General features: G+C 44.9%; 6 protein-coding genes and 2 long non-coding RNA genes across 31 annotated transcripts; 6 read left to right on the top strand and 2 right to left on the bottom strand.

Annotated features, from left to right (window-relative positions):
• Positions 1-2322: 2322 nt before the first annotated feature.
• On the bottom strand, positions 2323-3258 carry Or8d4 (olfactory receptor family 8 subfamily D member 4). The gene has a single exon (XM_075967825.1). It carries the CDS (start codon positions 3256-3258, stop codon positions 2323-2325), a length of 936 nt encoding a protein of 311 aa, XP_075823940.1.
• A 30667-nt stretch (positions 3259-33925) lies between these two features.
• Tmem225 (transmembrane protein 225) lies at positions 33926-36116 on the top strand. Of its 2 annotated transcripts, XM_075967823.1 has the most exons (4): positions 33926-34106; positions 34670-34816; positions 35066-35200; positions 35899-36116. In XM_075967823.1, the coding sequence occupies exons 1-4, from the start codon at positions 33926-33928 to the stop codon at positions 36114-36116; spliced, it is 681 nt and encodes a 226-aa protein (XP_075823938.1). The 2 variants fall into 2 exon arrangements, with proteins under 2 accessions (XP_075823938.1, XP_075823939.1); XM_075967824.1 differs by lacking the exon at positions 35066-35200.
• A 21508-nt stretch (positions 36117-57624) lies between these two features.
• LOC142847095 (olfactory receptor 6X1-like) lies at positions 57625-58563 on the top strand. Its single transcript, XM_075967822.1, has one exon. The coding sequence runs from the start codon at positions 57625-57627 to the stop codon at positions 58561-58563; it is 939 nt and encodes a 312-aa protein (XP_075823937.1).
• Positions 58564-77882: 19319 nt separating this feature from the next.
• Positions 77883-110331, top strand: Znf202 (zinc finger protein 202). 2 transcript variants are annotated; one of them, XM_075966310.1, is made up of 7 exons: positions 77883-78003; positions 104486-104981; positions 105580-105790; positions 106138-106226; positions 106958-107087; positions 107604-107723; positions 108069-110331. In XM_075966310.1, exons 2-7 carry the CDS (start codon positions 104556-104558, stop codon positions 109037-109039), a joined length of 1947 nt encoding a protein of 648 aa, XP_075822425.1. In that variant the 5' UTR covers positions 77883-78003; positions 104486-104555; the 3' UTR covers positions 109040-110331. The 2 variants fall into 2 exon arrangements, with proteins under 2 accessions (XP_075822425.1, XP_075822426.1); XM_075966311.1 differs by lacking the exon at positions 104486-104981 and having other exon boundaries at positions 77899-78003.
• Positions 110332-173145: 62814 nt separating this feature from the next.
• On the top strand, positions 173146-196866 carry Scn3b (sodium voltage-gated channel beta subunit 3). 2 transcript variants are annotated; one of them, XM_075966308.1, is made up of 7 exons: positions 173146-173699; positions 174080-174159; positions 180990-181153; positions 183264-183489; positions 186989-187127; positions 192515-192594; positions 192920-196866. In XM_075966308.1, the coding sequence occupies exons 2-6, from the start codon at positions 174105-174107 to the stop codon at positions 192576-192578; spliced, it is 648 nt and encodes a 215-aa protein (XP_075822423.1). In that variant the 5' UTR covers positions 173146-173699; positions 174080-174104; the 3' UTR covers positions 192579-192594; positions 192920-196866. The 2 variants fall into 2 exon arrangements, with proteins under 2 accessions (XP_075822423.1, XP_075822424.1); XM_075966309.1 differs by having other exon boundaries at positions 173221-173699; positions 192703-196866.
• Positions 196867-198466: 1600 nt separating this feature from the next.
• Gramd1b (GRAM domain containing 1B) lies at positions 198467-434105 on the bottom strand. Of its 21 annotated transcripts, none has more exons than XM_075966287.1 (22): positions 433497-434024; positions 361541-362398; positions 316735-316812; positions 234446-234656; positions 228780-228800; positions 219219-219303; positions 218621-218724; positions 217549-217644; positions 216825-216905; positions 215596-215711; positions 214150-214306; positions 212857-213046; positions 212412-212555; positions 211320-211438; positions 210949-211091; positions 209634-209737; positions 208843-209046; positions 207990-208080; positions 204217-204324; positions 203823-203940; positions 203106-203199; positions 198467-199601 (listed from the first exon to the last, which is right to left on the bottom strand). In XM_075966287.1, the coding sequence occupies exons 2-21, from the start codon at positions 361915-361917 to the stop codon at positions 203110-203112; spliced, it is 2637 nt and encodes an 878-aa protein (XP_075822402.1). In that variant the 5' UTR covers positions 361918-362398; positions 433497-434024; the 3' UTR covers positions 198467-199601; positions 203106-203109. The 21 variants fall into 21 exon arrangements, with proteins under 21 accessions (XP_075822402.1, XP_075822400.1, XP_075822401.1 ...); XM_075966285.1 differs by having other exon boundaries at positions 198467-200504; positions 203066-203199; positions 433497-434022; XM_075966286.1 differs by having other exon boundaries at positions 203066-203199; positions 433497-434022.
• LOC142846200 (uncharacterized) lies at positions 225843-229540 on the top strand. Its single transcript, XR_012910043.1, has 3 exons — positions 225843-226293; positions 227401-227562; positions 229479-229540. It is a non-coding gene; the product is annotated as an uncharacterized LOC142846200 (long non-coding RNA).
• Positions 434106-436849: 2744 nt separating the features above from the next.
• LOC142847094 (uncharacterized) lies at positions 436850-444224 on the top strand. The gene is made up of 3 exons (XR_012910127.1): positions 436850-436968; positions 438561-438737; positions 444055-444224. It is a non-coding gene; the product is annotated as an uncharacterized LOC142847094 (long non-coding RNA).
• Positions 444225-576716: the final 132492 nt, after the last annotated feature.

Here is a 576716-nt window from a genome sequence, read left to right as displayed (position 1 = left end):
AAAGATACCTAGGCCTTGAGAAAAAACATCATCTCACGGAAACCTAATAGATAGAACTAAAGTATTGCGTATATACTGATCAAAATGAGGAAATAAATCCATAATATTTTGATAATATTTAAATATTTTCTATTCTAGATGTGCTGTATTCAGTTTGGATGGCCAGATGAGTTTTCTCACTGAGGTCATATTAGCTTGATTCTTTGTTTAATCTTTGCCTTAGAATTGCACTTAACTTAAATACAGTGTTGGATTTTAATGGGCCCTTTAAAAGTAAACACATAAGCAAACTTTCTCCATATTTTTTATAAATGTCTTGGGATGAAATCCATGACACTGTGTATTTTGTTTTGTTTTGTTTAAATGATTATGCAGTACACTGTGTTTTTAACCCTTTGGACTAGATTTGGGAAAACAAGAGTTAAAAATATGTTTAGTTCTGGAAATGATATGGAACTTAAAATTTAAAATATATGTTAGTAGTATTACTTGTAATAGCAAGAACCTGGAAACACCTAGATATCCCTCAATGGAAGAATGGATAATGAAAATGTGGTACATTTACATATTAGAGTACTACTTAGAGGTAAAAAAAATGGCATCTTTAAATTTGCAGACAAATGGATGGAACTAGATAAAAGCATTTTGAGTGAAGTAACTCAGACCCAGAAAGACAAACACGATATGTACTCACTCATAAGTGAATTTTAGACATAATACAAAGGATACCCATGCTACAGCCCACAACTTCAGAAATGCTATGCCGAAAGGAGGACCCTAAGAGGGACACACATGAAGAGCCCAGGATGAGGAAACAGTTTACTCAGCTCTTCTGAGTAAACTGGAGGTATAGAATGGAGGGGATGGGGGATGGGAACATATGGGCTAGAGATGGCCAAATTGGGGGAGGGATAGAGAGTGAGAACTATGAGTTATCTTGATAGAGGGAGCCATTATAGGGTTAGGGAGAAACCTGGTGCAAGGAAATTCCTATAAATCCACAAGGATTTCTCCGGCTAAGACTCCTAGCAATAGTGGAGAGGGTGCCTGAACTGACCTTCCCCTATAATCAGATTAATGATTACCCTAGTTGTCATTATAGAAACTACAGCGAGGGGTGCACCCACACACTGAGACAATGGGGATGTTCTTTTGGAAACTCACCAAGGCCAGCTGGACTGGATCTGAAAAAGCATGGGATAAAACCGGACTCGCTGAACATAGCAGACAATGAGGACTGCTGAGAAGTTAAGAACAATGGGACTGGGTATTGATCCTACTGCATGTACTGGCTTTGTGGGAGCCTAGGCAGTTTGGATGTTCACCTTACTAGACCTGGAAGGAGGTGGGAGGTCCTTGGACTTCCCACAGGGCAGGGAACCCGGTCTGCTCTTCAGGCTGATAAGAGGGGGAGAGTTGAGTGGGGGAGGGGGAGGGATATGGGAGGTGGTGGCGGGGAAGAGACAAAAAATTTGATAAATAAATAAAAGAAAAACCCCCCAAAAAGAACTTTAACTTTTAACCTGCATATCTTTTTAACACACTGTTAAAAAAAAAAGAAAAGAAAAGAAAAAAAGAAACTACGTCTAGTAACTAATGATGCCGATGAAGAGATCGACAACCAAGAACTGGGTTGAGGTTTTGGAGATCAGGTAAAGAGAGAAAGAAGGGATCATTTGAGCAGGAGGAAGGGACTTAAGATCATAATTAGGAAAAGCACAGAGACAGCTGACCTGAGCTAGTAGGAGCCCACAGACTTTGGATTGATATTTGGGGAACTTCCATGGGACCAAACTAGGCCCTCAAATTGTGGGTAACAGTTATGTGACTTGATCTTTTGGGAGAGGGTTGCTGGCAGTGGGATCAGGACTTATCCTGGGTGTATGAAGTAGCTTTTGGGGGCCATTCCCTTTAGTGGGATACCTTGCAAAACTTTGAAACAGTGGGGATGGTCTTGGTCCTGCCTCAACTTGTTATGTCAGACTTTGTTGACTGCCCAAGGGAGGCTTTACCACCTCTAAGGAATGGATTGGGGTTAAGTGGGGGAAGGTGGGGTGGGGGAAAAAAGATGGAGGGAGAACTGGGGTTGGTATGTAAAAATAAAGATAAATAATAAAATAAAATATATGCTACAGTTTGCTTCATACTTACTATATTACATCATATAAACCTTAAGTGTGTATAATTTAGCAATATGAACATTTGTAATATAGTACCATAGATAACCTCAGCTCAGATTAATCTTTAGGAGTCAGGGTATAAACATTTGCATATAAACATAATTAGAAATACATTAATGCATCTCAGTAAAAAGCACATTTATTATGAAGATATTTTTCTTCTTACAAGCTTCACCAGTGCATTTTTTACTTCCTTGTTTCTCAAACTGTATATCAGTGGATTTAACATGGGAATCACTGTGGTATAAAACACTGAGGTCACCTTCTCATGGATGAGTGAACCATTTGAAGTGGGTTTCAGATACATGGACATGAGCGACCCATAAAATATAAGAACAGCTGTCAGGTGAGAGCTGCAGGTGCTGAAGGCTTTGGACCTGCCCTCTTTAGAGTGGATGCGGAGGATACTGGTCAGGATAAACGCATACGATATGATGATGGTCAGGCTGGTGGCTACCATGTTAAATCCACCAATGACAAAAATCAGAAGCTCATCGACGTAAGTGCTGGAGCAGGACAGGTGAATAAGAGGGACAATGTCACAGAAATAATGTTTAATGATGTTGGATTTGCAGAACGATAACCTTAATATGCAGCCCCCATGAATCAGAGCATCAGTGATGCCCACTGAAAAGACAGCAGCCACCAGGAGGGAGCAGACCCGAGGGGACATGATGACAGGATAGAGCAGAGGACTGCAGATGGCCACATAACGATCATAGGCCATGGCTGCCAACATGTAGCATTCAGAAATGACAAAAATACAGAAGAAGAACAGCTGAGCCATACAATCAGAATAAGAGATAGCTTTATCCCTGCTTAAAAACCCCACCAGCATTTTGGGGGTAACAACAGAAGAGTAGCAAAAATCTAAAAATGACAAACTACTGAGAAAATAGTACATGGGGGTATGAAGTTGAGAATTCAGCTTGATGACCACAATCATGCCAAGATTTCCCACCAGAGTGACTATGTAAATCGCCAAGAAGAGACAGAAAAGCGGCAGCTGAAGAGCTGGCTCCTCAGTTAACCCCAACAGGAGAAACTCAGTCACCATCGAGTGATTTCTTAAGCTCATTTTCCTCTGAAAGTTTGTCAAGATGAGGGGCCGTAAATGTCAAATAAGAGAGAATCCGAGTTGGTTTCTGGTCCTCCAGAGCCCAGGTGTTTCCAGCTGTGAAAACAAAGACCATGTTATGAAATTCAAAGGGGAAGCATCTACATAGGAAAGCACCTACTACCATCAGTTTTATGAATCACCAAAACACTTCACCATCCCCTCCTGGGCCTCAGATTCCCTGGAAAAAGTCCAAACATCCCACCCCAGAATCTAGGACAGGAGTGATGCTCAGCATTGTGAAGGCTTTTTCTGAAGCCCAGCAGCAGAAGTGCATAACAAAGAGAAAGGGCCAAGACTCTTCTCAAAAACACAGGTGGCTGTGGCTCACTCTGCTTAGCCCACACAGAACATGTTATTAGCAACTATTTTTTTGCATTCTAGATTTCCCAACATGGTAGCAGAATACTAGCTGAGTGAAAATATTAATGGGTATTATGTGAAGTGAGTACTCGAGGACCATTTATTAGAAACACCCGATGAGTTAACATAAAGATTCCTCAGTTCTCTGAAAGGACAAGGTAGAATAAATATTTCCAAATATATTAAATGATAGAACACTTGGGCACTTTTTTATTATACATTGTAACAGTAGTGTAAATCTAGAAAAACAAATTTTCTTGTGTGTTTGAAGTATTTTTAAAATGGGCTTTATGTGGTTTTCCTGGGTGGAAGCTGATTCTCTTGACATTATGGATGATGGGAGAATGCTGAGTTCTCAAAGCCTTTTCATCCTTCTTGATGTCAGCTACTGTCTGGGCTCAGACTTCATCACTACTGCTTCCACTACTCAACTCTGAGACTGCATCTCTGCCTGGAGGCTTCTGAACAGCACTTTTTGTCTATTCCTGTCTAATAAAGAGCCAGATGATATCATCTTGAAGTGGCCTGCCCTCTGGTTAAATGGGACCTTGTCTCTGAGCCTGATTACTTTCTCCTTGGTGTTGTGCTGACCTCAAATCTTTGTCTGGATTCACTCAGGTGGACGCCTTCTCAGGCTTGTGTCTACCATTCTCTCAACCTCTTCGATTCTGGGTCTGCCCCCCTCTGTGACTCTTGTTCCCTTTTGGTTTCCCATCAGTCACTGACATTAAGGACAAGACACTATTCGGCCACCTGAATTTCCAAATATGTAGGATATTCTTATTTCCCAGAATCCTCTTTCTTTCTGAAGAAATGGAGCTTAATGACATTCAACAGGTGTTATCTAAGAGGGGCTCAACTCTGTGAAGCACAGGTCTTTCGTATCATGAGCAAATGGAGGTACCCAGTTGCCCTTGTTCTGTTATAGAAACACCTGGGTGTCTTCCTTTCCATTTATGCCTTACCATTTATGGTGCACATACACAGAGTAGTCATCGTGGCTGTACAGAAAGACAAATGAAAGGGGCACTGAACAAGATTCATATTCTCAGGTTTTATTTTGATTTAATCACATAGATGTTTCCATACCAATCTTTAATGTCTTTTAGAGGTCACAAACCCACTACCCATTCTCAGTACATATCTGATCCTCCCACACAAGCCCCTAGTCTTATTTGTCTTTCTATCAAAGTAAAATATATTTCACATTTCCTATTTTTTCTGATCAAATCAGTTCTCTTTTCTGTTTTTCCTAATTCCCACGGAAATTTTAGGTGTATGTCCTTTCTCCTCAAAATGGTCCATTGCCCATCAGCATCCTCATCATTTGGGAACTTGTTAGGACAAATCTTAAAACACAAAGTGTATTTTAATTTCTGGTGCATATCACATCAAAGCAGCCACATTAAAGTGTTTAGTAGCCACTTATAGATAGGCATTATCTCACTGTAATTATTTCTAAATTTGAAGTCTCATTATGAACACAGAGGGTAACAGAAAGCACACTGATAGAGTTCTGACCACATCTCTAAGACTTACAGGGAAGCCACTAATTCATAATGTAGTCTTTGTGAACTTATATTTATATAACTTGAAATTATAAAACTTAGAAATACTACAAAGCATTGTTGTATAAGCTACATAAGTCCAAAAATATGAGCAGACTCTATTATAAGGTCTGCAAAGCATGTTTGAAGCTCAAGCTATTGGCATCTTCCCTCCACTCCTGTCACTGACTCAGTGGGGCCAAATGTGCTAAGACTCTAGAGCTCATGGGACAATCAGCAGTGGAGATTAGACCATGACATAATACTCAAACATTTCTGAGACTTACCTTCTTCCTCCTAGTGGCTTCCGGTAAGAATCTCTTTTTTTTTTCCTCTTCTCTAAGAAGTAAAGGTGGATTAGCTATACCTTGTTCTTCCCTAAGTAACTAAACAATAGCAGATAAAAAGATGCTGAGAGTTTGTTTCTTGTCCCAAGCATTTTTTAATGTAAAAATATAAAGATGAATCATCCCAGGGATTCCTTTTCTACTGGGGTTCAGCAGCCAGGATATTTGCAAGACCTGGTCCCAAGCTGCATCATGTATCCGTCGTAGGTTAGGCACACTGAGCAAAGCTTTCAAACCCTTCCTTAGAGCTTCTCCTACCCCTTGGGTCTAATATGCTGCCTGACACAGCCCCTCTGGGACATGCTGTTAACAATAGAGCGTCCTAGGAAGCACCTATGTGCTCATAGGTGTTGTTTGATCTCAGAAATGGAAAACCTCATTATTGTAGAGTATGTTAAATTACAAAATTATACCCTTAAAAGTGGGATGAATTTACTTTAGCTGAAGGGATATGATATAATATTCAGTATAGAGATATGGATATGACCAAGGAAACTAAGACACAGAAAACATAAGAATGTATAAAGATCATCAGGAATGGTTTAATATACTTCATGAATAAAGGAGCCTCAAGAGTCACACAAAACTGGCCTATGGTTCCAAGGCATGTATCTCTGGTACAATGCCTCATGATGTTTGGATGAGTCTTTTCTGGTGACTTTAAAACAGTGTATGTATTTGAAAACAGACAGGACAAACAATGGGACTGAATCAAAGACCCAGGTATTAACCCACACACCTTCGAATACCTGAATTTTGACAAAGACGCAAGAAATATCAAATGGAAAAAAGAAAGCATATTTAACAAATGGTGCTGGCATAAATGTATATAAACATGTAGAAGAGTGAAAATAGATCCATGTCTATCACCATGCACAAAACTCAAGTTCAAATGGATCAAAGACCTCAACATAAAGCCAGCCACACTGAACCTCATAGAAGAGAAAGTGGGAAGTAGACTTGAATGCATTAGCATAGGAGATCACTTCCTAAATATAACCCCAGCAGCACAGACACTGAAAGAAACAATTAATAAATGAGATCTCCTGAAACTGAGAAGCTTCTGTAAAGCAAAGGACATGGTCAACAAGACAAAACAACAGCCTACAGAATGGGAAAACATCTTCACTAACCCCACATCAGAAGAGGTCTGATCTCCAAAATATACAAAGAACTCAAGAAATTCATCACGAAAAGAACACTTAATCCAATATAAAATGGAGTACAGACCTAAACAGTGAACTCTTAACAGAGGAATCTAAAATGTCTGAAAGACACTTAAGGAAATGTTCAATATCCTTAGTCATCAGAGAAATGCAAATCATTCCATCTTACACTGATGACAACCTATGCTGGAGAGTTTGTGGGGGAAAGGGAACACTCCTGCATTGCTGGTGAGAATGCAAGTTAGTACAGCCCCTTTGGATGTCAGTGTGGTGATTTCTCAGAAAATTAGAAAACAACCTTCCTCAAGAACCAGTAACACCACTTTGGGGTGTATAGCCAAAGGACATTCAATTGTGCCACAAGGACATGTGCTCAACTGTGTTCATAGAAGCTTTGTTTGTCATATCCAGAACCTAGAAACAACCTAAATGCCCCTCAACCAAAGAATGGATAAGGAAAATGTGGTATATTTACACAATGGAGTATTACACAGCAGAAAAAAGTAACGACATCTTGAATTTTGCAGGCAAATGGATGGAGCTAGAAACAGTCATTTTGAGTTGGAACCCAGACACAGAAAGACAATTTTCACATGTACTCACTCATTAGTGGTTTTTAAACATAAAGCAAAGAAAACCACTCCACAAATCACAATCCCAGAGAACTAGACAACAATGAGGACCCTAAGAGAGACATACATAGATCTAATCTACATGGGAAGTAGAAAATGACAATATCTCCTGATTAAATTGGGAGCATAGGGACCTTGGGAAAGGTTTGAAGGGGAGGGGAGAGGCAAGAAAGGGAGCAGAGAAAATGTAGAGCTCAATAAAAATCAATTAAAATGTAAGGTTTAATTGAGAAATATAGGTTAATAATCATCTATAATAGTCAAGCTTGTAGCCATGTTAGTCAGGTTTTCTAGATATAGATAGATAGATAGATAGATAGATAGATAGATAGATAGATAGATAGATAGATAGATAGATATAGATATAGATATATAGTTAGATAGGCATTCTACAAATCTTTCAGAAACCTTCAGAATATGGCATTTAAAATGTTTTAAGAACTTAAGACTTTTTATGACAATGAGACACAGCTGCAATCAATCTACTTCAAGGGGAAGATGGGCATTGAAGAGGCTCCTTATGGAGTTTATTAGCCATTTGGGCAAGAAACTGTTCTTGCCTGGACTCCTTGATGAACTGGACATGGAGGACACACAGAGAAATGATTGCTGAATTTGCCTAAAGGTGAGACGATCCTTTGGTGTTCCTGTTTTATGAAAGAGCCTGCTGGACATTCTGCAGGACACAGAAAAAGTGATGTGACTAACAAACTGCCAATATAGGCAGAACTGTCTTTGAATTTCCTGCTTTGGGGAAAAGTCTGCTGGATACTATAGGCCTGTAGGCTGAAGATGGATGCCCCAACAGTACAAAACTTTGAATGATGGTCCAGGCAGTGAGATGTCTCTGTCAATTCTAGAGTTTTGGAAGTTGCTTACAATGCACTTCCTGTTTCCTTAGGTAATATTACATCCTTCTGGAGTCTTTGATGGAGTTGAAGAATAGATGGTTATAACTATAGTTTTCCATAGTTATGATAAAAGGTAAAGTAGATATAAATATTGTAACTATAATTCTTGCTTGATACCTGTCTTTTTACTTGTAATTTTTCTGTGTTAAAGTTAAAACCTTTTTTTTTTTATTTAAACAGAAAAGGGGAGGTGATGTTGAATTCCCTTCTGTATGCTGTGACTACCATTGATTACTAAAGAAGTACTTTGAGCCTATGGCAGTGCAGAACAGAAATAGGCGGGGAAAGCTAGGCCGTATGCTGGGAGAAAGAGGGCAGAGTCAGGGAGAAGCCATGAAGCCTTCACCGAAGACAAACAGGCTAAAACTTTGCTGGTTGCTACGACCTCGTGGTGATGCACAGATTAATGGAGAAGGATTAAACTGAGATGTAAGAGTTAGTGCATAAGAAGCTAGAGCTAATGGGCCAAGCAGTCTTTTAAATAATATAATTTCTCTGTGATTATTTCGGGGCTGAGTAGCAGGGAACCAACAAGTGGCCTCCTCCAACAGATTACATTGTCAGATAGTATGACAGCTTTGCCTCTTTGTTACTGGCTTCCATTTGTTTGATAAATTCGCCATCAGCTTCTGTCATTTGGTTTTTACTTTTATTTGTGTGTATGGATGTGTGCCTACCTGAGTTTATGTGCACCATGTATGCGCAGATGCCAGACAGTTGAAAGCTACCCCATGTGGGTGCTGGAAACCAAACCCAGGTACTCTGCAAGAACAATAAGTGCTCTGAACTGCTGAGCCACCTCTTTAGCCTTGAGCCTCTGATGCAATCTGTAGGTGACTTTATCTGTGATGTATCTTCTTGGAGGCAACAGACAGCTAGATCTTGTTTTTCAATCCAGTAGGCTCATCTGCATTTCTTTATTCATTAGTTGGGACCATTTGTGTTTAAACATATTTTTGAGAAATACTAATTAGTTTCTTTAATTTTATTGGTCGTTTTCCTTGTTGTTTGAATCATTGTTTTTTTTTTCTTTCTCTTCTATTAATAATAAGGAAATAAAATCAAATGTTCAAAGAAAATGGTTAAAAAGAATGTTATGGACTGGAAAAGAGTGAGACATTAGAAAAAAGAACAAAAAGTGAGAAAAATAAAACATAACTTCTCAATAATAAGAACATTTAGGAAGAAAATTAGATAAAGATAAAAAGAACTTTACAAAATAAAACAGAGCTTTTCAAAGTAACCAATATTGTAAACTCAAAGGGTGTGGAGGAAAAAAATGAAGCAAGAAATATGAAGAAAACGTGTTGCTCAATATTGCAAACAGTACGTAGACAGAATTATGTGTGCATGTGAAAGAGAATGGAAAATAATGATATGCAATAAAGGAAAATTGCCACTGAAGGTATCATGAAAAGAAAAATGAAAGTCACAGCAGCAAAAAGAAAAAGGAAAGAAAGAGGAAGGAGAGAGAGAGGAAGGGAGGGAGAGAGGGAGGGAGGGAGGGAGGGAGGGAGGGAGGGAGGGAGGGAGGGAGGGAGGGACGCAACTTCCTCTCAGGTCTTTGGAACTTGGAGCATGCTGCCAGTTACATGCACTGGATGGGACAGGGGAGGGCATCCCTTGGAAGACCCTGTCTTTTCTGTGGCTTCTGCAGCAACTCTGCCTCCATTGGACAAGTGACTAATGTCCTCCATGCTTCCCTTCTTTGCACACCAGGACTTTGGGCTCCAACACTTGGCTTTGCAGTCTGTGCTCTGGGCAGGTTCTGCCACCCACCAGCTGGGGTTTCCCTGGGTGGACTCCATGGGGTCTCTCAGATTCTAGCCGGAGAGGATCTTCCAGGTGGGAGTATGAGGTGTAACCAGAGCGCTGAGGGATGCTCCACATCTGTACATGCGGAGCATCTTATATAATCTTTCCAAGATTTTTGAAGTGTTAAAGAATTAATCACCCTGCTGGGGAAATGCACGTCCAGTACCTGGTTCCACATCAGGGACTAGCAGAGAGGTGTTCCAGGGGCTGATCTACCTGCTGGCCTCAAGCTCAGAACTATTAAACTACAATGTCATTCCAAGCAGGTGAGTCTGCTCCAGGCCTGAGGGCAGGGTTGTGTACTTCACAGCCCAGATTGAGCCTCTTGGTGTCCACATGCTTCAGTTTGTCCGTGTACAACGGTCCTGCTCTCCACAGTTGCCTCCTTGGGTAACTCTCACACAGGAGTTGTGACAGATTAAATTCTAGCTCCCTGGCTTGTGTGTCCCTTGTTCCTAGGCCTTAGGGGACTTAGTTTTAACAAAACATTCTCTCTCTTTATGGCCCCCCAACTGCAGTGCTCTGACTCACATAGTGACTTAACGGGGTTGCTCTCCACTCATTTGTCCTTGGAAGGAAACACTGTTTTATCAACTTGATTTGAGGTTTGTGAGGGCTGTGAGCTTGGTCTACAGTAGTGGTTCTCAATCTGTGGGTCATGACCCTTTGGAAATTGAATGACCCTTTCACAGGGGGTGCCCTAAAACCATCAAAAACAAAGATATTTACATTACAATGCATAATGGTAGCAAAATTACAGTTATGAAATAACAGCAAAAATAGTTTTAAGGTTGGGGGTCACCACAGCATGAGGAACTGTATTCAAGGTGGCAGCGTCAGGAAGGCTGAGGACCCCTGCTCTAGACAGACTGCCGGTCTGTATTCAGCAGAGACACCTGGCTAGCTGTTTGCCTGAGGCTTCCTCTTCTCTTCCAGGCTGTGGAGCTGTACACCTGCAGCTGAGGTTCACTTGGCTTATTTCGTTCCAATAGATGAGTCCATCTTTCTCTCAGCCGTGACACTTTCGCGTCACTGCTTTTGTGAAACTCCGAAGCTCTTTCTCTGCCTCTCCTTGGAGCAGAGTCTACTGTTTCTTGTTCTACTCTTCTCGTTAACTGGATGCATAGAGGACATTTCTAGCCTGCTATCATGTATTTAAGATGTTTTCACACAACATTTTTTTTGTTTTCTTTTTTGCTTTGTTTTCCTTTTATTGATTCTTTCTGGATTTCACATCATGCATCCTGATCCCCCTTATCTCCCTTGCATCCACTCTCTGCCCTTGCAAACTCCCCCACAACAAACCCCAATTTAAAAGAAAAACAAATCAACACTAAAACAAAAAAAAAAAAATGAAGAATCTTTCAGAAGCTGTCATGTGGCCCGCGGAGTCACAGTTCACCCTTGAGTCTGTTATTCTTTACTTGCAAGTGTTCATTGCTATGAGTCATTGGTCTGGCTCAAGGCCTCTGGTTTCTGCTAAACCCCTGATAAAGGTCTCACTGGGGCTCCTCTTGGATATCCTGTTGTTTTATGTTATGGAGATCCTGCTGTTTTGGATCTGTAGGTTCTGGGCCTGAGTGGTAGCTGGGTTGGTTAGCTCAGTGGTCTTCACTTTCCCACATCTTCACTACTAAGCTCTCCAGCACTGCCAGGGCTGGCTCACCCAATGCTGCCTACAGCCAGGAGCAGGGCCAGTTCTCCTGGTCTCAGGCCAGATCCACCTCATTCTTATCACCAGGTCCAGCTCTACTGTTTTTCTCAGGCAAGGTACAGATCTCTCCTGATTGCTGTGGGGGTATGGGGGAGGGGGGTCAGCTCTCCTGCTCTCACACCCTCAGGGCTGGCTCACCTGCATTCCTGAGAGCAGGCTCAGCTCTAGTGTGCTGCCCAGATGGGAAGCAGAAGCTGCTTTCTCATGCAGGTAAGGTCAGGGCTAGCTCTCCCACTCTTGTGACCTCAGGGCCAGCTCTCTCACCTGCTGAAGGTGGTAAGGAAGGACGGGGGAGGAGGGCATATTTCCCTCACCCATGCCACCACAAGGCAAACGGGGGGGGGGGGGTCAGCTCTCTTGCTTTCCTACCCTCAGTGTTGGCTTGGCTGAGTCCCTGACCACAAGATCAGCTCTAGTATGTTTCCCAGGTGAGGTGCACATCTGTGGTGAGGGGTGGGGCGAGGTAGGGCCAGCTCACCTGCTGCAGGAGAAGCAAAGGGCAAGACCAGCCATCCCAGGGCCCAGTGAAGGGTGGGCCAGCTCAGAACAGTATGGTTCCCATAACCTCCACCCTAACCCAGGCCGTGGATATCAAATCAGACCCTTGCTGTGGTAGGAAAACGGACCCAAACATAGGCCTAGGCAGCGGCCCACTCCCAGATGTCATCATGGTCCCAGGTGGCACCTCAGGCCAGCTGGACCAATATGATCCCCACGCAGCAGTGCGGCCCTCAGACACCAGCATGTCCCCAGGTGTCAGTCTACACAGCCGGCATCAGCATGGTGTTTGATGGTCTCATGAGCCACAGACATCAACACAGACCCTGGACGCGGCAGGGCCATGGACTCAGTCAGACATGACCCTCGGCCAAAGCCCTGGTCCAGACAATACCATGACCCCAGTTGACAGCCCTGGCCAGCCAAATAGGCCTGGCACAGGCAGCAACACAGCTGTTGGACACCAATGTGGTCACAAGTAGAGACCTCAGGCATCCACATGAGCCCTGGTGGCAACATGGGCCAGGGGCGTCAATACAGACCCCAGTTTGGGCCGGACCAGTGACTCAGACATGGTTCTTGGCAGAAGCCAAGGCCAGGCTGTCACCATGGCCACAAGTGGTTATGTAGGACACCCAGATTGGCATGGTCCTCATGGCAGCATGACCCTTGGACACCCAACGTGGCCCCAGGTGGTAGTCCAGACCACATGCCCTTGCAAGGCCCCCAATGACTACAGAAATGGCAGACATCAACACAGGACCCCTTGGCTAATTCAGGGGCCCAGGTCAAGGCCTGGCCCTTGGTCATAGCCAAGGCTCCAACATCTCTCTGGACAGCTGGCCATTCATATCAGCCTGTTCCTCACCACCCTCACCTCTACAGACCTGTCTCTCTCCCCAATCTACAAACCATTCCACTTCTCCCTCTCTTTCACCTCCTCACCCTGTGCTCTCTCAACACAATAGAGTCCAACCACCCAGCACCAGGGATCTTTGTTGAATCACAGGTGGCACTTGGTTGAGCATTGCCCATCCCAGCCACAAGGGATGGGGCAGATATATTGCCTTTCTCACTCCCGTGCCTGGACCTGGAGATCTTGTTCAGTACTTGGTATAATAGTATCTGATCGTCCAGCTATAGAGACACCAGGAAGACTCATGGTGGGGTCAGTGGCTCTTGGTTGAATGCAGCTCCCACAGACCTACAATCCGGGTGCTGGGTGCCACATGTATCCAAAATTGATTCAGGCCTAGGTAGCCAGGCCTGGGTGGGGCTGATATATTTTGATAAATGCATTAGTCAAGGTTCTCTGGAAGAGAATAACATATGCGGGGGGTGGATTTATTAGAATGACTTATAGGCTATGGTCCAAGTAATCTAAAGATGGATGTCTACCAACAGAAGGTCCAAGAATCCAGTTCACAAACCGTATATCTCAGCTGGTTTTCAGTATACGCAAGAATCCCAAAGAAGTAAACTTTAATGCCCATGAAGGAGTGGACTTGAAAGCGAGGGTAAGAGCAAGTAAGGAAAGAAAACTAGCTTCCTTCTTCCACGTTCTTTATATAGGCTTCCCCTAAAAGGTGGCAGAGTAAGGCCGATTAAAGGTGGATCTTGCCACCTCAAAGATCTGAATTAAAAGTGAGTCTCCCCATTTTAAATGATTTAAGAAAAATAATAATTAAGAAAATTAATATATATAAATTAAGATATATATTTTTTAAAAAGTGAAAATTGAAACGAAAAAACAACATAAAGCATTATGAGATTGACAAAAGCAAAATAAAAAGTATACAAAAATCTTGGAGTCCATATTTGGTTGGCTAAGTACTCCCACCCTGAAGTGACACTCCACTGAAGAAAACAGGTTTTCCCTTTTCCAGCAGGTACCAACCGTAAATAGCTCCTTGGTTAAGAGTGGTATTTTACATTTATGTCCCCTTCTCAGTGATGGACTAGAATACTGGCTGTTTTGAACCTGTCCAGGTCTTTTGCATACCCGCAACAGCTCTGTGAATTCATTCATGAAACTGTTGTATCTGGAAAACACTGTTTCGTGGAATTGTTCCCTCCTCTCATTCTTACACTCTTTCCACCTCCTCTTCCACACAGATCCCGAAGTCATGAAGGGAAGGATTAAATGAAGATATCCCATTTGGGGCTGAGCACTCCAAAATGTCTCATTCCCAGCACATTTTCCAGTTGTGGATGTCTGTGTTTTGTCTTGAGAGCTGAGTGATGCACTGGTCTACCGATGTTGGAATGTGTCAGGAGGAGTCATTTTACTGTTATATTCCTTTAGCAGAATAAAAATAGAGGGATATCCCGCAGATCCTAGGGCATATCTAGTCACAGCTTCTTGGCCACTTTAGCACTGTCATATGTAGGTTCTACCTCATGGAATTTAAATCCAACATAAAAGTTATTTGTTATTGCCTCAGATTGCGACTATATGTTACAGGTAGGTCACTGCTGTGGGTTACAAGCTTTGTAGATGGGTTATATTGATGATTATTTCCCTCCCAATAGCATACAAATACCTTCAGCACTATAAACATCAGTCAGGAAAGATCACGCCTAAGACAGTTTATTTATTAACCAAAAATATTCACAGGATACAGAGGAGACTCCCACATCAAAGGAGGGCTGCTAATTTTTTTAGTTAAATCTTATATCCTGTTACATTACTAAAGGTGGTTATCAGTTGTAGGAGCTCCTTCGTAGAATCTTTTGGGTCACTTATATAAACTATCATATCATCAGCAAATAGTGAGTGTTTGACTTCTTTTCCTATTTTGTATCCCCTTGATCTCATTTTGTTGTCTTATTGATCTAGCTAGAACCTCAAGTATTATATTGAATAGATATGGAGAGTGTGCATACCTTCTCTTGTTCTTGACTTTAGTGGGATTGCTTTTAGTTTCTCTTCATTTAGTTTGATGTTAGCTGTTGGCTTGCTGTTTTTTTGATAGGGAAGAGCTTAGGTAGGTGTGGAAAAGAGACCTGAATGCTGGGAGGAAGAAGGCAGTGTGGCAGACGCCATGGTTCTCCTGCCCAAGACAGACGCTGGTTAGACCCATGCTGGTAAGTCACAGTCAAGTAGCAATACATGTTAATGGAGATGGGTTAAAATAATATGGGAGAGTTAGCTAATAAGAGGCTAGAAATAATGGGCCAGGCAGTATTTAAATAAATACAGTTTCTGTATGGTTATTTTGGGGGTTAAGCTATCTGGGCAGTAGGACGTAGCCCGCTCCTCCTACTACACCTGGAAACAACCTAAGTGCCTTCGACTGAAGAATAGATAAAGAAAATGTGGTACATTTACAAAGTGGAGTTCTACACAGAGGGAAAACATAATGACATCTTGAAATTTGCAAGCAAATGAGTGGATCTAGAAAACACCATGAGTGAGTGAGGCAACTCAGACCCAGAAAGACAAATATAATATGTACTCACTCATAAGTGACTTTTAGACACAAAGCAAAGAAAAAACAGCCTGCAATTCACAACCCCAGAGAACTTAGACAACAAAGAGAGGCCTAAAAGAGATATACATGGATCTGATCTACATGGGAAGTAGGAAAAGACAAGATCTCCTGAGTAAATTGGGAGTGTGGGACTCATGGAAAAGGGTAGAATGGGGGGCGAGGGGAAGATGAAGGAAGAAGTGCATAGAAAATATATAGTTCAATAAAAACTATTTTTTAAAAAAACTATTGGCCTTGGGCATTAATTTCTTAATGGGCATGTCTATGAGAAGGGTGGGAAACTATAAAGAAAAAATGCTTTAATGGAGGAATTATATAAATTATGCCAATTAATGGAAGCAAATATAAAGTAAATAATCAATGAAAAAGTTCCAAAAAAAATGCATTTCCCTTACAGCCTTGGATGATGAACATTCTTAAGTGTTTCTTGGTCATTTATGTTTTATCTTTTGAGAACTCTCTGTTTGGTTATATACCCTATTTCTAGTTGGTATATTTATTTTCTTGATATCAGGGTTTGGTTTGGTTGGAGTTTCAGATTTGGTTTTGTTTTTTTTTTTTTTTGATTGGCTGGTTGGTTGATTGGTTTGGTTGCTTGGTTGGTTGGTTGGTTGGTTGGTTGGTGGGTGGGTGGGTGGGTTGTTTGGTTGGTGGTTTTGGTTGTTTGGCTGGTTTAGTTGCTTGGTTGGTTGGTTGGTTGGTTGGTTGATTTGGTTGGTTGGGTGGTTGATTGGTTTGGCATGTGGTTGTTGTTGTTGTTGTTGCTACTTTTGCTTCTTAATATATTGTAGGTACTAACCCTCTACCAGATGGATAATTTGTAAAGTTTTTCCCCATTCTGTAGGATGATGCATTGCTTAATAATAGTGTCCTTTGCTGTATAGAAGCTTCTCAGTTTCATGAGGTTTCATTTACAAATTACTGGTATTAATGTCTGAGCTATTGGTGTCCTGTTCAGAAAATTCTTTCCTGTGTCAAAGAGTTCAAGAAGTCAATTCAATTTTAGTAAACAGATGATTTATTGAACATATTTAAAATGCAGTTGGGAGGGTATTTAATGAGTCAGTTATTGTAAGAGCACCAAATAAAATCCCAGATTCATATTAGCATGTATAATGTTCAGGTAAATGTGAAAGCCTCCTCCTCCCATTCAGCTGTCATCTCTGTGACCTCCAAAAGTCAGTAGTCTGGTGATTCTGGTAAGTAAAAAGCAAAAAGTATGCTATAAGTTATTTGATCCCACAAGATCTGCAAAGCTCCCGCTCCAGCAAGCAAGTTCTCATACAAACTCCTTCTAGAGAATAGTTCCAATTCAGAACAGGAGCAAACAATCCAAACATTGGAGGATGCCAAGGGAAGTTATCTTGAGAGTAATAGAGGTCCTAAGGAAAAAAATTAAACACGGATACTCTGTTAGTCCATGGACTCAAATAAGAAACCACCCTGCATCAGGGTAAAATCTGTATCTGTACTAAACAAAAATTAAATAGGATATGAACAATTAGGTTTATGGTATAAGGACGGTAGGTAGTTATGGGCAGAAAATGCTTATCTTTAAAATTAAATGTCCTAAATAATCAGCTATTCTACTTCCATTTGTCCTTCCAGCAGACTGCACAGCAATCTATTCTAGATTATTAGCCAATGAAATATACATGCTATAAGTGATGTTTAATGAAAATAATTTTCTACCAGCCTATCATGATTATATATCATGATGATACATAAGAATGCATGTTTCCCTTTATTATGCAAGTAGCTGATTTGTGAGATAAAAATTATTTGTGACTTGCTAGACAGTATCATGTAGAAGCCAGCTTATTGGGAAGAATAAGCATAATCAAAGCTTCGAGTATTCACTGAATTACAGAGCTAGGAAATCTTACAGCATAGCAAAGTCCATCAATTACTTCTGCAGAGGATCAAATCTTAGTGGACTTGGAAGATTCTTGAATAAGAAAGAAAAGAGAGGCCAAGTGGTATAAAATGCCTCTGATTGCAAGTGTATACATGCTCCATAAACATGTGCAGTGTGTGTACTGTTTGCCTGTTAACGTTTGCTTCACTTAAGCCCACCAGGCAGAGAGAAATTTCCTTTATGTAAGTCCGCCAGGATTCACGTTGACTCTTTGTGCCTTTATTTTCAGATTCCAGGATTTCCAGCTACAGGAGAACTTGTATAAATAGCCTTGAATACATATTCTTCAAGCCGGAGTGAGACCACTTAGACATTAGATAAAGAAAACTACTACTAGAAGACCTCTTGTTACCAGGCCAAAGTACATTTCTCATTGAGCCAATGAATTCAGATATCACTCTCTCTCTTAAGGTAAAAGGAAACAATACCTAGACAGGAATCAAAGAAACAACACAATTAAAAATTCACCCACAAGATCCCAGGGTTATAAAAGTTCAGAAGTTCATTGTAACTTACTAGGTCTTATGATTCTTGTAATCTCCACTTGTATCACAGAAGCACCTACACATTCTACTAAGAAGAGAGAATAATTTAGATTAATAATCATTTCAACTTTGTTACAGTCTCCAGAGTTAGTCCTATTTGGAAAGACTTAATTGTCTCAATGGGAACACATCCAATTATTTGAAGAAGAATCCTGCAATCAATACTACACTATTACTATTTCTACTTTCTAAAACAACTATGAGATTAAAAACACTTTTATGTGAGGATATAATTAGAAATTAATTCCCAATTTAAAAACTAGCCTCCAATTTTTCATGGGTATATTAGTCAGGATTTCTATTGCTATGACAAAAAAAAATGACCAAAAACAAACTTGGAGAGAAATGAGTTTATGAACAGCCATCACTGAGCTAAGTCAGAGCAGGAACTTGTAGACAGGAATGAGGTAGAAGCCATGGAGGGACACTGCTTTATGGCTTGTTACTTATGGCTTGTACAGCCAGATTTCTTGTGCCCAAGACCATCAGCCAAGAGTGGCTTGACCCCCTAGACTCTGAACTCTTCAAAATCAATCACTAATTAAGAAAATGTCCTACAGGCTTGCCAATAGCCAGATCATATCAAGACATTTTCTTCCTTATATATTTATTTTTTATAATTTTTACTGAGCTATATTTTTCTCCACTCTCCTACCTTTATCCCCCTCCCTTTCTAACCTCTCCCATGATTTCTATACTCCCAATTTACTCAGGAGATCTTATCTTTTCCTACTTCCCATGTAGATCAGATCCATGTTTATCTCTTTTAGGGCACTCTTTGTTGTCTGAGTTCTCTTGGGTTGTGAATTGTAGGTTGGTTTTCCTTGCTTTGTGTTATGAGTGAGTATATATTATATTTGTCTTTCTGGATCTGAGTTGCCTCACTCACTCATGATGTTTTCTAGATCCATCCATTTGCTTGCAAATTTCAAGACGTCATTATGTTTTCCCACTGTGTAGTACTCCATTGTGTAAATTTACCACATTTTCTTTATCCATTCTTTGCTTGAGGGGCACTTAGGTTGTTTCCAGGTTCTGGCTATTACAAATAATACTGGTATGAACACAGTTCAGGTATGGTTGTCCTTATGATCCTTATGATATGAGGATAGGAAAATATCTTCACCAATCCCACATCTGACAGAGGACTGATCCCCAAAATATACAAAAACCTGTAGAAATTGGTCATCAAAGGAACAAATAATCCAATTAAAAAATGGGTTCAGACCTAAACAGAGAACTGTCAACAGATGAATCTAAAATGGTTGAAAGACACTTAAGGAAATGCTCAACATCCTTAGACATCAGAGAAAGGCAAACCAAAACAACTCTGAGATTCCATATTACACCTGTCAGACTGGCCAAAATCAAAAACATTGATGACAGCTTATGCTGGAAACAATGTGCTGTAAAAAGAACATTCATTCATTGCTGGTGGGGGTGAAAACTGGTATAGCTGCTCTGGAAATCAGTATGGCAATTTCATCAGAAAATTAGGAAACAACCTACATCAAGAACCAGCAATACTACTTTGGGGTATATAGCCTAAAGACATTTTCTTAATTGAGATTCTCTTCTCTCAAATGACTCTATCTTGTGTCAATCTGAAATAAAACTAGTCAGTATAGTGGATTTTGATCAGAAGGGTGATATGATTCATTATTCATGGTATGTTTTCTCCGGTGGACCATAATAATCTTGACATCTAAAAAACTGGAGAGAGCTCATTGAGAGAGAAGGATGGAGAGAGAGAGGAGCATGGGAGACAGGGTATTGTAGAGGAAGGAGAGAAACAGAGAAAGAATACATGTGCAGACATTTTCATTTTTAAGACTGATTAACACCTATTTCTGCTAAGCTGAGTATGTTGATTCATGAATTTAATCCCAACACTCAGGAAGCAGATAAGGTCAGATCTTTGCATTTGAGGACAGCCTGGTCTACAGAGTGAGTTCTAGCATAGCCAGAGATACACAGAGAAACCCTGTCTCAAAAAAGTAAAAGAAAGAGTAAATAAAATCTTAAATAAATAAAATATAAAACTCTATGACTTCTATTATATTAGCTTTTGTGTTCTGTAGCCAGGTTATCTCACTTCTTTGAGCCAAGGTTTCCTTATTGGAAATATTGATATAAAAAGTTTTTCCAATGACATTTTTAAATTTTCAGACAAATGGATGGAACTAGAAAATTCATCTTGAGTGAGGTAACCCAGACTCAGAAAGACAGAGTATGTACTCTCTCATATGTGGATACCAGACATAAAGCAAAGAATAACCAGCCTACAGTTCACAACCCCCAGAGAAGCTAGAACCCTCCTCCAGAAACAGATGGAAGCAGATGCAGAGATCGACAACTAACCACTCGGTTTAGATCCAGGCAAAGAGACAGGGGTCCAAGTGATAATATGAACAAGGGGATCAAGACCATGATGAAGAAACCTACAGAATCAGCTGACCTGAACTTGTGGAAGATCACTGACTCCTTACTGGCAATTGGGGAACCTGCATAGCACTGAACTAGGCCTCCTCAGTACAGGTGACAATGGTGTGTCTTGGGCAGTATATGGGGCCACTGACAGTGGGACCAGGATCTAACTCTAATTCATAAACTGACTTTGTAGAGCCCATTCTCTGTGTAGAAATACCTTGCTCAGCCTAGGCAGAGTGCGGGGGGCAGGGACCTTAGTCCTGCCTCAACAAGCAGATGGGACAGTCTCAGTTGACTTCCCAGGGGAGGTCTTAAGCTCTCTGAGGAGTAGATGAGAGGTGGGGTGCAGGAAAAAGAGAGCAGGAAGGGAGGAGGAAGAAGAAACTGGGATTGTTATATTAAAAATAATTTTTTTAAAAAAAAGCAATCAAACAAGGGAAAGAAAGAGTTTGAGGCTTGAAAACTGAAATAGAGGCAATAAATCTGGAAATGAAAAATCTGGGTAAATAATCAGGAACTACAGATGCAAGCATAACCAACAGAATACAAGAGATAAAAGCGAGAATCTCAGGTGCTGATATAATAGAGAAAATTCATCAGTTAAAGAAAATGTTAAATCCAATAAATTCTTAACACAAAATGTACAGGAGATATGGGACAGCAGAAAAGACCAAACCTAAGACTAATAGAAATTGAAGAAGGAGAAGTCCAGCACAAAGGCTCAGAAAATATTCTCAACAAAATCATAGAATAAAATTTTCCCAACCTAAAGAAGGACATACTTATGAAAATACAAAAAGCTTACAGAACATCAAATAGACTGAACCAAAAAAAGAAAATCAGAATGTCCTGGTTAGGTATTATGCAGACACTAAGAAACCATAAATTCCAGCCAAGATTGCAATGGACAAAACAAGATATTCCATGACAAAATCAGATTTAATCAATACTGATCCACAAATCTGGCCTCACAGAAATTACTAGAAGGAAAATTCCAACCCAAGGAAGTTAGCTACATCCACAAAAACACAGGCAATAGATAATCCCACACCATCAAATCCAAAAGAAGAGAAACACACACATAAAACGACCACCACCAACAAAAACAAAAATAACAGAAACTAGAAATCACTGGTCATTAGTATCCCTTAATATCAATGGACTCAACTCACCTATAAAAAGACACAGGCTAACAGACTATATACAAAAGTATTACCCATCCTTCTACTGCATACAAGAAATACACTGCAACTACAAAGACAGACATTACTTCAGAGTAAAGGGTCATGTAAAGATTTTCCAGCTAAAGGGACCTAAGAAACAAGCTGCTATAGCTATCTTAATATCTAACAAAAAGGACTTCAAACTAAAATTAGAAGCTAAAATCATAAAATGGAAAAAAGAAAGCATATTCAACAAATGGTGCTGACATACTGGATGTCGACATGTAGAAGAATGCAAATAGATCAATATCTATCCCCATGCACAAAACTCAAGTTCAAATGGATCTAAGACTGCATCATAAAACCAACCACACTGGACCACAGAGAAGAGAATGTGGGAAGTTGCCTCAAATGTACTGGCATGGGACACCTCTTCCTAAATAAAACACCAGTAGCACAGACACTGAGAGTAATAATAAGTGGGATTTCCTGAAACTGAGAAGCTTCTGTAAAACAAAGGACATGGTCAACAAAACGAAATGGCAGCATACAGAATGGGAAAAAAATCTTCACCAAGTCCACATCTGACAGAAGAGTAATCCCCAAAATATGCAAAAAAAAAACTCAATAAGTTAAATACCCAAAAAAAATCCAATAAAAAAAATTGGGGTATAGCCCTAAACAGAGAACTCTCAATAGAATAATCTCAAATAGCCAAAAGACACTTAAGGAAATGTTCAACATCCTTAGCCATCAGAGAAATCAAATCAAAACAACTCTGAGATAGCATCTTATACCTCTCAGGATGGCCAAGATAAAAAAAAAATTGATGACAACTTCTTCTGGAGAGATTGTGGAGTAAGGGAAACACTACCACATTGCTTGTGGGAGTGCAAACTTCTTCATCCACTTAGGAAATCAGAATGATGATTTCTGAGAAAATTAGGAATCAATTTACCTCAAGATCCAGCAATACCACTCTTAGGCGTATACCCAAAGGATGCTCAATCATATCAATCATATCACAAGAACATTTGTTCAGTTATGTTCACAGCAGCATTATTCATAACAGCCAAAATCTGAAAACAACCTAGAGGCCCCTCAGTTGAAGAATGGATAGGAAAATGTGGTACATTTACACAATGGAGTACTACACAACAGAAAAAATAATGACATCTTGAAATATGTGGGCAAATAGATGAATTTGGGAAAGAAACATATTGAGTGAGGTAACTCAGACCCAGAAAGACAATTATCACATGTACTCGCTCATAAGTGGTTTTTAAACATAAAGCAAAGAAAACCAGCCTACAAACCAGAATTCCAGAGAACTTAGATAGCAATGAGGACACTAAGAGAAACTTACATAGATCTAATCTGGTGCAGGAGAATTGTCTGTATTCTGTCAATCATGTTATAAATAAACGCTGATTGGCCAGGCAGAAAGTATAGGCAGGAAAACCAGACTGGAAGTAGAAATGATGTAATGAAAACAGGAGAATTCTGGGAAGGAGGAAGTTGATTTCTCCCACTCCTGCCCAGACAACCAAAAGCATTAGAATGTGATCTGTCCCACTGCAAAAAGGTAGTGAGACATATGGCTAACATAGATCAAAAAAATGGGTTAATCAAGATGTGAGAGTTAGCCAGTGAGAGGCTAGAGCTAATGGGCCAATCAGCTTATAATTTATGGAGATCTATGTGTGATTTTCTTTGGGGATAAACAGTTGTGGGGTACTGAGTGGGACAAAAACCCCAACAAACAAACAGAACCATCCATGTTACAGAATGGCGCCCAACGTGGCCCTCATGATACAAAATGGCATCCACATGGATAACTACATCCACATAAAGCCTAAAAAGCTTGGTAAAGACTAGAGTAAAGCATTTCAGTTTTCAGTTGTAGCAGGAAAAAAACCTGCACTGTTTTAAAATGCAGGATTTCTGAGCCTTCCTGCTAGGGAAAACTCTGACTCTTTCAAGCACGCACTCTGGACTACTGAGCTATGGATACATTGTTGCATCTTGCTTCCTGGCAAGAAAATGACGTAGGAGTTTTTGACTGTTGTTTATGGACAGACTATTGCAGCTTGCTTCCTGACAAGGACCTTACAATGCCATAGAGTTGTGGCAAAAAACTTCTCCATATTCCTTAGCAAATTAAAGACCCATGTGGTCAGAAAAAGAGAGATATACAGTAAAGAAAGATTCAAAGAGTAAGAAAACCTCTAAATGGTTTACAGTGTGTTAAAGATATATATAGGCTAAAGATTAAAGTACTAGAAAGAAAGAAAGAAAGAAAGAAGCAAGCCTGGGAGGCAGAGACAGATAGATCTCTGTGAGTTGAAGGATAGCCTGGTTTACAGAGGGAATTCCAGGACAAAGATATACAGAGAACCTGTCTCAAAAAGTAAAAGTAAAAATAAAAGAAATAGAGGTTAAAGTAAAGCTGCACAAAATGGAAAATATGCATAGAATCTTGATACTGTATGCTATTGTGCTCTCTTTAAATTGTTTGAAGCTGAGGAAGGAGCAACTGATGTGGGAGTGTCATATATCAATCTGTTGATTTCATTGGCTAAGCAATAAAGAAACTGCTAGGCCCATTGGATAGGCCCACCCTTAGGTGGGTGGAGTAAACAGAGCAGAATGCCGGGAGGAAGAGGAAGTGAGCTCAGACTCCACAGCTCTGCTCTCCGGAGCAGACACCTCAGGAGAGACGCCATGCTCCAGGCTCCTGGGCAGACACATGCGATGAAGCTCTGAACTAGAATCTTCCCGGTAAGACCGGTGCTCACAGATTATTAGAGATGGGTTGATCGGTATATCAGAATTAGCCAGTAAGGGCTAGAGCTAGAGGGCCAAGCAGTGATTAAAAGAATACAGTGTCCATGTAATTATTTCGGGGCAAAAGCTAGCCGGGCAGGCGGCTGGGGTATTGGGGACCCAGCCCCGCCGCCTCTCCATATTACAACAAATGACGCCCAGATGTGTGGCTAACTGAGTCCACAGAAAGCCTGAGAAAGCTTGGAAAAGAATAGAGTAAAGCATGTTTCTTATGGCAATTTCTTGGGTCTACTCTGCTTGCTAGAGGCAAGCAAGCGCCTCATCTAAGAGAGGCTTCCTGACTCAGCTTTAGCTGCAAAGCCTGCAGCTCATTAAGAGGTCCTGCCATGAAACACTTAAACGGTGTTGACGAAAAGCTGAACGCATGCTTTTCGGTTTTCAGCCGTAGCAGGAAAAAAGCCGCGCTGTTTAAAAATGCCGGCTTTCTGGGCCATCCTGCCAGGGCAAACTCTGACTGTTTGAGGCAGGAGGGCCAGCTACCAAGAGAGGACTTGAGTGTTGTCTGTTGTAGCTCGCTGGCTGGCAGGGACCTTGAAACGCCAGTTGTTGCTATAAACATGGCTACGGCCAGTACTTCAGCCATGCGGCTGGGAAGCTAAGGATCCAGCCGTCAAAGCCACGGCTTTAGTCCTACTGATATTGCTTGGTAAATTAAAGACTCATGTGGTCAGAAAAAGAGAGATATATAGTAAAGAGAGATTCAAAGACAGAGAAAATTTCTGAATGGTTTAAAGTGTGTTAAAAATATATGCAAGCTAAAAGTTAAAGTTCTTAAAGTAAAAAAGAAAAGGAAGACAGTTGTTGTGTGTACACACCTTTAATCCCAACACTTGGGAGGCAGAGGGAGATAGACCTCTGTGACTTCAAGGTGTGGTAGCACACGCCTTTAATCCCAGTGCCTAGAAGGCAGAGACGAACAGATCTCTGTGAGTTCAAGTTGTAGTAGCAAATACCTTTAATCCCAATGCCTGGGAGGCAGAGACAGGCGGATCTCTGAGAGTTCAAAGACAGCCTGGTCTACAGGTCAAAGATATATGCTCAAAAAGCAAAAAGTTAACCTAGAAATGTCACAGCTGAGATTCTTAAGCGCCTAGTGATTTAAAGGCGCAATTCAAAAGTGCTCCTGGATAGTAAAAAATTGCAGATTCACAATAGGACAGATTCAGACCACTAAATGAGTCACACTGTTGGATGAATGTACGTAGGCTTGGGAGAGAGAAAAAAAGAAAAAGAATATAGAGAATAAAGTTAATGGTTTAAAAAGAAAAAAGTAAAAGTAAAGTCTTTAAAGAGACAGAGTACAGATAGTTATAGATATAAATAAAAATAAGCCGCGTAAAGATGGAAAATTCACAGAGAGTCTGGATTATGTACATTGTGTTTTCTTTAAAATTTTTGACTGTGAAGGAGCTAAGTACAGAGAGACATTTCATTATATGGGCTGCCAAGTGGAACCAGAACGGATATCATGAGGGTATGATTTCAGAATTTGGGTTTAAGGACATGATGCTTTGGAAAGGAGTTTCTTATTTTGTTTTCACAGAGGATGAGACCCTGTTCATTTCTTCAATTCCGATTTGGTATGATAGACCACGTCCTCCTGAAGGGTTGCTGTGAACATCTTCAGAAAATTGCTTCGCTCAACTGCCAACTGAGATGACCCTGGCACACAGGTTATACCATGAAAGACCTAATTAACGACGCCCCCATTCAGCAGGAAGCAGTTTGGAGAGAAAAAACTGCGCCCATGTTCCCAAATATGGTTTATAAAACGTTTTTACATTTAAAGGGGGATATGATATAGACATGAATAATTTGCATTAGTATAGATTTTGCTTTATTGATAGAGATTTACAGTCAATTTTGTTATATGTATAAATGTTTCTGATGTAACTTTTACTTGATAACTGTTTTGTTATATGTAATTTTGCTATGTTAAAGTTAAAGCCTTTTTTTGTTTAAACCGAAAAAGGGGAAATGATGGAGGAAGGTCATTGGTTAAAATAAAAGAAGCTGCTTGGCTCTCATTGGTTAGGAGATAGGTGGGAGGAGTAAACAGAACAGAATGCCGGGAGGAAGAGGAAGTGAGGTCAGACCCGACAGCTCTCCTCTCGGGAGCAGATGCCATGCTACCTGCTCCAGGGAAGACGCACGCTATGAAGCTCCGACCCAGGATGGACTTAGGCTAGAATCTTCCCGGTAAGCGCACCTAGGGGCGCTACACAGATGATTAGAAATGGGCAAAATTAATATGTGAGAATTAGCCTAGAAGAGGCTAGATAGGAATGGGCCAAAGCAGTGTTTAAAAGAATACAGTTTCCCTGTAATTATTTCGGGGCATAAGCTAGCCGAGCAGGGCAGGCAGGCGGCTGGGGTGTTTGGGGACTCAGCCCCGCTGCCGCTCCTTATTACTACAAGCAACAGTTGCTAAAAGATATTTGCTTATAAATTCTGTTAAATTAATCCAAGATAGGTATTTTGAAAATACCTTGGCTTCAAAATTGAAGTCAAAAGGTATGTTACTTTGGAGAAGAGATTTTGCTTTTGTTTCCACAGAAAATGAGAGGCTGTGGATTTATTCAGAGTTCAGAAAAATCAGCTTTGATCAAGGAAGACCACCTGAGAAATCTCTGGCAGGAATAGATGGCCCAGATATCTGAGTTCTTCATCCAGAACAGGTTCAAGACTGCTGCCTGAGATGATCAAGACTCACAGAATATTCCAGTCAGGACTTGATGATAACTCTAAATTTTCTTTAGGTTCCCGTAGGATTATCAGTGCCCCCAAACAGCTGGAAGTAGCCTAAAATACTATGCCCACATTCCCCAAAAAAATGGACTATGGATATTTTCCTTTGTTTTTTTTTTTAAAGAGGGGGAAGTGGTGTGGGAGAATTGTCTGTATTGTGTCAATCATGTTATAATAAATGCTGATTGGCCAGGCAGGAAATATAGGTGGGAGAACCAGACAGGAAGTAGAAATGATATAATGAAAACGGGAGAATTCTGGGAAGGAGGAAGTTGATTCCTCCCACTCCTGCCCAGACAACTGAAGCAGCAGGATGTGATCTGCACCACTGAAAAAGGTACTGAGCCACATAGCTAACATAGATCAGAAAAATGGGTTAATCAAGATGTGAGAGTTAGCCAGTGAGAGGCTAGAGCTAATGGGCCAATCAGCTTATAATTTATGGAGATCTATATGTGATTTTATTTGGGGATAAACAGTTGTGGAGTACTAGGCAGGACAAAAACCCCAACAGACAAACAGGACCACTCATGTTACACTAATCGACATGGGAAGTAGAAAGTAGAAAAAGACAAGATTTCCTGAATAAATTGGGAGCACAGGGACCTTGGGGAAGGGTTGAAGGGAGAAGGAGAGAGGCAGGGAGTAGAGGAGAGAAAACTGTAGAACTCAATAAAAATTAATTAAAAAAGAAAGAAAAATCAGGTTCGATCAAGGAAGACCCCCTGAAACATCTCTGATAGAAGCAGATGACCCAGATGATCCAACATTTCAGAGGACCCCTGTTGGAGTTTTGTCTGAGTTCAATATTCAGAAAAGTCTCAAACTGTTGGCTGAGATGATCAAGCCTCACAGAGTATTCCAGTCAGGACTTGACCATGATCCTCAATTTTCTTTAGGTCCTCATAAGATTATCAGTGCCCCCAATTAGCAGGAAGTAGCCTGAAACACTATGCTCACATTTCCCAAAAAAAAATGGATTATGAATGTTTATCTTTGTTTAGATTGTTGGTTACAAGTTGTTATGGACAATGGTCAGGAAGAAAGCTAAACAAAGGAAATTAGATTCAGAGTTTTTGTTTAGAAGAAAATGGGTAGTGCTGTGGGACAATTGTCTTGTACCTTTTAAAGATTTGGCAGTTGTACTGGTTTAATAAAATGCTGATTGGCTAGTAGTTAGGCAGGAAGTATAGGCAGGGCGACCAAAACAGGAGAATTCTGGGAAGAGGAAAGGCTTGTTTACAGTTGTCACCCAGACACAGGAAACAAGATTATAATGCCTCACTAATAAAAGTTACCAAGTCATGTGGTTAACATAGACAAGAATTATGGGTGAATTTAAGATGTAAAAATTAGTTAAGGCAGGGGCTTCTTGGCTCCGCACAACCCTCCCCTCTCCCCCCAAGTTTGCCCTTTTTTCTGCAGGGTCCTTCGACCTCCAAGAGTTCTGTCCCTGTGCTGAGGACAACCTTTCAGACCAGTGAATAGGTGCCATCCCGGGGTTGGGTGGAACAACCAGGGAAGGAGCACTGGGCCCCTTCAGCTCCTGCTGCAGGGTCTTCTTTGCTCCACACATCTTGCCCCCACCCCCAAGCCTGCCCTACTGTCTGCGAGGTCCTTGACCCAGGAGTGCAGCTCCTGTTCCTGCACTGAGGCTACCCACCCAGAGGGGTGAGGGTGCACCTGCCCAGCCAGAGGGAGGGGAGTGCATGACACCTCTAGCTCTTGCTGCAGGGGCTTCTTGGCTCCGCACAACCCCCCCCCAAGTTCGCCCTTTTGTCTGCAGGGTCCTTTGACCTCCAAGTGTCCTGTGCCTGGTTTCACTAAGCCTGCAAATAGGAAGCAAGGCCTTTTGTCTGCGAGGTCCCTGGCCAGCAAGGGGCCCTGATCCTTACCAGAAGATCCATCGGAGTATATTTGAAGGAAGAGATGGGCAGGCACCAATACAAGAATTTTTCCAACAATCTGAAAAACAACATTGTAACACCAGAACCCAGTGAACATACAACAGGAAGACTTGAATACCCTAATCCAGAAGAAGCAGAAAAACTTGACATTATGAAAGCGATAGAGTCCCTTAAACAGGATGTGGAAAACTCCCTTAAAGAAATGGATGAGAATAACAAAAAGTATGAAGAATTGAGTAAATTCGTAAAAGATACCCTAGGAAACCAAGAAAAAACAATCAAACAGATAATGGAAAGAGTTCAAGACTTGAAAACTGAAATGGAGGCAATGAAGAAAACACAGCTGGATATGGAAAATCTAAGTAAACAAACAGAGATGACAGACAAGCAGAACAAACAGAATACAAGAGATAGAAAAAATTCTCAGATGCTGAAGACACCATAGAGAAAATAAACACACTGATCAAAGAAAACAGCAAATCCAACAATTCTCATCACAAAACATCCAGGAAATCTGGGACACAATAAAAAGACCAAACCTAAGAATAAAAGGAGTAGAAGAAGGAGAAGAATTACAGCTCAATGGCCCAGAAAATATACTTAATAAAATTATAGAAGAAAACTTTCCCAACCTGAAGAAGGATGTACCTATGAAGGTTCAAGAAGCATACAGAACACTGAATAGACTGGATCAAACAAAAACCATCCCCTCACCATATAATAATCAAAACACAAAACATACAGAATAAAGAAAGAATATTAAGAGCTTCAAAGGAAAAAGGTCAAGTAACTTATAAAGGTAAACCTATCAGACTTACACTTGGATAGATGTGCTGCAAAACTAAGAGACCAAGGATGCAAGCCCAGACTGCTATAACCAGCCGAACTTTCATTCATTGTCAATGGAGAAAAAAAAATATTCCAGGATATAAACAAATTTAAACAATAGGTAGCCACAAATCAAGCCTTACAGAAAGTAATAGAAGGAAAATCACAAACCAAGGAATGCAACAATGCTCACCATAACTCAGACATCTAGCGACCTTTCACCAGCACAACTCAAAGAAGCGAAACACACAAACTCTACTGCAAAAAAAAAAAAAAAACCGGAGTTAACAACCACTGGTAATTAATATCACTTAATATCAATGGGCTCAATTCACCTATAAAAAGGAACAGGCTAAGAGATTGGATATGAAATCAGGATCCAACATTCTGCTGTTTACAAGAAACACACCTCAACCACAAAGACAGACATCCACTCAGAGTAAAGGGTTGGAAAAAAGGTTTTTCAATCAAATGGACCAAAGAAACAATCAGGTGTGGCTATACTAATTTCTAACAAAATTGACTTCAAACTAAAATCAATCAGAAGAAATGGAGATGGACATTTTATACTCATAACAGGAACAATTCATCAGGAGGAAGTCTCAATCCTGAATATCTATGTCCCTAATATAAAAGCACCCACTTATGCAAAAGAAACATTACTAGAACTCAAGGCAGACATCAAACCTCACACACTAATAGTAGGAGATTTCAACACTCCTCTCTCACCAATGGACAGGTCAATCAGACAGAAACCTAATAGAGAAATAAGAGAATTAATGGAGGTAATGAATCAAATGGACTTAACAGACATCTATAGAACATTCCACACAAATAGGAAAGAATATACCTTCTCAGCATCTCATGGAACCTTCTCAAAAATTGACCACATACTCAGTAACAAAGCAAGCTTTCACAGATACAAAAAAATATTAGTAACCACTTGTGTCTTATCGGATCACCATGGAATAAAGTTAGAACTCAACAATAATTCTAACCCCAGAAAGCCTACAAATTTATGCAAGCTGAACAGTCAACTACTGAACCACCCCTGGGCCAGGGAAGAAATAAAGAAAGAAATTAAAGTCTTCCTTAAATTCAATGAAAATAAAGACACAACATACCCAAACCTATGGGACACTATGAAAGAGGTGCTAAGAAGAAAGTTCATAGCTCTAAGTGCCCACATAAGAAAATGGAGAAAGCTCACATTGGAGACCTAACAGCACAGCTGAAAGCTCTAGAAAAAAAGAAGCAGATTTACCCAGGAGGAGTAGAAGACTGGAAATAATCAAACTGAGGGAGTAAATCAACAAAATAGGAACACGGAAAATAATCCAAGAACCAATGAAACAAAGAGCTGTTTCTTTGAGAAAGTCAACAAGATTGACAAACCTTTATCCAAACTGGAGACTTGGGGGTGGGGTGAGGGTAAGGGGAGATGGGGTGGAAAAAGTGAGAAGGGGAGGATTGGGAGAGCTTGGGGGAATGTGAGGGTTGGGATGGAGGAAGGGTGGATATGGGAAGAGGGAAGTATATATCCTAATTTAGGGAACCATTTTAGGGTTGGCAAGAGGCTGGACTCTAGAGGTGTTCCCAGGTGTCCATGGAGATGTCTCCAGCTAGATCCTTGGGCAGCTGAGGAGAGGGCGCCTGAAATGGCCCTATCCTATAGCCATACTGATGAATATCTTGCATATCACCATAGACCCTTCATCTGGCGATGGATGAAGCTAGAGACAGAGACCCACATTAGAGCACTAAACTGAGCTCCCAAGGTCCAAATGAGGAGCAGAAGGAGGGAGAACATGAGCAAGGAAGCCAGGACCGCGAGGGGTGAACCCACCCACTGAGGCAGTGGGGCTGATCTAATGATAGCTTACCAAGGCTAGCTGAACTGGGTCTGATAAAGCATGTGATCAAACCGGACTCTCTGAACATGCAGGACAAGGAGGGCTGACTGAGAAGCCAAGGACAATGGCACTGGGTTTTGATCCTACTGCATGTACTGGCTTTGTGGGAGCCTAGTCTGTTTGGATGCTCACCTTCCTAGACCTGGATGGAGGGGGGAGGACCTTGGACTTACCACAGGGCAGGGAACCCTGACTGATCTTTGGACTGGAGAGGGAGGGGGAGGGGATGTTGGGGGAGGGGGTCTAGAGAGAGGGGGAAGGAAATGGGAGGAATGGCGGATGTGGAAATTTTTAATAATAATAAAAAAATCAATAAAAAGAATTAGTTAATAAGAAAGCCTGAGCTACTATGCTAAGTAATTTATAATTAATGTAGTCCTCTGTGTATTTCTTTGGAACTCAATAGCTAAGGGACCGGGCAGGACAGAAACTGCTGTCAACAAACCATAAAGCCTTACTTGAAAGACAATCTATTTTTGAGCATGATCTTTTCAAAATTAAAACTTTAAGGGAAATACATTAATATCAAATGATATAGAACCAGATCTGGGAAAGATCAATGTATTTGAAGCAATTAAAGAAGTCCTTTTGACCCAAATAAAGGATCCTGTGCTGAAATAAAAAAAGAGGGGGTGTTGTGTGGGTAAGCCTACATGGGTCCGTACCAGGTTCACAGCATTTATATTACGGATATTAACTTATTATTTTTATGGGATTCCCGACTGTGAGAACAAGTAGGTCATTGAATCTTGTACCTGCTCGTAGGACTCATTTCCTCCTGCTAGGTTGCCATGTCTAATTTTGATATGATAATTTTTGCTTCATTTTATTGTATTTTGATATGTTTGATTGTTATCTCTTAGAGGCCTGTTCTTTTCTAATGGATGGGAGAAGGAGTAACTGGGAGAAGTAGAGGCAGGGAAACTATAAACAGGATAAAGTGTATGAGAAAAGAATACTTTTAATAAAAGAAAAAATGGGAGAAATAGAAAAGTATTTGGAGACAGTTTTCTTAGTTCCCAGTAAAAGGTGTTTAAGGAGTTTTAAAACAGCCCTCTGGATCTAAAACCTAGTGCAAACCATGGCTTTCTCTTCGAGGACTTCTCAATGTCTTTTCTCTGAAAGTTACAAAGGCAGTTCTGACAAGAAATTATTCCTATGCCTTATGGAAGAGAATGGACTGAAATGACCCCAGTGTACAAGAACATTTTTTCTTTGTGTTTCAGATGTTTACTTTCCGTAGAAACCTAATTAAATAATCTTCTTCGAGAAACCACATTGAATACCTGAGTTTCTACAACACATCCAAAATTTATGATGGGCATTCCCTTTTATGGTGCCAATTAACTGAGCTCTTATCCAGCAGACCTGAGGATTCTTCTCTTCACAGACTTCACCCAGTGTCAACTCACCTCAGTACACATCGTTCTCACTGCAATAGGGAACTTCTTCAGTTATGCCTGTCAAAAGTCTTTAGAGTCTGTTTCTGATATCTTTTTCTATGGTATAAGACTTTGCCACATTATAGCTCTCTCAAAGAACTGTTGTATAGCTTTGTTGCTCCAATGCTTTATGGCCCAAGGTCAAGGGTCAAACCAACAGACAGAGGATTCCATGGCAGTTTGTTGCTCTGACAACAGTCTGCCCTTTATGTATGAATGGTAAAAACAGGAAGTTATTTTTTCTGCTCTCCAGGTTACTTCAGCTTCTGCCTCTACCGATTTCTCTGGCAACACCTCTGCAGTCAGTGAACATTCAGACTCCATCCTTCATCTTCTAACTCATCAAAGAAAAGACATGTGAAACATTGGTGGTAGTCTCGGGTAGAAATTTTTATCCACAATGATCCATCTCCAAAACAAAAGTATCCAGAATGTCAACATAGTCTTCTCCTGTGGGGCCATATTCATGTTGGTAACGGGCATTGTCGTGGAAAACTGGGTGGAATTAATTCCCAAACTGAGAAAGGAAAAGACTACCCACAGTCCATGGCTGGGTTGCTGTCCTGCTTATTGGCCTGAAGGTCAGAACTGTACTATGAAAAGTGGTGGGTGGAGAGGAAATTCCCATGGTTCCCTTGACTCTCATCATCTACTCAACTTACTCATTATTCCTGGAAGCAACTTTCTCAGACAACAATAAGCCCTTCACATATACAACATAATGAAAGAAAACTCTAAAATTTCACCATTTAGATTTTGAGAGAAAATTTTAGGATCTCGCTGTCTTTTGATAAGCCTGGACTTTTGATAAGCCTGGGAAGTAGCAGGAAGGTAATCAGCACAACTAGACATGAGGGGTATGACAAAAATGGCTGACCAAAAGGCAAATGGGTTTCAGCATCCCTAGGAGAGGATGCATGGAGTAAGGTACTTAAAAACCTATGAGTTATAAAAAAAAAAATCTTTAAAAGACACTAAGTTTCTTAGAGATCTCTCAGTTGTCTCAAGTACACTGCCTCTTTATTTTTTTCTTCCTTTTGCAATCTGAGTTTTTTAGATCCTCATGAAAGATTGACCTAGACCATTGTGGAAGCAAGTCTGGAAGTAATACATTCCTCTTAGTACAGCCTCTGCTTTTCAACAGGTAGCCTGGGGATAATCAAAAGCATGATGATGATGAGTCTCAACATAGCCATCTATCTTAACTTGGTCTTCGGTCTTCAGTACACCTCTATGATCTCTCAAAATAAGTGTGTGCACCTCATTATTGGCTTCATGAATTTCTTCACAGGTAATTTCCTAGCTTCACTGGTTTGAATGGAAATTGCAATGGGCTTGGGGGTTCCCACCTGTAATCTTTAAATAGGTAGCCTTTCCAACTATTTGATTTCTGAATTGTATCTATCACTAACTATGATCACTCTAAGGAAAAGCTGTGCTGGAAGGGACAGTTTGGGAAGTAAGGTGAATGGGGGGTGAAGACATGACTAATAAGTTTAAAGAAACTTATTGAGAAAAAATTCTTTCATTTGAACACTAGGTTGCCTTTTGTTCTATGCAGTCTCTACGTATTATCACAAGCTAAATAAAGGTCAAGATGTATACTTCGTTAGTTACAAAGTCAAACGGATCACTTTCACTGTCTACTTAGCCACTGCACTATTTCTTACCTGTGGTGAGTATCCTCAGGGGCCTAGAAGAGAGATGGGAATCATTCGATCCACACAGAGAGAAGTATGAAGTAATGAAAATAAAAGATCGAGGAGAAGATGCCAAACCCCATGCTTTAAAAGGTGAAAAAATTACCTGGACTAACCAAACAGTTCTTAGAAGCAGAAAGCTGAAATTGGACAGGGTAAGCCATCTTTGTCTCCAAAAGCACCTCTCATCATCTCCTTTTTAGTGTTTTTAGTACCTTCACAACTTTAAGGCAGAGACAAACCATGAAAGTCACCACCAAGAGCAGTGGCTGAGGACAAGGTTATTATCTTAGAGAGGACCAGGGAGCCAAGAAAAACAGTGTGGTGCCAAAGCAGTTACAAGAGAGCCAGCATCAAAACTGATCCAAGAGGGACCCACAAGATCCAAGAGGTCCTCTTCCCCTTCTCCTGGGAAGTCTTTCAAATTTCATAAAAATTGCATCTCCCCCAAAGAACCAATGTATAAGCATCTCTTCATTGAGAATGAACCCTCTGAAGATACTGTGGATTATTCCACTTCCTCTGACTTATGCATTCTTCCAGGATGACTCCAAAGAGTAGTTGGGAAGTATTCACTAGGCCAATGGTCAGAGTCTTCTCAGGATTTGGAACAAAGTGGTCCCATACCTCTGTACAGTGCACTAATCCTGCTTCCTTATTTCTCTGTCTCCAGGTATCTTCTGTTTCATACAATCCTCAAATAGATGTGCCTGCTTACTGAACAGAGAAGGTAGTGGCAAAAAGCTGAATGGAAATTCAATCCAAGTTATTTCCCTTCCAGAGCGCACCATAATGCCTCGGAGCATTGTCCATGTGCACTCCACCATCTCAAAGGATGGCAGCTCGAACAAGCCACATGTCCAAACGCGTCGTGTAACCTGGGCTCTATGACTTAACAATATCGACCTTTTGCCCATTGCTATGGAAGTGGCTGTGTGTGTGTGTGTGTGCGTGTGTGTATACATGTGTACCCAATCATTGCATATGTGTATGACATTCTGAATATGTATGTATGAATACATTGAGGTCAATGAAAAGATTTAGAAAATGTCACTTTTTTAATCTTGACCTGATAACCAATTCCCTCTATATTTGTTATTAATACACTTTAAATAAACAATATTGGATGCACTGTTAACTCTATAACAGTATAGAATACTTCTTGTTTCACTTGTAATATTTTAAACATATGATGGAAAGACAAAGCAATATTATAAACACTTTATAAAATTTAAATATTCCATTCTTTCTTATTTCTTCCACTACTGGAAGATTTTTTTTAATTCAAACTGATATTCATCTAGACAATTTTGTAATCTCATTTTTGTTTACCATAAGAAAACACTTTTCAGGATAGCTTGCTAGTGATTTTACGTCATGTTTTCATTTCTACTTCAATGCCTCCAGATAAATGATGTCTATCTAGCCTTCCAAGTGTTTAGAGAAATTGTAAAGGTGTAGGACACAGTGCCAAACGTAAGCTAGGACAGGACCAGGAGAAAAAACAAGAAGTTTGTCACCTCTGGAAAACAGGCTCTAGTTTTCCTATAGCAATGCGGCAACATCACGTAATAGGTCAATGACGGCAGTGTTGCCTGTTAAAGTGAGCAGGTAACACAAAGTGAACTTCCCTAAAGATGCTTCATCTGTATTCAAGGAAAGCTTTATCCGGGAAACAATAGGTACACGTTATGCTTATGAAGATACAGAATGTTCTAAGATTTGGGGCTGTTTTCCGCCCATTAATCATTATTAACATCAATGTTTGTATCAAGCTTAACATATTTGAGACTATTTGGCAAATCTCACACAGCGAATTAGTAAGTTACTTATAAACCAAGTAGTTTCTAGATATACAAGAATAATTTGAGTGGTATATCATATATATATATACATATGTATGTGTATTTATGATACATATTTACGTACATTCTTTAAACAAAGTTCTTGAGAAATCTTGTGGAGAAAACATTGATGTGTTTGTCCTTGTGCTCCACAGTGCTACAGCTGTGGCCTCAACTAATGACTAAGCATCCTTTCCACCCCAGCCCCCACTGTTACCCAACTAGTTCTTACAGGGTTTCTCAAATAGATCTCAAGCCTTGTGTTTTCATATCTTCTCCAGCCCTTTGGAAAGTGGGCTATCAACAGTACGTAAGACAGTGGCTCTCTATAGGTGTGTGTGAAACAAGTTGCTTCCGTCTCTGAGCACCACTCATTGTCACCTTCTACTGTTTATCTTACCTAACTTGACGCAATGTTCTTTGACTGGATGGTTTTGTTTCCAATGCCTGTTCTTTGATGTCATTTTGTGATCGGTCCTCTACTACTTAAGATGATCGATTTATGAACTAGGGATATCTTCATCTTCAAGTCCACACAATTGCTCTTTGAGGTCAAATCCCAGCCTTACTATCTAGAAAGTGATTTTCTAGCAGCAGTTTTCATTTCTTTTATTATTTAATATCTTAATTGTTTTAGGTGTAAACTAGGTCTTTTAAGCAAATGCAAGACATCACACCTATCTTTGGCTGCTGAAGATACATCATTGGAAAACAACCAAAGATAGCAATATTTGCCAGCTTGGTGCGAATAGGGTGAAATCAGTTGGTACAGTTTTACTTTCAGGGCCACATTCATAACCACTCCACTGGATTGAAAAAACTGACCAATGAAATAGCAAAACACAAAACTAAGAAACTTTCTAAAAACTGAATAGAATTAGAGATACTTATGTGAACTATAGGAAGGCACCGAAGGGAATGTACCACACTACCACTCATACATGGGATATAAAAAAGTCAACCTCATAGAACTTGAGTCTAGAAAGGTCCAGAGGCCAAATATGGAGGTAACACAACCATGAAGTAGATGATCAACGGATACCAAGTTACAGTTAGATAAGAGAAGTTTAGGGTACTATTGTACAGTAAATGGTCTGCGAAAAGCTTTAATGTACTGTGCAGTTCAAAAACCTAAAAGAGACACCATATAAAACCCCTCCATCTAGCCAGATCCTTCACATACTTCTCTAAGGTCTGGCCCAATGAATCTACCTTACTTTCTCTTTCACGTGATATTCCCAAGTCCCCAGATCCAACCCAGACCCCATATCCAATATTCAGCCTAGTCTGGTCACCCATGCCTGCTTCACAACCCATGGGGCCCTCCCATTGCACATCCAACCTCTCCACTCAGCCAGATCTGTCTGCACATTCCAGGTTTGGACCAGGATGCATACTCTGCACCCCACTTTAGTTCTTTCTGTCCACCTGACTTCATTCCAGTGTCTAAACCCAACCCAACCAAGTATCTTCCTACAGCCAGAACCTGTTCTGTCCATATCAGACAAAGAAATAATGAAGTCCACATGTCCAGATCTCATCGCAAAACACAAACAATATTAACGTTCAAGGTAGTATCTCCCCTCCAAAATATACAAGTCCTGTAGGAATTTTTGCCAATTAGAAATACGTAGATGAACTACAGCACACAAAATTTAAAAGAACAGTAATAAACTTGATCACCATAGAATCGTCATCGAGCAACTGACAGAAACAGAGGTGGAGATCTGCTTCAGAGCACTGGACTGAGCTCCCTAGTCCAGTCAGCTGAAGAGTGGAAGGAGTGAGAATATGATCAAAGAGATCAAGACCATGTTGGGGGCATATACTAAAACAGTTTATCTGAGGTAATGGGAGCTCACCAACTCTAGTAAAACAGGGAAGGACCCAGCATAGGAACAAACTAGTCCCGCTGAATGTGGTTGACAGTTGTATGGCTGTGGCACACTGCAGGGCCACTGGCGGTGGCACCAGGATTTGTCCCTGCTGCTTGTACTGGCTTTTTTGGAACCTATCCTCTTTGGATGGATACCTTGCTCAGCCTAGATATAGTACAGAGGGCCTCAGACCTTCCCAAAAGCAGTGTGCCTTACCCTCTCTGGGGAGAGGACCAGAGGTGAGGGTGGAGGGTTCAGTGGAGGGAAGTGGGGGGAGTGCGAGCTGAGATTGGTATGTAAAATGAAAAAAGATTGCTTGTTTTCTTTTTAATTAATTAATTAAAAAAGAAGTTGAAAAGTTTAAAGAAGACACAAAGAAATAGCTCAAAGAAATTAGAGAGAAACGATTTAAGGAAAATAAATGCCTGAATAATGCTTCAGAAAATAGAAACATAAGGCTGATGAAAATGATAAAGATAATCCAAGATTTGAAAATGGAATTCAATAAAGAGATAGAAACACTGATGAGAACTCAAGCTGAAGGAAGATGGAATTGAAAGCCCAAAATTCAACTAGAAAACTCAGAGGAAAGCCTGACAAGAAGAATGAGTCGAGCAAAAGGTAGAGTACCAGGAGGTCAAAGACAAAACATATTATTAATCTAAATCAGGAAGGAATGTTAAATTTGTTTTAAAACACAGGAAAGGACATGTAGGAAATGAAAAAGACAAAACCTTTGAATTATAGGCATAGATAAGGGAGAAAAAAATCCCATGCATCCACCTGCTCTCCCTGCCTTCCAACTACACTCTTCTGTCTGGTATGCTGCACAATGGTACCTCCCACGGGCAGTCTTCGGGGTGTAAGACTTTGTAGTGTGTACATTTATTCATGCTTGTATTGACCTTTGCTGGGTGCAGCGTGCTATGCCATAGAAATGTCCTCTGATTTCTTGCCTATAATGCACAGCCCTTAACTTCCAATAATTGTGCTAGGTTGTGCCACATTTGAGAGCTCTTCTGATGTGCACTCACCTAAGAGGTGGGGATATGATCCTGCATACAGGCTACTCACTCTAGGATGTTTGTGATAAGTATGAAATTCAGGCCTCTGTGACTCTCTTCCACCATTGTCTCCATGGCCAAGCTTACCTTGCCTCTCTGTTCACTGTACTCTCTGCTTCTTGTGATAGTCCAGTAGCCCACTCAGCATTTCTCTGTCTCGTGGTCCTGGTGGAGTCTGAATCAAGATGATGCTTTCAAATGGTTGAATACCGTGGGTACACATTTCTCGAGGTTTATGCTCAGCATCACTAATAGGCAGTGAATTGCAAATGAAAACTACAATCAGATATCCCATTATCACTCTTGTTAGAATACTATTGTCGAAAGACAAAAAAAAAAATCAAAAGTGCTGGTGAGAATTTAGAAAGGGAATAAAGGATATAAATTCCTGATCAGTCAGCTAAGATGAATAAATTCAAGAAATGTGTTGCATCACATAATGAATAATAGAATTAATATATTTACCATACTCTTAAAAAGTGTTAAGATGATAAAAGTATTCTGATTCTCCCAGTGCCAAAAAACAAGCTGTCTATGTGAGCTAATGTATGCATTAATTAGCTAGATTTAATAATTTTCCAACATATACATATATGTATACATATTTCAAAAGTCATATAATTTATGTCAAAAATACATATAATTTATGTCAAATTTTAAACAATGTTTTTTAAAAGAAATGTTTGGAATTGGATTTTTTATTATTTTGGTGCTTCTGATTTAAAAAGAAAAATTAAAAAGTAAGGCAATTGGAAGTTGGGGAGGCTGGCAAGAAGGCTTAGCAAATTAAAGCATTGGCCACTGAGCTTAATAACCTGGGCTCAATCCCCAGTACACACATGGTGTGAGCTGAGAACTGGCTCCTACAAGTCTTCTCAACCTCTGCATGTTTGTAACAACACACCCAGAAGGGGGAAGGAAGAGAGGAAGAAGAAAATTATAAATAGATAGTTACAAAGCAAACTTTGTATTGTCTTTTTACAGCTGAATTGTAAGACAAATGTAACCAAGACATCAGTGGCATAATAGCCTTCTTATTATAGGCTAGAGGCTCTGGGTTTGTGGCAAAAATGCTCTATTTCCTTGAGAGGCTTCCCCTTTGCTTCTTCATGCTATTAGAATAGAGAGATTTCAGCTGGCCTTGGTGAGCTCCCATTAGATCAGCCCCTCCGTCTCAGTAGGTGGGTGCACCCCTCGCAGTCCTGACTTCCTTGCTCATGTTCTCCCTTCTTCTGCTTCTCATTTGGACCTTGGGAGCTCAGTCCATTGCTCCAATGTGGGCTCTGTCTTTATCTCCATCCATCGCCAGATGAAGGTTCGGAACCCTGACTGCTCTTTGGACTGGAGAGGGAGGGTGAGGGGAGAGGGGAGGGGAGGAAAATGGGAGGAGGGGAGGAGGTGGAAATTTTTAATAATAATAATAATAAAAAGAAAAAAGGAATAGGGAGATGTCAAGGAGTCAGGAAATTCTGAATTCTAAATCCCCCCCCCCCCATTGTGGAAGGTACCTTCTCTAACAGGAAGAGTCCTGGTATCGTTCAAATCGCCCAGCTTATCAAAAGAATGCACTGAGATTGTGCTTCAAGTTCAACAATAAGCAATATTGTTTCTCTGTCTGTATCCTCCATAGACTCAAGAGACAGACTACAGCTATTGTAGACAGCTGGTCACAAAACTAAGAATTTAGCTTTATGGGTCCCACCCATCTCTCTACTGGTTTCTGCCTGATGAAAAAAATTTGAAATTTTGAGAGAAATATATTGTGCATAAATAACCAATTATACTTTTAACATTTATAGGTTATTTCTTTGAAAAATAAAATTGTTGAGGAAGACTTTAGCAAGAAGTTGGCATTTGCAAACTCAGTAGCAATTTTCTGTCAACTTTCAAAATGGAAAGGTTTTGAGCAGAATCAAGTTCATGTAAGAAAAGACCAAAATTTCCTCTGGCAAAGAAAAGCTTTTCATAAAATGGGGGCAAAAGAATCCTTTCAGGAGTGGCCATAGTCTATCAAGAATGCAGTTCTCTAAATCTTATACATGTGTCTTGTATCCACAAATATTAAAAGAGTATGAATGGTATAAATTCATAATTAGTGTGCTGAAGGAACATGTTATTAAACTCATTATTCTCTATGCATGAACACAAACTACAAGAACACAAAGCCAGAAAGAGACTGGCAGTGGAAGCAAACAGCTGTTTCCTGCATACTGTCCACATAATGAATAACAGAAATAAGAGCAGCTGATGGAAACAGCTGAATATAATACCAAATTGCTACAGATTAAAGATGGAAAATCAAGATGAAAATTCTTTCAGAAAAACAAGGTGATCAGGGGTTCTGTTACAGGGGAGACCTAGTCCTTGTTTAAGAACCAAATGCCTTGGGTACCAGTCATGCGCCACCTGTTAGTGAACCCAGGGGTCACAACTTATGCCCTAAGTTGTGGGCAACTTATCCAACCACCAGCACTGGATAAGTCAATTTTTAAAAAGCCAAAATCGAAGTGGAAAGCAGAAAACAGAGATATATCCCATATGGCCACATTGGGAAGATAAAAAGATCCAATGAATGACAACTTTCCCAGTATCGTACCCACCCTTACCTATTCCATGCCCATCCCTCGCCCATTGTGTGGGCTTCACTCTCATCCTCTGAGGTGGTCTGATGAGTTGTTGGAACTGTGTGCAATCTTTCAGGGAGACAAATTCGCCCCCTAGTTGATGCCCTCTCCTCGCATCATGACTTTCCTGGGGAAATTTCCACGTGGGGGCCCATTGTTTCAATAGTCTGAGAGTCAGATTGAGAGACAAAAGTGTCCCTTTACATCTCCTCATTTCTGTCAGACCTGTTACACCACAAATACAAGAATCTCTCCAGCAAGTCAGTGTATTTCTATTTTCTCATTTGCCTCAATTATAAAATTAAAGTGACTGGGTTGTTATATAACAGAGACTAGGAAGTTTGGAGCCTATATGTGTTCCAGAGAAATTTTATTTGTAAAGTAGATGCACTGTTCTAATACTTAAGGGAAAGTTATTACCACAGCCTAGAGCATCCTGAACAGCCTGATAACAAAACATCCTTGAAATCATCCAAGCTGATGACAAAGCTCTAGGTTCCCCTTTCTCCTTTGTTTTTCCTTCCTTCTTTCTCCCCACATCCATTCAGAAAGAGATAATTATGAAAAGCTTTCTGAGTCAAAATGGAGTCACATGTGCAAAACCCTAACAAATGTTTGTGCATGCGTAGAGAGAGCTAGAAACCATGAGAGAAGGATGACTTTTTGTACCCATGCATGTAGAAACCATTACAGATCCTTCTTGGAGGACTTTTACAAACAGATGACCATAATAAGAGCTTTTCCTAAGGACTTTACAAACCAGAGCCTGCTCCATGAGCTACAGGATAGCTATCCAGATGTACAGGAATACCTCTCTAACATGCTGTTAGTGTGCTTTTCATGAAGAGTGGGGGAACTCCTGCTATGAGAACTTGTCACCAGCCTTCTTCTATTTCAAAACAAATTATTTGCTTTCCTCTCTCTTGCATTTAAATGTCTCCCCTTGTCTCAACCTCCTTAGATATGCTTCAGAACATACATAACATTGTAATGTTTCTTATTGTCTTTGGGTAATCTATCTATCTATCCATCCATCTTTCTCTCACACACACATTATTATTTGAAATGTGTGCCCTGGCAATGCTGAAGCATGCATGGGCAGTCCATATATGGCAGTTCTATTGAAATCGTCCACATTGGGTTTCATAGTCTAAGTTGATGAGGACGTATGACCACGGTCTCTTCCTCAACAGGGCACCAGATCTCATTACAGATCTTGTGAGTCACCATGCAGTTGTTGGGAATTTAACTCAGAACCTTTGAAAGAGCAGGCAGTGCTCTTAATCGCTGAGCCATCTCTCCAGCTCCACATTATTATTATTTAGGTTGACAAAACTAAGTAAACCATACATTTCAGATCAAGATAGAAGATCAGTATTGTTCATATAGAGCAAAACTCTCATCTATTTCAATCTCTTTTTATGGACTTCCTAATGCCTTCCCCACCTCCTCTGAAAAGCAATATTCATTTACAAGAGGTCTTATATCATATATATTGCTGTTTAGTGTTGACTAAAACATCCCAACAGTCTTCTCCATTCAATTCAACTTTAAAAAACCTTAGCAACGATCCAGAGTGAGGGCAGGTCATGACAGAGCGACATTCTCTGAGACAGGATAGAAAGAGATGGGCAAAGAGGGCATGTCAAGGACTGAAACCCTTTTCACTTGGAGATATGTCAAACAACGAATGAAAAGAAATATTTTTATGTAGAAAAAAAAGCCTCATAGTGAGCTTTGTTAGTTGTGCCAGGATATTTTACTCTCATTTGTTGAGATACTTTAACTAGAGTTAAGGGTTCCTGTCCTTGACATATGTGTTAAGTAACTTACAAAACCATAGACATACACATATATACATACATACACACATATTTACTCCCTAGCTGTAATGCATCAATTTTACTGTATTTTTCATTCAGTTCAAGTGTTTCCTAATAGTTCACATCATGATTTTTTTTTTTTAGCCAAGAGTTTGTTCAAGATATTCTTAAATTTCTAAGAAGGAAAGTATATCTACTTAGATGGCTGTTTCTTTTAGCTCTTTCCCTATAGTTTATTTTTACCCACAGAGTCCTGGCTGCATAGTACTTCCTCCTTCCTTGTGTTCTGTGTGAATAACCTGTGACTATTTGATGAACATGTGATCCAATTTGAAGGTGAAGAGCTTTAGTCAAATCTGTGAGAAGGCCTTGTTTGTTAGAAGTTGCAGTCTATCATGGCCTGGCAACTTTTTCCAAAGCTAGACATAGGGGCTCCCTCCCCCTCACCGAGACTTCCTGCTCTCTACCCGCCCTTATCTGGAGACTGCCCCTGGGCCTGGAGCACTGACCTTATCTGAAAGCTTTCTCTAAGCCTGGATGACTGATTTATCTTTATCCTGACCCTTGGCACAGTTCCCTGCTAGAAACCTTTCCCCTGCTGCTCACGTGGTAACTAAGACTTGTACCAGGAGCTCTGCTATAGCCAAGCTATGGGACCCTGCTTCCACATACGGAGACTTATGACAAGAACTTGCCACTTAATGCAAATTAGAGTTTGTCTCCAGACTTCCCAATCCTATATATTCCTTATACTCTAGAATAAAGTTGAGCTAATTCATGGAAGTGATCTCCAGCAGGCTGTATGTGTCATACCCACAGCCATCGGAACCCTGCTCCCCGCTTCTGCTCCCTCCACCCTCATGGACCAAGGCAGCACAATCCGGAGGAAAAGGCAGAGCCACCCGTGTCCGCTAGATCAGCGCTTCTTAGACATCTTCCACTCGTAGCCCTCTTTATCCTGGAAAGTTTTATGTGGCCCTGGTAAATAAGCATATAAAATGGGAATAAAACCCAAACATCTATGATAGTACATCATAAAGAAATGCAGTTTAAAATAATTCTTTGTGTACAAGTAATTTTACAACTCGGTGATGATGAAAACGAGTGTGCATATCGCGGTGGATACGTGTGTGCATTTCCACATGAAGAATTCAGTCTCGCCTGAGAATCATTGCAGGATGTAGATCACCTTCAACGCTTTTATAGTTTGTGGAGGTTCTAATTTTATAACGACCAATGCTGAAAACACTGATTTACATAAATAGACACCCCAAAACAAAAGATGTATGTTTAGTGCCAATGTTAAAAATTGTCAGGAGGTCTGTTCTAATCCCAGGCTAAAATTTAAGTAATTATTAGTTATGCAACAATGAGTTTTAAAATCAGACATTCTAACAGCACAATCCAAAGATATATACTAATTTGATGTTTGCTGAGGAATGTCTTTATTTTCTATAGGTAAATCACTATACTTCTATAAATCAAAGAACTTTGTATACCAAGAAAAGCTTTCATCACTGAGTCTCGGTCCGAGTGAGGTGTTTCAAGCAGCGTATTCGGATGCTGCCTCACATGACAGCGCATCAATCCAAAATATGCGTGTTTCATGCTCAGAACCAACACAATGTAAAAGTGAAGTTATGATGCTGGAATGGGGAGATGGTTCAAGGGGCTTTGGAAGCAATGTTTACAGTCTATATATTTAAAGACTCTTCCAGAGCATTTAATTGTCCAGCCCTTGCTTCCTGGGGAATTATAATCAATAACATTTTGTTTCTTGACACAAAATCTGCAGCTACTCTAAGATTTGGATTTGAGAAAAACCAGCCTCCAGGAACATCCTAACCCACACTGTGCAGGACAAGAAGCTCAGAGCCAGTTGCCAAGGCACGCCTGCCTGCAGCTGTTGGATGGTCATTTCCAGACATTTCTAACACTGAAGCATCTTTCTGCCAACTTCTTCTTTCCTGCCAGAATAGAAATCCACTCAAAACATCCTCTCCCCCTGATTTCACTCATGACCACTGTCCTCAAACCAGCTGCCCTAATCTTCCTTGCTATTTCCAAATTTCTCTCTTTTAATGTTTAGGCAAGTTTCAAGTAAGACTTGCCTTTTCTTCCTCTCCCAGCTTTTTTCAAAATGAAAGACTAATGTAAAATTTCATAAAAGAACTGTAAAGTGGAAAATATGTGTTATTTGGAAATATGTATTTATAAATATAAATTTATCCCCTCTTGCCCAAAAGTACCTAATTTTAATTTTTTTGCTGAATGATTCCTTTTGGTTTCAAATCCCTTGGAAAATATAGTATTGATAATTATATAAATGAATTTAATAGGTCAAGTCCTAGTTTGCTTTTCTGCTGTTATGTTAAAACACTCACCAAAAGCAACTTGAGGGAGGAAAGGATATATTGGACTTACATGTCCACGGTACAGTCTGTCTTTGAGAGGATTCAGGAAATGAACTCAAGCAGAAACACAAGCTTGGAAAAATGCTGCTTATTGGCTTGCTTCCCATTGCTCACTCAGCCTGCTTTCTTATACGACTTAGGACCACCTGTCTGGGTGACCTACCATAGGGGCTCTCTCACATTAATCGTTAATCGAGAAAATGCATCAGAGACTTGCCTATAGGCCATTCTGAAACAGCGAATTCCTCAAGTTAGTCATCCTCTTCCAAGATGCTACAAGTTTGTATCAAATTGACCTCAACTCACAAGCACAACCAACAACAATAACTTGTTCTCTGTGTGCAAAGACCTGTGCTATGTGGGCAATGGAAGGAATGAGGTCTGTGGGGGTTGTGCCTGAAAACCGCCAGTCCTGAAGCTGTGTTAACTACCAAAGCATATGACACTTTCCCCTTACGTATACAATATGAGTGTTGAATTTATAACTTAGGCACACTAAGAGACCAGCAATAGCCCAGTGTAGATCGTAGCAACCTCCACATTGCCTTCCACTTTTCTTATTAAGTCAAGAAGTTTCATGTTTTTATTGGAAGGAAATGCTATACAGATTCTCTTTAGAGATATCTTGATGGGGGAGCATTTTGGGGTTAAGGAGAAACTTAGTGCCAGAAAAGCTCCCAGGAATCCACAAGGATGACCCCAGCTAAGACTCCGAGCAATAGTGGAGTGGATGCCTGGATTGGTTTTCTTCTGTAATCTGATTGGTGACTATCCCATTGTTATCAGAGAGCCTTCATGCAGTAACTATGGAAACAGAAGCAGAGATCCACAGCCAAGCACTGGGCTGAGCTCAGGGAGAGGGAAGAAGGATTGTACAAGCAAGAAAAGTCAAGAACATGACAGAGATACCCAGAGAGACACCTGATCTGAACTAATGGGAGCTCGCCAACTCTGAAACAACAGCTAGGGAGCCTGCATTGAACCAACCTAGGGCCTCAACGTAACTGTGACAATTGTATAGCTTCGCCTATTTGTGGTACTCCAAGCAGTGGGATCGGGGTCTGTCCCTAACACTTGATCAGGCATTTGGAACTTATTCCCCATACTAGGTTGCCTTGCCCCACCTTAATACAAAGAGAGGACTTAGTCCTATCTCAATGTAATATGTCATGCTTTGTTGACAACCATGGAAGGTCTGCCCCATTCTGAACAGAAGCAGAGAAGGAGTGGATGGGGGACCTGTGGAGAGGCAGGGAGAAGGAATTGTAGGCAGAGGCAGCTCATTCATTCCCCAGCCACCCAGACCCAAAATAATCACACAGAAACTATATTAATTGCAACACTGCTTGGACTAGTAGTGTAGGCTTCTTATTAACTAACTCTTACATCTTAAATTAACCCATTTCTATCATTTTATATTTTACCATGAGTCTCATGGTTTATCAGTAAGGTTCTGGGACAACTGTCTGCTTTGGCAGTTACACGATGTCTCCCTTACTCCACCTTCTTTCTCCCAGATTCAGTTCAGTCTTCCTGTCTAGCTCTATTCTGCCCTGACACATGCCAAAGCAGCTTCTTTAATAACCAATTTAACCAATAATAATAAAACATATTCACAGCATACAGAGAAGAATCCCATACCACCTCCCCTTTTCTGTCTAAATAAAAAGGAAGATTTTAACTTTAACATAATAAAATTACATATAACAAAGTAGGTATCAAGCAAGAATTATAGTTACAATATTTATATCTATTTTATCTTTTATCATAAGTAAGGAAAATTATAACTATCTATTCTTCAACTCCATTAAGACCCCAGAAGGATATAATATTACCTAAGTTAACAGGAAGTACATTGTAAGTAACTTCTAAAACTCTAGAATTGACAGAGACATCTCACTACCTAGACAGTAGCCCAAAGTTCTTCTGCAATATTAGAGCAACCATCTTTAGCCTACAGGCCCATAGCATCCAGCAGACTTTTTCACGAAGCAGGGAATTTCAAAGACAGTTCTGCCTATATTGTCAACTTGTCAGTAACTTTCTTCTGTGTCTGACAGACTCTTTCATGAAGCAGGAACCCCAAAGGACTGTCTCACCTTCTTTGGGCAACGTCAGCAGTCATTTTTTGTACGTCCTGCATGTCCAATTCATGCAGCATACCACCAAGCAGTCCATGCAAGAGCAGTTTCTTGCCCAAATGGATAGCCAACTCCATAAGGAGCCTCTTCATTGCCCATCATCCTCTTGAAGTAGACTGGTGCTGCCAGGAGCAGATGTGCCTCATTGTCATGAAAAGTCCTAAGTTCTTAAAACATTTTAAATGCCATATTCTGTTAATCATTGAAAGATTTGAAGAATACTTGTATATCTGCAATATATCTCTGTACACCTAGACAACCTAACTAGCATGACTACAGTTTGACTATTATAGATAGCTATCTATTAATCTGTATTTCTTAATTATACATTAGATTTTTTAATGAGCTGTACAAACATAATACCTTAAACAATAACAGGAATAAATATACACAGTGTAACAAAATCAACCTTAAATTTGTATCAATAAACCAAGATCCATACCAATGCAAAGTATTCATCTTCATATCATATCCCTCTTTAAAAGTAAACAATCATTTAGGGAATCTAAGCAATGTTCTCTAGACTACTTCATGCTGATTGAGGGCACTGTTAATCAGGTCTTTCATGGGGTATCCAGTGTACATCTCAGCAAGCAGTCCTGAAGCTATCGTGGATGTTGGGCACCAGATGTAGATGGATGCTCTAATGTAGTCCCATACTAGCTCAGAATTGAGTATAATAAAGGGATCTTTATTTAGGGGTAGACTCAGATCATAGTTCTCTGCAGAAGTAGGGAATAAAAACCAAATCTAACAGGAGAGAGAGAGAGAGAGAGAGAGAGAGAGAGAGAGAGAGAGAGAGAGACTGTACGCAGGCTTTACATCTGCATTTATAGTATAAGAGACCATGCCCAAGTGGGCTGGTATCTTAAAGGCTATTGGCTGAAAGAGTTCCCACAGTGGGGAATGAAAGGAAAGTGGAAATAGAAACTGAATTTAATTAGTAAAAATGCAGGTATGCTGAAAATTCTACTCCATATTACTTTCAGCCTATACATATAAAGTATATCTGAAACATAAGTAAACTGTTGTGTTTAAACTCAGCTCCCATCCCCAAGATGTCTCATTGTGTATATGCAAGTAATCCTAAATCTGAAGCAAAATCTAAGATCCAAAATTTCTCTGTCCTCAAATTTTCATCATTTGTAGGATTATGGATCTGGATACTTACCATTTATACAACAGTTGACAATGATTACTGTGCTTGTGCCCAAATCAACAAAACTGTAAGGAATGATGATTCTGTACAAAGCTCTTCAGAGATCTTTTTGTATCACATTTACTTATCATAGAATCACAATAACTTGTAGACATACTCACTTGGACTCACTCCATATCATCACAAAATGAACCAGGGTTATATAATTCAGAAAATAGAAAATGAAAATCAATGTACAGATATGAGAACACTGCAGGCACTGTAGGAGCACTAGGCTATCTTACTGCACTGCACTCCCCATAATCATCTGCCAGACTCCAGGTACTAGACACAGTTGGTGCTTATTTACCAGGAGGAATAGGAAGTCAGCCGTATTCATAACAGCAACAGACTAAATACTTAAGTTCTCCCCCAAATTCAAACAAAGACATCCTAACTTTCAAGGTGGTGGTATCAAAAGCTGGGAGCTTTGTGAGAAGATAGGGCCCTTAAGGCTCATTATTGGAATTATAGAAAAACCTGACAGCTAGCTTGTCTTTTCCCATGTGAAGACAGACTGAAATGGCAGGCATCTATGAACTGAGAAGGCATCTCTCACTAAGTTGGCATCTGTGCTCACCTTCTCTTGGACTCTCCAGCCTCTAGAACTGCAATAAAAAATAAGAATGAATTTGTGCTTTTTAAATGCTAACCTACTTAGGATGTTTTGCCAGAGTAATCCAGACAGATGAAAACACTACCCTTTGATGTTGCTGGAGCAAAATGAAACAAGAATGGATCCCAAAGCGCATAACAGAGAATTGGGGCCAGATGACACTCCAGAGCTAAGGAAGATGAGCATAAAGCATCCAGGAAGGAAAGAAAGCAACCAATGGGGAAGTCCCCAGCCACCCCAGAGGATGGAAGATCTCTAAGAGGGGATATAGGAAAAGTCCATGTATTACAGTTGTTGCCTGAACTACATTATTAAAGAAGCTGAATATTTCTTGCTGAATGTCAGCTATGGCCATGGAGATGAGACCAGAAAATTTTCCTCTAAAAATGTAATGGTGTTAAAAGTTTGACTCACTTTGATTTAAAAGAAAAAAAAAGACTATCAGCTTACATAAAAATAATAAAAGTAGAGTATGAAATGTATATAAGAATATGGAAGTAAAATGAAAGAAGTTTTTAATGCACATGACGAAGGATAAATTCAATGTTTTTGTAAGATATCAAGGATCTGTCATGATCTGTCATGATGAAATATGGTATATATGATCTATCCTGCCTATGTAAAGTCAAAACTATGCTAACCAATTACAAAAAAAAATAAAAATGGAAAGCAAAAGACATATACAGCTAATGTGAATGAATAAATTTTACATTTTAAAAAGTGCAATTTATTTCATGTAATTTAGATTTAATAAGGTTGTTTTATATATTTTATTGAAAATAATTTTTCATATAATAAAATCCAAAATTGGAAACTATAATATACAAGCAAAAGACTAGTAAGACAAAAAAAATGACCAAGCAAAGGAAGATAAGACAAAAAAATCTATAAAAATACTATTGAGTTCATATTGTGTTGACCATGTACTGCCGGGCATGGAGCCTACCTACCCTAAAGTGTGGTTAACATACCCAATGAAATTCCATTGCAGAAAACTAATAGTTCTTTGCAAGCAGATGTCAACTGGAGATAGCTTCTTGGTTAGGGATGGGAGCAATTTACAATACCAAACCAATTTTTCTATTTCCCAGAAAGTTTTTCCAATGATGAGTTATTTATGTTCCCTCTACCAGCTTTCTATATAGCAAGTCTCTGACTTCTCATTTATCACTTTCAGATAATTCATACAAAGCTCAAATATAACTGTGTTCCATTCACTCTCAAATTTCTCAGTACTTGATGAGTTGCCATATCATTAAAATTTTTTCTTACCCATGATTCATATGGAGTCCTTCACTTAACCAGTCATATACTACAGATTTCCAATCTTAGTGAAGTTGAGAAATTGAACATTTAGTAAGTAATAGTGTGGGTTCTCAGATGTAGATTAATTAGCTTAAGAATACAAGGACGATAGATACCAATTAGGACTCAGAAAACTGAGCTTTTAAGTTTGACTTGTGAATAAACTTTTAGTGAGAACTTCCTTTTCTCCCAGGACTATCTGAAGCTCATCCATGGGGAATGGTGTCTCAGAGGAAACTAGGAAAGTACCACATTGACAAATCATTATTTTCAGAGAAGAAAACTTGGTTTGGCATGAAGTGATCCATAGTTCACACTTAATGTAAATTTTCTAAACACTGTTGAATTTTCCCACTTATTCCCACGATTTATGAAGGAAGTTCAATGAGGTAAAAAGGCACTTGCTTTCAGGTCTAAAAGTGGGTTCATTTTCCTTTGTGAGAAGTAGATTAAACATATTCTATTGGGATTGTACTGTCTTTGTAACAAGACCCCTTTTCTCTCAGTAGAACCGTGACCAGAGACACACTTCTGGACCAGAACTGCTTTCTTCGGCATCTTCAGTGCTGTGAGTATCCATTAGCTACAGAGAGGAAATGATGATTGTTTAGGATAAAGTTTTGTTTTCCTTAGAATGAAGAAATAAGTTGGCTATGCATCGATATCTTCAAGTAGAGTCTAGCAAATGACTTTCAGTCTCATACAGAAAAATCACAGCAAGGTCCTCAACCTACTTCAGTGCAAGTGAAATTTATCTCCTGTACCTCAGGAGAATGCTGAGTCCTTGAGTGGAATTCCAAATGGTTGTTTATTCAAGGTCTGCCTTAGTGACCTCAAGTAGTGATTATTGTTAGTTTTCCCTTATGAAATATGTTCTACATGGTGTCCTTGGTTTAAGCCTCTGTCATGCTAAAAATCTTCAAACTGACTCCATGATCAAAATCTTGAAAATTTGTCCATATCAACAATTAAAAAATTAAAATAAACAAGGCTTAGGACACTTTTAAACCTCAGCTCAAATCTAGAAATGAAAACAAATCTATTAACACTTTTTCTTTTTTCTTCTTCTTCTAAGACTATGAAAAAATTTTAAAAGGGCAAGGTTCTTTATTGCAACAACAGAACCTAGAAAAAAATAACACAATCTCAAGACAGTCAGCATTAAATGAGTTAGGAAAGATATGTATATTCAGGAAATCTGGAAATGCTGGTAGCAATAACAGAACACAGAAACAGTATTTCCTGTTTAGAGAAAGATGGAGCAGGGAGATTTACATGCAGCAAAATCTGAATAAGTAAGGAGAAGCCAGGAGCAAGCATAGACTTGGAAACAGATTATGTAGTACGTTGTTCCGGTTATGATATAACACAGGTGTTTAAAATACAAGTGCATATTACATATAAATGCATGTATATATCAGTCTACACAAACTTACAGAGAACTGGGGCATACTAACGACAAGCTATGCACTTATACCATTTAGGAAATATCACTCAATGATTTGTTCCCCACTCAGTTCACTGCATAGGTCCTGCAAATACCATTGAGACTTAAGCACTTAGCATCTACAGATAAAGCCAAAAAGATAATACAATTCTTTAAGTGTTCAGATATAGACATGGGCAGGGCTTGTTGGAAAGATGTGGATACAGTCTCTTAGCTTGCCTGGATATAGAAAGCTGAGGAACACTTTCCATGGAGGGAAGTCCTAAACTGAGACCTAGAAGTCTAGTAGGACTTAGTCCACAATGAAGACAGTGGGGAAGGGCATTAAACCAATGCAAGCCCCTTGTGCAATATGTGGAAAGCAAAGAAGAGGATGGCTCTTTCCGTGAACTAGAGCAAGGTGAGGAAACTGTGTCTGCTAAGGGGATGCTATAGAGAATGTTTTAGGTGCACTGGAGATGTGTATGGTCTCTGCTGCAGCTACTCAAGTCTGTCGTTACAGCACAAAAGCGGATGAGTCCAGCTGTGCTACAACAGAGCTTGTTTACCAAAGCATGGCATTGATTTGCCGGACTTTGAAACTGAGTGATTCAGTGTGGAACACAGACTGGGGGGATAAAGAGGCAGGTAAGGCTGGAAAAGTGGTTTAGGCAAGGTCATCAATGGCCTTGAATGTTATGCTAAGAAGTTTTGGGTGGGGGGGTCACCCTTCAGGACGTGAGTGTTTAAGCTGGAGTAGGAAAGAGGGTAGACGATGAGGAGAAAGGGATCCCAGTTAGGGTCTGTACTTGTACACAGATTAAAGACTTTTAAGACATGGACTCAAAAAAAAAAAAAAAACATGAGGTACAACAAGAGGGCCACTGTGGAGAATAAGAAGCTAACGTGCTGGTCTCGGGAAAGGTGGAGGAGTGCCATTTGACTGTTCCCATCAGATAAATAAAATGACTAGAGAATATAGGGCTGGAGTTTGGTAAGCATGAGGAGCCAAATGTTTCATCCAGTGCTTGAACTCTGAAACCTTAACTTCCCAAAGTGGCTTTTCCTAGCTGAGTGTAGTTGTCGCTTGCATATATGAGATAACCAGTTTTCTTCGGAAATATCAGAGCAGTTCATAGGGTGCACTAAACCTTGCCCGTGTAGCAGTCTGGGGAGCCACCCCCTATTTCCTGGTGTCTCTACCATCTCAGCATTCCTTCCGTTGAACACTGCTGCACCTGCCACTCCCGTTAAGGACCACTCCCCTCAGCCGGCACTGTCCTTCCATTAGTATCTTTTCTGTTGCCATTCCAAGATCCTCATTATTCCTGGGCCAAGTCCGGTCCTTTACCAAAGGAAGGAAGAATGGCTCTTTCTTGTCCACACCCTGTGCGGTTACCTGGATGCTATGGTGCTGCTATGATCTCACACAGGTATCACCTATAAACCTACTCCATAAAGTTTAACCCCACTTGCACATGTCAGGGGTGAAGGTTGACATTGCACTACCTACCCTGCACCCTTCCATGTGAGCAAGACTCAAGACCCTCCCCTACAAAAGCCTTGTGACTCTGTCTTCAGGAAAAGCCTGACTCCCAGCTCCAATGCAGATGGGATTCATTGCTCCGGTTGTAGTTCTCAGGCATTGGATCTTTGTTCCCTCTCCGTATTCTTCTACTTAACTCTAAGGCTCAGTTTAGGCTTCTTTTTCTCTGAGAAACCTCAACTCTCAGCCACCTGTCTATAGCAAAGGGTATTTCTGAGTATTGCCAAAGAAACCTGCGTGTGCCTCCACTGGTGATGTTAAGTCTCTGGATCATGTTGGAACGATCATTCAGGCTCTCTGTGTGTCCTGATTAAGTGACAAGCTCCTGAGTGGCCTATAGGACTTGAAACATAATAAGCTTTCAACAAGCACTTGTGGAATTCATCCGTCTAATTCTCCAAATGCTGGAGTATTTAGCACTAGAACATTTTGTAGCTGAAGGCTGCCACTCTCCCCTATGCTGGAAATGAAGGCAATTCCATGTCTGCCCTAGATTGAAAAAAAATAACACGATAAAGACCACGCAGGTAGCCAGTTGAATTGGCTGTTAATGCAAAGTTGAAAATTTCTCCCTTTCTTCTTACCATTTCATGGGAAATACTGGAGCTTTTGATATTACAGAGAATAACCTTGTCTTGGTCTAGAAAGGAGAATTTTAAAAAATAGAATTTTTTCTCCCTCAACTTGTCCATGTTCACTCATATTAGGGAAAAATTAGACAACCCAACAATGAGCCAGAAGCTTCCTCCTTCATGCTGGTTTTTGGGTGATTTAAAACTGGACAATTCATCTCATAGTAATTTACCATTCGACAGAATATGCTCATTAACACGAGGTGTCATTTTACTGTTTCCTGGGTGAACATCAGTAGGAATCAAAGAAAAATTTTTGTCTATAAATTTGCACACACAAATGGGAATGTTTTATTTACCAGTGAATGATAATTAATCATAAAACAAGGTTTTGATAGAAATGTGCTTTCCCAGGATTCTTAGTTTGGTATCATAAGCATTTGTCTATCTTTTCACTTTTATTTAGGTTAATGTCTACAGTTCTTTATCCAATATGCATGCATTATGACTATATCAAATAACTGGCCCTAGAAATTCTAATTTAGACACGTTTCTATTTCCTCAACAATCTTGTTTACTTGGTTTGTAATGGTTTATTTACTTCCCTTAAAAGAAAGGATCTTAATTAGAATGTAGACTCTTTGACAAAAATCGATTCTAAAGCCAAGCATATAGATTATAATCACAAATACTCAAGAGACATAGGCAAGAGGATCTGCAGGGCCAGCTTGAACAAAATAGAGAAGACCAAGTCAGCCAAAGCAAAGAGACTGTGTCTCAATCTCTTTCCCTCCTCTAAACGAAATATAAACAAAAATAAAATTAGAATAAAAATAAATTTTAAGGCATCTTCTCTAATTTGTATCCTACCCACCTATATAATAGCAATGGTTTTTAGTTATTTTCATAAACACACATAAGATGGGATTCCTTCACTATAGCTGTACTCTATTCAGAGTCTGTGCTGGGGACAGAGCATGGGGTAGAGCACTTGTCCACCATATTCCAGGCCTTGGGCTCAAACCTCAGCACCAAAAACAAAAAAACCCTTTTCTTTGAGAATGTAATACAGGTATAAGAATTAATTTCTCAGTTATCAGTTATATATATACATATGTATATATATGTATATCATTGTATACATTATGCACTATTCGCTAAGTTAGTATATGGTTTGTTGACAAATAAGCTATTACATTTATAATTCCTACTTTCATAAATATATGATGGTAAAAACACTATTTTCAAGTTTCCTTTTAATGTTTTTAAATTCTATTAAAAGTTGGTTTGGAGCCAGCTAGGTGACTCAGCAAATAGAGGTGTTTCACCAAGCCTGCTGGCCTGGTTCAATCTGCAGAGCCCACGCAATCAAAGGAGAAAAACAATTCCCACAAGTTGTCATCTGACCTCTATGTGTGCCCTATGACATGCAAGGACATACATTCACACACGAATGTACATAATTTTAAGGATTCAAAGTTGGTTTAGGTGCTCAAAAAACCGGTCAAATTATCAACTAATAAGGAAGTTGTGCCTACTGGGTATGTATATATGGAGCGGGAAGGACCTGAAATACAGTTATATCCTGAAGGAGCATAGATGCAACTTTTTATTGTTGTTATTCTAACTCTCCTTAACTGTATTCAATTCTAGAAAGCAAGCAGGAGCTGTGGCTCAGTGGTGGAGGGTTTGTCTAGCATGCACAAATCCCTGGATTACATGACCAGAACCACTGAATGAACAAATAAATTAATGAATGAATAGCAGTAAATAGCAAAAAAGCCCAATTTTCTGTTCTTCATAAGAGATGTATCTAAAATGTAAGCTATAAAAGTAAACAGTTAAAAAAACAATAACTCTTCACTAAAATTTATTATTATTATTATTATTAGCAGTAGTAGTATATGATTCTGCTCCATCCTTGCAGTCTTCGTGGGATATCAAAGGACATGAGAAATGGCACTGCAATCACAGAGTTCATCCTCCTAGGCTTCCCCGGCATCCAAGGCTTCCAAGCCCTTCTCTTCATGGTGATCTTTCTCATCTATATATTAACCCTTTCAGGCAATGGACTCATTATTTTCATTGTCTGGGTTGAGCCCAGGCTACAAACTCCAATGTACTTCTTCCTTTGCAACCTAGCCTTCCTAGAGATCTGGTATACCACCACCGTCATCCCCAAACTGCTGGAAACCTTTATGGTACCAAAAACAGTCATCTGCACCACCTGCTGCCTGCTGCAGGCTTTTTTCCACTTCTTCCTGGGTACCACTGAGTTCTTGATCCTAGGCACCATGTCTTTTGACCGCTACCTGGCCATCTGTAAGCCCCTCCGTTACCCCACCATTATGACCAGCAATCTCTGCATGCAGCTGGCCCTCAGCTCCTGGCTAGCAGGCTTCACCATCGTCTTTTGTCAGACAATGCTGCTTGTCCAGTTGCCATTCTGCGGCAATAATGTCATCAATCATTTCTACTGTGATGTGGGTCCCATTCTGAAAGCTGCCTGTGCTGACACCAGCATTTTGGAACTACTGGGTCTCCTGGCAACGATCCTCGTGATCCCAGGATCACTGCTCTTTACCATCATTTCTTACGTCTACATCTTATCCACCATCCTAAGGATTCCTTCAGCCTCTGGCCGCCAAAAGGCTTTTTCTACCTGTGCCTCTCACCTGACAGTTGTCTCTCTGCTCTATGGAGCTGTCTTGTTCATGTACCTGAGACCCACAGCACACTCCTCCTTTAAGATTAATAAGGTGGTGTCCGTGCTAAATACTATCCTCACACCCCTTCTTAATCCCTTTATTTACACTATTAGAAACAAGGAGGTGAAAGGGGCCCTAGGAAAAGCCATGAGTTGTCCAAAAGCTCATCTTGCAAAGTGAAACCTGCAACACATCAAATTGAGCCTAATGTAGACTTTAATGCAAGGACTGATCGTGAGGCAAACTTGTAGAAAAGTTTGACAAAATCTCTGCCTATGACTGACCTCAGCCCTCTTGCATGTGCGTGACAGTTGTTTAGCTTGGTCTCTGTCGCTGGCAGAGGGAATCTGTTCCCCATGCTGGGTTCCTTGGCCCAGCCTTGACACAAGAGGAGGGCTCTCAATCCTGCCCCTTTCGGGATGGAGGCTGAGAAGTGAAAGGGGAGGTGACAGATGGGAAGTGGGGATAGGAGGGACAGGAGGAGAGCAGGGAAGGGAAACTGTGGTCAGTATGTAAAATAAATGAAAAAATGTTATTAATAAAATAAAGCAAAAATCTCCCCCTATATACCAGAAGCATTAGTACAGAATTATCTCCAGACAGAGATATGAAAAAAAAGACAAAAACAGAGTTAGGATCTCCATTAAATTTTATAAAATGAATTTGTAATTGTTATATATAAATGAACTTGGATTTCTCCTTAAAGGAGAAAAGTCATCTAAATTTTCATCAAAAAAAATATGTCTTGATTCCCTAAGATGCATGAGGCAGAACTCAGGACTTTCTTAATTACAAGCTAATTAACAAGTGAAAAGAGCGAAGTCAGAAACAAATGTCAGTCAGTTTAAAAGTATTTGAAGAATCCTGTTTCCATCTTTTATTGATAACTGGGATTTCTGAGACAACATAGAGACAGAAGGCAGGAAAGAGACAGGGATCTGACCTTAAGGGACAGGGCTGTGCTTGTTAGCACACACAGTGAGAGGCAACCTCTCATCTGAGGAACTTGAGGGGTCTTCCAAGAAAAAAAAAGCTGGATTCAACTCTTTATAGAGTCTGGGTAATGAGGTCATGGGGGTTTGGGAATGAGGAAATTGTCACAGCTGTTGGTGGCTACATGTCTCTCCTTCCTGAAGTGTTGGCCCAAGAGAGATGCTATCCTGGGAGACCGTCTCTGCAGACATTTCTTTCTGTGCAGACCCATAAACCTGATCAACGTCATCTGTGATCTCGTAAAAATCCTGTTTACTTTGGAGGCACTCTATCAATAACTGAATCTTGTTGCCCGAAGCACGAGGCCTCCCACACCTCATTTTTCAGCCCTCTTGCTTTACCATAGAGAAATACACTGGAATCTCTTTATCAGTGCTGATGGTCTTTCAAAAATGGCTAAAATTAACCTGCTTTCTGTTTGATGGCATGTTAAGAAGACCCCTTCCACCCAGAAATAATACACAATTTTAGGTAAGCCTAAAGCCATTCATTCCCAGGTAGTACAAAAAATTGAGGGCATCTTTTAAAAAGTTCTGATTTCTATTTTTTGGATTATTCCAGTTTCTAGAATTCAGTCCCAGTAGATCAGGCACAAATGAAAGATGTCTCAGGGCTAACATAACTGAGAGCCTTACTGGAAAATTTGTAAGCAGCCACATGGTGCTAGGGAGGGAAGGGTGCTTCAGAAAAAGATGGAAAGGGCCCAAAGTAACATAAAAGGCATACTTTGGCTCTGGCCAATGTCCTAAGAAAGAGATAAAAATAAGAAAGGAAAAATTAAGCCTGAGTCAGGACTCAGAGGGCAGACTGACCAGCACAGCTCTTGAAGTGGTTCTGCCTGAACTGAACAGATCAAGTTTCTGAGAAGAAAATGTACATTATCTCATCAAAGGAATAACTTCCCCCACTTCCATCTCTTTTAGCCTGGTATCAGTGAGCCTGCATTCTGGTAGGGTGTTCTCCCAGTCAGGTGAATTACTCTCATGTTAGCCCGAAATGGCTGGTCTCCACCCAGGCCAGAGGGAGAATTCATTCTTTTGATGAGAAGGGGCCTCAAAAGAGCCCTGGTCAAGAGTGCTGTAACATTAATTTTCCCCCTCTACAGAACCCTTACCACCTCTCCAGCAAAAGTGATTAACATCTCCAATTCAAAGTGTATTAAGCAGTCTACAGCAATGTGTAGAAGAAAAGGCCTGCACATGTCACCATATGACAAACAGGACAAAACTGACTGTAGAAATGTTAATGACGATGAAGGAGGTTCAAATTGAAAAGTAAAAAGTCAAATTTTCACTGTTTGCATATGATATGATATATTAGCCCCAAAATTCTATCAGGGAACTCCTACAACTTCAGGAAACATCTTCAGTAATGTGGTAGGATAGAAGATTAAGTCAAAAAGAAAATCAGTAGTTCTCCTATATACAAATAACAATGAAGCTGAGAAAGAAATCAGAGAAACATCACCATTTACAATAACCATAAATTGCTGTAGGAAGTCTTACAGCCAGTAGTTACCGGCCCACTGGGGTGCAGCCTCTTATACTATACATGTCTATGTAGAGCATGCATATGGTTTTTTCCGGCTGTGGAATTCGGTTTCTGATCTATGTTCAAGCAGAGGATTCTGATTTGTGAGTCTACCCCTAAATAAATAACCATCTATTTCTCAATTCTGAGCTAGTATGGGATTTCTTTTAAGCATCCTTCCACATCTGGCATGCCCATATGGATTCGGACTCCATGCCTACCAGGTGGACGGCCTGACGGCCTGACGGCCTAGCCGGTCCACGGCCCAGACAGTCTCCCAACCATGCCCACTTGGCTTGCTTTTACCTAAGCAGTTTTGTAGAACCCCCACCACAGCAGAATTTACTGTGTATGGCAACTTGGAAATTTCCCAAGCGCACGCACGATTGCCACATTCCCTGGCACAGTTCCTTGCCACGTGGCAACTTGTGCGGCTTCCAGTTTTTGCTCCCTAACCGTGAGTTCTGTGTATGGAATTGATTTAATTGCTTTTAATTTGTCAGGGAAAGCATATTTCTGAGTATTTAACCAATACCAAGGCAGAAAACTAAAGCATCCCAGAAACTAAAGCGGCCCAGGATCACTCCTGTTACCACCAGTTGCATTGCTTCTAACCTCAACTCTGCAGCCATGACATCTGCTGGACAATAAAGATTACAGTTTGCCAGATCACAGGTAATTAATAAATCAATGTGGCAAACTACATTAATATTGAAACTTTTAGTAACTTTTGTGCTAATACTATGAATTGTATTGTGTGCAGCTAATATGGTTATGGTGATACTTCAATTTATTAGGTATTGGGACTCATTTTTCTTCTCCATATCCCATCATTAGGAAAGAATATGGAACTTTTAGGAATGGTACATACAATCCTTACAGACTAATAATGAACAGCTAGTTGACAGGATTAATAGCACTGAAAATCAAAAGAAACCTGAAAAAATACTATTAAAAAGAATAACATTGGCGGTGACATGGGCACAGGAGACCACTTCCTACGTATAACCCCAGCAGCACAGACACTAAGGGCCTCATTGAATAAATGGGACCTCCTGAGACTGAGAAGCTTCTGTAAAGCAAAGGACATTGTCACTAAGACAAAAAGGCAACCCACTGACTGGGAGAAGATCTTCACCAACCCCACAACTGACAAAGGTCTGATCTCCAAAATATATAAAGAACTCAAGAAACTAGACCATAAAAGGCTAATCAACCCAATTATAAAATGGGGCACTGAGCTGAACAGAGAATTCTCAACAGAAGAAGTTCAAATGGCCAAAAGACACTTAAGGTCATGCTCAACTTCCTTAGCAATCAGGGAAATGCAAATCAAAACAACTTTAAGATACCATCTTACACATGTCAGAATGGCTAAAATAAAAAAACACCAATGATAGCCTTTGCTGGAAAGGTTGTGGAGAAAGGGGTACACTCATCCATTGCTGGTGGGGATGCAAACTTGTGCAACAACTCTGGAAAGCAGTGTGGTGGTTTCTCAGGAAATTCGGGATCAACCTACCCCTGGACCCAGTAATACCACTCTTGGGAATATACCCAAGAGAGGCCCTATCATACAAAAGTATATGCTCAACTATGTTCATAGCAGCATTGTTTGTAATAGCCAGAACCTGGAAACAACCCAGATGCCCTTCAATGGAAGAATGGATGAAGAAAGTGTGGAATATATACATATTAGAGTACTACTCAGCAGTAAAAAAAACAAGGACTTCTTGAATTTTGCATACAAATGGATGGAAATAGAAAACACTATCCTGAGTGAGGTAAGCCAGACCCAAAAAGAGGAACATGGGATGTACTCACTCATATTTGGTTTCTAGCCATAAATAAAGGACATTGAGCCTATAATTAGTGATCCTAGAGAAGCTAAATAAGAAGGTGAATCCAAAGACAAACATATATGCATCCTCCTGATGATGAAAGGAGACAGAGACAGAGACCCATATTGGAGCACCGGACTGAAGTCTCAAGGTCCAAATCAGGAGCAGAAGGAGAGAGAGCATGAGCAAGGAACTCAGGACCGCGAGGGGTACACCTACACACTGAGACAATGGGGATATTCTATCGGGAACCCACTAAGGCCAGCTGGCCTGGGTCTGAAAAAGCATGGGATAAAACCGGACTTGCTGAACATAGCGGACAATGAGGACTACTGAGAACTCAAGAACAATGGCAATGGGTTTTTGATCCTACTGCACGTACTGGCTTTGAGGGAGCCTAGGCAGTTTGGATGCTCACCTTACTAGACCTAGATGGAGGTGGGTGGTCCTTGGACTTCTCACATGTCAGGGAACCCTGATTGCTCTTCAAGCTGATGAGGGAGGGGGACTTGATCAGGGGAGGGGGGGGAAATGGGAGGCAGTGGTGGGGAGGAGGCAGAAATCTTTAATAAATAGATAAATTAATTAAAAATAAAAAAAGAGTGACACACAGACACCGCAAAAAAAAAGAATAACATTACTTTGAAAGACAAAAGTGAATCCATATCTAATGGTTCTAAGAAGTTATCTGAAAGAATTCATACTGTTGAATCTGACAATCAAAATTTGTTTAAAAAATTATGATAAGTTAACAGATAGATTATCTCTCTAGGATAGCAATTCACACACTATTCAAGTAATGTCCAAGGATGAGATGTGATCTTTGAAAAAGAAACTCCAGACCTTGGAATCACATGTGCAGAATGAGGACCAGAGGCTAGGTACCACAATGAAATCACTAGAAATATATACAGGCCAAGAGATTCAGGCTTTACAAAAGACAATAGTAAAAAGATTTGAAATAATTGAGAAAATTATTGGAGCTGATAAACAGGGAAAGAAGGACCAAGGAAAAGATTCAATATCGCCAGTAGCTATCAGAGATGACTTACCCAGGGTTTTAGCTTCCTACTCCGTAATCTACTCTGAAAAAGCATCAAGTTCTAAAGGCCCAAAAGGATCCAAGAAGGTAGATGGATACCTATAGGAATGAATGATCTAAAAGAAATTAAGCAAGCTCTTGTAATCTATGGTTTGAATTCTGCATTTGTTAGAGAGATGATAAAGACATGGTCTAGCATTAAAGCAATGTCACATGATTGAACTCAATTAGTTTCAGCAGTCCTGGATGATGGGACTCAATTAATGCTTAAAATTTATTTCAGAGAAGAGGCAAAAATTTTAGAACAATGGGGAAAAGCAAAAGGCCTTGAGACTTCCCAAGATCAAATTCTTGGTGAAGGCCCTTATGCTGACCCACAGGTTCTAGCTCTTTATGATGAACAAATCTTGTCCCTATGTCACAAAGCAGCCTTAAATGCTTGGGACAGGATTCAAGAACTAGGAAAATGAATTGAATCCGATAAGGGTTAAATAGGGCCAGAGAGAACCCTTTAGTGACTTTTTACAAAGATTAACTAAGGCTGTACAAATAGGAGTAACAGACCCAGATGCTAGACAAGTACTTATTGAATATCTCCTTAAAAATACCTACTTAGAATGCAAAAAGATACTTGGGCCTTTAAAGGTTAGATCAACACCTATGGATGAAAGGATCTTTTATAAATGAACATTGAAACATTTGACTATAATACTAAATCTTGGGTAGAAAAAGCAATTTCCAAAGGAATGAGGAGACATCAAACTGCCAAATGTTTTAATTGTGGTAGAATAGGATATCTGAGAAGGGATTGTAGACAAAGAATTCCTAGGAATAATATCTCCTCTGGGAATGGCAAAAATAGAAGAACACAGCCTTTAGGTATATGTAACAGGTGTGTCAAAGGCCTACATTGGACCAAGGAATGCAGATCAACAACAAACAGACAAGGCAACCTGATACCATCGGGAAACTCCTTGAGGGGCCTCTCACAGGCCCCCAAGCCAAAAGTATCCCAGTCATCCCCAGTAACTGTGGAGGACATGTCTCACCAGGAAAATTAAAAAATCCAGAGCCTTCTGTAAAAGACCATACTGCTCTAGATGATGGCATAAACATAGAGGATAAGTCAAAAATTCCAATAGGAAATAGGAAACATATATTCTGGTAGACTTCTATAAATGATCAAAGGCCAAAGCTAAGAGTGCGTATAAATACCATTGTAATTGTTGGTTTGACAGACACAGGTGTAGATGTAGATTTCCAGAATCTTGAAATCCAAACTGGCAGATGTTCACTTACTAGGACTTGCAACCATATCTCAAAGTAAACAAAGCAAGAGATGGGTTGACTGTATTGGGCCAGACGGTTAAAGAGGGAAGCTGAGGCCATATGTGATTAACATTGCAGTAAATTTATGGGGTCATAATCTGCTACAGCAATGAAATACCCAGATTAACATTCCTGCAGTCCCAGGAACTCATAATTCTAGGAAGGATATTATAAGGTACTATACACAAAGGTCACCAGCCATTCATGCTGTACAAGAACATAAAGCAACTAGCAAACCATTAGAGGTACCAATGGCCCTACCTTTAAAATGGTTAACTGAGAAGCTGACAAATGGATGTGTTCCACTTTGCAGAATTTGAAAGATTAAAATATGTACACCACACCATTAACACTTATTCAGGCTTTCAATGGGCAACTGCTTTAAGCTCAGAAAAGGCTAATTCAGTAATCACACATTTATTAGAAGTTATTGTCATCATGGGTATACCTGCACAAATAAAGACAGATAATGGTCCAGCATATGTTTCTAGGAAAATGAAACAGTTTTTTGCTTATTATAATATTAACTATATTATAAGTATACCACATAGTCCTACAGGTCAGGCAGTTATAGAAAGATCAAATTGAAATATAAAGGATGTGTTAAACAAACAGAAAGGGATGGAAAATAACCCCAGAAATAGATTACATAATATTTTATTAACCTTGAATTTTCTTAACGCTAATGAAAAAGGGACAACAGCAGCAGAGAGACATTGGATAATAGAAAAGTCTTGCGAATTAAATCAAGCAGTTTATTTCAAGAATGTGGTGACCTCACAATGGAAGCCAGGAGATGTGCTACATTGGGGAAGGGGGTTTGCTCTTGTTTCCACAGAAGAAGAAAAACTACAGATTCCATGAAAATTAATAAAGATTTGGTTTGAAAAGGAGAAACCTTTTGAAAAAGAGAAATGACAGTTCATCCACAACAGTGACAACCATACAGGTGGTAAGGAAAACATATAGAGTTGGGGCAGGGTTCTGTTCTTGTCTTTGCAGGAAGATACTCATCCTCAAAAATTCGAGAGACCCTGGATGTTTGGACACTGACATTAACTATCCACTAAGGATCATCGAGAAAAAAGAATCCAATTTTTGAGATCAGGTAATCGATACACATATATTTAAATATATATGAATATATAGAGCTGGTTTTGGAGTTGGACACTGGGTCTGTCCCTCTCTAAATCCAAGCATGTTGTTAAAATAAAAATTCAGAGTTTCTGTCTCATGTCAGGAGTCATGATATGGGACAGAAAGATAAAAGAACTTAGACAAAAATTTTACTTTTCTTCATATCTATTTTTTCTCTATTGTACCTTTCATTGAATATATATGTCTGTATATGTCCATATAAATAATGTTTAAGTTTTCCACAATGAACAGTGAGTTTTCCTGCAGTAATCTTTGAAGTTTCCAGGAAGAAGATGGGGCCCCACAACAACAACTACACCCGGGTGATATGACGTCATAATGCTGATAACACTATTACAAGAGCTGTTTGGGTACCAGCTGCTCAAGATGGTTCCAACTTGGTTAGCTGAAATGGTGCACTTTTTTTTTACAATGTTCTGGCCAGACCTCCAAATAGGAAGCTCAGAAAAACACTGCCAAATACTCAGAGACTATTTGCAATTATACCAGACAGTAATCTTGAAACTTAACCATCATTTTACTTTCACAGGATCCTATAGAAAGAACATCGCACCCATGGCAGCTGGAAGTAATTCTAGAAGACAATGTCCCCTCTCCCAATAAAGTTTGTCCTAAGAGTTAGGGAAATCATTTAGGGATTGATTATAAATAGTATAGGGTTGGGGTTGGGGGAAAAGTTTATAGGCTCAGAGATCTCTTTGAAAACAAAGGGAAAACTGGATGGGATAATAGGTTAGTATGAGCTTACTCACACTAATAACAATAATGAGTAATAGAGTGAATACTTGTGAGTTATTATTTATAGGCAATTACATTGGTATAGATTCTTTTATATTGATACAAAGTTAAATTATATTGAATATTGTATGCATGCATGCTGCTACCTCTGCTTAAATCATTTTTATATATTGATATATATTTATCATATTGCAATGTACATTTATACCTCTGATCAAGAGACTTATACTTTGTTTACATTGGGAAGTCATTCTCCTCACTTGTTGCACATTTGTTTGTTGTATAATATTCTAATATGAAGTCTTAGTCTTTAAGTTATATAGGTGTTAAGAATTTTAGATCAAACAGATTCAATGCAATGCCCAGCAAGATTCTTCAAAGACCTCAAAAGAACAGTACTCAACTTCATATGGAAAAGCAAAAAACCCAGGATAGCCAAAACAATCCTGTACAATAAAAAACCTTCTGGAGGCGTCACAATCCCTGACTTCAAACTCTACTACAGAGCTACAGTACCGAACAGCCTATATTTGGCATAAAAACAGACAGGAGGACCAATGAAACCGAACAGAAGACCTAGATGTCAATTCACAAATCTTTTAACACCTGATTTTTGACAAAGAAGCAAAAAATATCAAATGGAAAAAAAAAGCATATTTAACAAGTGGTGCTGGCATAACTAGATATCAACATGTAAAAGAATGAATGAAAATAGACCCATATCTCTCACCATGCACAAATCTCAAGTCCAAATGGATCAAAGACCTCAACAGAAACCTAGCCACACTGAACCTTATATAAAAGAAAGTGGGAAATACACTTGAATGCATTGGCACAAAAGACCACTTCCTAAATATAACCTCAGCAGCACAAACACTGAGAGAAACGATTAATAAATGAGACCTCCTGAAACTGAAAAGCTTCTGTAAAACAAAAAACATGATCAATAAGACAAAACGACAGCCTACAGAATGGGGAAAGATCTTCACTAATCCCACATCAGACATAGGTCTCATATCCAAATACAAAGAACCTAAGAAATTGGTCACGAAAAGAACACTTAATCCAATAAAAAAAAAATGGAGTAAAGACCTAAACTGAGAACTCTCAACAGAGTAATGTAAAATGGCTAAAAGACACTTAAGGAAATGTTCAACATCCTTAGTCATCAGGGAAATGCAAATCAAAACAACTCTGAGATTTCATCTTACACCTGTAAGAATGGCCAAGATCAAAAACACTGATGACAACTTATGCTGGAGAGGTTGCTGGTGGGAATGCAGGCTGGTACAACCCCTTTGGATGTCAGTGTGGTGATTTCTCAGAAAATTAGAAAACAACCTTCCTCAAGATCCAGTAATACCACTTTGGGGTATATATCCAAAGGATGCTCAATCGTGCCATAGGGAAATGTGCTCAACTATGTCCATAGCTGCATTGTTTGTCATAGCCAGAACCTGGAAACAACTAAATGTCCCTCGACAAAGAATGGATAAGGAAAATGTGGTACATATACACAATGGAGTACTACACAGCAGGAAAAAATAGCAACAGCTTGAATTTTGCAGGCAAATGGATGGAAGTAGAAAACACCATTTTGAATGAGGTAACCCAGACACAGAAAGATAATTATCACATGTACTCACTCATAGGTGGTTTTTAAATATAAAGCAAAGAAAACCAGCCTACAAAACACAATCCCAGAAAACTTAGACAACAATGAGGATACTAAGAGAGACTTACATAGGCATTGGATATAAAGCAATTCAAAGGATAACCAGACTATCATCCACAGCTTCAGAGAAACTAGGTAACAAGGAGAGCCTAAGAAGGACACATGGATCATCCTGGGAAAAGGAAATAGATGAGATCTCCTGGTTAAACTGAGGAGGGAGTAGAGGAAAAGGGACAGGGGATGAGAAATGAGGGAACAGGATGGTCGAGTTGAAGAAGGAATGGAGTGGGAGAGCAATGAAAGAAATATCTTGATAGAGGGAGCCATTTTGGGGTTAGGGAGATACCTGGTGCTAGGGAAACTCCCAGAAACCCACAAGGATGATTTTAGCTAAGACCCTTAGCAATAGTGGAGAGGGTTTCTGAACTGGCCTTCCCCTATAATCAGAGTAGTGTGATGGAGGAAGGTCATTGGTTAAAATAAAAGAAGCTGCTTGGCTCTCATTGGTTAGGAGATAGGTGGAGGAGTAAACAGAACAGAATGCCGGGAGGAAGAGGAAGTGAGGTCAGACTCGACAGTTCTCTCGGGAGCAGACGCCTTCAGCAGAGACGCCATGCTACCTGCTCCAGGGAAGACGCACGCTATGAAGCTCCGACCCAGGATGGACTTAGGCTAGAATCTTCCCGGTAAGACCGGTGCTATATAGATGATAAGAAATGGGCAAGTCCAGGTGCGAGAGTTAGCCTAGAAGATGCTAGGTAGAAATGAGCCAAGCAGTGTTTAAATGAATACAGTGTCTGTGTAATTATTTCGGGTAAAGCTAGCCGTGCGGGCGGGGTGCTGGGGACGCAGCCCCGCCATCGCCCCTATTACTACAGTAGTGAATATCCTAATTGTCATCAAAGAACATCCATACCGTTAACTGATAGAAGCAGATGAAGAGATCCACAGCCAAACACCAGGCCAAGGTCTGAGAGTCCAGTCAGAGAGCAAAGAGGGATTACCTAAGCAAAGGGGAGTCAAGATTATGACAGGGAAATCCAGAGACAGCAGGCCCGAGCTTGTGGGTACTCACGACTCTAGAACAACAGTTGGGAAGCCTGCATGGACTGAGTTAGGCCCTCTGCATGTGGACGACAGTTGTATAGCTTGGTCTGTTTGAGGGGCCCCTGGCAGTGGGACCAGTATCTATCCCTGGTACATGAGCTGGCTTTTTGGAGCCCATTCCCTATGGTGGGATGCCTGTTTAGGGGCTGGGGAAGGCTGGTCCTTCCTCAACTTAAGGTGTCAGGCTTTGTTGACTCCCTATAGGAGGCCTTTTCCTTTCTATAGAGTGGATGGGGGGGGTTGGAGGAGAGTTTGGAGAGGGGGGAGTGGGAGAAGGGGATGGAAGGGGAATAGTGGTTGTATGTAAAATAAAAAAAAAATGTTTAAATAAAAAATTTTAAAAAGCCTTTTGTCCCAAGATCATCGGGCTACCAGGCGGCCCTGTTTAGGTACTGAGGAGTTTCATCTGGACGGCCTGCGTTTTCTGCTAGGTCCTTTGCTCAGGAACAGTTTTCTGCTCCTACACTAATGCTACCCACCCAGAGCGGTGAGTGCCTGCCTACCGGGCAGGCCTCAAGGTCCCCTGTAAGGGAGCCCGGGCACCTTCAGCTTGTGCTCCAGGGGTGCCTGTGCACTCCTGGATCTCCTCCCGCCTGCCTGGTTTTTTTCCTTTTGTCCCCGGATCATCGGGCTACCAGGCGGCCCCCTTTAGGTACTGAGGAGTTCCATCTGGACGGGTGAGTGTGTGCTTTCCAGGGGCAGATTGTCCCAGAAGAGAGCACAAACCCCCCCTCCCCCAGCTCCTTCTGCAGGGCTGTCTTTCTTACACACGACCCCCCCTCCCCCCACAAGCGTGCGTTTTCTGCTAGGTCCACTGCTCAGGAACAGTTTTCTGCCCCTACACTAAGGCGACCCACACAGAGCCGTGAGTGCCTGCCTACCGGGCAGGCCTCAAGGACCCCTGAAAGGGAGCCCAGGCACCTTCAGCTTGTGCTCCAGTGGTGCCTGTGCACTCCTGGATCTCGGCCCGCCTGCCCAGTTTTTTCCTTTTGTCCCCGGGTCATTGGGCTACCTGCGGCCCAGTTTAGGTACTGAGGAGTTCCATCTGGACGGGTGAGTGTGTGCAATCCAGGGGCAGATTGACCCGGAAGAGACCACAAACCCCCCTCCCCCAGCTCCTTCTGCAGGGCTGTCTTTCTTACACACGACCCCCCACCTCCACCCCAAGCCTGCGCTATCTGCTAGGTCCTTTGCTCAGGAACAGTTTTCTGCTCCAACACTAAGGCTACCCACACAGAGCAGTGAGTGCCTGCCTACCGGGCAGGCCTCAAAGACCCCCCCCAAAGGGAGCACGCACACCTTCACCTTTTGCAGCAGGGTGTCCTGTGTTCTACTTGTCCCCACCCTGCCCCCCAAGTTCTCCCTTTTGTCCGCGGGTCATTGGACTACCAGGCATCTATGTTTCGGTGCTGGGAAATACCATCTGACTGGACGGTTCCTGCTTCTACACTGAAGACTTACAACCAAAGAGTCAGTCACAGCAAAGACTGGACCAAGACACCAGGCCTCTCCTGGCTCCATTTGAAGGAAGAGATGGGAAGGCGCCAAGGCAAGAATTCTTCCAACAACCTGAAAGGCAACATGACATCACCAGAATTCAGAGATCTCGAAATAATAAGAATTGTACACCCTACTCTAGAAGAATTGGAAGAAATCGACTCAAAAGTGAATTATATGAAAATAATATAAGACCTTATACAGGAGGTGAAAAACTGCCATAAACAATTAGAGATTACAAACAAAAAGGTAGAGGAAATGAATAAAACGCTCAAAGATACCCAAGAAAACCAAGAGAAACAAGAAAAAGCAATCAAACAGGTATGGGAAGTGTTTCAAGACATGAAGAATGAAATGGAAGTAATGAAGAAAACATAAACCGAGGGAAGGATGGAGATGGAAAATCTGGGTAAACGAACAGGAACTACAGAGACAAGTACTACCAACAGATTACAAGAGATAGAAGAAAGAATGTCAGACACTGAAGATACCATAGAGAAAATAAACACACTGATCAAAGAAAACAGCAAAACCAACAAATTCTCACCACAAAACATCCAGGAAATCTGGGACACAATAAAAAGACCAAACCTACAAATAATAGGGATAGAAGAAGGAGAAGAAGTACAGCTCAACGGTCCAGAAAATATATTTAATAAAATTATAGAAGAAAACTATCCCAACCTAAAGAAGGATATTCCTTTGAAGGTTCAAGAAGCATACAGAACACCGAATAGACTGGACCAAAAAAAAAAACAAAACATCTCCTCGTCATATAATAATCAAAACACAAAACATGCAGAATAAAGAAAGAATATTAAGAGCTGCAAAGGAAAAAGGCCAAGTTACTTATAAAGGTAAACCTATCAGACTTACACCTGATTTCTCTATGGAAACAATGAAAGCCAGAAGGTCCTGAATAGATGTACTGCAGAAACTAAGAGACCATGGATGCAAGCCCAGACTACTATACCTAGGCAAGCTTTTGTTCACTCTAAATGGAGAAAACAAAATTTTCCAGGATAAAAACAAATTTAAACAATACGTAGCCACAAATCCAGCATTACAGAAAGTAATAGAAGGAAAATCACAAACGAAGGAGTCCAACAATGACCACAATAACTCAAACATCTAGAGACCCTTCACCAGCACAACTCAAAGAAGGGAAACACACAAACTCTACTACTAAAAAAGTGACCGGGATTAACAACCACTGGTCATTAATATCACTTAATGTCAATGGACTCAACTCACCTATAAAAAGGCACAGACTAAAAGATTAGATACGAAAACAGGATCCAACATTCTGCTGTTTAAAAGAAACACACCTCAACCACAAAGACAGGCACCTACTCAGAGTAAAGGGGTGGAAAAAGGTTTATCAATCAAATGGACCTAAAAAACAATCAGGTGTGGCCATACTAATTTCTAACAAAGTTGACTTCAAACTCAAATCAATCAGAAGAGATGGAGATGGACACTTTATACTCATAACAGGAACAATTCATCAGGATGAAGTCTCAATCCTGAATATCTATGCCCCTAATATAAAAGCATCCACGTACGTAAAAGAAACATTACTAAAACTCAAGGCTGCCATCAAACCGCACACACTAATAGTAGGAGACTTCAACACTCCTCTCTCACCAATGGACAGGTCAATCAGTCAGAAACCTTACAGAGAAATAAGAGAATTAATGGAGGTAATGAATCAAATGGACTTAACAGACATCTATAGAACATTCCACCCAAACAGGAAAGAATATACCTTCTTCTCTGCAGCTCATGGAACCTTCTCGAAAATTGACCACATACTCATGAACAAAGCAAACTTACACAGTTACAAAAAAATATTCGTAACCTCCTGCGTCTTATCAGATCACCATGGATTAAAGTCAGAATTCAACAACAATGCTAACCCCAGAAAGCCTACAAACTCATGGAAACTGAACAGTCAACTACTGAACCACACCTAGATCAAGGAATGAAATAAAGAAAGAAATTAAAGTCTTCCTCGAATTCAATGAAAATAAAGAAACAACCTACTCAAACTTATGGAACACTATGAAATCAGTCCTAAGAGGAAAGTTCATAGCACTAAGTGTCCACTTAAAGAAAACAGAGAAAGCACACATTCGAGACTTAACAGCCCACCTGAAAGCTCTAGAAAAAAAGAAGCAGACTCACCTAGGAGGAGTAGAAGACTGGAAATAATCAAACTGAGGGCTGAAATCAACAAAATAGAAACACAGAAAACAATCCAAAGAATCAATGAAACAAAAAGCTGGTTCCTAGAGAAAATCAACAAAATTGATAAACCCCTATCCAAACTAATAAAACGGCAGAGAGAGAATATGCAAATAAATAGGATCAGAAATGAAAAGGGGGACATGACCCCAGACACAGAGGAAATTCAAAGAATCGTTAGATCTTACTACAAAAGCCTGTATGCCACAAAACTGGAAAATTTAAAGGAAATGGACATGCTTTTAGATAAATACCATATACCAAAGTTAAACCAGGACCAGCTGAACAATCTAAATAGACCTGTTAGTTGCGAAGAATTAGAAGCTCTTATCAAAAACCTCCCAACCAAAAAAAGCCCAGGACCAGATGGTTTCAATGCGGAATTCTACCAGAACTTCCAAGAAGACCTAATACCTATAGTCCTAAATGTATTTCACAATATAGAAACAGTAGAGTCATTGCCAAATTCCTTTTATGAAGCTACAGTCACTCTGATACCCAAACCGCACAAAGACTCAACCAAGAAAGAGAATTACAGGCCAATCCCACTCATGAACATCGACGCAAAGATCCTCAACAAAATACTGGCACACTGTATCCAAGAACACATTAGAAAAATTATCCATTATGATCAAGTAGGCTTCATCCCAGAGATGCAGGGCTGGTTCAACATATGAAAATCTATCAATGTAATCCATCATATAAATAAACTGAAAGAAAAAAACCATATGATCATTTCATTAGATGCTGAAAAAGAATTTGACAAAATCCAACATCCCTTTATGATAAAAGTATTGGAGAGATTGGGGATACAAGGGTCATACCTAAATATAATAAAAGCAATATACAGCAAGCCGACAGCTAACATCAAACTAAACGGAGAGAAACTCAAAGCCATCCCAGTAAAATCAGGAACACGACAAGGCTGTCCACTCTCTCCATACCTCTTCAATATAGTGCTTGAAGTTCTAGCAATAGCAATAAGACAACATAATGGGATCAAGGGGATTCGAATTGGAAAGGAAGAAGTTAAACTTTCATTATTTGCAGATGATATGATAGTGTACATAAGCGACCCCAAAAACTCCACCAAAGAACTTTTACAGCTGATAAACAGCTTTGGTAATGTGGCAGGATACAAGATCAATTCCAAAAAATCATTCGCCCTCTTATATACAAAGGACATAGGAGCAGAGAGGGAAATCAGAGAAGCTTCACCTTTCACGATAGCCACAAACAGCATAAAATATCTTGGGGTAACTCTAACCAAGGAAGTGAAAGATCTACTTGACAAGAACTTTAAGGCATTGAAGAAAGAAATTGAAGAGGATACCAGAAAATGGAAGGACGTCCGTTGCTCTTGGATTGGGAGGATCAACATAGTAAAAATGGCAATTCTACCAAAGGCAATTTATAGATTCAATGCAATCCCCATCAAGGTCCCATCAAAGTTCTTCACAGATCTTGAGAAAACAATAATCAACTTTATATGGAAAAACAAAAAACCCAGGATAGCCCTATCCTATACAATAAAGGATCTTCTGGAGGCATTACCATCCCTGACTTCAAGCTCTATTACAGAGCTACAGTAATGAAAACAATGTGGTACTGGCACAAAAACAGAGAAGTCGACCAATGGAATCGTATAGAAGACCCGGATTTTAACCCACAAATCTATGAACACCTCATTTTCGATAAAGGAGCTAAAGGTATACGATGGAAGATAGAAATCATCTTCAACAAATGGTGCCGGCACAACTGGATGTCAACCTGAAGAAGAATGAAAATAGACCCATATCTATCACCATGCACAAAACTCAAGTCCAAATGGATCAAAGACCTCAATATCAGTCTGAACACACTGAACCTGATAGAAGAAAAAGTGGGAAGTACCCTACAACAGATGGGCACAGGAGATCGCTTCCTAGGTATAACCCCAGCAGCACAGACATTAAGGGCAACATTGAATAAATGGGACCTACCAAAACTGAGAAGCTTCTGTAAAGCAAAGGACACTGTCACTAAGACAAAAAGGCAACCTACTGACTGGGAGAAGATCTTTACCAACCCCGCAACAGACAAAGGTCTGATCTCCAAAATATATAGAGAACTCAAGAAACTAGACTTTAAAATGCTAACTAACCCAATTAAAAAATAGGGCTCTGAACTGAACAGAGAATTCTCAACAGAAGAAGTTCAAATGGCTAAAAGACACTTAAGGTCATGCTCAACCTCCTTAGAGGGAAATGCAAATCAAAACAACTTTGAGATATCATCTTATACCTGTCAGAATGGCTAAAATCAAAAACACCAATGATAGCCTTTGCTGGAGAGGCTGTGGAGGAAGGGGTACACTCATCCACTGCTGGTGGGAATGCAATCTTGTGCAACCACTTTGGAAAGCAGTGTTTCGGTTTCTCAGGAAATTCGGGATCAACCTACTCCTTGGCCCAGTAATACCACTCTTGGGAATATACCCAAGAGATGCCCGATCATATGACAAAAGCATTTGTTCAACTATGTTCATAGCAGTATTATTTGTAATAGCCAGAACCTGGAAACAACCTAGATGTCCTTCAATGGAAGAATGGATGAAGAAAGTGTGGGATATATACACAGTAGAATACTGCTCAACGGTAAAAAACAATGACTTCTCGAATTTTGCATGGAAATGGATGGAAATAGAAAACACTATAGTGAGTGAGGTAACCCAGACCCAAAAAGATGAACATGGGATGTACTCACTCATAATTGGTTTCTAGCCATAAATAATGGTCACGGAGGCTATAATTGGTGAATCTAAAGAAGCTAAATAAGAAGGTGAACCCAAGGAAAAACATATAGTTATCCTCTTGGCTATGGGAAGTAGACAAAATTGCCGGGGAGAAAAGTGGGATCTTGGGGGTGGAGTGGGAGGGGGGTAAGGGGAGATGGGGAGAGAAAAGTTAGAAGGGGAGAATGGGGGGGGGGGGACTTGGGGAAACAGGATGATTGGGATAAAGGAAGGCTGGATCGGGGAGCACGGAAGCACAATTCTTAGTTAAGGGAGCCACCTTAGGGCTGGCAAGAGACTTGAACCTAGAGTGGCTCCCAGGAGCCCTAGGCTATGTCCCCAGTTAGTTCCTTGGGCAGATGAGGATAGAGAACCTGAAATGACCCTATCCTATAGCAATACTGATGAATACCTTGCATATCACCATAAAACCTTCATCTGGTGATGGATGGAGATAGAGACAGAGACCCACACTGGAGCACTGGACTAAGGTCCCAATGAGGAGCAGAAGGAGGGAGAACATGAGCAAGAAAATCTGGACCACAAGGGGTGCACCCACCCACGGAGACAGTGGGGCTGATCTATTGGGAGCTCACCAAGGCCATCTGGACTGTGACTGAAAAAGCATGGGATAAAACTGGACTCTCTGAATATGGCGAACAATGAGGGCTGATGAGAAGCCAAGAACAATGGCACGGGGTTTTGATCCTACTTCATGTTCTTGCTTTGTGGGAGCCTAGCCAGTTTGGATGTTCACCTTCCTAGACATGGACGGACGGGGGAGGACCTAGGACTTTCCACAGGGCAGGGAACCCTGACTGCTGTTTGGACTGGAGAGGGAGGGGGATGAGGGGGGAAGGGGGAGAAGGGTGGGAGGAGGGGGAGGGAAATGGGAGGCTGGGAGGAGGGGGAAACTTTTTTTTCCTTTTCTCAATAAAAAAAAATAAATTTTAAAAAGAGTCAAGGTTTTGCCACAATGTTTACATGCAAAAAAAAAGTCAGTGATATTGTGTATTGTGAACAACTCATAAAAGAAAGAGGCACCAAAATAACACACTAAGGCAAACAGAGAACACCACCACACTGTCTTCTCGCCGAGCTTCCAACTACATTCCAGTTTTTAGTTCTAAGACCAACGGTGTTAGACTGCCTTTTTCACAAGACGGTCAACGTTGACTAGAGGATGTGTCAGCGGGGCTGCAACAGCTGTCTGTGCATGCGAGAGCCAGGATTCAAGCCCTTTCTTTTCTTTATGCTTGTGAGAAAAGACAACTGCGTGGGAAGGAGGAGGAGTCTCTTGTGGAGGTGTAGATACCAAAACCAACATGAAAGATGAAAACAAATCCCTGTACGAAGTAGGCAAAGAATCCCAGACCCAGGGAGTTGACTGATTTGTGGCAACAGGGACTGGGACTGGGGGCAGCGGTCCAGGACAGGCTTTTCCCGCGTGGGGCTCAAGCCACAGAACACAGCGAGCCCCCACAAGGAGCCGGCCAAACCTCCCACAGCCTAGACTGGCTCCAGCACGGCCCGGAGGCGGGGCGAGTAGTCGCTTCCGGTTCCGGGCGCGGAGGGCCCACGTGTTCCGACCCGCTGGACCCCGCGCGACTCGGATCCTGCTCCGCTCTTTCGGCCGGGAGTGGGTGGGGGAGCACCGGGCAGGGGAAGAGCTGCTGGAGCCGCGGGAAACGTGAGTGTCGGGGACCTGGCCGGCGAACGGGCACTGCAGCGGGCGGGGAGTGAGGGCCGGGCGGGGCGGGAGCGTGGGGAGGGGCTGTAGACCCCGCCCCCCCGGCGCCGGGGGATAACGGCTGCCTAGGGAAGGGGCGGCGGCGGGATCCCCGTGTCCTGGGCGGTGTGGCCCTGTCACCTCCCCGTGGCCGGAGCCGGGACCTCCGTAGTCCGGTGGCGCTCCGGGCTGCTTCGCTGCCCAGCCACCTCTTTCCTCTCCTTCCCGGGGCCTGCGGACACGCACTGTGCCCCTCGGATTGCACCCATGCCAACTGCTCCCGGTGCTCCAGAACCCAGTGGGGAGTGGTCGAAGCCCCTTGACACCGATCTTCCCCCTCATGGGTCGTTTCACCCTGCCTCTCACGTTGCTCAAGAACTGTCTCCGCAGGCAGGCTTTCCCTTCTCTCCTTCCCGGCGAACCCCGCCCCCTTCGCAGGCGATCTTATCACCTGTGATCATGCCTGGCCACGGAGTCACCTAGCTTGTGGCTCTCACCTGTCTTAGTGACAGACTCTCATAACTTCCCCGTAGCCTAAGGCTACCTTCTGCGTCGCAGCTTTCCACTTCGAACCTCTGACAGCCAGTTCGGGCAGGGGAGTGGCGGGGACTTCACCGCACCGCACCAGCTGCGGGACTTGTCTATCGACTGAAAAGTTTGCTAGTTTATATACCATGGCTGTACTGGTCCCCGCACACACTTTCTTCCCCCTGAGCCGAGGCTGTCTGTTTGCCGTGCTGAACTCCCCAGAGGAAGGCATATGGGCCCAGCTGATCTTGAACTAACTGCCTGTACCACATCAGGGTTTGCTGAGAGGCTACCTTTAGAAATACTGTTTGTTCTCTGCCCACGCGCTGTAGGCGAAAGCCAGGAGGGCAAGCTACACTGCAGTCACAAAGCTTCTCTCTGCAGCTTTTCTTCCAAACAGCCCCATGGACCTTGATCCAGAAAACTACTTCAAAGAGGTGTCACGGTGACCATGGAAGGCTGGTTGGGAGAAGCAAGCGACAGTGGAGTGGTTCCTTTGTGCCATCTGTCTTGAGTAACTTTCTGCCGTTGCTGCCTAATTTAGACAGGTGGACAGAGTTGGAGGGAAGTGGGACACTTTTCTTCCAAGGACCACCAGACACTGATGGTTCCTCCTCTCACCTCCATATGCATGCTCTTTTGCACTCTGTATAATTGCAGGAGACAGTCATTTCAAGATTTGTATCACGTTGAGGGAGTCTTGTCATTACAGAATATACAGGTGACTATGCAACTTGACACAGACGTAAAACACTTTGAGATTCTCTGCTTCTGTTGTCTTCTTGCCTGAATGTGAACATGACTGGATACGTTTGTTCCTTTCTGCATAGAACCTCAAACTTACTTCCTTTGGCCATGTAGTGGGTATCTAGTTTAGCACACACGAAATGCTTATTAAACACAAAATGCTGGGCCTTCATGCCCAGAATCTGCACGTGAGGCCAAAGTGGTGCTGTGTGGTCTGGATTAATCCCTTTAAGAGCCACTGTGATTTTCCAGACCTCATGGCAGCCACCTTACAGAGGTTTGAGGACAAAGGCTTGCAGATACCAGTAGTGTTGACTCATCTTTGGTGGGAGATCTTGCCATTCACATCTAAGTGATTTGTGAAATCAAATGACTTTAAGACAGAAAGCCAAATGCTAATCATCCAATACAGCAAGTTAAAATGAAATACTGATGAGGGTTCTGTTTGTTTGTTTTGTTTTTAGCTTCCTAATATTGTTTTGGTTTTGATTTTGGGTTTTTGAGACAAGGTGTCTCTTTGTATCCCTGGCTGTCCTGGAACTCACTACATACATACACTAGGCTGGCTTGGAACTCAGAGAGGTCTGTCTGTGTCTGCCTCCAAGTGCTGGAAGTAAAGGCTTAGGCCCAGCTTAATTCCCTTGATAAAGAGCTTCCCACTCAGATCACACATATTCCAGGTTTTTGCTGTGAATTCCTAATATTGCTGAAGTCCCTGCTTTTTCCTGTTTGCCTTTTGAGTTCAAGGTCAGAGCCTTTGGTTTCTCCCCTTTCTTTTCAGCACCTGGAATAGTATGGGATATGAAATCGAGGCTCGGTGTATGTTCATGGATAGAATCAACTCTGCATTTCTCCCCTCAGTTTCTTTTTATTGATATTAATACGGTATGTCTCTATTGAAAAGTAAACAGAATAGATTTTTAAGACTTTGGAATACTTAATATCAAATCCTACAGCTGTTCCCCATGAAAGATTTATTACCAAGAAGCCCTGGCATCCACTCGTTTCAGTTGGGGCATGTATTTATTGAGCTTCTTTTCTATAAACTACCTGGGAAGGGGAGAAGCTCAGGAACATATCCTTGCTTAGGAGACCCAGCTCACCAAGGAAAACCCAAGAATGACTACTGGGTTTTCTTTAGCCGTCTCAGAATGCTGTTGGCCAAACCATAGAGCTTACAACCTTTATCATCACATATATGCAAGAAAGCCTCAGATCAAGCCAGAAGGAAATGACCTAGCATAGAGTAGCTGGTAGCCAGGATGTATTAATTGAACAGACATAGAAAGTAACTTGTCTTGAGTTACCTACATCCACCCCTAGGATCAGGCTGCGTTCTTGTTAGTTATTCTGTTCCATTAGGTGATAGTTTCCCAATGTGAGATTGACATTGACTGTGTTTGTTGTGGGAATTTATTGTGTCTGCTTAACTTTGGCTGCCAAATAATAAATGATGTTTTCTTCTGGGTGGGTGTCAAGTTTGATGTCCCTTACTCTTTCAGCTTCAGATTAATTTGTTGTATTTTATCTTCAATTTGTATGTGATGATTGACCCACATTATTTAAGTAAATAACTAATTCTTGGTGCTATTCATTAAATGTAGGAAGCTTCACGTCATGTTGAAAGTTAACAAACGTGCTCATAGTGGTCAGATACACAATTCTGGTCTCTTAAAATATGTATTTAAATCCAGCCTATCTTACTTCTTGGGTAAACCTCTTTCTTTATCCCTCACTGCTCCATGTGAACCAAGCAACGAACAAAGCACTTGCCTTTGTTCCTCTGAAGCCCTTCTTGATTATTATAAAATCTGGTTAACTTCTCAAAGGATGCTCCACTTTGCATTGAGACAGAAAAATCATCTCCTTCAAAGTGGGCTGACATAACTGGTCCAGAGTGCCATAACTTTACAAGGTAGAACAGGGTGTAGAATTAAGTCTTCTGTCCCTCAAGGAAGAACTGTTTTATCATTACTACCGACATCTGTATGTGTGATAACAGAGCGACATTTTATTAGAGACTTTTTGCTATGGTTTTTATATTTTTAATTTATCTTATTCTCAGTGACATTTTTACATGCAGCTTAAACCTTATTGATGACTATAAAGGCAGTCAAATTTCAGGGTAGAAGATAATTAAACCTCTGCCCATACTGACCTTTCTGTACCAACAATTACTTAATTGACCTTTTCTCTCATTTCTTCCTGTCTTCTCCTTTTCTATTCCTCATTCTGTTTCTTAAAGTCTATTGTAATAAACTTTAAGCTAATATTTTCTTGGTACTTAAATATGACTTTTATGAAGGAAAAGAACCAAAAACAAAAACCCCACAGTTTTTTGGTTTTTTTTAAAGCTACTTTATTTTATTCTGTTATCTGAAAATAGTTATATCATCTGATTTGAGAAGGCCATTAACTGTGGCAAAAGTCAGCTATATCAAGATATTCTTTTTGTTTATTGAGAAAAAAAAATTGCCTCCTCCCCGCCTCCCACTCCTCCCCCCCAATCCTCTCCCCGTCCCCCCACTCCTCTCCCTCTCCCCCCCACTTCTATCCCCCTCCCTCTCAAGTCTGAAGAGAAGTCAGGGTTCCCTGCCCTGTGGAAAGTCCAAAGTCCTCCCCCCTCCATCCTGGTCTAGGAGGGTGAACATCCAAACTGGCTAGGCTCCCACGAAGCCAGAACATGAAGTAGGATCAAAACCCAGTGCCATTGTCCTTGGCTTCTCAGAAGCCCTCATTGTCCGCCATATTCAGAGAATCCAGTTTTATCCCATGCTTTTTCAGTCACAGTCCAGCTGGCCTTGGTGAGCTCCCAATAGATCAGCCCCACTGTCTCCGTGAGTGGGTGCACCCCTTGTGGTCCTGATTTCTTTGCTCATGTTCTCCCTCCTTCTGCTCCTGATTGGGACATTGGGAGCTCAGTCCGGTGCTCCAGTATGGGTCTCTGTCTCTGTCTCCATCCATCGCCAGATGAAGGTTCTATGGTGATATGCAAGATACACATCAGTATGGCTATAGGATAGGGTCATTTCAGGTTCCCTATCCTCAGCTGCCCCAACAACTAACTGGGGATATCGCCCTGGGCACCTGGGACCCCTCTAGGTCCATGTCTCTTGCCAACCCTAAGATGGCTCCCTTAATTAAGATATGTGCTTCCCTGCTCCCCTATCCAACCTTCCTTTATCCCAATCATCCCGTTGCCCCAAGTTCTCCCCATCCTACCCTTCTAACTTTTCTCTCCCCATCTCCCCTTACCCCCCACCAACCCCACCCTTAAGATCCCGATTTTTTGCCTGACAACCTTGTCTACTTCCCCTACCCAGGAGATAGCTATATGTTTTTCTTTGGGTTCACCTTCTTATTTAGCTTCTTTAGGATATCCAATTATAGACTCACTGACCTTTATTTAAGGCTAGAAACCAAATATGAGTGAGTACATCCCATGTTCATCTTTTTGGGTCTGGGTTACCTCACTCAGGATAGTATTTTCTATTTCCATCCATTTGCATGCAAAATTTGAGAAGTCATTGTTTTTAACCGCTGAGTAGTACTCTAATGTGTATATATTCCACACTTTCTTCATCCATTCTTCCATTGAAGGACATCTAGGTTGTTTCCAGGTTCTGGCTATTACAAATAATGCTGCTATGAACATAGTTGAACAAATGCCCTTGTCATATGATAGGGCATCTCTTGGGTATATTCCCAAGAGTGGTATTACTGGGTCCAGGGGTAGGTTGATCCCGAATTTCCTGAGAAACCGAAACACTGCTTTCCAAAGTGGTTGCACAAGTTTGCATTCCCACCAGCAATGGATGAGGGAACCCCTTCCTCCACAACCTCTCCAGCAGAGGCTATCATTGGTGTTTTTTATTTTAGCCAATCTGACAGGTGTAAGATGATATCTCAAAGTTGTTTTGATTTGCATTTCCCTGATTGCTAATGAGGTTGAGCATGACCTTAAGTGTCTTTTGGGCATTTGAACTTCTTCTGTTGAGAATTTTCTGTTCAAATCAGTGCCCCATTTTTTAATTGGGTTAATTAGCATTTTAAAGTCTAGTTTCTTGAGTTCTTTATATATTTTGGAGATCAGACCTTTATCTGTTGCGGGGTTGGTGAAGATCTTCTCCCAGTCAGTGGGTTGCCTTTTTGTCCTAGTGACAGTGTCCTTTGCTTTACAGAAGCTTCTCAATTTCAGTAGGTCCCATTTATTCAATGTTGCCCTTAATGTCTGTGCTGCTGGGATTATACCTAGGAAGCGATCGCCTGTGCCCATATGTTGTAGGGTACCTCCCACTTTCTCTTCTATCAGGTTCAGTGTGTTCAGATTGATATTGAGGTCTTTGATCCATTTGGACTTGAGTTTTGTGCATGGAGATAGATATGGGTCTATTTTCATTCTTCTACAGGTTGACATCCAGTTGTGCCTGCACCATTTGTTGAAGATGCTTTCTTTCTTCCATTGTATACTTTTAGCTCCTTTATCGAAAATGAGGTGTTCATACGTTTGTGGGTTAAAATCTGGGTCTTCTATACGATTCCATTGGTCGACATCTCTGTTTTTATACCAATACCAAGCTGTTTTCAATACTGTAGCTCTGAAGTAGAGTTTGAAGTCAGGGATGGTAATGCCTTCAGAAGTTCATTTATTATATAAGACTGTTTCGGCTATCCTGGGTTTTTTGTTTTTCCATATAAAGTTGACTATTGTCCTCTCAAGATCTGTGAAGAATTTTGATGGGACCTTGATGAGGATTTCATTGAATCTATAAATTGCCTTTGGTAGAATTGCCATTTTTACTAAGTTGATCCTCCCAATCCAAGAGCAAGGGAGATCTTTCCACTTTCTGGTATCCTCTTCAATTTCTTTCTTCAATGCCTTAAAGTTCTTGTCAAATAGATCTTTCACTTCCTTGGTTAGAGTTACCCCAAGATATTGTATGCTACTGTGGCTATCGTGAAAGGTGATGCTTCTCTGATTTCCCTCTCTGCTTCCATATCCTTTGTGTATAGGAGGGCAACTGATTTTTTGGAGTTGATCTTGTATCCTGCCACATTACTAAAGCTGTTTATCAGCTGTAAAAGTTCTTTGGTGGAGTTTTTGGGCTCGCTTATGTACACTATCATATCATCTGCAAATAATGAAAGTTTAACCTCTTCCTTCCCAATTCGAATCCCCTTGATCTCCTTATGTTGTCTTATTGCTATTGCTAAAACTTCAAGCACTATATTGAAGAAGTATGGAGAGAGTGGACAGCCTTGTCGTGTTCCTGATTTTACTGGGATGGCTTTGAGTTTCTCTCCGTTTAGTTTGATGTTAGCTGTCGGCTTGCTGTAAATAGCTTTTATTATATTTAGGTATGATCCTTGTATCCCTAATCTCTCCAAGACTTTTATCATAAAGGGATGTTGAATTTTGTCAAAAGCTTTTTCAGCATCTAATGAAATGATCATATGGTTTTTTTCTTTCAGTTTATTTATATGATGGATTACATTGATAAATTTTCGTATGTTGAACCAGCCCTGCATCTCTGGGATGAAGCCTAGTTGATCATAATGGATAATTTTTCTAATATGTTCTTGGATACGGTTTGCTAGTATTTTGTTGAGGATTTTTGCGTCGATGTTCATGAGTGAGATTGGCCTGTAATTCTCTTACTTGGTTGAGTCTTTGTGTGGTTTTGGAATCAGAGTGACTGTAGCTTCATAAAAGGAATTTGGCAATGACTCTTCTGTTTCTATATTGTGAAATACATTAAGGAGTATAGGTATAAACTCTTCTTGGAAGTTCTGGTAGAATTCCGCATTGAAACCATCTGGTCCTGGGCTTTTTTTGGTTTTTGATGACAGCTTCTAATTCTTCGCGACTAACAGGTCTATTTAGATTGTTCAGCTGGTCCTGGTTTAGCTTTGGTATATGGTATTTATCTAAAAAAGTGTCCATTTCTTTTACATTTTCCAGTTTTGTGGCATACAGGCTTTTGTAGTAAGATCTAACGATTCTCTGAATTTCCACTGTGTCTGCGGTTATGTCCCCCTTTTCATTTCTGATCTTATTAATTTGCATATTCTCTCTCTGCCGTTTGATTAGTTTGGATAGGGGTTTATCAATCTTGTTGATTTTCTCTAGGAACCAGCTTTTTGTTTCATTGATTCTTTGGATTGTTTTCTGTGTTTCTATTTTGTTGATTTCAACCCTCAGTTTGATTATTTCCAGTCTTCTACTCCTCCTAGGTGAGTCTGCTTCTTTTTTTCTAGGGCTTTCAGGTGGGCTGTTAAGTCTCCAATGTGTGCTTTCTCTATTTTCTTTAAGTGGACACTTAGTGCTCTGAACTTTCCTCTCAGGACTGCTTTCATAGTGTCCCATAAGTGTGAGTAGGTTGTTTCTTTATTTTCATTGAATTCAAGGAAGACTTTGATTTCTTTCTTTATTTCTTCCTTGATCCAGGTGTGGTTCAGAAGTTGACTGTTGAGTTTCCATGAGTTTGTAGGCTTTCTGGGGGTAGCATTGTTGTTGAATTCTGACTTTAATCCATGGTGGTCTGATAAGACACAGGAGGTTACGAATATTTTTTTGTAACTGTGGAAGTTTGCTTTGTTCATGAGTATGTGGTCAATTTTCGAGAAGGTTCCATGAACTGCAGAGAAGAAGGTATATTCTTTCCTATTTGTGTGGAATGTTCTATAGATGTCTGTTAAGTCCATTTGATTCATTACCTCCATTAATTCTCTTATTTCTGTGTTAGGTTTCTGTCTGATTGACCTGTCCATTTGTGAGAGAGGAGTGTTGAAGTCTCCTACTATTAGTGTGTGCGGTTTGATGGCAGCCTTGAGTTTTAGTAATGTTTTTTTACGTACGTGGATGCTTTTATATTAGGGGCATAGATATTCAGGATTGACACTTCATCCTGATGAATTGTTCCTTTTATGAGTATAAAATGTCCCTCTCTATCTTTTCTGATTGATTTAAGTTTGAAGTCAACTTTGTTAGAAATTAGTATGGCCACACCTGCTTGTTTCTTGGGTCCATTTGCTTGATAAGCCTTTTCCCAGCCCTTTACTCTGAGTAGGTGCCTGTCTTTGTGGTTGAGGTGTGTTTTTTGTAAACAGCAGAATGTTGGATCCTCTTTTCTTATCCAATCTCTTAGCCTGTGCCTTTTTATAGGTGAGTTGAGTCCATTGACATTAAGTGATATTAATGACCAGTGGTTGTTAACTCCGGTCACTTTTTCAGTAGTAGAGTTTGTGTGTTTCCCTTCTTTGAGTTGTGCTGGTGAAGGGTCTCTAGATGTTTGAGTTATTGTGGTCATTGTTGGACTCCTTCGTTTGTGATTTTCCTTCTATTACTTTCTGTAAGGCTGGATTTGTGGCTATGTATTGTTTAAATTTGTTTTTATCCTGGAAAATTTTGTTTTCTCCATTTAGAGTGAACAAAAGCTTGGCTGGGTATAGTAGTCTGGGCTTGCATCCATGGTCTCTCAGTTTCTGCAGTACATCTATCCAGGACCTTCTGGCTTTCATGGTTTCCATAGAGAAGTCAGGTGTAAGTCTGATAGGTTTACCCTTATAAGTAACTTGCCCCTTTTCCTTTGCAGCTCTTAATATTCTTTCTTTATTCTGCATGTTTTGTGTTTTGATTATTATATGACGAGGAGATGTTTTTTTTTGGTCCAGTCTATTCGGTGTTCTGTATGCTTCTTGAACCTTCAAAGGAATATCCTTCTTTAGGTTGGGAAAGTTTTCTTCTATAAGTTTATTAAATATATTTTCTGGACCGTTGAGCTGGACTTCTTCTTCTATCCCTATTATTCTTAGGTTTGGTCTTTTTATTGTGTCCCAGATTTCCTGAATGTTTTGTGATGAGAATTTGTTGGTTTTGCTGTTTTCTTTGATCAGTGTGTTTATTTTCTCTATGGTATCTTCAGTGTCTGACATTCTTTCTTCTATCTCTTGTAATCTGTTGGTAGTCCTTGTCTCTGTAGTTCCTGTTCGTTTACCCAGATTTTCCATCTCCATTCTTCCCTTGGTTTGTGTTTTCTTCATTGCTTCCATTTCATTCTTCAAGTCTTGAACCGCTTCCCTAACCTGTTTGATTGCTTTTTCTTGTTTCTCTTGGTTTTCTTCCGTGTCTTTGAGCGATTTATTCATTTCCTCTACCTTTTTGTTTGTAATCTCTAAATGTTTATGGCAGTTTTTCACCTCCTGTTTAAGGTCCTCTATTATTTTCATATAGTTCACTTTTGAGTCTATTTCTTTTATTTCTTCTGGCGTTGGGTGTACAATTCTTCTTATTTCGGGATCCCTGGATTCTGGTGGTATCATGTTGCCTTTCAGGTTGTAGGAGGAATTCTTGCATTGGCGCCTTCCCATCTCTTCCTTAAAATGGAGCCAGGAGAGGCCTGGTGTCTTGGTCCAGTCTCTGCTGTGATTGACTCTCTGGCTGTATCTCTTCAGTGTAGAAGCAGGAACCGTTCCCGTCCTGATGGGATTCCTCAGCAACTAAGCAGGGCCGCCAGTAGCCCAATGATCCAGGGCCAACAGGATGAATGGAGCAAGGGGGGGATGGTATCCAGGAGCGCGCAGGAAGCCTGGCGCCAGAGCTGAAGGTGCCCGGCTCCCTTACAGGGGACCCTGAGGTCTGCCCGGTAGGCAGGCACTCACCGCTCTGGGTGGGTAGCCTTAGTGTAGGAGCTTAAAACTGTTCTTGAGCACTGGTCCTAGCATACAGCAGGGCAGGGTTGGGGAGGGGTGCTGGGGGGCTGGGTCGTGCGAAAGAAAGACAGCCCTGCAGAAGGAGCTGGGGGAGGGGGGTTTGTGCTCTCTTCCGGGACAGTCTGCCCCTGGATAGCACACACTCACCCGTCCAGATGGGATTCCTCAGCAACTAAACAGGGCCGCCGGTAGCCCAATGATCCAGGGACTAAAGGATGAATGGAGCAAGGGAGGGGGGTGCGGTATCCAGAAGAGCACAGGAAGCCTGGCGCAGGAGCTGAAGGTGCGCGGGCTCCCTTACAGGGGACCTTGAGGCCTGCCCGGTAGGCAGGCACTCACCGCTCTCCCCCACAGTTTTCAAATAGAGCTGTTGCTCAGTGGTAGAGCAGTTGCCTAACATACAGAGTTCTGGATTCCATCCCAACACCACCAAAATCAAACCAGTTTTTCCGCGTGGTTCAAAGCACACTGATTTCAATGCCAGAAGCCAGGGAATGTATTACTTTCATTTTCTTTGCTCTGGGTTGAACTTTCACAGGAATTGAGCTATACTCACTGAATCAGATTGCCTCCTGCCAACTGCAGAAAGGGAAGGGTCTTTGCTTCTGGTAAGTAGAAGTCTTGCTGGTTTCACCTTCAGCTAAAGACCCTGTCATCAAGGGTCTATCCCATCTGTGTTCAGCAGTTTATGGTGCCTCCAGATCAAGGACTGTTTGCTTTGGGGGTTTAGTTGAGCACTTCACTTGTGTTAAGACAGTAAACAGACCAACCCTTTCCCTGTGTGATCTAATTTTTCTTTTATAATTATGAGGAAATAAAATGGAACATTTGCTTATTATTTAAATATTGACTTCTCAAAAAGGATTTAAAAGAGCTTGAAACACAAAGTAATGAGCCATATTGAGCACCTACCCTGTACTGAATTCTATGCCAAAAGACTTTTCTTTTAAATTACCTCATTTGCTCCATAAAATAAGCATGGGAGATAGGCAGTGTTAACCACATTTCAAGGATAAGGCTGAAAGTTAAGAGAAATAGTGTCATGTGGCTTAAGAGAATAGAGATACATACCCAAGACTCCAAAGTCATTTTACCATTACAAGGGAATTGTATCTATATATAGAACAGTTGAAACAAGAGTGAGAATTTGGTGAGTGGAAGAACCATATTGTTATGTTCCTTAATTTTGTAGAGCAGGAGCATTAGAAGAGAACAGTTACAAGTTTAAATTAATTGTTTTAACTCTAAAACAGCCAAAAGGCCCTAGTAAGCTCCAGGAAGCAATTGTATTCACAGTCCCTGATTATGGCTCTCCATTTGTCATTTATGCGACTTTTCCTGGAGAGGTGTGAACATTATCCACGCCAGATAAGATAGAATGACAGATCAAAGAAAGTCTTCTACCCATATAGTTTGGTCAACTATTAAGTTTATTAGTAACAACTTGAGTAAGGGCTTACTAGTAGGCATAGAGGTACCTGTATCACCAAAAAGTTCATCCCAGAATGGACAACTGGTTGTTTCCTGCTCAGTCTGAAAGTGGCTTCACCAGAGGGTTCACCAGCAGTTGCTTCCTGTTATATCATCTTGGAGAGGGGCCTCATGAATCTTGTAACTGAATGAGCTTCCTGAATCAATGAGCTTCCAAAGCCTAAGTTGCATTAGCTTCATGAGGCTTATGAAGCACACTCCGCTACCTCTCCAAAAGGGGATGTCTCATTTGGGAGGAAATAGCTGTGCTGCATTCACTTCTTCCTGGGACACTTGATGTTCTTTCCACTCTGTCTTCTAAAATGTTTCCTAAGCCTTTGAAGAGGTAAGAGATGACTGATTATTTTCTTCCATTTCTGCATGAGCGTGAGGGTCATAGTGCCCTAATATCAGTCACTTATTCTCAGCAGCTTGACAGATGGTATCAGCCTCTGCTGGAGGGAGCAGCCTTTCCTTCCACATTAGAGGCTGCTGACAGCAGTAGTCTGTGAGTGTAAACAGCTGTCTCAAAGGCAGTTAGGTACTTCACAGCACATGTTAAAACAGAAGCAGTGGTAGTTTCTTCACCCTGGCCCTCCTGACCTCCCTAGCCACAAGTATTTGCTTTGGCTTAACAAAAGCAGATGTCAGTCCTGTAGAGCAGGCTTTAAATCTAAGCCGAAAGCAGCTGATTTGATTGTACATGTAGCAGTTGTGCCTTTATTGTGACAGCTGGCATGTCACTCCTAGCATGTTCATAGTGTAGTACATAGAATTCATAACTGGACAGGACCGCTGGTGACATTTCTCCCACAGTAGACTGCACATCACTCTCTGGCACTATAAAAACTGTCCAGTAGGTAAGAAGCTACCAGCCCAGTCCCAGATTGATTTCTCATGTCCCCTAAATCAAAGCATGCAATGTCTTGAGTAATAGAGTCTTACCATTTAGTTTTAATGTGAAACCAACAGCAGAGACAATAGCTTGTGTGGCAGGGGTAGGAGGTGAGGGGAGAACTCAGGTCTCCTTGGCCAATAGCTCAAAGGTAACCAACTCTTTAACACTCAGCAACCTTATCACTCCTGGGAGTGCCCACTCAGGATGACTTCCTGCAGACACTTTAATTGCTGTTCTTACTGCTCTTGCAGATTCTCTTCTAAGTCTGCAAAGACACTCAGTTGGTTAACATAAGATGAGACCTTTTTACAGTGAAGGCAGGGTCTTTGAAGGCTTACCATCCATTCCAAGTAAATAACAGTTGGTCCTAGGCAGCTAAGAGAAAGCTCTTATTGAGACCCAATACAGCATAGAAAGAGCCTAACATTTGAACCATTTGGCTTTATTAAAAGAGCAATGTTAGGTACACTTGTGTAGATGGGAGTCACTGCCTTCTTCCACATTCTTTAATCATAACCATTCCCCTAGACTGAAGACCCATAGCTCCATCCTGAAGGCCTGCTTTGCATTCCCTCACTGGGTCCTATGTGACCAGCTTGTACTGATGGGCTAGTTTGGCCGAGAGCAAGTGGGTCCCTATTTTTCATAATGCACTTGCCACTAGAGCCATCTCTGATTCTAACAAGCTTTTGATAAATGTCATTGTCATCCCTCTCCATCAGCCACACATGGTTGTTAAAAGGGCCTGGGCTGAGTGACCTCAGTATACCTTCCATGTTAGCGGCTGATGGCAGCAGTAGTCTCTGTGTATAAGCCCAGCGTGCCCTTCTTCAGAGCAACATTCAGAACATACTCCAGAGCACAGCAGCATCCGGGAAAACCTCAGTCTTCTCTCTTGTAATGTTTTCTCATCCTGCTCTTGTTTCACCAGTTTATGGAGCTGTTCAGGCTTTAAAACTTTTGAAAATCTCAAAAAAGCACATTTGGTCTTTTATCAATCCCCTCCTGAGAACTCCAGCTCATCCTAAGTCTTGCCACACCTGCCTTTCAGTAACCAAGAAAGACTCCCTTATATGCTTTTCTGATCTCACTTCTATTACTTTAACATTTTATTTATTTTTTGCCATATTTTTATTGAAAAAAAAATTCCGCCTCCTCCCAGCCTCCCATTTCCCTCCCCCTCTTCCCACTCCTCTCCCCCTCCCCCAATTCCTCTCCCCCTCCCTCTCCAGTCTGAAGAGCAATCAGGGTTCCCTGCCTTGTGGAAAGTCCAAAGTCCTCCCCCCTCCATCCTGGTCTAGGAAAGTGAACATCAAACTGGCTAGGCTTTCACAAAGCCAAAACATGAAGTAGGATCAAAACCCAGTGCCATTGTCCTTGGCTTCTCAGAAGCCCTCATTGTCCGCAATATTCAGAGAGTCCGGTTTTATCCCATGCTTTTTCAGTCATAGTCCAGCTGGCCTTGGCGAGCTCCCAATAGATCAGCCCCACTAGCTCCGTGGGTGGGTGCACCCCTCCTGGTTCTGACTTCTTTGCTCATGTTCTCCCTCCTTCTGCTCCTCATTGGGACATTGGGAGCTCAGTCCGGTGCTCCAGTGTAGGTCTCTGTCTCTGTCTCCATCCATCACCAGATGAAGGTTCTATGGTGATATGCAAGATATTCATCAGTATGGCTATAGGATGGGGTCATTTCGGGTTCCATATCCTCAGCTGCCCCAGGAACTAACTGGGGATATCGCCCTGGGCACCTGGGAGCCCCTCTAGGTCCATGTCTCTTGCCAACCCTAAGATGGCTCCCTTAATTAAGATATGTGCTTCCCTGCTCCCCTATCCAACCTTCCTTTATCCCAGTCATCCCATTTCCCCAAGTTCCCCCCATCCTCCCCTTCTCACTTTTCTCTCCCCATCTCTCCTTACCTCCCTCCCACCCCACCCCCAAGATCCCAGTTTTTTGCCCGGGAATCTTGTCTACTTCCCATAACCAGGATAGCTATATGTTTTTCTTTGGGTTCACCTTCTTATTTAGCTTCTTTAGGATATTAAATTATAGACTCACTGACCTTTATTTATGACTAGAAACCAATTATGAGTGAGTACATCCCATGTTCATCTTTTTGGGTCTAGGTTACCTCACTCAGAATAGTGTTTTCTATTTCCATCCATTTGCATGCAAAATTTGAGAAGTCATTGTTTTTTACCGCTGAGTAGTACTCTAATGTGTGTGTGTGTGTGTGTGTGTGTGTGTGTGTGTGTGTGTGTGTATATATATATATATATATATATATATATATATATATATATATTCCACACTTTATTCATCCATTCTTCCATTGAAGGACATCTAGGTTGTTTCCAGGTTCTGGCTATTACAAATAATGCTGCTATGAACATAGTTGAACAAATGCCCTTGTCATATGATAGGGCATCTCTTGGGTATATTCCCAAGAGTGGCATTGCTGGGACCAGGGGTAGGTTGATCCCGAATTTCCTGAGAAACTGCCACACTGCTTTCCAAAGTGGTTGCACAAGTTTGCATTCCCACCAGCAATGGATGAGTGTACCCCTTCTTCCACAACCTCTCCAGCAAAGGCTATCATTGGTGTTTTTGATTTTAACCATTCTGACAGGTGTAAGATGATATCTCAAAGTTGTTTTGATTTGCATTTCCCTGATGGCTAAGGAGGTTGAACATGACCTTAGTGTCTTTTGGCCATTTGAATTTCTTCTGTTGAGAATTCTCTGTTCAGTTCAGTGCCCCATTTTTTAATTGGGTTAATTAGCATTTTAAAGTCTAGTTTCTTGAGTTCTTTATATATTTTGGAGATCAGACCTTTGTCTGTTGCGGGGTTGGTGAAGATCTTCTCCCAGTCAGTAGGTTGCCTTTTTGTCTTAGTGACAGTGTCCTTTACTTTACAAAAGCTTCTCAGTTTCAGTAGGTCCCATTTATTCAATGTTGTCCTTATTGTCTGTGCTACTGGGGTTATATGTAAGAAGTGGTCTCCTGTGCCCATGTGTTGTAGAGTACTTCCCACTTTCTCTTCTATCAGGTTCAGTGTGTTCAGATTGATATTGAGGTCTTTAATCCATTTGGACTTGAGTTTTGTGCATGGTGATAGATATGGGTCTATTTTCATTCTTCAACAGGTTGACATCCAGTTGTGCCAGCAGCACCATTTGTTGAAGATGCTTTCTTTCTTCCATTGTATACTTTTAGCTCCTTTGTCGAAAAGCAGGTGTTCATAAGTTTGTGGGTTAAAATCCACAATTTTTATTCAATTCCATTGGTCAACATATCTCTTTTTATGCCAATACCAAGCTGTTTTCATTACTGTAGCTCTGTAATAGAGTTTGAAGTCAGGGATGGCAATGCCTCCAGAAGTTCCTTTATTGTATAGGATTATTTTGGCTATCCTGGGTTTTTTGTTTTTCCATATAAAGTTGATTATTGTTCTCTCAAGGTCTGTGAAGAATTTCGTTAGGATTTTGATGGGGATTGCATTGAATCTATAAATTGCTTTTAGTAGAATTGCCATTTTTACTATGTTGATCCTCCTAATCCAAGAGCAAGGGAGATCCTTCCATTTTCTGGTATCCTCTTCAATTTCTTTCTTCAAAGACCTAAAGTTATTGTCAAGTAGATCTTTCACTTCCTTGGTTAGAGTTACCCCAAGATATTTTATGCTATTTGTGGCTATTGTGAAAGGTGATGTTTCTCTGATTTCCCTCTCTGCTTCTTTATCCTTTGTGTATAGGAGAGCAACTGATTTTTTGGAGTTGATCTTGTATCTTGCCATGTTTCTAAAGGTGTTTATCAGCTGTAGGAGTTCTTTGATAGAGTTTTTGGGCTCGCTTATGTACACTATCATATCATCTGCAAATAACGAAAGTTTGACCTCTTCCTTTCCTATTTGAATCCCCTTGATCTCCTTATGCTGTCTTATTGCTATTGCTAGAACTTCAAGCACTATATTAAAGAGGTATGGAAAGAGTGGACAGCCTTGTCTTGTTCCTGATTTTATTGGAATGGCTTTGAGTTTCTCTCCATTTAATTTAATGTTAGCTGCCGGCTTGCTGTATATTGCTTTTATCATATTTAGGAGTGTACCTTGTATCCCTAGTCTCTCCAAGACCTTTATCATAAAGGGGTGTTGAATTTTGTCAAATGCTTTTTCAGCATCTAGTGAAATGATCATGTTTTTTTTCCCTTCAGTTTATTTATTTGATGGATTACACTGATAGATTTTCGTATGTTGAACCAGCCCTGCCTCTCTGGGATGAAGCCTACTTGATCATAGTATATAATTTTTTGGATGTGTTCTTAGATTTGGTTTGCTAGTATTTTATTGAGAATTTTTGCATCAATGTTCATGAATGAGATTGGTCTGTAATCCTTTTTCTTGGTTACGTCTTTGTATGGTTTTGGTATCAGGGTGACTGTAGCTTCATAAAAGGAGTTTGGCAATGACTCTTCTGTTTCTATTTTGTGAAACACATTAAGGAGTATAGGTATTAGCTCTTCTTGTAAGTTCTGGTAGAATTCTGCATTGAAACCATCTGGTCAAGGGCTTTTTTTTTTGGTATGGAGGTTTCTGATGACAGCTTCTAATTCCTCGCGACTTATAGGTCTATTTAAACTGTTCACCTGGTCTTGATTTAATTTTGGTATATGGTACTTATCTTTAAAAAAAAATGTCCATTTCTTTTGCGTTTTCCAGTTTTGTGGCATACAGGCTTTTGTAGTAAGATCTAATGATTCTTTGAATTTCCTCTGTGTCTGTGGTTATGTCCCCCTTTTCATTTCTGATCTTATTTATTTGCATATTCTCTCTCTGCCGTTTGATTAGTTTGGATAGGGGTTTGTCAATCTTGTTGATTTTCTCCAGGAACCAGCTTTTTGTTTCATTGATTCTTTGGATTGTTTTCTGTATTTCTATTTTGTTGATTTCAGCCCACAGTTTGATTATTCCCAGTCTTCTACTCCTCCTGGGTGAGTCTGTTTCTTTTTTTCTAGAGCTTTCAGCTGTGCTGTTAAGTCTCTAATGTGTGCTTTCTCCATTTTCTTTATGTTGGCACTTAGTGCTATGAACTTTCTTCTTAGCACTGCCTTCATTGTGTCCCATAGGTTTGGGTATGATGTTTATTTTCACTGAATTCAAGGAAGATTTTAATTTCTTTCTTTATTTCTTACTTGACCCAGGGGTGGTTCATTAATTGACTGTTCAATTTCCATGAATTTGTAGGCTTTATGGGGTTAGAATTGTTGTTTAATTCTAACTTTATTCCATGATGTTCCGATAGTACACAGGTGGTTACTACAATTTCTTTGTATCTATGGATGTTTGCTTTGTTACCAATTATGTGATCAATTTTTGAGAAGGTTCCATGTGATGCTGAGAAGAAGGTATATTCTTTTCTGTTTGGGTGGAATGTTGTATAGATGTCTGTTAAGTTCATTTGGTTCATTACATCTGATAGTTCTCTTATTTCTCTGTTAAATTTCTGTCTGGTTGACCTGTCCATTGGTGAGAGCAGAGTGTTGAAATCTCCTACAATTAGAGTGTGGGGTTTGATGTATGCTTTGAGTTCTAGTAATATTTCTTTTACATATGTGGGTGCTTTTATATTAGAAGTATAGATATTCAGGATAGAGACTTCTTCCTGATGAATTGTTCCTGTTATGAGTATAAAGTGTCCATCTCCATCTCTTCTGATTGATTTTAGTTTGAAATCTATCTTGTTAGATATTAGTATAGCCACCCCCACTTGTTTCTTTGGTCCATTTGATTGGAAAACCTTTTCCCATCCCTTTACTCTGAGGTAGTGTCTGCCTTTGAGTTTGAGGTGTGTTTCTTCTTTGAGTTTGAGCAGAATGTTGGATCTTGTTTTTATATCCATTCTCTTAACCTGTGCCTTTTTATAGGTGAATTGAGTCCATTGATATTAAGTGATATTAATGACCAGTGGTTGTTAACTCCAGTTATTTTTTTTAGTGGTAATGTTTGTTTGTTTCCCTTCTTTGAGTTGTGCTCATGGAGGGTTGTCAGATGCTTGTGTTATTATGGGTGTTGTTGACTTCCTTGGTTTGTGATTTTCTTCTAGTATTTTCTGTAAGGCTGGGTTTGTGGCAATGTATTATTTAAATCTGTTTTTGTCCTAGAATATCTTGTTTTTTCCATCGATGGTGAATGCAAGCTTTGCTGGGTATAGTAGTCTGGGCTTGCATCCCTGTTCTCTTGGTGTCTACAGCACATCTATCTAAGACCTTCTGGCTTTCGTGGTTTCCATTGCGAAGTCAGGTGTAATTCTGATAGGTTTCCCTTTATATGTTACTTGACCTTTTTCCTTTGCAGCTCTTAATATCTGTTTTTTATTCAGTATGTTTTTTGTTTTGATTATTACATGGTGCGGGGATTCTTTCTTTTGATCCAGTCTATTTGGTGTTCTGTATGCTTCTTGCACCTTCACAGGAATATCCTTGTTTAGGTTGGGAAAGTTTTCTTCTATAATACTGTTGAATATATTTTCTGGGCCTTTGAGCTGTAATTCTTCTCCTTCTTCTACACCTATTATTCTTGGGTTTGGGCTTTTCACGGTGTCCCAGATTTTCTGGATGTTTGTGTTAAGAATTTGTTGGGTGGGGCTGGAGAGATGGCTCAGAGGTTACGAGCATTGCCTGCTCTTCCAAAGGTCCTGAGTTCAATTCCCAACAAACACATGGTGACTCACAACCATCTGTAATGGGGTCTGGTGCCCTCTTCTGACCTTCAGGCATACACACAGACAGAATATTGTATACATAATAAATAAATAAATATTTTAAAAAAAGAATTTGTTAGGGTTGTTTTGTTCTTTAATCAGTGAGTTTATTTCCTCTATAGTATCTACAGTGTCTGAGATTCTTTCTTCTATCTCTTGTATTCTGTTGGTAATACTTGTCTCTGTAGTTCCTGTTCATTTACCCAGAATTTCCATATCAAGCCTTCCCTTGGTTTGTGTTTTCTTCATTACCTCCATTTCATTTTTCAAGTCTTGAAATGTTTCCCTTACCTGTTTGATTGCTTTTTCTTGTTTTTTTTTCCCCTTGGGTATCTTTGAGAGATTTATTCATTTCCTCTACCTTTTTGTTTGTCATCTCCATTTCTTTATGGCAGTTTGTCACCTCCTGTTTAAGGTCCTCTATTATTTTCATAAAGTTCCATTTAAAATTGATTTCTTCTGGAGTAGGGTGTTCAATTCTTCTTGTTTCGGGATTCCTGGATTCTGGTGGTGTCATGTTGCCTTTCAGGTTGTTGGAGGAATTCTTGCATTGGCGCCTGCCCATCTCTTCCTTCAAATGGAGCCAGGAGAGTCTTGGTGTCTTGGTCTAGTCTTTGCTGTGACTGACTCTCTGTGTGGATCTCCTCAGTGCAGGACAATAACTGTTCTTGTCTGGATGAAACTCTTCAGCACTGAAACAGGGATGCCTAATAGTCCCCTCTGGGTGGATAGCCTGGGTGCAGGAGCAGGACGCTGTTTCTGGGCCAAGGACCCATTCGGATGGAACTCCTCAGCACTGAAACAGGGATGCCTGGTAGCCCAAGGACACCGCAGACAAAAGGGTGAATGTGAAGGCAGGGCAGGGTTGATTAGAACACAGAAGACCGTTCGGCACAGGCTGAAGGTGCCCGCACTCCCTTGCGGGGACCTTCAGGCCTGCCTGACAGGCAGACACTCACCCCTCTGGGTGGATAGCCTTAGTGCAGGACCAGGAAACTGTTCCTGGGCCAAGGACCTAGCAGACAATAGGGCAGGCTTGAGGAAGGCAGGGTCATGTGTAACAAAGAAACCCTTGCAGCAGGAGCTGGGCGGGGGGGGGAGGGGGGGGCGTGTGACTTGTCCCTTCTTATGAAGTATCTTTGCAGACGTTTGTCTTAGTGATTCTTCTAACCAAATTATTTACTATTCCCAACCTAGTTTTATAAACTCTACCCTGAGGTGCCAAAGAGAAATCGCCCACTTCAGGATGGTTACTATGGGGACATAGGGAGTGAGCATTGGGTAGAGAGGCAAGCTGCCCAGGCTCCAGGGATTTGCTATTGAGCCACCAGGTTTGATGCCAAGGTTTGATCTTGCTGTGGAATTCTTCCAAAGACACCCAAGTAAGGTAATGGAATTGGAAGGCCAACAAATTGCAAGGTACCTGATCTATATAGCTTTACTCAACTGCCATGCCTATTCCATTCCCCTCTTCATTCCCACTATTGCTGACCACTTTCCCTCCATCTTGCTTTTTAAGCCTGCTAAAATAAATGCAAAACAAGCAGCAGAAGTATCAACTGTGGAGCATTAAAAACCCCAGCAGGATTTGTGTGGCATGGCTGCATGGCTAGATTCTTTATTCCTTGGGGAGTAAAGCCACTCAAAGCAGGGTCCCTTCAGGCAGGACATACATTGTATGGAATCTTATTCCTGATGCTCCCTGAAGACCAAGGGAATTCCTGGTTTACCTCACTGAACGTTGGTTCTCAGATTTTTAAGTAATGGAGCTGTTTTTATTAAATTAGGCTACCTTGGGTAGCAGCTCTGTTTATCTGCTTTACAGGAGTGAATGTTAGGGATAAATATTGGAAAGCTTTATCTGGGTAAATAATATTGACATTACATTAAATTATTTAATGTCTGGATGGTGTTTACTAAGGCTGATTGAAATATCAAAGAAAAATGCTTTTTCCGAATGCCCAGTTTTATATAATGTGTATTTGAATTATCCCCCAAAGTGACCTGAAGATTACTCCATCACACTGAAAACCACTGAGAATGTCCTATTTACTTACAATAAACAGTAAATTTGTCTTTATTCAAATTTTGCTGGACATTTGAGTAAATAATAATTAATATGACATGGTAACTATCCTTCCCAGTGAGAGAAACTCAGGAAATGTTATATGCCCTCATTAATTATGAAGCACACACTTACTGTTTGCCAGACTTTGAGCAGGGTACAACATGCCCCCGCTTCAAACCCTATATAGTTCCATGAGTTATTTTGCCACCAGCGGAATAGTTTTTACAACACAGTGGGTACTGTGAAATGGAGAGACACAGGTTTTATTATTCATTACCTGGGAGGGGTCAGTTAAGGGGAACTCAGAAAACAGATTGGAAGGAAGAGTGGAGTTAGGCAAGTGAAAGCTTAGTAAGGTATTTCAGAGAGAAGCTTAGAAATTTTTGTTAAAAGGAAGTAGGAGATACAAAATGGTAATTTGAGCAATGGCTGTCATGGAAGTGGCACTCATAGTGGAAAAGAGAGGCCCACAGAGGCTAGCCAAGTCTTGAAGAACTTTACCTTCCAGAGAGATCCTCTGGTGACACAAAGATCACTTGGAGGACTGGAGAGGTGGCTCAGGGTTTGTTTAGGGTACATGCTGTTCTCACAGACTGAAGTTCTGTTCCCAGTACCCATGTCAGGCAGCTCCCAATCACCTGTAACTCCAGCTCCAGGGAATCCAACATCTTATGGCCTCTTTGGTAGACACAGAACCAACTTCTGCAAGCTGTCCTCTGACCTCCACATGTACACTGTGGCATGGCCACATTCGCACACAGATTTAAAAGGGATTATAGTGTTGTTTTTTACTCTTTACCCTCTTTTGGGGGGCCCACCACTCAGCTCCCAGATAAATCACACACGGAGATTTATTCTTAGTTACGAATGCTGAGCCTTGGCTTGTTCCTTGCCAGCTTTTCTTAATTTAAATTATCCCATCTATCCTTGGCCTCTGGGCTTTTTCCTTTTCTTATTTCTATGTCTTACTTCACTCTTACTCCATGGGTGGCTGGCCCCAGCTGTCTTCCTCTCCCTGTTCTCTTGCTCCTCCTCCCCAGTTATCATTCTATTTATACTCTCTGCCTATCAGCCCTGCTTATCCTTGCTCCTATCTCACTATTGGCCATCCAGCTCTTTATGAGGACCATCAGGTGTTTTAGACAGGCAAAAAAAATCACAGCTTCACAGAGCTAAACATGCAGCTTAAACAAGAGCAGTACATCTTCACACCATTAAGCAGATGTTCCACAGCATAAAAAAGTAGCACACCTTAAAATAATACTCCCCAACATTATAGAACTATCAAAAACATAGAAACGATATTGCAAATGATCGAGGACAATTTAATGAAGTAACTTGGATTAAAAGAAATATGGGAACCATGTAATCTCTGGCCGTAGGTTTTTTAAATACAGCAGCAGTCCAGGAGCAATTGATGAGAATCAGGTGATAACTTTGAGGGTTGGTTGCAGGTAACTGCAGTGCAGAAGAAAATGATTGACAAATAAAGAGTCTCTTGGATGGATAACATTCTTGTCTGGAGGACAGAGCCAAAAACAGTTGTAAAGCTTGAACTCAAGTGGTTCACTCAGCACACAGTACTTGACATAGGCCAGTGCTTTTCCGGGGTTGAGACTGTAGCCATTCAAATATGGTAGGTTGTCATGCTCAACTAGAGAATTTAATGCAGGTGAAGACATGGTGAGTTTGAAGTACATTTTGTTAGAATTAGCAAGACTCAGTGGATTAGGAAAATAGGAGTACAGATACAGAAAGGTTGATGTTGGCTGCTATAGGAAGAGGAAGACATGAGAGTGGAGATTCATTATAAGTGCATTTGTAGTGTTCCTTTTAAGAGGCTTCAGAGAGTAAAATTCACAGTTCCTAACAAGGAAAATAAACAGTTGTTATGTAGTAAGGACAGTGATGGAGCAGATTGCTTTTGACCCACTTAGGCTATTTCTAACCATGTGTAAGGGTAGAAAGAAAAGGACCCAAGGAAACATCTCAGAAGACACTAAGACCTAAGCTATGTCTTAAAAGATAAGTAAAGTTTATCCTAACTAAATGTCGCAGGTAGGAAGAATAGTGTGTGATTTTCCTCCAAGCCAACCAACTGCCATCTTGGAGCATTCAGCTGTGCCTGCTTACAAATGATTCCATTTTGTTTATAGTTCTTCCCCCACCAATCCAACTACTCCTTACCAGCTGGCAACTCTGCACATTTCTTGGGGGAGGGGTCAGAATACAAACACTGGAGAAGCCTAGAGCAGGGCCTCCATCTGTGCAGCTATTAGGGAAGCCTTACATCCCTGCTAAGTCAAGTTCTCTAAGTGTGTCTCTGGCGCAGTGATGACTACACCTCTGTAAGTAACCCCTCACCTGTTCTCCATAATAAACACTCATTCCCCAGAGTGAAGGTTGGTGAAACCATGCCACTGTTTCTTGTTAGGAACTTAGGACAAGGGGTAGCTATTGGCTATATTTCTCCTGGGAAGGAATTTTAACAGCGCATATTAAAAGGCTAAAGTGCACGGAACACTTGTACATATTGTGTGCACTCACTTGAGGAATGGTGGGAATGGCTGTACAGGATAGCAAAGGGAATAACAAGATTAAGACCAGATACAGTGTGATGTGCTTAAAGAAGCTTGTTCACATAAGGAAAAAAGCAGGAATGGTTGAGGATCATTACTAGGGGAAGAACGTGACCAGATTCACTGTGACAGCTAACATTGGTAACAGTGTAGATCAAGGTTCCAAACTTTTGATGCTGCAAAATAATGTCATCTACAAATGTATTGACTGTATTCACAGCTATCCTGGGAAACATGTGGCCCACAGGCTGCAAATAGACATACCTGCTAAAGAGTGGTGACGTGAAGATAGCAACCCCAGAGGCAGTGTAGACATTCAAGATGAGGACCAGTTAGAATATCATCAACTCCAGAGGCAGTGTAGACATTCAAGATGAGGACCAGTTAGAATATCATCAACTCCAGAGGCAGTGTAGACATTCAAGATGAGGACCAGTTAGAATATCATCAACCCCAGAGGCAGTGTAGACATTCAAGATGAGGACCAGTTAGAATATCATCAACTCCAGAGGCAGTGTAGACATTCAAGATGAGGACCAGTTAGAATATCATCAAAGCAAGGAAGTGAAGAGGAAACACCTGTAAGAAATAGTCACACCCCTTGTAGCAGTACAGAGGAGAGAGTGGGGAGTGTGTGCAGTAGGTACAGTCTTCAAAATGCAGGGAGGCCTACAAGCTCATGCTGTTGGCCGTCAGTGCAGTCACTACAGCAGGTGGTACAGAGAATGGGGAAGATACACTGTAAAGAACTTGGCATGCCCTGCACAGGTTTTGAGGTGATCTTACATTTTAAACAGTACTTTTTATAATACTGAGTCATATCATTGGAAGTATACTTTAGAAAGTTAATAGTTTCCCTTCTGAATATAACGAACAGTAAGACATTTAATCTCAAATTTACACTAATAGAAAATACTATCATTTCCATTCTATTGATGAGAAAAGTCATTTGGCAGAGAAAACTTGCCACTGGTACACACTCCTGTCCCGTACCTGCTAAATGATAGCAGGCAAATTTAGGCACTCCTAACTTCCCTTACTTCCCTTGATTTTACCCAACCAGGGATCGCAATAGGATGGCAAGGAGCATTTCTAAAGGCATAACTGTCTAGATACATTGAATCAGAACGTCTTTTGGAAAATGGACATTTTCTGTATTTTGCTGTATTTTACTGTATTTTATTTTATCTTGCTGTATTTTACTCATGACTGAGTACTGCAGGGAACACACATAGGAAATCATGGCTGTAGTTCAGGCAAGGTGGTAAGGACCACACAGAAGCAGCAGGAAGAAGAGGAGTAAGCATTTAGAAGTTTAAGAGGTAGGGTTGGCTTAACAAATTTTAAACAATGAGAAAGAATCAAAGTTGAATCCAAGGATTACTAAATTGAGTATTTTCTTAACAATTGGTCCCTGCCAAGGCACTTAGAAGGTAAATGAGTGTCCTTGGTGAATTTGAGGATCGATAAGTTAATCGATTAAAGATGTTTTAGCAATATAAAGGCGGGGTTTTGGAGCACTGCTCTTGTTAGTGTCTTTCCTCGCTGCTCTTTCTTGGAGTTCTTAAAACTCCAAGAATTCCCATTTTACAGAGGTTAATATTATGTGTGATGCAGTCTTGCATAAGCTGCACCTCCCCTGCTGGTGTCTCATGATACACATGGTATGTGCTGTGAAACAAACCATGGCCACTGGGGCATTGGTTAGTAGGCATTATGAGCATTTTTCTCCCAGCCATTTAAGAACTATGAGGTGCACCAGGCTTTTTCTTTTAGGTTACCAACCAACGAACCAGCTCCAAATCCGGACACAGAGACTTACTGTTAGTTTTTTGGGGCTTTTGGTTTATTTGTTTGTTTTGGCTGAACTAGCTTAGGCTCATTTCTGGCTAGCTCTTTTAACTAAATTAACCTGTTTCTCTTTATCTACCTTTTGCCCTTTATCTTGCCCTTTTACCTTGTTTCTGTAGATCTTACTTTCACTGCTTCTGGCTGATGGCTGCCTGGCTTCTTGCACCGGGCATGTCTCTCTCTTTCTTGTCTCTCTTCTCTCCTTCCCTCTGGAGAAATCCAGTGTAGATTTCTCCTCCTATTTATTCTCTCTCCCTGCCAGCCATGCCTATCCTTTTTCCTGCATAGCTATTGGCTGTTCTGCTTTTTATCAGACAATCAGGTACCTTAGGTAGGCAAGGTGAAGCAGATGCAACCCATCTCTACATAATTAAACACACATCCTTACATCATTAAGCAAATGCAGCATAAACAAAAGTAAGCCACTTTTACACAGTTAAAGTAACATTTTTGCAGCATAAACAAATATAATACATCTTTGCCTAGTTAAAATAATAGTCCACAACAATGGGGATCTCAGAATGTGCTGGGTATAGTCTGACAGGAAGTGATGGAGTCAGACTAAAGAATCCAGCAGGAAGGAAGTGGAAGAAAGACATTAGGAGGTAGAACTACAGTGTTAAGGGTATAGCAATGTACCCTCTATCCTCAAGCCTAGGAGCCTTGCCTAAGAGGGTGATCTTCCTAGGCTACGTGGATTTCATTGCAAAATACAGTTATGGAGACTGGAGAGGGGAATTATTTAAGAAGTGTGCAGAGAATCATAAAGTCAGAACTATTGTCTCTGCATAACTGCAGGCATCGTCCTCTTTCATCTTTACTTCTCTATCCTAGATCCCTTGGGAGGAACCCCTTGAGGTACCCAGACTGAAATGCATTAATGCCAATGTGAGGCCTAAATGATATGATAACACTCAAGAGCCAGGAAATGGCTACTGCCTTGGAACCAGAGGACCAAGACCTTTGGGAAGAAGAAGGAGTCATGATGGTAAAGCTGGAGGATGATTTCACCTGCGGTCCAGAGTCTGCCTTGCAGGGGGATGACCCTGTGCTGGAGACCTCTCACCAGAACTTCCGACGCTTTCGCTACCAGGAAGCATCTAGCCCTAGAGAAGCCCTCATCAGACTTCGAGAGCTTTGTCATCAATGGCTGAGGCCAGAGAGGAGGACAAAGGAGCAGATCCTTGAGCTGCTCGTGCTGGAGCAGTTCCTCACTGTCCTGCCTGGAGAACTGCAGAGCTGGGTGCGCGGCCAGCGGCCAGAGAGTGGCGAGGAGGCCGTGACGCTGGTGGAGGGTTTGCAGAAACGACCCAGGAGACCAAGGCGGTGGGTGAGGAGGGGGAGTCCTGATCTGTGTGATGTGGAGGGGGCTGTTTCCTGAAAGACTAGATGCAGGGAGAGTATGAGGACCCCATAAATTATCTTTTAAATTTTTCTGGTTCTGTCTGGGTTATGTATAGATGCATGAGCCCTATCAGGGCAGGGATATATGTGTGTGTGAGTGTGGTTTCTAGGGTTTGGATCACCTGCCTGTGCCTCTGAAGTTGGATTTTTTAATTTCTTTGTATGTAGAACCGTGGGGTCCTCAGAAAGCAACTATTAAACTTCCTTGAAGTTCACCTAGACTCTTAATCCCCAAATCCCTTTGCTAGGATGGTAATCTGGGGAAACAAACAATAAAAGAAGACCTGAAATAAGGAAAGATGGAAACCTCGAGACCCCAGATGGCTGAAATAAAGTTTAAGAGTAGAAAAATAAAATAGTTCCAGTGTGTCCTGTCTTGTCTTTGCGAAGATAACCAGTTGTTCACATGCCTATTGAATTTCCCTTCCTCATCTGATTCCCTCTGGGAGTGTTCCTCCTAAAATAACCCCTGATGACAATTTACTCCTGACTGCATGGTGACTGGAAGTTAAAATTTTTCCCAGGTAACCGTCCATGTTCAGGGCCAGGAAGTCCTGTCAGAAGAGACACCACCCCTAGAAGTGGAGCCAGAGTCCTCCAGTGAGCAACAAGATCCAACGCAGACCTTGACCCCTGAGCAGCCCCATGCGGAAGCCCTCAGAAGCACAGATCTGGGGATATCGGAACAAGAGAGCTTGCAGCATGACGGGGAGCGCCAGTCTCTGCAGGAAAGTGGTAGGAAGAGACCTCAGCAAGAAACAGAGATTTGGGCAAAGTGAAGTGGAAATGGAGGGATGGGGGTTCTCCTGTATCACACAAGCTGGAAAATTCTAATGGAAAGAAAGCCCAGAATCTTGATGCTGAGAACAGAAAGAACCAGCTAGACCCTGCCTCAAAATGGGGCCACATTTAAATAGTGATATTGGTGAGTGTTCCTAGCTATCCGATGAGGTTATAGGTGATGATGGATAGGATAATTGACCTTAGACCAGTTTTCTTGATTCTCTTAACAGAGAAGTTAAGGCCACTTTCTAAGTTCACTGAAGGATGCTGCTGACCTCTGTCTCCTTTTTTCCCCTTAGAGGTTCCAGTGTCCCAGGATCCAGACCTTCCTACAGAACAAGGGTCTGGAGACCCAGGGATGGTTGCTCTTCTCACTGCCCTCTCTCAGGTAAACCCCAGTTTAAAATACATATTTGAAGTTTTGTTGGGTGTTAGCCATATGCTGAACAAATTGGGGATACAAATGTACACACTTAGATAGGAAAAGAAACTGTGTCAAATTAAAGAGTTGTTTTCAACTCCAGTCTTCATAGTCTCTTTATGTGCCAAAGGTACTACTGAAAGGTACTAAGTGGGATTATTTTGCAGTATTCAGTACAATTTTGAAGTCAAGTGGGTTTTGTTTATCATTTGTAAGAATGGCTAACATGACAGTTGTGATATTCAGGAGCTATCCCCCTTGATAGCTTCGGATCCTTTCTTGATCTGAAATTATGTGGCTGAGAAAAGAGGATAGAATTCTTTCATGTCTTCCTTGTTCTGACTGTAGATGAAAATAGATGGGGTAGTTTGGGAAAGATTCCTAGAAACGATGAATTTTCATAGAGACCCCCCACTGAAATACCAGATAGGAAGTTGAATGATTTAAGATCTGTCTTAGATTTTAAACAATACCCTGAGGAAGAATGAAGTCTGGCCTGAGGTTGGAGAGCAGAAACAGGGTCGATGCTTTCTTTCCTCAAGTGCTGAAGGTTCGAAAGCAGCAGCAGTGGGAAGCAGGCTCCCCAAAGGAAAGCCTTCTGCCTACTAGCATTCCCTTTATCTTTGGATGACTCTACCCCAAAACACAGTAGGCTACCTGAAGCATCACATCCTGATTGGATCCTTGTGTCATTTCAGGGACTAGTCACATTCAAAGATGTGGCTCTCTGCTTCTCACAGGATCAGTGGAGTGATCTGGATCCAACACAAAAAGAATTCTATGGAGAATATGTCTTGGAAGAAGATTGTGGAATTGTAGTTTCTCTGTGTAAGGAGTTGCATGTATTTCAGGGCATTCTAGCCACAAACATCTTTTTTTATATTGGAGTATGGGGAGGCAAAGACCACATGAACTAAACTTTCACTTATGCATGCCTACCACACAATGAGATTAAAGATCAGTTAGCTCAAGAAGATGATATCCTTCCAACTGAAAGGAAGAAGTAAAGATGCTTGGGAAAATTAATGGGAGAATACTGTTAGTTTTTTGAGCTTTAATATTTAACTTTTGAAGTAAACATGAGTTTTGAAGCAGTGACAGCAAAGATAATCTGCATTCCTCAACAAGAGGGAAGGAGCAAGGCTCACAGTACATAGTTACTAAGGCACAAGAAATGCAGAAGGTGGGCAGCATGCAGAGGTGCCAAGCTAAAGACTAGTAATAGCTGACCAGTTAATTTACCTTTTTGCTCTACCACCTACCTACCAGTCCATAAAAATCTGCTTTTAACTTGGGGAAGTATTGAACCAATCATGATGTCCTTTTTTCTTATCTCTTGAGCAGCATTTCCAATTCCCAGACTGGATGATACCTCCCAGATTAGAGAAGAAGAGCCTCAGGTCCCAGATGTCCACGAATCTCAGGAGCCTGCAGAAACAGAAATCCTGAGTTTTACCTATACAGGTAAGGAGCAGCAGACAGCTCTGACACTGCATTGGACAGCCCCCTCTAGTCAGTGTGCCTCTTTTCTCCTCGGCCCTTTCTCGTTGGTTCCCTTTCATTATTTTATCCTCCACTCTCAATCCTGCCTCATTCACCACAATGGCCGTACCCCATACCCACTCACTGGTTCTTCTAATACACCATCCACACTAATGCCTTTCTCTGAAAGACAGACCCGACTGTCATTAACCTCTTCTACACCCTCCCTCTCCCTGTTATTTATTAGAAAAACCATTAAAAATTCTCTCGTGGTATAAAAGGTTTTGTTATCATAGCTTCTTTTTTCTGTTCTTGCCCCTTCTCTAGGAGACCTGAGTGAAGATGGGGAAGGAAGTGTTGAGCAAGAAGATACACACAGGTCTATTTTGGTAGACCCAGAAACTCACCAGACTCCAGATTGGGAGATAGTCTTTGAGGGTAATACAAGTAGACTTAATGAAAGGAGATTTGGCACAAATATTTCTCAAGTTAATAATTCCACAAAAACTAAGGAAACTACTCCTGGTCACCCCCAGATAGCGAGGCAACACCACTGCCCTCTATGTGGAAAAAGCTTCACATGCAATTCTCATCTTATTAGGCACTTGAGAACTCACACAGGAGAAAAGCCCTATAAGTGTATGGAGTGTGGGAAAAGTTATACACGGAGCTCACATCTTGCCAGGCACCAGAAAGTCCATAAGACGAACCCTCCTCATAAACATCCTCCAAACCGGAAGAATGTGGATGCCCCTCTGACCCAGTCGGGGGGAAATGCCCTTGTAGAAAAACCGTATAGCTGTGATGACTGTGGAAAACATTTCCGTTGGACTTCAGACCTGGTCAGGCACCAGAGGACACACACAGGGGAAAAACCTTTCTTCTGTACTACTTGTGGCAAAAGCTTCAGTCAGAAATCTGTGTTAACCACACACCAAAGAATCCATGCTACAGGCAAGCCCTACTCATGTACGGACTGTGGAGAGGACTTCAGTGACCAGAGACAGTTTCTGACACATCGGAAGACACACGTGACTGAGGAGCTCTTTCTCTGCAGTGAATGTGGGCGCTCCTTCAACAATAGTGCAGCATTTGCCAAGCACCAGAAAAGCCATTCCTCTGTGAGGAACTGCCGGTGTGATGAATGTGGTAAAAGCTTTAGCAGGAGGGATCATCTCGTCAGACATCAACGAACACACACTGGAGAAAAGCCTTTTACTTGTACTACCTGTGGGAAGAGCTTCGGTAGAGGGTATCACCTAATCAGGCACCAGAGAACCCATACGAGAAAGACCTAGCTATGTGCCGTGTGTGGAGAACGTTGTTCAGCCCTCAGCTGGGATGGGATGGACTCTGTGGTTAACCCTAGGAGACCTGTTCTGAGGCATCTCTTTGACCTGCCCATACCATATGTCACCTCTTCCAGAACTCATCAGCTCTCCTCAGTCGAGGCTTCTCTTTCACAAGCATGCTCCTACCTCTACATCATGGTGTGAAGTAGGAGATTTGGGACTCTAAGAAATTTTTGATATTATGTTTTGGGAAACCTAGGCTGTTCTATATCCTGAAGACTATTTACCAGCCTCAACTTCTTTGTGACCAAGGATAAGTAAGTTCTTGGGTCTGATAAGGGACCGACCTAAAGGGATCTGTCCTCCCTGGGCTCCAACTGTAAAGCACACAGCCCTAATCTTAAGACAGGAATTCTGTGTCCTGAGAGATTTGCCGCACACTGATGAGCCAGCTTCAGGTTCCCACTAAGTCACCTCTTCACTTAGATGCCGGAGACAAGGGGGAGAGTAATAAAGGACAAGTCCTTGAGGCTACTGCACAAGGATTTTGGCAAGCTGCTCCCTTCCCTGTTCTCAGAGTGACACCAAGTGCCATACACTGCTACAAAAGCGGGTCTGATCGAAAGCCTCCTGGGGTGCACCACCCCGGTCTGGATATGCTTGTCTTTAGCTTTCCTGTGATCTGGCTACTGTCAACTTTGTACCTTCTATGCCTACTGCAGGAACAATGTAGACTGGAGTGCTGGAGAATTCAGTAAAGCGTGATTAAGGCCTGGCGAAACCCATCACTTCCCCACGTAGTGTTTCAGCGCATCCTTCATCTGGGTTGTGAGAGGGAATCTGAAGCCCTGTCGGCCTGGAAAGGCGCCATAACGTTATCAGTGCACAGTCACAGCTGACTGGCTCACTGCATTTATGTAAGGAAACTAGAAAAGATCTGAAACCACTTTGGAAGATAGGAAACAGCTGTTGCCACTGGCCAAGACTATTAGGACGATTCTGCCACCTTGTCCTTAGTGTTGATGCCTCAGTTCTATCATGCAGGGAAGATAATGAACCCTAATATTTTGAACCCTGAGAATTCACCAGACGTAAATGGATTTTTTTGTGTCTGTGGTATTTGGGTTTTTTATACGTATATTTTCATTTTCATGTAACTGTGAACTAAAAAGTGGTATCTCCTGGTAGCCCAAGGGTCTTTTGCCTGTTTGAGGTTCCCTCGTGTGTCTGGCTATCTGGAAAGGACCGGGGAGAGTTGCTCCAGAAATGGAGTATCGGGTGTGGAATTAAAGCATGAGAAGGTAGATGGATGTGTGTGCCTGCTTTCTTCTGCTCATTTCATGATAAGGAATCTGGTGGGTTCGCAACAGAGCTTCCCAGCCCTAACATCCCAGTAAGGAAATTCTCTTGTGATGGCCTAGTTGAGTTTTAGTGTCAGTCAATTGATGTCAAAGTGATACTTGGAGCCAAGTGCCCCCGTTTACATTTTGCCTGATCACCTCCTGGAGCTGCAGCTGTCTGATGCCTCTGAAGGCTGTTTCTGCTTTAACTAGATTTAAAGGACAGAGATGCTTTCCACAATAGTGAGGGCTTGGAGTGGTTAGCATAGCTCTGGGTACAATGTGTACACAGAGGGTCAAGCCTGCAGCTTGCACAAGAGACCAATATTCTGGCGTTTGTCAAACATGCATCTAAAGTGTAAGCAGAATTTGACCTACGAGAAATGCCACTCAAAAGATAGTCTAGTGCTTTTATACCAGTGCTTTCAAACTAATCTCTTAAGGGACATGGAATACACTGGAAAAGAAACTGGGTTTTCTCTAATTTGTCTGCTTGATTTTGTTAAGTAAAAAATCTGTCAAGACAAATCTCCAGAAGGAAAATGTGAAATTGATGTTGTGAGGGGAAAGAACATTTCTATTGTTGTTGTCTCTGCAGTTTCTTACGCTGACAGTGGCTCTCTGTCCCATTTATAAACCACTGTGTTTTCCAAGACTCCTAATTCTAATTGGAGAGACGCTCAAGCTCCCGAGTCTGAACACAGTCACAGTGGAGGAGCATCAGGACCAGTGATGGGACCTCAGGTGGGGAAACAGCATTTCCACTGACCCTAGGGCCAAGCACAGGATGCTCCTTCCCAAAGGCCCACTTCTAGAATTAGTGAAATCCTACTGTCTTTTGTAAAGCTTAAAGGAAAGCTTGTAAGGCTTTCAACATTATATAGAAAAGGTTATAGTCAAACAGAATGCCCATGTTGTTGAAGCCGGGGAATGATGTAAAGAATGACTAGCTTAGGAATAACCAAGAATCACTCATCATAACCACCACAAAGTACCAAGAGAGCAAAGAAAATCTGCTCCAAATTAGAAGCTGATGGATTCACGAGAACTCCATGGAAATTCTCAACAATTGTATTAGCATCAAGTCATTAGAGCTAAAACCTTCACAAAGTCTTGCTGCCTCCAGCCTCCAACTCAGATGATAGATTTAAGAAAATGTGTATTATTTTCACTATTTTAAAAAAAATATATGCCTCTGATTCTTCTGAATCTGGCAGAGGCCATCTGCTGCAGATCAGCTGGGAGAGAGCAGCCCCTAGATTGCCCTGCTGCACATTAGGTGCAGTTACAGGGCGTTTTCATTAACCAGGCTTCCAGAAATGACAATCTAAATGAGAGCTCATGGAGCCCCATGATGGCTTTGTTGAACAAAAGCAAGGCGGAAATAGCAACTGATGGCCTGCTTTGCAGGTTAATAATCCTGCAGCCTTCTATACCAATCTTTTATAATTATTAGCATATAAACATATTAAACAACTTTAATATGACCTTGTCATTCATGAACATGGTGTATTTTGATCATATTGGTGTGTGGTATTTTTTCTCGTTTCCTCCCACTCCTGCTAATCCCCATATCTTCTCAGCCCCCATCTTACGTTCATGTCAATGAGTTTAATCAGTGTGTTTTATAGGAACATGACTGCCTTACCAGTGGCTATACCACTGAAGGAAGTGTCTCTGCCCCATCAACCATTAACTATAGGTAAATAGGTAGGAAAGGGTGGGAGCCCACGATTCCCTCCCCGTTGTATAACAAAGTATTGACAGCTTGTATAACTAAGCTTGTGAAAGTGATAACATGCTGTGCATTTAAGAGTGCAACGGGCATTTGTGCCAGGGGGTCAGTTTTCCAAATCATTACCACCAGTCTTTAGTATATAGATTTATTTAATATGCCCCTTGTGTGATGTACTGAGCCATGGAAGTAAGGTAACATTTATAAATGGCATTCAACAGTCATTTAATTCTCCATACTTGATCAGATACGAGTTTGTAATAACTTCTGGCCACTGCAAAAAGATGCTTCTCTGATCAAAACTGACAAAAACATTAAATATGAACATAAATTTCTTTAGGAGGCAATTTGACAGGTACATCATATACATTTAGATAAAAAAAAAGAAAGCAGAAGCTTCCCCAGTATGGCCTATGACCTCATCAGACACAAGTTTTTGTTGTGTTTACAGTACCAGACTTGAATTCCTTCCTGTGGAACAGACATGGAGTCCAATCAGAAAGGGGACGGTTGTTCCTATAACAGACTTGACACTACTGCACCAGTAGGCTCATCCTATTTAGTGATTATTGTACACCATTGAGGTTGATGTTGAGCTTAAGCCCCACTAAACCCCTCAGGATTCAGAAGGATCACTGTAGCAGGTGAAAATAAGCTCTCAGGGTAAATGAAATAAATTAACTCACAAGTCTTTTTATCATGTTTCTGTTTATTCTTCCTATGCTCTCCCCAATGCTCTCTGGATGTTTCCTTCATTAATGTTCCTCACCGTTCTTCCCATGCCACAAGGTTTCCAGTTTATATACCCACACAGACATAGGTAACAATTTTCTGGTAAATAACAATGATTCCAAGCATGTATTTCTTATGGCTAACAGGATGGATAAAAGACTGACAAGATAGGTGCCTTATGTCTCAGATGTAGCAAGACTGAGAAGCTCCCTGGCAGATATTGGGAGGATTAGGATGGAGCTTGGCCCCCGGGCTAACCATCGGGGTGCTGTATCCACTGGCAGCCAGGTAGGAAGGAATTTCCTTCTCTGGGACTGGTTTAGTGGCCCAAGCTTTTTTCCTGTATATTTTAGGGATAAAGGTACAAACAGTTAATTTCCTAGACTAAGGCCTTGTGCCAAATGAAAGGTGAAGGTAAGTACAGAATATTAATAGCTTGTTAGGGTAGAGCAAAGGCCAGTAGATTCCACCCTCCTGGTTGACTGTTAGAGAATTCAGGGCTGCCCAGACCTGTTTATTAGTAAGAGCAGACATGCTGTCTCTGTTCAGTGCCTTCTGCTTAGGGCTCCTTTCTCGTCAATAAGTCCTATCAAAAATGATAATTGTGGGGGAGGAGATTATGTAGATTTGACTATGGAACAAAGGTTTGGTTGAGTAAGTGCTTTCACACCAGGGCCCCACAGGGTGAAAAAAAAGGTATCAAGTCATATTGCTACATAGACAAGAATTATGGGTGAATTTAAGTCATAAGAGCTAGTTAGTAATAAGCCTGAGCAACAGGCCAAATAGTTTATAATTAATATAAGCCTCTGTGTATTTATTTGGGGCTGAATGACTGAAGGACTGGGACTGGGCAGGACAGAAACTTCTATCTACATGCCTCATTAGAGCCTTACTAATTTCCTGGTTTCTATGAATACACAAAATGAGATATACATCTCTAAAGATTCAAAGCTAACATTAAAAAATGAGAGAAAATACATTGTCTTTTGTGTCTAAGTTTTCTGAACCAGAATGATTGTTTCTAGCTCCTCCTATATACCTCTATTCTTCGGAAGACGGAAAAGTCAAAATGAAGGGTAATGAGGGTGAGGCATTAAGATGGTTCAGTGGCACCTACCACCAAGCCTGATGACCTGAGTTCAATTCCCAAGGCCCACATGATAAAAGCAGAGAACTGACTTCTATGAGTTGTCCTCTGAACTTAGTCACCCAAACTACAGTAAAAGCAACAATACTAAGTCAAGCCAGATAGACATATAATTAAGCAGTCAAAATCAATTCAGCATCCACAGAAGAAAATGCAAGAGTGTAGTATAAGCTCTGCAGTTTAAAACTCCCTATCATAAGAGTAGTAATAATATATGAAGTAAATAAAGGAATGGTGCAGGGAAAGAGGAAAGGAATTAAATAAAAATACAAAGAAAAATGTGAGAAAGAAAGAAGCAAGAGATTAAAATGTGATTCTACATTAAATAAAACTAAGTAAATCTGGTAAAGATAAGAATAATAATACAAATAAGTTAAACTTATGCTAGAAATATAATAAGAAGGGAGGAAAAATGGGTAAAAGCTTCAAAAGTTGACAAAGAAATGAAGGAACCCAAACCACTGCCTGCCTGGCACACTTGATGTTTTCAGATGTCAACTAGTATGGAGCCACCCTTAAAGAATGAGAAGATTCTTAAAACTGAGAGTGCTCTGGACCCAGGGTCAGAGTCCCTAGTCCTGCAGAAAGAAGACGACATGTACCAGGGAGACAGCCCTGGAGGCCAAGCCATACGCTGCTCATGCCTGTGTTAAAAGTTTCACTACTTCATCATTTTCCCTTTATTAGCTTGTCAGTTGTAGTTTTAAAACACTGTTTTAGTGGTTAGCCTAGACATCACAGTACATTCCCCTGATTCCTGTTCTTAAAAATAGGAATAGTCCTTCACCTCTTCTTCAGTGATACCTATGCTATAAGCCTTTATACTTGATTTATTCTCTCCATCTCAATCATTATTGCTGTCATGGATTTTCATGAGACATTATTCTTGCTCCATATAATCAACCCTGATGTAATTATCAAAATATTTACCTGTTCTGTGGCTCCACTCTCACTGTGTTTCACATTGCGCTCAGTATTGACTCATGGTTTAATAATCCTTTCAAAGAACCAACTATGACAATTCTGAGATTGCATCTTATACCTATCAGAATGATCAAGATCAAAAACAATGATGACAGCTTATGCTGGAGAGAATGTGGGGTAAGGGGAACATTCCTCCATTGCTGGTGGGAGTGCAAACTGGTACAGCTGCTTTGGACATCAGTATAGCGATTTCTCAGAAAAATGGGAAACAATCTGCCTCAAGACCCAGCAATATCGCTGTTGGGTATATTTCCAAAGGATGCTCAATCATACTACAAGGACATGTGCTCACCTATGTTCATAGCAGCATTATTTGTAATAGGCTAGATCCCCAAAACAGCCTAGGTGCCCCTCAACTGAAGAATGGGTAAAGAAAATGTGGTACATTTGCACAATAGAAGTACTACACAGCAGTAAAAAAAAAAAATGACATCTTGAAATTTGCAGGCAAATGGATGGATCTAGAAAAAACATATTGAGTGGGGTAACCCAGATCCAGAAAGACAAATATAATATGTATTTTACTCATAAGTGACTTTTAGACATAAAGCAAAGAAAAACCTGTTGTTCTTAATTGCTGGCTGGCTGCAGGTTAGAGGGTAAAGACGTTACGCGAGGAAAAGACACAGACACGCGGCGGTCCCATGTGGGCGCACTTTAATGGGGGAGGGGTAACAGGCAGGTAAGGGCGTGCCAACACAGTAGGAAAGGCAGGGGAAGAGAAGAGAAGAGAGCGAACTCGTGATGACCTTCGCTTTTAACGGGGAATGCGAAGGCTTCTGGGAAATGTCCGTATCCAGGAGAACGCTGGGAACTGTAGTTCTGCAAAAGAACAACAAAACCAGCCTACAGTTCACAACCTCAGGGAACCTAGACAACAAAGAGGACCCTAAGAAAGACATACATAGATCTACATATAAAGGAGAAAAAGACAAGATCTCCTGAGGAAATTGGGAGCATTTGGTGTAGAAGGAGCTATGGGCCGCTTCCCGCCTCCTAGCTCCTGGCCACCGGCTAGCTTTATACCCGAAATAACAACACACAAACTGTATTCATATAAACACTGCTTGGCCCCTTAGCTCCAGCCTCCTACTGGCCAACTCTCACATCCTTATCAACCCACCTCCATTAATGTGTGTAGCACCACGAGGTGTAGCACACCCTCCAGAAAGATTCTAGTGTACGTCCATCTTGGGCTGGAGCTTCATCGTGTCTGCTTTAGCTTTAGAGAGAGGAGAGGCATAGCAATTGCCTCACTTCCTCCCAGCATTCTGTTCTGTTTACTCCGCCTACCTAATTTTCTGTCCTATCAAGGGTGTAGGCAGTTTCTTTATTAACAAATGACCTTCCTCCATCAATTTGGGGATCACCGGAGGAGGTAGAAGGGGGGCGAAGAAAAATGTATAGTTCAATAAAAACAATAAAAAAGAGCAATGACTGCTCTTGCAAAGGACCTGAGTTCCCAGCACCCACATTGGGTGGCTCACAACAACCTCTAATTCCAGATCCAAAGAACATGGTGTTCTCTTCTGGCTTCTGCAAGCACTTGCATGCATGTGCACACACGCACATGCACACACACTACCACCGCCAACAATAACAACAACAATGAAACTTTTTGAAAAGTAAAATTTAGAGAGATTAGTGGATGGGAGGGAATGGATACTGAGGTTTCCTCGGGTGGCTGAATCCTCCCTCTGTTGAGTCCTCTCTCTGTTGTCCTCAAGCCCTGACAAGTCCCCAGCAGGTTCTAACTGAGTCACCGACCTCTTTTATTTTCTAGTGTCAATTTCATATTGGACCCAGAAGCAACAGTTCCTAGGCAAGACTTCCTGATTTCTATCAAATGCAACCATGAATTAATTGGGTAAACAGTAGTGAATGTTTATTCTTGACAGGTCTTTCCTCTATAGATTATTAAATAAGGTTCTCTGGACTAAATCCACAAGGTCTTGGGGGTTCATGTTGAAATGGCTATATATGAAAATGGCTGCCTTGATGAGTAATAAGGAAAAATGATAAAATGAATCATTGTGATGAAGAAAGGCTACTGACTGGGACCAGTGTCCAGTAAGCTGTTTTGAGTCAGGAGAAAGTGATAGTTTTTTTCAATAGTGATTGTTATAAATCAGTATTATTTGGTTCTTCAGAAATATCTGAAAATGTTGACTGGAAATGGTAGCTCTCATTCAAACCTAATATTATCTCTTATTGGAACAACAAATAAACACATAAATAAAAGAGTTTACAGGTGGCTAGCAGATCTAAAATATAGTTATGAGATATGCAGGTTTGAGATAGACTCATTTTAACATATACAACTTTGCCTTGTTTATTCCTTTAATTTCCATTTTGGCATACACTATCTTGTATGTGATGTATTTTTATAAGATTTATTTTATTTTTAATTGTGTGTGTGTTTGAGAGTGAGAGAGAAAGTGTGTGTGTGTGTGTGTGTGTGTGTGTGTGTATGCATATGTATTCACAAGTGCAGCTGCCTGTGGGGGTCAGAGGAGGATGCTGGATCCCTTGGAGCTAGAGTAAGTCATCAAATATGGTACTGGGAAGTGAACTTAGCGAGGAGTCTTTTTTAAAAAGAATTAGTATATTCAGCAAAGTTATCTTTTAAGGTTTATGGGAAATAACGTTTTCAAAATAAGTACAAATTAAACAATTTATGAGTACTAAATAAGTATTGTAGTTGATAGTTGAACAAATCCTAAGCAAAGAAGAAGAGTCACAAAATATGAGAGGTCAGGAAAGCATAAATTTCCCGAGAAAGAAAGGAAGAGAGAGAGAGAGAGAGAGAGAGAGAGAGAGAGAGAGAGAGAGAGAGAGAGAGAAAGAAAGAAATAAGAACTAGAAAAGAATCAAACATGCCTGATTCAGTGAACAAGCAAGTCCAGAAATTGAAAGAGTAAAGAGTTTCACAGTATTTAAACAAACCAGGAAAATAATTCATACAATTATACCAATCAGCAAAACTTTCAGTTAATGGATATGGAATAAAAAGGTTTCCTCTAATACCCACACTCCAGGGGGTGACCCTACAGCCATGCAAATACAGGAAGGACAAATTTCTCTCCGTGGGTTAGAAAGAGAGCATGAAGTTGAAAGACCATGGTGGAGCAATTGGGAGGAATTAAAGGTGATCTGTGGCGGATGGGTTGGATCAAAATACATTGTACGTGAGTATGAAATTCCCAAAGAATATATAAAAATACATTTTAAAAAGAATTAACTTTAAAATGTTTTAGTATACCAAATACAGGTTTGCGTTATTACATTTTCATTCAAGTATCCCATTGTACTTTCCCATATTTACCCCTATCACCCTCTGACACTCTCCACCACCACTTCCAATGGTCACGTCCTGCCTCCAAATAGCTCATCCTGTGCTTTCATAGCATGTTTCTGCATATAACCGAATACACTTACTAATTGTCTTTCTCTCCTCGACTTTACCCCCACTACCATCTGGATCCCTCATCATCACCCTCCCTTTATAAGCCTGCCTTCTGCCGTATTTACACACATAATCTAGGTCATGCTTTTGAGAGAAGGCATAGATTATTGGTCTTTCTGAGCCTGGTCTATTTTATTTCACATGATCCCCAGATTCATTTTCTTGAAAATTGTGGTGAGATTTTGATCCCTTTAGTCAGTTGCTTTGGGGGATTATGAACTCTCGGGTGGGGTCTTGACTGCTTCAGAGCTCTCACTCTTGGGTGTTGGAAGCAGAGCAGGAAAGTCTGCTATTGGTGCTCTTCACTGTAGGTCCATATTTTGGTAAGGCACAAGAGCCATTAGCCCGGTCTGAGCTGATCGCCTAACTCTGTAGACAAGCTGTCTCTGCCTTAACAATAGCCAGGATGTGTTGCTCTTAGCTTCTTTTGTTAGAATGTAGATTACCTAAGAAGAGATGTTGACTGAAGCTGATGACTTAAGAGTTTAGAGGTTTGGTGCTTCCTCTCTTTGTAATTTGGAGGATGTCTTATAGAGATGCTAATTCATGGTCTACCTGACTGCTAGACGCGGCTGTGACTTGAGCCGAGGCACCTGGTTGCCTGTGAGACAACCTAATGTGTTTTTCCTGCTCAATTGATGTGGATATATAAGATGTTTGGAAAATAAAGAGAGATCTGGCCTTTCCGTGATGACCGTGTAAGCCCTGTCAGTTTTATTCCTCACGACTCCATTCCAGCTGAGTTAGGGAATCTGTGTTGGACCCACATGGGCTCCGACACTTCACCCCTGGACGAAGGCAGCTGGGTCAGCAGTAGCGTCTAACCCATTCTGTGTCAGTGAGAGTTTACCCCTGTCTTATACCTAAATACATTCTCGAGAACTTTTACCAGACTCTCGTGGATTCATGCTACAGAAAATGACGTGATTCTATTCCTTTTATATCTGAATGAGTTCAAAACTTGGAGAGCGAGCCAGGGAGCACATGGAAGGGGCTGGAAGGAGGATAAAAAAAGGGGGAAATAATATAAATATATTTTAATTTCAAAAAATATGTTTTAAACTCCATGGTGTATATGCACCGTACTTTCTTTTTTTTAATATTTATTTATTTATTTATTATGTATACAATATTCTTTCTGCGTGTATGCCTGAAGGCCAGAAGAGGGCACCAGACCTCATTTCAGATGGTTGTGAGCCACCATGTGGTTGCTGGGAATTGAACTCAGGACCTTTGGAACAGCAGGCAAAGCTCTTAATCACTGAGCCATCTCTCCAGCCCCCGCACCGTACTTTCTTTATCCATTTATTTGTTGAAGGGCATCTAGGTTAATTCCCTGTCTAGAGAATTGTGTACAGTGCCATGGTAAACATAGATATGCCGGTATCTCCATGGCATACTCACGAATATCCTTTTGAGTATGAACTCAGAAGTGGGGCATTGGAACCACACTCTTACACCTTTAAGGACTATCCACCTGGCTTTCCCAGTAGCTGCACTAATTCCCACCATCAGTGTGCAACTGTTCATCTTCCTCCACATCTTCACCCGCATCCCTTGTTTGTTTTTTAATGAGGGCCATCTGACTTGAGTGATGTGAACTCATGACATACTTTCATTGGCGAGAATAAACATTCTGAAGAGAAGCTTACAGGCATGTTTGGCTGACCCTGGCTCTCTATGTGGGTGGGACCTAAATGCGGACCCTCATGTTTAGCAAGCACTTCATTGAGCTTTGTCCTGAGTCCAATTTCCCTATATTTTTTTCAGTCCTCCCCCTTGTATTTCCCCCTTTTTTCCTTTCAGTAGCACTTTGAAATTATTTTTGTCTTTTGTTCTTTTTTTACATTTGCCTATTTTGTTTCTGAATTTTGTAACTGTTAAGAAATATTTTTCTGGATTTTTGCTTTTTTTTTTTTTTTTTTTTTTTTAGCCCTTGCTCTTTTTTGTGTCCTTGACAGCACTCTTCTTTGCTGTTCTTTGTTCCCCTTTACTTCTTTTTGGTTTTTATTTTATTTTGTTTTTCGAGACAGGGTTTCTCTGTAGCTTTGGACCCTGTCCTGGGACTAGCTCTTGTAGACCAGGCTGGCCTCGAATTCACAGAGATCTACCTGCCTCCGCCTCCTGAGTGCTTGGATTAAAGCAAGTGCCACCACTGCCCGGCTTCCCCTTCACTCTTTAACCCACTTTTCTGTAACGTTTCCCTTCCCCTGTCTCCATTCATTACCACATTCACTTGCTATTTTCACATTTATCCTAATAGTTTTCTATTCCATAAAACATTCTATCTTCATTCTGATGTGTTGATTGCCTTGGCAAGGTACTTAGTCTAGGGTTAGTAGCCCGCCTGGCAGTTCAGTTATTCCAGGGTCACGGAGAGGCACTACCTGGATGATATGAGCTAGGAGACAGGAAGAAGGCCATGCAAAGTTTGTCAGAGCCTCCGTTTATTACAGATGGGGTACAGCTTTATATATGGTAAAGAGTTGGGGGATGGGCACAGGGGCCTGGGCTCTTGCCGCATGGTTCAGGTTGGTCACATGGTCCGAGTTGGTCACATAGGCAGGAGGTTATCTTCAGTCAGGTCACTGTAGGCCTGGAAGTTGACACACCTAGCTCCCTAGATAGTTTGGAATGTGGGGTGGGTTCCGCTAACAGATAGCTGTCATTAACAGCCAATTTGGGTGTGGGGTAGGCTTTGATTCCTAACACAATTAGGGGTGTGGGGTTCTCTGCAGACTCCCCAGGGTGATGGTTCCTGCAATGATTTTAGGAGGAAATTGGCTCCTGACACTGATGTTTCTATTTTATAATCATTGATGATACCTTAGTGGGTTTCAATCAGTTTTAAGTATAATTCTGTACTTTGTACAATAGGAATGCTTTTGTTACTACTTTTAATAGTTGTATTTTCCTGAGTGATACAGGGGATTGAGCACTAAAAGAAGATGCTTAGTAAGAGGTTTCCCAAATAGAACCAGAAGAGACATACAGACCAACAGACATTTACACTGTGACACAGAAACATTGGACCAACAGACACACTGTAACACAGAAACCTAAGAAACAGCAAAAAAGAAAGGCTGGGTGATATTGTACTCCAAAAGATTAAAATTCTTCAAATACCATATTTAAAAAAACAACTGAAATAGGCAAAAAGCCAGATGAATATTGCAAAACTTTCCTAGTAAAATGATCAATGACCTCAAAGAAGATACAAACAAATAAATTAGTTCAATTGAGGATCGAGAGGAGAAAGTGAACAACAGAGAAAAAAGTCACCAAAAGAGATGAGAAAATACATACCATGGAAGTGCATGACACATAGGATAATTCAGGAAGGAAGCTGAGATTTTTCTGTATATAATGTTGGAAATCAAAAATTTCACTGAATCCCATTCTAGCCAGGAGGGGAAGCAGCAGCAACCGACTGAACAACGTGTCAGGGTGAAAGAATACTACAGATGAACTGCAAAGAAGAAACGCTACACTCTTTCCAAGGTATTAACTCAGCAGGAAGAAAATTCAGTGAGCAGAAGCACAATATCCAAGAACTCTGCGTTATGAACAAGAGAATCCCCTGCATGGAAGTCTGAGTTGCTGGAATAAAGGCTAAATGCTAAGCTCTACCACAGGAAACCGAAACAATCTTATGGCCTTCAGCTGGCAGGTGGGTAATGGAGATGTGGGATATATACACTCCATTGACATGAGAAACTCCTACCCTGCTAGGAAAAATGAAATCCTGATCCTTGCTGCAGGCTGCATTGAGTGAGCTTTTTTTTTTAATTTATTTATTTATTAAGGATTTCTGCCTCCTCCCCACCACTGCCTCCCATTTCCCTCCCCCTCCCCAGATCAAGTTACCCTCCCTCATCTGCTCGAAGAGCAATCAGGGTTCCCTGACCTGTGGGAAGCCCAAGGACCGCCCACCTCTATCCAGGTCTCGTAAGGTGAGCATTCAAACTGCCTAGGCTCCCCCAAAGCCAGTACGTGCAGTAGGATCACTCATATTTGGTTTCTAGCCATAAATAAAGGACTTTGGGCTTATAATTCATGTTCCTAGAGAAGCTAAATAAGAAGGAGAACCCAAAGAAAAACATATAGGCATCCTCCTGAATATTAACCTTCATCAGGCGATGAAAGGAGACAGAGACAGAGACCCACATTGGAGCACCGGACAGAAATCTCAAGGTCCAAATCAGGAGCAGAAGGAGACGAAGCACGAGCAAGGAACTCAGGACCGCGAGGGGTTCACCCACAAATTGAGTGAGCTATTAAGGCAGAGCTGGAGTGCTTGCCGGGTACTGCAGATGAAGGAGAGCTGGCGTGCTGACAACCCAGCTACCACCCAGGCCCACACCCAGGACTTCAGTTCACCCACTCCAACATCCTCCTCATCTATGAACTGTGGGAACTTGTGAGGGGAACGAACACACAAATTCAAAACTGCAGATCTCTACGACACAGGAAAACAACAGGGTAGCCAAGAGGAGCCCCAGTGAGAACCCACTATGGGTGGCGGAGTAGCAGAAACCAGAGACCTCGAGGCAGACCAATTCTCATAGCAACGAACACTCACAAGTAAAGATGAATTGTGTGACTCAAGGACCACACTACAGCTTCCACGGTAAAACTTTTCTGTTTTTGTTTGTTTGTTTGTTTTGTTTATTTGTTAGGTTTCAGTTTTGTTTTTAATTTGAAATTTTGTTTTGTTTGGGACAGGTGAGGTTGCAAGGACAGAGGGCAGAGGCAAGGGAACAGGGATGTAAATGGACACAAAGAAACAATAAAAGTTAAAAGAACTGGGGAAAGGGGAAAATGAAATCATGAGATTTTGAGTAAATGGGTGGAGCTAGAAAAGATTATGTTGAGTGAGGTAACCCAGACCCAGAAAGACAAACCTGCATGTTCTCCCTCTTCTGTGATTCCCAGCTCCAGATCTTCAAGTGTGACTATAAAAACGAAGGTAACACGAAAAGCAGGGAAGTGAAAAGACCATAAAGTGGGGGTGGCAAGAAAGGAAAATGTCAAGATACAAATGATATGAGGGGTAATGGAAAAAATGAGGAGAGGCATTTGAATTGGGAAGGGAGAAGGGAGGTCAGCATAGAAGAGTGGGAAGGAGGAGGGGGAAACAACATTAAGGGTGTTAGAAAAGACTTTAAGGAAATATTTTATATTTACCTAAAACTATATATAATACATATAAATGTAATATATGCATATATATATATATATATATCTTTAATTTAGTTAAGTTATGTTACTTGGGCTGACAATGTTCTCTCCAAGAGACTCAGAGCATCTAATAAAAAGTCCAGCACCAAGCATGAGAAAACTTCTTTTCAAGTTGTTGAACAAAAGAGTTCAAGAGATACCCCCAAATAATACAGGCAATTTCTGCTGCCCGTAGAGATTCCTCCAGAGGTTAAAGGTAGATTCCTGTTGCTGAAGACACTGTGTACTTTGAGTACGGGAATCAGGTTTGACCTGGATCTGACCTGAAAGCTTTTGCCCTAAAGACTAGGTTTAATAGAACCCAGAAGTACTCATAGTACCTGAAAGACCCTCAGAGAGGACCTTTCCTCTCTGATGAAGACCCCAGAACCAGGACACTCCGAGACCAGGCCACAGGATGCAATTAGCAAGAGGTTTATTGAGTAAACACAGGTACCTGCGGGCAGCAAGTCTTTCGGAGGACTTGCGCACCTGCCAACTGGAGGACGGGCTTTTTATAGGGAAGAGCAAAAAGCAAGTTTACAGAAGCAAAAGCGTGGTTATCGGAATGCGGCGGGGGGCATGAAAGGTTTCCTCTCTCAGCATGGATGCCTGGCAACAGTCATCCTGTTCCTATCTTATAACTAACCTGCTTTGTTGACATCCTATCTTATTGACATCTTGCCTTGCAGTCTTCCTATCTCTATCTCCTGTTCTCTCAGGCACCTGGGATGTTCTTACGGGAGCAGGCTGGCTGCTGATCCGGAGATTTGTTTAAAACAAACAGGACGTTCCCCCGGGAGCATGCTAGCTGCGGGTTTTGAGGAGGGGGTCTGTAGGGTCTTTCAGTACCCTGTATAATAAGCATCAAAAGAGGGAAGCAAACAATAGTTCCACCCATCTGTGATGCCTATGAAACACAACAATGACTAGCCCTGCAAGATTCTCCTAGCCAGGTATGGTGGTCCACATATTTAATCCCAGCACTCAGGAGTCAGAGGCAGGGGAATCTCTGAGTTTAAGGCCAGCCTGGTCTACAGTGTGGTAGTGATAGTCATATCTTGGTGGAACCAAGAGCTCTCTTTTTGGAGTCAAGGCCAGCTCAACAGAAAGGAAAACATGCCTGTTACTGGAAACCTAGCCAACTACGGGATGCTAGAAGTTCATGATCTCAGAGGAAAATATACTAACATCAGTTTGTTAGATCAGCATGATTCCTAACTGCATTGTAAACACTGGTCCTCATACCCACAGGAAAGTGTAGCTCCCACCCCACACCAAAGAAGCTTCCCTTGCAGCAGGCAGAGACAGAGCATCACAGACATCTACAACTGATCATGGGGTGCCCAGCCCAACTGGATACATCTACAACACAACTCCAGCAGCTCAGGGAGCATCACAGAAGAGGAGACAGAAAGATTGCTAAGAGTCAGAACGCTAGGAACTTGGCTATGGGGCTGTGTCTCCTAGAAATGACAGCAAGGCTACACTCGTGACAACCACAAAGACCTGGACGATGACAATATTAATAGACATGCTAATATGCAAGGAAAAATTTCATGGGTCCCCACCCCCAGGCAGTGAAGGACTGCTGAAAGAGGGAGACTTAGTCTTCCCCCAGAGATGTCCCCCATTAGTTACCCAATGGCAAATGGCCAATCCGGAAGTCATTATATGCATACAGGCAACACTAGACAGACTCAGTGGACTGTATTAGACAGAAAAGGTATTGTCATATTTTCTTGGAGAGATTCAGATGACAAAAGAGATGGGTAAGGTGGGTGCTTAAGAGACAAATGGGCCTTGGACTAAGTTAGAATTCCTTCTTCTGTAAATTTTCTAAGTGTGAACTACAGTGTATAAGTTAATTTGCCCCCAAATAAATACAACATGGATGTTAATAACACACTACAAATCCAGCAAGTTTTGATGAGCCCTGATCAAGGCCTAAACTCTGAGCACCCCTTCTCACAGAAGATAAAGTCAAGTCCCACCAAGGAAATTCTCACCTGCTCACTTGTGGTCCCTACCTGCAATTTGAACTATTACCACTAGAGGGCAGCTCCCACCGCAGGAGGTTTACTCAGTGATAAGGAACTCCAGGACAGCAAAATCCTGCTTTAGGATAAGGGAAGTCCTAAATATCTGAAAACATCCTACTGCCAGCTCAGATTTGCAAGAGACATGCATACAAAGCCTGTCTATTTATGGACAACTAGGTCTCTGGAACCAAACCCCTCATATGCAACTAAACTATTAGGTATCATCTTTCCTTGTGGCACTCAGGCCTGACCACGATCTAACTAGGCAAGTCAGAGTAGACAAAGCGCTGCAGGACTTCAGGAGAGCACAGCACCACACCCAATATGGAAACCCCTTCAGACTTGCTTAGAAGAAGCTAGAAATTAGAGGGGCTGCATCCTCCCTGAGCCCCAGCCTATTCTTCCAGAGACTGGCTGGCCACCGTCTTCCTAAGAAAATGCTGTGGTTTGTGACAGCTGCTTCTTCCTCCAGTTCTCTGAATATCTGGCCATGGTACTAATTTTGAATTATTCCTAGAGACCCCCATCTTCGCCTGTCTCATTTCTCCCTGTCATCATGTGAAGCACCACAAAGGCATCCTATCAGGTTCCACTGCGTTCAGGGTACCACATTACAACTCACTCATTAGGTAGTTGCCAGTGAGCTTGTTAAATATTGAATTGTTTCTTTTCGCTTCTCAGGATAAAAGTGCTCCATGGTTCTGTTGGATGGATAGAGGCTCCTTGCCCCTGCTTGCAGGATTGCCCCTTAGGCAGTGTCTTTGTCCATCCCCTGCTCTGACCCACACTTGCTTGCCAGTTTCCTCTATTTTTAAGATTCAGTTCACCCTTCACGTCCCCAAGGAACAATCTTTTATGTTCCCTTCATTTACTTCCATTACAGCCCTTTGTATATCATAACCATGTTTCCTTTTCTCATGGAGAAACTATCATTCATTTGTTTCCAGTGCGAAGCCGAATTTTGGTTCATAATAGAAAATCATTCATGTTTATTAAATAGTAATTTTATGTCTAAAGATCTCCAGGAGTCTGTGTGGTTATCCTTGGTGACTAAATTTAGGAATGTAATCTAAAGGTTTTTAGCAAGGGGAGAAGGGCAAGGCTTGCCAGGGTCACACGTTTCCAGAGGGATAATGTCCCTTCACACACGATGTCTCTCAGCCTGATCGGTCCACAGCTGCCTTTCATCCTAGCGCTTTATTGATGAGTGAGTACAAGAAGAAAATATTGAGAGGATTCGTGAAGTTTGTCACCTCCCTTCCACCTCCAGGTCCTGGGAAAGACTTTTTGTCTAGGACCTTCTTGTTCTATATGAACCCCGATGTGAATCTGGGTCTCCCGTGGCCAGGGTCTATGGAATGTTCCTTCTCCTTACATCATTCCCTTCAAATGGAAACATTGCCGCAGGAAGCACAGGAGGCTCATGAGCCTCAGGAGGCAAACAGGAGGAGAAAATGGAAATGTGAACCTTGGATGCCCCTCAGCAATATAAAAGAAAAAAAAAGTAAATGGTTGCTAGGGGGTGGAGACTTTCTGGTGAAGCTCCTGCTTTTGAGTCCTCCCTGCTTCTTCTGTAACCCTTACCCCCATAGTCCTGCTAGCAAACCAATAAAAACTCACTGGTTCACAAAACAGACATTGTAGCAATTAGTATTTTGATATATTGTGGACTCCCTTTCTGGGGTGACCCAGGGTTGTATCTCCCAGGGAAAGTCACCTCACATCAGGCCCACTCTGCTGGGATTTCTAGTCAGGCAAAATTACACCTAAGTCCAGAAATTGTGGTAAACAAATCTATTTTTACTGTAGGTTTCCTTAGAGCAGTCAGGGTTTGGAGCACGTGCCTTTGGGTTTTAAAAAAACCTGTTATACGAGCTGGGTGGTGACACCACATGCCTTTAATTCCAGCACTCAGGAGGCAGAGGCAGGCGGATCTCTGTGAGTTTGAGGCCAGCCTGGTCTACAAGAGCTAGTTCCAGGACAGGCTCCAAAGCTACAGAGAAACTCTGTCATGAAAAACAAAAAACAAAACAAAACAAAAAATGTTACACAGTCTGGCACATAGCAAACGCTCAACAGAATATGTTGAATTGTGGTTTGCTAAATGAATTAGTAGACACCTTTTCATTATAATATTTCATTCTGGTTTTTTGAACAATCCTATGTTTTAGCTTCTGAGGACATCCGAGGTTTTGAATATAACTTGAGGTGTATCCAACACCTACCACACAGTTAGACTACAACAAATCGTGACTGGCTGCTTCCCTAAGAACATGGCATTTGATTTCTGAAAAGCATAAACAACTGCTCAACTAGTGAAAGCCACACAAACCTGAGCTTTAAATGGATTTTAAAAAAATACGAAAATAACTATAAAACTTTTTAAAAAAAATTAAGTGTGGGATGTAAATTTTTTAAAAATATCATTTAGAAGAGAAAGCTCGAAGCACGGTGTGGGGGTTTATGCCTGTTATTCCAATATTTAGAAGACAAAGACAGGAGGATTGCTATGAGTTCAAGATCAGGTTAAGCTACATAGTAAAACCTAGGACAACATGAGCTACAGAGTAAGACCTTGTGTCAAAACACAAACACAGAGAGAGAGAGCAGAGAGAGAGAGCACTTTGCATCCTCCTGCCTCATTCTCTCTAGACACCAGGTGGCGACATTTTATCATGGACTGAGTTCCAGCAGTCTCATTTTTTTTTTTAATTCAATAAATGTACACTAGGAGGCTTAAGCTGTACAGCAAGAAATCATAAAAGAATCGTGCACGGGTCTGGGGTATACAGAGCTTATGATCCGTCTATGGGGTTGGAGAGTTATGGGGATAATTTAGAACTACAAGAATGACACGAAAGGGTAACAACTTCTGGGAGCAAAGATCCAAACAGACGTGTCACATGTGAGGACACAAAGCCCAAGGAAGAAATGAGAACTGCTATCAGTTAGCAGGAAACTTTAAACTCTCAGGTCAGTGAGATGCTACTATACCCCCGCAGAATAACTCCAGTGAGAGATCTCCGAATGAAGGGGACTCCCACACAGTGAGGGCTCCCTCCCAGACCCTGGATTAGGCACAAACCACACCCAAACAGCCATTACCACAGAGAGATCCTTTAATAAGTGGGGAAGAAAAGTTAAAGTGGCCGCTTTCTGACTCAGGCAGAAAACCAGCAGAAAATGACCTTGCAGGTGTCATTTTAAAAGGAGAAGAAGGGGAGGTCTGTGTTAGAATGGGCTAGGATGCTGTGGTAAAGGAGACAGGGCATGAGAAAGAAGGAGAAAGGGACAAGGGAAAGGGGGAAGGGGCATTTGTCCCAAAGGGGCGAAGGATGGCCTCTGGATAGAGAGGAGACAGTCATGGCCACATAGGGAAATGGCAATTTATGAAGGTAAAAGAGGAAAGCCCGTGTTAGGATGGGATAATTAATTTTAACTGGACATGTTAATTAGATGAATCAAAGTGGGGTTTCTCAGGAGGAGGAGGAAGTGGCCAGATAAGGGAGTAGACCTTGGTGGCTAGCTTTAGGAATGTAATCTAATGGTTTTCAGCAAGGCAGCGGGGATGGGAGAGAAGGGCAATGCCTGCCAGAGCCACATATTCTAGTCCTAGTGATGGTCGCTCTGGGAGCAACTGGACTCTTGTTTACTCCAGGGAGTGGCAACTGATGCCACCATTTGGAGAATTTCTTTATAGTAGTTGCTAAAAGCAAATTACAGATACCTATCACCCAGATGTTCTCTCCCGAGTGCTTATTAGTAGAAATAAATGTTTATAGACCCACATATATATGCTCATGAAAAATTACATATAATAGCAAAATACCGAAAGCAGTCATCTACACATTAGTAATACAATGTGTGAATAAATTAGAGTCATAATCCGTAGCCCAGGCTAGCCTCAAACTCAAGATCCTTTGGTGTGCTTCAGCCACCTGAGTGTGGGAATTACAGATATGTGCTCTCACTCCAGGGTGGGATCCTTCTTTCTTAAAGAAACAGAGATTACAGAAAGTCTGGAAGAACACTTATTTTAAGATCAGAGAACACTGCTGTTCGAACAGGAAAAGTGGCTACGCAGAGACTAAGAGAAAATCAGTAACCGTCACCCTTACACCCTCAGACCCAGGATGCAGGCCCCACAGGGCAGGATGAGGTAAGCAGGTGGGGATGGGGTGCTGCAGACACCACAGGGCAGGATGCAGGGGAGCCTGGAGCTCCCCAGGGATGGACGAGGTGAGCTGGGGGGGAGAGACAGTGGGGATGGGGGATGGGGGCTAATGTACTTGCCACGTTGAATCAGCACAAACAAGAACAAATTGGGTAGCTAATTGGGAATTGAGAGTCAATCAAAGTCAACTTTGGTTGAACAGAAAGAAAACAGCATTGGAAAACCACCTAATTTAAACCAAGGGATCGTTTCAAGGCTCGAAATTAGACGTGGAAAAAGAAAAGCATGGTTTCAGCAAAGTCCAATTAAAGCATGAAAAATCCAATTTGGATCGAATTGGTAGGCCTGTCTCAGCACTGGGGTAAGATGCTTATCTGGTCCAGGCGCCACCGTCCAGAGACATCTGCCTCCTCCTCTCTGCCTCCCCTTCTTCCCCAGCAGATCTACTTCCTCGGCTCTCCTGCGACCCGTGCAGTCCTAGGTCACTTGTCAATCTTCCATCCCATCCGTCAGTTGTCTAATGTGCTGATGGTTTTTATCTCGACACCCACCCTGATCCAGTCTTCTCTTGCATTTCTATGAGTTATTATATCAGTTGGAACAACTTTTAGGAATCTGGTGGCTTTAAACATCTGGAATTTCCTTTCTCATAGTTCTGGAGACGCAGTTGCCCAAACTGGTTTCACTGAGTGGAAGTCCAGTAATGATCAAGCCACACTTCCTCTGGGGAACTGGAGAGGATTCATTTCTAGTCTTCTGCAGCAAGGGGCTGCCTTCCTGACACGCTGGATTTGTGACATCACTGTCTTTAGCCTCCTCTTTCACATGTCTTTGCTGTTTGCTGAGTCCTGTCCCTTTCCCTCCATCACAGGGACACTTGATGGCACTGAGGACCACCTAGATAATCCCAGGTCATCTGGATGAGGTGCTTAGGAACATACATTACCATAGAAAGTAGAATCCCCCCTTTTTCTAAACATGGTAATGTTCACTATTTCTAGGGATCAAGTTTTGATCATTGGAGAGTTCATTGACCCATATGTCAGTTTTTATATCCCAGAACTAAGCAAACCCACAATGGTAGAACTCAGAGCTGAACGTATTTGCCTCGCAGGTATAAGAACCCGGATTCAACCCTCCTTAACTTCTTTCTTTCTCCCAGCAAGTCTTCCAGAAAATGGCATTGGCCCTTTCTTTGCAAATCCCCACATTCTACCGCCTGGTCCAAGTCAGGCTCCCTCTTAGACTATTACAAGGTTTCTAACCAACTTCCCTGGCTCCTTACAGTTAATATGGCCAGGAAGATCATCTCCGTCGGTCTTCTACTTTCCCAAGCATTCAATGGTTTCCCATCACATTTAAGACAAAATGTGATGGATGCCCGCTCCTATACCTTTGTTATCCTTCTGTGATTGTTCTCTGCCCTGCAAAGGATTCCTACTGCTCACTCAGTTCCATGCTCCTCTCTCACAACCTGCCACCTCCTCTTTTCTCTCCAGGACTCACTTCCCCAGAAGTTTCCTCAGATAACCTTTAACCTCATCAAACTGTCTGTAGATAAAGTATCTGTAGGTAAAGTATGACTGTCTCTTCCTCAGAGAGACCTCTTGACACATCACTTAAAATAGCCTTTCTGTCACTCTCTTAAGACATTAATACCCAACATTGAGCCATATATTATATGTCAAATGGCTTATTTTCTAAGTAATTCCCCCCACTATCATATTCATTTCCTGAGTGCAGGAGCAGTGCCATTTTGTTAAGCACTGGACTTCTAATCGCCTGTGCCTGACTAAGAACAGGAACACACTAAATATTGTTGAATGAATACGTGAATGAGTGAGTGATTGACAGATTCTGGGTGGTGGGTGGTGAGGGTTTCAAAGAAAAAGCTCTTAGAGGGAACCTTTCTCTATGCTCCCAACCGCAATCTCAAATAAATATAGCTGTACTTTCTTCTCAGCTGGAACACCTCCGCTTGCTCTAACCCAATGGTAGAGCTGCTGAGGCAGGGCCGGCAGCCACCCCCATCTCAGTTTTCAGACCAGCCTTCCGGGGACGTGGGCAGTGTGGCCACCAGGCAGCGAAAACTAAGAGAGCAGAGCCAATGAGTGAGTGTATGTGGTGTGTGCATGGGTGTGTGGTGGGGGTGGGGTGCAACCTTCCTGCCATGTAAATGTTAGACATTAAAATGGAAAGCAAGTGCTACAAATTGGGATTCTCTGTAAGCTTTTAGCAGAAGCGCTGTATTTGATAGGCACCTGGGGCAGCTGACCTTCCATGAGCCCTCACAGAATACAAGCTCAGACACAGCATCTTCTTGTTTAGACACCTCATCACCCTCCCAATAAACCAGTATTTGCTCTGTGGCCAGTCAAAACCCACATGCAAAAATAGCATACTATTAATAAGCAAATGGAATTTCAGGGACAAACTTCAACTTGAATCTCAAATGAGTATTTCTGTCTATTTGCGTTGGTCGCTTTTCCTTGCTATGACATAATGCCTGAGCAAACCGACTCAAAGGAAGAGAGAGTTATTTTGGTTCATGGTTTCAAAGGTTTCAATCCATAGCTGCTGGCTCCACGGCTAATGGGCTTGTGGTGAGGCAGACCACTGGTGACAGGAGGATGTGACAAGAGAGGCTGCTTACATCATCACAGAAGGGAACCTGAGAGAGCGACAGAACAGGGTGGGGACAAGAGACAATCTTCAAGGTCATGTCCTTAGTGACCTATTAGACTCCACCTCCTAGAGTCTACCATGTACCAATAATGCCATCAAATTATGAATCCATCAATGATGAATCAGTCCATGGATTGGGTCAGAGCCTTCACTAATCACCTCCCCCAAACCCCACTTTTGGTCACCATATTAAGGACTAAGACTTCAATATATGGAGTTTAGAGGGGACACTTCATGCCTAAACTAGAACAAGATTCTTCATGAGCCGCTTACTTGGCATCCGTTTCCTTATGCAGAGAATTAGAATCAACCAAGCTGGGCGAATAGCACAGGCTTGTAGCCCTGTTACTCAAGAAGTGGAAGGATCCTGAGGTCAAGGCCAGCCTGGTCTAAATGACAAACCTGTATCAAAGAGACAAAGGAAGAGCATATGCTATTGCGGAGTAGTACAGTGCTTTCCTAGTATGGAAGAATCCCTAGGCCCAATCTCTAGTAAAGCTAAATTAATAGATAGATAACGAGTTTATCTTAGTGGTATAATAATAACTTAGTGTTCTCTTGCTACACAGCTGATTCCGAGTGGTTCTGACAGCCTGGTTGCTGTGCAAGGCCACCCACTTCTTCCACAGCTCAGGGCTGGCCCTATAATGCTTCTTTAGGGAGAATCTCCCCCCTCCCCAGCAGAGAGCAGGCCAGGTTAACTCTCAGAGCCTCACTCTTCTCCACATGCAAGTGGGTTCAACCACAGGTGCCATTGATGAAAGGATTAATGTAAGCACCATTGAAGAAAGGGTGATCTTACTCTCACCCTTCTGCTTGATGGCTTTGTCATGATTAGTGTTACCACAAGAAATTATCCATTTTTCTGCATCAAAAGTTTGAATATCAGCAATTGCATTTATAACAGTTCAGCCTTAGTAACAGCAATGTTGACGGAGGCTGCTCATTTGTTCCCGGCCGCACAGACCTGAAATGACCATACAGAAAACTATATTAATTACGCCACTGCTTGGCCTATTAGCTTAAGCATATTTCTAGCTAGCTCTTACATCTTAAATCAACCCATTTCTATTCTTCTGTGCATCGCCATGTGGCTGTGGCCTACCGGTAAGGTTCTGTCTGCCATCTCTCTCCTGCTGTGTTACACGGTGTCTCCCTCTGAAACCACCTACTCTCTCTATATATCCTTTCCAATCTGGCTATATTCTGTTAAGCCATTGGCTGAAAGCAGCTTCTTTATTGACTAATGGCAATAAAACATATTCACAGCATACACAGGGGAATCCCACATCACAGTGATTTTTTGTGAAAAGCAAGAACACTACCTAACATTCACCGAGTGCCTCTATGTGCTAGCTACATGGATTCATAATTACTTCATTTAATAACCATGCCCCTATGAGTTGTGCCATTGTCACCATCTTTACCCAACAGATGAAGAAGCTAAAGCACCTGGAAGTTTGGTAAATGCTCACGGGCAGCACAGAGTAATAACGGGATACAAATCCAAACAATATCATTCCAGAGCCCCCACATCTAACAACCACTCCCTCTTCCTAGGCTTTTGAAACCCAAATCCCTGACCTAGAGTCCATCCTCCCATCCTTAGTGCACCTGTTGTGTGTCCAGACATGTTTCATTCTGCTTTTTGTCTGCCTCAGTCCTGAATGTGACTAACTGGAGTTTCCCCGTTGCTGTGAGATACCTGCCTAAGGGAGACCTAGATAGTATTCTTGTTCAGCTCCCCCACTGCAAATGAGTTAGTGCACAGTTGTCCATAGAATGTGCTGAATGTTGACCATACACCACTTCCTACTTCTGTGAATCTGTCCCCTCAGTCCCTTCCACAGTCCCAGGGGGATTCTGGCGCCACGCTATTGTCTACTTTTCCCGTCCTCTTCTTCTGCTCTTAAGCAGCCCACACCTGGCCCTGCAAGTGCAAATGGCATTAATGAGGAGAGCGTGGGCTATGCAGAGAGCACGAGACCTGCTTCTTGAATACAAAACAATCATAGTCTGATTGGCAGAAAGAATAAGGAAAGAGAATACAAGATAGTGCACTTGGAGCAATGGCCGAGCTGCACCATTTATTACACAATAAAAGTCAGGCTTGGCATTGATGAGAAAACAAAGAATAATAATCAGGATATAATCCAAACAGTTTATGCTTATCATCTGTGTCAAATCCAATATACCAGTGTTAAAGGGAGGTCCCCAAGGAGACAAATTGACTTTGTCTACGGCAGCCTCCAGTGAACCCCAACTGGTAGCAGGAGAAGCATCCTGTTTCTGCCACTCCCCACACACCAACCAAAGACATTTATCCACAAATCAGGAGTAAAGTGACCAGAATTACAGTTCTCTCCAGTGCCCAGCCTGGCTGGGTCACAATAAATGGGACCCCTAAAAGCCACATTTTTTTTTTTTTTGTCTCGGGCTCAGACAGACAATACATCTTCGGGTAATTCTTTCTTAGCCAGCCCCTCTTCTGCCAGCTAAGCCGCCGGTGTCGGCAGCCATTAAGCCTGTGCACAGGCACATGAGGCTCAACCAGGAAATCAATAGAAGCCAGTGAAACATGATACTTCCTCCATCCCTTTGCTTATCTAAATGGGGAAAGTTTCCAGGAGGAGAGCGAAGACCAGCCAGCTCCACAGCGCCATTTCTCTCTCCGCACACACAAGCAGAGAGATTGTTGTCTTCTAAGAATGTGGGCAGAGGCTAAATTTAAAGACGTTAATGCTATGGTAAAGCCACCTTCAAACTCTCTTCACATCTTAAAGACAATTACAGAATCTGTTCTGGGAGAGTGGGAAGGAGAGCTCAGAAATTGATTGGGTAGAGACAACGTGAAACCACCCGCTCGCTCTTCCTAGTGAGGGTGGTGTGGTGATCACTTGCATTTAGCTCCCAGCCTTCTCAGAAACCTTCCTTCCCGAACCCCCATCCTAAGACTGATCTCTGCCTGCTGCTCTACTTAGCTCCACTTTTATTCATCTGAAATCATTTATTATTGATGGCAGCCTTTTATCCTGGTCCTCTGCTGCTCAGACTTTGCAACCTGGCAGGTTTGTGACTAAGTAGCAGGCGCCATTTGTCACCGCTGGTAGAGCAGGCACTGGACAAGTTCAAGGAAGAAAGTCACGGTGAAATGACTGGCATTAGCCAGCCATAAAATAATCACAAATGGAAGCGTCTGTAAAAAGCCAGAAATGTAATCTCTTACTGCTTTTGAAGCCAGAAATTAAGGACGAAGGTGTCAATATGGCTGGTGTCTGTGAAAGCTTTCTTTTTAGGGTTTCAGATGACTACCTTCTTGATGTGCTCACTGTGTGTGTGTATGTGTGTGTGTGTGTGTGTGTGTGTGTGTGTGTGTGTGTGTGTATACAGAGAGTGCAAACACCTATGTGTCTTCTCTCAAAAAGCCACTAATCCCATTGCGAGTCTCTCATCTTATTCACCTCTCAAATCCCCAGTTAGAACATCACACTGAGAGTGACAGCTTCAACAGACACATGTGGGGAAGATGCTCCAGGTCACAGCAGCACTATACTATGGAGCCTCTCATTTCTTGTGTTAGGGACAGATGGGTCCCTTCAATTCAGGGCCACATACTTCTGTGGTAGTTTCTCTGTGTTTTGTGCCAGAACAGTGACTGACAAAATACAGTATGGTACCTGTGTTGTGATGTGATCCACCCCAACATTGCTGTCAAAAGACACAGAATTCCAATACTACTGCCTGCTGGAATGACCATGATCCAAGACCAAGACCAACAAGATGAGGGTGCAGATAGGAAGACAGGCTGATGGTGGTCTAATGGAGAGAGTACAGTAATTCCTTAGAAGATATTTGCTGGGCATGGTGATGCATGCCTGCAATCCTAGCACTTTGGAGTCTGAGCCAGGAGGATTCTGGGTCCAAGGCAACCTGAGCTACATAATGAATTCCAGGCCAGCCTGTGCTACAGAATGTGGTCCTGCCTCCAAGATGGAAAAACTAATTATGATAATATTGCATTTCTGGGTACAGATCTGAGAGGACTGAAATCAAATCCCAAGGGACTGTTCTCACGGCTGTATTATTTGTAACAGTGGCGACAACCCAAATACTCATGAACTGACTTAGGAGTAAAGAAGATGTGGCACATGCATATAGTGTGATAGATAGTATTTGACCTTAAAAACTGTAAGGAAATCCTGGGACAGAGAGATGGCTCAGTTTGTACAAGCACTTCCCACACAAGCCTGAAGACCTGAGTTTGATTCGCAGAAACTCATGTAAAGGTGGAAGAGAGGAACCAGCTCCCAAAAGTTGTTCTCTGCCCTCTACGTGTGTGCTATGGGGTGCTTACACACACACACACACACACACACACACACACACACACACAGCCTCACATGCATCCAGTATTAATTAATTGAGTGATTAATTAAAGTTTAAAATACAAGGCAATTCTGTCACATGCTACAACACAGGTGAACCTCAAACACGTTATGCTAGTGAACTAAGCAAGTCACAGGCACAAAGACAATGTGCACCTCCGCTAATGTGAGCTCTCTAAAAACAGCCAAATTAATAAAAATGGGGTGTAGAACGGCAGCATTGGGATGGGGAGTGGGGAAAGTTGAGCTGAATTGTTCAGTGGGTCTGGAGTTCCAGTTCCACAAGAGCAAAATTCTGCAACCTATTGTGTAACACACGAACACGCTTAACACTAGAACTAGTTAAAAGGCTAAATTCTATTTTCCTAAGCACAATTTAAAAAGAAAGAAACAAGACAGCCCAGTCCAACCGTGAGCAGCCGCTGCTGATAAGAGCATCAGGTAGACTGTCCCAGCTTTGTCCTTACTTGTAGGACAGAGGGCAGCAACATCTGTGTGATCAAAGGCTGGGCACATGGCTCCAGAAGTGCCTGGGAGGTACACAGAAGGTCTGGGCTTCAGTCTCCAACAGCACTGAGAAGCCAGGTGACACTACACATGCCTGTGATGCCATTTCAGAAGTTCGTGGTCAGGCTTGGCTACATGGTGAGTGTTGAACCAGCCTGGGTTACAGAAGACCCTGTCTCACAACAACAGCAACAAAAGAGTTGACATGAATTCTAAATTAAATAAATAGCTCAGTAAAGAACCTTTAGTAGTCTTGCCCATTGCTTTATTCCACACAGATGTTGCCTTTCAATGAACAAACAATGCTGCTGAACAAATACTCACAATCTGATACAGTTGGTCAGAGCAAAGCAGCCAGCTTCTTGCGTGCGGTAGTTTGAATGCGATGTCCTCATATCTGGGGGTAAGTAAATACTTGGTCTCCAGTTGGTGGCTATTTGGGTAGGCTTAGAAGGTATGGCCTTGCGGAGGAAGTGTGTCACTGGGGGTGAGTGCTCTCTCTGCTTCCTGCTTGTGGCTTGAGATGTGAGGTCTCAGCCGCTGCTCCCACTACCATGCCTTCCTGTCGCCATGCTCCCCACCAAGATGGTGATGGACCCTGACTCCTTGGGAAGCCCAAATCAATCCTTCTATAAGTTGTGTTCTTCATGGTGCTCCATCGCAGCAACGGAAAAGAAACTAATGCACCATGCAAGGGAAACACAAGAACTATTGGGCCTAAAGGCGATTAATTTAACAGAGATTGTGTCTAAAAGTCACGCCATATCACAATGTCATATCCAGACCACTAATAATACACTGAATTTGGGGAAACTATAAAAACAACCAAGATGATACTTTGAACAGTCAGAAAATGTCAAAATCTTACAAAATAACATTGTATTGTTATAGCAAAAGCAAAGGTTGTGGCTAAAGGGAAAGTTGCATATAGAAATCAAAGAGCTTCGAGCTGGGTATGTGCTAGACAAGCTGACCATGTAATCAGGAAAACAGGGACTCTGGGGGGCAAGGCCAGTGTTTGAACTCCTCTCGGTCCCACTCCTGTCAGGTCCTCTGGCAAACAGAGAAAAGGCCCTGCTGTCCTTTCACATATTCTTGCTACACGCAACTGAACCATAAGCAATTATGGCATCTAAATGGCCTCCAATGATTTCAGGAAAGAAACAACACAGCAAAGGAGTTAAATGTGAGGGAACCAACAAAGACGACAGCCACAGCTCAGTAGTTTTGATAAGGGTGTGTTCCTTGACCAAATTACAACCTGGTAGTGGAGGGGGAGAGAAAAAGAGAAAGAGGGAGAGAGGGAGGGAGGGAAGAAGGGAAGAAGGGAGGGAGGGAGAGAGAGAGAGAGAGAGAGAGAGAGAGAGAGAGAGAGAGAGAGAGAGAGAGAGAGAGAAGAAGTCTAATTAGCAACTAGTTGACTCTGCCCAGGTCTCAAGACCAATAACACCTGTGAGGACTGCAGGCCTAGCAATGGCGGTCTAGGGTAGTGGCCAGCCTACAGTCAAGGTTAACAGTTAGCAAAGAGGAAGTGAGAAATACACAAAGAGGAGTTCAACTATGCCCTAGCTGGGCAAACAGCCTGTGAACAGCATACAGCCATCTCCCTGGTTGGCCTAGGAGAACACACAGAGCATGGGCCCTCTAATTAGCCAACTCATAAAATTACATCATCTTTGTTAACTTTCTGTCAAAGGCCTATAAAAGCCCCTAAACTAGCTGTTCAATGGCATCCCTACCTTGAGGCTCTTCCAAAAGGGGAGCCCCAGCCAATGCCTACAGCTCCTGTCTCCTTCCATCACACCAAATGGGAGTTCTGGTTGCCGACTTCCTAAAAAAGACCCCAATCCTTCCTTAAGCTTGCTCTCTACAGTCAAACCCCCTGTTCAAACTCGTCCTTCCTGTGTCTGTGAAATTCACCTTTCAGATGTGAAGGGAAACTGCCCAGAACCAATAGCTCTTGAGTTGTGTGAACCTGAGACGAGAAACTGTCTTCTGCACTCAGGAATGCCGGTCCCCCATGTCATCATGACAGCGTATATCACGAGGTAGAATTAAACTGAGTATTATTACTTTCTTCCTTAGACTGTTTATAAAGACTGTGCCAGGTACATCAGCTTAGATGTTGAGTTTTCACCTCACAAGTCTATAAATAATTACTTATAAGATTTTATTTAAAATCTTCTAGCACCCCAAAAAAATCTTTTCCAATAATCTTTATATGCATAACTTAATTTGAATGCCTATACAAAGATTGGTAAAGATGTGATTCCTAATGTCTGAACAGTCTGAGACATCATAAAATTAAGAATTTCCCTTCACCCTGACAACTTGCCTTCTAGTCCTCACATCCAATCCCTGAGATCTTCTTTGAACACAAACTGACAAGTAGAGACAAAGCAGAACTGAGATTTCTAGGTCATGGGTAACTGAAATCAGGGTTCTGAGTATGTGATCTCTTGGTGATTTTAAGGCCTATAGTGATTCTGATTAAAACAAACAAAAAAATAAGAAAAATGAAACAACTCAGGGCAAATAACAACAGTCTCCAGAACTTCCTTACCTGAATATAGGCATGGATGTTTTACATATACACCAATTATAAGTGTGTGTGTGTGTGTGTGTGTGTGTGTCTGTCTGTCTGTCTGTCTGTCTGTCTGTCTACGTGGGCATGTGTGTATGTGTGTATTGTAAGAGTCATCAGACTTCAAAGTTACTCAGAGCTCAAATACCGCTGCCCCAGCACACAGACACCCTGCTCTGATTTGAATGTGTCATCTCCAAATTTCAGGTGTTGCCATTGTCTTGATTTTAAGAAGTAGGGGCTTGCTGGGCGGTGGTGGCACATTCCTTTAATGCTAGCACTCAGGAGGCAGAGTCAGGTGGATCTCTGAGTTCTGAGTTTGAGGCCAGCCTGGTCTACAGAGGAAATTCCAGGATGGCCAGGGCTACACAGAGAAAACTTGTCTTGAAAAACCAAAGTACAGTCTTAGAAACATATCAGCTCTCAGCAAACAAGAAAACACCTTGACCTCGCATTTCCCAGCATCCAGAGCTGTGAGAAACTAATTACCCTGCTCTTACAGCGCAAATGGACTAAGACACTGCCACGCTATTGATCTGCAATCCTGGCCACACATCAGAAGCACCTGTCACTTTCTGTGCAAGTCCACTGAGATTCTATCAAGCAGCATGGGAAAGTAGGCACCAGTGTGTTTCAGAGCGACTAAGAATCACCGGGTCCTTCACGACAGCAGGGCAGGGTAAAGCTACACAGGGTTTTCCACTAACGAAGCTGTTTGGTCTTGAACATGGGCAGCAACTATTAAGTATGAGACTGGGGACTTTGAGTTACATGTAGAGAATTAAAGGTGGGCCTATCTATATTCCCTATAAAACTGGTGATGAAGTGGGAACTTCATGAAGATAAACAGGACAGACAAGAAGAACAGCAGGCCAAACTGCATCGAGAAGAGGAGAACGCACTTCCCGGGGGATCTTATGAGTCACGTGCACCTTAGTACAAAACTAGGCAAGCGTAATCAAAATGAAAACTAATATTTCTCATAAAATTAAAAGCTAAAGTCCTGAAAGGGAGAATGCTAGACAACAAAATTCAGAGAGACCGCAGGAATTTTCTAGCATATCCAGGAGCATCAGAACAAACCAAGGGGCCATTGAGCATTTGACAGGAATCAACAAACACAGAAAAGCAATTTAAGCAACTTCAACATTCAGTCATTACAAAGCAAGAACAACAACAAAAACCCTTTCATAGACTCAGAAATACAGTGCAACTTTCTCAACTTCATGACAAACATATGTAAAAATCTATACCTGGGCCTGTAGTATGATCTTCAGAATCTAAAAGTTGTCTTCTGACCTCCATATGCTTGCCATATGCAGCACACGCATGCCTACTCACAAGCAAAAATGATAATGATAATAAATATTATACTCAACATTTAACTCTATAGCTATAGTTAACATCATAGTTAACTGATGCTGAATGCTCCCCTCCTATGTTTAGGGACTTTGTGAGGATGCTCACTCTCAGAACTCTTATTTCACAGAGTAAAGGAAGTCACAATGAGAACAAGCAAGCAAGAAAACCATAGCAAAGGAAGAGACACATTGCGTTTACTCGTGGAGTTATCTACATAAGGAAGTCCAACAGAAAAGTTCACAGGACAAATTAATAGGTAGGAGGACACAATGCCAACATACAAAGATCAATGCATACAATATACTAATGACAAATGGGGGTGTATTTGATGCCACTTGCAATTGCACTCCCAAAGTGAAGTGCCTGGGTCTAAATCTAACAGAGCATATATGGTCGGTACACACAAACATACAAGCCCACTGATGGAGAAGTCAAGATCCAAGTACTTAGAGAAGGATAAAATGCTCATGATTGCAAGACTCAGTAAGTAAAGGTACCAATGAACTCATTACAAACCTTAGGTGAACAGGTAAAGGAGGGGCTGGAGAGATGGCTCAGTTGGTAAAGTGCTTGCTTTGCAAGCATGAGGACCTGGAGTTAACAACCCCAGAACCATGTAAACATCCAGACACAGACCTGTAATCACAGCACTGGGGAAGCTGAGCGAGGAGAATCCCAGAGGCTTGCCCAACCAGCCGGTTTAACCAAACCAGTGAGCTCCAGGGACGGTGAGAGAATTTGCCTCAAAAAGTAAGTTGTAAAGTGAGCAAGAAAGACACTCAAGCCTGAACTTCAGTCTCTGTGCATGTATGCAAATGTATACACACACACACACACACACACACACAGAGAGAGAGAGAGAGAGAGAGAGAGAGAGAGAGAGAGAGAGAGAGAGAGAGAGAGAGAATCTTATGAAATCTGCAGAAGAGGCCATTGGACACTTCATTAAGAAGGAAATACAGATGGAAAAGCACATGAGAAGAGTTTCAGCACTGTTAGCCATCAGCCAGTTGAAACCATGGCAAGATGTCACTACATGTCGTTTAGAGCAGCCAGAATTAAAGATGGTGCCAGCACCAAGAGCTGAGAAAAGAAAAGGAGGCTGGATCTGTCTCCTAGATGTAAAATCCAGGCAGCCATCCTGGAAACAGTTTGACAATTATCATACACCTGCTTCACGCTTGGGTTTTTTTATTACAGAGCAGTAACATTGTACATTCTAACAAAAACACATACTCACATGGTCGTTGCAACTTTCTGTATAACAGCAAGGCACTGGGAAACCCTCCTGCAACAACTTCTTTGAATGAATGGTTGAATACGCTCCTGAATATCCACACAATAAAACCCTACTCACCAATCAAAAAGGAATGACCTATGGATGCATGCCACAACCTGAAGGGACATTAAGGACATTATTTTTGACGAAAATGTCTGTCTCAAAAGGTTATGCTGTATAATGACATCAAAAGACCAGCCTAGAAATAATAAACCTATAGAGGAGGAGAACGGTTTGATAATTGCAAGAGAACAAGGGTGGAGATGGGGTAGAATGGAGAGGTGAGGCCCATCTACAGGATGCGAGAAGGGGAGGTTCTGTTGTGCTGACAGATGTTCTGGGTCTTAGTATCTGGGGTGGTTACACAAATCCACACATGTGAAAAGGCTGCACAGAGCTATACAAAAATGCATAATGGGCACAGCTGGCCTTGAACTCGCGCTGAAGAGAAATCTCAGTGTAGACTGCTTGCCTTTCATGGCTGAGCAGCCAGGTTCATTTTTCAGCACTAAAAGAAACGAAGAAAAGTGAGTGAAATCCGCAGTGTAGTTCACACTGGTATCGAGGGCCACCTCTGAGTCTGCAAGATGTCCCCACTGGGAGTCAGGTGAAGACTAGACTGGATATTGTTGGGAAGTCATCTGAACTTATGATTATTTTTAGAAGGTTAAGGAAACTAAAAGCCAAGTTAGGAGAGATGTTAAAGTGTATTGGCTATTGCTCTGTTAATTGATGCGCATGAGCATACACTGTGTGTGTGGAAATCAGAGGACGATTTTCAAGAGTTCATTTCCTCCTTCTGTCATGGGTGTCTAGAACTAAACTCAGGTGGTCAGCCTTCCTCAGCAAGTTTTTGCCTGCTGAACCATTTTGCCAATCAGAGATAAAAAATATTTTAAACTAGCAGGGCAGTAGTGGCACATGCCATTAGTCCCAGCACTCAGGAGGCAGAGACAGGTGGATCTCTGTGAGTTCAAGGCCAGCCTGGTCTACACAGGGAGTTCCAGGACAGACTCCAAAGCTATAGAGAAATCCTATCTTGAAAAACCAAGAAAAAAAATTAAACTAAGGTATCTCCACAAGGTTGTAAAGAGTTTTTAGTGAGGCTTCGTTGCTGTCAAGGGCCTTTGTAGTGCACTAAGGTTGGGTGGGAACAAGGAATCCATGCTCCAAGAGATAGGAGTAGACCACAGTCCTGGGGCCTGCTGGAGAAAACTAACAAGGCCTTGGGCTGAAGAGGAAGGAAGTAATGCCCTTGCAGGAACACAGACCTAGCATAAAGCCTAGCTGACTGGCCAGGGCAGATCTGAGCCTGCCAAGAGGGAAGTAGGGAACGCGTCTGTGTGGGTGGGTGAAGTGAAGAGGAAAATCACTCTGGACTGAAGGCAGAAAGAGCATGCCTTGTGAGAGGAAGTTCTGCCTTGTGAGCATGGCTGCTTTGAGAGCGACTATCCATCCATCCCTTAGCGGATGGAGAGCTGCGGCCCCTCCCACCCAGGGAAGCTGCACTGCCTGTTCCCATACATCCTCCCCCAACAGGCTCACGGCACATTCATCCCAGCCATCGTGACAGCACACATTTGCACAGAAGCTTCCCCGCCTCCCAAGAAATGTTCCATATTTATGTCCTCATTTAAGCCCCGCTGTTGACTTATACATCCGGGAAGGTGGATTTTTTAAATTAAAAAAAAAAAGGAAAGAACTAGAAATGTGGTGTTGTGAAGATTGTGGATAAATGGTGAATTACAGGTTGTGATGGGAAGATAATCAGCTCTGAGCTACCGACTGCACTCCACGCTTTCCTGTTCGCCCATGTGTCTCCCAAGCCACAGGATGCTTTGCAATCTAAAGACCAGGGGTGAGACCTTCAGAGAGAAAAGCTAACAGCAAACCCCAGCCTTGTGGAAGTAACATTGCCTCCCACAGAGCTGCTCTTTCTCTGGTTTGTGTCTTGAGAAAAGCAAGAAAGCACTAGCTGGAGGGTTTGACGTTTTCAGGTGATTCCTGTCTTAGCCATACACGGATCCTGGATTAATGAGAATATATTTTTATCTCTCAACCTTTGAGCTGAAGCTGAGAGAGCTGTTCTTTGCCTGCTGGGTGAGGTTGCCATGGAAACTCTTTCGGGAGAAAGTGTGCCTCCCTTTATATGTTGTGACTACAAGAAGGGACTAAAACAGACCAGACACTCCAGATGAGAATGGGGTGCACAGACCAAACAAAGCACTGTTCCCCCATCCTCCAAGATTTCCTGTGCCCCACAAATGTGAAGTGTTCCCCAAACAGATCCGCATCCGAATACGCAAAACTAAACCTCTTGTGGCTTCCAAATCCTGATTTTCACTGACGCTTCCTCGGGCGTGGCCTGGAAGCCCAGTTACAGCTAGGGACACCAGTAGGGGCAACAATGTGATGTGTCTGAGCTGGCTTGCACTGCTCCATGAGACCAACATATGCATTTCTTCCCAAGTCCATGTTCGGAGATGGCACACTGCCAGTTCAAAATGAGCCCTGCTGGGAACATTTTCAACACACACACACACACGTAAATTCTACAGATTAAAGTTTGGGGGGGGGGGGGCAGCTTACTTTTGAGGTGGTTCTTTTTCTCCAGAGTTCAATGTCTGATTTGGAGTACATTCCCAGGTTGTATGCATCACTGACTACAAAAGAAAGGCAGGAACTCAGATCTACAGCAGAGACTATTACACGGGTCTTATATAACTTACACAGTCTCTGCAACATTTACATTATTAAGACTAAGAGGGATTTAAAGCATACATACTACCCTCATTACCATGTGTCTCTGCTAACAAAGGTTATTTATTTATTTGCTCACTCATATTTTTCAAGAATAGGGGTGAGGTCAGGTCTTGCCGTGTAGCCTAGGCCAGCCTCAAACTTGCAATCTTCTTACTCCCTGCCTCCTGAGTGTTGGGCATAGGTGTGCCCCATTACACCTGGGCAAGGGCAGATCATTGTACACACTGTTTTACCATTAGAGCCGAGGAGAGTAGGCAGCAAATGCTCAGTAGATATTTAGGGATTGACTGGTGAGCTCAATGAACATTTGAATTGCATGAATCAAAACGTCATGTAAAGCAGTGACAGCCCTCAGAAAAAAACATCAGCCCCGAAAGTGGTAGTCACTATCCCAAGTATACAAAACCCATGTATACAATGAGAGGGCATAGATAGAAATGCAGGTCTAGCTTTTTATACTGACTCATAGGATCACCTAGTTCAAGTACTGGTGCCATGGCAAATGCTGTGTTTTCATTTTCGGTCATCTTATTATGTAAGCTGCAGCAAACTCCATTCTTGTGTGAATATTTCTGCCATCCCTAAACATCAGATGCTGTTACAGTCAAGTGCAGCTCTGAGGGAGGCGCATGGTCTTCCCATTAGGTCAGTGCCCTCTTTGCTTTACTTCCTCCTTCCCATCTTCTTTCTTTTTTTCTTTTCTTCCATCTTCCCTCCCACCCCCTCTTCCTCTTCCTCTCTCTCTCTCTCTCTCTCTCTTTCTCTCTCTCTCTCTCTCTGTCCCCAGTTCACCTCTTTCTTCCCTACACCTAGTACTAAATAGAACCCTCACGCATAAACCATGAGTAATTTCCCTACAAACACTATGAAGTTGCAAGTCTCAGGAAGATCCTGGACATTCAGGAAGGACACAGCATTCAAAGATGAAAGACATTATGTTGTAGAAAAATCCTTTGTATACTGTGATAATGTGTTGCTCTCATTTGGTCTAATAAAAAACTAAATGACCAATAGCTAGGCAAGAACAGGTATAGGCAGGAGAGCCAGACAGAAAGACCTCTGGAAAGAAGGGTGGAATCTCCAGGAGATGTGGGGAGAAGCAAGATGAGCAAGCCATATTGAGGTATGGGCCACGTGGTAGAATGTAGATGAGAAATATGGGTTAATTTCAGTTGTAAGAAACAGTAAGAAGTGTAAACTATTGGACAAGTATTTACAATTAATAATAACTCTCTGTGAGGTTATTTGGGAGCTTGCTACAAGGACAGAAGATTCTACCTACAATCTTACTAAATTTTTTTAGATTACCCTCATAAATTGACATCTCTCATATATTGATGTATTTTCCATATATTGTGTGCTGGTTAGTTTTATGTCAACTTGGCACAAGCTAGTGTAATTTGAGAAGAGGGAAGCTCAATTGAGAAAATGTACCCAGCAGATTGGCCTGTGGGGCATTTTTTTTTATTGGTGACTGATTTGGGAGGACCCGGTTCACTGTAAGTGGTGCCACCCCTGGGCTGGTGGTCCTGGGTTGTGCAACAAGGCAGGCTGAGCAGTATAATAAGAAACAGCCCAGTAAGCAGCCTTCTGTCAAGGCCTCTGCTTCAGTTCCTGCCTTCAGGTTCCTGCCTTGGGTTGTTGCCCTTTGATGATGGACTGTAATATGGAAGTGTGGGTAAAATGAACCCTTTCTTCTTCAGGTTGATTTTAGTTGTGGTGTCGTATCACAGCAATGAGGACTGTAGCTAAAAATACAGTGTTCCACTAGGTGTTTGGCTGCCTCTTGGTTCCCCTCTTTGTGATCATTACACCAAACCTCCTTTTCCCTCCTTTTCTTCCTTCCCTTCCACTTTCTTCTTCACTGTCATAGTTACCATCTCCTCCTCCCTCTCCTTTCTTCATAGCATAAAATAATAACATAAAAAGTATAGAATAATGTGCACTCCGCTCATTGTTGGCTTGTCAAATCATCATGTGCCTCTGGTTGTTTTCACTAACATGCAAAGGGAAGAAAAGCATTTGCTAAATCAATAGCTGAACAGGCCCTAGGTGATGGGCTGATGTGATGTGCTCCTATAAATAAATCACATCTGAAATGAGGGTTGAGAGTGGTATTATCACCAATTAAGTTTATGATGATGCATGATCATTTCTAAGGACCCATCTGCTGTGGGTAGAAATCCAACCACCAAAGCAAACTATGGAAGCCATTGGAGCCACTTGACATGAGCACAGTTTAGCATCTCAAATCTAAATACCCACTCAGCAAACCCATTGTGATCTGACTATTCTCTATGTAGCCCTGGTTTATTTTCAATAATGTTCAAAACCCACAACATTAACACTAAACAGGATTCCTAAAGGTGCAGTGGTGGCACCTTTGTCTTGGTGGTTACCAACAGCTGCCTAACTGGGCCTAAGCTATTTTCAATAGGAGAGAATTTGTGCCTGATACAGTAAACTTAGCTAACTTCCTGTAAGGGGTGGCCCTAGAAAAGAACCTACTTCTCTACTTCTGCCACTTTCCCAAACAAGAACATTTGCTGACTGAATTCTAAATACTTATCCTTAAACCCACAATAAGTGTAGCTCTTAACTTTGATCAAGGGAGCTCTTTCTTTGTTTTTTGCAGTGGCAGCAGCAGCTGGAGATCATTACAGAAAGCCACACCTGATGGAAATGCAAAGAACAACCGACTGTGGCATGTCCAGCCGCAACTGATAAGTCTACATCACAATTCCTAAACCTAAGGGAACATCATGAAAGAGGAATAGGATAGGAAAAAATGTAAAAGCCAGAGGACCAGCACCTCTGCTGTGAAATATAATGTCTTCAATATATGACACAAAGTTATACCCATAAGATCTTAACAATTTGGTCACCTAAACAAGATCTGCGCACTAATAATACCAGCTAACATCCCAAAATGGATGGGGGAAATCTCACAAGGGCCCACTGACATGAAACAACAGGTTATTGAGTGACAGGTGGGGGAGAGAGAGAGAGAGAGAGAGAGAGAGAGAGAGAGAGAGAGAGAGAGAGAGAGAGATATCCAGGGCATGAAAAATAAAGAAAATAGAAAAGTTTGGGATCAGAAGGTCTTACACAGGTTAATGGCTCATGCAATCATGTATACTAAGAAGTACAGCATCAACAGGGCATGATGACAACAGACCTTTAATCCCAGCATTCAGAGGGAGGCAGAGGGAGGCAGATCTCTGTGAGTTCAAGACCAGCCTGGATCAACAGGATGAGCCCCAGGACAGATAGAGCTGTTATGCAGAGAAACCCTTGAAGAAAGAAGAAGGAGGAAAAGAATGAAGAGAAAAAGAGAAGATTTACACACTTTTCAGGAAGAAATGGGACAGAGTCAACAAAGAGCTATCATACAATGGGAGGAAATTTCAGGAAGCTAATCAATCAATGTAGGACAAAGGGAGCACAGGATGTCTCAAGTGCATCTCAGACTAAGTGCTCAATGGCCTTGAGACTGATAACCTCAGTTCTTCAAGAGAGTAAAAAAATAGTGGAATTCTCAGATCAGGAAAACCTCAGCTCACCGAAGATCCTGCCCCCAACTCATTACTGATCTTGCCAAATATGTGCCTGGTTTTAGACAAGGAACTAAGTTCCTTCTCCATACATGAGGATCTTAGGAAAAGTCTTGAACTAGCCTGGCCCTCACGCAATCTAACCTTGATGAAGAACTACGTGCAAATGGTGTCTAAGAGAAGGGCAATCACTCTTCTATCACTCTTCTCCAGAGACAAACCTTCTAATAGGCTACCCAATCCCAAAAGGTAATCCCTAAACACACACACGCACACTCACAAGCACACACACACACCAATAAATGGACTTAGCAGGATTTTTCAAATGTGTGTGTGTGTGTGTGTGTGTGTGTGTGTGTGTGTGTGTGTGTGTGAGTTTGAGCAGTAATAATAAACAAGAGGCTATCACTTTGATGCGGACATGGGAGGAGTTGGAGGGGGAGGAGATAGAATGAAAATAATGTAAATACAGTACTCACATATAAAATTCTCAAAATACCAATACAATAAACATTCTCTTCAGAAAAGAATTCATCAAGTAAAATTGAGCTGAGAGGGTAGCTGAGCATGAACATGTAAAACCTTGAACTCAATCCTCAGGAGTGTGAAAGAGAAATGGAAAATGGAGCAAAAGGGGAAAAATAAAGGAAGGAAAGGGGGAGGAAGGAAAGAGAGAGAGGGTGGAGAGATGGAGGAAAACAGGGATGTCACTTGAATAGTATCACAAGGACCTGGGCACTGGGGTACATGAGAAGATGATCAAAGGGTCCAGACTCTCTGTATGAGATGTGCAGGTTCCAAAGATCTAAAACACAGATTTAGTATGCCAATGATAGAGGGCATGTCCATCAAGTATGGTGATTATCATGTGTACAATGTTTCAATTTCATGAATGAGCTAACTCCACAGAAAATACTTTAAAATATAAAACCTGTAGGGTCAGAAGGAGGAGTTGAAGAATCAAAAGTGGGGGGGAAAGATATTAAAGGAGGAAGATGGCACAAGAGGTCAACATGCTAGCATAGGAGATCCAAGCTTGCAGGGAATTCTGGGAAACAAGCACATTCAGATGAAAGCAGAACCACAGAAGAGACGTGTGAAGGAGTTAGGTGAAGCTAACACACCAGCCACTGCAGGAGGCTGTCACTGTTAAACAGAGCCAGCAGTCTAAAAATAAACTGGATGCAGGTCAACCAGAGGTAAGAAAGAACCAGCTGACACTCCGAGGCTCCTCCCTCTCCCTGGCAGACATTTCTGACTATGATGTTTTTCTCAGTGCAATGGCCTTTCCTTAATCTCTTGCATTGTATACAAGTTCTTTTGGACATGCCTAATTCCCACACAGTGTTGATAATGCTGGGAAATAGAGTTCTTACACTGAGCAAATTCTATAAGCACACCCCAACATCCCTTCCAGCTGTGCACAGGGCCAAGCAAGGATGTTGCATTGAAGCCTGCATAAGAGCATGGAACTCTACAGAGAACCATGAGACCTGCTCATATACAAGGAGATGAACAAAACATGACATCTCAGTTGTACTGTGGTCAGCTGAGGCCTTTGGTACTGATGCTGAGGGATGTGGAAAACTGGGAACTGAAGGGAAAAGAGCCATCACTTCCTTTGCCTTTTCCTTTCATAGACTCGTAGGCAAGCTGTTTCCCTACACTGTACTTTAGATATTTATTCATCAGAAAATTAAGAAAAATGGAAGTCAGGACTTAGCTGATTCCTTAAAAAAAAACTTCTACCAGGAGAAACAGTCGTTAACTTTATCATTCTTTGTCATCTATGAAATTCTATAGTTATTTTTACTGTAAAACCATTTAATATTAAGACATTTTTTCATATAATTTATTAAAGTGTTCTCTTAGCTTTACTAAGATTACTCAAGGCATGGAGCTTCTCCACTGCTGTTTCCTCATACATATGCATGCAGAGTGATGTTATGAGCTGCCCTCAGAGAGAAAACAATGGTAACTATTTGTGTTTGTAAGGAATTTTGAAGTTAATAAAGCATCTTCAGATAGGTTTTCATATTTGAGCCTTAAGCAAACTAACAAAGTAAGCAAGGCAAATGTCATAATTACTATGTTCGTGGAGGGAGAAACGTCATCTCTGGGGATTTTAATAGCACGGTGTCCCCAGGGATCTTTCAGTTCATCAAGTATGATGTAATAGAAAATACACGGCCCATTGTAGCTTCTGGGTCAGAAGATGAGTTTCCCAAAAGTTAGACAGTTTGCTGCATTTAATCCAGACTTCATTGCCTGACAATTTCTGTGAGCAACACACACATCTTAAGGTCCTTCTGAAAAGAGAATGTATTTTAGTAAAAGCAAGGCTTGCATTTGAAGAACACCTACATCAATCATTAACCTTGTGGCTACAGGAACAGTATTTAATCTATCTAGGGTTTACAAGTGCTTCCAATTTTTAAAAAGTAGAACCGGTTTTTGCAAGCTTGCAAGACTGCAGACATTGGAGCATGCAGTGCACATCCTTACAATACCTGGAGCAAATCCAGGTGAATAACAAGAGCTCCACAGATGCCTTGTTGCTGCTATAATTGCAGGGGATTCCTCATGGCTGAAGACAAATCCTTCCCTAACCTCTCTCGTTTTTACCCACTTTCACTCGCTCTACCAAAATCTACTCAGAGCCTGTTCTCAAACTGTTTCATATTTCAATCTTCTTCATTTAACTCACTCTATATTTAGTGACTACACACGATATTTTATATGCTACAGTAAACATCACATGAAAAATTAAGAACTGTTGTGTTCCTTATCTCACAGAGTTTACAGTTGTGTGGGCAGTAGTCCACCTGCCATTAAACCCAGAGAGAGTTGCACACTTACAAATGATAAGATATGCCAAGAATGCGGAGCCAGGATATGACATGGAAAGCTGAGTCTCAGTGGGGTGGCGAAAGATAATCTCGTTGGAATGACATTTAAGCATGAGCATGAAAGATCAGAAAGAGCTAATCCTGTACAGAAGAAAAACAGCTCTCACAAAGAACTGGAGGACTGGAGCCTAACAGGCAAAAGGGCATGGTGCACACTGAAGTTGGAGAAGTTGGCACCGTCCGGACACTGTGGGGCATGTGATATGCTTTGGGTTCCCCTAAAATCAAATCCTATCACAAGTTTTAGCACCCATAATTTATTTATAAATAGCAGAGTAAACTAAGCCAGTAAAGGGTGTGTTGAAAAAGTCACCTCTGGGCCACTTGCATCTTAATCTCCATGGCAACTCTGAGATACAATACAAATAAAGCAGGCACCCAGGAGGCTAGGAAGCTGGGCTCCTCTTTAATAAATCCCTATGCTCTAATTCTCTGGAACTGACAGATTGTCCCATGCAGGATCAACACACTAGTGGGGGAAAAAAAACCAGGGTTGGGGCTGTGGAGATCAGCAATGGACTTGCCTTGCAAAGTGGAATGGCCTTATTTGAATACTCAGAACCCACAGCTTAAAAAAAGTGAGCTTGATGTCTCAAGGAGGCAGAGATAAGCAAATCTTTGACTTGTTAGCCAGTCAGCCCATCATAGTTGGCAAGTCACAGGCCAGTGAGAGACACTAATTCAAAAAAAAAAAAAAAAACAGATGAGAAAGCAGGGTTAGGTTAAATAACTAAGAATATATGAAAAGAAAAAGCCTATGGAAACCTACTCTTCTTTTTAAAAAAAAATTATTTATTTATTGTGTATACAGTGTTCTGCCTGTATGTCTACCTGCAGGCCAGAAGAGGGCAGCCAGATCTCATTACAAATGTTTGTGAGCAACATGTGGTTGCTAGGAATTGAACTCAAGACCTCTGGAAGAGCAGCCAGTGCTCTTCACCTCTGAGCCACCTCTCCAACCCAAAACTTACTATTTCTTGAGCTAACATAAAAAAATAACTAAGCAAGAAGACAAACACATAGCAGCAGTGGTTTGAACAGAGGTGCCTGCATAACTAGACAATACTTCTCCAGGAAGACATGGATAATTAAATGAAAAATCTCTGTAACAGGAGTGTGCTACCCCTCTCCATGAGCTGTTGGTCAGAGATGCCCAGAGAACCCCAAAACAATAAAAGCTATTTCCATTGCTCTTGGCTGCCCAGAATAACTAAATAGCAAGATCTTATTGCTGAAGACACAATATACTTTGGTTGTAGAGAACAGAAAAATCAAACTAAACTACACTGAGAAATTCATAGTGCTGGAAGGTGCTATGCAGGCTGCTAGGGGAGAAAAGTAATCAAGGGACTTAGCCACTGTTGGGCCCTGTGTTATAACACTGACCTACAAGAAAATGTACCTACTGGTGCAAGAGCACCTTAAATTGTTATTGGAGTAAATAATCCCTTTCTGATTGGCTTTCAGTTCTGTGCCATAGGAGGGAATTCTTACTGGGTATGGGCCCTAAAAGAAAATGTACTGCTATTGTTTTGCTAAACGGACTTTTTTTAACTGTCTTCTAAATATTTATGTTCATGCTCATATATTAGTGCTGCTCTCACTCTTGATCAGAGAAGCATCTTATCACAGTTGGAGCAGCCAATACACAAACTCATAACTAGTCGGAAGGTTGGGAAGTGACTGTTGAATGCTCAACCTTCCATGAGACAACCCTAAATGGAAGCCTTCAAGGTTCAGGAAACGAGACTGTGAAAATATCAAAGGAATGTAAGAATTGGAAGGTGGAGAGGAGAGCTGGGGCCATTGTACTCAGGAACTCATAGCAGCTATGGTTACATGCACAAGACTTGAATAAGAACAAGCCAGTCAGCATTCTACTGTGGATGTGGGAAAAGCTTATAAAGCTCCACCTTTAGCTGTTATTGGCAACTGATGACTTCTGAAGAAGAGGAAGCATGCTTAGGCATGTCCTGCTGGTTGATGATCTATGCGCTAGTGGATGATCTTAGAACCATGTGCGTTCAGACATCATTAAGTTTATAAAACTCTTGAAAACAGAAAAGAACATGAAGGTAGGAGGGTGACCCCAAGGGGAGGTGGGAATCAATATGTTTAAGAAACACTGTATACATGTATTAAATTCTCAGTGAATAAATTAATAATAGTCTTTTGTAAGGTGGGTGGCATCTGAGAGAAGCAATGGCTGAGGCTGTTTTTTATAAGTTCTTTGAGAACACAGAACACACAGTTTATATGTAACTCTTTCACTAGCCATGGCAATTTTTTATCTTTGAAAGATTTATTATTGCTTTATATTAACTCATTTAAGTGGCCTGATACTGCATGGTCCACATGGGTTTTCAGGGAGTTAACTCAAAACTATATACAGGAATATTTTGGAAACAATGCAGCCATCACAAGGGGCTGTCAATTCCCCTTTATCCCTGAGATGAATATCACAGCAAGTAATGAAGAGTGTATAAGCATGGGCTGTATAATCCACCATCATCAGACAAGGTCTGGGCTTTGGGTCTTAGTAACTATGGGACATGGAACAAACTATACAATTCTGCAAGCTGTCAGCATCCTCATCTGAAAAATGGGAAGAACAATATCCTCAAAAGACTCACAAAAAAAAAAGTTAAATAAGGAAATTCTCACTGGCCAGAAAGTAACTAGCATTCAATAAATGTTATTGTAATATTTAATATTTTAATTTTATTCTGATCATTTGTCTAAAATACATAAGAAGATTCACTCTTAAGTTTAGTTTAAACACATGACAGGAAGACCCCACTGTACTTGTCTCTTTGGGTCTACACTTTAGGAAGATAAGAGTTTATTTTCCCAACACACAGCTGTAGACAGAGTTTTCCTGTCCTGACTGCCTGCTCCCAAATAACTGGCAGCTGCTTCCCAAATAACTGACTCAGAAATTTAATATAAATTATAAATCCATGGCCAATAGCTTAAGCTTGTTACTAGCTAACTCTTACATTTAAATTAACCCATATTTCTTATCTAAGCTTTGCCACATGGCTCATGGCTTGCTACCTCATTTTCTATATGCCTTGCTCCCGTGACTGCTGGCTGGCATCTCCTCTGACTCTACCCTTCTTCTCCCATCATTCTCTTCGTTTTGGTTTGCTCAACACACGTTTCTGACACAGACTGTCCCTAGAAACTCAAAACATGAGAAGTGTGTAAGATGTCACAGTTGGCTTCCATACTTTCTGTGATGGTTAGCGTTGATTGCCAACTTGACCAAATCTAGAATCACCAAGGAGACAAAGCTCTGGGCATGTCTGTGAAGGATTGTCTAGACTGTGTTAATGAAAAAAGAGACACCATCCCATTAAAACTAGAAAACAGAGGGGCTGGAGAGATGGCTCAGCAGCTAAGAATGTTCACTGTTCTTGCAAAGGAACTAAGTTCTGTTCTTAAAACCCATGTTAGGTGATTCATAAACACTTGTAATTCATCTCCAAGGGATTTGATGCCCTCTGCTAACCCCTTCTGGCACTCACATACATGTGACATAGACTAACACAGATACCCATTCATACACATAAATAAAAACAAACCTTTTAAGACAGAGAAAGCATGCTAGCTAAGCATAAGCACTTACCTCTCTCTGCTTCCTGAGGATGCAAAGCCACCAGTTGCCTCATGCCCGTGCCCCCATGCCTTGCCCACCACGATGAACTTCACCCTTGAACCGTGAGCTGACATGGACCCCTCCTTCCTTAGATCCCTTTAGTCAAGTGTTTTCACAGAGTTGAGAAAACTAATTAATACACCCTCTCTCCCTCCACAGCTGCCCAAGTCCAGCTGTTCCCTGGGAAACTGAGCCTTGGGGCCTAAGTATACAACATATTTAGAGTATAACTTAACAGGCTGCAAAGGTCTCAGATTCTCTTTAGTTTTGCTTGTCTTCATTGTATTTTTTCTGAATTCATGATATATACACTATTTGTATGGAAAAGTATAAAAGTATAAAAAATTATAATAATAAAAAACATCAGGAAGGAAAAAATTCCTTGAAACTTGCCCTTTAGGATATTGGTTTCATTCATTCAAGATGCATTTAGCTGAATGTTTGAAAACTCTATGAGTCAAATACTTCTATATTGCATCTGACCTAAAACTCACAGTTTACAACTATTTCTCCTTGCTTTGATGTACATTAAAAACTTGATGACCAACTGTCCCTGCCATTGAATGTAATAGTTCTCTATCAACTTTGACTCTTTCACATCCCAGATGCTAGAAAGAGTGGCTTCACTCTATGGCTGTCAAAAACAGCAATGCCCAATTCGCAGTCAAGATGGCATCATGGATGAGGGTATACTGGAGAATATGAACCCAGAGCTCGCGAAAATCAAACAAGCAGTGGGTGTCCAGGTCTTGCAAGGTACTGTCAACAGCCTCTTGGGAGCAGTCACACTGGAGGACAGGGTGCTGGGTTTGTCACTGCAGTTATGAGTTCAGGAAAACAAAGGTGACCTCAACCAGTAGCTTTGGTTCCATAGCCCAAGCAGTGTGTGTCAGCCTGGAACCTTGTCTCATTGAGACAAGACAATTCATGTGGACTGAGAGAGAGAGAGAGAGAGAGAGAGAGAGAGAGAGAGAGAGAGAGAGAGAGAGCATCTAAATAAAGCCCTCCAACTTGGCAGTTGTCATGATGCTCATCTTACCTCACCGCAGTGGAATGAGCATCAGGCTGCCTGGACAGGAAACTCCAGGAAAGCTGTTGGGGAGCAGCTCCTTCCACTAGGGGTTTCCAGGCAGCTGAGCCAGGCTGTTGAGAAGTGGAAGCCAGGGCTTATGGCAACAGACCGTGAAGCAGGATAAATAGATTGCATCACTTGGAATGGATTTCTAGCTGCTTCCTGCAAGCAAGGAAAGAGGAGGAGGGAAGGCAAACAGGATGAAAAGAGATCAAAAATCCCCCCAGAAAGAGCTCTCTCTATGCATGCTGTAACTGTCACGTAATATTAAGAGCAAACACTTAGATGTATGCGTTTGTACTTGGCGCTATAATAGAACTTTGTTTTTAGATATTTTCCTCTTATATTTATTTTGTGTTGCAGGACAGCACAACTATGGCATCTGTGTGGCATTTTTACAAGGACAACTTGTAAAAATCAGGTTTCTCCTTTCACTGTGTAGGTCCCAGGGATTGAATTCAAGTTGGTAGGCTTGTTTCTATCTTTTGTTTCTACGTGCTAAGCCTTTTCTTACCTCTGATCCCAGCTCTTAGCAACACCTCCTAACCCTCTGAAAGGAGGTCATAGACTCCACCTCCTCATCCTCCCCAGGAAGGAAAGCAATCCTTGCCCACACCGTGTTCTGACCATGTGTCCGCATGGCTCGGCTTGCTGTGCCCTGCACAGTTCATACACGTTTTTCAGTGTTTCAGCATCTTCCCCAATGTTCCCTCACAGACTCTCCTGTATTCTCCAGCAGCTGCCCCTGTCTACATCCCCATTGCCAGCCTCAGAAACACTAGTCATCTGTGCTGCTCAAGGTGATCTGACTTCGTGGTCTCCCCCTTTGATTCCAAGACCTGCCAGAAGTCCGCCAGCTTCCTCTCTGATCCAGCCACATGTACACCAAGGCCCTCGCACAATTGCTGAGTAACTGAGGACCTGGGAGCTAATCCCTCTGTTCTCACCTTTCAGATGCCACCATTCTGCCATTCTTCTATTGCTGTTATTTCTAAAATTTTGTTTATTAACTTATTTGTTTGCTTGGTTTTGTTTTCTTGTGACCGTTCCTGCTCTGTAGCCCAGGCTGGTTTTCTGTTCACCATGGAGCACAGGCTGGCCTCTAGCTCATAATAATCCTCAGTTTTTAATGGTGTGTGTGTGTGCATATCTGTATGTATAAGTGTGCATGTGTGTGCATGCAGGCACTCAAGGAGTTCAGAGAACAGACAGCCTCAGATGTCAGGCCTCAGGGGTTGTCTTTTTTTTTTTTTAAGATAGACCTCATTGAGCTGGAACTTACCTAGTAGGCTAGGCAGGCTGTCCAGCAAATCCCAGGAATACACCTGCTCTGCCCTTTACTGACTGAGCTATCTCTCCAGCCTGGAATTGTATTACTTTTTGGTAATCCAACACCAAATAGTCAGCCTTGGAAACATTATACAGACTAAGCAAACTGTACTGACATAATTAGGTATGTGGGGGGGTGTGGAGGGTGGTGTGTGTGTGTGTGTGTGTGTGTGTGTGTGTGTGTGTGTGTGTGTAAAAACCATTAATGAAACAACTAGGTTATGAGTTTGAAAAAGAGCACGGATGAGTATATGGGAAGGTTCGGAGTGAGGAAAGGGAATGGGGAAATGATATGATTACATTATAATTTCAAGAGACAAACAAAGAAAACTAAAATTCCCCACAGCTCATTGGCCAGCCAGTCTAGCTAAAATAGTGAACTCCAGGTTCAAGGAGAGACTCTTTCAAAAAGTAAGGCAGAGAAGCAGTTGGGGGAGACACCCTGCATACAGCTCTAGCCCGTGCATGCATTTACACAGGCGAGCAAATGTACTGTTCACACACAGATTCTTCACAGAAGACTCACTGTTCTTGTGCTTCACCCTTCCTTATGCAACAATGATAGAAGTGTCTTCCTTGATCTATCACTCTCCACTGTATCATCATCGTCATTTTCGAAACAGAATCTCTCACTGAACCTGGACTCAGCCAATTAGCAAAAGACCGCTGACCGACGAGCCAAAGATCCTTCTGCTGCCTCCTCCCACCGCCCAGATACCAAGCATGAGCCGCCACCTCCAACTTCTTGTGTGGCTGTTGGGAATTTGAACTCAGGTCCTCAGGATTGCACACTGAGCCATCTACTCTGTCAACTAGTCTCCTTTTCTACCATCCCTGTTGAACTGGGTGCCACTAGCTACTTTACAAATACAGTTACCAATACCATAAGTTATCTCAACACTTTGAAGCTGTGCTCCACTTGGTTTGCCCTGGCCTTCAGCTGTGGTGCCTAATGTCAGTGATGAATCCCTGGATCCATTTGTCTATATTGACCTCAAATCAATTCCCTGTGAAGTTTACTGATGCTCATATCTGCCTGCATTCACCTTTGAATTAATGTATCTTCCTACTTCTCTGAGATGTTTCTAATTTGTTCTCCTTCTCCTCAAGTTTGGTCCTGCTCCCCACTTATGACAGATGATTTTATTACCTGTTTCTCTGGTGTACTTCCTCTGTCACTTGAGCAACTTCACACTCTTCCTACTTCAGTGTGTTTCCTCCTGCCTTCTGGTCCTCTTTCACCCCTAAATATGTCAGACCCTTCAGTTCGTGTTCTTGACTCAAGCCCTTTGTCCGGTGTTGTGCCCCTCCAACAGCCCTCTTCTTGACTCTTCCATCTCTCCCTCCATTACATCAGTGCTTTGACTCTTCCATCTCTCTCTCTCCATAACGTCAGTGTTTTGCCTGTACAGCCGCACCTCACTTCCCCTAAAGTCTAACCAGCTCCTTGTTCTTTCATTCTCACTAGGGAATGTTGTCAAAGTCGAAAAGAACCATGGCACCCACCGACATCGACATAACCTCTATTGTGTGCTTTCTTCCAGCTTCTCTTTCTCAACTCCTCCTAAGGTCACAGCCAACTTCCCTGCGAATCATCTCTTGCTACAGCACTTCCTGTTGACAGAGAGCCTTCCCTGATGTGATACTGCTTTTATTTCAAATCAGTTTGATCAGTCTCCATGTCTTACTTTACCCTACTAAATTTAGATCTGCTCTAATCTCCTTTTTGTTTTATTTTGTTTTGTTTGAGATGGCATTTCTCTGTGTAGCAGTACTGGCTGTCCTAGAACTCACTCCATAGGCCAGACTGACTTCAAACTCACAGAGACCATCTTGCCCCTGCTTCCCAAGTGCTGGGATTAGAGGCATGCACCACCACCACCCGGTTTCTAATCTTCATTTTAAAAATACTATTTCCATTACTACAATTATCACTGTGAACAGGGTACCTAAACTTGCCAAATAGTACCCCAAGGCCTATCGCTTTTCTCCCTGATCCCCACTTCAGCTATCATCTTGATAAGGCCCCTATAGATGATAGACTATAGTTTTCTATCATCAGAATAGAAATTTTCAGCACCTTTTGTGATGAGAGGGACTCTTCCTCCTACACTTCACACCTTGTCAACAATCATCTTTAATGAACAATAGCCTCATGATTCCTTCAGAATCAAATTTCTGTACCATATACCATATACCAGCCCCCAACTTGCCATTGGGAGATGATTGCCCATTTCTCCCGTTCCACTTTTCCTACTTCTCCACATTAATTTTCCTAAATATATTTAATTGTATCATCTCACAATTTACAGTTATCTAGCACACACACTCCAAATTCCTTAAAGTGGGCACTGACGGCCCTTTACTTTGCCAGCATCATCTACCTTTATTCCTATCATGGTGCATACAGTGTTCAGACAAATCACTACTCACTCATTTCAGATCCAGTGTCCCCACTGGGCCTTCTGCTTATGCTGCTTTCCTGCAAACAACATTATGTTTTAGAACCACACTTCCTGTTGAAACCTTGCCTTTGTTTGGGGATATGTTTTGGACATACTTCTTTATACATCTTTTCCGGTTTGGGGTGTCACCTTCCTGATCCCCAGTCCCATGTATCCTCTGCTTAATCTGTTTGGCTTCCCAATTGTTTATGAATACTCAGTCCACCTTCACACTGATGATGTCTTGTTCTCACTAGGAACATCTTCAATTCTATTGTTTTCAAGTATTTTATTAGGGTTTATATATTCAAAGATAAATGAAAATTGTCCTTTATTTTTAATGTAATGATTCCTCATCCAGAGGAAAATAGCAGCTAAATCTCTCATCTCTGTTCTCCAGCACAGGTTCTGCCCTCACACAGAAGGTGAGCGTGTCCCCAGTGCCACTCCCTCAGGGATGCAGACATAGAAAATGTGAGGCCGTCTCTACCTCTGAGTATGGTGAAAGATGTGAAAATGAGTTCCCAAGTCCTCATGCTGGAGTCCGAAGGCAAATCTTTGCTTCTGAGAGCGTATCACCGATGACGAGTGGATACAGACCCCAAAGCACGCAGTTATGAGGCTGTCAGGCAAAAATAGAACCCAGTATAAGAGGGACTGTGGGAAGTGTTGCCATCATGGTGTAGTAGCAGAAAAAGTGGGTCTGAGCTAGGAGGAAGAAATTAACAGCTACACACCTTAAGGGCTCTCAGTGTGACACCATTTGTCCATTACTGTGTCTTTGCAAAATAGCAGACATAATCACATTCTCCTACAAGTATGGTTTTACTGAAAATAGACTCCTCCCTTTGACTCCTTCCAGTTTTGGAGTTGTGTGTTGGACCTTGCTGGCCACACAGCTGTTAGGGAAATCTGGGTCCACTGTGGTGTCTTGCATTTTCCTATTGCTGTGACAAAATAGCCTAACAAAAGAAACTTAAAGGGGATCAAGAGTTTATTTGGCTTACAGTTCCAGGTTACAGTCCCATTGTAGCAGGGAAATCACAACCCCAGGAGCTTGAGAGAACTGATCACTTTACATCCACAGTCAAAACCAGGGAGCCATGAATTGGTGTGTGTCAGTGCTCAGTTGGCCCTACCCCTTTCGTTCAGTCTAGGGCCCAGCCCATTAAATAGTGATTCGTACATTCAGGCTGGGTCTTTCCACCTCAGCTATCCCAATTAAGAAAATAATCCATGGTTCATGATCCGCCTTTGTCAGATAAATGTAGCTATCACCCTTGTCAAAGAAGCTCCTTCCTACGGCAAATGGAAACCGTAACTGAAAACCAAAATCGGACACAATGAAGAGATCACAGGATTATAGAAAGCCCAGACCCCTGGGTACACTGACGTCACAGTTCTTCTATCTATGGCTTCAGGAAACATCTCAGAAGAGGACAGAAAGACTGTAAGAGCCAGAATACTAGGAAGTCTAACGTAAAAATCTCTCCTAGAAGTGGCTACAGAAACAAGACAAGACAAATGGCAATATCAGTAGACAGGCTAACAAGGAAGGGGATAAATCTCACCAGGTCCCACACTCTGACAAGTAACTACAAGAAAAATGTTGTAATTATATTTCAATTGAAAAAAATGTAAATGTAATTAAAATAGAAAACCAGTCATAGGCATGACTACAGACCAACCTAATCTAGACATGTGATTCTAATTTGTGTCATATTGACAAAACTTGAGGTGACGGCAGCTGGAGAGGTGGCACAGCTATTAAGAGTTATAAGAGTTAATAAAAAGCCTAAGATACTGGGCCAATCAGTTTTATAACTAATGTAGACCTCTGTGTGATTTCTTTGGGACTTAATGACTGCGAGAACTGGGCAGGACAGAAATCTCAGACAACAGTCCATCAGTTGTTTTCTTCTGTGTCCTGCAGAATGTCTTGCAGACACTTTCACGAAGCAGAAATCCTGAGAGGACCATTCTACCTTCTTTAGGCAACTTCAGCAGTCATTTTTCTGTGGGTCCTGCATGTCCAGTTCATACAGCATACCATCAAGCAGTCCAGGCAAGAACAGTCTGCTGTCCAAATGGCTAGCAAACTCCATAAGGAGCCTCTTCGATGCCCATCCTCTTCTCAAAGCAATTGGCATTGCCAGGAGCAGATGTATTTCATTGTCATGAAAAGTCCTAAGTTCTTAAAACATTTTAAATGTCATGTTCTGAAGGCCTCTGAAAGATTTGAAGAGTACCTAACTGAAATATATCACTATATATCTAGAAAACCTAACATGACTACAAGCTTGACTATTATAGATGATTATCTACTAACCTATATTTCTCAATTATACATTATATTTTTAAATGAGCTGCACAAACAAAATACCTTAATCAAGAACAGAAATATACATATATAACAAAATTGATCTTAAATTTGTATCCATAAACCAAGATCTGTACCAAAGCAAAGTATCCATCTTTATAGCATATCCCCCTTTAAATATAAAACATTTATACCAACATTTGGCAATTTGGGCATAGTTCTCTCCAAACTGCTTCCTGCTGTTTATTGGGGCAAAGTAATTTTTGGGTGTTTATGGTGACCTTTCAAGGGGTCTCAGTCCATCAAACCCCATTTGTCTGGAATTAATCCACAGGTACTCATCTTCTGTAGAAACAAAAGAAGAACATCTTTTCCAAAGCAACATATCCTTAGACTCAAATTCTGAAGACAAGATACCTTTATGTTGGTTTAACTTATCAGTCCATACAATGAAATGTCTCTCATTATATAGCTCTTTAACAGTCAAGAAATTCAAAGAAAACACAGTAATATACATAATCCAGGCTCTCTGTGTATATTCCATCTTTACATGGCTTATTTTTCTTACTCTATTACTTTTTCCATAAGTTTAGTATTGATTTTATTATCTTTACTCCTTTAATCTATGACTATCTGTACTCTTTTATATCATATTTACTGTCTCTTTACTCTTTTTCTTCTCGTTCCCAAGCCTATGTACATTTATCCAACACTGTGTCTTATTTAGAGTTTTTTTATGTCTGAATCTGTCCCATCCTATTATGTATCTATAATCCTTTCTGTCCTAGAGAGTTTTTAAAATGGTAAGCATCTTGGTCGCAGCATCCCTGGGTGCTGGCTCTGCCTCTCTCTGCCTTTCGAAATGGTGGTGGTAGGATCAGAAACCCATTGCCATTGTTCTTGAGTTCTCTGTAGTCCTCATTGTCCGCTATATTCAGAGTCCGGTTTTATCCCAGGCTTTTTCAGCCCCAGGCCAGCTGGCCTTGGTAAGTTCCCAATAGAACATCCCCATTGTCTCAGTGTGTGGGTGCACCCCTTGCGGTCCTGAGTTCCTTAATCTTGCTCTCTCTCCTTCTGCTCCAGATTTGGACCTTGAGATTTATGTCCGGTGCTCCAATGTGGGTCTCTGTCTCTGTCTCCTTTCATTGCCTGATGAAGGTTAATATTCTGATCCTACTGCACGTACTGGCTTTGTGGGAGCCTAGGCAGTTTGGATGCTCAACTTACTAGACCTGGATGGAGGTGGGGGTTCCTTGGACTTCCCACAGGGCAGGGAACCCTGATTGCTATTCAGGCTGATGAGGGGGGGGGGACCTAATTGGGGGAGGGGGAGGGAAATGGGAGGCGATGAGGGGAAAAGACAGAAATCTTTAATAAATAAATAAATTAAAATAAAATAAAAACAAAAAAAAATCAAAATGGTGGTGGTACCATTACCGCCAGCTCTGGGACCTCCAAGTAGGAGCCACACTCACCACTTTAACTCTGAAAAGGAACATGCAGCATATAAACTTTTTTATCTGAGTAATAGCTAACTCTGCCATGCAGCACATTGTGCAGCCTGGAAATATCTCTGTGTATGGCAGCAGGAATCCGCCATGCTCTCCTGCTTGTGCACTCCTAGCAGACCTGATTCTATTGGTTGCCCAGGCAGGGAGCACTGAGCCATAGGCGTGGTCTTAGCTACTTTCCTCCTGACCCCAAGTGGGCACACAACCCCCTGGGCTCACAAACTCCATTGAAGTGCTTGGCCTCCTGAAAGAGCCAGAGCCATTTGTGCTTCTGTTTTGAAACTGCATGGGTTTTATTTTTTCTACCACTGAATTAGGAAGACCTCTTCTAAAGGAGCCAGCAGCAAACAGAACAAGAAGCTGCGTTAGACTCTGTTCTTTGTTTTTAGAATTCCTTCCCAGACTCTCTTCAGGTTTTAAGTGGATTTTGGTTGGTGCCAACTTTTAGTAGGAGGCCGCTTGTTTGTTCCCGGCTGTTCAGCCTTGAAATAACCACACAGAAATCTGTATTAATTAAATCACTGCTTGGCCAATCACTATAGCACATTACTAGCAAGCTCTTACATATTAAATTGACCCATTCTATTATTTTATATTTTACCACGAGGCTCATGGCCTATCAGCAATGTTCTAGCTTACAGCTCACATCTTTCCCCTCTGGCGGCTACATGGCATCTCCCTGACTCCGCCTTCTTTCTCCCAGAATTCAGCTTAGTTTTTCTGCCTAGCTCTATTTGTGCTAAGCCACCGGCCAAAACAGATTTGTCCATTAACCAATAAAAGGAACACATATATAGATGGGCTTCCCACACCACACAGGTATTCTCATGTACACAGACACACACATACACATAATTTAAAATAAAAATAAAGTTGTTTTCAAAACTAATGGTGATTGGGAGAAATTAAAGAAGCAAACCAACAGGAAACAAAGATGATGATCCTGTATATAAGTGAAATGTTACAGTCATATAACTTCTACTGCATCTAGTTTCCTGAAAAACTAATAGATAGCAATGTTGACTCCAGGAGAATGAAATCTTAATTTCTAAGATTATACTAAGGATCAGTCACATGCATGTGTTAAATTCTCTTTATTCTGGTAAGTAGCTATGAAATGGCAACATTATCATGGTGAGGCTCAGAGGAGTTCAGTGACCATACCCAAGGTCAGAAGTCACAAACAAGAATCCCTGGAAGAAGTCAGTCTTTTCTGTAACCACAGCTGACTGCCCCAATCATACCTTCGTTTGGAAAGGACACTGTGGTTGTACTGTTGCTTTTCTCCTTGCTGTAGCGATGCACAATGGGAGCAACTTACGGGGAGATGGATTTTTACTCAAGTTTTAAGGGTTTCCATTCATCTTGATGGAGAGTATGGGACAGCTGACGTCATTATGACAGTGGTTAGAAAACAGAAATCAAACTGAAAGAGGAAAAGAGGGTGGGCTGTAACTGAAGGGGGGAAGAAAGGGGGGGAGAGCGAGCAACTGTATATATGTATGCATGTGAGTGTGAAGAGAACAATATTAGCTGCTGTTCCTCAAACACTGTTTTTTATTTTTTAGTTAAGAATTTCATACTTGGGTGTAAAGCATTTGATCAAATGTGCTCCCTTTCTATTCCTCCCCCATAACCTCCATGACTCTTCCTTCCCAACTTCATGCTGTCTTAAAAATGAAACAACCCCACTGATTCTACGTAGTGCTCCCTGTCTGTGCACAGGTGTAAAACCACCTGCTTGAGCACAGTTAGTCTCCAGAGGCTGCATCCCCAAATAAAATGGACTCTCCCCTCCCAAAAGTCACAAATTGCCAATCGCTCCTCAGCTAGGGGTGGGAGTTCTTGAGCTCTTCCCCAGTTCGTGCTGGGATTTTGGCAGCCTTGATCTGGGGCAGAGGTCTTGTGCATGCAGGCACGCTGTGAGGTCATGTGTCCAGCGGCCCTGTCATGTCCCATAAATAGGGCTTTGTTGCCGACACTCGACGCCTTCGGCTCTTACCGTCTCTCCTCCCTCCTCTGCAATGATCCCTGGGCCTTGGGGTCAGGGAGTGTGATATAGCTTCCCCATTTAGAGCTGAGCTCTCCACAGTCTCTGCACGCAGACCAGTTGTGGGTCTCTGACTTAATCACCAGGTAATGTTTAGAAAATGTCTCTGATGCGGGTTGAGAGATCACTACTCAATGGGTATAAAGACAAGAAATTAAGAAGGCAGTTCTTATATGTTATAGTATCTGTGCTTTGTGTTTTAACATTCACAGGATGCAAAATGTATTCTAGCTATAACAGTTTGTTTTATATTTCATTAATATTAAATAAGATGTCTGTGATAGTTAGTACTATGACCTCTTTTCTCTGGAATAGCCCATGACTGCTTCCAGGCAGCTCAGATGGATCTGTCCATGTTTCTTGCTGTGGCCTGCAATAAACGAGCATTTTGTGTTCAGCTAGGCTTCTGGCAAGGAAGTCCAGAAATCCCTCTGTCTCCATTTCCTCAGTTCTGAGAATACAGATTCAGGACACTATAGCCTGGTTTTACATGGATGCTGTAGACCTAACTTGGGTCCTCTTCTTTTATAGCAAGAACTTTGTGGACTGAATTGTTTTGTCAGTCCCCCCAAGATACTATGACTCTTAAAGGTCATATCCCAGAGACCCTCACACACCCCTGAGCCAACCAGACCCATAGTCTACCAAGCAATATCATAAGCTGAGAGCAGGTGTCCAGACAGGTGAAGGGTAGTTCAGAGTCACAACACCACAGTCCTTCTGTGCAAAGCACTTCAAATTAAAAGCACAAGAACGGCAACTGCACCCACGAACCCCCAAACTGCCATTCTTTGTCTTGGGGAAAGCCTACTAGTTCTATTTTCAAATACCACCTTTTCAGGACTTTCCTGGTACTTTCCCTCTATGGTTCCAGGTTCCAGCATGGACCCCAGTATCTCAGTGTTCGTGAAAGACAAATTTGGCCAGAGAGTAATGCCGGGCATGAAACAGAAACTGAAGAAAGTTTCCTGAATATTGAAAAAGATGTAACACACAAATCATTTAATCTCTCAGACACCAGCCTTTCTACCTTCAAAGGAGATAACTAGTCTCTCATATCTTAAAGGTGCATTCTGAATCTCATGAAACAAAGTTATGCAACCTACACTAAAACTAATTCATTAGATCAGGCCAAGCAGATGCTCCTCTTATGAAGAACAGACAGAAAGGGGGAAATAGAAATATATTAGTCAGACGTTCTCATTGAATGAAATCCAATGCATTTCAATAGGCATGCTCGGTGCCACCTTATCCATCAGGCTCGCTGCCATGTGCAAATCCAGGAAGGGACTGAGTGGTCTAATCATAATGCCACTGCTTCCTGCTCTAATCCCACACTTCCTTGGCTGACGACAATTCCCTACAGCTGGCTGGCAGGATGAGGGAACGATTTGGGAGCCTGATATCACTAAGGCTCACATGTGCTCTATGACCACAGTTTAAAATAAACATGAGTCTTCCTTCTTGTTCCAGTGAGGGTGCATTTTATTTCAACATTAACTTAGAATAGCAAAAACAGGTCAGTCTCTTGACTCCCCTAGAGCGGACTGATGCCTGAATCACGACTCTTAGTTCAGGCACATTCAGATCATAAATGGTTCTCCTGAAGTGCTCTTATGCTTCAAGAGGAGAGCCCCAGGAATTCGGACTACCTTCCCAGGCCCATGTTTACCTGTGCCTCTCCACCATTAGACTCGAGGGATCATTTGGGTTCCTGCTCTCCCCAGATCACTATGTGAATCTTACGGTCCCCCCTCTTTTTTTCTATCACTGGAACAACTGCTGTCTCTGACCAACACACACTCTTGGTAGTCTTGGTGAATTGATATACAAAATGACCAACGCCTCTTTGTATGTCACAGAGGCCATTTCCTCACCATTAGCATCCTTTTGTCCCCATTATCCAAAATTTGGAACACCTCTGATTCTGTGTGGACCTCTTCTTCAAATTCTGTGTCCTTACTCTTCGCCATCACGGCATTGCTCCTCTATGAACCTTCTCTTGTTTCTCGTGGTGAGTCTTTGCCTGATCCCAATATTGATTCTGAAGTCATTCCCCTTCTATACTATTCTTACTCTCTCTTCATTCATTATTTGTTGACTTGAGTCCTCTATGCAGAGGACCCACCCGGTGCCCGACTACACCAGTCCATACCGAGGAACACAGCAAGGAACAGAACAAAGAAGGCTGTTGTCATGGAGAAGCATCCTGGTGAAAGGAGTTGGAATGGAGGTACTTAAACTAGAAACAAATAATTTGGAATGGTGAAGGAAAAGGTGAAAAGAAGAATTGAAAATGAGGTAGAGAAGCTTCAAGTGAAGTAGGTGGGCAGGGCAGACACTGGTTTAGAAGAGGGAGCCAGGACATGACACTCTAAGGGGAGGGCATTGGAGACAAGGCAGAAAGGATAAGAAACAAGTCAAAGAATGGAAAACACTTCAGGATAAGGACATGTCATGTTGGGTACAAGGGTTGTAATAATAATGATGAGTGCTTGGTGAGTTTGTTGGTTATCTGTTTCCTAATGATTTGTAGGTGGAACATTGTGGACAAGGCAGAGAGTTGTCAACAACTCTGAGAAGACAGCCAAGGCTTAGTGCCAACTTACTACACTATGCAGAGGATTCAAGATTGTGTTTTAGGACAAGAAGATGATATGGGAGGGCTTTGACTGAGGAAGGCACAGTCATGTATGCATGGGCTCTGAGGGAATGGATTCCCCCAGTCACAGGGTGAAAACATTCAGGAAAAAACAATGTGTTTCATGAAATGCCACAGAGTGCCTGTGGAGATCAGAGGACAACTTTCGGAATCTAATCTCCCCTTCCATCTGGTGAGTTCTGGCCATCAGCCTTGGCACCAAGTCCTTCAGTCCGCTGATCCATACTGGTGGCCTAACTTTTACTCTTGCTGCTCTTCAAACCATGTAGTTTAGCAACCATGTGCATACATTGCATTAGCTATTGTAAGTAATCTAGAGATAATTTAAAGTGTGAGGAGGGGACAGATTATATATGAACTCAATTCCACTTTAAAGAATGGACTTGTGCATCTATAGAGTTGAGTATCTGAATCAAGAACCTGTGGACACCAAAAGACAAATATATATGACCTTGTGGAATATAGAATGCTATGTCAACTGCTTAGAAACCTGATTGTATTTATGGGGGAGGGTAAAAGTGGAGGAGGAAGAAGGGAGGAGAGCAGAGAAATATATAGCTCAATAAAAAACATTAAAAAAAGAAAAAATGATCATACAGTGTATTGGTCAGTTTTTCAACACTGCAACAAAATACCTGACAAGTTCAAGTTAAAGAAGAAAAGGTTTTGGGGGGCTCATGGTTGTAGAGCTGTCATATTATCGTGGCAGGAGGGTGAGGGGGAGCAGAACTCACCTGTTATTGCTTGCGAATCAGAAAGACAGAGTACCAGCACTATGAGACTTTCTCCTTTCCCTTTCAGTCCATCCAGCCCTTGCCCCATGTGGTGGTGTCTCCCATATTCAGGGTGGGTTTGTCCTCCTTAGTTAAGCCTCTTGGAGAAGGCCCTCACAGATACAGCCAGAGTCTGCCTTTCTAACCTCCCAGGTGCTCAATCCAACCAGCCAGTAATCAAGATCAATCATTACCCATAGCCTCATGAATCAGCAGGAAAAGCACAATGATTGCTACATGGAAAAGACTAAGCTAATACCAGCAAGACACATCGATACAGGTCCCAAAGAGGAAGGGATAACTTACTGCATTAAGTAAGTTAAAAGCTCTCAGAACAAGGGCTAGAGCAATGGCTTGTCAGTTAGGAGCACTTGTTACTTGTCCAGAGGATCCAGGTTCGATTCCCAGCACCTACGTGGGTGCTCACAACCATCCATGTAACTCCAATTCCAAGGGATCTAACACCCTCTTCTGTCTTCCGCTGCATATACACAGTGCACAGATGCACACGCAGGCAAAACACCCATACATATAAAATAAAATTTAAATTTAAAATGACGTCTCAGAACAAGACCAGATGTACTTCAAGGAACTTAAGGTACTTGCAAATGTGGCAGAAAGCTCCTGCCAGAAGGAAACAGCAGAAGAACAAAGAGACCAAGAACTCTGGAAAATGGCTTGTGAGAACTGGAAGTAAGTACATTTCCCAAAATCTCAAGACTTACCAAAGAAACACTTAAAATGCTGCTGGTTAATCAATCGTCAGAACAGGGCTGACAAGATGCTTGCAGAATAGAGACATTTGCACCAAGTCTGATGTTTTGAGTTCCACACACAGGATCCACGAGGTAGAAGGACAGAAGTAACTCCCACAAGCTGTCTTTGTACCTCTATACACATACTAGGACACACATCTGCCCATATACATCACTTATGAACACACAAAACAATAAATAAATTATAATCAAAATTTAACGTGAAGCATTGATTCGGCTTCTTTTCTTTAGATTACTAAAAATCTGATTATTGACGTTTATTCTAAATTTTCAAAATGTATTGTGCAATATATGTGCAAGTAGAAAAATGTCTTTGGATCTTGGAGACTAAGCTACTGTGCTTAAAAAGAAAAAATTAAGCTAGGGTCTTGTCTTAGGAGCATGCCAGGACCTGTTGTTGGTTTGTTTTTATCTGTTCGTGTGCTAAAAAAGATTCCTTTTCTTTTTTCCCTTTATTCTTCTTTCATACATTACATCCCCACTGCAGTTTCCTCTCCCTCCACTCCTTCCAGTCCATCTCTCACCTCCCCTCTCCCACAAATCCATTCCTTCTCCATTTCCCTTCCAGAGAGAGAGAGGGGGAGAGAGAGAGAGAGAGCACGAGTGCAGACTTCCCCAGAGATACCAAACATGACCTAACAAGTTATATAAAGACAGGAAAAGGCAACCCAGTAGGAGGGAAAGAGTCCCAAGCAGAGGTAAAAGAGTCAGAGACACTCCCCACTGTTGGAAGTCCCACAAGAACACCAAGCCACACAACCATAAGGTATATATGTGCAGAGGACCTAGCTCAGACCCATGCAGGGTCTGCGATTGTCCCTTCGGTCTCTGGGAGCCCCTGTGAGCCCTGCTTAGTTGAGATTCCAGGGGCCATGTTCCCGTGGTGTCCTCTACCCACTGGCTGTTACAATCCCTCCTCCCCCTCTTCTGCAGGGTTCAGAGTAAGTGATTTTCATGACGGCAGATGAAATCAAACCTAGGCAGGAAGAGATATTTCACGGCTGAACTGAAATTCAATAGCACTATTGACAGAATTCAATGCCTGGAACTAATAAATTTTAACAGTAATTGCTAAGTTTCATAACGAAATTTTCCAAATTCTATGCACAAGTACAAAATGACTCTGCAACAAGTCCGGGGACAAATCCTTCAGATTTCAACTGAACGTACTAATATTATGATGCATGAGCTGTGCAGATGTATTTTAATAAAATGTCCCTCCTAAGAGATTGTGTGCTAATTCCACCGCACTTGTTCTTCTCAGACCACACAGAAAACACCAGTTCCTATTCATGACGTCACTAAAGGATCATGCTGATGAATCAAAAATCCTACAGGAAAGCGGCCAGGGTGGCCTAAGGTTGGAACTGACTAGAAAATTGTGTGCGCTAAGGAAGCTTAGTCCCAAACAAGAAGATGGAGGAAATAATTCCCTTATTAAGGAAAATGTATTAAGAGCATTTGACGAAGTTTGGGGAGGAAGGAGCACAGAATTCAAATGAGTCGAGAGAAGTTCCTTAAACACCAGAAGGGGTTAAATTGTGAAGAGTCAGCTGTCACAACAAGAAAATCCAAGCACACTTATCAGGAATATTTCTCACTGATTCACAAGGTGGAAAAAAAAAAAGAAAAAAAAAAACACGTTGCTAATGTCAATTTTGAGGACCTCAAGAGCTGATACTCAACACAAGATGGCGTTTGTGACCCTATGGCTCTGTGCCCAGCAAGAAACCTGATTGGGAGAGGCAGGCGGATCTTTGTGAGTTCGATGCCAGCCTGGTCTACAAGAGCTAGTTCCAGGACAGGATCGAAAACTACAGTGAAACCCTGTCTCGAAAAAACAAAATGAAAAAAAAAAAGAAAGAAAAAGAAACTTGATTGGGGATCTTCTGTGTCTCCATGTGTGACATCTTAGTATAGAGCATTTCCTGTGTACAGTTCATTTACAGTTAGCTGTTACTCTGGATTCCTTTTCGAAATATCAGTATTAAGTTCCCCCTTTCAGCAAGAGAGCAGGAGAAGAGAAGGAACCATGGCTGGGGCCAGGCTTGCCCTTCCATTCCAGGCATGCCTGATCCGTTAAATCAACTCGAGTTCAGGTTTCCCTTCCAGAAATAGGGCGGGGATGTTGAGCAGCTGCTAGGAGCAGGGAGTGGCTAAGAGTTGGAAAACGCCTCAACACCATCTATCTGCCTTTTACAAATGGTTACGGGGCGGGGTCCGGGGGAGGGGGACCGCAAAGAACCTAGGAAGCGGAAAACTGTCCTTCTTTATCCCCACCCCAAAACTTCTCTCAAGCCTGAATTTGGATCCAGGCTGACCCATGAGGTGGGAACAGGTGTGCCACACCCTACTCCACTTGCCATAAGCATAAATTGTCTTGCTGTGCCCTTTGTGTTGGGAACCCATTAATCAAGGCAAGACAAAGGCTAGGCAGACAGGACCGGAGGAGATGGGGTGGAGGGCGAAAAGAAGCCAGCGAGAGCCAGCTTAACACTGGGAACATTTTAGATGACATCATTGCTTCAAGGAGATGTGTTCCTCCCTTTCCCAGAGCTGTAGGCTAGCATACTCAGGAGGCAGCGAGAGTAGGGTTGCCTGGAGGGAGCGAATTGGTAGGTAACTGTGTGTCCATAAACCAGAGAGTAGTCCAGACAGTAGCAGTCCTGAGTGACGGTTAGCTAGCCAGACAAGAAGCCACCTCGGCAGGAGGTGTTTGCTCTGAGCCGGGCTCCGCCCCCTCTTCTCAGCGCGCCAGCCCTGGGAGGGGCACGCCGATTTAGGGGAGGGAAATGTGTGTTCAAGGGGGAGGGTCCGTAGCGACCGGCGAAGAGCGGCCTGCGCATGTCAAGGCTGGCAACACACTCGGCAAGGGGGCGGCCCTGGAGAGGGGCGGCTTGATCACCCAATCACCCAGCGTCGGGGATCCACAGGATCCAGGGGCGCGCTCCACGGAAGGGGTTCCTTCCTTCTACCACCTCTGAGATCACCAACCCTACGGGAGCTCCCGCCTCTTTTCCAGCCCCTGGAGGACCGCCCGGGAGCCCGGGCCCCTGTGTACAAGACTGAGGTGGAACAAATTCTGTAGCCCAGACGACGGCTGGAGTGGGGACACACCCAGCCCGAGAAGCCTGCCGGAGCTCCTGAGTCTCGGAGGATCTAAGTCGGAGTGTCGCTGTCCCCAGGGGTGGGGAAAGGTGAATCGACTTGACTCCTTCGACAGCCCAGCATCCCCGCGCTGGCTGTGCGCTTCCCTTCCTAGCCCACTTTGCTTTGGTTGCAAAAGCTAAAAGCTGGGGAGAGATTGGAATTCCAAGAACGGGGTGGGCGGGGAGGCTACTGTCCGTGGTGCTGAGCCAAGCCCGGGTCTCGCTCCAGCGAGAGAGCACGAGGTGGCCTGAGCTGACACCCACACTCAGCACGGGATTCCGCAGACCCCCCCCCCTCCCAGACAGGGCGCATGACCTTTCTTCCTCCTCCCACTCAGAAGGTCGCTCCCTTAGGGGCAGCTGATCCCTAAGGGTTTCCTCGAAAGAATCAGAGGGCGCAGTCTTTGACAGAGATTCTCTCTGTTTAGCTCCAGAAACCACTTACAGAAAAAGATGCCTGCCTTCAACAGATTGCTTCCCCTAGCATCCCTCATGCTCGTCTACTGGGGTAAGTACAGCACCCTGCCCTGCAATATGCAGGTAACAGGCATCACGATAACAATAACAACACTTAATTGATGTCACTGGTGACAAAAAGGAGCTTGCTTGGCTTCCTTCTGTGTATGTCTGCCAGACATGGGTGTCCACACATGTGCTCCCAGAAGGCTGGCATTGGAGGTTGCAAAGGCACCTCCCCGACTGCCCTGTGGCTTGGTATTCCCCCCCCACAACCTTCTTTGGTGCTTCTTCCAGCCTCACTCCTTTCCTAATTATCCCTATGTCCTCCCCTAGCTTACTCCTCTGCTGAAAGGAGTGTATCCTAATCCATTATTTTAAAATTCTCGCTTGTGTTTACATTGCATTACTCAGTGGAGACTCAGCCCTGAACATCTCTGTGGGTTGGGGGAGCATTTCTTTCTACTTGAAAAACAAAATATAAAGCACAAAAACTGGATGCATGAATTTTAGAGAGAAAAGACTGTAGTTGACCCATCTGTTACATTTTAACGAGGAATGAGTGAGAGAGTGAATGGCTCCAGTCATTGGTTGGTGTGCATTGATAGACAGATGTGAAGTGCATTTAGTTTACGGGAACATCTGGAGCTGAGGTGCTGTGGTATTTGGTTAGCTGGTTGGTTTTGTTTGCTGGAGTTTTTGTAGGTTTTTTTTTTTTTTTGGAATGATTGTTAGCTGTGAGAGACTGACTGAGATGGCATTGCCCCTCTAGATAAGGAACTTGTGAAAATAATGCTGGGCTAAATAGCCTCAAGTATAGCTTACTACAGGGCACCTGAACGAGTGCTGAGGGAACTGGGCATCTAGGTGCTGATAAAATACTGTGATACATGCAGTGTTTTACTGGATGTAAATATATAAATATATGTCCCTGTTTATAATTATATGCACTAGCATGTATCTGAGCATATTAGTATGAGTATCTAAATGGACTAGTGAGACTCAGCAGTGTGTGTGTGTGTGTGTGTGTGTGTGTGTGTGTGTGTGTGTGTGATTTCTGGCATCTTTGCTTTCATGTCTCTGACTCAGCCCTCATATCAAATATAGGTGCTCTTCAGTTCATAAATCAGTTTAGCTACCTTCCTCCAAGCTCAAATACGAAAAAAAAAAACCATAATGAACTGTGTCCATCTCTGTTACAGAAAGTAGGCTTGTGGGATTATGTTCTTGCACTGGGCTTGGCTCCCCCACTGCCTGGGCAGTGGTAGGCATGCCTGTTTGCCTTCACACCACGTTGTCAAGCCTTGGATACAAAATGTAGTTGCATGCATTATTTGGATTTTGCATGTGACCAGAGGAAGCGCCCAGTTTCCTGTTGAACAAAATGCCTAACGAAACAAGAATAGGACGGAAAAGGAAGAAAATAACACCAACCCCAGGGGCAGACTCACCGCAGCCCATTCCCTGTAGACCACAGTCTACTTGGAGATGAAACTGACATAATGCGCTGCTACTGAGCTCACCTGTCTTGAAGATCAAGGCTGCTATTTGCTCCAGGGAAATGCTAGAGCGAGGCTTGGGAGGGGTTAGTTAGTCTGACAGGATAAGGAAAGGGGGAGGGGGGTAAGGTTTAAGTTGTAGAGAGGGCTTGAAAGAGGTCGGTAGAGAATTTTTTCCAAACTCTAAATCTGTAAGTTCCCTCCCCACTTCCAGTGGGCTGGGGGTTGGGGAAATGCTGCAGCCTCAGCAGTCTGGGGCTAGGAACCACAAAGCTCTGGTTTGCTTCTCAGTTCTACAGGTCCTACTTCTTCATTTTTATTTGGTGACATCCCCAGAATGCCTGATAAATGTGAAGTCTGGGAGCTGTCACAGATCATATCTAACGCCCCTTTCAGCTCACAAGTCAATCAGAAGGGAATATTTATAGAATATTACTAGAACTTTCAGAGGGCCTGTCTTCCCTACTCCCTCAAAAATCTTGGGGATAACTAACAGGACAGGTTACATTTATCCTTGCTCGCTCCAAGATTCTGTGGCACAAACATTGGTTCAGCCAATAAGGGTTTCAGAATGCTCGGTTGTTTGTGTCGGGGAAGAGCCACACTCACAAGTACAGTTTTCCTTTATTTGCAAATAATTCTTGTATCCATTAGGCCTTTTGATCACCATGTTATGTAGGGGCAACATGTGAGCTATTTCCACTTTAGGGCATGAGAATGTGAGTTCATAAAGGACAGAGGGCTTGCTAGAGAGCTGCTGTCTTCCTGATCGATCTCTGTCTTCCTTGTAGACACATGTGATGCTGTGTGCAATTGTCAACTGGACACTGGTCCTGGTATTTCTCCTCTAAGCCTTCCTCTCATCCCCCAACGCCACCCCCTTTTCCTAGGACTTCATCCATCCTTTAGCTCCCAGTGCCTTCTCTACTTTTGCTCCCCCAAGGGTCCCCTGTATTGGGGGATTTTTCTTCTCTTGGCAGCCCTTCCTGAATCTCATTCCTTCAAGGCTCTGCTAATCTGATAGACCAAATCATTTCAGGATGTTAAGGTCTAAAAATAACTTTATTCGTGTCCCCCCCCTTGAATATTATTTACATTATAATTAAAGCCTTCATTATCTTACTGTAGAGGAAGCAGTCTAGGGAAAGTTCAGGAAGGGCAAAGAAGAGAAAGATCTGGAAGGAACAGAGAAGGGTTTTTTTAGGTGGTTTTTTTTGTTATCTGTCATTCTTAATTTGTCACTTTTTTCATGATTGTCTTCATTATTATTGTATTCATATGAAGCTGCATTCCAAGGTCAATGATGCAGTCCAGAACATTACAAGAGATTATGATATATAGCCAGTGATGTGGTTGACCTCTTCCATGCGTTCCACCTTCTGAGGGTACCTAGATAATCTCACAGGAAACAAGGCAGTGGCATGGTGGGGAAACTGACTTCCCTGTTGATGGAAGGAGCAGGAGGTCCCATTGCAAGGTGCAAGCAAATGAGGTGAGAGAATTTTGTGGCCATTTTGTAATGTGCTGTCTGGGACTGCAGGAGCAGAGTTGTCTTGCCTAAAAACTGGACTTGGCCAGGAGAAGGTTCACAGTGGGTCTTCCCTCCAAGGGCCCTCTAAAGGAGGCAGCCACACCCCATGCACTGCCACCAACACCCAACACTCTGACTGTGCAGGGTGCTTCCTCCCTCATTACAAATGAATGCCTGCAGTCCTCCTCTGCAATCCAGCTATGTGTTCATGAGAGCACAGCCCCCAATTCTGTTATGCAACATTGTGTAAGCTAGCTCTGCTATCACCTAGGCAAAGGAACTGCCCAGTTTCACCACTGTACAGCTTTTTAAAATTTTTCTTTAAAAATCATTTCGTGTATGTGTGTGTGTGTGTGTGTGTGTGTGTGTGTGTGTGTGTGTGTGTGTGTGTGTGTGTTTTGATGTGGAGGTATATGTACATGTTTGGGGCTGCCCTAGAGGCCAGAGGCGGGTATCACATCCCCTGGAATTCAAGTTACAGATGGTTATAAAGTACCTGACATGGGCACTGGAAACCAAATTCAGGTCCTCTACAAGAACAACAGGAACTCTTAACCATTGAGCCATCTCTTAAGCTGCCTAAGATTTTATTGGATTTATTTCTTGTGTTGGGGAAGCACATGCCACTGTGCATGTGTGGAGAGGTAAAAGATAACTTATGTAAGTCAGCTCTTTTCCTTTATCACGTGGGGCACAGAGGTTGAACTTCAGTTTGTTCACCTTGGCTGCAAGTGGCTTTATCGGCTGCTCCATCTTGCCAGGCCCTGTACCAACCTCTTAATCATTCTTTCTGCTTTTTGAATCCACTTCCCCTGTCAATTTATTCTCCCCTTGGCATACTGACTGTGCAACATAGTAGAAATCATATTATTCAACTCAGAGCCTTCAAGGTTCCCTAATTCATGCTGTGCAAAAGTCAAAGCTCTGTGTCCTATAAGACCGGGCGAGATGGGACCCTCCCCTTCCCTTACCTGTCTCTGTTCTCATTGCTCGCTGGTTTCCTACCCTGGGCTTTGCTGTTCCTTCAATATGACAGGCATACTCATTTGAACCCTCTTGTTTGTCATCACCTCACACAGACTGTGGCTTCTTTTTTTATTTCTCTTCAGCAGCTTCCCAATGCCAGTGTTCCATTCTCAGTGAGGCCAGTCCTGATAATATGTTCTTCCTCTCCTCTCCTTGCCTTCCCTTCCTCCCCACCTCCCCTCATCCTCTCTCCCTCCTCTGCTGCTTTAATTTGTTTTGTAACCTACTTGTACCACCCCATTGAGATTCAGGCTCCAAGGGAGCTGGGATGGGTTTGTTTGGTTCTTGGTACCGTACTGGCTGCACAGTGGGTACTCAATACATTCACCAAATAAATGGAGGTAAATACCATTATTAATGATATTGATTCAGGACACAATTGAGTAAATTAACTCATAGGATTTTCATGACCTATCTACTGGGTGTTTTATTTTACTAAAAAAAACTATTGAATAAACTGAGTCTCAGAGAAGTTAGGCAGTGATTCAAACACAGTCCTTAAATTTTCTTTTTCTTTCTTTTTTTTTTTCAGTCCTTAAATTTTCAAACACCACTCTCAGCCTGCTTCTACTGCTATAACGGTGCATTCCTTGGGACTTTTCCCTTTCGTGCCTTTGAGACCGACCATATTGGTCTGTTTATCTCTGGCACCCCTCACCGAATATGAGAATCTATGTTACATGGAGTTCTTGCTGCATACACTTTTGTACAGTAATGCTTTTCAGTTGCTTTGAAAGCGAGTCTGTGATGAAGACTATAAGTGTACCACATGCCCAACATGTTTCTAATAATTTTACCCAAGATATGGACCTTTCTCCATTAAAACAATGAAAACGATCTTCTGCAGACTACAGGATGAGGCTAGCCCCCTTCCCTTGAGGGTTTGTTTCAAAGCCAATTCATTTTTTTTTCATTTAGAACATTCTTAAAACTTTAATTATAGTGCCAGCAGGTTCCAAATCCCATGTTTAAAATGAAATATGACATTGAGCTAATTTTGAAATATCAGTGTGTTTTGTTCCGCCTTGCAGAGCCTATGCTTGTCATTAATTCATGGACAAGGTACCAGAGGATCCCCAATTCTTAGGTATAAAATCCCTTACCAAATAGTGTTTATGAACAGCTGCAGCATCTGACAATATATTTTATTTTTAAGTTGTTTTTTGAGACAAAGTCTCCTGTAACTTAGGCTGGCCTCAAATGCAGTAAGTAGCTAGAAAGTCCCTGAATTTCTGATCCTCCTACCTCAGTTTCCTGAGGGCTGGAACTGCAAGCATGTTCCGCTCCACCCGATTTATTCAATCTTGGAGCTTCTTGCTTGTTAGGCAAGCACTCTACCACCTGAGCCACGGCTCCACACCAATATTTGCTATTGATTTAGTGGATACAGGGTCATACTCAGTAGCCCATACTGACCTCACACCTGCAGCAAATCCTGGCTAACTAAGAGGGATTTGTTTAAAGTTAGATTTGACACCACATGCCTATAATCTCACTGGGGAGACTGAAGCAAGAGGATTGTGAGTTCAAGGCTAGCCTGGGCAACACAGTAAGACACTGTCTCAAAACACCAGAAGGAAAACAAATTCACCGCACTAAACTGATGTTTAAAACTTTTAAATTTGACTCTTTCTTTTCCATTTGTCAGCCCGAAATGTTTGAAGACAAACCTGTCCTGTGTCCAAGTTCAGCACCCCATGTTCCCACATTTGTCCCTTACCAGGTCTTGCTGATGGGCCTTCCTGACCACCTTTGGGTGTGCACGCATGAACGGCCCCCTTTTGTTGAACGTGAGATGCTGAATGGATCACAGCATCCGGGTTTGTTCTGAACACTGCAGAACTACCCCTACTTCCCTCTGCACACTGTGCATCTGCTCATGCATCCCACACTTGTTCCGGCATCTGTGTCCCGATTTTGATTAGTTCTGAATTTGCAATCTGACATAGTCACCTTTTTTCTTTGGACTTGGAGTTTCTAGAGGGCGGGAACCAAAAGTCCAAACCTCCATGTGGTGTACAAGGTGGTGTTTGATCATCTGACTCCTCTGGAATTTGAATTCTGTCTCTCTACTCTGCACAGAGCTTTGCTCCAGACTAAGTGGTCCATTTGCCATATTTATACTGATGCTGCACCATTTTTCATGGGTCCCCAAACTCAGATTCCCTCTCCTCTTGACGTTAGAGTCCTCAGTATATCACACCACAAAGTGCATGCAAGTCTTTTCAGCGTGGGTCCTATCTACCTTTCTATTTCATGGCCCACCAGTCCTCTCTCCTCTTCTCCTCAGTCCAAGCACAAGTAACTAATTGCCCCTCGTGGACCTGGGCACATTACCAACATGACCTCTTGTGTGTTCGGGTTGAATCACCACACGAAATGTATTCTTTGCTAGGTTACAGATGCATGGAGAGCATGGCTAGTGTTTTGTTCTTTCTTGAGTCTCTAATCTAGCATCAGACCCGACCAAAAAAAATGGATTTTCATGACTGCTGGATGAATGGTCAAGTGGATGGACAGTTGACGGATGGTAGCATGGTCTGTCTCCTCCTAGATTCCAAGGCTTTGAGGTTAGACTCAAGTCCATCCTGTCCTGCATCTTCATGGCTTCCAAACCCTTCCAGTCGAGATCCATCTCTGCACCATCTTAATCGAGACCCATTCTGCTCATGCGCAGTCAAGGAGCCCCAGCAACAGATGCACACGTGGATCTTGTTGTTTTCAAGCGTGTCTCATGATTCTTTCTTCTCTGTCTTTCCTCCCTCCCTCCTCATTCCCCCATGCCCACTCCGATTGTCCCCTTCTTGTCACCCATCCTCTCTCCAGTCAGAGTCTGCTTCCCTGTGTGTGTGGAAGTACCCTCGGAGACGGAAGCCGTGCAGGGCAAACTCATGAAGCTGCGCTGCATCTCCTGCATGAAGAGGGAGGAGGTGGAGGCCACCACTGTGGTGGAATGGTTCTACAGGCCTGAGGGCGGTAAAGATTTCCTTGTATGTCAGACTGCTGCCTCTGGTCTTTCGTTTGCTGGTCTATGCTGTTGTATGCCTGGCTCCCGACAGTCCGGGAGATGATGCCTTGACCTGACATTCCCTCCTCTCCTGAGCACTGACATCACCTCAGCAGATAACTGACAGCCTTCGAGTCGCCCAGGGTCTTTGCAAAGCAGGCACTCGGCCAGCTGTAAGCAATCCTAGTTACAAGCAGGAGAAGGGGGTACAAAGAGGTAGATGTGTTGATAGAGGCCGTGTGGGCTAGGCACCCTAGTAGACCTCTTACAGGTGTGTTCATCTTTCATGCAGTCCTCTGAAATGGACTTAATGAGGTTGAAAGAAAGCAAGCAAGGTAACTTTATGGATAGCTCTTCCAACTATCACAGTCCCAGTGAAGTAGGAGCAACTGAGATGACCAGACCTTGTATGAACTGATGTGCCCAGGAGAGCCACCTCTGTGGGTCAATTGTTTAGTCAGTTCTTGACACGCGCTGTACCCCGGGTGGTCATGCTGCCTTTCTCCCCAAGAGGAACCCTAAACCTCAATGGGCTATACACCAAGGATTTCACTCCTGGCGGGGTAAGAAGCCCTCAGACTCTGTGCCAGGGTCAGGGTCAATGTCAGTTCTAGTTTGGGACAGCGCTCAAGGGGTTGTGGTTCGTTTAAATCAGTGTCCATACTTTCACTGACTCTGGAATCAGGCTGCCTGGCTTTGATTCTTTTCTTCAGGCTATTTGGCTCCATACCCTTAGACATAGTCAATCTCTTGATGTCTCCAATTATTTTGTCCTTTTAAGTGGGGATAAAAACAAAAGCTTCATGATGGGGTTGTTACCAGGCAGGACATGTGAGTTCTGATTTCTAATTCATTTTAAATGTCCTTGAAATATGGTGTGTTCGTTGGGGAAAGTGATGAGCAAAAGAATAACGTTAACTTAGTAACAGAGTTTAGATTTGAACACACACAAGTTTAGATCTGTATATGCTGGTCTGACAGCAGACCCAAGGCTCTCTCTGGAGCTCTCCCTTGCTCTCCTGGGTCTCTTCACCTATTGGAGACAACAACATGGTAACATTGACCTTCACTTGCTCATTCTCTCCCCCCGACCCCGCAAGTGGATTCATTTCTGATTCTAGGTAGTATGTGGTATTTGAATCTAGGTCGGTGCCAAGGCAAGGACCAGCAGCAACTCTTTAGAGCTAACTTAAGCTTGAGTCGTACACCAGGGAAGGAATACTCAGATTTAGTGCCCGGTTCTAGGAAGCCAGGGGTCTTGGCTGGATTGGAAGGACCGGCCCATGGGCTTCAGGCCTTATCACAGGCTAGCTGCATTTGCTGCTGGTATACCTGTCCCAGACCACAAGGTGCAGCTGAGGCACTAAATGTTAATGTCTATGAACATGAGTGTGAATTTTAGTCCACACCCACGCTTAGTGGAGCCTAGATGGGAAAAGTGTCGTGTCAGAGTGGAAGTATCTGAGAAAGAAGTCGGAAAGAGCTGACTTTGGTTCTATTTCGGCCCAAAGCAAAAGCTCTACACGTCTCTCTGTTGTTGAGTTCTCTGCTCACTGGCCTTCCTTCCACATTCTGGATTCCCGTATGTGTCCTGGCCACAACCACCATGATGGATGCCAGGCCAGAGAGTCAGGCATTAAACTCAGGGCTGTCAGGTACCACCCCTGCTCACAGCTGCTTTGTTGGTCTCTAGATCCTCTCCGTCGCTAGCCGCCTCATCACCTCGCTCACTATCCTTCCTTACGCCCTTTCTGTCTCCATCCTTTCCTTTTCCTGTTACTAGTCTCCTTCACGGATCAGCCACCCTCCTTTCTTCTCCACTCTGCTTCTTTTTGTTCACCCAGGATTCTTTCTGACTACTCCATGCTGCCTCTCCCCTCACCATGTCCTCATGTCCAGACATCTGTCTGCCTCTACTGCTTTCCCGTCTTCACTCTCTCTCTCGGCTTCCTCTGTGCCCTTTTATCCCACCCCCACCCCATGCTCTGGGTCTTCTGGTAACCTTGTCCCTTAGTTTTCCTGCCCATGGAAACTCCTGCTCTTCCTTCCTCCCTGTCTTTTGCCACCATCTGCTTCCGCTCCTCTCTCTGCAGATATACGAGTATCGCAATGGCCACCAGGAGGTGGAGAGCCCCTTCCAAGGTCGCCTGCAGTGGAACGGGAGCAAAGACCTGCAGGACGTGTCCATCACTGTGCTCAACGTCACGCTGAACGACTCTGGCCTCTACACATGCAACGTGTCCAGGGAGTTTGAATTTGAGGCACACAGGCCCTTCGTGAAGACCACGAGACTAATACCCTTGAGAGTCACTGAAGAGGGTAAGACTGGGGCCCAGAGTCTCTTCAGGGGTTGGGGTGGAGGACAGTGGCTTTCCACACATATGATACGCAGATCTGCCTTCCTTGTAGGGCCCACTTCCTACAACCTGCCTCGTCAGAAGCCCTTGCTGTGGCTTCCCTCAGAGCAGACAGGCTAAAACAAGATATTAGGATAACTTCCCTGGTTCCCTAGAGGAAAAGGACAGCCTCCACAAGGCCTCCAGCTAACAATTCAGGCATGCCTTTTTCTCTGGCCGGTGTTGAGTCCCTAATTTATATGTAAACATCATCTCTTCTATTGCGAGCCACATATATCTCCAAACAAATCGCTTTCAAAATTTAGTGAGCCTCAAGTCTCCTCAGAGTCTTAAATTTTTAAATTTCCATTTATTTGTGCTCTCTCTCTCTTTCCTCTCTCTCTGTGTCCGTCTGTATGTCTGCCTTTCTGCATGCACACACATGTGCCATGGTGTATGAGGAGTTCAGGGGACAGCTCATGGGAGCTGAATCTGTCCTCCTACTATGTGGTAATAGCATTGAACTCAGTTCATCAGGCTTGGTGGCAGGCCCCTTTACCTGACGATCCATCTTGCTGGCCATTCCCCATCTACAGTATCTCTCTCTACAGGTGTCTGCCTTCAGCTAGGAGTGGGAACAAGTTGCTAGCTCTCTAGTCTTTAAAGTCAACAGACTCTTTGCATTTGTTGGTGGCAGGTGGAAAATTCTGTTAATAACCTAACTTGTATATTGCATTCCCGTGCAATCTGAGTCCAGAATCGTGGGGGAACCGCACAAAGTGCTCCTCCGCCACTATCAGGAGACTCAAAGAACTGTGGCTCACAGCCCTGGCAAACACTCCTTCCCAAGGCAGAATGTGAATCCTGCACCCTCCTTTTGTGTTTCCTCACCAGGGCTAGGCCGCCATGCCATTCTCAGAACCTCTCACACAGTAATATTTCCAGCATGTTCTTATCACTGCCCTAAGATACAAGCTCGTGAGCAGGTGGTGGTGCAGGCTGTGGAGAGAGAAGACAGGTATAGAAAGAGCGTGCCCTAAGCAAGGGAGTGGAGGAATCACAGCCTTCAGGCCACTCAGCTTGAAAATAAAAGGTGTCATTGTTACAAAATTGAGGCAGTGATGGTTGCTGGGTCTTGAGGGTGAATGGCAATGAGACACTGTAACTACCTCTAGCAGAAGGGAGGTCTGGTTCTGAACTTGTAGCAGGTTCAGGCCACCTGAATGAAAACTTGCTCATCCATTCTCAGTGCTTGTGTTCTCTGGTGAGGAAATAGGGGGGTTGAACAGGGAGCTCTCTGAGGTAAAAATCTCTTTAAAGTTCCATTACCCTCATTTGTTTATGCAATCTTTCCTCCCGGGGGAAGGAGCCTGGTGCCATCTTGTGTTCACCCGAGGAACTGTTGACTGGTGCCTGCTGGCGCAACGGCAGGTGCCTGTGGGTCTCTATCTCCTGCTCTCTCTGGCTCTGGCCTCCAGAGATGTGGGGACACAGCCCATGAGAAAGTTTGGCATCACTGTGCTAGCCTGCCTGTTTGTCACCAGAGCAATCCTCACGTAAGAACAGAGGGGAAAAAACAAATTCATAATTAGAACAACAGAGCCACACAGGCGGTAGGGCTGGGAAGGAGTTTGCATAGTATTTAATGCAGGTGCCCTTGTGGGTATGACTTCAGGAGCGGTGATCTGTGTTCCTATGGCCCCCTCAGGCACATGGAGGCTACAGGTGTGGCGGGAGTGCTCTGAGGAGCAAAGGGCTTGCTTAGGAGCACGAAGTGCCATGAGAACGGGGACCAACATCCACATTTTTCCACTATCAAGTTAACCCCCCAACTGTATCTTTCTTTCTGCCGCCCTCCCTACCCCATGACACTTTCCCTCTGGGTTTGGATTTTGCCTCTGGAACCCCTTGGCAGCCCTCCCCACCCTCAGATCACTCACAGGTACATGACAGATGTCTGTTTGCCCCGCTCCTGGAGCCCCAGGGGATCTGCCTGGTTCTCCTTGTTGACTTTTTCCAGGCTTAGTCTCTCTGTTCTCATTCTAAGACAGGAAGCTGTGGCCTCTTCTCCTACAGGCGACAGAAATACAGAGGGAACCTTCCTGTTACTACCTCGGAGCTTTGGCACCAAAATAGAAATAGCACACTTTATGGCAAGCCTATCACACACATTCATTAGGTCCTAGCAAGCCCCGCAGAAAAGACAGGTGAGGAACATGTTCATGCTCGTATGCTCCCAGCTTCACTCATGACCTCCAGCTCTAACGGGAGAAAGAGAGCTGAAGGTCTAAGTACCTAGATTTGAGAAGCAGGCTCACACTTCAAAAACACATTCTTGCGGTCAGTAGAAAGGATGCACACAGCACATTGCCTCCCGGGAGTGATCTTACGGGCTAGGGGAAACTGTGCATGGATGGATCAGTGCTACCCAAGATCCCAGGAGAAGTTCCCCCTGGAGGGGCTTTCAGCAGAATCTAGGGTCCTTCTCAGGAGGCTGAAAAGCAGGACGTGGTCCCAGGATAGAGGAGGCAAGAGATCAAACCAGATAGTCAAGAATACCAATACCTAAGAGAGGTTATAGCAAGATGAATGGAAAGGACGTGAGAAAGGATGGACCACAAAAGGTGTACATATCCTGTCACTAGAGACAGGCTTTATCCTGGCGTGCGAGAGAGCACTGGAGGATTTTAAACGGGAGATGGAAGGATGCATGTGCTTCAGGAGCCGACCTGGGGAGAGTCCTTATAAGTTTCCTGAACCCTCCAGTACTCACTTCTCTTGAGGTTTGGCACAACCTGGAAGGCCCTCATTTCTCCTTCCAGACCCATGGAGAACATGCTTCTACCACTGACGACAGTAGCCCTAAATGATCCTTCTCTCTGGGGACAGCACCTCTACTACCTGTGGCTTTGAGGTCAGAGGTGGCTAGAATAAGGCATGTTCTTTATATCTGTGTGGAGCTTCACATCTGACAAGACAGTGAGGCCATTTTGATGTTGTGTTTGTTTGTTGCGTAGTGCCAGGGTATGAGGTAAGCGCCTTGCAATTGGGCTGTCCCTGAGTTCATCACCCTCAAATACACTGAGTAATGTAACATTCGCAACAATCCAGACTACTGTGAAGGATTATCCTCATTTTACAGGGTAAGAAACTGAAACTCAAAAGAAATGAGTATTACACAGTAGATAGTATATCATGGATGCAACACTGTGTGCGTGTGTGTGTGTGTCCGCAATCATTCTGACTGTCGTTCCTTCTTTCACTTTCATTCCCCTCATCCTTATGTCTAGAAAAGCTGAACAGTCAAGTGAGAAATCTGATAGGAAGTCAGGCAATGGGGATCCCTTTGATATCCTCATAAGCTCCTCTAGACTTGGCGTTTATTTGAGACTTAAACACAGGCTTCGTACATCTGTGAGCCCAGCGACAGCTCTGGGTCCTGTGGGACACATGTGTTCTGAACCCCATTCTCCTCCTGGTAGAGGGAGAAGACTTCACCTCCGTGGTCTCAGAAATCATGATGTACATCCTCCTGGTCTTCCTCACCTTGTGGCTGTTCATTGAGATGATCTACTGCTACAGAAAGGTCTCCAAGGCTGAAGAGGCAGCCCAGGAAAACGCGTGAGTACTGAATGACAGCTCACACACTCGGAATGTGTGCTCTCACTGGGGAGGGGTTAAGCTCACATACCTGTCTACATTCCTCTTAACAATAATAAGAACTAATAAGAACTCTCCCAGAGCCAGAACCAGGTGGTAGTGGTGCGCACCTTTAATCCCAACACTTGGGAGGTAGACGGCGGCAGATCTCTGTGGGTTCAAGGCCAGCATGGTCTACAAAGAGTTTCCATCCTGCTCCATAGAGTTCCAGGACAGTCAGGGCTATTACGCAGAGAAACAATTTCTCAACGTCCCACACACATAAAGAATACATTATTATATATGTATTGTACAGATAAAAATAGTAAGCCTAGAAGAGGTTCTAGGAAGGCCATTGTAAGTCATAGACTGTCTTAGTATTGCTGTAGTAATAAAAATAACAAAAAACGACGGGGGGCAGGGAGGGTTCACTTTGTTTATACTTCCACATCAGTGTCCATCCTCAAGATGCTTAGAACAGGAGCCTAGAAGCAGGAACCAAAGCAGAGGCCATGGAGGAAATTCTTACCGGCTTCTATTCAGGACCACCTACGCAGGGCTGCCACCACCCACAGTGAGCTGGGCCTTCCCACATCAATCATCAATCAAGAAGATGCCCCACAGGCTTGTCCACAAACCAGTTTGGTAGCGGCATTTGTTTTTCAGCTGAGGTTACCTTTCCTAGCTTGTGTTGAGCTGATGAAACACTAGCCAGGACAGAGACAAATCAAGATTTGATTTTAGGCCAGCTGTCTCTTGGCCTACACCTTAAACCACTATGTATGGAAAAGACAAGCAGCTGCCAAAGCAATCTCATAAGGTTATGTGTGATCATAACCAGTTGGTAAATGTTGAGGCTGCCTCACAGAAGGCAAGCACATTGCTGCGGTGAAGGGAGAAGCTGGGAATTGAACCCGGGCCTTTTAGTCTTGATATCCATGCTCTTTCTGTCACATTCAGCTGTTTCCTTTCTGCATTTGGAGCTCGTCCACCCACCTGGGCACTGCCCCTCATTAGCTAAGGAGTGCCACAAAACACGCGCTCTCCTTTAAGGTTGATAGCAAGTGAATACCTCAAGCAGGGAATCTAATCCCCTAGTATGGCCGCCTCTACTCCCCACTTTCTCCAAATACCCACACCCAAGACTGACTACATGTGAGGGCTGCTGGAGTCTGTAAAGACAAGGGGCTAAGAAACGCTATTGGCCTATTGTTTGGAGAAGAAAATGGAGGTATGTTAAAAAAAAAAAAGTCCACAGACATCCAGACACTGCTGAGGCAGTACCTAAAATGCCGAGGCCATTACTGCCTAGAATTTTTGTTTGTTTGTTTTCATTTTGTTTTTTAAGACAGGGTTTCTCTGTGGCTTTGGAGGCCATCCTGGAACTAGCTGTTGTAGAGCAGGCTGGCCTCAAACTCACAGAGATTTGCCTATCTCTGCCTCCCAAGTGCTAGAACTAAAGGACATGCACCACCAACAACCGGCTATTTTTAATTTTTAATTTACATTTTTGATAAATTTAAATTTTATCAGAAGTTTAAATTAGCTCATTTTTGTGATGCCCATCATCTCAGAGAAATAAAAATTACAACCAATTTTTTGTAAAGACAATACGCATGGTTTAGTAGGGTATGAAGCTTGGATACGATGAACTTCCAATTGGGCTCATACAAGAAACAGAGTAGGAACTAAGAACCTCCAGTACAGCTAGAATGTCCAGGGGGCTACAAAGGATAGACAGATGCCAGCCAGCTTTGAGAAAATCCAAGGAGCTTATCTATGCTGGTCTGACTCGAAGAAGACCCAAAAAGATTCTTGGAAAGAAGTAATGACAAGCTTGCTGTCACAGTATTTGGGATTTAAATAGGCACTATCCACATGATGAGGAAAATCTAAGATGAGAAATTTGATTCAAAGCTACAGAAATAAGAGAATAAAAAAGAAAACATTCCAAAGGGGCCCACTCCCAGCCAAGGCCTCACAAGGTACCCCAGGCTAACTGGGCCTAGCTCTCCTTTGTAATCTCCTCCCAACCTATAGCTCACCGAAGAAAGAAATCGAGCTGAGGAAGATGTGTTTAGCAGCAGGATTAAGTCCCAGGAGACCCAGACACAGAAGATATGAAAAGAAAGCATAGAAATGAGCTGTTTAAAATAGAACAGGGCGAGGCTCAAGAGGAAAGCCTTGTCTGTGAGAGGCCCAGGGTTCAGTTCTCAGCACCACACAAAAATGAACAAAATAAAATATTTACTGCAAAAGAAAATTTAAAAAAAAAACATGAAGCCAAAGAGCAAACAATTTGCTAAGAAAGGTCAACCAGAGTTGATAGAAAACCAAAAACTGTTTGGCAATAAACTAACAGTATAACAGTACATAATAACTGATTATGTACTGGCGACCAGAAGATGAATTTGAAAAAGTTAAATAGAATATGGCACAGATATAGAAACAGTGAAATATAATGAAGAAACGGGAAGGGGAAATGAGATGATTCCTTATAGAAGACAGCAAATGCGGGAGAATCGCATATGCTTAGAGAGGAGGCCGGAAAGAAACGACTTCCCTAGCCAGAAGCGTGATGTTCATGGTCCTCTACTAAGGATGGCTCATCCTAAGAGTATTTTACTTTATAATGATGGGAAAGCAGTGTGTGATCAGCAGGTATTACTTCAGAGGTTGGATTCTGATGTCTTCTGAGACTAGCAATACAGTCTGCTCCCTCCTGATGCTGAGCAGGTCTCTGTGAACCTCGGCCTCCAGCCAGCAGGTGGCACTGTTGCTAAGTAAGCTATGCTCATAGGTAAGGTAGGTGTGTTAAAGGCATTGCTGTCATCGATCAGGACATGCCGTCAAAGCTAAGGAAAGCCTTATGTCCTGAGTAGGGTGAATGCATACATCTATACCTAAACACAGCTTTTCTTTAAACAAATAAACTGCAGCTACTCGGGTACTCTACATCAGTATCATCTGACACGAGTCTTCGGAAGAAATACGTATAATATGAGGAACATGACAAGGATGCTATCTCTCCTGCTCCTAGATAATACTGTGTTGGAAACCTCGGGTAAAATAAGAAATGTGCTGGGCTCCTTCTCCTGTGGCTGTGATAAGACACCCAGACAAGAGCAGTTTGTGAGTCCAAGGGTTTATCTGGCTCACATTACAGTCTGGGCAAGTCACAGAGAGCAGTCAAGAACAGAAGGCAGTGAATGTATACATGCTAAGGTTCAGCTCGGTTCTTCCCCTTTTACACTGCCCAGGATCCCTGCCTAGGGGATGGTACCACCCACAGTTAAGATGGGGTGTCCTGTATCAGTTAATGTAATCTGAACAATGCTTCACAGTAATCTACACAGTAATGTAATCTATCAGTAATGTAATCTACACAATGTCTCACATGGGTGCCCAAAGACTTTCCTCCTAGGCTTTGAACTGATGGTTAATACTAACCATCACCAATATGAAGAAGAGCAGGATAAGATTTACAAAGAAGAAAAATATATTATCATTATTACACCCAAAGTATCATTATCTACATAAAATCTCTTTAAGCAACCTAGTTAAGAATATTCTATAAGGTCGCCAATGCCAATCCACCTTCAATCATGTATCACATAATATTTCATCCAATCACAGACCATGGGTACCATAGTGGTCCCATACAATCACATCACCTAATGGCAGCCTAGTTTGGGTATTAATACTTTATGATGTTCATAAAAGGACAAGATCACCTCATAAGATATTTCTCAAACTACGTCTCTGAGGGAGAGCAAAGCAAGAATCTCAAAAAAAAAAAAAATCATTTGACTATATCCCAGCAACACAATCCTTAAATTAGAAAAAAATAATTAATTGCAACAGGGGCTAAGGAGATGGCTCAGGTATTAAGAGCACTTGCTGCTCTTGCAGAGGATTGAGGTTCAGTTTCCAGCGCCTACATGGTGGCTCACAACTGTCTGTCGTTCCACATCCAGGGGATCCAGCACCCTTTTCTGACCTCCATGGATACCAAGAACACACATGGTACACATACATACATGCAGGCAAAACATTCATTACACATAAAAAATTTTTTTAAAAAACTTTTATTGCAATTGTAACAAATGCCCAACAGTACTTAGGAATACAGAGAACAAAAAGGGTGAAAGACCTCTGAGGAGAAAATGACAGCACCTTACTGAAACACGAGAAAAACCCGAAGACTAGAGAATGAAAACTCACTCTTCAAGGCATTTCCTGCCCAAAATCATCTTCGAAGTCAATGAAATTCCAATAAAAACCTTCATATGATTTCTCAGAGTATCTGATAAATTCTTCTTAAAGATCACACAGGAGGGAAAGGGGCAACAATACTTAATCCAAAGCACAACTTGATTATCTTCGGTTCTGTAAAGCTACACAGGACTTATGTTTTAATATTCTTCTGGGTTTTTCTGTGCACAATACTTTAAACAGGTCACTAACTATATTTGTGGGTTGGAAGTCTGCCCACCTCTGACCCAAGTCAGTGCAAAGCAAAAGCAGTACACCTGGAAGACGTCGATAGTAGGATTTGTCTTAGGAGCTATAAAGATTGTCCAAAAGGGAATAAGGCCAAGTGTGAGACTAGCAAAGAGAAGTTAATAACATTAACCATATCTCTACAAGCCAGAACAAATCAGAAATAAATTTTAAAAGTAGACATAAAACTTGAAAATTGCCCTAATGGAGCAGAAAAGTAATATGTGTAAACGCGGAAAATGTTCCTCTTTGTAGTTGAATAAGAATTTATATTTAAAGCATCATGTTTTACAGGGAAAATTCTTCAATAAAATACCAAAAGTTCAAGTCAAAGATAGGGGGAGAAGATAATTTTTCACTACATTATATGGAAAACCTTAATTGTTCATGCTAAGAAGCTATAGGAAAACTTATGAACAACAGATTAGGACAAATTTTCCAAACATGAATCAATAAAAAAAATAAATATTTCAGGAGAAAAAGGAGATTTAGAAGTAAAACAAGATCGCTTGCAAACAAATGGAGATGCTCAACATCACCAGTAACCGGGCAGATGAAAATGAAAGCAGCTGTGAAATACAAATTTACAACCATTGAGTTTAGTCTAAATCTCAGTCTGTATCCTGAAGATGCTAAGCAATGTCCGCACTGCCGGTGGAGGTCTTCATATGCGAATATGGGAGGGATCATTGCTATATCTGCTCAGAGGCTAATTGTAGATTTGTCTTGGGAGGTCCAACCATAAGGAAATACAGAGCTATTCTGTGTACAGCCTTGTCCCTGCGTCATGTGCCTTCCTGTTTCCTACATGTTCACCAGTGACTACTAAAGCACTGCCTCTCCTCCCCCCCCCATGCCCTCTGCAGGTCTGACTACCTTGCTATTCCTTCAGAGAATAAAGAGAACTCCGTGGTGCCGGTGGAGGAATAATGCGGTGTGACTTGAGGTGATGTACAGGGTTTGGGGAGGGTGAGGAGGGTGTGGATGGCAAGCCATACAAACGTTGTCTGGCATCCGCAACTGACGTGACATTCAATTTGGTCTTTTCTACTAGGCATAGCAGTCCCGCCCTCTGGGTACTTTAAGTTAATGGTCAAGTCACAATGCCTTCCATTATGTCAAACCCTTCAGAAGCTGAAGAATGTTGCACAGCCCAATCCCCTTGGTCATGATAACAAAGCCATAACAATTCTCTCATTGCCTCTTTGGTACAAATGTATTTGGGGAGGGCTGAGCTGGACTTTCTCAGTGAGTTCTTCTGTTGTTGCTAGGTGATCTGAGCACTGAGGGAGTTGGATATTCCCAGTTCAGTGATGTCAGCAGCATCAGCAAGGTGCCCCGAGAATCCCAAGCATCTGTCTTTCTATTCATCAACCACCCACCCCAACTGTGAGATTTTATCTGACTTCCAAGCTCTATTGGAACTCTACACATCTTGAATGAACTGAAGAGCCAACATCTTTACATGAACTAAACCTCGCTCTGTCCTTGCTTTCAAGCAAGCAGCTCCCAACTCAACTAAAGTTGTCCCTTATGCTCCAAATGACTTTAGACAAGTACTGGAGAGTAGTGTTTCCTCTGCCCCAACTGTCTGCCATTGGGTCGTTCTCCACTGCTACAAAAAGAATGGATATACACCAGAAGGAAGCACCGATTAGTTTGGGTTAAAGCTAAAGCATGTCATACACTTCGATTCACTGACATCAGTTTTTCTTAAGTCCATGGCCTGCTTCTCAGAGCACCAGAAAGCAGCATGCTCCTCCAAGGTTTCTGGAAACATCTTCTGTGGGAACTGGTATGCTTTCCGGAGCTTAGCGTTTCAGGGCTAGATCTCCGTAATCCCAAAGGCCTGGAGCAAACCCAGAACTTCCAAGAGGCCAAGGAAGGATCCAGGGCAATTTCATTAGGCCTTGAAAGTGATACAACATACTCCTGATATTGGAAACATGGATGTGTGTCCTTTCTGGATTGAAATTGCTCAGCTGTTTCCTTCTTAGTGTCTGTGGATCAGTATTATTCCTCATTTTACAGGAGGCAGCTGAGACTCACACAGGGATGAACAGAAGCTTTAGGGGATTAAAGCTTTCAGTGCTACTAATCTCACATTCCCTGAGACGGAAGATGTTTTGAAGACCCTGACACTCAGCTTGACTATGGCCATGCCACTTGCCCAGCAGAGGCTAACAGTCACAGGTTCCAGGAACTGCAAGCCAGGCAAGAGAACACAGAAGGCATGACACAGACCTGCAGAATCTCGCATGAATATGAAGCATCCTTCAGAAGACACAGCACCTGAAGATGATATCTATACAGACGAAAAATGTCTTAGCCTGACATGGAAGATGAACACAATGGCAAAGATAGGTGTGTAGCTTCTAAATACCTCACCTGTAGATCTGTAATGTCTGGTATTTGATGTTTGTGGGCCCCCCCGTCCCATTCAGGAGAGCATAGAATAGGTGAGAAGACCTTAGTCAGCATCTCATTATCTCATGTTAATGACTGTTCTAAGTGCAATATTCTTTAGCCTATACAGATAGAAAGGGCAGGAGGCCTTATGGGATATAAAATGGCAGAAGTGGGATTCCAGAAGAGAAATGTCCCTCAGATCTGAGGAGATCTCTAAGAAAGACCATTCTCCACTCCCACGGGGGCTTGTCTGACAAGCTCATTCTCACCCCTCCCATCACTGGGGCATACTTGAAACAAGACCCTCATCCTATATGAAAAGAGTAATTTTGTTGGAGAAAATATTTGCAATAAATTCAAGACCCTTCTTCTCATCGGCGACTTTTCCACCCCATGCTTCTGAAATAAAAGAGACAACCAAACACCTTTTTCATACTTTACAACTAGAGAATACACTTGAATTAATGCAGCATTTACCCAGCCACAGGCTGGTTGGTCCAGACCTTGTGGTGGTAGCAAGCTACTCCCTCCATCCTACTGTCTGCACGATTATGCATCTAACCCTTGACGAGGTGGTATGTATAACTGCCTTTTCCTCTTTATTTAAATACTTCCTAAACAGAATTCCAACCTAGATATCAGAATTCATAACGAAGCTGGATGGCACCAATCATATGTCCCTTACAAGACAGTTTCTCTTTCCTGTTCCCTTCTCTAAAATGGCAATTTTTCTCATCCTCGGTACCTGTTTTCTTACACCTGGAGGGCTTGCGAAGCATCCTTTTCTCTCCTCCACAACCACTCCAGTGGTATGAATGCTGTTGATGCTCCGTGTTACAATGAAGAAACAGAGGTCTTCTGACATCAAATAGCTTTACTAAATCATCAGGTCACCTAGCCTCCTGTACTCAGAGCTAGGGTCCTAGTCCTCCCTCACCCACCTCACTTGGCTTCCCAATTACACCATCACTGCTTCTTCTCGTCTTTCCCTCCCTCACTTTTGTCCAGCCCTTTCTTCTCTCCATTGTCCTCTAAGCTTCCTACTCTACAGCTTCTTTACTCCTGCCTTCTTGATGGATGCTAGACACATGCTTTGATCCCATTCTATCGTTGTCTAGTTTGTTTACATGGTGGTTTACCCAGAATCACAATTGAACTTCCTTATGGAAGATCATGATGGTAACCTACAAGGTCTGGCACTCACCAGCCTACTTCAAATCATCACCATCTCCATTTCTTCCCATACGTCAACTCAGAATCCCAGACTAGACATGTGCAGGCTGGAGTGTTGTCTGGTGTGCTCTCGCTTACCAAAGGGCTTAGAAGAGCTCTCAAGGGCTATAATCATTTAGAAACCCCATTGTTTGTCTTGGTGCTGGGTATTTCCTGTGACTGATCCTCAATCATTTACTGAAGGTCACACTAGGCTGAGTCTGGTTTTCCCTTTCTTGCTGCTTAACAGCTCTGAATTCAACTATTCAACTCAGCTGTCCAGAAGGCATCTTGTCCTATGACTTTTACTGTCAGCTAGATCTCAAATCAAACCCCAGTCCTCGAGGGGAAATACCCAGTGCTTGCTCCTGTCTCAGGCTTCACTTTCAGTCCATTTGATAGCATTGTTCTTTGGTCTCTCCACCCTTAAATAACTGTACATGCGAGCTTTCTTTTGAATGTCTGGGGTCGCTCTAGACATCCACTAGAATTAGTAGAAGACAGCAGTGGAGTTAAGGAAAAGAGTAGGGCTGAGGAGAGAGCTCACTAGGTGATGTGCTTGCCACACAGTCGTGAGAACCTGGGTGCTGTCAGGCATCATGGTACACTCTGGTGCTCCCTGTGCCAGGGAGGAAGAGACTGGAAGGTCTCTTCTGGGCCTCGCTAACCAGGTCACCTGGCCTGGCTAACTTGGTGAGCTCCAGGCAAGTGAGAGAACCTGTCTCAAAAACCAAAAACCCAACAAGGTGGACAATGCCTGAGGAATGACACCCAAGGGTGACTTCTGGCCTCCACATGTGCATGCCCACAAGTTAAGGCCTGTATGAGTACATGCGTAAATGTGAACACACACACACACACACACACACACACACACACGAGGCCAGATCCAGTGGTGCACTCTCGGAAGCAGGAGGATCAGAAGTTCAAGGCTAGTTCAGCTGCATATCGGCATAGTGGAAGGCTAACCTGGGCTACATGAGACCCTGTCTCAAAAAAAAAAGAGCTAAAAGAAAACACACACACCAAAACAAACAAACAAACAAAAAATAATAGCTCACCCTCTCCACATCACACTACCACCACATGTCAAAAAGTATGAACCGAGCACAGTGATGTATGCCTTTTTCAGAATCTGTGAATCTACTGGGCACAAACCACAGGGAAATGTTTGGGATGACACTTTTGCAGGGAGAGGGAAGAGCTAGATACACCTCGAATGTATCATCAATCTTTTCCCAGTTTCACCAGGAAACAAAGTGTGGTATACACACACACACACACACACACACACACACACACCTACCTTCCTCTCATTTCTGTTTTGTAAATGAGAAAGCCCCAGTTCTGGGAATTCACCCAGTCACTGCAAATGTATCTAAATACGACTTTGGTGTGCTTGCACAGCAATCTGATCATCTATTGGCTACATTAATACACCCTGTATTGAATACTAGGTTCAGCTCTCAATAGAACCCAGGATCTTAGGTCTGTAAAAGTGTATGTGTGTGTATGTGTGTGTGTACACACTTGTGCGTAGGCCCACAATTCCAGTAAACTCTCTGTTCATGTCAATAAAGTGTCTCTGAAGACCACACGCTCCGGGTTTGCTCTGCTCACAATGTGCGTCTGCTGCCCACTCTGCCTCCCACCTAGCATGCAATCTGCCCTACTTCCTGCACAGAGATTAACCTTAGGAAATGAAAAGTACTCCAAAGTCTTGAGCTAACCATGCTAGATGTGGGATCCGGCCTTTCAGGGCTTCCTGTCCTCTGCACAAAGACAGAAGAGCACAAGAGAAATGTGCACTCTTGTCTGGCATCACACATTCCCTAACCGGGTGGGGAGATGCCGACTGCAAGGCAGATCTAATGTAGGGAAGACTCGGGGGGCTTCCCGTTTAGGGAGCAGCATCACGGCAACGCTGTCTTCCAGTACCTAGCTTCCTAACAGGGGCAAGAGCCCCTAAAGAAAAAAGCCTAACAAGAAAGTGTGAGGATTCAGTCCAGCAAAATCGGTTGTGGGGTTTTGCTTAAGGGGAGGCAAAGGTTTCTCTGTGTAATCCTGGCTGGCCTGGAACTTGCTCTATATACCAGACTGGCCTCAAACTCAGAGATCCACCCGCCTTTCAAGTGCACCACCACACCCAGTTCCACCACAGCTCTCGGAATGATGCTGGTTAAGACTAAAAACATGGCTTGAGAGATGGCTTAGTGGTCAAAAGTGCTTGTGGCTCTTCAGGAGGGCCCCAGTTTAGTTCCCAGTACCCATGTCAGGTAGCTCACAACCCCTGTAACTCCAGCTCCTAGAGATCAGATACCCTCTCTGGTCCTCTGAAAGCACCTGTATTCACAAGCACACACAGACATGAACATATATACAGAATTAAAAATCAATCTTTTAAAAATATGTAAAGACTAAATTATTGTAGTACGATTCCAGCTCTCATACGAAGTGACATACATGCACTTCTTTATAAAAGACATTATCCCTAAACACTAACGATTGAAATGATAGATGGGACTCGTGGCCACACTAATGGTTAAGAGTGACACATGAGTGTGCTCAGGTAGGACAGTTAAAACTCTCCCCCTCCAAGGCTCTTGGAACGCTGAAGGGGTAGAACAAGTGTAGGATCCAGAGGACAGAAATTGATCATGACGACATAGCAGTTGTTTAAGGCCTAACCAGGACTTGGCCATTCATTCTATCGTAGATGGGATAGGAGCTCCTGAGGTCCTACCCCTCTCTGAGGGTCTCCTGAGGAGAGAGGGGTGTTTTCCTCAGTGGTGTAACCCCTAACAAGTTGCTCTGGCTCCAGCAAGCAGCCCCCCCTTCCTGTGCTTATATAAACAACCTAATTAAACCCAGTGAGTTACAAAAGTACATGAAGGTAGGAGGGGAAACAAGCATGGGTAGGAGGGAGATAAGAGAGGGCAATGGGGATGGATATGATGGCAATACACTTTGTAAGCCTGTATGAACGTGTCAAAAATAATAACAAACATTTACTAAATAAAAAACAAAAATTCAGAAACCTAGCCATTCCATTATTTCAGGCTGTTTCCTTTCCTAAGATGGAGGCTTGTATGTGGGCAACACATGACTTCATGCCTTGCTGTTGAGCCTATCTAGGGACATCATAAACCCTGGGGATGAGGACTCCCGATGGACCAAGCAATAAACACACACAACCATTTATTATTTGTAATTCAATACTTTTTTCCTTTAATTCAGACTGGACTTCCATGGCTCTAGCTACTTTACATTAAGATTTTGCTGGGTAGCCTTGTATGTTTCTAAGGACTAGCAGGAAGTTTTCAGACCTTGCGCACAGCGCCAGGCAAAGTACAGTTATCAATCCCAATACAGACGGCCAGACAACTCAACTGCAAGCAACCCGTGTTCTTTCCCACTTGTGGTCCAGTGCAGGTGCTGGGTGCTGCTCCCTCTACCTCACCCTATTCCACCCCATGTCGGAAATATCCATCTCTCCCCACCTCAGGGTCTAGGTTGAGTGAGGGGAGAAAAAAAGCACCATGGGTTTGGGGGTCTGGTCCATGCAGAGAGTGGTCTGGCCCTAGAGTGCAAGGTGAGGAAATGTGGGGTGCCACACATTCTTGTTGGCAAAAGTGACTGTGCAGTCTTTGCACACAACACAGAAGCCCAGGGCCAACTCCCCAGACGGCCGGATGTCCTGCCTGGAGCAAGGGCCGCCATTTTGCTTCTGAGGTGTCTTATTGTATTGAGAGAAGCAAGGAGGACCAAAGGGCAGAGATGACAATGTCCATTTAGCATTCACATGCTGGGGAGATAGTCTGGCATCAGCAAATCTTGGCAGGTAAGTGCATCTCACCGGCAGCCAAGGCTCCAATCCGGGCTCCCAGGCCTGCTGAGGACCTCCAAGTCACAAGACCCCTGAGCTGTTGCACGGCACATCAGAACAGGTGGCTGGCTGAGCCCATCACAATGGCTGGAGCAGGAGTGAGGTAACGAGGTGGGGCAGAGAGGTGGGAGAGGAGGCTCTCTACACCGAGTGCAAATCCCTGATTCACATCAGGAATGCAGGGATGTGGAAAGATGGCCTTCCAGAAAACACTCCTCTGAGACCCAAATGCATCTTCTGGAAGAAGACTCGGAGATGGAAGGGCGTAGGGCCAGCCTGCTGAAGTGAGGCGGGGGTGGAGGGACGAGAGTAGAGAACAGCAAAGGGAAAATGGGAATGATTGCCCCATAGCTTAGAGACAGGGGTGGGGTTGGGGTGAGGGAGAGAGTCCTGGAGAGGGCAGGCAGAGTCCAGGTGTGTAGGAAGGGCCACCACAGCCCTGCCACCTGGAGGAAGAGAGAAGAGCGCTATTTCTCCTAGGCCCTAGAGAGAAGGGCTGGCTTTGGCTGCCCTGCAGAGCTAAGAAAGCGGGATGGTATGGCCCAGAAAGGACCCTTCTGGGAGCACAACTGTCCAGAAAGAGTCTTCCCCTAGCCAGTCATGTCCCCAACACCTCATCTTACAGATGGCGCCTATGATAACAGTAGGCCAGTCCCAGCATAGGTGAGGGGCTATGGACAAGGAGAGAACCCACTTGTGGCAAATTCTTCTTGAGGTTCCCCGGTGCTCCCCACTCCTTGATGCCAGGGCCCAAAGGCAAGCCAAGGATTTTAGCAGAAGTTTCCTAATTTATGCAAACCACATCAGGGTTTTGGCTGAGCAAAACACAAGTTCTAGAACTGGGAATGGCTTCTTCCCATTGTGTCTTCCGTCAGTGAGGAAGGAGGATGAACAGTAGAGAGGATTCACAGTGCCTGGAGATGGAAGATGGACTCGGTCCAAAATGATACACTTCTTGCCATTATCCTCCTCTAAGCATAAACCAACTCCAAACTAAACCTAGGCCAAAGGAGAAAGGAACGTTCTCCTGGGTTAACGCTGAGCAAGGCTATCCCTGCCACTGGGATCCCCTAGACCTCCTAGTCAAGAGCGAAGCTCACCTGCCCTGGAGGGACAGCTTTCAGAATTGGGAACTCCACATCTCACTAGTCTCTGGTCTAATCTCGGAGTCAAGGTCAAACTTAGACCCCACATTAGAGGTCATTTGCTGATCCTCTTCTGTGACAAGTGGATCGTGAAGCTCGGTGATGGGGACTTAACCAAGGCTGCACAACTTTCCAACAGCACAGTCAAAACTGAAGCCCAGATCTCGCCACTCTTGGTCCAGCGAAAGCACTTGACTGTCTTGCCTACAAATCCATACAGAAAGATCAATACATATCTACAACGGACAAACAGAGAAAACCTGCCAGCTGGAAGAAGGCACCCAAGGCATGCCAGCTTCCATGACCTCCTGCAGACAGCTAGCTATTTGCTGGGCTATCGTCCAGGGCACTTGCTTTTGGTTGCTAAAGGATGAGTTCCCTTCTCTCTCACAAAGTATTGACTAAGGGTGGGGAGGGGGTTGTGTTTGGGAACAAACTGAGTTGTTGGTTTCTTCCTGGTTTAAAAGCCCAAGCTAAGACAAAAGCAACTCACAGGAAAGCTAGTATCCTGGGGGTTATTCCTCACACATATATCATCTGGGTCCATCAGAAAACAGAAGGCTCTCTAGGACAAATCAGGGGTTTTCCTCCTCTAAATGATCCTGGGGGCCAAAGAAAAGCAGCTCTCTGTAGTCAGGGCTTCTGTTACTTTACTTGGCTCCTCACCACCCCCAGTGAATACCTTTGAATTCATCTGAATAAGTAAATAACGACAAACGCAATAAATTTGGAGTTTCCAATTTTGTTTTAAAAAAGTTTCTGGGAATACTTTTAGCTTCTGGCTATTCCAAGAGGAAACTGCCTAGCCATTTCAAATGGGACCATTCTCCCTTCTTTGTCTCAGGGCTCGTGGGTCTAGATCATCACCAGCAAAGCCCTCAAAACCCTACTCTAAAGGAACACTGAATGCATTTCTTCACCCCTGCTTTCCCGGAAGAGCTAGTGATGCTAGCTAGGCACTGAGCCTTCTTCTCCCGTCATCAGAGGTTGATCCAGGGTTATATCCTATTTTCTGATTCTGCCCTTCAAGAAACACCAAGGCCTATTTCTCCAGGACACTGCAATATCAATGCCTTTCTTTCCTTCACTGCCCAGATGGAATGCTCTGACAATGCTAAGAGGAGAAGGTAACTTTCTCTTTGGTGTCGATAACCAGCACCGTCTTGCTCCCTTTGTACTGATGCTCTGGGAAATCTGTGGTTCTGTCTTCCTCTGGACTTGAGAAGTGGCCAGCTCAGAGAACCTGGAAGTATTTATTTACTACTATGGACCAACATGAGTTCTGCCTGGGGCTGGCAGGGGTCCTTGAGTCATCTGATGGAAGAGCAGGAGACACTCGAAGGGAGGATGATGAATCTGCCCAGAAGGGCCCCTTGAGATCATGTAAAAGCCTGAGTCCTGATGGGCTAACATTAAGAAGGCCTGGCCCTGACTGGCTCAAGTTCCTAACGTAGCATCTTCCTTTTATTTCTTGGTGACTTTATAGCTCATTGGGGCCAGAGATTATAAAGAGATTTGCACACACATACCCATCAGAGCTGCCACTCCTAAACCTAAGAAACAGAACTGAGGTGGCCTCTCCCTAACCAAACATACGCATCTGTGCCAAATCCTCCCTCTGGTGGCTCACACATTTTCCCCACACAACTGCCTCTATTGCTAACACTGGTTCTTTACCAAGAGTTAAGGATGCTGTTAGCCCTCTCAGTGGCTTGGCTACTATGCTCACTACTCATATGAGATTCTGGGCAAGCCCTGTAACCCATGTTTCTAGAATGTTCTCTGTCTCCTAAAGCCTGGAGGGACTAGGACACCCTGACTTACCCTGGACATCAAACTCACAGCTCAAAGGGAAAGAATTAGAGCCACAGACCTGACTGGTTTATATAACCACTAAAAGAGGTTTTTGTTTTTTGTTTTGTTTTGTTTTTTTAAACAAGGTCAAAAAGGCTCCACCCTGGCTAAGAAACAATGTGCTCTTAGGGCACAGAGAAACAATAGGACTTTAGGCACTAAAAAGTGACACTTCTCCAGAGCCAGCCTGGGAGAAGAGCAGAGAGAAAGGGAGTGGGAGAGTTAGAAAGTCCCAGCCCTTGTGGGTTCCACAACCTACTCAGGACAGAAGAAGGTGTGGGGGTGGCTGAGGAGAATTCCCTTCAGATGCCAGAGCTGAGGAGCCTGCAGCCCCACAGCCCAGCCCCACGAATGCAGCCTCTTCACAGTCCTCGCCACCTGGCTTTCAGAGTGGTTCTAACCAATGGTCTCCTGGGGGACTTTGGATGGGGCTCCTGCCCTCTCCATTCTTCCTGTTCCCAAGAGAAGGCCTGGGGAAGCACTGGGTGGGGGGGAAGAACAGGTTCTCTTTTACTCTAGAGACAAATCAAAAGAGGGTTAGGGAATGAAGCACCGTAAGCAATGCCCTCTTGGAACGTCTTTGAAGACCCAAGGGTCTTCACAGGCATTAACTTTGGCTCAGCCACATTTCCCTTCTAAGGGCCAAGAATGGCCAGCAAGGGAAGGGGTGAGGAACAGAAGATGGGAAGAGGAGGGTCAGGGGAGGTTGGTGCTGAGAGGTGGTCCCTGCCCTCCTCGGTCCCTCCATGGTGGAGGGAAAACGCTGCTCTGGCCGGCACAGGGGGCGGGAGTTCCCGCTCCTTCTCCCTGGTACATAGGCATTATCTCATTTTTTAAAATCTGTATATAATATATATTTATATTCTGTATATATATATATATTTATATATATATTTATAGGGTCTATGTACATGTATTGCACAGGCCTCTTGCAGCCACCCCTGGTCCTGCCTTGTCAATGATAGCGGTTCCTCTTCTCGTCGCTTTCAGACGTGTAGTCTCGGGACCTGATGCCATTCTGAAGGTTGATGAGTGAGTCCTTCATCTGGAAGACAGTGCTCTCAGTGAGTGTCCACAACGGGGCAGCTACAACACCCACCTGCAACACCCACCTGCAACACCCACCTCAACACCCACCTGCAACACCCACCTGCAACACCCACCTGCAACACCCACCTGCAACACCCACCTGCAACACCCACCTGCGGCCCATCCCTGCCCATGTCACAGAACCAAGGGAAACCAAGTCCAAACACAGGTGGCTCTCAGGAGCCTCAGCCTAAGGCAGAAAGGGGTCATCTGGTCCTCAGCACTAGAAATTCCTTGGGCTTGGTTATTGGTGATAAGTATCCAGTCACTGTAAGGAGTCACCTTAAACTACCACTCTCTTGACCTGCAACTTGGATCCTCAAGATGCTTATTTTTCTCCTGGCCAGATATATATAATCTGTCCTACATCCCTCTGGCTATTAATCTATCTCTTATTTTATTATTGATGCTTGTGTTTCTAGTACTTCATTGAGGAATAGCTTTAAAAGCAAATCAAGGAACAGACCAGCATAAGAGGAAGAGGACATCAAAATGGTGGTGAGGGAACATGGTGACATTTCTCAGCACAGAAGGAAAGGAGCCCGGTCTCCTAAAGATGAGGGACTGTGAGCATCTCACCTGGTCCAGGAGCATCACTGAGGATTTGATGATCTCCCTCCACTTCTGGAGCTCGGTATCATGATACTTTTGTTGGGATTCTAACAGCTGGGCCCATTCTGTCTGTGACTGGGGTAACCTGTGGAGTATAAGAAGGGGTGGTACCCAACAGCTGGAGCTATGTTCAGTGGGCTAGTCTCTGCTCCCAAAGGACAGAGAGTCCACCTCAGAGTGCTCTCTCTTCTGCTCAGTCAGTGCCCCACTGCTGTGAAACTTAAGCTGAAACTCTAAGGACGGATTTGTAGAACTGGCCTATCGGTTCATCTCAAAGGGGTGTCCTTGAGCACAGGCAATGGAGCAGTCCCAGACAATGGGTAGGGTTGAGGTGGGGACAAAGAGGTGAGGCCAATGTTACCTTTCTTGGAGCCTGAGACCCTGCCAGGCAGTGAGGGTCTGTGTGGTGTATTCCAGCATCCACAGCTTGTAAAAGAGCATCATGTTAAGGATGACCAGCAGCACCAGACTGGGAAGGAGATACAGGGGAAAGCAAGAGCAATGAGATAAGATGTGGGCCAGCGATCTCCCCGCCTACCCATGAGACCATGTGTCTGCTTGCTGGGCCAACCCAAGCATTCCAGAGAAAGGGGTGAGGAAGCTGGAAGGGCACAGGTCAGAGAAAGAGAAGCAACCTAGTCTACTGGGTCAGAGACAGTGGGAGAGCCATGGAGAGGGGCATAAGCAAAGGTATTGAAGGCACTGAAGGGGAGGCATAGGCACCTGAATCTGGGTGCCTGAGGAAAAAGACAGAGGTGGAGGGGAAAGCGATGAGGCAAAGGGAACAATTGTAGAGCTGGTACCTGAAACAGATCCTAATGGGAGCAAGGAAGAAAAATGAGGAGGAGGTAGAGGTTAGAAACAGGAGTGTGGGGAAGGAGGAAATGCACTTCAATGGAGCCAGACAGCAAGGGAGCATCTATGAGGGAAAAAAAATAACACAAGAAGCAAAGACACAACAGACAAGGCGGCCAGGCAAGGAAGGATGGAGGGAAAGCAGCTGCAGACTCTCAGTTTCCCATGGGTGCTAAATCAAGAGATTTTCTATCAACCCAAAGTCATGCCATACCCAAAGGGTGGCACTTATGGGTAGTGGTACCTCCCTGCGGCTACAATGTCTTCTCCCTGTACCTATACCAACTATCTGGCGGGGGGCCAAAAGCAAATCAGACCAAGGATGCCAAGGATGCCAGCGAGGAGGCTGGGGAAACTCCCTCTACTCCACCTCAGTGGCTGACTAGGCCATTCTGTGACAGACGCTCACGGGATTGAGAAAAAGGCAGGGATGTGGAGAAGACCCGGAAACAGGCAGAACTGGGGTGAATCTGAGTGTGTCACTTACAAATCTGTTTGACCTTCCATATGTTTCTCACCTATCCTGAAACTGTTTTCTCACGAGGGACGTCATACCTAAACCTGCTGGGGTTGTTCTACGGATGGAAAGGAACAGAAGCTTTAGCAGGAGGCCCACCCTAACAGCTGGTTCTTAACGTGAAAGGATTTGGAAAGGATGGGAACACACAGGAAGGAGAGAAGATGGCCAAATTGCAAAGGCAAATCATAAGTGGAAAAGGGGCCAACAAAGGAAAGAAATCAAACATAACTTAGACTGTGCCTCTATTAGAACACAAAGCCAGTGTGTAAAAGTACTGCCCGACGTCTGATTTGTTTTCCCAGCCCCACGGATAGAAGTGTCCCTCTTCCGTCAGCTACAGTTCCCTAGGGCTAGCCTAAGCTCTCCGTGAGAACATCCAGTGTTGGTGTTGAGTGTCAAGACTGTCACCTAACTGTGTCAGCAGCACATGCTGAATCACCTAAGTGCCCACCCCCTCAGCAAGTGCCACACACCTCCGCACACTTGGGTGTGTGTATATGATCCTGGATGGTTTAAGTAAAGGCCATGTGCTGTCTGAGGGAAGACTCCCAAGTGTGCCAAACAGAGACAAAGAGGTGGGAGGTTGAGTCACCACACGGAGGGTGGGTGGTGGCAAGGGCCTGCTAGACACGGGTAAGCTGCACTGTGTCAGTGTGTTCTAAATGCAGGCTATTAGAAGCCCAGCCTGGAGTGCGTGGCGTTGAGTCAGAAGGCCCGACTAACCTAAACTTACAAAGGCTCAGAGTTAGCTGATGCCTGTGGGGTTGGCCCACTCGAGAGGGCATCCTCTAAGTAAAATTGAGGTGTAGAGGAGCATAAACATAGAACTAAGCGAGGGTATAGTCTCTTTCTCACCAGTATCCAGTACCTCCATGGTTTTAACAGTGACGTGAGTCACATGACACTGGTGTTTGAAGAGTGAGTTTTACAGTGTCTCCATCCCTACTGTTGCCATCTATCATGGTTTCTTTTTCTCTGTTGTTTTGGAGCCTGTCCTGGAACTAGCTCTTGTAGACCAGGCTGGTCTCAAACTCACAGAGATCCGCCTGCCTCTGCCTCCCAAGTGCTGGGATTAAAGGCGTGCGCCACCACCGCCCGGCCCGACATTCAATTTCATGCTATGTCTTCAGGACTAGCAAGAACTTTTCTTATGTTCTCCAGGCCTTTCCCCTGTAAGGAGTCACGGTACCCTGTATCCCTGGCCCCATTGTCATACTCTGCACATGGATGGTCTCATTTACATCTATAGCTTTCCTCTGCCTTCTCAGGGCCAAGCCCACATCAGCAAAGGTCTGGCCTCCTCAACCAGATAACTGATGGCAACTCAGACATTTTTGGACTTGGGCGTGGGTGTTGATATCTTGTTTGTGCTCTAACAAATAAAGCTTGCCTGAAGATCAGAGGGCGGAGCTAGCCACAAGTTAGTTAACCATAGAGGTCTGGAGGTCTGTACAGACAGACAGGAAGTGATATGACTGGGCAAAGAGAGGAATATAAAGTAGGAGGAGACAGGGTTCAGCTCTTTTTTTCTATCTCATGTAGAGGCATGTCTTTTCTGACGACTTTCAATTAAACTCCAAGTTTCTGTTCGCACGAGCACCTGTAGTCACTGTAGGCAGCTGATCTTCCTTGCTAAGCCCATCTGTGACCTGTCATACCCACTCAGCCCTTTCAGGTTGGTGGCCCCTCTGATGCAGATCACTCTAAGCACCCACACTTCCTTCAGCCTTTTGTCAACCTGTTCACCATATTACCACAGTGCTGGTCTGACTGTGCTGCTTGTGGTCTCCCCCAGAGTGTCCCGAGAGTAAGGACATCCCCTCACATCTCTCCCCCCAGAGTGTCCCAAGAGTAAAGATGCCCCTCACATCTCTCTGAGGCTGCTTCAGGGACAGGTACAGAAGGGCCACAGGAGCAAGGGCCTCTGACCCAAAGGAGGTCTGGTGCCTGACATACAGAAGGTAGAGCACCAACGTGCGTATTTGCCATGCCTCCCATCCGCCTGTGCCGTCCACACTCCCACGGCGCATCCCCGGTTCACAGCAATGGGATGCAAGCTGCAGGCTGAGCCAAGTAGAAAACCTGTCCTTAGCCGCACTGAGTTCCTTTCATTCAAATTAAGCATGTCCTGAGCACTGAAGACAAGGACTCCCACACCGGACAGTTGTGGTCTCCTAGTTTATGCCTTCATTTCTTTTGGCTTCTCATCTCTCTAGATCAACTTAACTGTCCAAGGTATCGAACCTGTGGTTTAATAATGCCATGCTAATTATAAGTCATCTACACTGAAACAAGCATCTGGTCTCCCTGGACTGAGACCATTGATTTTGTCTGGCTACCCTGCCAGTGAGGTCTCTGGGTATGGCTCTCATGCTGGGCACAGAGCAGACACTCAAGAGAACCTCTTATAAATTAATGGACTCTTAAGATGCCCTGAAGCATCCCTATGTCAGTCAGCATTTATCTTGAGGAGGGATTCTGAGCATTCTGCTTCACTCGCCCACTTGGCACAGACAGAACATACACCTTTTTCCTCCTAGAAGGCTAACACGCAAAAGTGCTGAGAAAATGCGAAGGAACAGAAAAGGACAAATGACCAAGCAACTGATCCAGTGAGGACTGGAAGACCAAGGAACAAAGAAGAGAGGGGTAAAAGTAAGGGGGAGCAAATGCTTGAGAGATGAGGATGATTCTCCTGCACCAGGCCGGAGAAGGAAAACGTTGCAGCCAGGGAGGGAGAAGAACCTGGAGTCTCTTACACACAGCTGATAACCAGCAGCAGCTTGGACACACTTTGTAGGTGAAAACCATTGGGAGTGTCCTCGGGGATATGCCGCGTCTGCGTGGAACCTGGGGAGAATAAACAGGCCATCATTTTCACAATCCACGCACTGCCGACGGGGTGCTGGTCAAGCAAGATCATCAGGGAACTGTGCAACATGCCTTCAGTGACCTTGAGCTCACATCTTGAGCCCTACAACATGGGGGGTGGGGGGGAGGGTGAAGTCCGCAAAGTCAAGACTTAGGGCAGATAATCACTGAGCAAGCGTGAAAACATAGCTATGGAACTAGAATACAGAGACATGATTGGCTGATGAAGACAAGCTAGCGGCAGCGGGCTCCCAGCTTATAACCAGCTGCATGATGTCAGGGTGAGACGTAACTTTTCTCAATCGGTCTGCTTAAATGGGACATGAATCACAAACAGTATATCTAAAGCACATAACAATGGTGTGCTCTAGTTGAGGCTGGACTGAGGAACGCATGGGAAATAGTGTCTTCTCCAGTCCTCACAGCTCTGATAAACTCACAAGTGTGTGCAAAGCACAGTCTGTGAAACACTGGACTCAGAGTCTCCAGGTCCCTTGGAGAGGCCCAGGTTTCCACGACAGAGAATATACATGAGAATTGAAAGAGATGATAGGAAGAAGAAAAAGAGGAAGAGTCTACAGTCCGGACAGGCAGGAAGTCACTGAGTGGGTCTATGAGGGACAGGTGACAAACTCTACTCATGGTGCAAACCGGGTGTGCATATATGTGTCACAACAGAGGCATGCAGCTCCATCCCATAGTGCCAAGCTACACAACTATTCCCACCTGGAACAACCATACCTGCCACGTGCTTGATCCTGTGGCCCACATCTTCATCAGTGGGTGTGGTGACAGGGCTCATCACCTCTTCCAGGTGAGGTACCCGCAGGTGGGCATGGGGGCGCTTCCTCCTCCGTACCGCTGAAGACTTATTGGCCTTCTCCTTGGGTGACTGTCTGTGCATCTCAGCCAGGTAGGTACTCTCTGTTTTGGTTAGCTCAGACTCTGTCAGACACAAAAGAGCCACGTCAGACACCTATAGCTTCAACCTAACATAATGTCTACCAGACGCAGCTCTGTACTATTGTATCTGTACGCTGTACCCTATTTTTGTGACCGTACCCTGGGAAGCTGGCCCAGAGGGAGGCTTACCCTCAAAGATGCCCATGCCAAAGATTTTCAGGCCTAATCCTGCTTAGAGGACCACGTTCCCAACTTTCACATCTCCAAGTATGTAATTTATGACTTATCACACATTTCCTAAAAAGATGCCCTCAGATCTTTCTTCTAATCAGATGACTTAATGCCAGTGTCACTACATCTGAGGTTCATTCGAGGGTGGGCAAAAATCACAGCCCCTCCTGAACGATCTCAAAGCTACAGATGGCAGTTTCTTAGAGGATACACGTCGCCAAACATACCAAACTTGATGCTCATTTCAGGAACAGAAGTAGGGGCCCTGTGAAACCAATTTATGGTCTCAGAGACCTCCTAAGTTTCCAGGCTTTCCATTCCCCCAAATGGCAGCGAGCAGCTGTCTAGGCCAGCAAGGGAAGGTTCAAGCTAGATGATGTGAGGACTGAGGTACCCACCTAGATGGCGGAAGTAGTCCTCCAAGCCGCTCCAGAAGTTCTTCTCAATGAAAGTTTTGACAAAGCCCCAGGGCTGTTTTCGATAGCGGAGCTCTGTGGAAACCCTGAGGAGCAGGCCATTAGAAACAAGGATCAGTCAGCTGTACTGAGAAAACAGGCTCCGGAGCATGGGCGATCACAGGTTAGTGCTATGTGACTCTGCCACTGCTAATGCCTACATATATGTGTATGTAGGGGATGGGGGTGGCGGGACATGCTCCGCAGCCTCCCAGTGTAGAAATAAAAGTCAAAACCATTTTAAACCCAAGGATCAATTCTAGTGCCTCTCATCATCCACAACCTTGAGTGTCTTCTCACCTGCCTGGCTCTACTCTACACTCAAGCCCTGTTTCTGAGTCTTCTCTCCCCCAACTGCCGCCCATACCACTGCCATCGCTCTTGCAGGAGCATCGCGCTCTACCCTCCCACGTGGAAAGCCTTGCTCGCTGCCTGTCCCTTAGGTGTATGAGCATCTGTCAGTAGATCTTCCCCAGCAAAATCCCCTCCACACATCAAAGCCATTTGTCCTGGTTTTCTGCTTCACCAGGGGTGCTACGTTTCCCCAGGCCTAATGGGAACATGGCCATGATCGGAGTCTTCTTATGCTCCCACCCACCACTGGCTCTCCTCATAGAGAACAGGCTAGCTCCTCTTGCGAATGTCTAGCTGCCATTGACCACGATGACTTTGAGATGGGTGTGAGGGCCGACTTTACGATAAGACTGCATGCTTCTTCCAGGGTCACGGCCTCTATTTCTCCCCTCCTCTGAGTGGGTATCACCGTAGCCAGAGCTAACCTCATCTGACTGTGAGAGGCATAGGCCGACTGGCTTTGTGAAGTCAGGATTAGGTTAGGTTTCTAGGAGCTCATTGGCCAGCAGGGGAAACAATAGGCAATCCTATCACATAGGGCACAGGGTCCTATTGCTAGAAGCAAGCTTCAGTATGAATCGGGGGCATGATTCTTGACAAAGTTACTCTTCTGATAAATGAGGTTAACTCATTTCCTTGAGTTATCCTAAAAGGCCCACAGGAGCCATACATCATGAACAGTAGGCATGGGGAAAATCTTCCAAAGAAGATGCAGAGCGCTCCAAGGGATACAGGGCAGAGAACAGTAAAGTCAGGATGGGAAGGCGCTGAGTCTCAGAAGGATCCAGGGAGGACACAGCAGTGTGAGTACTCTAGCTCCCCTTCTCCCCAGTGAGCAAATGGGCACTGCCCAGCTTGGATGCCTTCCCCCACCTCTACCCACCCAAGCCTTCACATGGCACACCTGAGTCGACTCTTGTTCCGGGCCACGCGGGTGAGGGTGTAGCGGTTGATGGTGTAGAAGTAATCGTGGTATGGCACATCATGGGTAAGGACTTCAGCGTCTATCACGTAGCATTCACTCTCCTGACTCGCTTTGTACATGGTCTGTGGGGAGGGAAGCACCATTGACCAAACAGGAACAACACCTTTCCCAACGCCCCTGCCCCTGGACATCGCTTTGACTTGGCAGCATCTGAGCTCGTGGGACGCTGCTGCCTCTGGACTAAACCAAGCCCACCTGCAGAGGCATCTCCCCAGTCCAGCTTTCATCCTTCAGGATGTGACAGTCCTTTCAGACACTCTCTCGCTGGGTTCTTTCCTCCCCATGCTCACCTGTGTCTCCCTGACAGTGGCGGTTTTGGGAGCCAGGGGGTTAGTGAGGGTGATCGTGTAGAGGATCACGCGGCTCTGGTTTCCATTCTCCTCCTTTTTCCACGGATGGAAGATGATATCTGAGGGGAGAGAAGAGCCCTGGGATGAGGGGGATGGGAACAGCACAACTCCGCTCATCCGAATCTCCCCACCAATGAACTCCTTGCCCCATGCTCACAGTCACCCCCTCCCCAGAAACCAATAGGAGTTTGAAAGCTGGGGGAGGTGGTGAAGAGGAGGTGGAGTTGGAGCAGAAAGAGGCCCATTGTGGCACTGCCGAAATTCTACAGACAGCTCCAGAATGCTGATTGTTCCAAGCTGGGGCAAGAGGTCTTGGGGCCACCTGCGGGGGTGCAGGCCACATTGGAGTTACTGTGGCAAGGGCATTAGATCCCCAGGGAGTGTGACCACCCCATGGCCTCAAGGTGCCTCTCCTTGCAGAGGGCACCCTGTTGCCTAGAGCTTTTGTTGAGCTGGGGATGATTGGCATCTCTGCTAGGCAACGTCACATCTGTGCTGTGGGAAAAACTAAGTGAGAGAGTGAGAAGAGAAGAAAGAGCCCCCAGGGTATGAGATACGAATCCTCTCTCAGCCCTTCTAGGCTCCTTTTTACAGGCAGATAAATAACAACCTGGGGTTCAGATTCCTAACACCCTAGTGCCAGGAACTCCAAGGCCCACACATGGCACAGCTGAGGACTGAATGAGCCATTGCAACACACTGAGTACAGCGGGTGCCTCCCAAACAGCAGAACAGATGTCCTGGAGTAGACACAGAGCCCTGTGGGGACAAAGAGCTGGCAGGGCCTGCTCCCTGGGAAATCTCTGGAGTCTGGTGGACAGTGGGCATATGAAAACCTGTAATACCAGTGACAGAGCAGGCCAGAATACCCTAGAGGAGCTGTGGCATCATGGAAGGCCAGAGAGAGGAGAGTGACATTGGGGAAAGAACGATATATGGGAAGAGGTAGGCAGGAAGGAAGAGGAGGAGGAGGAGGGTATACAGTGGAGAAAAGGATGGACAGTCAGGGAGGGGCCAGTCCACGGGTCAGACCAGAGAAGCGCCGCTGCTCCATGAAGTCCCGGAGGAAGGGTGAGGTGGTGAAGAGCAGGTCGTAGAGTTTGTCCACGCTGAAGTTGAAGACCTCGTTCACATACTGTCTTCCACTCAGGTCCTCATAGAAGGCCTGCACCTCTCCTGCACAGAAGGGAGGATGAAGCAGCGACCGAGGAGGACAGGAAGCTGTGGTGCCATCCCAACGGCATTGATATCTTTGTGGCTAACGTGGGTGCTACCACCAAGGGAAGGGTGGCTGGGCTCGTGGGCTCGACTGCTTTTGCCTGAATCACTTCCTTTCTCTGGGACCCCAGCTGCCCCTGCTCTGGAGTGTGCTCTGAGATCCAGAACCTAGATTCTGACTCAAGGGCCAAGCCAGTCCCTTTCAGGCTACACAGTGGAGAGGTGACAAGGTGCCCTAGACATGTATTCAGAGGCTCACCTTCATCATGGGTGTCTGAAGAATCACTGAGCTCGGTCGGGATATCCTCATTGTCGTTGAAGTCCAGCGAAGGGGAGGTCACAGGTGCAATGATCTCGATCTTCTCTCCTATGATGTTGTCGATGGCAAGCTCCTTCTCCAGGGACCCATCACCCTCCATCACCTCTTCCTCCAGCGGCAAGCCATCAAACTGCAATGGAGACCGAGAATCATCCACCCACTAGGGTCCCTCTCTGTGAATCAGCTCTTCAAGAGGAGACCAGCGAACAACCCAGCCTTTAGAAGTCATCCCAATCACAGCACAGCTGTGCAGGAGCAGGCTGGGGTCAGGCGCTGGGACTGTGCTGAGCAGCACAGGACAGGGAACTCACTGCCCTTGCCATGCCGTTTAGATGGCACACTGGTCTACGAGTGGTACTCCTGTTCTAGGCCCTTTCTGGAGCTATATTCCTACCATGCTGCTACAATGGCAGCCTGCTTGTAGCCAATGCCAGCATGCCTGTAAACGCCACCCTTCTCCTCAGGATCTCAGGGGGCCTCCCAGGAAAGTCTGGGGCAGCATTCTCTCATTGGCACCAGAAGGGAATCAGCTGTATTCTAAATCTAATCTCAGAAAGACGAAACGAAGGCTAGGCATCAATGGCGTTTCTGTTCTAAGGCTGGTTAGCCTGGCCACCAAACGTGGAATAAAAGGTTCCCTTTTCTGAGAGCCCTTTCCCAAGGAAGCCAGTCCCTTCTTGCTGACATATGCCCTAACCCTTCCGCAAAGTTCTGGCTTCTCTGCAACAATGTTCCTGCGGAGAAAGGCCCTCACAGACATTTATATAGCTTCCATAAACCTCAGCATAGTAGGAAACTAAACTGCAAAGGAACTCAACAAACATTCACGACAGATAAATAAGCAATATGTGTCCCATTGTTCTATATTCATGTGTGACTTTGACTTTGGATCAAGGAAGGGGTGTGGGGACGACCTAAGAAAGGTATCCAAAAAGAGAGGCTGCCTAGAGTAGTCCACCAAGAGGTATACGCTGAGAAGAGCTGGAATACTTTTCAACTTCTCATATGCAAACCTAATCATATAAACAAGGCATAGAGGTTCTAGCTCTCGGCCTTTGGAATAGACCCTAGCACTAAAAGCTAATAAATTCTAGGATGTTCCCTTAGTCACGGTGACCACGTGGAACCCCTTCCTACTTCCCAGCTCCCGGTTAGAAGCTCGTGTGGGGTTTAAACTAGGAGACAATGGCCACTAATCAGGGCAGGGATTTGCCCAGCGTTTATCTCCCATACCGAGACAGGGGCTTCACTGCTTCCCGTAGAGGTCAGCGTGCTGTTGGTGATGGACTTCTTGGGCAGCTGCGGGCTGGCATCAGGCTTGGTCTCTATGCTGCTTTTGGATGAGCTGTCATTCACTTCATTCTCTTCTACAGGGATCTCTTCACAGTAGCTGGAAAAGACACCCCACCCCACTCCGTGAGCTCAGGTTAGTTTCCGTGGAGGAGACTACCAGCCAGTCTAAGAACGTAGGCCTGTCCGTCAATCTGAACCTACGGGCTTTCCTGCTTCTTTTCTTTGCATGGGATTTCACGGTAACCAGAAAGCTCTCCCAAAGCCTCATTCTATTCTTATTCCACCTCTCCTTACCCTGAAGCTTCTATCTGAAACCCACCCTTACTAGACACCCTCCTTAGGTGTATGTCTACTCTTTTCTGTTGGATCCCAGCCCATGCCTATCTTCTGAATCTAACATCTGGGCTCTGAGCACATACTTCCTTTCTCAAACATCAGCTATGAAGACTGGATTCTGAATACGGTATTCCCTCAGTAGTACTGCCCAAATCATAGATCGTAAACAACAAATTTCTCTTTATTGTACATTCCAAATGAAGCAGAGGCACTTCGAGAGTGCCTTTCTCTGCTCCCCGCTCTTGCTGAGTGCTTCCAGGCCTAATCCTTGAATGTCCTTTTATGTTCAACTACTTGGAGGACTGAGCTAACCAACCTCATGGTTACTCATGAGAGACTCTCAGTTTTATAGCCCTGTCCCAAACTTCCCCACGAAGCCCAACAACCATCCTCAGAAGTTTATTTGATCTCTCCTCTTGGCTAGCAGGCATCCCCGTTTGCTTAAAACCAACCTTCTAATCTCAAAACTCCTCTGTTAACAATATTCCCCATCTCTGTTTGGAACTCCTTTCCACCAAAGAGTTAAACCAACAAAATTTTAACCAAACCTGAAATTTGTTTCTGAGCCATCAGTGAATCCTTCAAAATACATTAAGGATCTAATTACTGCAGGAGCCACTGCAACCCTCCTGGTCCAAACCACACCACTATGGAGCCTCTAAGTTATCATCTAGCAACCTTTGAACAGGTCCCCGTGTTCTCCACTTGGATGTATTTCCAGCACAGAAGCCATACTGGTCCTGTTTAGATGTTAACTCAGAACTTATGAACCGTCTATTATAAACCTGCCCATACCTTTCTGCCTAATACCGAATGCCACGTTGGCCAAAAGGCTACTTACTAGACCCTGCTCCCTTGGCCTTCTGGCTTGTCTCTGTCTCTGACCACTTCTGTAGCCCCATAGCCCTGTTACTATTCCCTCTGCCTGAAGAACTGGTTCCCTCCACTGTTTCCTGTAGGGTGACACTCAGACACCATTTTCCAAATGATGGCCTCATTTCCATTCTGATCCCCATATCCTTTGGGACGCTCACCCAAGGCCACACTCACCCCATGGTGTTGAAGTCATCGTCTGGAGGCACATAGTCCTCATCGTCACTGGTGAGACCCAGCTCATTCCCATAGCACTGGTGGACGAAATGCCAGAGCTCCTTGGGGCATAGGGGCTGCAAGAGATGAGAGCATTGATGCTGACCCTCCCTCCCCCAGGTCCTGACATTCTGCACAGAAGCTCTGTTCCTCTTGTAGGGAAAGAAGACAGAGGCCTCTCTTCCTAACTGATAGAGAGGACATCTCTATGACAATGTCATCCACCTCAGACATCCCAGTCAGATGCCAATCTCCTGCCTGAAAATGTAGACTCTAACAAAATCAAGGATGTGGGCCTCCCTTGCCTGCCCCTTCAATGGAGCTTTGCAGAGTGGGATTTAAGTGGCCTTCTGAAGATGGGAAGCACCCTACCTCCCGCACCCATGTTAACCTAAGGCCACAGTTATCTCTGAACGCCCACAGGTGCCCTGACTCAGTCTTGCAACACCCCAGAAATTAAAGGTCATTAACCCAGCCTCTCCTGACAACCTGAGTATTTCCTTCTTCATTCTAAAGGGCAATCAATTTGTGTACAAGCCTACGTCTAGTTTCCAGTGTTTGCTTATTGAGGAGGCGTCTATCTGTCCTCTTTTAAAACACTGTCCTGAGAAAAACTTTTCGTAGGATACAATTTCCAGAGAGAAGCAAAGGCGTGTCAAAGAAACGAAGATCATGGGTAGAAACAGCTACTGTGTCATAGAGAGGAAAGAAGGGAAGACAGTGGCAGTGCCAGGTGTGTGGAAAAGACAGTAGGAGCGTAAGAAAAATAGATGCAACCGATGACCGAAAAGAAAGGAAGAAGTGCCGGAAGCCACGGGTGCCTTACTCCTGACAGTGCTGGGGCATTCTCATGAAAAAGGTTGGCTCTGTTCAGGACTCAGGTCAAGATTCCTAGCAGATTTCCAGAGACATGGGCTCCTTAAATGCCTGCCATACCACAATAAAAGCACGCTTCCCAACCGGGGTAATATCCAAGTGAGAAGAACACTCTGGGTGCATGACCTCCCCAAGTTGCAGGACAGAGTCAATCCTTCCTATCTATCTATCTATCTATCTATCTATCTATCTATCTATCTATCTATCCATCTATCTGTTTTTCCGTCTATCCATCCATCCACCCACCCACCTACCCATCATCCATCTCCTTACTAACAGAAGGGCTTTCTGTGTACTTCCCTTTTGGTACTTACCTTTTCAAGGAGAGCATTCTGCCAAAGCCGGAACATCATCATGTATGTCCTATCCCGGGCCCCAAATGAAGTAAAAAAGTGCTAGATTGGAGGAGAAGATGCAGAGAAACATCTGTGAAAACTTCTAACATGGTAGATGGAAACACGGTCCTTTCTTTTATTCAAAATACTCAATCTCAAATGCTACTGACTGTCAGTTATCTAACACCGTCAGCACACCGGGGACCTGAAATCTCCAAGTCCCTGCTATAACCAAGCCCTTCTATATTTTACCCAGACTTCCTTCTGTGTTTTTCATTCCAGTTCTAAACTGTGTTCCCCAAAATATAAATGTCCTCTGCTCACCAACTCTAACTGGCAAGAGGTGAGCTGGGGTACAGCATAAACAGGAGGAGACAAACCTACTGACCCATCAACCTTCAACTAAATCTACATTTGCACATGAAGGCTATCCAACATAGTCTAGAATCACAGGACTCAAAATTTGGTATTCTAGCTCAAAGTTGCAAGTTCTAACATGCTACCCTAACCCCTTGCTCACCCAGTGCTTACGGCCTGCCTCTTCAAACCCAGTAGTCTAAAGATTAAGGTGACTTAAGGGTGAGAATATAGAGGTGTGGAGACAGGGAGTAAGATATAGGACGGGGCGCATCAGTCAAAAGACGGGGAGCAGGATATAGGACGGGGCGCATCAGTCAAAAGGTCAGAACTCGACAACACCCACCTTTTCTGAATCAGTACAGACTTGGATGGCATTGGGAATGAGGCGAGCTGTTTTCTCTTTAGTCATGGAGCAGATATCTTTCAAACGGACTGTTAGCTGGCATCCCCATGGTGACAGAGCAGCAAGCAAAAGAGGGCATTAGTACAACAGGCAAAGGGTGTCCATGTGACACTAGTAGTTGCCAAATCAAATCAAATCCCAGTTCTCATACCTCTGGCCCTGGAAGGGTCCAATTTAGAGACCTTATGCCACAGAGGCCTTGTACTAAGGAACAACTGGATTTTCTCTCTAGCCATGGGTCCCTAGATTCTACAGTCTGATACATAGACAGAGGACCTGCCATTATTGCTACTTACATCTAAGTTACCTTTATCTTATTTTTAAAAGATGAAGAAATAAAGGCAAATTTAAAAAAAAAACTAAAATCGCAGTTAATGAAGTGCAGAACCCCGAAAGTGTGCAAGTCAGTTCTTCTGAGTCCTTCAACCAATGTCCTTCCCACTTCACTGTGTCCCCTCTGCCATGACTCATACCAGATAGCTCTCTGCATTTGCCAAAGGAAATTTTTTTTTTTATATTGTCCTCCATACCCAAGAGAAGGGAAGGAAACTCATGGCAGAAGAGATGCCAGGACTGGGACTCAGAATTGGGTATCCTCCAGTACATAGGTGTGGGTTTATGTTAACAATATAAAGGCAAAGCTAGGGGTGGGGATGCACACTTTTGGTTCCAGCACTCAGGAGGCAGAGGCAGGCAGGTTTCTGAGTTCAAAGCCAAGCAAGGATACACAGAGAAACCCTGTCTGGGGAGTTGGGGGGTTGGGGGGTACACTATAAGGGCTTGGAAAGAACACAAAGCCAGTAAATAAAGAAAATGAAAGCAGCCTTCTCAGTCACAGCCAAGACAATGCCCAAAGGGACAAGTCTGGGTCTTTTTTTTTTTCTTTTTGCAACTCTGGGAACCAAGCAGAGAGAAGCCTGTGCATGCTGGGTAAGCTGTACGTGTACTACCACTGAGAAACAATGCCTGCATTGCCCACCGTCCCCCACCTTCCCAAGTATCAGGTCTTTACCAAAGTTTCCCATCGGAAGATGTTGCTGTAGAAGCAGATCCAGTTTTCTGAGAGGTAGAGTCGGCCCTGAAGAAGAATGTCTCTTTGGAGTGCACAAGAGTAATCTGTGTACGAAGCAGGAGATGGGAGCTCAGAAGCAGGGGACATTGCCAGCAAACCAGTGTACAGTGAGCGGGCCACCCATCCCTCCAGCACCGGGGGAGCCCAGCCGTCTGCTGCTGACCAGGTGAGCTAGTCATTGCCTGGTGGCCGGATAATGCGTGAGCCAACGATGGGCCGAATTTAAAACCATTTTAAAAAGTCCAGTGGTGTTCAGTAAGTTCCATCCCCTTACTACCATGGCAGCAACTGGTTGTATGGAGCCGCCACTCGCAGAGGTTCAGTATGCCTCTGAATCCCCCCTGGGTGGGCTCTCAAGGATGCATGCCACAGGCATGGTGCTTGATCCTAAGACCTGGGACTTAAGATGTCGCCTGGTGCCAGCACGACCTTCCTGCTTGTGTTGGCTCTCAGCCTCTGGTCAGAGGCAGCCCGAGTACTCTCTCTCTCTGGAACTCACAGACTTCCTGGTTGGCCCCCTCCCAGGATACTAGCTCACCAACAATGAGGCGCTCCGTGTCTGGAAGTTGCTTAAAGAGCTTTCTGAAGTCTTCATTTCTCTGCTTGTAAGTGGGGCTTAATACCTGCGTAACAACAGCCAAGGTTAGCATGATGCGTCCACACGCTGTAGGATTAGAGATGGGTGATGGGGTGGAGAAGGGGGATGCTTGTGTGGTAGGTAGAAAGGCAGAGAGAGGAAGCTCTCTTCCCATAGTCCCTCAGAGGCCAGGTTAAGACAGGAGCCTTGGCACGGAGAAATAGCATAGAGAGCCTGGTCCTGAAAATCCCTTCACGCAGCATTGGTCAGTGAAAAATATGGGGTCCACGTGTATCGCAAGAAGGGTAAGCAAGAAAGGAAACCTTCGAGTGTCTTCCCAGGACCTAACACGCCAGTTATCACTGTCCTGCTTCCTGCCAGTTCTACCTTGGCAGTGGAAAGGACCGAGGGCTATGCTAGCTCTCAGCAGGACTTTGAAGAGGGTTGGACACTGTGGACCTCTTGAAGTTTGTTGTGACTAACACAGTGAGCTAAAGACGGGATTTTTCTTCAAATCATAAAACATGGCACTAAAAAACTTTTTAAAAAGCCAGTAATAGAAAGGAAAGCACGAGCTGTAGAAAGTGCATCTGGCACACGGGCAGGGCACTTCCCTCCCTATCTCACCAAACAACCTGCCAGGCCAATGTACAATGAGAAACTGAGGCAAGACAAAAGCCTCATGCCCAAGGGTACCCAATGCTATACAGTGCCAGACCCCAAGACTCAGAAGTCCATCCTCCATAAGCCATAGAAGCCAGGGGAGGACCAGGCACTTGCCCAGTAAAGAGACTCAGACCCTAAAACCTGCTATGCATCCTGGGCCTGCTCATTGCCATAGACTAACTTAACAGATCTTCCTTGGAAATCCCACCAGCTAGTAGTTAGGAATTCTGTCCTTTCGATGCGTACAGTCTTAAGAGCTTTAAAAAAAAATGGTAATAGAAAAGATGGGTGCCCGTAGATGAAGGCCACTCAAGGGTGATGCAAAGATTACAACCTAGGGTGAGTCACACATGAGGACAGAGGCACATCTGCATTCCACCGGGCCATGTGCTGACCTACTTAACTCACACTAGGCTGCTGACCCTCTGCCAGAGACGCATGCCTGAGGGACAGATTGTCCTGCTGGCAGTGACATGTGCTTCCTGGCCTCTCACCCTCTCACCCACTTCCCGGGGAATCCACAGGCACACTACTGCTAGGGGACGGACCCTTCAACTCTTCATGCTTCAACTTTCTATGAAGCTAAGTGACCCGCATGGAAACAGTCTGGGAGTGATTGCATCTGAACCCAGCGCTGCCCGCCTCCGCCACAGCCTGACCCTCGGACTAGAGGAAGAGGAACGTGGAGGGAGTTAGAGAGAGAGAAAAATGTGTGCATTCAGTTTGGGCCGATGTTCCAAGAGAGAGAAACCAGAGAAGAGTGTGGAAGAGGAATTTCTCATTAATCTGTCTGTAATTTGAATTCCAAGCTTTTGTTCTTGACTGACTTACACGTGTATTATGAGAGGCCCAGTTATCTTCCCCAAAGTATACCACACTATCATCATATAATGCCAATCTTCCCATCAGGTTTCCAGGCCACTAGAGGAAGTCATCTAGAAGCTTATCTAGTTCACAAATCCTACAGCTAGGAAAGACGTCAGGCCGGGTGGTGGTAGCACGGGCCTTTAACCCCGGTACTCAAGAGTCAAGGGAGGGAGATCTCTGAGTGCGAGGCCAGTCTGGTCCAAGTGAGTTCCAGAACAGTCAAGGCTACACAGAGGAAATCCTGTCTCAAAAAACCAATCAAACAAACAAGCAAGCAAAAAAAAAAAAAAAAAAACCCTCAAACAAAGACCTCAGATATAGCAGTCCTCCAAGAATCACTAGGTACTATGCAAAGATCCCGCCTTTTAGAACAGAATCCGCACACAGGAAACCCTTGCTTAACAAACAGGCTGACCGCTCATATAGTCCTCACAGTCCCCCTTCTAGACAGCCTCACGACGAGCACACAGCCACCACATACATCACCGCACCTCACCACAGGGTAAATTTCATCACCCCACTTCATACTTATGGGAAATGAGACGGAGGCAAAGCAGCTTGCTGAGGAATGTGAAGACCCAGCGGAAATGGAATGGGAGTCTTATCCAACTGCTAAAAAGAAAACCATGGGGTTTGCCGCAACAGCACACTCATGGGAGGAGAGACTTGCCCGCTTTGGGGTTCCCTCTAGCTTCTCTCACCCCTGGGAGAGTCTTTAAAAAGTTCCTACAAGGAGGTCCCCAATCCACTTCAGGGGAAACTGGGTATCAGGCATCCAGTAACCTGATGCCGAGAGCCCTTCTAGTTCCAATATTTCATTCATAGTGTCCTCTTCTCTGGAATTCTATCATAGCCAATGAGATAGAGGCACAGAAATCTATGTACAATCTCCCAAAAGCAAGCAGGAAAGGACATCGATCGTTCGTGCTTATAGCAGTGGGAAGGAACAAGGAAGATCTCCTTACTCCACATCTGTCCCGAGCTGTCTTTATTCTGTCTGTTGGTGTAGATGGTAGGCCAGCCTCTCTGCACTAAAGTACAAAGACACATTGGATGGGAACACTTGGCTTTCAATCCCATGCCCCTTTGATGCTGGGGAACCTAGCCCCCTACACACACTCTCTATGTACTCGTAAAACATTCTCTTTCAAAGGTGAAGCAGGGCTCACCTCTATAAAATGGCCAAAGAAGGCTGGCTCAAGGGTTGTCAAGTCTGAGACTCTCAGCAGGGCCAAGTGTGGCATGAAAGAGTGCACAGAATAGTCACAGGGACATGGGGAATTCGGGTGACACACTCACGGCCGGGATTTTCTCAGATCCATGCCAGCAGGAGCATTCTGCACCAACAGGTGCGTCGGCGAGTCTCTTCAAGTACCACAGCAGAGACTGGCTATCCCGTTCCAGCAGGAGGCTCCAGAGGACCCCAGACTCTGTCAGAGATTCCATCACCCCCAACAAATGGCCCAGGCAAGGGTCCCCAGGTCCTTGTGCTGATCCCCAGGTTCCCTCAGAATGAAAGCAGTGAGTCTAGCCTGGACTGAACCCAGGTGATCCCGGGCTTCTGCACAGAGGGTCTAGACAATCCTCTCTTAGAGCCGTGCTCCCCGTGCAAACTCTCACAGATGAGAGGCTATAAGAAGCATGGGTCTCAGAGCGGGCTGGCTGGCCAGTGTCCCACAGCTGGACTCCGCTTTATCCTTCCCATCTTCAGTCCAGGGGCAGCCCAGACGGGGTGTGGTCAGGCGATACTCCCCGGTCAGTGCAGCCACTCAGGAGTCCAGGCGAGGCGCGAAGACATAGACACAGCAGGTACGCAACACGGGCCGAGAGTTGCGGAAGGGCAGCCCCACGTGAACAGGCAAACTCCGCAGAGCAGGGTGACCCACAGCTCGGTCCAGAGGTCTATTTCCACTAGCTACTCACACTCAGGGTGACTCACAAGTGACTCTTCGGGAGCTCCGGGGAAGCTCGTAGTGGCACAGATCCTTAGTCCAGATATGCCCCACAGACTGGCCTGCTCAGTCAATGTGTCTATCCCCCATCAGACCAGGACCGCTGTGACTCACAGCTCTCACCCAGGCAGACCCGGCCACCACTTAGCTACAGCACAGGGCCTGCGCTCATCCCCACCCCTGCACACACCCCTTTGGCCTCCAGAAGGCACTCCTTTCAGCTGGCCAGCAAATGACTTCTTTGTTAAGAGTCACTGGGGCCTGAGGGAGGGAGGCAGGGCTGGTGGGCGGGCAAGGCCAGAGCCCCGCACATGCTTCAAGTTACAGGATCTGGGTGATGGGCCTGGCCAATGTCCTACAGTAACCCCGGGCCTAGCCTGGCCTCAACCAGCAGATGTTTCCTGCAATGGAAAGTTGCTGGCCAGGGCTCTCAGTGGAGGAAGAGGAGGGGAGGCGCACAGGGCATCAGAGCTCTGGGGACATCTGAAATTTGAGACTGAATAGAGCAGGGGTTTCTTAAGAGACAGGTCTCCTCTAAGGAACTTCTTTATTCGGCAACTTCTCTGATGCAACTGCAGCCAACATGGGACTCTCCAAATGTGCTGGTCACAGAGAAGTCGGACAGATAGTCTGGAGAAGAGGAGGTCAACCCGAGGTGCTCTCCCGAGGACTAGGCCCCATGGAGACATAGGATCAAAGCCAAGCAGAGTCACAGGCAAGCTGCTCAGACCTTGAGGGCAAACTGTAAGAGCAGACCTTCTGAACCCTGGTGAGAAGGTGGGAGACAAGTCAAAGAAAGAAATGGCAGCCAGGCCGTGGGGGCACAAAGGGTGCTGCGCCAGTGGGTCTCAACCTGTGGGCCACACCCCCTTTGGGGATCGAATGACCCTTTCACAGGGGCTGTGGATGATCGGATATTTACATGACGGCTCAGGACAGCAAGCACCACAACTACAGTTATAAAGAAGCAAAGAAAATAACTTTACACTTGGGGGTCACCTCAGCATGAGGAGCTGTATTAAAGAGTTACAGCATTAGGAAGGTTGAGAATCACTGAGCGCGGCAGAGAGGTAGAGAGGGGGAATAGACAGTGTGGGGACTGGGAGGGTGTGGACTCCCACAAGATCCTCAAAATAGTCAAGGCAGCTCTGTTCTACCCAGCTAGCCTACCCTATCAGGAAGGTCTTGGACTGCTGCATCAGGGTAATGTTCCTTCTTCTTATAAACCTAGTAATTTCCTATGCTGAAACTTTAGTATGTTTAAAAATTACGCCAGTGATGCCAAAGAACACAGATTCTTGGGTCTCAGACCCGAAGAGTCCAGCTAAGAGGAACATGACAGCCACTGTTAAGGTAAAGAAAGGGGAAAGAATCCTCGCCCGACGCATCTTCTAACTCGCTCCCCTTTCCATCTTGAAGGACACCTGCCTTCATCCAACCTAAGGTAAACCCCACTTCATTAGAAACTATCTGCCCTAGGAATGAGACACCTTTCAGTTCAATCTTCCCTAGTACTTAGTATTTCATATATTGTGTAAAAAATATCTATGACATGAATGCATTCCCTATCGCTTTATTGGCATCTTATCACACACACACATGTACACACACACACACACACACACACACACACACACACATCCCTAGATCATAAGCCTGACTTCTTGAAGCATAGTCCCTGCCCTGACTCCATCCTAAGATCAAGTTCTCTCTGCCCTATGTGTCAGCGGTCCTCAGATTTTGTGAAGGGTGAATGCAGCAATTCTGTTTTCCAGGGTGGCCGCAACACTTCCCTTCAGATCCATGCCACACCCAAGACACAGGCAGTACAGACCATTCCGGAAGGCTGTGGGAACTTAACAGAAAGTCCCTGGAAGCTCTGGTACCTAGGCGACAAACACGGGACAGCCAAGATGGTGACTATTTGGACAAGACAGAGACAGTTAGCACCCAGAGACATATTGCTGTAGACTGAGGTGACTCTCAGTCTGCCTCAGCCCTGGTCTCCACCCCCTCACCACGGGCTTGGCAGGACAGGGCCAGAACTCCAGGAGCGGGAATTGGCTCCTAGCTAAACATTAACTCTACGGCAAACACTGGGTGCTGGGACCAACTGGTACCCTTTCTCAGCCCAGACTCAGCAGGAAGCAGGGGGTGAGAGAGCCCAGGTTAAAAAAAAATAGATTTTGGTTCAGCATTAACCTCACCTAGGAAGAAACCAGTGAAGAACCACAAAGGAAATCCTGGTGCTTCAGCCAAATCCGGTAGGCAGAAGCCAGATGCGGATGGGACAAGGAGGTGACTAAACACGGGGTGGGCCCAGGTGCAATGGAGAAGGGTGGAGAAAGGGAAGGATGGGGGGTGTGTCTCATCTGGAGAAGCCATACCACCACCGGGGAGTGAAGGATGGGGTTAACTATCATGAGGGTAGCAGCCAGGAAGATTCTTCAAAGTTATGGGTAAAAATCCTAGGTGGGAGACAGATGGACGAAGAGGAAGGACAGTCCTTGGAGGAAATACTAGGCACTGGGCATGTCATCTCTGCCACCCCCAATACCTTCATCCACTCCTACAAAGCTTGTCCTATGGTTCTCGAACCGACGCCAGCGAGACTTGCTGTGTCATTCCCAAGATTGGCACAGTCCCCCTTCCCTTCCTTAAAGCCAGCTTCCCTAACAGAGGACAGTGTTAGACAATGTGGGTGCTGTCTCTAGCAACTGCCCTATTCTAGGCTTTGTCCCTAAGTTGCTATGGAAACACTAACCCCCAAGGAATGAGGCATAAGGCAGGAGGGTTTATCTGCCCACCTGGAGCTCAGCAAGACCCATGCCTACTGGGACTAGAAAGGACCGTATTTAATAGGCGTATGTCATTCCTCGGGCTTCAGCCTTATTTCTGATCACAGTTTCAAATCCCTGCCACCTGACCCCTTAAGCTCCTGACCACCGGGACTGCACCCTTGGACTCCTGGGCTGGAAGACTTGCTGACTAAAACGAGCTGGTCAGTTGTAGTGGGAAAGGGCAAGACGAGCCCCAGGGCAGCGGCAACAGACAGTCTTCATACACCACCCTGACCCTGACATTCTGCCCTCCCCGGACTTCTCCCCATGTCACTGGGGTCTAGCCACTTCCCTTCTTATGATTCACCCTTCAGGTCAGGTCTGTTATTTTGTTGACAGCTTCCCTTTGGCTAGCCCTGGGACAATGAGTTAATGGCTTTTCTCTTCTACAGACTGGGAGTGGTGACGGTAGAATGGCTTCCTCTTAAATTACACCCAGGCCCCTTGAACAGGTCTCCGGGGGACTCCTATAGTAGTCAACACTCTGTAGAGCCCTGACTTTAGCCTGCCCCCAGGGTAGGAGACTATAAAGCTTACATCTAAAGGACTCCTAGTGCCAGGGATAGAACTTGAGGTAAGGCAGTTGGTGAGCTGACTCTAGCTCGGAGAAAGAGAAAAAGCACCATCTACAGCCACAGGAACAGGACACCAGGATCCTCTCTGAAGGTCAGACTCCACCAGCCCGCTAGCAGGGAGCAACAAAGGTGAAAGGTAGGTTTAACGCAAAGTGGCTCATAACGAAAAGGGTTGACTGAGAGCCTCCCAGAGACTATGGTGGGGGGGGTGACAATGCTGAAGGACGGGTCAACTGAAGTTCCCCTGATGGTGCATCTGAGCACAGTATATGAGAGAAGGTGGTACTTAGCCAGCCAGGGCCCAGCGAGTACTACAAAACCCTATCCAACGCGGGGCTCTCGGAACGCAGGTTGCAGAGTCTCGTTCTAGCCGAGGCAACCGTGCCAATGTCCAGGGTAAATGTCTTCATGGGGTCAGAGAGAACCCAAGGGAAACTTCTGCAGTGTCAACCAGACAGGCTAACCACACTATTAAGTGGCTCTGGAAAACAGAATCGGGGCATCTGTCTTGTCAGTAAGGGTAAGAGGATCTCATCCAACTAGCCTGTCTGGGTTCCATATCCAACCTGCCTCTCTGCTACTGCAGGCGCTGAGCAACCTCTTTAGGAGCTACTCTTGTACAGGGAATATAGGAAGAAGGGAAAACAGAGGTCACGGACTGTGCGATTCCCATGCACACCTCTTAGTACCTACAGCTAGGGCAATGGAAACCCTGTTTCTGGGGTCCTGATGGTCACCTGTCATTTCTGTTTCCTCCTCCACTTTCAATCCCTTCTGCTTTCTGCGCCCAGCAGGCAGCAGCCCAGAGAAGGCAGGAAGAAATGTATGTGTTGGTGATCTCCTGGAAGACTTACCAAGGTTCCCACAACCTGTCTTTACAATGAGTGCTCGGATGTCACAGCTTCAGAATCAGGCTGAGGGAGGACAGGGAGATAGAAGAAGTGGAGGGGTAGGGTGACTTAAAACATGTAGCCCTCGGGAAGAAACGGAAAGGCAGCCATGTGACTGGAGAGCAGAGACCAGAGAAGAGCATGAAGAGGGGAGAAAAGAATGGTGGGTGTTGGGGAGAGCCATAAAAGGAACGGGAAAGGAAGGCAAGCAGCAGCAGCTGCACCGAAAGCCACGCGAGGAGAAAGGGAGCGATCGGAGCAAAAGTTGCAACCAAGATGGGATTTGCATGTCCAAATCCGGATGCTTTAATTGCCCAATAGCACTGTGGTCATGTGTTTTCTGTATCCCTTAGGTGACACTAATTTATGCAATGCCTCTCAACAGGAGATTATTAGGGAGGAGGCTGGGGTATTTGCGACAGCTGGTCCATGACAGCTCCCACGCAGAGAGAGCTCCTCCCACCAAGATAGGAGCTGCCATCAGTCTGAGGAGGCCAGAGGCCAGAAGACCCTTGGTGAGTCAGGAAGAAGGAACAGGCGGGGGAGTGGGGGAGGCAGAGTTCAGCTTTTCTTCCACCCGCTGTCATCTCCATCCTCAACTTCCCCACATCAACACGGGCCATTTGGGGTGCTCAGTGGGGCTGTGGTTGGTGGGGCAATAAAAAGCTGGTGGGATAGGCAGACCCAGGGCAGCTTGTGGGATGCCAGAGTGCTAGCTGACACGTGGCTAACTTTAGGGAACTACTTAACTTACTAACATGCTCTACATGAACACACGCATGGCCCAGAGGGATGATTTCGTCCCACAGCCCCATACTGAACACATGCCTCTCCTCAAGCCCTTCCTCTGCTCCCTCCCACCCTGTCATTCCACCATCACGATAGCTTCTCCGAGCCTCAGCTCCCACTGGAGCAGAAGTGGGTACAGGAGGAGGTGAGCTGGGGTGCAGGAGGAGTATTCTCAGCACAGACAAGGGTTTGAAGCCAGGCCACAGTGCACCTCAGCTCTTCCACTAGGCAGTGCCCCTAAAGGCATCCAACATGTGACCAGGGAAGGCTGAGAGACTCTGGTCAGCTCTCCTTCCAGGGAAGAGTTCAGAGCCTCACAACCCGATCTATGTAACAAAGAGAACAGGGCCTTCACAGGGAGGGCCTCACGACCTGGCCTATGTAATAAGGGGCACAGTGCCTTCACAGGGACTGCTAAAACTCCACAGGACATTGTCAGGGCTCAGAGCTAGATAAATTGCCACTAGGAGTGACCTTGACTCTACTTCACAGACCTACAGCCAAGCCCTACAGCAGGCGCTTGCTTTGGAGGACACTGGATGTCAGCGACACATTCCATCCCATAGCATAGTCTCTCAGCTCCAGTTCCCCCAAAAAGACATCTTGGTTAGTGGATGCCAACTTTGGCCTCCTGGCTCCCTGACCCCGGAATTCTGTCTGGCCTTGAAATAGTCACTCTCCCATGGCTGCGCTGACTTCACATAGGGCACTAGATGAGGAAAGCAACGAGGCGGGTCATTTCTTTGCCTCCCCAAATCAAACCCTCCTCCCCAAGACTTCTCCATCCTGCTATAGATGGGAACTACTCTATCTATTTTGGGGTGAGAAAAGGTTGGCAAGGGCAAAAACTCAGAGAACTTGACAATGTTACCTCCCTCTGCCCACCTCTGCTCCGCCCCCCATTTTACTATCACCCAACAAGAAGAGAAACAGAAATACTTACATTGTACCAACTCTGGCTTTTCTGAAAAGAAAATAAAAAGAATGAAATTAGTTAGGGAAGAGATACTGGGAGCAGCCAGAGTCTTCCTTCCCCCTGGGGTAAAGGTAACACAGACAGCAGTGGGGGGCTAAGGAGAAGGAATCCAAATGCAGCCCAATGCTTCCCGTGTCGATGCTCAGGAGGGTCCTCCTTTCGCAAGACAGATCCAGAAAGGAGGCCCAGGGAGCAGTCCATGCTGGAAGCCCCTCCACAGCTGGGGCAGTTGGAGATGCAGGCAGTGGCAGCACTAGCTAGCGCTCGACCAGAAGGGAGTCAGAGCCCCATCCATCGCCAGGTTCTGCTGATGGGGGTGTGGGATGTGTGGTAGGCATCCAAAGCCTCGTTCCTGAGTGGGTTTTGACTAGAAGCAAAGTATAGATGGAGCCCAGTACAGCCTTCTGCTCCGGGTCATCTCTGGCAAAGGCAGGGTGGGGTATCTCGGTGATGGCAGAAGAGGCAGCTTAAAGTCACACAGTGCTCCTAGCTGGCAGGTGAGTAAATTCTTCCTATCCCGACAACTGGCTGACCTCCTCACAGCTAACGGCAGAGGGATGGGCTGGGGTTCGGCAGGGGGAGAGAGAAGAATCGTGTCATCTTGGAAGGCTTCTCCCAACCCATGGTGTGACAACTCGGTGTTCATAAAGCCTCATTCTGTCCCAGCCCTAGAGTGGAGGAATTCTCGCTCTGACCTCCCCAGGGGATCTGAAACTTAACAATGAAAGAAGGGGAATGGCTGGAGCCTGCTGTGCCTGTTTCCGGCCTCTACTTGTGAACATTCTGTGTGGATGTAAGAAACCTCACCCACAGGTCAAAGCCTTGAGGTGAGACCAGAGGATGGAGCCTGTGCAGTCAGCAGCCTGGAGTGTTTTTTAGCATAAATCCAGAACTGGGCAGGCACTGTGTCAGCTGGTATGCTGTGGTGTGTGTGTGTGTGTGTGTGTGAGAGAGAGAGAGAGAGAGAGAGAGAGAGAGAGAGAGAGAGAGAGAGAGAGACAGAGACAGAGAGAGAGAAAGAGAGAGAGAGATTGACAGGACAGGGTAGAGGTGACTCTGTGAACCAGGGTGGGAAGGGCTGTGACCACAAAAATGACCAGATGATCATGTGATCTTCCCTCACCAAGTTCTTCCTTTTGACCCTAAGTCTGGCCGACACCTTGACCCTGTACTTTGGTGGTAGGAGGCAGGCAGTAGAAGTGGCCCAGGTGTGAATATGCTTCCCCCTCACACAGCTTTCACTGGCCAGTCTGCCAGGGCAGCAGGGCGCAGGGCAGACACTCAGTCCCCCTCTGCTAGGGGCTCTCTGTGGGGTCATTCCTCAAAAGGCTGTCACTGTGGTCTAACCTAGAAGGCACAGTCTTTTACCATAGAGCCACCCCCTCCTCCAATCCAGAAGCTGAAGGGCGAACCCACACATCCAAGACTGTTTCATCACAGAGTAGGAATTGCTACCTTGTAGGAAGGAATTCCGGACTTGGCCTCCCTATCATTCAACCAAGGCTCTACATGCTTGGAGGAGGGTGGATGGAGCAAAAAAGTTGTATCTAACAGGGCCTGCGCTTCTATAGACTTTTTGAATGTTCACAATGACAACTGACTCTAAGACCACAAGAAATGATGGAGGGTGTAGATGTTGGTTAAAAGCCCCTCATAATGACAGCGAGTACACTCTTGCAGCCATCACCCAAACTATACAGGTATCCAGTGATGCGCTAGCCCCGACCCAAGCTAGTCACCTGCTTCACAGATGAGGAACATCTCTCAGCTGCACCTAACCACTTCATCCCTTGTCACTTTTGTATACAACCCAAAGAGGAAAGGGGGTGGTGGGACCAGAACCCTCTGTGGTCCTCAAACATGGAGCCTGCCCTCCGGCCCATGCAGACAGAAGTGGCTCTCTTCCTACGCATTATCAAGATGTCGGTTCCTTAAGAAACTGCTTGAAACAGTTTCAAGGTCCCAAGAGCTCCAGTTAGAAACATTAGCCCCATCTCTACCTAGCTCTGTGATATCTAATATTTGTTATAAAGTGAGAGCAAGGAAGGATGTCTAAGAACTGAAAGAAATGAGGAAGGCGCCCTCTAAAGCAAGGGCTTTGCAGGCTCTGCCCCTGATGGGAGCTCTACAGTGTCTTCTAGCCAGCACTGAGGGTGCCTCGGGGACTCGTATATTAACATCTACAGGGACATCCACATTAACCCTCAAGACTGTCCAGCAGGAAGGAGTTCCTGACCTTTGACCTGCCTCCTGGGGAAGAATTACATCCTTACGGCTTAGCATTCCTGGTCTGAGTGCTGAAGGGACCTCCTGTAAGGGAAGACCTTAGAGAGGCTTAACAAGGCCCAGGACGGTGGCAGGGGCCCAAACAGGCAGGACAGAGAGACTGCCTACCATTGTAGGCACAAGGCGGCACAGAAGTCGGGAGGCCAGGCTCTGAGAGTTTATAGCGGATGATCAAAGGGGAAGGACGTGAAGCACAAAGACAGCTGTTGGGGACAGGGTTAGAGCCGGACGTGGAGGACTTGGAGGACCTGTCCTGTGTTTCTTTGGACTTTCCTACAAGAAACCAGACAGGCAAGGACTAGATAGGATGCAAGGCTCCTGGAAACATACCCAAACTACCTTACAACAGTTTCCTGCCCTTGCATCCAAAAGCATCTATCTCCCAGAGCAAAGGCTCAAAGAAGTCTGGAAGGGGGGCAAGGGGAGAATGGGACCAGGAGCTCTACATTAAGCGTAAGTTGGGAAGAAGGACAAAAAAAAAAAAAGTCTTACTTTGATCAGATTAAGTTTGTCATACTGAAAAGAAAACCATAAAAAATTAGAATTCAGACAGACAAACAAACAGAAAGGTGAAAGGTCACAGTGGCACCAGTGGCACAGCACCGGGCATTGCCAAACACCAACAGAGAGCTAAGCTGCAAGGCAGAAGCCGAGGATGGAGTGGCCCTATCTGCTTGGCAGACCTGCAAAGGCTGAGCCGTGCTCTTGAGCTGGAGGAGGCAGGAAAGCATGCCCTGGCTCCCTCTGGTGGCCACAGGCAATCACTACCAAGAGCAGCTCAATTGTGGCCCAAACAGGGGTTTCTGAGAGTGAAAGTCAGCCCTGGGGGTTCTGAGCAGAAGCAAGAAATCAGCCTCAACCACTGAGACAATGATAGGGAAGGTGAAGCCTTAATGATTTCCCTGTCTCTGATCCCCTGACCCCTGTGTGAAGGAGGCACCTTGCAGCCTGCTTGAAAACACACAGGGTGGCCTCTTTGCAGGAGGTGGTCACGGGTGACCTAGCTATGTCTGTAGCAAAAACAGCTCCAGCTCACAGAACCTCTGCACGACTATATCTGGCCACCTTGAGAGGGTGCTCCCCAGGGAAGCAGTGTTAAAGGCTTTTGGCCTTGCCCCAGCAGCACTTCCTGGCAGCCCAACAGCTGGACCTGCACTGAACCCTCTGCAGCCAGTGGGTCTTGCAAACGCACGTTCCGGGTTGACCATAGCTGCTGCCCTGTGCACTCGCACGACATGGTAGTCCCCAGCTCAGTGGTCAGCAAGCTTTGTGCTGCTCACCGAATGAGTAAGAGCTGTACACTTCAGCTTAGGACTGGAAAGACTATAAAGACTCGGAGAAGACATGGAGAGAAGGGATAACCTGATGCCCACATCCAGCCAGATCCTCCTTCTTCCGGATGAGCCTCACGCCCTCTGGCACACATTTCAACTAAGGCAGAGGGGCGAGCACTCTGGCATAGTGACCCAAAGTCTTATACAAGCCCTGTCCCCAGATACTGGGCCTGCCTTAACCTGCCCAGCCTCCTACACACCGAGAGGCCTCCTGCTGGGTTCCTCGCTCCAGGCTGTCCTCCACTGGCAATAGCCACTTCAAGTCCTGAGAGCACTTGGAGTCTGAAGGGCACAATGGGCAGGCATGGGTGTGGGGCTTCGCATTCTTCCACCAGGAACGAACAGTGATGTGCCTTCCTCCCCAAAGACGCCTGCAGACACTGTTGTAAGTCTTCCCGCGGCTTCTTCCAACTGCACTGCTCCCCGACAATTGATTTCCTGGGCTCTATTGTCTTAGTACCGATTGTTCACCATTTACTCACTCCTTGGACCCTGGGTAGACAGAGCCTGGCATCTCTCTCTCCTGCAATCATATATCCAGAGCCTGGTGGGTCCTGCACAGTCATCAACCTCCAGACGCTGGCACTACACCCTCTTTGATCGAAACCCAAGGCTCTAAGCAAACCATGAATGAATTCCAGGGTGGTACAAGCAAGGAAGTAGTGAGGGGTGCCCTGGCCAAGCAGCTCTCACTGGTGGAGGGAAAGACGAACTGGGCAGATGCCGGGAGGTCTCGGCAGCGCCATCACTGACCCTCTGTCTCGGGTCCCTCCCATCAGTCTCTCGTCACTTCTGCCAGAAGCCAGAAAGGGGCCACAAAGAACAACAGTATGACTGACCGGAGGCACCATACCCACAGGAAAGGAACTACCTACCCCCTGCAGGACTCTGCTTTTAGGAAGCACCACGCTCGAAGGGAAACACATTCCCACTAGTGATGGTGTTTGAGAAGCAAGCAGACACGAGGGCTGGTGGGGGAGGGGGGGTCGTCAGGCTCTGTTCTCTGACGTTAGGTGCGGTGGGAGTAGACCCTCAGTGACTTCCAAGCCAGACTGCCAAGGGATGGGGGCAGGGCACAGTGGGATCGGCCCTTCTGGGAAAGGGACCAAGCAGGACATATGGGCAGAACTGGCAGGGGTGGAGGGAGGGGGGCTGAGCTGAGCTGAGCACTACAGACAATCCAATACTAGAGGGGAAGAGGAAAAGATGGAGACAAAGATGGCTTACTTTTGAGAGGCGCTTGTGAGACTAAAGACCATGCATGCAGAGGACGTATTTGGGAAACAGTGGGGAGAAGAGGAAGAACAAGAAATCAGAAGACAAATTCAAGTGGGGAAACCAGCTCCCAAGCCTCCCGGGGAGGGGTCCCCTTTCTCGTGCCCTGCGAGTCTGGTGGTTTAGGAGCCCCTGGGCAGAGGTACCTCTTGATTGCCAGAGGCCTGGGAGTGGAAGGAGAAGGCTGGGGAACCACAACCATGTGAGGTCTCTGTGCTAAGCCTTGGACCAAGGAGCCTGGGTGCACAGGTGTACAGGGACAGGAAGGAAAGGCCCTGGGACTGTCCCTTCTGCAAGATGAGGAGGTGGGCATGTAGTTAGGCAGGGTGACAGCCAAGGAGGAGGTTAAAAATAACACTCTGGAAGGTTCCCTGAAGCCTGCCTTTCTGGCAATACAGGTGTCCCAAATAGTGTCCCTTTACCAGTTCAAGGGACCAAATTTAAAGGATTAAGCAGATGACTTCTCCTGATCCCCAGAGCCCCCTCCTTATCTCAAGGGTCATGAAGTTTCATAGGTACTACAGAGAGATGGAAAGTGGGGGAGAGGAGGGGCATGTGGCTCAGGACTCGCCCTGAGTGCTTAGACAGGAATCTTCAATTAGGGTCTCCCCCTGATGGCTCTGACCTGACCTGAGCGCATAGACACTGGGGCTGTTCAAGCACGTGAGTACCTAGTCAGTACCTTCTTCCTGCAGCTAGCTAACGAGGGGTACTGAGGCTCCAGCGTAGTTTGCTCACCTTGGAATTTTTGCCACCACTTCGACCAGATTGTGAAGAGCAACTGCGTTGCACACCCTGCTCCGGGGTGGATGGGGATTTGTCCGAGGAGTGATCTGAGCCCTTCTCCACCATGGTGTCTCCGTCTTGGTTCTGTGGCGTTGGCGAGCGGGACCGCTTCCGGAGGATGGGGGAGCAGGCCGGCGTGCTGCGGTTGGAGTTACTGGCAGTGCTGCAGGGGGCAAAGAGAGACAGGGAATGAGGTGAGAGGGTGGAGGAAGAAAGAAAAGCTGACAGTGATGGCAGGCCAGAGACCCATGCAAAGGACCCAGGCAACGGGCTGAGAAAATCAGAGGACCCAACTAGGCGCTCGCTGTACTGTAATGCTGCTACTGGCCAGCAGGGGGCAGTAATGCCAGTGTAAAAAGGAAAATAAGACTAGAAACCAGCAGGTAGGCATTAAAGTATCCTGCAATCTCCCCATCCAATCCAGTTTGAGCTTTTACTACTTATGATAGGCAGAAAGCTATTAGGAAAAATAATTTAAGCCCTCAAAGAATCGTTGGCGTTCACTCAATATCACCAGCTCATTTTACAAACACTATGCGTCAACCCTTTTGTTCATAATGATAATCTCACTTTTCAAAGCATTCACATATATTATTTCATAGACATGTCTTTTTAAAACCATTATGTTATTTTCTTTTGCGTGTGCGTGTGTGTGCGTGCGCACACACGCGCAGAGATATGCCACAGCACACCTGCAGAGGTCAGAAAGCAACCAGCTGGAGTCTGCCCCCCCCCCAACAATGTGGATCCTGGGCAATGAACGCAGGCCACTTGATTGGCAGTGAGCACTTTTATCTACTGAGCCTTCTCACCGGCCCACATACCATGTGTCTAAAGACATTCAAGCAAGCTAATAATGGCAAGTGCCACTACCCTTAAGTTTAAAAATGAAGAGAAATGCCTGGCAGACAGAAGTAAGTGATCAAAGCAGAGACTCGGAATTTGCTTCAGATGGAAGTCATGCATCTGGTATTCGATCGAGTTATGCCGCTGTCCCAGAGGGGCAAGGTCTTATCCTCTAGCCCCCACCCCACATTCATCTCTAAAAAGCTTCTTGCACCTTCCCACGGCACCAAACCCAGTCACACCTTAGCAGACCATCTGCTAATACAAGAAGAATTGAAGCTTGGCTTGTGTTTTCAAGAGAGCGGAAGAGATAAGGAAGAAAAGGGAGAGGAAAACCTTGAATTCATTTTGCTTTGTTTTGAAAGGAGAGAGAAACGGAAGAGATGGACGAAAAGGGAAGGGGAACGGGAAGGAATGGGACTGCAGCCTGTGAGACTGCAACGGCCACAGAGCAAGGTGGCAAGGAGGGGACGAGATCCTGTGCACCTGCTCGGTAGCCAGACTGGATAAGCCAGGCAACCATCTCAGGAAAACCACATTCTGGCCTTGCCTCAGGAAATAGAGAGCAGGGTGCCGGACAGTGACATTTGCATGAAGAGCTGGCTGTAACCTCAGATGCCCCACTGGAGACATTTGCAATGATTACCAGGCTCTGCCTCCTGGATAAACTCAATATAGGAGAGAAAGTCTATATGCCCAAGCAGTACCACTGGGGAGGGGCCAAAGTAGGGGAAGGATCATTGTGAACCTTATTAGAAAAACTGAGAAAGAAAGATCAGGGAAAAGGAGAAAAACAAATGTAGCCAGGAGGCCCACGGCTTTGCTTCATCTGAATACGTAGCGTTCAATTAAAATCTTGTCTGCCAATGACTTGAAGAGGCCCCAGCTGCCTCTCGGAGGAGGCGGTCCAACTTCTCTCTCCTTGCAACTCCATCCTTTTTCTTCTGACTCTCTAAAACCATTTGATACCGTGAGCCCTGGGGAAGGACGTTAGCTTCCTTTTCTTCATGTCAAGAAGCTGAACCACGTGTCTGATGGAAGCAGACACCCCGGTCCTCTGGGAGAGCTTAGGGAAGGAGACCTAAGTGCTCACCCGTCTAAGAAAACCTCCTTTATCTTGGGACAATTCCAGCCTATGTCCAAGTATTCAGGAGCAAATCTTCCTACTCACTCAACCCCAACCAAAAAAAAGGGGGGGGGGGAGGAGGAAGAGGAGGAACACCTGTCTATCACAAACACAAAAGACCTTTCCATCTTCCTGAAATAAAGGCCACTTCATACAGTCTGATTCTAGACCATGCTCATAAGTGGCTGCTGGGGGCAAAACAAAGTCAGAGGTATAAAAAACTGGATGCCAGATACAGTGCACAATAAATAACACAAATGGAGTAGGTGAAACGGCACAGCTCTTGCTCCCAAGCTGTTGATCCAAGTATAACCCCCAGGACCCACAGGGTGGAAGGAGAGAACGGAATCCCTGCAAGTTGTACTCTGACCTCTACACACGAGCTCTACGACATGTATGTGCACACTCCACACCGCACATGTGGAGATTAGGGAGTTAATTTTCTCCTTCCACCTCGAGGGTCCCAGGGATAAACTCAGGTCGTGAGGCTTCGCAGCAAGCACCTTTACCCGTGGACTCATCTCTCTGGTCTCTTGCGTCGTCTCATGTTTCCCAAACTAGAATTTAGTTCTTCCCCAAATGTGTTCTTCACCTCTGTGGCCACTACTCTCTGTCCTAGGGTGAGTCTCCTCCACCACCAGACATACACACACTTGCTGATGTGGCCCAACAATACTGTGCCCAGTGCATATTTCTTCCAGATGTCTCCTGAGTGCCTCAGTTCCCAAATATCTGGCCACCGTCTTCCCAGACCTCTGCCCATTCCCGGCCTTTCTCCAAAGACACCATCATTGCTCAGAAGTATCCTCTCTCCCATCCCACCCCACTGTGTTCCACTCATTCTGTTTCCATAGGCTCATTATCCCATCCTTCCTTTCCTGTCCTGGGGTCCTACCTCAGGTTTTCAGTGCTTTTAAGTGAGTAACTGTGAACTTGAATATTTAACATTGTCTTGACTTGTCCAATAGCTTTAGCTATGATTTGACTGGTTCCTGAAAAACACTGAGAATAATAAGAGGTTGTTGACCCTTCTATGCTTGACCTCTGCTCCAGTCCTTCTCTATACAAGAAGAAAACCCTGTAACCATAGTTCTGTGCCTTAGCAGAGTCATTGCTACATTGCTAAAACCTATTAAAAGATCAGCCATTGTCCTGTAGCCTTGGACAAGCTGCTAAGCAAATAAAACTAATTCCTATGCATTTTGTATAGCAGTCTACCATGCCCTTAACCTGATTCTACAAGCTGTAGTAATAGAACAAACATTATGCTTGGGGATGGGCTCAAAAGGACCTTACCGTACAGAGGAAGACCAGTATTGCGTCAAAAGACAGGACCACTGACCTGAATTCAGGAAGAGTCCTGTAACCTTTGGCCTTTAAGAAACCTGAGAAACAGCAGAATAAGTGCCTGGCCAAGGTGTTGTGACTGTGTGTGTAGCACTATAGTGCACAGATTTTTATTGGCCACCAGGTACAATGTTAAACATTCAAGTTCACACAGGTGAATAAGGAAAGTTCTTTGTGCTTAGGACATTTATAGCGAGGTGGAGTTGGAGATGACCTCTTCTCAGTGGAATACAGGCGACAGGTGTTGGGATCCAAGAAAGCAGAGTGGGGGGAGGGAGGAAGGGAAAAGAAAGAAAAAAGGAAAGAAAAAAGCTTTCCTCGAAGAACTGGGTTCAGAAAATGTGTGGGGGTTATCCAGGTAAAACCATGGAAGTCAAGGCAGAGCAGAAAGAACGAAACAGAAATCAGCACAATGAGAATAAAAGTCTTGAATAGCATGGAACACGGGAGAGTGACAAGAAGCCGCTCATGAAACGGTTTTGAACTAACACTCACGGGAGTCCTGTTATCATCACATCCTCTGAAGAACAGGTCCACTGAGACCCTGCTGGCCGCCCCTAACCCAGGAAGATGCTCACTCATTCCCCACCTCTCCTATGTGTAAGACAGGCAACGAAGGCTATTTCACCCCTGTCCCGGTTACCTTGTGACAGAAAGTACGTCCTCTAGCCTGACCACAGCGTCTCATGCTCTGTGTGGTCAGGGCCTATTCCCTGTACTCCCGAGGCTGCTGTCCTTGAGCAATCGGGAAACACGGGAGGAGAACAAAGATTCTCTTTCTACAATGTAACTTTCTTTACAGGTTCTCCCACCTGCACTTCACACACCCTGGCAACGGCTCCACTTTTTCTGGCTCGCCCTCTCCATCCTTATTCCTAATGAGGTCCTGCAGGCACAGGCAGACCTTGTCAGCACGCCAGCTCCCTGATCAGCCACCCGTGCATTTTTTCAGAACTCCGAGCCGAGCACAATGGTCAGCTGGTGTTCTTTATTCAAGTTTATGTGTTTGTCTTTAGCAAAGATTGTTTCTGCTCCAGATATTGCAAAATATATACCTGCCACTCTGGACGCCCTGTCCCTTGGTCTGTTTGGATTGCAGTCTCTGTCCTTGTGATCCTGTGGTCCCACAAGCAGCACAGCCGTAACTTGTTCTCAATCAGATTCCCAAACCCAGCCCTAAGGTCCCCTTAATGGCAGAGAGCCTGACTACAATCTTCTCACCACACCAAGGAGCACTGATAACTTTTAAGAACGACTCTGTGATATATTCCAGGGCACTGACATCAGGAGAGCACTAAATCTGAAACCTGGGCATTGTATCTCAAAGCAGTAGGATAAGGAAAATTGCCAGTGTGCCAGGAGAGCAAGTCCAGCTTGAAGGCCCCCTTAGTCCTTTGCTTTCTGTTACCTTGGTTCTTGAGTCTGATTTTTCTCATTTGAAGCAACTCTGCACAGTGCCTGATGCATAACCTTAGAAACAGCTGAGCCACCAAAACGGGTATTCAACTCCCTTGGCCTCTTTCCTCAATCTCTTGTTGGGGCCTGTTAAGTGTAAAAGACGTGAATGTTGCTGGACTCCTACTCGTAAGGTGTGTATGGTAGGGGAAGGGTGTCAGCAACACAGAGTATGATTCCTAAAAGCACAGAACCCTAGTCTTGTCCTCATACCATCTCTCGCTGATTTTCTGGGCATCGTTTTCAGAATCCGCATCCAAGATAAGTACCATTCTGAAACTGTAGCATCACTAGGCCCAAGGAATGACTTTGAAGGAATGAGAAAATACTTGATATCCCTGTGTGTCCTTGGTCACAGAGCCCCCTTTCTAAGGCTACAGGTAGGTGGACTCACTTTGAACTCATGGTATGACCTGCTAGCATTGAGATCAGCAGTAGAACTGACGGAACACAGGCAGGAGAAGGTGGTAGAGGAGAAGGGGACCCAATGGGACCTGACGGGACACCCCCTGCAGCTTTTGGTCCCCCTGATAATTACCACTAGCACCCTCAGGCCCCTCACGCTTCCCTGCCACTCACAGCATCAGGCAAAAGCTGTTTCTTGTACTGACCCACAGATGACACATCTCAGTGCTGAGTCTGAAGTCTCATCAACAGTCCTCCTCGGTTCTCCAAAAGCGCACTGCAAATATCCATGGGAATCAGTCACCCTCATAGCCTGTGGTCATGTGTCTGAGACAGGAAGGCCACAGGTGTGTGTATGTAACACTCTGCAGAGAATTTACATGCTGCTTGCAAATGCCTCCATCAGGAAGCCTGTCCGCCTACACCAGTTCCAAATTCGGAGTCTAGGGAGGACTACTGAGGATGGCCAGTCTTCCCTTCCCTGTGTTCCTGCTTGCCCATTAGCAGTTTCTGAATCTAATGTCTGCACCCACCAAATACCACAGCACAGTAGGTGGGAAGGGCAGAGCCACCACTAGGAATTCATGGATGGGAGCAAATGTCACAAATCACAAACCCCAGTGGGGTCTCTAGTTCCCCTGACACCCCCATCCTCAGGAGGAATCAATCACTATTTTTAAAAATCAGTCTTCGCTGATGAATACGAAGACACATCTCAGGAACTTAGCACCAACGGACACTTTTAGGACGCTGGATAGGGTTGAAGCTGGAAGGATGGAGAATGTACTGTTGTCTTTCATGCAAAGAGCTCCCTGTGGTCACAGGGAACCTGTTTTTTATATGCCTATAACCTGAAGTCTCATCCTGGCAGGATTCCACCCTGGAGCCATGCCCGATTATATCGGGTGGGGCAGCTGTGATCACCTGGGGTAGGTGAGCGATGGTGACAGGTAGCCTACAGGAGGTACACTTTTCCCCCTGGGACACAAAGGCTGGCTCCTCCTGACACCTAGTGGGTCTCTCTAACCACTTCAAGAGATAGGGACTGAAAGACACAGACTGCTCCCTCCACCCTTTCAGAATGACTTGATGACACCTCGGTGGGTTGGGTGTCAATAGTTCAGGGTTCTTCCAGTGGTCAACAGGCTTCACTTACTGGTTCCTCTTTGCCGATTCTAATCCAAGGCTGGGGAGATGATTCCATTGGTAAAGTGCTCACCGCACAGCCATAAGGACCCTAGGTTCCATCTCTAGCACCCACAAACTGGATACAGCAATGTGTTCCTTTAACTCCAGCCCTGGGAAGGCAGAAAGAAGGTCCCTTGGGCTGGCTGGCCAACAGTCCAGTCAAATGAGGACATTCCTGGTTCCGTAAGAGACCTTATCTCAAAGATGAAAAACAATCAAGGGAAACATCTGATGTTGACCTCTGGACACCATATGTATAGCCGTGCACACAAACAGATACATGCAGAACCCCCCCCCCAGCGCCAAAAAAAAAAATAAGACAAAGAATGTTTAAAATTGTTTTCCAAAAAAAAAAAAATCCTATGAAGTAATTAAAAGGTATCACAGGCCATTAAACACTTGCTGCCAGGTGACTATCAGATCATCTAGCCCTATCCCCACTAGGTACATACTTGCTGGCCAAGTCTCAGCGATCGATGACTTTAGCTGTTGATGAACAATTGTCACCTGGGCATGGTCCATGTAAAGTCTTGGGCCAAAGAGAGAAAAGCACCACTTGAGTTGCCCTGACGCTGGCATTCATGGTCCGGAGAAGTGATGGAGAGAGAAAGGGTTGGTCAGGGCAAGGCCTTTTCGTGCTCAAGCCAATGAGAAGGACCCTTCTTTACAATGGTTGGAGGCTCCATATATCCTACTCCCTACTGCCTGGCCTTCCTGCAGCCTGTTGAGCCCAGAGTTTGGAATTCAAACCAGGAACAGACATGACAAACGCTATTTTTCATTTCTATGGAGACCAGAGCCTGCAATGGAACCGGGGCTCCATGCCTGAAATGCCAAAACAGGCTGACCCACTTTCCCCCTCTTCTGTAAAAACAAAATAAGTTTGTTTGGGTCCCTCCAGGGCACAGGAGAAGCCAGGGCTGCTGATATCTTTGTGGATAGTTCAAAGAGAAACAAATTAGGGTCACCACGAGTACCACTGAGCGTGCTACAGAAGCAGCCAGAGGCCAGGCCACAGAACACACAGTCACAGGCTACACCCAATCCACACCACTTCCTTGTCCACTTTCTTCAGAGAAAGTCTCAGAGCCTCTACAGCAAGTCCTTAATGACCAACTACCCAGAAGCATCAAGATGGCTTCCCTACTTCATCTTACATCAGTTATCCCTGTGTTTTTCCAGCCTTCCTGAGTCATTCTTCTCCTCGAACCCATGTCCACCTCTGACTGGCGGTCCCTACTTGACCTCTGTGTCCTTCTGAAGTTTCACGCATTGGCTCCTTTCCCACCGCTGCATCAAAATTAAAGTGTTACCTCTCTGGAACATCCAAAGTGGCCTTGCCTTAAATCCTCACCCCGTCGCTCCTTTCAGTGTCCTGGTCAGGCTTCTGTGCCTTCACTGATTAGCACCATAATGAACACCATTGGGGGTGGGGTCCTGTCTCTAGAGAAGTTCCCAATGCCTCTACGGGAACAAGTGCCACATGCTGGGATCACAGGCCTGCACTAAATGCCAGCAGGGCTATCCATTCAAGCACACTCTTCGACTTACCTTTGTGAAGCTGGCCAAGTCTGCCTTCTTTATAACTCCGGCGCTCAGTCTTTATTCTGACTTCTTAATCGATAAAAAACTGAAATATGACATCACTTCCAAACTCCTGGCTGGCCTTGTCATTTTGTCTAGACATCAGAGTATCTGGGTTTAAAATTCTGAGCTCTTTGGTGCCCCTGAGAAATCTTTCTGGGAACCTGTGTTACTTGGCTGTTAAAAGGTTATGAGCTGCCTTACCTGAAGGAGTCTTAAAAGGAATAAACCTGGACAGGGCATCCCAAAAGGAGAGGGGTTCCTGTAATTGCCCATGGAGCAAAAAGGGGTTTAAAGTTTAATGCAAATCCCCCGTGAGGAAACTGGATCTTGTTCTTAAATCCTGCGCCCTCCTTGTGGCAGAGGTACAAGAGAGAGTATAGTCACTGTACAACTCCCTAATTCCATAGAGCAGAGACTTAAAAACAAAGCAGAAGATATCGAAATCACAGACAGAACGTGCTGGTGGATTACAGCCTCACCCCCCTGAGAGCGTTCTCAAAAGAGCAAGTGCTGAAGGACTGGGGTACGGTGCTGCTGGGCTGGCTGTATGGTCTCTAACAGCCTAGTTTGGAAGGGGCTTTGGTAACACTTCCATTCAGTGCAGGAACTCTGCCTTCAGGGTGCTGGGGACCTCAGGCTGTGAGTTTCAATAACCGAGTATTCATAGGCCCATGCAGGCAGGTAGGATGTCTCTTAAAGGGGTTATATCAATGATCTTTTTTCTTTCTCTCTCTCTTTCCTTCTCTCCCTCCCTTTTCCACCCCTTTGATTTTTTTTTTTTTTTAATAAAGCTAATTTCACTTAGTTAGCATCAGCAAGCAAGGACTTTCTAAGCACCTCTAACATTGTAACACCAATTCACTCCCAGGGCCTACTGGGCAAGGGACTAAGTCATGGTTCTTTGTATCCACACATCAAACAAGACACCGGGCAAGGAGTAGGGACTTAACAATACTTTTTAAACTTGGCTCTAGCAGTCTCTGTCAAATCTAAGTACAACTCTACCCAAACCATTTCAGAATCTTCAAGGCTCAGGAGTACGGGACCTTGTAAAATGCGGGTGCTAAGCTATCCCAGGAAGCCCCTTGGAAAAGGTTTCCAGTCCACAGGAAGACCGCCAGCTAGTCAAATAAGGCAAGGAGGAGTTCAACTGAATAGAATTTCCAGTTCCTTCTGAGGCTGCTCATCAAGGGCCCCTCCCCCAGCCTCAGCAAAATAAATGTGGCTCAGGGGACGGGTGAGGGGAGGATAGCGGATAGAGACAAGCCAATAAAGTCCTTGTCTCACCGGCATGAGGATCAGATTTTGATTTTCCCCCAGCAGAGGCAGAAGCAAGAAAATCCCTAAAGGAAGATGGCAGGCTAGGCTAACCTAATGGGTGAATTCCAGGCCCGTGAAAGACCTTGTCTCAAGGAGGAAGATGGCATCCTGGAGGGTGACACCGGAGGACACATGTTGTCCTCTGGACTCTACACGCACGCAAACATACATCCGTTCAACCCATCCCATTCTGTCCCATCCATCAGTGAAAACATGTTCCCTATCAGATCACGTCTTGACCTGAGGAATACCATCTCTGACTAAGGACTTCCAATCTGGAGGACAAGACTACCATGCAATTAGCTAACATTGTATAACAGGAACTACTTGGATTTAATCAAAACATCTCTCATCACTATATGTTGGTGATGTCCAGCCAAACGGAAGGACCATGGAACTGTACATCAGAAAAGGTGGCCTTTCTGACTCAGGCCCTTCCCTGGGTATGATGTCATGGCAGACTCCTCTACTCTGAGCTTCAGCTTTAATTGTTGGAGGAAAAATGAGTGTGCATTCTCCTCACCCACACAGAGATGTGAGAGGAGGCTGGGAAAGAACACATTGCAAAGCACTGGGAGCCTCAGCATCCCTGGGACAGAAGGGCTCAGGTCTAAATTGGGCAAAGCCTGCAGAAACAAGATGCAGGCGATCTGAGTCCACAGTCAGCTCAGCATGACTGCTCTCTCTGTCTCTGATCAGGACCACATCTGCAGGGGAGATTCCCACAGGACTGAGGCAGACGAAAGCTCCACCACGGACAGTTGCACCAGCGGGTGGACGGACAGAGGACAGCATACCGTGGCGTTGCTCTCACTCCGCTGGTATAGATATCTATTAATCATCAATGGAACCCTCAAATTCAAACCCAGCTCTCATATATTTTCTGCCAGGGACCAAACAAAATGATGCCAAGGGGAGAGTTGGCTCAAGGGGTGAGAGAGCGTGAAAGTAAGAAGAGCTGAGTCACACAGGAAAGGCTAGATGGGGATGCACAACACACATGTAACCTCATTATTGGAGGTTGGACACATGGAACCCTGGAGCTTGCTGGTCAGTTGGCCTAGCTTAAAAGGGCGAGCTTCTGGTTCTGTGAGAGAACCTGTCTCAAAAAAAAAAAAAATGAGGTGGTAGATAATAGAGGAAGACTCCCAAAATCATCCTCTTGTCTGTCATGCATATGCCATAAACACATATATGTACACACATGTACACATGTATATTTTATATAAAATCCTAATGTAAAACCATGGACACTTAGAATAATGAGGACTTTTAGAGGGAGAGGTCATCTGCCCAATTTAAAACACACTCAAAGAACAAAACCCCAGACTTCCTTCCTACAGCCAAGAAGCATTTGTTTATTTGTCAACGTTTTGTTTGCTTGAGACAGGCGCCACTATGTAGCCTTGGCTACTTACTTACTGTGTAGACCAGGCCAGTCTCAAACTCCTGGTGATCCAACTGCCTCTGCTTCCTGGGCGCTAAGAACTTGAAGGTGTGTGCCACCACACCCAGTATTTTTAAAAACACATTACAAGTGGTATTCCACTTTCTTTTCTTTACAGCTTTCCCAAACTTGAGGTTGGATCCTAGGATGTAATTTCTTCATGCTTTACTGCCTTCATTAAAGTGAAATTTACTTCCTCAAATCTAGCCTCAGAAATTAAAAACCACCATCTCTCTCTCTCCAACAACATATCATACGAATTTTGCTTATGTGCTGTTTTGTATTTGCGGTGCTGGGGACCAAGCTCAGGACCCAGCATGTTGGAAGCAGGGCACCTCCCTCCTGAGCTGAATCTCCAAGTGGCAATCTCTGTTCACATGGCACTAGAGAACTTGTTAGAGAACAAGACGAGACAAAAGCCATCGTTTGGCAAATCGTTTCACCTTTGAATAACTCAGATAAAGCTCCAACTATTTCCTGTGGTTTCCTACCAAAGTTCTACCCTAGGAACCATAGTATAATCCGAATTTCTTTTCTAAGCGGTATTTTCACACAGTTCCGATGCCTCTCTACACATGTTGACCCCTTACAGCACACGACAAGGAAGCCCTCAGCCAGCCCCTGGCTGAATCTGATTGATCAGAGCCCCAATATACTGGTGAGCCCAGACATGGCTGTAACCGTGCAGAAGTGGTCCAACAGACTCAGAATAGAGAGGAATGATCACCCCCCATGTGCTTTAGAAATCAGAGCGCAAACCTATTTTTAGAGCCATCTTCAGAACCAGGGAAATCTAGAATTAGTCATTTTCTCTTTTGGGTATCCAAGCTCTTGCTTTTCCTCATCCTTGATGAGGGTAGGGGTGTCTACACGTGTCACGTACTGATGTGCGTCCCTACAAGGAACACACCCACTCACCACTTCCCCTCACTGGGCCGGTCCTGAGTTCCAGTCTGATGATGATGTCACCCAGTTCTCACTCTCAATCGCTGATAGGGCTGTATCTCTAAGCTAGATGCAAAACCGTGGACCTTAAATTCTTACAGGGATGAGTTCAGAGATTACATACTTTTAAATAGGTTTTTTTTTTTAAACAAACAAATCAAAAAGACTTTGCAGCATGTCAAGCTTTCAGGGGTCCAGAGAAATGTTTTATTGTGAACCCACCCATGCTCCTTTACTCAGAATGACTCTCACTGTCTAAGAAACTCTGATAGCGACCATGGGCCCGCAAAACCTAAAGATTTACAGAAAGAGTTTCCAGCCTGCTCTGACACTGAACAACTTGTAAAGATCTTTTCTATGGGTCTGTTTTGCCTGTGTCCCCAGACAAGGAACCTGTCCTCAACAGGAATACCACCCAACACTGAGAAGAGCTGCTGCCTGCTTGCTGTCTGTGGCAGCAGAAATGTTTCGGGCCAGAAGGGTAGGGAAGAGGCGAAGATGACAAAAGTTCCTACCCTTTGCTCTGTCCTCACTTGGTATCAAGTTTCCAATCGCTCAGTGTCTACCACATTTACCACACCAGCAGCAGATTCTCGGCTCATCGCCCACTGACAAGGTCTTCAGGTGTTACTTTCTATGCATGGCCTTGGCTCTGTCACTCTCTTGCCCTAGGCAGCTCCACGAAACATCCCTTTCCCTGTCTCTAGGCCAGCTTTGCTCCTGCAGATCCCAGACTTTGCTAAGCTGGGGACTGCTACCCACCATTCAAAATCAGTGGTCAGGAGAAGCTGGACAGGCAAGGATCAGAAAAGTCTGCTAGCAAAGGAACAGAGGAACAGAGATCGCTTCCCCCAGCCCCGGCTGAACTCTTGGCTGAGGCCAGAGGGAGATGACTGAGTCCCTTACCTCCCACCCCCACTTCTCTAAAGCAAGCCAATAACAAACAATGCGGGGAGGTGGAGAATGAAGATGCAGACACTCGGTGTCTGTTTCCTCAAAACATATGGCAAATCTCTGAACCAAGTACCGACTAAGTCACAGAAGAAGCAAACTCCTTTCCAGCCACAAGCTGCCTGCTTCTCTGGCGTCCTTTCCTTCTGTTGACCAGATCCTTATGGTGCTTGGTCCTCTCCCTTTGGAATAAGCATTATCTGTCCCTATCTCCCTGGTCACCCCTCTTTGTCACCTCCTACCCACAGGAAGTCAGTGGGTGGGAACCAGGAGCACATGGTCTGGCCAGCCTCCCCCAGCAGTTCCTGGCTACCTCCATGACGCACCATTAATTCCATCCCCTGACCACCTAGCTCACGTCACAGTGCTTCTCTTAAGTCTCGCTGGCAAAGGGGACCCCATCAGTTCCAGTCTACCCCAGGGCTGCCTCTCAGTAGTGAACCACTCAGGTCAACCCAGGTAGTGCTCCTGGTGAGAGAGAGGTGGGGAGGATGGAGGAGAGGAGGCAAGGCCAGGGAGGGAAAGGAATGCAGTATGACGTCACACTGGCTGCTTTCTCCATCCTGAACAGAGAACAGAAGCGAACAACATGGACTCCAGATTTACTCTGCCTCAGAAGGTCTGTGTTCTTGGCAGCCCTGAGCAGCCAGCGCCTCACTTGGAGAAAGCATACAGACAGGCAGGTCCATGCTCCAGGCCCCCAGAGCCCCCACCCTACTCCAGGACATAACCGCCCACTTCCCAAAATTCCCACAAGGAAACAAAGATAGACTGACATACACACACACAAGCGTCAGCACGAGGTGGCACTAACCTGGAAGCCATTAGGAACGCAGCAGAGTGCAGTGCAGAAAACCCATTCATTCATGCATGGGGCAGTAGGGGTGGGGGCAGGGAGCAGGGGCCCTGAGGACGTTGGAGGGCACTCACCTCCATGCCCATCCAAAAGCCCTGTGTCTACTGGGGAGGGGACAGGGGACACAGCTCTCATAGGCTGGGGACGCTCTCCTGCTCTGCTGTTTCGTACTGCTCTGGAATTTTAAGCATGGCCCCCTTTTTATTTTCTTCAACCCCCCCCCACCTCCCTCAGTGGCTGTTATTTGGTGTGGCCACGCAGCGGTAGAAAAGTCCCTTTGCGTTTTCTCTCTTTTCTTCCCTCCCTCCCTCTCTGACTCCGACTCCCTCACAGACAGCTGTTCTAAGCTCGGGCACGCAGGCGCACAGGCAGCAGACACACACCCTCTCAAGCAGGAACACACACACACACACACACACACACACACACACACACACACACACACACGCACACGCCGCCTGCCGGTTTACATAATGCAACTCTCTGGTGCAGTCAGCTTGCCAGCTCTCAATTATTCATGCCAGCTTGGAGGGCAGAGCTACTGGGGCTGCAGGCGTTATTCCTCTTCATCCCCAAATCTGACAAAACCCGAGATGATGCACCCCGGGAGCCTCTGCTCCCTTTGCTGCCGCCCGATCAGCTCCCAGGTGCTGTCTATTAGGTCAACTCGTAGCAAGGAGGTGACGCCAAATAAAAACGCAGGTGCCGAGCTCCAAATAGAGGTTTGCGTCGTCATTCACAGGATGACAGCTGCTCTCCCTGCCTGAGCCCTGGGAACAGGGAGGAGGAAGGCAGCACTGGAGACCAGAATCTTGCACAAGAAAATGGCCGAGGACCTGTTCAGGACAGCACCTCCCAGACGTGTGAGGTAAGAGAACGCCACGCTGGCCTCTTGAGCGGGTGAGGCTCTCCCACACAGCACAGTGACACCCACACTAAGCACTTACCCTCATGACAAAGTGGGGTCGTCTGAGTTTTCATATCCTAAGCTGCGCCTCTCTAAACTGTAGTCTCTCCACCCATTCACTAAGACGCAGTCCTCACGCGCGCCCCAGGAGGACGTCTGCCCGCCATCCTACTCAGTCATTGTGCTAGCAAATACCTTTCAAACCACTCATCGCTGGCAAAGCACACGTCCACATGAAGTCATTCAGTTCCCCAGACAGCCGCATGAATAGGCTTTGCAGCCCATCTAACAGATGAAGACACCGAGTCGCAGAAAAGGTGAAGGCGAGAAGGAGCCTACTGTTTCCTATGGCCTTCACAGGCTCTTGGGTTTGAAAGCTTGATTTCCAGCTGTTGGCTCTGGTTTGGAAGAGCAGAGAACCTTCTAGGCATGGGGCCTCACTGTCAGACATGGGTCCACAGGGTTAGAAGTTAGAGGCTGGCTCCACGTCTGGCTGAGGTCCTCGCTTCCTGGTTCACCAAATGTGCCCAAGGCCATCATATGCTCTCACGGCTGTGGAACGGACTACCATGCTCTCCCTGCCACAAAGGACTGTATCCCCTCAAACTGTGGGCCAGAGTAAGTCCGTCCTCACTTAAGTTGCTTCATGCCCCAGTTTCTGTCATAGTACAAGACGAGTAAGCAATACAGAGACTGAACTGGGAATCCAGTTCACCTGACTCAGACCTCATGTCTTGGTGAAGGTTTCTATTGCTGTGAAGAGACACCATGACCACAGCAACTCTTTCAAAGAGAACATTTAATTAGGGCGGCGTCTTACAGTTCAGAGGTTCAGTCCATTAGCTTCATGGTAGGGAACACAGTGGCACGCAGGCAGACATGGTGCTGGCTACATCTTGCTCAGAAAGCAACAGGAAGTGGACTGTGACACTGAGTGAAACTTAAGCAAAAGAAACTTCAAAGCCTGTCCCCACAGCGATACACTTCCTTCAACAAGGCCACACCCACCTCAACAAGGCCACACCTCCCAATAGTGCCAACCATCTGAACTTATAGGGGTCAATTGCATTCAAACTACTACACCTATGACCATCAGCTTCCCAGGTTAGTGTTCCATTACTGCAAATACCTGAGGTGACCAACTTCAGAAGGGAGAGGGTTCCTTTGGCTCTGTTTAAGGAGTTTTAATTCATGGTCACTGGTGTTACCATGGCACAGTGTGAGGAGGAAGAAACCTGTTCACCTCATGGGTGGCAGGAAGCAAAGACAGAGAGAGTGGCTGAGACCCTGAAATTGCCTTCAGTGAGGCCTCACCTCCCTAAGGCTCCCCACCTCCTCAAAGCACCGCAGGTTGGACATTCCTTCACTGTGTGGGCTTTGGGGGGACATTTCAAAGCCAAGCTACAGCAGCACTGCCCAAAGCCCTAGGTGTGCTTGTAATACCTGGAGAATGATGACAACTGCATCCCAACCTTGAGTCCCTTGAGATTCTGATTCAGTGACCCCATGAGAACACTGTGTGGGTCTACCTAATGCTCACGCTTTGCCCCTTAGACAAAGTGGGCCGACAGGTGTATTCTTACTATCTGGGTCTTTCTATGAGATGGCACTCGTCCATGTGCTCTCAGTGCCCGGGAGACACGCCGGAGGTGGATAATCACTGTGACCCACTGGGGCCACGGTGTCCTGCTCGTTAAATTCATGCTGAGCACTAATACTTCTTGAGCATCTGGGCGGGGGGGGGGGGGCTCGTTCTTTAAGTCCCAGGTCTGCAGCCTCATCACGACAAGTCTCTTCAAGACCGATTCCTTCTACGCCCTGCTGATAGAATAACAGGCTTGTGGGATCAAAGAAGCAGATGGGTTTGGACTGTCTGGTTCCACTTTAGTCACATAGGGGAGTCTCAGTTCCACAGAAGGGCAAACTAGCAATGCCAAGGGAAATGCTCACTGTCTCAACTCATTCTTCCTTCTGTCCTGAGCTCTACCTCCTACCTGCCTCTGCTCTTACTCCACAGAAGGGCCTTGAGCTTAGGTTAAATCTGAATCCAAAATTAACATCTAGCTGTTTGAACTGCACTCTTCAGCAGATGACTCTACTACCCCTATCTGGGGCTCATATATATATATAGTACGCATGCATGCAAACACACACACACACACGCCAACACATTTAACACTTAAAAGACAACGAAGCAAATAAAGACACGTGAAAGCACCCACAGAGTTGGGTTCATCTCCCACTGTGTCCCTTACAAGCTGAAGTATAGAACTCCTAAGTCAAATGCAAACCCTGTGTTCTTTCTGCTGGTTTTACCTCCCAGGAAGGTTCTAGGCCATTTCCTTCTTTTATCTCCAGCACATAAGAGTACCTAGGATGATTAGTCAATACTTGCACAGAGTAAAGCTCCATCAGGATAGTAAGCAAGATGTTGGTGGGTCAGATAACCACGTCCTCGTTCAGCCTTCCCCAGTTCCTTACTACGTGACTCTGAACACACCATGCTGACTTTTCAAGGACTCTCCCATCTCTATTATAAATACACCGATTCATCTTTCACTTGTATGGCCCCAACTCATAGCATGTTTACAGTTTCTACTGAAAACACTAGTTAAAAGGTCAGGGATAAGACAAGTGTAATTTCAAAGCAGGCTTTGCTGAGTCACACCTTTACATCTTCTAAGAAGCTAATCACGTGAAACTTCAGATCTTTTGGTCCTTAATACAGTCACTAAAAAGCAATACGTCACCAACATGTTCTTTGACTGCTCTGCCCAAGAAGGAAACAGCACAGACATCATTCAGAAACTTACATATCAAGCCATGCAAAGATTCTGCTCTACTGTGTTACGGAAGGTAAGCTTTCCTTTCTTTACAGGAGCTCCTCATTTGGGGTATGTGTAATGCAATTTGCTAAGCAAATGATTTCATGCAATCCTACCAACAACAAAGAGATGTGCTCATAATCCCCATTTTTTCAGATAACCATAAAAAGTGGGGTCCTGTGGCTTTGCTGAACAACAGAGCATCTATGTAAGTGCACCCAACCTGCCTCCCCTGGCTGACCCCTTCTCATCACACTCCAGGAAGAGAGGTAGCTGCTGGCCTCTCCCAAGGCCCAGGTTGCTTACTAAGGGCACCTGTCAATCACGCTGAGTCACCACCTGGCTAACTAGAGAGACTTTCACAGGAGTGATGGTCTCCACATGTCAACAGCTAAGCTATCGCTACCTAAGTGCCCAAATTGCTCTCCTGTAAATTAATTTAGGAAACTGTGGTAAAGTTGATAGCCTTTCCTGAACTAAATCGTCGCAGAAAGGGGACAAACAACAGCCTCAAGTGCCCAATGAAAATGAGGTTTCACAGGGTCCTGCGGTGTCCTGAAAGCACATTCCAGACTGCACTCTAGAGAAAGAAAAAAAAAAAGGTGTGTCCGCAAATCCTCTTGACCCAAATAACAGTCTCACCGACCTCAGCAATGTTCAACTGTTTTACGTTGCTGTCCACACAGAATACTGCTCACCTCAAGGCTTAATTGTTGTTGACAAGAACGAGAGGCTGTGATCACAGGCTGAGTCTTATTATATCTGTGAATCTTATTTGCATCACAATGAAGACTTGCCAGAAGGAGCACTCAGGCATTTTAATTGGACCCGATTTTGTGGGATGATGCAGAGCAAAATCGAACCTGATCGTCTTAGCTCATCACCCCAATCACGAGTGTACCTGTAAAATGCAGACAGCCATCTAAGAGGGTTCTGAAGTCCGTGGGGTAGGCCAAAGGAGGAAGAAGAAAAGACCTGATGTTTACAAAGAATTTTTTTTTTCAAATGCTAGAGACAAGGACACGAATTTGACCAAATTTGCTATAAATTATAAAAGTTTTATTTCAGACTGGGCAGACAGTTGAGTAGCAGAAGTCTGGCCTCACCCCCAAATCCTTTGCTGCTTCCAAAAATACCTGCTCAAGTAAAAAGCATGCGATGATGTAATTTGATGTAGGATTCCACAGCACAAGACACCTTGGAAGATTTGTCTTGTCGTTCCTACTCTGGCCAGTTATCAGATAGATGTCTGCCCCTTGGCTCGAAATTCACCCTTCCTTGCCCGGCCTTATGATGGTGGAATGGCTCCCTGAAACATTTCTCCTTTGAAAGCAGATGTAGCATTAGGTCTTGCCAGTAGAGGGCGCTGAAGGGATGCTATAATTAGAACGTCCCCTGCACGAAGCTATGGGCAGTCTCCTAGCCTTGCAGCACCTCAAGAACTGGCTACATACATTGAGGCGGAAGCACACACACCCGCTTGGAGGAACTGGAAATTTAAGGGCTCTCTCACAAGACTATTCAGCTAGTGTTCTTCTAACTGGAGGGGGCACTCTATCTGTGACTTTCACTCCTATGACAATGAGGACTACTGAGAACTCTAGAACAATGGCAATGGGTTTCTGATCCTACTGCACGCACTGGCTTTGTGGGAGCCTAGGCAGTTTGGATGCTCAACTTACTAGACCTGGATGGAGGTGGAGGTTCCTTGGACTTCCCACAGGACAGGGAACCCTGATTGCTTTTCGGGCTGGGGGGGGGGACTTAATTGGGGGAGGGGGAGGGAAATGGGAGGCGGTGGCGGGGAAGAGACAGAAATCTTTAATAAATAAATAAATTTAAAAAAATACTCATCAATGATTCTTTTTTTTTTTTTTTGTTTTTTTTTCGAGACAGGGTTTCTCTGTGGTTTTGGAGCCTGTCCTGGAACTAGCTCTTGTAGACCAGGCTGGTCTCGAACTCACAGAGATCCGCCTGCCTCTACCTCCCAAGTGCTGGGATTAAAGGCTCCACTGTTGAAATTATTGGCATGGTTTCTGTCTGCTGATTGGCCCTCATGGATCTTAAATTTGTTCTTTTGTGACGCAAAGGCATTGGCTGTTCTGGCCATCTGGTACTCTTTTCAGAATATTCCAGGTTTTATATCTACTAATGCAGGAAACTAATTTCCATGAAGTCTCCACTCTGCCTTTCATGAGCTCAGCACAGATTCTATTCCCCAAGAGCTGAGCTAGAAGTATCCAAATGAGTACACTCACCGACTCTGACCTAGCTGTAGCCAGAGCCTCTTGTTGATACTGCATCCCTCACATGAGTGTGTCTACATAACAAAAACATGAAGCAAGAAACGTCTCAAAAGATGACGGGAGTCCATATGGTGTTATCACGGTGTTGGCTCTTCTGCTAAATCAGGTGCCCATCTGCAGAAAAAAACTTCACCATTGTCATAGAGATAGGGAGGTATAGAAGCTCTCCCTAGGACCAGGGATACCAAAGTAGTTACTGAGGAGTGAATCCCTGCCTAATTCTAGCCCACTGGGGAGATTGCATGGTGGGGGCTTTCACGTACACATCAATTAAATCCTGATTCACCATGAGTACAAACGTTCACCACAATATTTTTAGAGCCTTAGCCAAACAAAATTAATGGTGCCTGTACAACTGCTTTATATTTTCTAGATATTCATAACCATTAATTCTATGTTTTCAGCCAGGATCAATGTCAAATCCACTGACTGTGTAAACCTGTACTTTCCATTCGCTCCATTAGAACCAGCTGGGAGTTTGGAGCCCGTCCACCATCTGGGTTTTCTCCCACTCCAGTGAAGTCAGAATGCTGGGGGAGAGGAAACAGGCGTCCGTTTTCTCCAAGGTCAACAAAGGGACCCTAATGTGACACAATTCAGGTTTCATCAGTCCTAACCTAATCTGCTAATACTGTATAAAATTTCTCCACATCTCTATTTTGAAGTAAAAAATTAAAAATCTATGACATTTTCCTACCTATCTTATGATTTTCCACAGAATAAGAGCTAACGCGAGAAGGTGACGGGTCAGCCCTTGTCTGGGAACTTAATAAACGGCACATCGGGTTATACTCCACTTAATCTTATTATTTCAATTTTGCAGCAGAGAAAATTGAGTCAACAAGGTCCAGAGTGCTTCTGTTTGCTTATTAAGTACACTGAGATGTCACCATCAAGGTCTAAAGATTTAAATTTAAAATGGTCAAATCCTAGTGTTACCGTTCTCTTGACCTTCAGGTTTTATTTCAATCCAATTCTCTTTGCTCCTTTGGGTTTTAGATTTGACTGCGGCTAAGTTTAGTGGTGTTCAGAAACACTCTGCAAATGATTAGGAAGATACTTGTGTCCTGTGTCGCAATTGGTCATCCAATGATATCAAGTGGCAGGCACTAAAGTGCTCTAACCCCAAGAGAAAGCGCAGGGTCCCTCCGGTGTGCCTGTCATTATGCCTAGGATAAGGACCAGAAAAGGTTCTAGGTCATACCTAGAGATAAAAAAGAAGATGAGACTGGAGAACACACAGCTAAGATGGAAGATCTTGTCATGATTCTGTGGGAAGCTCAAGAAGGCATGCGTCTTTGTGGAGCCCAGGAGCCAACAGACGGAGTAGGGAAGGTGGTAGGTGGCGTTGGGAGCTCAAGGGCAGGGTACCGGTCCACTTAACAGGGGGCATCCTAAAGCAGGTTGTTTCTCATACAGGGAAGCTATGAGCTGAGAACCCGCCAGCAGGGTGGTCACAAACAGGGAAGAAGGAAGAACTTAGAAGAAGGAAAGGGTCAAATCCAAAGGCTTTTGGTCCCACTTTGCAATGTCTAAAGTCCCAATTCCTTGCAATAGGCAAGTGACCACGCTGTGGCCCCCACTGTTCTCTGCCCACTTCAGGATATTAGGAGATTCTAAGCCCATCTCCAAATCACCTCTTTGTGGAGGTAACTGACCTCTTCTTAATACCAGATTAAGGTCTTAACCAGGGAAGGCTGCTCACAGGGTGTCCCAGTTAAGATGCTGACATGTGCCCAAGAACAGACCTTGAGTCCTTCCTGCACAGGCCCAAGGCTTAAGCAACAGGTCCATTTCTTCCATCTTCCTCTACCCCAATCCCACTTCTGCTTTGGATGAGAGAACTCCTACTGGCTTCAGTAGCTAACGTACACCATAAAAATAGTATTGACAGGCTTCTGCAGTGTCTTGGCAATTTAAGTTGGGGGAACCTATGTGTGCACACATGTAGATGTTCACATGCATGTCAAAGTAGGAAAGGTAGTCGTTTCTGATGTAGGAGTGTCATATATCAATCTGTCGATCCCATTGGTTAATTAATAAAGAAACTGCTTGGCCTGATAGGTTAGAACATAGGTGGGTGGAGTAAACAGAACAGAATGCTGGGAAGAAGGGAAGTTAGGCAGATGCCATGCCGCTCCTCTCCAGGGCAGACGTGATGAAGCTCCGACCCAAGATGGATGTAGGGTAGAATCTTCCTGGTAAGTCACCACCTTGTGGTGCTACACACATTAATAGAGACGGGCCAAGCAGTGTTTATATGAATACAGTTTGTGTGTTGTTATTTCGGGTGAATCTAGCCGGCGCGGGAGCCAGGCGGCGGGAAGCAGCCCGCAGCTCCACACAAGTTTCAGTGTGACTTAGAAAGGAATTCTGTCAGTGACATAACTCAGTCCCCAGTTACCGGCTTCTGTGTGCCATCTGACACGCCAACACATCTCAGAAGGTTGGTTGACGGGGTCAGCCAGCGGAGAAGCCAGGTGGAAAGCAAAGGACCGGAAACCACCGCCAAGGATCCTTACCCAGCTCCTATTTGGTATAGTGAAGTATCTGGAGATACCAAGAGGGCTGTTGTGTTGCTGCAACACAGAGAGTTCCCTAGATCCAATGCACAGAGCTGGGACGGGCTGCCATGTGTCTGATGCCCATGGCTGTGGCAGGGTTCCTATCTACAGATGCATTTTCTTGGTGTGCACCTTTCACACTCATGTGCACCTACAGCTGTTGGTCTGCTCAGTCACTCTCCCTAAAGGTGGCACCTAGGATGCTCAGCTTAATGTCCCAAGTATTTACGTGACTCTACTAAGGATGACCTAGGCTAAGTGTCACACCCAGCATTCACTTTGTAAGACAACTTCTACTACCCTTGTAGGATGTGACATGTAAGTGCCCTGTCCTGCCCTTACTCCGGGCCTCAGTTTCTCTATTATAGCAAAGGACCAATGTGACTAAAAGAGCTGACCCTCCCCCCCCAATCCAGGTCACTTTTCCTCTAAAGTTCCATATCCAAGCTTTACTTTTTACTTTGTCAAGTAAGAAGCACCTAAAATGTGAGTTGTGTGGCCGTGGAATGGGAGACAGAAGGCAGCTGCACTGACCACAGCTGACTTGACAGCAACCCAGCCAGTGCTGCTGAGCCGGGCTCCTGATTCCTCTCTTCTCAACACATCATTGCTCCCTGTCCCTCCACATCCTCTTCTAATCCAACTTAACAGGGACTGGAAAGGGACAAGTAGGGACAGAAGAGACCTAAAGAGACCGGTAGTAAGGTAGCAAGCTGAGGACCCTGACTCGCGAGCCAGCCTGGCATAAGGGTTACTACAGAATAAGCCTGGACCTTTGATGACACATTTTTTTTCTTCAATCCTGAAAGGGCTGTGAAAGTCTCACTTCCATGGACAATATCATAGTCCATGTGAACCAGAAGCATGACATGTGGCAATAATTCACAACTCGAGCCTCGTTACCTGAAGCAAGGGAGGGAATTCGATAATCCTTCCACCATTACCAGGAGCATGCCTAGAAGACAGCACACTGCTTGCAGAAGACAGGCAAGACAGCAGAGTTCTGGAAACCCTGCTCTACACAGAACAGCAGACTACAGATTTTTAGACTAAGGGGAGGCCTTAGAGCAGTGGTTCTCAACCTTCCTAAAGCTGCAACCCTTCGATACAGTTCCTCACGCTGTGGTGACCCCCCAACCATAAAATGATTTATTTGCTACTTCATAGCTGCAGTTTTGCTACTGTTATGGATTGTAAGATAAATATCTGATATTCAGGGTGTCTGATATGCAACTTCCCTAAAGGGTCACAAGCCATGGGTTGAGAACTGATGTCTTTAAAGGAAACTGGTTTTCAGGTGTGTGGGAGGAGGCAGAGGGAACGCCCGAGGAGAAGAGAGTCTAGCTTCTCTAATTCTTCAGAGGAAGCGATAAGAGGTGCCACATCGGGATTTGAGAAATGGGAATGCCACACGAGTTTAGGCAGTGAAACCTTGGAGGAGGAGGGAGCAGTGGAGGGTCCTGGTTCAAAGGTAAGCTTTGAGTCCTCATTTTGGTCCAAATGACTTCCACAAGACCACCTTCCATCACATGGGGCTGGAGAGTGCCCAACAGGCAAAGGTACCTAACGAGGGAGGGCGCAGAACAGCAATGAGCATAGTACCTCCCAGTCCCTGTACTGAAAACTACTAACCGCTCTACCCGCTCCTATCCTGTAGATGTTTCTGCTCTAGACTGGAGACTTGGAGTTCTCCCTGCATTGTCAGAAAGACATCCACAAATCTCTCTCACGGAAAAACCTTTTGATCTCTCAATACAGTTCCTACCCAAAGCAGTTATTCTCTGCAAAGCTTCCTCCAAAGAGGAGTCAATAGAAGTAGGAAAGGAACAACAATAACGCTGTCTGGTCTATTAATCTCCAAAGAACTGAATATTCTTAACAAACGGTAGCAGCAGGGACAACATTCCTCTCTAAAGCAGGTGGACACATTGTGTCTATCCACAATGCTCTATCCATCGCAGCCTGTCTCAGAGCAGTCAGTGGTAGCTAAACCCCCACCAAGAACAGAAATGGCCCTGTGCAGCTTCCTGGAAGTCTTATAAAGTATGTTCAAGTGGGAGGGAAGGGAGGCTAAGCAAACCCTGCCCACTGCTGGGTCTCTGCATGCTGACATTTGTCATCAGGGTGGAAAATATCCACGAGACATGCTCTGGAGGGCTGACTTGTTTTCTTCTGAACAGTTCTGCATTTGACTCACCAAGCCCGATATCAAGCTCTATAACACGCAGTTTAAACATGCCTCGTGCAAAATGTTTGAAGGCTGTTGGGGTGCCTCCGAGCACTGTGCCTCACATACGTGAGGCCCTGGGTAAAATCACCAGTCCTAACAAAAAAGAAAAACAAAACCAAAAACTCTTGGGGAGGCAGAAGCGCTTTTCACTTCAGGGTTTTGTACATTTTGAAATGATTTTGTGAGCAGGTATTTTGACAGTAGGATCTGAGTCTAAATTCACGGTTCTTTTTCGTTTCCTTTATAATGTGTGCATATAACTTACAGTTAACCTGATGTAATGTCCCAGTACACCTGTTTCCTGCTGTAATCCACCACAGAGAGTCAGGCATGCTATTTTTCACCAGGGTTGTCATGCCAACGCCCAAAGTTTTAAACCAGGATTTCAGATTATGGATCCTCAGTCCACACTCCCAACTACAAGAAAAAGCATTCAATCTCTCATCTAACTGACAACTTCTCCTAGTCCTGAGGATTTTCCCAGAACACCATGGTGGGAGAAAACACAAAGCAAAACCTGAACAAGTCTAGGCTCAGTCTGTGTCTCCGAACTCCTCCCCTGGCTTGCATGTCCGAAAGTGTCGGCACAGATGTAACTACTGAGTAATTGATGTAAAATAAAATTATAGAGAACAGGATAAAAAAGAAGCCTTGAGCTAGGTGCCAAGTGTGGGGGAAATCTGACAGGCTCGTGTTCAGAAAAGCAATGGTTGAGCAAAACCAAGAAGCTGTAACAGAAATAGCTTCCATGGCTGCACGCTGAGAGAAAGCGCCATTCGGAATCTGCATAGGCGCTGTAGAGTGAGGCCTCATACACAGCCTTGGTTATGAGCTACTTCCTCCTCAGGGCACCCCTACTTCCCTCTCAGACACCCCTGACCATCCTGCTTCTCTGGGGCTTGGAAAGCTGTGCAGAGGGTTAAATTTAACTCTGGGGACTGAGCTGGGTGTGGACAGTAATTATAATACCTTGTATTTATGTCTAGCTATTTCGGGCCTGCAGCTTGTTTTCTCTTCCTTCCATTCCCTCGGAGGAGGTCACAGAGCGTTATAGATGTGGTTTCCAAGGCTTTCCTGTGACACCCTTCCGAGTGTTGCTGACATTGCCTAGAGGTGGCCGTCCAGGAGGGATTTCTCTCAACCAGAAGTCTGGGAGTCCAAATGGTAGGCCCACACTCCCCAGAACAAGCCACACTGACTGAAAGGGGACTGACTGACCCCAGCATGAGAATTATCAGAGCAAGGAAAGCTCCCCCATCTGCAGCCTGGTTAGCCACAGGAAGGCTGTTTCAAATGGTGATCTCAAGGTACATGAAATGTTCTCTACCCCAGTGCCAACCCTGAAAAACTCCATAAATATCAGCCTCATCCCCCTTTTACAATTGAAAACACAGAGGCAGAGACGGAGGAACAGTGGAGTCAGGTGTCAAAACCCTGTGCGTGGTTCCAGGGTACCCATTCACAACCAGCTACCTGGCACAGATTTAGGGGCCTGATCCCTTGGGTTTCCGCGTGATTCCAATATTTAGCCAGGTAAGTCACTGGCAAGCTTTGGTTTGCCTAGTGATACTCAGATTCTGGGGGGCCCAGAAGTTCCAGAACTGAAGCCCTGCACCTGTAGTAATTTAACAAGCATCTCAGGTGTTCCGCACAGGTGGTGCTGGAGAGACACCTGGAGAAAAGCCACTTGTGTCCTTCCCCTACCCCACTACCTGGGGCAAGTAAACAGCACACTGGGGACAAGCTGGAGTCTATAGAGACTTTTATTTCCCTCACAGGAACAACCACTGCAGGCTAGGCTGAAGACAAGGCTTTCTTTGGAAGAGGTGGGGTGGAGCAGGGGAGAGAGTATGACCCGAGACAGCTCACCGTCCTTCCACACTTGACATGCTGCACAGCAGAGGGGGAACACGTGGATGAAAATGGGAAAAGAAAGAGACTAGGCGGTCTGGGTCCTTCTCTCAGCACCAGAACAATGGCCTCTTCAGATCCCTGGCATCTGAACTGGCCATCAGCCACCAGGAAAGAAAAAGAGTCTGCTGTCCCTTTAAGAACGCCCTCTCTCCACAAAGGTCAGAGATGCCTGCTCAGGCGGCCCAGAGGCTGCCTCCCAGGCCACTCTGGGCCCCTGGGCCCATTCTGCTCCCCCTCCCGGCCGATTAGGGGGCAATAGTTATCTTCTCAAGGCAGAGACCACCTGGGTGGCAGATTCTCCACTGAGGCACTGGGACAGGGACAGAGCAAGAGCCCAGGAACTCACGTGATTCTCAAAACCCTCCCTCCAAGAAGAGTAAGAGGACTAGGGCTGGGAGGAGAGGGTAGTGGCCCCAAAGAAAACTGCTCCAAGAGAAACAGAATTACCATCAGAAGAGCAAAGGGTAGCTGAGAATGGATCCAGAAACCAGAGGGGAGGGAGGAAGAGTGGAAAAGAGGTCATTGGGAGCGAAGAGGGGCTGGAGGGCTCTGCAGGACTCACTCAGGAGTCTCGAGGACAAGGGTATTTATCCCTTATAGACGGTTCAAGTCCCACCACTTTACACAGCCTTAGTTCAGGTGCCTTTCTCTATTCCCCATAACCTCGGGTTCTCTATCATTAATACTGAGACCCAGGGAGCAAATAGAAAATATCAGAAACTACTGTTATTCTAGCCCTAATATTGCTAGGGCACTTCAGATGGTCAGAGTGTGTCTTCAAGAGGTCCATTCCCACACCATCAACCTACAAAGAAGTCCCAAAAGAAAAGGGGGCCTTCATTAAGAAATTTTCATGGCCTGATACAGATCATAATTCTGATGTTAAAACAGCTAGCTCATAATCAGCTATCCATTGTCTATACATAGCCAGGTATTACAAGTATTTTCTGTAAAAGGATAAATAAATATTTTTGGCTTTGGAAAGTAAACAAACTCTGTTATAATTAACAATATTCAACTCCATTGTTATGGGGGGTGCATAGGAAACATCTAATTGAAAAATGTGTCCATGTCACGGTATAAATTTATTAAACAAACATCTAGCTAAAGATGTCTGACTCCAGAAAGAAAGGATGAGCTGGCCTCTTACTCTCAGAGATCCCCCTGCCTCTGCCTCTGCCTCCTGAGTTCTGGGAATAAAGGTGTGGGCACCACCACTACCCAGCAGGACAAGTTCTTTCATTGCAAGCTGATACCCTGATGGTCAAGACAAGTTACTGACGATACCAACCAACTGCAATGACTTCTTTTAGTTTGAGCTTGTCTTACTGTATAGCCAGGCTGGTCTTGAACTTCTGATCTTGAATCATCCTGCCTCAGTCAGGATGACAAGTGGGTACCACCACACCAGGGCTTCGGTGATTTCTCTGTGCTGGTTTCTTCAGCAATTATGTTCAGCATTTGTGCATGCTCTCTCTGCTGCAATATCCCCCCCCCCATCCATCCATCCATCCATCCATCCATCCATCCATCCATCCATCTCATTCTCTACCTCAAAGGAAGTGTTATTGCCCTTTGTGACATTGAAAGCTCTCAGAAAGCAGAGACTCCCCCTTCAGCTGACTTAAGGGTTAATAGACCACCTCTCAAAATGTCTCCCTCAACATTCTACATAGAACAGTATCCATCACCTACCTAGATGCCCACATCCCAACAGACTGGACCCAGCCAGTCCATTCTTCAGTAGAGAATCCGTGCATGTTGTTAATCTGTTGAGTCGTTCTAGTAAGGGTACCTACCGTTCTCAAGTTAAATCTTAGAAAACAACATTTCACCTCCACCACAAGTAGAACTGGAAGGCTGGCAGAGAGGCAGCAATGAATGGAACCCTTTCTTCTGCCTCTCACAGTTAGTATTTCCAGATCCCAGAAGTTTTCCCACCCGGGAGCTCACACACTGAAAATGACTTTCTTGACTATACAAACAACTCGTATATCTAAAACAAATAAGGTAGAAAAGTGAAAAAATTCAATTTTCAAAATTTTAAAAACTTGCTTGCTCACATTGTTATTTCCACACAGACAGGCCACACGCCGTGAATCCATCCTACCTTTCATAACCCAGCTCTGCTTCAAAGATCTGCTTCCAATTCTTCTTGCCTAAGGAGAATTCCTTGAAAAAAAATTTTTTTCTCTGCCCAATTTCCAACTCTTTAGCATCCTTTGGGATTCCCCAATAGAGTTCACGCCTGCTTAATGTCCCTTATACGTGGTCCAGGAACTCCTAATGACTGGGACCTGCTGCCTTCTCAGAAACCATGGCTGCATGCTCAGTCTTCCATGGAGGTGAGCACCCTCCACAGGCTTTCACATGAGTGAAAGACTGCTTCAATGGAATAGCTGATGCTATCCTCCCAGTATCTGACCTCCCGGCACTGTTCCTGCTACCACTCCTCAGCTTAGCCATTCACCCAAACCTGGATGGAATGCCTGCGTGCTGTCTCTAACTCACTGAGCCTGGTGTTACCGGACAGCCCATCCACAAGGAAAGAGAGAACTTCCAAAAGGATGATGGAAAGTAGGCTCTGAGCCGCTGAAGGAAAGCGGTGGCCCTTAACACTTCATAAAGGAGCAGTTCGTACCCAATCAGCCTATGCTAGAGAAAAATGCATGACTCACAGCCTCTTCCCACCACACAACTGAAGACTGTCCCTTGTCCATAGAGACTACATGATCCCAAATGTCAGCCGAGCTTTACGATGGTAGGTATTGTTTTATATCAAAACCGGATGAAGGTGAGGGTGAAAATACACACCTTTAATTCTAGTACTTGGGAGACGAGACAGAAGGGTCGGGAGGGCAAGGTAACTGAGGCTGTGCAGCAAGTTTCAGGCCCAGTCCTGTGTTAAAACACCACCATACCCCTTCCTCTACAAAACACTATTGAACTAATTTATTTATATATTTATATTTTAATTTATGTGCATCGGTGTTTTACCTGAATATATACTGGGTAAGGGTATCCCGGAACAGGAGTTAGCAACATCTGTGGGCTGTCATGTGGATGCTGGGAACTGAACCTGGGTCCTCTGGAAGAGCAGTCAATGCTCTTAACCACTGAGCCATCTTTCCAGTCCAACTAATTTATTTTTAATTACATGTATATATCTACAAACATATTTGTGTGAGTATGTGTGTTTGCATATGGCACAACACACATATGGAGGTCAGAAGACACTGCATCAGTCGCCTTTACCCACTCAGCCATCTCGTTGGCCCAAATGTATTAATTTAAAAGTAAAATTGCAGCTGGCAGAAGAGAAACAAGATTGGGGAAGAACTCTCTGTGAATACTTCTAAACATAGAAACCACAAGGAGAAGACTGGGGGATGTCGTCACATTAAAACAAAATTCAGCCAATAAAAATCTACCTGAAGTTTAAGCACAGAAGAAACTGCAGAAATCCTGACAACGTGTCTGACTAAGCATTAATGCCTAGAATGGCAGCGAGCACTGGAAAGACACACGCGTCAACAGAAAAGTTGGCAAAGGACAAAACCGGTAGCTCACGGAAGAAACACAAATCAGAAAAGGAGAAACTAAAAACATGCCACCAATGATCAAAGAAATGCAAATTCATGTGACTCTGAGATACCATTTTTGGGAAACCAGATTGGCAAGGGCTATCATAATGCCAGTACCAAGTGGGTATTCTCATAGTCTGCAGGTTGGTATATAAGTCGACCAATCTTTCAGTAGTCATACAGATTCTGAATCAAACATTTGATCCAGAAACCTAGCTTCTAGATTTTTATCTGGAGAAGTCAAGACATTATTTTACAGTTGAAAAATTAAAATAATCTAAATGTTAAACACAAATGGATCAGACAACAAGTTATACTTGCTACCAGTACAAGTACCTGTCACCGGGTCTGAAGGCCCATACTTGTATATCAAAACACTAGGAAGGCTAAGGCAAGAGGATTGGAAACTTTATACCAGCCTTAGTGGCAGAGGATAACCCTGTCTCAGACATACATAACTCTCAAACGTTTAATTTTTAAAAATGGTAAAGGGCTGGGTAGATGGCTCAATGGGTAAGACCACTCATATGCAAGCTTGAAGACCTGAGGTCAAATCCCCAGAATCCGTATGAAAACCTGAAGTGGTTGGATACACCTGTAACTCCAGGGCTCTGAAACGTGGTACTGGGGACCAGAAACAGGAGGATCTCCGGGGCTTGCTAGCCACCAATGTAGCTGCAGTTTCAGAGAGAGATCCTGTCTCCTGTCTCAAAGAAACAAGGTAGAGAGTGATAAAACCAGATGTTTGCCTCTGCCTTTGCATGCATGTGTGCGCGCACACAAATCAGTACTCAGTATTTAGAAGAAGAATATACTGTTAATTATATTGTACAAGTTATAAATATATCTGTCTAGCTAAAATAGACATATAATAGTCTCAAGAATATTAGCCCAAATCCTAAGTGATTATCACTGAGGAGTGAAATTATGATTGATAGCTCTTTCTTTCAACTCTTTATATTTACCGATTTTTCAACAATGCCGACGGAAAGAAAATTGTGTTACCGAAAAAGTCTGACTACTGATACGCTTTCCTCAAACATTCATTTAATTCTGGTTTCCAAAAAACAACTATGAAAGAGTATGGTAAAGAAGATACAGAACGACGACAACAAAATTATGGGATTCCCAGCAACATGCTCAGAGAATGGAAGGCGTTAACTTCTACTTGTGATGAGAGCAAACTGGGATGATCCTTTTCAAGTACGTGGTAATGAAGCTAAGTCTAAATGATGAGGATGATCTGCAGGGGCAGAGGCAGGGAGCACAGTCAAAGATTTCCATAATAAAAAAAAAAAAAAAGGTATCCGGCCTGTTCTAGGAAGGTGGTGTGCCAGGCCAAGACAGAAGGCTTCCGGCAGGTTGGAATGGGTGCTGAGTCAGGATGGTGAGGACACAGCTGGACTGGAGATCAGACATACAGCAAGGTGTCTCTGCGCTTTCTAGAGAACAAACACAAAACTTCTATGATTCCATTATCTGCAAGCCCAGAATAGGGAGACCTAGAGAAGCAGGAAGGATTGCCCATGCTGGGGTGCCGAAGTAAATGGAAATGCTAGCAGAGGGCACAGGGCTTCTTCTAGAGGTGAAGAGATGTTATGATGTTGGCTGTAGTGAAGGCTACAAATACATGTGACCACTGAAAGCCCCAGGCTCGTGCACTTTGAATCAGTTTTATATGGCAAGTGAATCACAATGGCAAGTGAATCACATCACGGTAAAGTGGTTTTTTAAAAAGATATCAATCGTGTGGCTGTTGTAACAGACCAAGCAAAATACTAAGGAGGTTATAAAATAAAAAGGCCGAGGGGGTTGGTGACACGGGGCATACGTGCTTGGGAGAGGATTATTACCTAGCATGTACAGAACCTAGGTCATATACCTAATACTACCCACCCTCAAAAACTAGACTTGAGAGAAAAAAAAAAGACAATGACAAAGGCCATGAAACTGGGGGGAAGAATGGACAGAGAAATGCCACAAAGATAAACGTGGTCACATGCAGAGTGAGGAAGGACAAATAAAAACTGGTAGAGAAGCCCCCACTATAAAGGACTGGCAGAAGCCAAGCACGGTGACACATCAATCATCCCAGCAGCCAGGAGCCTCAGGCAAGACTATCAAATGAGACCCTGTCACCAAAACAAGGATAGAAATGGCTGGGAGAAGATGTGAAAGCTTGGGGCAGGAGACTTGCATTCATTTTCCACGCGGTGAATTCAAGGAGGAGCAGAAAGCAGCGTGCGGTTTTAATTTAGAATCCTTTTCCTGACAACCATGGCTATGACTGTCTAGTGACTGGTGCCAAAAGCAGTTATTCACCGCATTTGGTGCTACCGTTCAGCCCCAAAGCGGTTCTAACTCATGCCTAGGAATAGACTCTGGAGAATTGGTCAGAAGACGGGAGAAAGAAAGAAACGCCAACCTTCCGGCTACACACGGCACTCTCGGTGTTTACAGAGCTGATGCCTAAGCACTCCGAGGAGAAATTCATCAAAAGGGGCACTGCCACCATCACTGCTACAAATGTCTTGGGTTAGCCTACGACTCCTCACTAGCTGGGGGCGGTGGTTGGTTCCTATTACCCTTGAGCCTCTCCAGAGCATTATTTTGTTTATTTTAATCAAAGACGATAAGAACACGACATAGGAACCCTCCAGAAGTGAATTTGGAAGTTTAAAAGAAAGCTTTTGGTCACACCAGAGTTAACAGATGTAAAATGCAGAGGGGAGGAGGGGTGGCTGTGCTCTGCAAAGCAAATCACCTTCAAAAGCCAAATGGTCACTTCCCATCTTTGCATATTTCATGTCTGCCAAATTAAGACTCTGAAGAACAAAGGAGTTTTTGCATGCCGTGTCCTATGGCCCCTACCCCATGTAAAAGCTATGACCATCAGGAAGGATAAAAGTTGAGGTCGCTGTAGGGAAGCTATTATGAAACAAAGAGGCTCCCAGTCTCCCGAGAAAGGGTCCAAAAAAAGATCTGAACTGAAAGATTCATCTATTTGCATGACTTCAGGGGATACATCCAATCCCTCCAGTGGGATTTTCCTGTCCGATACTACCTGAAACAGGGGCCCAGTTTGGTCCCTCCACTGCAACAAGTACTCTCTCCCACTCCCACGCAGGGCAAAGACCAAATTTTAACTAATGTTTTTTTTTTAATTCCTAAAGCTACGGGATGCTCAAGAATTTCGTTGAGTCAAGGAATGAGTAATTGAACTAAAGCAGAATATAGTGGGAATTTGAAAAGGACAGTAATAGCATTGCATTCGGAGGCTCATTAGCCCATCTTAGGGATGAGGGGGAGTCTTGCTATGGTCACAACTCTTTCTTGTGATGGACCCCGGGTCAAGCTCTGTCCTTCATTGAGGTAGTCAAGTGATTATGTCCTTGTGTGAGAAGTTGGAAAAGTTTCAGCAACAAGACCAAAACAGAGCTCGGAAGGTGGCTCACCTAAAAGAGGGAGAAAGAGTGCGAAGGGACGACAGGAGAGAGAATGGTTATAGTTCTCCAGCTCTACCTAGAATGGGGTGGAAGGAGAGGATGGTGACCATGGTCTTCAAACAGGTGTCAAACCTAAGACAATATCCTAAGAGCATCTACATTCACAAAGCAGCTCTGAGTGTCTGGCATTGTCCTCTGTGTGCCATAGGAACTGGCATGTCTCATCTAAAACACACCATACAGCAGCCCTCCAAGGCAGATGTGGCAGTGACTATTTTTTTACATGACAGAATCAAAAATGGGGACATTAAGGAACTTCTCATAATCATACAAACGAAATGAACCATTTGCGTACTTCCCCAGAGTTACAGGGCAGAGCTTATGAAGGGAACCCTGCCTTAATGATGCTGTCTCTTAGGCCAGCATTGCAATGCAAGCTGAAGCATCATCCACCTCCTATAGATAAGAGACAAGGCTATATCTGGAACGTAGCGAATGTGCAGAATGAAAATATTTGCATTCTCTGAGGTTTGCACTCTGGGTCGTTTGAATATTGTCATCAATCATAAAGGATGACTTCCCACATCGAAGGCACAACTGGATCTGGTTCATAGAGAAATATGATGTTCTTCTCTAAGCTGTGTGGATATATTAGGTACAATTCTTCTGTGTTTGAAATATTTCACCTTTTAAAAGAATTTTGTGTGTGCGCGCGTGTGTGTTTGTGTATGGAGGTCAGAGGACACTTTGGAGTTCTCTCATATTATTACGTAGGAACCAGGGATCAAACTCAAGACTTCATGTTGTCAGTAAGCGTCTTTATAAGCTGAGCCATCTCACCAGCCCTCATCTCTGTTTTAAATACCTTCTAGCCTGGCCTTGAAGGAACAGCTCCTGAGTCAGATATAAGCAGGATCCTGGCTTCCTGTGGGGTTCAGCATACTGGAGCTGCTACAGCTACTGCATCCACAGATGAAGAAAGCCTCACCGCCCAGGATGGTGTGGCCCTGGCAGTGTTCCTCTAATTTAAGGTAAAGTTGAAAGCTCCAGATGTGGCCAGATCCATACTGTGGCAGAGATGAGAAGCTGCTGAGAGCTCACACCCTAGAGCCCAGCTAACCTTCTCCTCTCTTACTCTGTCACTCACCATGTGGACCTTCAACTATCTTGTCACCTACGATATGGGGCAAATTAGATATCACCCTTCTGAGAGGGCTATGGGAAGAGAGAGGGTTCTGAGAACAGAAAACAGGCCCTTCTGAGCTGAGCCCCCCCCACACACACACACAAGCACATGACCCTCTCTCAGCCCTGTTACATTTTCAAAGCTCTTTCTCACAGATGCTACCAGACTACAAACATCAGGCTCTTGCCTCAAGCATCATACCCACTGAAATGGAACGTGCATATGGGTGCTTCTTGGTCATCCTGAGCCTGTGGGCTCTCCTGCTGAGTATAGCAAGACCTTGGGGCTCTGCACATCTTCTAAAAAGATATCTCTCCCTGTACGCTGCTTTGTCACTTAAACTTCTATCCCAGTGCCCGCAAGCACCCCTCTGTTCTACTGGGCTACTCTCCCTTCACAAGGCAACTTGTTCTGGTTTCAATGGCTGTTCTTGATTGTTTTTTATTCCTTCCTCAAAGGATTGCTGGTCTCTTGAAATATTGGTGGCCTTCATTCTTCAAGAATCAGCCAACATTTCATCTGCCCCATGCACCCCTTTCTCAATTCTGACCATCGTTACTTTACGCATTTCTGCTCTATTACATTGTTGGCGAATGTAACTGACATCATAAAACACTGTCCTCATAAATCATTCCACAACATTTCTCAATTTTTTTTCCTCCAAGACAAGTACGTGCCCTCCAATTGCTTTGCAACCGTAGTAACTAAGTACAAGGAATTTTAGGCTCTATGATCTTAGGCAAAGGATTAAGAATTCAAGGCAAGGTTGAAAATTCAAAGCTAGCAACATAGAAAGACCAGAAAGATGTGTCAAGGTCCTGTTTCAAAATCTAAAGTAAAACACACCTATCACGCAGCAAATTTTCAAGTTTTACCTATTGTTATTATTGCCCTTATTTTCATTGCTATGAATATAAAGCCCTTGGAATAATACTGCTAGCTAAAAAAGATCCAACAAAAACAGCACTGTGTTGCTCTTGAAAATTATATTTACCTAATCTTAAAAGTAGAAATCTTTTTATAAGGGGCCAGGTTTGCAGAACACGGGTCTCTGTCAACACTCAGTATTGTAGTATACAAGTAGCCATGGACAGTCTATGAACAAGTAGTTGTCATGGCTTCATAAAAGTAGATGGAATGTTATCTGATTTTTTTTTACATGTCATTTTGCCCTTCTTGGATTTCCTGAATCATTTTTAAATACACAAGAAGGTGGACTTTGCAGGAAAGGTCTATAACCCTAACTACTCATGATTCTGAGGCAGGGAGATCATAAGTTCAAAGCCAGCCTGGGCTGCTGAGTGAACTCAAGGCAACCTATAGGACTTTGTGTGAATATAAAGAAAGAGAAACTAATAAGAGAGCTGTGGCCATCACTTGGTGGTCCAGTGCTTGTCTGGCATTTGTGAGATTCTGGTTCAATTCCCAGTATCATAAAGCAACAAAATAGAGGGGAAATGCACTACAGTGTGAATTTGTCAAAGAATAAACAAAGCATTTCTTAAAGCAAAAACCAAATGCACTCGGACCATCTTGGCTTACAAACTATATATATTTTTAAAAAATGGACTGCAAACTGAATGTACCCTGGGTAGCTCATGTCTATGGTCACACAAGCTCTTCCCCAATATCTCACTGTATGAGCCTCATTCCCAGAGAAATCAGTTATGGCAGGAACTGAACTGCTTTGTACTGCAGTCAGTCAGGCTTGTGTGACTAACTCTGGCCATGGTCTGACAGGGGCCATGGAGAGTATAGAAGACCCAAGCTGTCCTCCCTGCCATGGTTTCCATGGAGGAGACACCATGAGGATCAACAGCATGTTCTGTTAAACCACTGCATAGGGCAGTTCCCTGGGAGAGTTATCCAGAACCTCAGGGACCTGGAGTGATCATAAAATGTATTTAGGAGCCTTGAAAATAACTGGGGGGAGGGGGGGGGGTCATTGTCATGGCTAACCTGCTCTCCTCGGTTTAACACAATGTCTCTCCTCTGCAAGTATAAGCCAAAGAACAGTATTAAGATTAGATCACTAGGGCCAGGAATTGGCTCAGTGGATGAAGCACTTGCTGTACAAGCATGAGGACCTGAACTCTAGAACCTGCCTGGTAAGATGTGGGCACAGCTGCTTATAATCCTGGCTCTGAGAAGCCAGACGTGGGTAGATTCTGGGGGCTGCTGGCCAGGCAGTCCAGCTCAAACAGTGAGCTTCAATTTCAGTGAGAGACCCTTTCTCACAAGGAAGGTGGAAGGACTATTGAGGAAAAACCCAGTGTTGACCTCTGGCCTCTATATGCCTACATGGGTGATCTCACCAGCATACAAATGTGCAAACTCCCCCCTACACACACACACACACACACACACACACGATAGATAGATAGATAGATAGATAGATAGATAGATAGATAGATAGATAGATAGGAATAAACAGGGCTGGAAGGATGACTCAGCAGTTAAAGGAGCTTGCTGGTCTACCCCAGCTTCAATCCCCCAGAATACAGGCACTGGAAGGAGAGAACTGAGAAAGTATAGCTGCAGGTTGGACTCTGACCTCCATGTGCACACACGTAAATAAATGAATATAATAAAAAAAAATCTAAATGAGTGCAAAGTCACCAAGCATTACCTGGTTTATTACAGCACTTCATTTTGAGGTCATTTAAGGAAAAATGCCCAGCCTTATGGGCAATTCAATGAAGTCAGATGTATTTTGTCTTCAAGTTTTCTCACCAGAAACCCAAATCATCTAGGAATCATCTTTTCTAGACATAATCTTACAATAACCAGAGAAAAGCTCCCAAACCAAGAGATTTGATAAGTCAGGTATCTGATTTGTCTCGCTTTTACGTTTACATTATAGAACAGCAAATGTCTTCCTCTTCCTCTGAAAAGAAAGATGGTGGCCACAGTAACACAGAAAAGCAAGTAGTGTTTACTGTTCACTGATTGTAGAAATCTGGGTGACACGAGAGAAGACTTTGTCATCTCAGAAATCCATAGCATCGGATTGGCTCTTCCCCCTGGGCTGTCGGGCTTTCTAGAGATTTTAATCTTATATGGCCAGCACTCGGGGCCTTGAACATGAATAAGAAAACTTAACTCTATACCACTGGATGATAAACTAGATCTCAACATTCATGGGAGGGCATGCCTGGGGTGTGATGTTTGTAAATGAATATTTAATATTCTCAAATGAAGGTTTCTTTCCCCATATCCCCTGGTGGCTAAAGTCTACAGCACAGGCTGCCACTCCAGAAGGACTGTGGCCTTTTTCTAGACCATTAGTAAAAAGGAAAGCCGAGAGATAACTAATCTACCCAGGGCTGCCATTTAATCAAAAATACCACCACCCAAGGTAAACAGAAGTCCCCTACCCAGGGCCCACAGCAGGCTAACAGGTAGTAACAAGACTCCCATTCATGAGTCCTCTCTCAAGCCACTGAGAGACCACCGCTTTCTCTGTTCCCTCCCTTCTGAGAAGCCTCTCACACAGGCTGTGAGGTCAGGCTCTACAGGGTATGTGTAGCAGACCCCTGGGTTCCCTCGTCTTCCCCAGCACATCTCTCTCAGGAAGAACCTCAAAAGACAGATATGTGGTCTAGACAAGAGATGGGGTAGGAGCGGGGCATGGTTCACTAACAGACCTAAAACGAAAGAAGACAATGGACAATTGACCTTTGGTGTCAATAAAACATGGCTGACCATTAAGGGAAGGGAGAGGAGGACAAAAGTCAGTCACCTGGGAAGGAAACTAGAGAGCGGGTTCCAGGGGTGGGCACTCTTGTTCCTAAATCAGGGGTGGGAATGCAGCGTGGAAGCTCGCCTGTCCTCACACCTGTTAAATACGCACCTCAGTTGGCCACATGTCCACGGTGTGAGACTTAATATCTAGACTCAGCTCTCACAGAAGTGCTGGCCTGCAGTGCCAGACGATGCTCTCTTAACTCTGGTTTTTAGAAATTTTTTTCACAAAATCAGCTCCTCCCCTACACTGACTTTCCTGAAGGTCTACGCCAGCCTCAGGCTCTGTGCTGCCTGTACCACCAAACCCAACAGATGTGAAGAGCAGGCAAAGGAGCAGAGGGAATCCAGACAGATGTTGCACAGTCTGCCAGGGCCTGTGTGAGGACAGCAATCGGGAGGGTGTGGCCTCACAAAGGCGAACTCCATTCTGAAGCTGTGAGGGAATAAGAGATAACTTTCAATCATTAAAAGGGTGAGTGCGGGGAGAGCAGCCATGTGGAGACAAAGGAACATCGGCTTCCAAAGTAAAAATGTGATACTTCCCTCCCCAACTTGGCCACAGCCCTATTCATTTGCTCACGACACCCCCTTTCAGCTTCTTCCACAGCAACCCTTACCTTACTCACCAAATTACCAGCAGATGGGACAACAGAAGCAGCCCTTGAGGCAGACTTAATTAAGTTCCTCCCTGATAAAGGAGATAAAGGTGGGGGATTTCTTTCACAGTGCAGTCACTTGGGACCTCTGACCTAAAGCATCACCTAGAAGGTTGGAACTCGGTGAGTTAGGGTGAAGTTGCTGTGTAAAGCAGAATTTTATCTATCCAACAACAACCCAGATCCAAGCATCCTCCTGTGTCATCCACACTAAGAACAGGCTCCGTGGCTCCACCAGCTGATATCAGTTTCTAGAACTGTTCCCTACACTTATCTGGCCTTTAGCATTGACTGGCTTGCACCCTGTATGGAGGGAAGTGGTGACTCAGTCTACCTGTGAGAGGTCTGGAACCTAGAAGGCTAAGATAGCGAATGACCTTTTACATAGTTTAAACTCTCATGCTCCCAGGCAAAGGGCTACAAATCATGGAAGCTTGATCAACATTGTAAAATGAAGGGATGAATGAGTATACACACTCAAAGACCCTAAGCCTTCTCTGGGAAAATGTTGGTGCAACATAGATACATCTCATTTTTATTATGTTGTCCTTTGGTTAGGAGGGGCTGGGGAAATGGTTTATAAATGCATATAAACCCGAGTCTGGACCCTCAGCATCCATGGAAAAGTTGGAAGTAGTCCTCACACATATGTAGGTCTACTGCAGCAAGGCAGGACAGAATTCCCCCACAGGTCACTGGCCAGCCAGCCTAACCTCAATTTTAGCTCCAGATACAGTAAAGGGACATGCTCTCAAAGAATAAAGTAGAAAACATTTGAGGAAGACGCCAAGACGATGATGACCGTTAGCCTCACAGGCTCATACAGAGCAAACATACACATACACATTCACATAAGCACATGCTTGAACACATGAGCATACAATGAAGTAAGCCAGTCCCTTTCAGGGACTAGTTACATAAATTTAACCTAAACAGTTTATGACTCTAGGCCTCAGTTTCCCTAGTTTCACAGAATAGACATGTTCTCAACACAGGACAGATACTTCATGGGGATATAGTAAGAATCAAATGAGACAACTTCTCGACAAATTTCAGAGTCTAGTTAAGTGACCTAAGGAGACATCAGAGCAGGAAAAAGGGCAGTGAGAAAGGGGCCGGGAAAGTGAGGTGCATGACTAAAGCAGAACAGGGAGATCGCTGTAGCAAACCCAACGCTTGATTTCTTTGTGAATGCCTTAACCTCAGCTTCCCGTTCTGTAAAATGAGGGGTCATAATTGTAGCCCTGCATGGCTCGTGCTAAGTACTTAATGTAACCTGACACAGAGCAAATCTCAAAAAGTGGTAGCCCACTACTCACTTTTACTATGAGCATAAGTACCGCCATTTTTATGCCACCTCTACATAGGAGGAATCCTAGACGTGTTCCTAGAGGTAATTTCAAACATTAGGAACACTTACTAACCCCACCCTCTTCTGTATGCAGTTAGACAGTATTGCCCATTATTACAGATTAAGACAGCCAATATCATCTTGCTTCTTGGGAGTAGGGCAATAGGATGCCATGGAATGCCAAAGGAAGTCAGTCACTTTGCACGCAAAACAGCCACAACACAACTGCAAAGAGGGGACACAGTGGACTGGTGCATCTATCTATCGTTCATGAGACAGAGGGTCACGGATCTAACAGCATCCAGACTGACAGAAATGACAGAAATATCCCCCAGTTTTGTTTATCTGAAGAAGACAAGGTTGGCCAATTACAGCTCCCAGCTGAGCACTGCTCTCCTTGTTGAAATGTATCAAGAGATACTCAAGACAGATTTCAAAGGCAAACATCTCGACACGTCCCTGTGGGACCCGAGCCAGGATTGAGCCAGGAGGCATCTGTGTTAAAGTGATGTCTCATCTGAATGACAGCCAGTCTACCTAGGTCCCAAGCTGAGTATGCTGACAACAGGAGAAGGGTGCTGAGTGGTTTGGGTGAAGAGCCCAGGGTCTTTGGGCTTCCAGAAGCACCTGTGCTTTTCTGCATTGCCTGGGATTGCTCCAGGGAGGAATGCAAACAGCTCTGGCCACCCATGTGGGCCTGGAATGACCGATGACCCAGGCTGACAGTTTACAACACAGTACGACAGGCAAGTCCCCCCCCCCCCCAAGAAAGCAAGGGCAGGAATGGCTTGTAGGGCCTGTACTTCCCTGTCCCAAACAAAAAGGACAAGGCTTTGGCGCACAAGGAGTCAGCACAAGGGCTCAGCACCCCTTGGAGTGATTCCTTCTCCTGAGGAGAAGAGCTCAGGGCTAAGCAGTCACCAGCTCTCACCACGCTTGGGAGCCTGTAGTTATTACGAGCTAACCTTGCAGAACTCAGCTCCACTCTCTGCCCTTCTCAAGGCCCTCTAAAGAACACTCGCACTTACGGCAGGAGAGCTAGACTTTGTTGGGGGTGGGGGGAGGGTGGCTTGCGCAGATAGAGGCTTCTGCAAAATCCTAAATGGCCTGCAGCGAGGCTAAGACTCCTTGCCTAACCTGCTTGATCTCATCCCTGATTCTGAATATCACCCTACCACCCACAGGAATGCCCTCCCCCTACCCCAGGGCCCAGCGTGGACAACAGATACACAATGAAGGTAGGCCAGCCGGCTGCAACCCTGCAGAGAACTTCCCCAAGCTATTCTCCTCCTACCCCCACCCTCTTCAAGGAGTTAAAGCACCCTCCCTCCCTAACCCAGGGAACCTTTCTCCTCCTAGGAAGCTGCACAGGCCGCCCTGCAGGGGTACCAGATTCCTGGTAGGACAAAGTTTTCCAAGCAAAATCTGCAGTTTCTCAAGCAGACAAAAAAGCCAGTTCCCCCACCCGTCTGGTCCTCCGTGGATCAAAGGAGAAGGAACAGTAAGGGTTTTATTTTTAAAATAGACGGTAAAAAAAAAAAATGCTCTGCCTACCTCTGCAGCTAGAAGACAGCTATCCCCACACAACTCCAAACCAGAAGTTCTTTTCCTATCCCAATACTAAGCCCAGGGAGAGTCAGACACTTGCAAAGCCCCAAGGCACATGACCATGCTCCCTTTGAGGGGAATTCTGGTCCCTAACACACTGCTTAGGGAGCTGCCTCCCAGAGAGGTCAGAGGCTGCCTCAGCTGCGGCTAACCCTAAGTGCCAAGGAAAAGGCTCCCCAGGGAGCCAGTCAAGATCCCAGCCCAGAACAATCGCAATACACAGTAAAGGATATCTCTGCGTGAAGTCCCCTCTCTGTGTACAACCACGGCAACCCCTCAAACTTGGAAGCTCTTTTCATTTTCTGCTAGATTCTCTCTAGAGCCTCCCAATTCCTACAAACCCCTGACACAGAGAACATGCTGGGGGAAAATACCACAGCACTGTGGGTGCTAGCTGAGCCTGGGAGAGTACTCCAACTTTTTTTGTAGGGTTTGTCACCCCTATCTTGACACTTGGATGCCCACCCAGTGAGACAGGCCTGTCTCAAGGAGACCTCCTGAAGGAGGCGAAGGTGCTGCCAGAACACAGGGGAAGAAAGACGGGAGAGGATTCACCTTATCCATCCTCCACTTACCAGGAGAGCTTGAATCCTTTCATTAGTACAGTCACGAGAATCCACTGACCATATCCTTAGCATCCCTGTAACAGCTCCGGAGGTCCCAGGACATAGTGGAAAAGATGACGAAGTCCCAAAAGAACAGAATCCCATATAATGTGACTTCAACACAGAGAAAGGAGAGGAGGAGAGGGAGAAAGGGAGAAAGGGTGAGAGAAAGGGAAGAGAGAGAGAGAGAGAGAGAGAGAGAGAGAGAGAGAGAGAGAGAGAGAGAGAGAGGTGCTGCTGCTTCTGTTCCCACTGCCTCTCTCCCAGCTCTCAGTTGGGCTCAGATCAGAGGCCAAGGGCAGCTTGGGCAAATCCAGCCCCAGGCTGGAGCCGGCTGCCCTGGTTGTTGCCGCCACTGCCAGGCTCTGATGAGGATGGGTACTCTGGCAAGCCTGAGCTGAGCGAGCCCTGGAGTTGCATCCACAGTCAGGCTGGCTGCCAGCCACCCACCCTCACCTCCTGCCGGCCGGCCGGCCGTGAGCAGCCTCAGGGAGGAAAAGCAAGGAGGGCCTTGAGGATCAGAGCACCGACCTAGCAGAACCTGCACTCTCCTCCCCCAGGCGGCAGCTCCATGTAATCTCCTAATCAATGCAGTACCCAAGCAAAGCACCGCCAGTCACTTCCGCCCATTTAAAGACACAGCACATGTTTTGTCCCAGAATGGGACAGATCACCAGGGATGCGAGGGATCAGCAAGCGGCAAGGAGGAAAGTGGTACCGGGAAGAGGGAAGAGGCAAAAAGTTCTGAAGACACAACAGTCACGGGCACCCAACGATATTAACCAAGTAAGTTAGTAGGTCACACCCTTCGCAGGGAAGGGGTCCTGGATAACCTCAGGATTTCTTACCGGAGCAGACCAGAGAAATCCTAGCTAGTGCCTATTGTTCCAAGGAAGGCTGCTCAAGACCACCTAAACAGTCAGTTCCCCGGGGAAGCGAGCTGGGTTAGCCAGCAGACTCTGGGCAGTTAGGTCTGAGCACAGAGAACTCATAGTTCCCTTCTCCTGCTGGGGACACTGCCCAAATTACCAGAGCATGTAGTGAACAGCCTTTTGGGTCACCTCAAGTCAGGAATCCTTCCAAGGTGGCCCCAGCAGTCTAGAGGCAAGCACACTGACACCAGAAACACTAAGTGGAAGAAAAAAAAAAAAAGGTGGACTTTGAACTTTTTTGAAGTGGGGAAAATGCCCACCGCTCCCCAAACCAACTCTCTAGGTTGGAGGTTCCCATACCAACTGCTGCTCCGGTTGTTCCACTAGCTCCCCTCTGCCTTCCCCCATATTATCCATTATCTGGGTCAGTAATGCGGATGGGTGAAAAAGAACAAAGAGGAGATTAATTATGAAATAGCAACCTTCAGTTGAACCATAATAAGCTTTTCCACTAAAACTGGCCTGAAACACTCGACAGCCATGCCTGGGCTAACTACACATCACCCAAGCTTGACTTTCTAAGATAACGCTTTTAACAAACACAGATGGGCAGACACTACTCATCTCCTGCCTCCTTCTGTCTATTGGGTACCCCCAGGAAGGCAGGGAATAGGCATCTCCTCCCACTCAGTGTAAAATCACCCTGGATAGGAGGCTTTTTGGTGGAAGGGGTCCCGTTAGTAAGCACTTCCTTGATAGGATATTAAGCAAACAACCAAACCCTTGCTGTCTCCATCCAGCATTTGACCAGACAGAAGCAACACTGTCTAGGACCCTGAACTTTCAGAGATATGCCAGCCAAACAGCCATGACTGGTAGAATTCCTCTCCATCCATAACCCCATGCTAGATGATGTTCAAATGCCTCCAGGACTTCTGAACACACCCCCAATTGTATGTTTAAGGATCCTTGGGCCTGCATCTGGGCCATACATTGAGCAGAGGAATTGATGAGGTATACCAGATTCCAGCATGCTCAGAACTGTACTCCATGACTGGGTAATTTGATCACTGGAACTCCCAAATCTCATGATACAGGCCCTACGTTAACATCGCTCTAGATCGGTGTCAGTGTTCTCTTCGGTCCCATTGCTCCAATCATGGGGACACTTCAATACCAGCCCAGAGCACCCCAAGCATCACTCAAAAACACATTTCTGGAAATGTGAAATTCGTTGGTCTTTAGCAATCAGCTACTATTGGAAAACTCCATAGAAACCCTCTTTTGCCACTGCTAACGAGAGTACATGATGGGGCTGTGGAGCTAGCTGTTGAGCTAGGCACATAGGTACACCCTTGCATACATACATACGTACATAATGCATAGGCTGGGGTATTTGCCAGGGCTGTGCCTCAGACACTATAACTGAGCAATGACAAGGGCAATGTCTTACTATGCCTAATGCTGAAAAGCCAGGGAGAAGTAAGTCGGTGATATGAATATAGCCATCTCAATCTCCAAACTCAATATCTATGCATGTTTATTAAATAATAAATAAATAAACTTAGGACAATGGCAAGCAGCTCCCTGGCTTTTGCTGACCAACAAAATCAGTGAATTCCAGGACCAATGAGAGGCTCTGTCTCAAAACCAAAATAGTGAAAATTACAGAAGATACTTAACACCAACTTGACTTCACATATGAATAACAGGAAGTATGCATGAATACACATACACACGTGTACACACACACCACACACACCTGCTGATTTAAAAGAGCTCATTTAGTCCAAGACAAAGGCTAAACCAAGGCAGCCCCTTCATTACTGGTGAGTGCTGAGCGCCAGTGTGTGTGACATGGAGGTCTTGTGGGATGGTGACAATCACCCCACAGATTCCCTTTGGCTGTGGATGAAGAATTTTTCCTAGTGCTCTGAAAACCAATGCCATGTTTTTCGGGCCATAAAAAAAAACCCTCCAAATAGTATCCAAACATGGCTAACGAGACACAGAACACTTCATATTCCTGGTATAAATTCATGATGGAGACTATGAGAGAGAGACAAATGTTCATCTTACGGACTCTCCCTGCCTTACCTTCTTGTGGACAGAATTCTGTACGACCAGAACAGTTCTCTCCCTGGGAAATGGAGCACACTGGCCTAAGTTCTAAGAATGAGCATGTGCCTTCTCCTGATGCCACCCGCCTCTCCATGGGCTGGCTGCTCCATAATACTTATGTATCTGAAAGCGTACAAATTATTGTTGAGAAAACTAGACTCTGAAGGATTCTTTTTTTTTTCTTTTTTTTTGGTTTTTCGAGACAGGGTTTCTCTGTGGTTTTGGAGCCGGTCCTGGAACTAGCTCTTGTAGGCCAGGCTGGTCTCGAACTCACAGAGATCCGCCTGCCTCTGCCTCCCAAGTGCTGGGATTAAAGGCGTGTGCCACCACCGCCGGGCTTCTAAAGGATTCTTTATCTGGCAAGATGACATCACAGACTATAAAACAGAAAGCCAAAAAAAAGAAAGAAAGAAAGAAATTATTTTAAAACGCCAAAACCTAAAAAGTTAGGAATATGTAAAGTTCAAACACTTAGCGATGGCAGAAACAAATGAGCCTGGGCTTTAGTTCTCATGGCCTCAAAGCACAGAGAGAAACTCTAAAAGCCCACTAGTGGTAGGGTTTTAAAGGAGATTTTGTAATACAGTGGCATTGCCCAGATGGCTTCCTGCTTGGCTACACCTCACGTTCCTGGTACAGTGGACCCCCCAGGCTCTTGTTTGGCCACATCTCATCATAATGATGAACTTGAAAGCAGTCAGGCCAGTCTTAAACCTTGATCTACAACAATAGACAGAACAAATGGTCCTTGGACTGAGCTTCCTAGCAACTTGGTAGTTAGAGTGTATGAATTTCCTAAACAAATGTCTCTCTCTCTCTCTCTCTCTCTCTCTCTCTCTCTCTCTCTCTCTCTCTCCCTCAAACTCAAACACACACACACACACACACACACACACACACACACACACACGCAAAAGAAAAGGATACCTGACCAACTTCCTGTCATTCAAAGAAAAGTTGGGGAAGGAGGTGGCAAAGGTTTTGCTAGGAGGAAATATGTCCAACATATATTGAGAAAAGGACCATTTTATTAAAAACTCCTATAAATCCATGAGAAATAAGCACAAGGAAAATAGGCAAAAGCTTTGAATGAGGGCTTTCAGAGGAGGAAATAATAAACATCTGAACAGGTCCACACCTTTCACAAGAACTCAGGAAAATACAAATTAAGAAAACTAACACAATGCCACTTCAGATCCATCTATCTGATTGGGCAAAATTTTTAAATCAAATAATATCAAGTATTGAGAAAGAGCTAGTAGAAGGGCATATTGACTCAACCACTAAATTATGGGAGAGATGAGCAAGTGCATCCCTACCCCATCAATACTATGGGCCATTCTAGCACACTGATGAAAGTAAATCACACAAAACCTTGCACACACAAGAATCTCAATACAGTGCACCATCTAATAATGAGGACCTGTACGAAAAGCAAAGGTAACTGTAGTATTTTCATGTAAAATATTATACAGCACTGAACATGCACAGTACTGCAATCTACAACAGGGTGGGTAAGTCTCAGAAACACAACACTGAAGAAAACAGGAGTCGGTGAAGATTTTATATATTCTCCTGTAAACATACGAAGAATAAAACGCTTACATGTATTCTATATCCATACAATAAAAAACTAATCCTAAACCTTGATGTTGAAGACAAGAGCAAGCAATAAAGAAAATAACAAATCCTTCAGAAAGTTGGCCAAGGGAACGGTGTTAGCTGAGAGGAGTTTATTTTCTCTTCTCTATGCTTTATGCCTAATTTGCATTTTTGTCTTTACCTTTTCTCCCCGAATTGGAATATGACAATTAAAAGTGGTTCCCTGTCAGTAAGTTCTCTAGAATATTTGTTATGCCTTGTAAATATCCTTTCGTATCTTCTCAGTGCTTATGAAAACACATTTAGGAAAACAGAGCAATCTGAAACCACTCCCACATCAATCTTCTTTGATATGGGGGAGGTCTGACCATGACAGTGTTTTATATTATTCATGGTTCAAAACTTGTTTGGGGCTGTAGCTCATAGATACCCATTTGATTATCATAAAGTTGGCTTGTGTTATTCTAAGCCAAAAAGGTAGAAAAAGTTTATTTTTATTTTACCTGCTTCAATTTTTTTTTTTTTTTTTTTTTTTTTTTTGGTCTTGGCCTCCTCCAAGTCTTGAGGTTTCCAACACCCTGGTGCTCTTTCCTGTCTAACCAAACAAAAGCAATGACTGGCGTTTCTTGCCTCATCTGTAGATAAGGACTGGAAAAGTGACTCAGCTGGAGCATGCCCCATCCACATACCCAAGACTTGGCCAAAGCCAAGTCCAGAACCGTGTATCAACAGTCAGGGTCCATGGACAGATTTGAACAACTAGAAGGAGTCAAGGGTGTATTCAAGACTTTCTACTCCATCTCCCCATGAGAGTCCTTTCCCAAGAGCAGAGGGTTGAGCCGCCTCCTGACCTTGCTAAGTCACTCCAAGCAAATAGTTCTGTATCTAGAGCAGAAAATGAATGGCGAGATCCCTAAGGCTCTCCTTGTATCTCAAGTCCTCAGACTCTGGCCCCAGTCCCTCGGCCCATTCCTTCTCCAGGGCAGCAGAGCTAGCTGCAATAGAGCGGCATGCCTCTAGCTGCTGGCAAAACTGGGACAGAGCGGTGCTGCAGTCACACGCTGGGGAATCAAAGCTCCAAGCTCCGGCAGGAGAGTCATCAGGCGCTGAGAGTGTTATATTTAAGGAGCATTTTTGGAGGTCAGGAAGCAAGCAAGAGAGGAGCGAGCAGTGGGGGAGGGCAGAGCCTCCCAAACACTCCATTTCAACAACAAACCTCCTCATCATCCCCTAGCCAGAATCCTCTTCCAAACTCCAAACTGCAGTCAATAGAGGCTGTGTGAGGGGCCGGCAGATGGCCAGGGCTGCACTGATCAGGTGCTCCCTACCACTTCCCTGTTCCTCCCCCTCCCTCCTCCCTGCCTCCGCACTCACCACTCCCCACCCTCTGCCACTATTAGTCACAGGTTCTGGGGTGACAGTGTAGGCTGTAGGCATTGGCCTTGCCTTCTGGTCTGTTCATCTGTGTCAGCTCCCAGCCTGGAGCCTCCTGAGCACCCCCCTTGTCCTTAATACCCTTGGTCCACACCCCAGCCCTCTAGCCCCACATCCCATGGAGCCAGCGCTGTGTTGGAGGGTGGTAGAGGTTGACAGACCTGTAGGCAAAGTAAGCCAGGCTTTTTGTGTCTAGAGTGTTTCCTTCTGCCTCTGTGACCCCAGGGATTCACTTAAGGTCTTGAAATTGATATATTAAAAAGAGAGAGAGAGAGAGAGAGAGAGAGAGAGAGACAAAAACCACTTCCTCTTCCCAGCCTTCTCTGCTCCCCCTTCACAATCTGTTAATCCAGAATGCTCCTTCAGGCAACAAAAGCAGGAGCAAAGCCAAAACCAGACTCCAATCAACTCTAGCTTCCATCCTGCCCCCAGGAAAGGGAAAGCAGGACCAGGGCTGCCAAGGACAGACAACACACCACTCCAGAATGTTAAGTGGGGGTGCATATATGGTGTTTCATGGACCTTAGGTGACCCAGTTGAAATTTAAACAAAATTGAACAGGAAAGAATTAACACTGGTTTGAGGAAGAAACCAGGGTTTGGTGATGTCCAGTTTTTTTTTTTTTTCCCCAACACTACCACTTACCACCAGTTTCAGGGTAAATGGTACTAAGGCCCTCTGTCCTCTCAGGTCCTGCATACAGGATTCCAACCTTGGCTACAAAGGTTTTTTCTTGCCGAGAAAAGCTGCATGTTTACATGTGAACATGCTTGAGTTCATGTCTTAAACGATATAATATAACAACCAATTACATAGTATTCACATTGCATTAGGTAATGAAAGTAACCTAGAGATGATTTAATGTGAATACATATTTATACAAACACGCCACTTCACATAGACCGGAACACTGGTAGATTTGAGAAGCAGAGCATCCTGGGACCAAGACCCTGAGTAAGTCCAAAGAATGCTGTTGTGGAGGTTTAAATGAGAATGGTCCCCATGGGCTCATATATTTGAATACTTTGTCAGCAGCTGGTGGAACCGTTTGGGAAGGATTAGGAGGTGTGGCCTTGTTAGAAGAGGTGTGTCACTGGGGCTGGGCTTTGAGGTTTCAAAAGCCTACACCATTCCCAGTGTGCTCTCTAGCTCCATCTCCTGCTTATGGATCAGATATAAAAGATCTCAGTTGCTGCTCTAGCACCCTGTCTACCTGCTGCCATGTTCCCAGGAGGCTATGATGATCACAGACTTTAACACTCTGAAAACCTAAGCAAGCTCCCAATAAACTCTTTACCTATAAAATTGTTTTGGTCATGATGTCTCTTCATAGCAGTAGAAAAGTAACTAAGACAGAAGTCACTGGTAAAAATGGGAAAAGATAAAGGGACACCTAAGGACCACAAGACCCTCTCTAGCCTGGGAACTTGTATGGCCAGATAACACATAAATGATCTGCTACACGCATGCTGGCTGAGAACCCAGCTAAGCTTCTTTTTCTTTTCCATGCTCTTGACATACCCTTAAAAAGACAAGGAAGGTCTCACTTTGTAGCCCAGGCTGGCCTTGATCTGGAGGTGACCTTTCTGCCTCTACCTCCTGAGTACTGAGGTACTTACACCATGACACCCAACTTGGCAATCCTCTTCCAAGGAAATGGTCTTGATGACACAAGACATGTCCTTGGTTCTGTCATAGGAGCTCTCAAAGATGACCCTCAGCTTTCCATCCCACTTTCTCATCCCCTTGGAAACACACTCCACTTCCCAAAGGCTCACCCACTTGCCTCAGATTTGGTTTATCTGCATGCCAGACACATCCCCATGTCTTGGCTCACAGGACCTCTTCTGCCAATAGACAGAAGGGCAACTCCAAGGAAGCCAGAGCTTCCCCCACCAGAGAAACCCTACCCCACCAAAAAAGGGGGGGCACTGGCCTCCCTTCAGCATTCTCAGGTCACACACAGCAGGAACACACCTGACCCCTGCCACAGGCATAGGCAGGCAGATTTGTAATGGCCTGCTGCTCCTCTAGGCTCAGGACAACCTCCAGGTGAGTCAGTGTGAGAAGGCAGGCAGGGCCTCCCAGGCTCTGATTCCCCCAGGAGGGAACACCTAGCCACCCACAGCCAGCAGCTGCTTGCTCCCCTACCAACATGAGCATTTCTCCTTTCCAACAAAGCCAGAAGGTACATGAGGACTGCCGTGGGGAGCAGGGCGGGGCACGAATGCCAGATGAATTGAGGGGTCCACACTTTCACAGTCGAAGTCTCCTGGCCAAGGAGATGGCGAAAGAATCTCTTGTTGGCCAAGAAGTGGCTTGTCCCTAAAACAAGCCTAGAGGAGACACATCCTCAACTGACCCCAGCCTCACCTTAGTCCCAGGGGAATAGAGATGCAGTTTCTAGAATCAGACATCAATTCAACTCCGTACTTCATAGCCAGCTGGCCTTAAGAAAGTTCACTTATTTCTCTAAGCCTCAGCTCCATCACTTATTCAGAAAGGCAATGGTGACAGAACCACCAGGCTGTCAGGAGTCCATAACATACACAGAGCATGCAAGGGCTGAACAGATACATCTACGAGAATTTCTAAACCAGCGTCCCAGATCCACCGCCACACTCTCGAAGAGCCAACGGCTCCTCTGCTATCCCTGTTGGCATACGTTTTCTCTACCTTTTCCAAATTTTTCCTCTTAGGCTGTTGTTAGGGACCTATACCTGTAATGCCTAAAAAATACAGCAGAACATCAATTTACAGAAAAGTCCCACAGAATTAAGTATTATAAATAACCTAGAGATTGTTGTGCCTTTTGGGTGTATGATACTGTTTAGGTCAGTGAGTACTATGCCCGTGACGCAGGGACAGCATAAGAGCATTGCAAAGACAGGCTCGATGAACTCCTTGGCCTCTAATTTTAAAAAGGATAAGACATGGCATTAACTAAATAACAAAATATAGATCAGTAATTTACAGGGAGAGGCATATCTAGTCAAGACATATTACCTCTGTCTTTCCAAATGAACACAGTTTGTAAGCACTATGCTAATTTATCAGCTGACAAGTCGCGGCGGAATGCTCAGCTAACCTACACCAAGTCACTTTGCAATAAATATTTCTTGGTTAGTCTTCTCTGCATGTGAAAGCGCTGGCCAGAAAAGGTATCCAGTGTGTGTTACCATCCTTTACTGACACAGCAACTTCCTACTTGTATGGCAGATGCAGAAATAGTGCAGTTAGGTGTTCTGCTGCCATCACTGCCGATGAATACAGGCTTTTGGGGATGCAGTAGACTGAACCGCGTGAGCGTAGACTTTGAATGTCTCACTTTCCACCAGCAGGACATGTTCTTATCTCTGCATAGGACTGAGAAGGCGGCAGGTGTGGGGGCTGAGGGTGGGGGTCTAGAATCACCTAAGGGTTCTGACACCAGATGCATGCTTTCAACATTCCAGTAGACATTAGACCAGCCGACTACAAGGATCCTAATAGTTCAATGTCCTTCATCCTGTAGTTGGTGCCCTTAGTAAATGTACCCACTGCCTTTTGAATTACGCCACTGGTCGTATTTGGTGAATATGGAGCTATGGGGCACCAAAGGCTGGTATGGATTATCAGAAAGGATTGTTTTGGTTTGGTTGAGACAGTGTCTTACAATGTAACCCTGGCTATCCTGGAACTCACTATGTAGACAAGGCTAGCCTCAAACTCATAGAAATCCTCCTGCCTCTGTCTCCAAGTGCTGGGATTAAAGGCATGTACCCAGGACCTGGCCCCCATGATGAGGCTTGGGAATAGTTAGAGAAACATAGTGAGGTTTTTTTTTTTTTTTTTTTTGGTTTTTCGAGACAGGGTTTCTCTGTGGTTTTGGAGCCTGTCCTGGAACTAGCTCTGTAGACCAGGCTGGTCTCGAACTCACAGAGATGCACCTACCTCTGCCTCCCAAGTGCTGGGATTAAAGGCGTGCACCACCATCGCCCGGCCCATAGTAAGTTTTAAAAGGATCAATGTAATCAATTATTTAATTTTCAATAGTACCTCCTTTTTAATTTTGTGTCAAACTATGTCTTAATATTAGGTAGGGCCAGTTGTAGTCCTATATCTTAATTTGGTTACCTTTCATGGATTCAGTAAAAATCTGAAAATATCTCCCTCTAGAAGAAGGCTATTGTTATTCTAAGAGTTCATGATCCACTATAGGAGACTGAGAACTGAGACAGGATCTTCTGAGAGCCTCTGACATTTGGTGCTATGATAATTTGACTTAAATTGGCCCCCATAAGCTCACAGGGAGTGGTACTACTAGGAGGTGTGGCCTTGTTGAAGGAAGTGTCCTCACTGTGGGGACAGGCTTTGAGGTCTCTTTTGCTTCAGTTTCACTCAGGGTCACAAGTCCATTTCCTGTTGCCTTCTGACCAGGATGTAGCCAGCACCACGTCTGCCTGCGTGCCACCATGCTCCCCACCATGATCACGGGCTGAACCTCTGAACTGTGAGTGATCCATCCCAATTTTTCCTAATAAGAGTTGCCATGATCGTGTTGCCTCTTCCCAGCCATAGAAACCCTAAGACAAACACCGGCTGGGTCACAGAGGTCCCTAACGAGTACACGAAAGTTTTAACAATGCCTTGAAGATAGGCTGGAAACACCCAAGTTTATATGGGCTATCCTACAACCACTCCCTTAACCTCAGCCACAGAGTCCCATTGCTCCTGAACAATTTCACCAAGATGCCTCCCGGCACTCAGGTTATCTCAGCCTGGGTCTATACCTCCTGACTGACCTGCTGCAATACTTCAATGAATGGCCCATCAGTGATCCAGTCACCTATTCAGAGACAGAGAACTCACCTTAGACGCCCTTGATCTTACCTCCCATTCTAATTAGGTAATAGGTGCAGTGCTCCAAGCTAGGACTAAAGTTTATCTTGGGCCAGCATTTTTTTTTTTACCCATTGGTCCACATCTTTCTGTCTGAAGCTGTACTCTTGCCTACTAAGAACCGTAAAACTCAGTCTTTAAGGAGTTCATGGTCTAACATGAAAGTCCAACATGTAAAAAATAAAATGAGCAGGTAAGGTAGTTCATGCCTATAATCCTAACAATAAGGCAGGTAGAATATTTTGAATTTAAGGCCAGTCTGACATAGTGAGTTTCAAGATAGCCTGGGCTATTCTTTTTGAAACCCTAGCATAAAAGAGCAGTCCACTGCTAACTAAATAAAATATCAAAGCTGGAGCTATCAACATGAGAGATGAGGAAACTATCATATGTGTCCAATGGGGAGCGGGAGAGGGTCCTCTTCCTAAGCAGGTCTGATGACATCTCAGAGTCCCTGTCCCCAGCTTTTCGGCTACCTCACTACACTATGAGGTGTCAGGACGTTTTTAGTCCAGGCTTGTATTTTTCATTTCCTCTTCAGTCTGTCTTCTACACAACGCTAAACCCCAAGCATGGAGACACCAGCTTGCTGGCTCCCTCTACTGTCTAGAAGGCCTCCACAAAAGCAGCGGCCATCAGGGGCCATTCTTCTCAGCTTAGCAATGTCCTTGAGTCTCCATGGTGGCTCTTTGGTGTTATTCACGAAGAAACAGACCAGCAAAGGCCAAGGTAACTCACTGCAACTACCTCAATGTTCAACAAGGTGTGGACTTGTTGGAGAAAATGGCCTCACTGTGGGGACAGGCTTTGAGGTCTCTTTTGCTTAAGTCTCACTCAGGGTCACAGTCCATTTCCTGTTGCCTTCTGACCAAGATGTAGCCAGCACCACGTCTGCCTGCGTGCCACCATGCTCCCCACCATGATCATGGGCTGAACCTCTGAAACTGTAAGCGAGCCACCCCAATGAAACAGACAGTGAACATGCTAGAATCCACCTCCACTCATAGCTACTCCCTTTCCCTGTGATCTACCCCACAGCCACTTTCCTGACCCCCTCCTTCACAGGCTGCCCAGTCAAGAAGTACTTCTGTGCTGCCCCGGTGACAGCCATTTCTCTTCTGCTCGTTACCTTGTTTTGTTTTTGTCTTTGTTATTGTTATGTTGTTGTTTTGGCTTTTTTGAGACAGGGTTTCTCTATTCGAAAACTCTAGCCGTTCTGGAATTCTCTATGTAAACCAGACCGATTTGCCTGCCTCTTCTTCCCAAGTACTGGGATTAAAGATGTATGTCACCAGGCCCAGCTGTCCCTCATTATCTTGAACTGCCATAATCTGTTTACCTAGCTGCCTCCCCAAGACTGGAAAGCACCCACCCACAGTAACTATGTGCAATTCTTCTCTGAAACCCCACCCGTGACTCTACCGCCACAAAAGTGGCGTTGACTGCACCTTTACTAAAGGATTCACAAATGCTTCTAGTCTTTCTTCCCAAGAGATTAAAAACTGAACACAATATGTATCTTAACAGATCAAGACGTGAAATTATCACAGTCTTAAACCAAAACCTTAAACAAAACAGGCAGTATCACGGAAAGGTAGTCTCAGAATCCAGACTCCTGGAAATGAAGTCACACCTCTAAGCCCTCCTCCAGGAAGTGAACATAATCGAAAAAGGATGTTGTCATCCGAACTGGCCACGCCCCCATCAAAAAGCTGTTTCATTCTGTAGTAACTTAGCCCAGTGTGTTGAAGTTGGGGGGGGGAATTCTGAAAGCCACACGTTAGCAATAAAATATGGAAGGCTAAGGTAAGAAGGTGCATTTACGTGTATTTAGACCCATGAGTCATAATATGAATTTTTATTCAGCTATTTGCAGGCTTTTATACATTCTCATGGGTCCAGAGAATCCAGTCAGACCACAGTGTCTCCGTATCTGGGCTTCGGGCCTTCTCCCGGACCTACACAACCGAGCTCCTCATGGAAGGAACATCTTGGATCAATTTAAGACTGTTCAACTTTGAGTTATAAACTTTGTGTAGAACTGATGGCAATCATGGGTGGTATCTTCATAAAAGCACATACGTTATACTGTATAAAGTTCTGTGTCAGATTGCAGGAGGTTCACAGGCCCTCTACTAGAAAGCCCAGTTGTGGCTTGATGATCCACAAGCCAAGAGGGAAGATGCCTGAAAGAGCTGTTCCACAGAGCTTGAAACAGAAAAAGCCAAAGACGTTCCCAGGTTGAATACTCTCAGTTCCAGCAACTTTGTGGTCCAGAACCTGAGGGCAAATGCTAACCTCAGGAATGATCCAGCTGAGTTCTGCTTTTACCCCAGATGACCTGAGATCTAGACGGAAGAGTCGAAAGGCCTAAGAAAAACAGAGCTGTGTCTGCTTCTATCTCCACATGCAAGTATGGATACAACACAACCACCTCTCTCCAAACTAACTCCAGAACCCAGTGCCCCCCAAGACCACACCTTGCCCAGGCTTTATCCTACTAGTATGGCCCAAGAGCCAGTAGGTTGATGATAGACCACTTAGCGCTTCAAGAGCTAGGTCACTCACTGACCTCAGCATCACACACATCAGGGACAGCAGCATTCCAACCAGACGGCAAACTGCACACAGCAACCAAGACACAGCAGAGATGCCTGCTCCCACAGCTGCCAGTGCACACTACCAAGGAGGAAGGGGTCACAGCACCCTGGGCAGTCCTGGGAGATCTGTTCTCACCCAGTTCTTTTCCCTAGCTCCTCTCCAAGTGTGTGACAGATCTCATCTGATATGAACAACAGATACATGTCATTTTCACCTTGGAATAGGCTAGAAGACGAAAGCTCAGAGAGGTTAAGGAACTTGGTTCCATTCCTATGCAGCACATAGGAATGGAAGAATCACTAAGATGTGTATTCCAAGAGACCTGTCCAGGCGGTTCTGCTTACAGCGTTCTGACTACTCAGGCCTCCTTTCTCATAATCTCCGTCATACACATCACCGGGACCCAACCTGCTCCAGAAGTCTGAGCCTTTCTGGGTCTTCCACCTCTGTGAGGTTTTTGCCATCCGGCCAAACCTGCAAAAGCCAGAGTACAGGTCTCTCTACACACACACACAGGGGTTGGGGAGGGGCTGTTGAGACTCCCCTCCTGCAATACCCCATCCACTCCCAATGGTTCAGGTTCCGTGTTTGAAAAAAACACAGAAAAACAAATTCCCAATTACCAGCAGCAGTCAGGAGAATAAGAATGCTACTCAACAACGCCCTCTAGTATGTCCAGGAGCACAGGTGCAGCACCCAGCCACAGTTCTCTGGAGGCTCAGACCAGCGTGACACTGGGCCTCCCGGGAGGGAGGGGACAGCACAGCAACTGCCACTCAGGCACCAAGGCCTCACCAACCCCAAGGCCAATGTCTGCTACCAGATAAGGTGTCTCTGCTCCTGAGCCTTCAGCTCACAACTCCTCTCAGCCCTTACACAACAGCAGGAGAAGGAGAAGCACAAGGTTGCCAGTGTAGGGATAAACCCATGGAGCAAAAGTCAGGAAGAGGCAGAGGAAGAAGCCAAAAGGAGACAGGGCAAAGATAAGAACACTGAAGAATAGCTAAAGAAAAAGACAGACAAAAGTGAGGCCAGGCAAATGCCCTAGGCACAGCCACCCTCTTCAATCCACAGGCTCTGATGGGTGGACACATGAGGTGGCCAGTGGGCTGTGGCGCACCAGGCAACACCCTCCCCTCTCCTGAGGTCATTTCCCTGTACTGACACAGCCCTGACTGCTCCTGAGTGCTAGCTGAGGGAGAGGAGGGGAGAGAAAGTGAACCAAAGGCGGAACTCGCAGAGCGAAACCACTTACGCACAGTGCGGCCGGCAGCATTTCCATCCTACCTTTGCAGACGCCACGTCGGCCGGATCCATGATCCCGGCTTGGCCTAGGGAGCAGCAGCACCATCCAGGGAGAAAAGGCAGAGTCACAAATGTCCACCCAGAAAGAGGACACCACCCCTCTGGAAGGAAGGCCAGGAGGATGAGACCTACTTCCATTCTCCAGAGGCCCCCCTGGGACCTCCTCTGTTGGCAATGGAGGAAAGCAACCTGGGTCTCCCAGTCAGTTGGGGAAGCAGGCAGTCTGTATGTAGCCCCACAAATGCCCATGAGCCCCAAGTCGGTCCATTTCCCCTCCCCTGCTACCTGGTCTCAGAAGGCTAGTGCGGTCTCCCCAGGCTCCCTCTGCTGGGGGAGAGGATGCAGAATAGAGGCCCTGCCCCCCATCGCTGTCAGTTGGTACCCAGAAATGAGGACTAGGAGCACATGTGGGCTGGAAGGTGCTGAACCAGTGCTGGGGTAGAAGGGAGGGCAAAGGCTTGGGTTGGTGGGGACAGGTGTGAAGGTGCAGGCACTCAAATGGAAGCAGGGGGGAGGTGCTGTGCCAGGAGGAGCTGGAGGCACAGAGCTGAGTGGCACAGCAAAGTGGAGAAGGCAAAGGGAAAGGAACTCCCCCAGTGAAGCCACTCACCTTGCAATAACATTCAGACTGACTGAGGCCTACACAGAAGCCAGGGGCGGGCGGTTCACACACCGCCCACCAACTCCACTCCCAGAGACTCCCAGCCTCTGTCTAAAGGTACATGAGAGCTGCAGACAGCGGGCTGGATCTGCAGAGGCCCCTAGCTCCGTTGGAGCAGCCTGATTGGCGGAGCAGGATGACTTCATCCAGCCCCATTCATCACTCTAGGTTTTCTGCCCAGCAGGGACAGTCAGCTCAGCTTGCAGCCACGACTGCTTCCTCTCCAGCCTTTGGAGCAAGCAGCTCGGGGTAGGCGCTATCTGTCAGGGGGCCGCTGGGTAAAGGGAACCGGCCGGTGTACTCCCAGCCTCAGGGAAGAAGGAGCACGCTGCTGACTCTGCCAACAAAGAATAGAGCTCTCACAGCACCTTGCCAGTATTCAGGACACATCCTGTCGGCCGGAGCTAGCTCCAGCAGAAGAGAGCAACATCCCTGAGAGGACACTTGGTTGGAGGCGCTGACCTTCCCGGAGCAGCTGTAAGGTGTACTTCCCCACAGAAAATAGTATGTGGAAAAAACAGACCCAAGTCCTCAAGCATGCTTCCGTCCCCCGCTGTGGGCATTTTCTCCCCACCAGCAAGGCTCCTCTGACCTAGCTGTAAAGGCATGGATTACCCTTGTGTTCAGCATGTCAAGCCCATAGAGTTTTTCCAAAAAATGGAAGCTTACAGATACACTTATGGGTCCAAGTCCCAGAAAAAAAAAAATTAGAGGGTCAATGCAAGAATATCAGCCTCCAGAGGTCATCTCCACATAGGCTTTGACTTCTAAAAATCTACTATTAGGCTAAGGAGATGGCTCAGTGGGTAAGGCATTTGTTGATAAACCTGAAAAATTGGGTTCAGTCCCCAGGACACATATGATGGAGTGAACAGATCTCCACACGTTGTCCTCTGACCTCTACAATGAGTGCTATGCCATGTATGGGCAAGCACAGACCCAATAAATGTCATTTTTAAAATATAATTATACCCCCCAAAAAGCTATAGTTCTTAGAGAAATGATCTGTCTTTTTTTCCCCAACTCCTACCTTCCTCCCTAGACTGCTCAAAATCCATCCCCTAGACCGCAAGAAAACCCAGGAAGGCAAAAAAGGTCATGAGCAGAGTGATGACGTGTCCGCTTCCTCTCCAGCTTCTCTTCATTCTTTTTTTTTTTTACCTTCCTTAGTTCAAGCTCAACTGCACAGTCAGGAGTTCAAGCAGGCACAGAAACCCATGGGGCAACGTACAAAGAGAATCAGGAGTCAAGGCTAACATGGCTGGTTACAGAGAGATGTGAGGCTTCTGACCGAAGAATGCTCATGTTTCACCAATATTACCTGGGCGAGCAGGGAGACTGTGTCTATATGCTGAGATATAGATATACACATATACATATATATATGTGTGTGTGTATGTGTATATATATATATCTGGCCCTCCAGAACAGCAGGCTTGTTTTAGCTCAGCCTGCTCTTCTGCCTGATGGGAAGTACTCCTGACACCAAATCACCATCAAGGAACACATCAAAGTGTCCATAACCCAGCAACTGCAATCTGGCCTGCACATCCCTGGACATCTCCTTTGCTATCCCTCCCCTAAGGAAGACTTAGTAAAAAACCATACCAATCTATGAGCCATGTAACTAAACAAGTCAATCTAAGAGCCATGAAGTCTTAACTCCATATTCCATTTTCAGGCGTGGTTGTTTGAATCAATCACAGTGGGCACAGCCCTCAAGGGGAACAGCTTTTTTTTTTTTAATGTTTTGAATTACTGCCATTTCATTACAGAGAAAACGACTCAATTTTGTTTCTCAAAACATCACCACAGAAACACCATTCCCTGTATTCATCAATGCTCGGGAGTTCGGCTTAATGACCACAGCAACAAAACTGTCCACTCTCCATTTTCACAGGACTCCATAATTTGTATCTCCAAAACCCTGTATACCCTAGAGATACACGACCCAGAGATGATTAATCTGAGCCTTGAAGCTGTCAAGGTCACACAGTAAGCAACTGGAAACAGGACTCAACCTCTTAAGAACTGGGTGCATACCTTCCTCCACGAATCTCCTACCCAATTTCCCACCACTTCTCTGTACCTTCTCAGTCTGCTCCCAATTACTGAAGATTTAGAGATATCAATTAAGGCCAAGCGAGAGGTGGAGAATGTAGTTCAGTTGGTAGAATGCTTGTGTCCCGTCACGAAGCCCTGGGTTCAATCCCTAGCACCTTAAAAACAGGACCTAGTAATAATATACAGACAGCAATCCCAGCATTTAGGAGCTGGAGACAAGAGGATCCAAAGTTCAAGATCATCCTCACTACACAGCAGGTTTGAGGCCAGCTTGAGCAGCATAACCTGCCTCCCCAAATAAAAACTAACTCGAATTTACAGCCAAGAGCAGCTGAAAGAAACAATGGAAAAATAACTAGCAAGATGGCTCAGCAGGTAAAAGTACTTACACAAGACTGATGGGTCAAGTTCAGTCCCCAGAAACCACAGCGTAAGGAAAATTGTCCTCCGATGTCCACATGTGCATCAGCGCTCATATACAAACACATCACACACACACACACACACACACACACACACACACACACACAGTAACAGTGAGAAATGAAATACACCTTTTAATTTTAAAAATATACAAAATGGCAATTGATCCATAATTACCTTTGAGATTTCCTTTTAAGATAGCAAATGATGAGATCAAACATAATCAAAAACTGAATCTGATTTGGAGGAGGGGGCTTGAGAGCATCAAAAAGTTAGCGTGCCCATTTAAAGAAATCTCCTGTAGCTTGACAGTGGTGGCACATGCCTTTACTCCCAGCGCTTGGGAGGCAGAGGCAGGCAGATCTCTGTGTTCAAGAGTAGCCTGGTCTACCGAGTGAGTTCCAGGACGGCCAGGACTACACAGAGGAATCCTGTCTTGAAAACAAAAACAAAAACACAAAACCGGAAGTCTCCTGACCCTGGTGTGCTGACTAATCCAGTACTCAGAGGAAGTGTGAATCCAGACAGGAAAGAACTTCCAGGGAAGACGCCTTTTTAGGTAAAAAGGATCAATGATTTATTCACGTTCACTTTAGGCAGAAAAGGAGAGCAAGGACCCTTACAAAAATTCAACAACACCAGTTAAAATTAAAGCAGGAGAGAGATACATATCTTGGAGCCTGGAGATCCATGTTCTTGTCATCACAGACACATAACGTGGGCAGCATCCTATGAAATGAAAGCACACATTGTGTCTTTCTTATCTGAATTGGTTGTGGTCAGAATTGTTAAGGATCTGCAAAGTGTTTCTTTTTTTTTTTTTAAGATATTTGCTTAGACTTTCTCAGCTGAGCTTTCCTAATTCAAATATTTAAAAAAAAAATCCTCACCTGGGAGTAAAATTGAGGTCAATGAATAATTTTCTGTAATTCTGTTTAATTTTTATAAGTCCCCCTCTATGGTCATGGCTGAATCTACCGGTGGGGGGCAGGAGGAGAAACCTTTCTCCTTCTCAGTGGGAGCACCCTTACTAGACTCCTTAAGAAATCCAGCAGCACCGAGGCTGTGCCTCTCCTCACACCCCATCCCCTCTGACCAGGAGCCTGACAAGCTCCCTCTGGCTTTGTGTGGCCTGCAATCCTCCCTCTGAGTCTAAACTGACAATCAAATGTGTAGATGGAAAGAGGAAGCCGGGACCTACAAAGTAGGAAGCTCTGCTTCACCCAAACCACACAGAAACCAATTCTGTGATTGCTGAAGTCGGCCTCATTTCTCTGATGACCCAAGTCATCTGTCTACCTACTCCGTTCCTAAGGAACTATTACCAGGTACAGGGATGCACACTGTAATCCCGTATTCCCAACACTCTCAAGAGGCAGAAGCAGAAGGAATCCCCACCAGCTTTGAGGCCAGCCGGCCTACAGAGTGAGTTCCAGACTAACTGGGGCTACTGTAAGCTCTGCTTCAATCCAACACATAACAACAGAAACAACCAGATCCTTCCACGCATCCCTGGAAGGCGAACATGTGTTCACAGTGTTGAGAAAGCACCTGCGTATTTCACCAGGCAACTCAGGCCTTGAATCTCAAGCGTCAGAGAGAGCGCTATCTGGTAGTGCGTGTATAGCCTGGAGGTGTGGCAGCAGGAGAGGAAGTGGTATGGGTTCCAGTGTCAGGGAGGGATATAATTCAGAGTAGAAAGAAAATTCTGAGAAAAAAAGAGAAACTGGAAATTATATTTAAGGGGGGAGAAACTGACACCAGGTGTGTAAAAGGCCACTGGATCCATACCTCTTGTACTAAGCAGAAAGGACTAGATAGAATTCCCTATGAAATAACCTTTCTCGCCTATGCACTTGCTTTTAAAAACAGGTTACTGAAGCTCCCTGTTCTCCAACCCATTTCATCTCACCTAATATTCAGTGAGAGGGTGAGAGAAAGCCACTCTAACCTTCTCTGTCTAGGGCAATTATTCTTACCAATCACTCTACCCTAGGTAATACTTCCAGACGGCCTAATCGCGGCACTTAGGCACTAAGTTAAGGAGAGGAAATGATGAAGACCCAGAAGCCTTTGGGAAGACCGGGTTTCGACAGCAGCGTGGAAGGGGATATGGGAAGTAGAGTCTCCAGCTCCCTGAGCACCAATCTGAGGCAGAATACTGCACCTGCTGCAGTTAGAAGAGCCTTCCTGGCAGCAGCCAATGTGGTCAGAGAAACGTTCCTCGCACTGCATTTTGGGAGTTGTAGTTCTGAGCCGTAGGCATTTGGCAGCCATGTTTGCACTGCTTAGAGAGTATACAGCTGGTTAATTTTTCCCCGGACCAAGACTGCAAATCAGCAGTCAGATGCCCTCTCTCTAGAGTCTTGGTGCTGAGAGTAAAATGAAAAGAAGGCAATGAGAATGGGAGAGATGCACAGAACTGGAGGCAAATTGAAAAAGCGAAGAGCCTAAGAGGTCTCTTGTAGATTCTCTCTGCTTCTAGAAGAGAGGTTCTTTGGAAGAGGAACAGGAAGAGAGAAAGGGCCCTGGGTGTTCCCTTGCAGGTATATGTCTGCATGGGTGACTTTCTCATCTTTTGCTTGTTAACCATCAACCTTCAGCAAAGCACTGAGCATAAGGAAGTGTTGAGACTTGAGTTTTGACTCGAACACTCACCTCTGTGTAACTTTGGGCAAATTACTTAGCCTGACTGTGTCACCATTTCCTTATCTATTAAGACAGGGATATTATGAAACCCAAAAGCATTTATGAAGTCAGAAAACACTGTAAGGGGTTTAGACATATAACAAATACTGTCGGAGTTAGATGTGTGCTTGCTTGTTATTCAGTGGTAGACTGCCTGCCTTCCCCTTCTCCAGGTAACTCTCTCCCCAAGGTCCATTTTAAGTCTTTCCTGGAGCTGATGTAGGGACATATGGACAGCAGAAGCCCACCTGCTGTTTGAGGTAAGCAGAGACACTAAAGCAATAAAGCAAGGAGGAGAATTTGTGCCATGGATGCCACAGGGCACTACCAATGGTGCTAGACACTAAGGGGAAAGGGCAGACCTGAAACCAAACAGGAGGCCATGGGCCTGATGACACAGGTCAGTAATCCCATCACTCAGGAGGCTGATGTGAAATTGCTGGGAATTCAAGGCCAGCCAGTTACCTAGCAAAACCTTCCAGGCAGGAGGCGGGGGAGTTGGGGACCAAAGATTAGAGATGTGGCTAAGTTGGGAGGTTTTCCTAGAATTCATGAAGCCTGAATCTGATGCTCAGCTCTGTACAAAACCCTGCATGGCCGCAGTTGCTTGTAATAACAGCCCTTGGGAGGTAGAGGCAGAAAGATTAGAGGTTAAGGGTCATCCTTGGCTATATAATGAGTCTGAGGCCAGCCTGGGCTACATGAGACACCCCCCCTTCTCTCTCTCTCTCTCTCTCTCTCTCTCTCTCTCTCTCTCTCTCTCTCTCAAAACAAAACACTGCAATCCACAAGACAATCAGAGAAGTAGGTCTAGTTGAGCATGGAGGAAAACAGAGACTAGGTATTTAGAGTCAGGGTGGGAATGACCATGAGAACATAAGACAGCACCAGAGAGCTGTGGATGGAGACAAGCTGCCCAGCATAGGGAAAGCCAGAGACTTGGGAGCCACTCCTGCACAGGTCGGGTACAAATCGGTCTTGCAAAATTGAGCTGCTCTCTGAATAAATGGGAATGTTGGGAGGGCCCTCTGCATAAATGGGTGTCCTGGAAGGGCTCTCTGGATAAGTGGGGGTGCTGGGAGGGCTCAGAGTAGAGGAGTTTCTCAAGAAGTTTAGGTAAGGAAGGAACAGGAGTAGAGGGAAGGGGTATGTTAGGAGAAAAGAATCTGGCGACGCCTTATAAACTGTTCACCTAGATCAGTGTAACCTCTGTGCACTGTGGGGGAGGCAGCCAGAGAAAACAACAGGGATATCTCAGTGCAGGCACTGCTGGCCAGAGGAAGGGGAAGCCAGGTTACCCAGCTCTAGAGCACTTTGCTTTGGGAGGCCTGTGGGCCTGTGCTTCTCTCAGACACACCTCGTACCTGAAATCCCCCTGGGAAAATAATAAAATTAGCAAAGGAGAGACCCACCTTGCTTAGCTGCTAGCAATTGAGACTTCATGGGCAATATGAATTAATATAAATGATAACCTCACCTCAGCTTCTAGAACTTAACAGAGACTAGCATAGTGATTAAAATCTAAGGTCCAGTTGCCTGGTTCAAATTCTATCCCATTATTTAATAGCTGTGCCATCATATATAATTGTGAGACATCTCTATACCCCAGCTCTCTTATGTACAAGAGGAAAATGATAATACACCTTAAGTAACCCTTATACAAAATGCACTGGGCCCAAGAGTTTTAGGTTTGGGTTTTGTTTTGGATGTTGGAATATTTGCATAAGCATGATGCAACATCTTGAAGATGGGATCCAAGCTGAAATGCAAAATTCATTTACATTTCATATATACATTGTATACTAGCCTGGAACTAATTTTATGCACTATTTTTGGTATACCTACAGTTTGCCTATCACATGAGTCCAGATGTGGAATATTCCACTTGTGGTATTTATTAGTACTCAAAAAGTTAGGCTTCAACAAGCATTTTAATTTCAGATGTTTATCATAAAGATGTTAGTCTGTACATTTCACTGAGGAAAAAAAATGATAAAATTTAAATGACCACAATGACTGACAGCCAGCAGACATACTTAGTAAATGTTAACTAAAATAATTTCTTTATAATTCCAATCTTGGGGGCACCAATGGGTGTCTTATGAGCTCCCCCATTTTTCCAAGCCATCCTGTCTTGGTGCCCATGCAAAGACAGCACTGTTTATGCAACTTCTCTATGCACCTACCATCTCTAGACAGGATCACACCAATACAACTGGCACACACAGCCTTAGGCTTTCAGACGGCAAATTGTGCAGATCTCATACACACACACACACACACACACACACACACACACACATACATACACACGCGCACGCTTTCCCTGCCAGCTGCCCTATGTATCTATGAGCTTTTCCTTTTTTGCACATGGCCCAAATTTCACACAAGTCCTCCAGTAAGTCGCAGAGGACACAGCTGATCACACTTGGGTTCCAGGTGTCGGGAAACATGGGATCAACTGAGCTCGGTAAGGGGTGGGCATGGGACTCAGCGATACTGCCTGACCTTCTCTTGGTCAATTAGCGTTGGGTGCTTTGGGGGTTCTAACAAACCTCTCCCCGGCAGAGAAAGGAGGAAGTGCTGGGTCAGGATGGAGTTGGAATGGCGGATGCCTGCAGTGCACTCTAGTGACTGGAAGGCACTCCAGTGACTACTGCTGAAACTGAGAGAAAGCAGGGAAAGATGGCAGATAGCCCACACTCACAGATCCCAGTTCTGGGGGTGCTGGCAAACCCCAAGGAAAAGGGAGGGCCCACCACAGAGGTAGGTGTCAGCCGGTACCTGCAGGGCGCTGACATGCAGTCTGCTCTGTTCCACTGCAGACAGTAGTGAAACCCCGAGCTAGCACCAAACATGCTGTCAGTCAGTCAGAGATGCCCTGCAACCTCTACACAATACTAGGTAGAGTCCACAGGCACTGCTAGACCCAGAAACAAACATCTCTAAAAGACTAAAATCAAGACGCTGCTGCTGATGGTGATGGTGATGGTGATGATGATGATGATGGTGATGGTGATGATGATGATGATGGTGATGGTGATGGTGATGATGATGATGATGGTGATGGTGATGATGATGATGATGATGGTGATTGTGATGGTGATGATGGTGATGATGGTGATTGTGATGGTGATGATGATGATGATGGTGATTGTGATGGTGATGATGATGATGATGGTGATTGTGATGGTGATGATGATGATGGTGGTGATGGTGATGATGATGATGATGGTGATTGTGATGGTGATGATGATGATGATGGTGATGGTGATGATGGTGATTGTGATGGTGATGATGATGATGATGATGGTGATTGTGATGGTGATGATGATGATGATGGTGATTGTGATGGTGATGATGATGATGATGGTGATTGTGATGGTGATGATGATGATGATGGTGATGGTGATGATGATGATGATGATGGTGATTGTGATGGTGATGATGATGATGATGGTGATGATGGTGATTGTGATGGTGATGATGATGATGATGGTGATGGTGATGATGATGATGATGGTGATTGTGATGGTGATGATGATGATGATGGTGATTGTGATGGTGATGATGATGATGATGGTGATGGTGATGATGATGATGATGATGGTGATTGTGATGGTGATGATGATGATGATGGTGATGATGGTGATTGTGATGGTGATGATGATGATGATGGTGATGGTGATGATGATGATGATGGTGATTGTGATGGTGATGATGATGATGATGGTGACGATGAATTAAGAGCCTTGGCATGGACACTCACCCATATGGGTATGGGAAATATTACAACTTGGATTTGGAGGTGTGTTTTTATCTTGTACTTAAAAGCCTCTACATCATCATACACGCTGCATTCTGGGATGTTACACAAACATGCATATACACAATGCACTGGTAATACATACTGAACATGGCCTTGCCGTCACGCTGATGTGATCATCACCCTCTAGTACAATAACTACAGGGCTTAGATGGGGAAGCTGCAGAGAGCTGCTCTGAGCGTCCAGTGTTAATTCGTGGTAGAGAAGAGGACTCTGACTTTCTTTTTTTATTATTATTATTATTTATTTATTTTAGACTCTGACTTTCAATTCCCCCTCTCAACCTTGGTGTAAGAAGGAAGCAAAGGGGACGGGCGGTGGTGGCGCACGCCTTTAATCCCAGCACTCGGGAGACAGAGGCAGGCGGATCTCTGTGAGTTCGAGACCAGCCTGGTCTACAGAGCAAGTTCCAGGACAGGCTCCAAAGCCACAGAGAAACCCTGTCTCGAAAAAAAAAAAAAAAAGAAGGAAGCAAAGACTGCAGCACATGGTGGTAGGTCAAGCCAGTGGTTAGATTCTCTGCATCGAGAGTCCAGGTCACCTCCCACTCACATTCCTTCTTGATGGTAACTGGTAGGTGGATGTGATTCTCCAAGCAGCAAGTAGGAAAGCCGGGGAGTGAGACTTCCCATCCACCCTGCCGTTGTCCAAAGCTGAATCCCAATTATGGTGTCAGCAGAGAGCGAGCACTTGGCTGAGCTATAATTAACAGCCCCCTTTCTCAGGCGGGGAAGAAGTGCTGGAGTAGGGGAAATGCGGAGCAGGTGATGGTTACACCTGCAGACAGTTCTGCTGACGGCTACAGAAGCATCCAGAGCTGCCAGCGAGGAGACAGATAAGCCGGAAACACTGAGAGGGACGGCAGAGGCTTGCATGAGCGTTCCTGCTATGCCTCTCGACCTAAAAAGTTCTGATCTCCATTACCCACAGTCCATACAGACCAAGCGCTCCCCCGAAGCATGCGTGTGAGACGAAGGGGGACACATGATGGGTGGTCACAGAGCAAACCATTTCCACCATCACAAAAAACCCAAAGAGCCATAACAGTCTCCTCTTTAGGACAACATCACTCAATCTCGTAATCACAAAACATGGAAGTTATAGCAGAAGACCTTGTCTCAGCTCAAACAAACTTAGCCAATCACTGATTCAGATTCACCCAGTAGATATTTTTGAGGACCTATTGGGTGCTAGGCACTGGCTAAGCATTGGCACTACACCAAATCAAAGAGGACCAATCCTGCTCACATTAAGTTTAAGGACTAATGGTGGAGAGAACACCTAACACAACAAGCAAGCACAACTCTAACTTCGGGTTAGCACTTAGTGCTTAGACAAAAAAGGCCAGTTGTAGTGTCCAAGTGTAACTCCAGCACTTGGGAAGCTGAGGCAGAAGGTTCACTTTGAGTTATAGATCAGCCTGGGCAACCCGCACGCAAAAAACAAGAAGAGAAGAAAGGAAGTGAGGGGAGAAATTCTAGACTTGCACAGGGTGGTAAGAGGTGTCCTGGGACTGCATGAGCTACCAGGAAGAAACCGCAGCTCTGGTGATTTGGGTGGGAGGATCTGACAGGAGTGAGTACTTGGGTATTCCTCTGCACCCCATTATCCCCTGCATGATCCTCTCCATGAGATCTGACAGGGACTCGCAGGGTCCCTTCTGGAGTTATCTAGGGTCATGACTATGGCAGCATCAGATCAGAGTGAGCACGAGCTGACCGGGATCTATCTTCTGAATCTGTTGGACTAGCCGGAGCCACATAAAGAGTCTGGCTAGATGCCTGCAGGCTAGGAAGCCTGTCCCTGTGCCAGCCCCTCCTCACCCACTCAAGACAAATGTCACTAGTGGGAACAGCAAGCACCGAGAGCTTTCTGTACCAATTTCAGGCTACAGCGAACAAGCCCACCCACTTGGGTGCTTGTTTGTGGATCACCTTAAGTCAAGTTTTCAAGCCCCCAGGTCCTAGCTAACGTACACTTCTCCTGCACTCCGGGCTTAGCCTGTGGTTTGCTGATGGCAAAAACTCAGCCTTGCTCATGCCAGACACCGCAGTAAGAGCTTTTTCCCATTTCATAGTAGTTTGATCACCACAACCTTTACAAAGGAGGCTTAATTCTTTCTGTATTTCCCCTGAAGGAGGATGAATCAAAGGTATAAAGTTATTTTGCAGAACAGAAGCACATTGGAGCCTGAATTTCAACATGGGTCTCTTCAAACCGCTCTTGAATGGTGTCATATGCTTGTAATCCCAGCATTGGGGAAGCTGTGGCAGAAGGATCACTTCGAGCTATAGATCAGCATGGGCTGCAGGGCAACACTCTGCGTCACGCAAACACACAAAGGGGAAGAAAGGGAGGGAGAGAAATTCACTAAAGGAAGAATCCTCCTTGGCCCCCAGCATTGTATTGTGTAAAAAACTCTTCTTCCGATGTTGTCTGCTGAAGGCCTACTGGGTGCAAGGCACAGCCTGTGGTGCCAGTCCCCAAAGTACCATCCCAGGAGGAGACTCGGCCCAGCCCACCAACCACCAAACCTCTGGCCACAAGAAAGCTTGGGAAGGCAGTTGTGCCTCACAGCCAGACAGATAGACAAAGACGAGTTGGTCATCCTCTGATCCCTACCTACTCTGAAGTCCATTTAGCCTCTAACTACTTTATTTTTTTCTCCCTTTCTCTCCTCACAATTTGTCCCATTTTTCCCTTCTCAAACGTTAACCTCCGTTTTCACACGAAAGAAAAGAGATGCTCCCCCCACCCGCTTCCACCCCCACAGCTTGCACAAGTCTGTATAGGCCCCTTGAGCCACTGTGAAGGCTTTGAACCGACCTATGACTCAAAACTTGAACCTCTTCCTCCCAGCAAGCCGCTTCCTCTCTGTTTGTCGCAGCAGCCAACTACAGCATGGTCCTCAAGGAGCCACTGGAACATGGGTCTGCCAGACGAGGGGGTTGTGCCCCACATCTGGACTGTACTCACAGCTCCGTGTAAACCTGCGCAGGCAGCTCTAGTGTCAAAGGCCAGTCCCGGAGCACAGGGGCACAGGAGGTGACTGCATGAACCCAACATCCCCAGACACTTCAGTCAGAAACAATTCTCGGCACCCACAAAGGCCCAAGCCACACAGAGGACTCAGCTCTCGATAGCACCTTATCTTCGGTCCTCCAAATTCTTTACTGACTGATGTTCTAAGAAGGACACAAAAACTGGCAGCTGGCTGGATACTTATGGAGAGAACAGGGAGGCAAGTCACCTCTTAGGAATCACCCAGTGGGGCAGGGACTAAATCTCCCAGCCGACACCCCACCAGTTGCCCACACTAGCTTTTCCCTCTGGTCTCCGGCCTCCTGAAGCCTCTGTCTCCCTCAACATACCTGTCACTCAGCTGCAAGCAAACATACAAAGCAAACCCCAAAGTATTTCTGCCTCCATGACGAGAGACCCAGACCATGGCAATCCTGACCTGTGGGGCCCCTGCCACTTACTTGCCTCTCAGAAAGGCCAACTTCTTCCTCAGACAGGAGACATGGTAGTAGCAAGTCTGCCTGACGGCTGTGCTGCACGAAACAGTCTCTGTGTGCAGGTTCTGCACCATGCCGGGCTCACGGGAGGGCTGGCCACATGGCAGCCAGGACCTCAAGGGCTGCAGGATCACTTTGGAGGAGCATGGGCACGCTGCCTCTGCAGTTGTCCCAGCAGTCGACAGTGAGCTCCCCCACACACGATCTCCATGTTCTGCTGTCCCATACAAAACACAGGAAGGCGAGACAGCCTGGTAGTCTATGCAGTCACAGCCTCTCTTGCCCTCTGTTTGAGCCACAGTTCCATGCAGAGCTCGCCTCCAGCCTTCCACATCTGGCAGTGCTCTGGTCGTTGGCAAGTTTCTGCTCCCTCTGTCCTCAGACGGGGAGGATGGAGGAGTACCTGCATATGGTATCAGCTGCTGGTGCTGGAGGGAAGGGAGGGGCCCTGGGCACTGCTCCCAGAGGGATTGCTTCTTGGCTCCTTCCTTAAGGTAAAGATCACCTGGGTAAAACAGGGCCATGGAGAATTCAGTGGCTGGACAGGTAGATGGAGCCAGAGTGCTACAGAAATCTGCTGGGGGCGGGGGAAGAGGAGGACAAGTTCCATGCTAGAATCAGCAGAACTGAAGCTAGCTCTCCTAGCAGGACATGGCGGCTATTTTAGTTTGCTTTCTGCTGCTCTGAAAAGACGCCATGACCATGACAATTTGAAGGGGAAAGTGTTTGTTAACATTTACAGGTTAGATTCCATCGTTGAGGGATGCTAAGGCAGGAACTGAAGGGAAGAACTGGCTGGGTGCTGTATGTGTGTACGTGTGTATGTGTGGAAGCAAGAGACTGATTTCAGAGGTCTTCCTTGCTCTCTGTCCTTTTTACTTGAAGCAAAATCTCACTGAAAATGACTCAACTAGCCCAGCTCACCAGCCTGCCCAGAAGAAAACCCTATCTCTCCGGACAGGGGAGGCGCACACCTTTAATCCCAGCACTCAGGAGGCAAAAGCAGGCAGATTTCTGTGAGTTTGAGGCCAGTCTGGTCTACACACCGAGTTCCAGGATGCAGGACAACCAGGACTATTACACAGAAAAACCATGTCTCAAAAAATAAAATAAAATAAAACAACCCTATCTCCTCTTCCCGAGTACTGGGATTGTGGATGGGGCACCTTCCAGTTTCTTTGTGGATACTGGGAATACAAACTCCAGTTCTAGGGCTTGTGAGGAGAGCACTTCATCCTTTACACTCTCTCTCCAGCCTCCCAATGGGTAACTTGTTTTGTTTTGTTTTGTTTTTCGAGACAGGGTTTCTCTATGTAGCCCTGGCTGTCCTAGAACTCACTCTATAGACCAGACTGGCCTAGAACTCAAGAGAGCCCACTGCTTTACCTCCATAAGATTTTTTTTTTTAAAGCCTAGATGAAGAGGCCAGAAAAATGGCTCAGCAGGCTGAAGTGAGGGCTCTGGCTAAACAAACCTGGAGAGCCAAGTTCAAATCCCAGAACCAGAGAGAAGGAGAGGACAAACTTCACAGAGTTGTCCTCTGGCCTCACACATATGCTGTGGTATTCATGCCCAGGTTCACACACACACACACACACACACACACACACACACTCAACAGGCAAAGGCACTTGCCTCTACAACTGAGAACCTGAGTTCTATCCCTAAAACCCACATGGGAGAAAAGAAGCTGAAGTCTCAAACCCTGGGGCAAATGGCTTGAAGTGCCTACTTGACATATCAAACTGGACCTGGCCCCCAGGTTCTCCCAGCATCCCTCAATCTCCACCTGTTACAGGGTATGGCCGGAATACCCCAATGAACCCTGAACTCTCCAGCCCAGGGACTGGGGTGCCCTTCCCCCAGCTCATCCTCCCTATGTCATCCAGCCATTTTGGTCACCCCACCCTTTTATATACCTTCACCCTCCTGGTTGATGCACCTGGTTTGCTCCTCTTTCCCTCCACCTCCTCAGATGGCTCAGTCATGTCCACTCTGGACTCCCGCAAAGGTCTCTGTCTCTGGCTATGCTCTCCCTGTATCTATAATAAACTTTCTCTTCCACCACGTACTTTCCTTTTTATTTCTTCTTTTTTTTTCATTCATCTGGTGCTTGAAACCCAGAAGGAGCATAAATGAGCTCCCCTTCCAAGGTCTCAGCCACGCCTCGCTGAACCAAACTGTCAAGGTTGCCCTCCTGGGTACAGATCCCTTGCCTGTACTGGCTTCTGCCACCCAAGGTATTTAACTCCAAATTTTAGAGTTGATGTTAAGTCTCAGACCCTGAGACAAATGGCTGAGGCACCTATTTAACAATAAATAAATTTAATTTTAAAGTTTAAATAATAATAATAATAATGTAAAACAAATACCCAAGCCGGGCAGTGGTGGTGCACGCCTTTAATTCCAGCACTTGGGAGGCAGAGGCAGGCGTATCTCTGGGAGTTCGAGACCAGCCTGGTCTACAAGAGCTAGTTCCAAGACAGGCTCCAAAACCACAGAGAAACCCTGTCTCGAAAAACCAAAAAAAAAAAAACCCCAAATACCCAGCCTCTAGACTGTTTCCATCCCACCTTAGAGATGTCATTACTGAAGTGACCCTCTTCCCTTCCTGCAGCCCATTTGCATGTGCATGTACCCCTTCTTGCTACTCGCCTGGGAGTGTTCCTTTTCTTACACTCTGGGTCTTTCCTTTTTGTCTCCCTGACACCTGGCTTCCTTACATTGCAATACGGGCACAGCCCTGCAGAACAGGCTGGGGTCCAGACTCAGCTGAGGACCCTCCCTCCTCCCACACCCGTGTACTGCACATCTAATTCCTTGGGGCCTAAACCAGATCTTTCTATGTTTGTTTGCAGTGCTGGGGATGGGATCTGGGACCTCCAGCACACAAGGGCACGTGCTTCCCCACTAAGCTACTCCCACAGCTCCGAACAGGTCCTTTTTGACCTCCACTTCACGGTCCCTGTGTAGTCTGACTTTCCGTGTGCATGTACCATGAGTCGTTAACACTCTGTATGCCAAAATTAAAACTCACTAATCGTGGCTGGGCTTCACATTTTTCCAAACATACACATTATATTAATAATACTCAATGCAAGCACATACAAAACACTAGCCATGGACCAGGCCTATCCTTGTAAATCATCACCCACAATGAATCATCACTCACTACACCCATCTACAAAGGAGAAGAATGTGGCTCACAAATTGCTCAGTTAGAACCTCCAGCTTGCCCCCGCAGGACCCGGAAAGCCCACTCCCCCCCCTCTTTCTCTCTCTCCAAACCCCACCTACTCAGATAGTCTCAAAACAAAGGAAAGGCTCCAAAAAACTCAGTTTTGTCCTCTAGACAGCTACTGCAGCTTCCTCCCCTGAAGTTCCCAGTAGCACTCAGCTTTTGACCATACTTGAGCACAAGCCTAGCTTGCGGTGGACACATCATCACCCCTCACCTACAACCTATAAAGTCTTCCTACTTTCGTTGTGGGTGTGGGTTCTCTGGCTTCATCTCTCGGACTGGAGAACTTGCCTGGGAATTGCTTTACTCAAATAAACCTGTTGTTATACTTTTTCAATTGGGCTTGATCTGGCTTACTATGTCAGCGGAGAAACCTCTGGAGGGGTGCAGAAAGCCTCTTTCAAACGTCTACTGGCTTCCCCTAATGTCACAGGGCATGTGCTAGAGCCATCATGACAGAGAAGGAAGCGCTTAGCCTCTAGGTTGTACTGCCTTCCGCTGCCTAAGCCAGAAAACTCAGGTTCCTCCTGGATGGCCTCCCAACTTGGATGTCAGTCCTGTCAGCTCTATTTCTCACAGTTTTAATTGGTTCCTCTTTTTCTGTCCCCAGGACCACCATTCAGAAAGTCACCATCTGGTCTCAGTCCCAGTGTTGCCACGGCAGAAATCCCTCCCTGCCCACCTCACTCCTTATCACCTCTTTCATTTTCTCCAGAGCATTTCCTACTACTTGGTAGCTTCTTTGTTCGGCATCTATTTCCTCTCACTCAACAGCAAGCATCAAAGTGGATGTCTTGGTCATAGCTGTCTATCACAACTCAAGTGGATGGTGTATAGTATGTACTCGATAACTACTTAAGAGACTGAGTGGATACAGTGTGTATATTGTTATCTGTTTCCACTGCATCTGTTTGTCCTCCAAGTGTTTGATTCTCAAATCATGTTTCTCCATGGGATCGATGTGATTTTTCTCACAAGAGTAGCTAGGAGTAGGGCTGGCTCAGCAGGTAAAGGTAGCTGCTGTCAGGCTAGCAGTCTGAATTCAGGCTTCTGAAGCCACATGGCAGAAGACAACCAGTTCCCACCAGTCTCCTTCTAACCTTTACATCCATATGTGCATGCTCATGATGATAAATGTATCCTAAAAAGCCCTTTAAACAAGAACAGTAGTAACCTGGTGCTATAGATTGAATGAACCTCCCATACTAAGATGCATGTTGAAATACTAGCCCCCCCCCCGATCCCACCAATGTCATGGAATTAGAGGTAGATCTTCTGTGGGGTTAAGATAAGACAGCAAGGGGACAGCCGGTGATCTAACAGTAGAGACTAAAGGTTTTTTTGTTTTGTTTTGTTTTGTTTTTCTATCGGGACACAGAAAAATGGCTGCATATGAAGAAAATGAGCTTCAGATTAGACACATTGGAACACCATCATCTGGGAAGCTGAGGCAGGAGAATTGTGAGCTGGAGGTCAGATTGTACCACATAGTGGGACCCACTTTTGTTGTTGTTTAGGGATAGCTGACTTGATAAAGGGGCTTACTACACAGGCATAAGGACCTGAGTTCAGTCTCTGCAAACACATACAGACACACACCCACCCCAAGGCTCCAGTATGTAATCTCAGTGCTGGGGAAGCAAAGTCAGCCAGCCTTGCCCAGTTAGCGAACCCCAAAACCTAGTGGAAAATAATCTCAAACCTTGCAACAACAACAAACAAGGCTTCACCTTAACAAGGACCCCCAAAGCCAATCTCTAGCTCTGACCTCTGACAAGCACACATATCTGTACCCATGAACATGCACACAAACACATAAGGATGAGGGGTTCCTTAGGCCCCACCTTTACCTAAAGATTTATAGACAGTTAATGGTTCCTGAGGGGGGAAAGACATTTCTTCAGTGGTGTTGTCACTGGAAAGTGGTTCATACACCTGTAGATAAACCCTCATTGATCCTGTAAACAACTCAAATTAAACTCAATGGGGAATTTAAAAGATTGTTTTTGCCAGTTTAATTTTTTTCAACCATTAATAAGGAAGATAAAGAAAAGAAAAAACAGACTCCATTTAAACATTAACTCTGAAAGTACATTAATCTTAGGTTGCCCGGCCTCCAGAATTTTCATAACTAAACACCTGTAATTTAAAAGGTGAAGACAGGAAGATCCAGGTATTCAGAGCCTGTCTATGCTACAAAGCAAGTTTAAGGTCAGCCTGAGCATCTGAGACCCTGCCTCCAAAAGGCTCCTGTTTATATAAGGTTACCCAGGCAGACACAGGGTGCTCTATCTCTCAAGATCCCTCCAGCATTTCCTATTAATGAAGAACACTCCTGCCAGGCAGTGCTGTGTGGTGGCGTGTGCCTTTAATCCTAGCATTCAAAAGGCAGAAGCGGGCAGATCTCTGAGTTCAAGGCCAGCCTGGTCTCAGAGTGAATTCCAGGACAGGACAGGCTCCACGGAGAGAAACCGTGCCTCAAAAAATGAAGCAAACAACCACACCAAAAAATCAAAACAAACAAACAAAAACAACTGGTATCAAAGACCCCACCACCTGTTCAAATAATCTTTTCTGGCCACTTGCTAGAAGTCCACTCCTAGAGCACCATGCTGCAGCCAACTTAAGTGTCTGTAGTTCCTGAACTCTCCCGCTTTTTCCTGCTCTCTCACACCCCTTGCTGGTGTGTACGTCCTGTTCCTTCCCTGGGAATGCTGTCCACGTGACACTCCCCCCCCCCCCCCATCCAGAAGCTCTCAGCCAAAGCATCACTCTCCAGAGTCTGTGGATGCCGTTTACACTCCCCAATGCTGCCACCCAACAGTAAGCCACTCCTGGGCAGGTTCTTAACTTCACGGGGTCTCAAGTCCTCTTAACGCTGGAAAAAACAGCACCAGATTGGTAGGGCCACAGAAAGGGGGATGTGTTAAGATAATATGGAAGGGATTCACTGCACTGTTTGGTACCTAGCAAGGATTTTATGCATATTACTAAATGCCTAATTCCACGTCCCTAATACCATCGTACATTTATTTGCGAGTGTGTCTCACCTTAACAACGAGACTCTTGAGGGGTGATGTCACACCTCACTGTTTATCCAGTGTCTGTACTTTGAATTTGCAGGTGCTCCAAATTCCACCCACACTTCCTATCTGGGCGATCTCTTAGATATATAGTATTTTTTTATTTATTATTTGAGAATTTCATATATGCATGTAAAATATTTTGATCATTATCTACCACTCATTCCTCCATGAACCCTCCTCCCCCTCCCAACTTCACGGCTCCTCCTCTTTGTATAGCCCACCGAGTCAAAATTAGAGCTGCCCTAGGCACAAGGGTGTGGCGCCACCCACTGGAGCCTGGGCAACTCTCCCTCGCCCAGCAGCTATCAACTGCCAATCATTCCCAGCTGGGTGAGGCCTCATGAGCGCTTCCGCATCTTTAGGTCAGAAGAGCACAGCTCTACTCAGGAAGAGTCAAGTCTCATTGGGAGTCAAAATGAGAGCATGAATACCTGCCATTTATTTAACACCTACTAACTATCTAGCTTGACGGTCATGTGGAAAAGCCCTGGATTTGATTTCCAGTACCTCCAAAAAAAAAAGTACAACAAAAATGTTCATTTAAGAAGAAAGTCAGGTGTGACATAGATCTTTAATCCCAGCCCTCGAAAAACTGTAGGAGGAACAAGACTTCAATATGATCCTCAGTTATACAACCAGTTTAAGGCCAGACTGGTTGCTTTGAAAACAAAACAGAGAGAGAGAGAGAGAGAGTGCGCGCCTTGCGAATACAGTGTGGCTGTGGCGGACCATGAGGTATTTGCTCTTACCGGACCACGGGTCCCATCAACAGCCAGCGCACCTCCACCCGTCTTGCTTGCAGCTGGGCTCTTGCAGCTTTCCTGTTGTCTATGGCTATTTCACAAAGGCTCACGGCATGCATGCCTGCATGCAGAGATGTCTACGTGCACGCACACTCTGGCCCCTGCTGCAGCCCCACCTTGGCAACCACATATACACACCCTCATTCCAGGTCTCAACTATTCTGTTTCTGAAAGGCATCCCTTTTAGCTGAGACCACACTCGACGGAAACTCCCCTGCTGCACACAAAGGTCCTTAGTAAAACAACTCCTTTGCCTACAATCCATGCACTGTTTACAAAGCCCTGCCACTCGGGGAAATGTACTGAATGAAGTTCTGGGTACCTAAGAAACTTTAATAACTGGTCTAGTGTGGGGTGAACCTGGAAACTAATGTTTCATCTTGCTACTGGCTTCACCTAGAAGCAAGAAAAGTGGATTAATGGGGGACACACACACACACACACACACACACAGCCCTAACACACAAACCTGAGGAAGTTATCTCTTTTCCTTTTTATTGGGAATCTGGCAGGTGGCACACAGATGTGTCCTACTTCTGAGACAGTCCTCCTTCCAACCCCTCCCCCATTTCCTAGTAAATGAATTCTGAATCAACCTTTCCCAGCTGCCCTAGGAATCACTGCTGCCCTGTTTGACCAGATAGAGACTTTTCCTTTAAAACTGTTAAGACAGCCATGGGACACGTACGCACACTTCGGTCAACACTGAAAGTCCAGAGAGATTAGATTTCTAGATGCCTTATGATGTCTACACAATGAGACAATCACGTGGTGATTGTCCTGTTGTCAGGTGGCACATGGTTGGAGCAAGGTGGTTATCTTGTCTCTAAATATTATGTCCATCCTGAATTCCACGCGGCGATGAAAAGAATCAATGTTTTAGTCAACCAGCCAAAAGAACAACTTATACAAAAAAAAAAAAGACCATAAAACCTGTAATTTAAAAAAATTTAAAGAAATCAATGCTAATTCTGCCTGCTTTGTAAAGCAAGCTTTCACGATGTGGAACAGAAGAAACAGTCATAGAAAGCCTCATTCTTGGCCACTCTCAGTCTGTGACAGTCCCTGCCGCATTAGTTCCCCCACTCCCCAGGAATGGCACAGAGTAAATGACAAGATTACAGGAGAGACTCGCAGTGTAGGAAAGGTGGCCATTAATGAGACACCATCTTTCAAAGGCCCAAAGTGAAGGGCTGGGAGCACAGCTCCGTCAGTATAATGCTTGCTGACATAAGCAGGAACTCCCTCTCCAGAAGCCCTGAGCTTATAATCACAGCCAGCATGGGGCAGGCAAAGACAAATGGATCCCTGGGGCTCACTCCTAGTTTAATTACTGAGTTACAAGCCAATGAGAGGCCTTCTCCTCCACTCCCAAGAAAGAAAGGAAGGAGGGAGGGTGGGAGGAAAAGAGACAGGACAGCAGAAGAAATACAGAGATTACCTCTGACCTCTGCCAGCACCACCGAACCCTCTACACACACACACACACACACACACACACACACACACACACACACACAGAGAGAGAGAGAGAGAGAGAGAGAGAGAGAGAGAGAGAGAAAGGCACAACACAACACAGGCCACATCCTCACTACTACATAAAATCTTTTCAGATCCAAATCTCAGTCCATCGCAGCCCAATGTTCTCAAAGCAGGAGACTCTAAAATGGGTGAAAAATGCATTAAAGGAAGAATCAGTCAAGTACAGGGTGTGCGCCTGGAAACTCATTCTCACCAGCGAACGGAACCCAAGAAGGGAAGACTTCACTGAGAGCAGCCGGGACAAACGCTGGGCGGCTCTGGGTATCTCAGATTGGGGAACACACAGGGACTGCCATCTAAAGCACATTTCTGGCATGTGCCAAACCACAGATGATAAGCAAGCAGAAGCAAATGATGTCCATGCCCCCATGAAGAACTTAGGGTTTTCTATTGCTGTGAAGAGACACCATAGCCACGGCAACTCTCATAAAGAAAACATTTAACTGGGGTGGCTCGCTTACGGTTTAGAGGTTCAGTCCATCATCATGACACAGAGCATGGCAGGTGTGCAGGCAGACATGGTGCTGGAGCTGAGGCTGCTACACCTTGCAGGCAACAAGAAGTCAACTGTAGTCACACTGGGGTAAGCTTGAGCAAAAGAGACCTCAAAGCCCAACTCCACAGTGACACACCTGCTCCAACAAGGCCACACCTCCTCATAGTGCCACTCCTTTGGGGGGCAATTTTCTTTCAAACTACCACAGCAGGTTCCAGATGGGAAAGAAATTTAGGTTTTTTTTTTTCTCGAGGCTACAAGACTAGAAGAGAACCCTTTATGGAAGGACATATGATCAGACAAGGAGACCAAATATAATTTTTATCCGTGTCCATTACTAAGCAGCCAACCAAAAGCCTGTCTGCCTCGGTAGCAGCATTCAAGAGACAGGGAATCCTGAAGAGGATGTTGTCGGGGTTACATGGAATTGAGTACTTAGTTCTCTCCTTCTGGAATGGGCCAAGCAACAGAAATAACATGGAGGGAAGAGAGTAGATGGCAACCAGACCCAAAAGGTGAACCATGGCTGAGGCCATCGCGCTGAGAACGACAGTATTCGCCCAGAGATAACTCAGTGCGCAGGTACAGAAGAGAGCTGACTCAGGGACCTCTATGCCAAATCTCGACATCCATACACAGATGTGTAAGTTACTCTGGGGACCAAAGGAGCTATCCTTAGACCAAAACCGATTGACTAAGTACTTTGACTAATAAGTCTTTTTGGGGGGCCCACATCTCCATACTGACTCCATCTAGGTTGAATTGAATGACTCATTTGGGCTAATGATGGGCATAAAACTGAGAAATGGTCCAGAATTCAGAAGACTTTGCAAAACAAACATAACGTTTAGAGAGACCCTGTCACTCTGGCCCAGGACACACTACCTAGCCTTGGCTTGATTTCTCCTGTGAGGAAGAATTCATCACTTTGTGAGACCTATTTTGCCAAACACAAGTTCACCCTAAACTGGTTGGTGGTGGTGGTGCACGCCTTTATTCCCAGCAGAGGCAGGTGGATCTCCTTGAGTTCAAGGCCAGCTTGGTCTACAGAGCAAGTTCTAGGATAGGCTCCAAAGCTACACAGAGAAACCCTGTCTCAAAAAAACAAAACAAACCAAGTTCCTCCTAACCTGAGCTGTGCAGACCAGGCTAGCTTTGTGCTTTCAGGGATCTTCCTATCCCTGATCTCAGAGTGCTGGGCTATAGGCAGAAACTGCCAAACCCAAAAGAGACGCATCTTGAGTAGGCAAGATGGCGTAGTGGGTAAAGAGGCTTTCCATCAAACCTGAGAACCCAAGTTCAGTCCCTAGGGCCCACATGGTAGGACAGAAAAGACTTCGGAAAAATGGTCTTCTAATCTCCATATGTGTCAAACATAGAAACACACACACACACAGAGAGAGAGAGAGAGAGTAAATAAACTATAATGTAATTTTAAAACTTTAAGTAAGTGAGTCTTTTCTAGTATACAGTTGACTTCCTCTTTTGAAACACATTATCAAGACTATACTTTCAGGGATCATTTCTATAGTTCATTGAAACACATTATCTCAAGTCAAGTACAGGGCCATACACATATAATTCTAGTACTTGAAGACACAGAGTCAGGAGGCTATCAAGTTAGGGCCAGCCTAAGCTACGTAGCAAGAGGCTCTTCCAAAATAAGCAAAACCCAGAGCCCCTGCGGTAGGCTAGTTGAGTGTTTTAGTTCCCGTTCTGCTGCCTTGCTCTCCAGGTATGAATTCAGAATGAGTGCTCAGCAAGCTACAGGCTCTGGGGTCAAGGTCCAGCATTTCAGGTCAAATCACCGTTCTCTGACTTATATAAAAACTAGCAAAGTTAATTCATGCCCAGAAACCACTCTGTCTATACTGACAACACAAATGAAACAGAACCTGGCCAAGCCTCACCGCTAGTGCAGAACCAACAGACTCTCAGATCCTCAAGCCAACATTTAGGGGCTGCTGCATTCACTGCCCTTTATCAAGCTCTTCTCTGATAACCCCCACCACACACTATCTGCCCCTCTCAAAGACTGCAGCCTTCAGGGACCACAGGTGACCAGCCCAGGGCACAGATTCCTCGGGTACAAAATACCTTACACCAAAGAAGAACGAAACAAAATTCCTTGTCCCTATATGAACCACACTACACTCAGTCTCTGAAGTACGACTCAAATCCTATCGCCAGCGTGGTGATGTACGTTTTTAGTCCCAGCACTTGGGAGGAAGGCCCAAGAGGATCTCAGGTGCCAGCCTGGTCTACAAAGCCAGTACCAGGACAGCCAGGATCACTACACAGAGAAATTCTGTCACAAAACAGAAGAGAACAAAACAAAAGCATGACTCAAACCCTAAACCCGAAGTTCAGAGCCTTTGGTCTGCAGTAGACGTCTTCCCTTGAAGAGCCAGCCCCCTGCCTTCAGCAGCCTCCCGGAGTGTTACTCCCTCTGGTTTCTGGGACAACAGTTTGTCTTTCTGACCATTCTCCAAGGACAAAGGCCAGATGCCCCCTCTTCTGCTTCCCAGAGCTCTCTCACACACGGCAGAAACAACCGAGGCACATCACCCCATTCTCAGCCATTTCTCTCCCCCAACCCCCCCACCACCTACACACACACACACACACACACACACACACACACACACACACACACCAGTTTCTCTGCACTTACCTTTCTTGGCGCACTCGGGGACTCAGGAACCTGCTGGAGTCATCATCGTGGCTGCTCTGCTGGCTGCTCTGCTGGCTGCTGAGGGAAGACACAGGATGTGAACCGTTAAAACTGCTCCTGCTTTCTCAACCCCGGGGGAGGTCGTCCAGACCTCAGCTATACAAGAAACGAGGTTACAAAATCAAGTGAAAAGCAGAGTGTTCCTGTGGAAGCAGCGGTGTGAGCTGAGAAGACAGTATCCAGCTGAAAGTCATTCTCACGACATCCAGAGCATCTCCGCGGCTGCCCAGGCTGGAGAAGGAAGAGCCTAACCAACAACCCAGGTCCCTAGGCACGCAGGCCTCGGTAGCTTTGAGGCTTTCATCTTTGTGGTTTAAGCTTTCTACTGGGACCGGGACCCAGTCTTCCTCAACCCGCCCAAGGCTGGTTTAAGGGAGGGAGACTGCCAGAAGGCAGAGACTAAAGATTCTGCACCACCTTACTAGGTCCACTGCCCTGCCCCCAGGGAGGGCAAAATCTCTAAACTTCCTATTCTGTGGGCTAGACGACCACAGAGCTCAATTCAAAAGCAGAGTTCTGAAGCTGGGCGGTGGTGGTGCACACCTTTAATCCCTGCTTTTGGGAGGCAGAAACAAGCGGGTCTCAGTGAGTTTGACGTCAGATTGGTTTGCAGAGTGAGCTCCAGGACAGAAGGGACTACACAGAGAAGCCCAGTCTCAAAATAAATAAAATAAAATAAATAAAAAATAAAAAAACTAAAAGCAGAATTCCTTAAGGAGTCTATACAACATACAAATATATCTAAAACTTCTTTTAATAGAATTTTGCTCCAGGGCTGCTGAACCATGTAATTTTATATTCTTATCAAGCAACACCGGGATAGGAGCTGGAGAAGAAATTCCAAGTCGCTTGGCTCTAGAGGCAAGCCCCAACAGAGTGTGCCAGTCTACTGCTAGGAAAGCGCAGGAGTGTCTAAAGTTCAGGGTTTATGCCCTTTATAACAGCCAACGGGCTCAACGAACCCAAACGACCATGAGGAGTATCACAGCCTCTCTGAGAAATAGGCTGGCTTTGATCTACTTCGGCATAACAGGCTGCTACTTCATGCTCACCCTACCCTTCCTCTGGCAACCAAAACTTAAAATTAAAAGAGAGCCCAAAGTCGGGCGGTGGTGGCACACGCCTTTAATCCCAGCACTCGGGAGACAGAGGCAGGCGGATCTCTGTGAGTTCGAGACCAGCCTGGTCTACAAGAGCTAGTTCCAGGACAGGCTCCAAAGCCACAGAGAAACCCTGTCTCGAAAAACCAAAATAAATAAATAAATAAATAAATAAATAAATAAATAAATAAATAAATGAGCCCAGACCAAACGATAATCAATATACCAGTTTCAGAATAAGCAATGTTACCAAATTATTCCACTAGATGGCACTGTTGTTTCCCAAATCGCTGCCAACCCAACGCCACAGTCACCGTAATGAGTCAATTTTTGGGCGCCCTCTTCTGGTCTTCCCATGGTTTTGAAAATTCAGTTTACAGAAAATAAAAACTGGTGGCCTTCAAAACGTGTACTGATTCCAAGTAACTAATAAATACCAACTGAGGGCCAGCAAGATGGCTCAGCTGGTAAAGACACTTCCCTCTAGGTCCTGAGACTGGCAACCTGAGTTCTAGCCTCAGAATTCACACCACCTACCAGATACTGTCTCTGGTGCACACAAACACACAGATTTTTTTTTTTTTAAAAAAAAAAAACCTCTCCAAAACCACAGAGAAATTCTGTCTTGAAAAACAAAAAAACAAAACAAAAAAAATAAAAAACAAAAAACAGCCTGCACACATTCAACAATTATGGATATGCACTTTTAAGCCAACAGGAAGCAGCAATAAGGCAATGACTGAGTCTAGACCACAAAGCCTGGGCCACATGGGAAGGGGAGACGTCTACAGTGTGGCGTTACTCTGCTGTGGATTGAATTCACACTTACTTCTCCACTTCCTACTTTATGACTGAGTGAGTTCTTTCACAACCTTCTCCTCCGCTGCTAGAGAGAGACCTCACTGATAGACAGTTCCGTCAGGCTTGAGAACAGCACATGGTAAGCGTGGAGACCCGTGTCTGGTACACACGAGAACGGCCGTGTACTGCCAGATGGCACGCGTTTTGGAGAGGACGACGCAGCAGTAGACGTGGGACCAGACATGGGCTCTGCTTTCAAGAGTAAAAAAATGGTGGCTCTCACAAAACAGGAGATGCTTCGAGAACAGAAAACAAAAGGTCACTTCTTTCTGAGTTCCAGCAAAGCAGAGTGTCTCAACAGCAAGCTTTCTGCGTTGAAACTTAAAAGCGGGTGGAGTCAAGCACGGCAGGATACACCTGTCACCCCAGCACTCGGGACACAGAGGCAGGACAGTTCAAAGCTAGCTGAGTCCCAGACTCAGAACCCACATTTAGAAAGCCAGTTGTGGCGGCTCATACCTGTAACCCCAGTACTGGGAAGGCGGACACAGACAGATCTCTGGCACTCACTGGCCAGTGAGAGACCCTGTCTCAAAAAGCAAAGTAGACAGCACCTATGGAAGGACCTCTGAGGCTGATATCTGGCTGTGCACATGCGCGCACACACGCGCGCGCGCGCACACACACACACACACACACACACATTGAATACACTAGAGGGAGCCAGCAGACTCCTGGTTTTGTTCCCCACGTGCCTTCTACAACACAGGTTTATCTTGGATGGTCTCATTAACACTCTCACCACTGGGAAGGGCTGGGGATATCCATGGTAATTCACGAAGTGCGCTTCAGAAGGCAGGTCGGGTCCGGAAGCTTTGCAATGCATGCTGGACAAATTCCCTTGACTCCACTGTATGACCATCCTCCTCCCCACTCCAAAGAACAGAGACATACAGAAAGACAGGCTATCTTCACAAACCACAAGCAGATACCCTTGTGCTCTCGGAAGACCCAGCTTGATGACTGGGGAGATGGGACTGAGAGCCTTTGGATATTTTAGCTCAGTATCTCATTTTATTTTTGCAGTGCTGGGGATGGAGCCCAGGACCTTGCGTGCGTGCGTGTGTGTGTGTGTGTGTGTGTGTGTGTGTGTGTATTTTAAAGCGGCCTACCATAGAGTCATCAGCTTGCTTTTATTCCGAGACACTCTCACTGTTTCCCGGCTTGACCTTGAACTCACTAGGTAGCCCCCCACCACCACCCCCACCCCCATTTGAACTCTCAAGCCTCCTGCTTCAGTTTCCCCAGCAGCTCAGATTCCAGGCGCGGTCCACCACATCCTGCCCAGCCCCATTTTCTGAAAGGACATTTCCTGAGTTGAGTCAGCTCTTCCTCTCCTAGGCAATGATGCGCTGCTCTCCTAAGCCTGGGGAGCTTTTGAGACTTCGGTGGACCCAAGCTGCCATGAGGCTTGCCAGATGAAGTTCAGCATTCCCCGAGCTTGATGGAAGCCACCCACACCGAGTCTGCAGACTAAAGTGCCCGTTTCTCTGCTTTTGGCAATAATCTGCAGACGGCTGCATTAGCAACAATTATCTCATGCTAATTGGGAGTTTCAAAACACTGCAAGTGACAGTTACAGCTGTCTTTGATTAATCAACAAGGAGAAATAAATTCTCTCAGGCTGTGGATGTGGTAGGAACAGATGAACTGGGTTTTCCCTGACTTGGCTTCTTATTGGCCTTCTAACCCCAGCCGGCTCACTTAATCCTCTCTTAGCCTAATTCCTCAAGAAATGGAGACTTACGGTGTTTAGTCACTACCTAATCCTTGGTTTATAGAGCTAGGGATTAAGTTGCAAGGAATCCGATCATCATGCCCCAGATCACGGAGACTCCAATTCTCGTCTGGACTCTGCCACTTAGCAGACGAGATGGGATTTACTTTTTGGAAAGGGCAGATGTGCATAACAGCACATGACCTGAGGGTAATGTGGTTTAGAAACGGCAGAGGCCCCGGCAGAGGCCCCGGCAGAGGCCCCGGCAGGTGGGGAATACCAATTGCACAGAATGGCCACAGGTCGCTTGACCAACAGATACTGTGACACTGCCCAGGAACCACAGGGCAGTAACAGGTCAGGCAGTGACAGAGGTTTTTGCTGTGTGCTCTTGTTTTTGAGGTGTCAGGGTCTTTGGGGGCCCCAAGCATGCTAGGCTAGTTCTCGACTGTGGAACTGTCATATCGGCAGAGAGGAAACTCTTTCTTTTTGATTTTCTTTTGAGTGGGAGGGTATATACATGTCACAACATATGCATGGAAGTTGGAGAACAACTTACAGGAATCCGTTCCGTCCTTCCAGTGTGTGGGTTCCAAGAATGGAATTCGGTCCTCAGGGTTAATGGGAGGCACCTTTCCTTACCTACTGAGTCATTTCCCTCAGCCCCAAGAGACAGGATCATTGAGAAAAATGTCACGAGTCACTGGCTCGAAAAATAGAGTCAGACCATCACCACTGGAAGAGAAAACTGCATTTCCATGCTGAATTATTTTCACATATAAAATAATCCCAGCACTCAGGAGACAGAAGCAGGCAAATCTCTATGAGTTTGAGGCCAGCCTGCTCTACAGAGCATGTTCCGGGACAGTCAGGGCTATGCAGAAAAGACCTCTCTCAAAAAACCAAAAGGTAAGAAAAAAATAAAATAAACAGACTCTAGTGTTTCCAATTTTGGTTTGGGTAGGGAAGTCACATTCAGAAAGAGAAAGGGGGTAGCAAAGAAGTGGAGAATAAAGAAAGTCGGTTTCTGTTTGTCACCTGGCAGGCAAGTACGGGAAGGTCTAATAATAGAAATAAGCACACAGATGTGATAGGGGCATTGTGAGTGACTGCCAGCCTCTTACACAACACACCCAATAGTCTCAGAGAGTACTTAGAAAACCACAGGCTGGAAGCAAACTGCCAATCTGCCTACAGGGTTTGGAGGCTCAGTTCTGCTTAAGGGCTCCCAGGAGACTCTCCAGCTAGAGGGGAAGCTGGACAAAGATTTGGGGATTCGGAATGCAGCTCCGTACTCCCCTCACTCGCCCAAACCCACAAACACTTTCACTTCTAAACATGTCAGTGTCTGTGCTTTTCTTTGGTTCCGGTTTGCCCTGCTCTGTATGAGACCGGGTGTAGTTCAGGGGTCTAGGCTGTCTGAAATGGAACTACGTAGCCCAGGCTGGCCTCCACGTTGCGAGGGTCCTCTTGCGTCCACCTCCCCAATGCCGGGATTACAGGTGGAGGCCACCGCGCAGCTGTGCTTTGTTCTGTGTAAACAGAACCTCACTGTGTAGCCCAGGGTGGCCTCAAAGCCCTGGTCCTTCAGTCTCAGCCTCCCTGAGCAGCTGAGATTACAGCCGCCTCTGTGCTGGGCAAAGGGTAGGTGAGGTCTCTTTCAACTCCTTTGTTTTCCCTTTTCTTTATGGCCATTGACGTAACAGTTGCCCAGTGACTGTTAAATCTTTGTCAAAACATAATGAACTGGTGCTTTATCATGCAGTTTATCTAAGCCAAAGTCGGCAGCTATTGATCTAAGCAGTCATTTGGGGTATCTAACCCAGGGTCCACACATGCCAGGCAAGCACGCTACTGCTGAGCTAGTGAGTAGTGTCTCGAAGCTTCCCAGGGACAGCAAGGGGCAGGATGGAGGACCCACCCCTGGATTTTTTAGTCAATCCATTGCAATCTGGATCCCCATGGCCACCACTCTTGTTTTGTTCCCTGGGACACTGGTTAATCCTGCTTTCAAGCTGGAAGTGGTGACACACAGCTGTGGTCCCAGTATTTGGAGAGGCTGGGGAGGTGGGGGGGTCATGAGTTCAAGGACAACCTGAGCTACAGAGTGAGACTGTAGCTCAAAAACCAAAGCAAACAAACCAGAATCCTAACCCTATCGGACTGGCCAAGCAGGTCTGACGTGGCAAGTGATCCAGGCTTTGCAAGGGCCTCCTTCTGGACTTCTGTGAGTCCTCGGACTTCCCTCTGCAGGACTTCTGCTCTTTTGTCTTTCTTGGGAGTTTCATAAGTTCTGGTTGATCCTGAAGTGTTCCCCGAGACTCTCTCAGCCACTCCTTCCATAAATTATCCAGGACCAACTATATACTAAACATCCTTCTGGAACCCAGAACGGTAAACAAAAACCGGAGGTCCGTGCTCTCAAGGTACCATGCTATCAGGTTGCGTCTTCGTGTTTCCAACCAGGGAACCTACCCCTCAGGGACCCCTGACATCATCACAACGAACTCGTGCAAGAGCGCTGTACGTTCCCCAGAGAGGTTATAACGCTTATCAGAGTCTCAAATAAACCGTGACTAGTAAGAAGCTAAAATGATCTGCCATGAGCCTGCTGTGGTACTTCAGTTGTAATCCCTGGTCCCGGAAAGCTAAGGCAGGAGAACTGCCATGCGTTCCAGGTCAGCCTGTTTACAGTGAGGCCTTGACCAGGGCTGGAAAGATGCTGTTAAGGGCACTGGATGCTCTTGTAGTAGACCCAGGTTCAATTCCTAGCACCCATAGGGTGCTCAAAACCATCTGTAACTACAGTTTCAGGGGACTCTGATCTCCTCTTCTGGCCTCTGCAGGTATGAGGTACCATGTGGTGCAGAGGTATATATGCAGGCAAAACACCCATATACATAAAATAAAAATAAATCTTTTTTTAAAAAAGTAAGACTCTGACCAAAAGCAAAAAAATAAAGATAAAAAATAAAAACAAACAAGCAAATGAATGAATGCATGCAATTTAAATGTTAAAAAAACAACTAGAAAATCCACTGCAATCCATCTGTGGGGGTGAGCGACCTTCACCCTAAAGCTCCCTACTCATGGCAGATGTATAGACAGCTCCCAAAGACAGCAGAGCAAAGAGCTGGGTGGACCCACACAGTGGCCACTAGTCACATTTGATCCTGTGATTCAATTAATTTGAAATGCGGTCCTTAGCTGCACTTTAGGTACTCTATATCTGTATGACTAGTGGCTTCTGTAGCGGACAGTTCAGAAAATTTGCCTTCTCCTAGACAGTATCTGTATACGAAGTTTCCAGACGCCGCTTATGTTTGGAGCAACTCAGAGAAGCAAACCCAATTCCTCTCCATATTCCCACCGCCCCGTCTGCTCAGACGTAAGTTCATAGACTCCTTACAAAGATGGAGTGACCTGATGAACATGAGCCTTTAACAAAATGATTGGCACAAGCCTTGTGTTTATTATCATAGCGTCCAACAGGACTCACGTGGTGAGCCGGTCCGTTTCTGACCTCACTGTGTTTTAATAGGAGCAGCGGGCTGCTTCCCGCCACCTGGCTAGCTTTACCCGAAATAATTACACGGAAACTGTATTCTTTTAAACACTGCCTGGTCCATTAGTTTCAGCCTCTTATTGGCTAGCTCTTACATATTGATCTAACCCATTTCTAATAATCTGTGTAGCCCACGAAGTGGCTTACCAGGGAAGATCTTAACCTGCATCTGTCTGGAGTGGGGGAATCATGGCGACTGCCCTGACTCAGTTTCTTTCTCCCAGCATTCTGTTCTGTTTACTCTGCCTATCTAAATTCTACCCTATCAGAGGGCCAAGCAGTTTTCTTTATTAGTTAACCAATGAAAGCAACAGATAAGATACAAGACCCACCTCCATCACCAGTGTCTTTCCCCTCTTTGTGCTTCACTATGAGAGTCACTTAAACTGGAAGTTCTACCCCACCTCCCACCGCTCAACACCGAGGCTGGCAGACGCCACTTCCTTCTGTCTTCCAAGTCCCCATGGCCTACTCGTCACACCTCCCTCAGGCTGCTCAGATTCCTCTCTCATCACTCTTGCGCTCCCAACTGCCTTTTCTGGTGCCAGTCTGGGCCCATGTCCAGTCCACCCACCACGATGACACAGTGATCTTCCCTGACACGGTGATTCCATTGCTTCAAGTCACCCTCTGGCTTTCAATCATGGGGCTAGCCCAGGGATACAGTCCAGAGGTTAGAGAGCTTGCCTAGTATGCTCAGGGTTTGATTCCACAAACCCCAGGGGGAGTGCACACACAATGCATGCTTGCACACACACATATACACATAAACACACACACAAGTGCACACTTGCATTCTTGGGGTTTCCCATAATTTTGGAGCAAAGTTCACGCTCTTATTTTAACAATAAAAGTCCCCGAACCCTGATGCTGTCTCACTTCCCAACTCCCTCATCTCCTAACAGCCAGGCTTCTTCTCTTTCTTTGAATTTACTCCTTCTTTGGTCTGTCACATCCTCTCTAGTTCTTTCTTTCACCCAGTAAGCCCAGTAGACCCAGTAATCCCTGCCCTGAGACAATAATGATCCAAGGATTAAGACTTAGGCTCTAGTGTTTTACTGTCTGTATTCAAATATTTGAGGAGGGGGATGTTTCAAGACAGGGTTTCTCTTATGTAGCCTTGGCTGTTCTGGAACTCATTTTGTAGACCAGGCTGGCCCTGAACTCGAGATCTGCCTGCCTCTGCCTTCCGAGTGCTTGGACTAAAGGCATCAACCACGATCGAACAGCCTATATTCAAATCTTAGTTCTTCCACTCAGGACACTCAATTTCAACCCTTATAAGACATCCCACATTACAAAATAACATCTGCATTATTGGGGTGTTATAGGAGCTAAGGCTCGTGAGACAGCCTGGCACTGAGAAACATACTATGTGTGTAGCTATTATGTCTCCATTACTCTTCAAAATTAGAATCATCAGGAAGGACGTCATCCTGGTGGCCATCATCTCCACTCCAGCATGCATCAGCCTGAATAATTTGCTTTGCAGCCCAGCGTGGTGTCACATAGCTATAATCCCAGCACTTGGGAGGCAGAGGTGGGAGGAGCTGTAGCTTGAGGATAGCCAAGGCTATACAAGACCTTGTCTCAAAACTATAAGGTAATAACTTCACTTCACTGACTCCTCTACTGTAACAATGAATTATGAAAGCAAAGGTCCCATTTTAATTGTAATGTCTTTCCATTCTAAGGGCCTAGCACATAGTAGGTGTACACCTATGTCAAATAAGTGAAGGAGTGAGCTTTCTTTCTTGTAAACTTATAAAGTCGCTTATCCCACCAGCCAGTCCAGAAAGACTCCTTTTTGAGCTCTCAAATCAGCACAAATTGTGTATTTGCCTTCTTGCTCCTCAACATTTTCCATATCCCAAAGACAAGACACGATCTGTGTTTCGGTCATTAAAAGTCAGGAGTGTTGTCTCAGGCTTGACAGAGGCTTTGTTAAAAGGTGGGCAAGAAAGATTGAGGCTCTTCAAGTCCACATTACGAGCAAACACCGGCAGGAGGCTGAGACTCCCACTGTTAGCTTCTCTTACCGAATGTTATGAGTTTCGAATGTCCAGGCCCTTCTTAGACTGTCACAGATCCAGATAATCATACTATGGCTGGGGGAAAAAATACATATTCTATCCAACGCCTTGTTCTCTGCTGTTATTTTTTTAGTGAAGAGTAAAGAACTCGCCAGCCACAATAAAATTCTAGACCTCAGGCCCCACACGATTCAAAGATTTAAACTTACCCCATTACATTCCTGGAATGGCTTCTGAGAAAGGGGCGAGTGAGTTAGTCTCAGCTCCAACCGCCGTCAGCTGCTCTTAGCTGAAGGAGAACACGGCCTTTCCCCCTGTTTCCACCATTCTAGCCGCCGCTTTGGCCCCAATCACTACTTGGCTTCAAAGTGAATCTTAGGTACTCTCGAAAGAGTAAATGCAAATGAACCAGGTCACTCAGAGGTAAATCTTTCACTCAGGAAGTAATGCGGTCAGCTTCTTAGAACTTGAAGCCTGTGAGGATTGGTCAAGACTCCGGACAGCAGGCCTCATAAACCTTGCCCCCACAAATGTCTCTCGCCTTCTTGCTCTTAACATCCTGTGCCCCCTCCCTGAAGGCAGAAAAGCCCTTGTGTTCCTCAGCCTGGACAGGAGTTCTGTCAGGGATGGAAGACAATGCAGAAAAACTGCAGGAGGGGCTCAAAACCAAAGCAAGGAGGAGCCACGGTATGTAGACACTTCCGAACCTTCATTTGAGACAAACAATCTGATCCCACGGCTCGCTAATCTATAAAAGGAGTTGAAGTTGCTTTCCCATCCATTTCCAGTCACAGGAGTAGAAGAACACACAAGCACTCTGTCGGTTCCCTACAATACCCTAGCTTCTCCCCATCAAAAATCCTTAAACTGTAGCCCCAGCTGACATGTTTTGAAAGACATATCTATTATTTGATTCTAATTAATTTACATATATTTTGTGTTTCTAGTCAAAGGTAGATAAATATCATTCAGACACTCAAGGCAGCATTAAATAACATGCCTTCCCACAGTTGGTTGAGAAATTCCAAGAAACCTGTTGTAGAATGCGATTTTAACTATGTAAGATGTGTTACATTTGTTTATACTGCATTTGTTTACCAATGTCAGGCTGTGTGCTTAATGATGTAAAGATGTGTGGCATTTGTTATACCTTACCTACTTAAGGCACTTCGTTGGTCTGATCAAGAGCTGAACAGTCACTAGGTAGGCAGACAAAGGATAGGCAGGGTTGGCTGAGAGAAAGAATAAATAGGAGGAGAAACCTCGGCTCAGGAGGAGAGAGAACAAGAGATGGAGGAAAGAAGGAGGGACACACCCCGGGGCCAGAAGCCAGGCAGCCACCAGCCAGCAGACTCAGAGAAGCAGTGCTAATGCAGAAGATGTGCAGAGGCAAGAAAGGTAACGAGCCCGGAAGCAAAAGATAAAGAGACACAGGTTAATCTAAGTTAAAAGAACTAGCCAGAAATAAGCCTAGGCTAGGCCAAACATCCAAAACTAATAAGTCTACAAGTCTCCATGCCATGATTTGGGATCTGGTTGGTGGCCCAGAAGAAAAAGCCTGGTACAGAAATCTAACACAGGTTGTTGTGTGTTATGGTTTACATTATGAAATGTTCCCTAAGGTTCATGATTTGAACACTTGGTTCCCGGTCATTAGCACTACTTGGGGAGGTTGTAGATACTTTAGGACAAGAGACTTAAGTAGAGAAAGTGGACTTCTAGAGACAGGTACCCGGAGGTTCTATCTTTCTGATCACTTCCTGTTGCCTTCTCTGCTGCAGCTCTACCGTAATGTGGACAGTGTTTGCCCACGTTCCTGCGACCAAGGTGCTCAGCGCACTCTGGGTCAGAAATACAGAGTCAATTTACTAGGCACTGAATGATCTGGAGCCACTAATTTAAATAAATGGTTTATTTGTTAAGTTTTTATTAGTTATTAGTAAGTTATTATTAGAGAGAGAGAGCAAGCACGTTTGGCATGTCTATGATGTCTATGGGGGCATGCATGCCATGGTGCATCTGTATGTCATATGTGAGAGCATGCATGCATGACATGCATGTGCAGATCAAATGACAACTGCGTGAAGCTGACTCTCTCCTTCTGTCTTTACATGGCTTCCAACAATCGAATTCAAGTCTCCAGGCTTGTGTGACAAGCACTTTTGCCCCCTGAGACATACCGAGGTTGTCCCTTGAGTTTTGACAGATGCTTCTCTGCTATGATACCCCAAGTAACTATTACATATTGTTATACAAGGATATTTGTGTGGTTGCTGTTAGGCTCTGGGAATATAAAAATGACTAGAAAGCTCTCCTCCCTCCCTCCAGAAACTACCAACTTCCTAATCAATATACACAATACAATCCTATCGGCTTGATCGCCTCATGGCTTCTTATCTTCTACCTGATTCTGAAAAGCTGAGCTCCCCCCAAGTCTCTTCTTCCTCCCACACCACATACTCAATCTGCCCATCTCATGCGAACGCACAACTGCTCAGTCCCTAACCTGGATCCCAGCTCTGGCTCCCTGTATCTGGCTGCTTCTATCACCAAAACCTGCCTCCCCTGGCTCCTCTAACAACAAGTACAAAATAATGCCCTTCACCTTCACTTCTCCTAAGCAGATCATAGCAGCCTGCTTACGGGCAGATACCTCCATCATCTTCCATCTGCTCCGTGGTCCAAATGGGGCAACCTGGAAACACTGTTACCTCCAGTTGCTCCGATCTCTTATTTACCTTTTCACCCATCCTCTCTATCTCTATCCCTAACATCCCAGCCCAAGGACCAGTCAGTCACACTGGCAGCATCACTTCGAGACTGTTTTAAAAATAGGTTCCTATCTCCTTGCTCATCCTGGATTCTGACCCAAGGGATCCCAAGTGCATCCTGACTTGGGGTGCTTTATTGTTGTTTTGATTTGGGTTTTAATTGCATGGTTTTGTTTTTGTTTTTTTTTTTTTCAGGGAAGGGTTTTGAAGAGGCAAATTTGGGTTTACAAATGACCGAGTCTCACTTGATTGGAATGGACCTTTAACTCCTCAACTCTACAGAAAAAAAAAATGTTTGCAAACCAGCCTGGATTCACTGATTTGAATCATCTGCTAATTTCTGTGGTGTAAACACTGTCACCGTGGTTGGTTTCTCATGTCACTGAAATCAGTGTTGGGAAACGACAAACATAATCAGCGCTTGCTGCCTGACATAGACCACCACGAAACATGAATATGCCCAGACTATTGCCTACAGCCTTGTAAAGCAGCTTCTGAAACAAACCAACAAGCCAGGAGCAGTGGCACATGCCTTTAACCCCAGCACTCAGAGGGGTCTTGACTGTGAGTTCGAGCCCAGCCTGGTCTATATAGTGAGCTCCAGGACAGCCAGAGCTACACAGTAAGACCCTCTCATGAAAAAAAACAAAACAAAAATAAAGCAAAACCCCAAACAAGGAAATAGTAAGGCAACGTTAGACATTCTTCTTTCCAGGCTCATATTATCTTCTAAATTATATTTTTATTTATTTTTTTATATGTCACAAAACTCTCTTGTGTGGCAGACAGGTGGAGATCAGAGGACTGACTTGCAGGAGTGAGTCCCAGGGACAGAAGTCAGGTCATCAGTCATGGCAGTAAGTATCTGAGCCATCTCAGCAGCCCAGCGGGGGCCGTATGTCATTAACACAAACTATTTACATGTATGGAAATATTAATATGTATAAACATGTTACATTTTAAAACAACATATAGTATCTTGGTTTGTTTTTTCTTCTCTGTCTTTCTTTGGGGATGGTAGACTTACTTTATTTTTAATTTAAACATGTTGAGGGGCAGGTGCCCTTCCAGAGGCATTGGATTTCCCTGGAACTGGAGTTTGGAGTCATCTGATGAAAGTGCTGGGAACTGAACTCAGGTCCTCTGCAAGAACAGGAGTTGTGCTTAAACACCAATCAATCTCTCCATCCCCGCTTCCCACCTTGATTCTTTGAGACACAATACCTTGCAGGTTCTGTGTAGCCAAGAATAGCCTCAGACTTTGATCCCACTACCTCTGCCTCCCGAGGGTTGGGGTATAAGTTTGTGTAATGACGCTTGGTCCAAAGTCAATTTTTAAAAAGTGCAGAAATACATATTGATCTTTATTTTAAGGAATAAAAAGGCTTTGGGAGATGCAGGGCATGGCTAACATTAGACTATGGATGAGTTAGAAAAGAAGGGTTTCAGTCTAAGGCTTCTGCCCCTGCATTCTCTTTGCCCTGAGCTCACAACAGTACTACTGGACGCCAGTGTTCATGTGGTACCTCAAGAAGTAGGGTCTCAGAAATGACATCACTGATTAAACTGGGGACAGATCTGATCTCTGGTTAAGGACAGGGGACTCCAAAGGGCTTGGACAATCATTTGCTGTGTTGACTTGAAGCAGCAGAAGCAAGTACATGTAGGAGTCCAAACCAGCAGCAGCCTTGACACAAAGGTAATAAGAACCTTCCGTGACCACTGTGAGACCGTTTGCTAGGTGACATCACCACTGAGGTCACTAGATCACAGGTCAAAAAATAAATCTTACACTTGAGAGCAGATGTATCTCAACAACCTGCTGGAGCGGGGGTAGGGTCAGGCAGGCTGGGGGACAAGGATGGGCACAGTCTACTGATAAGCCAAATAAGGAAGAACGATGAGCCAGGAACCAGAACAGATGTCCGTGCTCTAGATCCAGGGCTTCGGTGACTTCTAGGAGGCGAGTGGAGGGTTGGCCTATAGCCCAAAAAGAAGTCTGGAGACCACAGAGGCCAGTATCATTCCAGTGAGGATGAGGGCAAGACTGACTCCCAAGAGCCAGGCCAGCTGCAGAATTCTTGTGCCCCGCTGGCTGACCTCTCCACATAAACAGGCATAGGAAACAGTCTGAGCTGAGTGCCAACTTCATGCCACCGCCAGCAACTCAGGAGCTTGACTTAGGAGCCAGCCTGAAGTCGACTGGCAGCGGACTGTTCCAGAACAACACTAAACTACAGCAAGAACATTTACGAAGAAGCCTGAGGCCCCCGCACACTCTCTAGAGACCACACTCTATTAACAACATATGCTTTTGTTGCTGTGACTTCTCAGCATTAACTTTGTTGCCCACTGCAGGTGCCCCTCTAATTTAACTTCGGAAGAGGTTTAAAATAGAGGGCTGGGGGGGTGATTCGGTCAAGTGCTTGCAGGGCATGCATGAGGACCTGAGTTCCAGGCCCCAGCACCTACATAAAAGCAGGGGAATCCCTGCATGGAGCAGGCAGGGACATGAGGATCCTTGTCCAGCCAGTCTAGTCTAACCGGTGAGTTTCCGGTTCAATGACAGACTCTATCTGAAGAGGAAAAAAGATGAAATATCAATGAGGAAGATATGTGACATTAACCTGTTGCCTCTACACACACACACACACACACACACACACACACACACACCAGCAATTACACACAGGAAGACATACATGCACATGGAACACACACACACTGAGGTTGAATACACGTGAATCATGAACGGTCACAAGGTCTGAAAGATTTTAAAGCTCGGAACCCTGCCATAGAAAGCCAAAGAGAGAGGAACCCCAAAGAGGCCCTACAGATGCTTCGGGGAAAAAAAGGATCAGTTCTTGGGACCAAGAGGACAAGAAGCGGGAGGGTGAAACCTCACAGACTAATTACCAGCCTTGAGGACAAACAGCCTGCAAGCCTTCCTACATTCCAGAAGGAAACCCCCCAGTTCCCTGCTTCCCTTTCTGACCCAGTTCTCCTGACTCAGCCCAACTGCATTTGTCCTCAACACCAGGAAAAAAAACAACAAAATTGCTTTATAGGATAACTGTTACCTTGTTTTTCAATTGAAAGAAATAAAAAACGGTCCTAACCAAGAACTCTGATTATGTTCTAACTGACATGGTGCCCTCAGGGCCTGGAAGGAAATAGCACCACGGACTGGACCTGAAGGCAGGAGGAACAGAGTCATGGCTGACCTGACCCTTCTGCCACTTTCTACACAAGACTAGACAGCATGTGTACCTGCCCTGTGAAGCAGGTGGGAGTTTGGTGATGGTGGCGACTGTGGTAGTTTACTGGGGACCGGGTCTCAATTTGCAGCCCTGGCTGGTCTGGAACCCGTGAGACCCAGGCCTCAGACTCTCAGTGTGGGGTTTGAGTCTTGCCTCATCTCACCCTGCTCCAGTCAAGCATGTGACAACTTTGGTTTTCTTGTGTTTTTATTTTTTACTATTTTTGTTTTGTTTTGTCTTAGAAAAGGGTCTCCACATGTACCACAAGCTGAACTTGAACTCACTATGTAGATCATACTGTCTCTGAACTCCTGATCCTCCCGCTTCCACCTCCCAAACACTGGAATTGTATGTGTGTATCCCCATGCTTGGGTCACTTTGAAAACGCTCGCTCTCTGTCAATAAACAAACATTTCAATTTTAGCATGTGTGTGCATATAGGTTGGGTGCTCATGCTACATCCACCTTGATGGCCCCACTGTAACTTCTATCCAATAAGCCATTTATATCATGCATGCTACTAAGACGGAGATGGCAGGTATGGAGCAACTCAGAACACTGAACAAAAGCACATGCAAGTTGAATCATCCACAAATCTTTTATTTAGGGTTTGAATAATTTAGTGAAGCATGCACGTATAGAATATGACACTCCTACCACACATCCAATTAACGCTTTCTCCTCCTTTGCATCTTTGAGACTGGTCTCCCTGTAACTCAGGCTATCCTGAGTTTATAAACTAGGTTTCAAATCCCTCCAGTCTTGCCTCTCCCCCAGTTTTGGTGATGGCTGCTCTTTTCTTACCCCCTCCACAAAAACACCCCACTTTTTGCATGGTGACCTGTACATAGAGAAAAGATGAAAAGCAAGCATTGAAGGGGCCAGAGCTTGAGCAAAGGTAGAAGACACAATGTGAAGAGTCTGCCCCCCAGGGTCTAAATCTGAATGTTTGAGGCTGGCGATAGTGGCCCAAACTAACAGTCTCAGCACAGAAAGAGGACACAGAAGGACCAAGGTAAAATTAGGCTAGCCAGGCTACAGAGTGAGACTCTGTCTCAAAAAGCAACCACAACTTTTAAGAAAGAAATTCAAATCTAGAAGACAACTATGAAAAAAAATAAAAGTTCATGTCCCACAGGGAGGTGAAAGTGACATACACCAAGTACCATAATAATTTTTCACATAGAATTTCATAGAAAAGTCAGGGGTTGGGGGTAAGTTGGTTTTGTTGTCATTTTGGTTTTTCATGTTGTCTAGGCTAGCCCCAAATCCACTAGCCTTGAACTCCTGGTCCTCCTGCCCACACCTCTCAAGCGCTGAAATTGCAGCCTTGTGCCAAAAGTCATTACTAGACTCGAAGTCAGTACTGGAGGGAAACAATTCTCCTACTCAAATTCGGTGTCTGTTCTCTTTCCCTTGATTTCTTCATACTAAGAATCCCATAATCTTCCTTAATGCAAATTATCTTCCATGAGTGTGACTTCCCCATCTTCCCCATCCTGCATCCCCTCCTTAGGCCTTCTCATACCCAAGGCAAACCTTGGCCCGGCGCTTCTCAAGCCCATCATACAGTGCTACCAAAATACTCCACATTGAGCCTGCCATGCTGAGAACACTGAGGTTCCTTCCCAGGCTCACTGACTGAGGAGATCTGACTCATGGCTAAAGGAAAGTTCCAAGAGCACAAGAGTCAGGTCTCAATAACATCCTCCCCCGACACCATTTCCCAACCTGAAGCCCCGATGTGCAGCTAGAATACTCCGCCTCTGCAGACATGCCCACAGCTGAAAGCAGGGCATATCCCTGCTCTTCAAATGTCAAGATGTTCCCTCTCTTCTGCTGCTCACGCAGCCAGGGAAGTGTAAATAATAATAATAATAATAAAAAAAATCAGGAAATTCTAATTGCTTATCTAAGATATTGTTCATCCTAAAAATAAAAAAAAAATCTGCTTCCAACTGGTTCTCCTTCTTTAAGATGGGATCTTACTGTGTAGCCCGTGGCTGGCTTTGACCTTTCCATTCTCCTGCCTCAGACACACATACTGCATCCTCCTCCAAACCCGCACATCTCCATTTGTCCTTTTTCAAACTTTTTACTATCTACGTTTGGCAGAGCCAAGGCCTCACAGTCTAGGGACATGCTCTCCAGCAGCAGCAAACACCCTCAGCTCTGTCTGTATTTTCTCTTCGTGGCGGCCACAGCTGGGAGGTCATGACAAGCAACGCAATAGGTACTGTTTGTTCCTGCATGGCTGAAGGAGAATCGCACTTGGATAAGACAAGCTAGATTCTGTGGTGAGCAGGTGGTTCGGGAGTGTGAATATTTATGCAGTGGCTCAAGACGGTTTTTCCACCTCACCATCCTTCATGCGTGGAAGTCATCACCTTTTCCATCGTCCTTTTATGACCTTGCCTCTATGCCTAGTAATTTCACCCCACTGTGTCTATTTCTTCTCTGCTTCTTCCTTCCCTGCAATCAGGCCACCACCCCTATTGCTTGACACACAGTGTTATCTAATCAAAGACAACTGCCTAAGGTCCTCCTATCCTAATTCTTTCGGATGCTTCTATAGCATTTAAAATGATTTCTCCCTTGAGAGAAATAACAATTACAACAAAAACAAAAACAAGTATTTCGCCCTGAGTATAATTTCAGTGGTACCCAATGAATTCACACCACTTATTCAATCGCCACTTATGCTTGTCCCACTATGTGCCAGGTGCCATAGAAGAGAACATAAAGATTTAGATAGAAGTTGGGCATAATGATTCATGCCTCCAATTCCAGTGTTCAGGACACTGAGACAGGCGGATTGCTGAGAGAGTTCAAAGCCAGTTGGGATTCATAGTAAGACTTTGTCTCAAAAAGTCAAAAAGAAAAAGAAAGCATTTAGAGAGTCGAGATTAGGGAATGTAGTTCAGCAGCAGAATGCATAATTAAAATGCATAAGGCTGGCTTGATACTCAGCAACACACACACGCATACACGCACACACACACACGCACACACGCACACACACACACACACTGTACAAAAAGAATGAAACACACATAATTTCCTTAAGCAGTTTGCTCCCTGGTAAAGTCAGCCATTTGCTGAGACACACAATGCCCATGCAGCTGTGTGGAGGGTGGGGCTGGGAAGCGCATCAGCAAAGCTCAGCATCCACGTGAGGGAAAGGATACCTAAGGGTCACAGGAGGAAACAGACAGGGCTTCGCAAAGGAGGACACATTTGACTGACGTTTCAAAGTCGACTGCGTTTTTACGAGGCAAACCGCATTCCAAACAGGGACTGTCACTTGGCCAAGGTGGAAGCCTCAAGAAGGTTCAGGCTCAGTCAAGCATCACGAGCTCCACATGACTGGAGGTGAAGGCTGAGATGGCAGTGGAGCAAGGCGAACATGGCAAAGATTGTAGGAGTGCTATGGAATGCTAACTTCTGCTATGGCATGACCATCGCCACCACAAACATGCTGCAATTGCAGCTAACTGCACAAGAGCTACACTTGAGTGTGCACAACACACACACACACACACCACACACACACACACACACTGGGGTAAGAAGGGGAACTAGCTGGGAAGAAAAGGGTAATCAACAGGAGTGAAAGAGAGATAAAAGGAGGCTGGAGAGATGGTTCAGCAGTTAAGAGCACTGGCTGCTCTTTCAGAGGTCCTGAGTTCAAGTCCCAGAAACCACGTGGTGGCTCACAACCATGGGTAATGAGATCTGGTGCCCTCTTCTGACCTGCAGGCATACATACAGGCAGAACACTATATACATGAAAAATAAATGATTAAATTAAGAAAAGAGAGAGGGATAAGAAAGGGTAATGAGGTGATAGTAATCGTGATACATATATGTATACAACTGTCAACATTTAACTAAAGGAAAGAAATCCAGCCTGCCTTGTTTTCTCTGCTTTCAAGCTCCAGGGATACTGCTCTCTTCTTTACCCATCCCACCTGAGCACAATACAAAACAAATGTAGTCGGGCAAGCAATTGATACCGAAGGACTAGCTAATTCCTACCATCTTCATCAATTAACAGCCACGTCTCCAGCAAGTCCCCAGAGAGCACTGTACCTTGGAATAAGAGCAGGAAAAATGCTAAACTAGGTTGAGGGAAAATCCCCGGGACTTCTAACCAGTCTCTATGGAACACACACATGCACAAGTCTCAAGCCTTGCATACAGTAACACTCATCAACTAAAACAATATGTGAAAACCAGAAAAGCCTAGGGGAGCAACAGTAGCAGGGCCAGGTTCCAAGGTAAGCCCAGCCCAGACTCCATCATCCAGTCTGTAGAACACAGAGTAAGTACACCTCCATTCTGAACTTCGATTGACCCGTCTGTCAGATGAAGAGCGTGGCAGATGATCGTGTAAGGCCCACCTAGCCTTAAAGAGCGGTGATGCTAAGTGAAGAAATTTTCTTTCTTTCTTTTTCTTTTGTTCTTTCTTTCTTTCCTTCCTTCCTTCCCTCCCTCCTTCCTTTTCTTCTTCTTCTTCTTCTTCTTCTTCTTCTTCTTCTTCTTCTTCTTCTTCTTCTTCTTCTTCTTCTTTTCTTCAAGACAAGGTTTCTCTATATAGCTCTGGTTGTCCCGGAACTTGCTCGGTAAACCAGGCTGGCTTCAGACTCACATAGATCCATCTGCCTCTGCCTCCCAAGTGCTGGGATTAAAGATGTGCACCACCACCTCCTGGCTAGTGAAAAAATCTTGGGAGTTTTTCAAATCTAAGTGTACGGCACATAGATAGGCAGAGATGGCAGTAGCTGTCATCTCAGCATGTATAAAGAAACCAAGAGGGGCGCAGGGCAATGTCCAGTGATGAGAGAGAAGAGCAGCTGAAGAAAAAAATGTGGTTCAGAGACCAGCAAGGCAACACACAGGTCCACAGATGGATGTGTAGCTTTCTGGCTCACTTCCTGTGCTCGCTCTCTCTCTCTCTCTCTCTCTCTCTCTCTCTCTCTCTCTCTCTCTCTCTTTGATTCCTGTTTTCTTTAACTGACTTTCTCTTCCAGTTTGTCATTTTGTAACAGTCTAAACTTCAATTAATACAACCATGGACCACCCTTGTCAGTGGAAAGGAGCATAAAGTATGACTGGACTTGTCTGATTTTTTTTAAAAAAGAGATTTAGCCCCATTATTTTTAATTATGTGTAGGTGTGCATATCTGCACGTATGTGTACCACATGCATGCAATGCCTGCAGAGGCCAGAAGAGGGTATCTGTTGCTGAAGCTGGAGGTACAGATTATTGTGGGCTGACATGAGGGTGCTGGGAATTGGGAAGAAGAGCAAATGCTCTTAACTACTGAGCCAGGCCTCTCTAATTCTTTCCATTTGGGAATGGGTAACCTGTGTTAGGGTTTTATTGCTGTGAAGAGACACCATGACAGCTCTTGGAAAGGAAACCATTGCATTGGGGCTGGCTCACAGTTCAGAGGTTTAGTCCATTATCATTATCATCACGGTGGGGGGCATGGTGGCATGCAGACAGACAGGGTGCTGGGGAGGTAGCTGAGAGTTCTACATCTGGATCAGAGAGAGAGAGAGAGAGAGAGAGAGAGAGAGAGAGAGAGAGAGAGAGAGAGAGAGAGACCTGGCTTGAGCATTTGAAACCTCAAAGCCTGCCCCCCAGTGACACACTTCCTCCAACAAGGCCACACCTCCCAAGAGTGTCACTCCCTGTGAACCTTTGGGAGCTATTTTCATTCAAACCACCACAGAATCAATGACCAGAAAAGTTTCAGAGATGGTTGTAGAGCCACACAGATATTTGACAACACTCCAAAGACTAAACCTTCAGTCTGAGTTCTCAGAAAGCCCAGAGTACAAGGAAGCAATAGACCAGGCAGTAGAGAACATCTCTGGAGCTTTGCCTCCTAACACTGGAATGTTCATAACCCAGCTAACTACTAACAAAGGGGGTGTAGCCTGTGCTGTGACTGAGGGTTTACAGTGTGGACCACTCCGAACACAGGAATAATCAGAACCGACTAGATTCTTGCCCTTCTATGGACTGTAAACCCTTGTAGGTTTACAGCAGAAAGGCAGAGATGGAAGCCAGGTCATCGTCAAAGTGACAAAGAAAAGAAAGCAAGCTAAAGTCGCCTAGCAATAAGGGCAGAGCCCGGCCTTGTATCTACGCAGAACACTCTGGAGCTGGCGTCCTTGGCAACCGCCGTGTGTTGAGTGACAAGCACAGCAGTTTGCATAGCAAACACAGAAGGAATGATGGATTTCATGCGAGTGCATATGGGCAGAAGGGGTCCCAGCGTATTTTTAATTTGGAAGGGAAATCAAAAGCAGGCTCCAGTGAAATCTGGGCTGATTTCTAGTTCAACATAATGAGTCCCTAACTAGCAGTCAGGATGGAAACACATAATTTAATCAAACATTTTCCCTTTCATTCTTTACCTACTGGGAGAAAAACAAAGGATTTTTTTCCTGTTATTTTGAGATAGGGTCTCATATATCCTAGGCTAACCTGGAACTTCCCTACATAGCTAAGAATGACCTTGAACTTCTTGTCGTCCTGTCTCCAACTCCCAAGCCTATACAGCGCTAAGGATGGAATGCAGAGTTTTGCGCACGTTAGGCAAGCGCTCTGTTGAATGAGCCACATCCCTAGTCAAACTGGGGGAAAATGGACTTAAAAAAGTTTTCTCTATATACACTTATACACGGCATACAGTCTAACATATTTTTTGTTAAAGTTAATGAAAATAAAATAGATCACATAATTAACTAGAGTATAAAACTAAGTATCGCTCACAAGATCCTATTCGGATATAGCAAAAGGGAGTATTTCTCAAAACCCAATAGCTATGTGTATATAGTCTCACAGATACCATCTTATAGAAGGTGGCAAAAGCATATCCAGGGAAACAAAACCACAAACCCACTCAAACCTCACAAACACAGGGTCTGCGTGTCGTTTTAGGGAATGTCTTTAAGCCTTACCTTGGCTCTTCATTACGACTTCTCGTTTTCCTAAATGCACTCCCATTTCGTCTTCTCCCAGGCACCAAGAACATCTTCTCTCCTAATTATGCCCCACATCAAAGAATGTCACTCAACCAAAAATCCAAAGCTCTACCTTCCATTCATCCAGTCCTCTCCACACAACCTGATGCCTACACTGCCTATGCTCACACCAAACTCAAAGCCATGCTACAGGAAGTCAGAGCCCAGGCTGGATATGTCTGACATCACCATGGCTGGTCACTCGCCATCACCTGTGTTAAGAAGGAGATCAGGTTCCAGAAGTACACCAGGAAATGCCACCACCATGTAGGCTGCCTTGGCTGAGTGCACACACGGCACTGCCCACTCTCTAAACCACTGTTTGTTCCTGCTCGGCCAGCCTCAAATGGCTCTACACAGAAGTCTGGCGATGACAGATGACCACAAACTCCAGGGCCTGGCCTTCAGACCAGACAGGCTCGGCACTAAATGACACCAACATGAAAATCCATCCTTCCCTGAAATGTAAAGTGGAGGGGGAGCAAGGAAGTAGTCAGGGTGGGAACACCTACCGGGGCCGAGGATCCTTGAACAGCTAGCTTCCCTCTACGTTTTCATCTTCCAAGCTGCCTACAAGGGAGGCTACAGTCACATATTTCCAGGGGAGGAAGCGGTGATGCAAAGCAGCCTGAGGGAAGAAAATCTGTCCTGGGCTGGAATTTTACCCTGAGGAAGCAAGCTAGAAACTGCTACCAGAATAAAAGTCAAATAGAGCTACTGGGAAGCTAGTGAGGAACAGTACGGGAAGGGGCTCTTATTCAGAATAGAGCACACTGTATCTCCCCGCTGTGCCCAGACACACTCCTTTTCACATTAAGTAGTGTCCTGTGGCCCCAGATGTTCTGGGATGTAGTAGCCTTGGAAGAGTTTGTCTTGTTTTCATCTATAGCAAGACAGGAAAGTCCAAAACTCTCCGAGAAGTAGACGGATGGGAAACCAAATGCTGACATTAACACAAGTATCAGATTCAACAGGTAAATTCAATTTTTCCCAGTGAGGAGAATTTGAGTCACTGTTCCATAACCAAAAAGCACCTAGCCTCCTCAGAGGGAAAAGTCAAATACGAATGCAGTTCAATGGTAGAATACTTGTCTGATATCTTTGAGGGCCTAGGTTTGATCCTCAGCACTGTTAAAAAGAGAGAATAGTATACACACACACACACACACACACACACACACACACATATATATATATATATATGTCTAAACTTGTATACCCAATCTGCATAGATATACATTAAACACACATACTTATTTTAAAAGTTTTAGACAGGTATATGAGCGTGATCTGTACTAGACAATCTAACCTGGACAGATGGGTATGCCATTATTTACCCAGTACCAACAATTTCCTATTAACTTTCAAAGGGGCTTGGAATTTGTAGTGCATTTATGTGATGATGCTCGGGGGATCTAGGTGCCCCATATCTGTGAGGAGCAAGATCAGCAATCAGCAGACAATCGAAAAAAAAATTTAACTTTTGAATCTTTACATTTGTGGTGCTTGAGGTGCACAAAGTTATCCCCCTTCCCTGTCCACTGCTGGAACAACCAAAGGGAAGTTGACAGCCTTGCGAATATCACAGAAGGGAGACAAGGGACAAAGGTGGGGGCTATTCTTTATTGATGGTCCATAAAGCACTGCCATCTCCACCTATCTTGAGAAGTGAATGACGGTAGGAACAAACTGGTCCTGCTTTTCCCAGACAATATTTCCATACAAGACAGTCCACTAAGGAACGGCATGTCCTGGAGGATTTCCTTCACAAAATCAGGGCCATCGGGATTACCTAACACAGCTGTCTTCTCCCTAGATGCACTTGGCTATGTGAGGCTTTAACTCTGAGGCCTCCTTTTGGTAAAGGTGGCCAGCTGAAAGGGCTTTTGGGAAATGATTGAATCATGTCCATCGAAAGAGTCATAGTTTTATGGCATTATTGGGGAAGGAATGGAAAAGAAGAGCTAGGGCCTATCGGGAGAAAGTAAACCTCTGGGGAACATGTCTGAAGGATATTGGGGATACCAGCCACTTTTGTCTCTTCTTTGTTTCTTGATTGCCGTGATGCAAAGAGTTTTCTTTTGCCACATCTTGCATACTCTGGTATTTGGCATCACCATAGACCTAAAAGATTAGAACTGGCCAGCGTGGATGGAAATCTATGGAACCGTGATCCAAAACAAATGTCTCTTCCTCTGTGCCACTCCTGTTGGAGATTCTGCCATGGTGATTAGCAACTGGCTGTATGCCTTAAACTTTTAGACCTGTTCGTGATATTTTTCACTGAATGTCTAGTAAGTAATCAATGACAATCTACCATTGAACAAAGGAACAATTGATCAATATACAAACTAGATTGCATCCTTGAAGAGCAGAGGCCTGCCAATGCTCAGTGGTGAGCACCCACAGCCAGGCAACAGAGCTGGACTCCCTAGTGTCTGGCAACTCGGATGTTTAATATGTCTCGCAAATGGAAATAAAAAGGTGGAGGGGGGAGCCTAGTCAGAGTTTTCCACCAGAGTTTCAGCTTTGAAAGAGAAGAGGCATGCTGGAACCATGGGTGTGTGCGTGGGTGTGTGCATGCACACGTGCGCAAGTGTGTGTATGGGTGTGTGTAAAATGAACAATATAGGAATGAATTAAATGTGATTCAGCCAGGGCTGGATGGATGATCCAGCAATTAAGGGAACTCATTGCTTTTGCAGAGGACCCGGCTTCAGTTCCTAGTACCCACACTGTGTCTCACAACTATTCGTAACCCCAGTTTCAGGGTATCCGGTGTCCCCTTCTGGCCTCCTCAGGTACCAGGCACACACGAGGCAGACACACATCCATGAGGTCAAAACACTCACGCCACCACCTCTTTTCTGGGGTCTGTTTTCGGTCATCGCTTACTTGCACGTCGATAGGTCTGTTTGGGAGTTTCAATTCCTTAGGGATTAAGTGGGCCTGCTCATCGTATCTGCCCCACAGGGAGCAATGTTGTAAGGGACAATCATGTCATCCGCTAGTCACGAGAAGGCCTGTTGTACCAGACATTGAGGTAAATGCGGGGGCAGACACCAAGAATCACTGTCTGAGGAGCTCTGAAAGGACAAGGTGCCCCTCAGATTAGGAGGTGATAAGAAACTGCTACTGTCCACACTACTTTCCCCTGTGTCGCGCCATTCTCGGTCACTCCGAACAGAGCCCCACAACGGCAGGGGTAGTTCCCTCCTTCCTCTTTTTTCCTCCCCTGCACCCAGTTCCGGGTTTCTCACTCCACAGAGGCTCAGCAAATCCATTTGCTGCCATCCCCCAGCTCTGCTGTTGCACTAAGTAATAAAGGGCAATTTGTATTGGCAACTTTGGCTCTTGGCTCCTCTTGGAAGGCCAAGAGGCTCGCCAACCCCAGCACAACAAGTGTTCTGGCATCCGACAGCTGCAGTGACAGATTCGGCTTAATCCTGTCATCTCCCAAGGTCTCGGACAAAGTCAAAGCAACAAATGTGTCTCTGACTGCCCACCTCAAATTAAGTTAATCAGATGAAGTCCCGCTACTGCCGGGAAGAAGCCGGCTTTCCACAGTCAGAGGCCGGCTCCTCCCCTTCTCTACGTTTTTTTTCAGAGCAGACTTTGAGTCTTACAACTCTTTTTTTTGGGGGGGGGGGCTGCCCTGGAACTAACTCTTGTAGACCAGGCTGTCCTCGAAATCACAGAGATCCGCCTGCCTCTGCCTCCAGAGTGCTGGGATTAAAGGCGTGTGCCACCACCCACCCGGCTGAGTCTGACAACCCTTGAGTGCTGAATTTTAGAAAAGAAACTAACCCTCTTCAGGTAGTGTTCCCAAGTAACTTGCATTTAAGCAAAGAGGCAGAAGCAGGTAGGATAGCCTGTCCTATAATCCCAGCGCCTGGGAGTTAAAGAAAGAGATGGTGCATTTGAGGTCAGCCTGGGCAGCAGAGCAAGTCTCTGCTTCAGATGTCTAAAAAACAAACAAATGAGTGACTAGGAGCTAGCACTGTTTGCTTAATTTGCTCCATCTCTATCCCCTGGGGTGTCAAATCTACTGGAGGACGAAAGAGCTAGCTTCTCAAGTGTCTGATGTCAAGAACACTAACTGGCCATAGTATGTGTTTAATAAACACTGGCTGGACTAACTGTTGTGGGGGGCGATGGTGGTAGAAAGCATCTATTCCAAAATCCTGCTCCTCCTCAAAAGGAGCAACTGATGTCCTGACCTGGAAGTAGAAGACGAATGAGAAAAAGTGTTGTTACCATGGCAACCGCAGCTCCAAAAATAAATACCCTTCAAAGCTCCCACCAGCTTGTGTGTGTGTGTAAGAGGCATGTACTAACAGACATTTGCAGATTGCATCCAGGGCCTCAGGTCAAACAGCAGAGAAAATATTGGCCCTATTACCATCCTGCTTGCCAGAATCCCATCTTAGACACCACCACCACTTACCTCCTGACGACACCAAACCCGGTTTCTCTGAATAAAGCCCACCTTTAAAAGAACTGCGGCCCCTGGTCTCCAGAGGACACAGACCGAACAAAGGGAAAACAAAGGAAACTAAGAGCCAAGCGAATCAATATAACAGTTGACATTTACATAAGGGGCATACGGGATAATTATTCTGATTTAAGAGGTTGCGTTGTCTAAAGGATGATTTATAATTGAAGCCCATGAAAATTGAATTTCCTGTTTGCTTTCATCATGTCATTATCTGTCCATTCCTGAAATCCATAGTCACCAAGCTCCTGCTCTGTGCCATGCCAAAGGCTTCTCTGGTGAGTGATGTAAACTGTCTACAGCTCAGACTCTGGAAAGGCACACAGTGAGAACTCCACAGAAGCTGCTTCAGAAGAAACACGCCCTGGAGAAAGGTCTAACTATGCCAAAGGAGAAGGCCTTAGCAGGTCGAAGGGCACAGCGTCACGAAAGAGCAATCCTGTCGGAAGGAACAATGTCCACAAAGATGTGGAAGCAAATGATTACCATATTGAAGGAACTGAACATGACCCTGGGTGGAGACGGAGGTCAGGGAACAGCAACACAGGACACAGAAAGGGAAACAGAGTGGTTAGCCCGGTCCGCTGCAGAGAGAAGGGTAAAGGGGAGGGGTTGTGACAGAGATCAGGCGTGGAAGTGGATACATACATGAAGCTGGCATGTGTGGAAGTGAGAATTCAGACCTGAGGAACCATCTCTGCCGAGGTAGGGAACCCCATGCCCTTTCAGGTAAGATTAGCACCATCACAACAGAGCATTGTCGGCTCCCACCTTGCTCTTCTACCGTGTGCAGACAAAGTATTCCTTCCTTCCAGAGGACACAGCTCAGAAAGCTGGATCCTGAACTTCTCAGCCTCCAGAACTCTGGGCAGACAAATTTCTATCTTTACAAATTACCCACCCTCAGAGCGTCTGTGATAGCCCTAGAAAATGAATTAAGACTGTCACTATAGAAAGAAGCCGTTAGGCCGGGCGGTGGTGGCGCACGCCTTTAATCCCAGCACTCAAGCACGCAGGAGGCAGAGGCAGGTGGATCTCTGTGAATTCGAGGCCAGCCTGGTCTACAAGAACTAGTTCCAGGATAGGCTCCAAAGCCACAGAGAAACCCTGTCTCGAAAAACCAAAAAAGAAGAAGAAGAAGAAGAAGAAGAAGAAGAAGCTGTTAAAGCCAAGAGTGAATCAACTATACCGAAGTTAGCACACATGCCTGGGAAGGAGAAGGGTGAGCCAGAGGAGGGGAAAGGGGGAAGTAGAAATGAGAAGCCAGAACCTGGCACGGGCCATCATTCCAGTGGCAGATGGGCACACAGTGGCTGGGTTCTAAAAATGAGGCTGACACGCAGTTTTTCAGATCTCACCGACAGATCAAACACTGGCAGCTCATAAATAGTCAAAGCAACAGCAAAATGACCGTTTCACATTAACCCGAGTGGTAAATTCGGAGGCCCACAGAATGCCACAGATGCTTCATCGATTTTGTCTTAAAAAAATGAAAAAGATACATATATCCTCTGCTTCGATCACTTTTTTAAGAGCTATCATTGTGTGTGTATCAAAGTCAGTTCTCTTCTCCCATTGTGTGCAGTCTGGGGATAGAACTCAGGTCATCAGACTGAAGGGCGGGGGTGGTGATAGCTTCCTGCTAAGTCATCTCAACAGACCCCTCCCCCCCTTTCACAGTCTCACTGTTGAGGACAATGAAACAACCTGTCCAGGACCACAGAGAGAACCAATCAACAGAAGGAGTCTCCACTCCATGCCGCCCCTGCTGGCCTCTAGGACTGATGCTGGGGGACTCATCACAAGCAAAATTATCTTCCTACTCTGACAGACGAAGGAGGCTGCCTGAACGTCATGGCTGCATGGCTGACTATAAGATTCCACCCTGGCAACAGCTGTGGTGGTTTAAAGAGAAATGTCTCTCACAGCCTCACGTATTTGCACACTTGGTCACCAATGGGTGGTGCTGTTTGGGGAGATTATGGAGCTTTGGGGGAGTAGAGCCTTGCTAGAGGAGTCTATCCCTCGGTGGATGGAGGGAGAAGCAAAAAATTAATAGCCTCATTCTACTTCCTGTTACTCTCTCCTTTCTGTGTGGGAATGAGACTGACCAGCCAGCGCCTGCTCCTGCTTCCCTGCCTGTTGCTGTGCCTTTTCCCTGTCGTGATGGACTCTATCCTTCTGGAGGCCTATGGTAAGATAAACCCTTTCTTCCTTAAACTGCTTTGGGTCATGGTGTTTTATTATAGCAACAGAAAAGTAATTAATACAGATGGGACCCCAAGAAATAAAGAACAGCACACTTGGGTGGTGAGCGATCTGAGTTCTAGCCATCTTGGTCACTGGGCAGCTGTGTGGCTTTGACCTCGTTTCTTCACAGTTGAAATGAACACCTCGTCAATCTCCCTGCCATAGGGCCTAAGCTTTCATTCATTCTCTCTCTCTCTCTCTCTCTCTCTCTCTCTCTCTCTCTCTCTCTCTCTCCCCCCCCCCCCCCACATACACTCCTTTAAGACAGTCTCATGTAGCCCAGGCTGGCTTCCAACTCCTGCCTTCACCTCTTAAACACTGACATAACAAGGGTGTATCCCAACACCTGACTCTATATGGTCTTGGTGATCCAACCCCAGCCTTCACGTATGCTAGGCAAGCACTCTATCAACTGAGCTACACCTCCAGCCCCAAACCTGCAGAGGAAGAAGGAGGCACTCACAGGGGGCAGGTGGATGGGAGTGAAGTGGGGAGAAGTAGGAAAACATCAGGGCGCTGTAACCCTCTTCCCCTCCCCTCCCCTCCTCTCTCCTCTCCTCCCCTCCCCACCTCTCCCCTCCCCTCTCCTCCCCTTCCCACCTTTCTCCTCCCTTCTCCTCCCCTCCCCTCCCCTCTCCTCCTCTCCCCTCCCTATCTCTCCCCTCCCCTCTCCTTCCCTCCCCTCCCATTCTCTCCTCTCCTCTCCTCTCTTGAGCTATCTAATCTATACTTTAGAACAAACCTCCCTGACAGTGGAACAGAAAGTCTGACAATCAAGCACGGCATTTAGGAAGTGGCTGAAGATAGGGAAGACACTTAGGAGAAAGGACTTGGGATTCTTAGGAGCTTTGTAAATGGGCAAGTCACCTTCCCATGTAGAGTTGAAAATTCTTCCAAGAGGTTTGCCACGGTCCCAAGACCTCTCTAGAAAAACCAATTCATCACCTGGTAGTACAAAGCCAGGACTTTCCTAACAATCTGGAAGAAATGGCCCTGGTTACTAATAATAACTCTCCGAAGGAATCTCCAGGGTGATGGGCAGCTAGTACCCCTCCATCTCCACCCACAGGAGCACAAGAGAAAAGTAGTCAAATATACCATGGGTGTTTGTCTAGATCTTAGGTAAAACTTTCTCAAAAGCATAGATCAAAACATAGATAGAAGTAACCAAGAGAAGCAATACAGTGTTTTTCCCTTTTTGCTTTTTTTTTTTTTGGTGCGATTTTCCCACGTCAGGGAGACATGGGTCGCCATGGACCCAAGTGTCAAGAGCATGTCAGCACTTGTGCTAAGTAAGGGCTGTTTTTGTGGAGAAGTTCCACCTGCCCAGAATAACCTTTATTGTTGCCATTCTATCCAAGCCTGAGACTCCACAAAAAGGTCAAAAGGAGCCTCAGACTGCAATGACCCAGCCTGGAACAATGTTGGCTAGACCGAGCAGATTACTTGGGGGTCAGCTTGGCGCTAGCTGACATGCTTGGGCCGGAAACCACAGCAGACACTAAATGTTGTAAACACTTGGCAGGGCTCTTCTGCCTCCCGTGGTAAAGCTCTTCATCTCCCTGGCTGCTCCAGACACCGTGCTGCACGGGATTTTAGTCCTTTTCTCACAGGCTGCCCGGACCTTCATCTCTAAAGTATTCAGTCTTCATTTGCGTTCCCTCCCTCCTTAAGACCCCTGGAATCTCTAGAGAGATAGGTCTTTTGCGGTGGATAAAGAGACCCCAAGATAACACCAAAGGTGATGCTAGCCAGCATAGCCTCAGCATTGGCCTAGTCTGTCATAATCCTGTGTGATTAAAAGTCACAGATAAGTGGACCGGCAGAGTGATGGTTTAGCATGAAGCAGCCCTGGGTTTGAGCTCCAGTACCTCATAAACTGGACACGGTTTCCAGAATCCTAGCACTCTGGAGCCGGAAGCAAGAGGATCAGAACTTCACTGTCATCCTCAGTCATGAGTTTGAGGCCAGCCTGGACTACATGAGAACTTGTCTCGAGTTTTTTTAAAAAAAAAATGGGTGAGAAGAGACTGCAAAGAAAGATATTAGAGAGGTAAAATTTTTGTTTTGTTTCAAGACAGGGCTTCTCTGTGTAACTCTGGTTGTCCTGGAACTAGCTCTGTAGACCAGGCTATCCTCGTACTTAGAGATCCGCCTGCCTCTGCCTCCTAAGTGCTGGGATTAAAGGCTTGCACTGCTGCCTCCGCTGCCAGCATCTCGACCCCCCTAGAGAGATAGAATCTTACTTCAACCTACTTACTTGCAGAAAAGAAATGGAGTGTGGGAAGAGGTTGAGGATCAAAGTCTGTAACACTCCCAGACAAGACAGCTCAGTGAACTTCCTGGACAGGTTACCGAATTAATGGAGGTTCTAGAAGGGTATTGCACCCAAGAAAAGCATGAGAGACCCTCCACCCACGCCTCACCTCATATGTTTCTACTCCACACCTTTCCCTACACACCTCTTTATCTACATCATTTGCAACACACAGCATAACTTAGGTATCTCTCTGAGTTCTTTGAGCCCAGGCTAGGGGATGGGAACCCAGATGGGTCAGAATAGGTGGCCTGACTTGGAACTAACATTGGAAGTAGAAGTAAAAGTGAAACAAAGAAGAAAAAGAAAGGGAAGAACCCCAGTAGTTGCTTCAACCGGATGTAAATACTTAGGGGGATGCTAAGAAAGGGAATGAATGGAAGCGGCGCCAATGGAAGGGAAGCGGAGGTGTGAACACAGAAGTATTGAGGCTGGCAGGCCAAAGAGAGCTCTTCTTTGCTGGTCCCTGTGCCAGGTGAACGTTTTTGATTTTGTTTTGTTTTGTTTGTTTGGTTTTTAAAAGTTTGGAGATAATTTAGATCTCTGATCTGAGATCACCTTGGGCCATAGTCAGGTACTAGATATATATGAGGGCAGTCTAGATGAGAACAGGGGTTGAGTCCTTCTAATGACAGCATAGTCTGGACAGAAATGCAGAGGAAGGATGACCACAGAAAGAAAGAATGCAAATGTTGCATGATAAAGTTACTCTGACAAAGTTAGTATATTAACACCCTGAAAGAGGCTCAGGAGAGCAGGCAAAGATGACCACAGTCCCTTATCCAACCCCCAGGAAGCCTCAAGGTTTCTGTTTAATAAAAGGTTAAGCATCCAGGAAGTGGAGAAAGGAGGTTCTTGAGACTCTGATCCAGGAGTACCATGTACTGTGGCATCAAAGCCACTGGTGAGACTCCGCTGAGGGTTATCAGAATGAAAACATCAGCGTGTAAGGGTTAATAATTTTTTAATGGCTGGAATATATAAAGAGGGTTCATGAAAAGAGAGGGAAAGAAATGGTGTGGCTCTTTTACCTGTTTAAGCAAACAGAAATTGTCTTGTTGGGAAACACCTGCCCTGCCGAACGCTATAAAAACCAAACCAACTGTTAAAATTCCAATGGCAGCTATAGTTGGAATGTAAAGATTCGTGGTCTTGGCCTGAAAAGCCGAAGAGGAGTTGGTATGCTCCAGACAGGATTTAAGTGATGTAGTTCATCTGTTTTATCTGCTTATATTATAGGCATGGACCCATGAAGACTGGGTAATGCTTTTTCACACCTCATGCTATAAAGCGTAAGGCAGGGGATTCTGTCCTTTGAGGAATGTGAATTGGATCCAGACTGTCCAACCTCACACAACATGGGAGTGTTAGCATGGACGAATTCCTCTCAGGGTAGCTCTGCTCTGATATGAGACTGGACTTACTCAGAGGCCTGAGAGAAGGAAGCAACAACTCCTGGGACAGGAGGTTACACAACGCAAACAGCTTATTCAAGATTGGGCTTTGCGGGGACTCCAGGAAGAGATATGAGCAGGGAGCCTCCTTTCCCCCAGACAGACTCAAGAGCTGCATAGAACACCACAAGACCTGTCACCACTCAGACGGTGTCCTATAAATGGCTCTCACCCGATCAACAAAGACCTGCCGCCTGCCACTGCGCATGGCAGTTCCAAGAAGAGCAGAAAACATCCTGTTTGGAAGGATGCCACTCTGGATGGAAGAAGAAAAAGCAGATCAGCTGCACGGGCTGAATTATATATGCTGGTTTTAGCAATAGTCAAAGAATTCAGCAGTGGTGTATCTCCCAGGCTGGGGTCTTTTATTCTCTCCAGGGCCAGTGGCCTAGTCCCTGGTAAAGCATAAAGCAATGTAACCTGATCTGATAAAATGTAAGGTGATTATACAGGTCACGAACCTACGGCTATCACTATGGGAACTTGCAGGGTTTATTAAAACAGGATACTCTGATGTCACAAGAAGAAACCCCATCCAGGCTCAGTCGGTGTCTAGAACCAACAAGTAATATGTTTGCTCATCTATGGCATGATGATCTGGATCCATGACCTGAATCCATGATGGATGTAGACAAGGCAATATTGCAACAATACAGAGGGGGCTGAGCCCAGACATACTCTGAGGCCCATGATGTGAAAAACAGGGACAAAGACCGCATATGGCTACATGGCAGGCTCCTCTGGAGACAGATGTTGGCGTAGTTGGCAAGGCTGGTTGATGCTGACAGCCGTAGGGCACTACTAATGGGTCTCATCAGGAACAGGCACTGCCTTTGACTCTGGAGTACATAACTGCTGGAAGATGCCAATGCCCAGGGTGCCACAGACAAACCGAAACAGAACACCCTGTACCAATTTGGAAGTCCAACCACCATTTCTTCAAAACAGGGGACACACCTAACAGCCCATAGTACCCAACAGTTAGAAGGGGAGATTCTCTTCAGAGCAGTTGGCTGATAGAGAAAGGGATCGTGAATCTGTGCTTACAATCAACAAAACAGGAGCGAAGAGAGAGTTTCCACTAGGTAGATTATGTTCTTTATTGGCAGACCTTAAAAAGAAAGGCAGGGGGCGGGACATGCTGGTTTGATAGTTTGCATTCTAGTGCCAGAACGAAACACACAGGCTTGGTGTATCTCCAACAAGAACAGACGATGATTTGGGCCATGGCTCTAGAGGCATCACAGCAGCCCAAGCTGCGGAGAGCCTTCTTTATGGTCCTTTCAGGTGGGAGGCACCACAGAGTGAGACAGTAGGCAACCCAGCTCTGGGGTCTCCTCCTCTTCTTATAAAGTACCACGGGTGCTCCACCCTTGTGACATCTTTGTTTCCTAACTGCCTTCTTATGGGTTGGAACCCCCAATGACATTCACATATGAATTTGGAGATCGAGTTCCATACGTACATTCTTGACTTTCACAGTCAAATCATAGCAGATGTCTTTGGGTCTAAGAGATAAACCCAAGGCTGATAACCACACTATGGCCCCGAGCTACTTGACAATAGGCTCTACTTTTTTGTTTTCCTTTTATCTTTCTTCTTCTTCTTCTTCTTCTTCTTCTTCTTCTTCTTCTTCTTCTTCTTCTTCTTCTTCTCCTTCTCCTTCTCCTTCTCCTTCTCCTTCGCCTCCTCCTCCTCCTCCTTCTTTTCCTTATACAGTTTCAACTTTCTTTTTCTTATCTGATATAGAAATCACACGGAGCAGGACATGGTGGCACACATCTTTATCCCAGCATTTGGCAGACAGAGGCAGATCAATCTCTGTGAGTTCAAAGCCAACCTAATCTACATAGTGAGTTCCCAGACAGCATAGAGCTATATAATAGAAAGAACCTACCACAAAAAAAGGACAAGGAGGAGGAAGAGAAAAAGCAGTAACATGATCAGGACTGCAATCCCAAGTGCTGGAAGCATGGCTAATTCCAAAGAAACTAACTATATTGTAGAACCACTGTCAGAATTCCTGCAGTCCTCATGAGGCACATTGTGCTTCCATATCCAGCACAACTGAGGTTAGGATTCAAGCAGCTGGGGCTAGAAAGATGGCTCAGCGGTTAAGATAGCTTGCTGCTCTTGCAGAAGACCGGAATTTGGTTCCGAGAACCCACATCATATAGCCCACAACCAGGATATGCAATCCCAGTTCTAGGATATGCAATGCCCTCTTCTGGCCTCTGCAGGCATCTGCACACATGTCTATACATACTTGTGCACAAGCACTCTTACACACACACACACACACACACACACACACACGGGGCAGGGGTGAATGCAGCCAGGATGGAGGATGTAACTCAGTCTGTCTCCAATCCAGGCAGCCTTGGGTTCTAATCTCAATACCATGAAATATAGGACATAGTGGGGAGACTAAGATAAGAGGATCAGAAGTTCAAGGCTATTCTCAGTGACATAGTGAGTTCAAAGCTGACTAGGGATACACTGGTTTAAACAACAATAAATGTAGTTATTATTTAAGATGGGCCCCTAGTTACCCTACTTCCTACAAATGGGGCATACTAGGAGAAGAACCTCTTGACTGGCGCTACAACCAGAAGTCTGTACCAACATGGTGACGGAGCCCAGTGTTCCTTCTAAAGGGGACTGCTTGGACACATATTGAGAAGAAGGGACATGGCCAGAGAGTAAAAATGAACGATGAAGCTATATGATGGTGTTAGATTCAATACGGCACAGGCTCAAGAGAAGCTGTGCACCTGTGCTCGGCTCACTCACATCGGACACTGAACCAGCAAAGGCTTACGTCGCTGAGGCCACTCCTGCTGCTGGAGCCCCTCAAGTTCAAATGGGAAACTGCAAACTTGAGTGGCCCCACTGGGAGATGTTTCTGCCTGACACAATGATGAACTAACTAGGCTAGTTACCAGTGACTGAACGGGCTTCTAGAAATGTACTATTGACTCTGAACTTCTTTCTCCAAGACCGTTACAAGAGACCCATGATGCAAACTCCAGGGATGGCCTGTGGTATAATACAGAGTATGTGTGACTTTTGCCCCAGGTTCCAGTCAGGGAGTTCCTAAACCCCACAGAATCAGCAGGGAAAAGAGGGTCTTTTACAAATCATGTGACCCTTTGATACACTGAGTTTATTAGAGGGGGGGATTTATAACTCCAAAGGTCCCTCAATCGGAAGGAAACACTGAACAAGAAAAGAACACTAGAAAATAATATGGCAAATACAACACTCAGGGTCAAGATTACAAATTATTTTGCTCCTTCCTACTGTCCTAAGTTTTGTACTTAGCTAGCTATTCTATTAGACTGGTTATATTTGTTGACTTTAAACAGTATTAAAAGTGACTTCTTCTAAAACGACAGGCAGGAAGAACCTTGGAGAACTCTGAAACAATGCGCCACTAAGCTGGGTGCAGTGATAGACGCCTACAGTACAGCGTTCTGAGGCAGGAGGGCTGCGAGTGTGAGGACAGTCAGAACTCTGTAGTCTAGGTTACCGTGGGTTAGGCTGAGGCAGGAGGGCTGCGAGTGTGAGGACAGTCAGAACTCTGTAGTCTAGGTTACCGTGGGTTGTAAAACAAGACTGTGCGTGGGTGTTAGATAAATTCATTGAGCGCTGGCTAGGCATGATGGTACACCCTGTAATCCCAGCATTGGGAGGGGAGTGAAGTCCACAGTCATCCTCAACTCCATAGCATATTCAAAGCTACCCTGGGCTATAAGAGACCCTGTCTGAAACAAACAAAAAGTGTCACTAGATTAACCATGCATTGCCTTTCTGCATTTTCCTCATTACTGGGACAAATAAGACTATGGTCAATGGAGGTGGGTGGTCCTTGGACTTCCCACAGTTCAGGGAACCCTGATTGCTCTTTGAGCTGATGAGGGAGGGGGACTTGATCGAGGGAGGGGGAGGGAAATGGGAGGTGGTGGCGAGGAGGAGGCAGAAATCCTTAATAAATAAATAAATTTAAAAAAATAAAGTGAAATCCCATCAAAAGTGTAAAAAAAAAAGACTATGGTCACTATTTTACAAACGTTTCCATTGCTGTAACAAACTGCTTGCAGCAGGCTAACATTACTTTTCCAAAGTCTATTAAGCTGTTCAAGGGCTCACATCCGGCACAATCCAAAAGTAGCAAAGACCAAGAAAATGTCCCTGTTTTGTGCCTCTCCTTCTGATAAAGCCACCAAAATTCAGTCATGGAGACTCTGTGGTAGTGACTGTATCCAGTCCTGCATACCTCAATAGACCAGACCCAAGCTGGATCCTCCAACAAATTCTTTTACCAAAAGAGAGGTGAGAAAAGAGGTTGTTATTTATCTCCTTCCTGCCCTCAGCCCCACCATTTCATGGCTAAACTCCCAACAGAGCAGCAAGACAGCAAACAGCTGTGGTCAAACCTCAAGGTAGAAGCTCCAGGCCAGGGACAGGCTCGACCCCAGTGATGCAATGTGTTACCAGCATCAGGGAGAGGCCTTAAAAAGAGCCTGGTGCTGTGGGGTCCCTAGCAGTGGGATCAGAACTTGTCTCTGGCGCTTGAGCTGGCTTTTGGTAATCTATTCCCCATGCTGGGATCCTTGCCAAGCTTTCATGCAGGGGGGAGGAGCTTGGTCCTGCCAAAGTTGATAAGCCATGCTTTGTTGACTCCCCATAGGAGGCCTGCCCCTTTTAGAACAGAGGAAGAGTGGATTGGAGGGGGCGGCAGATGGGAGGTGTGGGGAGGGAACAGGAGGAGAAGAGGGAGGGGAAACTGTGGTTGGTATGTAAAATAAATTAAAAAATTAATAAAGGATTTAAAAAAAAAAAAGAACCTGGTGCTTGAGAGCCAGAGCCAGTTAGGGACTGACCAAGACTTCAGGTCACAGGTCTGAGTCTCAGCTAGTGAGCCTCTAAGGCTCCCCTGTCACTTCATTTCCTTATCTCTCCTTCAGATCAAGTCACAACACTCTGAGTCTCGGGCCAGGAAGAATGGACAGGAAGCTGAGCAAACTTCACAGCATCTAACCAAGAACAAAAATTCTTTTGGGGTATCCAGGGAAATACCCTGAGGTCCCCCCCCCCCCTGCCGCCTTTCACTACTGTCTTCTTTAACCAACAGCCTTAGCTCTGCATGGACATGTTTTTTCTAGCATTTTAAACTATGTGACTTAACTCAAAAATCCAGAAACACAGTTGAAAACAGGAATGTCTCAAATCAATACTACCTCACTATTTATTATTGTTTATTCTTATTCTTTTTTTTTTTTTTTTTGAGGTATAAGGGATTGAACCTGGGGCCTCATGCCTGTTAGGCAGGCCTTCTTTCACTGGGCTACATCACCTGCTCAATATTGCCTCTGGAGGTGACATATGGCTGCCATTGGAAGCCAAGGGTGGCCGCCCACTGTCTGAAATCTTTTCATCAGTTCAAAGCCTCCACATCCTGCCTCCTTTCTCCCGCTTGAAAGCCCAGGTTTCATTTTCATTCTGTATTCCTGAGGGAGGCCGGTAGCTGTTGCTGGTAGTGGTTTTTTGTTTTGTTTTGGGGAGATTGCTTTGTTTTTTGTTTGTTTATTTCAAGACTCAGTTTCTCTGTCTAGCCTTGGCTGTCCGGGAACTCACTCTGTAGACACAGCTGGCCTCCAAGTCAGATCCGCCTGTCACTGTCTCCTGAGTCCTAGAATTAAAGGCTTGGGTCACCTGCCTGGGAGAGGTTTTAACCCTCCCCCTCCCCCCTGAGAGAAGGTACTCCCTTCCATCTCTAATGTTGTTGGGCCCCAACATAATTCAACTACGTTCTCCTTCACCCCAGGTAAATAGCCCCTTGGAAAGTCACACACAGCTTTGGGCTATACAAGAGGGAAATCAAATCCCAAGAAGGCAGAGGCGCCAGGAAAACCCTCAGTCTCCCTAAAGCTCATGTACACACGGCAGCTCGGCAACCATGTCCAGCCTCAGAACACCTGCTCCAGAGTTGGCAGCTTACTCACTAGGGTCAGGAAGAAAATTCCCTGCTGGCAGTTTAGCCATTCAGGCGCCTTAATGAAAACCGAGTAAGCCAGACGCCATCATCAGCGACTAGCATAGCAACTGGGGGCTACACAGTGTCTGGGAGGGACTACCCGAGAGGGGTGGGATTATCGTCTGCTCATCGGGCCCCACGCTCATCGTGGTCTCCTGTAATTGGCTGAGCACATAACCACATGGAAACTCTCGAAATACCAGCTCCCACAGAGGAACCTGGCCGGCGTGAATCAGCCCACAGGGCTCCATCTCCACGTCTCAGTTTCCACAAACTATTTTAATCTAGAAACCACATCTACAGGCAACGGCAGGCTGCCTTTCCTGGGGTAGTCGGGCCTAAACCATCATCGTTGCCCACACGCAGCTGTGCCTCCCACACGTCCCCCACCCAGACTCGCTCAGCAGCTTTCCCGTGCCTCCAGAATTCCCATCTTGCCTCATACGCAACTTCTCCACACCTACACCTTCTCAAGCACGCGAGGTCAGCAGGCCAGGACTATAGAGAACCCGGGATTGGAACGAATACACTGTTCACATCCTAACCTTGCTCCTGTTAGACCAGGAAGAAGTTAATCTCCTCTACCGCAGGTTCTTCCCTGGTGAAGCCTATCTCAGGTGACTGTTGTGAGGATTAACAGTGATCATGAATTTAAGACACTTAACAGGCATCTTGCCACAAAGTAAGATTTACTCCCCGTCTCAAGGAATTATGGGGCTGGTAGAAGTCTTTGCTCCTTAACCCTACCTGCGCTGGCTGCTTACTCCATATGCTAACCGTTTACAGTCTCCTCTACATGGCTTTGTTCTTTTGTGGGAAGAGGGATGTGAGTTCCTTTTTCTCTACCACACAGAGCAGTGTGTACTATAGAAATAATAACCAAGCAAAGTCGGATCGAGTAGAGTGTCTGGATGCCCAAACTCACCCTGCTCCCTGCAACTATCAGAAACCGCAATGGAGAATCAAGACAAACATATCGATGATATATACCTGCAACCAACCAACCAGCTATCCTAGCACTACAGACATAGCCTAACACACCAGACTGGGCAGAATTGGTGGGTACCATTACCAAAGGTCAGATGGAGCCAAACAAAGAGAGCTCTCTCTAGCAGCTAGCCTGCTAGACTGTGAGCAACAGGTACAGGGTAGGGATGTCCTACAGAAACCGGGGCAGGCTGACTGAGTGAGAGGTGGTGTAAAAGGTGACAGCTAGAAGATGCACAGGGGAGAAGAACAAAGAAATTCTTCGGTGTCCTCCAGAAAAACAGGCTGCAGTTTTCCACTGCCCAACCCACCTGTCCCACGCCAGCTTTTCTTCTTCTCTCTTAAGAAGCATCCTGGGATAGATACATGGCTTTGCCTGACTTCTGACTTTCTCCCAGAATTCAGGAGGCCATAAAAGACACGAATGCTCAGTTTGGGCTTTAAGCAATTCCCACAACCCTTTTTGGCCGAGATATTTGAAAACACGTGCAGGCATTAATTCGATTCTTCACATTTTATTGTCATTGTTGGTCTGGGACAGTACTGACTCTAAGAGCTTGTCCCACTGAGTTATTCATTGTTCAGAACCTACACTGACTCCCACTGAGTTAATACCACTTTGTATATGAAGAAACCAAAGCCAGGCCTGACACACACATGTAATCTCAGCATTAGGGAATAGATCACTAGTTCAAGGCCAAGCTTGGATGCATAAGACCTTGTCTCAATCAATACATAAGTGAATGAATAAATAAATAAAATTATCTAGTCTCAAGGATTTTGTTATAGCAACAGAAAACAGTAAGATAGCTATCCATTTCCATCGCCAATAGACATTTGGTCTTCTCAAATTCAGCAGTCTATAAAAAGGAAATTAGTGGGTATCTAAACCCGGTGATCCAGATTGGGGGGGGTTGGGGGCTTGACGGTGCTAGCTAAATGGTATGGCTGTGTGTGTTTGTGTGTTTTGTATGTGTGTGTTGACAAAAGGATTTTTAAAATTAACTGTGTGGATGTGTACACACATCTATCAATATAAAATAATGGATTAAATACTTTTTTTCCATCCTGGCATTAAGTACTGTTTTCCACAGGGTCCTGTGCATGCGCTGTGAGCACTCTACTACTGAGCTAGACGCTCAGCTTCAAATTCATTAGGATTTGAAGATTAACTGTGTGACATCTAAATCATATCTTTTTATTTTTATTTTTTGAGACAGGATTTCTTTGCGTAACAGCCCCTAGCTGACCTGGATTCACTCTGTGAATCAGGCTGGCCTCGAACTCAGAGATCTGCCTTCCTCTGCCTCCTGAGTGCTGGGATCAAAGGTATGTGCCACCACGCCCAACTTTTCTAAATCATATTTCAATAATTTTGTTTAAAATAACTCATCTCTAGACTCATCTCCCCACTAAAAAGTTCTCAGACTTGTGAATAAGGAGACTCTCACCTCAGAAAGAGGAAAGGAACTTACTGTTTATCATCAATGAGCACCTATGGGTCACCACCAGGGGGAGGTAGTGGGCAGTGGAAACAGGATGGATGCATATGGATGATACTCCATGCTGTGCTGCTTTGACTTTGGTTCTGATTTGCTATCGTTTGTTTGTTTGCATCATTGAGTCCAGGCTGGTCTGAAATCTACTATATAGCCAAGGATGACCTACATCCCCAGCTCAGTCTGCCTTTTTCTACATATGCAGTTGGCCTTCTGTATCTCCCAGTTCTGAATCTACAGATCCAACCAGTTAGAGATAGAAGAATTCAAAAAAGAATTATACCCCAATTAAGTCCCCCCCCCCAGCCCGAAAAGCAATCAGGGTTCCCTGTCCTGTGGGAGGTCCAAGGAACCCCCACCTCCATCCAGGTCTAGTAAGTTGAGCATCCAAACTGCCTAGGCTCCCACAAAGCCAGTGCATGCAGTAGGATCAGAAACCCATTGCCATTGTTCTTGATTGCTTTTCGGGCTGGGGGGGGGACTTAATTGGGGGAGGAGGGAAATGGGAGGTGGTGGTGGGGAAGAGACAGAAATCTTTAATAAATAAATAAATTTATAAAAAAAAAAAGAAAAGAAAAACACAGTGGCTATCCTAGGATGAAACCTGTACTATTTCGAGCGAGGTACACTTGACGTCAAAGGTGCACTTTCCCGCATACATTCTGATCCCAGGCTTAATGAAGCCGTCACAGTAAGAACATTAGCTTGGTGTATGGTTTGGGGAAGAGGGAAATAAATTCCTCCCAGAATATCTGGTAGAAAAAAAAAGAATTATCTATACTGAACATATGTGGACTTTGTTTCTGACTAGACCTCACTGTATCATCCAGGCTGGCCTTGAACTCCCGGCCATCCTGCTCCAGCCTCCCTAATGCTTGGATTACTGACCTGCACCTCCACGCACATATAGAAACAGACTTCCTTTCCCATCCTTGTTCTCCAAATAATACAGTACAGCAATTATTTAGACAGCATTTACACTGTGCTTCGTATTAGAAGGTACCTAGAGATGACTTAAAGTGTATGAACACAGGCCACCAAATGGGCCAGCAGGCAAAGACACTTGCCACTAGCCTGGACACCCAAGTTCAAATCCTGGAATCCTCATGGTGGAGGAGAAAAATCATTTTCTGAAGGTTATCCTTTGAGCTCCACATGTACAACCTATAACACACGCACGCACACACTCATGCACATACACGTGCTCTGTGAAAAGTTATAGCTATGGGAAAATATGTATGTGTTATATGCAAATACCATGACACTTTATATAAGGAACTTGGTGACTACAAAAAGACCTGGAGCCAACCTCCATGGATACCAAAAGATGAGAAGACATACATTTTCTTCCAACCCCATATGCCAGCACATTAAAAAATAAATAAAACTGTCTTAAGCTATACCTAGGAGGTAAAATAACCTTCCTATTTTTAAAATTATCCTTCCTACTTCAATAAAAAAATAATATTCTACCATACCCTTAAATAACTCAAAATCAGAAACATCTTCCTTCCATTTGCTCAGCTCCCCCTGCCTACGTTGGCTAGCAATGGATGACTCTCTCCTCTATATTTTGTCTTCAGTAGATGCGGCAGGATGTCAATGCCTCTTTTCGGGTCTCACACATGTGAGGAAAAAGTACCTGAGCTGACAAGCTGGTCTAGCTTGTGATTAACCCCCATCAATCCTCAGTTCCCTCTACTCTGCGAAAAAAGCAACAGGGTGGAATGCCAGAAAAGAAAGACCTGTTGCCCCCAAAGCCATAACTGGGAGAAACTGTGCAGTCACTGCAAACAGGAAAGAGATTTCATGGTAAATCACTGGGAGGAGCCCCAAGACTCAGAAGGGTCATCTCCCGCACAACCTAAGCCTAGCCCTCAGCACCACGAAGACACATCACACTGCTACTTTCTTTCGATTTTCACCATATTGCTCCCTTAGTCCATCTTATGCACCTGACCTCACAAGTCTCTCGCTGTTTTCTTTATCCTATCTGCACTTGTCACGGTTTTAACCTCTCCCTTTCAGGACCTCTTCTATGTCTCCAAGCTTCTCTTTTCTTGCACCACCACTACAGGTGACAATGGCCCCATCGCTTTAATGTCAACGAAACTTGCACGTCTCAACTTCTTTTTGTTACCTGGTGCGTTGGGTTTTTTTTTGTTTTGTTTCATTTAGGTTTGGGTTTTTGAGATGCCATCCTTTCCAGGTGACCAGCGCATATCTGAAACTCCAGGAGTCTTCCCGCTTCCACTTCTCAAGGTCTAGGATTACACGCAGGTACCACACAGTTTCATTTACTTATGTTGTTTTGGAGATGCTGGGGGCGCCTTTGTGTTAGGCAGATACTTCTTTGCATTAGCGTCCTATCCCACTTAGCTTCCACATCCCTTCACATCCTGGAAACCCTTCTCAGCATCACCACCACTAGCTGGGGCCACGCTTGAGCTCCTGAGAGCCACTCAATAAATGCTTCCTAAGTGAACATGAATGAGGCTGCGCAAACGGGGTAAATGAAATGATCCCCATTAAAGTCATTCATTAGTTACCACCATCAACCACAACAATGCCCCCCCCCCCAACAGCACAAACATCCTGCTAACAGTCATAGCCCCTGAGACTCAAAGCAAATGCGGGGTGGGGCATGGGGTTCACGAGTACTGGGGACTCTATGCCACCATGGAAACTTCCTGAAGGAGTACCCCACCAAGGCTTGATGTGTAACTACCCTGCAAGCTTCACACCAGTTCTTGGATGTGGGCAGCAAACACCTACCTAGCAAAACTGGAGCTGGCAGGGTGATCGAGAGACGTGTCTCTGACAAGGTAGGATATGTGATGAACACTTCTGCCTAGGCATCTGGACCTGTATGTGCATCTTAACGTAGGAAAAACAACAAAAAGTAAAGTGGAATTCGGAATTCCACGTGGAGGCGCCACTTAAACTTCTCTCGCTAGCCCTGGCCATCTCCACCGGTACAATGGAATCACAGCACTCTCTCTACCTTAGAGTTTCCCTGAGGATAGAATTTGGAGGCAGGGAGAAGCACTTACTACAATAGTCTGCACACAGTAAGGGCTCAACAAATACTGATGCTATTTTACTGTTCATTCTTGCTGTGAGGATCAAGAGATGAAACGCAGCATGAATCTATGTCAGCCTAGAAAGTCCCTAGTCCTGAGCTGTGGAGACAAAACCTCTAGCACTGGTGCCCTGGCAGCTCCTGAGCCTTGGTGACGTGAAAAGCTCCAGCTTTGGTCCCGGAAGTTTCCACCAGAATGCCCTGGGGCCCTAGACGGCTCTGGGGAGGGGCGGGAGGTGCAGGGGAGGACAGCTAGAGAGAAACGGGGACCTACCTGCTCTCACTGCACTCCTTCCGCTCCCTCACCCGCAGCCACTTGCGGAGCAGGAAGCGCTTTCGGCGCGGGGACGCGCTGGGTGTGGAGCAGTTGGACCACGGGGTGTCCTCGTCGCTTGAGGGCGTAATCTCAATGGACGGCAGCTGCAGGAACTCCTTGCCCGGGGCCAGGACGCCGGGTAGATCTGGGGTTACCAATCCACCTTCCAGGCTCTGCTCTTGCACGTTCTTCATTCGGCGCATCTTAAAGCGCCGGCGGCGGAGCGTGGGGGTGGACGAACTGGACCACACCGCGCTGCCCTCTGGCGCGCCCTGCGGCTCGGGCACCTGCAGAGCGGGCAGCTGCAGGTTCTCCATCATGTTAGCTGCCGGCATCGGGGTCCCTGGCCGCTGCCCGGTGCCCTCCACCTGAAGCCTGGCTCGCGGCTCCCACTCGCGGCTCCCCACCCCGGGGCCGATGGCACTATCCGCTCTCACGTTCAGCGAGCAGCTCGAGCCTGCCAGTAGATCAAGTTCCTTTTCCTGGAGCGCCGCGAGGAGGGGACTGGTGGGGACGCCGCCTCCTGCGGTCTAGAACTTTTCGGAGCGCGCTTCCTCACGCAGTTCGCCGCGGAAGAGGCGACCCCGGGCGTAGCGGCTGTCTCTTGCCAAGCCTCGCCACCCGGCTGCCCTCCTGGGGCTTCCCTCACGCGCCCGCGTGTTTGTCTTCCGCTGCGCTGGCTCGCTCTGCCGGCTTCTCTGCCTTAGCGGGACTCGGCGGCCCCGGGCCCCAAGGGACTGCGCAGCAAACTCTCAGTGGTTTGCGTTCAGCAGACTGCGTTGGGGAGCCGGCTTGGCGCTGCAGGAGCGTGGAAGGCTGGAAGAGGCAGTGGTAGGAGGGAGAGGAAAAAGAGAGAGAAAGAGCAAGGGAGACACTAGATAAAAGCAAAAAAGGTGGAGGAGGTGGAGCTGGGGGTTGAGGCAGGAGTGGGTTGCTATCCTGAAAGGACACGCACGCACAGGCAGCGACAGCCGTGTAACTGTACACGGAATCCCTTGGGGAGGGACTCTACCTCCGAGTCAAGGCTGCTCCAATCAGCCTAATGAAATAAGAGCACAATCCAAACTTTCTCAGGGCAACGATTGGCCGAGCAGTTCTGGTTAGCAAACTCCCTGCTTTCCCCCCCCCCCCCGGGGGGGGGGGAGGAGAATCAATGGATTCAGCCCACACTCTCAGACCACCCAAGATACAGGGTTGAGGGAAAACTAGGGGACTTTTCAGCGGAATCTCTCTCTCTCTCTCTCTCTCTCTCTCTCTCTCTCTCTCTCTCTCTCTCTCTCTCTCTCTCTCTCTCTCTTCTCCTAAGAAACGTGTATTCTTTGAGTCATTTGGAGGCCTGACGGGAAACACTGGGTATAGTCAGAAGGACAAAGGAAGGTTCCTGAAGGCTGCTTCCAAAATGGCAAGCTGGGAGGAAAAAACGGTTCTGTAGAATGAGCCGAGGACACTACACGTGACACAAAGGACAGACAGACCGACTGGATGAAAAGACACAGGACACACGGGACCAGTAAGGAAAAGAGTCTGCCTCTGCACATGGTGTGTGACCCTGCCAAAACCATAGCTTCATTCTAAGGAGAGGAGGGCGAGTGAAGTCAGACAGCAGCCTCTCAGAAACCCCAGAGTCAACATTCTAAAACTTTCTGGTGCTGCTTCAGACTGCTGGGAGCATGGGCTGGCTCACAAAGTCTACTGTGGCTGAGGGACTCTGAACTCAGAAATATGGAATAATCCCTCTAGTGTATCAGTGTTTTACCCCCTCCCCCCGTTCCCCAGAGGCAGGTGTACCCTAAGAGGTGGGGGGTAGAAGTGATCTGCTCTGGGAAGACATTCTTGGTGGGACTGAACCCAACCTGCTGGACTATGGGCAAGAAATTTTCCTCTTCAGTGGCAGACCAAAAGGAACAACAAAGACCCCACTAAAAGGTGTACAATTGACCTGTTCTCTTAGCTGCCATTTGTCAGTCCAGTTTCCCTTGGAGGGAGGGATAAAAATCACATCCGTAAAGGTCATAAGAATTCACTGCAAAATAGAGTATATCCCTACAGATCAGGAAGACATCTGAGGTAACAGCTGGACATGTATCAGACCGTCATGTCCTGCAATGGCACAAGGGGGGAGCTTGAGACGTCCTGATGTTACACAACGTCCTTGAGGTTGAGAAAAAGAGGAAGTGCATCTGGCTGACTAGCCAGGGCCGGCTGCACACTTCTGACCTCTCTTCTGACCCTTCGTATCCGGCTGCTGGCTTGCACAGGCATGACTTGGTATCCCTCTATTTTAACTCCTGCTCACAGTGGAGAAAGGAGACACCCCTTTCCATCAGGTGTCAGACCTGGCAAAGAGCAAGACAGCTCTTCCGGCTGAGAGCAGGAGCCTAGACTGGGACTCTTTGGAATCAACCAACGCTCTACGTAGTTTGTTCGCTGTCTTGGATCTCCTCCATGGAGGACCACTTTGTAGAGGACAGACAGCTTCCCAGTTCAGAGAACCTGCCTGTTAGATGGACTGTTTTTTATTTATTTTTTAAATTACGTTAAAAATAATACCAATCAAAATTCCCACTTCCTCCCCTACTCCCACTTTCTCTCCTATTCCCCCACCCCTCCCCCAGTCCTAAGAGAGGGCAAGGTACCCTGCTCTTGTGGGAAGTCCAAGGCCCTCCACACCACATCCAGGCTGAGCAAGGTATGCATCCAAACCCAGACCCAAAATTATGAACATGGTATGTACTGACTCATTAGTGGATTCTAGCCATTAACAAAGGACATTGAGCCTATAGTTCACGATCCTAGAGAAGCTAAGTAATAAGGTGAACCCAAAGAAAAGCATATATTTTTTAGATGGACTGTTGATATACAGGAGAAGTCTCTGTGCTTAAGGGAAGCAGGACACTGCCATTCATTTGGAGCCCCCAAAAATTTAACAGATAATTTGAAGAAAGAAAGGGTACACCACAATACCACACACACACACACACACACACACTGTCATAAACCTTCTGAATTTTAATGCATTGCTCTCAAAATGAAGAAGAGCCTCCAACTTTCTCCTCCCATGCAGCTCAGGCAGGTATCCCACAAGAGAGCCTAGACCTAAAATCCTCTGAGGTTTCAAGCAAGCTTTGGGCACAGCAGTGGTTGAGAAGAATTGCTTACATTTCACCTGACCTGAGGGAAAACCTCTGCCAGACCAAAGCTAAAAGGTTCTCACTTGCAAAGGAGCAGATACCCAAAGCATCCCCCTTGCCCCTGACCTTGTCGGCCACTCCCTTCCACCTGTAGCCTCTTCTTTCCTTATCCTCTTCACCCGTCAAACCCCCAATCAAAATTAGGAGTTCAAGTTCATTCTCACTTACACAGCAAGTCTGAGGTTATCCTGAGCTAGAAGGACCTTATCACAGAACAAAACAAAGCTAACTAACAAAAAGAAAGCCAGACCTCACACCCTCAGACCCTGCAACTGTCTCTGCTTACTTTGGAACACAGATAGTTGCGATTGTCAGCAGTTGTCCCCTCTAAGACCCCCGAGAAAGAGCCAATTATTTCTCCCTTTGAATATTTCCAATATGCTTTTTATTTGTATGTGACCTTTAGACTTTGCAAAAAATGTTCTCATACATCACATTGCGTCGTCCAAGTGACCTTAGGACTGACGTAACAGAAGTTACTACCCTCTTCTTGCAATCATTAATGTGGAGCAGGCTGCAGAAACTTATTCAAGGACTCCCATGAATGACAATGACTAATCTAACAAGGCCAGAATCAGGCCTTCAGAGATCAGCGTAGAGGCCAGCAAAATCATCTAATGGGCACCGACTCAAGAAAGCAGTGCCCTGGTCGTTCCAGACTGTAGCTGTTCAGTTCCAACAGCTGTTTTTACAAATAGGCAAAAAAGAAGCACAAATCTGGAGGGAGGTCAGTTTCCGAAAGCAGCTGATGGAGGTTGTCATAGCCAAAAAATACCCACAACTCCTTTTTAGACTTGCATCCTCTCCTCCCCACATTTCCCCCCCCCTCTCTCTCTCCTCTCTTCCCTATTGGCTCTAAATACCACCTCAGTTCTCTGGGAAACTGACCTCGTGTGTGTGTGTGTGTGTGTGTGTGTGTGTGTGTGTGTGTGTGTGTGTGTTGGGGGGGGATGCTTCAGACAGGTGGTGTCCGGAATGTCCCAACCCCCAACCTCCAACCCCACATCTAGGCCTCCCAGTTTAAATGAATGGATCTCATGTTACCAAGTGGCTGTTGTTTATTCTCAGCCGTACAGGCTCTCGCTTCCTGTCGACACAAGACACCCAGCACCTGTCTACGACTTCTGGAGACCTGCAATGGCATAAGTCTATTCTCCGGAAAACTTAACTAACAGCTTTGAGAACAGATGTCTCCTGAGTACACACTTAGACAGAGCACGCTGCGAAAGGTGCAGTCATGCCCTAACCCAATGGACAGAGACTGTGTTCCACGCAGCATCCGTCCAAGAGCATGGGCAAGAGCAGACTAGGAATCCGTGAATGGAGTTTGTGGCTTGCAGGAAAGCTGGAGGTGGGGGCAAAAATGTAGCAGATGCCGCGACAGGAATGGGCAGATACTCCCCTCTAGTCTCTTTTTTACTGAAAGACTTTGTGCAAAGGACAGTGTGGGGAACTCATGTTCAATGACAGACATGTATGTGCCCAGAGTTAAGACTGGTTAGCGACTGGAATGCATGGCCAAGCCCAGTTAGGAATGGCTTTCTCTTTAGGCTTTTAAAAGGTTAATGGAGCCTAGTTAGAGCAATGGAAGAAAAGAGATTATCTTTTTTTTAAGAGATTATCTTTTAAAGGCCCGTATTCATCCTACCAGTGTGCGGATCTAAGGCTCAGGTTTTCCACTTTAAAACAAAAGCAATTTGGCAGGCACTGGGTCCGTTTCTGTAATCTCAGCACCAGGGAGGCTGAGACAGGAAGCTTCAAAATGCAGGTCCAGTCTGAGCTAAATAGCAAGACCCTACCTCAGGAATTAATGGATTAAAATGATTTGGTTTATGCCCCCAAACAAAAACTGGTCCGAAATGACTGCTCTTGGTTGCAGACGCTTTGATCTCTGACCTTACTGCGGCCCACAAACTGCTTTACCACCTCACACAGAAAGCTAGAAACACAGAGACGGTCACTAGGGTAACAGTGAGGCAGGGAGCAAGGCATAGAGAATATGGGATAAGAGAACAAATGAAGAAAGTCACTTGAATCCGCCTTTTCTATATATCTTCTATTTTCTGAGTTTCCTCTTCACTCCCCCAACTGCTTAGAGGAGCTAACCACTTAGGAAGCCTAAGAAAAGAGCTTCTGAGATGGCTCAGTGTGTGAAGTTGCACACCAGCAAAGCTGAACTCCTGAGTTCTAGCCCCGGCACCTACATGGTAGGAGATAACCTACTCCTGCAAGCTGACTCCTGACAGCCAAGTAGACCACAAATATGCAAGCATTCACATACACACACACACACACACACACACACACACACACACACACACACACACGAATAAACAAACACTTTCTGTTTTTTTTTTAACAGTCGTAAAGAACCATATTAAATTTGTGTGTCTTGGGAAGCAAGATAGAATAGGAAGCCAGCTCTAGCTAAATGCAATCTAAAGAAAGCACAGCTGACCAACCACCACATCCAACTCCTCCCGAGGATAAAGAGCCTTGGCGGACAGTCTCTTCCAGAGAAGAGAGCCTTGGAGAGCGCTCTCAGCCTTGGGCAGTGCACAAATTTGGCAGAGGCTTGCTTCCATCAGCCTTCACAGGCACGAGGGTGATCTCTAATGTCACCTGGTCATCCTGGGAGAAGGGCAGCCACCAGATAAGCCCTCTAGTTTCATAGCTCTTCAGAGAACACTTGGCATAACATTTGGCTGCCCTTCTCTGTGACACCAAAGTACAGGCAAATGCCATCCCCTCTTGTCGCTTAAGTCTTGCAAGGACAATCCTTGTGCAAACCAAGGCTGGCAGCAGCTTCCTAAAGTCACCCCCATTTTACCCTTGACTGGTCACACCATGCTCTAGGTAATCCGGCTGCATTCCTCAGAAGCAACACAGAACACACACACACACCCAGCACGGACTACACTCATGCTAGTAGAGCTTCAAGTCCCTTTCTGTCACCCACTATCAGATTGGATGTGGCCATTTCCAATCTGTGCACTCAAGTTCTTGACTAGCTTCCTCCTGGCATGCTCAAGAACTCTAGACCTACAGTAAGCATTACAACAGAGATTGGCATTTAAGAAGTATTCTATTACTCCAGCCTTCACAGTGTCTGATTGCATTTCTCATACCTTTATTGGGAAAAGGACTATTCGTGTTGATTTTCCATTCAGTTTATGGTTACAAGGAGCTGTGAAATTGGAGCACCACATAAACTCCTTGCTGAGTGCTGGAGACCGAGCAAGAGAAATCTGATGCATTCCGCGCACTGAGCACACTGTTCAGCAAGTCCCAGTAACTCATATGCAGATGAGATGTGGGTAGAAAGATAAGAGTGTTCTAACTAGAGGGAAATAGGTGGTCCATGCAGTTCCTGTGGAGGAAATGGTATTTAAGACTCAGGATATGAAGGCAAACTCCTATGGTCATAGCACTCACAAGGCTGAGGAAGAATTGCTTTGAGTTTGAGGCCAACTTGAGCTAGTAACTTCTGAGCCAACTTGGGCTAGAGAGTGAGACTTTGTCTTGAAAACAAAAAGGCTCAAGAGAGCATGAGCAAGGAACTCAGGACCGCGAGGGGTGCACTCATACGCTGAGACAATGGGGATGTTCTATCGGGAACTCACCAAGGCCAGCTGGACTGGGTCTGAAAAAGCATGGGATAAAAGCGGGCTTGTTGAACATAGCGGATAATGAGGACTGCTGAGAAGTCAAGAACAATGGCAGTGGGTTTTGATCCTACTGCATGTACTGGCTTTGTGGAAGCCTAGGCTGTTTGTATGCTCACCCTATTAGACCTGGAAGGAGGTGGGAGGTCCTTGGACTTCCCACAGGGCAGGAACCCTGACTGCTCTTTGGCTGATAAGGGAGAGGGAGTTGATCGGGGGAGGGGGAGGGAAATGGGAGGAGGCGGTGGCAGGGAGGAGACAGAAATCTTAAATAAATAAATAAATAAATAAATAAATAAATAAATAAATGGTTCAAGAATGAAATAAGTAGAGAAAAATAAGATAGTAAACGTTTAAAGACAGAAGCCACAGAGGCGCAAAACTGGAGTTTTATAAAGTAAGGGTGCAGGTTGGAACAGATGAACAGGTGTCCTGTGAGATGAAGGAAGATAAATTCATTGTGGTGAATGTTGATGTTAGATTTCATTTTTTAAACAAAAGGATACAAGTTAAATGGGTTTTATTTGATTTCTTTTTATTTTTAGTGATTTTTTTCTTTCATTTTCGGTGGATAAAATGGCATTAGTGACTTACTACTGACCTGTATTTGGAAGACTATTAACTCTGGCAGCACTTTGAAATACATATTAGAAAGGAAACAGATCATTTAGGAGACTGTCAGTTGGTCAATGTTTTGGGGTATTAAATTCCTGAATAGCAAACAGTTCAGATAAAAATATGGGTGATCAGAAATAGGGCAGGAAAACAGAGGGAATGAGAGGAGCTGAGTGAGGAACATGGGGCCTGTTTAGATGTGTTCAGAGACACAGAATGCAAAAACAAAACAAGCAACAACAACAGCAAAAAGTCACAAGAATGAGCCATGACTTTGAAGTCAAGGAAAGTAAGGAATCAACATTGCTTACATGGGAATGCTGAGTGGATTATACCATGCTATCTGCCCAGGTGGGAAATGGAAATACATTTAAGTTGGGGTCTGCTACAACTCATGCTTTTTATTCCCCAAAGACTGAGACAATTCTTTTACATCTGATAATTAGGTCTCTCATGACCTCTGAGTGGGAGCAGCAAGAGAAGAGATGACATTGCTGTGGGTTAGAGAGTAAGTACAAGGGATAAATGGCTTGACTGCAGAATCAGGTGGTTCTTTCCAGGAATAGGTAGGAGACATTCATTCATTTGCAAACCATTCTTTTTAGTCAGGGTTGGTTTGAGAAAAGGTCTTGCTCTGTAGCTGGCCTTGAATCCACACCCTCCTGCTTTAACCTCTTCTACGGCCTGGAGTTACCTTGGGAGAAGTGTAGGGGTGGGGGAAATGTGGTTTGTGTTTTGCTGTTGCTCCCCCTTTAAATTGTGTGTGTGCTTTATTGCTGAGAGACGTTATGTTTCAAGAGAACAAAGTGTGACTACATGATTATGCCATTTAAAATGGAGTTCTGTTTATACCTGCTAAGAAAATTGAAGCCTGGTGGTGTACCTGGTAATCTAACAAATCAATCAAAAAAGCATTTAATATTCCCAGGCTCTCGGCACATCTAATAGTAGGTACTATAAGGAGGTGTTTTTTTTTCCCAAAAGTTTGTGTAGAAGTACTCATTTCTTCCTAAAAATATTTCTTTTGAAAGCTCATCACGGATGACTCTAGCTTCGTCTGCTTCAAAGCTGGAGGAGGGAAGGATAGAGCAAAAAGCCAGTCTTAAAAGTCCAATTTGAAAGGAAAAACTACTTGAATAGAAATATGTACCACAGGTAGTTTGAACACATGGCAGAAAGATCCCAATCCAAAGAATGTCACAGAGGCGACTATGTAGCCCAGGGCTGCAGGTTTGCGGAGATTTCCAGGGAAATGGAGGGGTGGGTGTGCTTCCAGCAAGCACACTGAGGCAGACAAAAGAGTAGGGCATGTTCTAGATCTGCTATCAGAACACTGTGTGGAGTGGGATGGTTCTTCAGCTCGATGAAGGTTGCGGGGGAGTACAGAAGAAGCTCAGAGGTGAGTCTGGGCTTTAAGAAAACATTGCTCTGATCACAGAATCCCAGGATAGAGAGGCAAAGGTTTCAGTGATCTGGTTCAACCACCACAACATCATCCTTGCTCATTTTGTTCAGTGGAAAGCCAACGGACAGAGAGATGATGTTGTTCTTCTAAAACGTAGGGACAAGGCTGAGCTTTACACGGAAAGGGTTCTGCAGGCCCCTTGAAGTTAGAAGTCAGAGCTACAAGGTTAACTCCTGCCAGGGGAAGGCTCTTAAGCTGTAGGAATGATTCCTTTTATGCAGCCAACCACTTTCTATTTTCAGGCTGGTCTCTCCCCCGTCCATCAGAAAACAGTAGCCATTTTCCACAGAGAAACAAGCCAATACCTGGGACTACTTGAGCACCATGCTCCAACCCCTTGTAGAGTTGAACAGAATCCTCATAACATTTTCTCCTGTGATCCAACACTGAAATCAGACAGGTCTCGAGACAAATGCCTGACTTGCTCTCTTAGGGTATGATGCTGCATTTGCCAAGAACCAGGGACGGTAGCCGTTACATACTAAGGCCAAGAAAAAACTATAAGTCACTTTGTTACAATACATGAAGAAGTTGAAGAGAGGTGGGCTCCACAGATGATTTTCACCATTGGCCTTTATATTCTCGCCCTGGACTCAATTCCTACTGCACAATGAATGAGTCATTTTTCTTTCTGCAAGCCACACAGCTAGAGGGAGTGTCTGTAAATAATTCATTCCTAAGCAGGCCCGCCTTAGCTGCGGCCTTCTGCCCGTCAGCTGTTTCTACTTTTCAGGAACACTCCATATGCATCCACCGTGGCAACCCTCTGCCCCAGAGCTGGCCCACAGGCGAGCAGCATGCTTGCCTCCCTTGCTCCTCCCCGGCAGTTAGCCCTGAATCACTGTGCTCACAGTTCATATCCATGCCAGCAACCACACAGGATTTTTACATAGTTTGAAACTGACACTTGGGAAGGTGAATACAATAGCGGTTTGCGAAAATACAGATTGAAGTCAGGGGTAGTCTCAGAGTTGAGTGTGAGGCCAGTCTGGGCAACAGAAATAAATATAAATAAATACAAATAAATAAATAATAAAAACACAAAAAGAAAAGAACAAGCATGATGGAAGATAGATTTAAAACCATAATCTTCACTGGCAAGAAAACTCGGGGGGGGGGGAGAGTTCTTGCGAGGTATGGACAATGTGGCCATGGGTTCAATTCCCACTACCCCAAAAGAAGTTATATTTAAAATGATCTTTTAAATACAAAACAAATAATATGTCTCACAAAAAATAATTTATGAAATTGTTTATTCGAATAGGTAAATTTTTCAATTAACAACTCGAGTAAAGCAAGGGTCCTGCGAAGGACTCTATTAAATAACACAGGCCGTCCACACTGTGAACTTTCAGTGCGCATCACTGGCTGCAGACTGGACTTCTGGGTATGTATCCAGTGAAGGAAGGCTTACTTCCTATTCCCTTAGCCATGCCCTAAATGAACCAGGTACCTTTGGGAGACATTAATTCCGCCTAATGGTTGGATTTCCTTTTCTTTGTTTTGTGTTGGAAACAGGTCTCACTATGACGCCCTGACTGGCCTAAATAGAACTCACTGCGTACACCAGGCTGGTCAGGAACTCATAGAGATCCACCTGCTCCTGCAACCTGAGTGCTGGGATTAATGCTGGAAATCACCACCCCCAGCACAGCTGGGCATTTTTATGAATATTCCTTATGCGATAGAATTTTAGTCCTAGAAGGAACATTAGATATTTACTGCAATGCTCGCCCACTTTCAACCCTATCTCGCGATTCATGATGAGAAGTGGAGGTACTAGCAGGGTAAATCTTGGCCGGTGACCACAAGGCTGAAGTTGGAAACTGCTGTGTGTTGATCAAACATCTCTGGGTCAAATTCTACCTTAGTAACTTCTAAGACTGTTTTCTGAAGTAGCATTTTGACTTCAAAAATAATTTTAAAACAAATTGTGCAGAAGAGTCCCTAACAGCCACACACATCATGATACACATACATCTAACCCCCCAAAAGGCAACACAGAACACGCAAACCAAACACTAGCACTGTGGGAGTGCTAATCCCAATGTGCGAATGTTTAGCTTTGCACAAAACATCTAACAGGATGTTTCTCTTCTTTCCGGAAGGCTCTTTGCATGAACAGAATGCCTTTATGTAGGAAATTCCCCTAACACAGTTTTTCAAACACTTTTTATTTGTTTCATTTTGTTTTGCTTATTTTGTTTTTTTTTTTTTTTTGTGATGCAGGGACTATGCACATGCAACAGCATGTGTTAGGAGGTCAAAGGTCAGAGGATCAATTCTCTCTTCCAAGCACATGTGAGTTCTGAAGCCAGTCTTCAGGCCCGGAGGTAAGGGCTTTTACTCCCTGAGCTATCTCTCTGTCCCTGATAATGTATTTTAATTATTAGTTGATGTTATATTATCTCTAGATTCATGTATATAAAATATTACACAACTCTTTTAGGAACAACACTACTTACTTAATAAAACTCATTGGTCACTTACCAGCTTGCATGCTCAGCCCTGTGAGTTTAAAATAAACGTGGGACAGTTAGGTCTTAAAAAAAAATTAAAAGTCCACCAGATGTAGGTTAGGAATAGTTCAGTGTCCTAAAATATGTAGATTCACTTAAGGCTTCTTGAGCCAAGCACTGTATATTCTCACCTGAGCCTTATAACAAACCTATGAGTTAAATATCATTTCCTGACCTCATTTTCAAGATAAGGAAACTGAGGCCTAGGGAAATGAAGATGTTTAGGTGTCAAGATGTGATTCAAACCTAAGCATTTCAACCCACCCAGTGTTTTCTCCACTCCATCATCAACCGACTTCAATGCTATAAAATCTGTGTTCCTAGGTGCTATATAAACTGGTTCTCCCTGCCGTTTAGTTTTGTGAATACTTTTATTTGATTTCCAACTTGGTAAACAAATTAATGTTTAGAGTTGTAATTCCACAAATGGAGACATGTTGTTCTCTTGTTTAATTTAGCCAGCCTCTATTAGCTCCTTCAATAAAACAGACCACAAACTTAATACCAATCTCTCTCCAGGCATTCATATTGAATTCTAAGTATTTTTTTAAGCAAAGAAATACAGCTCCAAATATCCAGCAGAGCGCCTTTGCCCAAACTCCCAGCAGAACTTCCTAGCAGCAAGAAACAATTCATGTTCAGACAGCATAAACATTAATTAATAACGTAAATGTAGCCCTAATTGTGTCTCTAACACCTCTCTTACCTGGTAAAGAGTCTACCCATAGGTCTCAGCAAAGCAGCAGGACTGGGGAAGCCCTGCACTCCAAGGCCTCTTCTCCCCAAAGGCTTGCCAACTGGACACTCTACAAAAGGACTGCGAACGTGGAAAGGAGAAATCTCCGTTTTAAATGAAGCTGGCTGTCTTCTCCAGGAATAGCTCAGTAAACACTAGAAGACCTTTAAACAGGGCTTTCCATGGCCTTAGCTCTGATTTTGCCTCTGCAGGTAGATAACCTCTTTACGGATGTAGTCAGGCAATGGCTTAAATCTTGATAGTCAGAGCAAAGTCTCCTTTCTTAAAAGCATGCTCACGTGGTCTCATTCCATGTAAGGCTGCCTCCTCTGCTGGTCGGACCTTGGACCTTGGACCCTGGAACCTGGACATTAGTTTCCAATCCCCACCGTAATGGAATCTCCCCAGTTTGACTCCAAGAACAGCTAGTCAGCTCTCACCCACCCTGTAAGGGCATCAGGCTCACCATGATGCTCATTCCCCAGGCTCCAGTCTTTCTCCTTCCACTCCACCTACCACCCAAGTGGAAAAATTCCCCTCCTGCCTTCAGGAACCAGAAGTTTTAAGTGAAGAGTTGTGAGACTCCACCCACAGAGATGGTGGCATGCAGGGGGAACATGCTGGGAACAGTCTCATTGTAGGGTTGTTCTAGATGACCATGGGTTACTTTTCTAAGGTTCTACAGCCTTCCACAGGTCAGGCGGTTCTGTCAGAAATCCATGCCTGCCCCTGTTCTTCCAGCTGTCCTGTAATGCCTCATGGCTTCTGTCTTGAGAACATCCTTCATAACCATTGGAATCAATCACCGTAATATAAAATAATCTCAAAGCAATCTCTTCTCATTCCACCAGTATCCCCTTGCGTCATGATCACTATTGCTGTCTGGTGCTTGGAATCCACCCCACAGCCTCGTCCCACAGAAAGCGCGGCATTCCAAGCTCTATCACCTCCAGCTCTGTATCAGAGTTCTGCTGTGTATTTCCCACCTCCCACTATACCTGGCATACAAACAGGATTTATGTCTCATTTGTTTTTTAATCTGTGATGGATGAGATCACTGCTTCATCCCGAGCCTTAAGAAGGATTGGCAGTGGGGTCTGCAGGGGTGGGTGTGGGAGGCCAAGTTGGAAGAATTAAAGATGGGCCCAGGTGTTGTTTCCTTGCCTCAAACCCTCTAGAGAGTGTTCTTATGCTGCAAAGCCTTTTTGGAGAGATGAAAACAGACTATATCGCCTGCCTGGGCCCTGCAATTTCTCCAGGGACAGCTCTGCCTGTGGTCACAGTTTCTTTTGGATTACATTGCCTCCCTCAGCCGCCACCTCGTAGGAGGTCTCCAGAGGAGAGACCTCAGACCGAAATGGTCTTTGCCCAGAACACTCATTTCTGATTAACTTAGCACAAGCTTCTCAGGTAAGGGCATTTGGACTCTGGATCTTTGGGGAGCAATTAAAGCAAGGGATGGAATGTGTTGGGAAGCAGCCGCCTGTTTCTCAACTCTTATGGAAACTTCCTGAACTGAAGTTCTGTTGTGCCTTCTCTTATCAGGGCCCCAGCTTATCAGGCCTGAGAGACGGAGACTGCATCCCAGTGTCTCCATATTAGCAACTATCCCAACAGGCGCCCTGGGAAACCAAGGAGATGTGCTGGCAGCCTCCCAGGCACCACCATCTTCTTCCCCAGTTCCTGATGCAAACAGCTGCTGCACTGGCCCTGAGACATACATTAACCACCACCGGAGTCTCCCTGGGTGTTTATTTGCCCCCCCCACCCCAGTCTCCAAACAGCAAAGTGCTTTCAAAGGACTCCGTCTCCACATTTTATAGATAAGGCAGACCTCTCTCTGGGTGCTGACTCCAAAGATGCCTTTGCTACTTTGCTGTTACTTCATACAAAGGAGGGGTTCACCTGGTAACGTCAAGCTGTGCTCTGAACCACATGTCGCACGCCTTCCAGAATGTAAACAAACTTCATTTTTAATATAGCTTTAGATTTACAGAAGTTACATGCTTTTAAAAACTAAACTTCCTCCCCCTCCCTGTTTCGGTTTTGCTGACGGAACCTCCTCGTGTCCTGTAGCAGGACTACCGCCATTGTCAAAGCAACTGGTTATCTGCTTCACTGAAACAAAGTACCTTGAGTGGCTTGGTGCAGATCTGAGGAACAATCTGCTTGTTTTCTGAGGATAACTCTTCTTCTTCACAAAGAAGAACATGAGTACCCAGTTCTCCAACGAGGGTGGGAAGACAGTTCTATTTAGAATAACACACAAATGAGCAGAGCGAGACCGTAGAAGGTAGGCTATCATAAGGGACAAAGGGATCTAGAGGGAGAGGAAGCGGGAAGAAGGGCTGCCTAGGGGAAGGGAACCAGCAAGTGGGAGTGGGGGTGGGGAACAGTGGTGGCGGCAGGGATACAAACAAAAGCATAGGATAAAATGTAGGCATGAAATGTCACCAGGAAAGCCATTACTCTGAGCTGGGGGGAGATGGCTCTGTGAACAACCTATTTCCTGTGCAAGTATGAAGAACTGAGCTTGAATCCCCAGAGCACAAAGAAAGCTGGGTACTTTCTACAAAAGGACGAGTGTCGGAGGCGGGAGACTGAACTCTCCCGATCCAGCCGCTGTGTGTGCGCTGGCCAGGACTAACACCCAAGGCTGTCCTTCGGCCTTCACACATGTGCTAGGGCATGCTCACTTGTGCTCTCACACGCAAATATGAACACACACATCATGCATATACACATCTCTCTCTCTCTCTCTTGTCCTCTCTGTGTGGTGGAGAGAGAGTGGGAGAGAGACAGAGACAGAGGGAGATTGAGATTTAAAAAATAAAGAAAATTTGGGTTGGAGTTAAGTGGACTGGCTGCTTTTCCAGAGGACCCAGTTTTAATTCCCAGCACCCACGTGGCAGCTTAAAATTGTAACTCTATGCAGCTCAGGGGATCCAATGCCCTCACCCAGACACACATGCAAAACATCAGTCAATGCACACAAAATAAAAATAAATAAATCATTAGAAAAAGTAAAGAAATCTGTTGCTTTTTTTTTTCTTTATAGTAGGGTCTCACTATGTAGTCCTGGCTGTCTTAAGACTGACTATGTAGATGAAGCTGGCCTCTGGCCTTTACCTCATACTCACAGAGATCTATCTGCCTGCTTCTGTCTTCTGAGTATTGGGACTAAAGGTGTGAACCACCAAGCCTGGCCTAAAGCCAATTATGTTATGTCTAGCACATAAAAATAAAAGAACAAATATAGTCACAGCAAGACTAGCTGGTATTTCCTGCACACTTGGTATGAAGGAGTACCATCTCAGTTCATCCCATAGTCCGTCCAGGTGCCATTGCTACTTCCTTTCATTTTCTTGCTTTTCTTGTTGTTGTTGTTTTGTTATGCTGTTTGCTTGGTTGGTTTTCTTGAGACAGGGTTTCTCTGTATAGCACTGGCAGTCCTGAAACTTCTTGTGTAGATTAGGCTGGCCTTGAACTTAGAGACCTGCCTGCCTCTGTCTCTCAGATGCTGGGGTTAAAGGCCTGTGCCACCATTACTCCATGGCTCTTCCCATTTTCTTTCTTTTTTTTTATTCCCCCCCCTCATTTTCAAATGATAAAAAGCGAGACTTGGAATGTTCATCTAAAGACATAAGATCACGCAGCGGCTGAGCTGGGGTTCAGTCCTGATAATCTAACTTCAGAGTTTTGACCCCCTGATGCCCAGCTGCCTTCACCTTGTTCTTTTATATCACCTCTCAGTCCTAAGATGTGGCAAGTTGTTGTACCCTTACAATGGGCGTGCTTTTGTTCATTCAGTTACCATTTTCATAACATGTAGTGGGAGCTAAAGGCATGTCGGGACTCCTCCTGTGCTCCTGCACAGGACAGTTACTGTACACACCTATACAAGGCACCAGATGGATTTTTAGTATTCATCAGCACAGCCTGTTTGAGATAAACGTCAATGTGGTGCCTGTAGGCATATCTCCCAGACATCTGCATTTCTGAGATTGGCAGGTGCTGGTGCATAGTCTCAGGCACTTTCCAATCACAGTAAGCTCATATAACCATTTATGTCCCTGCTGACAGGAAACACGATATCTCTGCTTACAAAGACACATAAAACACACATCATAGAGCCCGATAAGAAGCCCCATTCCCCACCCTCAGTGCCTCACAGGCTGCTTCTCTGAGACCCAGCGTTGGCAGCTTTGCACACACCAAGTCATACACAGAAGATGGATGAAGACTATGGTCACATCAACAGCTTCAAGTGTGGGTTGATTTATCTCAAGGCAAAGTGGAGAAAGGAGGAGGTGGCAAAAGGCAGCAACTGGTGGAAATTTGATCACCGTTGTTGCCATTATTACCATCAGGAGCTGGAACGGAGCTCTTGGGCTTGTCAGCTTCTCGGGTTCCACCCCTTGCCTTTCCTAAAGGAACTAGAGGACGCTTCATTGCTCCCTTCCAATGGCAGTGCTTTTACCATTCAATTATCATCCCCATCACACTCAAAGGGAGTTAAAAGATGGCATTCTGCTCTTCTATTCAGGCGGGTGATCTTTCTGTGCCTTTCATCACAGGAGAAGCAACTGGTAAAGCTAGGGCAATGTACTGTAACTAATGCCCTGGAGATGCCCACAGCACGGGAACCCTAATCCACTTTGAAGACTCACTGTGTTCAGAGTTCCAAGATCCATAGGAAGTTATATATTACAGTAAAACCAGCTCTAGCAGAAAGTCTCCTTGAACCAGAACTAAGCTGTTTTTATTTATTCCTAGTGCTTACAAGAACTTGATGTAACCAGGCAAGCAAACCTCAAAATTAAGACACCCAATTTAGGCCTTGGCTGAGTACAGTAATAGCAGACAGTTAGGTTTTACACAAAGGCTAAGGATGTGTGCATAATATCGTGATCTCCCAAGAATCATATGGGGTCAAAGAGTAGCATGCTGTTTCAGTAGACTGGACCGGAAGCATGCCTCAAAGGCACTGTTTTGCCAATGAAGCAAAACAAAAATTAGTCAATCAAGCAGCAACTAACAGGAAAACCACTAATAAATCCTTGTTTTAATCACATTCATGCAGTTCCATCTGTGTGCCATTTCAAACCCCATAATTCAAAAGCATTTTATATGCTGCATTTTATTAACTTTTTAAATGTATATTTGAGTTTTGTAGTTCCAGTTGCTGATGGTGGCTTTATTATTATCACTACCAAGTTTGCACTGGCAGACTTCCTTACAGGTGGGCGTGGCCTGCACACTTGCTGGGCACTTTTTGATCACTCATCTGGGTGAAGACTCTACTCGTTTGTGAACTTGCAGAGAACATGACTTTTCTGATCTCTTGCAGTTATGTCCAAGGGACTTGGGAGACACTGCCTTAGGTTGCCAATCTTCCTCTACGGCCGAGGTGTGTTTTTCCTGGGCCTGCCAGAGGCTGTTTCACAGCCCTACTTCCTTCACCCTGGAACCAGAGGGGATACCTCCAAAGAGACAGATTCCACGTGTTCTTCTGATACATTTGAGGATATGCAAATGTAAGAGAGCTCACTGTCTCTATATCTATGTATTTGGGGGGGGGGGTGGAAATAAATCCAGGCTTTCTATGTGTTGGGCAAATACTTTATGGTTGAGCTGCGCCCTCCAACCCATTAAAATATTTTTAGCACCCAAGGAGTTGTAAAAAGAAAAAAAAAACACATGCTTTAGAAAGAGCATCTAAGAACCTAATAATGTTTATTTACCCAGAAAGGATCATGGCAAAGAGTAAATGATGGGAGTGCAGCCCACAAGTTAGCATCTTTACTTCATCGATACCTACTGGCCCCGAAGCACACTGCAAATACATAGCTCCCACCCAAGAGCAAGTCAGCTCCAGCTCAGCTACACAGTGAATGAAAAGACACAGAGGCATCATGAGAACTAAGCAAGCCTCAGGAATCCAAATAAAGGGGCTGGATATCACAGGAGATGCCACCACATGCACAGATTCAATTTGCTCTTCTTGCTGCCTTATTTAAGGATGTCTGGCATTGTGAGGGAGGGGGCAAAATTATCCAAGGATCTTTGAATCCAAATGTACTTCTCTAAGACCAGGACAGTCTGGACTAAAGCCTGCTGTGATCCTCCTGCCTCAACTTCCTAAATGCTGTGATTAGAGACATGAACCACCATACCCAGCTTGCTTTGTTTTGGGAGACAGACTAGTCTAGACTGGCCTGGAGCTCATGATCCCCCTGCCTCAGCGCTGGATGTGTTTTAGCAGTGGGACACCTTTGGATGGCTGTGCAGGTTAACAGAGCATCTTTTTAAAAGAGTAACAGTTTTGCAGTGCTTTTGTTTCGTCTTGTTTTGGGGTGTATTTGTATGGAGGGTAGGATACACACGTGGGTATACAGCTGTGTGGGTATACATGTGGAAACCAGAGGAGGATGCTGAGTGTCGGGAGTCTTCCATTATCACTCCCTGCTTTCTTCTTTTGAGGATGGGTTTCTCTCTGTTTCTCTCGGAGCTCATGGCTTGGGCGAGGCTAGCTAGCAGGCCAGGGCCTTCTAGCTCTACCTGTCTCTACACAGAAATGCATAGCCATGCTCATATTTATATGTGGGTGGCTGGGATCCTAATTCAGGTCTCCATGCTTGCTCAGTAAGTGCTCTTATCCACTCTGCCATTTCCTCAACCCTGTTTTGCAGTATCCTAAACATCACGATTCTGGAATGGAGAGGAGCCCTAGACTCACTCTGTTACTCACTTACTACTTGATTTTAAGAGATTATCTCCATCCGTTCTTCTACTCACTTATCACTCAAGTGTATGGAGTAGCTACCATGAGCCTGACACACACCAGCCCTTCCTCCTCAAAGAGTGGGAAGGTTAGGGGAGAAACATAATAAGTAAATGAGGGAGTGGAAAGACAAGAGAGGTAGGAGTGAGGTGAACTCTCCAGAAGGATTGAGCAAAGCATGGGAAGAAGCAAGAGAGTTAAAATTTATCTACAAAGGCATAATCATTGTGTTATTATCTTAAACGCTGTTGGGAGAGTTAAAAGAAGTAGACTGTGGAGTGTCATTAACAGTGTGCCTGGAATAGAGCAATGGCTAAATAAGAGCAATCATAATTACAACGACAACAATGAGACGATGATGACGAATTCCTATGACCACTGGCACTGTCCGCGCCTCTCCAAACCCATCCAGGGTGCTGATCATAGCCACTTGTTTTTATTGGATGACCTTGAAGTTGAGCAACGCTGACTTGAAGACTGTCAGAACAATCACTGTCCTCACACGTAGTCCAAGGATGCAGGCCTATCTGCACACTCATTTTCCATGGTCAACTGAGCAAAAAGGCTACAGAATGCGTCAATGAAGAGCGTGAGTCACTCGCTGACGCCTGCTCTGTGCAGCCCCTCTCCTTGGAAGCCGAGACAAGAGTGGTCTGGGCACCATGGGTGATGACCTTTGAAAGTTCTTCTCTGTAGGGAAGATAGACTCTTCAGGGGGTTTGAAGAATCCAAAGGGCTCTCACTCATCCTGTGTGCTTCGAAGGACTTCAGAGGGGAACCAAGCAGAGGTGGGCGTTGTTTGTCACTTTCATCCCTTCTCCCAAACTTAATAGAAAACTAAATTCATTCCTTATTTCAGAAGAAAGAAGAAATGAAACGAGCTGGGTGAACAGTATCTGGGCTGCTGAGGAAATGCCCCCAGTGTCTCTCTCTTTTCTGCAGTTATGTCCCTGGATGTTTGTTGATCAGTGTTCTATTAAAGACACTTTACCTGGCACTGCCACTAATTTAATGGGAGGCACACAGAAGATTCAAAGACTCCAAGGGGCTCTTATTATCTGGATAGAAAACACTTCCTGGCATTTCTCAGAGAAATGAAGGGAATGATGGGAAGAAGGGAGAAAAAGTTCTTTCCTTTGACGCTTTGATACATGTATGCGCCCCAGTTTCCAACAGAAGTGGGGGACCAGGACTAAGTGTTCTCTAGTGAGATAGTGATATCATCCAGCCTCCATTCCAGGGAGATGGTGCTAAAGGCTTCACTCCTAAAACAACACTTAACAATGTAACTAAGGCTCCATGTGGGTCCTTGGAGGTTCTTGGCGTTAGAAATGAAATCAGATAAAGTTTCAGAGAAAATAGCATGTTCCAAGAGTTGGGTTTTATGTGACAGCACAAAGCTGTTAGAAGGCAACGTGGAAAATGCAGTCCCAGCTATGAAGATGGAATTAATGCCTTTGGGCCTTATAAGCCCGTTTCTCAGAGTTGTATCTTTTGGAGGAGTAAGTGGTGAGTTGTTAGACCCTCTGATATAGAAATATCAAGCTCAATATTCAAGACCTTTGCTTGGCCAAAACACCTACTTCTCTAGGCCCAATGTCGGACTGTACAACTCAGCAAAAGGAATATGCATTTCATGTGCCATGAAAATTAATTATGTCATGGTCGTTAAAGTGTCATATGTAGTATCTTACACACTCAAAACCTGGTTTAGTTCTTCTTTAGTAACAATTGCTATTTATTAAGCAAAAGACAATGCTTATGTAACAATGAAAAGTTGGCAGCAACTGCATTAAATAACAAAATAGTAAAGAAACCATGAAGACAGAGGAGTTCGCTCAGTGAGCAATGGTACTCAATCCTGACCACCCAAGTTTAACCCCTAGTTCCCATATAAAGAGCCACATGTGCTATTGTGCATCTGTAATCCCAGCACTCCAGATGTGAGACAGGAAGCAGCAATAGGAGAACCACCCAGATGCTCACAGATCAGGGATCCTGGAGAACGCACTGCAGGACCAGAAACAAGAGAGACCCTGCTGCAAAAAAATATAAGGTGAGCTGACTTCTGCAATAGGTCCTCTGACCTTCCCAGGTGTCACGCAGCATGTGCATGTCTGGGTGAGCTTGGGCACATCTGCACGTGTGTATACACACATAATCTTCTTTTAATTTAAGAAATATCATGGCTATTTAACACTCATACATTTGCTATTTATTTAAGCAGTTCATAGTTATTTTTGAGTATATGTACTGGAAAATATACATATCTACACATATATAAAATATTGGGTATCTATGTATATATGGCATGCGTGTATATGTATAAAACATGAAAATGTATATGTACCTATCTAGAAAATAAATAATTTTCTATGTTGCAGTAAGTAGTATTGTTGGTTTCACTGGCTCATAATTTTTCTTAAAATAATACAACACTTACCCTAAAAATATCACAATCAAGTTCGTCCCTTACCTGAAAATGATAAATTAAGGATGGACCCATGGTCCCCTGAGTATTTCTGAGTCTCTGGAGGAAGACACGTTGAGTCAGTGACAGCAAACTTGCACCTGCCACCTCAAACCCAGGCAGCAATTAAATCCAGATGGGGAGAGCCATCATCTTCTTCCTGGGTTTAATTATTACACATTGGCTGCAGATGTGTGTTCTAACCGCTACCTGCCACATGCCAGGCTAGGTGCTGGGCCTTCAATGATCACATAAAAGAGACAGGCTATTCAAGTTTATTTAAATATTAGGCAGAGGGATACAGAAGGAGTACAGTAGGTACTGCATGGGATCCATTCATTTTTCTCAAAAGACTGTAACGTGGACATGAAGACTGGGACGAATGGGATTGCTTCTTAGGAGTAGAAGCATTAAGCCTTACCTGGCAGCCACTCAGAAGCCAAGGAGCAGAGCGACAACCTGCACTCCTGCCGTCTAAGGACAGGTCCTCTATTCTTGTTCTGCCGTTACAGTATAATCTGGAAGTGGCCTTTGCCAATATCTGCTTCCTTGATCTTTTTTGCCCTCCCTCAGACCCGAGGAAGCATGAGCTGTTCTGACTTTGAAGAAGAGGAATGGCAGCTACTCTGATGGAGGCTACAGCCTTCATGACCTAAAGGAGCAGAGAAGAGCAGCAGGCTGGCCTGGGACTAGGACTCTCGTTATACTTCTCAGGTAGAGCATTGGTGGGAAATGTGGGCATGGCGATTGTGTGGCCAATTATTGATTCTGCAGAGCCTCGCTGGGTGGCTGATTGATTTACCTTTTCTTCTGCCCTTCCCAGCGTGGTCACTTCTCTTTATAACACTCATTTTTTTCTCCTCACTTCTGTTCAGTAAAATGCCCCCCCACACACACCTTTTTCTGCCTCTATAAGCTCCTTTTTCCATATCCTCAAATCTTCTATCTGTGGGTCCCCAGGGTCTGGTTTCTGACTTCATAATCCTCCCAGCTATCATCTCCCAGAGTTGATTAGGATCTGACAAGTCTGGCAGGGTCCAGTGGGAAAAGGCCAGGGGGCAGTGAAAGCAAACCCTTTCTGAACTGTATCTTAGGACAGCGATTCTTAGCTTTTTAAATGTATGTGAACCACTCAACACCTGCGGGGAGGAAACATTGGAAATGCTTTAAACACTCTTGCTTGGGGCTGCTTGCTAGGGTGTATTTGTCTGTCTGTTTGCTTGTCTTTAAGGTGCCGGGAATTGCATCCAAGGCCTTTTGTGTGCTATCAAGCCAAGCACTTTACCCCTGAACTGCCCTGCCTGTTCTGATTTATTGCATGTGGTTTCCAGGCACCCATGGCTAGTCTGGAAAGGCTCATCCCTACTTCTCACTTAGAAGCTCAGGAAGCAATGCTTGCTACAGGCGAAGGTCCCAGAGATCCAAGCAAGAGTGTCTCTTCTATCTACCAGTAGGTAATCAGTCTGTGTGCTGGTCACTGGACAACGAGCTTCTTTGGAAAAATAAAAAATAAAAGGAAATTTAAAAAGTGACAATCATGATCCCATTCTTAGAAATCCCTGCCTGAGTGTTAGGGTAAAATAGGCAGGCAAAATAGATAAAATCAGAAGTACACCTGCAGAGAAATGCAAATAATGGAAAGTGAGAATGAGGCACACTGGGGCCAGATGTGCCCACCAAGACACAGATACTGAAATGAAACACACATCTGTCTGTCTGTCTGTCCGTCTGTCTGTCTATGCATCCATCCATTCATCCATCCATCTACCTACCTACCATATCCACCCATCCCCAACTCCCCATCCCTTTGGAAATAAAATAGTGATAGAGACATTTCTGTTGTGATTTTTATATCACTCTAGTGAAATAGAAAACTCAGGATGTTAGTTTATATCAATGAAAACACATCAAGGAATCATGTAGCTTGTATTGGTCCCTTAGTAAGAGAAAAGATGGGATTCTCAGGCAGGTGTGCCCCTCTGAAATCACCGTAATTATCCAAGGCACTTCACTAGCAATCATGAGGCAAAAGGATGACGGCCTGGGAATCTGGTCCATAGTTCCAGTTCTAAAGAGATTATTGCCTTAAAACTGCCTAAACAACAAGCTAGGTAACCTCATTTCTCTTTTTCTGGTTCTTGGTAATGACAATACCAACCAAATCAGCCTATAGTCAAGCACCACTAAAATCAAAGGAAGACCAGCTGTACAGACCTGTGCAGTCCTGGCCATGTTACATCTGTTCTCTGAAACGATAAATATCCCACTTTATCTGGAGGGCAGAAGAAACTTCTACTGTCAGTAGCTGGAGGGCTTCAGACTCAGAGGTCTGATTTAGGAAAACATAAAAATCAAAGGTTGACAGGCAGGGTCCATAATAGTGTCAAGAGGGAAAATCAATACAGTGCGAAGATCATTGGCATCGTTGTCCCAGCGTCTTTTGTGTCCAGGAGGACCTCATTCATTCCCATTGCGCACAGACTCCATCGCTGGAGCTTGTAGGTGATCTCACAAAACAGATTCTGTATTGTAATGACACCCCTCTGGGCTACGGGAATGCAAAGAAGGGGGTTTCTAAAGGCTGCTCTCTCCTTCTAAATCAGTGAGATACAAGACATTATTTCACGCACTCCAAGCTTCTGTTAAAAACAACACAAAACAAACAAAATAGAATTCTCTCTTGGTTGGAAATCATTTCATACCAAGGATCCAAGACACTTTCATTAGTGAAAAGTGGGTACTGAGAACTAGTCAGCTGGATTCCAGTCACAAGTTCCTGTTTTATCGTCAAATTGTGAAGTATCATAGTCAAGAGCCCGTGGAACATATGCCTTCTTCTGAACTCTGGGCACATCAGAGTCTTAGAACTGCTCCACAGTCTTGCTTTTGGCCTTGATCTTCAAAATAAACAAAGCTTGCTGTTGTCTTCTATCTCCTGCGATGACACACTTGGTGGCCAGAGACTCAAGGTCAGCAGGATGGCCAAGTTTGTTTCTTGTGACGCACTCTTCCAAGGGCCTTGGGGCTTCTCCTGGAGCCCCACTGTGTGTCTAGGTTGCTGGGGTTTCTAGGTTGCATGGGGAAGATTTTTAACATGTCTGTGGCTACCTTTCAGCACAGCTTTCTTAGCTATCAAAGCCTTGGCGCAACAGGAGGGTCTTTGTTCACCTTGGTGTCATTGTGTTGAAAAAATGCAATACTGATTTTAGCATAGTCTGGACCTCAATCAACACAAATGAAGAAGCAATGATGGTTGTTCATACAAACAAAGAGTTGAAAACGCATACACGGTGCCAACAAAATCCTATTGTTTTCTTCACTGTCTTTTTCTTTTGTGTGTGTGTGTGTGTGTGTGTGTGTGTGTGTGTGTGTGTGTGTGTGTGTTTTGAAGCAGGGTTTCTCTGTGTAGCAGTCCTGGCTGTCCTGGCATCTACTGTATAAACCAAGCTGGCCTGGAACTCACAACGATCTGCCTGCCTCTGCCTCCTGAGTGCTGGGATTAAAGCAGTGCACCACCTCCACCCACTCTCTGCACTGTCTTAATGCTCCACATCATTATTCCTTTCCATTTCATCTGGTGCTGTGGAAGGTGCAGTCTTGGTATCAAAGAGACGCTGGGAAAATAAGGGTTTACAGTGATAGAGCCATGCCTCTGAGCTGAGCGAGCAGAACAGGGATTCCTGGTTCAGGATTCCCCCAGGACACTACAAAGTCACTCCTTCCTGCTTTTCCAAAGTTTTACTGCTTCAGAAATAAATTCACAGTCACTAAGTTCAGGGTTACAATGAGCCTACCATTTTAACTGAAGTGTCTGGACAGGCAAACTTTACTCTTGATCAAGTGGGTACGCCCTGAAAGACCAAGCACCCACCAGTGGCCTAAGACAGAAAGTGCACTTGGTTTTTATTCCAAGGAAGGTGTAACTGTGTCTTTTACCCTTGTCCCACACCCCAACGCACAGAATTAGCAAATATGAAATGGGGGAAGGGAAAATGACTCATTGATCCAAAAAGAAAAGACTTCGAGCTGTCATAATTAAGTCACAGGCTTTTGAGCAAATAAGGGTTTTACTGGGTGGAGAGTATTAAAACATTTTACAAGATGGAGTGCTATAAGGTAGAGGAGACAAATGTATCCTAATTCCTTGTCCTAAACACAGGTTTTATAGTATTTGGTAGGGAAGACTCATATGTGATATTTCTTGCTGCTGTGACACCAAAGGCCACCTCCCTGGATTCCATCCACAGAGCTATACAGTGCCCCATTTGAAACTGTCAGGATGACAATTCTAACTCCTAGAGCTTTTATCTCATAAAACAATCTCATCATCCAGAGCTACGTGGAGCCACCTTAGGGAACAAGCCATTTGTCTGTTGCCTCTGGAACAATCCAGACTCTAAGTCTCCAGAAAGTGAAGGTTCTGCCTTGTAGAAGGCTTCCTTCACAGAGCTCAGGTCAAAACTTGGTGCATCTGTGTCCCATGAACGTCATTTAAATAAAATAAACCTGCATTTCTCATTTCAAAAGCTGAGAAGGAGGATCTTGTATCTATTTATTCATTTCCCTGTCATTCTGGGAGCTCTGTTCTATCGCAACATGTATAGAAAAGATTCTAGGACAGTTGTGTTGACAACTGTCCAGCTATGATGTGAAGGGCCAGCCAGATACCTGATGTTGTGGAAGACAGGTTCTTACTGCCCTCTGCTGGCCAGGATGACTCCAGATGCCTCTGCACCCATGGATCTTCCTGAGTTCATGTTTGAGCACCCCAGAGCCAAGTGCGGATTTCACAGGCCATCCCCTCTCCCACAGAAGACTCCTGAGTCTTCAGGTCAGGAAGATGCCATTCTGTTCCCAAAGTCCTCAGAGGGTTCTTCTCGCCCCCTTTCCCAACAGTAGATTCTTTGGTCAAGGAGCTAAAAATGGATACTTTTAAAGTGAATGTGAAGACCTTTCCACAATAGATCCATGCCGTCCAGAGCTCCTAAGGATGGATGGAGAGACTATAAAGGAGATAAAAATTTGCAGTCTGGAATTTCAAATAATTTGGGATTTGCAGGTCAGGCCATTCTTCTGAGTACAATAGGCCACTTGAAGCCACACATTGTCAGCATCCCGTGAATGCAAGCCCACTTCCTGGAGTTGGAAACTCAGGACACAAACCAGGGGTTGGAAAAAAAATGGTAATGATCTCCTTGTGTCTGTAGGGTGTTTCTTGATTTCTTTCACTTTAAATATATTGAGGGAAGTGGGGGCACTACCGCAGGAAGCTGCTAGGTACACTCCTCCCAGATTCTACAGTGACTCTCTGGCATCAGGACCAGTGGCTGCCACATCACTGTATGTTTGATGAATGGATGAGTTGAGCCTTAAAAAAACATACTTCTGAAGAGAAATATTTGTGAAATGGTACAAACATAATGATATATGATCAGCGGTTCCTTCGGAGAGAGCACTTTCTCTTCCACTTAAAACCCTTTGGGGAACGTTGAGTTCTCTCTCACTCATCTTAAACACTGTGGAACCGAGGGCCTAGAAGGAACTTATTCACTTATCATCTTGATCTCATCTGACTCCATTTATTCCCAGATGAGTTAAGTATGACTCTGTCAGAGAAGCTGAACAACACACCTTAGTTCAGTTCTATAACAGCGTAGCCCACAAGAAGTGCAGGCCTTTATCCTTGAACTTTATTTTTATTACATTTATTTATTCATGTGCATGTTTGTGTGTAGGTCAGACTAAACTCATGTCCTTAGACTTGATGACAAGCCTTTACCTGTTCAACCATCTCAACATCTGTACCCCTAAGATTTTCAACAGAGCAGTGCTGTTTGGTTTTTGACTATGAACCTCACTAAGAAACACAATGCAACTAGCATACGCTCTGATGCTGCTGCGCATGCATGCAACAACCGACAAATTAGTGACACATCCACTCTTCCATTTAATCCATCCTGGCCTGATGTGTATTCTTTCCATCTCTATAACATTCTAGTCACAATTCGGGAAATCAATTTTACAAGTCTCGAGTTTTAAAAAAGACTGCACTATAGTGCCCTGCCTACAATACACTCTATACCAGTACAAATTCTCTAATAGGGTGATCAGCCACTTGAGGCCTCTTAGCTAGAAGATGTGACTTCTTTGACCTGGTATAAGCAATACCCCCTTGTATAAAGTGTCATTTCACTCCTACAAGTCCTACTCAAGCAACCCTCCACAGTAGCCACAGCAGAACGTTTCAAACACTGGCCAGAGTCACCACAGCAGCCTTGTCCCTGTCCTTGAGACTCTAAATCAAGTTGGTTGGACTTTGCACCCCAACGCAAAAGAGCATGTTCTTATCTCCCACTGACCTTTCTCCCTCTGATCAAAAAAGCCTTGTTGGGGAGTGGGGAAGAGCCAGGATGCCTGAGAGAGGGGGCAGGAAGAGAAGGAGGTTGCATCAGTCATGTGAATGAGTGAGTACAAACAGATGGCCTGTTGGGGGTCTAAAGCAGTTCTCTCTCTCTCTCTCTCTCTCTCTCTCTCTCTCTCTCTCTCTCTCTCTCTCTCTCACACACACACACACACACACACACACACACACACACATACACAGTGCGAGCATTTAAAAGGCTATAATACATTTTCCTCTTTTCTTACCACTTTGTCATTTTCTCTGTTGTCTCATACCCCAGTTTCTTCTGTTAAACTCCGCCCCTCCCAGCTTTGAAGCACACTGTGGAGAGTGATTTCTTGGCTATCTCTCATCTAGATGAGAGGCTGGAGCTTTCTGCTCCCCCTTGAATTCCTACTTTCCTGCTGAGAATCGGCAAGACAGAACTTGGCAGGAGGGTGTATTGTGATGGCCAGAGCCTAACAACACAGCAACCGAGGTGCATCCCCCTTCCTCCCCGACACCAACACGGAGCAGAGCATACAGCATTGGCAGCTCACCACCTCGGAGCAGTGCAGACTCTGCAGGCTGTCCATCCCTTACTAATGAGTCTAGCCAGGCTGCAAGGCAGACAAGGAGCCGGGAGAGGAGAGGATGAACAATGCTTTCGAGATTTGCTGCTCTTTTTTTTTTTCCCATGAACAGCCTTTAGGTTTCAAATATGGGGTTCTGCTCCAGAGAGAATTAAGTGGACATGGAAGATAGGAGGACACCTAGCTAACTCTGTCTCTGCCACCAGTGCACCCTGTGATCATGGGTCAGTGACTTAACCTCTGTGACTCTCAGTGCTGTGTGATTTGGGGTTTGTGAGCTAACTTCTCTGGCTCTTGTTTACTGCACTTTGGGGTGGGATGTGAGACTAGATTTTAAATTATTATGATTAAGCTGGGTATTGACACCTAGCACTCAAAAAGCTGAGGAGGACCGAGGGTCTCAGCATGGGCTGTAGAGCAAAACTACTACAAACGAAACAAAAAGATTTTTTGTTTTTTTTAAAAAAAATCAATTAATTGAAACAAAATCAATTGCTGTCTTGAGCTGATTGTGCACTTAGTCCATAGCAGTTGAGGAAAAGCATCCCCTTTGAAAGGGGTTCTAACAAAGTAGCCAGGAACCATCCATCATCGTCTGGTAGCAGCCAGTGAACTGAGAAATCAAGACACCAAGTTCCAAAGTCCACTCACATCATGAAAGAGAGAAGCAAGCAGACAGGGTGTGCTCCCTGACGGGAGAACACAGCACCCTCCCACAAGCCCCCGGAGAAGATCCACCTCCTGCTTCCAGCAATCAGTTCCTAGGAGACAAAGAGTACAGAGTACACATCGAGAGCTTAACCTGCAGAGTCCACACCGGGAGAAACTGCACAGAACGTGCCTCCCATGTTTGTGGAACTCAGAGAGAAGGCTGCAAGATGAACCAGAGTCCAGGACGCTGATGAGAAGTGTTGATTTTCTATTTAAAGGAAAAGACAACACAGGAATGCCGACAGTCACAGTGGGCGATAAAGAAAAATAGGGAAATCATTACTGGGTAAAGAGAGCCATTTCTTTTGTGGAGGGTGGACGCTGAGACTGGAATAGGTTCAGGGGGCTTCTGACACGGCTGGCGACTCTCTTTCTTGTATGTCATTTTCTGTGTCTATATTTTATTTCACAATAAGAAGGTTTTTTTTTTAAAAAAAAGTGACTGAGGCAGACTGGGGGTGTCGCTCAGTGTTAGAGCATTTTGCTTAGCAGGTGTAAGGCTATGGGATTGGTTCCAAACACACACACACACACACACACACACACACACACAGTCACACACTAAGAGGAGCAAAAGTAGAAAAGGCAGCTTTCTTCTTCAAAGGGCTGGACGCTGGCATTCTGGAAGTCTAAATTTGGAAAACTCCAGCCATTGTGATTGTAAGATGAATGGAAAGGCCGACAATGGCCTGGGGGGAGGGGAGCAGAAAATCCCACGCTGTTCTGGAGGGCAGAGCCAGGATCCACAGGGCTGTGAGTCCCTACTCTGCCACCTCCTTGCTGTGACATTGGAAATCCAGCTCTTTCAGCCTCATTTTTCTCATCTGCCAAGTGGAGAGGATCATAGCTCCTGTCTTACGGTGGCGGTAAATGAGACACATGCCACTCCAGTCTCAGAGCAGGCCGGTTCTGTGCAAGCTGGTTATTTTATGACTATGATAGCATTTGCTACTCTTTACCTATTTCCAAGGAAAAGAGGGTCCATTGTCTTCCTCTCTGCATTTCTACAATGTCATTATTCAAGTTTGTGTTTTAGCAAAGAAAAGTAACCACCTTTAATAGAAGAGCTCTTCTTTATGTGGGAATCAATATGATCGTTACAGAAAGTTCCCCAGAATCCATCTCATTTCATTAAGTTAAGCTTTCCTAAGTACCTGCCCTGTTTGGTGGTACCTGGGACTCTCACTAAGATCCTCACTAAATAGGTATGCCACAGTCCTGTTGTCAAAAGGTTATAAACTTCTAGACAGGGTTGTATGGTCTGACTATTTTTCCCCCTAAAGATCACGTTGAAACTTAGCTGTCATAGTAATAACACTACGATGAGCACTTCTGAAAAGGGTCAGACCATAAGGGCTCCACCCGTGGGTGGCATTGGTGCCTGTTTCAAAAGGAAACTTCAGAAATTGCTCAACCTTCCTGTCTGGTTCTTCCACCCTTCTGCCACATGACAGCAGACTTTTTCTTCTCTGGCACAGTGTCTATATGCATATATATATATATTTCCTTGGGTCCCAGTTGCAGCTAAATCCACTTTCTTTTTTCACAGTTATTTATTAGTGTATGTGTGTACATATGTCATAGCATAGGTACAGAGGTCACAGAATAGCTCCTAGGAGTTGGCTCTTTCCTTCTACTGTGTGGTTTCCCAGAATCAAACCCAGGTCATCAGGTTTGGTGGCATGCATCTTTACCCACTGAGCCATCTTACCACCTTGGTTTTAATTAGAATGCTCCAAGCAGCCAAGGTACTTGGAAAGAATCCCCGCTCAGCAGCTTGTGCTAATTCCATCACTTACTCCCCGAGTTTCCAACCTATGTGTTTTTCAGCGTTTCTCAGCCTTTCTAATACTGCAACCCTTCAATACAATTCCTCATATTGTGGTGACCCCTCCAACCATAAAATTATTTTTGTTGCTACTTCATAACTCTAATTTTTCTACTGTTATGAATTGTAACATAAATATTTGATATGCAGAATATCTGATATGTGACCCCCGTGAAAGGGTCGTTCAGCCCCAAAGGGTCTTGACCCATAAGTTGAGAAACACAGCATTAGACTTCTAGGGCTCTTTTGGTCACTACAAAGAGCACACACAAATATTGTTTTCTTTTTTCACTATGGTGTTGTGGCTCAGTGATAGAGCACTTGCCTGGCATATGTAAGGCTCTGAGTTTGATCCTCAACAACTCAAGACCTTTGCTAAATGAATAGTGAACATTTAAATAGGCATACTTATTTGTCACTACTGAATATTAATATACACATACCACAATCTAGTTTTAAAGTCCTCAAATTTAAGCAAGAAAACATGCTAAGGCACTAATTTGGCCTCTGCTGAATCATTTTGAAAAATTGCAATCCCAAGACATTTTATTATAAAACACTGATATGTGACTATATAAACTAACACAAACTTAAAATCCATCATTCATTTTCTTTGCCTTCTAGCTTGATTTTCTAGAAAATCTTTAATATCATTGGTTTTGGCTGCTATATAAGGAGACCATCTTTCCATCACATTTACGAGCACAATTCCTTGATGAGTGTGTATTATTTTTCCTTTATGGCAAAGGAGCTTACAGCAATATCAACACTAGCCACTGTGTCACTGTGGATTCAAACCTCTGCAGCAGTGTCAACACTAGACATGGGTAGAATTTGAATTGCTATACCTGAGGCTTCACATGCTTCATGTCTACAAAATCTTATTATGGCCATAGCTCTGATTAGGCTCCTGTCTCATCAAAATGATGGTTCATCTGGGCCCAGTTCCCATCGTTACTAATGAAACGCCTTTATCAGAAAGCAACACAACCAGGACAGCATCATAAAAACAAAAACAGGGCCCTGTCCAGCATAAAACCTGTGGGCACCATGATCTTGATCTTCATAGCTTCATAAGAATAAGTTTCCATTTTGTGTAGTTAGTTCCCTGAATTGAATTATTCCTTCCTAGAAGGACAAGAAAGACTCATAAGACTCAGAAACTAAGGAAACTCATGAGGATCAGAAAGCTCATGAAATTTACAGGACCCAGGAAACTCAAAAATTTACAAAGGCTCTGCACTCCCCTGGATTGTATGAGCAGTAAAACATTGCTGCAGGAGAGGAGAGTGTTTTGGTGGAGCTGTCTGGAAGTCAGGGAGCTTTCGCGAGTTGTCAGTTACACTGGGGTGGAGTTTTTGGTGATGTAGCTGTGAAGACCACAGCTGTAGTGTGGAGAAGTGACTCCACCTGAAGAAAACGGGTTATGCAAACCATGAACAGATGGAAGTTTGGCCATGTCTAGGAAACACACAATATGGTGGCATTGTTTGAAACAGAAAGACTATCAATACTTATAGTAAGTCAGAATATTATAATAGAGAAACTGTTTATTAGCATTTAAAACACCAACAGGTAGAAAAAATGTTCGAGTTCTTAACTAATAGCCAGAAAGAAGATCATAATTCCTATTTCCTTGAGACAATATTAATTTACATCTCTGAATTTATGAATAATTGCTAAAAAGTAGCCCATTTTATCCTTGACCTTGTTCTTGTTTGTGTTATAAATTTATGATCTTCTTAACAACAAGAAACCTAGACTCTCTATAAAACATCAGCAGGCAAAGCAGAAATGATGAACTCATAGAGCCAAGATTTCCCAAGGTGCTTCAGGCAGTTGCATGGGATTTGTACTGGAAAGAGAAGGAGCTAAATGGATGGGAAGTATTCAGAGGTTATGTTGATCTACCCTAGGCAAAGGCAGAAAGGGTCTTGGCTGTGGTACTTGCCCAGTGTGTTAGGCTGCTGGTCAGACAGACAGACAGTCCTAGAGGATCCGCCCTCCTGATAAGTATAGTCCTTTCCCACAACCAATGGACTTGTCCTCTGTAACCAATAAGATGTAATGGAAATAGGACTGCCTTACTCTAATTTAAGGCTCTAAGATCCTCTCCCCCCCGACACACACACTTCTGGATAAGCCAGCTGAAATGTTATTATGGAAAGGGACATGTGGTGCAGAATGAGACCTGTTGTTCCAGTCCTAATGCGTCAGCCATGGAAGTTTGCAACCGGACCCTCTAGTCCCAGTCAGAGCCTCAGATGACCGCTGCCACTGAAGCAGAGCTTCATGAAAGGCCCTGAGCTTAAAAAATTCCCACCCACCCTGAATTTCTGCGGGGCCTAAAACACATTTATACAATGTGTGTAATGCATGTGTGTTGTGCGCATATGAGAGTGTGCCCTTGCCTATGCAGATGCGTGTGGAGGCCAGAGTTTGACGTTAGTATGTCCTCCTCTGTTGATCTCCATGACTTCTCACCTATCCTGGTATTCTCTATGTCAGGGAGATTGACTGTTAGGAAGCTCCCAGAATGTGCTTGACTCCACCCCCACGGCACTGGTATAACATATGCATGCTACCACGTCTGGCTTTTACATGGGTGTTGGGGGATGCAAGCTCAGGTCCTGTGTGTACTCAGTACTTTAACCACCAAGCCATCTGCCCAGTGCTCCATTCACACGTGTTTTAATATTCTAGAGCTGGATAGCATGGTTTGTTATATGTTGACATATCATAAAATAAATAGGAACAAAATAGAGAGGATAGAGATCAATTTCATAGGTCAACCGAGAGTAACTGACATGTGAGTTATCTTCACAGCTCCTCCCCCAACTGTTGGGGGGATGACCTCATATACCTGTGTTTTTTCATCTAAAAAACCTGCCTGCCTGACTAAGATCTTCATGTCCCTTCTATCATCCAGATGAAATGATTCCATTATACTGAGTGTACTTATTAGTCACAGAACAGGTTTAGAAATTATCAAATCATCTGGAGGGCTGTGCATGTCCCTGGTCTTATTCTCTCCCGCAATTTTATCAGCTACAATGGGCTTTCTTACTAAAATCCAAGGTGGTGAGAAGTCCAGAATCAAAACCACGATGATAGTTGATGAAGATGCCCAAGAAGCTTGAAACTGTGGGACAATGAACCAAAGACATCAAGATGAAATGTAGCAGAGACCACTCAACAGTTTGTGAAGTTCTATACCTTTCTTGTGAGTTCTTAAGAACAGGAGGAATTGAACCCTTGGTCAACAGTGTGAACCCGGTACCAAGGACCAACTCTTGCCTTCCTTAACAGAATTCACAGATCCATTATGTAATCACCTAAGTCTTGCTAACCTGAGGATGACATGACCTCCACACAAACTCAATCTATAGTTAAAGAATAATAGAACATGAACAAGGGAGCACAGAATGCCATTTTAACTTTGCTTGGTCAAATCATAGATAAACGTGTGGTCACAGTTTGGGTTTGACGAGAGTTGATGGCGGAGCTACGGAACTGAAAATAGAATCAATTAACCTTTATTGAGTGTCTCCTCCATACCCTGTCAAAGGGAAGACAGTCAGAGTGAAGAGGGGGTGGCTTAAGCTGGAGTCTCACCAAACACCAAAGTACAAAGGACAAGCAAAAGAGAAAATACAAAAGCTGGGTGGGTTGGGTAGGAGCAGAAAGGAAAGAGAAGAAAACCCAGGGATTACACCAGGAAAGCATGGCCGGCCAAAGTCAAAGATCCACCATGAATGCTCTCTTGTCGACTCCTTCGTTAACTGTTTGACCTTCTGACTCCAGTCTGACAGTTTGTTCTGCTTTGTCTGTTTGATTGTTTCTGAGACAGGATCATCTGTAGCCCACGCTGTTCTCAGACTCCCTTTGTAGCGAAAGAGGATGACCTTAAATTAATCCTTCAGCCTCTACCTCTCAAGCGCTGGGATTACCGGCATGCACCACCACACCCAGCATGCAGGGGCCTTCTGAGTATTTCAGATACACTTGATGCTGTCCTCACTCTGCATCATTGTCTTTGTTGCTCCCTTGAGTTGACATGCCCTTCCCTCACCCATGAATAGTTGAAGCCGACACTCTGTACAGCTCTGACACTCCCTCTGCTTTGCCCTGATTCACCCCTCCTCCCAGCATTTATCACCAATCCAGGACAGATGATAAGCTTACGTGTTCCTTAACCACTCCCCCCTCCCCGTAGCAGTGACACTACCTGTTTTCCAGTGCTATGTCTGAAGCATGTACCACCATGTGTTACAGTGGTACATGCTAAATGGCTAGCTAAATAAAGACTTGAATAAAAATATTTGATGAAGGAATAAGTAAATGAGGTATTAAAGAGGACTTGATATCTTTGATAAGAGTAATTTCTCGGTTCTTTGTGGCACATGCTCTGTGTTTCGGTTGCAGGTGTCTTTTTGTAACTTTCGTCATCTTTCCTATAAGTTCAGACTTACAGAATGCCCCCTTAGAGAGCAGAACTATGCCTGTGACTTTTGGGAATTTTCTGGACTAGGAAGTATTGTCCATGAGACTTTGGAATCACAGGGCTTAGAGGAAACACCCCAAAGTCAGCTCCATGCCTTGTGGAAGTGATCGTTTTTATTGCTGCATTCTGTATCTCGTGTATTCATTGTGATAACACCTTTTCTTTGTTTGAAAATTAAGTTTTATCTGGGCGGTGGTGGCATACCCTTTGATCCTAGCACTTGGGAGTAACGAGCAGGCAGATCTCCATGAGTTTGAGGTCAGCCTGGCCTACAGAGTGAGTTCCAGGATAGCCAAGGCCACACAGACAGACCCTTTTTCCAAAACCCTACACCACACCCTCACAGGGGGGAAAATAAGTTTTCAACTTGTTAATAAAAAAATAGTAATTTCAGGAAGAAAGTCAGATATACTAGCAACAATAGATTAAATCAGGTCTGAGAAAGCAGGAGATTGTGACACTTCAGACCTTCTGGGGAAGAGCAGAGAAGGAGAGAGCTGTCGGTAAGTGCCTAGGGGTGATGCTAAGAAGCCATGGGCCTCCTCACCTCCCAACTCCAGCTCATGCTCACTTGGAACTCAGGGTATAACCCAGGGTCCTTCTAACGTGTGCCAATCGTATGTCAGCCAGAATCGTAGGAGTGAGTCACCATTTCTACCCGCATAACCTCAGTTTTAATTTTTTAAACAGTATTGAAGAATTATCCACTGAGATGAATCCCTACAAGTGGTGGGATTGGGAGTTGGAGGGAAAAGAAGGGCATATTTGAGAATGTGTTCTTGTAGCTACAGTTTGTTTGGTTTGCAAAGCTGGCCCCTGAGCCTCAGGCTTTCCCCCTGCGGGGTAAGTTCTCTACTGCTGAACTATACATCTCCAGCCTGAATAAAGGGCACTCAAACTCACCACTGTTAAAAACAAATGAGGGCCTGGTGGCGCAGGCCTTTAATACCTGCACTCGGGAAACAGAGGCAGGTGGAACTCTATTAGTTCCAAGCCAGTCAAGTTACATAGTGAGTCTCTGTCCTAAAGAAAGAAAAATACCGGACTCGCTGAACATAGCGGACAATGAGGACTACTGAGAACTCAAGAACAATGGCAATGGGTTTTTGATACTACTGCACGTACTGGCTCTGTGGGAGCCTAGGCAGTTTGGATGCTCACCTTACTAGACCTGGATGGAGGTGGGTGGTCCTTGGACTTCCCACAGGGCAAATAACCCTGATTGCTCTTCGGGCTGATGAGGGAGGGGGACTTGATTGGGGGAGGGGGAGGGAAATGGGAGGCGGTGGCGGGGAAGAGACAGAAATCTTTAATAAATAACTAAATAAATAAACTTCCTCAAAAAAAAGAAAGAAAAACACATAAATAGTTTTGTAGGGAAAGACGTTTGTTATACAACAAGAAAGGCCTAGTTCAGGTCAGAAGCCACATGTTTAGTGAAGCACTAATCCTCACGCTCCCAGCACATCTTTGAGCAGCCCTGGGTAGCCTTAGGAAGCAAAGGAGGAGAGCATCAAGGGTCTGAGGTTGGACCCCATGTGTTTGGTAAAGGCACAATGGGCATGCAAGTTGACAGGAAGGAGAAACTGGCTGCAGCAAAGGCTCATGGGATGGGGAAGCCTATAGATGGGCTTGTATAGAGCAGTGAACACATGAATTAGCCCAGGCTAGAGGACAGAAGCACACTCTGTATGGCAGGAACAAAGAATGTATATCCTATCCAAGAAGTGAGTAATGGAGACGAGGCAGAGGAAAAAGTATTCACCTTTGAAAAGGTGAAAGAATTACCGTGAAAAAAAAGATATGGATTTGTGGTTATTAAACTGTGAATAGACTGGGCCCAACAGCACACAGCGAATATCAAAATTATAGCAGTTGTCAGAATTCATAAAACAATCCAGAGCTCTCTTTAGGAAAGGAGAAATGTATTCTGGAGATATTCAGGGACATATTGAGATGTTACAGGGCTTGGAGGATTAGGGTGGAGCCTTCTGGGAACAGACATTTCTCAGAGGAGCCTGGAGGCAGACAGGAGGAGACCCTATGGGGAGGACACAGGAGGACCACCTCTCATCAGACCAGGAGAATATAGTCATTCAGTGTGATTAGACTTCTAGTTGATATTTTGGTAGTATTTTTGTAAAGATATAAATATTAGAAATCATTAGAATTGGTGATCTTAAGGGTATTTGTGAACCGGGGGTTCTCTATTTTTTCCTTTTGATGAACTAATTTGAGCATGCGGTAGTTATTTTTTTTTTTTAGATAATCTTATTTTAGGACAGTTTCTGACTTATAAAAAAGTTACAAGGGAGTTGCACAGCGCTCTTGTGTATGGTACGCCCACTGTACCTCACTATCGCCTCACACTAGCAGTGTGTATTTGTCACGGCTGAAGCTGGCCGTGATGATGATCACCTGTAAAACCAGTACTAGGGAGGTAAGGGCAGAAGCTTCAGGAGCCAACGGTCATCCTTGGTGACATAGTGATCTCAAGGCCAGGCTGGGCTACAAGAGACCCTGTCTCAAACAAACAAAAATATTCACCATAACTATTGAGCTAGGACTCTTGCAATAAGATTCACTAAAGCACATATAACATTCAGTTTTGATTGTTTGTTGCCCATCTTTTTTCATCATGTCTCGTGAAGTGACAATCGACTGACGGCTCTTCTTAGACTTTGCTTCTTTTCCATGACTTGGATGATTTAGAAGGGTCCTCATCAGGAATCTTGCAAAATGTCCCTCATTTGTGATTTTTTTTTCACAGTCACATTGTGATTAAGTTTGGGTGGAGGAAAACCACATACATGGACAGCATGTTGCTCTCAACACAGCCTACCCAGAAAAGCATATTACTGCCTGACACACTGGCTTCTCTGATTTGGATTATTTTGTTGTTTGTTTGTTCTTTTTTTGCTGTTGTTGTTTTGTTTTTTTTCCATGACTTGGGATTGAACATAGGACCTTATGCACTCTGGTCAGATGCCCTACCACTGAGCCACTCTCCAAAAGTCACGTGACTTACCGTTCGTATCAATTTTAATACCTTGGTTGAAAGCCTCAGTCCATTCAGGCTGTTATCACAACACACACCAAAGTGGATAGCCTTTATTTAATTTGAATTTATAGTTTTAATGACATTTTTATCTATGTGTGTGTGTGTGTACACGTAACAGCACTCTTGTAGAGATAAGAGGATAATTCACGGGGGGTTGGTTCGCTGCACAACATGAGCCTTAAGAATTGAACTCAGGTCATCAGCCTTGGAGGCCAGTGCCTTCCCCTGCTGAGCATCTCCCCAGCTGGACAGCTTTTGAAAAACTTTAAAAAAAATCTCACAGTTTTAGAGGCGAGCACGCCAAGCTCAGGGTCCCAGCAAGGTCAGACTCTGGTGAGGGTCCCATCCAGTTGCCTCTGCTCTTGGCAGCTCTGGTTCTTTAAAGAGAAAACGTACATTTCTAGGGCAAATGTAATGGTTACAGGTCATGAATGAGTTCAATCTTGTTTTTCTGTATGATGAGAATCAGAAAACTCAGTGCTGGAGCCCGCGGGAAAATCAGAGCCTACTCCCAAGAGGTAAAGGCACGCATTATATCCACCTCTTGCTCGATGGAAGTGTGAGCACTCAGCAGAGGTTGAGGATGACCACTGTCCTTTAAGAAGCCTTTGAATCCACTCCCCTGGCACAAAAGGTCCTGCTCCCTGGAGTGCCCGCCATTCATCCGCCACCCAGAGTGCTGCTTCAGTGGCTTGCAGAGGCTTTTTCATTTCCAAATTGGCTTCTCAATACAGTCTGTCAATGATGGCAAACATAGGCCCTCATGCACGTGTGTGTAGGCTCGTGTGTCAGCAAACACTCTTCCTGTCTGGGGTGCATGGTTATCTCCTCCAAGCCGTGACTAGAAGGAGAATGATGCCAAACCAGTCCTTTGCAGGGGTACTGCTGCCCAGAGCTGTTACTCATGGAACCAGATGAGCCTCAAAATGCCAGCATCCAAGTCTTCAACAGCTTCGTACACTCAACTTGGAGGCTCAGAGACTTCCTGTACCACTCTACTCTTCCCGAAAGGAGCACTAACACAAAACCCCTGCTCAGAGCTCTGCAAGCGCTTCATGCGCTTCATGCGCTTCATGCAAGGCTGGAGGTCCAGTTCAGCAAGGACTCGAGAAACCCAACTGCACGCTCCTTCCTCCTTCCCTCATGCAAACTTCAGATCAAGGGTGGCGTCACCTCCCTCCCCTTAAGGGCAGGTCTGACAGGACCTAGGTAGGGTCTGCTGAGCAATGCAGGCCAATGCCGGGTGATGGAAAACTTTCTTCTCTTTAAGACAGTAGTAGTTTGCCACATTTAAAGTAAAAACTCAGGAATGAAAAAGAGTGTAAGTATGTCTATTTAGAGACTGAGAGAAGGAAATCTCAGGGCCATTAGTCCCTTGGACTCTACCCTGGAGCCTCTTTGAAGAAGCCATCCCTACAAATCAGTGCCAAGATCTGTGACATTAAGTAAAAACATGTATTTACACGTATATTTGTATGTGTATGTATGTATGTATATGTGTGTGTGAAAGGAAAACTACATATGCAAACCTGAATTTAATCTTCTTGATAGTCCTAAAAAGTTGATATTGGGTTCCTACTTTTCAGGGAAATCTGATGTAAAGGAGTTTAATATTGTATAGTCAGGTCAAAACCTTGAATTCCAGGGAACTGATGTATTCAAGACCCAGCTCTGCCACCCTTGGGCATACACCCAAAGGATGTTTCCTCCTACCACAGAGACATGCACTCAACCATATTCACTGTTGCTATGTTCATAATAGTCAGGAATTGGGAACAACCTAGATGTCCTTCAACAGAAGACTGGATAAAGACAATGTGGTGTATTTAAACAATGGAGTTATTCAGCAGTTACAAAAATTAAAATCATGAAATTTTCAGATAAATGGACAGAACTGGAGAAAAATCATCCTAGGCAAGGTAACGATAAACATGGCATTGTATCCACTTATATGTTAGCAGTTAAGTCTTTGATAAGCGGTTCATATAACCACGGAGGTTAGCAAAAGAATAAGGGAGAGGGGGAAGAATCTCCCAAGGAAGAAGAAACAGAATAAATAAATTAGTTTGGTGCTTTGAAAGAAAATGGCCCCCACAGAGAGCAGCACTCTTAAGAGGTGTGGCTTTGTTGAGTATATATAGCCTTGTTTCAGAAAGTGTGTCATTGTGAAGTCTCACATGAGACTTTGAGGTCCCATATGCTCAAGCTACACCCAGTGACACAGACTTCTGCTGCCTGAAAACCAAGATATAGAAAGAACTCTTAGATCCTTCTCCAGCACCAAGTCTACCTCCACACCACCATAGCCTGATGTGATGACAATGGACTAGACCTCTAAAACTACTAACTAGCCCCCAAATAAATCTTTTCCTTTATGAGAAAAAAAAACCTTGAACTCCAAATCAAGTCTATCATTGTCTACAAAGCCCAGAAAGAAAGAACCACCAAAAAGCTGGATACTGAGGGTTTAGAAGAGGAAGGATTAACTCAGAAAGCATGGTAGACATCAAACCAATCTTAGGCAAAAGATTTATGAAGAAAACAGCACTTAAGGAGCCCTTTAAAATGAGCTAACCATAAGCTAAGGAGAACAGTGCTCTCACAAATGTGCGGATAAAGATAGTCTTTGATTCTCAACCATGAAGAGTTCCCAGGTGAACCCAAAGACAAACACATAGGCATCCTCATGAATATTAACCTTCATCAGGCGATGAAAGGAGACAGAGACAGAGGAGCACGGGACAGAAATCTCAAGGTCCAAATCAGGAGCAGAAGGAGACGGAGCACGAGCAAGGAACTCAGGACCGCGAGGGGTGCACCCACACACTGAGACAATGGGGATGTTCTATCGGGAACTCACCAAAGCCAGCTGGCCTGGGTCTGAAAAAGCATGGGATAAATCCGGACTGGCTGAACATAGAGGACAATGAGGAATACTGAGAACTCAAGAATAATCGCAGAGGGTTTTTGATCCTACTGCACGTACTGGCTTTGGGGGAGCCTAGGCAGTTTGGATGCTCACCTTAGGAGACCTGGATAGAGGTGGGCGGTCCTTGGGCTTCCCACAGGTCAGGGAACCCTGATTGCTCTTCGAGCAGATTAGGGAGGGTGACTTGATCGGGGGAGGGGGAGGGAAATGGGAGGCGGTTGCGGGGAGGAGGCAGAAATCCTTAATAAATAAATAAATAAATTAAAAAAAAAAAAAAAGAGTTCCCATCACATCCGTTTCACAGATGAGGAAGTTGGGCTGCGGAGATGGGTAACTTACCCAAGGCCCAGGTTTAATAACAGCAGAGCTGGGGATTCGAGTTAATATTATTTAACTTGAGAACGCATGTACCCGCCATTTGGTTAAGATGTCACACATCAAAAATATAGTGAGCTAGAGGAAAGAAAAGTTGAGCTGGCAAGGAGGAAAAGAGGCAAGTGTGAAGTCGTTCTTAAGTCTGTGTGAGCCTAGGTGCACACCAGCCAGTCTGAGCCCACCCATTCTTCATCCACACACTGTGCTGGTAGGAACTGTTCCTTGCCACACGCTTGCTTCCGTCTTGCTCTTCTATCTAGCAGGCTGGCTCACAACACTGACTCTCAAAGCCAGTTCTCTTGCCCTCTGGCTTCTGACTAGGTCATGGCAAGGGAGGTGCTGGGTAGAGCCAGGAGAGAGAGGGAGAATGGAGATAGATTTGCTCTCTGTCTTCTCACAGTATCTCTCTCTGGGTTTTGATTGCGTCTTTGTACCAAAGGCAACCGCTTGAGCCAGACAACTTCTGTAGCAGCCACTGCCTCTGCTGCTGATGTGAGGACTTACTATACCCCAGAATGTCTCTTTACTTCAGCTACACCTCTGAAAAGAGTCCTAGTAAGTCCCCTCCATTACTCTCAATGCGCCGCCTATGCCAAACCACATGATCATATGTTCCCATGTGCTTTTTCATAATACACATCTCATTCTCGGCCTTCATCCACTTTTCCATGTGCATATACATCACACACCCAGATAACCAACTGCAAGGTTTTCAGAATCCAAACACAGATACGAAGACTTTAAAGATGAACCTTGGAGTTCAAGGACAGCTTAAAGCCCATGACCAAAATAATTTCTGAACCAGTGAGGTCAAATCACGGAACTTAGTTAGTATTCATAGATTTTTTTCAAATTCCCTAAAGAGACAAATCCTAAGCTTAGCTAAGCTAGGTCCAGAGTAGAAAGGAGTGTAGCAGATCTGAAGTTACAATTAGGTTCAAGTTCAAAGCTCTTTCCAGTTCTGGTCTTGAAAGGGAGGCTAGTCAATCTTTCTGCTATGATTCAAACACTGAGATAGGAACCTAATTTAATTTAAAATATTAATTTGCTTTTCAAAAGGACGGTGGAAGAAATGAAGCCCTTTGAACCCCGCCTCCTCTTCTCCCTCCCCTCCTCTTTTCCAGTTCCCCATACTCTACGCTTTTCCATCAAGGCCATTCATTTATTTTTCGAAGGTGAAATCACCTAAGTTTTACTTTTCATGTGTAGCGTCTCCCTCATGCTCTAACTAGCAGCTCTGGACAGTGGGCAGAGGAGGCAGAGATAATACCGCCACTCTGTGGGTCAGGGCAAAATGGGAGCTGGTACCAATATTTATCCCTCCAAAAGCCTCCAGTTCTAGCCGAGTATCTTCAGCTCCATGGCCACCTAGACTTTCCTTTTATCTGGCCTTCGTTCACTTCGTTTTTAGCATAGGAAATTCACAAAAATGCAGAAGATCTTTTGTTTTCCTAGTATGAGGGGTTTTTTATTTGTTTGTTTGATAACATACACACATACACACAGAGAGGGGGGAGGGGGAGAGAGAGAGAGAGAGAGAGAGAGAGAGAGAGAGAGAGAGAGAGAGAGAGGATATGGTGGCTTTTTTGGTATGTCTGGCACACAGGTAGTACTCTCATGTCTTAGTGTCTTTGCTGTGTCATTACAGCCCCCACGAGACCCCTCAAACCACGTTAGAACCTCTAGATTGCAATGTTCCATTCCAGTCTGAACAAGCTGACTTTTTAAAAGTTTTAATGTGCATTCATGAAGCCTGCCAACTATACAAAGATCTGGCATTCAAGACTCTCAGTTTTGCCCCCACCCCCTTGAGTGGGCCCAGAGCGTGACAAAGAATGGCCTGAAATCTCAGGAATGTAAGTCTCTCTTTACAGCCAGAGCAGATCTACTTCAGAATCAGAGGTCACATTTTCCTCACCCCGGACCTTAGATCTAGTCACAGTTTAGTCCTGAGTTTCTGGATGAAACATTGCACTGATTTTCTAGTTACGGTCTTTGAGGGAACTCCCTATTACGAGCCTAGCTCACAACCCCATCCCCAGATTTATTCTAGGCTTTGAAGATCTGTCACTAAAACAATTTTCCCAATGGCCTTCACTCAAAATATATCACATTTCCAAAAGAAAAGACAAAAAAACCCTGTAATATTGGACTTTGATTGTTAACCCTTGCTGTCATCTCAACTGGATTTAGACACACATGGAAGCACACCAGATGTGTCCATGAGGGTTAGCAGAAATGTTTACCTGATAAGGAAGACCCATCCTGAATGTGGAAGGAAACATGCCAGGGATGAGGTCACACACTGAATCAAAAAGAGAAAGTAATCAGAGCACCAGCCTTCACCTCCTCCTCATTTCTTGCTGTGGACACAATATGAGCAGCTGCCTCGTGGTCTTAGTACCATGCCTTCCCCCACAATGATGAACTGTATCCCTCAAACTGTAAGGCCAAGTAAACCCACCTGCCTCCTTCCTTCCCTTCCCTTCCCTTCCCTTCCCTTCCCTTCCCTTCCCTTCCCTTCCCTTCCCTTCCCTTCCCTTCCCTTCCCTTCCCTTTCTTCCTTCCTTAAGTCGCTTCCTGTCAGGTATTTGGCCACAGCAATGAGAAAAGTAACTGATACGGGATTTAATTCCTATCACAGTTCCAGGTGTGATGAATCTGGGCTCATCTCCAAAGACCCACATGCCTCTTGAGAATCTGAGACTGATTTTGTTCACTATCCCAGTGTAGGAGAAAAGCATCTGGTGTCACTAAAGCACTGGATTAAATTCAGTTCCACCAAGAGGCAAAATGCAGCTAGGATGACTTCCAGGACTTTCCATCTCAGTCCAGGAAGTGAAGACCATGATGTGACTGGGGATGCAACTCTTTTAACCATAACCTGCCTCACAACCAAAAGGAAAACATGGGCAGGCCTTGAGAACTGCCCCTTTCCTATGAAACACAGCAGATTTGAGGTTTCATGAAGCCACCAGACATCATAGTCAACAGCAGTCTCTTCATAACGCTTCAGCTCTTGGGGCCATTGTCATCACCATCTGCTCAGTCCCAAGACAAAAGACTTTGGGCTTCCAGACACTGATCTAAGAACTGCCTTGGAAGGACTGAAGAGAGAGCGGGAAGAAGAATAAACGCTACATGCTTCGAGTCCCACAAGAACGAGCAAAGCTTGCTCACCTCACCTCTACTCAAGAATCCCCTACCTGTGGACCAAGGGCTCCCATGGAAACCTCAGAAGTTCTATCAGAGGAGGAGGAAAAAAAAATAAGAAGCATTGAGAAGCATTTATGAATTTGCCTTAAGGAAGGCAGGCAGGAGAAGGAGACAGGCATAGGAAGAGAACAAGAGCCCCGTCCTTACCGTCGCACCTTAAAAGACCACATGGGAAGCACACTGATGTTAGTCACTGAGCCCAGAGAGACTTGGGGTAGGCAGGCAGTAAGAGACACCAGAAAGCACCGGCACATATACACAGCTAGGAGAGCAAACGGTGAGCAAGAGGCACCTCCTAAAAGGATCTCAGATCAGAAGACCAAGGAATGACGGGCAAAAGAGTAGGCCAAGAGCAGAGCCAGTGGTTGTGCCCAAAGAGAAATTCTATCACCTTAAGCCAACCACAACAGGTAAGTCTTCTATCCATTTCCAAGTTCAAACTCTTCAAAAAACATTCTACAAATGAATGTCAAAGTCCTTGGAGATGCCTGAGACATCTTTGACTTGTAAAATTGCAACTCTTTGGGTCAACTACAAGAAAGAACTCTACTAGGTTCACTTTCCTAATCTTGCTTGTGACAATACTAACAACGTAAAATAAAATAATAACAACAAAAGAACATCTCTCTTGTAGAATATTATTTTAAGGTATGTTGCTTTTGTTTAGGCTGCATTTGTTTAACTCTGTGAAGCTGTGGTTCTTTGACTGACTAGAACATCTGATGGTCTAATAAAGAGCTGAACGGCCAATAGTGAGACAGGAACAAGGATAGGCAGAGATGGCAGACAGAGTATAAATAGAAGGACAAAAGAGGAAGAGGGGGGAACAAGAGAATTAGGGGAGGAGGACATCAGGGACCAGTCACCCAGCTACACAGCAAGCCATGGAGAAAGAAGTAAAGAAAGTATCCAGAAATAGAGAAAGGCAAAAATCCAGAGGCAAAAAGTAGTCTGGTTAAGTTAAGAAAAGATGACAAGAAGCAAGCCAAGCTAAGGCTGGGCATTAATAATTAAGAATAAGCCTTCATGTGTGCTTACTTGGGAGCTGGGTGTCAGCCCCTCCCCCAAAAGTCAAAAGAGTAAAGAGTAAAAAAAATCACACTACACATCTCCTAGAACTACACAATAAAAAGACAAAAACAGTGCAAGTACACAGAGGACCTGAATAAGAATTTCTCCAAAGAAGGCTGATGGCCAGTAAACACGTGGAAAGATAGTGAGCATCCTTAGCCATTGAGAAATGGAAATCAAAGCCTCAGTGAGATGCACCGCACACCCTGAAGAATGACCTACTACAAAAAGCAGGAGGCAGCTGGGTTGGTTCATCTTTATTGTCAATTCGATCTGATTTAGAGTTACCTTGGAGACATTTCTCTGAGCATTTCTACAAGAGTGTTTCTAGAGAGGTTTAACTGAGGAAAGCAGACTCATCCTGACCCCACAGGCTGGGAGCACAGTCGGAATAAAAAAGAGAAAAGGAGAAATCTGGCTCAGCACTAGCCTCCACCCCTCTCTGCTTCCAGGCAAAGAAAGCCTTGTAACCACAGCCTTAGGCTCCTGCTGCCCTCCACCAGGACAGAAGCTATCCCTGCTTACACCAGGAACCAAAACAAATCTTTCTTTCCTTAAGTTGCTTCTTAAGCAAAGCAGGAAAAAAAAACCAATATAAAAATAGCATTGACGAGGATGGAGAGAATTTGCAATCCCTGTACATAAATAAAATAGTCACTTGGGAAGATAGTCTAACAGTTCCCCACAAGGACTTAAAACTGTTATCACACAACCAAGAAAATGAAAAAATGAAAGCTTATATCAATAAAGAAACTTGTATTCATGCTGGCATTATTCATAATGGACAAAAGACAGAAAGAGCTCAAATGTGCATCAACTGATAACTAGGTAATTATCAAATGTGGTCCATATACACACAGGGGTATCATTCAGCCCTGAAAGGAATAAATCACTGATTTGTATGCTTGAATATAGGTGAGCTTTAAAAAATACTGTGAGGAGTAAGCACACAAAAAGCATACATTATATGATTCTATTCCTAAAAGGTGGGGGAAAAGCAAATCCATCAAGACAATACCGACTGATGACTGCCCAAGGGTGTCAAGATGCGGGAATATCAAGAAATTGTGAAAGTGGACAGGACTTATTCTGGGGTGTGAAACAGTCTGGAAATGATTGTGCAACTCTGTGAATATGCTGATAAATGAACATCTCTGGACTGTATATTTCAAAATGGGCACATTGTATACTTTGTAAACTGCAGTTCAGGAGCGCTGTCACTGAAAGACATAGACCACACAAAACCTTAGCATGCTGATACGCCTCTAGATAACCTTCTGACTTTTGCATTGTAGGTCTAGGCGTGCGTTACACACACTCTCGCATTTGATCACAGAATGTGGGCATCTCTACAGTTTTTACCTGTGATAAGGGCCTCCCTTGGGTCTCCCCAGTCCTGGCCCTGAAGTGTGGTGACACTCTGCTATGGTTTGGATCTGGACTGTTCCCCTAAAGGGCCTTGAATTAAAAGATTAGTCTTTATCTGGGTACTTTTGGGAAATGAGGAAAATTCTTGAGACACAGCCTAGTGAGAATTCTTTTAGCCATTGTTGGAATGCTCTCAAAGGGGATGATGGGACCCTGTCTACTTCCTCTTCCTCTCTTTGATCAACCAGCCATACACGTCCACTATGATGCACTGCCTCACCACAGGCCCAGACTCAACATGGACAACTGACCATGAACTGAAGGCATTAAAACCACGAACCAAAGTAAGTCGTGTGTCTTCTGAATGGCCTGATTATCTCAGGTGCGTTACAAAAATAAAAGCTGATGAGTGCAGTTGTAACAAATGAAAGATCCATCCTTGATGGAGAGAGAGATGGTAATGCTTCCTTCACTTTCTTGGGTTCCCCTCCTCTTTGCTTATCTCAGTTGTCAATCACGTGGCTTACTGTGAACTTGCCTGACACAGCGCTCCAATCCTTTGTGCATATTCTCCCACTGGCTTTGAGAGCGTGTATGTGTGCATGCACACACGTGTGTATTGTAATTATGAAGAATAAGGAAGATTATGTAAAGCTAAAAGGTGGGCAAGCATCCCAATATTTTTTTAGATGAGAAAAGAAAGAAAGCATAATCTATAAATTTTAGACCAGTGAGTATGAAATGAATTCCTAGAAAAACTGTATAATTTTACAATGTGGTATTATGAAGCATTTCAGAAGCAAAGCTGTTACCAATAGCAGCCAGTAAGGTTGTATGGAACTCAAGGAATGATAAATTACTCCTATTGCTGGTTTTTTGGTACAGTTATTATTAGACTATGGTAAGAGACTGGGGAATTGCCAGGCATCGTGTATTCCAGCACTGCATCCAGCAGTATGTGTATGCCATTATAAACCTGAATGTCAGCAAAAGGTTTTTATAGAAGGAATATCCATGGTGATTTCATTGATGGTGCATATATGCAACTCAGTATATGGTGCTCAGATAGTTGCAGCGAGTTCTAAGTTGCTTGTGGGTTCCGTCCATACTCAAGGGTCTAAAGCAGGTCTGCTGTATAGCCTCACTGGAACCTGATCAGGTCTACTTTAAGGGACACCAGCTAAACAAAATCCTCCCAGGGGATAGTCAGGATAAACTTCTGACTCAATAGATTATAAAACACTCTTGTTTGGGGAGACAAGGTCTCACTATATATCCCAAACTGGCCTGAAGCTCACTATCCAGCCCACACTCACCTCAAACTCATGGCCATTCCCCTGCTTCAGCTGGAGGCTGAGATTATAGACATGAGCCACCGTGTCCTTTTAACACACCTTTTCTAAGAGGGGAAAGGAAGCAGAGGGGTTGAGGGGAGTAAAGCTCTTGCCATGTAATCCTGAGAAGAAGAGTTCAGATTCCTGGCAGTTGTGCTGTGGCAATGTTCACATGTGAGTCCAGCGCCAGAGAGGCAGAGGCAGGAGGAACCTTGGGATTTGTTGGCTAGCCAATCCAACTTAACCAAAAAGCTCTAGGTTCTGTGAAAGACCTTGTTTCGAAAACCAGGGTAGAGAGCCATGGAGGAAGACACTTAGTGTGGACCTCTGGTCTCCACAAACATGGTCGCACACAAGTATAGGTGCTCCCGCAACAAATGGACGGGGTCTTCCGTGTACAGTTGTGTGTCTGTACAAAAACGTTGTGGTTACTTTCAGACAGTTGAAAGAATCAAACATGAGGGGTGTGTAAAGTCAGCTACATATAACCCACAGGGGCAGAATCAAAGCCAGAAGAGGTTATCTGAAAACCTAAATAACATCAGTTCAGCAAGGAAAGTGTCCCTCCTCCCAGCCCAAGCTGTCCCACAATCCTATGCCCTGCCTTGTGAGGCCAGGGAGAGGCTCCAGATGGGATTTAGGCACTAAGATGAAGCTGGACCACCTGTCTTCCTGGATCCTTTCCAAATCAGAGATGCTAGGAAACTCTGCCTGTTTTGGTCCCATCCTAGCTGTTCATGCAGTGTGCTACAGTAGATGTGTTTGGGAGGCGCTCTTATGCTAGGCCCTAGTGCTTCTGCCTCCATCCATCCTTGCAACTTTAACCTGCTCTGTACTTCCCCTCCCCCCCTCCTTTGTACACCTTTCCTTTGTGCTTCTTGAGGATGACACAAGCCAGATTCTCTCACCCTTCCCTCAGCCCCTCCTGCAATCAAGCAGCACTGAAGCCAGGTGGCACAATGTCTTTCCTACATTTTATTCTATTACTATTGCTTGATTGTTCTGCAACACACACTGACAGTCAGAAAGAGGAATGAAGTGGGCTCGCAGGCGTTATCTGCGCAAATGTCCACGCATGATTTGCCTTCTGCATGCATCTCCCCTAATTTACTAATGAGCTGCCACAGGCCAGCACTTTGCTCTCTTCAGGAATGTACTCGGAGGATAGTAATTAAATGGAGATAACTTTATCTTACACTTTCATACACCCTAGGCTGATTGAGATCATCCTCACGAATGTCCTGTTCAAGCTTCAGGACTGGACAATGCAGAGAACCTGAGAGCTATAAAGGATATTCAGAGCCAGCCCAATTCCTCCATCTGAGAGATCAATAGATAGAGGGCAGCGGTGACAAAATGTTCAGCTAAGGAGATGGAAAAGCTGAGTGACAAATGCAGGTTTGGAGTTTGGTGACTCTGGGTTCCACTGCAGGTCTTTGTCTTACTAGAGCCGTGACACTGACTGTTGGCCAGGGTCTTCACGCTTCAGCATCTTCAGAGGTCAATGGAAAGACAACATCCTCAGCCGCATTCCTGTCCTAGACTGAATGGTCCATCCACAGTCATCCTAATAGCTATAGCCAAGCCCAGTGCTCTGAATACTACAACATATTGGCGTTTGATCTTGTGCCTGATAGGAAAAGAAACATGTCTGCTTGGGTGGGGAGGGGAGCACCAAACAAATCTTGAGTGCTTGCCACTTGTTCAGCATTTTTCTATCCTCTTAGTAATGCACTATCACGTTACATAAAAAGTGCCAGAAACAGGAATATATGGCCATGGAAGGCCATTCACATCACTCAAGTACAGCATCTTTTGGCAAGTCTTCTCTTTAGATACCTAAGCTTTCTCTTTAAGTCCTTTCATATAGAGAATTACAAGCATGGAGCCACTGGAACATGTATGCTATATTCCAATTCTCAGTGGTGTTTGAAAACACCAGGACCATGTCCAGGGCATAGACTGATCCTTGTGGATACTTAGAAAAAACCAGAAGCAGATAAACCAAATGTTAATGATTAGACAGTGCAGAGAACTTGAGGGATACTTAGGATGCCCAAACCAGTCCAATGTGTCCATCTAACAGAACACTAATGGTGGGCACGGGTGAGAAAATGTTCAGCATCCACACACAGTTACACACATGATTCTACACACATGTGCACACACACAATATTATGGAATGTTAATGGTCTGTAGAAGCAAAGCATATTGCCCCTTTTTTCATTGTTGATTTGAATTGCTTCTAATATTCTATAAAATGGAGGCATGGAAGGTTTAAGGTGTGTTGCTAATGATGCATTGCCTCTTCCCTAATGTCTCCCTTCCTCCTCTCCCCAACTGCTGTCTTAGGTGTGCCCCACACCTGATTCTAGCTTCCTGTGTGACACGGTCCCATTGTCCTCTTTTTTTTGATGGTCTCCTTGCCATTATACTCCAGAAATTATTTGATTTCACCCCTCCAAAGAACATTCATTTCCTCCTGAACCCAGCACACATGGCTCCCTCTTTATTCTAATGCTTTTTTCTGCCCAGAGCATCCAACCAGAACCAGAACATGTCAGCCAACTGGAAACTTATTCTTCAGTTTAGTTCCCATTAGCAGGGTAAGGGCTGGGCTTAACTTGACTGCTGCTGTTTCCAGACATTTATATTAGGTCTTCTGCAGCAGTTATCACTCTAGGCTGGGTGTACAAACAAGACAGAGGGAAAACAGCCTAAAGAAAATCCTGTCTTTTGGGACTATTTATCTGTCTGTTTGGGGATTTTAGAAACTGAGCACAGAAATGTCTAAAGGGAGGTGTGGTGTGTTTGTCAACGTAGACACTCGTGTTCCTTCAAGAGACTTAGAATAATCCAAGAAGGTAGAGATGAGTGGGAGGGAGAGAGATAATGCAACTTAACTAGGCAGAAGTCTGTGAACTCCTTAGGGTCTAGGACTCTTAAAACTGACTATGAGGCTCTTTCCATGTACGCCGCTTAGGCAGTTCATAGTTACCGAGTGCGCAGAATCCCAGGGCAATAGCAGAGCAGCTGTTTGGAGCACAGAGTGAGTAAGAACAGTGTCCAGACCTGTGGCGGAAAGTGCCCAAGTTCGAAGGACTTAATCCAAGTTTCCTAAACTTTTACCAAGCAAGTCCCTATTCCTTGACCAGGACAGACAAATGGAAATAGTTCAAGAAATTTCAGAATCAAGATTCAAAACTGTCATTGCCTCTGTGTCTAGAGCATATTAAAACTAATTTGTATTAACAATAAGAAAAGGGCTCCTGATACAGTAACTATGTATCTACTCAAATGTGAGTGTACACGTGTGTGGGTGCAAGCGTGCATATGTACATGTGTTTACATGTGTGGAAGCTAGAGATCTTTCCCTCTACCGTTCCCTACCTTATTTCTGAGACGTCTCTCACTAAATCTGAAACTTGCTAATTTCACAAGACGGACTGGTCAGGAAGTCTCTGGGGTTCTCATTTCTCTGCCTCCCCTGGGCTGAGATCACAGGCATGCACGGCCACACCCAGCTTTTTTTATTATTTATTTATTTATTAAAGATTTCTGCCTCCTCCCCACCACCGCCTCCCATTTCCCTCCCCCTCCCCCGATCAAGTCCCCCTCCCTCGTCAGCCCAAAGAGCAATCAGGGTTCCCTGCCCTGTGAGAAGTCCAAGGACCACCTACCTCCATCCAGGTCTAGTAAGCACACCCAGATTTTTATAGCAGACCTGGGGATATGAGTTCAATTCTTCATATTTGAGCAGCAAGTGTTTTACAGACCAAAGCATCTCCTAAACCAACTTGGCATGTTTTATGAGCTCTAACTCTGTAAATAAAGGGAGGATACAATGCTGTATACATATGTCATCTGGCAAGAAGCCCAGTGAGGGAAAGTAGCACTTCTATGTTGAAATCTAAAAGAGATTACAGTTCAGCTCCTTCAGAGAGCTACAAATCTCAGGAATTATCTGCATACTTGAAACATTTCTAGAATACTGCTCAGTTGCCTTGGGTTTTATTTTTTCCATATTTAGAAATAAGCAATGCCAGTTCCCCAATACTATTGTTCTTCCTTCTGACAGGCTGACCAGAGGAGAGAGGACAAAAGACAAGACATACTTCAGCAAGTGTGTGTCTACCTGTGAAGGCTAGAGAGGAGAATGCTGAACAAACATGAACTCCCCACAACAGGCCTATATGGGCCAGACAACTCTGTAAAACAGTACCAGGAGAGGAACAGTGGTTAGATCTAGCCTTGAACTACAAAACTCAGTACTTGGAGTAGAGGTATGACTCTGTTTTAGACACTTGCCTAACAAGTGCAGGCCCAGAATTGCATCCCCACCACTGCAAAATAAATAAATAAATAAATAAATAAATAAGCAGACAAATAAAAACCAACTAAAATGGGACTCGTGGCCCATGGCTGGGTTGTTGATACCCAACTCAAATGTGACTTGTGGCCCATGGCTGGGTTGTTGATACCCAACTTGTACCAAGTCACAAACAGTTCCATCTTTTCTTACACTATTTTTCATTTGTATTCTCTAAAATATAAGCTATGTGTAGACTAGCATGGCTCTTACCTTCCTAATTTTACCTCCCTGTTTATTCTCTACCAGTTCCTAGCATAATTTTAGCTCTGGAATTAATGATCACAGGATCACACTAGCAAAGTACACAAAAGGGAAAGGAGAATTCAGTTCCAAGACAGGAAGCTGGATGCTGTCTGATTTTAAACATTAACCTGAACCCATCAAACATCTCCAGGTTCTGCAGAAAAAAAGTCCTTATGATTTCAGACCATATCATGTGCAAATGGTACCCAAGCTTCAATATTCTTTCTCCCATGGCCTTGTCTCATCCAATTAAATTATGTGTCAGAGGCTGGGTGGTGGTAGCATACACCTTTTATCCCAGCACTCAGGAGGCAGAGGCAGGTGGATCTCTGAGTTCAAGACCAGCCTGAACTACAGAGCTAGTTCCAGGACAGCCAGGGCTATTACACAGAGAAACTCTGTCTCGAAAAATAAGCAAACAAAGAAAGAAAAAACACATGCCCAATGTTTTTCTTTGTGTCATGTCCCACCTCTACTACCTGACAGAGGATGCTATTTATTAGTAAGCTATATAATCTCCAAGCCTCTGATACAGAGCAATCTCTGTAGCATATACCCGTTGGTTGGCTATCTACACATTCATTTCAAACACTCCTTTCCCTTACCCTCCTTTATTATAGAACCAGGGAAGAATCTTTTGTTAGAGCCATCTTTGCAAATAAGGTGGTCCTTTCAAAGTCAGGACAATGAAACATGAAGAGTGTACCATGAAGATCCGGGAAAGCCTGGGCTTCCTCTAGAAAACACAACCCTGGCCCATTTCTCATACTTCAAATGATCCCCGAGTAGTAATTGCCTTCAGGAAACCATTAGGTAATATCATGGGGATCAAAAGCAAAAATCTTGATTGCACTGTTGGTTTTCTAAACTGGGGTAGGAACCTCCTTTCTTTTGACATACTGCGTGAAAAAATGTCTTCCTTTATTCGTTTGAGCGACTGTGAGCTGAGTGTTCAGTAAATCAAAGCCAAAGACATTGCTGCCTGAATCACTCTCTGGGGATTTTTTATTTATAAGCAGCATACATCTGCACATACATATGACATATTGCTGTTGAAATTCCTCAGTAGTTTCCCATTTCCTTCTGCATAATTTGAAGGATCTTGCTTCCTGATACCCTCATCTCGTGCACCTCCCCCAGACTCATTGTCAATGCATCTTTTTGCTTCACATGATGGTAATTCCAAAAACAGTGATGTTTTCTGTGAAAATCCCACTCTGTTTGGCCCCTGTGATTTGACTGTGTTGTTTTGTCTGCTGAAGATTCTCTTCCCAACATTCCTTGCCTGCTTTTGCGTGTTCTACAAATATAAACACTGAGGGTCATCTCCTCTGGGCAGCTTTTCCTCCTTTCTCGATTAACATAGTACATAGAAGCATTTCTACCTTTTTACTGAGAAAACTGGACTACATTTGTTTGTTACTCTGACTAGGCCCCCAAACAGTTAATTTCTCTAACTGTGGGGCCAGTACCTTTGCAACCCTAACTCTATTTTTTTTTGCCATTTTTAATTGATTTTTATTGAGCTCTACACTTTACTCCCCTCCCTGTCTCTCCCCTCCCCTTACACCCTCTACCAAGGACCCTATGCTCCCAGTTTACTCAGAAGATCTTGTCTTTTTCTACTTCCCATGTAAATTAGATCCATGCATGCCCTTATTAGGGTCCTCATTATTGTTTAGGTTCTCTGGGATCTGTAAGCTGGCTTTCTTTACTTTATGTTTAAAAACCACTTATGAGTGAGTACATATGATAATTGTCTTTCTGGGTCTGTGTTACCTCATTCAAAATGATGTTTTCTAGCTCCATCCATTTGCCTGCAAATTTCAAGATGTCGTTAATTTTTTTCTGCTGTGTAGTACTACTCCATTGTGTAAATGTACCACATTTTCCTTATCCATTCTTTGGTTGAGGTGCATTTAGGTTGTTTCCAGGTTCTGGCTATGACAAACAATACTGCTATGAACATAGTTGAGCACATGTCCTTGTGGCATGATTTAGCATCCTTTGGATATATACCCAAAAGTGGTATTGCTGGGTCTTGAGGAAGGTTGTTTCCTAATTTTCTAAGAAATCGCCATACTGATATCCAAGGGGGCTTTATCAGCTTGCACTCCCACCAGCAATGCACGAGTGTTCCCTTTACCCTACAACCTCTCCAGCATAAGTTGTCATCAGTGTTTTAGATCTTGGCCATTCTTACAGGTGTAAGATAGAATCTCAGAGTTGTTTTGATTTGCATTTCTCTGATGACTAAGGACATTGAGCATTTCCTTAAGTATCTTTCAGCCATTTTAGATTCCTTTGTTGAGAGTTCTCTGTTTATGTCTGTACTCAATTTTATTTATTTATTTATTGGATTATGAGTTCTTTTGGTGACCAATTTCTTGAGTTCTTTGTATATTTTGGAGATCAGACCTCTGTCTGATGTAGGGTTGGTGAAGATCTTTTCTTGTTCTGTAGGCTGTCCTTTTTGTCTTGTTGACCATGTCCTTCGCTTTACAGAAGCTTTTCAGTTTCAGGAGGTCCCATTTATTAATTGTTTCTCTCAGTGTCTGTGCTACTAGGGTTATTTTTAGGAAGTGATCTCCTGTGCCTATGCGTTCAAGTGTACTTCCCAACTTTTTCTTCTAGCAACCCTAACACTTAAGATAGCAGCTCAGTGACAAATGGTTTTAAGGAGGCTCTGGCCATGTGGTGTGGAGGCAATGGACCAAGTGGGGTCATGATGAGTGTGCACTGTGTCAAGGGGACTAATCAGCGTTGAGGAGTTGGAACTACCCAGTTATCATCAGAAAGTCAAATAACCCACTAGACAGGCAAATTTCCTTCTCACTTTTAAGACAGGGTTTCATGTGGTCCAGGACTACCTCAAACTCTTTGTTTAGTTGTGGAAGGACTGTTATTCCTACCCCAGCCTCCTAAATGCTAGGATTATAAGGATGCCTACCACACCCACTTTCATGCGGTGCTAGGGACTGAATCTGGGCCATTGTACACACTAAATAAGCACTTTAACCACTGAACTACACTATTAGCTCATAGATATTTTGCTTTTAATTGCTTCAGTTTCTTGAACGAGTCCTTCCTTGTTGGGTAGGTATTAATTTACCCATTTTAAGAAATAAAATATTTGTTCATTTCTGTATTATCTTAACTTTCCCCCTTTTTGCCCGCTGAGCTGGTTAAATGAGCAGGCTGTACTAAATGGCCAACTGCCCCCACCCCAGCCCCTCTTACACATGCAGAAATACTAGAATAGAATATATGTCCTTCATGGTCACTAATAGAACAACAGCCAAGTTCCCATGTATCCTTTTGGTCTGTACTTGCCTTGCCTTCTCTGCCACACCGGCCAGCCTCTGCCACCTTGGCATCCTTGACTCCATACCTCTTGTAAATGCCTCTGTTTTTAGTTCTTATGGCATGACAGTAGCCTACCTCCTCTCTATGTCCTTCTTTGATGTTTTCACAGGTTTTCTTCCCCCTCTGCTACCACCATCACCTCAACATGGGCATTCTCTGTGTGGATGAATGGACGAGCAACCAGGGGAATGTTCTGCTCCAGTGAGAAGTCCAGAAAATCTTGGGAATGCCAAACAGGATAAGCAATCCATTTTGGAGAGTATTCAGAGAAGGATTTGAATCCATTTTAAAAGTCTCAAAGTACTGACTGTGGGATCTTTCAGTTCACAAGATAAAGTCCCATATTCTTCACTTGGTCATCAGTGAGGCTCGCCTTCATCTTTCTGTCTTCCTCTAAGGAACACATCCACAGAGCTGACCCTCAGGAGCTATCTGCTGGTCAAACAGGCCATGACACGAATGTGCCCTTCCCGAATAGCTCGCTGTCTCCCCACTCCAGTCACTCTGAACCATTCAACACCCAACGCCCTACACTTTCTCACCTTCAGCTTGTTCTTCTCACCGCCTCCTTTGTAGAAACACCTTTCCTGTTTGCTTTCACTCTGTGTAAGCCTCGCCCATTCTTCAAAGCCTAGTGTCAATCTCACCTTGTCCACGACTTCTCTGTGAATATAGCACAGTTCACACATTGACCATTTGTGCTGCTAATTACTGGGTTATTGTTTTTGTCTTGTTTTTTCAGAATGAATCCTACCACGTAGCCCAGGCAAGCCTCAAACTCCCATTCTGTCTCAGCTTCCAAAGTATTTTAACTACAGACTTATACCATCATAGCTGGCTTCTTATTTATTAAAATTATACATTCATTTATTTTGTGTGCGTGTGTATGTTTGAACGAGTGAAGGCGTACATGTGTCATAGCTCATGTATGTAGATCAGAAGACACTTTGGTAGGAGATGGTTCTCTCCTTCTGATACATATGTTCTGGTCATTCACATTGGTAGGAAGGGCCTTCACCTGCTGGGCCATCTTGACAGCTCCTTATGAGATGCTTTTAAATGGCTTTTTGAGCATCAATTTTTAAGTTATTTGGAAATAGGTGATGTATGCTACTTTTACCTTCACCCCATAAATCAAGTATCATACTTTAGAAAGAAGATATGTCTGTAATTTTTGACTGTTTTATTTCATATGACATAATCCCACTGGAAACTCAGGCCCTAAAATCAGACCCAAATTTGAACCTCAGACATACGTGCTACCACAGTAACCCTGAAGAAGTGTCATAGCTTCCCAAATTTTGAGAAGTTGGGACGCTAATAATATTGACTCTTTTCAGTGAAAGGAATTCAGTGACATCATGATTGCACTGTGGTTAACTAGGTGCTTACTTAGCCCAGGAAACGTGTTTAAATCTAACACTGTTATTGATAGCAGTGATAAAGATGAATGTGATTTTTCAGATGCAGATTAGACCTGCATCGATCCCAAGGTCAAATGAATATTTCCCTGGAACCCTTTGACTACTTTTCCCCATGTGACACTGGGGAAGACAAATGCTGGCAATGGCCACTCAGCCCCAGAGTTTTCAATAACGTGTTAGCCTAGCTCATTCCAAGAATGACTTCGCTTCCACCTCTCCTCTCATCACCTGAGCACTCAGCCCGAGAGAGAGTCCATTAGCCCTACACTGGGGTGATCTAGAAATAAAAGTGGAGAGTTGTTGTTGTCGTTTTGCGATAATTTAACCAAACACAAGCAAGTACACTTGGAGGCTTTTATCAAAATAAAACTAGAAGGCTGTTATGCTCACGGGTCAATGATCTCGAGGATGTCAAGCTGTTTCTAACTCGCCCTTCCTGCATTAGAAAAGTGAGTTAATCTGTCCTCGGGCTTTTAATGGAAAGATAGTAAATCTGTGGGTAGAAATTTCTCCACCTTAATGATACTAGTGTTTGAGAGAAGGCTCCTGGAAACCCTGGATTGTGGTTTCAGTTGAAGCCTGAACAGAAACAAAGGCTTATTATCAAAGAGTTACGTGGGAGAGTAATGACTATTGTGAGTACCATTTTCTGTCCCCAAGACTCAACAGCAAAATAGCCTATCTTGGAGAGCTAGTCTAGGTTTGACTGCCGGAGAGGAGGAGTGGACAGACAAAACACCACATTATTCAACGAGTTATTTAAGAACAGACAGAAACACTAACACAGATAACAGGGAAAAAAACAATCCAGACTATGAACACATCATTTTTCACATTTTGGAAGCAGTTCGCAGTATTGAACAGACCAGGAAAATAGGGGAAGCATAGACACCAGGGATCCCCTAAAGCTCCCATTCCAGACCACACTTCTCGTCATCACTAGCGTGTCTGAGCACCTACACAGGAAAGCTATTAACATGGATGTCTACACGGCTGTTAACTCATAGTTTGTCCAAATGGGATTCTCTCTGATGAGGAAAATATCAGAGAGAAAAAAAAATCTGCGAAGACAGAACCATTTTCCAAAATGACCGAGTGATGTCTAAGTTAAGCTTTCAAGGACTTGAAGCTTTGGTGGAAGGAGATGATCAGAGTTCTTCAAGGATTCCATAATTCTCTGTGTTTAAGGAGGCAAAAATGAAACTCTTCAGAGGGCTTTATTTTCCTCTTAACTTAGATTTATTTATGTCTGCGGCTGTTTAGCCAGCATGTGTGTATATGTAGCTCATGTGTGCCTGCTACCTGCAGGGATCAGAAGAGGGCACTGGGTGTCCTGGGGCTTGAGTCCCACACACATGGCTGTTAGTTATCATGTGGGTGCTATGCAACAAACCCAGGTCTTCTGCAAGAGCAGCAAGTGCTGTTAACCACCGAGCCATCCCTCCAGCTCAGAATGTCTTTCTTTAATAAGGGGTTTACTTGGTTCCCAGGCATGTTCTTGTCCATCGTCAATTATCTTCTCCCTCCTATGTGTGTAAGAGAAACACTTTGGGGATTTCCTTTTAAGTGCACTTTAGACTTTCCCAGCATTCCCATGGGGTTACTAAAAAAAAAATCCCAGATCCTGAGGCATGTGCTTAGTGCCTGTTTCTGTAGCAAACAACATAGACACCACCACCCTGACAAACAAAATCCCAACAGCGACTTCGGAGAACGTCTGCCTGTTCTGAAAGAGGAAGCCAGAGCTGTATTGTAACCACCCAGACTCCCTCTCCGGAATAGGTCACCGCTCTGAGTCATCCCTTAGCATGCCTGTAGCCTGAGAGATAATAAGTGACTTTCAGTCCAGAAAAACCATGTCTGTGCCCTCTAAAGATCACCTCGACCCCCAAACAGTCCAGCGGAAGACCAGACAGATACTATAGACAGCTCTACGTGGTTCTACCATCTCAACTGTTATAAGTAGCTGCTGAATGCCTTAGAAAGCGTTGGTATCATTTATTGATATAAATCTCTGTCTGCTAACAGATGATAACATGTTACAAATATTCCAAAGACGGGCTGGGCATGTAGCTCAGTGAGAGAGCACTTGCTTAGCATGCCCAAGGCCTTGGGCTTGACTCCTCCCCTCCAAAAATCAGAAGACTAACTTCAAAGTTTTAATTTATCTGTGGTGTGTGTGTGTGTGTGTGCAGGTGTAAGTTCAAGTGCATGTGTATGTCTGTGGAGGCCAGAGGTTGATCTAGAATGCTTTTCTCTATTACTCTCCAACTTATATTTGAGGCAGAGTCTCTTCACTGAAACTGAAGCTCACTGAATTGGCCAGACTGACTGGATAGCAAGCTCTGGTACTCTGCCTGTACCTACCCTCCTCAAACTGTTACAGATGTGTGCTGCCATGCCCAGCTTTTTACATAGTTGCTAGGGATTTGAACTCAGATCCTTGTACATCAAGCACCTATCCATTGAACCATCTCCCCAGCTCCTCAAAACACCAGTTTTAATCTGTTATATTATGCACAAGATTTCTAAATGCATGGTGATAAAAAGAAAATTTATTTGCTCAAGTTGCCTTCTCTTAAGCACACGACCACCAAATAATGAGGGGAGGAGAAGAGAGATTCAGACTCCAAGGATACAGGATAGAAAATCTTAGAATAATCTGCACATGGGACGAACATGCACATGGGGACAATAATATCGTGGTGCCCTGCAGTCAGCCAGCTGCCTGGGAACACCGCTTCACAACACCTCAGATCACACTTCTCCAGCGGCTGGGGCCTGAAGAACTGCAGAGAACGTTATATCAGGAGATGGAAGGGGGAGTCTGTCCCACACTGCTACAAGCTGACACACAGACTTGACCAAGTGGCTCTTCCCTGAGCCTCCTTTTCTTCCCCTGCACAAGGTCATATGAAGTGACTCTGAGCTCCAAACCAGCCAGGTGTATTCAAGAAGAATGCCACAAAGGGCCACTGAGAGCTGAGCATTTAGGATTTCCTATCCAGAATTCACAGTCAAACTAGGTCCTGACCCTTGAGAAGGACACACTCTGCCCAGTTGTTTCCTGTGTAATTGTGTTTGACATGTAAATTGAAGCCCTGGGCAAGTATGTTTACTCTTCTTCTTTGATAACACGGGAGGAAATCAGAACCACCTGTATGAAAGGGTGACAGACCGACACAGAAAAGTCATCCTTAAAACCTCGCTTAGTGCCCTGTGAACAAACAAACAGGCAGATAAAACACAGCTGAGATTTTTCTCTCTCCTTCTGTTTTTATAAAGTTCTTTTTGAGTGCTGTCATTGTTCCCATCTACCTGGAGTCCTGTTTCCTTCTGCTGGTTCTCTGTGGAATAGAGGGAGGTGCAACTGCTTTGCTGCAGATGCTATGAACCCCAAGACACTGAGTTTGCTTGAGACTGAGTTAGGACAGACGAACCACAGAGAGCCCTAATAGACCCAGTCTGACAGGCAATCCTCCCTCCTGCTGGTGCTGTTCCCCAGATGATAGGAAGAGATTTTGTCTGTCTCAGCAGGTCTGTCGTATGCCTGGCTTCTGGGCGCCAAAACTTGCAGAAAGCACATGACTGTGGGGTGGTGAATCAATGCCACAGAACACACCAGACAAAAATGGAAGCCCTTATATTATTTGGCTTGAGTGGAAGTGTGAGGAATGGCCTAGAAAATTCGCTTTGTGAGTTTGAAATTCTGTAAAATAAGAGCTAGGAACTGTGATCTCTGGACAAATGCATTCTAAAGCAGCCTGACATAAAATTAAGATAGTGCAGTTCATGGAAGAAAGAACCTGGTGGACAAGGCCGTCCAAATCTAAGGTGGGAAACATTTGCAACATTTTAGAAAGTCCCCGAAATAAGTACTAACTGGACTCTGCAGGATTTTTAGGAGCGAGAACATGCAGCTGCTCCAGGTGTGAACACCATGTCAGGCGATGGTTTTGAGTCTTCAGAACGTTACCCATTCTTCTGGAACTCTCCCTGTCACTCCTACCGTGTTTTCTGAGGATGACAACCCTTTTCAGAGAGGAAGAAAAAGTTCTCCCCTGATGGCCCTCCACATCCACACTCCTAAAAGTGGGGCTCACTCGTGGAAACTTTCCCACCTTCACAAGAAGTAACTGTTTCTTCTTATACCTGTTTTAATAAAAATTAAGTCAAAATATAAAATGCTTACTGTACTTCTCCATAAGCCATAAGTACTAGCTCTCCTTCATTCTTCCCTCTGTACCTCTAATCTTCCTAATTTCACTTTGTTCACTAGTTCTGCTATGAGTTTGCATGCTCCCTCCCCTCTGTGTGTGTGTGTGTGTGTGTCTTTCTGTCTGTCTCTCATCTCTCTTCTTTCCTGTATCTTCAACCATTCCCCTTACAATGTGGCTATTGTCTATTATAAATGCATTCAAACAATTATCTATCTATCTATCTATCTATCTATCTATCTATCTATCTGTTGTGAAATATTAGTTTACGATGTGTTATATTCACTTATGACGTGGAATATTTGTTTGATGATGCAAAGATGTGTTGTATTGTTTTATGTTGAATTTGTTTAACTCTGTAAAACTGTGTTACTTTGCCTGCCTAAAACACATGATTGGTCTAATAAAGATCTGGATGGCCAATAGTTAGTCAGGAGAGGGATAGGCAGGGCTGCCAGGCAGAGAGAATAAGTAGGAGGAGAAATCTAGGCTTGGGAGAAGATTGAGGAGCAAGAGAAGGAGAAGAGGATGCCAGGGGCCAGTTAATAAGCCACACAACCGGCCATAGAGTAAGAAGGAAAGATATATAGGATAAAGAAAGGTAAAAAGCCCAGAGGCAAAATGTAGTTAAAGAGAAATGAGATAATTTAAGTTTAAAAAGCTGGCTAGCAGCAAGCCAAGCTAAGGCCATACATTCATAGCTAAGAATAAGTCTCATTGTATTTATCTGGAAACTGGGTGGCAGAAACCCCCAAATAGTAAAAAAACTAACTACATCTATCTATCTCGCTCTCTCCACTATGTAGACCAGCCTCATACTCACAGAGACCCACCTACCTCTGCCAAGCCTGGTCATGGTTCTCTCTTCTGAAACATTTTCATTCTCTATTCTCACGTAAGTTGTCATTCCATCCCTTTCTCTCTTTAGACGCTAAGAGCAGTAGCCTCCGAGTCCCCACCTGACCTCAGAGTGACTCTGCTCTCTTGTTCCTTTCATCTTCCGGCACAACTTTATTGGAACTGTTTTTGGCAAGTGTACAAATGACCCATCGCATCTCCATTCTAAAGCCCCCTTTTATCCTTAGCCTGTTCAGACTCTTTCGTGGTCACCTTACGTATGCTCACTGTTCCTGAGCATCCTATCTTGAGTCATGGCCACTGATCCGGCACAGACGGCAAGACAGGGCATTTGTCTAATCTATGATCCCCACTGCCTTCCCTCAGCTTGCACCATCTATCCAACAATTAACTGGTGACGTCTAAGTTTCTCTCATATCTGGATGGCATGTTCTAACTTTTCTTACCACAGGAGGCCTCATCTGGACACCCCAGCATCCCTGCCTATGAATCCTGACCCTAATGTTGGACCTCCCCTTGTTTGAACCTAACCTTCACAACATGCTCAGTGTTATCCTTCTTTTGGAAAAGAATCTGTTTTCAGTCTCTCATTGAAAAAAATGTTCTGCAGCCTCGGTTTAATGCAAGTTTTAGGCTTGGGCCCTCGAAGTCTCACTCCAGACTGGCTGCCCAACCATCACCACCTCTCACAGAACTCCTGACTCACAGCCTACAACACATCAAATATGTCATCACTCCACGTGTTCGCTCACACGGTCCCCTCTGCCTGAAAGGTGACTGCCTCTATGGTTTTCCAGCAGCAGCACACTTGCTCGCCTTCAGAAAGCCAGCTCAAATATGATCTCTCCTGAAGACGCCTTCTTGGCGCCCCCTCTCCCCGGCTATTCTTCTGACTGAGCTGGGTTTGGCATCCCTATCACACTGCGTTCTCACTTCCTCGGGGTCCTTACCATGGAGTCTTTTACGCCTCTTCCCTATCCTCCTTACTAGAGCATGAGTTCTCTGAAGAAAGAAATGCATCTTCGTTCAGGTCTGTAGCTTCATTACCCGCCTCGCTTCTTGGCTAATAAATGCTTGCCGGAGGAATATAAATGGAGGAGGTAGTTTTAAAAAACAAGCAGGAACAGAATAAAACTAGCGGAAGGACACATTCTGTCCTCTCCACAATTCCTAGAGAAAGTACTCACGCAGACAAGAAGAGGTGTGAAGGGCACTTTCCAGGTACTCATAAAAGCCTGGATTCTTGTCCTTTTAATTCATTTTTTTTCCACTGCTCACAATGGAGGCAAAGCCACAGAAAGTTCAAAGATCTGTATTCTTCTGTCTTTCGTTTTGCTATCACCTTTTAATCCTCTTCCAAGACCAGTTGACCACATTTGATCATGGGCTCATCATCTTACTACATGTATACAAAGTAGCCTGACATTAAATCTGAGTGTTGCTAAGAAATAACAGACTTCACACAGAAGAGTCAAAACCTAGCCTTGACATGATCTTTGGCTTATGGGTGCTTTGAGAAGCATTGTGTTTGGGGAGAAGGAACAGGAACAGATAAAATTATTTAAACCCCTTTTTGTACACCCTCTAGTTTCATCACAGCTAAGCATACATTGGAGGAGAATAGCCTCGCTGAATCTGCTAAGTGGTCCCTGCTTTTTGACGAGCCAAAATTATTCCACTTGGGTCAGCTTCACAGCTAAATAAAGCTGCCAGCATAGCCTAATTCACCTGGGTTTGGACTTTTCTTAGACAAATAGCCGGAAGCTCGTGCATGCAAAAGACCAGCCAAGACCAGAAATTAACATTCTCCATTGCCTGCTCCCAACTGAGTTCAAAGAAAGCACTGGGCCCAGCCAAGAAGTGAGATCTTTTATAGAAGCCCTTGAATCCCGAGGGACTCGCCTCGGCTCTCTTGTGGAAGTCATGGCCACCCCTAAATCTACTATCACCTCTTTGTGTTTCAGAAATTTATGCAATGCTGGTTTCAGCAGGAGCAAGCCAAGAGGCAGGATTTCCCTTTGAGGCTGGTCTGCAAGAAAAGGAGGCATAACAGTTACACAGTATAGTGCCAACTTTTACCCAGTATTTTCTATGATTTAAATGTCAAGGCAACTTGGCAGGGATGAACATGCCAAAACTGGAAGAAGGAGGGAGGGAAAAAAGCAGTCAGTCTCAAGAACACTGATGTTGTTTATTTACCTCCCCACTTCGGTGCCAAATCCCTTTAACTATGCGCTCATAGGCATTGGTATTTTAGGGGACGTTTTGTGATTAGCACAGCTACAAGCAGGTGCATGTGCATCTCTATCTGCCGGTGGCGAGCACTAATTAATGGTAGATGACAAGAAAGGGAAGAACTAAAAATTTAAGCTGAAATCTACGACGAAAGCACTCACGCAGGAAATCACAGGACTGGTTCAAGTTCCAGCTGTAATTACTGTCTACACATCTTGGATCTCGGACCTTTTTTGTTTGTTTCTTTTCTTCTTCTTCTTCTTCTTCTTCTTCTTCTTCTTCTTCTTCTTCTTCTTCTTCTTCTTCTTCTTCTTCTTCTTCTTTTTGATATAAGTTTTTGTTGTATATCCTCTGGTAGCCTGGAATGTACTATATAGCCCAGGCTGACTTCAAACTCACAACATTCCTCTTGCCTTAACCTCCCAAGTGCTGGTGTTATAGGCATGTACCTACAGGCTTGCATATGCATCTTGTCTTTATGTCTTAGTTTATGCACAGGAGCTTTGCAAGGGATAAACTAGGAAGGAAATGACTTCTTATTACAGGAGGAACATCTCTAACTTGAAAATTCAAAACCTGAAAGGATGACTATCCAAAACTTTTTGAATATCAAAATTATACCCCGAGTGGAAAATTCCATACCTGACATCATATGATAGGTCTCAGCCCAAACACAGAAGCATTCAAAACATTGAAATTAATCACCAAGCTATGTGTACAAAGGGTATATATGAAATGAATTTCCTATCCCCAGTATATCTTCTTATATATCTGCAAATAGCCCCAAATCAAACCCAAACAAAATAAGCAACAGTAAGAAAAAGTCAATGTATTTTCATGAGAAATGCTGAATTCAATAATAAAAATGAAGAGCTTAGGGGTGCTTTACTGGTCATACCCTGGAAAGGGCTAATTAAACCAGACTCATCTGGAAAATGAACACTTAGGGGTAAAAACTTTGCACATACCCTCTACTTCCAAACCGAGGAACTTGCTTTTGCAGATTTGCCGACTTGTACATGAACAGCCTCAGATCCAAGTGTAAAAGTCTAAGGAAATGGTTTGACAAGAAGACATGGGGCAGCCATGTTCTGCTCCAGTGGCTTGCAAGTTCAACCTTTAGAATCCTGTTTGGACCCCAAATACCTCTGAACTGAGAGCCTTGTGATGTGGGGGCTCCGTGCCTGGGAAGTCAGACTTTGAAGCTGTTATTAATAAAGGAAAGGCTGACTTTCCCCACAAGAATCATAGAAACGTTCCATGGTCTCAAAGCCATGCCAGACATACTGTGAGAAGCAGATAACCAAGAAGAAAGAATGCCAAGATTAAAGTGGGGGTGGTGTCTTTTACTTAATGGACTATCAATCTTTCATAGCATCTTTGAACACACATCCGTATGGCTCCTGTTGGTGCCCTCCGTTCCAATGAGTCACACATGTTAATACCTTTCATAGTTACCCCAGGGACTATTCTCTGGCTAGTAAGACTCTGGGGTCCTGAAGGGAAAGAGCAGGCCCTGCCACGTCAGCCTGCAGGAAGAAACATTCCTTTTTGAGTCAAACTATCCTAGCCATGGCTCCCTTTGAAGTTAGGATAAATTCAACAGCAGTCTTCATCCTTAGCTGGTCTACACACTGGACTTGAAAAAAATGAGTATTTTAAAAGCGCTAGAGGAGGAATTGTATAAGCCTTCAATGCACAGGGAAAAGAAACCCACACATACCCTATTGATTGTCAACACATGTTTGGCAAGGAGAAGTTTTTGAAGAGTCTTCTAATGGTGCATGTACCCAACCAATCTGGCTTTATCGACTGGTATGCTAATGTGTGTTTATGACTATATACAAAGGGGTGTGTGTTTTATTGCTACTAGATCTTCTATGGATGAAAGCATAAAGCCATGCACAAACCAGAAAAATATTATCTGTTGTGGTTCATGCCAACTACGAAATGGAAGGGAGCAGCCTCACCAGGCTTGCTGCCTAAGCGTTGTTGCTCCAGAAGAGATGAGCTTCTAGCCAACAAATAGGGTGAGTGGGTGAGTGAGTGAGTAGGTGCCTAGATTTTAAGCAGGGTTTACTCCACTCAAAGGAGTTTCAGCCAAAGAGAGCCTCTCCTCCTCCCCCACACCACCGCCAATGTGATCTCCAAGGAGAACTGGACCAAGAGTCTCACAAAGGCAGGCATGCACTTGAGGGAGGGGAAAGGCTAGACTCTGAAGCTACCCATGCCAACTGAGAGAACAAGGTTCCTTTCTAGCTTAGCCCACCATCATCAAAGCAGGTCTTTCTTATCAGCGCTCGGGCTTCGAGCCTGCCACCCTGCAGAAGATGCCTTCTTATCTGATTAGATAGAATATTATGCTAACTATTCAGCCACCAGCACTGGCTGTGTGGGTGTGCGGGATAAAATCTTCATGAACACGCCTTCACCGGGTCATTTGTTTAATTTCAATTCTGCAGAATGTAAAAATAGAACAAGCTGCCGTGAGGGGTTGAGACTTGACAGCTTCGGTGCCCAGCTTCCCAATCACAAAAGCCATGCTGTTCTGCTGGCTCCTTTGCTCCCTGTCTCCACCAGAGGAAAAGGGGAGCAAGAAGACCTGCCAGCAAGGTGCTGCCTCTTCTATCTCTGCTCTTTTCACTTCTTTGACTTTTCCCTTGCATATCCTTTCCACATTGTCCCCTCGGTCCATCTGCTTCCTCTTCTTCCTCGCTTCTCTCCTTCCTGCCTTTGCTCCCTCCTTTCCCACCCCCTCCCTCCTTTCATCATCTCTATATGCCATTTTTCTTCCCCTTCTCCTTCCATGTCTCCAGCACCCTCATCTGGCCTGCTCTGGTCTTTTGGAGCAGCCTACCTCCAGATGTGTTGGGTCTCACAGACTTCTCTAAAAATTGCCCTCCCCAACCTCGGTCCTTGGCTCCTTCCTTCCCCCTTCCCCCAGCACAGACTCTCAAGATGCCTGGAAAGGTGACACTTCTGAGATCAATCAGATCGAATGGCAGATGAGCTGTAGGAGCTGTCTTTTCATACCCCCTCCTCTAGCTAAATATGTTCTGCATTCAACGGGTGTAGCAGTGCATGATGGGAGGGGAACAGGCAGGTGGTACATCATTAGTCTTGTGTTCCGAACAAGTCGATTTTTCTGAAGGCTTTTAACAAACTAAAGGCTCAACTCGCGCTCTCCAGTTCTGAGCCCTGAAGTCCACCACTGTCTCCAAATTAATTCTATTATTATCCTGCCTCAGAAAAGAGAGACTCCTTCTCCAGAAGCCCCAGAGCTGTAGAAAAGCCCCACAAGGATGCTGAGAGGGGAGATGCTACCTCCTTGGTACCTTTGATGCCTCAAGCAGGTCCTGCCATCTGACCAGGTTTCAAACAGATGGAATCAAGTTGTTCAAATCTGCCGTTACAGCTGGCGAGAGAAACTTAGCATGCCAGGAATAAGGTCTTTGCTGATGGTACCTATGAGCCATAGGTGATATTCTCCTCTACTAATGTAGGTCCCTGGAGGCCTTTTCCCTAAAGGCAAAACTTTCTGTTGATTTGAGGAATGTCTTCAACTAAGGGTGACTACCAGATCGCTCTTTGGTTCAGAAAAGCCAAACTTACTAGGACTTAAATTCTTGGGGTCTGGTAGCTATCTTACAGACCCATACATCAGACCCCTGCCAGGTGTTCCCTTCATCTAGCAAATTCTCTTTTCACACATGTATGCTAACTGAGGTGTCGGCACATTAAGATGATTCTCCAAAAAGGATGCACGTCTCCAAGGTCCCATTTCCCAAGATGCACCTCTTCCTTTCCTGTCTGAGACATTGATTTTCTATCTCTTTCCTCTTTAGCAACATCTATTCATTGTGGTTGTGCAGGGCTCACTCAACATTTATGAAGAAGATGGGCTCCAGGAGCTTGCTTTAGATTCCAGAGCCTTATGCATCAAAATAAAGAGCATACGAAATATAGCAGTCGAAAGGCTAATGCGTTGCCTTTGCTTCATGTGAACTGGGGTGATAAATCAAGTAGAGAATTTAGTGATTTTATTATCATTTCAAGAATGACTATGATTGTGGTGAATGTGGTCCCTAGTGTACTGGGAGAAAGGAGCAGAAACGAGAAAGAGATTCCAATTAAGCAGAAAGATGCCTGGGAACTAAAAGGAAAAGACCAGAAAGGGCAACAGACCCCCCACGTGTAAGTACCACCTTCACCAGGGCATGTGCAACGGGCGATCATTTGTAGCCGAACTGTAGATGGGCACCCAGAGCCACAAACAGCTGGGAACCGCTTGCCACCTGTGCAAAAGCAGAGGCAACGGGAGCAGAGGCAACGGGAGCAGAGACCTGCAGCTGGAGCCCAGCTGCTGCCCCGGGGGTGGTGATTTCAGCTGTAGGTCTATAGACTGTAGAAGTGTCAGATGGGAGTCTATGTACCCCAGGCTGATCTCTGAGGACATTAGGCGATGGCTACAGCCCAAGAGCGAAGGTTGGAAGATGACAGCAGAGACCGACACTGTCTCCTTATAAAGATGTGATTTTATTCAGGATCTGTGATCCTTGAAGACAGCCGAGCAAGCAGACAGTAGTTGGCAAGCACGGAGTGGGGGAGGGGCTGGTGGTGCCAAAGTCAAACTGAGAGGTACAAGGGCGTCCACTTTGGCCACATTCTGATCAGTTAGTTGCTTGTAATATTTTCATTTCAACAGGAACACTAATGCCTAGCCTCAAACCTATAGGCCCACATGACATTCAAGTAAGTATAGGAAACCAGAATGTTCCTATACCCTTTTGAGACCCCTGAATCACTGTGATTCTAGCAGAACCATCCACCCAAGTTGCAGGTTGAGGAAGAACTTAAGAGAAGATCACGATTTGAATCCAGAGAAGACGCGCTGGGCATGAAGATCCCATGCATCAGCAAAAGCGACTAACGAAGAGTTCTATGGAGCCATGAAGCTGGCCTGGCTAGGACAGAGATACGCTATGCATTAGAGATGTGATCTTCAAGCAAGGCACACAAGTGGGAGGGGCAGTTTGAAAGGGGGAATGATGTTCCTCTCAACCAAAAACCAAGACTAGATGGCTCAGTAAGAATCCACAGTACTTTGCTTTGCCGTCCAACCTTATAAATGCTGGGTAGGAGGTATTTTTGTGCTATGATCCTTCCTAATAAGCTGCTATATCAGATTAGAGCCAAAGCAGGCCCTGGAGGAGGAGGGAGAAATGCAGTGTTTTCCATTTGTGTCCAGTTGCCCCGAATTTCCATGGAGGGGGCTCCAGCTAAGGTCTGCCCCTCCTGAAAAGCTCCAAGGCAGGAACATAGTCACATAGGTCTTGACAAAAGAGAGAGCTCAAGCCCCTGCACCCATCTCTTTGTCTTTTGCCTGGAGTGGTGGGAGTTTTGCATCTGCTGCTGTCATAAAAACATTTGATTTTATTTTTTTCACAAGCCTTTAGAAAATTATTTACTTGGGGAAAACATTTAGGTGTTCTTCCAAGCGTGTGATATGTACAGGGGCTAGGCCTGGGGCTGAGTTATTACAGATGCACCCCAAATCACAACCTGGGTGCTTGCACTTGGCTGTCTGGTCCTATGTTACCTTAAAGGCACAGGGCCCATCTTGAGGAGCTGTGTGGAGAAAGAAGTTTCTCCAGGCATGTGACTGACTGATTTGTTCAAATAGGTCTGGGCCCTTATAACTTCATTCTAAAGGCCACACCTTCTCACCTCTCCCTCTGTGCACGTCAAATCCATGCTTTTCCTGGAAGGATTAGAGACTTCATGAATTCCTAGGTCTAAGTCAGGGGAGCCTTCAGTTGCTAAGCTTTGTACCCCTACCCCATGGAGGGATGAGAGAAGCTCAAGTCTCCCTACTTGGTGGGTATGCTGTCTTCCTGCCAAGTCTTGAACTTGAACCGTGCTGTTACAATGAGTGTAAGATGGATGGGGTGGCCTGGTGGAATAGGCTCTGCCCAGAACAAGGAAAGCCAATGTTCCCAAAACTTTGCCAGAAAGGCGGAAAGAAGCAGACCCAATCTCCACACCCAAACCTTCCTCTCTCCACTTGCTCAGTGCACATCCCCAGCACTGAACGAAGAAAGAAGCCAGCTGGCCACCTCCGGAAATTGATGGAGGCGACCTAGCTCAGTAGTTTCCTGGGGACACCAACTCTGGGTGTTTGGACATCGCAGCCGGGCCACAATCCATGTTAATAGCTTTACCATGCCCTCGGGCAACTTTGATGCTGTGCTAAGCAAGCTGGGAACCGACCCCCTCCCCACCTCCACCCCAGTATTTCCCCAGTTCTAGAGGACTCCCTTGTCCTCCGCCTGGAACCCAGGTGCGTTCCTCCTGGGACTTGGGTAGATCACGAAGTTCTTACCTAGGTCTGCTGGGGAAGCTGTTCATGTGAATCCCAAAGCGGAGCGGTCAGCAGCGTCCGGGACACACCAGCGGTTGGCTACTGCTCAGCACATCTCTCTGCGGGCCTGGCTTTGCAAACAGGAGAGCCAGTCCCATCAGAAGCAGGGGAGCGGGGGCGCGCTGCCTTTGGACCCTCCGACTCAAGCCTTTGATCCAGTCGGAGGCACCTCCAGCAGGTGAGTGCGGTGGCGGGTTCCGGGTCCCCCTCCGCACTGGGACAGCCTCGGGCTCAACGAGGGCGGGATCGCACTGCACAAGCTAGTGGAACTCCCCTGCCAGCGGGCTCTCGGCTCCCCTAGTCTGGGTGACTAGGTGTTACCGCAGCGCGATCCCTCTTTCTATATATATCCACGGCCCCCTCCCTGCTCGCTGTGCTGTGGCTCGATGTCGGTGTTGTCCCCGACTGCACCTGGGTGGTTTCCGCTCGCGCCTCCCGCCTCTGTCCCTCTCCGCTCTTCTCCCGTTCTGTTCTCTTCTCTCTCCTCCCCTCGCTTTCCCCCTCCGGGAGAAGTCTGTTCTCCCTGTATTGCCACACTCCCGACACTTAGCACTGCAGTGGAGCTCGACACACGACCAGGCGGTTCCTTTAAAATCCAACTGCTTGGTTCAAATCAGAGCATCAAGTTAGTGCCGAAACCAACACCAGAAGCGCCACTGCGCTGTGTTTAGGATGTAGCAGCCTCTGCTGGGAAAAGGATGCTGGTATTTCATGGGAAGCGATGGGAAAGGGTGCTGAGAAGAGGTATGGCCGAAGTCCACAGGTGACCTGCAGGATCTTCAGGACCCTGTGACATCCATACTGACTAGGATTAAAATCAAGTTATTAAAACCAAAGAATTGCTAGGTTCAAAGCTCTTAATTAACACCCTAAGAAAACGGAAGCTCAGAGAGGGCCATTGAATGCCAGGAACACACAGCTAGCTAGAAAAGTCCAGAGTTCTACCATTGTCCAAAGCATCCAGACTTCCACAGCTGAAAAAGAACATGTTTGTCTGGGACTGAGTGCGGATGTGACCCCAAAGGTCCCCACACAAAGTCCATTCTTTGCGAGCTGTCTGAACCTCTATGGAAGGTACAGTAAGAGGTTGATGGGTTAACATGGCCTCTCATCAAAACCATTTCTAAATCACCTCTACCCTTTCTTCCAGCAAGCCCCCGAGGATGACAGAAACCAAAGGTGAAGCGACTTGAAAGAAAGAAATGACAAATCCCTTTCCATCGCAGGCCTCCGGGCACCCAGCTAACAAGATCTACTTCAGAAAACCATTTCCACTTATTTTCCGCTCTCCCCTCCAGTCCTCATGTCGGCCCGACCACGCTGTAACACAGATATTTTCATATTACCCGCAAAGGAGAGTGCACCTGGTTAGCTTCTGTCACCTATACCAAAGTGTTTCCTGGCAGTGTGGGCTCACACATCAAAGGGCTTTCTGGTTGGAACCCCTAGGGCAGCAGCGTTGACTTCTCTTTCCTGGAAGATGCTATTATCTTAAGCAGAAACTGGTCTCTCTCACAAAATCCCTCATGGGCATTAATCTCCTCCCTCTGAAAAAATGTTCCTTGGGTCTAGGGTATCTGAGCCCCTGAACACAGATTCTGATGCCAGTCAAACAGCCATCGGGTTGATCTCTTTGGAGAAGGCTGGATGCTGGCTCCACCATTCTGAACACTGAGATAACTCATAGACTACGGGAACTTCCTCTGGAGTTACACTACACACCAAGAGTCACGCCGCTGTCGCATGTGGCCTTTGAGATGCAGAGCCCAGGATAGGAGATAGATCTCTGAGTTTCAAATGGCACGGTGGCTCTACCGGAACCCCCAGCTTCTTGACTCAATTAGCTTATGGCTGTGTCTGTGTCTACAAGACTCGGGAGAACATCTGTGTCAGTTCTGGGAATTGAAAATGAAAACCTCAGGAACAGAATCTCTCTCTTAACCTCTTCATCACTGGTTACCAGATGTGTCACCCTGCGCAAGCTCTTTGGCTTTGTCAAGTCTCGTAGGCTTGACAAGGTTAATGGAGCAACTGTAGGTCATCTGGCACTTGGCAAACGGAGAATACATTTCAATTCCCTTCCTTCTCTTTCTAAATTGCCCCAAATCTCTCTCCTGTAGAGGCATCCCCACCTCAGCCCGATCACCCATGGTCTGGTTCATCATCTTCTCAAGATCTTGTTATATTAGCGTGGCTCATTTAAATAGATTTACATGTTTACGCATTCCTTTTCTCAATTAGCAGAAATGAATTAGACATTTGTTTTATTGTGGTGACTTAGAGCCTCACCCACACTGAGTGAGCACTGTAGCACTGGGCTGTGTCCCCAGCCCTTATCCCACCCATTCGAGGCAGTCATGACACTCCTCTTCCAACACACTTGCATCTATTTTATCTAATTCTGAATTCCCTAGACCTAGGCATGCCTTTTCCATGATTTGATCTCTCATCACAGCCCATGGATGCATCCATGTATTGAGGTAGAAGGAGGTCTAGAAGTTGTGGAAGTCAGTTTTCTTACTTCACAGCTCGGAGCAGACTTGCGTGCACTGATAATACTGGAGTCGCAGCTGTGCCTTGTTTCTTTATCTCTGCACAGAAAAAACTGTTCCTTGGTGTCTGTTCTATCTAGTTCTTTGCATATTGATAGATGACACTCAAACAACGGGTGCGACAGCTGATTGGGAAATAAGGAGTTAAGTCCGCTTCAGCCTCCCCTGCTTAGACCCAGAGCCAGTCCTTGAGGGCTTGGGCTGTACAGGATTGGGATTAGAAGCACAGACTATAGTGTTAGCTGCCACCAAGTGTTATCTCGTCTCCATTTCTCAGTAGCTGCAGGATATTGGACAAGCTGCTTAACCTCTTAAGCTTCGGCCCTTTCATTTGTAAAAATCAACATGATTACACTGGATAGAAATATTATTTGTCTCAAATCCCTAACACTGAGTAAACACTAAAATGCTACTAGTCATGGGGCTGGAGGGATGGGTGAGCAGTCAAGAGTCCACACTGCTCTTGCAAAGGTTCCAGGTTCGATTCCAAGTACCCAGATGACTGCTGATAACAGTTACTCCAGTTCCAGGAACTCCAACGTCCTCTTCTACCCTCCCTGAGCTCTTCACTCTCATAGTACACATACACATAGTCTCACAGGCCAAGCCCTCACATATATGCAATAGATAAATAAAAATTGTAAATCTCTAGTAGGCTTGTGAAGAATGACCGCAATGGTAGAGGAATAGCTGTAGCACACAGCCGAACAAGCACAACTCGATGATGACGTTGACTTTTCTGATCCTAAAGCTCCTAGGACGTGGAATGTAGAAACTCCTGCCTTCTCTGTGATCTCTCCTCAAGCTGTGGGAAGCCTGTCCTCCGACTTCCAAGAGCTGTTGTCCTCTCCCGTGCTGGGAGGAAGCGAATAACAGTTTGAGTAAGTTCTGAAGTATCTCTATAGTGCATATTTCGGCACACACTCAAAAGATGAGCAAGAAGAATGTTAATCATTTCAACACTAAAAGCTTCCTTTAGCTGAGCAGCCACTAAAGATTGGCACTGCTCTAAGTGATTGGTGTTCATTGTCCATCTATGTCTGGATCTATCCACAATCTTTTAAAAATGCTTTGTTTAGTTTAGTTTGGGGAGCAAATTGTGGGGGGTGGATGCATATGTGTGTGTGTGTGTGTGCTCTTGCACACCTGAGTGTGGGTGTGGCATCTATGTCTGAGGCATGCGTGTAGATGTGTGGATGAACAGGTCCCTGAGTTTATAAGTGGAGCCTGGGGAGGGTGGCAGGCATCGTCCTCTATGGTTCTCTGCCTTATTCCCTCGAGACAGTGTCTCTCACTGGACCACGAGTACTTTGTTTTGACTAGGCTGGCTGGCCAGCAAGCTGCCAAGGTCTGCTTGCTTCTGCCTACGAACTCTGAGGTTTGAGGCATATGCAGCCATGCCTAGCTTTTTATGTGGGTTCAAGAGGTTCTAACTGAGGCCTTCAAGCTTGCCCAGCAAGTACTGGTCTTCGCTGAACCATCTGCCAGGTCCCTTTCTCTTTACCAGTACTTACAGAAGAAGGTATTCACACCCTCGTTATCAAAACTTTAAACACCAAACTTCAGAAAGTTTATAAACTGAGGCCAAATCAATCCAAGGACCCAATTAGCAACTATCCATCTCCCTGCAGTCATTTCAGTGTGAGGGAAGAGTAGGCTGTTCACATTCTCAAACACACTCTATGGGACATGGTGGGAGTTAGAAATAGAACTGTCCTACTGAGGTCATTTGATCGGATGTTAATCAATGCCCAATTAAGTAAGAAGTGGAGCCATGAAAATTACTTTCTCAATTGTCTACCCCGAAGCTCCACCGACTAGACCTAGTCTTTCCACATACCACTCCCATTGGCCTATGGACAAGGAAACAGGATATCTATCAAATGACCAAAAAGGCTATTTTGTTTCGTGGAATTAGAATTAACCTCAGGGTCTCACATATACTAGGCAAGCAAGCATCCTACTGAAGCTATATACCCAGTAGAAAAGCTAGTTTGTATACATGAATAAATAAAAAAAATAATAATAAATTTTTATTTATTATAGAGAAATAAAAGCATAACTTTCTCCCCTCTTCTATTCAAGTCTTTGGAGTCTGCACAGTGAGTTCATACCCCCACTTTCGCCCAAAACATCCTTCTAGATGCCCCCTCATTGTCCTGCCATCCGTCCCCAGCGAAGAAGCCACCCTTGTGGCTCCAAGAAAGAGACTGCATCTCCCTGATTAATGGCCGTCTCTTCATCCTGCGCCCTGGTCCTGTGGCCTCTCGTAGCCTCTGTAAGAACAGGATTGGCAATAGAAGGCCAGAAGCCCAAAGGCAGCCACAGATAGATAGCTTCAGCTCCTGGCATGAAACACAGTCAGGCAGACTATTTTCATTTCCTATAAGATTTGGAGAAAACCAAGGTAATAAGGGGGAAATGCAAGAGGAATAGAAAAGAGAGAGAAACTAAAGCTTTGTTATTTCCCCAGGCGAGATATGACAAGGAACTTGTGCGATAAACAATGACAACCGAGTAGCTGAGATTGAAGACTGGACAAAACCACTCAAGTGTGTACCGCCAGTCACTGGAGGCGGTTCCTGCGGCCCTTGCTCAGAAACTCCTGTACTGTGGATCCATTTGCGATTTATAAGAAGCTAAGGTGGCGGTGGGTAAAACACCAACTTTTTATTTTATTTTTATTACATTTATTTGGTAAGGGCAGGTTTGTGTCTGTGTGTGTGTACACACATGCGCACACAAGCGAGCGAGTATGTCCTCACGCACACACACGGCAAACAAGAGGAGGAAAGAGGACAACTTGATAAAGTTAGTTCTCTCTTTCTACCCTGTGGGTCCCAGGCATCCAACTTGAGGCAGCAGACTTGACAGCAAGCGCCTTTACCTGCTGGGTCACTTGTACATCCTAACCTTAAAAATGATCATAATGTAGAAGCTGTTCTATCAAGTGTTACCACACAAGGCTTTCTGTAATCTTTACCATAATCCTCTAAGATTGGCTTGCTTATTCCCTATAATATAGAAGAGAATTTGAAGTCTTAACAAAGGTTAGATAGGTTGCCCAGAGCTATACACAGTAAGTATAAAATATGAGAACTCTATCTGCAATGTGTGGCAATACTTCCAAAGGCCCTGCCGTTTTGTATGCAACATGTTAATCACAAGCTCATCAGCAGACAACCTTGGAAATCGAGCAAACACTTCTGACTTTTTCCTGAGGAAACTGAGGCACAAACCAGCTTGGTATAATCTCCCCAAGGTCAACACAGATAACAGCAGTGTGTCTTGGATCCTGTGTTTATCACATGAGCCCATTCGCAGCAAATAGGCACTTTTTAGATTGTGGATGCGTGGTACTCTCAAAAATCAAATCAGAAGTCATGTGACTGCTCAGGAAATGCCCCTGAAAACTTACCATGCTAAGCCAATTACCTGAAAGGCCAAAGCCCCAAAAGGATCCCAGAGCTCACGGGGGTTTCCAGTCACCAGGCGGGATTTCCAAAAAGCTCAATTCCCTCTGCACTGTCTCTCTCAAGCCTTTGCTCAGGCGTTCGGTTTTCCCTGCACAGAAACACACAGTAAAGTTAAAATAATGGCAGTAACCATGGCACACCCTTAATTCAACACTTGTGACCTCGGCACTGGCACCATTGGAAGTCTTTGTGTTTGATTTACTTTCTTGAGCATGAGTCACACTAGGGAAGTTACCACCTCCATTTTGTAAGTGGGGAGATGAGGCTCAGAGAGGCGAAGGCATTTGTCCAGTAAGAAGGAGAGCTGGTGAGGACAGAGCTGGGATGTAATCAAGGCTGGCCAGGATATCCGTAGCTCTAATAGGCAAGGTCCTTGGAGTACCTTCTAGAACGAACCAATGAAGGCTCTGGATCAGTACCTGTTTCTGGGGGAGTCGCACTATAGGACCATTCCCACTCCAAAACTGAACCTTGCCCGGGCACTTGGCTCTTTCCCTCTGCCCACCTCGCTGCCAGCATCACCAGCTGCCCCTTGTCAGCCCTGCACAAAGGGAGGCCAGATTGGCTGGGGGAGGAGCAGTGGGGCTGCTCTGTCCCTCTTGCCAAGTAGGGAATTTCTGTTCCCTTCCCCCTCCTCCCGGAGCTCCCATCTGGCCTGTATCACCAGTTTTTTTGTGCTTTCAAAGGCCTGCTTTCAAGTGAAGGGAGCAGGAGTCAGTCCCAGGAACCAGGCCTGTTAATCCAATCAGCAGCAGCTTCCCTGATTCTGAGCAGGGGTTACTGTGTGCTTCCGCAGAAATCCCTGTCAGAGGCCCAGCCAGGGAGGCAGACAGGACCTCAGGGGTTGAGTACGGCTTCTTTCATCCTCTTTCCCCACTGTGTGTCCGCATTGTGGCTCACAGTTGATGAAATCGAGACAAAGTAGGGGATGGGAGAAGATGTGCCCAAGGCAGGGGATGAATACAGGCCTGAGGCTCGGCAGGCTCAAGGTACTGTCCTGAGTACATTACTCACTCTGAGGCCTTTAGCCCCTTGTTCCAACCTGGAACATGAGAGATTTGGATTGAATGGGCCGCTTGGGGTCCCTTCCATTTTGTTTAAGGCAGAAAGATTCCTCAGCTGGGCATTTCCAGGGGGAGGGCTGAGAGGGAGCCTTCAGTAGCTACTCAACTCTTTGCTCCTCAGAACTCTCATTTCCAAAGCCTTTCTACCCACTGACATGACACCATGACCACAAATCTCCAGAGGTTTCTGTGTCAAATTCTCTGGCCCTGGGGATCCCAAAGCTCCTTTTTCACTCAACATGGTGAGTGCTTAGACTCGGGGTTCTAAGGCATAGCCCATCCTGGAGTCACAGTCAATCAGTGGAGCTGGTTTCGCTTCAAACCTTTGGGTTAGGCCTTTGCCGGCAAGTAATTTAGCTCATCTAAAGGCGGTTACTATGCTCTGGCCTACCAAGTAAGTCCCAAGCAAATGCATAAGACCCAGCTGGTGTCCAGTTCCAGCTCTACTAGGCAGGGGCGGCTGAGAACAGCAGCTGGTCTGAAAACTGCTTCCCTACAGCGTCTTTGTAAAAGCCTTCCCTGGCTCTAATTTCCTCTGGCCTAAGAGAAATAAGACAGGGCTTAGAAGATACGGGTTGGGGCTAGGAAGATGGCTCAGTCACTGTGCTCGATCCCCAGAGACCACATTAAAAAAATCCATGAATGGTTATACCCGCTTCAGTCTCAGCTCTCGTGAGGCGAGGACAGGGATTTCCCACTTAAATATATTTAATGAGCCAGAAGTTCTCTGGTGCTGATTTGCTGTGTTCTCAAGGCTCTGTGCTAGAGTTTTGTCTTTGGCCAGTTTCCTGTGTAATACCGAATCCCTCCACCAGGGCTCATGGCTGCCTTGGTGTGTGCAGGCTGCCGTCGTAAAACTGGCAGCTGTATTTTCATGGCTTTAAAGGCTAGACATTCTAAGATGAAGCACCAGCAGATTTGGTGTCTGGAGAAGGCCCACTTTCTGGGTTTTCACAGATGGAAGCTTCTAGATGTGGTCTCAGGTTGGGGAAGGGGCAAGACATAGAGCACTAATCTTATTCATAAGGTCTCCACACCCATGGCCTAGTTGCTGCCTGACAACCGTTATCTTTGGACATGTGACTCTTGGCAAAACCGACATAAACACTCGATGGAAAACGAAGCATGTGTAAATGTATCTGGCCAGAGTGGTGGGGATCAGAGAAGCAGAGCATCAGCCATCGCCTGGTAGATCACAGAGCGACTGCAGTATGCAGAAAGGCCTCCCGAGTCTCTGACTACCTTATCTATCATGCGTACAGTCTTCCTGGGTTTCTCGGTCATTCCCGTAGCCCCCAAGGCACAGCTTTGTTTACCCTATTCCTTCTGTTTGTGCACAGCATTTTTTTCTTACTACCCACAAAGGCAGCAGAGATGCGTTGGGGTCTTTCATTAACTGAGCCCAGAAAATGTGGTTACCATTACTCCCATACAGGGTGGAGCCACTCATAACAGTGAGGAAAAAGGGGATTTCTTAGAAGATTCTGGGGTGCACCTTCTTTTAATATGCCTTTGAAAAAGAATTGTAACCTGGAAGAATTAAATTTTGAAATCTTAAGAGTATAGAGATGTCCAGGGTTACCCTGAGAGATTAACTTCTAGTTTCATTAAAGCATTGGTGATTGGCTCTGCACCAAGGGCCAATATTTCTTGTTGAGGATCTGGCATATTTTATGGACCCCAAAGGATCTTTTTGCTCTGGAGACATAGAGTCATGGTCAATATAATGGGAGATAATAATTCCAGCAGACTAATGGAAGTGAACGGCTATAATAAATATCCCCGCTAAAAGAGCCGAAAGGAAGTAAAAGCTTGGGGCGTCTCTAGAGCACCGGCTGCTTCATAATAGCAGCGGTGATAATGGAGCTCCTTGGCCAGCCTGCAAGAGCATCCTCTAGTTACAGGTGTCAAAGACGGAGCGTCTGGCCCTTCTCTCTGGCTCCCATTTGGTATGCTGCCCACGTCTGTTCTCAGTGCAGACACAATGCCTCCTCTCTTTGCATTCCCCAAGCCTCCCTGTCCCAGAGCCTATTTCCTTCTCAGTTTTCTCTTAACCCAACACTGCCTGCTCCCTGTGCCTCAGAGGGAGAGCAGAGCTGCTTTCTAGGAAGGGCTAAAGAATTATATTTGTGCTCACTGAAGCTGTCCTGTCCTGCCCTGGATGAGGGGCGTGATTATAAAACAATGATATAAAAAAAGGGAACTATTTTCTTTTGCATTGAGTTGTGCTTGTTGAGAACATGCCCTGGGATTCTCTGGAAGAGTGAGGCTCCCGGAGAGATCTGTAGTCAGGTAATGCTGAGAGAGTACAGGGTTGTAGAAAGCTGAAATACATTGAATAAAATTAAGGAAGGGTTTCAGACCATCTGATTGAAGAGAAGAGAATGATCGGGGATATTTGCTGAGGTTTCAGTGTGTTTCTCCCCAAAGGTCACATGTTGGAAACTCAGTGTCAAATCACATGTTAATTGTGTTTAGAGGTGGGACTTTGGGAATAAGCTTGATTAGAAGAGGCCACAAGAGTGGCAATCCATGAGGGCATTAGAGGCCTTATGAGAAGGGAATGGAGAATCCCAAGCTGGCCTACTTGCTCTGTCACCGTGTGATGCCCTTCACCGTGTTATGACACGGGAAGAAGGCCCTTGTGCGGTGACAGCCCCATCATATTAGCCTTGCAGCCTTCAGAGCCATGAACTAACTGAACCTTTCTTCTTCGTATAAATTACCCAGTCTGTTTGGAGCTCAGTTTTGGAAAAGCAAAATAGCTTACAGTAGAGGCCTCTGAGAGGCGGGAATCCCATATACTTTAATGAAAAGTGTGTGTGTGGTGGTGGTGGTGGGGTGCTGACACAGGTTTTATATAGGAACAGCATCTGAGTGAGAGGGAAGAAACCAGGGTGACACTGTGGCTTGACAGTGGTCCCCACCTTTCGTGTGCTGGAAACGCAGCGCTCGGATGTATGTGCTGAGGTATTCCAGTGTGACTCTTAAGAGTTGGGGGTGAGGCAGGGAGCAGTAACGGAGGCCTGGCAGAAAGTGTTGAACCTACAGACATTGCACAATTAAGAACACCTGGGAGGTCTTGGGCCCATGGCAGGAAGCATCTGTGGATGACAGAAAGGAAGGGAGGGAGGGAAGCAGGGAGGAAGGGGAAAAGAGAAAGGAAGATGTAATTCAGCCCGTTGAGCCAGCACATAAAAGAGAAATTTGGGAAAGTCAGGTAAGAATGTTGAGAAAGCAAAACAAGCCTTATTTTGACTCTAAGAGATGTGTTGGTTTCTAGGAATAATTAAGAGCAACAAGGATTTGAATTACATCTTCAATGGGAGGGAGTTGGCAAGAGCCAGGTACTGTAAAAATCCTTCGCTAGAAGGTAGGTCTTGAGGAAAGCCTACTAACTGAAAACTCTTCTGGGGCGCTTTGCCAGGTCCCAGACAGACTATGGAACAGCACATGAGGGCTAAGGCCAGCACCTAAAGCAAGAACCCCGTTATGAGGCTGGAAGCAGAAGGAAGAGTCCAAAGGCTCAGAGAACCATCTGAGGTAGCACGCCATCTTAACTGGGCCAACCACCAGACACTGGCCTCTGTTGAGAAATACCTCTTAATCCAAGTCTGGCCACATGGGAAGACTGAGCTATTGGTATGTTTTTCCTTTGCCACAGGGGCCTGGTTTTTGCACTGGAACCTGTATTTCTGTGGATGGGATCTGTGTGTGTGCATCTAGAGGCCACAAAAGTCAGTGAAGAGGGGCAAAGCAAACTTTGACAACGGGGAGTGTGTTCCCCAACAGATTCCTGCTAAGAGCAGAAAGGCCTGGTGGGAAACATCATTTCAGAGATGAGCAGGCTCCCAAGGGAAGAGAGAAGAAAAGTCTGAATGTGAGGACATGCTCCTGGGAGGGAGAAGAAGGAAGAGGCAGGGCCTATGTCAAATGACCCATAGAGGATCCCCTGGCCCAGCACCTTTGAGCTCCTAACTTCTCAGCTCTTTGGCTCATTTCCAAGCTCAGAAATGCTCTCTCAGTAGACTGTCTCTATTTCTACCATTATCCATGTGTCCCTGGTACAATTATTTGTTCCTGAACACAAGAACCTGGAAATCCTAGTGGGGGCTTCCAGACATCTCGATCTGTGCCTATAAGAAGAGCTGTCATGTCAGCACCTTGGTCTCAGATGTCCAGCCTCCAGAACCACAAGAAAGATATTTCTGTTATTTAAGTTATTAAATATCTCATACTTTGTTACAATAACCTGAGAAAACTTAGGATGATGAATAGATGGTAGATAGGCAGATAGATGATAGATAGATAGATAGATAGATGATAGATAGATAGATAGATAGATAGATAGATGATAGATGATAGATAGTAGATAGATAGATACATAGATAGATATATAGACAGATAGATGTGCGTGGGGGGTAGGTAGATAGAGAGATAGATCTTTATTAGGTACAAGTCCTTTACAAAATTTTTTCTTTGCAAATATCTTCTCCAAGTGTAAGAATAAACATTTCATTTTCTTTTTTGTTTGTTTGTTTTCTTGTTTGGGGTATTTTGAGACAGGGTCTTTCTACATAGCCATAACTATCCTAGAACTCATATAGGCGAGGCTGGCCTGAAACTCACAGAGCTCTGTCAGCCTCTGCCTCCTGAGTACTGAGATTAAAGACATGTGCCACCACGTCCCAGCTAAGACTGTCTATCAAGTTTTTCTTCACACATTTTATTCTTTTATATTTTATGCTTAGGTCTGTTTTTCACTGTGATGTTGAAGTATTCTTTTGCATATGGGTATCTAATTGCTGTTTTAATTAGTGTAGCTGTGAACAAGCCTTGAAGTCATGGGATGTTAGTCTTCTGCATTTGTTCCTTTATCCCCCAAAGCTTTGTTCTGGTTCCGTGGTATTTCTAAATAAAATTTGAAATCTCCTTATGAGTTTCTGTAAAAAAATTTTGTTCTGGTTTTTATTGGGGTCACACTGATGTATACATCAAAGGGGACACTTACTATCTCGACAACACTTCATCCTCTGGTCCTTGAACACAGCACATCTCTGTGTCTAGGTCCTCACTATAGAAAAGGTTTTATAGTTTTCAAAGTGCAGGGTCTTACACATTTGGGGGTCTTGTTTATACTTGTTTCATTCTAAAATGTGATTATAAATGAAATAGTTTATTATTTCAATTTCCGAATGTTGACTATTAGTAAACACAAGTTCAGCTACTAGTTATACATTAGCATTCTGCAGAACTTATATCTTACCTTCCCAGATCTAACCAATTGTGAATGATTGTTTTGTGCTTTGGGGTTTTACTTTTTGTAAATTCCATCAAATTTTCTATAAAAGTCTCATTTCTTCAAAGACATTTTTAGAAACTACATGTGGAGCTCAAGTCTATATTCCCAGCACTCGTGGGGGCAGAAAGACCACAAATCAGCTCGGCTACATAGTTCATCCTCTCTCAAAAACACAAACATTTTTGATCTAATTTAGCTTAAATCATTTTTTTTTTTTGCTGATTCCTTGGACGTTCAGAGAGGTGATGTTCTAAGTCTTGCCTGTTCAGCGTCTGAAAGACCAAAGCTGAGATTCTAGCAAAGCCAGCAGAATTTCATAAATTGAAGACATTTCATTTATATTTAACTTTTTGGCAAGACAGAAACTTTGGTCATAGTTCTATAAAAATGTTTTAAAAGATATATTTCTGATTAAAATACGATTTTGGCAAGTGATGCATAAATGTCAGACATATCAGTTCTATGCTCCTGTGTCAGTCACATAGTGTTGTTGTATAGTGTGTGACAGCCCAAAACCTCAATAGCAAACAGAATTAGATGTCTGTCTCTACAGATCCTGGGCCTGTAGGGTGGACCTTTCCTGATCTTACCTCTCTGCAGTGAGCTGGTTGACAAAGACATTCTTATCTGAGCACGCCATCCCTCTGGGTAGTGGCTGGTCTATGGTAGTAGAGACCAGTCCTACAACTCTAATTTTCTAATGTCCGCTACCTTCAGCCAGGTCAGCATCTTCTCGAGATAGTACCAGAAGACGAGAGCAGTTTTTCAAGGCTTTGGAAGACATTTCCTAATACCCTCATTGGTCAAAATCACGTCAAAAGCCAGGATCATAGGAGGAGAATGCTGCAGAGTTACGTGACAAGAGGCATGGATGCAGCAGCCATGATAATTAACGTGTCAATACAACCATTAGTGCTTAGAGCAGAGGCCTAGTTAGTATGGACAGCAACCAGAAAACACCATGCATTCAGTATCTTCTCTCACAAGCAATCACACTCGCATTTCCCTCTGGCAGTAAAATAGTGAAGCTTGCCAGACGGTCTTTTCTTTGGTAAGGTCTGGGAAGGCTACAGGAGAAAGTAAAGTATGGGTACGGAATGGACAAATGCTTAAGTTTTAGGAAATTCCTCAAAGACAGAGAAGACCAGGAATCCACTGCACAAATGGATTCCAGTATATAGAATATTAGGTATTAATTGGAATGTTTTGGGTGAAAATGATAGACATCCAAGTGACAACTGATAATTGTTGTTCTTTTTCCACCTAACTTTGAATCTGTTCCTTAATCAATGGACTGGACAACACTAATTGGCCAGCCTGGTCTTGAATTCACAATGTAAGAACTCTGTGGACCACAAACATATAGCATCTGTTAATTTAAGAACACTTCTATCACATGGGAATCAGTGTTCCAAACTGTACAGTATATATGCCCTGTACCTCGACATCCATGCCTATTAACAAAGCCAGAAGGGCTCCTTTACACAAAAAGCCAACTTCATCTCTGCCCTATGTCTTATGGATACCCTGTTCCTGATACTGGAGCTAGATAACACTTTGGGGTAAACAGATTTCAGGGGCAGAAACACGAAGGTAAGAGAAGTAGCACCTGGCTAATTATACATATTTTTAAACTTTTATTACTGTGTAATAGCCTTACTCAGGTAGAAAGATGCTACAGTTTGGTTCTTAACAGTCCCCTCCTTCAAAAACCCCGTTATAGGAAAAGAGTCCATTGCCTCACGCACCCCTCTTCCTCAGTCTTCTTTCCAAGCGACCGTGACATGACTAGCTTGTTCTGCCACATGACACCATGTTAGGCTGCCTCACTAGAAGTCCAAAGCAACAGGGACCAACCAATCATACAAAGGTATAACACAGGATAAGCCTTCCCTCTGTTTCAGTTGGTTATTTAAGATACTTTGTTATACTAATAGAACGCCAACAAATGCTCTAGATTTTAGCCTAGTGAAATATTTTCCAGTAGTGCTAATTGTTTATTTTTCTTATGTATGTGTGGTGCATGTGTTTGTTCTTGAGTGTGCATATAGACATGTAGGAGTGCAGGCAAGTGTGTAGAGAACAGAGGTCAGCATCGAGTATCTTCCTCCGTCATCCTCCACGTTGTGAGACAGGGTATCTCACTGAACCTGAAGTTCAACAATCAGGCTAGAGTGGCGGGCCAGCAAGCCCTATGGTCCTTTTTGCCTCTGCCTCGCTAGCATTAGAGTCGCAGGGGCCGGCCATCTGGCTTTTATGAGGGCGCTGCCGTCTGATCTTGGATGCTCATGTGTTCATGCTTGTGCATTGGGCCCTTTACAGCTGAGGTGTCTCTCCAGCCCTAATAACCCGTTTTATTTCTCTAGATATTTCACTTTCTGATTCCATGGCTACTCATAACTTAGCTCTGTAATTACAAATTTGAGACTAGAGCTAGGAAATAATTTACCACGTTAAATAATTTATACCACTTTCACATATTTGTATCTACACTTAAGTAAGTATAGATATAAATATAAATGAACCATGCTTACAATGCAATATTGATTCTCTCTCTCTCTCTCCTTATCTCCCCCTGCCCTTTTTCTTTAGCTTTTGAGATTCAGTCTTGCTGTTTAACCCTAGTAGACTCGGTGTCCCAGTTTGCTTTCTTTGGTTGATATAAAACACTAACCAAAAGCAACTTGGAGAGGAAGGATTTATTTCATCTTAAACTTTACAGTCCATCACCAAAGGATGCCAAGGCGGGAACTGAGGCAGAGACCATGGAAAATGGCTGCTTTCTCTGAATATGTGTGTCTTCCTTCCTCCTCTTTCCCTCCCTCTCATCCCTGCCATTCTCTTCCCCCTTTCTTTGAGAGGGTCTCCTGTATCCTGAGCTAGTCTCATATGTAGCTGAGGATGACTTGGAACTCATGTCTTCCTCCCTCCACTTCCCAAATTCTGGGGTTACAGGCACGTACCACCACTCCCAGGCTATGCAGCGAGCATTAAAACCAGAGTGTTACCAGGAATACACTCTGTCAACCAAGTTCATATTAACTGCATCCCCAGCCCTGTCCTGATTCCTCACCTAGGCAACCAGATGATCACTGAACACTTGAGTTGTAAATATTTCTATTTTTTTGTTTAAGAATGCTGATAAACTTTTTGTATATTTCCCAACACGCCGAAATAGCTTCAGTTCAAAATTGAAATTTATGTGTGGCGTGTGGATTCTAGCATCATGATGAGCATTTTAGAGGGGGAAATTAACATCTTTGAAAAGTTGCATAAAAGAATCATTTTATATATACTATTTACACTTTATGAATATACATTCAAGCTTTATATCTTTTATTACAATCACATTTTATTCTATTCATTTAGACGAGAATTAGCAAGCTATGCAAACTGCAGCCTACAGCTGACTGCCTGTTTACATAATGAAGCTGCTAGCACACAGCCTCATTCATGTATTTATATACTCGATGTTGCTGCTTTCTTCGAGCAACAGCAGAATGCAGTAGTTGTGACACAGACCACATGAGAGGATAGCATGCTTCTATCTTGTCCTTTAAGAATAAAATTTGCTGGTTCCTGCTTTAGATGATTATCAATAGAAGATAAATTATGCTGTGGGACAATGGTTTTACCCTCTAAAGATTTGTTTCTTGTACGTATTTAATAAAATGCTGATTGGCCAGTAGCCAGGCAGGAAGTATAGACGGGGTGACCAGGCAGGAAGCAGAGGCAGGGCATTGAGAACAGGAGAATTCTGGGAAGAGAAAAGTGAGTCTGCAGTCCTCATCCAGACACAGAGGAAACAAGATGTGACTGCCTTGCTGAAAAGGGTACCAAGCCACATGGCTAACACAGACAAGAATTATGGGCTAATATAAGAGTTGATAAGAAGCCTGAGCTAATAGGCCAATCAGTTAATAATTAATGTAGGCTTCTACGTGTTTATTTGGGACTAAACGGATGTGAGACTTGGTGGGACAGAAACCTCTGTCAACAAAATTATATGAGGGGGCTGGAGAGATGGCTCAGAGGTTAAGAGCGCTGCCTGCTTTTCCAGAGGTCCTGAGTTCAATTCCCAGCAACCACATAGTGGCTCACAACCATCTATAATGAGATCTGGTGGCATACATGCAGATAGAGCACTGTATAAATAATAAATAAATCTTCAAAAAATTATATGAAAATATATTCATTATAACATAATTCTGATTCTGCTAGAAGGAAAAGTAAATACATTTAGTGTAATAAACAGTGATGTGATTTATAAGATACACATTTTACTGGATATTGTTGGTTCTTCAACATAGGTATGCAAATTTGATTATATTAGAAATTTGGCCAACTTTGGATGATACAAGACCATGGCTTGGCATATCATGTTCATTTATGACATTCGGAAAGTAGTGCTATGTTTTGTGTTATGGTCTTCCCTAGTAGTTTGTTTGCCCAATCTATCATTTTTAAATAGTGAGATATTCCATTTTAACTCTCACATGGGTCTTGCAAATGATAAGGATAAGACCAGGGTCGAGCAATCAGGTCTGCAACTCACTCCAACCCGTGGTTGTAGACAGAAGGCAATAGGAAATCCACACAAGCTATAAACAGCGGGTGTCGGTTAGAGCCGCTGGTTTCCTAACAGGAACTGTTTTAGCTGCTACTGATCCCAAACATGAAGGTAATGGGAACAGGGAGGCCACTTATGGACCTATGGAAGGAAAAGCATGTAAGAGTCTCATAGTGTCCACTGTCAGTATTTGATCAGAAGCTCAATGGTCATTCAAGGGCCCATGGGTGGGAAGTTTGCAGCTAGGTCATCTGGGTAAGTAAACTGTTGTTGGGACCGCTTATGGGCGAAGCTCTGCATGAAATCCCATGATTTGGGCAATTTTTTTTATTTGAATGGCCAATTGAAAACACTGGAGTGTCCGAGTGGTCCCCACTGTCCAAACGTACACCACTTAGAAACAGTGGTAGGCAAACTAGAAAGCCTGCTATTAAGAAAGCCCTTGGTCTATTTATACATCAGAGACACACAGCCTCCAGCTCTGTCACAGTAGGAGGTAACCTGGGAAGTTAGTGAGGACAGACAGCCTGTGGCCTTGAGAGTTCTACAGAAGGAGGATTAAGATGGTTCTGTAACACAGATCCTCCACATGTAATTTAATTTTATTCAATCAGCCGAGCAAAGGCAAAAGGTGAAATCCTAACAAATTAAATTAAAATGCAATTTAGGGTACTCTGAAAAGCAGATTTCAAGGCCGGTTTTTCTCTGGTTTCCTCTATGAACTGAGAGGCAGGGAAACATGCATCTGCTCTGATCAATGGTACTGAACCAAAGTTTTCCAAAGGAAATAACTGAAGGGAAGAGTTTTTAATGTCTTCCTTCATAACTGAGGGAGCAGACTGCATTGCATTCCCCAAAAAGCTCTGGAGTCAGGTTTGGACAAATGGCAATAGGCAGTGTTGTCTACAGGGTGAGAATTATTTGTTGCCCTCCTTTCCTGGTGTGTCTTCCTTCCCCAAACCCACACCTATGATCTTCTGTATTCTCAACCTGATGTTGCAGAATGGCATTACAGCAGAAATGCCTAAAATACATCGTGATCCTCTAAACCACCGATCCCGTATCTGCTTCTAGTTAAAGAGTTTTAAAGCATGAAGGAAACTTGGAGATCACCTTGAAAATTCCTTCAGTTCCCAGGAAAATTAAATAAATGTTCTTCGATTATTCAACATTTGGGGGAGCAGATAAGAGTCTGCAACCAGATCTATGATTTTTCAATCTGAGTACTTTTAACTGTGCCACTCAGTGTGCTGGTAACAGAGGCCTGGAAACGGTTTTTAGGCAATCCTCTCTGGGCATTTCTAAGTGGTTTCTAGGCAATCCTCCATTGTCTCTGGGATATCGGTTGTATCAAAATATTGTGTTCTGACTCCGATGGCTTTTTTAAATTATTCAACCTTTACTTTGACACTTTCTGATTGTTGACCTCTTATCTTTGCAAACATCACTCAAATCATCTGCACAACAGAGGTCATCACTACCCAGCTTTGTAGGATTGTGGGAGATATAATATGCAAACTTCTTCACAAATTAAGAAAGTGTGTACAAACAGGTACAAAATTTTAGGGTTTTTTTATGTTGTTTGTCAAAAATTTTCTCATGAATAAAGTCCACATTCTTTAAGCTATATTTTTTCTTATTCATTCAATATTCATCCACATTTATAGCTCCTCCCCCGTGTGTGTGTGTGTGTGTGTGTGTGTGTGTGTGTGTGTGTGTGTGTATTTCTAAGGACAGAACCCAGGGACTTGCTCGTGCTGGGCAACTCTTCTATCTCTGAGTTATACCCGTAACCCTCAGGCATCTCTTAGCTATCAAGACCATTATATATAATTAATAGAGCTTCAAAGATGAATGAGATAAAAGCCAGTCCAGCAGGATCTGTAGCAAATTATCCATAAACACAATAGAGGATGTTTGTGTAGATATAAGCATTGTGGAAACCACAGAATGAAGAGATGCCCACGAGGCCCCACCCCTTCCTGATGAGCTAATGGCTATTAATGGTTAAGGAAGAGGGTATCATTTTCTCTAATGGTGTAACCATTGGGGGAGTAGGTGGAAAAAAAGGAGGCTCAGAGGGAAATGAAGAGGGATACCAGAGGGTGATGGGGTGAATATTAATCACAACGCACTGTGTGTATGTATGTATCACTCAAATGGACAATGGGAACACACATGGACTAGCCTAAGAATACTGCATAATAGAAATAATTGTTTTAATCCAAAACTCCAAGCAAGAGAGGTAAGAGCAAATAAGGATGAAAATGTGTGTACCCCAATAGGTTATTAACAGATTTCTATGCTTTGGCCAGGTAAGTTTCCTAAAAGGGGTTGCTACATAGCTGCAGCAATAGCATACACTACCGTCCTTGAGGATGACCTCTGACCTCCACACTTTCACCCTTTCTTAAAACCTACACAGCGATCCATCAAGGTAGGTAGAATTACTTAATGTTCAAAGGAAAGAAAACTTGCCTGAGATTATATACCTGGTAAATATTAAAGTCAGATTTTCAACTTAAATCTTTTTATCTCTAAAATATGACTTAATACACCACGAATTTCTCCTGAGCTAGAGAAATCAGAGCACGGAACTTAGAAAGTCAGTGAAATTGCTTTATTTGATATATTATGAGAGTTTCTAATGGATTTTAGGGGAAAATCAGCCTGTGAGGTCATGGTAAAAATGGGTAGAACAGAAAAGAGGTTAGAAAAATGAAATTCAGAAGGACTTCTGAAACTCCATGTTCATTCTCACTGTGCGGCCATAGATCACTGCAAGATAAGACGTTTAGCCTTGCACACAGCAGAAAGATCAGAGGCACAGCATGGCTGGGGCATGGTTCTTTAGTGGTTCATCAAGTTGGGGACTTTTCCCCCTGACTTTACTCCACAGTCTGCATTGCCTGGATATGGAAAGATCTAATCCCATGTAACCCAGCAGGAGGGGGTCCATTCTCCTGGATGTTGGAGTTAGTTGGAACCTGCAGAATAATCAACTCCAAAAGGTGAACATTTCTACCGCTTGCAGAGTGACATGCTAGTGGTTCCTGGGCAAACCAATGTGCTCCAAGTATTGGCTCTTCCCTAGAATGGATTCCCAGGATGATAGGTGATATAGAAAGGAACAAAACAAAAGAAAGGGAGAGTCATTGAAATAAAACATGCAGACATTTCAGGACCTCGTCCGAGAGAAGCATGCTTGGGAAAGCATTTCTGGAAAGTACTCTCAGAAATCCACAGGCTTGGAGTAAACAGCAAATATTAATTGTGTGGCTGCAGATATTGTTCAGTAACTGAGTGCTTCTCTAGAATACATGTGGGCCTGGGTTCTATTCCCGGGACTAGAAAAAAGTGTTGACTAGGAATATGGTATTTTAAACACAGAAAGTGGACCCATAGATGTTATGCCCAGAGTGCATCGGGCATCAGATAAGGCTGGGATCAGATGACTCTGTCTTGAATGGAGACGCAGAGGTGGTTAATGTAGTATGGAGGACCGGCGGGCTGCTTCTCGCCACCCGGCTAGCTTAACCCCCAAAATAACCACACGAAAATTATATTAATTAAATTGCTGCCTGGCCCACTAGTTCTAACCTCTTATTGGCTAACTCTTACATAATCGTTTAACCCATCTCCATTAATGTGCATCGCCACTTGACTGTGTTTTACCGGCATGAGTCTAGCCAGTGTCCGTCTTGGAGAGGAGAGCCATGGCGTCTACCGCACTACCTTCTTCCTTCCAGAATTCTGTTCTGTCTACTACACACACCTAAGGGCTGCCCTATCAAAAGGCCAAGGTACTTTATTCAACCAATGAAAGCAACACACAGAAAGAAGACCCTCTTACACCAGGTTAGAGGTAAAAGCATGACATTGCAGCTCAGAAGACTAGCCAAGGTATTTGGAGCATATTTTGTTATGCTAGTATTGTTATGCTACATTCTTAGATACATGAAATATTTAAAAACTTGAGGACTTGGATTGATAGATGTGATGGTTTGAATGAGAATGGCCTCCATAGACTCATATGTTAGAACCCTGGTCCCAGTGGGTGTTACTGTTTGGGAAGGACTAGGAATTATAACCTTGTTGGAGATGCTTAACCAGGGAAAGACTTTGAAGTTTCAAAAGGCAACAGCCATTTCCAGCTAGCTCTGTCTGCTTCCTTTTAATAGATCCAGATGTCAGCTCTCAGCTGCTCCTCCAGTACCACGCTCGCTGCTGGTGACCATGCTTCCTGCCACCAGTGATAATGGCGTCTATCCTCTGGAACTGTAAGCCCCAAATAAACTCTACCTTCTAAAAGTTGCTTTGGTCGTGGTGTTTTATCAAAGCAATAGAAAAGGAACTAAGACACTATCTGGAAAAGGTGTTATTTTGCTACTGTTAAACTGGCAACAACCAGCAAGGGTACTGAAACAGAAGAGGAATTTGTCTTCATTTAATTATCTTTCTAGGGAGAATATTTTTAGAAGAAAAATTGTCATCCCAGCCTGTGGAAATAAGTGTTGAAGTAGGGCAACAACAAACAATACAAAAGATTTTAAAACAAGGAAAAAAGAATTAGAGAAAAATCTGTAGAACCAGTATGATAGCTGGAGGGTCAAGCGAGTCCAATGTGAATGTAAGTCTCGGGGTAGAAGAGAAATAAGGAAGTCGGAGAACGGAGACAAGTGATTTCTCTCCCGGCTGGAAGGTAATTGCAGGAGTGCAGCTTTCTGACAAGAGAACTTATTAAAGATGATTAAATCGATGTTAGCAATCTGGGGGTTGGAAAGATCCAGGTTGAAATGAGCAGCAAGAATTGGAGAGCTGAAAAAACATAGATTGGTCCTGGGCATACAGGCATGGGAAGTCATCAAATCTTGGATCGCCAACCATACACGTGTCATGTGACTGAGTGTGAAATATCCAGAAATAAATAAAACAGATGCTCTTTTCTCCAGGGAACCATCTACACTGAATTGCTAGTTCAAGTTCTATGTGGTGAGTGAGACCAAAAATGGACAAAGACCAGAGAATCCTAGCGGGAACTAATCCCTATAATAACAGAGAAGGGAAGTCACTAGAGAACTCAAGGACAATCAGGGAAATGGGGGAACCAGAGGGATGGGGAACTTTCATAGTCCGAGAAGGTGTTGTGCAGGCTGCTGGGAGAGGAAACCCAGCTCAGCATGTTGCAGTACTGACCTGCCGAGCAAGCTGTATCCACTGGACAATATTGGCAAGAACATTATATCAATAACCAATTGTTTTGGTATTAGGTTTAAGGCCTGTTTCATGGAAAGGAATTGAAGGCTGGTACTATAAACTTAGTTAAAAGACTTATCCCTAAACTGGAACATACTATTGCTGTTCTGCTGAAAGATATGTTGTCAAAGTGCCTTCTAAATACTTACACCTGTTGATTAACACAGCCCTCCACCTGGCCAGAGAAGCTTCTCGTTGCAGTTACTAGCTGCTAACACCAAGAATCCTAACTGGTCAAAGTGCTGAGAATGGCTGTCTCTTGAGTACTCATCCACTCCTACCCTACAGACTCGGACAGCATCGTGGGAGAGGAGTGGGCAGAATGCAAGAGTCGGAGGATGCGGAACAGTGCTGTGACATGCTTCCTGACAGGGTGTCTTAGTGACTTTCCCATTGCTCTGAAGAGATTCTCTGACCAGGACAATTTATAGAAGAAAAAGTGGATTCAGATTGAAAGTTTCAGAGGGTGAGCCCACGGCCATCATGTCAAGAAGCAGCAGGCGGGCAGGCATGGCTCTGAAGAGTTAAACTGAGAGCTCACACCTTGCTCCACAAGCATGAGGCAGAGAGTCAACTGGGAATGGCACACGTCTTTTTTTTTTTTGTAAAGATTTACTTATTTATTATGTATACAACATTCTGCCTCAATGTATGCCCAAACGCCAGAGGAGGACGCCAGATCTGAGTACAGATGGTTGTGAGCCACCATGTGGTTGCTGGAAATTGAACTCAGGACCTCTGGAAGAGCAGCCAGTGCTCTTAACCTTTGAGCCATCTCTCCAGCCCCAGCACACATCTTTAAAACCTCAAGGCTCAGCCCCAGTGACCACCTCCCCCAACAAAGCCACACCTCCTAATCCTTCCCAAATAGTTCTTCCAAGTAGGAAATAAGTGTTCAAACATTTAATCTTACGGGACCATTCTCATTCAAACCACCACACACGGTGTGGCTATCACACCCATGAACTCACTATAGCAATGCTTACCTGTACAAGATCTACTCAACAAGATCAGTCAGCATTCCAACAGGCAGCACTAATGGGATTCAGTGGGTTATTAACAACAACAACAACAACAGAGGACATGAAGTTGGAAGAAGAGCATTCCGGGTGCCTAGGGAAATGGGAGGAAGGAATTAGGGGTCTGGGAGGAGTGAGAGGAGTTGGGGTGCATATAATCAAGATGTGTAGGAGGCACAGAAGTCCATGTGCTCACAGGCAAGCACTGGGAGAACCTGGAACGTTAACACACAGGGTGTTCCTTCAGGCAGGAAGTGGGTATGCAGTCTAGCTCAGTGACCTTTATGCTATCTGTGTGGCTGGAGACCACACTGGATTCTCCCCCAAGCCCTTATCATAAGCTTGTTTTTCTCAGTCAATCTATAGACCCTTCTTTATGGAAGCTGCTGCATGTACTTTATAGAGAGTTCCAGTGTCGTCACACCTGGGCTTTATTCCGCTTACTTAGCTCCTCAAGGAGATTTACATGTTTTACTATGCACACTAGATTGAGTTAATTATCACAGGAAAGCTTTCTCCAACTTGTGCTACACTTGAATATTCCTGAAATAATCACTCGGGGGTCAAACTCCCAAAGTTTGAACCAACACCACCTACTTAATCATGCTGGACTGAACTGCCTTCTTGCTTCCCGAGTATCATTACTCTGCTGGTCATGATCTTCACAGAGACCCCTGTAAAGATGTATTGTTTACATACATGGAATTGTCAAAGAAAAATAAAAGATTTTTGTGCAAAAATAAACCAACTAAGTAGGAGGCTATAGTAATCAAAAAGCCAAATTAAACACCATAAAATCTCAACAAAATAGTGGTGTGGTATATTCCAGAGGGAGAGAAAAAAATTGATATAAAAAACCCTACCAGGGTTCCTTGGACTTCCCATAGGACAGGGAACCCTGATTGCTTTTCGGGCTGGGGGGGGGGGACTTAATTGGGAGAGGGGGAGGGAAATGGGAGGCGGTGGCGGGGAAGAGACAGAAATCTTTAATAAATAAATAAATTAAAAAAAAAACCCACCAGATTTAGCGATTAAAACATATGTAGGATCTTTGGGAATGAAATTTAAGTTCCACTGTGGAAGTCTAAGAAACAAAGGGATGATGAGAGAGTGTGCACTGCTCATCAGAGGGGCAATTGGAAGATGTTTCTCCCCCATGACTCCCTTGCTGCATTTACAGAAAGGCCGGCGTGCTTGTAGAATGGCTATGTAGGGAGGGTAGACGGTTGGTGAATTAAATTCCCAAGAATTTCATGGCTGAAAATGTGGAGCTCTTTGCAAATCATAGTCCCGTTACCATTATGGACTCAGTAATAACGTTGAGTTTCCCCCTAATAATAGTACTTATGGCCCCACTCAAGGCCGAGAGGAGACTTTCCACCTCAGATACACTTTGTAATTATTAGTTAAGCAAGGCTTCTTTCTGTGTGCGCGCCTTTTTAAATGATCTGATTATGCTTTTATCTTTCCCCCAGAGAGCTAATCAAATATGTGATAAAAACCACTTAGAACCACATTATAAATTTCCTTTCTTCCTGTCTTCTCTCCCTCACCCCTTTGGTGATAAAAATGTTCTGTCTGTCCAGAAACAGAACAAAATGGACAAAGCACTCTTTGCTAGCCAGTCTCTCCTTTTCATTACGAGGTCTGTGCTCAGCACATCCACCCTGTGACCTGAGCCAGCACCCTGGATTTTAGTGGCACCCCGTGCTAGGGAAGCAGAAATTGTCCTCCAGATATAAATTAGGTCTGAGATTAGCAGTGGTGATAAAAACCTGGTGTGGTTGATTCTTCATGTGTCTACTGCTTGGGAGCATAAATTTGAATTGAGGCATTTATGTTTGAAATATTTCAAACTGAATTGAATCTGGTCGGTGGACCAGCTACTTTTGGTGCCATTGTCATAACACATATGCTAGGTGATGGACAGTTCACTGTATCCTGAAGATGGTTCTGATGTATAGAAAGCTAAAATAGGTCTCCTGATGTGGTTGGCACTAGTTCTGCCAATCCAGAACCAAAGCCCTCTAAATCCTATAAAGTTTTGTTCCTCAAGTCTTAAGTCCTTCAACTTCTACCCATTAGTCTGATGTAAGCACCTACTGTCTCAGATGCTCTCTCTGAATGCATTAGATTTTCGTCCTATAGTCTCACTCTGTCGCAGAAGACAATCTGTAGTTAAGGTTTCTATTGCTGTAATGAAACACCATGACCATGACAACTCCTTAAAGAAAACTTTTAACTGGGGGTGTCTTGCTTACAGTTCAGAGGTTCCATCCATTGTCATCATGGTGGAAAGGCAGCGCGCAGGCAGATGTGGTGCTGGAGTAGCCGAGAGTACTACATCGTACAAGCAACAGGAAGTTGACTCAGACACTAGATGGTATCCTGAGCATAGGAAACTTCAAAGCCCGCCCCCACAGTGACACACTTCCTCCAACAAGGCCTTACCCACTCCAACAAAGTCATACCTCATAAGTACCACTTCTTATGGGATGATGAAAGTCAATTACGTTCAAACTACCACATAGTCCACACTCTGGGGCTACCCTGAGAAGGATCAGGGAGAAGGTACAGCCATGTCCCACATTTGAGATCAACTCTGTACTGCTCTGAAAAGGTTCCTTCCAGGAACATGCTCTCAATAGCTTCCTAATTGCTACAGAACCACATCTACATTTGCCTGATGTGTTTGTATAGACTTTTCCTCACCTAATAAATTCATTCAACTACATTTTGTGTTCCAGTCACACACCCATCTCTTGAACTGCCTGGTTTTAGCCATATTTCTCAGACATACAATGTCCATTCATTATCAGCTCTGTGTACACTATCATGCTGGTCCCCTTAGAAAGATCTTTCTCTTTCTCTTCCCTTCCCCACGCCCCTCCTCTTACTCCTCCTCCTTCTCTCCCTGTCTCTGTATGGGGGGGTCCACGTGAGGAGACCAGAGGAGTATGTGGGGAGTCTTTCTCTATTGCTCTCTACTTCATTGCCTTGAGAGAGTTTGTTGCTGAGATAGAAACTCACCTTTTTGGTCAGACTGGCTGTCCACTGAGCTCCCAGAATACAACTGTCTCTGCCTCTCAAGGTTGGGTTGCAGGCACATTCAGCCATACCCAGGTTTTTATATGTGAGTGCCTGGGATTTGAACTCCAGTCTTCATGCTTATACAACAAGCACTTTGTTCGCTTTTTGTAGGAGGCCACTTGTTCATTTCCCGGCCACCCAGACTCTCAAAATAACCACACAGAAACTGTATTAATTAAATCGTTGTTTGGCCTGTTAGCTCTAACTTATTATTGGCTAGCTTGTACATCTTAATTTTACCCATTTCCATTATTTTATATTTTACCACGAGGCTCATGGCCTACCAGCAAAGTTCCAGCATGTCTGTCTCCAGCAGCAGCTTTATGACTTCTCCCCTGACTCTGCCTTCTTTCTCCCAGCATTCAGTTTAGTTTTCCCTGCCTAGCTTAGTTCTGCCCTGCTATAGGTCAAAGCAGTCCTTTATTAACCAATGGTATTCACGGCATATAGAAAGGAATCCCACATCATCCACTGAGCCATCTCTTGAACTGAGCACCAAATTCTCTTTATCTTCAAAAGCCTAGTTTAAATATGTCCTCTTTAATGGTGCCTCCTATGTTACTGGAACCTGAAACTATTTATTTTTCCTGAACAATTTTAGTCCCCAGAAGCTGACAGAGCATCCTTTCATTTCCTGAACTCCCCCCAAATATATTGATCATTTGTCCTGTGTTCTTCATTTTAATATATGCATGTGCGGATGTTCTGCTCCTAGGAAAACACAAATCACCTTTGGAAAAAAATCACTTTATTTGCTTGTATACTTCCAGCGTGTCTAGCAGATAGTCGATACTTCAAAAAAATTGTTGAATAAATAGTGAAAGTGCTTATGAAAAGTTGGTTGGTTGACTGAGTGGCCTGGGGTGGGATTGAATGGTTGATGAAACAGAGAGAGATTAAATAGAAGAAAAAGATGTCATTCTTAAAAATCAAGCAGTGCCCTAGATCCCTGGGTCTGATCTAGATTTGTGGAAGGAGAGAGGAGGTGGAGGAAGAGGTGGGCTGTCAGCAGAGAACATGTCCAAGTCCTCAGGGGAGGTAGATTATGCAGGGAGCTCTGACTCATTCTGGGAAGTCATCACAGCCCTTCAGCACCCCTGAGAGCAGCCACCCCCAGTGAAGCGTGGAGGCAGTTTTAGGCTCTCTCTTGTCTTCCTGCTTCAGGGAGAGGGAGAGCATTTTGCAAAGACTTGTTCAGCACCTTCCATGCTGTGGTTTCTCTGGGGTCAGGACCTATTGGTGTGAATTCTGCAGAACCAGTAGCTTTCATATTAATCTTTCTTCTGAGCCCAGAAACTGCTGAATGCAAGAAAAGTGGAATTTTAAGCATTGACTCCACAGCTAGCATAAAGTCCCCTTATCCTAACAACCCCAAACCTGTGGCACATCTCAGCCCGTGATACTATCTTTGGGTCTTTCCTCTTTGTCATCCCAGCATGGAGAAGCCACTGAGCCCTGCCTCTCCTGATCTACAATTGTCTCCCAGTTCTGACATCTTTGCAGCCTGAGCACCCTTATCCTGATCGAGTTCCTACCTTCTCTCACTCAAATTATTACAATAGCTTCCTACTCTTCCTTCTGTCCCAAGTCTCTCCCTTTGTTCGGCGCACACCTCCCCTGTCACCAATAAGTCATGAAAGATCAGAACTTATGATGTCATTCTTCTGTGTGAAATATCAACGGCTTCCTAGAGTAGGAATCACCACTATGTTTTCCTGCTAGTCTACATAACACAGCAATTCTGTCTTATTCCAAACGTTCTACAGATTAGACTGTCTCTATTTTATCTTTCAAAAACTAACTCAGAATTCACCTTCCCTGAAAATCTTTTGTTTTAATAAACAAAAAAAAAAAACGAAGGGTATCAAAAATCACTCATCCAAATACCTCATACAGGCCAAAGTGGACTTGGAGAACACAACTAGACTCAATTATTGTGTGTTTATGGTTAAGTATTAACTGACAGATCTAGGGATACAGAGAACAGAAAAACCATGGTCCCTATTACATGGGACATGGGACTTAGCATTTATTGAGGCCAACAAGGTGTAGCATCTATGTAGAGTGAATGAGGCACCAGCAGCCCCATGGGATAGGTGATGATGCCATTGTTTTACAAGATGAAAACATCCAGGCTCAGAGGTCCCAGAGGTCCAGTGTCATAAAACAAGTCAGAAATGTCATTGGAATACCAACTCATGCCTGACTGGCTTGAAACTTGGTGCTCCTTATCCCCAAGTACCGTAGACCCAGAGAGAGGTAAAGCAAATATCAGAACCAGAGTAGCAAGTAGATGAGGGGCAAGAAGCAGCAAAGAAATCAAGAGCAAGTAAAGCTTCACGCAGCAAGAGGGGCAGGGCCTTGCTCCCAGCAGACAAAATTCCTTTCAAGATATTTGCTAAAGGGGAATTGCTGAAGCTTGGTGTGACCCCTGGTTCCCACATTGACCCCTCTTACTCATTCTCGGCAGTTCTCTCCTCTGAGGTATCTGATTCTTGCCTTCTGAAAAACTATATGCTTACTAACAAGGAAGAGTAATAATAGGTAACATAAATATATCCTGAAATTCAGGCATATATCTTCAGGGACAGTTTTGTTTTGTTTTGTTTTTTGTTTTGTTGTTGTTGTTGTTTCCTAGTGACCATGTTGGTGATAGGGTCCAACTTGTCTTGGACCAAAATAATCTGTTCACATCTTATGTGTCCCAACTAAAGAGGCTGGACTAGTTTGAGTTTGGCTGAAGCTGATGTCTGTGTCAATGTGGTTGGCTTCTAAGAGAGAAGAAAAATAACTGAAAGACCTCTTACTTGGGAGGCGGAGGCAGGGCAACCAGGATTTCAAGATACACTCAGATGAATATAGAGGGAGTTCAAGGACAGCCTAGCTACATGATCCCCTGTTATAAAAAATATGACAACAAACCTCTTAAAGTATTAGACCCAAAGGTCACATAATATCACATCTATGGCTCTCTGTTGACCAAAGCAACTCACAAAACAAACCTGGAGTCCAGTGAAGGGGAAAACTCTGCCTCTTGATGAGATGTCACAACCACATCTCAAAGGGTTTGTTGGCTCTTGTATATCTCTTGAGAAGCAATTGGCCACAGTGATTCTTAAATATGTCTGTTTTTTTCACAGTAGATTATCTCCCCAAATTAAAACCCCTGTTGGCATTCATTTTATGTTTCTCAAATTGCCTAGCACAATACCCAAGGAATGGAAGATGCACTAACGGACAAATCTAGCACCTGTAAAGTAGCTGATGCTCCCCCACCTCCCTCTCTTCCTCCTCCTGTTTCCTCCACTCTGTGGTAAGAGCCTGGGCTCTGGAATTAGAATGTCTAGGTTGGCATCGCGATTCTTTCACAAACAAATTGGATGGAATTCAAGAAGAAATTTCATCTTTCTATAAATGTTTCTGTACTGTGAAATCGGGGTAAGGCTTTATATTTCAGAATTGTGAGAACGGAGGAAAATAATATGTATAAGGAAAATAGCATGGTGCCAAAAACATGGTAATTTTTCAAAATATGATAATTATATTTAAATTTTCCATTTCTATTTTCCCTACTCCCTTCAAAATCTCTACCCATGCAAGCAGTATACTTTCCTCAGGGCCATTTCTTAGTTGAAGCACTCCATGGTCAACCAGCTGGGAATAAATTTTCCATCCTTTAACAAAGACTCTCATCTTCCTGTTCTATGTCTCTGGAAGGTGGTTTGCTTTTGAGGCAGAGTCTAACTGTGCAGCCTAGGCTGGCCCCATACTTGCTAACCTCTGCTTCCGCCTCCCTAGACCTGGAATTACAGGCAAGTGCTTCTATACCCAGGGTTGAAGTCTTAAAATTCTAGAGCATAAAACGACAGTGCTGGTGGGACATTAATAGACCATGGAGTTCCTCACCTCTCATTTACAAAGGTGGAGAAACGTCCTAATGATTGCAGCAAGTTGGCCAGCTCCGCACAACTGAGGGTAGATCCAACTCCCTCACCCTACAGTAACCATCCAGCTGCAGTGTGAAGAAGGGATAAGAAAGGAAACAAGACCTCTAGGCTCAAATTCTTAGAAGGAGCCCTGAATCCAAGGCCTCCAGCTGGTAGATGAGTTCACAGGATGAAAATGGACCATATATGTGCTTTTCTTGGTTCACACAATGTTTTGGGGTTTGGTTAGTTGGTTTTAGTTTTAAAAATTGAAGCAGTTTCCAGTGTTAAAAAACATTCACAGGCTGGTAAATTGGCTTAGTAGGTAAAGGGGCCTGCTACCAAGCCTAAGAATTTGAGTTCAAGCCTCAATACTCACATGGTGAACGGAGGGAACTGACCCAAGCAAGATGTCCTTTGACTTCCATATGATGCACCCAGACACACACTCACGTGTAAATAAATAAGAAGCTCCCAAAGCCTTTTTTTTAAAGAAATGGGAAGATTCATCTGCCATATGGTGGTGTGGGCAAGGGAGAGATGTCCCCCCCCAACTCCCACCCTCCCCACATGTGGAAGTTGGGAGAGCTGACCCTGAGGTCATAAGAGGATAACAATAGGATACTTGGCTTTTCTCTGTCCCTTACAGTCCCACTGGATCCATTTCTCTCCCACTTGCTGGCCCCCATAGCCACTTATAAAATAATCATTCAGAGGCTTAATTTTAATTATAATTGCTTGGCTCAGGCTTATTACTGGCTAGCTCTTACATATGAACTAACTCATTTCTAATAATCTGTGTATCACCACGTGGCTTAGTAGCATTTCCTGTTCTCTAGTGCATCTTGCTGCTCTGGAGACTCTCTGACATCTCTCTCGACCCTGCCTTCTTTCACCCTGTATCTCTGCTTGGATTTCCCACCCAGCTATATTCTGCCCTGCCATAGGCCAAAGAAGTTTTATTCATCAACCAACAAAAGCAACACATATTCATAGCATAAAGGACCCCCCCTATCAGAGGGCCCAGCATCAATAGTGTAGCAGAAACCAGAGGCCTCAAATCAAACCAATAACTCTTTGCAATGAACACTGACAAGTAAAGATTTATGAACAAAAGAACTTACTGTGTGACTCACTGTGTCCTTCTACAGCTTCTATGAGGAAATTTTTTTCCTTTTTTTTTTTTTTGTTCTCTTAAGTCTTATTTCACTTTATTTTGTCAGGGAGGGTGCAATGTCAGAGGGTGAATACCAAAAGAGGGAGAGATGAATGGGATCAAGATGCATGATGTGAAAGACACAAAGAATAAATTAAAGAGTTTTAAAAATAGAAAAAAAGAAGTGGGGAGAGATGCATATAAAATTCCAGATTTCCAGTTTCTATCGGAAACATCTGGATCATTTGCCCCAATGGGCTTCTCTGAAGGTCAACAATTTGCTATGGAATTGCTGCCCTGTTGAGTGAAACTGAGCACTTGAATTAGAACGAGCTCTGCCTACTTTCTCACCTGCGCCAGCCTCCTCATTCATGAAGGCACTGGGAAGCCATGCACACAGCTGCTGTGTGGCCGTGGCTGCACTGTCCACTTCTTGTGGAGTTTTCAACTTAGTGAAGAAGCAGAATCAGTGAATGTGTGGTGTAACTTCTTAAAGACAGAACAGCTGCAGTGTTTAGAACTGGGTCTCGAGGCTTTCTATTCTTCTGAGTTTCCAGCACACATATTCTGTCTTCTGAATACAAGGATTTCATTTTCTTCCTGGAAGCCGTCCCCCTTTTCTCTGTGTAATTTGGGTGAGGCTGACCCTGTGGGACTGTGACTCAGACCTGTTCACAGAAAGTTCTGTTTGTCTGGAGCTTAGTGATTGGCTTGAGATTTGGGCTGCTGGAACTTTCTTCTTGGGTTAAGTTGACCCTGGATAAAGCTAGCCTCTGCATTTTTTCAGGTTTCTCTCGAAAAAAAAAAAAAAAGTAGGAAGCCTTACCTAGGTCTACATAAAACCACCCTGACCTGGTGTCCCTCAGAATTCTGCCTTCTACTAGAAAGACCCTCTCTTCCTTCCAACACTCACAGACTTGCTGCCACATATACTTAGAGAACACAAGGCTTACCTCATTATATCTCGCATCCTGTTTATGTCTGTCTCCCAGAAAGCACAAAACTCCCAGGTGACCTCAGATCCCCAGGTGTAATACCAGCACTGGTCTTTTGTTATGGTGTAAGTCCACCAGAGAACATACATGGACATTCTTAAATCAGAAAAGTCTTTATCGCCCACCAACGGCTACATGGGGAACTTGCCCACATCACTACCCCAATCCTCACAGTTCTTTGTCTTTAACAACAAGCACCACATCCTGGTTGGCACCCTTTAGCTAGAAGCAGCATTACAGAAGCCAAAAATTAAGAGATTTTCCTGGATACTGGAACCATGACCCAGGTCTTTGGCCTTTGTTCTTGTTTTGGCAAGTGTTGGTGACTACATGCTGGGTTTTAAGGTCAGAATGGTCCCCCTAACATGTTGTCACTTATGCTAAGATCTGGGGACCTGTTACACTATGGGCCATAAGGGACACTCCTACACACACCCCACACTCCCAGGCCTCACCCCCTTTCCCAATGTCTTTACTCCCCATAAAACTTTAGTTCTGAGTATATTACGTTAAATAAAAGAGCTACTTATGTTAAATAGAAATTACAAAAGACCATTGTTTCAGAGTAAGAGAAGCCAAAAACTAAACTGGAGTCAGCCATTTCAACATTCCATGTCTTCGGACCTAACCAATGTTCCTATTTGAGCTCGAGAAGAAGAAATCAACCAAAACTCCCAAGGCAGTCAGCATCCATTGGCATGAAATGAGAACTCATCCTTTAATCCTTACAAATCTAATCACTCCACAGTTTCTCTTCTTATTTTCTCTTCCCTGTTCCTGCTTTACAGGGAAAGTAACTTTGAAATGACTAATCTGCTTTCTGTTCTGTTTCTGCTTTTTTTTCTGCCTTTCTCTGTCTCTGAGGCTGTGTTCTGCTGCTCAGCCCATCAGAACACTCCTGTTATATGAAGTGAAGTGTTGCCGGATGCTGGATCTGCAAGCTGTAGCCAATGCAGACGCTTAAACCAAATCATTGCTGCATAAGCCAGTTTGACTTCCATTGTGTCGTGAATCTGTGAGTGTGCCGCCCCAAAATTCAATGTAAAACCTAACCTCCAGCCTGAAGCCTTTGTGCAGTAGGTGTGTGTGGTGGAATGGTTTGCTGACCATTGTTTTAAGAAAATACTGATGTTAAGTCACATGTTTTAAAACAGACTACGTAGCTGACAGTCATGGAGACTCAAGTGGAATCTGCATAAGCATCATGTCAGCTCTGCTAGGGACGTCATGGCAGATGGTCAGGCACCAGCCTCTTCCCCATATCAGCCCATACTGCAAAGAGCTCCAGGACAGGCTGCACCATTGGCCCCTCCTCTTCTGGGGCTTTTGGCTTCTTAGGCTCAGCAGTTTCTGGTTTTCTCCACTCTCCAGCCTGAGGATGGCCATTATGGGACTCTCGAGGCCCTGATCATGTGAGCCAATCTAATAAATTTCTTCTTTCGATTATATGCATTATATTGTTCATATTCCTCTAGAGAAATATGACTGATACAATCATCCAATCTAGAGAACCAATTCTGGGTCTCATGAGAAATGCCTCCATCTCTTCTGACAGCAACATTCCAGCAAAACCCACCTCTTCCAAGGCTCTGCCACCTCGCAACATCACCACATTAAAGGACAAGCTTTCAGATTACGGACTCTTGGAAGATGCACTCAAGTCAAATACAAAGCAGAGCCGGTAGTGACAAAATTACGAGGCAAAGACTCCCAATGGAATTGGTAACCCTTATAAAAGAAGCCAAAAGAGCTCTCCTGCCATCTGTGCCATGGGAGGACCCAACAAGTCACCATCTACAAACCAGAAAACAGACAATAAATCTGACTAGAGGCATCAACCTCTGGCCCTGTGAGAAATAAATTTCTATCATTTGAAAGTGACCCGGTTTGTAGTATATTGTTATTGCAGCCTGAACAGACTAAGACAGTTTGTGTGGATGCATTTAAGGGGAATACAAACCACACAACAACAACCAGATTCAAGGAAAACATGCAAATAGCACATATGCACCTGAAAAGATGTTGCCTCTAGTATTTAGGAAAATGCAAGTCAGAGCTACAAGGAGGTACAGCAATACACACGCTAGCATGGCTATTATCAGAAAACAAAACATCCCAGTACTTGAGAGGTTAAAAAGAGAGGCATATCAGAAGTAAAAAGCCATCCTCAGGACTATAGTGTTTGAGGTCACCGTGGGTTACAGAAAACCCTGTTTCAACTACAGGACTCACCCACCAAAAAGAATCTATAAAGTACCATGTATTAGCATGGAAATGGAAAAACAAGAAACCTGTGGGTTGATCGCACAGATGTGAAATGCTGGTGCCATTACGGCAAACAATATGATCATTCCTCCAGGTGTCAGTGTGTGGTCCCGCAATTCTACTTCTAGTTACAGACCAGAGCCCTAGTTTGCTGCTTGATGCTGTCATAAACTCCATGAGCAAATGCAACTGATGGAAGAAAGGGTTTATTTTGGCTTATACTTCTACGTCACTATCCACTGTGAATGGGGAGTCAGGGCAGGAACTCATAGCAGGAACCTAGAGTCAAAAACTGAAACAAAAGCTGTGGAAGAGAGAGTCTCACTGGCTTGTTCCTCACAGTTTACTCAGCTGCTTTCTTACCACCTCAGGACCACCTGTTCAGGGATAGCACCACCCACAGCATCTGGGCCCTCCCACATCAACCTTTAACCAAGAAAATGCCCTCACGGATTTGCCTACAGGCTAATCGGATGGAGGCATTTTCTCAATTAAGGTTCCTCTTCCCAGATGACTCTAGGCTGTGTCAAGAGCCAAAAGAAAGATTCAAACTACCTGTCCATTTACAGATGAATGAACAAATAAAATCTAGCATACAGTATATATATACATACACACACACACACTATTAGCCTTAATAAGAAAGGTGATTCTAACACATGATAAAGCAGAGACAAACCTTGAAGACATTCCCAAAGGGACATGAATCTGTCACAGAGGCACAAATATTACATGGTTCCCCTTACATGAGGTGTCTAGAGTAGCTGTAATCACACAGCGAATGAGAGGATCTGGTGGTCGTCAGGAGCTGGAGGAGAGGGAAAGCTGGGAATATGGAAATGCTGTGGCAGTGGGTGACAATGCCACCCAGCAATGTGGTTGCGCTTAATGCCACAGAATGGCATGCCTTTAAAAGCTTAAAGTGGAATAGTTTGTGTGATATACACTGCACATATGCATTATGTATTTTTTTAACCATAATCTTTTTGAAACAGGGTCTCGTGTAGCCTAGGTTGTCCTCATATTCAATATGTGGATGAAAATGGCTGTGAATGGTGGGAATGAATCATCCTGCCCAGTTTCTGTGATGTGGAAATCAAACCTGAAGATTTGTGAATGCTAGGTAAACACTCCACCAACTGAGCTACATTCCTAACCTATATTTTACTATAATTTTAAAAAAGAAATCTACGTGATACACTGTATCTCAAATGTACTATTTTTTAGCCTTCAAATATGGCTTAAACCTTACCTTACGCCTACTATTATCATGTACATCGTGCAACACAGACACTCTGAATATCATTTTTTTCTCAATAAAAATCTCATGAATAGGTGAATGATTACACTAACAAAATGTCAGAGGTTTCTGTCCCACTCAGTCCTGCAACCATATAGTCCCAAAGAAACACACATAGGTCTACAATAATTATAAACTGATAGGCTTATTAGCTCAAGCTTCTTATTCATATTAAAAAATATGCCAATAGCTTAGGCATACTTTTTAGCTAACTCTTACATCTTAAGTTAACCCATTCCTATTATTTTATATTTTACCATAAGGCTTGTGGTTTACTGGTAAGGTTCTGGTGTGTCTGTCTCCTTCAGCAACTACATGGCGTCTTCCTGACACCTTTTTCTTTTCTCCTCTCCCTCTGTTTGGAATTCTTGCCTTGCTCTATTCTGTGCTGCCACAGGCCCAAAGCAGCTTCTTTATTAACCAATGGTAATAAAACATATTTACAGCATACAGAGGGGAATCCCACATCACCTCTCCTTTTCTGTCTAAATAAAAGAAATGTTTTAACTTTTACATAGCAAGATTACATACAACAAAGCAGTTATCAAGCAAGAATTACAGCTACATTATTTAGTCCATTTACTTTTGGCAAATTATGAAAAATACGCTTTCATCTATCCTATCTTTGTGAGTCTAGTTTTATATCTAATATATCTTTTATAACTATCTTTCTTCAACTCTATCAAAAACTCCAGAAGGATATATTATTACCAAAGTAAACAGGAAGCACATTGTAAGCAACTTCCAAAACTCTAGAATTGACAGAAAAATCTTGCTGCCTGGACAGTCACCCAAAGTTCTTCTGTAACTTTAGGGCATCCATCTTTAGCCTACAGGCCCATAGTATCCAGTAGACTTTTCCATGGAGCAGGAAATTTCAAATGTCTGGCACACTGTTTTATGAAGCAGGAACCCCAAAGAACTGTTTCATCTTCTCTTAGCAACTTCAGCAGTCATTTTTCTGTGTGTCATGCATGACCACTTTATAGAGCATAACATCAAACAGTCCAGGCAAGAGCAGTTTCTTGCCCAAATGGCAAAAAAAACTCCATAAGGAGCTTCTTCAATACCTATCTTCCTCTTGAAATAGATCTGTGCTGCCAGGAGCAGATGTGTCTCATTGTTATGAAAAGTCCTAAGTTCTTGAAACATTTTAAATGCCACATTCTGTTAGTCTTCGAAAGTTGTGAAGAATATCTATTTATTTGAAGTATATCTCCATACATCTAGAAAATCTAACAACATGACTACAAGCTTGACTATTAACCTTTATTTCTTAATTATACATTACATTTTTAAATGAGTTGCACAAACACAATACCTTAATCAAGAGCAGAAATATACATATAACAAAGTTGACCTTAAATTTGTATAAATAAACCAAGATCCATACCAATGCAAAGTATTCATCTCTATATCATATACCTCTTTAAATGTAAACAAACATTTATAAACAATATTTAGGGAATTTTGGCATTGTTCTCGCCAAAGTGCTTCCTGCTTTTTGTTGGGCAAAGTAATTTTGGGATTCCTGGAGACCTTTCAGGGAGGTCTTGATTGATTAAACCACATTAGTCTGGAAGGAATCCACAGGTTCTCATCCTCTCTGGAAACAAAAGCAGAACCTCTTTTCCAAAGCAACACATTCTTAGACCCAAATTTTGAATTCAAGATACCTTTAAAGTATATATGTTGGTTTAGCTCAGCAGCCTGAACAATGAAATGTCTCTCTGTACTTAGCTCATTCCCAGTCAAAACATTCAAAGAAAACACAATAATATGCATAATCCAGACTTTCTGTGTATTTTCCATCTTTACGTGCCTTGTTTTTACCCTATTACTTTTTAATATTTATTTTATTATCTCCTTTAATCTGTCTATACTCTGTTTCTTTAAAGACTTTACTTTTTTAACCATTTACTTCTATGTACATTTATCCAACACCATGACACATTTAGAGGTCTTTTCTACCTGAATTTGTCTTTATTGTGTGCATACCTGTAATTATTTTCTGAGCAGGAGGGCTTTTTCTTTTAAATGCTAAGCAGGGTTGGCTAGGACCAACTCCAAGGCCCTGCCTGTTTGTTCCACTCTGTCCAGCATGGTGGAGGCACATTTACCACCAGCTCTGGGACTGCTGGGTGGGAGCCGTGCTCACCACCTCAACTGTGAGAAACACCACACAGCACATAAACCCTTTTAGTCTGAGTAAAAGCTAAATCTGCCATGCAGCATGCTGTCTGGTCTGGAAATATCTCTGTGTATGGCAGCAGGAATCCACCATGCTTTCCTGCCAAGCAGACTGAATCCAGCTGCTTTCCCAGGTAGGGGTGCTGAGTAGCAGGCATGCTCTCAGCTACTTTTCTCCTAATGCTGAATGGGCATACAAGCTCCCAGACGCAAAGTAGTTGGCTGGCCATGTGGGTTAGCCACAAACATATGGGTGCCATTCTGTAGATGAAGACTACTCTTTTGCTTCCCAGCCACTCAGACCCAAAAAAAATCACATAGAAACTATATTAATTACAACACTATTTGGCCAATGATAGTTCTTATATCTTAAATTAACCTATTTCTATTAATCTATGTATTGGCATGAAGGTGTGGCTTACTGGTAAGGTTCTGTTCAGTGTCTGTCTTCTTTGGCAGCTACATGGCATATCCTTCACTCTGCTTAGTTTCTTTCTATATTTCTGTTCAGATTTCCTACCTGTCTTTACTCTTCTAAGCCATTGGCTAAAACAGCTTTATTCATTACCCAATAAACAACACATATACAGAAGTACACCCCACATCATTTCCCCTTTTCTGTCTAAGATAAATGGTGCCAATGTGGGCAACTACATCCACATAAAACCTGAGAGAACTTGGGAAATAATTCTAGACACAAAAGAACAGAGTTAAGTATGGCTTCTTGATAGCAGTATTTTCTCAGGTGGTCTCTGTTTGCTAGAGGCACGTGCATCTCATTTAAGGGAGACTTCCTCACTCAGCTTTAACTATAAAACCTTGCAGCTCTTTTGAGAGGCCCTGCCACCAAACATTTAAATGGTGTTCGTGGATAACTAACAGCCTGTTTCTTGGTGGTGGCAGGGACCTTAACACCCCATAGAGTTGTGGCAATAAACATAGCTCCTGTCACTACTTCTACCATGAGGCTAGACTCTCAAAAAGCTAAGGAATTAATTAAGCAAATTAAAAACTCATGTGGTCAGAAAAAGAGATATACAGTAAAGAAAAATTCATACAAAAAATCTCTAAAAATTTTACAGTGTGTTTAAAAATATATGTAGGCTTGGGAGAGAAAAGAAAAATAATAAAGTCCTTAAATGAAAGAAAGAAAGTAGTTGGGTGTGGTGGCACCTATCTTTAATCCCAGCAATTGGGAGGCAGAGGCAGGTGGATCTCTGTGAGTTCAAGGAAAGCCTGGTCTACAGAGTAAGTTCCATGACAGCCAAAGATACACAGAGAATCCCTATGTCAAAAAAAAACAAATATTGAAAATAAAAATAAAAGAAATAGGGTTTAAAATAGAGCCACATAAAGATGGAAAGTACACAGAGAATCTGAATACTGTATGTTATTGAGTTGTCTTTGAATTGTTTGAGTGATGAAAAAGGAGCAAGAGCTGTTAAAAGACATTTGATTATAAATGCTGCTGGGTTAATCTAACATATATATTTTGAAAATGCCTTGACTTTAAAATTTAAGTCAAATTAAGTCATATGTTACTTTGGAGAAGAGGTTTTGCTTTTGTTTCCACAGGAAATGAGAGGCTGTGGATTCATTCTGGGTTAAGAAAAATCAGATTTGATCAAGGAAGACCCCCTGAAAAAAACCTCTAATAGGAGCAGATGGTCCAGATGATCCAACATTTCAGAGGACCTCTGTTGGAGTTTCCTCTGAGTTCTACATCCAGAACAGCCTCAAGACTGCTGGTTGAGATGATCAAGACTCACAGAACATTCCACTCAGGATTTGGCCATAATCCTAAATTGTCTTTAGGTCCCCATAAGATTATCAGCACCTCCAATCATCAGGAAGTATCTTAGAAAACAATGTTCACTTCCAAAAAAAAAATGGATTATGGATGTTTGTCTTTGTTTAGAGTGTTGGTTACAAGCTGTAGTGGATAATGTTTGTAGGGGCCAAGAACCAAAGTCCCATATTCCACATTGTCTGGCAGTCAGAGAATCTGAGCAACCTATAAGGCACAATTTGCACCTTCCACAAAGGAGGTGGTCGCCTAGCCTTTGATAGTGAGACAACCTGACACCATCCTAACAAGTGGCCAGAATATGCTAATGTCGTTCAGCTCCTTCTATGGTAAATTAGGAGGTTACCTAGGGAAGAGGTGTTTTCAGTCTCCACGACAAAATAGGCACAGACACAAAAAAATTGGTATATATGTGACCAAAGTCATCCCCATCCCCTCCCCCCAGCTACCTAGGAAACAATGCTAATGAAGTTTGTGTTACCTGCTCCCCTCAGTTTACCTTGATACAAAAGCTGTTTGGAAAATAAACATATGTGATTTCAGAATTTGAATGATCCCTGAAACTCCCTCCTGATACTGTCATGTGAATTGTGCTTCATTTATTCCCACAACTTCACTCTGGTATGAGAAATGATATATTTCGGGTCTGGTCTCTGACAAATGGTCAGGAAAAAAATTGAACAAAGGAGATTAGATTCAGAGTTCTTGCTCTGAAAAGAAAAAAAAAGGGGGGGGGGGGAAGTACTGTGGGACAATGCTTTGCAAAGATTTGCATGGGACAACCCTGCAAAGATTTGTCACTTGTATTGGTTTAATAAAATACTGATTGGTCAGTAGCCAGGCAGGAAGTATAGGCAGGGCAACCAGAATAGGAGAATTCTGGGAAGAGGAAAGGCATAGTCTGCAGTTGTCCAGAGAAAATAAGATGAGAATATCTCACTAATAAAAGGTACCATGTCATGTAGCTAACACAGACAAGAACTGTGGATTAATATGTAAGAGTTAGCTAATAAGAAGCCTGAGATAAAAGGCCAACCAGTTTATAATTAATGTAGGCCTCTGTGTGTTTCTTTGGGATTGAATGGCTGTGGGACTGGGCGGGACAGAAACTTCTGTCAACAGCAAAAATGAGCAGATTAATATTTATTTTCAATTAAGACAAGGGCTTCTCACCTCCCAACAAACAACCATATTAATTGGCTGTACTTAACCATCTGGAGAGCATATGAAAGTTAAGCTTCAGGAATTCTAGAGATTCCGTGGGCCCCATTCAGCTTACACACACAGGCTGTCTCTGTCAGCCCATGAGAGCTGGCTTTGTCTTTAGTAGTCATATTTCAAGTGTGTCTTATGAGTGGAGACACCTCAAGACAAGACACTGTTTGCTGCATCCTTCCTGGTAACATGTTTAGGAACAGTATAGGCTCAGCTGCTGTCCTAGAAGCCCCTAATGGTAGAAACAAGAGCAGAAACAATTTTGAAACGGCATAGTTTGGTTGATTTTTGCATTCACGTTTTCTTCAACCATCTCTATCCTCATTGTCACTGTCACCAAACCCACCATCACTGAGTACATGATACAGCCCAACCTGCCAACTGGTACTTCCTTTCTTCCTTTAGTTTCCCCATGTGTTACTCCGTTCCCCACACAGCAGCCAGGCTCTCCTCCCAGACTACGTGTCTGTATCATATCCTGACTCAGAACCTTGAACAACCTCCCACTATGGAAGGATAAAGACGAGATATCTTATTTTGGCCTGCTTAATCCTTGCACAGTCTGGCTCCTGCACAAACATTTAAGTTTTAGATGGAACTACTTTTTGCATCTTCTCTGAGCTCCAGCCAGATACTATAGGCCTTATTCTCTGGAATGTGCAAGCGTCCCATCACAGCCATGGTGAATGCCTGCTCTCTTCTCTACTGTCATCCCTAATCTCTGTTTAATTCCCTTTCTCCTTTCAAACTTGGCCTGAGGCTACCTCCACACTTAGTCCTTCAGAGCTAACTGCAGCCTTAATTAGTGTATAAGCTGACAGCCTAACTTAGGAACATAGGTTGTAACCAATCAGTGGCTAATAAAAATATCAATGGGTCAAACCATTCCCAAATGACCTAGCACCAAGTCTATAGTATACCTGCACACATTGCCCTGCTGAACTCCGAACCTTGGCAGGCTTTGGGGGTGGGGGGTGATTCTACTCATGGGTAGTGTTGAGGAATATTTGTTTACATTGTGTGAAAATGTGTCGCCATGATTTGGTTTAAGAAAGAGCTGGATGGCCAATAGCTAGGCAGGAGAGAATAGGTGGAATTTCCAGGGACAGAGGGAACTCTGGGAAGAAGAGAGGTGAGAAGATGCCAGGGAAACACTGAAGAGGTCAGACATACTGTCCAGCGTAGAGGTAGCCCAGTCATGTGGCAGAACATAGATTAATAAAAGCAGGTTAATTTAAGTTATAAGAGCTAGCGGAACAACCCTAAGCTAATGGCCAAGCTTTCATAATTAATAAGAAGTCTCTATGCCATTATTTGGGAGCTGGCAACCCAAAGACAGCCAACAAGAAAGCTTGCTACACGGTAGATTGGTATAACTTGTGCAGGCTGGTGTTATGCCATGACACACAAACTAGAGTTATCTGAAAGAAAGAAAGCTCAATTGAGGAAATGCACCCATAAAGTCCAGGTGTAAGGCATTTTCTTAACTAGTGATTAATGGCGGAAAGCCCAGCCCATTGGGGTGGCGCCTCTCTGGGCTGGAGATCCTGGGTTTTATAAGAAAGCAGTCTGAGGAAGCCATGAGGCGCAAGCCAGTAAGTGGCATCCTTTCATGGCCTCTGCATCAGCTCCAGCCTTTAAGTTCCTGCCCTGTTTGATATCTGGTCCTGACTTCTTTCAATGATGAATAGTGTCTTGAAAGTGTAAATCGAATAAACCCTTTCCTCCCCAACTTGCATTTTGGTCATGGTGTTTCATTGGAGCGATAGAGACCCTAACTGAGACATAACTAAAATCTAGTGTGCAGATTTCTGGGTTCTATGATAATTCAAAGACTTGATCACATCGCTAAAGTTCTCTAACGTGAAGTTTCTTAATTTATTTTAGCATTTCAGAATCCCCACTAAGTAATGTGCCTAGTTTTCTGTTTGTTTGTTTAGTTGGGTTTGGTTTTTTGAGATAGGGTTTCTCGGTGTAACAGCCCAGGCTGTCCTAGAACTCCCTTTGTAGACCAGACTGGCCTCAAACTCAGTTCCACCTACCTCTGCCTCCTGAGTTCTGGGATTAAAGGCGTGCGGCCCCCACGCCTGGCTCCCTGGCATCGGTTTTAAGAATGAAAGGGATGCCTACTGAAGAGAGATGCGTCTGAGCCAGAGTCTGAAGAAGCACACGACCAAAATGTCTGGCACAGCGTGCGTGAGGGGTGGTGAGTGACTGAGCACACAGACATGAGAAAGATTCATGACCCCACACAGCTGCACCCACGAACATCAGAGAGGCATCGAGCCACAAGCTGCTTGAGAAACGAAGACAAAATGTGCATGCAGAGCAGGGTGAAGGTATTCATTCCAACTCTAGCAGGAAGGGAAAGGTTTGGGAGGGGGGACTGTAAAACTGCACAGAGAGTGTGGGGAACAGCCACATGTACCTTTCCCAAGAAAGATGCTAACAGCTCGATCAGTGGGAAGCCCTCTGCAGATTTAACAAAAGCCTCTAAGCATCAAATATTATCTTTTGGCAGCAGACGACTGCAGGGTTTTAACCATCGGCAACTGTGCCTGGCTGTTGGGCGGTACTACTCCTGTGAACTAAATTTACCTAAGCTTTTCCCTTCACTACCCAAAGAGGTCTTGATGAACCAAAATAATCAGTTAGTGAGAGAAATTATGCCAGCGACAGACAGGATTTCCTGGGGAGATGTTGTTTTGTGTCCAGAAGTAACTGGTGGCCTGGTTTGCAGTTTGCAGTTCTATTCTTAGGGAATAGCCAATGCCTGGCACTGTCTCTATTGCTATCAACGGAGTTTGACCCCTGGAGGGACACAAACGAGGCCATTTCTTCCCAAGACACAATACAGGGACAGAGGTGGCACTAGGCTTATCTGGCATGAACTGCTTTTGTTTGGGATTGTTTGGCCTCTGACTGCCATGCAACACATCCCTAATAATAGTATACTCTTGTGGGGTTCTGCACAATTCATACACTTCCTCACTTGACCTTCACTGCAAGGCAGGCCGAATTTTTGCTCTCCGCATTTTAGAGAAGGAAAGGTGAGACACAGAGGGGCTAAGGCACTTGTCCACTGGTAGGATTTTTAACCCAGATGATCTTATTGCATAGCCCATGTACTCAGCCTATATGGAGAATGACATGGGAATCACATTTGGCTAGTTAAAATATGTCCCTGGAACTCTTTTTGGAGCCGGAGATAGAGCATCGGGCAGAGGGGAACTCTGTCTTAGGAATCTAGCGTCCTAGCAGGACAAGTGCCACAAGGACAGGTAGATTAAGAAAGGAAGGTGGAGGTTTTAGAACCTGGAACTGCCTTGATAAAAATAAAACTGAAAAGTCTAGAAGTGAGTAGGGCAGGAAGGTGACCAGTCAATGTGGTCAGAGAAAGATTCTCTGAAGAATATTTCTTCATTGGAAATGGGAAAGCATTCATGCAGAGGCCAGAGAAAAATCTTCCACCCAGACTGGACCTCAGTCCTGGAGCTCCTGACATAGGAACAGCTCAAAGAGGTCGTAGGGCTGAAAGAAACAGGAAAGGCAGGGAAGGAGCAAGTGGCAGGAGCCCCCAGCAAATCAGGCCCACGGAGAAGAAATAGCAGGAACCAAATGAGCTCAGTACAGCTCAGTGCTGGGGCCGGCTCTGAGGAGCGAGAACTGACAGTGGGCCCTGGAGAAGGGTGGCTGGGAAACTGGGACAACCCCCAAGTGTGATCTTTGGCAAGAATTCCAGGTACTAAATGCCCTCCACAGCTGCAGGAGTTGAAGGAAGGCTCATGTCAGAGCCCCAGTGTGGAACTGCTCGTTCCACGAACAGTATCCCCCTCACGGTAAGTCCTGCCTTCCTTCAGAATCTTTTGTTTCTGAGACCCGATCTAGCACATCTTCTGGGGGGCATGGAGAAGCTCTCTGTTGAAAGTACATATCCACACTGGTATGTGTGCTTCAAAGGGAAGGAAGAAGAAACCTAAACTCTTCTAGTCCCTGAGAAATCTTCTAGATAGGGCTAGTAAAAAGAACATTTGTCTATGATGCTTTAATGCCAAAATAGTCACTAGAAAGTCTTTGTAGACCCCGTCCATCCAGTCTAGTGCTGTCCTGAATACAGCAGTTCATCAGCTAGGGAGAATCCCCAAGAGACAGAACAAGGTACGAGTTGAGGGCAAGGGCTTTAAGCTGGGCACTTGCTAGCCATCTGGTTCATTTAATGCTCTAAACTCAGTCTCCCCATCTGTGGTATAGAAACAATGTGCCCACGTCCTGGATGCCGGAAGCATACTGCACATTCAGAGCTAAGCAGGGATGTGGGCCCTGAGAAAGTACTCATTGTTACTCTCCATTCCCTGCTATAGAATCACTATACCACGTGATTCTAAGACCTTCCACCTCTGAAGGCTCATAACGGTTTGAAAAGGAAACTCAAAGGCCAAATATCCCAGAGTAAACAGTGATGGAAACAATATTAAGAATACAAAGTTTTGAAAGAAAAAAAAAAAAGGCTGGGTGAGGATAGAGCTTGCATAAAAGGTTGTTATTGATATGTGTGTGCGTGTGTGCGTGCGTGTGTGTGTGTGTGTGTGTGTGTGTGTGTGTGTGTGTGTGTGTGTGTTGATTATCCGAGACAGGGTTTCTCTGTAGCTTTGGAGCCTGTCCTGGAACTAGCTCTTGTAGCTCAGGCTGGCCTCGAACTCACAGAGATCCACCTGCCTCTGCCTCTGCCTCCCCAGTGCTGGGATTAAAGGCGTGCGCCACCACCGCCTGGCTGTTATTGATATATTTCAAGGACAGAGATTGAAGGGCTACAAGATGGAAGCGATGACAGAATTAGTGTTGTCTCAGTATTATCTGCCAAATGTCCAATATCAGCCCAAGTTTACCATGTGTTACCATTGCCCTTAATCTCTGTTAAAAAGTCTCCGGGATTTATATTTCCATTCCCATTACACAGATAAGGAAAGTGAGGTTGAGGAACTAAATGCAAGCGGTAGAGATGAGCTGGTGTCTATTTGACTCCAATATCAATGATTGTTTCTCCATAACCTAAGCCAACCCCAAGGAAACCTATCTTATCATTGTAGACATAAAGGGGTCTATAGGTCTCCATGTGCCCCCACCTCACAACTAGCTACATACGTCAGTTCTCACGGAGTAACCCCTCAGGTCCTCTGTGACTGACATAGGAGCATGCAAGGATCCTTTCTGAATGATAAAGTCTCTTTGTGTAGCATGAGCAACACCTGGGAAAAGCAGAGAGGAGTGATTCCTTCCATTCATGCTGAGGAGAACAGGGGAAAGCATCCTCTTTAAGGAAGGGCGCCACGGAGCTGTAGAAGAAAGAAAGAGGCAAGCCTAGAAGGGGCAAATGAAGAGGTACGGAGATGGGGAGGCACCACTTTGGTGCAGAATACATAAGCTACGCACAGGGGCCTACAACCAGGTGCGTAGGGCCTCCAACCAAGAAAAGTAGACGACTACGCCTCTCATGACATGGGCTGGACATGGTTTGTCCCCACTAAAACTCATTTTGAAATGTAATCGATACTGTAGCCAATCTAAGAGGAAGCATTAAGGAGCAGCTGAGTCTTTAAGAGGAATTAACGTGGTTCTCCTGGGACTGGATTAGTTGCCATGTGAACAAGCCATTATAAAGTAAAGCAGCCACTGGTGTCTTGTCTCCTTCGCAGCCCATCGCATATTCCTCTGCTTTATGTCAAGTTACAATGTAGCCTGAGCCCCTTCCCAGAGGAAGCTACTTCGTCTGGACTTCCAGCTACGAGAACTAGGAACTAAATAAATCTCATAAACTGTCCAATCTCTGGTATTCTAATATAGTCTCAAAAAAGATTGGTTTAAAAAAAGGCTTGGCAGTGAGAGGCCCTAAGGGCTTTGTGGCAGGTGAACAGCCTGCGGATGTCTATATTTTAATGTATTCAGTTTGCTGCCTGGGACTAGGAATGCAACACATTGCTAGAACACTAGCCTTATATGCGTGGGGTCCTAGGTGTAACCCCCAGTCCTGGCAGGAAAATGAAAAATCACTAGCCCAGCACTTGGAAGACAGAGGCAGGAGGATCAGGAGGTGAAGGTTAGCCTTGGTTCAATGAGACCCTGTCTCGAAATAAACAAATAAGAAAAGAAAAGGGTAAACGATCATTAGATCTGATGATTTTATGCACAGCATAGCAGCGAAAAGCAAAGACATGGCAGGGAGGTTGTAACCATGTTTGCAGAACTGCAGCCCCCAGAGCCTGGGGAGCCCTTTGTTAGCAGTAAAAGGGATATTTCAAGGAAGCCATTAAGTTTGATCCTTCAAAGAACTCACATTGCATAGCCATCTCTTCTGACTGTCCTGTAGAGTCCCTGATGAGGAAGCCTGTTGGGAAGAGCAGAGCCTAGCAGCTTTCATTCCCACAGCACTAAAAGGCATGGGGGCTTGATTAGTAGAACAAGTGCTTTCGGAGCCAAAGTGTGAAGAGCAGACAGAAGTCGCTGTCTCTGGTCCTTGAGAAGTCCTCAGCAGACAGCAATAGTGGGAGACTGAAAGAACAGGATGGCTCCATCAAGAAGACAAGGCTCTGATCGCTGCTGGGCCAGTCTTGGCGTGGTCCAGAGTACAAGGAAGCACCCCTCCTCCCCGAGAGATCTCAGGCTAGGGTAGAGGATAGGAAAGTAAATTAAAAAACTATAACAAAACAGGGAAGTCAAAGCAGTGGAGACTCTCAAGGGTCATCTGGAAAGAAATTCAAGAACTAAACAGAGTGGGACGAAGGTGAGATGCATCCTGTAAAAACACCATGTACTGAGCGTGTACTAAGGAGCAAGGTTCTGGGCTGGACAGCAGATACATTCCTGCCCTTCAGTCATTCACACCCTACCTCTCAACATCTCTTGATGACCCCTCAACCGTTTCAAAGACAGAGTCTGCCCCATTGGGATGGCTTACAGACTCATCCTTAGCGGTTCCTGCTGCTCTGTTTGATATCATTGTTCGCCCTCCTCCTTTAGAACTTTCTCCGCTACTCACGCCTCTGCTTTACAGCTCTCAGACATGCGGCTGCATCCTCACGCTTCCAGCTTTCGAGTATCCCTTTCCACCTGCCCACAGATTTCCCCATTGACAGCACCCCAACCCTGATGGAGTCCACTCCAGGAACCACTGCCAATTCTTCTTGGAGGTCAGCTTCTACTTTTCTGAACTGCCTAGGGGGTCTCTCTCCCTTACTTTCCTTCTGTTCTACGCAGCATACCTCGATAGCAATTACACACCACACTGAAGGCACATAGCTAATCTCCCCACCTGAAAGTAATTTTAGAGAAAAAAAAACACTTTTGATGCCGATATCTAGGGCCTGTAGCACTATATAGTTGATGTATCTATTTGCAGACTTCAAAGACAAATGTTCAGGGAAAAGATCATCCAGTTTAGGAAAAGATCACTGAAAACATGGTGCAAATAACCAGGTTCTAAATTCAAGAAAAGTCTCTGCCATGAGGTGTTTTGAAACCAGTAGGCTATATTAGCACCATCCCAGACTATCAATTTCAACATGTTTGTCTTTTTTAAATTTTTTTTAATTTCATTATACAATATCTTTTGATCATTTTCCCTTCCCCCAACTCCTCTCAGATTCTCCCCCACCTCCCTGCCCACCCAATTTTATATTCTTTATCTTTCCAAAAATTCTAGAAAATAAAATGAAACCTGGGGGGAACCCACAAAACCAAAACTCAAAACAAACAAGCAAAAGACCAGTAAGATCAAAAAGGAAAAATGCAGAAACAAAACAAAACGCTCATCCAAACAAGACAAGCAAACAACAACAATAACAAAACCATGAAGTTCATTTTGTATTGGCCAGCTGCTCCTGGGCGTGGGGCTTGGCCTGGAGCATGATTGATATACCCAGTGACATTCAATTAAACTGATTTTCCCTTTGTCAGCAGGTACAAACTGCTTGGTTAGGGTTGGGACCCACTGTCCACTTCCCCCTTCAATGCTGGAGTCCTGTCTGGCTTGAATCTCTGAAGGTCTTGTGCATGCTGCCATAATCTCAATAAGCTCACTTTTTTTTTTTACAAAAAATTGTTTACTTTTATGTATGGGTGCTTTGCTGTTTTGCCTACATATATGTCTATGTACCAAGTGTGTATACAGTGCCCAATTAGAATCCCCTGGGACTGGAGCTACAGGGGTGTTGTGAGCCACCATGTGGGTGCTAGAAACAGAACCTGGGTCCTCTAGTAGTACTCTTAACTGCTGAGCCTTCTTTCCAGCCCCTAATATGGGGTCTTAATAGAAACGACGTAGAGATATAGTCCTTGCCTACAAACAGTATAAGTAGTTGAGGCACCATTCTGCAACCATGCTTTTCCTACCTTCCATTTCTTCAGTGACCCTGAGAGGTTCTAGGACCCAGACCCTTCATTTACTCACAAGTCAAAGTGTCACAAATCAAGCGCAACTTCTGGAAGGGCAGGGATGTGTGGATTGTGCTGTGCCGCGTAAGCAGAGATTCTGTAAGAATAGACCCTTCCCTCAAACATCAGATGTCCAAGAACCCTGGGCTCCAGGAACATTTCGCTACAACAGCTCCCCGGGCATCCTCCACTCTGATTCCTGTTGTACTTGAGTCAGAAGCAGACAGGTTGGCATTAATTGTTCTCTAATTGTTTAACATGGTATTTTTATCTTCCCCAGTATGGTGTAGTGCAGAGGAGCCCGGCCCTCCACTTTCACCTCACTCCGTGTTCCCAACGTTCAGCAGAAGCTTGCTGATTGATTGTTCTATGAGCTGTAATTATTTTCAAGGCTGCCCTGGGATACAAGTCTCCCCGTCACGCTGTCTCCATTTCTTTCCCTCCAATGCCCCTCCTCATTCCCGGCATCTCCCGCTCACTCCTTTGTTGATGTCTGGCTTATTCCCTTCCAAACACCTCTTCACTCTCCTTCTCCCCAGAAGAGCAAACCATATTTCACCGACCATCAACACCACTGAGTTTCTCTCTGGCTGGAAACATTATTCCCTCAGGATCTGTATTCACGTCTCCAGCAAAGTTACTGAGTACTTGTAGTACTCAGGTGAAGGAAGCCTTTGCTCCGATTCAGTGTTAATGCTTTCAGTTTTATTAGCTCCGTGTACAGTTAAAGGTAGGGAAAGCAGCCTGGATCTCAGAGCCGGGAGATCTGGCAGCAGGGAGATGACTTGGTCCAGCTTCCCCTTCGGTGGTTCTCATGCTCTCACGGACTAGCTGTGGTAACTGGGGGCCCACAAATTCACAAGGTGGGGAGAAAGATAAAGTCCTGGTAATTAATTTTCAAGCCACCTCTGACTTGCCCAGAAAAGGGACGGTAGAGCATCCTGGAGAGGAGGCTGGGCTCAGCTTCATGTTCACGAGTCACGGCTGCCGTGGTTTATGTGGACCAGAGTCTTAGTGTCAGCTTTGCTGTCGATAAGTGGATGCGCTTGGCCCTACCTCATGGGATTACCATGAGGACCACGTGAGACATATATGGTTCTGAGCTAAGAGCGTTCGTGATCTTTGACTCATATTATATTAGGGTTTCTGTTGCTGTGAAGAAACACCATGACCACAGCAACTCTTACAAAGGAAAACATTTAATTGGGGCTGGCTTACAGGTTCAGAGGTTTAATCCATTATTGTCATGTAGGGACACATGGCAGCATGCACCCAATCACGGTTCTGGAGTAGCTGCAGGCAACAGAAAATAAACCGCATACCACACTGAATGTATCTTGAACAAAGGATACCTCAAAGCCGGGCCATACAGTGACACACTTCCTCCAACAAGGCCACACCCACTCCAACAAAGCCACACCTCCTAATAATGCTACTCCCTTTAGGGGCTATTTTCTTTCAAACCACCACACAGTGTCATCATCCCCTGTGGAACCATTCTTTCTTACCATGGCCCCATCAAAATGTTCGATCAAATTCTTTTAGGACCCAGGACAAAAGAATCTAGCTACTCACCAATTCTGGGGACTTGTGTCTATTCAGTGGGCCAGAGCAGAATTTGAGAAGGAAATGCAGTATGATCTTAGCCCCTTGTAATGAGGTTAGGCGCACTGGATACTGACCTGCCCCTTTTTGTCAGCTAAGTCCAGTTCTACTCGACAAAATCCACGCCACAGACTACTTCTATCCTTCTTGTCAACCAACATGGTTATCAAGTTATTTAGAGGTTTTGCTGTGCAGGTATAAAAAAGGAAGAGACCTGAGTGTAGAAATCCCAGGACTCAAAAGATCGCCTGGCATCCATTATATACACCTGTAAGCCAGTTATTCGACCTTACTGACAGAGTTTTGATTTCTTCATCTGCAAATGAGATAAGAAAATGGCTTCTGGTAGAGCAATTGTGATGACTTCGAAAACGTCCCAGCACGGCTCCTGGCATGTAGTGACTGTTCAACAAGCCATGGTGGTAGCTGTCAAGGAAGGGACTAAGGGGCAACATTGCTCCCTCTCCAGGACGCCTTCTCCTCATCGGCCACGGCATTGCACGTGTCTGGTTCTCATCCGCACACCCAACTCAAAGCACAGTTCATGCCAACACAGACTCCAGCTAAAGTTAACATGTGTGTCTCTTTTGTTTGTTTTATTTTGCTTTGCTTGAGACAGGGTTTCTCTGTAAAGTTCTAGTCATCCGGAAACTGACTCTGCAAACCCAGGCTGCCTTCGAACTCAGAGACCCACCTGCCTCTGCTTTCCGAGTGCTGAGATTAAAGGCGGGCACCACCACCACCATCACCACCACCAAGCTAACCTGTGTGCCTCTTAATCAGTGTTCTTCAGGTGACTGTGTCTTCATCAGAGAAGCTGGGTCCCCAGGTCCTCTACAACCTGGCAGACCCCACGTCGCTGGCCTGGCACAGTGAGCAAGCAGCAGGCTCGACTGCGTACGTCCTCAGATGGCTGCAGACTCTGCCCTTTATCTTGCAGCCCTGACACCACGCACTTGGATGAGTCCTAATTACTGTCACACGATCAGTCTTGCGGATGCATGCTACGCTGCGCCCAACTAATTAGCTCTTCTGAGCATTCCAGGCCGAAAGTGGGGTCTGGGAGGCTACAAAAGCCTTCCTGGCTAAGGACTCCTAAAATTCTATTGTGTTGAGGAAACTCTTGCCCCCATGGCCCCCTATAAACAGACATTGCTAGAGACTTTTTTTTTTTTTTTTTGGTTTTTCGAGGCAGGGTTTCTCTCTGGTTTTGGAGCCTGTCCTGGAACTAGCTCTTGTAGACCAGGCTGGTTTCGAACTCACAGAGACTTTCTAACTCTTAGGATTGTCACCCTGGCCAGTCATAATGCGCCTATAGGAAAGTGAGCTGAGCGGCAGAAAGACTATAGAAAGGCGCAGAAAAACTGCTCTTTCCTTTGCTACGGCTGGAAGGGTGATTAACGAACGTTAGACCAAAGAGGCGTGGGTGTGTGCGCGCGTGCATACACACACAAGCATGCTTACAGTGGGTGTACACACATGCTTTCTAAAGTGTGGGCTTCAGATACATAATATTTTGTGACCCTCCTTATCATCTTTAACTGTGGGGGACATAAACCTCCTGAGAGTGGATCACACTCACAGTGGTTGAGCCACATTTAAAATGGGCTTTTTCAAAAATAAGGGGTTGGGATCCACTTGAGGGACTACAAAAAGGGCCCAGTGCATTTACCCCAAAAGCTTGAGGACTAGAGTTCAGATCCCCAGAACCCACATAAATGATGAGTGGGCATGGTGGCCCACCTGTAATCCCAGCCCCTAAAAATGGAGATGGGGTCTCCAAAAGCAAGGTGGCTAGGGAGACTAGCCATATCGGTGAGCTCTGCGTTTGATTGAGAGGCCCTGCCTAGATGAACAAGGTGGAAGTGCTCTTTGGGGTGATTCCCAACCTAAACCTCTGACCTCCACGTGAACAGACAACGACACACACACACACACACGTGCAAGTGCACCCTCATACACATATGTCCTAGACATATAAACACACAGAGAGAGAAAGAAAACCCACAAGAAAGTTGAGGCTAGCTGCACATGCTTGTAGACCAAGCGTTCAATTGCCAGGAGGGAAGCTCAGGAGTTTTCGGTCAGTCTGTGCTACATAGCAAGTCTGAGATCGGGTCAGGCTACACGTGGGGCCCTGTCTCAAAAACAAACAAAAAAATCAGTAAGTAAATAAATTAAATGAATTAATCCAAACGATCCGGTTTCCCAAATTCAGGATGTGTTCTTTCCCACACAAAGACACTGTTAAGTCTTGTCTGGCCCCTCTCCAACCTTATCATCCTTTCTGTTTTCCTGGTTTCTTTGCAGCCCTCCCCTGCCCCATCTCCTTCAGCTCCCCGCCCCCTTTTAATACACACTCCCCCCACCCATCCTCCCAGCCCCTGCGGCTTTCCTTCCTAGACTAGCAACATTTGCATTAGTTAACCAATGGAATATTTCTTGCCAGTTTTCAGGCTGGATTTGCCATTCTCTTCTCTCCTCCATCTCCACCCCACCCCAGGTAATACAATTATTTTAATAAGAGCTTTCTGGAGAGAATAAGCCACTCTCGGATCACACCAGAGATAACCTGCTTGCTCCACCTCTACCGGGAGTTGCCCCAGCAACGGCTCTGATGGAAGCTTGAATGATCACATGGGGAAGGCCAGGAGGGTAGGGAGATTAATATAGAATAGAGTTAAAAGGTGCGGGAAGCGGTAAGAAGCAGTTGGGAGACGGTGTGGGCAGAGAGCTGGCCTTGCTCTGGACACAGAGACCAGGTAGACACAGATGTCCCTATTGTCACAAAACCTGCAGAGTCTCCTCCCCCCCCCCTTCTTTTTTTCAGCCGCAGGCAGCTCAGGTGGTGAAGTCACAGGTGGCTGCCAAGCAGTAAATTTTGATTTACTGCTAGTTTCCAGGCAGGGAAGGGGTAGCTAACACTACCTCATCTGAGCATTTGCTGTGGAATCAATTGCAGAAGGATGTTTATTCCGCATTTATGGCAGTCGGAAGTCATCTTCTAAGACTGCATGGGAGATAATGATTGCAGGGCTGTTTTTAGCACACGAACCATGCCTGTCACGTGAGCTGCATCTCCCTTTTCTTGCACACACACAAACACACGCGTGCACATGATAAATTGAGAGCAGGTGGACAGAAGGTCCTTGTTTCTAAACACCACAGAGAGATGTAAAAGTCCAGAAAGAAATTATGTACCGCTGTATAATTTAACGAGACATCAACGTCTCCTCTCTCCCTCTGCCTGGGTAGTTACAGCTGGAGCCCTCTAGCTCCTTTCTCATCCACACCTGATGTCTGCTGTTCACATGTGGCCTGTCTGTGATGATATCTGGGGCTCAGGAAGCATGGGTTAAAAAAATGCCCTGAACAAGTAGCCTGGATGTTCAAGGCCTCCCACAACGAGAGGTAGTCTGCCTTCAGGATTTACTTAAAACTGAATCTGGTCCCCCACCCTCCTGCATAGGAAAGCCAGCATCAGCCTTGTAGCACCGCCGCAGAGCTGGGTAACTCAGATGGAGTAACTGTGCTGATTCTAGTTCTTTCCTCCATTACAGAGCAGTGGTTCTCAGCCTCTGGATCGCAACCTCTTTAGGGGTCGCATATCAGATGTTAACATCACATTACAATTCATAACAATAGCAAAATTAGTTATGAAGTAGCCGCAAAATAATTTTACGGTTGGGGTCACCACGACATGAGAAACTGCATTAAAGGGTTGCAGCATGAGGAAAGTTGAGAACCGCTGCTCCAGAACACGCTGTCTCCTTTCCTAATAGTGCACACACACACTCATACACATACACAGACACACACAGAGAGATACACATACACACACACCACACACACAGACACACACAGACACATACAGACACACACATACACACACCACACACAGAGACACACACACACATATGCTGGACAACTCCAGATCTTCTCTTCTTTCTCCAAAGGCTGTGTTGAGCAGACACTTCTGATGAAATGGAGTAACAGAAAGGAAACACGCTAACCACGCAGCTTAGAAAACAACCTGAAGCTGAATTCCAGTTTCACAAATCCCCTTGAGGGCCAGAGACATAGCTCAGTAGGTACCGCCTGCCAAGGCTAATAGCCAGAGTTCTATTCTCAGGACCCATGTTGTGGGAGAGAGCTGACCCTGACAAGATGTCCTCTGACCTCTACATCTGTACCTTGCTGTGCATGTATGTGCTCACGCAAACATGTTAGATGAATAAGTGCAATTTTAAATAATCATTATTGAAATTATAATACAGTTGAATCATTTCTCCCTTTCCTTTCCTCCCTCTGAACCCTCTCATAAATTCCACCTTCCTCTCCTTTAAACTCATGGCCTCTTGATTCATTGGCCATTGTTACATGCTGAGCATACATACGCATATACATTCCTAAATGTAACCTGCTCTGTCTGTATAGCGTTACTTGGATGTGGGTTTTCAGGGCTGACCACTTGATATTAGATAACCAACTGGGGTGACCCTCCCTGAGGAAGACCGTCCCCTACTTCTCGGGCTCATCAGTTGCCTGTAATTCTCTGTAGATGCTGAGTCCTCACAGACCTTCCCCTGTCCACTTTGACGTGACTATTACGGTTGTTCTTGTTCAACTCACATTTGGGCAGCCATGTTGGTGAAACTTCCTGGGTGTAGCTTCTGACATTACTGGAGACACAGCAAACTCTCTGAAGTACATGGTGTCTTCAGAAACTTTTCACCTCTGGGGGGGGTGCAACCAAGGGCAATAGCAATAGTATGTTTTGGGAGTCTCTTGAACAACCCCAATCAACAGAGAGGGTTTCTCATGCCTAGTGCTGGAGTCTTTGGATGTTGGGGACTCATTGCTAGCCAAAACGAGAACATTCCATTTAAACTTTGTGACTGTTTATACACAGACTTGTGTGCACTGTAGGGCTTTGTAGGTGAAAGTTAAGAGTATGATCCTTATGCTCTTTTCAGATAGCCTTATTGCTGTCACACTTCCTGCCATGACAACAATAGACTAAACCTCTGAACTATAAGCCAGTCCCCAATTAAATGCTTTCCTTTATAAAACTTGCTATGGTTGGGGCTCTATGAGTTCGAGGCCAGCCTGGTCTGCAGAACAAGTTCCAAGACAACCAGAGAACCAACAGTAACACAGAGAAACCTTGTCTCAAAAAAAACAAAACAACAACAACAACAAAAAAGTTGTGAACAAGGTGCCTCACCGTAGCAACAGAAACCCTAACTAAGACACTTCCCCTTTGTAGTATCTAGGATCTTAACTTCCACAACCTCTCCTGCTCTCTTTCCTAGTTAGAATACCCATCCCCTAAAGGTCTCATACATTAATAGGCAGAACAACTTACGTGCTTATTGCGCACTCCCCAACCTTAAGAAGCAGAAGACACCCCTTCACAGGCCTAAACAACAACCCAAGTGTTCTGCTAGCACTGTGCTAGAGAATGCTTCAGTGCGCTATTCAAAAGCAAAGTTTCAGAGAGCTATGGAGACAGTTTGGTTGGTAAAGTGGATAAGGATTTCATTTTCTTTTTAATTTTATTTTTATAATTACATGAAGCAGTAATATGGTTCCAAACTCAATAGATGAAAGTGGGTTCTGTGGAGCTTTCTGATGTATTCACAAAAGGATGCCCGCCTGGGACAAGAGCTCCAGAGGAAAGGGGCTTGAATGCAAGCGTGGGGACATTGATTTGGGTCCCAGAACCCAGAGTTTTAAAAAAGCTGTGTGTGGTTTATAATCCCATGGCTGGAGAGGCAGAGACCAGAGGATCCCTGGTGTTCACTGGCCACCTAGCCAGCCTAGTATACTCAGGAGCTCCAGGTTAGAAAGGAACACTCTCTCAAGGAGGAGGGGGGCAAAGGAGGCGATGGGGAAGGGGACAGGACAGCAACACACACACACATACACACACACACACATACACACACATACACACACACACATACACACACACATTCTTTCTCACACACACACACATACACACACACACATACACACACACATTCTTTCTCACACACACATTCTTTCTCACACACACACACACATACACACACATTCTTTCTCACACACACACATTCTTTCTCACACACACACACATTCTTTCTCACACACACACACACATTCTTTCTCACACATACACACACATTCTTTCTCACACACACACATTCTTTCTCACACACACACAATTCTTTCTCACACACACACTAAAGTTTTAACTTTATGTCTTTCAAATTCCTAGTTCATTTTAGTGCTCAACAGCCACTTGCTGCTGATGACCAGTGGCCAGAACAGGGCGGAGAGCCGAAGGTTCTGCAGGACAGAGCATAGATAAACCTGTACCAGTGTCTTGCCCAAGAGGCATTTTCTCCTCCTTCTCTTTTAATATCTACTGGACCCTGTTGCTGAGAAAGCCTCTTTCCACCAGTGATGTTCTATCTTCCTTCTGGTAGATCTTCCCAGCGGGCAGAACATGGGGGGAGCATCTAGCTCAGATCTCTGGGTGGGTAGGAAAATGCTGGCTAATGTTGTTCGGGAGACCCAGAAAAGGTAGGTAGAGGTGGCACACTAAGACTGAAGAAGATATCACGCGTTTATTAAGCCTTAAAACGATCCTTTTATTCATGAGGGTTCAGTCCCCAAGTGGAATCACTAAAAAGGAACCTCAGGAATGTTTTCCAAGGGATAAGACTGATGCTCTGCTGTGCTCAATGTGTGGTTTTACTTCTACTAGCAGAACACAAGCGCTCCCGGAATGCGGGGTGCTGTCTCCTCTAAGGGCTCCCGCGGGGCAAAGACGTGTAGGGGAAAAGTTCTGATTACTACCCAGCACCAGCTGCTCCCTCGCTCTGCTCCTTTCTTCCGATGCACCTGTCAGGTTCTGCTTAAGAAAACCAATGTTTCTGTTGGCGGAACCCAGACTGACCCTTTCCCTAGGCTCCTAGGGAGGCCTAGCTTCAGTGATGTCGCCATCTGCTGGTAGTTCTCGTACTGCAGCCTCGGCCCGCGGCCTCAACACCGCCTGGGAACTCGTTGAAGAGGCAGGTGCTCAGACTCCACCCCAGGCTTAATGAGCCAAAATCCGAGGGTGGGTGCTCCTGACCGCTATAAGCAGTTCAGATGATCCTAATGCTCGCTACAGCTTGGCAATCACAGGCCTGGTGGATCCAGTTCCACCATGTATCCATTCAAGTCAAGAATTTATAAACATCTGCATAAGGATGCAAAGGAGAGTAAAATAGACCCAACCCCACAGATACATAGGTGTGCACACATGAGTGGACACAAGTGCATATAAAACATGCAATGGCTTGCTTCACTCACGCCTGAGCAATAATAATGGTGGGACCTTTCTTACTTTAGACTAGGAACCAGCCAAGGACCACACACTTGGTGAGACCCAGACCAGATCTTTGCATGACAATGTCTGAGCATCCTCACCTTTCCCCTTTCGACTTCTCTAGGCTAGGTTGTCCTTGAACTGAGTGACTGACAGCTTAGAAACCTCCCCCAGACCAAAAGAGTGTGCTCTCTCTCGATCCCATCCACAGTTCAAACTAAGATGGCAGGCAACTTCTTAAAGACAACTGTAGTAATATTAGTCTGTTTCCTGTCGATGCGATCAAGGGCCTGGATGAACGGACTTAGAGAAGAGCAGGTGTTTTCAGAGGGCTCAGTCCAGGGTCACGTGACGCCTCTGCTTTGGCCACCGTGATGAAGCAGAACAAAACGGAAAGAAACTCGTGATGAACCAAAGTGGTTTATGCCACGGTAGACAGGAGGAAAGAGAAAGAGAGGAAGGGCCCTCCAACTAGACCCTTCCTCCTCCTGAAACACCCACTAATGTCATCAAATTATGAAACCCCCCAGTGGGATAATCCACCCATGACTTCAGAGTCCTCATCTCCCACAAAGCCCCAGGTCTGCACACTGCACTGAGGATCAAGCTTCCAACACGTGAGATCTGGAGACATCTACCTTGCTATCACCTCCTGGGACCTTCCACCTTGCCTTCCACTGAAGGTGCAGGCTCCACTGGGACGGGACAGTACAACACCCTGCACATAGGCTGTGAGAGGGAGGAGTTTGTTGTAAGGTAAAGCACAGCTTGAGGAGCTCTGAGTGCGGAAGGAGTTCACCATGAGCTGCCCAATAAAGGAGCAGAGACAAAGGCAACTGAGTGTGGCAGACACAGGAAGACACCCAAGGGAAGGAGACACGAAACCTGCTCTCTCTGACACAGTTTAGCCAATCTTTGAAGCAGCCCTCCAAGAACTCACTGGGCTGCTCGTCAACAGATGCCTGTCCCTGGGCACTGCTGTGTACAGAATGTTGTACTGTCCTGTCCCTGTCTTTGAGAATCATGCCACTTTGCTAGAGTTTGGACAGACAGGCTTGACCATGAAAATAAATGGACAACGAGGAAGAATGTTGCTTACGCTTACTAAGTTTGTTTCCTTATACAGCTCAGGACCACCTGCCCAGGGGTGGCATCACCCATGGTGGGCTGAGCTCTCCCATGCCAATCATTAAGCAAGAAAATGCCCCCACTTGGGAGGGGGAGGTAAAAGGGAGGTGGGGAGAAGGCGGAAATTTTTAATTAAAAAAATAATTTAGTAAAAAAAAATTTCCACAAAAAAAAATGCCCCCACTGATGTCTGTAGGCACTCTGATCCAGGCAGTTCCTCAGTAGACAACCCTCTTCCTAGAGGACTGTAGCTTAGGTCAAGCTGACACACACACACAAAAAATCCTAACCCGCATGCACCTGTGTTGAATGTTTGCACACGTGGATTGAACGCGTTCTAATACCAATTTGCATTCCTCCAAAGTCTGATAATTGGAAGGTAGAAAGAAAGAGAAGAGTACTTTCCCACAGTAGCCAAGTGCTATTGAATACTGTTGTCATCTTCTCTGAGGCAGGTGGGACCTCATGATTGCTAAAGCCATTCTCACCCCACCCCGCTCCCCCTTGGGATCAAGTACATCCCTTATGTTCCTTATCCAACTGCATCTGGCTGCCGAGCCGCTCCTTAGAAAACCTTTCCTAGCCTTGGCTACTCTATTCAATGTGCCCCGAGCTGACTGGGGTTCAAACCTGGGTGCAACCAGCCTAGCGGTTGAGGTACAAATGGTTTTGAAAGGTCTGCTTGGTTGTATTGTGCAGTTGCTTCCAGCCACTTCCAAGCTGGGTCACACGTGCCATGTGGGGAGGAGGGAAAGAAGATGGGGCTGCATTGTGGTTGTCTTCAAGCCTTGCCCTAGTCACGTGAGCGTCTGTGGACTTTGAGAGGAATGTGGCTGAGTCTCCACAGAGGCACCTGAGTATTGACTGACTTTCTCCCTCCGTCCCAGTGTCTGCGGGGTACAGTTTTCGCTCCTACACAAGAATCTGCGAGTATGCTCAAACTGTCAGGTGTTCACTGGGCACACTGTCCTTTGTGCCATAATGCCAGGCTCAAAAAAATGTTCTTCCCTCGATTCTGTACATAGCGTCATCCGAAGATGGTGACTTCTGGGAACTTCGGCTAAGTTCCCAGAATCCTCTGTGTCCACCTTCAGCAAGGCTTGGCTCATCCACTCCATCTCTGTAATTATAGTTCTGTTTGGGCTGAAGAGTACGTCCACCAGCCAGGCCTCCGTGGAGAATCCTTTCCGTTCCTGCAAGGGGGGCCGCCACCAGAGCAAGGCCCCTGGGGTGGCAAGTATGGCGCTAAGCAGCCTCTCTGGGAAAAGTCCAGAGTCTGTCTGGACATCGGCAGCAGAAGCAGCAGGGCCCACTACCTGACCCACAGCCCATGAGTGGGTGCCAGATTCCTTTGGAAAATTCCAAATCTGCAGTTTCAGAAACTAGAGTTGACTGGTTCCCTCTCAGCTTTACTGACTCAGGTCCGTCAGGTTCATAAAAAAATAATTAAACAGAATATAATTTGCTATTTTACAGTCAAATCTGTTATTACCAAGTGGTTGCCAATCACACTTGTGGATCAGCACACTCTCTTTCCTTATGAAAATCTATGGAAAGAATGACAGTGGACCGCGTGGTGAGGTGAAGTCAGAGCAAGTGCAGTGCATGATGGGATTGGAGGGCGTTAAAAGTGCTCTCATTCTTAATTCAGGAGACACGCCTGCGATCGGCCAGAACACTAACCGGATGGCTCATATGGTGATCTTCTGGCTTCCTCTGCCTGGGTTAGGGATGGGGCATGGCTTGGGTGCCCTCCCGCCTCACGGGTCCTTGCACGAAGGCATCCAAGCTTCGGGGCTGACCATCCGGGGTCAGCTATAACCTCAGTGTCTTTTGGTCTCCTATGTTAGAGCTGTGCTGCTCTGCTCTCAGGGCTAAATCACTGTCTCTGAGGCAGTTTCGGGAGTGGAAAGTCCATCTCATGGAATCTGTGCTGATTCATAAACTACTCTTCTAAGACAGAGGCCTTCTCCTGACCACATTGCCCCATGCTAAAACTATCCTGTTTGTGTCTCCCAAGATCCACATCCAGTCCTTGCAGCTTCCTGTAATTCCTTCCATCCTTTCCTGACCTTTGTCTGACAGTGGAGGAAGCCTTTCCACCCCTTGTTGATTTCTTTGCCTTTCCCAAGAACTGTACCTTTTCCATTCATCTTTGTCCCAGAGGCTAGCCTCCTCCCTAGGAATCATTACAAATTCAATCAACGAAATGCCCGTTAGATGCATGGAAAGTCCTAGTCTTTTCAAGTCAATACAGTTGCAGCATAAAAAAGGTTTGACATCATCACTTTCTAATTTTGAGAGCCTTGACTAACCACATGACCGCCTTGCTTTCTGTCTCACTGGAGATTAAGTTCACCAGACATCACTAAGTAAGAGAACCCTTCCCTCCTCCCTTCTAGGTCCAAAAGGACCTCATGAAGTCCATGATCACTGCTGAGGACTGGAGTCCATCAGGCAAGCTGTATGGCATGATGCTTCATCTTTCCTCTGCCCTAAACAAGTTAACAAAGCATAAAAGCTTTGAGGAATTTTCTTTAAAAAAAAAAATGTTCTGCCGATTCCATCATGTCAGTGATTTTGATTCAAAACAGAGGCGGAAGCATCTTGCCTCAGCAATGACTTCCAGAGTGGATGGTGGTTGATTTGCTCCGCTGCTTTGATTAGCTGTCTGTTGTCTGAGCCTGATGCTAATACAGGGGAGAGATTTTTAAATTACTTTTATTTCCTTGTAAGAGGGAGGAAGGGGCATGGGCCGCAGCATGGGTGTGGAGGTCAGAGGACAGGTTTTAGGAATCAGTTCTCTCCTTCCACCATGGGGGTACCAAGAATTAAACTCAGGATGTCAGGCTCTGCAGCAAGTGCCTTTACCCATTGGACTATCTCTCTGCCCCCCATTTTAACTTAAAAAAATTATATTCAAAAGACAAAATTAAACATGCATCAAATAAAGATCTTTGCTAAACTGATAACTAGATTATAAAAATAATTATTGTTTTGGAGTCATAATTACCTAGACTTACTGTTAACTCCAATAATATATAAATCCCCAAAGAGTATCATTAAATTACAATTTTTAACATTTATTATTTTACATGTATGACTGTTTGTCTGTATGTATTTCTATGTGTCAGATACTTACCTAGTGCCCAGGGAGGTCGCAAGAGGGTGTCAGATCCCCTGGAGCTAGAGTTACAAATGATATCCCCCATTTGGGTACTGAGACCCCAAATCTAGTCCTCTGCAGAAACAGCAAGTGCCCTTAACCACTGAGATATCTCTCCAGCCTATTAATCCTAAAATCCCACCATTTTGACCAAATTTAAGCAATTTCATTAAAAATATTATCTACTAACCAAGATGGAATTTTGGTCAGGACCATCACCTGGAAATTTTCCAGGAAAGTGGCCCCAAGACATTTACCTATTGGCACAGTTTATATGGGTAAAACTCATAGACAACCATACTTTTCCATGAGGCTTTGTTGTTAAGTTTCCAAGAACTCCAACTCCCAGAATCCCAGGAAGTTACCTGGTCCTTGAGCAGGTGGGGATTATAGGTTAATTTAGGGTCTAACACCCCCTAGATTACACATTTCAAAAAAAACCCAGTTACGTTAAATACTGAGCTTTCCAGTTTGTGAACTTGTTTTTTCCACCACTTAAAACTATAGGGCCTTGCTATCGTGTGTGTGTGTGTGTGTGTGTGTGTGTGTGTGTGTGTGTGTGTGTGTGTGTGTGTGTAAGCTCTCTTGCTTAAAGGTCAGACATTCTGAAACACAGAAATCAAGACTGCCAATAAGTAAGGAAGTGGAATGGTTGCTTTCCTTCTGGAACTTCAAGTCAAGAAAACCCTACCATCTGAGAAGTCAAAGATTCTCTAGTGAACCCAAGTGACAGCTCTTAGGGCCAGGCCACCTGCTCTGGGGACTGGGAACTAGGGTCTCTATGCTTTTCCCCAGGGGCTGAGTCACTGCCTTGGGCTTCCTATGGAGATTAGCCCAGACTAGCAGGTTATTAAACTGAAGGTGACCTTGGCTCCTCTGTAAAACTCTGCCTGTGTGCTACCTTTGGGCCTTCACACCAGGTATCTGTCTCCTAAGAACGAGCAGTCCAATCAGTTGTTCAGATTTTCAAAGGACAGAAATAGGCAGAAATCCACTTTGCAGCCTGGGGCACAAGTGAATAGCAATAATGAGATGAGGGCAGTTGATAATCACTAATCCTCTTCCCTGAATGTTTTTATGGCTCTCCTATAGTCTCCTCCGCCTTTCTCCCTGCCTTCATTTGTCCTGCCCTGTCCTCCCCACCACTCCCTGCACCCCTCCTTGTCTTCTTTGGATAAAATACATAATTGAAATGGGGCTTTGTGTTGGTGGATTTTTTTAAATTTTTATTTAATGTGTATCGTGTTTTGCCTGTGTGTATGACAGTGCAATGCGTTCATATCTGGTACTCACAAAGGCTCTGGTCCCCTGAGACTGAAGTCACAGATGGTTGTAAGCTGCCGTGTGAGTGCAGGGAATTGAATATGGACCCGCTGAAAGATTAACCAGTCCTCTTAACAACTGGGCCATCTGTCCAGCCCCATGGTGATGCATTTTTTTAAGTATAATTTCATGTCAATTTTGAGTTTTTGTTTGGGTTTTTTGTTTGTTTGGGGGTTAGGAGTTGTTTGTTTGTTTGTTTTGAGACAGCGTTTTTCTGAGCACCCCTGGTTGTCCTGGAACTAACTCTGTAGACCAGGTTGACCTCAGACTCACAGAGATCCACCTGCCTCTACCTCCCAAGAGCTGGGATTAAAGGTATGCACCACCACTGCCCAGCTTTGTTTTGTTTATTTAAGACAGGACCTCAACTATGTAGCCCTGGCTGTCCTGGAACTCACTATATAGACCAGGCTGACCTCGAACCCACAGAGATCCACCTACCTCTCCCTCCCAAGTGCTGTGATTAAAGGGGTGTTCCACTACTCCTGGCTTTCATTTTTGATTTTTTTTTATTTGAGACAGGTTTTCTCTGTGTAGCCCCGGCTGTTCTGGAACTAGCTCTATCGACCAGACCAGGCTGGCCTCGAACTCAAAGAGATCTGCCTGCCTCTGCCTCCCAAGTGCTGGGATTAAAGGTGTGTGCCACCACTGTCTGGGTGTTATATTTTATTTTGTTTGTTTAAAATTTTTTGATTTCTTTTGTTTTGTTTTTTTGAGACAGGTTTCTCTGTGTAGCTCTGGTTGTCCTGGAACTCACTCTATAGACTAAACTGGCCAAATGGTGGCTCACAACTATCAGTAACTCCAGTACCAGAGGAACTGATATCTTCTTCTGACCTGGGCAGGCACACACGAGGTGCACATATATACACACAGACAAATTACTCACACATGTAAAATAATAAATCTAAAAACATTTTTTAAAAATTTCACATGAATCTACTCTTTCTTGATTTATTTATTTATTATATATACAATATTCTGCCTGCATGTATTTCTGTGGGACAGAAGAGGGCACCAGATCTCATTACAGATGGTTATGAACCACCATGTGGTTGCTGGGAATTGAACTCAGGACCTTATCCTCTGAGCCATCTCGCCAACACCGTGAATCTACTCTTAAAAGAGATGCATTTTTAATGATGTATGTAGATGTCCATGAACACTAGAGACTTCTCTCTGGAGCTGGAGTAACGGAACTCTATGAGCTGATTGAAATGGGCTCTGGGAACTGAACAATGGTCCTTCGCAAGAGCAGCACATACTCTTAACCTCTGAGCCATCTCTCTAGTTCCTAAATCTACTTTTTATTATTGACAAAATACTCTTATGCAAAGTTCACGTCATCCAGTGTGTGATGCAAGTCTATCATAGCCATGACTTGTGCATTTAAAAAAAGAACAGATTACTTCATCAGGGAAACTAAGCACAACCATAAAACAATCACCCCCAGGGTTTCCTGTGGACGTTCACTTCACTATGATTCTGTATGAAACCCAGAAGCCAGGAGAGCAATGTGAAGGCTGCAGGGTTTGACTGTGGTAAGTGGTGGAAAGCCAGGCACGTCTTTGGCAGGCAACATGGTGTAAGTTAAATTAAGAAAGGATGATGCTCTGTGCTCACATTAGCTGTGGTGTAAAGTGGGCTTGGAGGAGCTTCTCCCATCTGAACTGAGGCGTTTTCAGCTGGAGGGGAAGAGGGCGAACCATGGAGGAAGATGAATTGGCAGCAGTAGGAAGGAAGAGAAGAAGGGTTGGGGGCAGACAAGCTGATTCAGTGTCTGTATATAGAATTGTATTTTCACACTTAAGATTGGGAGCCTGATGACAACTGATCATTTCAGAAAAGTTGCATCTTCATTTCCAATTAAATTTTAATACTAGTTCAGCCTCAAGTGTCCATCATCGCTCAGCTTGAGCAGCTCCATGTAAACATTGACATATAGTAGGGCCTTCTGTTCTTGTTAATGCTTTAGAAAAGTGAGAACATCTTTGTAAGAGAGGTAGTGGCTGGTTAATTGGTCTCTGGGAAAGTCTAGTCTTACACCTGGGACTGCTGGAACCAAGGCATGCCTGATTTTTTTTCACATCCTTAAAATATATCCATACCCATGAAACCAAACAAAAATGGGAGCTGCAGTGAACCTCTGGAATCAGAGTTCAAAGGATACCACCAAAGAGAGTTTGTCTGTGTCGTGGGTCTCTTTATTTATCTTCTTTTTACTGTTGCTTTGTTTGCTTCAGGCATGTGAGCAGGATAGAGCAAGTGGATATGGGGGAAAGCCTGGCAGGAGAAAACACTGCACAGTTCTCATTAATATTTACATTAGCAGAGAAGAAATGAACCTCACAGCAGTGGTTAGACCTAGATCTTAAGCTTCTGTTAAACCATGAGACCGAGACTAGGAATGCATGTGGCTCTAATGACAGATTAAGATTAATTTAGCAAATATGTCTGGTTATGCAGACACATTTCATTGGGATGTTCTGGCTTAGTTCCTTTTTCTATTGCTGTAATAAGACATCATGACCGAGGAACTTACAGAAGAAAGAGTTCAATGGGGGATGGGATTTGCAGTGTGTTAGAGTCTATGACCATCATGCCAAGGAGCATAGTAATAGACGCATATGACTCTGAAGAGGTATCTAAGAGCTAACATCTTGATCCACAAGCAAAATGCAGAGAGAGCTGACTCCTCTCTGCTTGGGAAGCCTGCTCCCAGTGGCATGCCTCCTCCAACAAGGCCACACCTCCTAATCCTTCCCAAACAGTTCCACCAGCTGGTGACAAAGTATTCAAATATATGAGCCCACGGGGACCGTTCTCATTTAACAGCCACATTCCCTGTCTCTAGAAATGAGTCCATTCTCTTTTCAGTGCAAGGAGAGAGTAATACATTCACTGCAGAGATTTATCCCACCTTTACAAAGGGAAACAAGACAAACAAGTGACAGGTGAGACTTCCTCCTGCACTTGTTGATTCTTGGTTGCTTTTAATTTGAAATAACCCGCATGCCAAAGTAGCATATTTTGGAGAAATATATGTTAAACTCCTTTGAAAATTAACACACATCAAATAGTTTTTTAATTATTTTACTTTTTTTTTCTTTTAGGACAGACTCTCAGAGTCCCCCCACGGATGAGACTGGAACTCACTATGTAGATCAAGTTGGCCTTGTTCTTACAGAGATCCTCTTGCCTCTGCCTCCCAAGTTCTGGGATAACAGGTATGTACCGTTCATATATAATTGTTGTGGAATGATCTTTTTGTATACTGTGAAGATATGTCCCTGTAACTGGTTTAATAAAAAGCTGAATAGGCTTTTATTTGGCCAATAGCTAGGCAAGGTCTCTAGGCACAGAGGGTGCTGGGAAGAAGAGGGTGGGGACTCCAGGAGATGCAGAGGAAGCGGGATGGGCAGTGTAGCATAAAGGTAGCCCAGCCACATAAAAGAACGTAGATTAAAAGATGAATTAACTTAAGTTATAAGAACTAGTTAGAAGCAAACCTAAGCTACCAACCGAGATTTCATAATTAATAACAGGTCTCTGTGTCATTACTGGAGAGCTGATAGTCCCGACCAAAAAGTCTGACATCTAATGTCTGTTAGGGTCCTAGTTCATGGTTCGCTGAGATCTTTCCATGTGTCCTCACATGACACAGTATGTCCTTGGGACTTTCTTTTATAAAAACAGCAGTTCCATTCCTGCAGTTCCACTGTCACACCCAAACCATTCCCCAATCTCCTCCTCTGTATAGTGTCCTATAGGGGATTAGGTTGTAACTTGAATTTAAGGACACAAACGCTCTACAGCAATGACTGTGGAAACTGTCCCATGGTAAATGCACAGTAATCTGCAAAGACTGTCACAAGAACAAAAGGAACATCTAAGGCCTAAATTTTCTTTGTGAAAACTTGTATATATGTTATTTATTTTAATAGTATTTTAAATTATTTTAGCTGCTTACATAATTATTTATGAATATCTATGTGATCTAGGCAAGTTGTTTAACTTCAATGAGTCTAAAATCCTTCTGCATTTTGCTGCTACAGTTGAGTAGCGTAGGGTCTATTGGAATGCCTTGCAGTTACATAGTAACTGAAGTAGTTGCTTTTAATCCGGTGACCAGCAATCCTCAGCGTTTGGTTTTCGTGCCTTCATCAGAATTTTCGAGACAGGGTTTCTCTGTGGCTTTGGAGCCTGTCCTGGAACTAGCTCTGTAGACCAGGCTGGTCTCGAACTCACAGAGATCCGCCTGTCTCTGCCTCCCAAGTGCTGGGATTAAAGGCGTGCGCCACCATCGCCCGGCCCTTCATCAGAATCTTATCACTTCATTGGAGGGTAGGCCAATGACCCACGAGCCACAAATATTCATGTGGTACTCACGTATTAGATTATAAAAAGACTCTGACTTCCTTCTTGGACACTTTCTCTGTCTCTTAGTTTACTCTGGGAGAAAAGCCAGCTGCCCCGGACGTGAGATTGGAAGCACAACTTTGTGATAATGCAACCTTGGTTGCCAACTTGATGTGTCTGAGAAGAGGGATCCTCAAATGAGGAACTGCTGCCTCTGACTGGCTCATCGACACATCTGTGGGGTGTTTTCTTGATTGCTATTTGATGGTAAGGACCGTCCCACTGGGGCAGTATCATCCCTAGGTAGGTGGGCCTGGGCTGCTTAAGAAAAGTGGCTGATTTTTGATTGTGAGCTTAACCTTTAACACCTGAGCCATATCTCCAGCCATTTTCTGATTGAATATGGAGAAGGGATGGATTGGGGGGGAGGCGGTGGAGGGGAGATGAGGAGAGGGAGTGGGAGGAAAGGAAGAAGGAGAGGCTGAGGTCGGGATGCAAAATAAATAAATAAATAAATATTTTATTTTTTAAAAAATAAAGGTAGCTGAAAATAATCCAACAGCAAGCCAGTAAGCAGTGTTCCTCTATAGTTTCAGCTTCAAGTTCCTGCCAGGAGTTCCTGCCCTGGCTTCCTTAGATGAGGAACTGTAACTTAGAACATGCATCAGCTTAATATATATGGCTGGGTTTTTTTGTTTGTTGCCAATTTGACAAGGTAAACCTGAGAAAACATTTGAAAACTGTCCTCTAGCCTTACAGATGACTCTGGCATGCAAGCTCCCAGGCTTTAAGGTGAGGGGCGTGGCCACAAGAGGAAAGCAAGAAAGCAAACTGGCTACTCTCAGGGAAAACCCTGGCCTCTGACAGGCACTAGTTGTGATCCTCATTTTTGCCCACAGAAACAATTGTTTCTAAATGAACAGAGCTAGAATGCTGCTGTCCACCTCGGGGTATGAAAAAGCTTGCTGCTACTCCCCAACCTGATCTGACCACCATGCAAAGAGAGCAGAGCCAGGGCTTCGAGAATCAACAGATTTCCATCCACCAGAAGAGCTGCCGGAAGGAAGGCCGCTGCCTGCACCTTGCTGTGCTCTAACAAGGAAGACTGAAATAATCGTTCTCGGAATCATCATTTTCTCCCACCCACGACTGTCAGGAAGCATCATAACCTTGCGATAATCAGAAAGTCTTCGCCTGCAAGTACTTCCCTGCTGTCTCCAGTGCCGCAGGCGTGGTCATTATGGAGATGGAGTAAGAGACAGAGGGCAGAATTCAGTTCTCACCGTTTCCGGCTCGTTTTCAGAAATAAAGTCATAAATGGAGTGGGAAGAGGTGGGTGGCTTTTGTGGACCCATTATCCATAATCATCTGCCAAGGCTGTCCTTCTTGGTGTGTTTATCAAAAAGAAGAAGAGGAAAAGGAGGAGAAGGAACTGGGAGGAGGGTGGGGATTGAATATCCTGCTTTTTCTTTCCCAGTGTCTGAGAATTTGCTGCAGGCTTTAGCGTTCCTACTAAGAAAAAAAAAGTTACAAGTGAGGTAAAATATGACCCAAAGAAGTTAAAAGTTTTCCGCCTGAGACTGGAGATACAGTTCAGTTGAGGTAAAGCACTTGTCTGCCATTGTGAAGTCCTGAGCTTAATGCTCAGCACCAAGTACCAGGTACTGTTCCTGCATCTCTAATGCCAGCATTATGAAGGTTGAAGTAATGAGTTCCAAGCCATCCTAGAATACTTGAGAGTCTGTCTCAAACAATTTTATTTTTGAGACAAGGTTTCTCTGTGTAACAGCCCTAGCTGTACTGGAACTAGCTCTTATAGACCAGGCTGGCCGCGAACTCACAGAGATTTGCCTGCCTCTGCCTCCCAAGTGCTGGGATTAAATAAAAGCGCCGCAACCACAGCCTGGCTCAAAACAAATTTTTAATGTGAAGACTGTGAAGAAGCTGGATTAAGACATAAGGCAAGACAGTAACTGGGAGTCTAGAGAAGTAATTCAGATGATAAAGCCCTTTTCACACAGCTTGAAGACTGGAGTTCAAATCCCCAGAAGCCACCCACTGAGACAGTGGGGCTGATCTAATGGGAGCTCACCAAGGCCAGCTGGACTGTGATTGAAAAAAACATGGGATAAAACCGGACTCTCTGAACATGGCGAACAATGGAGGGCTGATGAGAAGCCAAGGACAATGGCACGGGGTTTTGATCCTACTTCATGTTCTGGCTTTGTAAGAGCCTAGCCAGTTTGGATGTTCACCTTCCTTGACCTGGATGGAGGGGGGAGGACCTTGGACTTTCTACAGGGCAGGGAACCCTGACTGCTCTTTGGACTGGAGAGGGAGAGGGAGAGGAGTGGGGGGAGGGGGAGAAGGGTGGGAGGAGGGGGAGGGAAATGGGAGGCTGGGAGGAGGCGGAAACTTTTTTTTTCTCAATAAAAAATTAAAAAAAAATCCCCAGAAGCTACATAAAAGCTGGGCAGGTGTGACATCTGTCTGGGATCCCAGTACGGAGACTAGCAAGAATTGACAAGCTTCCATGAAAGAATCTGCCTCAATGAAGAAAGTGTGGTCAAGGAAGACACTGGATGTTAACTTCAGGCTCCCACATATGTGTACACAAGTACCTGCACACAAATGTGAGCATGTATAGACATAGGCATAGCACACACACATGCACACACACACACACACACCATTAGAAAAACACTGTACAACTTGGCATCACCTGAGAAGAGAAGACTTCAGTTGAGGAAACACCTCCATCAGATTGGCCTGTAGGCATGCATGCTGTGTGGGATTTTCTTAGACTGATGAATGATGGAGGAGCACCTATCCACTGTGGGTGCTGCCACCCCTGGGTAGGCAGTCCTGGGAGGTATAAAGAAGACAGCTGAACATAAACCAAAGAGTGCAAGCCAGTAATTCCATCATCTCCGCTTTAGTCCATGCCCTCAGGTCCCTGTTTTGGCTTCCCTCGGTGGTGGACTGTACTCTGGAAAAGTAAGACAAAAAAACCCTTTACTTCCCAAGCTGTTTTGGGGTAGAGTCTTATCACAGCAAGACAAACCAAACTGAGACAAATACTTTTGTCTAGGGTACTTGTTTCTTGCCCCCAAACTGTACCAGGGATTTGCCCGAATTTCCTGAGACCACAGCTCTCCGATCTTTAACTGCCCCTGTTGAATCATGTACTTGTAACCTCATGTTCACTGTATGACTAGTGCAGAAAAATCTAGTTCCTGTACATGAGCACCAGGCGCCAAAGGCAGGTGTCGTCAATAGAGCAGATAAATTCAGAATTTCATAAAGAGCCATTCATTGATGTCCGAATGTGTGGACCGAAGTGCCACTTGGGAGAGTCCTTGTACCGCCCAGCAGGAGGAAGATGTTTATAAGGCAGTCAACCAGAATGTACCTAGTAGCCTGTCAGTTAAGAAACAGTGGAGGCGTGATGCAGATATGCTCATTACGACTTTGTTCATCCTGGAGGACTTGGAATGTGGGTCTGTGTCACCTAGTGAAAACATTTCCACTCAAGATAGTGGATTCTGAGAAGGGAAGGTCTGAATGCTGGGGGTTAATTGGGTCAAATCTTAGAAACACCTTCAGGAGAGAAAGAGAAATAGATCCTGGCTTGGGAAAAACTGCCACACAGTTGCCCTGGAAGCTCAAGGGGACTCTGGAGTTGGCATGGTCCCTCAGAGTTATCCTAAATTGTCATGAGAACTTGGGCATCTCTGACACGCTATAGACCATATTACTGCATGTCGGTGTCCCCCAGAAGGGAACTTGTGATGGTAGGCAAGCCATTTCCTTGCAGCCAAGGGCATTCCGGAGAATGTAAAATAGACATTATAGACAGTAAGGGCCTTGGTCCGGATGAAGAAGCTGGATAGCTTTTATAACTCCATACAGGGAGATGCATTTTTCTCCTTCTCCAAACAATACAGACTGATGAAGGCAAGCATCTGGCTTGCTTGCTCCCTGTTGGTACCCTAGTGCCTGCAGAGCTAACTACTCAGTGCATAACAGCTGCTCGTTGTACCGCCACATAGTATTGAATTCATTGTACTTTTTATTCTATATACTTGTTTTTAACACACAGAAGAAAATCTTCATATAAGACATTTTCTCCACAAATATTTGAGCAGATACCTCCTAAGATCAAAAGGTGCTCTCTAATGTAACTCTGTTAAGATCATCACACTCAAGAAATTTACATTGTGAAGCCAGGTGGTGGTGGCACACACCTTTCACCGCAGCACTCAGGAGTAAGAGGCAGGCAGATCTCTATGAGATCAAGGCCACATGGGTCTACAGAGTGAGTTCCAGGACAACTGAGGCTATGCAGAGAAACCTTGTCTCAAAAGAAGAAGGAGGAGGAGGAGGAGGAGGAGGAGGAGGAGGAGGAGGAGGAAGAAGAAGAAGAAGAAGAAGAAGAAGAAGAAGAAGAAGAAGAAGAAGAAGAAGAAGAAGAAGAAGAAGAAGAAGGGAAAAGAAATTTACATTGTCCAAGTCAGTTCATCACTGTGAAAAATTACATGAGAAAACCAATTTAAAAGAAAATAGTCATTGGCACTGATGGATCTAGAGGCTTCAAGGTAAGGTAACGCTATTCTTTGGGCCTATGGTGAAATGGAACTTCACTACAGAGTGAGCACAGAGGAACAAAGACACCACAAGATGGCAAGAAAGCAGCGAAAATAGAGATTGGAAGGGACCCAAGTCCCAACATCCCCTTCAAGCACACACTCCTATGACCTAAGCAGCTAATACTCTCACTCTCCCTCCCCCACCCCTGCGGACACAGCCATGGCTTGGCGCACGCCTTTAATCCCAGCACTCAGGAGGCAGAGGCAGGCGGATCTCTGGGAGTTCGAGACCAGCCTGGTCTACAGAGCTAGTTTCAGGATAGGCTCCAAAGCCACAGAGAAACCCTGTCTCGAAAAACCAAAAAAAAAAAACAAAAACAAAAACAAAAACAAAAACAAAAAACAAAAAAACTTAGGAGTTCTACCCTTCACACCAGCTCCACAAGCTAATGAACCAAGCCTTTAAGATCCAAACTGCAGCACATTTTTTAACATTTATTTTTCAGCGCAGTTTGTTAGTGATTGCTGCAGCATGTTTGCAAAGGCCACAGGATCTGCCCTCAGTTCTTGCCTTCTACCGTGAGGGCCCACAGGTTGGCAGCAAACCCCTTGACCTGCTGAGCCATCTCGTTGACCCCAGCACACAGTTTTTGAAGGAATGCTATATAGGCAGTATTGTGTTCTCTTGGATTGTACCAGTAGGCAAATTATATGTGACTTGTCCTATTATCAGACTCGACATTGTCAATAATTGCACAACCCATTTTGCAAGCATCTTTTTCTTTGTCTCAGTAACTGATCTGTGGTGGGCTGCCTGGAGACTGTATGAACAGCTGTCCTACTGAAATTAGTCTTCCCGTGACATAAACAATCGCTGATGAGCATACCTCAAGTACATGTTTCTGTGATTGTTACAAATTACATTTGGAAATAAGAATATTTCACTGCTGTGGGTTGTTTTTACTCTTTTGGGTTGGGGGGGGACCCATCCACCACCCAGCTCCCAAATAAATCACACAACAGAGGCTTATTCTTAGTTATGAATGTCAAGCCTTAGCTTGGCTTGTTTCTAGCCAGCTTTTCTTAACTTAAATTGTCCCAACTACCTTTTGCCTCTGGGCTTTTTCCTTTTCTTCTGTGAATCATATGTTCATTCTTACTCTATGGCTGGCTGGGGGGGGGGGGGGTTGGCCCCTGTTGTCCTCCTCCCCTTGTTCTCTTGCTCCTCCTCTTCCTCTTTCTCCTTCTATTTATCCTCTCTGCCTGCCAGCCCCACCTATCCTTGCTCCTGCCTTGCTATTGTCTGGTCAGCTCTTTATTAGGACCATCAGGTGTTTTAGACAGGCAAAGAATCACAGCTTCACAGAGCTAAACAAATGCAATGTAAACAAAAGTCACAGACCTGAAAATAATCTTCCCCAACATTTCATATTGTTGACAAACAATGACTGTAAAGCCTCTGTGATTAGAAATTCCATTTATTTCGGGCCGCTGCAATGGCATTACGTGTACCGTGGAACAGCCTTGTTATTCGTACAACTCTGGCTTAGAAATACCTCAATAAACAGACGGGTTTTAAATTTAGATGGAAGAGTGGATAAAGGCATATGCTGTGCAAGCATGAGGATTTGACTTCAAATCTCCAGTGTCCATGCGAAAGGCTCGACATGACTGTGCTTTCCCATAGTCCCAGCATTTGGGGGCAGACTGGAGGACCCCAAGAGCAGCTAACTAACTGGTTCAGTAGCCTAGCCAAAAGGGCGAGCTTCAGATTCAGTGACAGGTTCTATCACAAAGCAATAAGGCAGAGAGCAGCAGAAAGACAGCTGAGGTCCTGTTCTGTCCTGAGTATGCCCAGATGTACACCCTTACACACTTACATGTGAGACACACACACACAAGTAGGCAGGCAGTGATAAGTTTAAGAGAATCTATTCTTATCAGAGGTTATTAAAAAGAAAAAGACAAGACTGCATTTGCCTTTAGGACATTTTTGGTATAATTTTCAGCACCCCTTTCCTCCTTATGCACCCACATCTTTCCCCTCCCAGGCTGATTCTAGAACCTTCAGCAGCAGCTCTTCCCTTTAGCAAAGCCCTCTGCTGCAATCATTCTAACTACAGAGGAATTGACATTTAGACATAAATATCTACTAAGACTTAATGACTCCAAAGCCTTGTTTTATTTAGTAAACTGGGGGTGAGAAACAGAAGCTCATGTGTTTTCAGGTCCACCCAGAATTAGGCTCTAGTAAATATGGGCATAGTGAAAGAATTTCCTGTGTGTGCCTTGGGTGCTTACTGAGCTGAGGAAGAGGGCTAGTGAATAAGATGACCGCCACTTCCTGTGTCCTTTTCCAGACTCAGACACAGAGTGTAAGGAGGTGAAAAGACATGTAGGCTTGCTTGAGCCACACATTCGCCAGTGGAAAAACCCCCAATGCACAGTGGGTGTTTGTTCATTTGTTTGTTATTTGTTTGTTTCGTTTTCAAAACAGGGTTTCTCTGTGTATCCCTGGCTGTCCTGGACCTCACTTTGTAGATCAGGCTGGCCTCGAACTTTCAGAGATCCACCTGCTTCTGCCTCCCAAGGACTGGGAATAAGGGCGTGTGCCACCACCACCCAGCTCTTGCTTGTGCTTTTTTTTATTCTGTCTTCACCATTTGACTCCCACAATGAAGAATGGGCATTTGCTTCCTGGCAAAACTGCCACCCCATGCGTACACATTCCCAGCTCCTTTCTCTTTGGTCAATAGTTCAACAGGATGCAGATAGCAGCACAAGGCTCACACTGTAAAGATTCTAATCATCATTCACGTAGCTCCGCGACCATCCTTACCTCGTACAATGCTTTACCTGTTCTCAGGGATGCTCTTCTCTCTTCCTCTGTGTGCCTTCTGACTTCCTTTCACTAATTCATCCCTGAACCAGAACAAATCAATGCCCCACCCCTACCCTACGTGTGTCTGTCTGTCTTTGTGAGTGTGTCTGTGAGTGTGTCTGTGAGTGTGTGTATGTGTGTCTGTCTGTGTGAGTGTCTGTGAGTGTGTCTGTGAGCTGTGTGTGTCTGTCTGTGTATCTGTGAGTGTGTATGTATCTGCGTGAGCATGTCTGTGAGTGTGTGAGTTTGTCTGTCTGTCTGTCTGTCTATCTGTCTGTGTGTACTGCTATACTTGTTTGTGTGCTCCTATGGAGGCTAGAGAAGGCTGTTCAGTGTTTTTCTGTTGCTCTCCACCTTATGTCTTAAGCAAGGTCACTCCCTGAACCTAAAGTTGCCCTTTTTTGTTAGACTGGCTGGCCAGCAATGGCCAAAGACCCCCTTATCTTTGCCTCCCAGTGCTGGAGTTATAGGCAATGACAGCCATGTTTTGACTTGATATGGGTACTGGAGATTTGAATTCAGATCTCCTTGCTTTCAGATCAAGCATTCTCACTGCACTGAGCCATCTATCAGCCCCTAAATCTCTTGTCATGATACATACTTACAATAGAAATAGAAACCCCAACCTATGTAAACCAACCTACATTTCTGGAAAGGCCATCTTTGCCCCTAAGCTTGCTGGGAGTTTGCTTCATGTACTTTTGCTTTTGTACTGCAGTTCGATGAGACCGTTTCCTATTTGTGGACACTTGGATTCTTTTCAGTCCTTTGTTACTAAAGGAACACTACAGTGAGCGCCTCTATGAACACCGACTGTCTTTTGAAGAACGGGTCCTAGAGATGCCATTGCCAGATGCATAGTCTAAGTCCCACGGTGCTCTGAAGCACATGGGAACAGCAGGTACCTGAGCTCCTGCACAGACCCAGTGCCATGGGAACTGGTCCAACCCAGTCTTCTCTCAAACCAATGTTCCAAGCATCACGATGCTTTTCATTCACGATGCAGACAACATACCAGGGCATTATTGCCGAGTGCTGAACTGGTTCCAAAAGTGTGATCCAAGCAATCAGAAGCAAAGCAGCGGATGAGTCAGGGTCTGCTCTGCAGGGCTTTCGTGTCCTTTGTGGTGAAAGCCTGGCACTGAGCAGCAGCCTCTCCTTTCCTTTGCTCCAAAGCTGGGTGTGAATAGAACGGTCGCATGTCAGCTGTGTGTCCTCTGCCCATCGCAAACACCAGTGACCACAAGAACTTTAACAAAACCATCATCACCCACCTCTCAGGTAGGGTGACAGCACTCTGGGGCTGTCAAGAGCCATGCAGGAAAGACTGACATTCTCCCTTCCTCCCTTGGCCAGTAGCCCAGACCTTTCATGGCAATTGATCAGAGTTCACAGTCATCCCCGCCTGGACCAGAGCCCCGCAATGTCCACGTGACAACTGTGTCTAATCCTCAACGCACCTACCATTTGGGAGAGAAAGCACATGAAGTTAAATTGTTTGTATCTATGCTTCAAATAGTTGAGGCAGGAAAGAAGCTTAAAACCAAAAAGGCATGGAGTCAAGGCTTTCTGGTCCTTTTTTTCTTTTCTTTGGGCATTGTATTTATTTCACCCTTAGAGTCCTCAGATGGCGAGTTAATTGAAAACACAATCAACCAGAAACAAAGCCACAAAGTCAAAACAGCGAGCCCTGTACCTAACATCTCTGTCTCAATGTTCTGAGTACTTCTGCTTGGCTCTACTTAATTCCATTAAAGAGAGCTGCATCCCTTGTCCATTAAAAAAAAAAATCATTGAGGTAGCTGTAATGGAAAACTGAAAACAGGGCCAGGAGAGAAGTCCTCATGGCTTTGAGACGATTCTGGCTTAGGTTCCCAACAACCACATGGTGGCTTACAATCTTCTGTAATTCCAGTTCTAGGGGACCCTACAGGCACTTCCTGCCTCCACAGGCACTACCTGCATATGTGCACATACCTACATGCAGGCAAAACAATTGAACACATAAAAACAAATAAATAAATATAAAAGTTACCAGTAACAGTGGGTGTCATTAGTCAAACGTTGCTGCGGATGCATTTGCTTTGTGTAGATTATTCTGTAAATGGAGACTGCTTGTTTGTTTTCCAGCCACCCAGAACCAAATAATCACACAGAAACGGTATAAATTACAATACTGTTTGGCCAATGGCTTAAGCGTATTCCTAGCTAACTCTTACATCTTAAACTAAGCACTTCTTAATGTGTATCGCCACAAGGCTGTGCACTACTGGCAAGGTTTTTGGTGTCTTTCTCTTTTGGCATCTGCCCGACTTCGCCTTCTTTCCTCTTCTATCTCTACTTGGATTTCCTATCTTACTATATTCTGCCCTGTCGTAGGCCAAAATAGCTTCTTTTTTAACCAATGGTAATAAAAATATATCCATAACATACAGAGGGGAATCCCACATCATTATTCCATTAAGATATTCACAACTCTTTGTGGCAGGAGCTTTTATTGAAAGGATTTTTAAATGGCACGCCTATGTTGCCCCTATTTTATAGGTGAGATGCAGAAGTTAAAAGAAGTTGAAAACAATATGCATGGTCACAAGTTAGCACATTACAGGATTTGAGTATAGCATCCTGACCCCTGAGCCCAAGTGACCGGCCACAACATCTGCCTTCATTTTTTCGTATCGCCGTCCACATTTCCCGAATGCATGTGTGTACTCACAGTTATACTGAAGCACACAAAGCGTCTCTGCTCTGCTCCCTCTACTCCCACTTACCCTATGAACACGTCTTCGTGCTTCTCCCCGGACACCTCACGATCATTTGCATTTTAATAGATTCCCTGAATCCTCATAGCATCATGTACAATTTCCTTCCATGGGCATTTTGTGCCCTCACTATTTCCGGTTAGCACGAATAACACTAAAATGAACTAAAAGCCTTCAGCTCTGACTTTTAAAGTTATGCATTTCCTTGGGATAAACTCCTCGGAGTGGGATTTGCCAAATCTTTTATGCTTTTCAGAATATTGTACTAATGTATATAATACTACCAGAAGCTAATTTATAGGCTAATTTTATTGATTACTCATTGAAATTTGCCTAGTGGAGCCCTTTCAAACAGAAATGCAGATTAAACCGAGCACCGTTATGGTTATGATTATGGTGAAAAGCGAAACCCTGCCAGCATCACGTTGTCACAGAGCGCTACCCCTCACTCCTTTGTCCCCTTCCCACCTGCTTCAGGGCCTCGTCTGAAATCAGAGCTAATTCTGTATGTGTTACAGGACACACCACGTAGATACAAACTGGGAAAGGCACATCCTTCAGATACTGATTACCAATACGAAAATTACCTTTTCTATTGCTGTTTCAATTTCTACATCCTCACTTCAATTAACAAATTCTCATGAAATTTTGACTCCCACCCCCAACACTTCCACATCATTGGCCTCCGCTTCAACAGTCTTCCTTTCAACATGATGCTCCACTCTTTCTTTCTTTCATTCTCTTTCTTTCTTTTCTTTTTTCTTTCTTTTTTATAGCATTCTTAATCAGGCTTTTAATCAAACAAGCTGTCCCCAATTATTTGACCCTTATGAAATAAAACAAATTTTCATGGTTTGTGTGACTGGTTCCCTCACCTCACCCCACCCCCTGTGGCAGACTTCATTTTTGCTGGTTGGTTTCTTCAGTTACTGGTTTCTTGGGAGCTGCAGATTTTCCTGCCAAGACTTCTTCGCGTTCTTCATACCCACAGTCTTCTTTCCTTGCTTACATTCTTGGCCTGCGCCCCCCTAAACTGCACTCCCTGCCTCTTTTCTCCGCAGACCCTTCCATACATCCCTTTACTTGCGCCTCTGCACCACCATCTCTGCACCCCTCTCGGCATTCCTCTCTGTGCTACCTTTCTCTGCACCTCATTCTTTGCACCCCTTTGTAGCCGCTTCTCCTCAGCCTCTTCTCTGCAGCCCCCATCTGATTTGTTTTTTGTTGCTGCCCATACTTTCTTTACTCAGTCTTTGTTCTTTACGGCTCGGTAAAGAGTGTGTTCTGTTTCAGGGTCCTTGTGTGTGGATTCTCAGGTTCTTAGATTCTTGTTCATGAATCTGATGAACCTTTGTGTGTGGTGCTTGTAGGGTTCTTTGGCTCTCTGGGACTTTCAGAACTCTCCCTGGTGTCTAGTGGTTAGGATTCAGTGTTCTCACTTTCTCTTTTTAATTGAAACTTTTTTCTTACCATATATTTCAATCATGTTTTCACCTCGGCCATCTCCTCCAAGACTCTTCCCACCTCCCTAACCCCCCAACTTTATGTTCTGTTCCTCTGTCTTTCAAATATATATGTTTTTTTTTAAAAAGAAACTTTAGGGGGCTGGAGAGATGGCTCAGTGGTTAAGAGCATTGCCTGCTCTTCCAAAGATCCTGAGTTCAATTTCCAGAACCACATGGTGGCTCACAACCATCTGTAATGAGGTCTGGTGCCCTCTTCTGGCCTGCAGACATACGCACAGACAGAATATTGTATGCATAATAAGTAAATAAATATTTTTTAAAAAAAAACTTTAAGCCTTGAAAATAAGAAACAAAAACAAAAATCAAAACAAGGAAAAGGCAAACCAAAAAAGGCAAAAACAAGGCAAAATGAAACAAAAGTCCACCATGGTGGTGGTGGTGGTGCATGCCTTACTCCCAGCACCCGGGAGGCAGAGGCAGGCGGATCTCTGTGAGTTCGAGACCAGCCTGGTCTACAGAGTGAGTTCCAGGACAGGCTCCAAAGCTACACAGAAACCCTGTTTTGAAAATTTAAAAAAAATAGTCCATGAGAATATCATTGATTTTATTTTGTGTTGGCCAAGTTCTAAGCACAGGGCCTGCCCTGAGGTGTGGTTAATATACCCAGTAAGACTTCACTGGCAAAAGCTTATTTCCTCTTTGCCAGTAGGTATCAGGTACAGATTGCTTCTTTGTTAGAAATGAGACCCTATGCCCATTTCCCATTCCGAGTGCTGCGACCTCATCTGACTTGTACCTGGTTCTGTGCATCCTGTCACCGTCACTGTGAGCTCACATGTGTATCAGTCCCGTCAGTGTCTGGAAGACTCCATTTCCTTGGAGTCATCTGCCACCGCTGGCTCCTACAATCTTTTCCCCTCCTCTTCCACATAGGTTCCTGAGCTTTGAGGGGATGAGTCTGGGAAAGATATCCCCTTTAGGGCCAAGTGCACCAAAGTCTCTCACGCCCTGCACGTTGTTCGGTTGCCCACACCCACTCTGAATGCCAGTACGCTGGTTCTAACCCTTGCCATCACTTGCCAATATGCTAGTTTTGCCAGAGGGCTCCTGTTGTGCCTTGAATATAAAATGTTCCCACAGGGTCACGTGTTTGAACTCTTGGTACCCAGATGGTGGCGCTATTTCAGAAGGTCACAGAACCCTTAGGAGGTAGAGCCTCTCTGGAGAAAGTGTGTCACTGTGGATGGGTCTTCTTCACATTTTACCTCTGGTCTGTGACCACCTGCCTCATGCTCCTGGCAGGCTGCCTTCCCAGCCTTGATTATCTGTATCCCCTCCAACTGCAAGCCCTTCCTTACTTTGATGCTTCTTGTTTGTCATAGCAACAAGGAAAGTCACTGGCACAATTCCCTTCCTACGGTGCTGCCTTCTACACACAGCTCCCGGATTAGATGTCCTAACACACAGCCTCACATCACGTCATTCATCGGCCACCAAATGGACATCAGTCTTCAGTAACCTAAGGAATGGCACCCAGACACTGGAATATGGTACACTCCAAACTGTGAACCATCTCTTGAGCCTTGCTACCCATTGGACCTTCCTATCCTGGTCCTCTGGATCTGTCATCTCTCCTTGCAATGTCTTCTCAGGTCAAACCCTGTGTCTCTACTGGATGGGCTATTACAAGAAGCAGCTTGGGCACAAGCTTTGTTCATTTGTACCCGCTACTTTGAATCACTGTTTGGCTCGGAAAACAGTGGAACGTCTCTTACGCATCTTCAGAACCAACAGCTAGTATATGACACAGCCTTGTAGCCACTTTCCTGCCTCCGATCTTGCCAACTCTCTCACACAACTGCTAGCATGAGCTGTCTATGCTGCAGATGGGTCTTATCCCAGCCAGCATCCCGGGGGCTCTGTAAGGTGTCATCCCAGGTGCTGTAGGCGTCCGTCTCTCTCTCCTCATAAAGTTCACCTTCTCAATGCTCTATCTCAGTGAACCCACACATTCTGCCCTCTGCCCTGGCTCTATACACCTTCCCATAGGCTCCTAAACACAAATGTTCTCAGGCACCTTTGTGCCACCACACACGTGTGACGTGTCTGGGGTGCCACTCGGTTGTTATATATTCTCTCAAGCAGCCTCCTGAGACCTTCACAGATGGCACCGAGCACCAAGGATTGAAGGATGAGAGTTTTTAGCTTTAGCTCACAGTGTTAGATTGATGTGTCGCTACTAAAATCAGCCTGCTCTAGGGCAGGACCCTGGTGGATCAGCTTGTCTTGCCAAAAGCCTGGTTTCATCTTTGTCTTTGGTGGTTACTTCTGGATGGATATAAACAGGAGCTTTTCCTCCCTTAACAGGATGGGCCAAACCTTCAGTCCCACAGTCTGACAGGAGAGAGGCAATCTAGACTAGGTGGTTCTTACCGGAAATGTTAGCCGACTCCTGCCCTTCCCACCCCCGAGAGCCATTAAGAGAAAGGGCTGGAACATTCTCTGGGGACCTCTTGGATATGGGTAAAAAATCAAGAAGTCTGGAGCTTTTCTTCAGGTTACTGTTTCCAGATTTAGGAGAAAACGAGACCAAGAGGTGGGTGTACAGGAAGCTACCAACCCTTGCAGTTACTGGACCAGCAGGACAGCTCACCATAAAGACTCTTAACCACCAAGCCCAATGACCTGAGTTCAATTCTCAGGACCCACACAGTGAGAGGTAAGAACCCATTCCCATAATTTATCGTCTGGCCTCTACATGTATCCTGTGACACGTGCACACACGTACACATACATGCTCATGTAAGAAATAGATGTAATATTCTTAAAACTGGTAGTGATCAACTGCTTGCCTACCTTCAAAAGGCGAACCCCTCCAGAATAGTTAATGCGTGGTATATTACCTGGTCCTTCACTTAAAATTACAGAAGGGAAAGAGAAAGCAGGGCCCTGAGCAGTAAGAGGCTGGGAGTGGGGAGTGCAGAGCCACAGTTTCCCAAGGACTCCAGTGTGTGCACACAGGAGGTGCATCATTCAGCAAAGGCACCCGAAAGCTGGTGCAGAAAGTGTGGGAGATGCTGGAATGGCCTGCTGCTGCTGCTGAGCGAAGATTGCTGTTGCAGCAACAGAGATGGGAATAACAAGCACCAAGAAAAGGAAGATGCTCATGCCCTCCTCTTGACTTCCACTCCTTCTCCACTGTCCCTGTAACAAAAGGAGCAGCAGAGAAATGAGGCCCTGGCTCAATATCACAAAGCAGAACACAGAACCGTTGTGTGGCAAAGGCAGGCAACAGTAGCTAACTAGCATCCTTTACTCATTTACAGAACCCCAGTTTTTTTCAGGCACAAAGTAGCCTATCATGATATGGAAATCTGGGCACTGACACTCGGACTTAGGGGTGAAGTTTGATTGACATGCTTTTCTCTAAGTCCCCAGATTTATAAGAATTCACTACTGATACGGATGAAACTTTTTAAATATCAGGAAAGGGATATGTATAGCATTTCTCTTGTTTTATAGCAGGAGTAACTGCTCTTGGGTTATATAAACCCAAATTTATTTGTATTTCCTGCATATTAAAAAGTCTTCTATCACCAGTTGGTAGACTAAAATGAAACTACCTGGAGGGAAATGATGTGCCTGCATATGCTTAGTTAGAGCCACCTAGAAGCCAAACCTCCAGGCATGTCTGTACGGGAGTTTCAGTACTGGGTTAACTGATGTAGGAAGAAGACATTAAGTGTTGGCAGCACCCTCCGCATGCCAGGGCCGCAGGCTTCAGGAATAGGAGAGTGAGCTGAGCCCCAGCGTTCAGCATGCTCTGCTTCCCGAACTTCAGATACAACGGGCTCAGCTGCCTCAGGCTCCCAGCCCTGTGACTTCCTCACCATGATGGACTGCACCCCTCATCCTCAAATTGCTTTGTCGGGTGTTTTATCACCACAGGGAGCAAACACTAGCATACTGCTCTAGTCTGCCGATACGATATGGAGAGGTTCGAGATCCAGTCTTGCGACTCCAAACTCAAGAGCCATCAGTGCCATCCCAGTGCCACCCCTCTCCTCCGAGGTCCGGGCCACACCGAAGCTCTAATTCTGGGCTTCCGAGTTTTCTAGCCTCCCTCCATTTCTTCCTCTTGGAATAGCAGTTCTTTCTCCCGGGCTTTCCCACTCTCCAAGTCCCTGCCACGCATGGGCCTAGGCAATTATCTCTGCTGAAATCACTGGAATGTGGTTTAGGGAGGAGGCACAGTGGGTAAGAGCACCTGTTCTGCAAGCATGAGGATCTAAGTTCAAATCCCCGGCACCCACATAGAAGACTAGGCATGGCTACACGTGCTTGTAAACTTAGCATTCGTGGGGCAGAGATAGACAGATCCTGGGAGCTGGCTGGCTAGGCAAAATAGTGAGCTTCTGACTCAGTGAAAGGCTGTGACTCAAGCCAATAAGGCCAAGAGCTATGGAGGAAGACCCCTTATGTTCTGTTCTAGCCCCAAATGCACATGCATTGGCCTGCATACTCAGACACTCACGTGCAGACACCATTCATACATACCACACCATTCATACATACCACATACATATTAACGGGCACCATGTCTAGTTTCCTGACTTGAACCAGCCTAGATTTGACTACACTCTGAGTATTTCTTTCAGTAATCCTTATACTGGAGACTTGATCTCTGGATAATGATAGAAGGGGCGGTGGGTCTTTAAAAGGTGGGGCTTGGTAGACTAGATCAGTGGATGTATTCTTGCAGGACCCTGTGATTTCCCATGATTACATTACAAAAGAGCAAGACTGAACCTTTCTGCTCTCTTGCTTGTCTCATCAAGGGACATCTATTTAAATGCCCCTTCCCTTTTAACTTCTTTACCATGCTGTAACTGAGCCTGGGGGGGGGGGAGAAAGGGGAGGTTTTCCAGATGTGAGCACCATGCTCTCTGTACACCATCTGCCAGAATCTGGAGCCAACCAAACTTCCTCAGGCTTTATAGCAACACAAAATGGAACCAGGGAACTCCCACTAAGGTCTGACTCCATCCCTATCCATGGGTCATCTCTTGCCCTACTGTACGCTAATAACGATCACTTACTGAGTATCTGTGCACATCCCCCATCCGTTACAAGCTTCGAATGCAGTCTAAAAGTCTTACTCGACAAGCTGGCAACGGCCAGACCATGTGTGACCATTCAGAAGCCCTGCGGCACCAGCCCAGATGATGCAGAGACCACATTACATTTTCTGCAGGAAGCATCCCAGAATGCTCACTGGCCAGCAGTTTTCATATCTTTCACTACAGTTTCCTATTCAGAACTAATCAGCAAAATCCAAACACATTCCCCAAATCAGACATATAAGATGCCCTGCCCCTGGCCCTCCTCCCGCTCCCCAGGGCCAGCAACATCTAAAAAGGGTAGCTCCTAAAGGTTTTTCCCATTTTCACTCCTGATCATGGGGAGGCCAAATCATTTTTCCTACTCTGCAAGAGACAGATCCAGGATTGAAACCAGGATCTATCCTGCCCTGGCTCCAGCCATCCCTCCATCATGGCCATCTCACTTGGTGTTTATTGTACCAGGAGGAGTCTGTCTCCCTACTTAGACTTTTTTGTCTTTCTCTGAGTGAGTTTGGCTAACTCACTTAGTATTCTCTGCACTCAGACACGACACGCTGCAGATGCTTGACATTATTAGGGAACAGCACCGCGGAACTGTTTCTGGACAACCTCTGCCAGGCATGTGGCCGAGAAACACCTGGAGAGAGAGAATAAGATCCATTGACTGTTCTGGGGAACGACTGGCCTTTCTCATCCTTCTTCTAGGCTGCGGTGTCAGCTGAGGACACCGTCCTGGGAAGATACGGAACAAGGGTATCTTGCGTGCATTCTGGTGTTCCCAGGGATCAGAGAAGCTGGAAATCTGAAAGAATCAGGAGGCATGGCATTTGGAGCTATATTAAAATGATCCAAGACCCCAAATTCACCATCTCAGGTACTTAAAATTCTGCATTAATTTGAAGTAAATGACTGTCTCATTCTCATCCTCTTACTCAAGTAATTCCAGTGTCTTTCAAAAAGAAAAAGGAAGGAAGGGAGGGAAGAAAGAGAGAGAGAGAGAGAGAGAGAGAGAGAGAGAGAGAGAAGAAAGGAAGGAAGGAAGGAAGGAAGGAAGGAAGGAAGGAAGGACGAAAGAAAGAAAGAAAGAAAGAAAGAAAGAAAGAAAGAAAGAAAGAAAGAAAGAAAGAAAGAAAGAAAGAAAGAAAGGGAAAGGAAGGGAAGGGAAGGGAAGGGAAGGGAAGGGAAGGGAAAGGAAAGGAAAGGAAAGGAAAGGAAAGGAAAGGAAAGGAAAGGAAAGGAAAGGAAAGGAAAGGAAAGGAAAGGAAAGGAAAGGAAAGCAAAGCAAAGCAAAGCAAAGGAAAGCAAAGGAAAGCAAAGGAAAGCAAAGGAAAGCAAAGGAAAGCAAAGGAAAGCAAAGCTGAGGAAGGTGGAGCCCCGGATCCCCGCCCCTTAGGAATATGAAGGACACGCAGACTCCCGAATGACCACTAGGTGGCACTAGTACGGAGCTGATTCAGAGGTCATATCGCCACATTCATCCTTCTAAAAAATCCATCTCTTTTATCAACCGAGGCCAGCGGTACTGAGGCACACTGGAAATTCGAGCTTGTATCCGGCTGCACTTATAATCCCATGGCGAGCCTTTTATGTGATTGCAGCGTTTATCATTAATAGCGCATTTGCTGTGCATCAGGGGCCTGAATTAGCAGAGGTTTAATAACGGAAAGCAGCCTAATGTTTACACTACGCTAAGCAAGGTCACCCGGGTATTCAGAGAAATGACCTGCGCAGTCTCCCAGCAGGATTAATGTAAATGAAGCTTTTTGTTGATTAGCTTTGTTCAGCTGCCCTGCGCTTTCAAAATGACAGGTTTCAGAGGGTCACAGTTTAATTACATAATCATACAAAATAATATTTAATAAAGCACAGAGCAAACAAACACACTGGCAACATTTTTCTGGCTATTACCAGCGACGAGAGGCAGCTTGGTACCGGCTTAATTCTTCAACCTTTCAGAGCCCCGGTTAGAGAAGGAGCCGGAGCACAGGATAGTTAAGGGTTAAATAGCACGTGGCATCCAAGTGCTGAACACAGTTCATAGGAAGTGTGCAATAAAAAAAATAATAAATAAAAAAACCCTTCCCTGCTCACCAGTAACAGGCTTTCGAATCAATAATCAAAATGGGCGTCTACACTGCTCCCGCACAGACTGCATTTCCGGGTTTTATTCCTTTGAAATCAGTTCCCACCCACCACTCCTTTTCACCTTGAGTGTCTTAGGAGGGGGGGGGGGCTGTTGTGTGGGTGGGGGAGGGGATGTTTAAACAGCAGATTAAGGATACAGGCAGGCCTCTACATCCTGAGCCGGCCTTGCTCACGTGACTCAATTTCAGGATCCTCACAGTCCTCAAGACAAACTCTGCTAGGGTAGAGAAGGTCAGCGTACTTCCTGCTGAGGCTTCATTACCTCCACCGTGGGGAAACATGATCCTGAATTAGGTCTGGTTTCAAGTGGGTAAAAATGGAAGGACGGGTGTGGTTTTGAAGTCCAGGAAACCTCTCTCTAGATATCTCAGAGGTCAGACTAGATCTCGAGTTCTTGCTTTAATTCATAAGAAGAGATCCAGGTGAGAGCCAGTTTCTCTAGAATGGAGTTCGGCATAAGGAAAAGCAGTTGCCTGGACTCTGCAGACTCAGAAGCTACATGGCTCGGCTGTTGTTGAACAATGATTTACCTGGTCTTTGCTCCAGGTTTCTGGAATGAAGCATGCAAAATCCTTGTAATTTCCCAAGTGCTAGGAGCCTTGACATCACCTGAGTTTATGGTAAAGAGCTGGTTCTGGATAGCAGCTAGTTCTCAGGTAAGCCTATCATGAGACTGAGTCCCAAGAGGATGGGGAGTCAGAGGCTATATTGCCAATTATGCCTGCATAATGAAAGCTCAGCAAAAGGCCTGGATGCTGGAGTTCCTTGAGGTTACTGATTGGCAAATGTAACCATGCAAAGAGGACTGAGCTGATTGGTTGATGAATACATCCATGCAAAGAGGACTGAGCTTATTGGTTGGCAAATGCATCCATGCAAAGAGGACTGACAGGTCATGAGAAAGCACCTTTCTGGATGCTTCTGGACTCTGCGCTAGGTCTCTTCCTTTGGTTGATCCTTTAGAATAAAATCCTAAGTACAGAACTTCCTTGAGTTCTTCGAGTTATTCCGGCAACTTAATCAAAATTGAGGAGGATCTTGGGGATCCACTCCACTCAGATTTGTGGTCATTTTGTCAGAGAGCAGGTGACCTATAGATCCCATCTACATCTACTAAGTGGAGTAACTTCTTTAAGTTTGAGTTCTGTCCTAACCCCAGGTAGTGAATGCCGGAATGGATTGCAATTTGAATAGCTATATACAACTGCCTGGCCTCTGGCAATGAGATTTATCCTGGCATCTATACAATGAAGCTGACCATATGATTTACTAAGGCCACTAACAATGAGCTAGTACCAGCGAAAGTGTTAGGAACACTATCGGTGCAATGGAGAATGCTTTCTGTGCTTTCCCATCTGCCTGGGGATCTCAGGGGAGTCCAGCCTTCCCCAGCTTCAGTCTCCTTCCACTAACATGTGTCCTTTCGTTCTTATACCTCATAGGAGTTTAATAAGGACTAGCTGAGGCCATCAGTGTGAAAATGTTAAGCCAACCCATCAGAGATGGAGAGATGGCTCAAGGATTAAGAGTGCTTGTTGTTCTTCCAGAGGACCTGGGTTCAATTCCCAGCACTCACTGGTCAGCTCACAACTGTCCATAACTCCAGTTCCAGGGGATCTAATGCCCTCCTCTGGCCTCCACAGACTAGGCCTCACCATAGGCCTAAAGGCGATGTGTTCAACTGACTGGGGACTGGAACTCCTAAATCTAGAAGCAAAAGAAACCTTTTGTCTTTATAAATCATGTCAGGTGTTTGTTTTGGTAGCAGAAGGGTTACTGGTCTCTAAATCCCTTGGGGAAAAGGTCTCAACTCCTAGGCCTTTGTCCTGAGACATCAAAGAATAGCCGCAGATGGACTGAATGAAAGGTATGAGTGTTGGGACTGGAAGAGAATGGGAGAGAAGAGGACACTGCATCAACCTGCTTTTGTTGCCATGGTGATTGCATGAGATTCATGCTCACCTGTTTGAAATTTCCTGACACTTGATATGAAAAGCAGTTAATTTAATGGTTGATTCTTATGTCTTTGCAATTGCAGTGATTGTCTGAGCAAGCAACTTGAAGGGAAGTCAAAATGGGGTCTCTAAGGCGCTTCGGTCTAAGGCGTAGCCTGTGCATATGTATATTCTCAGTCACGAATGCAAGTGAGAGCCTGGCAGTAGATAGGATGAACAGTGAAAGAGGAAAGAACACAACCAATATTCCAGACAAAGAGAAGCCGGCACAGGTCATTAGACCGAGTCTCTGCTTGACCCTGAGCATGGAGACATGCTTTTGTGCATTTAATTATTCCACAAACCTGTCTTGAGAACTTCGTAGGTTTTTTCCCCCCTTAATGAGCCACTAGTTTCACAAAACCGGATGAAATAATATCTACTCTCAAAATATTGTTTGGAAAAGAACATAGTAAAGGTGAATGTGGACCTAGGGGAGAGGCGGGAGCTATCACCAGAGAAACGCTGCTAGAGAAACAGGAGGTGGCAGAAGTAGAGTATTGGTCCCAGGCCAGCCTGGCTCACATAATGAGACACTGTCTCTAAAGCCAAGAGCTAGGGATACAGCTCTGTGATGGAGTATTTCCTAGAATGCCCACAGTCCTGGGTCCAGTCCTCAGCCCTGGCGGGGGGGTGGGGGGCTGGAGAGGAACATTCCCATATTTGGGGCCAGTACCATTGCTTTGTACTTTTCCTATCTGGTTATTAATTCCATTTTCATAACAAGTAAGTAAGATAGTTATCTTATCTCTGTTTTACAGGGAAAATTACAGGCAGAAAAAGGATGTTAAATGGTAGGGCTGGGATTCAAACCCAGGGCTGTTTCCAAACTGTCAGGTTCCCTTCATCATATTCTGCCTTCAACATGCAGAAATGTATAGTCATATGAGCGGCGGGGCTGGGTCCCCAAAACCCCAGCCGCCTGGCTCGGCTAGCCTATGCCCCGAAATAATTACACAGATACTGTATTCTTTTAAACACTGCTTAGGCCCATTTCTAATCATCTGTGTAGCGCCCCTAGGTGCGCTTACCGGGAAGATTCTAGCCTAAGTCCATCCTGGGTTGGAGCTTCATAGCGTGCGTCTTCCCTGGAGCAGGTAGCATGGCGTCTCTCTGAAGGCGTCTGCTCCGGAGAGCAGAGCTGTCGAGTCTGAGCTCACTTCCTCTTCCTCTGGGCGTTTTGTTCTGTTTACTCCTCCCACCTATCTCCTAACCAATGAGATGGGCCAAAGCAGTTTCTTTTAATTTAACCAATGACCTTCCTCCATCAGAAATGTCCCTGCCCATGTTAATCCTGACCATGAAGAAAGCTCTGCCGACACCTAGACTGCCTTCACACACACACACACACACACACACACACACACACACACACACACACGTGTGCACGCCCAGCAATGCAGATGTGTCGATCAGAAAAAGATCAAAACCATTCTCCAAGTAAGTGGAGTTTTGTTGTTTGTTTTCTTTGTCTCAGGGTGAAAATAGGGATATACCCGATGTGATAAAAGAGCAAGATGGTTGAAGAATAAGCCAGCCGTGGTCTGATGGGTGAGTCTCCATCCAGAAAGAAAAACAATTTATCATTTGTCCTGTTGTTGAGGGAACTCTTTCCCAAGGGAGATATAAACAAACGTCAAACCCTTTCTTAAAGAGATCTATCTTGGCCGGGCGATGGTGGCGCACGCCTTTAATCCCAGCACTCGGGAGGCAGAGACAGGCGGATCTCTGTGAATTCGAGACCAGCCTGGTCTACAGAGCTAGTTCCAGGACAGGCTCCAAAGCCACAGAGAAACCCTGTTTCGAAAAAAAAAGAGAGAGAGAGAGATCTATCTTGGTTAGGGTTTCTATTGCTGTGAAGAGACACCATGAGCATGGCAACCCTTATAAAGGAAAAATATTCAATTGGGGCTGGCTTACAGTTTGGAATCTTAGTCCATTGTCTTTGGAGCAGCATGCAGGCAGACAGAGTGCTGGAGAGGGAGCTGAGAGTTCTCCCATCTTGACCAGCAGGCAACAAGAAGTGGTCTGAGTGTCACACTGAGTGAAGGCTGAACAAAGGAGACCTCAAAGCCCACCCCCACAGTGACACACTTGTTTCAGCAAGGCCATATCTACTTCAACAAAGCCACGCTTCCTAGTAGCGTCACTCCCTACGAACTTATGGGAGCCAATTACATTCAATCTACTGTAGGAACCAGTGACACACTGAAATATAATTCCACCCAAGTTAGGTAACCAATGAGCTTATTGGGCCTAATTACAGAGCAAATGAGGGTGGGTGAGGAGTTACATACGGGTGGGGGGTGACCCCCAAAGAAGCTGCTTGTTGAAAAGTCTCACCTCAGCTACATAGATGGCACCTGGATAGATAGACATACAGACAGATGGACAGACAGATGGGTGGACAGACAGACAGATAGACAGACAGATTAAAAAAAGGAAATGACATGGCTCCTCCTAGGTACGGTGGAGGAGACAGTTTATTATAGATATGTGGGAGACCATAGCCAGAAGCAGGGACATCTGGGAAAGAACAGAATGGACATGGCCAGGCTGATCTGGCCATGTGGGGGCAGAGAGAGAGGGAGAGGGAGATAGGAGAACCAGGTGAAGCAGCCAGGAGGCCAAAGGTACAAAAAGGGGTGTATAACCAAAATGTCTGGATTATATAGGGAAGAACTTTTGGGGGAAAAGCATCCCTGCCCCTAGGCTGCAGAGTTCAGAGTAGGGATAGAGGTATGCCAACCACACTCTGTAACAGGTGAGGACTGAGAGATGCTGGGAGACCCTGGTAGCCAGATCTGCTTTGATATGCTAAATAGGCACCTCAGCCATTTGTCTGGGTTTGAAACCTCACAGTACCTTCTTTCTGTTTATCATCCACAGTACTTTGTATTCCAGCACCTCCCAAAACCACGTGCAATCACAGCAGAATTACATGTACGTGTCCAGGAGATGACAGAGGGAGCAGCCAGGCTCTCAATAACTCTCCCCGCCCTCTCCTTCTGTGAGGGAATGCCAACAGCCCATTGGCTTGATCCCTGGGGCCGCTTACAAGTAGCCACAGCTGCTCTGATGAAGATGCTAGCTGTTATGTTCAGAGGATAGCTTCAAATAAACACCTAAGTTTGTGAAATCTGAGCTCCTTGCTTTAACTTACCTACTATAGATGTCTCTTGGAAACCCATTAAGTTAGGAAAGAGATTGCAATAGGATGAAAGAGAATGGAGGAGGAGGAAGAGAGGGAATGAGGAGAGACAGAGATAGAGGAGAAGGGGAGGGAAAGAAAGGAAGGGAAAGGAGAAAGGGGGAAGAAGGTGGAGAGGAAGGAAAAGAGACGAGGGAAGAGGAGAGGAGAGGAGATGAGAGGAGAGGAGAGGAGAGGAGAGGAGAGGAGAGGAGAGGAGAGGAGAGGAGAGGAGAGGAGAGGAGAGGAGAAGACAGGAAGAAGAGATAGAAAGGGAGGGGAGGAGACAAACCATTTTGGCTGATATAATAAAACACCAGGTACTGGGCAGCATCTCAACAACAGAGAATGATCAGTGGTCCCGGCATCCTGCAAAGCTGCATCCCAGAGACCTGACTGAGGAATGAACAACAGACACACATACAGAAGAGCTGGAACCCCGTGGGTTGTGCTCACTCTGATAGAGGGCACCTACTACCAACACCCAGAAACTCAGCAGAAGAAGAAGGGTTCAGTTGGTCTTTGTGGGAGGTCTCTGTACAGGGCAGCCACAGGGTTCCGGCATCCTGGAGCAGGAAGCTGTGACTGTTTCTGCACACACTGTCTACATCAGAGCATGAACCAAAGGAAGTCTTTGCCAGTTCCCTGAGCCTGACCAGGGGAAGACTTTGCCAATCCTCATGGTTCTGGAACATTATTAGGTCCTTGCCCTTGCCAGGCTCATGTCAACAATAGACGTTCACTCGTGATTTCATCCACTCCCCACCATTTGTGGGGATCAAAGTGCTGAAGGTCAAATTCCTCAGCAAGATTCTTTCCTAGAGTGCAGACAGCTGTCTTCCTGTGGCCTCACATGGTGGCCTCTCTCCATCTTTGTATAGGGGTACTCTGTCATGGAGCCCCCTCTGACAACTTCATGCAAGCTGAGCCACTGTTTCAAAGACTCCAAGGAATAGTACCTTAGGAGTGTTTTCTACCTGTGAATTCTGAGTGGCGCAGTTATCCAATTCAAAACTAAAAGAGAGGGAAGGAAGGAGGGGGAGGGGAGGAAGCAGGAGGAATTGTGTTGACACCTACGCTAAGGAATGTCCTTTATGCTGCGTCACCTGCTTTTCTGTCGTGGTTTGTGACATGCCACATGTCTGGTCACTCTTCAGATTACGTGCTTGGGGATGATGAGTCAACACCCTCTCCCATGTCACAGGACAAACTATTTCTTCCTTGATTTTTGCTTCAGAAAAAGTACACGTGGGATTGGGGAGATGACTCGGTGGCAAAAACACTTGTCATGCAGACAGGAGGACCTAAGTGCAAATCCCAAGAACCATGTGTAAAATTCTCACCTGTAAGGGCAGCCAGAGACAAGACGGGGAGGTAGAGCTTGCTGGCTGCCAGTCCCGCTCCAGGGTCAGTAAGAAACTGTGCTGGGAGAGAAAGGTGAAGAGTGGAAGATAATACACAATGTCTTCTTCTGGCTTCTACGCACACACACACAAATACACATACACACCACACTCAAACATACACATTACACATACCACACATACAATACAGACACACATACATATACACCACACACACATACACACAAACAACACAGACACACATACACATATACACATATACATATACACATCACACACATACACACACATACACACACAACAAACACACACACATACATACACACATACACACACAACAAACACACACACATACATACACACATACAGGCACAATATGTACATACAACACCACACACATACACACACAACACACACATATGTACACACACACGGATGTGATCATCCACATGCATGCATGCATACACCACACATCATATTCATATGCACATGGACATACTCTGCCCACACACCTACATACAAAATCTAATACAAAATGTAAAAGGAAGCAAGCACACATTCCACTCTGATTTCTTAACTATTCCCTGAAATCCATGCTGCTCACACAATTGAGTGTTTATGGTACAGGAAGGATTACTGAAAAATTAGTCTTGTTCTCCCATTGGAGGGGAAAGCAAGAATGGGCTCATCTGCCCACCCCTGTGAAGGTCCCCTGTGAGCAGACCAGAGCTCCAGGCTAAAGACCTGGCCAAGACCCTGCCCTCAAGGCCCTCCAGGGCCCACAAGAGAGTTAGACCCTCACAGTACGGTTTGCAAGCAAGTGAAAGAGGGGTCCTCCGCTGAGACGGGATGCAGGGGAGGCAGCGACCTGAGGAGGCAGGCATGCAGGTTGAGCGTGGAGATGCTGCACTGTGGTCTTCAAATGAAACAGAGACATCAACAGACCTGGGGCTCCAGAGACAAGCTTGGCTGAAGATGAGTGCTTTGCCTGTGGAACAAGAACCAAAGTCAGGGGGCTGGAGAGATGGCTCAGAGGTTAAGAGCACTGACTGCTCTTCCAGAGGTCCTGAGTTCAATTCCCAGCAACCACATAGTGGCTCACAACCATCTGCAATGAGATCTGGTGCCCTCTTCTGGCATACAAGCTAAAAAAAAAAAAGAACCAAAGTCAGCTGGGCCGTGGCTTACCTTCGTGGGTGTGAACGGCCGGATGCATCATGAGGGACCCTGCACACTAAAACTACAAGGTTCCTGTTGCGGAATATTATTTTTAGGTGTGTTACATTGGCTTATGCTGTGGAACATTTGTTTTAATGATGCAAAGATGTGTTGCATTCTTTTATGTTACCTTTGTTTAACTCTGTGAATCTGTGACACTTTGCCCATCTAAAACACCTGATTGGTCTAATAAAGAGCCGAATGGCCAACAACAAGGCAGAAGAAAGAATAGGCAGGGCTGGTAGGCAGAAAGAATAAAGAGGGGGAGAAATCTGGGAGGAAAGGAGGAGGAACAAGAGGACAAAGAGAGGAGGATGCTAGGGGCCAGCCACCCAGCCAGGGACGGAGTAAAAGTGAAAATAAGATACACAGAAGAGAAGGGAAAAGCCCAGAGGCACAAGGGAGATGGGATAATTTAAGTTATGGAAAGCTGGCTAGAAACAAGCCAAGCTAAGGCTGGGCATTTATAAGAAAGAATAAGCCTGCTTGTGTGATTTATTTGGGAGCTGGGTGATGGGGCCCCAAAGAGTAAAGAAACAACAGCATTTTGGTGTTTCAACGTGGGGCTACATGAGTAAAAGAAAATCCAACAACAGGTTCCAAGAGCCTACGTCCCATGCATCAGGTTCCAGGCTGTCCTCCCAGGCTGGAAATTCCTGCTGAGGTCTTGACAAGTTCACTTCTCAGGAGCGAATGCACTGGTCCCAGGGAAGATGACGCTACCAGAGTGGAAAGTGACCTTTTCCTGCCAGTTCAGATTCCCAGTCCCACTGCAGCAGCTCGGACTCGGGTTTGCATCCTGGTATCATATTGCCAGTGGCTTACACTGGCTTTACAGCCCGTGTCTATGTCCACCCTAACAAAGAATCACAAACCGGTTGTTATCATTCTTCATGGTTCTAGAAGCCGACAGTCCAAAAATTCTGGAAGGGACACACTGGGTGACAGAAAATTCTGCCTCATGTCTCTCTAGCCCTGGGTGGTGGCCAGCAATGTTTGGCAGTCCATGGATAGTCCTGTCATCTCATAGTGCTCTCCCCATGTGTCTGTGTCCGAATTATCTGTCTACCAGTCACCAAAACAGCCTCCGTGGTGATATGAACAGGTGATGGACCCTTGAGGAGATGGGACCTCATGGGGAAAACCATGACTCTAAAGGGGCTGTTGGGATGCCAGCATGTTCCTGTCCCTCTCTGCTACATGTTCCGTCATGATATACTTGGTACATTATTGTCAACACAGAATAACAGGGCCACCGAAGTGATAGGGCCAGAGGACCATGGGCTGCCAATTAGTCTTTCCTTCTCCTAAAACACCTCTGCCTTCCCACCCCCACCCCACACCGCTGGAACGCTGAAACACAGTTTCCTTCCCCATGGTACCTACATTGCCACAAAATCTTTGATGCATTCCTGCAAGCCCAGCATTTAAGGAGCTGAGGTGGCAGGATCACCGAGTTCAAGGCCAGACTGAACTACAGAGCGAGACTGTCTCAAACAAGAATAAATAAATAAAATCTTCATTCCTGACTGTACCGACCGCTCTGCTCCTTTATAATCCATATGACTGACAGCAGCCAGAAGGACCTTGGAGTTAAAGGAGATCTTGTCAGAAGAGGAGAGTCCCTCTACTCTGGGCTAAGACAAGGATTAAAGCTGGGGGTGTAGCTCAGGAGTAGAATGCTTCCCTGCTTCAGTCCACGACCCCACAAAAGAGGGGGGAGGAGAAAGGGAAGGAAAAGGAACTAGATTTACCATGGCCCCTGCCTCTCTAAGCCTACCCTTCCGGCTGTTCCTCCTGCAGCCTTGCAGTGACCTCTGTGGTCACCAAGCAGCTCCCACAGAGGCTGATTCCCGCTCTAGGACAGGGCACTCACTAACCCTGCCGCCCAGAGGCTCTTTCCCTGGCCTGACAAGCTGCTGGCTCCTTCTCATTATTTAGCTCCTACACGAAAGGCCAGCTATGCAGAACAGCCTTTCCCCCGCAGAGTCAACGGACGCTACCAACCTCCCCATCACCTTGCTGTCTTGTTTCAAAGCTCACAGGAAAATCTAAAACTAATTACATGTGCTTTTTCCTTCCCTCTTCACTTAAGCCCCTTCCATCTACATATAGGCCTTGAACTCTGCAGAGCCGAGAACAGCAACTTCAGGGACACACGCTAAGGGACAAATGATAGCTGTACGGAAGAATGGAAGTGCGGTAGAATGTTGAATGGACTAAAAACAATATTTGAAGTTCAGCGGCAGGCTCAGGGTTAATAATTCTAGTATGAACAAGCTTTATTGATCATCAAGTAAAATATGACCTTAAAATGCTGAGCCGTAGACTCCCAGCCAAGAGCCAAGAAAACATACTGAGCCCAGACAATAAGAGACACTGGGGTTTTTCTTTTTCTTGTTTTTCTTTCTCCCAGGGAAAATGAAGAAGGTTGTTAAAAGCATAAAGGACAGGGCATTAGAGCCTGCAGATGTGACTGAGAGGTAAAGAGGCAAAAAGAAAGTGGTGAGCAGGAGAGCAGTGGGTTGGGCATCTAAATGAGCTCTGGAGGAGAGGGAGGGGTCGTGTTACCAAGGACCAAGTCCAGGGACTGCATCAGCAGTGTTCAGGGTCTGAAAGTTTCCCCCCTCCCCCCTCCTCATTTCCTCCTCCTCCTTTTGAGTCAGGGTCTCACTATGTGGCCCTGGCTGGTGTGGAACTCACTATATAGACCAAGCTGGCCTTGAACTCAGAGATCCACCTGCCTCTGCCTCCCGAGTGCCAGGATTCAAGATGGTCACCATGCAGGGCAGTGGTGACCCACGCCTTTAAACCCAGCACTCAAGAGACAGAGGCAGGCGGATCTCTGTGAGTTCGGGCCAGCCTAGTCTACAAAGTGAATTCCGGGACAGCCAGGGCTACACAGAGAAACCCTGTCTCAAAAAAAAAACAAAAAAACCAGATTGCGCCATCACGTTCTCTTTGGTCTGTGTTCTTATTCTTGAGACATGTTGTTGTGGGGTATTTACCAAAGAAGACTGCTTGGGTTTAACCCAAAGGGCTGGAGAGATGGCTCGGTGGTTAAGAGCATTGGCAGCTCTTCCAGAGGTCCTGAGTTCAATTCCCAGCAACCACATGATGGCTCACAGTCATCTATGAGATAGAGAGAGTTTTTATTATCTAGCCAGTGACTACCCTGGTGTTCAGAATCCCAGGATATCCCTGAGCCTTTCTCAGGATAAGCTTTTAAGTATAAACACCACGTTCCAGGTTGACATACTTCAGTTAACAGCTAGCCAGAAGCAGGACCACAGAAGCCAAAAAGCAAGGTTAGTACATTTAGAGACTTTCCCAGAACTATGGACTTTGATGGATTAGGTCTTTGTTCTTATTTTTGGCAGGTGGTGCTGTCTACAAACTGAGTTTTACAGCCTGAATGACACTTCCATCATGGAGTCAGTTGTGTTAAGGTCTGCGGCCCTGTTACAGGGTGAGCAGAATTAAAGCAAAAAAAAAAAAAAAAACAGGAAAGGAAAAAGTACCAAAATAGAAATGGTTTATAAACATGACATATAAATAGCAAATGATTTACTTGGTAAATGACAGGTTGCAGATGTCGCTTGTACATTTTTTCTAAAATTAACATATCACCTGCGTAATTCCAAATAGTTAAAAAAACGTAACTCTGCGGTGAGACCTGCCCTGTGTCTCAGCAGAACCTTCTGTAGGTCAAATACTCTCCACCCCCGGTGCACTCAGCTACAGTGAGTGATGAATGCAAAATGCTTGCGTCACACGTATTAGCATGGGGCTGATGAAGAGAGTCTCTGGGTGAGAGGGGGCCAGGAAAGGAGAAAAACAGGGAAGCCAGCTGTAGCCATTTAGTCAACAACCCCAAGGACTTCTGAGCTAAGCCCTTGGCAGGCGTCTTGGCTCCCATCAGGAGCCGGGGAGACTGGTTGTCCACAAGGGGGTGGTATCTAGCCAATCCCTGGCCCAGGAACTGAAGGAAATTGAGTGGCAGAGGTTGGGATTCAAGGTCAGCCTGGTCTACCGGAGACCCTGACGCTTCACAAATAACCAACCAAACAGAATTCAACAGAGGGTGGTAAGATTTCTCTAAAGCAGAAAATCCTCAGACTCACAGGCCATCCCACCAGCTCAGCCCTTCCAGGTCACCCCTAAAGACAGAAAAGCTCTGCCCTCCAGGGAAGGACACTAAACTGTTATTTCTGAGGCTGAGAGTCAGGACATCTTCAAATTCACAGATCTGAGCAAATGAGGAAGGTGTCCCTACCTACTCCTAAATCCCTGCTCCCAAATCATCAGTTTGACCAGAAAAAGAAAACAGATGGTATGTCCAGACCCCCGAGGCTTCTGAAATAAAAGACCGTCACTGCAACACAATAAAACCTACACACCTGTGCACACCTTATCCCCGGTCGTGGCCAACACCTACACACAGACACGCACTGCACTGACCTGTGTAGAATTGGGGTTCTGACTCTGAAGCTTTGGAATTACCAGCAGGGGGCGGGTGTCAGTTCTGATCTCCCATCCTTCCCCCAGAGTGTCTGCAGTGGTAGAGCTGGCAGCCAGCCTGAGACTTGGCACTCCTGTGTTCTGGGAGGCGCTGCTGCTGCTGCTTGCGGAGTGTGGGCTATGCTGTATCTATTCCCCACTTTATCCTTAGCTTTGGCAGGTTCAGAAATAAACCTCCCCTGAGGCTGAAGAAGAAACTCAAGTGAACAGAGTCCATCCTAAGGATAATTCCTGATAGCCACACTTAACCCGTAGAACTCCCGGGAAGTAGCTCTCCTGATTTCTATTTTCAAATAGGAAAACAAAGACTGCACGAGGCTCTCTGAGCTGGTGACTCTTGGAGCCTGGATTTGATCTTGGTCACAAGGTCCCTGCTGGACATTCTAGTTCTGGGGTAAAGAAGCTGATTGGCTGAAATAAGGAGGGAGTACGTGCGATCGTCAGTGACTTTTCAAGGGAAGCGAAAAGGCCAGCACTGTGGGAAAGCTTGGCAGTGGCAATCGGGACCACAGGCACCCAGGAGGCCGCCCTGGCGGAATGACAAATACATAGCTCCTGGAGAGACCTCCAGGTCAAGCAGAGCCCGGCAGAGCCCGGCAGGCATTGGAGTCTGCCAGACTCCTGAACTGCCTCATGGACCAGAGCGCTCTGCATTCTTAGACCAGACCATCCTTTCTCTTTTTTCATCCTGAAGAGTATTCATGGCAATGCCTGTTGGGTTTGTTTTTTGTTTGGTTTTGTTTTTAAACTTTTAACAGATTGAAGTTCCCCCAAGTTATCTCTCCTTTAAATAATGAATTCAAAGAGTGGGAAAACAGATGTTTAAGTGCTGAGAAACTGATTAACACACTTCACGGTACTGAGATTTCTGCCTCTAAACGGAAGGGTTACCTTTTTATTAGTCCAACAGTGGACATTTGGGTTTTGGGGCTTGAGTTCGGTGTGTGTGTGCAGGACAGGGTTCTATAACCAGAAGAGCATTACCAGGAAATCTAGCTTTTGTGTAAAACAATCTGGAATCCAAAATAGATGTGTATTGGTCATGTCTTGGGTAAAAAGCAGACTTTCCTTATTAGCAAGGGTCAACAAGAAAAGAATCCAATTCCGATGGATGACATTACACAGGAGTTAACTCAATCGACAGACTTTTCTCTGTACAACTCAGGCATTACCTTCAAGAGACTCGGAATTTAAGATGGGTGTGGTAGCACACCTGTAATCCCATCACGTGGGAGATGGAGACAGAAGGAAAAGTCAGACGCTCACCTGGGCTACATAGCAAAACCCTGTTGAAGGAGGAAGGGAGAGAGGGACGAACTTCACCTGAAAAGCATGACAGATATTTTAGTAACTGTAGCAGCCATGAGCCAGCTGAAGCTAGTTAGGTGCACTAAGAGCTACCTCCTGCTTCCTAGCCCATCTCGCAAGACTCTCCCAATCTTTATCCTGTTTTGTGACCCCAGTCTGTCATTTAGCTCCTCCAATTCTCCTAGTAAATCTGCTGCCCCCCAACGCCAAATTGTCCAACACATGCTCCCGAGTTCACTCACCTTCCTAACACAAAGGCACACTGGATATTCAAGCTCCAAGTCTTTCCGTGGGTTTTAGTTAGCCACAAAGTTGGTGCTGTATCAACATCCTCCACAGTTCAACTAGAAACCACTCCATCAATGTGATTACCATGACTCCGCAGTCCAGCTTCCATCCAGCTGACCTACGATTGCTCCAAGCATCCTGCACACCTTCCTACGTACACTCCAGTACCGCGACTCGGCCCTTCCAGCAGGGTTTGGGCTAGGAAAACCCCGAGATAGTATAGACTTTATTTTGTCTACCCCACTGCGATCCCTTAAGACTAGAAACTGTGTGCTAGTTGTCTGCGTGTGGTCAGTGGTCAGCGGTAGTTGGGTACATAGTAAACCCTCAATGAGTCCAGTTCACTCTGACTGGGTTTTCATTCAATGTACCAAGCTTATTGACAACAATCCAGAGTTAAAGTCCAGCCACGTCGACTCGAGTGTGCCGAGGCGAATTGGCACCTTTAAGAGCGACTTAAAGTGTGTTTAAGAGTTGAGGGGCTCCGTTAGTTCCCTGATAGAATATTTGCCTGGTCTTTCAAAAATGAATGTGCTACAGAAGAATATCCCAACAGGAGAAGCATCCTCACTCTTTCTAATTATTCCTCAGGTTCAAAAGCCTTGCGTTCTCCAAAGGACCCAGCTGGGAAACACAGCAGCTGCGCGGCAATAGGATGATTTGAAACAGCTTTAACCTCCTGGTGGGCAAGCTTTCCTTCTGACAGCGCCGCTAATTAACTGTCCTAGACACAGACTTCGGGGTGTGTCTTGCTACTGCGAAGTTTATTCCTCTTCCTTTGCCTCTTGATCTGTCATGCCACTTGAACATATGTATGTAGACGTATATATGTGTTTGTTTATATGTGTGTGTGTTGATAAGTTGAAAGATAAAGTCTCGCACGCTCTGCTCTGATTTTATAAACATTTTTAATACTGTTTAGTATTGCTTATAGATGAAAACAGCAGAATATTTGTAACTTGTAAGATGTATCTCTCATTCCTTCCTCTTACCAAAATGGCTTATTATCCTTTCCAATCTCTTCAGAAAAAAAAATATTATTTAATTATTTAATTACTTTAACTGCCAGTCCCTCTCATTAACCATCCTGTAACAGCTGTGTGTGTGTGTGTGTGTGTGTGTATATATATATATATATATTATTGTGTCTTTTTAATCTTTTGCAAAGACAATGAAAATTAGCATTCTCCTAGTATGTAATTAGGTGTGCTGATTAGCCTCACAGACCTGTCCATCAGCACATCCACCTGTGAATGGTTTCTAACGTTGGCATCCTAGGGTTCTGGACACAGAGCAGTGAGAGGCTCGGGTCGGTGAACTGCTAAGAACTGCTGGCCCTGAGCAGCATGGTGGAGGCAGTCCTCGTGGATCGTCCAGCGGCGTTAGAGTTGAGATTCACTCCAGGGTTTTATCATTTCAGGGTTTTCTGGTTTTGGAAGTCTTACACACACACACACACACACACACACACACACACACACGTAAATAAAATGTAAGTACTTCTCAAATCATTGGAGGCAAAATCTCAAGGGGTATAATTAATGGAGCCGAGACATTGCACAACCCTCCACCCTCTCCTGCCACTCCTTCGGCGCCTCAGCTCGCGCCTCAGCTCGCGTGCTCTTGGAAACTCTGGAGGAAAGCTGCCGCCGCATTAGTGCTCTCTGTGCTGAAGCTCGGAGGTGAAAACCCAGCCCCTCGGACAGACGAGCCTTCTGTCGGGCAAATGGACAGGACTACCCCTCCCACTGCATCGCCACTCCAAGTCCTGTCAGTCATCCTCGCTCCTGCCTGCATCTTCATTTACATTGTTTTTGACAGTTCCCGTCAAGCAAACAATTAGTCGTCGTTACTGGGCACCAGGCTCCACGTCAGGCATCCTCTGTTCCTGTACACTTCTGGGCAATGCCACAGGTCCACCTCCGATAAGGAAAGAGGCTCAGAAACCCGAGGAATCCTCGCGTCAGATTCTCAGCGACGCTAACCCTTTGTCGTCCCGCTCCACCTCGGCCCCCTGCTCACCATGTGTCTTCCCTGCTCCATTCTGCTCCGGTTTACCTCTAGCTCGAGACCCAGGACGGCTCTCATTCTGCTAGAAACCTTTAGAGACAGCTCCCTGCTTAGAATTTGTAGCACTTAGTGACATTTATGTCCCATACCTCGTGTCTTGAATTATTTAAACATGTGTGTGTGTGTGTGTGTGTGTGTGTGTGTGTGTGTGTGTGTGTGCGCAGGATTTCTTCAATAGATGGAAGTTCCTTAGAGACAGAACCGCGAGCTGCCACTGCCGTGACTCGGTTCGCCACGCAGAGCCAATGCTAATGATTACCTGTTAAGGGGCACAGTTCTCCCAGGCATGTCTAATGGCATCCTTACTGCAGTCTGTCTCCTGCGGCTGAACTAAATTCCGATAAACATCTCGCTAGCTCAAAGACTGCAGACGGATGCTGCACACAGAACGGTGTCTTTCGCTGAGGATAAAGGGCTGTGGTAATGAGCTGGGTGCTAGGATTTCGGAGGAGACAAGAGAAATTTAAGATAGGATCATTGTCCTCAAGAAGCTAAATGTCTGTTCTAGAAGCATGACTAATGCACACAGAAATTTGAACAGAATTGCAACAGCAGCGTAGTCAGTGCTAAATTACATTCTTCTGGCTGTGTAACACCGATGTATTTAAGAGTGTTGAAAATTAGTATGGCCGCCGGAGTTTTGTAGTGGCGCCATTACAGAAAATGCCATGAGATGATACGTGAAAACCCAGCCCACTCCTGTAAGTACCCTGGATTAAACTCACTGGCTACCACAAAAGGGAGAGAGAGGAAAGGGGGAAAGGAAGGGGGGAAAGGGGGAGGAAGTGAGTTGAGAAGAGGTTCAGCACCAGTAGGGAGACAAGAATGATTAACTGAGACCTGTTGAATGAGAAATGTCCCCCACAGGCTCCGGTATATTTGGCTCCTACTTTGCGGCCCTGTTTGTGGAGGTTTAGGAGGCGGAGTCTGGCTGGAGGAAGTCCATCACTGGGGTGAGCTTTCAGGGTTTAAAAGCTTTGCCCCACTTCCAGCTCCATCTCCACGTCGTGCTTGCTCTGAAACGTGTGATCTCTCGGCTTTGTTTTCTCGCCGCCGTGCTCCCCCACCGTGATGGACTTTTATCCCTCTCGAACGGTAAGCCAGGACAGACCCATCTTTAAGTGTTCTGGATCGTGGAGTCTTGTCACGGGAGCAGAAAAGAAACTGGTGCGGGTGAAAAGGACCGAAATGTTCTGCACACACGTCCGGAAATGGAGGACTGAAAGCCGTTACTGCGTACTGTCTATACTGCCGAGACGTGGGCTGCCTTTGCCTGGGTTTCCTCTCGTGACACAGCTTCCACCACACATGGAAAAATCTCTGGTGTTCCGGGCAGTTTGGGTTCTAACTTGAGAACTCTAAAGAGACCAATCTCTAGGCCAGGCAGGAGGCCTCTGTACTGGCGAGTTTTATGCCACCTTGACACAAGGCGGAGCCATTTAAGAGGGAACCTCAGTTGATAAAATGCTCCTACTACATTGGCCTATGGGCAAGCCTGTGGGGTGTTTCTGTTTCTTATTGATGATTGATGTGGGCAGGGTCTAGCGGTGTCACTCCTGGGCGGAGTCTGTATGAAAGCCGACTGAGTGAGCCACAAGGAGAAAGCCAGTAAGCAGCTCTCCTCCATGGCCTCTGCACCAGTTCCTGCCGCCAGGTTCCTGCCCTGCGTTCCTATCCTGACTTCCCTGGATGATGGACTAAAGATGTAAAATTAGGCAGGTGTGGTGGCACACATCTCTAATCCCAGCACTTGGGAGACAGGCAGATCTCTGTGAGTTCGAGGCTAGCCTGGTCTACACAGCGAGTTCTAGGACAGCCGGGACCTAGACCCTGGCTCGACATCACCCCCACCCAAACAAAGCACCATCTTCGGATTGCTTTTTGGTCAAGGTGGTGATCACAGCAATAGGAACCTAAGTGAAGACAGACTCTGACCTGGCAGCTGGGGTGCAGGAAGAACGGGGTGATGTCACCCTATTGCAGCACTCCTTCCGTGCTGAGGCCTACTGTGTGAAAGGCGCCCTGACAATCTGCAGGATGTTAGAAGCAGTAGACACAGTCACGGTGTGCGGGGAGTCAGAGCTGAGTCAGGGCTTTCATTGTTCGTGAGGCAGCTCCTAATGTTCTCCTGATTAGGAAACCCACAAGACCTAGCCCACCTCAGGAGCAGATGTTCCAGCCGCCATTTAAAAGTCTGTCTGAAGTCATACAAGCATCTTGTTTTCACAGTTCCAAAAACGTTACATGACACCAAATTCGTCTCTTGAACTCGCTAAGAACTCCCTCCCACACGCTTACTCACAATATTGCTGATGCACAGCCCCGTCTCTCTGCTGCATGGGGGGGGGGGGGGCTTCTCAGTCCCGGAAATCTCTGAGGAATCGCTTCACTTCAGGAACAGCTAAATCCAGCTCTTACAGCAACGGGGCCAGCCGTTCCCATGTCTTAGCACCCCCGTTTCCTCAGCCCAAGCCCGCTGGTTCCAGAAGGCTCAAGGCAGCAAAGGGAGAATCAGTATTTTGTGGCCCCTGCCATCTGAGTATTAACCGGACCAGATCACGCTTCGCTTTTGAGATTGGGTGAGAGCGGCGCATTCAGGGACGTGGGGCTGACGATCCACTTGGCGACTTCTGAACTCACCCACAGACCCTTATGGTTCATAGGCACACATATTTGAAATGCGTTTCCTTTGGGATCTTCGGGAAATCGTTTGAGTTCTCCAGGCTTTAAAGGAGAACTGAGTAGGTTCAAACACCAATGATACAATCCACAGATTTATAAAAATAAATAAATAAATAAAGTGAACATCGCTTAAAGGGGGGGGGGAGAACAAATCAAGGCTGAAATTACTTTGAGTTGTAAATTCGAGCTCCGTTCTGATTCATCTGGTTTCCCAGGGGAACAGCGTCCGGCCATGCGTCTAAGAAGTGCTTCAGAGAGCAAAAGGTGAAGGCGTACATTCTCAGTCACTTTACCAGGCTGCCGCCGATACTCGGGTGTTAGAGTTCCTGCAGGGGCGGGTCATGAGAGTCCAGGCGAGCTTTGCAGTGTGGTTGGCTTTGGTCATTCACATCCAGAAAAGATGCTGGATATGTATGACAAATTCTTTATGAGTTTCCACAAATACAATTCTTTTCTCAGAACAAGAAATGCAAAGATATTTTTCACCGGCGGGCAGCAAATAATGTTCCAGAGTACACTGATGGAGATAGTAGCTGCAAGCCTGGGGGATTCAATCCCCATCGATACCCTGACTCTGCAGTTCCACATATGTCCACAAGGTGGTGGTCAAATTCGCTTGGCACCCTGCCAGGGCCCCTCTACCGGCAGAAGACAAAGTTGAAGTCTTTATTCCGAGTATACTTAAAAACCTACCTCCTTGGCTCCAGCAAGTACATAAAGAGAAAAAACAAGTGACAATTTCTAGGTATATCGTGCCTTGTAAAATTCACAAAATTCACAATACCTTATTATAAATTACCGTGTTTGACCACAAAACCCTGTAATGTGCTTACAAAAGGAATTATTAAACAAAATGTGGTACTGTACACCTGTAATCTCAAAGCTAGGAGGCAGAAGAACCCGTGCAGCTGCAAGCCAGCTTAGGCTACAACCTGGACTTTGTTTCCAAAAAAGGGGAAAGAGGACATGATCAAAATTCAAAATTTTTCATTGAGGAAATTGAGGAAGTTAAAGACCAACCCAGTCATCTCTTTCCCCAAGACAAAAAATGCTGAGGGATCTGAACTGGATCCATTTTTTTCTGACTCCAGATTTGAAACAACCACATACAACTGCTTCCCAGAGCACACCTGGAACATTGCAGAACGTCGCCTGAGGGTGATGTTTCCTTGCTCCCAGCTGCTTGTATAACGCTCTTATTCCCAACCCTGCCTTCAGGAATAACAGTATGTGGCCCTCCCTGTCTTCCCAAAAGCTGGTACAGCTGAGGTAGCAGGACCCTTTTCTTTGGTAATAATATAAAGCCTTAATCCTACTTAGTCTCTTCTGTGCCTTCAAGCCTTCATAAACATATGGTAAATAATATATTTAATGTTACGAATCCTGCTAGAATCATCAGCGGGGCAGGATGACTGGGGAGGGGTGAGCTGTGTGGAGTCCCCACCATGGGTCTGGGGAAGCTCACCTCCAGTCCTCGGCTGTGTTCACACATCTTTAAAAAAAAAATGTAGATTAGTAGTGGAGCAGGTCTTTAATCCCAGGCAGAGGCGGGTACATCTCTGTGAGCTCGAGGCTTACAGAGTGATCAGGACAACCAGGGGTCCACAGAGAAACCCTGTAGATAGATAGATAGACAATAGATAGATAGATAGATAGATAGATAGATAGATAGATAGATAGATAGATGATAGATAGTAGATAGACAGACAGATGATAGATAGATGATTAATAGATAGATAGATAGATAGATAGATAGATAGATAGATAGATAGACAGACAGACAGACAGATGATAGATAGATAGATAGATGATAGACAGATGATAGATAGATAGATAGATAAATAGATAGATAGATAGATAGATAGATAGATAGATAGATAGATGATAGATAGACAGAGATAAGTGTAGATTTTATTTTATGGGTGTGGGTGTTTTGCCTGTGTGTATGGATATGTACCATATGCCGGCCTAGTGCCCATGCCAGTCTGAACAGGGCATCAGATTCTCCGGAACTGGACCCACAAATGGTTGTGAGTTGCTGAGTCCTCTGGAAGAGCAGCAAAAGCTCTTAAGCACTGAGCCATCTCTTGGCCCGGGATCTAAAAGGTAGCGCTCATCAGAGTGCTATGGGCCCTGAAGCAGATGGATGCATGTGTCCCACAACCTGGCGAAGGCTAACAGTCTCATCATTTTCTCAGGAGAGGCTAACAGAATCCAAGGAGACGAAGTCATTGGTCCAAGGCCTCAGAACTGGTGAATGAAAAGCCACCTCCACAGAATGCCAGGAAGGCTAGCCAGCCTCTGACACTGCCTTCCTAAGGCTGGCCATGGGAGCTCACCTCTCACCTGGAAGGATGTGTTAGGCAAAGTGCAAACATTAATGGGCCTCAGAAATTTAACTTAGTAAGACAACCCCAAGATAAGCATCAGAAGCAAAAAGGAAAAAAAGAAAACAGGCTAGCAACACAGCTCAGTTGGTAAAGTGCCCGCTACATGGGCATGAGGACCTGAACTCAGTTCTTAGAACTTACTTAAAAAGCTGGGCATAATGGGTGTTATGGTTTTGGTCCCTTTAAGAGACAAGCCACACCCATTCCCCTCCCCATCTGCTGAGGCAGGCTGATCTTCAGCTTCCGGCCTGAGCTCGTTCTCTTTTCCATCTTCCTCTCGGAGAGGCAGCTTTGCTTCGCCTCTCTCCCCACTTCTCTGCTTCCCCCTTCTCTGTCTCTTTCTCCTCTCCTCTTCTCTTCTCTTCTCTTCTCTTCTCTTCTCTTCTCTTCTCTTCTCTTCTCTTCTCTTCTCTTCTCTTCTCTCTCTCTCTCTCTCTCTCTCTCTCTCTCTCTCTCTCTCTCTGTCCCCCCTTCACCCTTCCTCTTCCATAACCCCCTGAATAAACATTCAACCTCACCCTGCATGTCCTGTCTATCCATGTTTCTGTCTTCTGCCCGCCCACCATGTATCTCCCTGCCTGGGACCAGCCATTGCTCGGGGACCAGCAGCCGTCTCTGCCTGGGGCCCACTGCCTGCTGCCACATGGCCCGCCACCACTGCTCTGGCCACCACTCTGGGACCGGCAGCCATTTCTGCCTGGGACTGGCTGCTCCCAGGGCCCCGCTGCCTGCCACCACATGGCCCGCCGCCACCATTTGGGAACTACAACATTTCTGCTGCCTACTGCCGCGGGGATCTTGCAGCATTTTTAAAAGAGAATAACAGTGGGTGACATGCTCTTGTCATCTCAGTGCTGGGGAGTCAGACACAGTGAACCCCTGGAGCTTGCTAGCCACCCAACCCTGGTGCGAGTGGGAGCCCTGGCCTCCTTGTGAATGTATGCGCTCACACACACACCACCACCACCACCAACAACAACAAAAGCCCTGACATTAAAAGTGAAAACCCACTGAAATGCTCTGGGCTTGGAGAGCTGACCCAAGCCCTCGGGAGTCAGGCTTCCATAGATGACAGACATCACACCTTGTCAGTCTTTCCCAAGAGAAACAGAGACAAACCAAAGCAGTTTTTAAAGTAGAATAAGGAGATTTTACTAAAACCTTGAAAGGCGGTGAAAAAGCAGAACAAAGACAAGTCTTCTTGATCCTGGAAGAGTTGATTGGAAGCCCAGCCCCCTCCCAGAACCAGTGGTCTCCCTCCCCCTTCCCCATAATTAAATCATCTTCCTCCTCTGCTGTTGTCAGAGCGGCAGCCCGGGGTCACGTGACTGTCACTTTACAATCTGCTTGTGGCGCTGCGCCTGCTTCTCACTCCAAGGCGTGGTGACAGCTCATTTAGAATCAATCAAACATTTATTAGTAGAGGGGGAGCCAGGGGCACAGTCCCCTGCGCTGTTCTCTAGTTCATAGCCACAAGCAAGGGTAGCAGCAGTGGAGGTGCCTAGCGGAGGGGGTGGGGAGGCAGGTGGGGGAGGGGAAATCTCCGCTCTGACAAAGGCTGTGGACCAGGGTCAAGGCTGCCTGAACCTGCTCCCTCCAGGCTGTGGATTTCAGGTCCGTCTGATAACCTCGATTCCTGGGGGGGTGGGGGGAGGGACGGGGGGGAGCTTAGAGACAATTAAAGTGAAGGATTTTGTCCCTGGAAGAACTGGAGCGCTACAAGAGCACATGTAATGTAAAGACAAACCTTAGCCAGCCAGAGAGACTTGGAGCGGGTGGCTTAAATGACAGAACTTTATTTCTCATGGGGGGGCGGGGCATAGGACGGGGTGTAGGAAGAAGCTCAGTGCCAACACATGGCAGGTCCAGGGTCTGGTGAGGTCACTCTCCTGAGCTGCGGAGGGTGATCTTCGCTGGACATCTTCATCAGGCAGGAAAGGGGACGCACACCCACAGTCTCACCAACTACTCAACTAAGGCCCCACCTCCTAGTGACATTACCTTGGGAGTGAGAGTTTCAGCACAGGGCCTTGGACGGGACACAAACACACAGACCACGAGGATTAGAATGAAATGTGTGTGGAAGTCCAGCTACTAAAGACATGTAACCTAAGTTATTGAACTTACTTCCAAGCAGAAGCGCTTTAAAGCCTAGAGGTTATGAGCTATGTGTATAAAATACAGAGTGGCAGAGAGCTGTAGGGAGGTTCTCACGGGATTTTTCTTTTTCTAAAATTAGATGTGGAGCCAGGCGATTGGTGGTGCATGCCTTTAATCCCAGCAGGTGGCTCTCTGTGAGTTCAAGGCCAGCCTGGTCTACAAGAGCTAGTTCCAAGACAGGCTCCAAAGGTACAGAGAAACCCTGTCTCAAAAAAAAAATAGATGTGGAACTGGAAAATGTTTCCCATATCATCTAGCCCTGGCACGCACGTTGGTATGTGGTGTGGTATGTGTCCGGGACGTGCGTGTGCGTGCATGTAAAAGCTAGAGGTTGACGCCGGATGTTTTCCTCAGTTGTTCTCTGTCTTAATTTTTAAGATAAGATCCCTCACTGAATGTCAAGATCACCAGTTCAGCTGGGCTGGGTGACCCAGCTTCAGGGATCCACCCAACATAGATTTCATATAGAAACTGGGGTGACAGCTAAGGCTTTTAGGCTCGCAGAGAAGACACATAACTGGGTAAAACGTCCCCTCACCTCTCTGTTCTTCTGCCATGTGTGACCTCATCTTCTCGTGACAAGTCCAACAACACCCTTACGATACCTGAAATGTCCCAATCCTTGGGACATAACTTGAGAATGAACGAGAAGTAACTTGTTCAATGGACACAATAATATCATGAGAACACTTGGGTCAAAAGTAATACTCAATTTCTTCCTTCAATGCCCTAGTTTCTTTCACTGCAGTGTGGTAAATATTGTTCCTGGCAAAGACATCTGGGAAAAAAAAGCTGGGGTGTCCAGATGGATCTGACATTGGTGACTCCCCAGAAGTGAAAAGACTCCAAGTCTGGCGAGCAGTTCTCTCGCAGTCAAATGGAGCCAGTGGAATCTCAGCCAATGCCTTTCCCATCCTGATTCCTCACAGCTGAAATGATGACGTCCGCTAGTCTTGGGCCAGCCTTCCAGGCCACCTCAAGTGGCTGAACGAGGTGCTGCTTCGGGGACAATGAGCAGAAAGCATCATAATGACGGCCTCACTTCCCTTGCCTCCCAACAACTCCTCTTATTCCTGCCTCTTTCTTTAGTCCCCTTCCTTCTCGTCTCACATGTCTTGTACTTAGTATTTGACATCAGTATTATTTGATGCTAAAGAACTCGCCGTCTCTTTGTTAATACAAAGGTTGCCTTGAGTAGCCAGATAGCCCAGAGTCACTGCCTGGCACCTGCCCTGGGTCACAGCTCCAGTGCCACGTATGCTAGGCATGTGGCACATGCTTTTAACCCCAGCCCTTGGAAGCCAGAGACGGGGGCATCAGAAGTTCAACACTATGCTGGAGCAACAGCTCCAAGGTTAAGAATATTGTCTGTTTTTCCAGAGGACATGTGTTCCATTCCCAGCTCCCACATGGTGGCTCACAACTGTCTGAAACTCTAATTCAGGAATCTGATGTCCTCTTCTGGCGTTTGAGAGCATGAGGCATGCATATGGTGCACAGACATACATGTAGGCAAAACACCCAAAAGAAATTAAAACGTTAAAAAGAAATTCCAGGCTAGGGGGATGGTCCTGTGGCTAAGAGCACTTGTTGCTCTTACAAAAGTCCCAGGTTCACTTCTGATCACCCATCTGGTGGACAACCATTGGTAATTCCAACTCCAGAGGATCCGATGCCTTCTTCTGATTTCTGTGTGCACAAGCCACGCATGTGACGCACATACATACATGTAAGCAAAACAACCATACACATTCGATAAAACAGATCTTCAACATTTTAAATAAGAAAACGTCCAAGGCAGCTTTAAGCTATATAGCAAACTCATGGCCAGCCGGAGCTACATGAGACTGTCTAAATATATCCTCATTATTCCAGCTCCTCAAAGATGACGACTGTAGTAGGGTGTGTACCCATCCTTTTACTGAGTTGCAGTCATGTGATCCCCCAATTTAAATCTGTCACTTCTGCTCAGAGCCTCCTGTGGCCTCCCTGCTTCCACGGGATGAAGTTCAAGCACCCTGCCTGCCATTGGAGACCTTATAAAACCTGTCCCGACTTACCCATCCAGGTGCATCTGCTTCAGAGAAGCCACCCTCCTTCCGCCACTCCACCTCCCCCACCCTTTTCTCCTTCCTTGTTTCTCCTGCCCTTCCTCTCACTCCATCTGTACTTAACAAACCTGAGGATCTTCCTCATATCCTGGACACCATCCTAAAACCACTGTGTTCTGAGCTCCGGTCTTTGGCTCAGGACCCCTCTAGCAAACCTGCCCAGTCTATCTTAACTCCTCGTAGCGATTCTGTCTTATAGACAAAATACAGGCTGTCCCTGAGCACCCAGCTGGGGAAAGACAAAGCTGGGAACACAGCAGGTGTGTTGAGTTCCTAGTTTCTCTCCATCACACCAGGTGGTCACAGGAGAGATGAGCGTTCATTCACTCCCAGCATCTGTACACAGAGCAGACCCTAGACGGATTGCTGGAAGACGGACAAGTCACCTGGGCTTAAGGAAGAACACCGAGAACGGGCGTGGGTTGCCTTCTTGACAGCGCATTTTATGTCCTTCCTTTCCTTGTGTTGCTGGTCTACATACCGAATGGGATGTGTCCAGACTGGGGCCTTTGAATTCTGGGTAAGCAGAAGCGTTGATTTACAAAAAGCAAATTCAGATCCGGCACATGTCAGTTACCACTGCGCTCTGGGTAGGATGTGTCCCTGCTCTCATTCATTTTTAATGTCACAGCCAATCTAGCAGAAAAGATCCCCTCCAGATAAAGTCATCGGAACAAGGGCTTTGTCATTTCAGCACTGTTCAGCTGAGAAGAACAGGCAGAGTCACTCTTGCCCCACCCCCTTCCTGAACTTCCTGGGGGACGGGACTTGGAACAAAGGACCGAGGGTTGCTTTCCCTCTCAACGTTACTTCCAACCCCAGGGTTGTCCAAATGGAATGCAAAAAGCCTTTGACACTTTCCCGGGGCCTGAACCCCAGTAATCCTGAGGTAGCCACGTTTAGTCCAGTTCTACTGATGACCTGTGAGTTACATGACCTGAGCCGCTTGCCAATCTCCACACACTCCCATCACACCGGTAAAGGGAGGTGATTGCTCACAATCACAGCTTGATTCGTGAGGCCTGACATACTGATGAAATCACTTTGGAAGTTCCTAGTCTGTTACGCATAAAATGCCATGTTATCAGGCAGAGTCACAAATGCCCTGTTTGCCTTTAGGAAACAAAACGCAGGTCGCCAGGCTTTTGAAAGTGAGAAAATACCTAGCCTTTGCAGTGCTACGCTTTCTCCATAGACATAACAAGGTTGTCTGCTGGGGCAGACAGGAAAATCAACTGTCCTAGGCAAGGTTTAAAACACTTACAAAAACTGGGGAAATACTCCATTTTTTGAACCAATTTTTTTAGACACAGCCATGAAATATATATACTTTATCCTGACTTCTATCATGGAATGGCTAGAGAAGTTCTAATCCCCAGGCCCCAGCATGGTTGTTACTGAATTTGAGGGTTACCAATTCTTTTTTCCTTTATTACCTAGCACATCAGGCCTGTGTGCCATGTCAGTCACTGAAATGACGGATTTCTCAGGAAGGAACACTCACAAATGTGAAGAACCGGGAGACTCAACACATAAGCTCCTGCCTCTTCAAGGATGAGCGTTAGGATGGTTGTGGGGTAAAGAAATAGTGTAGTCTGAGACATGGGGAAAGAAGGGCGGAGATAAGGGACCGTGATTGGAAGTTCTGCACATGCTAATAGGACTTTGTGGTTCTTTATAGTACATATTGTACATGTCCAGACTACTACATGTACTAAGGTACTAAGCCTGCAGTGTACCGCCTGCACTACGGGAAGGTTAGCGAGGTGGACAAAGGGCTGGGGATTGAAACACACACACACACACACACAGAGAGAGAGAGAGAGAGAGAGAGAGAGAGAGAGAGAGAGAGAGAGAGAGAGAGAGACACGGGTCATTCTTGAATTGCCCAAGAATGCCAACTTTACTGTGTTCCAGAGAAGTTTATATAGTGCCTCCCCTGACCAATGGCCACGCCCTAGCTCTCGGGATTTTCAACGGCAAACCCACCAGAAACCACTCCCCTGTCTCATGCTCAGAGCAGCTGCAAGCATAGAAAACAAGTTGTTTACAGGAAATTCAGTGTCTGGGGATCCACAGTCCCTAACAACATATTTTCAAAAAAAATGGCAGAGAAGAGTTTTGGCTCTCTGAGGTCAAGGGTCACTCACCAGAAACTTGCACAGTACCAAAAAACGTCATCATTAGCATGACCTTAGGGTGGCATTTGGGTTCTTTGAGGGCAAAGATACTTGCACAGAATCAAGAGAAAGACTAGGGCTCTCAGTCAGTCTGAGCTCCCTCCAAACTCCTGAAAAACAACTTAAGTCACGTTCACAGCCCTGGGTGACCCTTTGGTCAGCAGTGTTTCGCGTACCATGAGCGGCAAGTACACCACTCAAGTCTGAGGCCTCTGCAGTTGTACTGAAACCCAAGCAACTAAAAACAAGGGAAGCTGGGGCTTCGTTCAGGTTGTCGTTCGCTTGATTTCCTTTGTGCAGAACTGTTAGATGAGAACCAATGTTTTTGTGGGCAGAAAAAAAGCCAATAAGACATATTTCACTCTGAAATAAATAAGTCAGACAATGATAAATAAGGACGTGGTTAGAGGCAGGTTAGAGGTCAGGAGGAGAAGAGGAGAGGAGGATGCTCTGTGTGGTGCTTCTCTGTAAGGTCATCCATCCCAGGAACCAGGATGCCAACAGCCCATAAATAGAGCCAGCCCTGTGCGCTTTCCAGGGGCACAGAGCCTGATGAGAGAGGACAAGTAGAAATCAATAGGGACGCGCAGGTGCCATTAAAAATAAGCTAGTTACGGCTTATAAAGTTTATTAACACATATTGATCTCTGAGTGCCTTCCCAGAGAAAGTGCTTTTTGTATTTAAAGATGTGGCCGAAATTTGTCAGGAAATGAGGACGAACCACAGCATATCATTGAACACTTCCTGGATCAAAGACTGGGGCTCCTCTGCGGAGTGGCGGATGGGCTGTTTACAGTGCGCTTGTGCGTAGGGGAGTGGGAATGGGGGTCCTCACTTCTGCTCCCGGGCCACTGCTAGTCAAGGAGGAGCCTTCTGCTGAGGCAGCACCTTGTGTCCCATCAAGTCACTGTGAGTGGAAGAATTTAGAGGCAAGACGAGTGACCCAGCTCTCTCAAGAGAGAGAGAGAGAATTTATTCAATGTAAAACTGTTAGTGAAAACTCTAGACATCCCTACTTGGTACAGGTGGGGTAGGCCACATGATGTTCCAAGCTAATTACTTGGAAAGGTCTCAGGCTGAAGAGATGGTGCAGATATTAAAAGGCACTGGCTGTTCTTCCTGAGGACCTGGGTTCAATTCCCAACACCCACACAGCAGCTCACAACCTTCTATCATTCCAGTTCTAAGAGGTCTGAGACCCAGTTCTGATATGACAGAAAGAGAGAGAGAGAGAGAGAGAGAGAGAGAGAGAGAGAGAGAGAGAGAACCAGGCATGCATGTGGTGCCCAGACATACACATAGCCCAAACACCCATACACATAAAATAATAAAATTATATATATTTTATTTTATATATATATATATATATATATATATAGTGTGTGTGTGTGTGTGTGTGTGTGTGTGTGTGTGTGTGTGTGTGTGTGAGAAGAAGCCTCTCACACAAAGGTTTTCTAAGGTAATGGAAACTTGGAATTTGCTGCTTTTTAGGGTCTGGCCAGCACAGCCGTCCTGAGGCTCCACTCCACTTTTCAAACACACATCTTTTACTTCCTTTCCTCATCTTCCTGGCAGCCTTTTTCTACTTCCTGCCATCTTCCCCATCTCTCTCTTTTCTGCATTCTTTAGAAATGCGTTTTTCTACTTTCTCAGTCTTACCACCATTTCCACGTCATGGAATAAAAATCTCCTTTGCAGCAGAAAACAGTGGTTGAATGAAAACTCTACCCCTTCAGGAAACAGAGAAATTTAGTAATCTCTAGTTGCTTCCAGCCCATCTGTTTATGCCCAGATCTAATCATAAGGTCAGTATCAAAGCAACTGTGGGCGAGGACAGAAATTAAAGTGCTCTCTCTCTCTCTCTCTCTCTCTCTCTCTCTCTCTCTCTCTCTCTCTCTCTCTCTCTCTCTCAGTGTGTGTGTGTGTGTGTGCGTGCATTCTCCATTCTCTCTGGTTTTAAAGCCCACTGCTCACTTAGCCCACAGTGAGTGCTGCTATAACAAAAAGCCAGATATTGTCATTGCAACAGCAGGCCATCCAACTCCATGAGAAAAAATATGTAAGAAAGGAAGTCATCCATTCTCCCAATCATCAGAGCCACAAGCTATGAATTCTCTCAGGGGGATTCTTTAGCCCCCAGACACAGAACCAACCTGTTAGGTTTGGAACCTCCCACAGCTGAATAAAGATCCCCATGCTTTTTATCCACCCCATCTAATAATATGCTTGGAAATGTCTGTCGGTGTAGGCTCAGGATGCTCAGTGTTTCTGGAGGGTATTATTTTATGTAAATGCCAATTGGGGAACGTGTGACTAGCAACCTGCAAGATTACTTAACTCCACTTTGATACTCTGTAGGGAAAAGGGCATCTGCTTGGTCAGCCAGCTCTTCCATCACAGTCAACCAGGTAAAAGGGCAAACCAGCAGGACCATCCAGGAGGTTCTCTCCCTGGGTGTAGATGAAGTCAGTGTAGGTAGAATGGGACAGATCCTACCTAGAGTCCTAGGGTTTTCTTCATGGCTCTTCCTAAGAATCCATTAGTCAGGTAATAACATTATCCCATGTTACAGAATGGAAGACTGGGATTGTGCGGCATGTCAGAATTACACAAAACAAGTGGTATGTTCAGATTCCAGTACAAGCAGTTCCCCCACCCCCTCCACCTGCCTCATCTGACCAGAATACAGAGTGTCTCCTTTGGATTTTCCCACCCCACCTTTTCACGAACCCGGAAGCAAAACTGGGTATTCCTGAAACTTCCCCGCCCACCACAAGGTATTCTAGGCTCCTCTTTTCCTACCGGAACACCCCAAACTGACACTGCAGGACGTACCAGCTCCCCACTAGACTATAGGCTCCTCTAACTCACTCCGACCTTCACAGTTCTGGCCTTTGGCTCGAGGTCCTTTCTCAGCAGCTGTTCACAAGCTGAGTAATGCTCTTTCAAATACAGCAAGAGTCCTGGAGAACTAAGGTGCACCCTGTGTAATACTCGCTTACAGTCACCATCAGCGTCCCAACCCTTTTCCTTAGTCACTCCAGTTCCCTTTGGGTCACTGTCCGCTCAGGCTACTACACCACAGAACTAGAAACTGGGAAGCTTGTCACCAGCAGAAAGTCCTGCTCCTGGCTCTGCAACTGAAGTCTGAATCAGTCCGAAAAGATGGTCAGGCTTAGGCCTCTGCAGGTCACAACCTGTCACACGGGTCCCCTGTAGTAGGAAGAGTCTGCCTAAGCATGCTCTTAGACACGCAGACACTAACTGACATCACCTCTCTATCATCCCATTTCCTAGTAGTCTTGAAGGCTAGGATTCCCCCCCCCCCATGTACCCCAGGCCAAGGATGAACTTGAACTTCTGACGTCCTGGCCTTTACCTCTCTAGGGTTGGGATTACAGATATGAACCACCACACCCGCTGTCTTGAGGACTGACCCTGAGGGTTTGTGCTTGCTAGGCAAGTGCTCTTTCAACTGAACCACATCTCCAGCTTCAACAATTTCATCAGGAATTTGGGTGCCACAAACACCCAACCAATACACTCCTCTCAAGCTCGATCACAACCCAAATTTCAAAATCCAAATTTCACTCATTCAGCTTATTTTTTTTTAGTGTGGGTTTAATTTCTTCTCCTTAGAGACAGAGTACTCGTTTCTTTGTTATTCGTGTTTGTTTGTTAGAGACCAAAAAATTCTAAGAGAGGACTGAATCATAAACTTGGCAGAGGCCCTTGGTTTTAATATATGTTTGACAAATGAGTAGATTGAGTTATCTTTTGACCTCACACTACACACAATTCTGCTGTTTGTACAAGAGATGAGCATTCATTCATTCATTCATTCACCCATTGACAAAATTGGTATTGGATAAGAAGTCATTTGTTACCAACTGGGAACATGAGAAGGAAATGCATTAACTTAACCTTCAGAAAGCAAACGTCTAGGACTGGGGATTTTAGCAGTGGCAGAGTGCTCGCCTGGTATGCTTGATGACCTGTTACTCATGTACACAAAAGCTTATGTCTGTAACACAAAGAAAGACACACTCAGCGGGGCGGTGGTGGCGCACGCCTTGAAACCCAGCACTAGGAAGGCAGAGGCAGGCGGATCTCTGTGAGTTCGAGGCCAGGCTGGTCTACAAGAGCTGGTTCCAGGACAGGCTCCAAAGCTAGAGAAACCCTGTCTCGGGGGGGGGGGGGGGAAACAACAAGAAGAAAAACATACTCAGCTGAGAACGAGTGCCCTTTGACCATTCCCATCTGGTCAGATAGGGAAGATTTCACAGAGAGAAGGACATTGTACAAGGCCATAAGGATCTGGAATCTTTAGAAACTTGGCAAAGCAGGAAACAGAAGGACATTCCAGATGGAGCAAAGAACCTAAGCAAAAGCAGAAAGTAGGAAAGCCTGGGGCGTGTACTTGGAACAGAACAAAGTTCATTTTGCTGGGACACAAAGTCGGGGATGAAGAAGGTAGAGAGGGGAGGGACATCTGCGCAATCTGGAAGATGAAGCAATCCCAAAGTGGCCCAGGACAAAGACATCAAGAATTCCCCTATTTACATACTCGGCAATTGTCGTCTGAGCCAACCAAAGATGATTCCCAGGTCTTTGGCCCTGGGCGCGCACGATCTGCTGTGTATTTTCTAACTGTGGGTTACCCTCCTAACAGATGCTTTTAAAGAAAAAATAGAGAAACCATTTCACGACTGGTAATGCCACCTATATTATAGTGAGAGATGGCTTTTGCATTTTTGCAGCCTAATGTAGGCAAGTATTTCCTAATTAATGCCGTGTGAGGAGCTCCCGCAGCATCTTGAGAGAAGACTGTTCCCATACTTGCCTAACCACCGTTAAGTCCTTCTCAACACTCACTCTCGTGACAAAGGAGGAACAAACCCCAGGTAAGCCAGCATCACACTGCAAAACCCATGTCTCTAGGAACTCAGCCTCCTATGTTGCAATTGGAGACAATATTCCAGATACAAAAAGAGAAAGGAAATATTTGAATAGGGCAGCATTGCTATCACCACTGAAACCACCATTCCTGTGCTTGTACTATGCCGGTCACCAGACGACAGAAGCATCCTGTGTGGGCTTGGGTGAGCTTTCTTGCCTCTCTAACCCTCAGGGTTTTCTTCTATAAATAGTCACGGTGTTGGTGGGTGTGTCTGGACCAGAGGACGATGCTGTCACTCACCTTTCAAGAATATTATAAGGTTCCATAAGACTTAAGTATAAGTAGTTTATGTGGTTTTCAATGAATGATCACAACTTATTAAATTTTCAATGTATGTATCTTCGGATATGTCTTAGTATATGAATATGTTTACACATGTGGACATCTATGCACAGCCATACAGATTAAAAGTGTGTGCAGTCTTGGTTTTTTAAACCATGTCCTAAGGAACAATTCCTAAGGATACCAGTGCCATAGGACAAATGGGGTATTCACCAAAGGCCGTACAGCAAACGGATGGCTTGGATAAGAATGAGTCCTCCCTTTCCTTTATCCCTGACTCTTTTCAACACAGCACAATATCCACGTTCTCTTCAGAGCCGTGTGTGTGGAACCGAAACTGAAAATCGGACTCTATGGCAGAGAAGGCAGGGAACAGGGTAATTAACTCTCCTTTGGGAAACTTTTTTGTCAACTCAACCTGTCTAGGGCTTCTAGCCCTTCCGCACGTAGCCCACTTCATCAGCTACCAGGCCTATTTCTTCCCTCTTTTCGGGACATCTTTGAATATTTAGTAAGTTCCTTCACAGATGGGATTCCTCACATGAGTCCACTCTTCTAAGGAAAGTGACCGAGGCTTCCTTAAGGCCAAGGTGCAGATATTTTAATCCTTTGTCTCCCCATCACCCAGGACCTTGTGGGCAACTGACGTATTTACAGTGCACGATGGCACACTTCTAGGGATCAGGTTTGAGGACCAAGGCCTACTGGACCAGTCACATTGGGATTGGCTGGGGTCAGAGCTGGCAATGAGGAGGAGGGATGGAGGACAGGGGATGGGATGGGATGCTTAGTAGCCCAGGAGTAAATAGGTCATACCATATGCAGTCTCCAAGAACAGCCAGGGGCCTCAAAGGAACTGAATCTGTGACTACAGGGTCCTTGTCCCTCGGCCAGCAACTCTGCGGAGCTGACAGCTGCTCCAGCTGGCTTTCTTCCTCCGTTCTTCCCATGCTAAGATTTGGGTCAAGATGAGTAGAAACAGGAAGGCATGATGTGGATGTCTCAGAACACAGACACAAATGAATTCGGGGGAAGAAAAACAAAGGACAAAATGGGGAAACCAAGTCAGAAATTCTCGGTTAGAAGACTGGACCACGTTTTCCCCGTTGGTAAGAGCGGCCCACCCAAGCAAGCACCTGTCCATTGATGAAAATAGGGGCCTACCTAGAATGATCTTTCCTGACAACATTGGGGCTCAAGAAGCTGTAAGCAGCCGGGCTGAAATAAAAATGCACTAGAGACTAAGTCTAACTATCAGACTAGGGAAACAGTGGGCCCAAGGGAATAAGAGATCCCCCAGGAATCTAGAGGTGGGTGAGAGGAGAGGCACCAGCCATGGGGGAGCTTGCTTTCTGGAAAGAGATTTCACACAGTTGCCACAACTAATCAGACCACCTCACAGGATGTGACTGAAGCCCAGACAGCGATGGACCAGTGGTGGGCATGACCACACCGTGACCAGGACCATGTAGATGTGCCTATCCTGGACCTCTATTTAAACTGAGTTCACTTCGGGACTCAGGCATTCACTGGGTCTCTTTGATTCTCTTCCCTTCCCAGTGTGGTCACATTAAACGCATTGCCTGTCTCTCTCTCTGCTTTCCTCTTTTAATTCAATTTGTTAAAATTGTCTTATTGACATTGGGTGGCTGCACATGACTTGGGAACCCAGGTTGTGATTTCCACGTTTGATAACAAAACCATGAGAATGAATTAGAAATCTTCCATCTAGAGTCTAACAACATACTGGTCAAAAGCCAGGCGGTGGTGGCGCACACCTTTAATCCCAGCACTCAAGAGGCAGAGGCAGGAGGATCTCTGGGAGTTCGAGGCCAGCCTGCTCTACAAGAGCTAGTTCCGGGACAGGCACCAAAGCTACAGAGAAACCCTGTCTCGAAAAACCAAAAAAAAAAAAAAAAATTACTGGTCGAAGAAAATCAGGTCATAGACTTAAGAGATCTGTTCCTGAGCTTTTGAACTTGGCCTTATTTTTTTTTTCTCTTAGCTAGACTTTTAATAAAGACTTAAGGTCAGAGAAGGTGGTAGAGACCTTTCCACTCAACTTGACCCCTGATAACGCCACTTGAGCCCCGTTTCTTAAGCGGCATCATGTCAGGCTGGTTGGTACTCAGCAAGGACACAGGCGGAGCAGAAGCACTAGATCCTCCCCCCAAACCCCACCTTCCTGGTGAGAAAGAGGCTCAAATTAAAGTGTTATCCTGTCTGGGGAAAAAAAAGTGTCAAGAACTGCTGTACCCGCTCCCAGCAATCCCAGTGAGCTTATGTATTCTCGTTCTGAGGTGTTAAACTTTGCCAGAGAGAAGCCATTCTGCGGGCTCAGGTCAAATGCTTCTATGTCTTTTTAACGCTTCTCAATTCTAGCCTAACAGGAGTGGTAGCTCAGTTAGTAGAGCGCTTAACTAACGTGTGCAAAGACCCGGGTTCGTTCCCCAGCACTCCATAGATGAAGATGGGAGGTCAGAGGCTCAGGGACTGTGTCAGCTGCGTAGCCAATTTGTGTCCTGCCCGGTTATATGAGTCTGTGAATAAATGAACGAACAAACGAATGAATGAATGATTCTCACCCAATACAGATGGTGCAAAACTGAGGCCTTAATATTGACACAAGTCTTTCTTAGAACCTTAGAGTAATGGTGGAGGGGTGGGAGTCTGCCTAGTTAATAGATTCCAAAAGGTTTTTACCTATCAGTCACAGGGGTTGGTTCCTTACAACACAGAAGCAGGCAAGGAGTGGCTGGCATCCAAGGGGCTAAAGCTAGCCCTAGATTAGCCTCCGGATCTGCAACATTCCAACCTCAAAGTCTCACTGCAGGTTTTTTGTTTGTTTGCTATGGTGTTTGTTTGTTTGTTTTTTGAGACAGGTTTCTCCGTGTCTCTGGCTGTCCTGGAACCCACTCTGTAGACCAGGCTGGCCTTGAACTCACAGACTCTTAGTCAACACCTTGACCTCATTAGTCAAGGATGGCCTTTCTTGCTTGGTCACTCCTAAGAGAATTATTTTCAGATTTTGAAAGAAAGAAGAGATGACTCCCCTCTGCTTCCTTCCAGAGTGGGTCTCAGTGGGTTGTTTAGATCCTTGGCATTAAAAGCAAACTTTTCAATAAGCCCCATCTCCCTCAAATCAGTAATAATCTCTACACCAGAGAAAGGTAAATAAAACCAGCCCTTCCGTGGTACCCAAGCTCCAACTGTTAGGCTCCTGCAGACCTGTATTCACTGCCTTCCTCATCTCTGTGCCACAATATCCAAGAGAACATGAACGTGGAGATTCACTTAGCCTCTTTCATAGGTATATTAGCTCATCATGATGGGGAGGATGTGGTGGCGTGGGAGCGGGACAGGAAGCAGGGGAAAGGGAACACTAAAAGGACCACTCCAATTACGCCATTATATCATGACTCCATCAAGGGATCACTCCGTTCATTAGGTCACAGTCCTGTGATATCATCATCTCTGGAAACTGTCACAGACACACCCAGAGCAGAGTTTGACTAATTCCCTTGCTATCTCACAATAAGCACCAACCCCAAGAAGGCACAGGACGGTCACTTTTAACCCCTAGCTATATCACCCCCAAGAAGGCACAGGACGGTCACTTGTTAACACCTAGCTATATCACCCCCAAGAAGGCACAGGACGGTCACTTGTTAACCCCTAGCTATATCACCCCCAAGAAGGCACAGGACGGTCACTTTTAACCCCTAGCTATATCACCCCCAAGAAGGCACAGGACGGTCACTTGTTAACCCCTAGCTATCTCGGGTGCGTATGTTAGAAACAGTGAATTATCTCAGTGTCCACACAGGAGCCCACAAAGTGGAAGTAGCTCAGCTAGGTAATTCTTCTTGCCAAAAGAGTATGCCAAGATTCAAACAGAGCTAGCAAGCACACCAGGGCCAACACCTGTCTTTTCTCTCTGCTGAGGGTGGGGGACTGCATTGCATCCCATGGGTGGGTGCGTGACTTCACAAACTATTGTGATTGGCTAATCGTGCAAAGTGGGAAGTTCAGAGAATGCAAATTCTTGCCAAGCTAACTACTTCAGGCTCAGGTGAAATGTTACTAAGAGAGTAAGCATACTCAGCTACCGCATACATGGTTAGGAATGAAAATCTTCCCTGATGGAAGAATGTACTATAAAAACAGTGGCTTATTAAGAAATCTGTTCCCAGTAAATGTATACATCTAAGACCCTTCCAAGGAAATACCAACGTTGACTTTTTGTTTTGTTTTTCAAGACAGGGTTTCTCTGTGTAGCATTGAAGCCTGACCTGGAACTCACTCTGTAGATCAGACTGACCTCAAACTCCCAAATACAGGGATTAAAGGCATGTGCCACCACCACCCGGCCCTAACATTGAGTTTTTAACTCATCAAGCTGATTATAGAGTATGAATAGTCTAGAAATGTTTCAAAAGAAATATAAGGGCTGTTGAGATTCCTTAGCACATTAATACACTGACAAGCTGGCCATCTGTGCTTAGTCCCCAGAATCCACCACAGTGGAAGGAGAGAACTCTCTCCCAAAAGTTGTCCTCTGATCTCCAAACATGCACCGTGGAATTCATGTTTCTGCCTTTGTGAGCACACACACACACACACACACACACACACACACACACACAGAGTGAGAGAGAGAGAGAGAGAGAGAGAGAGAGAGAGAGAGAGAGAGAGGACAAATTGAAAAGAAATTCCTATAATGAGGGTACTCACTTTCTGAGATACTAAGTATATGTTCATATATGGAACATGGGACTATTAAGTTGCCACTGAAACTCAGAAGAATTCTTTTAACAATCCCATTTAGGGCCAGGTATGGTAGCATATATCTGTAATCCCAGTGTTTGGGAATTGGAGGCAAGAGAATCAGAAGTTCAAAACCACTTTTATTTTGGTTTTGGTTTATGTGTTCGTTTTGTTTTTGAAATAGAGACCCACTATGCAGACTCAGGTAGCCTGGAGTTTACAGAGATCCACCTGCCTTTGCCTCCTAGGTACTGGGATTAAAGTGTATGGGGTACCACTGTGCCCAAGCTGTATACTTTCTTTGCTTGCTTTGATTTGGTTTTTTGAGACTGTTCCTCCCTGGTCTGGAACTTGCCAAGTAAGCTAGACTGGCTGGCTAGAGAGCTGGGGATCCTCTTGTCTGCCTCTCCAGCACTGAAATCACAGGCTCTCACAATACCTGATGTTTGGGGAGGGGAGAGCGCATGCTAGGGGACAAATGTGGAGGTCAGAGGACAACCTGCAGGAATTGGTTCTCTCCTTCCACCATGTGTACTGGGATCAAACTCACGCTATCAGCTGAGCTCTATCACCAACTCTTAAATTTTTTTTTCTTTTTAGAGACAGGGTTTTTCTGTGGTTTTGGAGCCTGTCCTGGAACTAGCTCTTGTAGACCAGGCTGGTCTCGAACTCACAGAGATCCGCCTGCCTCTGCTTCCCAAGTGCTGGAATTAAAGGCGTGCGCCACCACCGCCCGGCTCATCACCGACTCTTTAGAGAAGTTTTAGAGGAAGGGTTTTGGTATGACGATAAGAGAACACTGTTCTTCCTCTGGCTTCCTTTCCAAGTCTTGGAAAACTGTGTTTATTTTACAAATGGAAGAACCACTTCCTATTTGTGTATTAGAAGCTGTTTAAATTCTATAAAGTTACATCACCTGGTTTGTAGATGAGAATTATAAACAACCCCTGGTCTATTTAGTTCGTGGGGTTGCAATGATTACTTCATAAGAGGTGTGCCTGACAACTTAATACACTATTCAGTCCTATACAAAATTGTGCAACTCTTTAGTATTGCAGTGTAGATTGATTTCTGAAAGTCAGACCAACTCTCTGTCCCTTTCTCCCTCTTTCCCTCTCTCTGTGTCTCTCGGCCACTCTCTCTCTCACAGAAGAGGGGGTTACGAGACAGGATCCTGTGTAGCCCAGGCTAACCTTGAATTTGCTACACAGCCAAGGATGACCTTGAACCTCTGATCTCTGCGCCTCTACTTCCCAAGTGCTAGAATCACAGGAACACTATACCTCTCCCCCACCCCCCACCCCCATCACTCTCCCGGGCCATTTTCTCTGTGAGAATTGGTTTCCTTTCTCAGAGGAAACTTCCTGGGGAAATGACCTTGACTTGCATCATGAGAAGAAGACATCCAATGTGTTTGTAGGAGGTAAGACATTGTCACAGGCGTAAATGACAGTTTGGACAAAGGCCTGAAGAAAAGAAAAGGTGAGCCCATCTCAAGAGAGCAGAGAACTGCTCACTTCAGGCTGTCGGATCTCAGAGCTGACAAGTCCCATGAGAAGAGGCTTCAAAAGCATCAGCGTTTCACCTGCCCCATGGACCATCACGACATCACCTGTCAAATCTCACCCGACACCCCAAAAGGCTGTAGGAAGAAACTCAACCATTGCCTTTAGGACAGTTTTTAAAACTCTCGTGTTTATCTTTATAAATCCATAAACAGGCATCTTTACCACATTCATTCTTCCCACAAATGAAAGAACAGATTCTTAGGTAAACAGAATTCCATCAGGATATTCCATTTTTTCCTGTGCTTCCCATAACCCACAGGCTTCATTAAATATGCAAAAATCAAAAGCATTGCAAATTTAGCACGTCGGTTGAATATTCCTTCTGCCATCTTGATAAAGGCCCCCACACAGAAGACCCAGCACTCTACAGATGCCCTCTTATGACTTCAAGAACACGGCTCTGGGGGACAGGGACCACAGAGGACATTCCCTGCATAGAAATGCCATTCCAGGGCCCGTCTTCCCTGCAGTTTTCTCATACACTTGCCCACCGAATGCCTTCAGCCTGACCCCGGCTTGCCTCTCACAGGACGAACTGGCCGAGGGGGATTCAAACTACTTGAGTTTTTCCATAACAAATTCTTTTGCCACGCTTTTGTTTCTGATCCATGATTGAGTGGGGAAGTGGAGCCGCTGGGAGGCGGGGCAGTGCACTGGAGGGTGGATTCAAAACAAATAGATTGCTAGAAGGCAGGGTTCAAGAGCAAAGAGCAGACTTGGGGACTTGTGACCTAAAGACTCCCCAGGCTCAGAGGTTCCAAGGTTGGGGACAGCTCTCCCCTATTGTACTGAGCCTCTTGAGACACAGGAGAGACTGTTGAAGGCAGGGTGTGCTCCACTGAGCCAGCATGAAGTCCTTCCCTTCTCTACAGATCTAGGAATTGGCTCTCTGTGCACTGCCCTAGGTCAGAGTTTGTATGTGTACCTCAAAAACTTAGTGTCCAAACTAGGGATGGTGGGGTGCTCCAGTAATCCCAGTTCTCATGAAGCAGATGCAGGGAGATTATATGTTCTGGACTGATTTAAACAGACTGATTTTACTTAGCAATACCTGTCTCAAAACAGCAAAGCAGTGGGCTGGGAGTGAGGGAACTTGGTGCAATTAGCAGCAGCTTCAAGAGTCTTGTCCTGTATGTTCAATATGGGGAACGGGGGGCAGGGGGGTCTCCTTGGAGCCCGTCCCATCTCTGAAACTTGTTTTTTTACTGGCTAAGGGGCTACTAGAATATGAAAAAATCACGGGGCAGGGATGGGTTGATCACGTTTTGCCTGAGAACGATGGGGACTGGAGAGGGGAAGCCAGGCAGACGAAGCAAACACGAACCAGACGGATGCAGCTAAGGATTCAAAGTAGGATGGTGGGAACCTGGGGTCCTGGTGCACCATACCGTCTATAGTTTGTGTACACGTCCAAGATTCCAAACAGATTCTTGCTCTCCATCAAAAGAGGCCTAACTGGAGCGTAGCTCAGAGGCAGTTGGCGTAAGGCAGAGACAGCAGGCTTTGCTCTGTCCTAACTGGGGAAGGATCTGTGGCCAGACTCTGTCTTCCCCTCTGGGTTAACTCGCTAGTCTGGGATCAGCTCTTTACATGGTTGTCTTTTTTCTGATTTCAGGAAAAAGAAAGCTAGGATCTCGTCTGCCTTATAGCAACAACAGGAGCAATTCTAAGCAGGTGACAGTGCTGTGCACCTCTGAACTAACAGCTGAGACCCTGAATGGGACAGAAAACAAAAAAGCAACAGCAGAAATTCCCAGGCCCTACCTCAAATACAATGGCTAGGAACCAGGGGGAGAAAGTTACAAACCTGCCCTAGGGCCAGGTCAGAGAGCTCTAGGTAAGAATTCCTTTCAGGCTTAGACTCAGCAAGTTGAAAGATTACCATCTGACCTAGAAGAATGCTTTGTGTCTTTAATTCACTTAATTTAATTTTGCTTGTTTATTGGTTTTGAGATAGTCTCACTGTATAACCCTTGTTGGCCTAGAGCTAGCCTCGAAGACGAGGCTGGCCTCAAACTCAAGTAATCTGCCTGCCTCTGCCTCTGGGATGCTAGAATTCAAGGTGTGCACCACTACACCTGGCGAGAAGAACACTCTGGCTCTACAATTTGATGTAGCTGACTGTGGTGGTTTGAATAGCAACGGCCCCACAGACCCTTGTATGTAAATGCTCAGCTCATAGGGAGTGGCACTGTTAGGAGGTGTGGCCTTGTTAGAGGAAGTGTGTCATGGTGGAAACCGGTTTTGATATTTTATAAACTGAAGTCTGGCTGTAGTTTTTCCTTCTGCTACCTGTGGATCAAGATGTAGGACCCTCAGCTCCTTCTCCAGTGCCATGTCTGCCTGCGCGCCGCCATGCCCAGGATAACGGACTAAACCTCTGAAACTGTAAGCCCAGCCCCAGTGAAATGTTTTCCTTTATGAGACTTGCTGTGGTCATGGTGTCTCTCCACAGCAATAGAAACCCTAGCTAAGACACTGAGATTCCTTCCAGAATCCCACCCCCACTGCCTTAGTTGTTACTTTTCTGGTTGCTGAAAAAAAAATCTGGTAAAAGGAAGGAAGAATGGAAAGGTTTCCTTTGGCTCGCCATTGCAGGGTACAGTCTTCCGTCCATCGTGGCAAGGAAGTCAGGGTGGCAAGAAGACAAATGATCACATCACATCCACAGTCAGGAAGCAGAGAGAGATAATAAATTATGCCATTCAGTAGCCTTTCTCCTTTTTATTCAGTTGAAGGCCCCTTCGGGTGGGATGGTGCCAACCCACACTCAGGCTGGGTTGTCCCACCTCAACTATTCCGTCTGAAATCCCCGACCAGAGGTTGCCTCCATCACCTTGACAGTCACACCAGTTTCATTGAGTCCAGCTGGCTCCTGAGTTTTCTGTTTCTTGTGTGAGCTGTGGATCCACCTTGCTTCCTGTTCCTAAAGTAAATCGCTAACTATCTAAATTCAAAGCAGTATACCAGTGTGCACTATAGTCCCCCACGTAGTACATTTCTAACACAAAGCCACAGAACTTTAATCTTCTGCTTTCTGTATTTTGTCTGACTAGAGCCACTGTGGAAGCCATCAGGGAGACGCTAACTCTAGAACTGGCTTTGAAAGATGGGCACCATCTTTTGATGTTGTTTTGGGTTTTTTTTTTTTAAGACAGTAGCCCTGTGTAGCTTTGGCTGTCCTGGAACTTGCTCTGTAGATGAGGCTGGCCTCGAATTCACAGAGATCCACCTACTTCTGCCTCCTGAGTGCTGGGATTAAAGACATGCCCCACCAATGCCCAGTTTGACTTACAACATTAATGCTAGCATAAGAAATTGCCTTCTGGTAACTTTGCTTGAAGTCAAACCTAAGATGGACCTTCTCTCTGTCCTGTGTGCCCCAGTGGCTCTGCAATCAATCAACAAATCTCTTAACTTGAGTGAGCAATCATTAATAAATCTCTTTACATATCCTCAAAAGAATATCCAAGCATCTCTTCCTCATGGGCAGTCTCTGAGCTGTGCTTTCTTTCTTTTTTTCTTTCTTTCTTTTCTTGGAGTTTTTTTTAAATTATATTTATTGAGCTCTACATTTTTCTCTGCTCCCCTCCCTGCCTCTCCCCCCTTTCCTTTAATCCTCCCCCAAGGTCCCCATGCTCCCAATTTACTCAGGAGATCTTGTCTTTTTATACTTTCTACTTCCCATGTAGATTGTATCTATGTAAGTCTCTCTTAGTATCCATATTTTTGTCTAAATTCTTTGGGATTGTGGTTTTCTAGGCTGGTTTTTTTTTTTTTTTGCTTTATGTTTAGAAACCACTTATGAGTAAATACATGTGATAATTGTCTTTCTGTGTCTGGATTACCTCACTCAAAATAATGTTTCCTTGTTCCATCCATTTTCCTGCAAAATTCAAGCTGCCGTTATTTTTTTTCTGCTGTGTATACTCCATTAGGTAAATGTACCGCATTTTTTCTTATCCATTATTCGGTCGAGTGGCATTTAGGTTGTTTCCAGGTTCTGACTATGACAAACAAAGCTGCTATGAACATAGTTGAGCACATGTCCTTGTGGTACAATTGAGCATTCTTTGGATATATACCCAGAAGTGGTATTATTGGCTCTTGAGGAAGGTTGTTTCCTAATTTTCTGAGAAATCACCACACTGACATCCAAAGGGGTTGTACCAGCTTGCATTCCCACCAGCAATGCAGGAGTGTTCCCTTTCCCCCCACAACCTCTCATAGGTTGTGCTTTCTTAACTCTCACCCAGAACACTGAGAGTTTAAAGCTCTTTACACCTGTCTCTCCCACCATTCTCTTTCCCGCTTCCATCCTGCACTTTGGCATGTTGAGAAAATCCCTGTCTTTCTACACACTGAGGTGTAGCAAGCTTTCTTGTCAGACTATCTTTGGATCACCAGCCCCCTAATAATGACACAGAGTCTTCTTATTAATCATGAAACTTTGGCTTTTGGCTTAGGCTTGTTCCACTAGCTCTTATAACTTAAGTTTACCCCTTACTATTTATCTACGTTCTTTTATATACCTTTTACCTCTCTTTAATTCTGATACATCCAACTTCCTCCATGTCTCATTGGCGTCTCTTTTCTCCCCGGAAGTCCCGCTTATTTTCTGTTGCCTAGCTATTGGCTATTCAGCTCTTTATTTAAAAAAAAAATCAGAAGGCACCTTAGGTAGAGACACATCTTTACAATGCACAAAAAGATTATCCCACAGCACTGAGGTCCTCCCCAGGTCTGATAACTATCATAGCTCCCTTTACCCACTGAGCAGAGCTCACATACATTCCTCCCACCCACTCTTTTGGGTTCCAAACCACTTGTTTTTTATGATCTCCCAAACAGTACCACTCAATCTTTAAAAATCCCTTCCATTCCTATATCTCTTTAGCCTCTGTCCTTGCCATTTCTACCACTTCTCATTCTTGTGCTAAAACTGACCCCATCCTTTAAGGCCCCTTCTTGTGTGACCTTCTCCATGAAGACATCAATGAAGACTCTAGCCAGATGTGATGTCACACTCCTGACCCAAGTACCTTCCTTTCTTTCTTCTTTCCTTTCTTTCTTTCTTTCCTCCCTCCCTCTCTTTATTCCTTTCAGTTCTGCTAGATTTATTGCTACTGTCGTTGTTGTTGAATGTTTTGTGTGTGAGTGTGCATGTGTGTTTGTGTGTTCTTCATGCTGGCATGGCAACCATTTCATCCTGTAAGCCACATTTACAGCCTGAGTGTACTTTTCTTAGGACGTTTCTTATGTGCCCTTCCTGCTAAGGCTACTTATATGTGTCAGATCCTTTATTAGACCATGAGTGATTTGGGCTGTCTTTCTTACTCTACCTTAGATCTTCCAGCCTAACACTTTGGACAATGAAGCTGCTTTCAAATTCAAGTGTTGGTGAACTAAATAAATGAAGAAATAGACTATATAGGGGAGAGGAAGGTATATATGCAGCTATTCATTTGCTCCAGTTATACTCATTATTAAATACAGAAATATCTCCACTCTCACTTAAAGTAAATTTAAGTAACTACTATCCTGGGCTCTGAGGTTCCCCCCAAGCTTTGGGATCCCCCAGCCCTCTTGCATGATCCTACTAGTGCAGAAGTGATGTTGACATAGCCAAGGTCTCCAGAATCTTTTGACACCTCCACCGTAACTTTAAATATCATACATGGGAGAGAGCAATCTCCAGCAAGGGCCAGAGCTCTGTGCCATCCTATAGCTGGTGTGGCCATAGTATAGGCTGCAGATCCATGGACAGCACTGTGGGCCACAATGATAGATTGCCTCAAGGAGCAGAGTGATGGGCTGCAGGCATTGAAGTCCCAACTCCTTCATAGGTTTATCAGAAAATCTATCTACCTTCAGCACTACCGTGGCTTCAGAGGCTAGGAAAAAAATAAAGGTTACTGTCTAGACTGTCTTCAAGCTTACATGCAGCTAGGAACATCCAGATTAAGCTCCCCTTTGTGACATATTCTCCCAGGGAAGTCTGGAAGATAATGATGTCTCTGGCATTTTAAGGTTTATGAGCAGTGCAAGTTGAAGGAAATGTTGGCTTGGCGTTGATCTCTGCTCTAGTGACAGCTGTCCAGAGAAATTACATGAAATGGCAGGGCAGATAAAAGCTGAAAGACAGGAAGAAAAACAGAAAGAAAACAAGAAGCAGAAGGAGCAGAAAAGAAATTATCCCATGCCAGTCTTGCTACAGTTGAGAATTTCCTATGTAGAAGGCCCTGTGTGAGGCAGAACTCATGGGATTAAGAAGAGATGGGTGTGGGAGTAACCAACCAGTATCTGACTGGATTCAAGGCCCACTCTATGTGATGGGACCCATACCCAACGCTCCTTGGGTAGCCATGAACCTGAGACTACATAGGCCGGGGATCTCCGGGAAAAGCAGATGCTACTGGTTTGTCAAAGGAAGGTGGCAATAAACGACTCCTAATGACATTTGGCTCTACTCAGATCAACGCCTTGCTCAGCCATCCTCAGAGCAGTTCCAGTCTAGAGCAGATGGGAAACAACGCAGAGACCCACAGCCAGAAGGACAGACACAGAGAGTGAGAGATCTTAGAATACTCATCCCTAAACGTGAACGGCAGAAAAAGGAGGTAGAAAGAGGAGATAAGGAGACGGAGAATGTCAAGGAATCAAGGCCTTCTAGACATAACAGGGCCAGGCGGCACACACGTGAACACAGAGACTGAGGCGCATACATACACGTGTAAAGAGACTGAAGCAATACACACACGTGTGAACACAGAGACTGAGGCACATGCACACACGTGTGAACACAGACTGAGGCACATGCACACACGTGTGAACACAGAGACTGAGGCACATGCACACACGTGTGAACACAGAGACTGAGGCACATGCACACACGTGTGAACACAGAGACTGAGGCACATGCACACACGTGTGAACACAGACACTGAGGCACATGCACACACGTGTGAACACAGAGACTGAGGCACATGCACACAGGTGTGAACACAGACTGAGGCTCATGCACACACGTGTGAACACAGTCTGAGGCACATGCACACACGTGTGAACACAGAGACTGAGGCACATGCACACACGTGTGAACACAGAGACTGAGGCACATGCACACACGCGTGAACACAGAGACTGAGGCACATGCACACACGTGTGAACACAGAGACTGAGGCACATGCACACACGTGTGAACACAGACTGAGGCACATGCACACACGTGTGAACACAGAGACTGAGGCACATGCACACACGTGTGAACACAGAGACTGAGGCACATGCACACACGTGTGAACCCAGAGACTGAGGCACATGCACACACGTGTGAACACAGAGACTGAGGCACATGCACACACGTGTGAACACAGAGACTGAGGCACATGCACACACGTGTGAACACAGAGACTGAGGCACATGCACACACGTGTGAACACAGAGACTGAGGCACATGCACACACGTGTGAACACAGAGACTGAGGCTCATGCACACACGTGTGAACACAGAGGCTGAGGCTCATGCACACACGTGTGAACACAGAGACTGAGGCACATGCACACATGTGTGAACACAGAGACTGAGGCACATGCACACACGTGTGAACACAGAGACTGAGGCACATGCACACACGTGTGAACACAGACTGAGGCACATGCACACACGTGTGAACACAGACTGAGGCACATGCACACACGTGTGAACACAGAGACTGGGGCACATGCACACACGTGTGAACACAGAGACTGAGGCACATGCACACATGTGTGAACACAGACACTGAGGCACATGCACACACGTGTGAACACAGAGACTGAGGCACATGCACACACGTGTGAACACAGACTGAGGCACATGCACACACGTGTGAACACAGACTGAGGCTCATGCACACACGTGTGAACACAGAGACTGAGGCACATGCACACATGTGTGAACACAGAGACTGAGGCACATGCACACACGTGTGAACACAGAGACTGAGGCACATGCACACAGGTGTGAACACAGAGACTGAGGCACATGCACACACGTGTGAACACAGAGACTGAGGCACATGCACACAGGTGTGAACACAGAGACTGAGGCACATGCACACACGTGTGAACACAGAGACTGAGGCACATGCACACACGTGTGAACACAGAGACTGAGGCACATGCACACACGTGTGAACACAGACTGAGGCTCATGCACACACGTGTGAACACAGAGGCTGAGGCTCATGCACACACGTGTGAACACAGAGACTGAGGCACATGCACACACGTGTGAACACAGAGACTGGGGCACATGCACACACGTGTGAACCCAGAGACTGAGGCACATGCACACACGCGTGAACACAGAGACTGAGGCACATGCACACACGTGTGAACACAGAGACTGAGGCACATGCACACAGGTGTGAACACAGAGACTGAGGCACATGCACACACGTGTGAACACAGACTGAGGCACATGCACACAGGTGTGAACACAGAGACTGAGGCTCATGCACACACGTGTGAACACAGAGGCTGAGGCTCTTGCACACACGTGTGAACACAGAGACTGAGGCACATGCACACACGTGTGAACACAGAGACTGAGGCACATGCACACAGGTGTGAACACAGACTGAGGCTCATGCACACACGTGTGAACACAGACTGAGGCACATGCACACAGGTGTGAACACAGAGACTGAGGCACATGCACAGACGTGTGAACACAGAGACTGGGGCACATGCACACACGTGTGAACACAGAGACTGAGGCTCATGCACACACGTGTGAACACAGAGACTGAGGCACATGCACACACGTGTGAACACAGAGACTGAGGCACATGCACACACGTGTGAACACAGACTGAGGCACATGCACACACGCGTGAACACAGAGACTGAGGCACATGCACACACGTGTGAACACAGAGACTGAGGCACATGCACACACGTGTGAACACAGAGACTGAGGCACATGCACACAGGTGTGAACACAGAGACTGAGGCACATGCACACACGTGTGAACACAGACTGAGGCACATGCACACAGGTGTGAACACAGAGACTGAGGCACATGCACACACGTGTGAACACAGAGACTGGGGCACATGCACACACGTGTGAACACAGAGACTGAGGCTCATGCACACACGTGTGAACACAGAGACTGAGGCACATGCACACACGTGTGAACACAGAGACTGAGGCACATGCACACACGTGTGAACACAGAGACTGAGGCACATGCACACACGTGTGAACACAGACTGAGGCACATGCACACACGCGTGAACACAGAGACTGAGGCACATGCACACACGTGTGAACACAGACTGAGGCACATGCACACACGTGTGAACACAGACTGAGGCACATGCACACAGGTGTGAACACAGACTGAGGCACATGCACACACGTGTGAACACAGAGACTGAGGCACATGCACACACGTGTGAACACAGACTGAGGCACATGCACACACGCGTGAACACAGAGACTGAGGCACATGCACACACGTGTGAACACAGACTGAGGCACATGCACACACGTGTGAACACAGACTGAGGCACATGCACACAGGTGTGAACACAGAGACTGAGGCACATGCACACAGGTGTGAACACAGAGACTGAGGCTCATGCACACACGTGTGAACACAGAGACTGAGGCACATGCACACACGTGTGAACACAGAGACTGAGGCACATGCACACACGTGTGAACACAGAGACTGAGGCACATGCACACACGTGTGAACACAGACTGAGGCACATGCACACACGCGTGAACACAGAGACTGAGGCACATGCACACACGTGTGAACACAGACTGAGGCACATGCACACACGTGTGAACACAGACTGAGGCACATGCACACACGTGTGAACACAGAGAATGGGGCACATACACGGTGTCTACACAAGTCTGTGCCAGAAGGGGTCCTAGAGCTGAGAGGAGAAATGGACACGCCCCCATCCCTAACACAAAAGCCGTCTCCAGTGGATAACCACTTGCAAATGAAAAAATTACTTTTCTACACGGGAGTCTCACTGGGAAACAAACTACTTTTAAGGGTAGGCCCCGTGCCCAGCAGTCGACGTTCAAAAGAAAACGAGCTCACAGGCATCTTTCGAGGTCGTTGCCTCACGTTGTTGTGGCAGGGCTTTTTTCTTTTTTTAACCTCGGGGATCCCTTGTGCATATATTATGGCTTCCAATTTTGTGTTTTTATGGGATTCCTGTGGTGCGAACGTGTGTATCTCTGTGTCTATGTCTGTTTCTTAAGCTCTTTCTTTGGCTCTTTCTTTCTGTTGTTTGCCCTATTCCAATTGGTCTGCTTTCATTTTATCTTAATATATTTTATTTCTTTTTATTATTATCCCTTAGATGTCTATTTGTTTTCTAAGGAGAGCCAGAAAAGGGATGGATCCAGATGGGAGGGGAGGTGGGTAGGAATTGTGAGAAGTTGGGGGAGGGGAAAGCCATACTAAGAAACTAAGAATATTTTGTATGAAAAAAAAATCTATTTTCAATAAAATAAAAACTAACATATTTAGAGAAACACGCCGGACAATAAAAGGGATTTTTAAAAGTACAATAAAAATTATCAAAAAAAAAAGAGAAAAAAGAAAAGAAGAAAAGAGATGGGTGATGGTGGTGCACATCCCAGCACTCAGGAGGCAAAGGCAGGTGGATCTGAGTTCAAGGCCAGCCTGGACTACAAAGCGAGTTCCAGGACAGCCGGGGGGGGGCTACACAGAGAGACCCTGTCTCAGAAAAAAGAAAGAAGAGAAGGAGGAGAAGAAAAGAGAAGAAGAGAGAAGCAAGAATCAGGAGAACAATGGAGGGGTGAAGTGGGAAGCCATTGCTTCCAGCAGATCGTAACCTTGACACATCCAGGACACTAGAAACCTTCAGAGGTAGAAGAACCTTTGTTCCAGAAAATGGCTGGCTGGGAGCTGGAGGGTGGTTGCATGGTTTGCCCCACTGCCCCCGGCCCTGGCGCTGGCCCATCTGCAGAGAGAGCCTTGACTGCCTCATCTGTGGATGTGCGAGAGAGCTTTGACTTTCCTTTCTCTCGTTTTTATGTCCTAAGAAAATTTTTTAAGAGAATATTCTTTATGTCATTTTAATCTTTGACCTTAATAAGATCAATAAATCCATAAATTTCAAGTATAAGCCAGTTGTGAGTGATACATACCTCTAAACCTAGTGCTTGGGAGGCGGAAGTATCAGGAGTTCAAGACCAGCCTTAGCAAACTACAATGTTTGAGACCAGTTCTGGCTACTAGACCCTCTTACACAAACAATTCACCACATAATAAATAATAAAAATAAATGAATACAACTCAAATATAGGAGGTCTGGGGAAATGGCTCAGTGGGTGAGTCCCAGGCATAGCTGCATTGATCTGGAACAGCTCGGGGGTGTGGTGAATAACAAGTCTAGCCAAAACAGTGAGCTTCAGGTCCGTGAGAGACCCTGTCTCAAGGGAATAAGTAGGAGAATGTTAGCAGAAGACACCAAGCAAGACATCATACCCACACCACACCACACACACACAGACACCACACACATACACATACCACACCACAGCATTCACACAACACACCACACATACACCACACCTTATACACACCACAGCACACACGCACATACCACACATATACACCACACACATACATACTCACACATAACACACCACAAACTCTTCACATACACACACACCACATACGTTAAATATGAAGTTTAAAAAAGAGCTAGAATTGCAGGCATCGCTCTGGCACGCTTTTGGTAGAAAAACTGCAGTGACAGAGGACACAGTGGCAACCGATCTCATGTGAAGCCTCCTGGAGTGAGGAGAGAGACTGTTAGCAGAAACAATCATGGCCAGCATTTGGTGCTGTGCTTTTATACTAATAGACTTTAATTTCATAAGAACTCTTGGAAACAAATGGTGTGACCTCATTTTACAATCCAGGGGCCAGACAGACAGCGAGGTGTCCAGGTTCCTACGACAAGAACACAGGCCATCTTAGTTCACAACAGCTTCTCAATGACTTCATGCTGCCTCCGTGTCAAACAGCAATGCAGCTGTTGGTGGAAAGAGAAGAAAAGAAGGAAAGAAGTCAGGCATGGGAGGGGGTCCAGTGGGCAGGAAGAAAGAGGAAGGTGAAGGGAAGAAAGAAGAAGGAACGGCAGAGGCTAAACAAGGGGCTAGAAGGAAGAAGAGGAAGGGAAGGAGTAACAAGGAGAGAGGGATGGATAAGAAGAGGAGGAAAGAACTGAGAAGGAGAAAGGAGATAGAACAAAGGGAGGGAGGAAATAAAAGAGACAGGAAAGGAAGGAAACCCTCATATGCAGTGAGCAGGAAAATTCTGAAGAATTCAGAAGCCACCCAAGGCTCCATTCTGCATCACAGTTAATAGACGAAGATAGTCTCCTGCTGGCTATGAGCTCATTACGCAGGAATCTAAGGCTGAAGAATGGTAAGTCACAGGCTAGCCTGAACTAAGCAAACAAGACTTGCCACAAATAAGCAATAAAAAAATGCCATTTAAGCCGGGCGGTGGTGGCTCACACCTTTAATCCCAGCACTTGGGAGGCAGAGGCAGGGGGCTCTCAGAGTTTGAGGTCAGCCTGGTCTACAGATCAAGTTCCAGGACAGCCAGGACTGTTATACAGAGAAACTCTGTCTCAAAAAAAAGAACAACAACAAATATGCCCTTTACCGAAAAATATTGCATATTTTATTATTTTAATCTTGAAATATGATCCAAGAATAATTTCTTGGCAATCATTGCATGGAATCAGGACTTCTGCAAAAAGGGAAAACTTACCTATAAACTATTCTCCAATATTCTTGCTAATTAACCGAGCACTCACTTCAATTTCACAGGAATGTCTTCATTGTGAAACTGATTAGGTCTTCTGCAAGTCTTGGTCTCTCACCCAAGGGGATAAACAGTATTGGTTGCCAGGGTTTCACAAGGTCAGCAGAGCCCAGCTGATGACTGCATGAGGATACTTAAGGTTACCATGGAAATGCTGTCAGCCACCCACTCCCCAAGCCGTCTTCGCACATCTGCACAATGAAAGCAAGCATTTGTGTCCACCGGAGGAGCTAATGGCATCTCTCAGAGGCCCCTTCGGAGACTCCCTCCCGACTAGTGATCTGACAAAGCCACCGAGACACAGAGCAGCAGATGGGAGGATGGGTGACACCAGGCACAGGAAACCAGCAGCCAGAAAAACTCCAGAGGCATAGCGTGATTCCCAGAGCACAACAGAGCCAACCTGAGCAGCCCCAAGGCCAGGCTGCAGTCAAAGGCTACACTGAACAGCCCTCCTTTGCTTTTGGGGTTGCTATGACAGCCAGGAATTTGCAAACCAAAGCAGACCTGGAAAAGAATTCTGTCCTTGGCCCCAAAAGTTTGTATTTCCAAACTGTTTGCTGAGGGTTCCTGCTGTCCCTTTTGATACCTACCAGATGGCTAAATCTGGGACCTGGAGGCCTCCCAGCAGAAAGGTTATTTCAATCTGGAATAACTGAGACTTGGTAAGATGGGACTTAGGTGTGATAGGAGGGGCTACTTGGCAAGAGTCTGTTGAAAACTATTACAGTAAGTCCCAGAGAGAACCTCATCATCTTCTCGAAGAATCTTCTGTGCCCATCTAGTGGACTCTGGTTTGCTAAGCACGTCCATGTGAATTGTCTAATTGGATTTTTGCATCTGCTGGGCGAAGCTATCTAAGCAGATATTATAATTCTCAGGCAATTGACAAGGAAAATTAAATCCAGTAGGAACAAGATTGAACCGCTAATAAGCAGTAGAACAAAGGCTTGAATCTGGCTTTTCTGACTGGATGTCTTGCTCTTTCAGTTCTGCCATAACATGGGCTGGGGATGAGCTCAATTCGTAGAGTGCCTGCTACCACCCATGAAGCTCTGGGATCCACCTCCAGCGTCACACAAACTGGGCATGATGGCACAGGGCTGTAATCTCAAGGCTGGGGAGGTAGGAGGCAGGAGCCGTAGGGTTAGAAGATCAATGCCATCCTTGACTACATAGAAAGTTTGAGGGCAGCCTGACCTTAATGATGTCATATCTGATCTGGATGGTTTAGAACTAAGGTTCTGTTATTTTAACGAATGCAATGTAGATATATTTAGGGGGTGTGGTTGTTACTGCCATTGTAGTTGTAAAATTGAATCTGGTGTAACTCAAACTAGTTTCGAAGTCACTGTGTACTTAAGGATGACCTTTTGAGTACCAGCTACTCCCGCCTCCACCTCTCATATGCTGTGGTCATGGCTGTGTCCTTCCATGCCAGCTGAGATTCTGTCTTCTTATTATGGTACCATACACGAAAACTTCCAGCAGAGACTTTTCTTTTTTGGTAGCACTGAGGGTAGAACTCTGGGTGTCACACAGACACGTCACCACTGTTACACCCCAAGCTAAATAAGCTTGTAATTCAATGACAGTAAGCACATTCATATTGGCACGCAATGGTCACAATCACCCTTTGCCAGAACTTTCCTTTTTTCAAACTGGAGCTCTGTACCTCCTAAACACTACATCCGTTACTTTCTCATTACTGTGAACAAAATCCCAACAAGAAGCAAATTAAGGGAGAAAGGGTTATTTTGGTTTGTGCCTTAAGATGGGAAAACAGTCCATCGTGGTGAGAAAGGTAGAGACAGAGTTGGAAGGCAACCGGTCTCGCCGTCACAGTCAGGAAGCAGAGACAGCAAACTGGTACTCAGCTCTGTTGTTCCATCGGATGGTGATGCCCACATTCATAGTGGGTCTTTTCTTCTTGGTAAAACCTTTCTGCAAATGCCCTCACAGACACAGCCAGAGGTATGCTCTCACAGTGGCGTTAAATGCCACAAAGTTGACAATCAAAAGTACCCATCGAAGACAAGAACCCCCGAAGTCCCTGCAGCTCAGCCTCCCAAAGTCACCATTCTGCTTTCCGACTCTATGAATACAATTATGCCATACTTCTTAAAAATGAAATCGTACAGCACTTGTGCTTTTGGGAATGGCTTATGTCCTCTGGCATAGTGACTTCAAGGTTCATCCATGTTGTCGCCTGCCTCAGACCTGTCTTCCTTCGTGATGCAGTATAACGTTCCACTGTATGGACCTGAGGTGTTATAAAGATGTTATGTGTGGGGCTCAGTGTTACTAGAGCGCTTCCCTTCACACAAGCAGCCCTGGGTTCAACCCCAGCACTGCAGTGATAACTAGTAATAGGACATTTAAAATACACACAGTTTTCATTGTAGAGATAAACACGTTATTAATCCATTCATCAGCTGATGGACACTTGAATTACTTCTGCTTTGGGGCTACTGTAAGTAGTGCTGTTTTGAAAATGGATATGGAAATATGTCTTTGAGATCCTGCTTTCAATTATTGGAGGAACAAATTCAGAAACCCATTTTCAATTTTTAAAGGAAATACAGTGTTTTATTTCATAATGACCATACCATTTTGCATTCTCACGAGTACTACACAAGGATCTCAATTATGCCAATGCCTGTTATTCCCTCCCCCCCCCTCTCTCTCTCTCTGTGTGTGTGTGGTCTTTATAGGAATACAGATAAATGAATTTTTAAATACATAGTTATCCAGGTTGGCTTATTCATAGGGTCTAGAAAAATGGACTTTTTTTTGTTTCGTTTTGTCATTTTGAGACAGGGTTTCTCTGTGTAACAGCCCTGGCTGTCCTGGAACTTGTTTTGTAAACCAGACTGGCCTCAAACTCTCAGAGACCCACCTGCCTTGGCCTCCCAAGTGCTGGGAATAAAGGCATGCACCACCACACCCAGCTTGGAAAATGGTCTTAATAAAACCTCTTGACCAGCAGTGCTAGGTTCATCCAGAAATGTCCCAAGGAGCCACTGGTTACTAGGGGAAGCAGCACAGAAGCTGCTGAGAGACAATGAACTCGGAGCTCAGAAATCCCCCTGGGAAGTTCACACCGTTCTCATTACGCGGTCTCTATACGCATAAAGTCGCCGCACAGATAAGATGACATCTCTGCATGCCTTCTGGGAACCACACGTATGCACAGGCAGGCCATGAGTCTGTGTGGGCAAAGATGAACTTAGAGAGTTGTGGGTGGGATGAGACATCCGGAGGAGGGGGAGGGTGCTCTTCCCAAACAGTCGTAGAGCTGTAGAATGAACAAAGTCTGTGGAGTGTCCTTCTTCCTTAGCTTCCGAGGAACAATCTAGATTAGATCTTTAAAATATGTCAGAAGAAAGGGCTTTATGAGCATAAGATGTAACTACATCTGTTTATCTCCAGAGCTGTAATTGCAGTACCTGACCAGAACATTTAAACTTCCATAACAGGGGCTGGAGAGATGCTCTAGAAGAGCACTGGCTGCTCCTCCAGAGGCCCTTTCTGAGTTCAGTTCCCAGCAACCACATGGTGGCTCACAGTCATCTATTAAGAGATCTGGTGCCCTCCTCTGGCTAGGCAAACATGCAGCCAGGACACTGTATACATAATAAATAAAGAAATCTTTTTTTCAAGAGAAGGCTTCTTGGTAGCTTTGGTGCCTGTCCTGGAACTAGCTCTTGTAGACCAGGCTGG

This window comes from Microtus pennsylvanicus, chromosome 3 (assembly GCF_037038515.1).
Source record: "Microtus pennsylvanicus isolate mMicPen1 chromosome 3, mMicPen1.hap1, whole genome shotgun sequence".
Classification (NCBI taxonomy): Eukaryota; Metazoa; Chordata; class Mammalia; order Rodentia; family Cricetidae; genus Microtus; species Microtus pennsylvanicus.
This window is presented reverse-complemented; position numbering and strand designations above follow the sequence as displayed.

Bases quoted from the DNA above. Each gene is read 5' to 3' on its own strand.
- Znf202 (XM_075966310.1), top strand. From the start codon at position 104,556: ATGATAACACTCAAGAGCCAGGAAATGGCTACTGCCTTGGAACCAGAG. The intron at 105,791-106,137 runs GTAGGAAGAGAC...TTTTCCCCTTAG, and splicing joins CCAGTCTCTGCAGGAAAGTG to AGGTTCCAGTGTCCCAGGAT. The intron at 106,227-106,957 runs GTAAACCCCAGT...GTGTCATTTCAG, and splicing joins TTCTCACTGCCCTCTCTCAG to GGACTAGTCACATTCAAAGA.
- Gramd1b (XM_075966287.1), bottom strand. From the start codon at position 361,917: ATGCCGGCAGCTAACATGATGGAGAACCTGCAGCTGCCCGCTCTGCAG. The intron at 228,801-234,445 runs GTGAGCAAACTA...TTTTCTTTTCAG, and splicing joins GTGGTGGCAAAAATTCCAAG to AAAAGCCAGAGTTGGTACAA. The intron at 208,081-208,842 runs GTATGGTTGTTC...TATTCTCCCCAG, and splicing joins CAGGATCAAGCACGTGGCAG to GTTCCACGCAGACGCGGCAT.
- Or8d4 (XM_075967825.1), bottom strand. From the start codon at position 3,258: ATGAGCTTAAGAAATCACTCGATGGTGACTGAGTTTCTCCTGTTGGGG.
- LOC142847095 (XM_075967822.1), top strand. From the start codon at position 57,625: ATGAGAAATGGCACTGCAATCACAGAGTTCATCCTCCTAGGCTTCCCC.
- Scn3b (XM_075966308.1), top strand. From the start codon at position 174,105: ATGCCTGCCTTCAACAGATTGCTTCCCCTAGCATCCCTCATGCTCGTC. The intron at 174,160-180,989 runs GTAAGTACAGCA...TCCTCTCTCCAG, and splicing joins CCTCATGCTCGTCTACTGGG to TCAGAGTCTGCTTCCCTGTG. The intron at 183,490-186,988 runs GTAAGACTGGGG...TCCTCCTGGTAG, and splicing joins CTTGAGAGTCACTGAAGAGG to AGGGAGAAGACTTCACCTCC.
- Tmem225 (XM_075967823.1), top strand. From the start codon at position 33,926: ATGATCCATCTCCAAAACAAAAGTATCCAGAATGTCAACATAGTCTTC. The intron at 34,107-34,669 runs GTCAGAACTGTA...GCTTTTCAACAG, and splicing joins TCCTGCTTATTGGCCTGAAG to GTAGCCTGGGGATAATCAAA. The intron at 34,817-35,065 runs GTAATTTCCTAG...TTTGAACACTAG, and splicing joins CTTCATGAATTTCTTCACAG to GTTGCCTTTTGTTCTATGCA.